Below are 576,716 nucleotides of genomic sequence, written 5' to 3' on the forward strand. Positions count from 1 at the left end.
AAGATTGCTGATCGCTCAGTTCTTTGGTGCTCTTTGAGCAGAGAATGGTAGCTATCAGTATCCATCTCTGTGATCTGCCCCTCCAGTGCTCACTAAAGAGCTGGGCTGGGGAGGGGGTGGGAATAGCTGCCTCAAGCTCTCAGCAGCAGGCTGAGAGACTGAGCCAGCTGCTGGTCAGGCATCTGGGTAGACAATAATGTCAGGATCCTACAGAGCCTGAACTGGCTTGGTGACATCAGCCAGCAGCAGACTTTGGCCTGCTGTGGACTAACTCTGGGTCACAGGAGAGCAGAACTAAATGCACTTCTGTGACCCACAGGAGAGGCATGGCCAAAAGGGCTTTGGCCATACTTATCCTTTAACAGATTTACAGCAGCCAAAGATTCTTGTTATTTAAAAGCCAATTGCCATTATGCAGGCATACTTCTATGTTATCCATCAGATCTGACATTCAGTGGGAGGCAAGTGAACAGCCTAGATGTGTCTCATTGGTGGTGTCTTTCCTCTTTTATTGAGTCAGCAGCATGATTGATGTGGATCTACATTGCTGGATGATGTGATTGATAGTGGATCTACAACAAGGGACTTTTTTTTTTCTTCATTAAAGGACTTTTTCAAAATTTTTTTTTTTTTTACGATTTACATTTTTTTTGCAAATTGTTGGGGAAGTATGTAACCCATATTCATGTACATTGGGGCAGTATCTGGCTGCCCCTTATTGTTAAAGGGGGTTTCCCGATTCTGAGAAAGCCTTCTGTCCACAGACCCCTACAGCCACCATGCCAGGGATATCGGGAAAAGGCCTTTGTTCTCATCAACATGGGGACAGGAACTCACCCCACATGTTGAGGACATGTAGTCTGGCATGGTTCAGGAGGAGGAGCCACACGCTGGAAGAAGGGTCTGGTATGGAATTTTAGGGAGACCTCACACCTTTTAATTTTTTAGTGCCCCCCTTAAAATCTGTACTAAATCTGAAAGGCCTGATATGAATTATCCTTGAGCTCATCCCTAATCCTAGTCAATGCTGAAATGATTCCTGTATGCCTAAAGCCGCATACACACAAGCAGAATGTCCGACAGAAAAAGTCAGACGGAATCTTTTCATCATCTTTTCCGATCGTGTGTATGCCTCATCTGACTTTTTTTTGGAAAATTCTGACAGACCTAGAAATGGAACATGTTCTAAATATTTCCGACTGAACCAATTCCTATTGGGAAAACCGCTCATCTGTATGCTGTTCCGATGGACCAAATATGACGCATGCTCTGAAGCCTAGTACTAGACAAAAGCTATTGGCTACTGGCTATTGAACTTCCTTTTTTCTAGTCCCATCATACGTGCTGTACGTCACCGCGTCCTGGGCGGTCTGACTTTGGTTGGAATTTGGTTTGACCGTGTGTAGGCAAGACCGCTTGAATGGAATTCCATCGGAGTTCCGTCTGAGAAACCTTTGGAGTTTATTCCGATGGCAAAACCGGTCCTGTGTACGCGGCATAACACATCCTTTCTCAGGATGTAAAAATCCCAGACTGTCACCTCAGTTAAAAACTGACAGTTATTTGTGGTTCCATAAAAAACAAAACAAAAAAAATCACCCACAGTTTAACAACTTGCCGCCCACCCACCATCAAATGACAGAGGGACGATGCAGCTCTCGTTCTGGGTGGACGTCATATGACACCGAAATGGCCGCTCCTGGCAATATAGATAAAAATCATTGAAAAAACGGCATGAGTCCCCCCAGTTCATTGTAGAAGCACGAGAGTCGCGCTAGAAAATTAAATAAATTAATGAAGTAAAGTTAATGAATATGTGAACCATATATAATAAATAGACTAATTTGCATTTAAAAATACTGTAAATATAGTCTCTGTGAGTGGTGGCGTCTAATAATAACCACCCGTGCTGAAACAGAACACCAAGTCCACATAAAACTATCTTGATCCGCTCTGTGAAGAAATGTGATCCACCACTGAAAAAATAGAAGGGGTAGCTTCTTACCAGAAAACCATGATCCCCCACCACAGAGGATCATAGCAAGCAAAAACAGCTGTGACTTGAACTTGGCATCAATACTTGTCTGCTAGATCTTCGGATCAACACATGATGGGACCGAATCATATGGGGAGTAGACCATGTAACAAAGATAACATTCCAATAGTGTAAAACCTTTTGACTTTATTAAATCGTATAAAAAAACACACCTACATAGATGTTTCAAAAGATAAGCCTTGAGTCCGGTCAGGCGGCCGCACAGACTCGGAAAGACCCGTCCTCTTGGAATACGAGCAGTGACTGGAGGTGACGTCAGCGCGTCGGCCTGCTCCGCCCTACACATTTCATAATAAGATTACGTCATCCAAGGGCACGGGCGGCGCACTGCGTCACCTCCCTAAGTACTATAGCAATGCAACCAAGCCTCGCTTTGAGCCCCGGTCAATCAATAGATAGACAGCCTCTCTCAGAATGGAACGCAAGGCTAGGAAGCAATTAACTCTGCATAATATTAAAATAATCAGAATGTGTAAAAAAAAACATTTAAAAACAGAAGGAAAAGAATTTCCACATCGGAAAGAACATCATACGGACATCGCACGTATGATTAAAAATCTAATAAAGCACTAAAAAAACGCATCTGTTAAGGAAAAACCGGAAACACAATGGAATCTATATCGCGGTTACCCTCACAAGGATTGAATGGAATTACATAATGGGTCTCACCAGATAAAGATAAATTAAATTCCTAATCATCCAGTGGAAAATGATAATTGTCGATCCTACCCATAATCTACGGCAGAAATAACAATGGAAAGAAAGAAATAGAATTTAAAATTGAGGAGGCGGGTGGAGCCGGATGTGGGCCTAGTTTAGCCGCCGTCCCCAAACCCGGGATGCCTGGTGTCTCACCTTAGCCTGTCTAATGCAGGCTAAGGTGAGAGCGCAGCTTGAGCGCGGATCATCCCCCTAGCTCACCGCCGCTCCCTCGGCACGCTGCCCTCGGTCCCCCTTTTCCCTCGTTAGACACCCGAACCCCAGGTCTTGGCCGCAATGGGTGGAGGAGATGAGAGCGGTGTCTCCGAACCCCACACACTAAACCGGCACAACGGAGTTCCGTCACAGCTGAGAGTGTGGAAGGAAGTCTGGTGTCCCCCACCGCTGGGATCATGAACAACATTGGGATTCCCTAAAGGCTGGAATGGATAAAATCATCCTCTAGGTCTCTCTCAAGGAACCTAAAGAATACTCAATGCAGGTGAAGTTCAAATTGATACCGCAGAAGCTGTGGGAAGACATCAAGGTACAGGAGACATCCCCTGAAGTCATGGGAATGGTAAGATACTGACATTCCAAACGGACCAGAGGGGTAAGTGACTTCTAAGATTACATATACCTGCATGTCTCATATGAACTGTAAGACCTCATATGCTGTAGCCGGCTTGTTTTATAAAACCCGGTGCTTTAAAAAACCCGGTGCAGTAAAACTAAACCTAAAAAGGAAGACCAAACGGCAATATCCCGCAGCAACCTGTGGGTCCTGGTCTTCTCCCCTTGCTAACCATTCTATGGTGATTACCTCATACTATTTATGTATATGTGCTGGGGACCTATGCTAACAATGTAATATTTCAGAACATGTAGCCCTCAGTAACCTGTAGCTAATGCAGATTCAGAGGCGATTGCAGGCAATATATTTATATTGGTGATACATTATTTAAAACGCTGGTGTGGAAAAGTGAAGATCCTGTAGCGCGGGCTGGCGACTTCTTAGCCACCAAGTAGCCAGCACCCAGTGCGTAGACTAAATAGACTGTTTCGATTGAGAAGGGGGAAAAGAAGAAAGGAAGGTGTAAGAAGAGGGGAAATAGAAAGGCAATTGAGAAGAAGGAAATATGAGAGGTAAATCAACTAAAGGGGCAACCGCCAACCTGTCTAGAACAAGCGCAAGTCCGGGAACCATCAGAAAATATATGGTGAAAGAAAATAGCAAGGGAAGCCCGGGGAAAGCAACCGGGGCTAAAAGTTAAATCTCCAGAAGGCCCATCTAAAATGGGGACAAGAAGACAGCTGGCTGATACTGACGTAAGACCCTCTGGTAGCGAGCTAATGGAAGATCTACCAACAGAACTCCAACAAGAAAAGCAGCTCCCTACAAAGGGAGAAATAGCAGAAATGTTCGCTAAGCTTGAAATATCGATTAAAGGCGAGATAGGAACTTTGCATGAAAACATGAATCATATCCTAAAAAGAGTTGAGGGGGTAGAAACTTTAACGGACAAGCAAGGGGCTGAGATAAAAGATCTCAAACTCCAGATGGAAGAGCTGCAGAAAGAACAAAGGAACATAAGGTACAGATTGGAAGACCAAGAAAACCACAGTAGAAGGAAAAATCTCCAGATTAGAGGCCTTCCAGAGATACAAGGCGAAAACGAGAATCTACAAGAAAAAATGGATGTATTTTTTGGAGGCTTGCTCAGCCCAACTGAAACCAGACGTAAATTAAAACTGGATAGAGTCCATAGGATTAGAAAACCGGCTGAAATCAGTGGAGTCGCTCCGCGAGATGTTATCGTGCGTTTTCATAATTACCAGGATAAGGAACAGATCAAAGTCAGTATTAGGAAAAATCAGCGGGTGAAGTGTGGGGAAACAAACCTGCAAATTTTCCCGGACCTGGTGGCAGAGACCCTAGCCAGGAGAAGAATCCTGAAACCACTACTTGCCATTCTCAAAACACATGAGATCCAATACTCTTGGGGCTTCCCTGCTTGTTTAATTGGACGTAAAGATGGCCGTTCAGCAGTCTTGAGATTCCCGGAAGAAACACAAAAATTCTGTCATCGTTTGGACATTCCACTAGTAGAGATCCCGGGTTGGTGGGAGAGAATAGTAAATCAAGAACCCACAGAGGAATTGACAGCATAGAAACCCATACTTAAAGCAAAATGAAAGAATATGTAGTAACTAAATAAGTCTTACAGGGACCTTTCACAGATATGTATTACCTTTGGTGATGGATGGGGGGTTGGGGCGTGGGGACGGGTGGGAGGGAGGGGAGGGGGATGAATGGGTGAGGACAATTTTAATCTTGGGGGGGAGCTTTTGGTATCTGACCATGCCTACACCGAGCTCAACCTCTTGGGGGACAACAGGGGTGCCGGGAGTAGTAGGAGGGGCTACAGTTATAAGGGTCTACGAGAGGCCCGTTTCTTCCCCAACGATGGGGGGTGGGGGGGGTCGAGATGGGGGGAGGAGGGTAAGGTTTGGGGGGTTTGGTGGGTAACTGGGACGTGGGTAGGTAGGGTGGGGGGGGACGGAGGGTATGGGAGGGGGGAGGCGGGTGGGGGGTATCTGAGGTACAGCGCATGGGCTCCAATCTCCCATTTGGGTTTAAAAATGCGAGAGAAAGAGAAGATGGCTAGTTTAAAAATTATCTCTTACAATGTAAGAGGCATGAATTCTCCCACAAAAAGGGCCAATATATTAAGCGAACTGAAATTTCTGAACGCTGATGTAGTAATGCTCCAAGAGACACATCTGTGTATTAATAGTTGCCAAAAAATTCTTTCTAGAGACTTCCCAGTATGGCTATATGGGGACTCCCCGATTAAGGGGGAAAAGGGTATGGCCATAGGGTTTGCCAGGAATATTAGGCTAGAGCTAGAAGAGAGAATGGTTGATCCTGAAGAACGATACCTTTTCTTGAGAGGTAAACTAAATGGCTCAGATTGTTCCTTGGCAAACATTTATGGGCCAAATAAGAACACAAACAGATATCTAATGGGAGCCCTAGCCAAATTCAAGGAATTCAAGAGGGGGGAGCCATCATAGTGGGGGACTTTAACCACTTGACAACTGGGCACTTAAACCCCCTTCCTAACCAGACCAATTTTCAGCTTTCGGTGCTCTCACATTTTGAATGACAATTACTCAGTCATGCAACACTGTACCCATATGAAATTTTTGTCCTTTTTTTCACACAAATAGAGCTTTCTTTTGGTGGTATTTAATCACCGCTGGGTTCTTTATTTTTTGCGCTATAAAAGAAAAAAGACTGAAAATTCGGTTAAAAAATTAAATTTTCTTTGTTTCCGTTATAAAATTTAGCAAATTTAGTAATTTTTCTTCGTAAATTTTGGCCACAATTTATACTGCTACATATCTTTGGTAAAAATAAGTACAAATCGGTGTAAATTATTTGGTCTTTGTGAAAGTTATAGAGTCCAAAAGCTATGGTGCCAATATCTGAAAATTGATCATACCTAAATTACTGACGGACTATCTATATTCTTGAGACCCTAACATGCCAGAAAAGTACAAATACCCCCCAAATGACCCCTTTTTGGAAAGAAGACATTCCAAGGTATTTAGTAAGAGGCAGGGTGAGTTTTTTGAAGTTGGCAATTTTTCCCACGATTCTTTGCAAAATCAAGATTTTTTTTTTTTCTTTTTTTTTTTTTCCACAAAAATGTCAAATTAGCAGGTTATTTCTCACACACCGCATATGCATACCACAAATTACACCCCAAAACACATTCTGCTATTACTCCCGAGTATGGCAATACTACATGTGTGAGACTTTTACACAGCGTGGCCACATACAGAGGCCCAACATGCACAGAGCACCTCCAGGCGTTCTGGAGCACCCAGGCCAATTCTGACATTTCTCTCCTAAATGTAAAAATCATCATTTATTTGCTAGAAAATTACATAGAACCCCAAAACATTATATATATGTTTTTTTTTAGCAAAGACCCTAGAGAATACAATGGTGGTTGTTGCAACTTTTTATCTTGCACGGTATTTGCGCAGCAATTTTTTGAACGCTTTTTTTGGGGGAAAACACAGTTTTGTGCTTTAAAAAAAAACAAAAACAGTAAAGTTGGCCCAATGTTTTTGCATAATGTGAAAGATGAAGTTACGCCGAGTAAATAGATACCTAACATGTCATTCTTCAAAATTGCACACGCTCGTGGAATAGCGCCAAACTTCGCTACTTAAAAATCCCCATAGGCGACGCTTTAACATTTTTTACTGGTTACATGTTTTGAGTTACAGAGGAGGTCTAGGGCCAAAATGATTTCTCTCACTCTAACGTTCGCACCGATACCTCACATGTGTGGTTTGAACACCGTTTTCATATGTGGGCGGGACTTACGTGTGCATTTGCTTCTGCATGCGAGCACACGAACAGGGGCACTTTAAAAATTTTTTTTTTTTTTTTTATTGTTCATTTTACTTTATTTATTTTAGTTTGACACTTTTAAAAAAAAAAAAAAAATTTGATCACTTTTATTCCTATTACAAGGAATGTAAACATCCCTTGTAATAGGAATATGGCATGACAGGTCCTCTTTACAGTGAGATATGGGGTCAATAAGACCCCACATCTCACCTCTAGGCTGGGAAGCCTGAAATAAAAAAAAAAAAAAAAAAAAAAAAAAAAACGATCCTGGCTTCGATCGTAGTGGTGAGACGGTAGAAGCACTGGAGGGCGGCGGGAAGGGGGGGAGGTCCCCTCTCGCCTCCCATAAGAACGATCAAGCAGTGGAATAGCCACTATGATCATTCCTATGGTGTAGGGAATCGCCGGCTGAAAAAGCTGATATCTGAATGATGCCTGTAGCTGCACCCATCATTCAGATATCCCCACACAAAGTCAAGGACGTCGTATGATGGCCGGTGGGCGGGAAGTGGTTAAAACACTTTTTTTTTTTTTAACACAAAGTTGTCCATTTATACAATATTTCGAACACATAACATGTACATACCAAAAATGACACCCCGAAATAGATTCACCTACTCCCCCTGAGTACGGCGATACCAGATGTGTGAGACTTCCACAGCCTGGTCACATACAGAGGCCGAGTACAGCCGAATATGGCCGAGCATGGCTGAGCATGGCTGCGCATGGCAGGGTATCACCGAGTATGACTGGGTATGGCTGGGTATTGCAGGGTGTTGCAGAGTATTGCGGGGTGTTGCAGAGTATTGCAGGGTGTTGCGGAGTAGTACAGAGTATTGCGGGGTGTTGCGGAGTAGTACAGAGTATTGCGGGGTGTTGCGGAGTAGTGCAGAGTATTGCGGAGTAGTGCAGAGTATTGCGGGGTATTGTGGGGTGTTGCGGAGTATTGTGGGGTGTTGCGGAGTATTGTGGGGTGTTGCGGGGTATTGCAGAGTAGTGTGGGGTGTTGCAGAGTAGTGTGGGGTATTGTGGGGTGTTGTGGAGTATTGTGGGGTGTTGCGGAGTATTGTGGAGTATTGCGGGGTATTGCGGGGTATTGTGGAGTGTTGCGGAGTATTGTGGGGTATTGCGGGGTATTGTGGGGTGTTGCGGGGTATTGTGGGGTGTTGCGGAGTATTGCGGGGTATTGTGGGGTGTTGCGGAGTATTGCGGGGTATTGTGGGGTGTTGCGGAGTATTGTGGGGTATTGTGGGGTGTTGCGGAGTATTGTGGGGTATTGCTGGTTATTGTGGGGTATTGCGGGGTATTGTGGGGTGTTGCGGGGTATTGTGGGGTGTTGCAGAGTAGTGCGGGGTATTGGGAAGTAGTGCAGAGTATTGCAGAGCATTGTGGGGTGTTGCAGAGTAGTGCAGAGTATTGTGGGGTATTATAGTATGGAGGGATGGCTGAGCATGGAGGGATGGATGGCTGGATGTGACTGTATTTGTCACAGAGCAGCGTTGTGGGCACTACAGATGCAGCCCACAACGCTGCTACCATCCGATCCCTCCCCCGCTCCTCCCCCTCTGTACCGATCGGTACACAGAGGGGAGGAAGGAACCGGCGTCATGACATGACGCCGGTTTGTTTACATGTGATCGCTCCGTCATTTGACGGAGCGATCACATGGTAAACGGCCGCGATTAGCGGCCGTTCACCGTGATCCGTGATGCGCCGGGTCCAGAGGAAGGGAAGTCACGGAAGTTCTCGGGTGCGCGCCCCAGGGGGCGCGCGAGAGCAGTATTCTGGGAGGACGTCCATGGACGTCCTCCCAGGATAAGCCGACCGCGCTGTGGCCGTCTTTCGGCTATGGCCCGGTCGGCATGTGGTTAATTTATGTCTGGACCCAGCGAGAGATTGAACGTCCCATGCACGGGGGACAGGTGGAGTTTGGGCAAATAAATTTCGAAAGAAGCTGCAGCAGCTCCAACTTGTGGATGTTTGGAGGATGCAACATGGTAATATTAGGGACTACACATTCTACTCTCCCGTGCATGCGACGTACTCAAGATTGGATTTCTTTTTGGTAGAACATCGGCTATTGGAGGCAGTCACTGATGCTGGTATTGGTAACATGACTTTCTCAGACCATGCTCCGGTGAGCCTGCAAATTAAACTTGGGGAACCCCGAACACAGGGTTGGAGAATGAATGAGGATCTTCTGCAGGACAAGGATATCTCAAAAAGGATTAAAAATGAATTAGATCTGTACTTTAAAATAAATGTGCCCGATAAGATAACAGAGGCAACAGTCTGGGAGGCACACAAAGCATACATTAGGGGCATCTTAATGATGATAGGCTCGGAAAGAAAAAAGAGAATGGTAGAAGAGAAGAGTACCCTGTTAAAAGAAATCCATGAATTAGAACAGCAACATAAGACATCGGGTGACGGGGAGGTGATGGCAAGACTACATAGAAGAAGAGAAGAGTTGAGGGACGTAACTGAGCATGAAACACGTAAGACCTATAACCTAGTGAAAAAAGATAGATACATAAACGGCAATAAACCGGGCAAACTGCTAGCCAGGGCCTTGAAAAAAAAAAAAATACTAATTACATCGAGAAAATAAGGACCAAATCTGGGGACATCAGATATAGAACGTGCGATATTGCGAAAGCTTTTCAAGAATTCTATGGAGAGCTTTATGCAATTAATATAAACAACACGCAGGAGGCTAAAAAAAAAAAAGGGAGAAAATCAAAAACTTCTTAAAGGAGGCGTGCCTACCTAAAATAGAGGAAAGCGATAAAACTATCCTAGATGCCCCTATAACAGAACAGGAGATTAAGAAAGCCCTTCAGGACACCCCAACGGGTAAAAGCCCAGGGCCAGATGGGCTGACGGTTATATACTACAAAAAATTTCAGGACCTATTGATCCCCAAAATGTGTTCATATATGAACGGGATAGGGGAGAAATGGGAGATGAGGAAAGAAGCGCTAGAAGCCAGTATCGCCATCATCTGGAAAGAAGGAAAGGATAGTACTTTATGCTCTAGTTACAGGCCCATTTCTCTCCTAAACGCCAACACAAAATTGTTCGCTAAGATATTGGCCGACAGGTTGAAACGGATAATCAATGAGATTGTTCACCCTGACCAGGTGGGCTTCGTGCGAGGAAGAGAAGGGAGGGATAATGGCATTAAGACATTACTGGTAGTACAGAAAATAAAAGCAAGCGGAGTCCCAGGTCTATTCTTGTCAATAGACGCTGAAAAAGCCTTCGACAGGGTATACTGGGGCTTCATGTGGGGTACTTTAGAGAAGATTGGACTGGGCAATAGAATGCTTAGCTGGATAAAGGCCTCATATACACACCCCAGAGTGAAGACAAATGGAACCCTTTCTGAGCCATTTAAAATGTACAATGGCACCAGACAGGGGTGCCCACTTTCTCCATTATTGTTTGTGCTGGCTTTGGAGCCCCTCTGTCAGACTTTTACTTACCAGACTGATGAGTCCGCTTGGGCAGAGGGTAGACTCCATTACTTATCTGACTCATGGCCCCTGGTAGAGCAGACAGGAGGCACGAGAGTGCAGAATGGTATGAGAGCCTGCTGAAGAAATCCAGGTACAGGATGAGAGATGATCTTCAGACAACAGGTCAGTAGTACGTAGGGATGAGCTTCGAGTTCGAGTCGAACTCATGTTCGACTCGAACATTGGCTGTTCGCAAGTTCGCCGAACAGCGAACAATTTGGGGTGTTCGCGGCAAATTCGAATGCCGCGGAACACCCTTTAAAAGTCTATGGGAGAAATCAAAAGTGCTAATTTTAAAGGCTTATATGCATGGTATTGTCATAAAAAGTGTTTGGGGACCTGGGTCCTGCCCCAGGGGACATGGATCAATGCAAAAAAAAGTTTTAAAAATGGCTGTTTTTATGACGTGGGGTTCCCCCTAAATTCAGGTCTGGTATGGATTTTAAGGGGAACCCCGCGCCAAAAAAAAAAAAAAAATGGCGTGGGGTCCCCCCTAAAATCCATACCAGACCCTTATCCGAGCACGCAACCTGGCAGGCCGCAGGAAAAGAGGGGGGGACGAGAGTGCGCCCCCCTCCTGAACCTTACCAGGCCACATGCCCTCAACATTGGGAGGGTGCTTTGGGGTAGCCCCCCAAAACACCTTGTCCCCATGTTGATGAGGACAAGGGCCTCATCTCCACAACCCTGGCCGGTGGTTATGGGGGTTCCATTTAAATAAAGGAATTGTCAAAAACTGTCTCTTGTCATTTTTAACATTTTTGACAGTTTTTTAGTGAAATGGTAGGGGTAAGTACCCCCTTACCATTTCACACAGGGGGGGTGGGATCTGGGGGTCCCCTTGTTAAAGGGGGCTTCCAGATTCCGATAAGCCCCCCGCCCGCAGACCCCCACAACCACCGGCCAGGGTTGTGGGGATGAGGCCCTTGTCCTCATCAACATGGGGACAAGGTGTTTTGGGGGGCTACCCCAAAGCACCCTCCCAATGTTGAGGGCATATGGCCTGGTACGGTTCAGGAGGGGGGCCACACTCTCGTCCCCCCCTCTTTTCCTGTGGCCTGCCAGGTTGCGTGCTCGGATAAGGGTCTGGTATGGATTTTTGGGGGACCCCACGCCGTTTTTTTTTTTTTTTTGGCGCGGGGTTCCCCTTAAAATCCATACCAGACCTGAAGGGTCTGGTATGGAATTTAGGGGGAACCCCACGTCATTTTTTTTTTTTTTTTTTGGTTCGGGGTTCCCCTGTGGGGAATTCCCATGCCATTTTTATCAATGAACTTCTATGTGTATTGTCGGCAATGCAATAGCCGCAAGTAGTTTTAAATGGGTTTTTTCTTTCGAAATGTCATTTTGCTGTCAGACTGTTCTAAACTCGGGAAACATGCGCCCCTTTACAGGCATACTATAGACACCCCCCAGCTATGAAATTTAAAGGGATATTACACTTTTATTGTTTGACTTTAAGCATTATTAAAATCACTGCTCCTGAAAAAACGGCCATTTTTAAAACTTTTTTTTGCATTGATCCATGTCCCCTGGGGCAGGACCCAGGTCCCCAAACACTTTTTATGACAATAACTTGCATATAAGCCTTTAAAATTAGCACTTTTGATTATTCATGTTCGTGTCCCATAGACTTTAACGGTGTTCGCGTGTTCGAACAAACTTTTTTCCTGTTCGCATGTTCTGGTGCGATCCGAACAGGGGGGTGTTCGGCTCATCCCTAGTAGTCCGTAACACTGGTAACAGGTGCTGAGCAGGAGAAAGACAGGCAGATCGGGACACAAGCAGGGTTTGGCAACAGACTGGCAGCAAGGTACAATAGGAGCAGGCAGAAGCGGAGTCAAACAGGCCAAGGTCAGGTACAGGCAGCAAACAGGAGAATCCAAGGGCAATCCGGGTCGTCAGGAGATCAGGTAAACAGGAAGACAAGACAGGAAACAGGAACTATGGCACAGGAAGCTGATGATCAGGTAGCACTGAACAGAGTGCCTGACAAACCTAAATAGGCCGGCTTGGCGCCAAACGGCGCCCAAGTGGAAACGCCGACGCTCACAGGCGCGCCCCAAGGTGGCCAATACCATGACCAGCAAGGTGAGCTTTCTGACAGTGCCCCCTCCCTAAGGGCAGCCTCCGGATGCCCAGCCGGGCCAACTTGGAGGCATGAACATTTCTGAAAGTCTGTAAAAGTTCCGGGGCATGTAAATTGTTTTCTGGTTCCCAGGAATTGTCCTCCGGACCATACCCCTTCCATTTAATAAGATACTGAATTCCATTCCTCCTTTTCCTACAGTCAAGGATTGCCTCTACCTTGAATTCCTCTTCGTTGTCAATTATGACAGGTTTGGGTGGGCCGACAGTACGACCAGCAAAAGGATTAGAGGTAGCAGGTTTCGGCAGCATCACATGGAAGACTGGGTGTACTTTTAGAGAGTCTGGCAAATCAAGTTCATAGGTCACATCATTTATTTTCCTCTTCACTGGGAACGGACCCATAAACTTAGGACCTAATTTCCTAGAGGGACAAGACCCTTTCAGGTTAGTTGTGGACAAACACACTTGGTTGCCGGGCTCCAAGATCAATTCTCCACACCTCTTCTTATCAAACTTTTTTTTTATTGTAATCCTGGGATTTGGCCATAGCCTCTTGTAGGATCTTGTTGTTGGTGGAAAAGAAATTCATAGTCTCTGAGACAGCCGGAACGGAGCATTCAGGTTCTGAGATTGGTAGAAAAGATGGATGGAACCCGTAATTAGTGAAAAATGGTGTTTGATGGCAGAGTGCAAGGAGCTGTTATAGGAGAATTCTGCAACGGGTAATAAGGAAACCCAGTCATCCTGAGAGAAGGCAGAGAAGCACCTGAGGTATTGCTCCAAGGTCTGGTTGGTTCTCTCAGTTTGCCCGTTCGTCTGGGGATGATAGGTGGATGAAAAGGCCAATTCAATTTCGAGGGAACCACAGAGGGCCTTCCAGAACCTTGAAGTGAATTGAACACCCCGTTCGGACACAATGCTTGCTGGGACTCCATGTAGCCTAACCACTTCTTTGACAAAAATCTTTGCCGTATCCATAGCCGAAGGTGTACCGTTCATGGGGAGGAAATGTGCCATCTTTGACAGCCTGTCTACCACAACAAAAATAGTAGAGAAACCCTCGGAGGGGGGCAATTCCACAATGAAGTCTATTGATATCATCTTCCATGGCCTCTCTGGAACAGGTAAGGGTTTTAATAACCCCCAGGCCTTTGTCCTGGTGTTCTTACTCCGAGCACAAGTGTTGCATGAATCCACAAAATTTTTACAGTCACAGGCTAATTGAGGCCACCAGAAGGTGCGCTGTACCAGCTCAGTGGTTTTCAGGACACCGAAATGTCCGACCACCTTATGATCATGACATAGTTCCATCACAGTTACCCTTAGCTTCTCGGGAACCACGATCTTGTCTCTTCGCCAAAACAGGCCCTCTCTCCAATCGGTTTCAGGGTACAGAAGCATTCCCACCGAGGCCTGTCTTATCCGGGAAACAAGGTCCCCTTGGAGGAGCAGGAAGTTCCCTGAAGGAAGAATCGTATCGGGAGATACGGTCTTCTCTGAATCGTCAAACATGCGGGAAAGAGCATCTGACTTTATATTCTTGGAACCAGGCCTGTAAGTTATGTGAAACTGGAATCGTCAGAAAAAAAGTGCCCATCTGGCCTGACGAGGTCTTAATCTTTTGGCTGTTCTCAGGTATTCCAGATTCTTGTGGTCGGTGTAGACCAGAATAGGATGTGCAGCACCCTCCAATAGGTAACGCCATTCCTCCAGAGCCGCCTTGATGGCCAGAAGTTCTCGATCCCCCACATCATAATTTCTTTCCGAAATTGAAAGTTTGCATGAAAAGAATACTACTGGATAGAGGAGGGCCTTGGTGCCCTGTCGTTGAGAGAGCACCGCTCCCACTGCGATCTCCAAAGCGTCAACCTCCAAGACAAATGGTAGGACAGGGTTAGGGTGTTTAAAAATGGTGGCTGAAGTAAATAGCTTTTTGAGTCTTTCGAAAGCCAACTGGGCTTTGTCAGTCCAAGAGAATCGGGTTCCCTGTTTGGTCAATTCGGTGATTGGAGCGATGATTGCAGAAAAACCTTTAATAAACTTCCGGTAAAAATTGGCAAAGCCAATAAAGCGTTGTACCCCTTTTTTATCTATCGGAGCGGGCCAATCCAGAATAGCAGACACCTTTTGGGGGTCCATCTTGATACCCTCCACTGAGATGACTAGGCCCAAGAACTGAATACATTGACGTTCAAACTCGCATTTCTCGAGTTTTGCATAGAGGCCGTGTTGCCGGGTTAGGACATTGCAGACATGTCTACGGTGATCAGTTAGTAAAGAGGAGAAGATCAAGATGTCGTCAAGGTATACTATTACATACAGATCCAGGTAATCACGGAAAATATCTTTGACGAAATGTTGGAAGGTTGCGGGAGCGTTGCATAATCCAAATGGCATGAAGTGCCTGAATCGAGTACGGAAGGCCGTCTTCCATTCGTCCCCTTTTCTGATACGGATCAAGTTATAAGCTCCGCGGAGATCTAGTTTCGTGAATATGACTGCGGTTCCTAATCTTTGAAAAAGTTCAGGTACTAAAGGCAAGGGATAATGATTCTTAATGGTGATCTTATTCAACTCCCGGTAATCGATGCAGGGACGTAACGAGTGGTCCTTCTTCTCGAAAAAGAAGATGCCGGCACCGGCTGGGGAGGTAGAAGGACGAATGAACCCTTTTTCCAAGTTTTCATCTATGTAAGTCTTTAATGTGTCTAACTCCTGCTCAGTTAACGGGAAGATTCTCCCAAATGGAACTTCAGTACCAGGTAACAGTTCTATAGGACAGTCATACGGCCTATGAGGGGGCAAGGTTTCAGCTCCTTTTTTACTAAATACATCCAGGAAGTCCAGATAAGCTTCAGGGATGGACTGACGTAGTTCAGCATCTGAGTCCAAGCACAGGAGTTGGGAGGTCATGTCAGAAGATTGCTGTAAACAATGCTGTTGGCAATACTCAGAGAGAAATTTGACTTCTCCTGTGGCCCAGTTGATACTGGGATTGTGGGCCTGCAGCCAGGGCATCCCTAGGATAATAGGGAAGAGAGGAGAAGAGATGGCGTCCAGACACAGAAGCTCCTGATGGTGGGTACCCATGGTGGCCAGCAAGGGGACGGTCTCTTGAGTGACCGGGCCGGAACTAAGGATGGATCCATCCGCTAGATCGACAGCAAGCCCCTGAGCCTTAGGTTGAAGTGGAATACGATGGTTGGCAGCAAAGGTCAAATCGATGAAACAGCTGCATGCACCGGAATCAATAATTACTAACACTGGAATACTCCCTCCTGGAAGCTGCAGAGTGAAGGAAAGAGCGAGATGAGAACCAAGTTTAGGTAACACAGATGCACACATAGAAGAGGCAGAACGACACTTACGCATTTTGTTGGGGCAGGCTCTCACATAGTGCCCGGATTCACCGCAGTATAGGCACAGGTTGTGGGTTTGTCTGCGCATCTTTTCCTCTGGAGTAAGCGTAGGCCGGAGCAGACCAAGTTGCATGGGTTCAGGGGGTTCTGGAGTCGAGACAGATGAAGCCGGAGGAAACTGACTGACCGGACTGGGAACCTTGGGTAACATCCAGGTGGGACGAAGGTGGCTGGTAGACTATCTTCGGCCGCTCTGCGACCCTGTTGCAGAGAGTGCAGTGCAGCTTCAGCAGTCGCTGTCATTTGGGGATCTTAATATAATTGGGACATGGCCCTGAAGAAATCGTCTAGGCTGTCTAGGGAGATAGATTTTTGCTCCAGAAGGCGGTGAGCCCAGGTTTGTGGCTCACCTGTCAGCAGGGAAATAACAAAGCCTACTTTGGTTGCTTCCAGTGAAAACGTGCGGGGTTGCAAAGCAAAGTAGAGTTCGCAGGAATTGCAGAAGGCACGATACTTGCTGCGTTCACCGGCAAACTTCTTGGGAGTGGGTACTCTGGGCTCTGGAGGAAGCATTACTACAGAGGGTGCAGATTGGAATCCAGCAGAAGACGCCCCCTGGGGGTTGGAAGAGGAAGATAAGGTCTGGACTTGTTCCTCCAATCTTGAGTAACCTTCCTGAAGGCTTTTCACGGCCTGGGTAAGTCCTGCCAGGTGTCTACATAGTTCATCCATGGGGGAGGCCCCCTGCCCGGACTCAGTCATGGCTGCCTGATACTGTCAGACTTTTACTTACCAGACTGATGATTCCGCTTGGGCAGAGGGTAGACTCCCTTACTTATCCGACTCACGGCCCCTGGTAGAGCAGACAGGAGGCACGAGAGTGCGGAATGGTATGAGAGCCTGCTGAAGAGATCCAGGTACAAGATGAAAGATGATCTTCAGACAACAGTTCAGTAGTCCGTAACACTGGTAACAGGTGCTGAGCAGGAGCAAGACAGGCAGATCAGGACACAAGCAGGGTTCGGCAACAGACTGGCAGCAGGTCGTCAGGAGATCAGGTAAACAGGAAGACAAGACAGGAAACAGGAACTATGGCACAGGAAGCTGATGATCAGGCAGCACTGAACAGAGGCGGCCAATACCATGACCAGCAAGGTGAGCTCTCTGACACCCTCCTAGTGAAGATAAGGCTTAACCCGGATATTAGAGGGGTAAAAATAGGTGAAGCAGAGTACAAGCTAGCCGCCTTCGCAGATAATGTTTTATTTTAGGTCACCCGCCTGAGGATTACCCTCTCGAATCTACTTGAGACCATAAAAGCTTATGGTAGGTTGTCCAACTTCCGGGTTAACTCGACCAAGTCAGAAACGCTAGATATAAATGAAGGTAAAGTAGGGGATAAAATATATCAGAAGTTTTTCCCATTTAAATGGGGGATAAAAGAGCTTAATTACTTTGGAGTAAAAATAACTACAACTAAAGAGTCATTGTTCCAAGCTAACTTTATGCCACTCCTTAAAGAGATCAAGACTGACCTGAACAGATTATCACGTAACCAACTTTCATGGGGTGGAAGAATTAATTTATTTAAGATGTCAATCCTCCCAAAAATCATTTATAAAATGCAAATGCTCATTATTCAAATCCCACAGATCTATTTTAATAGATTTCGCAACATATTCCTAAAGTTTATATGGAGGGGGAAAAACCCTGAATAAAGCTTACACAATTAACTAAAGACAAGAGGAAGGGGGGGTGGGGGGCACCTGATATTAGAAAATACCATGAGGCGATAGCCTTATCACGCATACTAGACTGGGTAAAAAACAATAAAGAAAAACAATGGGTGAAAATAGAAAATAAAATGAGCGAAGTAGAGTTGGGTAAGATAGTGTGGATCCCACCACAGCATAGAAAATTGAGCACGGAAACAACGGAGTTCACAAAACTTGCACTAAATATGTGGGATAAATTGCACGAGAGGGAGCACTGGGAGTATAACTCACTGTTAATTCCGCTTAAGGACGCAGATTATTTTCCACCGGGGAAAGAAGATCTGTTTGGGAGGTGGATTTTGAAGGAGGAAGCCCAATTAAAAAATATCACAAGTCAGGGCAAGATATGTACATTTCAAGAACTAAAAGCAAAAAATGAGTGGTTTATTATAGATCCATGGAGGTATAAGCAGCTGAAACATGTTGTTGACTCACTCCCGCAGCCAATTAGGTCAATGGAGGGCCTTCTCCCCATGGAGAAAATATGTACAGAGAAAAAAGGGAAGGGGAGTGTCTCCAAGATCTATAGAGTATTGAACGAATTAGGAGGCGTCGGGCGTCTGCCATATCTTGAGAAGTGGGAGAAGTAATTGGACAGCAAGATTAGTGAAAGTGAGACAGGGCTAATTTTGAAAAGGGTGAACGCTACCTCGGTTAGCCTAAAGCTATCCGAGATGAATTATAGGATTCTAGCGAGATTGTACATTACTCCGGATAGAGCACATAGAATACAGAAGGAAACATCGCAACTATGTTGGAGGGGTTGTGGAGACATTGGGACAATGGCTCACATATGGTGATGGTGTCCGGAAATTAAAAAATATTGGGGGGAGATAAGGCGAATTATTCATGAGATTACTAGCATGGAAATCCCAGATGACCCCTGGGTGTGCTTGCACCATGGTAGTAAAATGCCCACGAAGATGTACCTTAATTCACTACTACCACACCTCCTCAATGCAGCCAAGAGCCTTATTCCTAGATATTGGTTGGAGAGAGGGAGGCATACAATGCGGAAGTGGTTCAACATGATAAACGAAATTCACCACCTGGAATATCTGAGGTATAGTGAAGGGTTGGAAATGGAAGTCTTTGTGGAGACATGGAGGGATTGGGTAAAATACAAGTACGCACACGAGCGGCTGAGGGGTGGGGAACATAGATTGATGCCTCATTGTGAATATAGAAACTAGACGAGCAATACCAATTAGTATAAATGAGCAGGACGAGGATCAGAATAGACAAAAGGTATGATAACTGGGGGAGGAGTCAGGAAAGTAATATGCAAAATGTGGGTTAGATTGGAGGGGAAGGGGGGGGCACGCAGAATTTGCGGGGGGGGTTGGTCTGGGAGGGTTATAGGGGATAAATAACTTTTAGGGGCAGATTAGTACTTTTGTTTTCTTTTTATATATCACTATGAGTAATTGGTGAATAATGACTGACCATGCCACAATGATGTGAATATGTAAAGGGAAGAGACTGAACTGTAAAGTTGAAACTACATCTCCCAAATAACACTTCGCTGAAGTGGCAAAAAAAAAAAAAAATTAAAATTGAAATAATAAATTGGTGAATACCGTCCCAGCCATGACAGATGTGTTAATATTCCCAACAAAACATCAAAATAATAGCCTCCATAGTGTTGGGTAAAACTGACCTCACAAATAGATCATGATACTAGTATAATAATGAATGGTGATCATTAACAGAATACACAGCAAGAATTGCTATAAATCAAAAATCAAACATTACTGAAGTGCCACCTTAGATATAAAAATAAATTAAAACCAAAACCAGACACTCATACATTTGATTTAAATATAAATCCGATGTTAGAAAATAAATCTTCAAAATTGCCGAGTCTAATAATCGACCAAAAATATATAAAATATATATATATATATATATATATATATATATATATATATATATATATATATATATATATATATATATATATATATATATATATATATATATATATATATATATATATATATATATATATATAAAAACAAAAATATATCATTATCTGGCCGTCTCACTTAGCAACAGTATTAAAATTTAAAATTAAATGAATTGGGGGAACACCCATGATTAGGTGTGAACAAAGAAGAAAAACCAAATAGGTCGCATAGATGTAAATTTAGTTGGAATACAATATGGGTTATATTAAATCTCCGATAGACCGAGGCTCATAACGAAGGCTCAAAACTATATACAACACAATGTATGTTAATACAGTGGCCCAGTCCCAAATAACCATCACCGAAATCCATCTAAAGAAATTATAAGGGTGATGCTCAAGAGTTATTGATAAATGCATTTACATCTGTATCCACATTGAGTCCAAATGGGACATATGTCCTAAGTCTATGTATCCAAGACATTTCGCATTTAGAGATCTCTCTAACCAATGAACCACCTCTCCAATGGGGTCTGTATTTATCAATCCCCATATAGAGAGTGTTAGAGGGGTTCCTATTATGTACCTCATCATAATGTCTTGATACCGGGTGTTTGTCAAACCCCCTTCTGATATTATTTATGTGCTCAATAAGTCTGACTTTGAGGGCCCTTTTGGTCTTCCCCACATACTGTAATCCACAGGGACACTGTATGAGGTAGACCACACCCTCAGATGAGCAGGTTATAAATGGTTCCACCTCATAGGTCCTTGAGGTACTAGTGGAGGTAAATTGGCAGATTTTTTAATCTCTGCAACTGTTAAGAGAACAGACCTGACAGTTCTTACTTGTGATAACCTGTCAGGTTGTGAAAGAAGCATCTGTTAATAGTAGGTGGGTCTTGGACCGTAGGGGCAATCCTATTACCCAAAGAGGATGCTCCCTTGAACACAACCCGAAGATCCTTTGGTAAGATTGTGCCAAGAACTTGATCACTGGTCAAGATATGCCAGTGTTTCCTGATCAAGCTCTTGACACTCCGGTATTGTATTGAAATGGCATTCTGAATAAGAAGGAAAAGTTATTTTTGGTACCGAGTGCTCCTCACATGCCTGTTATTTACTACCTCCCAAAGATCCACAAGAGTCTTACTTGCCCCCCGGGACGCCCTATAGTCAGTAGTATTGACTCGGTTACGTCCCGGGTGGGCTAGTATATAGATCACTTTTTACAACCTCTGGTCCAGAATGTCCCCTCATTTATTAAAGATACAAAGCAAGTTATCAACATGCTATCCAATATCATTCCAAAGAAGGGTTTATGGCTGGTCACAGCTGATGTGACCTTGCTTTATACTATTATCCCCCATACCCTGGGTTTGGAGGCAGTTAGGCCATTTCTAACTAGAGAATCTGGCCTTGTTCCATCCCAGATTAATTTCATCATAAAATTACTAAAATATGCCGCTGGCCACAACTACTTCTGGGTCGACCATCAGTTCTAATGCCAGGATAGAGGTGTGGCAATGGGGGCTAAATATGCTCCAAGCCTGGCCAACCTCTTCATGGCTAAGTGGGAGGAGGACGTCATCAAAGCCCAAAATAGACCGCAGGTGGTCCTTTGGGCTAGGTATATTGACAACGTCCTCCTCCTATGGGATGGCAGTGAGGTTGAACTGCAAGGTTTTATGTCATTCTTTAATGACAATAACAGAGGCATCAAGTTGAATTTTGAAGCCAGTTTGGAAGAAATTAATTTTCTCAATTTGAAGATTATGGTTAAGGGTGACAGATTTGTGACATCTACATACTTCAAGCCGACAGATAAGAACTCCTACATCCCTTTGGACAGTTGTCACTATGAACCTTGGTTGCAAGCAATTCCCCAGGGTCAATATGCATGCCTTAGGCGTAATTGTACTGAGATCGAAACCTTTGACAATCAGGCAACCATCTGAACCAGTAGGTTCATAGAAAGAGGTCACGGGCCTGTCATGACGGTATACTCGTGCGTCGGTGGGGTGGACCTGCATGACGCTCCCCCAGCACTTCGGCTCTGGGTGGGCGCCGTGCAGATCCTCCCCTGGGGTCCCATCCTTTGGACGCCCGTGGTCCCTCCCTCTTTCTGTTTTTTCAAACAGGAAACAAGCGAAACCTTGTGGATGAGTTTTCATCCTATTCCTCTCTATTTATTTTTCTAATATTTTTCAAAACAAGTTTTTTTTTTTTTTTTCTTTTTCCCCACACGGTCGCTATATTTCTTTAATTGCTCTTTCCTCTCTTTTCTTCTTGTTCTCCTTTTTCCACTTTTCTCCCCTTGCTCATTTATTCCTTTCCTCTCCCCTTCTCCTCTCTTCCCTCTTATATATGTGACTGTCCCCCCACCAGCTATAATAATAATATATTCATTTCTTTCTTTCTATCGTACTGGCTTGATCCTATGCAATTAGAAGCCATCAGCCAATACGGGGCTGCGCTCCGCCTCATGCGTGATGACGCTTTTCTCTGTGACGGCGTGACTCCGTGTGTTTCCTATTCAGGATCCCCGGCGTCCGCCCTCCCTTGGATGCGTCATTCCGTCTGACGCATGTGCGCCACTGCAGAGTGATTTTTCTTCCTCTGCTGACTCTCCTAACACGAACTTCACTGCGCAGGCGACGGCTGCTATTTAAGCCTTGTCTGGGCGTCCTGCTCAGTGTGGTATCCTATCATACAGGCTACAAAGCGTTTCTGTGCTTCAGCTGCTTATGCATTGTCTTTGCTCCTAAAAAGTAAGTAACTTTAAAATCCTTTACCCTAGCTCTATGGGTAACATATCTCTCTGTAAGATATACTCTATTTGGTCTCTCTATATGAGACAAAATAAGCAAACTCCCTTATGATCCCTTTTTTCATACTTATTTGACTAAACGGATCAGCTGTTTAACAACTGTTCCATTCCTGTGCACAGGCAGAGAGGTTCTCTGTCTCCTTGCTTTAATTTTCTTCTTTTGGTATCAGCTGGCAGCATTGTCAATTTTTCAAACTTGGGGGATTTGTCTAAAAGTCCTTTTCTGAACATTTTTCTTTAAAGACAATATGATCCTGCACTATATATGATACTTGTTTTACATACATACATTGCTCTCTCTTCAAGAGTAAATGAAGGGGAAACCCCCTTGGGGGGAATGTAATATCTGTACAAATCAATGCGTTTTGAGCAAATTATTTAAGGGCTCTTTATTTTTTCCTTTCTTTTCAAGGGTTAATCTGGGACCCTCCCGGGCTGTCCTTCTACTTGGGGGCCTTTGCGAGGTCACTCCTGAAGCCGAGGGATAACCATTATCTCACACTGGTTGGTCAGCCGACAGCCAGTGTTTTTTATTTAAAAGATACAATTTGTTGCTCCATCCAAAACTGGATGTCTGTGCATACTTGTGCATATATCTTTAATTTTTGAACAACTTCTCACTACTATGTATGGTGGACACAGTGGTATGCTGGGCTACAAAATCTCTGTCTGTACAGATTGCAAATTATTTTCATTTGTTGTTTCAGAATGTATCTCCTACCTATACAATTTTTCTCTCTGCAAATATGCCTCTGAAGAAGGGACATTGTCCTGAAACATGTCAGGCCTTTAGAGAAAATATCCTATCATTGATGGAAGTATACAAAATTGTTATATGAAAGCAAACTCTATTGTATAAGTAAACACTGCTAAGATTTATATCCAATGTATCTTGTTTTTACGCTCGTTTCAAATAAATAAAATATACTTTTTATCTAAGTTTAATCGTATGGTTCGCCTATAAAGTCCCACTATACTGGGGGTATATAAGTTCCCTAATTGAAGGGTCTTATTTTTCTATACTAATCCGGGATGTTGGCAACCGTTCGAAGGCAACATTTTTGGGCCTTCAGTGGTTCATCTCATTGTATACTAGTTCATAGAAAGAGGGTATGATCAAAGTATGTTAAGGATAGGATAGGTCGTCACTTTTGACAGAGGGTCAACGGTGTGGGGACAATACTCAATTCTCCTTGCCATTCATTACAACCTTTTCAATACAATACCGAAGTGTCAAGAGCTTGATCAGGAAACATTGGCATATCTTGACCAGTGATCAAGTTCTTGGCACAATCTTACCAAAGGATCCTCAGGTTGTGTTCAAGGGAGCATCCTCTTTGTGTAATAGGATTGCCCCTTCGGTCCAAGACCCACCTGCTATTAACAGATGCTTCTTTCACAACCTGACAGGTTATCACAAGTGTAAGAACTGTCAGGTCTGTTCATTAAGCAGTTGCAGAGATAAAAAAAAAATCTGCCAATTCACCTCCACTAGTACCTCAAGGACCTATGAGGTGGAACCATTTATAACCTGCTCATCTGAGGGTATGGTCTACCTCATACAGTGTCCCTGTGGATTACAATATGTGGGGAGGACCAAAAGGGCCCTCAAAGTCAGACTTATTGAGCACATAAATAATATCAGAAGGGGGTTTGACAAACACCCGGTATCAAGACATTATGATGAGGTACATAATAGGAACCCTTCTAACACTCTCTATATGGGGATTGATAAATACAGACCCCATTGGAGAGGTGGTTCATTGGTTAGAGAGATCTCTAAATGCAAAATGTCTTGGATACATAGACTTAGGACATATGTCCCATTTGGACTCAATGTGGATACAGATGTAAATGCATTTATCAGTAACTCTTGAGCATCACCCTTATAATTTCTTTAGATGGATTTCGGTGATGGTTATTTGGGGATGGACCACTGTATTAACATACATTGTGTTGTATATAGTTTTGAGCCTTCGTTATGAGCCTTGGTCTATCGGAGATTTAATATAACCCATATTGTATTCCAACTAAATTTACATCTATGTGACCTATTTGTTTTTTCTTCGTTGTTCTCATGGGTGTTCCCCCAATTCATTTAATTTTAATTTTAATACTGTTGCTAAGTGAGACAGCCATATAATGATATGTTTTTGTTTTTTTCTATATATATATATATATATATATATATATATATATATATATATATATATATATATATATATATATTTTTATATATTTTTGGACGATTATTAGACTCTGCAATTTTGAAGATTTATTTTCTAACATCGGATTTATATTTAAATCAAATGTATGAGTCTCTGGTTTTGGTTTTAATTTATTTTGATATCTAAGGTGGCACTTCAGTAATATTTGATTCTTGATTCATAGCAATTCTTGCTGTGTATTCTGTTAATGATCCACTAGATGTCACCATTCATTATTATACTAGTAGCCCCAGAGTTGGTTATTTCAAACTTCCGGTTTTTAAACTGACCAAATTTATTACAGTTGTAAATTGTCATTCTGGTTGGGGGTTAGAATGCTTATCAGAATCTATTTGTGAGGTCAGTTTTACCCAACACTATGGAGGCTATTATTTTGATGTTTTGTTGGGAATATTAACACATCTGTCACGGGTGGGACGGTATTCACCAATTGTTTCAATTTTAAATCTTATTTCATTTCTTTCCATTGTTATTTCTGCCATAGACTATGGGTAGGATCGACAATTATCATTTTGCACTGGATGATTAGGAATTTAATTTATCTTTATCTGGTGAGACCCATTATAGATAATTCCATTCAATCCTTGTGAGGGTCACCGCGATATGGATTCCGTTGCGTTTCCGTTTTTTCCTTAGCAGATGCATTTTATTAGATTTTTATTCATACGTGCGATGTCCATATGATGTTCTTTCCGATGTGGAAATTCTTTTCCTTCTGTTTTTATATGTTTTTTACACATTCTGATTATTTTAATATTATGCAGAGTTAATTGCTTCCTAGCCTTGCGTTCCATTCTGAGAGAGGCTGTCTATCTATTGATTGACCGGGGCTCAAAGTGAGGCTTGGTTGCGTTGCTATAGTACTTAGGGAAGTGACGCAGTGCACCGCCCGTGCCCCTGGATGACGTAATCTTATTACAAAACACGTAGGGTGGAGCAGGATGACACGCTGACGTCACCTCCAGTCACTGCTCATATTCCAAGAGGACGGATCTGTCCGAGTCTGTGCGGCCGCCTGACCGGACTCAAGGCTTATCTTTTGAAACATCTACGTAAGTGTGTTTTTTATACGATTTAATAAAGTCAAAAGGTTTTACACTATTGGAGTTTTATCTTTGTTACACGGTCTACTTCCCATCTGATTCGGTCCCATCATGTGTTGATCCGAAGATCTAGCAGACAAGTATTGATGCCAAGTTCAAGTCACAGCTGTTTTTGCTTGCTATGATCCTCTGTGGTGGGGGATCATGGTTTTCTGGTAAGGAGCTACCCCATCTATTTTTTTCGGTGGTGGATCACATTTCTTCACAGAGTGGATCAAGATTGTTTTATGTGGACTTGGTGTTCTGTTTCAGCACGGGTGGTTATTATTAGATGCCACCACTCACAGAGACTATATTTACAGTATTTTTAAATGCAAATTAGTCTATTTATTATATATGGTTCACATATTCATTAACTTTACTTCATTTATTTATTTAATTTTCTAGCGCGACTCTCGTGCTTCTACATTTTATTAATATATGGGTGTCATATAATTAGAGTTGCTGTTTTTCACTTTATCATTTATCATTTGTTTGGGTTTACCACACAATTTACAATTTTTATATATGATTGTTTATTCACTTGATTTAGCGCCTTTTTTTCTACTTTTCTATACCCCCCAGTTCATTACCAGGCCCTTTGGGTCTGGTATGAATTTTAGGGGGAACCCAGCGCCAAAATAAAAAAAATGGTGTGGGGTCCCCCTCAAAACCCATACCAGGCCCTTCAGGTCTGGTATGGATATTAAGGGGAACCCCATGCCAAAATAGAAAAAATGGCGTGGGGGCCCCCCAAAGTCCATACCAGGCCCTTTAGGTCTGGTATGGATTTTAGGGAGAACCTCATGCCAAAAGAAAAAAAAATGGCATGGGGTCCCCCCTCAAAATCTAAACCAGACCTATATCCACGCATGCTACCAGGCAGGCCATGGGAAAAGTACCAGGCCACATGCCCCCCTGAACCACACCAGGCCACATGCCCTCAACATGGGGAGGGTGCTTTGGGATCCCCCAAAACAACGGGTCCCCATGTTGATCGAGACAAGGGCCTTCTTCCCCACAACCCTTGCCCAGTGGTTGTGGGGGTTTGCGGATGGGACGCTTATCAAAATCTGGAAGCCTTTTTTAACAAGGGGACCCCCAGATCCCTACCCCCTATGTGAATGGGTATCTGGTACATTGTACCCCTACTCATTCACCAAAAAAAGTGTCAAAAAAGTAAAAATGACAGGAGACAGTTTTTGACAAGTCCTTTATTAAAAATGTTTTAAAAAGTGTCCCGCGATGTCCATCCATCTTCAATGACAGTGCCAATGGTGCCGAGAAAAAAAAACAGAAAAACTCTGCCTCCATGGGAGGCATCCCTGCGACTTCAGCCTTTTTGCGATAACAGCTGTTATATAGCTGAGGGTGACCCTGCCCCCTTCTGATGTCATGTGACATCACATGATGTCAGAGGGGACGGGGTAACCTGTTTATGCCCCGCCCTCAGCTATATAACAGCTGTCATCGCAAAAAGGCTGCAGGACGCCTCCCATTTTTTCTCGGGACTGTCTGCGCTGTCATTGAAGATGAATGGACATGGAAGGACACTTTATTTTTTTATTTTTTTATTTTTACAAAGGAATTGTCCAAAACTGTCTCCTGTCATTTTTTACTTTTTTGACACTTTTTTGGTAAATGAGTAGGGGTACAATGTACCCGATACCCATTCGCATAGGGAGAGGTGGGATCTGAGAGTCCCCTTATTAAAAAGGCTTCCAGATTCCGATAAGTCCCCCCACAGACCCCCACAACCACCGGGCAAGGGTTGTGAGGAAGAGGCCCTTGTTGAGGGCATGTGGCCTGGTACAGTTCAGGAGGGGGGTGCTCTCTCATACCCCCCCTTTTTCTGTGGCCTCCCAGGTTGCGTGCTCAGATAAGGGTCTGGTATGTATTTTGGGGGGGACTCCCAAGCCATTTTTTTTTTAAAGTTTGGTGTGGGGTTCCCCTTAATATCCATACCAGACCTGAAGGGCCTGGTAATGGACTGGGGGGGAACTCATGCCTTTTTTTTCAATGATTTTTATGTATATTGCCAGGATCCGACAACTCATCACAGCCGCAAGCAGTTTTAAATGACATTTTTTCTTTAGAAATGTCTATTTGCTGATCTCATTCATTACACTATGTATGGCCGCTATATAAGCAGCCTTACATAGTGTGGGGGGCATGGACCCTGCCTTTGGCCAATCATGGCTCTCACGGTACCCTTTTTATCACACTTATGTTCTACTCGTACATCGAGCTCATCCCTAGTGCCCATCAGTGCAGCCTCATCAGCACACATCAGTGAAGAAAAACTTTTAGTAAAAAATAAAAAACCCAGCAGTGATTAAATATCACCAAAAGAAAGCTTTATTTGTGTGAAGAAATTAAAATAGAAAGAAATTAAAAATTTCACTTGGTTACAGTGTAGCATGACAGCGCAATTGTCATTCAAAGTGTGAGAGCACTGAATGCTGAAAAATGGGCTGGGTAGTTAGGGGGTGAAAGTGCCCTGTATTGAGGTGGTTAAAGACATTTGTATTTGAGTCATAGGGTAACTGTGTGCAAAAGTATTACCATTTACAGTATATCATAATATGACATTTTGTTATAGGCATTGGTATTGGTGCCACATCTCTTGTCTTTGTTTTTCCATAATAGCACCTCTTTCATCAATTGCTTTCTGCTTCTGTAGAGGGGGTTGGAAAACTTACACTGAGGCCCTGACATCTTAGATCCTGAAAAATTCTGGTAAGCTACCGAGGACAAGGTAGTTATCTGGAAATATTAAAAGTGAATTCCCTGTACTTTTGCCCCTGTTCTTCCCTGATCACTTCTGCGCAAAGCTCTGGTCCATAGTAATGTACTATACTGACAGCTGTCCTGCTACCTTTCCTTAATTTAGATATATTTTATGGTAAAATCAATGACAGTAGGGAGGTCGCTGGGAGACAACATTCATATTTTGCTATGGCGTTCTATAAATTGTAGTTACACCCCTGACCCCATTCATGTAGCTATAAAATATTTATTATAAGGTGACATTTATAGATCAACAAATAGCTGGTTTTCTTTATAGCTATACTTTTAATCAAATGGTGCCTCTACAGTATTTCTGATACAAATACACACATAACTACTGAGCTCTTAATGCCAGCTTGCTAAAATTGTATTGAGTACTGTATACCCATTTACACATTTTCTAACAGCCATCACACAAGATGTTTCTCTTTTGGTGTGGACCTTCAATAACATAATATTAATAAAGCTACTAATGTGTTTAAAATGTGCATGATAAATGCTTTTTAGAAAAGTAATTGCAACGTTGACTCAAACTATCAAAGAATAAATGTAAAAGCAATCCATCATCTTAACATTTTTTAAATTTCTAAATTTAATAAACATTTTGTAATTAAAACATAGGCATTTTTTAGCACTAATCTTATAAATCCAGTTGAGCAGATTCTGCATCATAGTCTGCCAAGATAAAGGTTTTCTGTCAATTAAAAATAAAATTACAAAGTTAAAATTACAGTATACAGAAATCCCTAAATTAAAACTGAACAAAGTAGGCTGTATTATGGCTAATGGTGGTCTAATAAAGATCTGGATTGTGGGGAAAACAACAGAGTAGAGTTGAAGTATATCTATCCCAAGAACAAAAATCTAATTAAGGCTAGCTTACCAGTCCTTAGATGTGGTGGTTCTATTAGTTTTCTTTATTTAGGCAAAGCACATTTTCTGCAAGTATAGAAACATACCTGTTGATCCTTCCAGAAATCCAATGTCCTTGTTACATCCTGTGAACTGAAATCTAAAATAATATTATCTATATTTTCAGCTATCTTCTGTAGACACCTCCACTTATGTTATGGAGATGAGGGAAGTACAGGGGGTTTATAATTTAATCAAGAGAAAAGCCTAGCATAGATGCAGAGAAATGAGTGAGTGTTACCACCCTAGGATAGTAACAGTGTTGTTGGTACTACTACCCGATGAAAACATAGGACATACAGTGCATCCAGAAAGTATTCAAAGCGTTTAACTTTTTGCACATTTTGTTATGTTACAGCCTTTTCCAAAATGGTTTAAACTCGTTATTTTCTTCAAAATACTACAAAAATATACCCCATAATGACAACATGAAAGAACTTTGTATGAAATCTTTGCAAATTTATTACAAATAAAAAAATGAAACAAATTACATGTACATACAGTAAGTATTCACAGCCTTTATTCAATACTTTGTTGAAGCAGCTTTGGCGCCAATTACAGCCTCAAGTCTTTTTGGGTATGATGCTACAAGCTTGGCACACCTATTTTTGGGCAGTTTCTCCCATTCTTCTTTGCACGACCTCTCCCACCCCAGGCACCTCTCACAATCTGTCACAATAGAAGGAAGTGACAATAAGCACACACTCAATATTATTAACTTGACACCATACCCACTATCCCCAGAGGAGGAACAGGTCCTCCAACTGGGGTTGGGCTTTTGCCCTTCAGAACCAATTGAGACAATAAAAGACCTTTACTTGTTTGCTAGGAATCTAACCTTTAATTATATTTTCGATAAAGATCGTAACCAATTAAATTTGGAAAAAGAACTAGCAGAAAAAACAAAAAATTTTACCATGGCCGAATTTAGAGCGTTACGGGATCTTATGCTCCTCCTTGATGAAGGGGTAGTGGAGCCACATGGCTCCGACAGCACCAATGACTCTTCCTTAGCCAACCAATGTGGCACCACTCCCTCTTCATCATCAACTCTAATTCAAACTTGAAAATTAAATCTCATTCTTTCCCCGATTTAATGACATGCCCATCGGTGTGGGCCCTTTTGCATGAGTGCATCTCGTCCCTCAAAAAAGAGCAATGGCAAGTACTACCTTCCAACCTAACCCAGGAACAAAATAGGGCAGTGAAAAAGCTCCAAAAAAATCCCAATTTAATTATAAAACAGTCAGATAAAGGTGGTAACCTAGTGCTCATGACACATCATCAGTTCCAAACCATGTGCCTCAAGATTCTATCAAACTCGAACTGGTATTCCCCAATTGATTTCTCTTTTATCCAAAAAATGATTGAATTCGGGAGACTCGTGGGTGGGGCATTCCTAGAGGGCCTCATCGGCGAGGATACACTTCAATTCATTAATATCCAAATTCCATGAACACCAACATTTTATTCGTTACCAAAAACTCACAAGAATTTAGTCGCACCACCCGGCCGACCCATCATGTCGGGTAAAGGATCTCTAACAGAGAATGCGAGTAAATTGGTGGACACTTTTTTGTTACCCCATGTATTGAGGCTTCCATCCTATATTCGGGACACCACTGATCTCTTGAAACACATTGAGGGAGTCCAAGTCCCTCCGGACGCCCTCCTCGTGGCTATTGATGTTGAGGCCCTGTACTCAAGCATCCCCCAAGAGCAGGGCGTCCGGACGGCTGGCTCCGTCCTTATGGAACAGGACCATCACACATGGCCGACCAACAACTTTATTCTGAAGCTCCTAGAATTTATTCTTATTAAAAATTATTTTATTTTTATGGATCAACTTTATCTCCAAACCCAAGGCGTTGCCATGGGCACGTATTGTGCCCCTTCTTATGCCAAGTTATTCTTGGGAGGCTGGGAGCGGACCATTTTTGGTGACGAATTAACGGAACCCTTCTTGAACCATGTCCTATGTTGGCATAGGTTCATTGATGACCTACTGGTCATCTGGACAGGTACTGAACAACTCCTAAAAGATTTCACTGAAAGGTTAAATATCAATCAATTTAACCTCCACTTTACCTATACTTATGATACTCACAGCATTTCATTTCTAGACGTACAGATTATAAAGAACTCTTCCGGCAAATTAATCACGGATTTATTCCGCAAACCCACAGCGGGCAACATGCTGCTGCACACGTCCAGCTACCATCCTCACCCCCTAGTTCGCAGTATCCCTTATGCTCAATACTTGAGACTAAGAAGGAACTGCACTGAGGACGGGGATTTTCACAGACAGGCTAATGCCTTACGCACACGTTTACTAGCCAGGGGCTATAGCCGTACTAACTTAAGGAAAGCCTTCAATAGAGCCCAAGCCCAGGACCGACAAATACTATTATATGGTCCTCCCCGCCCCAAGCAACCCTTTTTTACCAAAATCATTACCAAATATTCCACTCATCACAATCAGTTACGTAACATTTTGTCTCGGCATATATTGACTGATCACCATACACTCAAGAAATACATCACACCTAACCCAGATCTGGTTTTTAGGAGAGCCACCTCCTTGAGGGACAGGCTCACTCATAGCCATTATAGAATCCCCACATCTCGCCCATGAGAACCTAGAGGCACCTTCAAGTGCGGCAACTGCCCACACTGTCCCTGGATCCAAGAAGGACAACAAATTGTCCTTCTGAATGGTGAAGTGTTCATTCCAAGACCGCCAATTGTGGCACAAGAGGCGTCATTTACTTAATGACCTGTGCCTGTAAGGCCTTTTATGTGGGTAAAACCATTAGGGAGCTACGGCAGAGATTGGGGGACCATTTGTATGCCTCCACCAATGGCAAGCTCACCACGGTGGGCCGCCATATAGGAATCCACCATAGATTTGACCCTGATTATATCAAATTTTATGTACTGGAGGTCATCCCAGAAGACCCCAGAGGAGGCAACTGGGATCGCCAAATCCTCAAACGGGAATCGTTCTGGATTGAACGATTGAATGTTCTGACCCCCCCAGGCCTCAATGAGGCACACACATACAAATATTTTCTTGAATGAACTCGTGGGATCCTAAACAACCCACCTCTGCCATTCCTCCCCCCTTTCTAGGCCCTTTGTCCACTTTACAATTGATGGAAACACTGACTATGCTATGGTATCTTGGTCTCCCCCCATTGTCCAATTTCCCTTGTTTCCCCCCCTTCCCCCCCCCTTCTCCCCCTCCCCCCTCTTCTCCATACCTTTCCCACATCCTCTTCCCAATTCCCCTCCCCCGCCTCTCCCTTTTCCTCCCCTCTAACCCTCCCCCTTGCTTCCCCACCCCCCTTTCTTTCCTCCCCCCCTCATGTCCTTCCTCCCTATTTCCCTCCTCTTTTTTCCCCTCCCCCTTCCCTTTCCCCCTTCTCCCTTCCCTTCCCCCTTTTCCCCTCCCTTGCCCCCCTTACCCCCCCTCCCTCGCTCCTGAGGACTCCCCAGTGCCCCAGGTATGTTGCTTCAGATGTAACGGACACTGATTTTATTTGTTAAGAGAGATTTATGTATCACATACTTTCCATCTATTATGTTTATACTTCTTATTTGGCCTGTAAAACATTGTATTTCAATATATGTTTTGGAATGCTGTTGTAACAATGTATATTTTACTCATATGTGTTATATGAGAAGGCTTGCATCCATACCAGTGAGCAAAATGTCGTCTCCTGGCTGGATGCAGTGCCTCCTCCGATGTCTTACAATTAGAGTTTAATCATGTTAACTGTATTATCATAATATCTGTTGCACTCTCCTCCCCTCACAATGGTGTGAGGAGTTTATTCTCCCCCGAGTGGCGGGCATGCGTCTTCCTGGCAGTAGGCGGTATTCCCCCAATAGGCGAACCTAGCCCCTGCCTCCCGACAATGATGCCTAAGGCGTCATGAATATCGGGGCTAGGCGCATGTGTCAGATTTTATTCCATGCATGCGCACCAGTGGGGAGCCGGACCCGGAGACGGCAGCGTCTGACGCTCACAGCGCCGCTTGTCTTCCGGTTTGGGGGGTTTAAAAGGCAGACCACAGGTCTGCCTGGCAGGGATGGCACTACATCCACACCCAGTGGGTCGCGATTTTCAAGCAGACTAAAAGTAAGTAACCAGCCCTTGTAAGGGCCAAATTGCAACTCCTTAAGCTAGATTACGTCTAAGCCTGGATGCACCTCTCTTGCAACCTTGCAATCATAACCTCATTGTATTGCCATACTCTCCTCCCTAAGGGTTCCCTGGGTGGCTTATGGCTGATTGAAATAGCTGCTAAAAGAGGTCGTTGGCTATCAAGCATTACCCCTGGGTGTCAGTAACAATTGATCTTTATGGTTTTACGACAATATCGGTGGGTTACGCCCTACTTTTTTATCACTCTCAATTGCACCAGTGTAGTGGGTCATTACTTTCCAATTCCCCGGTCACGTTTCCCCCCTCCCTCTTCCTTCTCTTCCCTTGCCCCTCGTCCCCCCCCTCCCCCCCCTTTTTTCCCCTTCCCTCTTTTGTTCCTTCCTCCATGCCCCCTTCCCCTTGTGCTCCTTCTCCCTTTCCCCCCTCTTCCCTGCCCCTTCTTTCCCTTTCCCTCTCCTTCCCTTCCCCTTCCTCCCCCCTGTTTTTCCCCTCTCCCCCCCTCTCCTTCTCCCTCCCCTCCCCCCCCTCCCCTTCCTCTTTTCTTCTTTTTCTCCCCCCTTCCTTCCCCCCCCACTCCTCACCAATGTTTCCACTTTATTCACGGAGGTGGCTATCACTTTTTTTGATAAATCATATTTATGTAGTGGGTCATTCCTTTCCAATTCCCCAGTCACGTTTCCCTCCACCCTCTTCCTTCTCTTCCCTTGCCCCTCGTTCCCCCCTCCCCCCCTTTTTTCCCCCTCCCCCCTTCCCTCTTTTGTTCCTTCCTCCATGCCCCCTTCCCCTTGTGCTCCTTCTCCCTTTCCCCCCTCTTCCCTGCCCCTTCTTTCCCTTTCCCTCTCCTTCCCTTCCCCTTCCTCCCCCCTGTTTTTCCCCTCTCCCCCCCTCTCCTTCTCCCTCCCCCCCTTCCACTTTTCCTCCCTCCCCATTCCCATTTCCTCTTTTCTTCTTTTTCTCCCCCCTTCCTTCCCCCCCCACTCCTCACCAATGTTTCCACTTTATTCACGGAGGTGGCTATCACTTTTTTTGATAAATCATATTCATTACCCATTTTACTTATCATTCATTTTATTTTTACTTACATCAGTTTACCTTGGAAAATAAAAAACCCTCTTGCTCGCCCCCAGGGGAACGCCCTACGAGGGCGTCTCACAAGTGCTGTTCCAGTCCTTAGGGGCAGTGGGTGGTGAGTGCAAATACACAAAAAAATCTTTGATTAATTACTCCAATGTTATGTCTTTTTCCCATTTTTTCCTTGTCCCCCTTTGTACAATTTGTATTTATAATACTGATTATTTCACTTGTAGAAAAAGTGTACTAGGACGCCTCCTGAAGAAGCGGCTTGACCGCGAAACTGTCGAGGTCACGTTCATAAGTACTTACAAACCTGCCTTCACTTACCCCTGTAGGCTTTGTCAACTGTTATCCCAATCAATATCATTGTCCACATATGATTGTTTTTAACATGTCTATTTTTTGAATAACTTGAAATTTTATCTACGTTGTATGTATTCATGAGGTACCGCAATAGTCCCTATACATTCTCGTGGAAGAGGCAGGACTTAATTGGAGAAGTCCCTGAAGGATGATGGTACCCACTAATTGTATATTATCTGTTGTAATGTCTTCTGACATTTACTTCATAATTCAAGCTCCATCAGGTTGGATGGGGAGCATCGGTGCACAGCCATTTTCATATCTCTCCAGAACTTTTCAATTGGGTTCAATCCGGACTCTGGCTGGGCCACTCAAGGACATTCACAGAGTTGTCCTGTAGCCACTCCTTTGTTATCTTGGTTGTGTGCTTAGGCTCGTTGTCCCGTTGGAAGATGAACATTCACCCCAGTTTGATGTTCAGAGCACTCTGTAGTAGGTTTTAATCAAAGATCTCTCTGTACATTGTTGCATTCATCTTTCCCTCAATCCTGACTAGTCTCTGACTCGGTTAAATTGATGATAGGCAACCCCTATCCTCATATTGATTAGTGGTTCCAAATTAATAATAACTACTGCAGTAGGGAACCGACACAAAAGATACGCTCAGCATCTTTCCAAATAACTGTTCTGCTTTATTATGACGCAATTGAAGGTTTTTATGCACATGATTACGTAGGTATCACATTAATATTACAATTGTAGGTTTATCGTAACAAAGGGCGTTACATAGGCAGGCTTATTCTAATCAGGACTCGAAAGAATGTAAACATTTACTGAAAACATTATTAGTGCTGTTGCACAGTGAGGGCAGTGTACAATACATACAAAATACAATACAATTATATACAGAACTTACACATTTCCATTACACTCTCCCCTCTTTTGATCAATATTTTGATCACTAATCATACCTGCTATCACCTTTAACCTGGAAGCTCCACACGCTTAGGTAGAGGTAGTCCTGGCCAAAGAGGCAAAAAACTCCATTGTGGAGAAAATAATAGCTGAGCAACTTTTTCATTACCAAATGACTTTTCATTGTGAAAAACAAATGATTGATTAGACATATTTACAGAGTACTGGCTGTACACTCCTGTGGCCAGAATGGCCTTCTAGCTGAATTGTTGGCATGCTGACTTATCAGCATATGTAAACACAGACAATTCTACATATAAAGGAAGACATACAAAAGACAAATATGACTTCAACATGGCTGAACTACTTTTCAAATATATATATATATATATATATATATATATATATATATTCCTTACAATTAAAGTAATTGAATCAAAAAGTACCCTAGACTGTGATCACAAGAGGGAAACAAATCAAACACAGAGATTTCTTTAATTTAGTCATTTTTGCAGTGTCTGGTGTGGATCCAGGTGACTTTTCCTTCAAGTTTTGCAAAAACTGTACATGAAATAGATGCTGTATTGAGTCTCCAAACATTTCCTTATATATATATATAAATGTCTCTTAACAATCCACAAGTTACCTGGCTTTAGTTTTAGATCCTTCCAAACTTTTAGGATCTGGAATTGGGGAGAAAACACATAAATGAGTTTGTCAAAAAACCTTAAAAGATCAGCAACATTCTCTGTGAAATCCAAATGGAAGACTTCAGCTGCTGAGACAAAATATAAGCAAGTGAGTAACACACTCCCAAACCAAATCCCATAGGGAGAGAGCCCAACATCCCCCTTAGGGGCTTCATAAAATATAAGAAAACATTCAGGCAAAAGTTTTCTAGTTTCTTACTCTACTTTGTCCACTACATTGTAGACAGTGGGAGGTGTAAAAATAAAACCTCAAAACTTCTAGTAAAGACTCTCCTATAAAAAAATGATTTCCTCTGTTACTCTCTGTACTTTCTGGCACTCTGTACTTACAAACTACTTCTGATAACACTTTTTACTGTGGCCTCTGCAGTAGCATTTGCCACTGGACATCCAAAAAACATGTCCATACAGACAAAATGCATACTTGTAAGATCCTGACTTGGGCATCTGGATATATCTTTTTTGTGATCTTTGGAAGGGATGTTCAGCTTTTGGTAACACCTTTGGTAACAGGTAAAACAAGAAGTGGTATGTTATAAAAACAACTGTGGAGAACCCTGGCTCTATCCCACGCTCATTTACTAAGGCAGCCATAACTGCTTGTGACTGATGACACGGTCCATGTGTCGAGCTGGAGGGAAAAGAGTGGCTGGCAGACATAAATGATCACCTTTTCCAAAGTCCTGTTTCATAAGAAGTTACCCCCTGTGGACCACTTGTTCTTCTCGTTCTGGGGTCCTTAAAGTTGAATTATTAATCCCAGCTATACTGGGCCAGAACTAGGGTGGAATCTGTGAGTTGCACAGACCCATCAAGTGTCCGGGGCTGTAAATGCAGCATCCTTAGTCACCTGGTCTGATTCCATGTGTGAAAGTTAATATGGCTACCTCAGCAAGAACCTGGAAGGTTGAAAACAGCCGATCAAATTAACTTGGCATGCTTGGTTGGTTTACCTACCGAAGTAAAAACAAACTTCTGGCCCTTTAAATGGAACCAAAAGCTCTCGATATCTCGACTATCTATATAAATATACACTCTTTTTATAGCTCACAGGCTTTGCTAAAACATGGAGCTCTGCTTCTTGAGCTGGGGAAAAAGGATCCAATGACTTTGAATACAGAGTATCCTTCTGGGTGATAAACTGCATACTCAAATCTACAAAAAATTTAATATCTGGGTCTTCAGGGAGTGTGTCCTGCACTGGGCTCACAGCAGCTGATTCCTACACCATCAATTTAACACACGTGTCTTCCTTTGTCTCCAGCCTCCTCCAATAGAGGCAATAAGGTGGCTGGATTCAAATGTACACGTTTTTCATTGTTATATTTGTACATAAACAAACTCATATTTTAAACCTTTCATTAGACAGACATTTAGTTAGCTGTATATTTGCTGCACAGAATGTCGGACCATTAAAAATTAAATGTTTGACCAAAACAATATCTAACTTTGTCTAATAGTACCTTTGCATAAAAGCTGCAGCTCTGATATATCGTGGTGAACCCTTCATTACTGGTTTTCTATCACGCTATTTGTGTAAGAACTCCAGTTTCATGTTTCAAAAGACAACTTTTTCCTGGCAATATTATAACAAATGATAACAATACCCTGCGGTCATGGAGAGATGCCCATAAATCCAAAATATTCTTCTGCTTATACCACTGTACTTACAAGGAAAAGGGGCACATAATTTCACAATCCACACATTCTGCTTTGGATTTCAAAAATAAAAATAAATAAAAACAAAAGGACCAAGAATCTGTATGATGGACCAGAAAGCATCAAAAACTATAAAACAACTGGCTGCAGGTGGCATCTATCCTAACAGGGTGTGTGGACTTGATGTGATGGGTCTGTTATATTTAAATTTTATTTATTATTACTCTCACATCATGGACCGCACATCAAGTTATCATCAAAAACCTTACAATATCATTTTTGTCGAAGAACTTCTTATGTATCCTATCCATCTTGGCTTTGTTAAATATTATGGCAGCTTTATTGAAAATAAAAATCTCATCTTAATCTTTTTTTTGTCTCAATAAGGGCTTATTGTATAAATGTAAAATTACAAAATTGTTATCTTAATCTAAACTAATCCCATTTTTACAAATTTCCCCAATAACCTGGATTTCATTTCCAACCAAAGGTTGTCTAAACCAGTTTCAATATATCTATATAATTGTTAAACTCATATTAGAAACGAATACTCATTATTACTTAATTTTACTTAATTTCCCTTTTTTAAATGCACTGTTTCCACTATCAAAGGATATTCAATTTGTGCAATACACAGTTAAATGCAACCTTCATTTTACCATGTTTAGAAAACAGATTCAAAATAATTGTGATCACATTGTTTACCATTAGATTCGTTAACCCGGCACATGTTTTGTCTAAAAAACTGGAATTGGCATGGTGTCCTTCCAGCTTATCACTGACCTCTCAGGGACATTCTTTCAGGAGAGCACAAAGGAGGGGGTCACATCTGTGTACATGATACACACAAGCAATAGAACTAAAGGTCCCAGCATTCGCACCCACACCAATATTTCTCTAAAATCGTTTACTTTTTCCCATTTGTACACAACACATGCATATCATTCTCTCACTTTCTTTTAACTCTCATTAATATTTTCCCTGCATAAATTCTGCATTCCTTATTTTGTTCAGATATCTTTTATATCTAGCTTCTATGATCAGATGGGCAGCCAGAGTGCTCATCCCATCTTCCCTCTCTGACAACATATAAAGTATTCTGTTTTAATTCTCATTTCTCTGTTTCTGACTTTTAATAGTTGTAGTGCCTGACCCCAAATTCATCCCACAATTTAACATGAAAATGTCCCTTTTCTGTCTAGTGTTAATGTCACCCTTGATCCATCCTGCTCACATAGATAGCTGTTTCTCTAGCTGTTTACTCTGCATGATTCTTAGTCCCTGTGGACCTTGGTAACCCAGTTACCCATTGTGGATCCATGTCCACTCTAACCATTAATCTAGGGGCTCAGTAGAGGCGGAACCGCACCTTTGGTTCATATATAGCGCTCCTCTTGCGCTGGGCATTTTTGAGGGTCTCTTACCCTTCATTCCCTTACTTAATTCAATGCCCATAATGACTGGCCAGTCTTCTCTCTTCTCTATGTGTGCCTATACCCTTTTCCCTCTAAACTACTTTATCTAGCAGATTTACTACATATACCTGTGAACAGCACTATTCTTCCCTTTCTTATCTATAACACTCCAATGGACAATAGACAGGGACAACATAACATATAACCACCAATCAATACAGTTCGATTAAGGGAAGAAAAATAGGTACCCTTTGTCCCGAAAATGCCTTACCGATCAAGGAAGTCTGATAACTCAAATGTAAGCAAAAGGCTTACCTCAGCCGGCTGATTATCAGAAATTCCCGGATCGTCTCAAGCTCCTCGTTTCGGATACTCAGGGTCACCTGGAATCCCCTCCTAAGGCAAAGCTCGCCATGCTGACTCGGTTAAATTGATGATAGGCAACCCCTATCCTCATATTGATTAGTGGTTCCAAGTTAATAATAACTACTGCAGTAGGGAACAGACACAAAAGATACGCTCAGCATCTTTCCAAATAACTGTTCTGCTTTATTATAACGCAATTGAAGGTTTTTATGCACATGATTACGTAGGTATCACATTAATATTACAATTGTAGGTTTATCGTAACAAAGGGCGTTACATAGGCAGGCTTATTCTAATCAGGACTCGAAAGAATGTAAACATTTACTGAAAACATTATTAGTGCTGTTGCACAGTGAGGGCAGTGTGCAATACATACAAAATACAATACAATTATATACAGAACTTACACATTTCCATTACAGTCTCCCAGTTCCTGCCGCTGAAAAACATCCCCACAGCATGAAGCTGCCACCACCCTGCTTCTATGTAGGGATGGTATTGGCCAGGTGATGAACGGGGCATGGTTTCTTCCAGACATGACACTTGCTAATCGGGCCAAAGAGTTCAATCTTTGTTTCTCATGGCCTGAGAGTCCTTCAGGTGCCTTTTGGCAAACTCTAGGTGGGCTACCATGTGCCTTTTACTGAGTAGTGACTTCCATCTGGCAACTCTACCATACAAGCCTGATTGGTGGAGTGCTGCAGAGATGCTAGTTCTTCTAAAAGGTTCTCCTCTCTCCACAGAGAAACGCTGGGGATCTGTCAAAGTGACCATCAGGTTCTTTGTCACCTCCCTAATTAAAGCCCTTCTCCCCTGATCGCTCAATTTGGCCGGGTGACCCACACCAGGAAGAGTCCTAGTGGGTCCAAACTTTATCCATTTAAGGATGATGGAGGCCACTGTGTTAATTGGGATCCTCAGTGCTGCTGAAATGTTTCTGTATCCTTCCCCAGATCTGTGCCTCAATACAATCCTGTCTCGGAGTTCTACAGACAATTCCTTGGACTTCATGGCTGACATGCACTGTTAACTGTGGAACCTTATATAGACAGGTGTGTGCCTTTCCAAATCATGTCCAGTCAACTGAATTTACCACAGGTGGACTCCAATCAAGTTGTAGAAACATCTTAAGGATGATCAATAGAAACAGGATGCATCTGAGCTCAACTTTTTGGAATAAGGCTGTAACATAACAAAATGTGGAAAAAGTGAAGTGCTGTAAATACTTTCCAGATGCACTGTTGGAAATTATTGCAGCCACCATGTCTTTGGACTGGTAAGCCTATATATGTTTCATTTTTTTTTTCGAGTTTTGAAATTCTTTAACTATTAGTTAATCCCCTGAACACTTGAAAACACCAGTTAATCCCCTGAAAACCTGGGAACACGTGTTCCTGCTGACACATTTTTAAATGCATACATTTTAAAAAGTAAAGGACTTTTCCCTTAAAAAAAAATATTCTCTCTATAGGTCATGCAGTTTGATTTTATGACCACAAATTAAATATCTGGTTTTAATAATTTCACTGACCTAAAACATACATATATAACAGCCCTTCATTCTGCAACAAGTCAAATATTCATTCTGCATGCTTGTTTTGGGTAAACAACTTATGAAATATGAAAAGTGAGAAAGCATTTTCAGAAGGTCAACAGTGGTGACCTCCATCTTCCAGCATGGTGATCCAGTTGATTGTTAAGCTTACAAAATAAAATGACTTATTCAGAACAAACACTGTATACAGGGGTAAATAGTGATGGACATATCTGCTTGGGTTTGATTCATGGGTAAAGTCCAGCAAGCATGGTCAAAAATCCATAGACTGTAAATTCTAATGAGAACCACATTAAAGTCAATAGGAAATGAGTCTTGAAAATCAATTATTTAAATTTTCAAAGTGAATAAGCAAAGAATTGTCAAAGGGCATGGAGAGCTGGGCACTGCCAATGTGAAAAAAATGTAAAAATTTAATTTTTCAGGAGGAGATCTTTTTAATATGAGTTGATGTAAAGCAATACAAATGCACAAATAATTTAGGTAACATGTTTAGAGGTGCTTTGAACCTGCCCGTGAAGTGGCAAATGTGTAGGATGTACTAATGCAAAAGTGACATTTACAAGAAAAAATATATAATTTACATTGTAGCTAAATGACATTTCTTCTTACATAGTTACATGGTTATTCGGGTTGAAAAAAGACATAAGGCCATCTAGTACAACCAACAGAATGATAAAAAAATGAAAAAAATCCTTCCTGATCCCCTGGATGAAATTGGGTATTCCCTGGATTACCAATCCCTTGTTTTACTACCTATAAATGTTAATATCCAGTTACTGTATATTGGCCAGAACTAGTTCTTGAGGAAGTCTATATTCTACGTTTTCAAAGGACTTACTGTGAAGAAGCCTTTCTGTATATAGAGTTTAAAAATGAATTCCAGGTATGGCTATATTATACATACTTACTTTTGTCCAATTTGGACCAAATATGTATACATTATACCTGGCCAATGCTCCTGGAACAAGACACTGGTCACCGCCCACACCCATAACTGGCCTTCACAGTAAGGAGCACATGGAGGGCATATACATACAAGAAAAGGACAATTCCATAGCTCAACTCACCAACCAGTCTGCTGACCAACCAAATTTACCTGTCTAACCGTATGTTAAAAGCAGGGGTTTAGTTAGCACACATTTGCAAACGCATGTGAAAGCTGCAAGGCCTCGTCAAGGCACCCTGTATTACTTGCAGTCCTAACACTAAATTTATAAGTGTCTCCACAGTGGAAGCACATGCATTGAATGGATAGGTGTGAGACAGGTGAGCCTGGAGGCCGCCCTAGCCCCCTTAAAGGGACAGGACACACACTGGACACCCAGCAAGAGCAGCAAAGGCGTCCAGTGTGTCCCCGACCCAAATATACAAACGGTAACAAGACACTGGTCACCGCCCACACCCATAACTGGCCTTCACAGTAAGGAGCACATGGAGGGCATATACATACAAGAAAAGGACAATTCCATAGCTCAACTCACCAACCAGTCTGCTGACCAACCAAATTTACCTGTCTAACCATATGTTAAAAGCAGGGGTTTAGTTAGCACACATTTGCAAACGCATGTGAAAGCTGCAAGGCCTCGTCAAGGCACGCTGTATTACTTGCAGTCCTAACACTAAATTTATAAGTGTCTCCACAGTGGAAGCACATGCATTGAATGGATAGGTGTGAGACAGGTGAGCCTGGAGGCCGCCCTAGCCCCCTTAAAGGGACAGGACACACACTGGACACCCAGCAAGAGCAGCAAAGGCGTCCAGTGTGTCCCCGACCCAAATATACAAACGGTAACAAGACACTGGTCACCGCCCACACCCATAACTGGCCTTCACAGTAAGGAGCACATGTAGGGCATATACATACAAGAAAAGGACAATTCCATAGCTCAACTCACCAACCAGTCTGCTGACCAACCAAATTTACCTGTCTAACCGTATGTTAAAAGCAGGGGTTTAGTTAGCACACATTTGCAAACGCATGTGAAAGCTGCAAGGCCTCGTCAAGGCACCCTGTATTACTTGCAGTCCTAACACTAAATTTATAAGTGTCTCCACAGTGGAAGCACATGCATTGAATGGATAGGTGTGAGACAGGTGAGCCTGGAGGCCGCCCTAGCCCCCTTAAAGGGACAGGACACACACTGGACACCCAGCAAGAGCAGCAAAGGCGTCCAGTGTGTCCCCGACCCAAATATACAAACGGTAACAAGACACTGGTCACCGCCCACACCCATAACTGGCCTTCACAGTAAGGAGCACATGGAGGGCATATACATACAAGAAAAGGACAATTCCATAGCTCAACTCACCAACCAGTCTGCTGACCAACCAAATTTACCTGTCTAACCGTATGTTAAAAGCAGGGGTTTAGTTAGCACACATTTGCAAACGCATGTGAAAGCTGCAAGGCCTCGTCAAGGCACCCTGTATTACTTGCAGTCCTTTTCTTGTATGTATATGCCCTCCATGTGCTCCTTACTGTGAAGGCCAGTTATGGGTGTGGGCGGTGACCAGTGTCTTGTTACCGTTTGTATATTTGGGTCGGGGACACACTGGACGCCTTTGCTGCTCTTGCTGGGTGTCCAGTGTGTGTCCTGTCCCTTTAAGGGGGCTAGGGCGGCCTCCAGGCTCACCTGTCTCACACCTATCCATTCAATGCATGTGCTTCCACTGTGGAGACACTTATAAATTTAGTGTTAGGACTGCAAGTAATACAGGGTGCCTTGACGAGGCCTTGCAGCTTTCACATGCGTTTGCAAATGTGTGCTAACTAAACCCCTGCTTTTAACATACGGTTAGACAGGTAAATTTGGTTGGTCAGCAGACTGGTTGGTGAGTTGAGCTATGGAATTGTCCTTTTCTTGTATGTATATGCCCTCCATGTGCTCCTTACTGTGAAGGCCAGTTATGGGTGTGGGCGGTGACCAGTGTCTTGTTACCGTTTGTATATTTGGGTCGGGGACACACTGGATGCCTTTGCTGCTCTTGCTGGGTGTCCAGTGTGTGTCCTGTCCCTTTAAGGGGGCTAGGGCGGCCTCCAGGCTCACCTGTCTCACACCTATCCATTCAATGCATGTGCTTCCACTGTGGAGACACTTATAAATTTAGTGTTAGGACTGCAAGTAATACAGGGTGCCTTGACGAGGCCTTGCAGCTTTCACATGCGTTTGCAAATGTGTGCTAACTAAACCCCTGCTTTTAACATACGGTTAGACAGGTAAATTTGGTTGGTCAGCAGACTGGTTGGTGAGTTGAGCTATGGAATTGTCCTTTTCTTCAATGCTCCTGGAAGCTCAAAATCACTGAAGTAGACACCACTACTACAGCAATCTCTGTTTGCTTTGGAATCCAATGCTGAGTGACCAGCCTGAAGCATTGTGAACACAGGAGGTTGGCTGCTCAGCACAGGCGAGGTGCCATTTTAAAGAATGCTTTGCATTTTCTGAATTAATGCAATGCATTATCTTATTTGCATTCATTCAGAAAATGCAAAGCATTCTTTAAATGGTTCCTGTGCTGAGTGGCCAACCTCCTGCATCCAGGGAGGCCATATATTATGCAATTTTCTTTTCCTCAACCACAGGTTGAAGGAAAGACAATTGCTCAATTCCCCCATCAAAGCTCTATTGTGTTCTGCTGTTGGGGAGTGCAGGAAGCCTTCCCTACTTGCAGAATAGAATGATCATTGGCTGCTATAACCGCCAGCAATGATCAGGTTAAAAAAACTCTGACAGACTGTTTGTACTGAAGTCAATTGATGGATCCACTTCAGTGCAACCAGCCTACCCATAGACAGATTAAAATTCAGACAGTCTATGGCTGGCTTAAACAAATGGAAAAGGTCTTTTCCAAAACTCACCTAACAGGAGATAAGTTCCATAGGCTTTGGTCCCCATGGCTAGCACACCCTAGAAGTATCAAATTCACATAATCAGAGCAGCACTCCACACTGACTAATTTTGCCCATAGGAAACATCTCTCTTCACTACTTAGACCAAACAGAGCCAGAAGTGAATACCTACCTGTCTCCTGTGCAGTTTTGTGTTGCTAAATGGTAACTAAAGGTTTTTTTTGCAGATATCTAGTTATTCCTCCTAATCCCTATTGCTCTTACACTTGCCTTAACATTTCCTATTCATTTCCCTCTATTTGGCCTCGACTCTATCCACAGGGGTTAGCATCCACGACCCTCAACTACCTCTCATGGTTGAGGCAAAGGATCTTCTTAAGCATCTTGAATTTAAACGCATTGTACTGTGTGGCCCCCAAATATGTTTTTGTATATTGTAATAGACCTTGACCAGGTTTTTTGGGCTGGAGCACCCCTCCCCCTCCTCATTACCTCTTATATAGTGGCCACCAGTGCATAGAATGTATCCCCTTCAGTTCTCCCACATAGAGGAGTTCAGCTCCCATGGTTGAGACAAAGGATCTTCCATTCTATTACTAGAGTAGGACCCACTAATTTGGGGTACCTTGTCGCAGTAAGTGGGCTTAGCACTATATGACCATATAGTGTGACCAACCCCCCGTATTTTTTGAATATGTTCAGGTGTTTATAACTAGCCTTGCAGGAAATGTCATTCTTGAATGTGTGCGTTGTAAAATATTTGTTCAACTATCCCACAGTTCGCACTTTATAGTTTCATACCAACTGCTTTTAATATACTAATTTTGTTCTTTTTGTAACTGATATTGCAGAGGTATGGGGTTGATGGCATGATCCTCCCACCATGACACAGTTTGTTCCCAATGGGGTGTCTGGAGAGAGGGATGATACCTTCTGCCCTTATATATAGCATTTAACATTCAGAACCTTTGCAAGTGTTTACATATATCGGTTACTTTGTTATCCTATTTTCATCTATGGAATCCTACTCAATATGTATCATTATATGGCAAACAATGTTCACCTTTTGTTCTTTGACAAAACATAATAAAAAATCATTGAAATTAAAGTGCAGGTTTCAGCCTTGTTAGCACTGATGGGCATCAAGTGGACACCAAATCCCCCAGTTATTGAAGGATTGTGTTAAGATAACACCACCAAGAAAATCTTCCTTTCTCAAATAGAATGTATCTATGATACTGGACGCTCTATTGAAATCACTATTTTTTCCTAATGAGTTATTACTTTGAAAGTAACTTCTGTGAAAAGGGTATCAGAATTGCAAGCATTATTCACATAAAGCATTATTTTGTTTTCTATCTGGATAGGGTGGTTTGGAGGCCATTGGAACAGTTCATTTCAAAAGTACTGTCTAATTTTCACTTTAACTAGGAAGTTGTTTTGCCTCCTTTTTTTCTTTGGGTTAGGAGATCCAAACCCTCTTAATGTGGACTTTATCCTAAAAGTCTACCTGGCAGCTGCTTGTTCCTTCTGGAAATAAGAGAGACAGTTTTTGATTCCACATGGGTTAAGAAAAGGTCAAGCAGCCTTAGTCAGCATGTACTTTTGCTTCTGGGTGTGTCAGGACAATTAGGAAAGCCTACTCATTACAGAATCTCCTTATATCAGATCTAAGGGCACAGTCAACAAGAGCAATGGCAACCTCGTGTGCAGCATACTGTTGGGTTTCTCATGAGACAATCTGAAATTCAACTTGGTCTTCACAGAACACATTTATTTCACATTACATGGTGGGTTTGGCGCATCTGATGACAGTAGAGCTTGGGAAGTCCATAGTTCACCACTGTTCTTCTAATTCTGTTCAATAACCACTTCAGTACTGCCATACGTATATATACGGCCTTGAGGTGGTTATACCAGGATAATGGTTGCAGCTACAACCATAATCTGGTTATATTTTTCTACAGCGAGTTCTCTTTTTAGTAAAAGTGATCTGAGTGGCTATACAGTCGCTTTATCACTTTTACAGGAGGCGGAAGAGGGTCCCCCACTCATCCCCCACCACCTATCCTGGACTCTCCCATCCTGACGGGGAGCCTGGGACTAATGCAACTGGTCCAATCGCACATAATGAGAATGGAATAACAGAAGTTCCTTCTCCCCTTCTTGGACGTCACAAACTGGAGGTGATGAGGATTTTCGCTTCTGGTTTTGGTTTGTTTGCAAGTTGTTACCGGCTTGTACAGTATCTAATAAACAGATCTCAGTTCGATCAGATGCTTTGGAGGCCAGAGGAAAGATATGGGCTCCTAAATTCCCCAAATCTCTCTAAAAAAATTAAAATAAAGGTACAGTGTAAAAAAAAAAAAAAATATATATATATATATATATATATATATATATATATATATATATTTATATATATACAATAAATTATGAAATAAAGGACACAAGGAGTAAATCCACACAAACACGGGGAGATACAAACAGCATGTAGGTAGCAGCTTTCATAGGAAAGGGACTGCAGATTAAGAAAGCTGTACTCTATATTTCAGTTCATTTGAGCCAAAGTTACAGATATGTAATTTCTTTGCTCTTGTTCATATTTAAATGTAATGTAATTTTTAATAATATAGGTGTACATTTTCCATCTTGTATTCAGAAGTAATATCATGAACTTAGCATTATAAGTATACACATGTATTCTGTATTCTGTCCCTGAGGCTGTATAAAAATCTGCCACTTATCTTATTTTTTGCTACGAGTTCTCTCTCAGCCTTTTGAAATGTCACTGCAAAATATTTCCAGGCATCAGCAATATCAGGTTTCATTGTAAACAGTGTTGCTTAAAAATACATATCAGTTTACCTTTGTTGTGTTATAAACTCAGAAAGGCATATTGGAAAACAAAGAGGTTTTTTTTCTTATTTTAAAGCAGTAGTAAACTGCAGCTGTCAAAAAAAAAAAATGCCCCCACAAGCATATTATGAAATACTTACCTTGGAACAAAGCCCTCTAGCTGTACACTGTCACCACTGACAGAGCTTCCATCTTCAACCGATCTTCTTTTTGGGTTCACTGGCTTTGGCTGTATGAGTGGCCGGAGCAGCGATAAAGTCACTCTTGCGCATGTGCGTGGGAGGCGTTGGCTGCGGTGGCATGAAGCTCTGAAGGTCCAGCACTGTATGCTGAACCTTCAGAGCACATGCACCGGTGACATCACTGGCTGCATCCATTGGGAATATCACCTAAACACAAGTTTAGGAGATATTCAATGTACCTACAGGTAAGCCTTATTATAGGCTTACCTGTAGGTACAAGTCAAAAAAATACTTTACTACCATAAGATAAGAAATAAAAATGATTAGTAAAAATCAGCACACATTACATATTGTTAGGCACACAGCTAAACCCTTGATCACCCTAGATGTTAACCCCTTCTCAGCCAGTGTCATTAGGACAGTGACAGTGCATAGTATGATTACCAATCACAGTGTTAGTGTTACTGGTGACGTCAGTGGCAGTTAATCAGTTCCCACTCAGTGTCAGTGTCAGATTTCCAGCTTCATGATCACAGTCCCATTCCACAGTCTCTGATCATCGCCAATAGTAGTATAAAATAAATAAATGGATAAAAAATTCCATTATATATACCATAGTTTGTACATGCTATACTTGGTTAAATAGAAAAAAATGGCCTGGTCATGAAGGGGTAAAACCTTCCAGAGCTCAAGTGGTTAAAGAAGTATGGGATAGTGCAAATAAATAGTATTAACTACCCTCACCACAGAACAGCTGTTTTTTCTTTCCTCTGTTGCTCCATTCTTGCTGTGCCCCTATTTCAATCCTGGTTAGGGCTATGTAATGGTCCACTTCAGTAGAGTGGACGGTTACATCTAGAGTGATCCGCCCCCCTAATTTTCTCCTTCTTCAGCTCTCAGCTTTGACTGTACTTTCCCCACAGGCTCAGGACCAAGCCGCATTGGCATATGCCTCTGTTTCAATGCTAATGGGAGATCACACTGTCAGCAAGAAACAGAGTCACATAACAGAATGCTAAGCTGTTGGAGTTACAACTCCAAGAGACTACTGTACAAAAAACAATTGATTAAATGATCTCAAGCTGCTTCCCTGCTCCACTCTGCAGGGGGAGAGCACTTCTGAGAAAGCTCAGCATTGCTGATGTTCTTTTGTTTGTCTGTGTCACTGACACCAATGAGAGATCAGCTCTGAACCTGGATGGGAGGAGGGAGAAAGTGGCTGGTAGTGAAAGTGCATGTTTGTGAAGAAAAGTCAAATGGAGAACAGCCTGGAGTGTGTGGGGGGGGAGGGGTAGGGAGGAGGGTAATGCCGTGTACACACAAGCAGACTTTTCTACAGCAAAGGTCAGACGGAATGAATCCGCTGGACAATTCGATCATGTGTGGGCTTCACCGGACCTTTGCTGTCGAAAAATCAGACGGACTTTAGAAAAAGAACATGTTTCAAATCTTTCCAATGGACTCGAGTCCGGTTGAAAAATCCGTTCATCTGTATGCTAGTCCGATGGACAAAAAGGGACTTAAGGGCAGCTTTTGGCTCCTGGTTATGAACTTCCTTCTTCTAGTCTGGTCTTACGTCATCACGTTTGAATCAGTCGGACTTTGGTGTGATCATGTGTAGGCAAGTCCGTTGCATCGGAGCTCCGTGGAAACTCTGTGGAAAGTCGTCAAAAAGTCCTTCAGAGTTCAGTCCGTCGAAAGTCCGCTCGTGTGTACATGGCATTAGAGAGGGTGAAGCACTGCTGAATGTGTGCAGACTACCAGGAGCTGATGTCAGTCATACAGAGGAGGACAAAGAGGATGGACCCAAATATTATTGTCAGGATGAAGCTGGATGAAAGTCCTTTGCCCCTCCCATGTGTATTTGCTTTGATTTCACAAAAAATTATGGACATTTCTGAGGGCAGGAATTTTTTTTTTATTTCAATGTTTTTTATTAAATATTTCAAAAATAAACATAGTACAAAGTACAGAGAGTGGTTTGATATACACATTCAACCAATATACATCCGGAAAAGCGTTTTTGCATATTTTCTATTGACAACAAAAATCTTCATAAACAAATAAAGTAAATTTAATGAAGTAACTTAGTAGGTCATCAAGATTATTTGGGCCATATAGACCAACATTTGTCGAATAGTTTACATTGCATAGAGTTAATCACTATGAGACGTTCGAATGTGTAGTTTCTGTGCACAGCTTTAGTGATGTCTGATATGTTTATGGCTGTGGTGGTTTTCTAGTTGCGTAGGATCAGTAAGCGTGTCTCTAACAGTATGTGAGCTTTGACTGGTCGGTTTGGAATTTCTCTACGTTTCAGTGGAGGATTGCTAAAGCTGGGTTTGGAGCTGTGAGCATTCCTGTTAGAAAGGAAATTAACTGGAATACTTGGTTCCATAGGCTCTTTAGGTTAGGGCATTGCCAAAACATGCGTAATAGGTTCCCTATTTGTCCACATTCTCTCCAGCATTTTGGCGATGCTCCTGGAAAGTAATTTGCTATTCTATATGGGGTGTAATGCCATCTGTTTGCCATTTTGATTATTAGTTCCCAGTGTTTAATACAGTGAGAAGCTGTATGTGTATCCCTGAAGGAGTGTTGCCATTGTTCTTCTGAGAAGGTAGTGCCCAATTCTGCCTCCCATTTTTTCATTACTATAGTTTTCTTGAATGTTATTTTGTTTCAGGTGATGTTGTAAAAGAAAGATATTCCTTTCGTGTCTTGTTTGACTGTTGAGTAGAATTGCCATACTTTGCATGGAAGGGTTATACTTGGGCGTGTTTGTGATTTGAGGAAGTGTGTGATTCTCAAGCACTTGAACATCATGTGATTCAGTAGGTGGTACTGTGTCATAATCTGTTCCGCAGATTTGTGTTGTGTTCCAGTATAGAGGTCTGATATATGTGTAATACCCTGGTTCAACAGGTCCTTGACTGTCAGCATTGCGATTTTTGATTCTAGAAGAGTCAAAGGTAGCTTGTCATTTATGTCCTGTGTATCCGTGTGATCTTGTTCCAATAGGAACCTCCATGCCCTTAATGAGATCTACATGGGGGGGCAGTTTGGTCGTGTCCCATGGTGCCCACCTGTCACCCATAAGTAGTTATGTTAGGTCTTTTGTCAGTGATATTGCTTTTTCTATGTCCACCCATAGTGGTGTGTCAATCTCATGTAACCAATGTTTGATTTGGTCCAAATGTACTGCCAATAGGTAGTCATATATGTCCACTAGTCCCGCCCCTCCTGCTTTCCTATGAGATGTGAGGTTATTTCGAGAACATCTGGCTTTTTTTCCATCCCATATATATCTCCAACCAAGGGTTGCTATGCTTTTGAGGTAATGGTGTGGAATGTGGATTGGCAGGGTGCGGAATTTATATAGTATTTGCGGTAAAATCAACATTTTATAAGCTGTAATTCTACCAAGCCATGATATATTTTTTTTTTTACATGTCCTTGAATTGGGTTTCCAGCCTGGCTACCCGCATGCTAGAGCCAAACTGGAAACTCATGATCAAGGGGTGTATTCTTATAGTTTTGTCTAGAGGTTCTATCATCAGGTTAAAGATGGTCGGAGATAGGGGGCACCCCTGTCTGGTCCCATTTGAAATGTTGAAGGGTGTGGATAGAAAGCCCGTGGAGTATACTTGCGCAGGAGGACATGAATACAGGGCCATTATAGCCTTCAATATGGAGCCCTGGAAAGCAAACTTGGATAGAGTCATTTCCATATAGGTCCAGTGGACCCTGTTGAATGCCTTCTCTGCATCAATAGACAGCAGCAGAGAAGGAATTTGAGTTCGTTCAGCATGATGTATCACGTTACTAATTCCCCTAGTTGCATCAGAGGTTTGTCTCCCCTGCACAAAACCCATCTGGTTGCGTTGTATAATTAATGGTATAATATTCGTTAGTCTTTTGGCTAGTAGTTTTGCATAAACTTTGGTATCTGGGTTGAGAAGGGAAATGGGTCTAAAGTTGGCCGGTGTGTTGGGTTCTTTACCTGGTTTCAGTAATGTTACTATGTGTGCTCTCAGCATCTCTTGGGGGAGGGTTGCAGAATCTGTGGCTTTATTATAAACTGTGGTCATGTGTGGTGAAAGTATGGTTTTAAATGTTTTAAAGTATTCATTGGAGAATCCATCAGGTCCGGGTGATTTCCCGCTTGGAAATGTGTTTATTGTTATTTCTATTTCTTGGGCCCTGATTGGGGCATTTAAGTCATCTAGTTGATGGTCAGAGAGGGTTGGGAGGTTTATTCCCTGTAAAAATGTTTGTATTTTGTCGGTTGAGGTGTATTGGGGTCATTGTGCAAGTTATATAATGAACCATAGTAGTCCGCAAATTGGTTTGCTATGTCTTGCGGATTGATAATTTTGTGCGATAAAGTGGGGTGTTTTAAGTATGCTATTCTAGTTTTTGTACGTGCTGCTTTTAGTCTATTTGCTAGATATTTGCCTGCTCTGTTGGTGTTTGCGTAGTAGTTCAGTTGTAGGCGTCCAAGATGTTTATCTTATTGTTGTGTTAGTAGTTCTCTAAGTTTTTCTGTGAGTAAGTTCAGTTTGTTAGTTAATGGTGCTGATGGTGATTTCTTGTTTTGGGATTCTATAGTGTGAATTTCTGAGAGAACTGTGTTACGCTTCTGAGCCTGTCATTTCTTTTCTTTAGCTCCCATTTGGATCAAGATGCCTCCCATGAAGGCCTTATGTGCGTTCCATAAAATATATATATATTTTTTACCAATGTGACAGAGGCTGAGAGAGTATTGCATGAAATTGTGGTTCTTGGAGTCGTCGGGTGTTACAGCGCCAGATGGGGGGTGAAGAGGAGACTCCATTTTCTATAACAGACATAGATATGGTAGCGTGGTCTGACCACATAATGTTGTGTATTCTTGTTGTTTCCACGTTTTGTAGGAGCCATTTGTCCGTCAACAACATGTCTATGTGGGAATAAGAACAATGTCTATTTGAGAAAAAGGTGTAGTCTTTTTCATTGGCGTGAAGGCATCTCCACGTGTCAAACAGTTCCTCGTTGGAGTAGTGTCTGAAGTGTCTGAAGGGATAGAGTACCTTTAGATTTACCTGGGGAAGTGTTCAGTGACGGATCTGATGTCACGTTAAAATCTCTGCAAATCAGGAGGTTGCCGTATTTCATTGAGTTTGCTTTTTTGAGAACCTTCTTTATGAATCAGGTTTGGCGTGAGTTTGGGGCATACAGCGTGACTATTGTATATGGTTTGGAGTTGATGTCTCCGGTAATAATTATGTACCTACCTCCTTTATCAAGAAATACTTCTTTGGGTTGGAAGGAGAGAGAATTTTTAATGGCTAGTAGGACACCTCCCTTTTTGTTGTTCAGTGTACATGCCATAAAAATATATGGATAGTCTCTGTGCGAACATTGCAGGGTGTTATTTAGTTGGAAATGCGTTTCCTGTATGCAGAGAATGTCCACCTTTTGTTTACTGGCTTCTTTCCATAGGGAGAATCATTTTGCTGGGTTATTTAGACCCCGAGCATTAATCGATAGACAGTTGATCGTCATTGTAAGGGATGTGTGGTAGTTTGTATGGAAGTGTGGTGTTGGTACTCACTGCGTCTGCAGGACTTGTTCTTGATGTGAGGAGGGCATCTTTGGCTCATCTTCTTCAGTAAAGGTGTTGAGGTTGCTTTGAATGTTGCTGTGTATATCAAATAAACAATAAAAGGAACAAACAAAAAAACAAGATATGTCAACAGGGGTAGCATAAAAAATGGATCCAGTAACTGATCCTTGTGCAGACGTAGCTGCTACTGGTGGTATAGGGGTGGAGAGGAGAATCAAACTGTGGTATCTCATCCCCGGAGATATTTGTATATGACTGTGGTTATTATTTATGAGCTTCCACCGGTGTTTTACTTAGTAGAGCGTTTGTGCGATACAAGTTGCCATTCATTTTGCATGGTTTGCGGACCTGCTGGAGGTGAGTGAGCGGCCTGGTCAGGGAGTATATCCCATTTCCGTAGTGCAGTGAGCCCGTCCTCAAAATTTGACACGGAGATGGTAACCCTGTTGTGGGTGATAGAGAGTGTTGCTGGGTACTTCCATTTTTTGGAGGATTTTATAATTCCTCAGTGCTTTGGTAATTGTCATCAGATTGCGGCGGCGTTGTAGGGTGTGTCTGGAAAGGTCAGGGAGCAATCTGATATTGGTGTATTGCTGAGAAATGTTTTCTGGTTTACGTGAAGCTTGTAGTATTTGATCTTTTATGTGGTAGTAATGTACTCTCAGCAGTAGATCTCTAAGGGTGTCAGCGAGGAGGAAGGATGGTCTAGGGACCCTGTGGATCCTGTCCACGAGGAGATCCTGTGCTGTTGCCTCTGGCACTAATGTGGAAAACAGGGTCTGGGCATATTGCAGGAGCTGATTAGGGGGAACAGATTCTGGTATACCCCACAACTTGAGGTTGTTCCTCCTGGATCTGTCCTCGAGGTCAGTAATTTTGTCTTTTATCCAGGCTATATCTTCCCTCTGTGCTGTATGAGCCTCCACCATCATATTGTATGAGGAGGCCTATTCCTCCATTTTGGTCTCAACCTGCTTCACTCTGTGGCCTATGGCTTGCACTTCCCACTGGCATTTATTTATCCCCCTGAACATGTCTGCCTGTAGAGAGGATTGCAGGGTCAGCAACATATCCTTTAGCATCGTGTCTGATACTGGTCTGTCTGCTGTGGGGAAGTCTGTGATAGGGTCCCCACCCTGTGTGATCTGGCTTGTGGTGGCACATTGAGGCCCGCTTACCTCCAAGCCCAGATCGGTCTGCGGCCTGATTGGAGAGTCTCTCCACAGCTTTGATTTGGCGGGACTCCTTGTAGAGGGGCTGGATGTCCCAGAGGAGGACTCACTTGGTGGTTTAGCTGATCGGGTTGATGTGGATGTCATCCCGTGGTTACTGTTGTGAACTCTGGGCCCTTGATCCGCCCATTGATCCCAAGCGCCGCCGCCATTTTGTAGTAGCCCGTGCAAGGCTGAGGCGAAATTCCATCGAGAGTTTTTGCGGCTGGTGCGGGTTCTTTTGGTTTCTTGGCATCTTCGCTATGATCAGCGGATTATTGCCGAGAAGTTGGCGGTGTGTGAGGCCGTGGATGGCACCGGTGAGCTCTGATGTGAGTAGATTATCTCCGGTGGGCGAGCAGAGCTCCTGGGGTAAACATCCATCTTGAAGCCCGGTCACCACACCCCCCCAGGAAATCTTTTTTCATAATAGCAGCTCTCCAGGATTCAAATAACACAATTTTTTTATCCCATACCATTTTTTTAATAAATGTAGCCCAGAATGGAGACATATCTGACAGATTTAAGCCAGTCCCAATTCCCAGCTAGTTGAGTTTTAATTCAGAAAGCAAAAAAGGATCTGATATGAGACTACACTAGTCTGTCCGGATTTTAAAAGAGAAATTCGGGATTAGAAAATAACAAACAATCATACTCACCTAGATGGCTGCAGAACCAATACCAGCTGCCCCCCTCCCACCGCTTCTAGACTAAGAATTGAAAAATCAAAGACTGCTTAAAAACAGTCTGGATGGGAGAGGGAGGAGGGGGAGAGGAGCTGAAGCACTGTTGAACTGCTGAAGACTGAGAACTTAGCAATGAAGACCGCTGATTTCTCAGTCTTCACTGAGCAGAAAGCTGGTGACTTTCAGTCACTAGCTATCTGCTCTGCTCCTCCAGCACTCACTGGAGCTCTGAGCTGTGCAAGAGGTGGAAGAAACTGGCTCACCCTCCCAGTAACAGGGACATCTTAATAGCATCATGGGCCCCTGGGCAAATTAATGCACTGGGGTCCCCACGAGCCTGCACTACCACTCACCAAACGCAACCCATTTAAATAAAATGGTCTGCGCTGCAAGTTCCCCACAACCAGGGGCGATGCAGCATTTAGAGCAGGGGTAGGCAACCTTTGGGAGATGGAACTTGAAAATTATAATAAAACTAATGTCATTGTAAAAATATAAACTTATATAGTTTAGTTATTCTGCGCTCACCGATCTTAATGATATGATCAATATGATATAAAATATGATATTATAAGTGAAAAAATTGAAAAAAATATGTGTAAATGTATGCTACTATCTCCAAGAATTAAATACTTAATTCAACATATATAGAAAGAAAAAAGAAGATTGCGCAAACCTAAAAACACATTATTAAGTAATCATGCAAAAACACATAACATGTGATTGAATCTGTCCATGTGAATCAATTGTTAATGTGTAAAAAAAGTCCCAGAAAAAACAAAAAATATTTTTTTTGTAAAATGTAACAATTAAAAACAACTTCAAATCACACGAAAAATATGAAGGAACAATGAAGGAACAATGAAGGTAACTTCGGGTGCAGCACCTCGAAATCTGCAATGGCAACTGGTCAGCACTTTATATCCCAGTGAAGAAGTAAGCAAACGCTAAGCTTTTTTACACAATTGATTCACATGGACAGATTCACTTACTTGTTATGTGTTTTTGCATAATTACTTAATAATGTGTTTTTAGGTTTGCGCAATCATCTTTTTTCTTTCTATATATGTTGAATTAAGTATTTAATTCTTGGAGATAGCAGCATACATTTACACATATTTTTTCACTTATAATATCATATTTTATATAATATTGATCATATCATTAAGATCGGTGAGCACAAAATAACTAAACTATATACAGTGGGGACGGAAAGTATTCAGACCCCCTTAAATTTTTAATTCTTTGTTATATTGCATTTGCTAAAATCATTTATGTTCATGTTTTTCCTCATTAATGTACACACAGCACCCCATATTGACAGAAAAACACAGAATTGTTGCAGATTTATTAAAAAAGAAAAATTGAAATATCACATGGTCCTAAGTATTCAGACCCTTTGCTCAGTATTTAGTAGAAGCACCCTTTTGATCTAATACAGCCATGAGACTTTTTGGGAAAGATGCAACAAGTTTTTCACACCTGGATTTGGGGATCCTCTGCCATTCCTCCTTGCAGATCCTCACCAGTTCTGTCAGGTTGGATGGTAAATGTTGGTGGACAGCCATTTTAGGTCTCTCCAGAGATGCTCAATTGGGTTTAAGTCAGGGCTCTGGCTGGACCATTCAAGAACAGTCATGGAGTTGTTGTGAAGCCACTCCTTCATTATTTTAGCTGTGTGCTTAGAGTCATTGTCTTGTTGGAAGGTAAACCTTCGGCCCAGTCTGAGGTCCTGAGCACTCTGGAGAAAGTTTTCATCCAGGATATCCCTGTACTTAGCCACATTCATCTTTCCCTCGAATGGCAAACAGTCGTCCTGTCCCTGTAGCTGAAAAACACCCCCACAGAATGATGCTTCCACCACCATGCTTCACTGTTGGGACTGTACTGGACAGTTGATGAACAGTGCCTGGTTTTCTCCACACATACTGCTTAGAATTAAAGCCAAAAAGTTCTATCTTGGTCTCATCAGACCAGAGAATCTTATTTCTCACCATCTTGGACTTCTTCAGGTGTTTTTTAGCAAACTCCATATGGGCTTTCATGTGTCTTGCACTGAGGAGAGGCTTCCGTCAGGCCACTCTGCCATAAAGCCCCGACTGGTGGAGAGCTGCAGTGATGGTTGACTTTCTACAACTTTCTCCCATCTCCCGACTGCATCTCTGGAGCTCAGTCACAGTGATCTTTGGGTTCTTCTTTACCTCTCTCACCAAGGCTCTTCTCCCCCGATAGCTCAGTTTGGCTGGATGGCCAGCTCTAGGAAGGGTTCTGGTCATCCCAAACATCTACCATTTAAGGATTATGGAGGCCACTGTACTCGTAGGAACCTTAAATGCAGCAGAAATTTTTTGTAACCTTGGCCAGATCTGTACCTTGCCACAATTCTGTCTCTGAGCTCTTCAGGCAGTTCCTTTGACCTCATGATTCTCATTTGCTCTGACATGCACTGTGAGCTGTAAGGTCTTATATAGACAGGTGTTTGGCTTTCCTAATCAAGTCCAATCAGTATAATCAAACACAGCTGGACTCGAAAGTGTAGAACCATCGCAAGGATGATCAGAAGAAATGGACAGCACCTGAGTTAAATATATGAATGTCACAGCAAAGGGTCTGAATACTTAGGACCATGTGATATTTCAGTTTTTCTTTTTTAATAAATCAAAATGGGGAATGGCAGAGGATCCCCAAATCCAGGTGTGAAAAACTTGTTGCATATTTCCCAAAAAGACTCATGGCTGTATTAGATCAAAAGGGTGCTACTACTAAATACTGAGCAAAGGGTCTGAATACTTAGGACCATGTGATATTTCAGTTTTTCTTTTTTAATAAATCTGCAAAAATGTCAACAATTCTGTGTTTTTCTGTCAATATGGGGTGCTGTGTGTACATTAATGAGGAAAAAATGAACTTAAATGATTTTAGCAAATGGCTGCAATATAACAAAGAGTGAAAAATTTAAGGGGGTCTGAATACTTTCCCTCCCCACTGTACCTTTGACACTTCAGGCTTCATTCCCACGATGCAGATCCGCTGCCATGGAGTCCGCCTCTGTCCGCCAGCTCAGCAGGAGAGCTCTCCGTTGATCTCCGCTGAGCCGGCGGATGACAGTTCCCTCTCTGCTCACTGAGCGGGGAGGGGCTTGTCAAGCGCCGCTGGTTGCTATGGAGAGATCGGACGAAAACGGACAGCATGTCCATTTTCATCAGATCTCAGATGATCCGATCTGGCAGGGACGGATGCGAACATAGGGTAGGGCCATCCGTCTGATTTTAGCGGATCGGGTCGGATGTCAGCGGACATGTCACCGCTGACATCCGTCGCTCCATAGACTAACATGGAGCTCCCGTTCAGGTCCGCCGACAACTGACAGGCAGACCTTAAAGGTCCGACAGTGTGAAAGGGCCTAATACTATCTATTTTGCTGTTGTCTATATGAATTGATACATCAATTTTTTCACATATTTTTTTCACTTATATCACTTTTAATTAGTAATTGAACACATTTTACATTGGATATGGATATTTTTGAATATCACAAAACTAGAACAATAGATCCCGAAGAAGCTTTTGATAAAACTAGTCCAGACAATGATGGTATTAGAAGGATTTTTATGAGGCTAAAAAATGTGTTAGTGGCAGAACTCTGCATACTCCTTGGGACATAGTTTTCTTGGAAAGATACATCAAGGAAAAGATGATCCCAAGATCACAAAGTGTTTAGTGCATAATTACACACTATAGGTCCAAAGGGGGGTAACCATGCAAGGGACAAGGAGCCTCTCCCAGTCCTGGGGACCCACAATAATAAAATAATATAAACTTTATATCAATTAACAACTTAAGCCCCGGACCATTTGGCTGGCCAAAGACCAGAGAACTTTTTGCGATTCAGCACTGAGTTGCTTTAACTGACAATTGCTCGGTCGTGTGACGTAGCACCCAAACAAAATTGACGTCCTTTTTTTCCCACAAATAGAGCTTTCCTTTGGTGGTATTTGATCGCCTCTGCGGTTTTTATTTTTTGCACTATAAACAAAAAAAGAGCGTCAATTTTGAAAAAAACTCAATTTTTTTACTTTTTGCTACAATAAATATCCCCCAAAAAATATAAAAAAACATTTTTTTTCCTCAGTTTAGGCTGATACATATTCTTCTACATATTTTTAGTAAAAAAAATCGCAATAAGCGTATATTGATTGGTTTGCGCAAATGTTATAGCGTCTACAAAATAGGGGATAGTTTTATGGCTTTTTTATTATTATTATTTTTTTTACTAGTAATGGCAGTGATTAGGGATGAGCCGAACACCCCCCTGTTCGGTTCGCACCAGAACATGCGAACAGGAAAAAAGTTCGTTCGAACACGCGAACACCGTTAAAGTCTATGGGACACGAACATGAATAATCAAAAGTGATAATTTTAAAGGCTTATATGCAAGTTATTGTCATAAAAAGTGTTTGGGGACCAGGGTCCTGCCCCAGGGGACATGGATCAATGCAAAAAAAAGTTTTAAAAACAGCAGTTTTTTCAGGAGAAGTGATTTTAATAATGCTTAAAGTGAAAAATCCCTTTAAATTTCATACCTGGGGGGTGTCTATAGTATGCCTGTAAAGGGGCGCATGTTTCCCGTGTTTAGAACAGTCTGACAGCAAAATGACATTTCAAAGGAAAAAAGTCATTTAAAACTACTCACGGCTATTAATGCATTGCCGGTCCGACAATACACATAGAAGTTCATTGATAAAAACGGCATGGGAATTCCCCACAGGGGAACCCCGAACCATAATTTAAAAAAAAAATGACGTGGGGGTCCCCCTAAATTCCATACCAGGCCCTTCAGGTCTGGTATGGATATTAAGGGGAACCCCGGCCAAAATAAAAAAAAAAAAAACGGCGTGGGGTCCCCCCAAAAATCCATACCAGACCCTTATCCGAGCATGCAACCTGGCAGGCCGCAGGAAAAGAGGGGGGACGAGAGAGCGGCCCCCCTCCTGAACCGTACCAGGCCACATGCCCTCAACATTGGGAGGGTGCTTTGGGGTAGCCCCCCAAAACACCTTGTCCCCATGTTGATGAGGACAAGGGCCTCATCCCCACAACCCTGGCCGGTGGTTGTGGGAGTCTGTGGGCGGGGGGGCTTATCGGAATCTGGAAGCCCCCTTTAACAAGGGGACCCCCAGATCCCGGCCCTTCCCCCTGTGTGAAATGGTAAGGGGGTACAAAAGTACCCCTACCATTTCACTAAAAATGTGTCAAAAATGTTAAAAGTGACAAGAGACAGTTTTTGACAATTCCTTTATTTTAATGCTTCTTCTTTCTTCTATCTTCTATCTTCCTTCAGTTTCTTCTTCCATCTTCTTCTTCTTCTGGTTCTTCTGGCTCTTCTGGTTCTTCCTCCGGTGTTCTCGTCCAGCATCTCCTCCACGGCGTCTTCTTCCCTTCTTCTCCTCGGGCCGCTCCAAATCCATGGCATGGAGGGAGGCTCCCACTCTTCTCTTCATCTTCTTCTCTTCTTCATCTTCTTCTCCGGGCCGCTCTGCATCCATGGCATGGAGGGAGGCTCCCGCTGTGTGACGCTTCTCCTCTTCTGACGGTTCTTAAATAATGGGGGGCGGGGCCACCCGGTGACCCCACCCACTCTGATGCATGGTGACTTGACGGGACTTCCCTGTGACGTCACGGGGAATGCCACAGGGAAGTCCCGTTATGTCCCCGTGCGTCAGAGGGGGGCGAGGTCACCGGGTGGCCCCACCCCCCATTATTTAAGAACCGTCAGAAGAGGAGAAGCGCCACACAGCGGGAGCCTCCCTCCATGCCATGGATGCGGAGCGGCCTGAGGAGAAGAAGGGAAGAAGACGCCGCGGAAGAGATGCTGGACGAGAACACCGGAGGAAGAGCCAGAAGAGCCAGAAGAACCAGAAGAAGAAGATGAAGGAAGATAGAAGAAAGAAGAAGCATTTAAATAAAGGAATTGTCAAAAACTGTCTCTTGTCATTTTTAAAATTTTTGACACTTTTTTAGTGAAATGGTAGGGGTAAGTACCCCCTTACCATTTCACACAGGGGGAGGCTGGGATCTGGGGGTCCCCTTGTTAAAGGGGGTTTCCAGATTCCTATAAGCCCCCCGCCCACAGACCCCCACAACCACCGGCCAGGGTTGTGGGGATGAGGCCCTTGTCCTCATCAACATGGGGACAAGGTGTTTTGGGGGGCTACCCCAAAGCATCCTCCCAATGTTGAGGGCATGTGGCCTGGTACGGTTCAGGAGTGGGGCGCTCTCTCCTCCCCCCCTCTTTTCCTGCGGCCTGCCAGGTTGCGTGCTCGGATAAGGGTCTGGTATGGATTTTTGGGGGGACCCCACGCCGTTTTTTTTTTTTTTTTATTTTGGCGCGGGTTCCCCCTAATATCCATACCAGACCTGAAGGGCCTGGTATGGAATTTAGGGGTCCTCCACGTCATTTTTTTTTTTAATTGTGGTTCCGGGTTCCCCTGTGGGGAATTCCCATGCCGTTTTTATCAATGAACTTTTATGTGTATTGTCGGACCGGCAATGCATTAATAGCCACAAGTAGTTTTAAATGACTTTTTTTCCTTTGAAATGTCATTTTGCTGTCAGACTGTTCTAAACACGGGAAACATGCGCCCCTTTACAGGCATACTATAGACACGCCCGAGCTACAAAATTTAAAGGGATATTACACTTTTATTGTTTGACTTTAAGCATTATTAAAATTACTGCTCCTGAAAAAACGGCCGTTTTTAAAACTTTTTTTGCATTGATCCATGTCCCCTGGGGCAGGACCCTGGTCCCCAAACACTTTTTTATGACAATACCATGCATATAAGTCTTTAAAATTAGCACTTTTGATTTCTCCCATAGACTTTTAAAGGGTGTTCCGCGGCATTCGAATTTGCCGCGAACACCCCAAATTGTTCGCTGTTCGGCGAACTTGCGAACAGCCGATGTTGGAGTCGAACATGAGTTCAACTCGAACTCGAAGCTCATCCCTAGCGGTGATCTGCGATTTTTATTGGGACTGCAACATTATAGCGGACACATCGGACAATTTTGACATATTTTTGGGACCATTGGCATTTTTACAGCGATCAATGCTATAAAATTGCATTGATTACTGTAAAAATGTCACTGGCAGTGAAGGGGTTAACCACTAAGGGGCAGTGAAGGGGTTAAGTGTATCCTAGTAGTGTTCTAACTGAAGGGGGAGGGGACTGTGCAGGGGACTCTGTATGAACAGACTATCTGTCTGTTCTCCCCTCAGAGAACCGGAAACTGGGCACTCGCATCAGCTCCATGGGCGAGCAGGGGGTGCGCGTTCCTCCAGTGGCGTGCACGCGCCCCCTAGTGCCCATCTATGGTACCAATGTACCATGACGGCGATTCGCGCAGCCGAGCCATGTTGCCGCAGTATAACTGCGGCGGCTGGTCGGCATGCGGTTAACATATTATATTGTGCAATAAGACATATGATCATCCTAGCTGTAACATCTAAAAATAAGTCCTGAGGCCTCTAGGTGTCTCAGGGAGAAAAAATAAATAAAAAATTAAGGAAGGGGTAAGGGCAAAGGGAAGGGGGATAAACAAGGATATAAACACATATACTGATAAATTCAGAAAATTCTGAAAATTAGTCTCATTAACTGCTGAAAACAAGAAAAAAAGCAGGTCAGGGAACATAAGACAAAAATGACACACAAGATACTCAAAAACCTGAAGGAGAAGACCCTAAAAGGGTCACATATGCAGGGTGTAAACCCTGGGTAAAGGCATATAACTGTTCTGGTCTTAAAGCAGAAAAAATATAGCAAAAAAAAGTTAGTGCAGTGAAATGAGCCAGATTGGACTCAAGCATCCAGAGGCAGCTGGGAAGAGGATTGGGGATGCTTGTTCTTGCCCATCTTCTGTCATTGTGGAAGAAATGGTAGGCCAGGGGTTATAGGAGAAGAAGGCCAATCAGGCAGTGAACAAATTGGGTTATGTCCACATGGTATGGCTACCATGGACATATTATGCCCTGTACACACTACCGGTTTTCCCGTCAGAATAAACTTTTTCCGACAGAGTTCCAACAGAATTCCACTCAAGCTGTCTTGCATACACATGGTCACACCAAATTCTGACCGTCCAGAATGCGATGACATACAACACATACGACGGGACTAGAAAACGGAAATTCAATCGCTAGTAGCCAATAGCTTCCGTCTTACTTGCTTCAGAGCATGCGTTGTTTTTAGTATGTCAAAACAGCATACAGATGAGCAGTTTTCCCGATAGGAATTGGTTCAGTCGGAAAAATTTAGAATATGTTCTCTTCCTAGGAAAAGCTCCCTTTGCACTTTTTCTGTTGGACATTCCGCTTGTGTGTACACGGCATAATAGTACACCATGCCACATCCCTGGTAGGTGCGAGAAAACAAGAGAGACCAAAAAATATGGGACGTTGTGAGCACCATATCAATGAGTAAACATATGTAAAAATTAAATAAAGTAATTTATTAAATAATAATGTAAACAGTAGTGAATATGTAACATAATGACAAACATCACCAAACACTGGTAGTGAGCATATGGAGCTATATCTGTAGAGGTGTGAGCAGCTTCACGCTAGATGGAATGAACTGTGCTCAACATGTTTCGCATTGACAAGTAACGCTTCTTCAGGAGCATAAGGGGTTAATTATGGTTTAAAAACCTGTTCAGGAGTAAACACAAACAGTGGTTTATTATAACAAATTTCAAAGATAATATACAGTACATACATATTGTAGATAACCATAAATACTTACAGAAAACATGTGAATCAGGTAGAGCGAGGGACAGAGCCACTGGTAAACACGACCCCCCCGTAGGCAGATATGGAGATACATCTAGGTAGGTGGTGAATAAAACAATATATTATCTATATCCGTATAAAAACACATAATGCAAATGCTTATGTGAATGTATATACACTTACGGGAGAGGTTGTAGGGGGCTGGAAAAGTATGATGGTAGCCTGACGATGATGACGATGGTGATAGTGTTGCATTCACAGCTTGAGTTCTCCAGAGTAAGTGCATCTGCTAAGCAAATCTATCACTATATCAATCCTTTATATATATAGAAGAAAGAAGGGATAGTGAGACTTTGTATGAGGCATGTCTGTGCATTTAATTATTAAGAACAAATAATATATATAAGTTGATAAAGATTAATATAAAATAATATGAACAAATTGTGCTGCAGCAAATGTGCAATGTATTACATAATCACGGCACACAATTAGTCAGTTTATGATTATTGATAATAGTAGAATCTAATCAAAAATGATAACAGTAAAGATAATAATGGTAATGATAATGATAATAATAATAGTAATGATAATAATAATAATAATAATAATAATAATAATAATGGTAATAGTAAAGATAGTAATAATAATGTTGACATTAGTATAATTAGTATTAATATTAATCATAAATGATAAACACATCAGCTTATCTGATAAACATGATTGATACAACAATTGAAAGTTAATAATGAAATAAATAATCATATAAGCATAATCGATAGAACAGATCCAAAATGACATAATACATCCAATGTACACCTCAATGCATAAAAATAAAAAATAAAATATTATTAAAATCCATGATTAAGACAGGTTTGTCTTGGCACCCTTGTTGTAGACTGTATGCATTTCCTAGCTTGTAACTCATCAGGAGTAGGATGCAATAGGATACATGGATAAATAAAGAGGATAAAAAAATGGGTAAATAAAGAGGTCTATTAACATATAATGTCCTCCAAGGGACACAATTGTATTACAAAAGCCCTAGATTAATCAGTGACTTACGGATCAGCTCATAAACTATGCCCAGCTTCAAGATGGAAAGGCAAGGGGCCTGGATGGGATGTCAACATTATTATTATTATTATTATTATTATTACTATCATTACTATTACCATTATTATTATTATTATTATTATTATTATTATTATTATTATTATCATTATTATTATCGTTATCAATATTATCATTACTGTTATCATTTTCGATTAGATTATACTATTATCAATAATCATGAATTGGCTAATTGTGTGCAGCGATTATGTAATACATTGCGCATTTGCTGCATCACATTATATTCATATTATTTTATATGAATCTTTAGCAACTTATATATATTATTTCTTAATAATTAAACGCACAGACATGCCTCATGTAAAGTCCCACTATCCCCTCTTTCTTCTATATATCTATGTACTGATCATTGAGGCATGTAGGCGCTAGTTGTAGCAGGTCACACTTGTCCTCATTTTAGTATATCAAACCTTTATCCAGCATGTCAACTCTTGTTTGTGATGCTTCAAGACAGATGTTCAACCAGAGCCCTCCCAATGGACATCCTAATACATAGGAAAATGTTATGGATAGTGAAATTAGCCATGGAAATAAGTCCAACAGGCATAATAAGCACCATAAAACACTCCATTGAGAGTAACTTACCCTGTCCTCAGCATGTGTGGCTCTGCCTGTGCCTCCTCTGTTCACTGTCAAACAGACCACTGAGAATGATGCATCTGGTCATCTACCCTTAATATGGTGTATCCCAACCGATACGTCAGGTGCTGACAATCGGTCCACATCTGACGTAAATCGGCCTGACCAAAGGTACACACCCACACAGCCAGTGGAATAATGCAAACTCCAAGGCCATAGGGAGAGAGATTCCCCCTAGTGGAGGCGCGGCATCTGCAAACCAAAACAGGACAAGGTATAGTCTGCCCCCACTGGCGGACAACAGCGGCGCCTTTTAGCTGCATATATACCACCCCCCACACGAATATGGGGGAGAAAACAGGGAGAAAGGCAAACGACATGGCATGCTATGTCATGTCGCTCTTCCTTTTTTTCAATCAAATACTTTTTTTTGAAAAATACATTTTTCATTTTATGCGAACAAGGAAAACAATAAAAATACAATCCCCTCTTTCCAACCCCCTCCCCCAACTACCCACCTCCCTCCCCGCTCCCACCCCCCTCCCACCTCAACCCCTTCCCACCTCTTTCGCCCCCCACCCATTCCCTTCTCACACAAACCCACACTTCCATCTCATTTATTCATTCCCTACTCTCTGCCCTCCCTCCCCCTCCCCCTTCTCACACCTCTCCATTTCAATTATAATAGGGGTTATTCCACCTCTAACCATCGTTTCCACACTTTCTCATATTTCCTAATATTGCCCCTCTTGCTATAAGTAAATTTTTCTTTCAAAATCGTGTCTTTCATCACCATCATCCATTCTTCTACTGTCAGAGAGTCCTTTGCCTGCCACTTCTGTGCAATCAACTTCCTTGCTTGAAATATACATCTAATAATTGCAATCTGTGTATCTCCTAACCAGCCATTCCCTTCCACCAATCCCAAGACGTATGTCTTAGCTTCCAAGACTAGAGATGTCCCAAATACGGAATTTATTTTCTCCACTATTTTACTACAATATCTATGCAACTTGGGACATCTCCAGACCATATGCACCAAGTCACCCATCCCGTCCCCGCACCTTGGGCACATGTCGCTCTTCCTTGATTCACACCTATATATAGAAAGAAAAATTTTAATTTGAATGTAAACATATTATTTACATATACATTGAATAGACATTGAACCCAAGATTGTAAAAAAAATAATTGCTAAGTGTCGCTTTTTAACAGAGAATATTTTGTATATTAACCAGCAAAACGTGAAAAATCTTTTTATTATATAGTGCTATACCATATACATCCAGTATTAGGTAGTGGACATCCAAAATATCGATGAGAACCACCTATGTACATGATGTGGTGATACTAATGGATGCCACAGTTGTAAATGAACAAGACTAATGCCCCGTACACACGGTTGGATTTTCCGATGGAAAATGTGTGATAGGACCTTGTTGTCTGAAATTCCGACCGTGTGTTGGCTCCATCACACATTTTCCATCGGATTTTCCGACACACAAAGTTTGAGAGCAGGCTATAAAATTTTCCGACAACAAAATCCGTTGTCGGAATTTCCGATCGTGTGTAGACAAATTCGACGCACAAAGTGCCACGCATGCTCAGAATAAATAAAGAGATGAAAGCTATTGGCTACTGCCCCGTTTATAGTCCCGACGTACGTGTTTTACGTCACCGCGTTCAGAATGATCGAATTTTCCGACAACTTTGTGTGACCGTGTGTATGCAAGACAAGTTTGAGCGAACATCCGTCGGAAAAAATCCTAGGATTTTGTTGTCAGAATGTCCGAACAAAGTCCGACCGTGTGTACGCCCTATAAGAAGGAATGATTAACCACTTCAGCCCCAGAAGATTTTACCCCCTTCCTGACCAGAACACTTTTTACAATTTGGCACTGCGTTACTTTAACTGACAATTGCGCGGTCATGCAATGCTGTACCCAAACTAAATTTGCATCCTTTTTTTCCCACAAATGGAGCTTTCTTTTGGTGGTATTTGATCACCTCTGCAGTTTTTATTTTTTGCACTATAAACAAAAAGTGACAATTTTGAAAAAAAAAACAATATTTTTTACTTTTTGCTATAATAAATATCCCCCAATTTTTCTAAAAAAAACCTAATTTCTTCATCAGTTTAGGCCAAAATATATTCTTCTACATATTTTTGATAAAAAAATAGCAATAAGCGCATAATGATTGGTTTGCGCAAAAGTTATAGTGTCTACAAACTATATATATAGTATAGTATAAAATATATATATATATATATATATATATATATATATATATATATATATATATATCCAATATAACCATATAGATATACGTGCTTACTTCAGCCTCTGCTATCAGCCTTAACCATATTCAATTAGATGTCTGCCAGCTTACCCTATCCCTTCATGTGGAACAGAACTGCAAGAATTAAGAACAAGTTAAAGAAGATTGCGCCTCCAGAGAGTCTGAAGACAAGACACCCTATTTAGCTATGACAGTTTGCTATTCCCTTATATAGATATAACCTCGCTAAAAGCTTATACTTTGTCACAATAATGAATATGTATATATTGCTGTCCGCATACATCCGCATACACTTGTCTTATTTGATATTTGATTTGATAACAAAATATCCGGTTCACGGTATATTAGCCAGAGTCCAGGAAGTAATAAAGGAGAAGTATCAATCTATTGAACTCGTGTATGTCTCAGTAATTTGCTTCAAGTGTGCACACTTTTACATTGAAGGTTAATTTGGCGCCCAACGTGGGGCTTGAGATTGGCCCTAGAGGACACTGAAAGAGGACCAATATGGGCGGACCACCGGAGCCTGATCAACTCATGAGAGAAAACGGTAAGACATTTTCCCTAATAATTTGTCTGCTATTTGATCCGCATCCGTATTTGGTTAATTTCTGTCTCCGCATCGGCTTCCTGCGGTCCACAAAGACAGGTATATATCTTGTCTCGAGACTATTTATATAGTATGAACCTGCAATTGTTTCTGTCCCGCCTGTATTTGGAGTGTTTTGTTTTGTTGGAGTCTGTCTTGTGATGGCTGTTGGGAAAAAGGGATTGATTATATAGTCACGAATGAAATTAGTTGACGTGGTTAAACTTCTCCTGGGGAATAGGGATCAAGAGAGGGCATCAGGACGTGGTAAAACTCCTCCTGGGGAAAAATAAATAATTGTACTGTGCAGTACGGGAAGACCAGAAAGGGGCGTCATATACTCCTAGCGGTGGCGTGGGGATCCTGTGAGATCTGAACAATCCTGTATTCCTCTACGGTTGTCACACATTGCGTTGTGCGTCACATTTTTATTGTTGGTGGTAATGTCGTGTCCTAAGTGTGTTTGTGGTCTGTTATTTGGGATACATGAAGAGGGTTGGGGATTGATTGAAGTGGTAGAGCCAGGATATAGGGCTGAGTCTCTTGGTTACAAACCCCTACTGCCACATACTGCGCACTTATTGGTGTTTAGATTGAATGTACATTACCCGGTGAAATTCTCTCTTGGCAAATCATTGGAAGTTATTGAGGCTGAGGCTAGAATAAGTAACCAGGGAACCAACAGATGTCCCTTACAACCTTAGCAGCCAGAGCAGTACGAGGAGATAGAGAAAGACAGAGTGAGAAGTTTGGGCTTTGAGTTGGAACATATAAATAACATTTGAAGTAGTTTGTTAAATATCAACTGCTGGTGTTTCATGTCTGCTCATTAAGTGTTTTATTGGAGATCTTCTCAGTTCCTCATCTCCACATCACTACTGTGTATTTCTAGTCAGTTCTCTTTTTTTTTCTCTCTCTCCAGTGTCTTATTGGAGATCTTCTCAGTTTCTCATCTCCACATCACTACTGTGTATTTCTATTCGGTTCTCTTTCTCTCTCTCTCTCTCTCTCTCTCTCTCTCTCCTTTCTCCTGAGTCTCATCTTCTGTTCATATACTAAAAACTGTGACATGGGAAACAAGTTGGCTAAGCCTGCAGAGGGCAGTTTAGCTTGTGACTTTGTATTAGAACGGGAAGGAGAGGGGGGTGCTGTCAAAAAGGGAAAGAAATTGGCAAAAGTGTGTGGTTGATATGCATTTGGGTGGAAGGCTACAGGTAGATGAATAGCGTACTGTTTTGAAACGTAAATAAGGTCTGTTGTCAGATTATGGGTTGCTACAAGTAGCAGATGCTTGGTTTAAAGTTGCAAACGCTATTCATGAAGAAGAGGGTGGCTTGAACAGGAAACAAACCAAAATGGTTGCATTGTGTACGTGTACAAGAATGTAAAAAAGAGACGGAAAATACTGCGCTAGATTGTATATAGAAGCAGCAAGCAAATGTAAAAAATCATACATAGTATGTATACACAAATATCTAAATGTGATATGGTGAACAGTAAATTAGAACGTGAAAAAATGCATCCATCTCCCAAATAGCAATAAGTTAAACATAACGTAATGTCCACAATAGGTTGGAAATGTAGCATAAATGAATGTGTACATAGGTGAGTGAGTTCCAAAATGGGAGATAATACAGCCGAAATGCTACAAAACTCCCTGGGGCATGGATGATGGAAAGCTGGATCACAATGTCAGAGTGGTAATCTGTGTATGGAGACCCGTACCAGAAAAAGTGGACCCCCTCCAGCGCAGGGTCATTCGAGCAGACAGATTACCCTCTGTGGGGGACTGCAGGACCTTCTGATATGTGGTGTCTCCGGTCTCTGGATCGCTTCAGATGATGGATGGAGGTGTCACATAAAGGTACGGATAAAACCTGAAAGGATAACTTCTCTGGCTCTGAAATGAAACCACTCGGGCTCCAGGCCCCGAGTAGAAAAGCGAGAAGACAGGGGATGCTGATCGTGTAGTAGATCGAAAGCGCTTTATTCATAAAACATGCGGATACCCACAAATGACATGTACAAACAGATAAAAAAGCCGGCTGGACAAACGAAAAAAACAAAACACCCGCGTGCTGGGGTCACATGTGGCGTGATGGCGTCAGCACAACGCACCGCCCTACATGTTTCGCAATACCTTGCGTCTTCCTGGGGCACGGGCGATGTGCTGAGTCATCACTCAAATAACGTACGGTTGCAACCAAGCCTCGTTCTGACTTGGGCGCCATATTGGATTCGACAGATAGATGGAATGCAGAAGTGAGCCAGACCTTGAGATTGAGATGAGATTTGCGGGGATCCGCATGTTTTATGAATAAAGCGCTTTCAATCTACTACACGATCAGCGTCCCCTGTCTTTTCGCTTTTCCACTCAGGGCTTGGAGCCTGAGTGGTTTTATTTCAGAGCCAGACAAGTTATCCTTTTGGGTCTTATCCGTACCTTTATGTGACACCTCTATCCATCATCTGAAGCGATCCAGAGACCGGAGACACCACATATCAGAAGGTCCTGCAGTTCCCCACAGAGGGTAATCTGTCTTCTCGAATGACCCTGCGCTGGAGGGGGTCCACTTTTTCTGGTAAGGGTCTCCATACACAGATTACCACTCTGACATTGTGATCCAGCTTTCCATCACCCATGCCCCAGGGAGTTTTGTAGCATTTTGGCTGTATTATCTCTCATTTTGGAACTCACTCACCTATGTACACATTCATTTATGCTACATTTCCAACCTATTGTGGACATTACATTATGTTTACCTTATTGCTATTTGGGAGGTGGATGCAGTTTTTCACGTTCTAATTTACTGTTCACCATATCACATTTAGATATTTGTGTATACATACTATGTATGATTTTTTACATTTGCTTATAGCACAACTTTATTATTATTTTTTTACGTGTACAAGAAAACTAGAAAAGAGGAAGCTAAGTAGTCAGCCACCGCCCTATAATGGCATCTGGTCCCCAGAACATAGACCCTGCCCTTCGTCTACCGCCCCTCTGTTCTAAGTGACACCTCCCCCTGTGGCAACACGCCCTATGCCACCACCCCCTAAACCGCCCACACCGAAACCCACCCACATGTTTCCAGTGATGGAACATAGTAGCAATCAATGTAGCATTTTAATTAAATAAATAATTCATGTATAGGATGTTTTGAATATTTCTGAATATTTTAGTCAGAGTCTGAATTTAGTTGTAATTGCTTACCCTTGCATTAGTGAAGCTTAAAGGTGTTTCTTTTCTAGTAACAGTAAATGTAGCAAATGTGCTATATTTATGCAAATGGTTTTAATTGTGTTTAAGCTGTATTAGCAACAATTGGGGAGTTTAAAATGTTCAATTTCAATATTTAACAGTATTAAAAATAAAAAGGAAGTTTATGTATTCTGGGCGTTATGCCATAAGAACAAAAGAGGAAGTGCTTTCCTTGCTTAAATCTATGTGCTAGATTTAGGCCCCATTCACATCTGAGCGTTTTGTATTCTGAAAAAAAAAAAAAATTCTGTATGGAGATGGTTCACATCTCCACTCTAAAATGCCTGAAGCCAATATGTGTACAAGAAGTTTACTAATTTGGGTTTTAGCATGCTGAACAGAGCGCATAGACACATGTTAGCTGCCGCATTTATTTCAGGTCTTAAAGAGTCAATCCGAAAGGGTCTGAGTATAGAGAACCCACAACCTTGAAGCTTGAGACATTGTTATTAGTATTTATTAGGTCCAGAAACCTCACGGAGCAGTAGAGAGTAGCTCCTCTCATTATGGCCTCTGACACACCCTCCAGAAGGGAATACTGAAGCTCCCGGAAATTCACTCACAGTCAACCAAGCCCCAACCATGGTCCACATGAAAGCACCCAGTACCAGGGACATGACACCCCACCTCGTCCACCACCCCACCACACTTCAGATCATATGGACCTTCTCCACAAGGATTCAGGCAAGCCTGTTTCACCTGCCAGCTACACCTGGACTTTTATACCACAAGGTGCCCAGAACTCCCCCTCCCAATTCGCCAAGGCAATGGCCCTCATTCTGGACACCTGGATGAAGTTACACCCAGACATTGTATTCCTTCAGTATGTAGATGACTTCCTGCTTGTGCAGATACCCTTGGTGATGCCTCAATCTTCTCTGAAAGCCTCCTCCACTACCTGGCTGAGCAAGGATGCAAGGCCTTAAAGCAAAAAGTCCAGAGAGAAGGTGATTTTCCTAGGCCACTGCATCTCCCAAGGCACCCGACATCTCACTGAAGAAAGAGTTGCTGCAATCAAGGGCATCCCCTGCCTCAAGGTCAAAAGCCCCTACACGCCTTCCTAGGACTGATCTCCTACTGCTGTTCTTGGATCCCAGAAGCCTCTCTCCTGATGCAACCTCTCTATGATGCCTAAAAGTCTGACCCCTTCCTACTTTCCCCAGAGGCTGTGAACAACTTTGAAACTCTGAAGGAGATCCTTTCAACAGCCCCTGCTTTGGGCCTACCAGACTACGAAAAGACTTTCAAACTGTTTGTCTCAGAGAGACAAGGACATGCCACAGGAGTCCTGGCTCAGGAGCATGGGAATAGACTCAGACCCATTGGGTATTACTCCTGTCAACTGGACTCAGTGGCCAGGGGGGGACCCTCCTGCCTCAAAGCCGTCTTTGCAGCCCAATGCCCCTCATGACATAACTGCCATACTGAACCAAGTACAGCCCAAACACCTGTCCTGAGCAAGACACCTCAGACTTCAGTGTGCCTTGCTTCTCCACGATAACATCACCATCCTCCGATGTGATACCCTTAACCCATCCACTCTTCTTCTTCTTCTCGATGGGGGAACCTCTTTGGAGAATGATCCTAAACTCACTGCTCATGACTGCTTCGAAGTGATGAAGATGGAAACAACACACTTACCGACAGTCAGTGAAACAGCCCTTAGGAATCCTGACTTGACAATTTTTGTGGATGATCCCAGGTATGCAGGCATTACCCTCCTCCATGTCTGCCCAGGAAGCAGAACTCCAGGCCCTAACTATGGCATGCAAATTGGCAGAAGGAAATTTTGGGATCATCCAGAAAACCAGAGGGTTCCTGACAGCAGCAGGAACACCTGTAAAACACAGTGCAGCTATCAAGGACTTAATGGATGCCCTACTCCTCCCAGCACAAGTGGCTATACTTAAGGTAAAGATGCACGGCAAGCTGGTTTCCCAAGAAGCACGAGGCAATCATTTGGCAGATACCACTGCGAAACAAGCTGCAGATTGAACGTGAGAAGTGGTCAGCAGAGTGAATGCACCTATCCTGGATGACCCAATAGACACCCCTGAAGAGACTATACAAACCAATATGATTCTACAAAACCCTCCTGTAAACAGGACTCACCTCAAAGAGCAACAGGAGGCAGCTTACAAAGAAGAAAAAGAAGTGTGGATCAAAAAAGGAGCCACAGAAGTTGAAGGAATCATGGAATTGAAAGAGACCGTGTCTGCCATGTGGGCCAGAAGCCTATCCCGTCACCAACATGACAGAAAAAAACACAGCTAAAAGACTTTTAACAGAAATAGTGTGCAGATATGGTGTCCCAGAGGTTATAGAGAGTGACCAGGGGCCGGCTTTCATGGCCTCAGTAACCAAAGACATATGGGCAGCTTTAGGGGTCACATTAGCTTTCCACACCAGATGACCCACCCTCAGAGCAGTGGGAAGGTGGAAAGATTAAATGGCACAATAAAATCTAGAATGCTAAGAATGTCTCAGGAAACGGTTATGAGTTGGCCTCAGACAGCCTACCCATTGTTTTATTCAGTGTTAGGTACACTCCAAGGGGAAACCATGGTCTGTCACCCTATGGGATATTGTCTGGTTCAGCCCCCAGACTAGGTTGTTATTTCCCACCACAGTTGCAGCTCTAATCTGATGTATTAACTGACTGCTTTATCTTGAGAATTAACCCGTGTCCATTTGGGAGTGTTTTCTTCCATTCCAGATCCTGAGCTAGATACAGCCACGCACAAGCTGGTCCCTGGTGACTGGGTCCTGGTAAAGAAGTTTGTGAGGAAACACACCCTTGAACCCAGATATGATGGTCCTTTCCAAGTCCTTCTGATGACTACCACATCAGTAAAAGTGGCCGGAAGGAACTCGTGGATACATGCCTCTCACTGCAAGAAAGTCCCTGTGCCCAAAGAAGAGGCTGAGGAGACCAAGCCATGATCCTGTTTATCCTTTTTGTTGTGATTTTTGCTCAGGCCCAGGAGGTGGCCATCAAACAGAAAGATGGTATAACTCAATTCTGGTATAACTCATCCAATACACATGTTGCCACTTTCATATCCCCTTATAATAAGATACTTCCAAGTACTGATCACAGTGTCCGGTTCAATGAGAGAGCAAAAGGTCCCATGACTGTGTATGTATGTGTCATTGACACCTGCTGGGGCAACAACTGTGATTATTGGGGAGCAGTGGGTTGGAACACTGGGGATGAAAAATGGGGGTACAAGCCCGAAACCGCCCAGAATAGAAAGGACAAAAATGGGAAGTCACTCTTAGATAGGATGACAATCAACAAACACACAGATCAATATTTCACCAAAGAGTTCAGACTGACCATTGAGAATCCCAGCCCAGGGGACAGTGGGACCTATGTATTGGGCCTATGGTGGGGAAATGGGTATTACGGTTTTAGAAAACCTTTCCAACTGAAAGACATGTTCAATAACCCAGAGTGGACAGTTCCCCAATCTACATCCAACTCTAACCCCCTAAAGCCTCACATGCAAAAATTAGGGGACATGGTGGCCATAGCAGACCCTACCTTTGAGGACACCATGGCTGCAGAAACCGGTTTCTCATATGTCAACTTGTGGTTCGAATGGATGAGGTACAATGCAGGGAAGCACAATAAGACCAACTGTTATGTGCGTGGGGGGCTAAACCACATTTAGGAACAGTGCCCCTTAATGTACTCCCAGAACGTGAGACCTGTGTCCTTAGCCTATTCACCAACACAACCACTAACTGCTCCCTGTGTGAGCATTGGAAAAAAGAGTACCCCATAGTCACTAAGGCTCCCAAGCCAGCAGAAGGTATCACCATATATCCTGGCAATTACACATGTTATGGAAAGTACCATGGAGCGGGAAAGCCCCTTGGAAATTTCACCGAAGGTTACTGTGAGTCTTACAGTGAGGTGTCTGCAGATCTAGTGCAAAATCAAGTTCAGTCCTTAGGGGATGTGTACTGGATCTGTGGGGACATGAAAATTAGGAGTAGAATGACAGGACAGTGGACAGGAGAATGTGCAATGGCTAAAGCCATAATGCCCCTGCATATTCTCTCACAAGACCCAGAGCCAGAAGCAAGTGATGTACCCAAACCAAACAGAAGACGCAGGAGTGCCCCCGCAGGAAGTTTTGACCCTCATGTATACATAGATGCCATAGGGGTCCCAAGGGGGGTCCCATATGAGTTCAAAGAGACCAAGTAGCAGCAGGTTTTGAGTCACTGATTCCCATTATCACTGTAGATAAAAATGTAGACTGTATAAATTACATCTACTATAATCAACAAAGATTTGTCAATTACACCAGAGATGCACTCCAAGGTTTAGCCAAACAGTTGGAAGCAGCTTCACACATGACTTTCCAAAACCGTATGGTCTTAGACATGCTCCTAGCTGAAAAGGGGGGTGTATGTAAAATGATCCCTGAGACAAGCACATGTTGCACTTACATCCCAGACAACACTGACCCAAACGGTAAAGTGACTTTAGCCATCCAGAAACTTGAGGACTTGTCCAAAGAACTAAAACAGAATTCAGGGCTCACCAACCCCTGGGATCAGTATTTTACCTGAATAAAGGGAGGATGGCAGGGATTGTTGACCCAGATAGGAATAGCTATCCTGGTAATGCCGGCTATAATCTGCTGCGTTCTCCCCTGCATCAGGAAGTGTGTGGAAAAGGCTGTTGACCAAACTACCCCCACGTATGTGTTACACTCCATTACAGTCACCCTCCCCCGAGATACAACACTGTAGGGCTATAGGGACAGGTAGCACCTGGCCGCACTCCTACAGCTGTATTGAGGGGGGTAGTGAACTAGTCGCTGCTCTTTCTCTACATACGGCTTAAAAGAGTTGCAGAGGGGGATGGGCTGGGTGTAGGTCTTTCAGTGTGAGGGACAGTTTTGTGAAATAAGCATTTCGAGGGGGGAACTGTAATGGATGTGACTATGAGTGTTATGGTGAATACAAAAGATACGCTGCGCTAAGGTGAAAATATCAATCTGGAGATTATTAATGCATATGAGGTATACTGAAAATACCATTTAAGCGACTTATCCAGCCACAGCAAGGCACAAAGGATATATATAAAAAAACAAGTGATTTTAAAGTGCAATGTGTAAATAATATACTAGAAGTATGCCATTAAAATGAGAGTAGTGATTACTGAACTACTACCTGTATATATAATGGATGAAAAAATCATTTATATAGTCTGAAATTTACCGTGTAAAAAAATATAAATAAATATATCACAGTGATGAGTGCAAAATACAACAAAGTGCCAAGTGCCACACAATGAGTGCGAATATCAATTCCAAGATGTGGTACGTGATTATTAAAGTCCAATTTATGAAAGAAATGCTCATAAAGTCCATAAAAACAGTTAATAAAAAATCCAACGTGCGTGCATTAATCTTAGTGCTTAGTGCTCAGAATTCCATGCTCGAGTGCCATCCAGTGACCCCCCCGGGAACAGCTGCTCACCTCAGAGCGTGCAATTCAGCTGTGAGACTGAGTCTAAACACGCTTATGAGCCATCCCACGGCTCAGTGATGGAATCCAGATACACAGTTTTCAGCAGCAACTCCACAGTTAGGAATAAAGGAAAAGAAAAACTGGATAGTGTGATATCGTTTATAAATATTTATTAGAATAAAAGCTCCCTACATTAGGGTACTCACATTTGCAAGGTGCATGAGTGCACCAATCTGATAACAGTCTCCAAAGTTTGCCTCAAAGTTTGCATGTCAGGAGGGATAAGCTGTGCATCGCATCTCAGTGGAGTGAAAGACTCCGTGCTCCGTCCTGGCCCCTCCCCTGTGGCACTTGGCACTTTGTTGTATTTTGCACTTATCACTGTGATATATTTATTTATATATATATTTTTTTTTTACATGGTAAATTTCAGACTATATAAATGATTTTTTCATCCATTATATATACAGATAGTAGTTCAGTCATTGCTACCCTCATTCTAATGGTATACATGTAGTATATTATTTACACATTGCACTTTAAAATCACTTGTTTTTTAATATATATCCTTTGTGCCTTGCTGTGGCTGGATAAGCCGCTTATGCGGTATTTTCAGTATACCTCATATGCATTAATAATCTTCAGATTGATATTTTCAACTTAGCGCAGCGTATATTTTGTATACATTGTATTGCACGGCATATGAAACGTGTTCTGCGCGGGCAGCTAGGTGATTTCCACATTTGAGGCAATATACCATTGTGGCTCGCAAAATCCCCTTTTATCTATCTAGTGTTATGGTGAAATGCCTATTTCCAAAAAAAAATATAGATATAAGTGCTTATTTCAGCCTCTGCTATCACCCTTAACCATATTCAATCAGATGTCTTCCAGCTTACCCTATCCCTTCATGTGGAACAGAACTGCAAGAGTTAAAGCGGAGTTCCACCCAAAAGTGGAACTTCCGCTCATCGGATTCCTCCCTCCCTCCGGTGTCACAGTTGGCACCTTTCAGGGGGGGAGGGGGGTGCAGATACCTGTCTAAGACAGGTATCTGCACCCACTTCCGGGAATAGACTCCCATGGGAGTCACGCCCCTTCCTGCACTCCCCCGCTGTCTCCTGGGAAAGACACAGGTCCCAGGAGATAGTGGGGACCATTGAGAAAGCGCAGCGCAACTCGCGCATGCACAGTAGGGAATCGGGAAGTGAAGCCGCAACGCTTCACTTCCTGATTCCCTCACTGAGAATGGCCGCGGCAGCACCCGAGGATCGAGGAATGGTTCGGTCTCGGGTGCTGACATCGCTGGACCCTGGGACAGGTGAGTGACCTTATTTTAAAAGTCAGCAGCTGCAGTATTTGCAGCTGCTGACATCTAAAAAATTTTTTTCGTGGGACTCCCGCTTTAAGAACAAGTTAAAGAAGATTGCGCCTCCAGAGAGACTGGAGACAAGACACCCTATTTAGCTATGATAGTTTGCTATTCCCTTATATAGATATAACCTAGCTAAAAACTTATACTTTGTCACAATAATGAATATGTATATTTTGTGGTCCGCATACGTCCACATACGCTTGTCTTATTTGATATTTGATTTGATAACAAAATATCCAGCTCACGGTATATTAGCCAGAGTCCAGGAAGTAATAAAGGAGAAGTAGCAATCTACTGAACTCGTGTATGTCTCAGTAATTTGCTTCAAGTGTGCACACTTTTACATTGAAGGTTAATTTGGCCAGGGGGACAGAAACAAAAGTGCCGAAAGTTCTGGTTCGGTCCAAAACATTTCCATGTCCCATCCATCTGCGGAGCATAGGGAGGCTTGATAGGGGCTTTGAGAGTGGCATATGGGGCGATCAGAGTCCACAGAGGAGGCGGAGTGGCCCCTTGAGCTCACCTGCATGTTGTCTGTTTCTGGCTCAGAGCAGGCTGGGGGGCGCCATCTTGGATGTGGCCTAGGACCCAGAGGCAGCTGAGGACTGGGTAAGAAAGCGGCCCAAATCGCCACTGGTATGACCTCTGCTGGGCTTGTTTTATACCTTGGGCTTGCCCTTATCCATCTGGGTGGTGTAGGAGCTGTTTTAGGAGGAAATGGGAGATGTAGAGCCCCGAAGGAGCCGTCAGAACCGGTAACTGCCACAAGTTGCATCTTACAGCTCCATGCGCCATGCCACACCCCACTATGGCTATAATTAGATTCTTCATAAGGCCATATTTTAACAAGCCAAAGAACACTCAGAAAAGTTCAAAACCCATTGGCAACCAAATAACAACAATTTTCTACTGCTCTGATTTGAAATGAAAATGAAATGAAAAATTTAGGCTATTGGTTTCTGTAAACACTTTTTTTGCACCAGCTTGTAAAATATCCTTGAGTGTGCCAATTATGTGCTTTTGTGTAAATTAATATATTCATGTTTGTACAAATTTTGGAAATTTGCTTGAATTTCAATCATAACTGGATTGATTTACTTATCCAGCTTATGCTCATTAAGAAATTATATTGCATTGGCAATTTTTTATTAAAGGAAATTAATAAACTTAAAAGATGCACACTGAGTAAGGAAGCTATAAAAAGATTTACTTTCTTAGATAAAATGAAATTAAAAAAGCAAAAAAAAAAAAACATATCAAAGTTATAAAAAGCATTTAGAACTAAATTTTGCTTTAATCTACAGGCACACATAATGCATTCCATTTTCTTTGTTAGTTGCCAAGCTTTGCCCTATTAAGCTTTGATGTTAATGGGAAATCTTGAAATAGGATGGAAATTTATACAGCCTCTTTCCAAAGAATATTTTCTTCACATTAACACAGCCAGAAATTGCTATATGCAGCCAATGATGATTCTCTTGGCATTAAAAATGACAGAAGCACAGTACAAAAGCTAGGTCCCATTAAAAGTTACCAATTGCCACAATTGTCTGGCTTATAAATTAATAATGATTGTTATGAAAGGTGGTTTCACTTCCCTATTTTTTATTTGCTTTGTTTAGCATAGAAAAATGTCCTCTCTGAAAAACACAATTGTTTCTGACTGTTAATCTGAACTTTCCAAACTTTCCATGGGTTTAGTTAAAGGTGTTGTATATTGAAGAACAGGATAAGAACCTGCTGTGAATGAAGAAGGAATGTACACTTGGAGGGAAGGGGGAGGAGGGTTACTAAAACTGGTGCACAAAGAATCTTGTGCAGCGGTGCATTGTACCCAATCAGCTTCTAATTTCAGCTTGTTCAATTAAGCTTTAAGAATTAGCCCCTGTTCACGTCAGAGTGATTTGACAAATCACAGCCTATTGCCGTCAGTGGCACTGTCCCAATCAGTACTACGCCGACTTTGCAGCATCGCATTGATTTCCAAAAGTAGTTCCTGCACTACTTTTGGTAACTTTGGGGGGTGATTTCAATAGACATCTGTGCATGAACTCACACAGGTGTCTTTCAAATCGCCCCCAAACTCACCTTCAGTGTGAACAAGGGCTAAAACCTAGAAGCTAATTGGTTACTGTGCACGGCTGCACCAGATTCTGTGTGCACCAGTTTCAGTAAATCTCCCCCATTGTAAACATAAGGTATTTTACTTGAGGATAGGGCATTCCACTTATCCTTCTACAGTATTGACTGATCCTTGCGTCACACATTTTGCTTTCTCCTACATCATGGGACACAAAGCAGGGTATATATGACTACCTGGGTTATGTGTCACCTATAGGTGAATTTCTCTTTTTGATTCCTATTCTGGAAGGTCTGAGCTGGGTTCTCAATCTGGATGAGTCAGCACTGGAGCCAGCAAAGAGCCTAGAGTATCTGGGTCTCATCCTGGATACAGTTCAGGCTAAGCTCTTTTTGCCACTGAGAGCCTTTCTCTGAGAAATCAGGTCCTAGCATTAAGGAGTCGAAGGTTTTCTTTTGCCTTTGCATATGGCTGCTGGGGAAAATGATTAATTCGTTATGATCAAAATTTGTTATTTTGAATAAATTTGTAACTTCAGGAAAATTAGAATTTCGAAATCCAAAAATTTGAAAATTCTGAAATTCAAAAATCCGAAAATTCAGAAATACAGAAGTTTGAAAATCTCAAAATTCGGAAATCCAAAAATTCAAAAAACATTTTTTTGAAAATCTGAAAAAAAGAATGAAAATTCGAAAATAAGAACGAAAATCCTAAAATAAGAACGAAAATCCGAAAATTTGAAAATCAAAAAAAAAGAATGAAATTCTGAAAATTCGAAAGGAAAAAAAATCCGAAAATAAGAACAAATATCCGAAAATTTGAAAATCCTAAAAATTAAAAAATTATAAAATTATAAAATCCAAAATAATAACTAACTAACTAATAATAACTAACTATTAAATTATAGGTATTGGAATTTCCTTTAAAATGTGGCTGTTAGTGAATTATCCAAAATAACGAATGCCGCATCTAAACAAATGGAATGTAACAAATTAATAATAATAATTAAAAATGGTGCTATTGTTATTATTATTTAATCAGTTCTATTCGTTTAGATGTGGCATTCATTATTTTGGATAATTCATAACTTGGGATAAAATTGTACTGAGTTCACTAACATCCAAATTTAAAAGGAAATTCCAATACCTATAATTTAATAGTTAGTAATAGTTATTATCAGTTAGTTATTATTTCAGATTTTCAAATTTTCGGGTTTTCAAATTTTTGGATTTTCAAATGATTGAATTTCTGAATTTTTGTATTTTCGTTCTTTCAAATTTTCATTTTCGGAAAAATTTGTTCAACGGCTTTTGTTAATTTGAATATTTCCAAATTAACAAATTTGTCAAATTTCGTTGAAAAACAAATTCAGAAATAAACTAATTGCACATGTCTACCACTTTTGAATCATTTCAAGAGATTCCGTTAGTCCTATTGAGCTCTTTCCTGTAAGGAGCCATTTTTGGTTCTCCACCATGACAAGGTGGTATTATGTCCTTATCCATAATTTTTGTCAAAGGTAGTTTTGAGTTTCATTTGAATGAGGACATTGTCTTAGCTTCTTTTTTCCTAAATTAAAAATAAAAAACTATCGCACCTAGGAAAAACAGTGAACTAACAAAAACTCTATGCAGCAGATGTTTCAATCTAGTGGTAAAGGTGACTTCTTCTTTTTTCCTAGTCCACAGTCTTCGGTAGAGAAAAAGTTCTTTATACTTTCGATGTGGTTCAGGCTGTCAAGGTTTGTTTGAAGTTGTCTGCAACAATTGAAAGATTGGACTTGTTGTTTGTACTCCCTGAGGGGCCTAGGAAAGAGCAGGTAGCTACACAGTTGACCATTAAATGGTTGATTCATCAGTTTATTACCCAAGCCTATGGCTTAAAGGGTAAGGCTTCATCTTACCAGGTAAAGGCTCACTCTACTGGATGTGTGGGGGCCTCTTGAGCTATCAATTGTCAGGTGTCAGTAAATCAGGTCTGCAAGGCTGCAACCTTGTCATTGGTACATACCTTTACAAAAGTTTATCAGGTGGATGTAAAGTTCACCAAAAAAAAGAAAGAAAAGAAAGGTATTTGGATATTTGCAGGAGGCTAAGAACAATATAACTAACAATATACAATTAAATAGCACCCAAACAAAATTGACGTCCTTTTTTTTCCACAAATAGAGCTTTCTTTTAGGTTTTTATTTTTTTGCGCTATAAACAAAAAAGAGCGACAATTTTGAAAAAAAAGCAATATTTTTTACTTTTTGCTGTTATAAAAATCCCCCCAAAATGTGTAAAAAACACATTTCTTTCTCAGTTTAGGCTGATATGTTTTCTTCTACATATTTTTGGTAAAAAAAAATTGCAATAAGCATATATTGATTGGTTTGCGCAAAAGTTATCGCGTCTACAAAATAGGGGATAGATTTATGGCATTTTTATTATTTTTTTTTTATTAGTAATGGCAGCGATTTGCAATTTTTATCATGACTGCGACATTATAGTGGACACATCAGACACTTTTGACACTATTTTGGGATCATTGTCATTTATACAGCGATCAGTGCTATAAAAATGCACTGATTACTGTGTAAATGACACTGGCAGGGAAGGGGTTAAACACTAGGTGGCGATCAAGGAGTTAAGTGTGTCCTAGGGAGTGATTCTAACTGTGGCGGGGATGGACTACCATTGATATGACAGCGATCACTGCTCGCGATGACAGGGAGCAGTAGATGCCTGTCATGTCACAAGGCAGAACAGGGAAATGGCTTGTTGACAAATCCCCGTTCTGCCGCTCCATGACACGCTTATGGGCCCCCGGCGGACATTGTGTCCACGGGACCAGCTGGCATGGTCACGGAGTTTGCGGTGAGCGTGCGCGCTCACAATGCCATGCTTTAAAGGGGATGTACTTGTACGCCCATTTGACCAGCCGTGCCATTGTGCTGACGTACATCGTCGTGCGCTGGTCAGCATGTGGTTAAAGGTTATGTAAACAAAGATTGTTCTGTACAGTTACCCTGTGTGGAAGCAGGGCTTTGCAGCTATACAGCTATGAGGTTGTTGGCACAGGAGTGCTCAGACAACCTCACGTTATAGGAAGTGTGCTGCTAATTTTCATCAGGAACTCCAGACATAAGGTAAAAATTCAGGGTGATGCTTAAACACAATCAACATTTCTATATGCTCCCTATAACATAGCAAATCTTCAATTTTTGAGTTCAGGTTCACTTTAACATTTAGTATCTTGGTGCAAAGAGTATGAGCAGTTATCCATATTAACTATTAGCAGAGCAATTTTCATTATCCTCGTAACATTAACCCTGTAACCTGTTGCTAAATATATTTACTGAATATATCTATCAGTGCAATATTGCTTTCTGTTGTAAATTATAAGATTTACCAAAGTGGCTCTACCTTCCTGGTCAGTTTTTTTCAATTCACACACTGAATAATACATTCATATATGATATACAGTATCTCACAAAAGTGAGTACACCCCTCACATTTTTGTAAATATTTTATTCTATCTTTACATGTGACAACACTGAAGAAATTACACTTTGCTACAATGTAAAGTAGTGAGTGTACAGCTTGTATAACAGTGTAAATTTGCTGTACCCTCAAAATAACTCAACACACAGCCATTAATGTCTAAACCGCTGGCAACAAAAGTGAGTACACCCCTAAGTAAACATGTCCAAATTGGGCCCAATTAGCCATTTTCCCTCCCTGGTGTCATGTGATTCATTAGTGTTACAAGGTCTCAGGTGTAAATGGGGAGCAGGTGTGTTAAATTTGGTGTTATCGCTCTCATTCTCTCATTCTGGTCACTGGAAGTTCAACATGGCACCTCATGGCAAAGAACTCTCTGAGGATCTGAAAAAAATTGTTGCTCTACATAAAGATGGCCTAGGCTATAAGAAAATTGCCAAAACCCTGAAACTGAGCTGCAGCACAGTGGCCAAGACCATACAGCAGTTTAACAGGACAGGTTCCACTCAGAACAGGACTCACCATGATCAACCAAAGAAGTTGAGTGCACGCGCTCATCGTCATATCCAGAGGTTGTCTTTGGAAAATAGACGTATAAATGCTGCCAGCATTGCTGCAGAGGTTGAAGGGGTGGGGGGTCAGCCTGTCAGTGCTTAAACCATGCGCCGCACACGGAATCAAATTGGTCTGCATGGCTGTCATCCCAGAAGGAAGACTCTTCTAAAGATGATGCACAAGAAAGCAGTTTGCTGAAGACAAGCAGACTAAGGACAAGGATTACTGGAACCATGTCCTGTGGTCTGATGAGACCAAAATAAACATATTTGGTTCAGATTGTGTCAAGCGTGTGTGGCGCCAACCATGTGAGGAGTACAAAGACAAGTGTATCTTGCCTACAGTCAAGCATGGTGGTGGGAGTGTCATAGTCTGGGGCTGCATGAGTGCTGCCGGCACTGGGGAGCTACAGTTCATTGAGGGAACCATGAATGCCAACATGTACTGTGACATAAAGAAGCAGAGCATGATCCCCTCCCTTCAGAGACTGGGCTGCATGGCAGTATTTCAACATGATAATGACCCCAAACACACCTCCAAGATGACCACTGCCTTGCTGAAGAAGCGGAGTATAAAGGTGATTGACTGGCCAAGCATGTCTCCAGACCTAAACCCTATTGAGCATCTGTGGGGCATCCTCAAATGGATGGTGGAGGAGCGCAAGGTCTCTAATATCCACCAGCTCCGTGATGTCATCAGGAAGAAGTGGAAGAGGACTCCAGTGGCAACCTGTGAAGCTCTGGTGAACTCCATGACCAATAGGGTTAAAACGGTGCTGGAAAATAATGGAGGTTACACAAAATATTGACAGTTTGGGCCCAGTTTGGACATTTTCACTTAGGGGTGTACTCACTTTTGTTGCCAGTAGTTTAGACATTAATGGCTGTGTGTTGAGTTATTTTGAGGGAACAGCAAATTGGCACTGTTATACAAGCTGTACACTCTCTACTTTACATTGTAGCAAAAACTACAGTTCTGGATCATCCTTTATCACTTATGGAAATGGTGCTGGTGAGACACACTGATAGTAGAGTTAGTTGAGTAAAATAGAGCTTAAGATAATTTATTTTTTTTCAAAAGTTGCTGAATGGGTGGTAGGTTGTCCTAAGGGGATTTTTTTTAAATAGGCACCCTTAGAGTGGAGAAAATATCTATCATTCTTTGTAAAATATCAAAATATAAGAAAATACTAGGTATGCAATCAGTAGTGTAACAAGCAATCCAGCAATATGTTGACTCCAACATATGTTTATTTCAACCACCCTCCTTCCCTTAATTCACAAGAAATTATGTAGGTGCTGACAAGCAGAAACAAATCAGATTTTTACTTTGCCTGCTGTATTGTCTGTGAACTTTCACATATCAGTCATCAATTCATGGGAACAACTTTAACATGTTTAATCAATCCAGAGTAAAAAAAATGTAAAGCCTTAAGCTGAACTCCATGTGGATATAAAAAGCTCAAATCAGTGCAGATCTGTAATAATTAATTCATCCTTAAATGTATTTTTAAATTGCAAGCAGTGCGAGCAGTGTAATATCTGTATTTATACTGGACTTTAACCTGATTTCAGCCTCTTGGTTTGACCTGATTTCAACCTCTTACAGTCCCTCTATAGCGGAGTTGGGGTGTGAGTGGAAGAAGCGGTAAAATAGGCCAGACAGTTCATGTGCTGACAAGAAGCATGCTGATAGGAAATAAAAGCAGAATGACAAAGAGATGAGTTAATCACTATGCTTATTTTCCTTTCACTGACCAATCATAGGCTGGGGTGGGTCCCAGATGACCTGGGCTCAGAGAAGGTGGGCTAAGTGAAAAAAGTACAATCGGGAAATCCCTGGATTGAAGCTGAATGTTGAAGAAAAAGCTGTTTTTCTTGTTTTATCTTTTAATTGGCTATACATTTTACCTTGTTATTTTTTTGCTGGAGTTCTGCTTTAAAACGATTTTCTTTAAAATATATGCATTTTGGGTAATTCCAGACAGAAAAGATAACAAATAACAGCACAAATAATTCCTCAATGGATAAATCTATATGCATGTTTAACCACCTCAATACAGGGCACTTAAACCCCCTTCCTGCCCAGACCAATTTTCAGCTTTCGGTGCTCTCACACTTTGAATGACCATTACTCAGTCATGCAACACTGTACCCAAATGAAATTTGTGTCCTTTTTTTTCACACAAATAGAGCTTTCTTTTGGTGGTATTTAATCACTAATGGGTTTTTTATTTTTTGTGCTATGAATAAAAAAAGACCGTAAATTTTGTGAAAAATTGCCTTTTTCTTTGTTTTTGTCATAAAATTTAGCAAATTAGTAATTTTTCTTCATAAATTTTGGCCAAAATTTATACTGCTATATATCTTTGGTAAAAATAACCCAAATTAGTGTATATTATTTGGTCTTTGTGAAAGTTATAGAGTCTACAAACTATGGTGCCAATCACTGAAAATTGAAAACATCTGATCAGGCCTTCAGTACATCAGGTGAATCTCATTTCTTGAGGTACTAACAAGTCAGAAAAGTACAAATACCCCCCAAATGACCCCTTTTTAGAAAGTAGACATTCCAAGGTATTAAGTATGTAGCATGGTGAGTTTTTTTAAGTTGTAATTTTTTCCCACAATTCTTTGCAAAAGGAAGATTTTTTTTTTTTTCAAAATGTTCATATTAACCACTTCAGCCCCGGAAGGATTTACCCCCTTCCTGACCAGAGCACTTTTTACAATTTGGCACTATGTCGCTTTAACTGCTAATTGCGCGGTCATGCAATGCTGTACCCAAACGAAATTTGCGTCCTTTTCTTCCCACAAATAGAGCTTTCTTTTGATGGTATTTGATCACCTCTGCCATTTTTATTTTTTGCGCTATACACGGAAAAAGACCGAAAATTTTGAAAAAAATTGATATTTTCTACTTTTTGTTCTAAAAAAAATCCAATAAACTCAATTTTAGTCATACATTTAGGCCAAAATGTATTTGGCCACATGTCTTTGGTAAAAAAAATGTCAATAAGTGTATATTTATTGGTTTGCGCAAAAGTTATAGCGCCTACAAACTAGGGTACATTTTCTGGAATTTACACAGCCTTTAATTTATGACTGCCTATGTCGTTTCTTGAGGTGCTAAAATGGCAGGGCAGTACAAAACCCCCACAAATGACCCCATTTTGGAAAGTAGACACCGCAAGGAAATTGCTGAGAGGCATGTTGAGCCCATTGAATATTAATTTTTTTGTCCCAAGTGATTGAATAATGACAAAAAAAAAAATTACAAAAAGTTGTCACTAAATGATATATTGCTCACACAGGCCATGGGCATATGTGGAATTGCACCCCAAAATACATTTAGCTGCTTCTCCTGAGTATGGGGATACCACATGTGTGGGACTTTTTGTGAGCCTAGCCGCGTACGGGGCCCCGAAAACCAATCACTGCCTTCAGGATTTCTAAGAGCGTACATTTTTGATTTTACTCCTCACTACCTATCACAGTTTTGAATGCCATAAAATACCCAGATGGCATAACCCCCCCCCAAATGACCCCATTTTGGAAAGTAGACACCCCAAGCTATTTGCTTTGAGGCATGTTGAGTCCATGGAATGTTTTATATTTTGACACAAGTTGCGGGAAAGTGACAAATTTTTTTTTTTTTTTGCACAAAGTTGTCGCTTAATGATATATTGCTCACACAGGCCATGGGCATATGTGGAATTGCACCCCAAAATACATTTAGCTGCTTCTCCTGAGTATGGGGATACCACATGTGTGGGACTTTTTAGGAGCCTATCCGCGTACGGGGCCCTGAAAACCAATCACCGCCTTCAGGATTTCTAAGGGCGTGAATTTTTGATTTCACTCTTCACTGCCTATCACAGTTTCGGAGGCCATGGAATGCCCAGGTGGCACAAACCCCCCCCAAATGACCCCATTTTGGAAAGTAGACACCCCAAGCTATTTGCTGAGAGGCATGGTGAGTATTTTGCAGCTCTCATTTGTTTTTGAAAATAAAGAAAGACAAGAAAAAATTTTTTTTTTCTTTTTTCAATTTTCAAAACTTTGTGACAAAAAGTGAGGTCTGCAAAATACTCACTATACCTCTCAGCAAATAGCTTGGGATGTCTACTTTCCAAAATTGGGTCATTTGGGGGTTTTTTTTTGCCACCTGGGCATTCCATGGCCTCCGAAACTGTGATAGGCAGTGAAGAGTGAAATCAAAAATTTACGCCCTTAGAAAGCCTGAAGGCGGTGCTTGGTTTTTGGGGTCCCGTGCGCGGCTAGGCTCCCAAAAAGTCCCACACATGTGGTATCCCCGTACTCAGGAGAAGCAACAGAATGTATTTTGGGGTGTAATTTTACATATTCCCATGGCATGTTTGAGCAATATATCATTTAGTGACAACTTTGTGCAAAAAAAAAAAAAAAAATTGTCTCTTTCCCGCAACTTGTGTCACAATATAAAATATTCCATGGACTCAACATGCCTCTCAGCAAATAGCTTGGGGTGTCTACTTTTCAAAATGGGGTCATTTGGGGGGGTTTTGAACTGTCCTGGCATTTTATGCACAACATTTAGAAGCTTATGTCAAACATAACGCACTCTTCTAACCACTTGAATACAAAGCCCTTTCTGACACTTTTTGATTACATGAAAAAATTATTTTTTTTTGCAAGAAAATTACTTTGAAACCCCAAACTTTATATATTTTTTTAAAGAAAATGCCCTACAGATTAAAATGGTGGGTGTTTCATTTTTTTCACACAGTATTTGCGCAGCGATTTTTCAAACGCATTTTTTGGGGAAAAAACACACTTTTTTAAATTTTAATGCACTAAAACACACTATATTGCCCAAATGTTTGATGAAATATAAAAGATGATCTTAGGCTGAGTACATGGATACCAAACATGACATGCTTTAAAATTGCGCACAAACGTGCAGTGGCGACAAACTAAATACATTTTTAAAAGCCTTTAAAAGCCTTTACAGGTTACCACTTTAGATTTACAGAGGAGGTCTACTGCTAAAATTACTGCCCTCGATCTGATACCTCACATGCATGGTGCAATTGCTGTTTACATTTGACGCCAGACCGACGCTTGCGTTCACCTTAGCGCGAGAGCAGGGGGGACAGGGGTGCTTTTTTTTTTTTTTTTTTTTGTTTATTATTTTTTTGTTTTTTATCTTATTTTTAAACTGTTCCTTTCATATTTTTTTTTTTAAATCATTTTTATTGTTATCTCAGGGAATGTAAATATCCCCTATCATAGCAATAGGTGGTGACAGGTACTCTTTTTTTGAAAAAATTGGGGTCTATTAGACCCTAGATTTCTCCTCTGCCCTCAAAGCATCTGACCACACCAAGATCGGTGTGATAAAATGCTTTCCCAATTTCCCAATGGCGCTGTTTACATCCGACAAAATCTAAGTCATAAAGTGCTCGTAGCTTCCGGTTTCTTAGGCCATAGAGATGTTTGGAGCCACTCTGGTCTCTGATCAGCTCTATGATCAGCTGGCTGAATCACCGGCTGCATTCTCAGGTTCCCTGTTGAGACAGGAGAGCCAGAGAAAAACACGGAAGACGGTGGGGGGGTGGGGGGGGATTCCCTCCCACGGCTTGTAAAAGCAGTCTAGAGGCTAATTAGCCGCTAGGATTGCTTTTACTTGAAAGCCGACCGCTGGCTGAAAAGAATGATACCAAGATGATACCTAAACCTGCAAGCATCATTCTGGTATAACCACTCAAAGTCGTGAATGGCGTACCTGAAGACTAAAAAATGGTTAACAATAAAGCACAGTAAACGGTAAAGTATAAAAAATTGCAGACCTGAAAAACAAACATGATAAAACATAATAACAATAAAACATTGCAGAATAGAATACAGTAAAAAAGAGCAGAACAATAGAGAGAGAATAGAGAGAGAGAGAACAATAAAACGACAACTATTTTTTTTTATTTTATATTTTTGTATGTGTTTTTTTTTTTTTGTTTTTTTTTTTACACTTTTTTTTGTAACTAACTTTTATAACTGTAACCGGTTCCAGGTTCGGGTCTCTCAAAATGTGATGGCATCTTGGGAGACCCTGTGAAAGTGTATCTAGTCTGTGCAGTGCTGTACCCTACGCTAATACTCAACTAGTGAATGGTAGCATTCAAAACATTCACCAATGCAAAGACCAGGATTGTCAGGACAGGAGGGACAATAATAGCAGGTGTCACGCCTATATCCGCGCTTGCTGCAGACACAACATCTTTTTTGGGGGGGTTTGTTGGGTAGGGGTACTCGGGAGGACATAAAGAAAATGCCTCTCATGCAGCCGACTGCATTTGGTTGGGGATGTGAATGGGGGAAGTACGGGCGCTGCAGAAGTGGTGGGTTCCCAATTAGGATTGGCGAATGCAGCAGGAAGGGCATTATGGGCACGACGGGCCTGTGTTTGTCTTTTTGGTGGCTGCGGGACACTACTTGTGCTTGCCACCTCACCAGCTTGAACTGCATTTATGGGACTCGAAACGTCACCAAGTGTTACTGCAGTGCTGGTTTGACTATGATCGGGGTGTACTAGGCCACTGGTGCTTGCCAGTTCACCAAAATGCTACCAAAAAAACTGTTAGCGATCGCAGGGATTAGGCCTGACTCTGCGAACGCTGCAGTTATGCGTTTAGTGTTTTGTAAGTGACAGTGATCGATCGATACTGCACTTGGGTGGGCTGGGCCGAGCTGGGCGGAGGGGCAAAACGCAGGTGCTAGCAGGTATCTGGTCTGATCCCACTAACACTGCGTTTTTGGGAACCCTAAACTGCTGGGGACGCTAGTATAGATCTGATCGGATCAGATATTGATCCGTTCAGATACTATACCACTAAGGGAGGTGTATGGTGCGTGCGTGGGTGTTAGCGCTACTGGCGCTAACCTGACGCTGCCTGGGGCTGGTGCTTGCCAGTTCACCAAAACACTACCAAAAAAACTGTTAGCGATCGCAGTGATGAGGCCTGACTCTGCGAACGCTGCAGTTATGTGTTTTGTAAGTGACAGTGATCGATCGATACTGCACTTGGGTGGGCTGGGCTGGGCGGAGGGGCAAACCGCAGGTGCTAGCAGGTATCTGGGCTGATCCCGCTAACACTGCGTTTTTGGGAACCCTAAACTGCTGGGGACGCTAGTATAGATCTGATTGGATCAGATATTGATGCGTTCAGATACTATACCACTAAGGAAGGTGTACGGTGCGTGCGTGGGTGTTAGCGCGACTGGCGCTAACCTGACGCTGCCTGGGGCTGGTGCTTGCCAGTTCACCAAAACGCTACCAAAAAAACTGTTAGCGATCGCAGGGATCAGGCCTGACTCTGCGAATGCTGCAGTTATGCGTTTAGCGTTTTGTAAGTGACAGTGATCGATTGATACTGCACTTGGGTGGGCTGGGCTGGGCCGGGCGGAGGGGCAAAACGCAGGTGCTAGCGGGTATCTGGGCTGATCCCGCTAAAACTGCGTTTTTGGGAACCCTAAACTGCTGGGGACGCTAGTATAGATCTGATCGGATCAGATATTGATGCGTTCAGATACTATACCACTAAGGGAGGCGTATGCTGCGTGCGTGGGTGTTAGCGGTACTGGCGCTAATCTGACGCTGCCTGGGGCGACGCATATCACCGCCGGGCGATCAGGGGGCTAAACCTTTATTCGGTAATAAACGGCGGGTGCCCTGACACTATGAAAAATAAACCAACTAACCAGCGTCACCCGTAACGGTTATACGGTGATCAGTGGTGAAAGGGTTAACTAGGGGGCAATCAAGGGGTTAAAACATTTATTAGATAGTATATGGGGGTCCCTGTCGCTATAAAATGCTGACGGCGAACCTCAATATTTACCTCCCTAACTAGCGTCACCAGCGACACTAATACAGCGATCAGAAAAATTATCGCTTAGTGACACTGGTGACAGGGGGTGATCAAGGGGTTAAAACTTTATTAGGGGGGGTTAGGGGGGTACCCTAGACCTAAAGGGGGGTAACACCCACTGTCCTACCACACTAACTGTCACTAACTGACACCCTGCAGTAATCAGAAAAAAAAAAAAAAATACTGCTTGGTGTCAGTGTTACAGGGAGGGGGGAGGGGTGATTGGGGGGGATCGGGGGGCGATCGGGGGTGTTTTGTGTGCCTGGCATGTTCTACTGTGTGTGTGTGTTGGTGCACTTACATGTCTTCTCTCCTCGGCGCTAGAACGGAAACTGCCGAGCCGTGGAGAGATTACATCACATCCTCTGCCTGTGTGTACTATACACAGGCAGGGGATGTTCCTCATTGGCTGGGAGCGATCGCGAGGGGGTGCTACGATTGGATGGTCTCCCCCTCGTCTCTCATCGCTCCTAGCCAAATGCCGACCGCCGCTGGCACCGGGGGGGGTCCTATCGGACCCCCCGCCCGCGGGAAGGCAATCACTTATGGGTACGTAATTTTGCCTGCCCGTGCCATTCTGCTCACGTATATATGCGTGAGGCGGTCGGTAAGTGGTTAACTGGTTATTTCTCTCACAGAGCATATGCATACAACAAATTACACCACAAAATTGCCCACAAAATGACCCCATTTTGGAAAGCAAACACCCCAACGTATAATCTATGAGGCATAATGAGTCTTTTGAACGGTTATTTTTTTTTCCAGATGTTTTTGGAAAATGTGGAAAAAAAATGAAAACGCATTTTTTTTACACAAAGTTGTCCATTTATAAGATATTTCCAACACATAGCAAATACATAGCAAAAATGACACCCCAAAATACATGCTGCTACTCCTCCTGAGTATGGCGATAAAACATGTGTGGGACTTTTACACAGCCTGGCCACATACAAAGGCCCAACATTGAAGTCGCACCATCAGGCGATCTACGAGCATAAATTGCACATCTCATTTCTCAACCACCTATTACACTTTTGAAGGCCCTGGAGCACCAGGACAAAGGAATTGCCCACAAAATGACCCCATTTTGGAAAGCAAACACCCCAACGTATAATCTATGAGGCATAATGAGTCTTTTGAATGGTTATTTTTTTTCCAGATGTTTTTGGAAAATGTGGAAAAAAAATGAAAACGCATTTTTTTTACACAAAGTTGTCCATTTATAAGATATTTCCAACACATAGCAAATACATAGCAAAAATGACACCCCAAAATACATTCTGCTACTCCTCCTGAGTATGGTGATACCACATGTGTGGGACTTTTACACAGCCTGGCCACATACAAAGGCCCAACATCCAAGTAGCACCATCAGGTGTTCTAGGAGCATACATTACATAGATAATTTCCTGGCAACCTATCATTTTTGAAGGCCCTTCATATTTCTAACACATAGCATGTACATACCAAGAATTACAATCCAAAATAAATTCTATTGCGTAAAGGATAAAAAAAAGTATTACCTGTGCTTTTAGTAGTGTCCACAGAAGAGAGCACTGGTCCAGGCAGCAGTCAGGGATGTGCTTAGCGACAGCAATAATAACTATCCAGGCAGCAGGCAGGAATATTGTCTATAGTTGGCACAGCACAGTCCATAGGAATTGTCCAGGCAGAGACAGCCAGCACAGCCATAATATTGGTCCTGGTACACTGTTACCTGCAGACACTCATTTTTGTACCACTCTCCAGCCCTTCATAAACATACTGCCTCTTGCTACAGCGAATTATTTGCATAGTCCAGGTAGCAGGCAGAGATGTGGTCCGTTCATGCGGCAGGCAAAGGCATGATGGCAGTAAGTCAGCAGAATGCTGAGGGCTGCAATCGGGTAAGACCTGTGCACAGGGGCACAGGGGTAGAGGCTTCGACCCACGCAAATCTCTATGAAGCCTCCGGACTCCAGACCCTAATCCGGAAATTACAAAACCGGGAGAAAACAAAAAAAATTGTTATCTCCATCCGGAAAAACTTTTCTGGAGCCCCTCACATATGTGAGACCCCTGTGTACTATAGTAGCAGGGCAACAGATCAGTCTAAGCGGTAGGCAAAAGCATAGTCCATAAAACAGGCCAGGGTCAGTTAACGTGCAAGCAGTCCAAGCGGTGGGCAGAAGCGTAGTCACAAAACAGGCCAGGGTCAGTTCACGAACAAGCAGTCCAAACGGTGGGCAGAGGCATAGTCAAAACAGGCCAGGGTCAGTTCATGTGGAAGCAGTCCAAACGGTAGGCAGAGGCATAGTCAAAAGGCAGGCCAGGGTCAGTTCACATTGAAGGCAGTGGCATGGTTATTTGGGGAAGCATGGAAAATGATCAGCGAAAATGGGGAAAATATGGGCTAATAACTTAGGGATGTATGATACAGTTCGAAGCATTCACCAATGCAAAGGCCAGGTTGGGAGGGACACTGAGGACAATGGAAGCTGGTATCTTTTCGAAAACCTCTTCTGCTGCACACGCGACATCTTTTTTGCCGTCTTCGGCCTGCTTCCGATGGTGGAATGTTGTACGGAAAGTGGCGTTCATGAAGTCGGCTAACAGCATCAGAACGAAGTCCTTCTGGGAAGGGTCTTTGTTGATAGATGAGGGACGTGACTACTACTTCTATAAATTTTAGGAAGGGGGCGGGGCTTTCTGTGGATTTTGTGTAGATTATGTAGGAATTGTAAATGGCCAAATGGATTAGATATATTGCTACCTTCTTGTACCAGAATCGGGACCTCCTTATTGACAAATAGGGCTGAATCATTTGGTCATTGAAATCCACCCCCCCATGTAGAGATTATAGTCTTGGACACATGTCGGTTTTTCAATGGGACCTCGTCTTCGCTGAACTACAACTGTAGTGTCATCATGAATGGTGGACATCATGTACACATTCCTGTTATCCTTCCACCTCAAGGCCAGCACTTCTTTACATCTCAGTGTTGCTCTTTCCCCCCTTTGCAGCCTTTTGTTCACTTTGGATTGTGGGAAGCCCTTCCTATTTTTTCTTGAGGTTCCGCGGGCCAGGGTTTTTTCAATATATAGTTGTCTGAAAAGGGGCAGGCTGGTATAAAAGTTGTCCAGGTATATATGATAGCCTTTTTTCAGAAGTGGGTAAGCCAGGTACCATACGATTTTTCCAGTTGTGCCCATGTAGGCCGGGCACTCAGGGGGCTGGAGCTGGGAATCTCTTCCCTCATATATGCGGAACGCATATAGATATCCCGTGACTCTCTTACACAGCTTGTAAAATTTGACTCCATATTTGGCATTTTTGCTAGGAATATATTGTTTTATTCGTAGCCGGCCTGAAAATGGTACCAGGGACTCATCCACACATATATTCTTCTCGGGGACATAAAGTTCTGCAAATCATTGGGAAAATAAATTTATCAGTGGGCAAAATCTTGTATAGCTTATCGGAATTTGGATGATTGCGGGGAGGGCACTGGGTGTTGTCGTTAAAATGAAAGAATCTCATAATCATCTCATATCGGGACCTGGACATTGCGGCAGATTACATGGGCATATGGTGGATGGGGTGGGTGGACCAATAGGTATGTCCTTCATTTTTTTTTGTAAGGCCCATATTTAGGATGAGGCCCAAAAACAATTTGAACTCCTCCAAATTTAAATCTCTCCACTCAAACGGACAGGCATAAGATGATTGGGGTTGCTGGCAATATACTGCTGGGCATACAAATTTGTCTGGTCCACAATGAACTGCAGCAAAGTGTCGGGCAAAAACAGGTGAAAAAAATTGATCTCTGTAAAATTTTGGGTGTTGGCCTGCACACCTGGCTGTGCTGTGAAAGGGGGAATATTTGGTGATCCCGAGTTGGAAGGCAGCCATGTTGGGTTGGCAAGACCATCTGGCATGTATGTAGCGGCCCTGGCTCTTGGGGGACGTGACACTCCAGTAGTTGGGGGAGTTAAATTTCCTGTGCTGGAACTCAGGTGTGATGTGGCAGCACTGGTACTGGGCATTTGTGCGCGGGGCCTATCTCTGGTGGCAGCACTGGTACTGGGCCTTTGTTCCTGGCGCCTATTGCTGGCGGCAGCACTGGTACTGGGCCTTTCTTCCTGGGGCCTATTTCTGGTGGCAGAGCTGGTACTGGGACTGGGAATATAATCCTGGTTGCTGGCGGCTTCCTGGTTTCCAGAGTGTCGTGCCCTTTTAGGAGGGACCCATTCTTCATCCGAATCATTGCTACTCTCAATCGGTTCAAATGCCGAATTTGATTCGGAATCAGAATTGGACTCTGATGAGAACTCCCCGGTGCTCTCATCAGTCATAGAGAGGATCTGGAACGCCTCCTCACTAGTATAAACTCTTTTGGACATGGCTGTGTGGCGGGTAGCTGTGCGACGGGTGACAGATGGGTGGCAGGTGACGGTCACTGATGGGCTGTGTGATGGGTGGCAGGTGACGTTCACTGAGAGGTGATGGTGTGATGGGCGATGATCACAGATAGTTGACAGGCGACGGTCACTGATGGGTGACAGGTGCACTGCTGATGGTCACTGATGGGTGACAGGGCACAGTCACTGATGGGTGACGGGTGAGAGGGCACGGTCACTGATGGGTGACAGGCCACAGACGGTGACAGGTGATAGTCACAGATTGTTGACAGGCGACAGTCACTGACAGGCGACGGTCACTGACAGGCGACAGTCACTGATGGGTGACGGGTGCACCGCTGATGGTCACTGATGGGTGACAGGGCACAGTCACTGGTGGGTGACGGGTGACAGGGCAGGTCACTGATGGGTGACGGGTGCACCGCTGATGGTCACTGATGGGTGACAGGGCAGGTCACTGATGGGTGACGGGTGCACCGCTGATGGTCACTGATGGGTGACAGGGCACGGTCACTGGTGGGTGATGGGTGACAGGGCAGGTCACTGATGGGTGACGGGTGACAGGGCATGGTCACTGGTGGGTGACGGGTGACAGGGCACGGTCACTGATGGGTGACGGTGGCACCGCTGATGGTCACTGATGGCAGTCTCTATGTGACAGGTGCACTTTTAACATTAAGGAGGGGCCAAGAGTGCCAAAGAGAGATCCGAGAAGAGAAGGATCTGGGCTGCTCTGTGCAAAACCACTGCAAAGAGCAGGTAAGTATAACATGTTTGTTATTTTTAACAAGAAATAAAAACTAGACTTTAGTATCACTTTAAAATCTGGATTTTGGAGATGCTATAGAGTTAAAAAAATAATGAATGATTCCCTGCTGTGTGGCTCTGCATCCAGTTTGCATGACTTTAAATATGTACCCAATCACATTTGCAACAAACTCCCTATATTTTGCCATTGCCATTACCTGTTCATTTTTCTCAATATGTATCTTATGCCAGTAAAAGAACACTTAACTTGATAGTTATATAAAGCAAGACATGCCCATTTTTTATACCTATTAGAATAAATTCTCCTTAAAAAGCTTTGAGAGACAGATTGGAATCTTGCCAGATATTTGAGTTCTAATTAAATAGCTTTAAACAAGTGTGTAATAACCCCTTCTAATAAATATGTATAACATTTTGTGAAAGTTTTTAACACCCACAAATGCTAAGAAATAAACTAGAAAGTTATTCCCATCATTTATTTTGATAGCTTCCTTTTAAACTTTTTTTGACAATTTTGTATTAAATGTACAGTATGTGCAGACTTATCTGTGCAATGCATTTTGCAGTGCTCATATCTGTATCTAGGATAGTATTAGTTAGGCTGTAGATGCAGTAAGGTCCTGCCCCTAGGCAAACTTCTCCTTACCAAGCAGAAGTGCACGTTTAGTCACATTCATTCCTATGGCTGGGTCCACACTCATCAGGATTGCTACATCCTTCATGAGTAAAGACTAGCTGTTCACTGAATGAAGCAGCAGTATGAATGAGAATTGGATGCAGGGACTGGCCTGGACATTTTTCAAACAAAGACTGGGCAACTGTAGTTAAGATCCCTGGAGCATGGTTGGAGGTATGTATTTTACTCTATGAGATACACTGAGTGGAAGAGAAGTTTAGATACAATTTAAAGTGGTTGTAAACTCTCTAAAAGAAAAAATAATACATAAAAACAGCCTGCAAGACAAAGGCATAATGAGCTAGTATGCATCGCCTTAGGAAGGAAACTGTTGCAGCGGTCCCACCACTGTGACCGGCGAGTTGGCGACATGTCTCCCAGAGTTATTTCTGGGTTCGTGGGCTCCGGCGCTGTGATTGCGTGTGGGTGCCACCAATCACGGCACAGCTATTGAAGAAACGGCACAAGTGAGCCGTTTCTTCAGTGCACATGTCCTAATAATGTTGACACATGTGGCTACAGTAAATATCTCCTAAACGTTGCACGTTTAGGAGATATTCAAGGTACCTACCGGTAAGCCTTATTATAAACTTATCTGTAGGTAAAAGTGGTAGTAAAGGGTTTACAACCATTTTAAGGGTATATTTATAAAACAATTAATGTGACATTCACCAAACACTCACTGCAAGTGAAACAATAGCTGTAATTTAAAGCACATGCACCATGGAGCTATACTGTACATGTAGTAAACAACTTTATAAATAGACCCCTAAGGCCTACCACTAATGAGCCCGATGTTCAAGTCAAACATAAGTTCGACTCAAACATCGCATGTTTGTTCATTTGCCGAATTTAGAACAATATGGGGCGTTCGCGGGAAATTCAAGGGCCTGCGGAACACCCCATAATTCACTGTGAGACCGTCAATGCACTGCGAGATCGCAGTGCATTGATGGCTGCTGATTGGCCAAAGCATGCACCTGACCTGCATGCTTTGGCCAATCACAGCGCACTCTGCTGTGAGAGCCATGATTGGCCAAAGGTATGGTGCCTTTGGCCAATCATGGCTCAGGGGGATAAGTCCATGCCCCACACTATGTAAAGTTGCTTACATATAGCGGCCGTACATAGTGTAATGAATGAGAGCAGCAAAATGAAATTTCTAAAGGAAAAAATGTCATTTAAAACTGCTTGCGGCTGTAATGTATTGCTGGATCCTGGCAATATACATACAAATCATTGTATGTATATTGCCAGTCCCCCCAGTCCGTTACCAGGCCCTTCAGGTCTGGTGTGGATATTAAGGGGAACCCTGCACCAAAATTTATCCTGTGCCAAAATAAAAAAATGTCATGGGGTCCCCCCAAAATCCATACCAGGCCCTTATCCGAGCATGCAACTTGGCAGGCTGCAGGAAAAGGGGGGCGAGAGAGCACCCCCTCCTGAATTGTACCAGGCCAAATGCCCTCAACATGGGGAGGGTGCTTTTGGGTCCCCCCAAAACACCTTGTCCCCATGTTGATGGGGACAAGGGTCTCTTCCCCACAACCCTTGCCCGGTGGTTGTGGGGGTCTGTGAGCAGGGGGCTTATCTGAATCTGGAAGCCCCTTTTAACAAGGGGGCCCTCAGATTTCGCCCCCCATGTGAATGGGTATCGGGTACATTGTACTCCTACTCATTCACCAAAAAAAAAAAAGTGTAAAAAAAGTAACAGGAGACAGTTTTGGACAAGTCCTTCATTAACAAATAAAAAATAAAAAGTGTCCTGCGATGTAAATCCATCTTCAATCACAGCGCCGACGACCCGACGTGACGTCACATAATGTCAGAAGGGGACGGGGTCACCTGGTTATGTCACCGAGTGACCCCGTCCTCAGCTATATAATAGCTGTTGTCATGAAAAAGATGTAGTCGGTGGGACACCTCACATGGAGGAAGAGTTTTTCAGCATTTTTTTTCTCGGGCCCCAAAGGGCCTGGTAATGAACTGGGTGGAACCCACGCCATTTTTTTCAAAGATTTTTATGTATATTGCCAGGATCCGACAATACATTACAGCCGCAAGCAGTTTTAAATGACATTTTTTCCTTTAGAAAGGTAATTTTTCTGTGGTACTGTTATGAACATAGGAAAGATGCGCTACTTGACAGGCAGACTAAGGAGGCCCTCCAGGCACGATATTTAAAGGAATATTTCATTGTTACTGTTTCAATTTAAACATCATTAAAATCACTGCTCATGAAAAAACATCAGTTTTCAAAACTTCTTTTTGCATTGATACATGCCCCCTGGGGCAGGACCCAGGTCCCCAAACACTTTTATGGCAATAACTTGCATATAAGCCTTAAAAATGAGCACACGTCTATGGGACATTTTTGTGTCCCATAGACTTTAACGGTGTTCACACAGATTTTTTGCCTGTTCGCATGTTCTGCTGCGAACCGAACTGGGGGGGAGTTCAGACCAGCCCTACTTACAACTTATATGCAATTTATTGGCCATAAAAAGGGTATGGGGGCCAAGCTTCTGCCCTGGGAACATGTACCGATGCTAAAAAAGATTGTTTTTAAAGGAGCAGTAATTTTAATGAAGCTTAAAGTGAAACAATAAAAATACTAATTTCTTTTATATATAGTGATTGGGGGGGGGGTCCCCTTAGTCTGCCTGTAAAGTGGCACATCTGAACCGTGTATAGAACCTGCTGCAGAAAAACTTAAATTTCTAAAGAAAAAAAAAATTACATTTAAATACCATTGCCAGGAATAAAAAAAATTATAAAAAACGTCCCTTCAGATCTGGTATAGATTTTAGGGCAACCCCATGCCAAACGTTTTTAAAAAAATTGCATGGGGTTTCCCTCAAAATCCACTCCAGATCCTTATCCAAGCACGCAACCCAGGAAAGGGCAAGAAAGGGGGGAAATGAGCAAGCGCCCCCCCCACTGAACCATACTAGGCCACATACCCTCAACATGTGAGGTGCTTTGGGGAAGAGGAGGCTCTGCCCCCCACCCCAAAGCACCTTGTCCCCATGTTTATGGAGAAGAGGGTCTCTTCCCAACAACTCTGGGCTGTGGGCAGGGGGTTCTGTGGGCAGGGGGCTTATCAGAATCTGGAAGCCCCCTTTAACATGCTGGGTCGGTGACGTCACATGGGGGCAGTGCCATCAGGTGACTTCTTCAGGTGTCTCCACCCCTTACCTATTAGCCTTTGTTGTGGGCGGATCGTTTTTTTGGGGGGTCTGGCGGTGGCATTGGTGTCGTTATTGCAACCGGAAGGCTGAGAAGTGTGGGGACCCCCCCTTCTTTATTAAAATTGCACTGGCTCTGACAAGTGGATTAAAAGCCCTCACTGAAATCCGACATCCCCCCACCATGAGGTCCCCTGGATCCAGGTAGGTTCAGCTTGGCTGAACGTTATTCTCATGAACTGTGATATATGCCTGTAATAGCTGACCTCAGAAGGAAATTAAATAGAGCAATAAGCCTGAAGGATGTATTGGGGACTTTACAGTTTTCACATTGCCATTGTCTCAGAAGTGGATAAATAAATGTGTAGAGTCGAGTTGTGACTATTGCTGGTTCCTTCATCTTGCCATATCATCAATTAAGTGGATTGTTGAAATTCCTTAAAGGGACGGTTATTCTGAGAACTGAGTACAAATTTTACCATCTTTTTCAAACTATTTGATTAAACCGGGCTTGGTGCAGGACTGCAATTACAGTGTACAATAAAAGCTAGTACAAAAAAAAGGGAACCGGCGGTGTGCAGGGGAGGGATGAATATGAGAGGACACTCCCAAAAATCAGCAGACCTGAACAAACCCAGAGATAGTTTGAATTCCAGTACAATTCAAAAATATTTAAAAAGCCCTGGTATGGAAAACAAACAACAAGAGACAAAGGACAAAAAAAAGGCTCTAACTAAAAATAAAGGGGCCTAGGGGGGGACGGCCAATGTAGGAACTCATTTGGAGGGAGAACCAGATCAGAGCATGGAGACAGACCCTGTAGGTGAAGCTCTCCCCACTAAAGCGGAGATTCAAGACATGTTTTTGAAGTTGGTAAAAGCAATCAAGGCAGAAATTCTTAATGTAAGGACAGACATGGGCCACCTCCTTAAGAGAGTGGAAGAAGTGGAGAAGGTGGTTGAACAGCAGGGTGAAGAAATCGCTACGCTAGAAAACCAAGTAAAAACACTACAGAGGGGCCAACGCGAGTTGTTGCATAAATTGGAAGAACAAGAAAATCAAAATAGGCGACAAAACCTGAGAATTAGATCCTTACCAGAGCACAGAGGAGAAGATCTGACCATAGTTATTAAAGAAATTTTTAATCCCCTCTTGGGAAGAAATCCGGAGTGTGAGTTAAAAATCGATCGAGTCCACAGGATCAGAAAACCCCCAAACGCAAGAGAAGATGCGCCTAGAGATGTCATCGTGAAGTTTCATCAATTTGAGGACAAAGCAAAAATCTGGAGCAAATTAAGAGGGGCCCAACCTTTGAAATTCAACAATCAAGAAATTCAAATATTCTCTCCCGAGCAGATTCGCACTACACAGAGAGCCTTAGATAAATACCAGGTCTCAAGTAAGGCTCAAGGTTCAGATTAAATGAATTTCAATTGTTTGACTTATAACGTTAAAGGGTTAAATTCCCCCAATAAAAGGCATAAAGTGCTGAGAGAGCTGCACCATTATGGTGCAGACGTGGTTTTTCTGCAGGAAACCCATCTAGTATGGGAATCAGGAATAAAGCTTTACTCTAGGCATTTTCCAAAATGGATATACAGCGACTCCCCCATGAAACGGGCAAAAGGGGTGGCAATAGGTTTCTCGAAAGGCTTCAATTATGTTCTAATAGACAGGAAGATAGATCCAGAAGGGCGCTTTCTTTTTTTGAAGATTAGATTTGAAGAGAGGATCCTCACTCTTGCCAACGTTTATTGCCCGAATAGGGATCCGATCAAATATCTTTCCCAGGTACTCAACAGTCTGCTGGAATTCAGAGAGGGGGAGATGATAGTAGCAGGAGATTTCAACTTCAGCTTGGACCCATCCTTGGATAGTTCGTCAAATACACGGGGATGAGTAAAAGTATTCTGAGAAGAATAGGGAAGAAATTACATGACTGTCAGTTGATTGATGTGTGGAGGGTTCAACATGCTAGGGTCAGAGACTATACTTTCTTCTCCCCCGTGCATGGGACTTTTTCTAGATTAGACTATCTGATGGTGGGTCATAGACTGTTGGATTCAGTTGAAGAAACTAGGATTGAGATTAGAACTCTATCAGACCATGCCCCTGTCATGATGAAAGTAAGACTAAAAGGAGTGAAAAAACCCCCGTTTACATGGCGCCTAAATGAAAATTTAATTAAAGATGTAAAGATTGTTGAAAAAATTCAACAGGAAATAGATTCATTTTTTTTAATAAATGATACGGGTGAGATCTCGGGGGCTACTGTATGGGAAGCCTTTAAGGCATATATAAGAGGGGTCTTGATCTCTGTCGGGTCGGGACTGAAAAAAGAGAGAGTAAAAAAAAGGAAACACTCATGGCAGAAAGTTAGAGCAGATACACAAAGCCAATAGAGGACCCGATATGACCCTTTTGCAACTGCTGACCATCAGAAGAGATGAGTTAAGAGATTTAATGGAAGAGGAGACGAACCAAATCATGAATAGACACCTCAGAGATAAATTTAGGGGGGGGAAATAAAGTAGGTAAACACTTGGCAAAAATCCTGCAGAGAAAACGAGACACAAATTTTATCGACAGGATCCAAAATAAAAATGGGGACATGAAGTTTTCATCGAGAGAAATTGGTGAGGAATTTAGACAGTATTTTTCATCTCTGTACTCCGTTGACACAAAAAGATGTGGTAGTGGGAGAAAGGAAAGGGCTGAGGCTTTTTTAAAGGAGGTGGGGCTTAATAAACTGGCCGAAAAGGACATAAAAGAACTGGATAACCCCATAACGGAAGAGGAAATCCATCTGGCTCTAAGAGCTTCTCCCACCGGGAGAAGCCGCAGCCCAGATGGTTTCACAGCTTGTTTTTTCAAAATATTTGGGGACTCCCTGGTCCCGAGGTTGTGTCGGCTTTGGAACGAGTTCGGGACGCAGGGCGCACTGAGTGAGGGAGCTCTGCTGGCGGCTGTGACCCTAATTCCCAAGGAGAGCAAGGACCGCACCCTTTGTTCTAGTTATAGGCCTATAGCGATTATAAATGCAGACATTAAATTGTATGCAAAGGTGTTGGCAACACGGTTTAAGGAGAAAATGGTGCACCTGGTCCATCCGGACCAGGTGGGTTTTGTCCCAGGGAGAGAGAGCAGAGACAATGGGGTGCGGTCCTTGCTCATTGCAGAAGCCATGAAGAGCAGCGGAACCCCAGGTCTATTTCTGTCTATAGATGCCGAGAAGGCCTTTGACAGAGTAGACTGGGGTTTTATGATTACAACACTGGAAGTATTGGGGGTGGGAGAGAAAATGAAAAAATGGATTAATATTCTATATAATCAGCCCTCCGCCTTTGTAAAAGTCAACAATGTTGCCTCAGCTCAGTTTAAAATGAAGAACGGGACTGGGGAAGGAGGAACATAAATTGGCTGCTTATGCTGACAACGTCCTTCTCTATGTTACAAACCCTAGGATCTCGATTCCCAATTTATTATCTGTGCTGAAAAGGTATGGAGAGCTCTCAAATTATAAAATCAATTTGGGAAAATCCGAAGCTCTAAACATCAACATAGATAATAAGGAAGAGGCGTGGATTAGGGAAACATTCCACTTTCCAGTGAGAGAAAATATACAGTACTTGGGGGTCAAGTTATCAAACTCTGTAAAGAAGATCTACGCATTAAATTTCATCCCTCTTCTGGACAAAATTCGAGCAGAAGTGAAAAGGTTGGTGTATCGCCCAATCTCATGGATTGGGCAAATTAATTCAGTTAAAATAGTATTGGCTCCAAAAGTGTTTTATAAGATGCAGATGCTTCCAATCCCATTGCCCCAAATTTACTTAAAAACATTGACACAAATAATAAATGGGTTTGTGTGGAATAATAAGAAATCAAGTGTAGCACACAAGGAGTTATGTAGAGAAAAAGCACAAGGGGGGGTGGCTATGCCAGATTTCAAAAAATATTATAATGCAATAGTAATTGCACGGATGGTAGATTGGGTTAAGGGGGGGTTTAATAAAAGATGGGTTAGTTTGGAAATGGGTTTAAGTTGTGCACGTTTGAAATATTTGTTATGGAACCCTCCACGGTTCAGAAAGTTAGGACCAGATACACACATTATCACACAACACACCTTTAAAATCTGGGACCTGATGCACATAAATAATAGTTGGGAATATAATTCACCATTGATATATTTACAAAATAATGAGCTGTTTCCCCCTGGGATGGAGGAAGTAGGAGGAAATTGGATCTTAAATAATGAAATACAATTAAAAGATATTTTGAAGAAAGGGAAAATTTGCACTTTTCAGCACTTAGTTACACAAAGAGACTTAATGAAATTAAATGGCTGGTGGTACGTACAGCTCTCACACTTTGTAGAAAGTCACCCTGGGCCCATAAGGGAGGAAAAAGACCTCAGACCAATAGAGAAAATATTTTGCAGTAACAAGTCCAGAGGGTATGTCTCTGTGATATACAAAATCCTGTCAAATAGTGGAGAAATGGAAGTGCCGCCATTCATTAAAAAGTGGGAGAGGGATTTGGGGGCAACTCTAGAGGAAAACGCAGTGGGGAACATTTTGAAGGCAACACACAGCACGGCAATAGATATAAAAATGATAGAGACAAACTATAAGTGTTTATCTAGATGGTACGCAACTCCGGAGAAAATTAATAAATACCAACCAGATAGGTCCCCGAACTGTTGGAGGGGGTGTAGGGTTTTGGGGACTATGGCTCATCTTTGGTGGAACTGCCCGGTGGCTAAAAAGTTCTGGCTGGAAGTTATCCATATTATAGAGGATATTACGGGTAATTCAATCCTCCCTTACGACCCTTGGGTATGCCTGTTTCACAGCTTGGAGGGAGGAAAACGGGAGTATAACGTGTCCATTATCCCCGTGCTATTGAATGCAGCAAAAAGCGAAATTCCTAAAAAATGGCAGAAGGTCGAAGGCCCAAAGATCAAGGACTGGTTCCTAAAAGTGCAGGAAATATATAACTTAGAGAAAAGGGAGATAGATCTGCCAATTAGGGAGCATGTGACAGTGGGAGCTAGATGGGAAAGTTGGGTGGCTTTTAAGAAGTCAGCGAGGTATGCTGAGCTGAGGCTGAGTTAATTTGACATCAGTGGGGCAGGTAGGCGAAGGTACCTGGTTGGAAATATAAGAGTGGAATCTGCAGTGGGGGGGATGGGGGGGGTTTTGGTCTAGATGGGTGGGAGGGGAGAGGTAAGGGAGATTTGAGGGGAGATATTATTGTATTGGAGTATGATTAAATGCTATTTTTTGTATGGATATATGTAATTCTAAATAAAGATTTTAAAAAAAAAAAAAAAAAGGAGAGAAGTTCAGGTTGAGATGGGGGCACTGTGGAGCCAAACTCAACATTTACATGAAAAATAAAGGATTTTCATATAACTTCAGCTTACTATGAATTTCTAGAAATCTCTCATTTTGACTTGCAGTGCTGTAGTTTTCAGTTTGAAAACATGGGGAGAGGGGGTAGGGAACAGTTTGTCGAAGTCTAGCTTGCTTTCTTGTCCAAATGAAAGGCAGGAAGAGTGCTTTACCTTCCCACAAAAAAGGAAATTTGCTACAAAGCCTAATCCATGATAATGCCACTATAGTCCACTGGTCTAGATCTGCTTGACTACATTCAAAAAGCAGGGGGACATTTAAAGCAAAGAGAGTAGAAGGGCTTAAATATTTAATCGAAACAGAAGTCCATTTAAAAGGAAATTTATCATTAAGGGATTTGCTCTCCATCTCCCTGAACAAGATGTTAAGCGCCTCACATTTCTGGAGGTTTATTTTAATCAGGGAGAGACGACCAAAGTCATCAAATTCTTTCATCAAGTTAGGGAGGGATGTCAGTGGATGTGTGATAAAAAAATAAAATCACCTGCGTACGCTGCAACCTAGTTTATGCTTTCCAGACTGACTCATTTGATATCTGCACTAATCTTTCATAGGAAATGCATTTGAATGCGGGACGTTTAATTTTTAATTTACTTTTTGTTATAGTTGAAAATCTGTATTCTACCTTTTGTTGTCATGATTAAAGTGTCATCTTCTCTTCCATAAAAAAAAAAAAAAAAAAAAGAAGGGGACGGGGTCACCTGGTTATGTCACCGAGTGACCCCGTCCTCAGCTATATAATAGCTGTTGTCATGAAAAGGATGTAGTCGGCGGGACGCCTCACATGGAGGAAGAGTTTTTCAGTATTTGTTTTCTCGGGCCCCAGAGGGCCTGGTAATGAACTGGGTGGAACCCACGCCATTTTTTTTCAAAGATTTTTATGTCTATTGCCAGGATCCGACAATACATTACAGCCGCAAGCAGTTTTAAATGACATTTTTTCCTTTAGAAAGGTAATTTTTCTGTGGTACTGTTATGAACATAGGAAAGATGCGCTACTTGACAGGCAGACTAAGGAGGCCCTCCAGGCATGATATTTAAAGGAATATTTCATTGTTACTGTTTCAATTTAAAAATCATTAAAATCACTGCTCATGAAAAAACATCAGTTTTCAAAACTTCTTTTTGCATTGATACATGCCCCCTGGGGCAGGACCCAGGTCCCCAAACACTTTTATGGCAATAACTTGCATATAAGCCTTAAAAATGAGCACACGTCTATGGGACACTTTTGTGTCCCATAGACTTTAACGGTGTTCGCACACATTTTTTGCCTGTTCGCATGTTCTGCTGCGAACCGAACTGGGGGGGGAGTTCGGACCAGCCCTACTTACAACTTATATGCAATTTATTGGCCATAAAAAGGGTATGGGGGCCAAGCTTCTGCCCTGGGAACATGTACCAATGCTAAAAAAGATTGTTTTTAAAGGAGCAGTGATTTTAATGAAGCTTAAAGTGAAACAATAAAAATACTAATTTCTTTTATATATAGTGATGGGGGGGGGGGTCCCCTTAGTCTGCCTGTAAAGTGGCACATCTGAAACGTGTATAGAACCTGCTGCAGCAAAACTGAAATTTCTAAAGAAAAAAAAAATTACATTTAAATACCATTGCCAGGAATAAAAAAAAATATAAAAAAAATCCCTTCAGATCTGGTATAGATTTTAGGGCAACCCCATGCCAAACGTTTTTAAAAAAATTGCATGGGGTTTCCCTCAAAATCCACCCCAGATCCTTATCCAAGCACGCAACCCAGGAAAGGGCAAGAAAGGGGGGAAATGAACAAGCGCCCCCCCACCACTGAACCATACTAGGCCACATACTCTCAACATGTGGGGTGCTTTGGGGAAGAGGAGGCTCTGCCCCCCACCCCAAAGCACCTTGTCCCCATGTTTATGGAGAAGAGGGTCTCTTCCCAACAACTCTGGGCTGTGGGCAGGGGGTTCTGTGGGCAGGGGGCTTATCAGAATCTGGAAGCCCCCTTTAACATGCTGGGTCGGTGACGCCACATGGGGGCAGTGCCATCAGGTGACTTCTTCAGGTGTCCCCACCCCTTACGTATTAGCCTTTGTTGTGGGTGGATCGTTTTTTTGGGGGGTCTGGCGGTGGCATTGGTGTCATTATTGCTGATGGATCTACATTGAGGGACATTGACATTTCTTTTTGACACTTTTTTGGTGGATGGGTACTATTTAGCCCATACTCATGTTAAAGGGGGCTTCCAGATTCAGATAAGCCCCCTGCCCACAGACCCCTACAACCACAAGGTGCTTTGGGGTGGGGGGTCAGAGCTCCCTGCCCCAAAGCACACCCCAGGGCATGTGGACTGATATGGTTCAGGATGGGGGGGCGCTCGCTCATTGCCCCCTTTCCTGGCCTGCTGAGCTGAATACTCAGATTAGGCCCCATTCACACCTGAGCATTTTTCAGCTTGTAAAATGCTCAGCTTTGAAGCTCCAAAATGCCCAACAGGCAAAAATCCCATTAATTTCAATAGCCCCTGTTCACATATGAATTTTTTTGGCAGATTACAAGCATTTTTAGCTCCCATAGACTTTAATAGAAACACCTGACTTGAGCAGAAAAACGCTTGTAAAAACGCTAGCCAAACGCTCAGATAGCAGCTCTCCCACGCTAATTTCCTCTCCCTGTCCTCCCCCCTAGTGCTTTCTATTGGATAAACAAAAACTCCTGAAGCTGTAAAATGCTTGTAATACACTTCTAAAATGCTTTAAAAAGCTTGTAAAAAGCTGAAAAAAAAGCTACTTCCTGACCAGCTGCCGCAGTTGTACTGCGGCTGGTTGGCTTTCCTGTGAGAATTGCCATCATTGTACATCAGGCGCATACACAGCGATCTGTGGGTGCATGCATGACGCTGGGGGCGTGAATGCCCATTCGCTAGTGGGGGAGCCAATCAGCGGGTCCGGCGGACTCACTGTCCGCCGGCCACCCTCGATCACTCCACAGAGAGGCAGAACGGGGATCTGCCAGTGTAAACAAACAGATCCCCGTTCTGTCAGGAGAGTATAGCGAGATTGTCTGTTCCTAGTGATTAGGAACAGCGATCTCTCTCTACTCCCTGTCATTCCACTCCCCCCCACAGTTAGAAAAAACACCTCCCTAGGCAACGTTTAATCCTTTGAGCGCCCCTGGTGTTAACCCCTCCCTGCCAGTGTCATTTATACAGTAATCAGTGCATTTTTAACTGGTTCACGACCGGTGCACGCCGATGTACGTCGGCTGAATGGCACGGCTGGGCAAATGGGCGTACCTGTATGTCCATTTGAATTCCCCTGCATGCGTGCTGCCAGCAGCGCGCGCCGGCCGTGAGCTCCGTGAGTCGGGTCGCGGGTCCCGTGGACTCGATTGCCGCAGGGATACCCGCGATCGCCTCACGGAGAAGACAAATGGGGAGATGCTGATGTAAACAGCATCTCCCCGTTCTGCCTAGTGACAAGTGTCACTGATCACAGCTCCCTGTCATCGGGAGCTGTAATCAGAGTAATGACACTGCTAGCCCATCCCCCTACAGTTAGTAATCACTCTCTAGGACACACTTAACCCCTCCCCACCCCCTAGTGGTTAAACCCTTCATTGCCAGTGTCATTTACACAGTAATCAGTGCATTTTTAATCGCACTGATCGCTGTATACATGACAATGGTCCCAAAAATGTGTCAAAAATGTCCGACATGTCCGCCATAACGTCGCAGTCACATTAAAAATTGCTGATCACCGCCATTACTAGTTAAAAAAAAATATTAATAAAAATGCCATAAAACTATCCCCTATTTAGTAAACGCTATTACTTTTGCGCAAACCAATCAATAAACGCTTATTGCGATTTTTTTTTTTACCAAAAATATGTAGAAGAATATGATCAGCCTAAACTGAGGAAAAAAATGTTTTTTATATATTTTTGGGGGAAATTTATTACAGCAAAATGTAAAAAATAATGCGTTTTTTTTCAAAATTGACGCTCTTATTTTGTTTATGGCGCAAAAAATAAAAATTGCAGAGGCAATCAAATGCCACCAAAAGAAATCTCTATTTGTGGGAAAAAAAGGACGTCAATTGTGTTTGGGAGCTATGTCGCACGCAATTGTCAGTTAAAGCGGCGCAGTGCCGAATCGTAAAAAACACTCTGGTCAGGAAGGGGGTAAAATCTTCCGGGGCTGAAGCAGTTAAAGCATTGACCGCTGTATATAAATGTCACTGGTCCCAAAAAAAGTGTCAAAAGTGTCTGATCTGTCCACGGCAATGCCACAGTCCCACTAAAAATCACGGATCACTGCCATTACTAGTAAAAAAATAATAAAAATAAAAATTCCATAAATCTATCCCCTATTTTGTAGATGTGATAACTTTTGCACAAACCAATTAATATACACTAATTGGGATTTTTTACCAAAAATATGTACAAGAATACATATTGGCCTAAACTGAGGAAGAAATGATTTTTTTCTACTTTTTTTGGTTATTTATTATAGCAAAAAGTAAAAAATATTGTTTTTTTTTCAACATTGTCGCTCTTGTTTTGTTTATAGCACAAAAGATAAAAAACGCAGAGGTGATCAAATACCACCAAAGCTCTATTTGTGGGAAAAAAGGACATCAATTTTGTTTGGGTACAACGTCGCACGACCGCGCAATTGTCCGTTAAAACGTTGCAGTGCTGTATCGCAAAAATGGCCTGGTCATTAAGAGGGGAAATCTTCTGGTCCTTAAGTGGTTAAAAAAACGCCCCAAAAAAAGCCTCAAAAATGCCAGTAAGTCAATACGTTCAGGTATGAATGGAGCCTAAGGGTCTGGCATGGATTTTGGGGGGACCCCACACCGTTTCTTTCACATTTTTCAATTGCAATGTTTTGTTTTTTTCATTCAGCTGTCCATGGGGAAGCCCATTGACAGCTGATGACCCATCCGTTGTTAAAGACGCAGCACCCCAGCTTCTTGACCTGCTCATTAACAACCAGCTATTCACTATGCCCTGATTGGGCAAAGCTTTGCCCAACCAGGGCGTAAAATGCAATGTGCAGTGTGCAGTGCATTGTGGGACACTCAGTGGACATCCCGCTGAGCTGAGCAAATTTGGGTATTCGCCGAATGGGCAAACAGACGATGTTCAGGCCAAACTTTTGCTCAGCTCAAACTGTTTGCCCAACTCTATATGGAGTGTTGACTCCACTGGGGAGGGGGGTTGAGGTCCACTCAAGTCCTAATGGCCAGCATCATATAAAGTATGGATTGACTGGAGAGTCCCCACAGTTGCATATACAGGGTTAATAACATGCAGCAACACTCTTGTTCAATGTTCAAATATGAAAAACGCTGGTGTGTAAGGACCACCATGAAGGTCACTGAAGGCCAGTGAGTCCCGCATTCAATATCTACAGTATATCACTGCCAGCAATGATCATTGCATTCTGATGGTTGGGAAACCTCCTGCTGTCATAATACAATTGCACAGAGAGAGAGATTCCCCCATGGTTGAGAGAAGGAAAACTGCATAATCTTTGGCCAGCCTAAGGTGCACAGATGCTCAAGGACTACAAATTCCTGTAGGCTCGCACATTTGTCTGCTTTTGATATGTGGTCATTTAGAGCAAGGATCTGTTGGGAGACATATGTCAGTCAATATCTGTAGGCATTAATGGGCAAGTAGCAAGCAACATGACTCACATTAATACATGCTAGTTGCATCATCATTACATTATTCTTGTAGTCCTGAGAACTACAGGGGAGACTATACATCACAGTTGGCCATTAAAAGAAGTAACTGCAAGATGGAAGTCTAAAAGGAGTCACTGCTGGATTGGAGATCAATAAGGATCCCCATATAGACAAGATGAACCTGTTAGGAACAGATGATCCAGAACTCTTCTATGAACAAAGGTAAATGCAAAAATAAAAGCTGGAGTTCTGCGGGGGAACATGGGATCTAGAGCTGCCACATATGTCACGCCCATGACCTGTCAGCACACATGAAACTACTCACAGCCTCCTGCGGCTGCAGCGCATCCAGCGGTGCTGGCAGTATGGTGTTAGGAGGTGCCCGACCAAAGCTGAAGAACACCTCCATTAAGGAGGCATAAGCCCAGCTCCATCTTCCTTCGGCAGCACTGCACGGTCCATGAAGCAGACACAGGCACTACCAGACTCCCAGGGTCAGTCAGATACAGAGGTTACTGTCTCTCAGAATTCACATCATGGTGCTGTAGCCCCACCAGCTCTACTCAAGCAAATAGAACACATGCTGAACAAGGCACTGAAGCAAACTTTAGACCATATTACTGACAGCCTTACACGTGAAATTAGAGAGCTGGGGAACCGCACAGCTGAACTAGAGATAAGAGTGGATCAATTAGAGAACACTTCTCTACATGGCAGAACTCCAAAATCTTAAGGAAGAGAACTTGAAGAGAAGAGAACTTGACCCTACAAGTCAGACTTGAGGACTATGAAAACAGGGCTAGACGCCTCAATCTGTGTATTAGAGGCATCACTGAAACCATAATAGATCTACAAGCTACGGTGACAGCCTTGTTCCAGGAACTCCAACCAGTTATACCATTGGAACATCCAGAAATAGACAGAGATCATAGGGCCCTATTGCCTAAAAAAACCTGAGGGTCCACCTCGTGACATCATTGCGAAATGTTATTATTACCACACAAAAGAACATCTTTTGGCCGCAGCTAGAGAGAAAGACACATTGAATTTTCAGAGACATAACTACCAACCCAGCTGATGATTACCAAAAGGTGGGCCATGAAGCCCCATCTCCAAGAGCTACAACACTACATATCACGTATTAGTGGGGTTTCCCATTCTCTGTTCACTTCACTTATCAAGGTTTCAAGTACACATGTTGATCAGCTGAGGAACTACAAAACGCCTTGCAAGACCTGCAGCTAGTACAATGCCCACCTAGCTCTGGGGGCTCACTCTGTAGATCTGCCTCAAGCTCACCACGCAAATCTGCCACGTCATCAGGAAGGAATGGGAACCAAAGATCTTTCAAACCTGGGCTCTCTAGCCCCAGAACAAGAGGACTCAATGGACTGATAACCATGTCTACACTCTGGTCCAGCTTTGATACCTAGTCTGTGGGTGAAGTTACTAGTCAGTTGTCTGCTCTGTTCCATTTGACCGACTCCATTCCTATGCAAGTATCCCCATCTCTTTCTGTTGAATATTTTTTACTAGCTTGTCCTGGAGATACGGTCATTGTCTTACATTCATCTTACTTTGAATAACTGAGTCATATGCTCCTGTTCCAGCAGCCAACCTCCATGGTAGCACGAGGTCGATCTATGGACCCTTAAGATTTAACTAATTTCAGTCTACCATTATACCTATCTCTTATTGTACCTCTGTGCATTGAACTCCTCTTTTTCACATTACTCTGGAACACTAGCGTAAGTTGCTGACACAGTATTTTACTTATTGACTGCCTTACTACAGGTAGCCTTACACATCCCTAAGTATTTGAGGGATTTCCCGTCTTGGTTAGGCGGTAAATACTTCAACCTTGGAATGCAGATTCACCAGCAGCACCCATTAAAATTAAGCTATTACCCCTATGTTGTTACTACATATGGGTCCTCATCATACACTATATTACCAAAAGTATTGGGTCTTTACAAACACATGAACTTTACACACACATATTTTGTCTTCAGGAAGCACACTTTTGGACACACTCCACCCCCACATTTTTCAGATCATCTTATACTTGAGTATACACAGCCTTGGCCACAACTAAACAACGTGGTTTCCTCATAGCCTTTCACCGCACTACCCCATTCACACCTACAGATGAAACCAAGGACCGAAGGGACCTAACTCAATCCTCACAGGTCAATTATTGGACCCTGTCGTCACCATCGTCTCTTACTATGTCCTATGTCACTACAGGCAGAAGCTGGTTGCAAAAAAGCTACAGGAAATTAGCAGTGCTAATATTCAACAAAGGATTTTAAAACATCACATCCCCTCCAACATGTTGGGGGAACATCCGCTCCGAACTGCCATGTCCTCTGTTGAGTCACATACCATATTGCTAGTAGTTTATAGCACATCTCCATTGTCTTAGTGTCGCTTGAAGAAAAACAGGCTAATCCTAAAATCTTTCTCTTATGTTCCGCATCTCGGAGGGCTCTTTTTTCCTCCTTCCATTTTCCCAAATAAGGTGGATATTTAGATTCTGTTTCCTTTACCAATATTTTATATATTTTGGATATAACTTTGCTTTAAGCACAGAGGGGAACTAAACAGCTTCTCTATTAACCTCATGTTCCCTTTTCCCCATAGTGGCTGTGGTAATGTTTGTGTAAAGTGCTGTAGTTGTGTGTACCTCCATCTATCTAATGGCATATTTCCCCACTTTTGTGTAATTTCAGCAAACATGCATATTCTATTTCCATTCAACACTTCCTGCAATATTATTTCCTCTTTTTTTGCCCATCTAGTAAAGTATACATGATCCTCTTTCCCTGGCTTAAAGTAATTAATGTCTAATAAAGAAATTAAAGGTGCATTATGTTCCCAGTTATATAGTCTACCCAGACCATTCCATATCCTAAAGGTGTTTTTATGCCTCGTACACGCGATCTGACTTTCCGAAAACAAAACCGTGGAATTTTTTTTGAAGGGTGTTACACACGGTCACACAAATGTTGGCCAACAATTATGAACGTAGTGATGTACTAGACGTACTACATGGTTTTTCAGCTCTTTAGCGCCACCCTTTGGGGTCCTTGTGTTTTACTTCAAATGACAGTTTGGGAGTAGGCAGTTACATTTAAAAAAATACAATGTAAAATTGACAAGGGACACCAACATAGTTGTATCTTTGATCTTATAAACTACAGTATAATGGTGTTGTGGTAACTTGCACAAATAAAAAAAAACATAATAATATTATTCTTGATATCACTAGAAAAAAAAAGGCTTTGAAATTTGTTTGCAATAACTCCATCAGTATCACCAGCAAAGCAGCTTCATTATTATCCCATTAAAGAAGAAGAGAATTGTGCGCTGCATTTGTAGATTTCATAATTTGCCACATCACAAATGTTAATTCTCCATTACGAATGCTAGTTTACAAGACCGACTGCTCCTGCTTCTGAGCATGCGTGTTTGTACTTTGGACTTTTGTCCGACAGACTTGTGTACACACGATCGGAAAATCCGACAACACACATTTGTTGGCGGAAAATTTGAAGACATGCTAGCCAACATTTGTTGGCGGAAAGTCCGACAAGAAATGTCCGATGGAGCATACACACGGTCGGATTTTCTGCCAACAGCCTGACATCCAACATTTCCCGTTGGAAAATCCAATCGTGTGTATGGGGCTTAAGTTGATGGATTTGTGCTGTTGGCTAATTTTCTATATTTCCGTGGTATCCACACCATCTTCCCTAAACCTATTTTGCTTTGTGACATCTCAATATCTACCCAACTTTTCCCTTCCTTATTGTGCATCCAGTCTGTTATCCGTGATATAGTGATTGCCTGGTAATATTTCTTAAAATCAGGTGCTGCTAGCCCCCCTGTCTTTTTTTCTTTTAAAAGCATCGCATATATGAGATCCTAGGACGTTGATGTGCCCATATGTATTTTAATACTATGGACCTTAATTTCCTAAAGTATTCCTGAGGTAGTGTTATTGGGATCATTTGAAATATAATGTTCATTTTGGCAAAATTATCATTTCGAATGCATTTATTCTCCCTAGCCAAGAGAGGGGTTTATGTCTCACGTAGTTTAGTTATCCTTTAACCTTATTGAGAATTGGGATATAATTGGCCTTACATAAAGTCTCTAAAGATGCGGTTAGTTTTATTCCTAAGTATCCAAGTTCCTCTCTACACCATACAAAGGGGAATTTAGTTTGAATTGCCTGCTGTTCCTCCCTTTGGGTGGTTATATTCAGGATCTCAGATTTAGACATGTCGATTTTAAAGTTTGTCAACTTCCCCTATCGGCCCAATTCTATTACATTTGGTATTGTTATCCTGGGATTGGAAATATAGAATAGCACATCATCTGTGTATGCAGCCACTCTATATTCCCTGTCTCCTATACTCACCCCCCCTGATATTTGCATTCTTGTGAATCACAGCTAACAGGGGTTTCAACGTCATTACAAATAGCATTGGTGAGAGGGGGGCATCCCTGCCTAATACCGTTAAATAATTCAAGTGAGGGGGATAAACTTCTGTTTATTCTTATTTTAGCTGTTGGGTGGTGGTAGAATGCATATAACCATCACATCATCCTTTCCCCAATACCTAAAGGGCTTAGAGTTCCTAGCATAAAGCCCCAGTCCACTCTGTCGGAAGCTTTTTCAGCATCTATCAACAGTAGTACAACTGGGGCCCCCGCTCTTTCTTGCCTCGTGTTTCAAAAACAGAGATTCAAGGCAATTATCCATGTCCTCCCTCCCTGTCACGAACCTTATCTGATTGTTATGCATCCAGCTTGGCAATAATGGTTTTACTCTTTCTGCAATTATTTTAGCGAAGATCTTTATGTCTATATTTAACAGCGATATCGGTCTATAGCTTGCAGTAACTACTGGATCCTTCCCCTCCTTCAGAATAAAGCCCTGTACACACAATAGGATTTTCCGACAACAAAATCCATGTTTTTTTTCCGACTGATGTTGGCTCAAACTTGTCTTGCATACACATGGTCACACAAATCTTGTCGGAAATTCTGAACGTCAAGAACACGGTGACGTACAACATGTACGACGAGCTGAGAAAAATGGAGTTCAATAGCCAGTGCGGCTCTTCTGCTTGATTCCGAGCATGCGTGGAATTTTGTGCGTCGGAATTGTACACACGATCAGAATTTCCGACAGCGGATTTTGTTGTCAGAAAATTTGAGATCCAGATCTCAAATTTTGTTTGTCGGAAATTCCAATGGAAAATGTCCGATGGAGCGTACACACAGTCGGAATTTCTGACAACAAGCTCCCATCGAACATTTGTTTCGGAAAATCCTATCATGTGTACAGGGCATAAGAGTTATATAGGCCAGCAGAGACTCCCCCCGTAGGTTTTCTCCTTCTGCTATCATATTCAGGTAATCACAGAGTTTAGGGATCGGAAGCTTTTATAATATAGAATAGAGTACCCGTCAGGGACCAGACTCTTCCCCAAGGCCATGTTCTTTATTACTCTTATCAGTTCCTCCTGCGTAATTGGAACCTCTAATTGGTCCAGTTCCTCCTTAGGCACCGTTGGAAGGTCTAGTCCCCGAAGGCACTCTCGAATTTCCATACTATTTTCCCTACCCCCTCTACATTCTTTATTTTGCCTCACATCATAGAGCCGACTAGTATGAATGGAATACCGTAGCTTTTTCAAAAGTGCACCATTTCTCCTTTATCATTTTTAATTTTAGTGATAAAGGATACATTTTTCCCTTACTACTCTTGCCAACCATTTCCCAGATTTATTACCCCATTGATACCTCTCTTTTAGGGATGAGTCGAACACCCCCCCGGTTCGGTTAGCACCAGAACTTGCGAACAGACATAAAATATGTGCGAACACCGTTAAAGTCTATGGGACATGAACGTGGAAAATCAAAAGTGCTAACTTTAAAGGCTTATATGCATGTTAGTACAATAAAAAGTGTTTGGGGACCTGGGTACTGCCCCAGGGGACATGTATCAATGCAAAAAAAAAATTTTAAACTGCCTTTTTTTAGGAGCAGTGATTTTAAAAATGCTTAAGGTGAAGCAATAAAAAAGAAATATCCCTTTAAATATTATGCTGGGGGGGGGGGGGGGGGCTTAGTCTGTCTGTAAAGTAGCACATTTTCCCCATGTTTAGAAAAGTACAGCAAAAATTACATTTCTAAAGGAAAAAATTTAATTTAAAATTGCTCACAGCTGTAATGTATTGCCAGTATATATAGATATAAATATACATAAAGAATAATTAAAAAAAAACAGTGTGGGCCCCCCCCCTCTCCCAGTCCATACCAGGCCCTTTGGGTTTGGTATGGATATTAAGGTGAACTCCACACCAATTTTTTTTTTAAATGGCGTGGGGTTCCCCCCCAAAATCCATACCAGTCCCAAAGGGCTTGGTATGGACGGGGGGAACCCATGCCGTTTTTTTCTTAATTCTCTCATAGGGCTCCCCTTAACTACTTCAATACACTATATTATATATTGTACACTGCATTACATACCCTGCATTGTATTATAAATACTACACTGAGTGCGCTATATACTCTGAACTGCAGTATATATACTACACGGACTGCACTATATACTCTGAACTGCAGTATATATATATACTATACAGACTGCACTATATACTCTGAACTGCAGTATATATACTATACGGACTGCACTATATACTCTGAACTGCAGTATATATGCTATACAGACTGCACTATATACTCTGAACTGCAGTATATATACTATACGGACTGCACTATATACTCTGCTGAAAAATTTGGCCTTAGGTGTTGGTGGTGGAAGAATACAGTAACCCCTCACAGTTACTCTTGTTGGGTGCAGGAATGGTCCCTGCTGTTAAATATTATTTAAAAAATTGTAATTACATGTCCCTGTTAAACAGGGGCAGAAACATTGGGCCTTAGGTGTTGGTGGTGCCAAAACACTGTAACCTCTCACCCTTACTCTTGATGGGTGCAGGAACAGTCCCTGCTGTTAAATATTATTTCAGAGGCTGCTTGCCCTCTTTTAGTGGCCTGTTAGTGTCTGCCTCTCCTTGGAGGCCTTCCGGACATGATGGGTGTTTTTTTTAACACTGCACTACACTGTATTATATACTGTGTACACAGCCTGAAGTGTATTTGAAACTGTACACACTGTATTATATACTGTGTACACCGCCTGCACTGTATTATCTACTGTACAATGCCGAATGCACTGTATATATAGGCTACGCTGAATGCAGAGTATATATATATATATATATATATATATTAATATATATATATGTAGTCAGACTAGTATAAATAGTATCTCACAAAAGTGAGTGCATCCCTCACATTTTTGTAAATATTTTATTATATCTTTTCGTGTGACAACACTAAAGAAATTACACTTTGCTACAATGTAAAGTAGTGATTGTACAGCTTGTATAACAGTGTTCATTTGCTGTCCCCTCAAAATAACGCAACACAAAGCTATTAATGTCTAAAATGCTGGCAACAAAAGTGAGTACACTCCTAAGTGAAAATGTCCAAATTGTGCCCAATTAGCCATTTTCTCTCCCCGGTGTCATGTGACTCATTAGTGTTACAAGGTTTCAGGTGTGAATGGGGAGCAGGTGTGTTAAATTTGGTGTTATCGCTCTCACTGTCTCATACTGGTCACTGGAAGTTCAACATGGCACCTCATGGCAAAAAACCCTCTGAGGATCTGAAAAAAAAACAATTGTTGCTCTACATAAAGATGGCCTAGGCTATAAGGTGATTGCAAAGACCCTGAAACTGAGCTGCGGCATGGTGGCCAAGACCAGACGGCGGTTTAACAGGACAGATTCTACTCAGGCCTCGCCATGTTCGACCAAAGAAGTAGGGTGCATGTGCTCAGCATCATATCCAGAGGTTGTCTTTGATAAATATTCGTATGAGTGCTACCAGCATTGCTGCAGTGTTTGAAGTGGTGGAGGGTCAGCCTGTCAGTGCTCAGACCATATACACCACACACTGCATCAAATTGGTCTGCATGGCTGTCGTCCCAGAAGGAAGCCTCTTCTAAAGATGATGCACAAGAAAGCCCGCAAACAGTTTGCTGAACACAAGCAGACTAAGGACATGGATTACTGGAACCATGTCCTGTGGTCTGATGAGACCAAGATAAACGTATTTGGTTCAGATGGTGTCAAGTGTGTGTGCAGCAACCAGGTGAGGAGTACAAAGACAAGTTTGTCTTGACTACAGTCAAGCATGGTGGTAGGAGTGTCATGGTCTGGGGCTGCATGAGTGCTGTCGGCACTGGGGAGCTACAGTTCATTGAGGGAACCATGAATGCCAACATGTACTGGGACATACCTAAGCAGAGCATGAACCCCTCCCTTCAGAGACTGGGCCAGAGGGCAGTATTCCAACATGATAACGACCTCAAACACACCTCCAAGATGACCACTGTCTTTCTAAAGAAGCTGAGGGTAAAGGTGATGGACTGGCCAAGCATGTCTCCAGACCTAAACTCTATTGAATATCTGTGGGGCATCCATAAATGGAAGGTGGAGGAGCGCAAGGTCTCTAACATCCACCAGCTCCATGATATCATCATTGAGTAGTGGAAGAGGACTCCAGTGGCAACCTGTGAAGCTCTGGTGAATTCTATGTCCAAGAGGGTTAAGGCAGTGCTGGAAAATAATGGTGGTCACACAAAATATTGACACTTTGGGCCCAATTTGGACATTTTCACTTAGGGGTACACTCACTTTTGTTGTCAGCAGTTTAGACATTAATGGCTGAGAGTTATTTTGAGAAGACAGCAAATTTACACTGTTATACAAGCTGTACACTCACTACTTTACATTGTAGCAAAGTGTCATTTCTTCAGTGTTCTATAGGCTACGCTGAATGCAGAGTATATATATATATATATATATATATATATATATATATATATATATATATATATATATATATATATAAATATGCGGTCTTGCAGTGCATTATGGGATGCTCAATTTTGCAGCGAACACCCCATAAAATTTGCTGTTCGAGTCGAACTTCCATTCTAATAATGCTGCTAGATACTCTTTTTTTATCATTAGATCTTGCTTCTCTGGGATGCCTTTGGGTCTCGTCTGTTGTTCTAGCTCCTGTACCTCCCTAAAAAGGGTGTTCATCCTCTCCCTCTTTTCTATTTTCCTTTGTGCTCCAATGCCTATTAATATACACCTTATATAAGCCTTATGTGATTCCCATAAGATAGGCCGTGAAATTTCAGGTGAATCATCAATGGAAAAAAAAAATCTTCTTGATTACCTTGGGGTTTGGATGAGAGAGTCATTTCATTTCCACAACATCCCCCGGGGGATCTTTCAGTGCTTCTAATTGAATTACTACTGGGGCATGATCAGAGAGAGTAATCGTTTTAATCTCAGCATTTTTGAGGGAAGGTAATAATTGATGTTCTATTAACACATAGTCAATCCTTGAAAATGACCCATGGACTGAAGAAACAAAATGTATAGTCCAGCGACTCTGGGTGTCTTGTCCTCCAGGCATCTACTAGTTGGTAGTCTATTAATAATCTTTTAATTTCATTCTGCCTTTGTGCTGGGAAGCGGGGGAAAACCCCCTGTAGTATCTACCAGTGGGTCTATACTCAACTTGAGATCCCCTGCTACTATTCATTTTCCTTCTTTGAATACTATCAGCTTTTTAAAAAGTTTTCCTCAGGAACTTGTCTGGTTCTCTGTTTGGGGAGTAAATGCTTAAAATAGTACAATCCACATTGAACAGTCTTCCCTTTATGAATAGAAACCTTACCTCCGGGTCTGCCAGTTGCTCCTTTACAACAAACACCATACATCTATCGAATCCAAAGGCTACTACCTGTGAGCGATTTGATGTTGATTCCCCATAAAACCACATAGGGAACAAATGGGAAGACAGACTACCCCCTGAATCATGTGTAATATGTGTTTCCTGAAGACAAACCACATTCACCTCATAATAGTGCAATTCTTTATTCATTTATACTTTTAACTTTTTTACTAGGGGTATTAAGGCCTCTTACGTTATAGGTCACTAATTTAATTGTAGCCATGATTCATTATAAGGGGCAGCTGTCAGACCCCTTTAAGATCCTGAGGAAACAAAAGAGAAAGGGAGAGAAAGAGGACGAGTCAAAAAAAAAAAAAAAACACCCCTTAGGAGCATAACCCCTGTGGGGAGATAAACAAATTTCCATACTTTGTTCCTTGTATAGATCAGGTGACATCTCTCTAGGTGTCACCTTATGTCCATACCTCCAAAGGGGCAGCTGCTCCAGTCACTGCCAGCCACCCACTGAACCCCCAAACCCACTATTCCTACTGCCCCTCTGCCGGTTAATTACCCCTTTCCCTTCCCATATTTCTCCTTCCTTCCCCCTCCTGTCTCATCCCTCTCCTTACTTTTAACTGCACCCTGACCTTTCCCTTCTTTCCATATCTCTCAAAATCAATACCTCAGTAGGTCCTCCACTCCATTTTTCCCCCATCTGTTGAGAGAAATTAGTTAATCAAAAAAGGGGATGGAGTGGCGGGACAGTCCATTCTTCATACATTTCATATCTTACTCCCCCCTCCCTCCTGTTGCTTAGGGTCGATGATGCTACAATTAACTCTTCCCAGCCCGGTAGGGAAGGGGGTGAGAGATCCAACTTGTTACATAACTCGCTCAAGTCTTCAGGGAATCTTAAAGCTGCAGTTCGTCCATCTTTCTTCCCCTTAAGGCAGGCTGGGAAACCCCACTGATATGATATCTTAGATACCCACATTTGCTCTGTCAATGGCTTAAGGAGTCTTCTTCTTGCCAAAGTCTCTGTTGATAGGTCCATGTATATATGCAACTCGGCTTCTTTATAAGAGATTCCGGCAGACTTCCATACTTTTTCCATAAATTTCGCCTTCTCCTCTACATAGTGAAACCTCGCTATTATGTCTCTCTATTACGTCTCTCTGTCAGCAGCCTGGGTTTGATACCTTGTAATCCTATGCACTCAGTCGATTTTTAATATTTCTGAGGCTTCTTTCCCCAACATAGGGTTAAACAATTCCTGCATCACTCCTACTAATTCATCATCTCCATACTTCTCCGGTAAGCCTCTTATACGTAAACTTTTGCATCAACTTCGATTTTCTTGATCCTACATTTTGTATAAAAGGGATCTGTTTGCTCTCTGAAGGGACTTTATCTGTTCATGCATTTCCTCTAGCCTTTGATCATGCATATCCAGTCTTTCTTCCCTCTCTTCCACTCGGCCCAATACCTGCCCGATGTCTGAGCAAACTGCCGCAATATCCGTTTTCAGGGATACCTCAACCCTGGCCAACATCTCTGCTAACATCTCTTTAATTTGGGGTGCACTCGCCTGTGCTTCCCCCAGCCTTATTTCTTCCTAAATTAATAGGTCCCGCACCTCCTTTCTTTTTCTGCTCCCTACCTTTCGCTTTAGCACTTCCTTGAGGGTTACCCCCAGTACTTCTTGGCCATGCAGATGATGAATCATTAAGTATTCCCACCTTGACTTCCTCCTCTGTCGTTTTTTGTCTGCCAGCCCCCGACCATACTGAGACCCCCTGTCTGGGTCTACCATACCCATCCTCAGTTATGCTTGTTTCTGCTGACATAAAATGCTTGTTGCCTCCTGGGCTCGGGGCGGGCGGAGCTCCTTTGCCTGTTTTATCTGATTTCTCTCTCATATTCACTGAGTAGAGTAAAGAGTGAAGTGAATAAGTAGACTTTACAGGCTATATTTCAGGAGAGCTCAGTGAGAAAGATAGGTCTTAATTAGAGATAAAAAAAGGAGTCTCTGTTCAACGCTGGTATTTCCATATAATTGCACAGTCCTGTTCATTTTGTTGCTCCAGAACCAACTCACTATATGAGCCTCCGTTGGATCCCTTCACCGTTTCTAATTTCTCATACAGGCATATCACCCTGATTTAACCCTGTGGTATTTTAACAGAGGCAAATAAGAGGGAATAACATCAATGGAAAGCTCATAACTGTGCATATAATCCTCCAATGACCTTCAGTAATACACACACAAAAAAAAAAGTTTATTCAGGTATAGGAGTTATTAACCGGCTTTTACTCTTCTCCCAGATGCAAATGGGAGCAAGAAAATAGCTAGAGTAGTGAGTAGCTGGAAAGCTCATAGATGCACACAGAGCCCTTCAGTGACATTCAATATACTGGAGAGAGTTCATTCAGATGTAAGAATCATTGATAGGCTTTCGCTCTTCTCCCAGGAGCAAAAGAAGCAAATGAATAGATGAGTGGCCCAAAGGTGCACCCGGAGCCCCTAAATAGCATTCAGAAGTGTACAGGAGAAAGTTCATTCAGGTATAAGAATTGTTAGCGGACTTTCTCTCTTCTCCCAGGGGCAAATAGGAACGAGGAAAAGCTGGAAAGCACACAGAACCCTTCAGTAACATTCAGTCAAATACTAGATGGAGTTCATTCAGATATAAAGATCATTGATAGGCTTTCTCTTTCTCCCAGGGGCAAGTAGGAACAAGTGAATATCAGAAAGACTCGTTAGTGCACACAAAGCCCTTCATTGGCTATCAATGATATATAGCAGAGAGTTCATTCCATGCATAGAAGCTATTTAACACATAAAGCCCTTCAATGGGAATAGTTGAATAGGTGGAAGGCTCATAAGTACCCACTAAGCCCTTCAATGACATTCAGTGATATACAACAGAGAGGTCATTTCAGGCATAAAAATTATTAACATGCTTTCCTACCACTCTCCTGGGTGCCTCTATTTTCTCCACCATTCAAGGTCCCATAAACAATATTACAGTCAGTCTATAGAGAGGGCTGTAACTGAAGGCTGTGCAAGCCTCTTTCCCTGCTTTAGCAGCATTGATAGCTTTGTGCAATCCGCGGGTTCTAATCCAAACAAAAGCCCACTGAAAGGGCCACAGGTCCTGCAATATTACAGACAGTCTATAGAGAGGGCTGTAACTGAAGGCTGTTCAAGCATCTTTTCCTGCTTTAGCAGCATTGATAGCTTCCTGCAATCCAGCAGTCGGGCAGCCGCGGGTTCTAATCCAAACAAAAGCCCACTGAAAGGGCCGCAGGTCCAGCAAGTGGCCACAGGATTGTGGCTACAGAATCCACACACAGGGCTCGGCCGTGGCAGGGACCCAGAGGTCAACAGCAAGGTATCTCAGCAGACAGGAGGGCCCAAGCGGTCAACAACAGGGACCATGAGCCGGATGTTGTAGTGCCATTGCAGATGTCAGCAGGGCGGTGGAAGGTGGAAGGCAAACACCGTGGGTCTGCTACCTCCTGCAGGGCGGATTAGCTAGGAGCTGGGTGCTGGAGCTAGAGCCACGTATGGATGTGTTCCCCACTCCTCATACTTCCAACGTCCCAGTGTCACGGCCCCACAGCTCGCCTCACAGCACGCATGAGTCCAGCGTGAGTCTCTACATGTCAGAGCTCCTCCCAATGGCTCCCCCCAAAATAAAACTTTCTAAGATTAGTTTGAACTTTCCTCCAGTTAGTTTGAGGTCATGTCCCTGTGTTCTTGATTTTGGTTTCATATTGAAAACACAGCTCTTCTGATCCTTATTCACCCCCTTGATGTATTTAAAGGTTTTAATTATGTTTCCCATTTCTTTTTCCTCCAGACTGTACATATTATGTTCCTGAAGTAGCTCTTGATATGTTTTATCCACCAAACCTTTCACCATTTGTGTTACCCATCTCTGAACTCATTCTATTGTATCAATATCTTTCTGTAAGTGAGGTCTCTAGAACTGGACACAGTATTCTAAATGAGGTCTCACTAAATCAGGGGAATCAGAACCTCCTTCCTCCTGCTGGTGATCCCTCTAGTTTTGCATCCTAAAATTCTGTTTGCTTTTTCCCACTGCTTGGTCACAATGTTTGCTCATTTTGCAATCATCTGAAAGTAGTACCCCCAAATCTTTTTCCTCTGTAGTGTTGGCCAACACTGTATCCCCAATGTTGTACTCTCTCAGGGGAATCTTTTTCCCTAAATCAATTATTTTACATTTAGAAACATTGAATTGCAGTCTCCATGGCTTTGATCAATCTTTCAGCAATGCCAAATCATGTTCCATGTTACAGACACCTCCAGAGCTATCAACCCAATTACACACCTTTGTGTCATCAGCAACATGTCATACCTTGCCCAACAAATGTTTAGTTATATCAATCACATATAGATTACATAGAGCAGGATCTAGTACAGAGCCTTGTGGTACATCACTAGTGACTGTTCTCTGTTCTGAGTGAACCCCATTTACAAACACACTCTGGTATCTATCCTTTAGCCAACTGCATATCCACTGAACCACCCAAGGGTTAAGTCCTATCTTGTACAACTTTTGTATTTGATCATTATGTGAAACTGTATAAAATGCCTTGCTGAAATCAAGATATGCTATGCCCACAGCACCACCCTGGTCCAAAATATTGGTAATTTAGTCAAATTCAATCAGATTAGTATGACATGATCTGACATGATCGCTGGGTCCAGCGAGTTGTGTATTTTTAAGTATACAATGATCCTTCTTTTCAGGAGTGACTCCATTAACTTGACTACAACTGATGCTAAACTCACTGGCCTGTAATTGCCAGCTTCTACCTTGCTGCCCTTCTTGTGGATAAGTACAATATTAGCTGTCTGCCAATCATGGGGAACTTCTCCTATTAGAAGAGATTCATTAAAAAGATTAGTTAATGGTTCAACAATTAAACCTTGATGTTCTCTTAGAACTCTGGAATAAATACCATGCAGGCCCATTGATGTATTAAGCTTTAACCGAGCCATTTCCTCTGCTACCTCTGTCTCCAGAAATCCTAAATTAACCATCATTACTAGAACCAATATGATTCCCCAATTTGTTATTGTTAGTGCAATTTATTTCTAAGACTGAACAGAAGTAATTGTTTACATGGTTTGCTACATCCAGGTCTCCCTCAACATATGTGTTGTGCCCAGTTTTCATTTTAGTGATCCCATTGTATTTTTTCTTTCAATCACCAATGTACCTAAAGGTTTTATCTCCCTTCTTAATAGATTTAGATGTTTACACAACAAGTGGCAGGTCAGTTGGATGGAGGTACATGGTGTGCTGCATATGCCTTTTGTACTTTGGTAAAATTGTTTGGGGTGTGTGTGTAGCACAGTTAGGGTACAAGATTGTTTAAAGTGTATGTCATGCCAAAAACTTTTCAGATAGAGCAAGGAAGAATTAGAACCCCTGTCAGATATTTACTGCTATCTGGGGCTCCATTAGAGATGGGGTTAATTTACTAAAGGCAAATAGACTGTTCACTTTGTAAAGGTTACACTTTAAAACTGAAATTTTCTTAGAGCTTAGTGAATGATGTGAAGCTCTGCTGACTTCCATTATCAAATCATGTGCAAGGAAAATTGCTGTTTTTTTTAATTTTCCTTGTAGGTGATACAGTACTCTCTGCAAAGAATGGAATTTTCACCACATTCACTATGCTCTGGGGCAAATTTCCTTGTAAAGTAAACATCTCATTTGCCTTAAGTAAATCATCTCTTTTGCTCTAACTTTTTGCCTTGCTTACAGTGGTATCACTAGATTAGAAAAAAAAAGATTTGGCAGGACATAAGCTTTAAATTTTAGAAAAATACTTTAGAGATTTTGTAAATTGAACATTGATGGTGGCAGGTGCAGTGTTCCCAAAAAAGTGATACTTTTATTACCCCATGGAAAGAATTAAGAAAAAACAATAATGAAAGGATTTCTGCACTAACTGATGAAAAATGAACTTAGAGGAAAAAGTATAATGAGAGGAGAACGAATAGAAAGAAACATGTATGGTGCTGCTTCCCATTGATTTACTAAAGGCAAATTTATTATGAACTATGCGATTACTGTTGCACTCATTTTCCTCAGAGCTTAGAGATTGTGATGCAATTTCAGTTTGTAAAGAATTCCTGATCAGGTAAAAGGAAAATAAAAAAAACAACATTTTTGCTTGCATATGATTGGATGGTAGAAATCAACAGAGCCTCATCATACTCACTAAGCTCTGGGGAAAATGAGTGCAACTGCACTTGCAAAGAGCACAGTCTATTTGTCTTTAGTAAATCAACCCCATTTTTTCCTCTAGGTTTTGCCCACTATTTTTAAACCCACTTTAAGGTGTTTATTGATTTGTTGATTTTTTTATTAAATAAAGGAAAAGAAGGTCTGTCCTAGATATTGTCCAGCAAGGGTTCAGAAAGTGAATATGTGCTATAACAACTATTTTATAAAAGGTAACAGATAACATTATATATATATATATATATATATATATATATATATATATATATATATATATATATATATATATATAAAATAAAAATCATACTGATTATTTTAGTCATAAGCATCATTATTGACATTATTACTGTGCTATTCATCATCCCACTAATCATTATCATAACCATTACCACAGTCATGATCACAATACTCATCATTATATTTGTAATAATTATCAGTGAATATCATATTCATATAATACCAGTCTAAAGTGGATTTCAACAGCAAGGCAATTTCTTTCCTGTAATTTTAGTAAAGTTTTAATCCGTCAGTTAAACTGTGTTAAATCCTTAGAAAAGGCACACCCATGATATAATGTTGTACCGTTCATAGTCACAACATCATCAAGGTGAAAAACCTTCATTTGTTTGGCTCTTATCCATGCAGTAGCAATAATTACTAACTTTAGATTTCACATTTATCATCTCGTAAAATCTGGCGTTGGCCTTTAGCCATGATAGACAATGTTTCTGCATGTGAATCACTGTATTGAACTGAACCACTGTAGTGAACTGGTTATACTTCAGGTAACAAAATTGTCTGTTTCTGATTTTTAAGATATGAATAAGGTATACATAATCATAAATATCTTAATGATGCTATAAAATGCAAAGGGTTGCTATGTGAGCATAGAATATTATCCATTGAAATTATTTGTTGGCTTTGTTGACTCTGATGTATTTTCTCCCCAAAAAATCAGACGCCATGGAAGTCATAGTTTCCATATCTTGCATTGATAGTAGGTAAGCTGTATGATTATTGGATAAGTGACACTGTATCATTGGCTTCTTTAGTGCAATAAATCAGTGGTTCTAAAAATACATTTGGCGAAAGAGGCCATTGGGAATTATATACATGGCTGCACTTGCTGTCCTTAAATATGGATCTCCCTACTCTCACCATTTTTTATACGTAATAGAATATGTGTGGTGAGTACGTATATATTCTCCTGAGCAAAGTCATACTTTCCATGAAGAATATAAAGTAAAATGTGTCTCAGTATAACATGTGGTATAATTAGAAAATCCTAAAACAGAATAGTGCAGACAAACGAACATCTTTTTTTGATTTATATCTGTTTTTATAATTTTTTGCATTTGTTGAGGTGTGTTTTATGTATTTTATAATACATTACGCTACCTCCCTCAACAGCTATCTTTTCTTAACCCATGTAAGTGCTCCCTACGGGTACTGTCAAATACAACTTATTACATAACCACATTCACTGAACTCATTATAAAGTGATTAGCTTTTAGCAATATGCTAAGATTCAAAGCTTGGTACATTACTGATGCAGCTCTTGTTTCTCTAATGTCACATCTTACCTGCACAGAATTATGAAAGCATTGCTATCTGAAATACAGATGTTAGTTAATAACTTAATAAAAATAATAATGATGCATTGTCAAAACATGTGATAAAGCAGGAGAGCTGTGTTCTGACTGACATAATGTACCAGGTGTTACACTGCAGTATAAACAGGAGAAGATAAATTACTTTTAAAATCATACAAGAAATAAAAAACAAAAAAACATAGTTCAGTGAAAATATTTCCTTAATTGGCAGCATCAGTTGGTCATAATTAGATAGACATTTCAAAGTCAACAGTGTACTCACAGTAAATGTGACACCTCTGAGAGTTGTTTTATGGCTGTATTTTAGAGGTATTGCTATAGAAAGTGTTTCCAAACTTAAAGCCTAATGCCGCGTACACACGAGCGGACTTTCTGGCATACTTGGTCCGGCGGACCAGAGCCCGCCGGACAATCTGACCGTGTGTAGGCTCCGGCGGACTTTTTCCCAAAAGCCCGCCGGACCTAGATTTGAAACATGTTTTAAATCTTTCCGTCAGACTCAGTTTCTGGCGGAAAGTCCGCTCGTCTGTGTGCTGGTCCGATGGAAAGCCTGCTCGTCTGTATGCTGGTCCAACGGACCAGATGTGACGCAAGGGCAGGGTATTGCATTTTGCGCTCGCTGCAATAGGAAAAACAATTTTTCCTATTGCGGCGAGCGCGGGGCATACCAGGCCCTTAGGTCTGGCATGGATTATAAAGGGAAACCCCTATGCCGAAAAAACGGCATGGGGCCCCCCTAAAATCCATACCAGACCCCAATCCGAGCACGCAGCCCGGCCGGTCAGGAAAGGGGGTGGGGACGAGCAAGCACCCCCCCTCCTGAACCGTACCAGGCTTCATGCCCTCAACATGGGGGGTGGGTGCTTGGGAGGAGGGGGGCGCCCTGCGGGGCCCCCCCACCCCAAAGCATCTTGTCCCCATGTTGATGAGGACAAGGGCCTCTTCCCGACAACCCTGGCCATTGGTTGTCGGGGTCTGCGGGCGGGTGGCTTATCGGAATCTGGGAGCCCCCTATAATAAGAGGGCCCCCAGATCCCGGCCCCCCACCCTATGTGAATGAGTATGGGGTACATGGTACCCCTACCCATTCACCTAGGGAAAAAGCGTCAATAATAAAACACACTACACAGGTTTTTAAAATAATTTATTAAACAGCTCGGGGGGGTCTTCCTCCGGTTTCGGGGGTCTTCTTCCTGCTTCGGGGGTCTTCTTCCGGCTTCGGGGGTCCCTCCGGTTCCTCTTCTCCCGGCGTCCGGTTGGTTCTTCTCCGCTCCCTCCGGCCTCTTCTCCCGGTGTTCCAGTTCTTCGGCCGGCTCCTCCGCTGTCTTCAGGCCGCTTTTTTGCCAGCGTAGGTCCGGACTTCTGGGCTTCGGGGCTTCTTCCCTCTTCTCTTCTCCAGATGTTGACACGAAGCTCTCTCCGGCTGGACTGCTCTCTGAGCGCTCCGTTGTGACTTGTATAGGTGGAGACCCCGCCCCCTTATGATGTCACAGTCCCTGGGCATGCTGCGACTGTGACGTTTTAGGGGGTGTGGTCAACATCACCCGGTGACCATGCCCCGGCGGAAGTCCATCGAAAAGACGGGCGGACATGGCCCGCTGGAAAGTCCGGTCGTGTGTGGGCAAGTCCGTCTGTTTTAAAGTCCTGCGCACCTGGCGGACAAAGTCCGTCGGAAAGTGTGCCGGACCAAGTATGCCAGAAAGTCCGATCATGTGTATGCGGCATAACTCCACTTTGTGGCTCCTTCACCCAATTCTCAATCCCCATCCCCCATCTCCATGAGCATCTGTGAAAATCATATATACCTTTTTCCTTTCTTCTTCAGTCTTGCGCTGTAACATAACAGTCCCTTATTCTCCTCCATTGTTATAGAAAAACATGATTATTTGCACCTAACCACTACAAGGAGTCATTTTCATTACTGCCCAGAGCATACTGTATGGTTGTAAGACAGAATTTATTTATGGATATCACATACTGAAATATCCTGCATTTTATGGGACATCTGAAAGCAAAAAAAGTCAAGTGAATAACTGATAAGTATAGAGATATTTTGAAAAATACAAAAATACTTTTATATATATATATATATATAGTATATATAAAAAAAAGTATTATAAAGTATTGAGACACCTGCCTTTACACGCACATCATCTTTAATGGCACCCCAGTCTTAGCCATAAGGTTCAGTATTGATCTGGCCCACCCTGTGCTATAACAGCTTCAACTCTTCTGGGAAGGCTATCCACAAGGCTTAGGAGTGTGTCACTGGAACTTAGGGCCCAAGCCCAACCCCTGAAAAACAACCTCACACCATAATCCCTCTTCACCAAATGATTTGGATCAGTGCACAAAGCAAGGTCCATAAAGACATGGTTGAGCAAGTTTGGGGTGGAGGAACTTGGCTGGCCTGCACAGAGCCCTGACTTCAACCCGATAGAACACCTTTGGGATGAATTAGAAAGGAGACTGTGAGCCAGGCTTTCTCATCCAACATCAGTGCCTGACTTCACAAATGCACTTCTGGAAGATTGGTCAAACATTCTCATAGACACACTCCTAAACCTTGTGAAAAGCCTTCCTAGAACAGTTGAAGCTTTTATAGCTGCAAAGGGTGGGCCAACTCAACATCCAACCTTACGGAGTAAGACTGGGATGCCATTAAAGCTCATGTGTGCGTGTAATGGCAGGTATCCCAATACTTTTGGTAATATAGTGTGTATTGGGCTCCCTGCTATATATGCTCCAACTTTGGAGACTCTGAAAATGATAAAGTTAGGAACACAGTACACAGAGGAGTCTTGACGTGGGCACTGCAGCTTACACATATGTTTGCAATTGTGTGCAAGCAAAACCTTTCTTTTTAATGTAAATTGTTAGATAGAGTCAATTTGGTTGTTTTGCAGGCTGGCTGGTAAGTGCGCTTGCACTGGGAAATCTTTTATACATATATATATATATATATATATATATATATATATATATATATATATATATATATATCTATCTTTCACAGCAGCCAGACCGTTCTGCCACAGTAAGGATTAACTATTTGAACTAAGCTGGCCCAAGGAAATATTATTACCACTGCTAAATGCGACATGTTCCTTCTGGTTGTTAGGGAGCCTGCATACATTCATTTGGCCGCTTCGCTCACCTGTTCTCACAGAAATATCCATAGACTGTACACAGTTCATAAATCTCCCTCGTATTATTTTCCCTGTTGGTCAAATGGTCTTAGCCTATAGTGTTAGGTATTTTCTCTATTGGTTAATGTTATGGTCAAATTTTCTTATGGCTTTTTCTCTTAGGATTGAATGTTAGGGAATGTAATATCACCCAGCAAAAGGCATCAGGGTAACTATTACACACACATAACAAACATTACAAGTATTTTTTGTTACCCTTGCACAAATGTTAGGACATTGGAAAAGCAAGTTTTTATTATAAATAGACTCCATAGTGTGTTCCTACACAAATCCAAAAAAAGCAAAGATAGCAGCAGCTCTGATCTGATTGAAACTAGCAAATAGGGAAAGGTGAACATGGGCAGGTCAATATATAATTGTACAAAGGTGGTCACTGCCACAATTTCAAGCTAGTCAACAAAATCCAGGTCAAAACAAAAGTTTTAGTTGCATACATTTGCACATACATGTGGAAGCCACATTATTGTGTCTAGCCACCTCTGATAATGCGGTCCCTAATGCTAAATGATCACAGTTTGCCAACTATAGGAGCATATATTGCAATTTACATACAGAAAGCAGCATCATCTGGAGGCAAATTCATATTTGAAAAACAACGTGATGAGATGAGAAATATTGGATTATCAAAGGAATTGAATCACTGGTCATTGCTGAATCAGGTACAATGTTACATGCCCAGCTACTGAGTGGACAGAAGTCGTGACAGGGTGGCCTTTAAATAGTATATTAACCAAAAACATATTGTACATTATTGTTGCATGTGTGGCCCTATATAATGCCATCTGCAAAGGATTTTGGATTTCACAATTTACCAAACATTAGTGAGATTTAGTGGTTCTAAAGCCAAGACATTATTACCTTACTGTATTTCCTGCATTAAGATAAAAAAAAGTCTTATCAGTTGTTTTGCCCCAGCCCCATCTCCCTAGCTGCACTGTATGTGTCTATAGATGCACAAGTCCTGGCTCTGGAGAGTGCCCACACATTTGCCTCCATGGCAAGTGGCTTGCTACGGGGGAAAAAACACAGAAGAGGAGGAGTCAAAAGGGTTAGTGGGGAACCCAGAAGGGGAGCTTTGGCCCACTCTATGCAGTACCATTGTAAAGTTATCCTTTACAACCTCCTTATCCTACTATATAAAAAACCCACAAGCAATAGCGAGCGGGTAAAAGAAAAAGGAGTGGGACTTTAGATGAAGCCAATGGTTTGCAAGCCGGTGGGTTAATAAGCTTTATTAAATGTTCATACAAACAATGGTATCAAACAATGTCAAGATTAACATTTGGTAAAATGTCATACAATAGATGGTAGCATTGATAACCAAGGATCAGCATAAGGATCATTAGCGTTGTTATAAAGGGTATAACAGGTAAAATGAGTAATAACATGGGTATGAGCAATATTACTAAGTAAAAACAAGGGACCACCAGGTGTCGGAGTGGGTAAATGATTAATACAAGGTAATGCCTGCCTGATATCAGGCCTCAAAATCCTGTTAAAAAACCAATAGCATGTGTAGCCTGGGTTGGATAAGTATAAGGGGACTGGTAGCTCGACGCGTTTCGTGGTTCACGACCACTCATCAGGAGCAGACATGTAATGTTTCTGAAAATTAAGATATTAAAATGGGTCAAGAAGGATTGAAGTGGGTACAGGAGGGCATGTAATCCCCCGAAAGTAAATGTACTCACAAAAGGCATAGGTTGATGGTGAATGGCCAGATGCAGCAAGCCGTCCGGAATTACTGCAACCAGGAGCTGAGGCGGGCACCCCCGCCATGACGACAACTACAAGCACCCCCCGAGGAGACACAGAGCCACGAGGCACCCTAGAGATAAAAGTGGCAGATGAATCATGAGAAGTGAGGGAATTGAAGTGCAAGGAGGGGAGGTGAGGGAAGTGGGAGGGGGAAGAGACGGGGGGGTTTGGTGGCCCGTGATTGGGGAAGTGATGGTAAGAAAGTGGGGAAGAGAGGGGTGAGTGAGGCTAGGAGGGAGGCCAGCACCACCTTATCCTACTGCTGAGGAACTGATTCCAAAAAACGGGTAAGTGAAACACCTCTCATCTGCTACTTATTTTATCATGTATATTTATGTTTCTGATATCACTGTGTGTGAAAACCACATATCAAAAACCATGAAGCAACCTGCTGCACCCCTCCTTGCAATACCAAATGTGACTGGGTCTTAAAGTGCACCTTTCCCCTCCAAAACAAAAATCCCTTCCAGCATGCATCTCTAAATTCTGTACTTAAATCATCTGGGAGACGTATCTTTTTTTTTAGACCACTTCATGGTTTTCTGAGGCACTGGTGATATAGCCAGGGCCACACAGGTGTACTTTGTGACAACTACAATACCAGAACGTTCCAGGGAAATCTCTCATGTAAGAGAAAAAAAACTCTTCCTTAGAGAACATATAAAAGATCAGAGGTTGAGAGACAGATGAAAGATCAAGATCAGGTGCTTACTTCACTGGTGGTCCAGCACAGGGAACCAAGAAGAAGAAGCTGGCCATTGATGACATACTTTTTAAACACATGTCCATTGGTGTCACACATACAGTATATATGCAGCATTACAGAGGTGGGCCTCCTTCTGAGACACAACATTTATGCGCACCTATGTTTGTGCTGGAAGCAAGCTCCCAGTTTGGAGACCAAGCACCAACAGTTGGGTGCCAGAAGTACCAGAAGGAAAAGCTCCAAATCACATGATGATGATCGCTCTTTATAAAACTCACCTCTGTACTTTTTTCCTCTTCAAAATGAAAAATAATACATTGTATCTTTTTCTCCTACCTAAAAGAGAAGATTGTCAACAAAAAAGTATGTGCGTAAAAAAAAAGAAAAGATAATAATAATAATAATAATAATAATAATAAATAATGCTAAAATAGGTAGATCAGGGATTGGTCTAGGTTAGTGTCAGTGTGTTTTAAGTAAGATAAAACAAAGTAAAATACACCCCATTGTTTCTTGGCCCTACTATGGGCACAAATAACAAATAATATAAAAGGTGGGTCATGGTATTATGTTCCTCCAGAACGGGCTATAAGTCAACCCTTTGAACAAACACCTTAACAGTCAAAGTTCATTCCAAACCTAAATTTGATATGGACCTTGAGCTTATCTTTACTTATTAAAGGTTCTCTTAGAGGCAATTACCTAGATTAGAAACAACTTTAATGTGGTGCCAATTTGACACAACCAAATCATATAGAAATTTTTGGGATGACCCTAATCATGTATTTCAAAACCTCCTTTTACCAAAGCAGCATAAACACAAAAAAACAGAATGCTATTTTATATTGCACACAAAGCTGAGTTCAGGTGTAAGACACGTATAAGTTTCCTGTGTTTATGCCACTTTTTTAAAAAGCATACCCTTTATATTTGGTCTGATTTAGTTGTATGAATGTCCTTCTGGCTTGTTTAACTTTTTCCAGTGCACCCAATATCTACACTTCGCTGGAAGTGGCATTTCATGTTTGGCTCTATCATAAGCAATCTTGTTGTTCATGCTGTTTTGGATTCTTCATAAATTCTTGCAAATATTTGTTTTTGACTAGACATGGCCCAACACCCTGTTTGGTTCACAGCATAAACTCCTGAACAGGGAAAATGTTCTAACCAGAATGGTGAACCCCATTGAAGCAGGAAAATAATTGGCCATAAATGGGTGGGGTCTGGGTACTGCCCTGGTGGACATGTATAAATGCAAAACTGTTTTTAAAAACAATAGTTTTTTCAGGAGCAGTGATTTTAGTTATGCTTAAATTGCAACAAAAAAATTTAAAAAATCCTTTAAGTATACTGTCTGGGGGGGGTCCCCTTAATGTGCCTGTAAAGTGGCACATCTGTAGCATGCATAAAACATGCTGCAGCAAAAATGAAATTTCTAAAGAAAAAAAAACAGTCAAATCACATTAAAATGACTCAAGGTTACAATTGCCAGCACCCGGCTATTGAGTAAATAAAGAAAAGAAAAACGGCATGGGGTCCCCCTCCCCTGTCTAACCCAGCCCTTCGGTCAATGCATTTACACTTTTTTGGTGAATGGGTACTCATTCACATAGGGGGGTGTGGCGTCTGGGGGCCCCTTGTTAAAAGGGGCCTTCCAGATTCTTATAAGCCCCTTGCCCACAGACCCCCACAACATGGGGACAAGGTGCTTTGGGGTGGGGGGCAGAGGGGCCCCAATGTTGATGGCATGTGGCCTGGTATGGTTCAGGAGGGGGGATGCTCACTTGCCCCCCCTTTCTTGACCTACCAGACTGCATGCTCAGATAAGAGTCTGTAATGGATTTTGGGAGGACCCCACGCAGTTTTTTTTTTTTAATTTTGGCGTGGAGTTCCCCTCCAAATCTATACCAGACCCGTAGGGTCTGATATGGACTGGGTCAGGGGGCCACATAGTTTTTTTCTTTATTTTTTAACCTGCCCTTTTTTATATTATTCAGTTGTCAGCGAGGAAACCCATTGACAGCTGATAACTCATTGGTTGTTAAGGACGTAGCAGCCAACTTCCCGGCTCCACACCTTAACAGCCAGCTTACACTGCGCCCTGTTTGGGCAAAGCTTTGCCCAATTTGGGCACAGAATTCACTATGCAGTGATCAGTGCATTGCAGAATGTTCATCAAGGTGAACACCCTGCAAATCTGCAAATTCAGGTGTTCGGCAAACATCCAAACAGGCAAATGTTTGGTCCAAACTCGTGCTCGGCCTGAACCGTTCACTCATACCTATTTTTTACATTTACCATATTAAATACTCAATCACAGTATCAAGCAGTTTACCTCAAGTACTTCCTAAAGTGCATATTTTTATTAGCAGTATCATCTTAATAAGTGTTCTGTTTTCCAAGTTTGACCTTGGTCTTTCAGCTAACTCAAAAAAGAATAGAATTTGTTTTGCCAAATTTTATTTAAAATACCAAATCCTAATGCTGAATTTGATTTTACAGGCAGGTGAGCCCCTAAACTAGCCAGCATTTCAAATTTACCTTTGCACTGTGCTTTAGAAAACTGAGTGAGTGGTGGGTACCAATATTGCTGGGTTTAAAGACAATGTTATTTAACATGGTAGTAGGCAGGTGCAGTCCACTTTCTTCACTGTAGGTGGAACTTCCTCTATGGTTTCCTGGGTCACTAGGGGAATGATCCAGTTGGAATGCTGGATGCCCATGTGACTCTGGCAGCCATCTTAGGTGTGGCAGAGTCTATTTAACACCCTAGCTTCTGGATTTGGCATGCAATATATCATGTGGGTAGTGTCGGGACAGGTCACCTGTTTGTCAGAGACAGTATTAATGGTAGGAAAAGGTTCCTGATGTGTGTTACTGCTGCCAAACCATGCTGCACCCACCCACATGGTCACCATGGAGGGTGTGTGTATGGGGGTACTGAAGACTTTTAACATGCTTTCAAGTACTTAAAACTGGATTTAAGCTTTACCTGGTATGACTAATTCAAGATGAATCAACAATTTCTAGTGAGGCATAAGACAAGCAGCCAGCAGAAGTAACTTGCACATAACATTTTAACATGGGGAAAAGTAGGTATGCAGGAGTATTAACTATTTTAATTATCTGGTGGCCTGAGTATGGATTGCAGACAATAGAGACTAGTTTGAGTAGGTGTAATTCAGACAATAATTTGCTGTGGAGTAAAAAGAGAGTACGGAATTAGTTAACTAGGAAAAATGAAGCGGAAAAACAAGAATGGGGGGCAATGGATGGGAAATATAAACTATAAAGTGGGTGCGGGGAGTCTTTGAGAAAGCCTGGAGGGGCATAACACATCAGGTAGTCGGTGCGGATTGAGGTCAGCACACTGGGTGGAGACCGGGCATTATCTTGCCAATGTCTAATCTGCCATTGTGAGAGCATACTGTGCTTGTTACCACATATGCAATGTAGTTTTTTTTATCCTGTGTGTTATTTTGGCTTTCATCTTCATCTTGTGAATTACATTTTTGGTACATGCTGAGGAGCTGGAAACTATATCTGCATACTGACTGGCTGGCTGCACTGAAAAGCACTTATTGACCCCTCTTTCATTATAGAGGTCTGCATTATAAGGTGAGGAGACCTCTTTACTGTGAGTGGCGATGGTCATTTTGTCCAGGGTATGTCTGCAAACATTTAGTAGCAGCTCTACTTATTTCTCTATGGTGTTATATTTTCTCTGTCATTTGTAATATTTATTGATGCTAGTTTTTTTTTTTTTTTTTATTATTTATAAAGGGTTGTGTTTGAAAAAGAAAAGATTAGACAAAAATAAAAAAGAGAAATTGGATTGAAGAAAGAAAAAAATGAGAAGGAGAGAAAGGAATATTAGAAGAAAGTCCGGGGCATATTTGGGTTAATGGGACTGGGCAAGGAGCTATGCTAGGAGACATGCAGGAAAGCAGGGTTGTTGCCTCTAAGGTGGTGGGTGTAGTCTTTTGTCTTCATAACCCAGGGGTTCATTGTTTTTGGAGGTAGTTGTTTATTGTGCAGTGCAGATACATATTTAATGGATCAAATGATGAATAAAAGGTCTTTCCCTTCCACTAAAGGAGCATAATTATTCTAAAGGTTTTCTTTTGATTGTGTGCCTTTTCAGTTTGTGAAGGTTATAGAGGTTGTTGATGTTTTATATACAGTAAAGCTTGCACTTTAATAGCTGTTAGATGATTCATTTGGCAATTACTCCAGGTATGAGGAAAGCATGACGTATAGATTTCAGCATATGTTAAAAAAAGAGTAAATGCAGAGGAAAAAAAAAGATGGTAATATATTCTTGTACCCTTTAAAGAGTGTGTCAAAATAATTTTTCCTAGAAGTAAAAAAAAAAGATACTGGGCAAAAGGCATCTGCAGTGAAGCAGCTGTAGTTTACAGTCATAAATAACAGACCATCTGATTCACTAAACTGAATTGATTTTCTAGTGGTAAATGGGTAAGCTATTCTTGATAATGTAAAAAGGCGTGCCATAGCTTTCATGTATTCTTGCTTATTTTGATTTTCAGTGTTACCTTACATATTTCACATGAAACTATGGGTATTACTATTCTTAAAAAACAAGTAATGACTGCCTTGTATCAATTAAGACCTGTTCACATCATTTGGTTTTATATGCACTACACTGCAGGATCAGTGTTATCTAAAAATGCATTAAAACTACTTACCATTATAATCTATGAAGCCCTTCACATCAGTGCATTGCATTTTTGAAATATCCTGAAAAATGCATCTTCTGTGCATTTTGGAAAAAAAGCAAACATTACATTATAATTAAATGCACTAAAAACACAATGTGAATATTTATTAGTCCATTTTGTTAAGTCACATGTCCATATTTCCAATAATTCCTGCAGGAAGGAAATGCACACAAAACTCAAGTAAAATATGTTCTGCATTGCATTACATTTAATGCATTAAAACCATGAAAAACACATTATGTACTTTGAGGAGAACTAACATGCTTTTTCACATGGGATGCTGTGAACAGTCCCTTAGGCTACATGTCAACAGGTAGAATATACAGTAGTCAGTGACAATTTAACAGCAGCAAACTTGAAAACCTGATAATCACGTGTAAAAGAAAAAATCTTTTTATTTTTCTGTTAATTAGATTTGTATGCTAAATGATAAAAATACCGGACTATTACACTTTTCACAAGAGCACAGTGTAAGAATAAAGACCACACATACCTGAATATTGGTGCAGGAGCACAAAGAAGAATGATAAAGCATGTAGACTGAAGGATTAGTAGAATGGCATTAACAACAAGATGGGAATTTTCAGTGCAGAGGCAAGGTCAGCAAGTGTCCAGGGCAAATATGCTAAGCTGTGGACCCCAAGACCCCCACTTTATTATGCATGAGTTAAAAAAAAATAACCTCCATTTATTTTACCTGATTAACACAGGTAACCACGAGGGCACATAGAAAACATTTGTTTTCTGTGGGCCCAATTAACATAACAGCACAGACATGCTATATGGTGTGAAAAAAATGCAGACACACTGGGGTTGATTTACTAAAGGCAAATAGCCTGTGCACATTGCAAAGTGTAGTGGCACTCTGCAAGAGCAGTTGCTCCAGAGCTTAGTAAATTATGTAAATCTTCTCTTTGCAAACAATACCCAATCACATCCAAGGAAAGTTAAAAAAAATGCATTTTTGATGATTGGATGATGGAAGTCAGCAGAGCATCTGCTCATTTACTAAACTCTGGTGCACTACACTTTACAAAGTGCACAGTCTATTTCCCATTAGTAAATCAACCCCCACTGTATTTTTCTTCAGCACTGCTCACCACATCAACATGTCTGTGCTTGTCACCAGGGCATTGCGTTCAGGGGCAATTATCTGTTTCTAACAGTAGGTGTTTCCTAGATGTGCGGATATGTGCAGATATGTCAGCCTGACATTGCTTTGTACACGAAGAGGGGCTGCAATTGTTACAAAACACATGTGATTCCTAATGCAAGAATCTGCCTATATTTGCCATAGAAATGTATTGTTTTCTACATGTGAATGGGACCTATTGAATACATAGTGAATCCAGTGCTGGGATCAGGAGCATAATGTACAACATAACATATACAGTGCAGGGGTCAGGAGTAAAATTTACAACATAGTGAAGGCACTGAAGGGGTCAGGAATGTAACATACAACATAGTGAATGCGGGTTTAAACAATGTAAGATCCAGCACTATGTACAGAGTGCAGTGGTCAGTAATATGGTGCCCCTTACTACTGGTCAGTGGGAAAAAATGTGCCCCAAATTTTGTGAAAAAAATAGAGTAATTGGCTCCCACCTCCATCATAAAATTACTAGCCTTATTTTGCCATTCCCAAAGAGGACCCTTAGTGCTTTGATTTCTGTGTGGGTGGGCACTGTACATAATGCAATTGCACAGTGTGGATGGTGTAGGTACACCATTTGGATAGTGTATGTGCACAGTGTGAGTGAATATCATCTCACCTCCCTCCCTCTCAACAGCTCTTTAACTGACTTCTTCAGATCCCACTCCTCAGTGAATTGCCTTGAAGTGGGGGAATGATTTATATATAAATAGGCCACATAGAGATGTGAATATGAATGAGCCTACTGTGATTTATTAATTTGTATATCTCTACTGACTTATTCATATATCAGTCTGTTGGGATTGTATATTGTGCAACAACTACTGTACATCAGTATATAGTAGAGATATATTTTTTTGGCTACATCTATGGTTAAACTCTTTTTCTTTTCTCTGTATAATAAAGTTCCTGTTTCCTGCCTGTTAGGCTGCAAAGCCCATGTGGACTGAGCACTGGCTGTTCTGTAGGGCTACTGTATATGCAGAATTTCTAACAAAGTCACTTTATAGCTAACTGATACACAAATCACGTGACAACTTGTATGGGAATGCTCCCCTTCCCCACAAGAAAACACTGCAGCCAGGGCAGCTGGATGGTCAGCAAAATGTAGCTGTTTTGTAGCTGCTGCCCCCTCCCCCTGCAGTTTTTTTTTTTTTTTTGATTGGGGGTATATTTTCTATTAATTTCACATTTTTCTATATATATTTATTTTTTAATCCATGGATTGGGGTTTAGTGTTTCAGGGTTTTTTGAGGGGAGATATATTTCATGTTCTTTTCCATTGCTAGGGCCTTTTTTTATTTTAGGGTGTGCAGCGTACACTTGTTGCTGACACAGGTAAAGCTGCCTTATGTTTACAGCATGTCACAGCAAACCTTTATGGTAAAGTAGTGTGTACCAAATCAGTGCATATTTATGCATCTTATTTCCATAGTTGCTATTACATTAGGGCAAACTATTTTATTAAAAAAAAATGTCAAGCAGAAGTGAAGTGAAGTAACATGTTAAGGTTCTGTATGCAAGGGTTGTAGGGGAGGGCTTGTATCAGGACAAAGCAGGGGTCCAGCTGTCCAATTCAAGACATGTCTCCCTTGTCTATTTAAAAGGAGCCATGCTATATAGCCACAGCATATTCAGAAGATAAGGGAGTGGCTGATAAAGCCAATAAAGCCAAAAGTACCAGCCGTTTGGGTAACGTTTGCATGGGGAAACACGTATGTGTGTGTGTGTGTCATATATTATATATGGGATTTGTGGTGGTTGTGACAGTAAATAGGAAAATATCAGCCCGACACAAAAAATAAAAAAAAACTCTCTGCCGTCCAGTAAGACAAACTGCCAAATGCCTGGCTTGCAGTTTTGCAGTTCTTATATAGGTAAGGGGCGGAGCCACCTGGCAATATCCCCTGGTGGCACCGCTCCCCTTGTGATATCACTGACCGCTGCATGCTAGGTCGGTGATGTAACAGGGGGGTGTGGCCACCAGGTGATGTTGCCAGGTTGCCAGGTGGCCCCACCCTTACCTTTATAAGAACTGTCAAACAGCGAACCATGCATTTGGCGGTTTGTCTTATGGGACGGCAGAGCTGTGTTTTTTCTTTTTTGGGTCTGGCAGTGCTGCGGGTGTCATGAATGACAATGGATTTACATCGGGGGACACTGTTTTTTTTTCCTAATGAAGGAATTGTCAAAAACCGTCTGTGTTTTTATTACATTTTGGAACTTTTTTGGTGAATGGGTAGGGGTACTATGTAGGGCCTGGGATCTGGGGATCCCCTTGTTAAAGGGGGCTTCCAGATTCTGATAAGCCCCATGCCCACATACCCCTCCTGCCAACAGCCCAGGGTTGTGGGGATGAGGCCCTTGCCCCCATCCACATGGGGGCAAGGTGCTTTAGAGTGGGGGGAGCAGAGCACCCCTGCCCCAAAGCACCCACTCCCCCTTGTTGAGCCATGTGGCCTGGTATGGTTAAGGAGGGGGTGGGGGCATTCGCTCAACCCCCCCATCCTGGCCTGCCAGGTTGTTTGCTCAGAAAAGGGTGTGGTATGGATTTAAGTCCAATCCAAGAGAGTATTATGCTGAATAGGTAGGAAGGCACTTACAGTTGGAGAAAATCAATGGCGGGTCGAGTCGTAGCTAATGAAGTTCATGGGGGTACTCGGCATCCTGAGGAATGGATGAGAGATAGTATCTCCTGAAGCTGAAGAGAGATGTGCTTGGTGCAATCCAAAAGTAATAAAGAAAACAGAGTAATAAAATAACTGTTGAACAATAAAACAAACATAACAGTTAATGCAGCAATAAATACTCATAGCATGCCATAAGCGGTAACAGGGGGGAAAAGAGTCCATATGGCCAAGGCTTTGGCGCTGCATATTGTCAACTGGAAGTGTTGGCAAACAGGCAGACACTTCAGCACCCCTTTAAAGTGGTTGTAAACTGCTGGAAGATTTTTTTTACCTGCAAGGTAAAGCCATAATGTGCTAGTATGCATCGCACAGGGGTCTAAAGAAATGGCACGGGTGGCGGTTCTTCAGAGCACATGCGTAGTGATGTCACTGGCTGCATGCACAATAAATATCTCCTAAACGGTGCACATTTAGGAGATATTTACACTACCTATAGGTAAGCCTTTTTATAGGCTTACCTATAGGTAAAAGCAAGAGATGGAAGTTTACTTCCACTTTAAGGAAATTGTTAGTATGGCGCCCTCTGGTGTTTCATTGACTGAAGTGGTTCCCTCAGGGCCCAGTTCCCAGGGGATTTTAGTTTCCCATAGCAGGTCCTTGAGCTGCAGAAGTGTGTATTAGGACAAAGTTTAGTACGAAAAATACTTTCCTGGTTATTTTAGTGTTAAAGTATGTTTTTTACTAATTGTTTTAAATGTTGTGTGTTTATTTTTATGGCTGATAAAATGGCTGTTGTGACCAAATAAAATCCATGTCACACAGTCTAGTGTTTTTTGTGGGATATTTTGGGTGACAAGAGGGCCTTCATTTAAGAATCCTGGTTCTCCTATACACCATTGTATGTAACTGACTAAGCTGCAGTACTTTAGCCAAAATGCAGTATGTTCATGCAAATATCCTGGGTAAATGACAACTATAATAGTAGATTTTACAACTTAAAAGTGGTGTCGTCAGACATAAATATTGTTAATATACTCTATATTTCTGAATGAGAACAAGTTTTAACTGACATGTGACATGTTTAAGATGATATTTTCTGACTTACTGATAGGTGCTGTGACGTGACTTATGGACAGTTAACAGATCCCAAATAACAGATAGTGTGTGTTGACTGACCAGTGACATTTTTAGGCTTTAGCATGTAATGTATTTAGACTGACACAAAATGTGTTCTGACTTCAATGATAGCTACATATGTTTCTACTGATAGGCTTCAGGTTGCTTATTTCAGATGCTATTCATCTTTTATCTAACTGTATAACATATTGGAGATGACAAATACAAAAACTAAGACAACCCTTAAGCCGTGTACACATGACCGGACTTTTCGACCGGATTGGTCTGACGGAACGAATCTGTCAGACAATCCGATCGTGTGTGGGCTTCATCGGACCTTCAGCGGACTTTTTCTGTCGAAAATCAGACGGACTTTAGATGTGGAACATGTTTCAAATCTTTTCGACGGACTCAAGTCCGGTCGAAAAAGCCGTTCGTCTGTATGCTGGTCTGATGGACAAAAAAGGATGCAAGGGCAGCTATTGGCTACTGGCTATGAACTTCCTTATTCTAGTCCCTTTGTACATCATCACGTTCAAACAAACGGACTTTCAAACGGACTTTAGTCCATTTGTGTGTGGGCAAGTCTGGTCGTTCAAAAGTCTGACGTAACTAAGTCAAAAGTCCGTCTGAAAGACCGTCGGACCTTTGATGCTGAAAAGTCCGCTCGTGTGTACACGGCATTAGCCACCTTGAACATATAAGGGTTGATTTACAAAAGGCAAATAGACTGTACGCTTTGCAAAGTGCAATTGCACTCTGCAAGTGCAGTTGCTCCAGAGCTTAATAAATGAAGTTCTGCTGAGCTCCATCATCCAATCATATGCAAGCAAAAATGCTGTTTTTTTTATTTCAATTTTCTTTTTTTTGAGAAAATTTACATACTAAGCAATAAAGAGAATACATAACATATCATATGCATAAAATCATGGAAAAATAATGGAGAACCATTCAAGAGAAAGAACTAATCAGGCTAAGGCAAGTCTAGAAGGAGAGGTATGTGAAGCGGGCTATAACCCAGACTAGCTAAAGAAACCCTGATTGCTGAAAGCTGTGAGGAGAGGTTCCTCATGCCAGCACTTACCACTGTCACCCTAATCTCTAGATCCGGTTCAGGCCTCTCTCCTCAAGTAATTTGTAATGGAGAGGAGTAATAATGACCAATATCAAAATAAGGGTGTCTGACTATTCCCCAAGGCCCCACGCACCCCACCCCTGTGAGAACTCACTGTGGAAGTGCATAGTGTTCCCGAGGCGACTCCCTCCTGATTCTCCCCCCAAAGCCTCCCTTGGCCCTCTGATGAGAGTCTCCGAGCAACTGTCTCCAATCTCTCAGCCGAGAGATAAAAAAAGCTCATTTCTAGTGGTATATGCAGGGCCTCTAGTAAAGTTACATCAGTGTACTAACTACCTCTAAGACCTCTCCATAAGCCAATGTGTAACTAGCTGAAACTGGCATTACAGAACAGAAATAAGAGACCAGAGCGTCCCAGACAGAGGAAGAGAGAAAGGTGTGAAAGGGGGGAGAGTAGAAGAGGGGTGGGGTCACTGTGGAGTTTATGCTTTCATAGATACCTGCGGCATTCGCGGAAGCAGGTGAATGTTGCAGTATATGGCCCAAGGTTCCCAAATGTCATAGAAATTCCCACTTTTGTCATTTAGCTTTGCCACAATTTGTTCTTGCACCATGATCCAAGAAGCCTTCCTCTTAAAACCCTGGAAAGAGAAGCTGGGTTTCTTCCAGGCCTTCGCGATGGTTACTTTTGCTCCTAAGAGGATAAAGAATACCAGCGTCTGTGTGAATTTAGGAAGAGCCTCGATCCTACCATTTAGCAGAGCGATGTTAGGGTTAGGGGTTATTACTTTCTTTGAGCTGGTACTAACTGTGCGGAATACTTTCTACCAAAATGATCGGATGCGCGGGCAAGTCCACCAGGTATGTATCATTGATCCCTCTAACTCACAGCCCCTAAAACAAAGTGGGGAGGACCCCGGAAAGATGACTGATAGTCGAACAGGAACATAATACCATTCAGTTATAACCTTAATGCTGGCTTCTATCAGGGAGATGTTTAGTATACCTGTATAAGAGCGTTTGAACCAGTTAAACCAATCCTGTGGAGTCCAGGAGCTGTCTGTATCCTCCTCCCAGGCCCGAGCATAAGCAGGCTTGTCTGAGTGTGACTTCAGTGCGGTGTAGATCAAAGATATTCCTCCCCTCTGGATTTCTGTATTGAAGCACCCCTGTTCAAGGAGGGGGTTTCCTGTTTGTTTAACCACTTCAGCCCCGGAAGGATTTACCCCCTTCCTGACCAGAGCACTTTTTACAATTTGGCACTGCGTCGCTTTAACTGCTAATTGCGCGGTCATGCAATGCTGTACCAAAACAAAATTTGCATCCTTTTCTTCCCACAAATAGAGCTTTCTTTTGATGGTATTTGATCACCTCTGCCGTTTTTATTTTTTGCGCTATAAACGGAAAAAGACCGAAAATTTTGAAAAAAAATGATATTTTCTAATTTTTGTTATAAAAAAAATCCAATAAACTCAATTTTAGTCATACATTTAGGCCAAAATGTATTCGGCCACATGTCTTTGGTAAAAAAAATGTCAATAAGTGTATATTTATTGGTTTGCGCAAAAGTTATAGTGCCTACAAACTAGGGTACATTTTCTGGAAATTACACAGCCTTTCATTTATGACTGCCTATGTCATTTCTTGAGGTGATAAAATGGCAGGGCAGTACAAAACCCCCCAAAATGACCCCATTTTGGAAAGTAGACACCCCAAGGAAATTACTGAGAGGCATGTTGAGCCCATTGAATATTATGTTTTTATCCCAAGTGATTTAATAATGACAAAAAAATTTACAAACAGTTGTCATTAAATGATATATTGCTCACACAGGCCATGGGAATATGTAGACACCCCAAGCTATTTGCTGAGGGGCATGTTGAGTCCATGGAATATTTTATATTTTGATACAAGTTGCGGGAATGTGACACATTTTTCTTTTTTGCACAAAGTTGTCACTAAATGATATATTGCTCACACAGGCCATGGGCATATGTGGAATTGCACCCCAAAATACATTTAGCTGCTTCTCCTGAGTATGGGGATACCACATGTGTGGGACTTTTTGGGAGCCTAGCCGCGTACGGGACCCCGAAAACCAATCACCGCCTTCAGGATTTCTAAGGGCGTAAACTTTTGATTTCACTCTTCACTGCCTATCACAGTTTTGGAGGCCATGGAATGCCCAGGTGGCACAACCCCCCCCCCAAATGACCCCATTTTGGAAAGTAGACACCCCAAGCTATTTGCTGAGAGGCATGGTGAGTATTTTGCATCTCTCATTTGTTTTTGAAAATGAAGAAAGACAAGAAAAAAATGTTTTTTTCTTTTTTCAATTTTCAAAACTTTGTGACAAAAAGTGAGGTCTGCAAAATACTCATTATACCTCTCAGCAAATAGCTTGGGGTGTCTATTTTCCAAAATAGGGTCATTTGGGGGGGTTTTGTGCCACCTGGGCATTCCATGGCTTCCGAAACTGTGATAGTCAGTGAAGAGTGAAATAAAAAATTGACGCCCTAAGAAAGCCTGAAGGCGGTGCTTGGTTTTCGGGGTCCCGTATGCAGCCAGGCTCCCAAAAAGTCTCACACATGTGGTATCCCCATACTCAGGAGAAGCAGCAGAATGTATTTTGGGGTGTAATTTCACATATTCCCATGGCATGTTTGAGCAATATATCATTTAGTGACAACTTTGTGCAAAAAAAAAAATTGGTCTTTTTCCCGCAACTTGTGTCAAAATATAAAATATTCCATGGACTCGACATGCCTCTCAGCAAATAGCTTGGGGTGTCTACTTTCCAAAATGGGGTCATTTAGGGGGTTTTGAACTGTCCTGGCATTTTATGCACAGCATTTAGAAGCTTATGTCACACATCACCCACTCTTCTAATCACTTGAAGACAAAGCCCTTTCTGACACTTTTTGTTTACATGAAAAAATTATTTTTTTTGCAAGAAAATTACTTTGAAACCCCAAACATTATATATTTTTTAAAGCAAATTCCCTACAGATTAAAATGTTGGGTGTTTAATTTTTTTTTCACACAGTATTTGCGCAGCGATTTTTCAAAAGCATTTTTTTGGGAAAAAAACACACTTTTTTAAATTTTAATGCACTAAAACACACTATATTGCCCAAATGTTTGATGAAATAAAAAAGATGATCTTTGGCCGAGTACATGGATACCAAACATGACATGCTTTAAAAATGCGCACAAACGTGCAGCGGTGACAAACTAAATACATTTTTAAAAGCCTTTAAAAGTCTTTACAGGTTACCACTTTAGATTTACAGAGGAGGTCTACTGCTAAAATTACTGCCCTCAATCTGACCTTCGCGGTGATACCTCACATGCATGGTGCAATTGCTGTTTACATTTGACGCCAGACCGACGCTTGTGCTCGCCATTGCGCAAGAGCAGGGGGGGACAGGGGTGCTTTTTTTTTTTTTTTTTGTTTAATTTATTATTTTTTGCTTTTTTATCTTATTTTTAAACTGTTCCTTTCATTTTTTTTAAATCATTTTTATTGTTATCTCAGGGAATGTAAATGTCCCCTATGAAAGCAATAGGTAGTGACAGGTACTCTTTTTTGAAAAAAATGGGGTCTATTAGACCCTAGATCTCTCCTCTGCCCTCAAAGCATCTGACCACACTAAGATCGGTGTGATAAAATGCCTTCCCAATTTCCCAATGGCGCTGTTTACATCCGGCGAAATCTAAGTCATGAAATGCTCGTAGCTTCCGGTTTCTTAGGCCATAGAGATGTTTGGAGCCACTCTGGTCTCTGATCAGCTCTATGGTCAGCTGGCTGAATCATCGGCTGCATTCTCAGGTTCCCTGTTGGGACAGGAGAGCCAGAGAAAAACATGGAAGACGGTGGGGGGGCATTCCCTCCCACTGCTTGTAAAAGCAGTCTAAAGACTAATTAGCCACTAGGATTGCTTTTACATGAACGCCGACCGCTGGCTGAAAAGAATGATACCAAGATGATACTTAAACCTGCAGGCATCATTCTGGTATAACCGCTCAAAGTCCAGCAACATACCAGTACGTTGCTGGTCCTTGTTGGGCATATATTGTAATCATTTTTTTTTCATGCAGCCTGTGGGCTGAACGAAAAAAAGAGATTGATCGGTGGGTATGCCCACCATTACAATACCTCCCTTCATCCACCCACTTCTAATGATGGGCATACATGCACCATTTATATATGCTGAACCAGGGGGGCATCCTCCCGCAAAAGGTAGGAGCAAATCACTCCTCTGCCCCTGCTGCCCCCATGCTTCGGCATATATCACCTGTAACTTTTGTAACTGTAACCGGTTCCAGGTTCGGGTCTCTCAAAATGCGATGGCATCTTGGGAGACCCTGTGAAAGTGTGCTGTAATGGAAATTTGTAAGTTCTGTATATAATTTTATTGTATTTTGTATGTATTGCACATTGCCTTCACTGTGCAACAGCTCTAATAATGTTTTCAGTAAATGTTTACATTCTTTTGAGTTCTGATTAGAATAAGCCTGCCTATGTAACGCCTCTTGTTACCATAAATGTACAATTGTAATATTAATGTGATACCTACGTAATCATGTGCATAAAAACCTTCAATTGCGTCATAATAAAGCAGAACAGTAATTTGGAAAGATGCTGAGCGTATCTTTTGTGTCTGTTCCCTACTGCAGTAGTTATTATTAATTTGGAACCACTAATCAATATGAGGATAGGAGTTGCCTATCATCAATTTAACGGAGTCAGCATGGCGAGCCAGCCAGGAGGGGATTCCAGGTGACCCTGAGTATCCAAAACGAGGAGCTTGAGACGATCCGGGAATTTCTGATAATCAGCCGGCTGAGGTAAGCCTTTTGCTTACATTTGAGTTATCAGACTTCCTCTATCGGTAAGGCATTTTAGGGACAAAGGGTACCTATTTTACTCCCCTTATTCGAACTGTATTGATTGGTGGTTATATGTTATGTTGTCCCTGTCTACTGTCCATCGGAGTGTTATAGATAAGAAAGGGAAGAATAGTGCTGTTCACAGGTATATGTAGTACATCTGCTAGCTAAAGTAGTTTAGAGGCAAGAGGGTATAGGCACACGTAGAGAAGAGAGAGAAGACTGGCCAGTCATTATGGGCATTGAATTAAGTAAGGGAATGAAGGGTAAGAGACCCTCAAAAATGCCCAGCGCAAGAGGAGCGCTACATATGAACCAAAGGTGCGGTTCCGCCTATACTGAGCCCCTAGATTAATGGTTAGAGTGGACATGGATCCACAATGGGTAACTGGGTTACCAAGGTCCACAGGGACCAAGAATCATGCAGAGTAAACAGCTAGAGAAACAGCTATCTATGTGAGCAGGATGGCTGAAGGGTGACATTAACACTAGACAGAAAGGGACATTTTCATGTTAAGTTGTGGGATGAATTTGGGGTCAGGCACTACAACTATTAAAAGTCAGAAACAGAGAAATGAGAATTAAAACAGAATACTTTATATGTTGTCAGAGAGGGAAGATGGGATGAGCACTGTGGCTGCCCGTCTGATCATAGAAGCTAGATATAAAAGATATCTGAACAAAATAAGGAATGCAGAATTTAGGCAGGTAAATATTAATGAGAGTTAAAAGAAAGTGAGAGAGATATTGGTGTATGCGTGTGCGAATGCTGGGACCTTTAGTTCTATTGCTTGTGTGTGTCATGTACGCAGATGTGACCCCCTCCTTTGCGTTCTCATGAAAGAAATGTGGCTGGGATGAGAGGTTAGTGATAAGCTGGAAGGACACCATGCCAATTTCTGTTTTTTAGACAAAACATTTATAACAAAATGTGCCAGGTTAACGAATCTAATGGTAAACAATGTGATCACAATTATTTTAAAACTGTTTTCCAAACATGGTAAAATGAAGGTTACATTTAACCGTGTATTGCACAAATTGAATATCCTTTGATAGTGGAAACAGTGCATTTAAAAAAGGGAAATTAAGTAAAATTAAGTAATAATGAGTATTCATTTCTAATATGAGTTTAACAATTTTATTAATTATATAGATATATTGAAACTGGTTTAGACAACCTTTGGTTGGAAATGAAATCCAGGTTATTGGGGAAATTTGTAAAAATGGGATTAGTTTAGATTAAGATAACAATTTTGTAATTTTACATTTGTACAATAAGCCCTTATTGAGAGAAAAAAAAGATTAAGATGAGGTTGTTATTTTGAATAAAGCTGCCATAATATTTAACAAAGCCAAGATGGATGGGATACATAAGAAGTTTTTCTACAAAAATGATATTGTAAGGTTTTTGATGAAAACTTGATGTGCGGTCCATGATGTGAGAGTTATAATAAATAAAATTTAAATATAACAGACCCATCACATCAAGTCCACACACCCTGTTAGGATAGATGCCACCTGCAGCCAGTTGTTTTATAGTTTTTGATGCTTTCTGGTCCATCATACAGATTGGTCCTTTTGTTTTTATTTATTTTTATTTTTGAAATCCAAAGCAGAATGTGTGGATTGTGAAATGATGTGCCCCTTTTTCTTGTAAGTACAGTGGTATAAGCAGAAGAATAGTTTTGGATTTATGGACATCTCTGCATGACCGCAGGGTATTGTTATCATTTATTATAATATTGCCAGGAAAAAGTTGTCTTTTGAAACATGAAACTGGAGTTCTTACACAAATAGTGTGATAGAAAACAAGCCATTGTAATATATTTATGCAAGCTGGACCCAGTAATGAAGGGTTCACCCCGATATATCAGAGCTGTAGCTTTTATGCAAAGGTGCTATTAGACAAAGTTAGATATTGTTTTGGTCAAACATTTAATTTTTAATGGTCCGACATTCTGTGCAGCAAATATACAGCTAACTAAATGTTTGTCTAATGAAAGGTTTAAAATATGAGTTTGTTTATGTACAAATATAACAATGAAAAATGTGTACATTTGAATCCAGCCACCTTATTGTCTCTATTGGAGGAGGCTGGAGACAAAGGAAGACACATGTGTTAAATTGATGGTGTAGGAATCAGCTGCTGTGAGCCCAGTGCAGGACACACTCCCTGAAGACCCAGATATTACATTTTTTGTAGATTTGAGTATGCAGTTTATCACCCAGAAGGATACTCTGTATTTCAAAGTCATTGGATCCTTTTTCCCCAGCTCAAGAAGCAGAGCTCCATGTTTTAGTAAAGCCTGTGAGCTATAAAAAGAGTGTATATTTATATAGATAGTCGAGATATAGAGAGCTTTTGGTTCCATTTAAAGGGCCAGAAGTTTGTTTTTACTTCGGCAGGTAAACCAACCAAGCATGCCAAGTTAATTTGATCGGCTGTTTTCAGCCTTCCAGGTTCTTGCTGAGGTAGCCATATTAACTTTCACACATGGAAGCAGACCAGGTGACTAAGGATGCTGCATTTACAGCCCTGGACACTTGATGGGTCTGTGCAACTCACAGATTCCACCCTAGTTCTGGCCCAGTATAGCTGGGATTAATAATTCAACTTTAAGGACCCCAGAACGAGAAGAAAAAGTGGTCCACAGGGGGCAACTTCTTATGAAACAGGACTTTGGAAAAGGTGATCATTTATGTCTGCCAGCCACTCTTTTCCCTCCAGCTTGACACATTGACCGTGTCATCAGTCACAAGAAGTTATGGCTGCCTTAGTAAATGAGCGTGGGATAGAGCCAGGGTTCTCCACAGTTGTTTTTATAACATACCACTTCTTGTTTTACCTGTTACCAAAGGTGTTACCAAAAGCTGAACATCCCTTCCTGAGATTACAAAAAGATATATCCAGATGCCCAAGTTAGGATCTTACGAGTATGCATTTTGTCTGTATGGACATGTTTTTTGGATGTCCAGTGGCAAATGCTACTGCAAAGGCCACAGTAAAAAGTGTTATCAGAAGTAGTTTGTAAGTGCAGAGTGCCAGAAAGTACAGAGAGTAACAGAGGAAATCATTTTTTTTATAGGAGAGTCCTTACTAGAAGTTTTGAGGTTTTATTTTTACACCCCCCACTGTCTACAATGTAGTGGACAAAGTAGAGTAAGAAACTAGAAAACTTTTGCCTGAATGTTTTCTTATATTTTATGAAGCCCCTAAGGGGGATGTTGGACTCTCTCCCTATGGGATTTGGTTTGGGAGTGTGTTACTCACTTGCTTATATTTTGTCTCAGCAGCTGAAGTCTTCCATTCGGATCTCACAGAGAATGTTGCTGATCTTTTAAGGTTTTTTGACAAACTCATTTATGTGTTTTCTCCCCAATTCCAGATCCTAAAAGTTTGGAAGGATCTAAAACTAAAGCCAGGTGACTTGTGGATTGTTAAGAGACATTTATATATAAGGAAATGTTTGGAGACTCAATACAGCATCTATTTCATGTACAGTTTTTGCAAAACTTGAAGGAAAAGTCACCTGGATCCACACCAGACACTGCAAAAATGACTAAATTAAAGAAATCTCTGAGTTTGATTTGTTTCCCTCTTGTGATCACAGTCTAGGGTACTTTTTGATTCAATTATTTTAATTGTAAGGGATATATATATATATTTGAAATGTAGTTCAGCCATGTTGAAGTCATATTTGTCTTTTGTACGTCTTCCATTTTATGTAGAATTGTCTGTGTTTACATATGCTGATAAGTCAGCATGTCCACAATTCAGCTAGAAGGCCATTCTGGCCACAGGAGTGTACAGCCAGTACTCTGTAAATATGTCTTATCAATCATTTGTTTTTCACAATGAAAAGTCATTTTGTAATGAAAAAGTTGCTCAGCTATTATTTTCTCCACAATGGAGTTTTTTTTGCCTCTTTGGCCAGGACTACCTCTACCTAAGCGTGTGGAGGTTCCAGGTTAAAAGTGATAGCAGGTATGGTTAGTGATCAAAATATTGATCAAAAGAGGGGAGACTGTAATGGAAATTTGTAAGTTCTGTATATAATTTTATTGTATTTTGTATGTATTGCACATTGCCTTCACTGTGCAACAGCTCTAATAATGTTTTCAGTAAATGTTTACATTCTTTCGAGTTCTGATTAGAATAAGCCTGCCTATGTAACGCCCCTTGTTACCATAAATGTACAATTGTAATATTAATGTGATACCTACGTAATCATGTGCATAAAAACCTTCAATTGCGTCATAATAAAGCAGAACAGTAATTTGGAAAGATGCTGAGCGTATCTTTTGTGTCTGTTCCCTACTGCAGTAGTTATTATTAATTTGGAACCACTAATCAATATGAGGATAGGAGTTGCCTATCATCAATTTAACGGAGTCAGTGCCTAGTCTGTGCAATGCTGTACCCTACGCTAATACTCAACTAGTGTATGGTAGCGTTCAAAACATTCACCAATGCAAAGACCAGGATTGCCAGGACAGGAGGGACAATAATAGCAGGTGTCACACCTATATCTGCACTTGCTGCAGACACGACATCTTTTTTGGGGGGTTCGTTGGGTAGGGGTACTCGGGAGGACATAAAGAAAATGCCTCTCATGCAGCTGGCTGCATTTGGTTGGGGATGTGAATGGGGGGAGTACGGGTGCTGCAGAAGTGGTGGGTTCCCAATTAGGATTGGAGAATGCAGCAGGAAGGGAAACGCTGCAGTTATGCGTTTAGTGTTTTGTAAGTGACAGTGATCGATCGATACTGCACTTGGGTGGGCTGGGCTGGGCCGGGCGGAGGGGCAAAACGCAGGTGCTAGCAGGTATCTGGGCTGATCCCACTAACACTGCATTTTTGGGAACCCTAAACTGCTGGGGACGCTAGTATAGATCTGATCGGATCAAATATTGATCCGTTCAAATACTATATCACTAAGGGAGGTGTATGCTGCGTGCGTGGGTGTTAGCAGTACTGGCGCTAACCTGATGCTGCCTGGGACGACGCAGACCATATCTGACCCTAAAATCTAAGTTATATCACCACCAGGCGATCAGGGGACTAAACCTTTATTCGGTAATAAACGACGGGTGCCCTAACACTATAAAAAATAAACGAACTAACCAGCGTCACCCGTAACACTTATACAGTGATCACTGGTGAAAGGGTTAACTAGGGGGCAATCAAGGGGTTATAACATTTATTAGGTAGTATATGGGGGTCCCTGATGCTATAAAATGCTGACGACGAACCTATATATTTACCTCCCTAACTAGCGTCACCAGTGACACTAATACAGCGATCAGAAAAATGATTGCTTAGTGACACTGGAGACAGGGGGTGATCAAGGGGTTAAATCTTTATTAGGGGGGTTAGGGGGGTACCCTAGACCTAAAGGGGGCTAATACTAACTGCCCTACCACACTAACTGTCACAAACTGACACCAATGCAATAATCAGAAAAAAAAACTGCTTGGTGTCAGTGTGACAGGGGGGGTGATTGGGTGGTGATCAGGGGGTGATCGGGGTGTGATGGGGGGTTAATGTATGCCTGGCGTGTTCTACTGTGTGTGTGTGTGTTGTGCACTCACATCAATGTCTTCTCTCCTCGGCACCAGAACGGAAAATACCGAGCCGAGGAGAGATTACATCACTTCCTCTGCCTCTGTTTACAATACAGAGGAAGATTCTCATTGGCTGGGAGCGGGGAGCGATCGCTGGGGGGTTACGAATGGATGGCCTCCCCCTCACGTCTGATCACTCCCGGACAGAAGTCGACCACCTCGGGCACTGGGGGGGTCCAATCGGACCCCCCACCCACGGGAGGCAGATCACGTACAGGTACGTGATTTTGCCTGCCCATGCCATTCTGCCGACGTATATCGTCGTGAGGCGGTCGGCAACTGGTTAACCAAATTGAGTGTAGATAGTGGGATATTTGGGAGAATCTGAATACCTCGGAGTCAGGCATATCTAGTTTATTCCTACAGTGTGTCAATGTGATCGGGCCCCTGGGGGAGAGAAAGTGACCGATCCTGTATAGACCTTTATCTGTCCACCATTTGAATGCCTTAATGGCCATCCCTGGTGTGAAATCAACGTTGTGGAACAGATGAGCTAACGGTTTCATGGGTGAGATCAAATTATGTTGTGAAAAAACCCCGGTGCTCAGTGCCATGGAATGGGAAAGGGTGGAGGACAGGATGGCTGGCCTTAATTTTGGGTTACACCAAAGAAGGTAGTCAATGGTATTCAGCGGGGTGGCCTGTCTCTCCAACGATAGCCATCCGGCTTCTGGCCTTTCGAAAAGACCACTGAGATTTGGGATAATTGTGCTGCCTGATAGTATCCCTAAAGATCAGGCAGACCCATCCCACCCTGGCTTTTCAGACAGTAAAGAATACTAGAGGGACATCTAAACCCCCTTTGACCCCAAATAAATCGGACAATCTCCGATTGGAATTTGCCGAAAACTTGTTTCTTTATCGGAACTGGAAGGGAGCGGAACAGATATAAGAGATGGGGGAGGAGAGTCATTTTTACAGCATGAATTCTGCCCAGCCAGGATAGACCACATCTAGTCCACCTTTCCAGGTCCCCTCTGCACCTGTGTAGCATTGGGGGATAATTCGCTCCAAATAGGCTATTTATATCTGGTGTTATTTTGATGCCTAAATAAGGGATTTCAGTCGGCGCCCATAGGAAGTCAAAGTTGGTAGAGAGTTGTTTGAGTAGATCTTGTGGGACCGTTATATTCAAAGCTATTTATTTGGACATGTTGATCCGCAGGCCTGACACTGTACTAAAAGTCTGTAAGGTTTTATAGACCATAGGGGTAGAAGTGATCTGATCTTCGCACCTCACCCCCTTAACATCCGGGTTGGATCTGATTGCAACAGCCAAAGTCTCGATGGCAACCGCAAAGAGAAGAGGGGAGAGTGGACATCCCTGTCTGGTCCCGCGACCGATTGTGAACAGTTCTGAGTACTTACCCATGAGGCGTACCTGTGCTGTCGGTGTCGAATAAAGGGACTTAATTAAATTCAGGAAGGGGCCAAAACCCCATCTCTGTAAAATGTCAGTTAGGTAAGCCCAATCAACAGAGTCAAAGGCCTTATGTAAATCAATGGAGAGGAGGAAACCATTTTGAGGGGAGCCCCAAAAAATGCTGTTTTTTTTTATTTCCCTTGCACATGATTGGGTACTATTTGCAAAGTGAAGCTTTATCTCATTTACTAAGCTCTGGAGCAACTGCACTCGCAGAGTGCAACTGCACTTTACAAAGTGCACATTCTATTTGCCTTTAGTAAATAAACCCCATAGTGTTACTTGAAATGTTCACTAGCAATTTATTTTAGGCTCATGAATATTTTGTTAATGTATTGCATACACTTGCTTAGATCAAAGCAATATTTTGTACAGAACACACCTTGAAAAGTCTTGCTAAATAAAAATTAAATGCAGGGGTGTAAGTTGGGTCATGGTACAATGTTTTCACCTATTTGTTCCAGAGATATAACAGGTGGTTATAGGGATTTCCATAAGGGGGTAGCATTTTGAAGCTAAGTATTTGGGAGTGTTTACACAATAAATTGTGTGAATATTCACTTCAAATATCCAATAATGTGCAGATGAATTAAGTTAATAGGGTTTTTCTTTTACATGATTGGATAACTGAAGTGAATCATCACAAGTTAGTGTGAACATTCTCAAATCTTTTAGTAAATCACCCATATGTGAAGCAACAGTGTACTTCGGTGTGCATTCCATTTTTGGTTTATAGTAGATTTACAGAGATTGCATAGAAAAATGTTATATTTTTAGTTCTGCCTTAAAGCAAAAAACTCAGACTCCCTTTCACTTACCTAAATCTGTAGTCACATAACATGCAAGGTCTTGATTCTCTGCTTCAATGCAGAGGAGGAAAGTCCTTCTTTCGGTGTCCACATTGATGTCTAAGGGATGGACAAAAATGCAATTCTTTAGTAGGCAAAAAAGGTCCCATATTCTGTATCTATTTTAGCTGTTTGCCTAGAGTTTAGCTTTACATCTAATTGTCTTCCTGGTGAAGTTATAACATTTTTAAGAACTTATTAATATGCTTCCTTAAATTCATTTTCTTCCTGAATCAGAAATAAATTGGTTATAGCTTAAATGTAACTTTAAAAGTATGAACCTCTTTGAAACGTTCCTTTCCTAAAATACCAGAAACAAATACTAACTTTAATTTGAATACTACATAACTTGAAATTTTATTAGACTTTAATGTTGGACTTCAAATTAAAAACTGTCAAGAGAGATAAAAGGTTGTGAATTGGAATTCTACAGATTTAATTAGACTTAAATGTCAGCAACAGTGGCAAAAAGTCAATGCATCTAAATTAAGACTAAACTTTTGCAAATAAAATGTTAATGTTTAGTGTAAAGCACTAGTCAAACTGCTTTGGCACTTGTCCACGGCAGTAAGCTATTCCAGTTTTGACAAGTTAAATTGTAATCTGCATGCAAATTGCCTTCCAAAGCTAGGTTACTTGTTAGTACACATGTACTGACTTTTTCTATGGGATAGAGAGATAATATAATATCATAGCGAACTTTACTGTGACAGAGATCATAAGTTTCAAGATTTCTTACGACTATTCAGCATTTGGCCTCACAGAGTTTAAATGTAGTATTTATGTCAGTGGCATTAACTGGCAAAGTATAAATTGCAATATAATTAGGCTATTTAGTATAGATGCTTGAAGATATAATGTATGTTCATATTTCCAAAAGCCAAATTAAAATTCTGCACCAATAGTGAGCAAACTCATTACAGACATAAAAGGATGACAGGATGAAAAAGGATTTACATTTGTAAAATCTCCAGGAAAATTATTAAAAGTGACAGGTTCCATTTTTTTGACACAGAACTTGTACTTCCATGTTAAAATGGTGGTGACACTGTGGCAGAATTCTACACAGCTGAAAACTAATAGGAAATTAATAGAGTGTAATACTGGGCCTACTGAAATAAGCAGAACTGTGTGGCTTTGATGTGAAAGAACAGAAGACATAATTTCAATCTTTGTTTAGTATCCTGGAAAGGCAGCTTCACTATTAGCATGTGAGCACTGTCAGGTCTAAAAATGTGATAGATAGCACCAGAGATCCTTCTTGACAGCTTTTCTGTTCAAATACAAATTTCTGTCACATCCCTCGACTGTTTGAAGGAGCATTCAGAGATGAAATATCATAGCAGCAACAAGCCCAGTGTGAAGCTATTATGTTTTGAAAGGAAAAATAATTACAAGCTGTACATCTCCCAGGCACATATCTGTATTAATAATGCATCATAATAAATACAATGGGGTATACTAATGAAATGTTACTGAACATTAAAGTTTGGACAACCATTGGGTTATGAATCTGTCAAAGAGGGCATCAGTAAGTTCCTCTAGAATCAGATCTTTGCACCAGCTTTAGAAAATGGATAAATTACAAAATGAAAAATGCATGAAATACCATGATATATGTTTCCTTCCACAAATGTCCTCTGGGGCATACATATAAATAGACATATATAAGGATATATTTTGTAATATTGCAATATATATAAAATTGTTATAGTCTAAATTCATTTATCACTCCATGAGAAATTCAAAACTGGAATATTACCATCTAAACAGTATTAATAAAGTTTACTATTGGCCAACATTAGGTTAGAAAATAATTTTGACCTTCAAAGAAAACAAGGAACAGTATTAGAAATACCAGCATGTTTTCCCACCTTACCTCAAGGATGTCCTAACACCACTTCACAAGCAGTACCTCTTTTACCTCTAACAATATTATGCTGCTTAATTTCCTTACATGTTTACATCTATCTCATATTTTAGGATCCTTTCAACTCTAAATGAAGCTTTAAAATGAAAAGGGATGTTTTTTTTTCTATCTGAATTTAGACCTGGGATACATACTTGCATATAAATCTCAAATCTCCCCCCTTTCCTGGTCTGCCAGGCTGCATGCTCGAATAGGGGTCTGGTATGGATTTTTTTTGGGGGGGCACGCTGTTTTTTTTAATTTTATTTTAATTTTCTAGCAAAAAATACTGTTTTAAACATGTAAACACCTAAATTCCAAAACGAGGCTGGTCTTTAAGTGGTTACATTATTTTTTTATATATATATATATATATATATATATATATATATATATATATATATATATATATATATATATAAAATTATTATATTTTTTCTCTTTTTTTTATTTAACTTAATTGCTATCACAAGGGAACTTACAAGTTTCCTGTGTGATAACATTGGGAAGGTGACATTCCCCCTTTATGGTGACATTAGAGGTCTTAAAATGTTCCATGATCTAATAACGAGATATGGCTGGATGTACCCCATGAGGCCCCTCCATCACTATATTACATACAAAAATGCAGTCCCTGTGGGACTTTATATGAGGAAAAACACACCCAATTGTAAAAACAACAATGTAGAGATTTATTTAATGTAATGCCCAAATGTCAGCAGAAAAATTGTGCCATATTGCAAAGCAAATTGGTTCAAATATACATATCCATTTCATACCTAAATACAGTACTTAAAAATCAGTCCATGATTAATGTAACATTGCATCTTTTGTATCCCAACGCGTTTCGTGAATTGATTCTCACTTCCTCAGGGGTTGATGCATATACCCTGAAGAAGACCACGCCATCTAGTGGACAAAACTAGTCCCAGTTCACACCAGAACCTAGTGACTACTTGCAGCAGACCACCATTGAAGGCACAAGCACTTCATCACCCATGAAAGCAGAGAGACTACGGTGGCCACTGGGATCATTCCCGCACAGCAGTATCAACCCTGGATCCCAGCTCTCCACCACTATTTGATTTTCCCAATAGACAGGCCCAATGGACTCAAAGTCCAGTACTGAGCAACCGAGGCTCCCAACAGTGCGCTTGAGTCACATGGACTACCATCACTCCCCTGTGAGCCTTTAAGCCCATCCACTGGGAGGAACATTTGCCAAGAGCTCAGAGGAGACTCGCATCCACGGCATCCACGGCATCCACTGACCTACACATGAGGAAAACACTGTCAGTAGCCCACGACAGGAGAATCTCCAGATAAGACACGGCTGCCTGGCATTCAACATCAATTCATAACTGTGAGTAACATTGTCAACTATATTGTCCCAATTAGGGACCAGAGGCTGAATAGAAACACAGCAGATGAGTGTGTTTTCACATTACAGCCCCTTTTTGCTTTCACCCACTATCTCCTAACACTTGGAGGCTCACAGTCATCCCCAGTGAACCGCCAGATCTCTCTCACTGTACTCACCCTGTGAAACCCTGCTGTACATAGTTACCAACAAACTATCCACACACTGCACTTTCAGTGTGAGCCCCCTACAATGGAACACATAACCTTTGGAACAATATGACAGCGCTGACTATATAAAAGTTTTGCCTTTTGAATAATTCTCCCCTCCCTGAAAGTGAGAAAATTACAGTGTTTATGAATGTTTGTTTCTGTGTCTGTTTGTAATTTATGCCATTTAGTCTCCCTGGGGATCTCAGACTTATCAGTGAAGACAAACGTACATAGCATGTATGTACTAGCCAGAATCTAGGCTAACAACACTAAGGTTTCCTGTTGTCTCATTGCATCCTGACCCCGAACATTGATAAGGCTGCATGATAAGTAAAATTTGAGGGGTTGATTTCAGATATCTATTTGAGAACAGATGCCCACAGTGTTTCTGTACAGACATATCCAGGCTAACAACACTGAGATTTCATGCCATCTCACTAGAACTGAACCCCCCCCACACACTTATCTATATAAATTTTCAGTATTGCCTGCACTTTATTATAATTCACGATTGTGGTCTGCATGTGAACCTGGGTGTGTGCTTTTTATGGCAATGTTGTCCTATGTTTTAACCTGTATTGCGCAGTCCGCATTATTGTATCTGTCCAATTTTGATATGCAATAAAGTGCATAACGATAGGTAAGACCGCTGTTTGCCTCATTCCCCTCCTCCCTTTAGAACTCCTCAGGGTATCTCCGCCACTTTGTGTCTTCATTATCCTTCATGTTCAGGAGTTGACAGGATAGGTGCCACCCAAATCTGTGAGTCGGCATACCTATCAGTGCTGGCCAACGCATAGACCCAGCACTCCTGATCCTACAGTACTTAACCTGGTGTTTTTTTTTATATGTTACAGTTGATGCATATACACATACCTATAAGGTAAAATAGTTTAAGTCTGAATGGCATCAATAGTAAAAATTGTATTACATGAATGCAAAATGTAGGGATCACAATAAGGGACCCATACTTACAAATATTCAGGATGTCGCATGCTCATATCCCAACGGCAGCCACCAGGAACGACTAACCCGGGAGCTGTGGATATAAGGTCCAGAGGGAACAAGCAGCACAAGCAGGACAGGTGCATCTCATAAAATTAGAATATCTTCATCAATTTTTGAAATTTATTTCAGTAATTCAATTCAAATTCAATTCAAAATGAGACATCAGCAGATGATATGGATCCCCAAATCATCATGGACTGTGAAAAATGTGGCATTTCCTTTGAAATTCAAGGTCCCAGAGTCTGGAGGAAGAGTGGAGAGGCACAGAATCCACGTTGCATGAGGTCCAGTGTGAAGTTTCCACAATCAGTGATGATTTGGGGAGCCATGTCATCTGCTGGCATTGATCCCCTGTGTTTTATCAAGTGCAAAGTCAGCGCAGCCCTCTACCAGGAAATTCTGGAGCACTCCATGCTGCATTTTCCAGCAGGACTTGGCACCTGCCCACAAGTACCAATACCAAGTTTATTGATCATGTTATCACTGTGCTTGATTGGCCTGCAAACTCGCCTGACCTAAACCCCATAGAGAATATGTGGGGTATTGTCAAGAGGAAGATGAGAGACACTGGACCCAACAATGTAGATGAGCTGAAAGCCACTATCAAAGAAGCCTTGGTTACCATAACACCTCAGCAGTGACACAGGCTGATCGCCTCCATGCTATGCCTCATTGATGCAGTAATTCATGCAAAGGGAGCCCCGACCACGTATTGAGTTCATACTTTACTGTACATGAACATACTTTTCAGTAAACCAACATTTCTGGAATAAAAATCCTTTTTTTTATTGGTCTTATGTAATATTCTAATTTTCTGAGATATCGAATTTTGGGTTTTCACTAGCTGTAAGCCATAATTATCAAGAAAAAAAAAAGAAATGCTTAAAATATATCACTCAGTGTGTAATGCATCTATATATATATATATATATATATATATATATATATATATATAAAATATATATTTTGATGATATTCTAATTTTATGGGATGCACCTGTATATAATATGAAATGAGACCGCATGTCAGATATGTCCCTTACCCTCCTCCCTGAAAAATAAACTTACCACCTTTGCCCCAACCATAAAATCAATGAGGCAGGTAGATGTGTGTCAGTAGCTGGATCCGAACACCCAACTGCTCTCATGTCACTCTAGTAATGCCGCGTACACACGAGCGGACTTTACGGCAGACTTGGTCCGGCGTACTGGATTTCGTCGGACAATTCGATCGTGTGTGGGCTCCAGCAAACTTTGTTTTCTCAAAAGTTAGATGGACTTAGATTTGAAACATGTTTTAAATCAATCCGTCGAAATCAAATCCAGTCGAAAAGTCAGCTCGTCTGTATGCTAGTTCGACGGACAAAAAGCCACGCTAGGGCAGCTATTGGCTGCTGGCTATGAACTTCCTTGTTTTAGTCCGGTCGTACGTCATCACGTACAAATTCGACAGACTTTGGTGGATTGTGTGTAGGCAAGTCTGTTCATTCAGAAGGTCCGTCGTAAAGTATGTCGAAAAGTCCGCTGGGCAAAGTCTGCGTAAAGTCCGCTCGTGTGTACGCGGCATGAGCCATTCTATATTGCCTAGGATGGACTATGCATTTATATCTCAATCAATTTTGCCTTTATTGCATTTGGCTTTATCTGGCCCAGGTTGCATTCTGGCCACTCTTTTCTCTGTATTTCTTTGTGATGAGTTTTGAACCCTTTTTAGCATAATGCTAATTTAACCCATTTGGTTTCCCCTTCTCCTAGGAGATGAGGACCTCACCCCACCTGACCTGTGTATTTTGAATTAAATGACAATACTGATTTGCTGATAAAATGGAATTCTTTTAAGGTATGTTTTAAGGTTGTTGTGGAAAATTTTATGTTACTGTATTGTCATAAGAGTCTCCCAGTGTCTGTTCTCTTGCAGCCCGCTCTAAAGAGCTGACTGGGGCAGACTGACGCTGGTTGAGACCTGTTAGGTAGTGGAAAACTTCCTGGTGTTTGGAGAGAGGTGTTTGCAGAGAGAAGACATGTCCGCCAGCAAAGGGCCCCTGTGCAATGCACAGAACGATCATCTGGTGGGGGTGTGTTTGCTCTGCAAAGACATTATCGGTTTAGTGGTTGTTTGCTCGTGTCACCCCGGTATGCCTGATCAACATATTTGGGGTGCCATGACGTACATCTGCAGATAATCTCCCATCCATGAGGAACTGTAGTCATCGTTGTTTGGTTAATTGGATGTTGTATTTTGTTGTGTTGTTAAATCCTTATATGGTCATTCACATCCTGTGTTCATATCCTGTGAGGTCATATCCTGTGAAGGAAGTGATTGGCTGTTGGGGCCAGGGCTTCCTGTTTGTGATTGCTTTTGTTGTCTTTGAATAAAGAGCCAGGACACTGCTCAGCAGGCAGAGTGATGCTGAGCTGAGAACGTAAGGAGGTGCTGATGTCTGATTACTTGGAATGCATGGGTTTTTAGGTAAGATGCATTTATTTCATTAGACAAAATTGGTATTATATCATAAGATGGAAATGGGTGCTTATTAGCACAGGAGATATGGCTGTGCGCATAGCTTACAGCTAAATTTGCATAACAATCATGGCGAGCCAGATTCGTAGGAGTGAACAGAACCTCCTTCACAATTGGATCATTAAGATGTGTTGGGGAGTATCTGCTTCACAAAAAGAACTAATTTTTTTCCTTTTGAAATAATGCTGGAAGCTTGATCGTATGTCTGGTGTGTGCCTGCGTGTGTGTGTGTGTGTGTGTGTGTGTGATTTGTATCTCAAATGTTTGCGTTAGGAGACTGTGTGCTGTGTGTATGTGTAAGGAACTGTATGTTGTGCAATAAGTATGTGAGAAATAGAAATGTATGATTATTTGCAGCATGCAATGTGGGTGTGACTGATGCTGTGTAACAAGTTTGTAATGCATGTGAGAAATGGATGAATTGCAATTATTACTTATGTATGGGACAAGTAGATTGCATGAGTTTTGTAGAGTCTTTAATTGTCTCAAGACACAGATGGTTAGTGGACTTTGAGGAAAGCTTTTGGTTTGAAGATGGCTGCTGCATTTTCAAGTGGGCATGCGGCCTGGGGGAGGGGCGGCCAAGCATTTTACAATGGTGAAATGTTGGCTACTCCCCGTGGTGAGAAAAGAGGGTATGTTTTTGAGATGAAAAGAACATGCAAGCATCACTGGTTGTATTTCTCAATGTCTTGTTCCTGTGAAAGCTGATGTGAACTGAGTTTGAGAAAAGAGGGTATGTTTCAGCCGTGTGATAGTGGGTTATGTGGCTTTGTTTCATTGGATAGCATGTGTTCCTAAGTTGTGCTTTTTCATAACTTTAACACTTTTAAAAGTTTGTCTAAGTGTTCATTTAGTATCTCAAATGTGTAATTTTGTGGGGAGAAATTTTTGGTTTTGGCAGGAAAATGGTTTTTGTCTGCTATTTCCTTTTGTTGTTGTCTGCCATGTGACTACGGTCGGCCATTTTCAATTCCTTTGTGTGTGAACTTTGAAATGTTTATCCATCTTGATATTGGATTTCAGTTTTGGCAGGAAAATGTGCCATTTTGTTGTGGTCTTTCTTTTGTTGTAGTCACCATGTGGATCAGCTGCCATTTTGAAGACCTGTGGGCCTTCCTACAGGCGAAGCTGCTCCAATTTCCTTTGTGTGTGTGTGTGTGTGTGTGTGTGTAGCCATGAAGACTGGGCCGCCACCTTCTCTCTCCTTTTAAGTGAATTCTATTTTTGTACTGTTTACATACTTTTCAAGGAAGCTATTGCGTTTTCTGTATTGAATATTGGTTTTGAGTGAAACCTCTACTTTGCACTGAATTTCAATAGATACCAAGACTAGCTTTAACTGTGAGTTTTTGTACTTTTAGCGGTGTGTATTTAATTTTTATTTGTTTTGTGTTTTTGTGTCTTTAGCTGAGGGTTGTATTGTATAGCCTGCAATATATGAAACTAGGCTTACCCTCCCCTCCCTTTTCCTGTACATTGATATGTAAATAAAGCAGTTTTAGGGTTTTTTTTGAGCTGGGCATGCAACAGGAAGTCCTTCTCAGCATTTTATGTATCCACAGGAAGTTGGTGGGGGGGGGGGGCTTGGGGTCCTATCACTCCAACAAATAAGATTTGTGCTTGGAAGGACAATGGGAAAATACTAGCGTTTGAAAGTGTTTTAAATATCTCCCAGATGTCTTTTTAGTTTTACACTGTAATACAGTTTTTGGTAGAGAGCAAACAGGAGGCATCCAAGTTATTGTTGTAATATCTAGGTACAGAGAGAAGCTGCAGTGTTTTGTAAAAAAAAGCAGGCAAAAGTGCTCTGTGTAGATTCGTCTGGCAACACAGTGTACGGTCGTACAGCGCAATGCGCTTGTGTTTGCATATACTGTAAGGGGTAGAGATATAATTCGGGGGGTGATCTGTGGTTGTTGGCGAATCATTTGGCATAGTTAATAGTTGGTTGTTAAAAGAGTGGTACTCTGTAGTTCTGTGCCAAAAGTGTTGGGACAACAAGCCATAGAGTTGATGCCTCGTTTTAGTGTTTCTAGTTGAGTGACTAATAGTGGTTGTAGTCCGTCAATCCACCGTGTAAGAAGGCACTGGGCGGTGGTCTCCGAAATGTGTGCAAGGGTTTCCCTGGACGCAGGGGCAATGGCAGTCCGTGCAAGGGAAGGAATGCAAGGCTTCCCACAGTCAAACGGATGCACAGAGCATGGAGTCTTGTTCTGAGGAAAAGGCCATTAAACCCCAAAAAGATTGACATAGGTGGTCCAAGGATAATATTTTGGGTATCCCTCTGGAGTTGATGTAGAACGACTGCGGCTTCAGAAATCTGTAATGTTGAATGAGTTGATGGATGCGTAGTACACTTTTGTGTGATTAAAAATATACAGGCCTGTTTTTGAACCTTGTGTGGCTGGTCCATGCAAAGATTTCGAAATGCTCTTGTGCTTTTCAAATTGTATACTTTTTCTATCGCTAAAAGAGTGAAGGTAGCATTCCATCTGGTTGTTTTTTTTTTTTTTCATTTTCATTTTTGGGAACTATGAAATATCTCCCCCACATTTGTATCTAAACGTTTGTCTCATTGTTTGTATGTAGTAACATGTTTGAACCTACCGCGACAGCCCTCTTGCATGTCGCGGCTGTTGTATTTTAATAAAAACGTGAAAGTAAGATTTACAGAGGGTTTAGTTATTATCGGTTTTGTGGAATGTCAAGTGACAATTTGCCAATGTACATAAATGTTGTATTGTTTACCATTCTTTGAAGGATAGAGTAATAACTTTTGTTTATAAGTATCTTTTCAGGTCCAAAGAGTCTCTGAAAGTGTGTGTACAGGTGTATAAGAAGGTAAAAGTATCATAGGCTATTTCACTGTTTTGTTCTGCACCATTCTAAACCCTGCATGTCCTCCTCCAGTTTGTAATGAGGAGGGAAGAAAAGAGGGGATGATAGTGGTGAGAATGACAATTTTTCAAAGCAATAATACTAACCTTTGTAATTCTAACCAAGTTTGTGCCAAGGCTATCTTTCTTTGATAGAATTTTAATCAGCAAGCAGCAGTCTGGTGAAGTATTCTCCCATCCCAGATGCTAAGAACCTTTTTGTCACTGGTTCCAGGTATTACACCCCAGATGGTAAGCCACGCACAGGTTATGCAGTGACCACAGTCCCGATGTCTGGGTTATTGTCATATGAGGTTTGTTTGGAGGTCAACCAAAAACAGAGTTGTACTTTCCTCATTAGCTGTCATGTACATTCTCAGCTGATGGGGTAGGTGCAATCACTGTAACATGAATTTCAAAAGGTCCACCACAGGGTTCACAAGTCCATCCTTGACCCTGACACAATAACCAGTTTACATTCTTTCCAACCAGGTGACTGGGTCATTGTAAAGAAGCTTGAGGGATGAGACCACGCCAGCCACTGCAAGAAGCGGATCAACCACAAAGAGTAGAGGAGTATCTTTGTTTATTTATATTTTTTTGTTTAATAATTTTTAGCAAGGGTAACGATGAAAAGCATCCCAACTAGCTAAGAAAGAGAACAGGACACATGGTCGGGTATTAGTGCCCCAGCGATGACGGCGGTACATGATATATAGGACGTTCAAATTGGTGTGAGGAGTTTTGACAAACTAGTAAAATCCAAACAGACACTTGTTAATAGAACTTAACAAAACATTTCTAGAGGGTAAAATTAGTTATAATTTCAACAATAGCTCTGGTTCTTGCCAGCTTTGGTATCAGGATAACTAGGTAGCCCACAAGTGTGCTTCAACTAGACATGTGCAGGATGAAAAAATTTGTTTAGTTTAGTTTCGTTTCGATTCGTTATTTAACGAAATTTGTTTAGTTAAATTTGTTGCATTCGTTACATTCGTTTTCGGAATTCATTTAGTTTTGTATTCAAATTCGAAAAAATTCGACCGCATTCGAAAAAATTTCGACTGTATTCGAAAAAAACTATCAAATTTGAAAAAATTCTACCACATTCGAAAAAAGCTGTCAAATTCGAAAAAATTCTACCACATTCGAAAAAAACTGTCAAATTCGAAAAAAATTCTACCACATTCGAAAAAAACTATCAAATTCGAAAAAATTCTACCACATTTGAAAAAAACTGTCAAATTCGAAAAAATTCTACCACATTCAAAAAAAACTGTCAAATTCGAAAAAATTCTACCACATTCGAAAAAAACTATAAAATTCGAAAAAATTCTACCGCATTTGAAAAAAACATTAACTGAATTTGAAAAAGTAAACTATATATAACCATTTTGCGAAATTCGTATAGAATTTTTTCTATTCGAATTTTAATTAATTCTATGCGAAATTCAAATTTCGGAAGATGGCTTCTAAAATTAGAATTTCGTATAGAATGAATTCGAATTTGAATAGAAAAGAATAGAATAGAAAATAATAGAAATAGAATAGACTAGAAAAACAATAGAACAGAATAGAATAAAATATAATATATATATTATATTTTTTTCTATTCTGTTTCATTGTTTTTCTATGCTATTCTTTTTTATTCTATCCTAAACTTTTTTATTCGAATTTGAATTCATTCTATACGAAATTCGAATTTCGGAAGATGGCTTCTGAAATTCGAATTTCGTATAGAATGAATTCGAATTTGAATAGAAAATAATAGAAAAGAATAGACTAGAATAACAATAGAACAGAACAGAATAAAATATAATATATATATTATATCTTATTCTATTCTGTTCTATTGTTTTTCTAGTCTATTCTTTCTACTCTATTGTAATCTTTTCTATTCAAATTCAAATTCATTTTATACGAAATTCGAATTTCGGACGATGGTTTTATATATATATATATATATATATATATATATATATATATATATATATATATATATATATATATAATATTTTTTCTATTCTGTTCTATTGTTTTCCTATTATTTTCTATTATAGTCTAATCTTTTCTATTTGAATTCAAATTCATTTTATACAAAATTTGAATTTCAGAAAATGGTTATATAGAAATAGAATGAAATCAAATTCTAATAGAAAAGAATAGAATAGAAATACAAAAGAACAGTAGAACAGAATAGAAATATATATATCTATATATAGATATATAGATATATCTATATATCTATATATAGATATATAGATATATAGATATATCTATATATCTATATATCTATATAGATATATATATATATCTATATATCTATATATATACTGTATATATATCTTTCACAGCAGCCAGATGGTAAGGATTAACTATATATATATATATATATATATATATAAAACCATCTTCCGAAATTGGAATTTGGTACAGAATGAATTCGAAACAGAAAAGATTAGAATAGAATATTTTATATTTTTTCTATTCTGTTCTATTGTTTTTCTGTGCTATTCTTTTATATTATTTTCTGTTCTATTCTAATCTTTTCTATTTGAATTCATTCTGTACCAAATTCCAATTTCGGAAGGTGGTTTTATATATATATATATATATATATATATATATATATATATATATATATATATATATTTAGAATTCGATTTCATTCCATTTCATTCTGTTTCTGTATAACCATTTTCAGAAATTCAAATTTCATATAGAATGAATTCGCATTCAAATAGAAAAGATTAGAATACAATAGAAAATAATAGAAAAGAATAGAAAAACAATAGACCAGCATAGAAAAAAATTAAATAAAAAAAAAAAAAAAATATATATATATATATATATATATATATATATATATATATATATATATATATATATATATAAAACCATCTTCCGAAATTTGAATTTCTTATAAAATGAATTTGAATTTGAATAGAAAAGAGTAGAAGAGAAAAGACTAGAAAAACAATAGAACAGAATAGAATAAAATATATATTATATTTTATTCTGTTCTATTGTTTGTCTAGTCTATTATTTTCTATTCTAATCTTTTCTATTCAAATTCGAATTCATTCTATACGAAATTCCACTTTCAGAAGCCATCTTCCGAAATTCAAATTTCGTATAGAATGAATTCAAATTCGAATAGAAATGTTTAGAATACAATAGAAAAGAATAGCATAGAAAAACAATGAAACAGAATAGAAAAAAAATTATTTATATATATATATATATATATATATATATATATATATATATATATATATATATATATATATATATAAAACATCTTCCAAAAATAGACTAGAAAAACAATAGAACAGAATAGAAGAAAATATAATATATATATTATATTTTCTTCTATACTGTTCTATTGTTTTTCTAGTCTATTCTTTTCTATTATTTTCTGTTCTAATCTTTTCTATTCAAATTCGAAATTCATTCTATAAGAAATTCAAACTTCAGAAGCCATGTTCCCAAATTCGAATTTCGTATAGAATGAATTTGAATTTGAATTGAAAAGACTATTATAGAATATAAAATAATAGAAAAGAAAAGCATAAAAAAACAATAGAAGAGAATAATAAAAAAAAAATTATATATATATATATATATATATATATATATATATATATATATATATATATATATATATATATATATATATATATATATATATATATATATTCTATCTTATTGTTTTTTTTAGAAAAATGTTTTCTATTTTTTTCGAATTCGATTCAACTTTGTTTTCGAATTCGACTCGAATATGTTTTCGAATTCGATTCGAATTTGTCTTTGAATTCGATTCGAATATGTTTTCGAATTCGTTCATTTTTTTCGGATTCGTTTAAATTCTTTACTTTTGTAATTCGGAAATTCGGATGCATCTGAATTTCCGAATAATGAAAAATTTGTCCGAATTTCGATTTGGAACGAAACGAGATGCACATGCCTAGCTTCAACTGTAGTTTGGTATTAATGCGGATCTACAGCTTATAAGGTATTTCCCCTAAGGCAAGAGGTTCATGTGTGCTGGTGAAACTTGTCCCAGCATCTTATGTCATGGCCAATAGTGAGGATCTGATGGAACGAGAGAAGATAAGAATGGCATGGACAGCTGGAAGGGAATTGCTTGTACACGGTGGGGGCTTGAGCTTATGAAATGCTTGAACAATTTCTCATCCATTGAGGATGGGATGTTTTCATGTAACTGTTGAAGCTACAAGGAAGTTCCCACAGTCCAAAGGGGTTTCTGGGAATTCATAAGTAAAGATTGTTATATCTGGATCGGGGATAGTAGTGACAAAGTTCAGGCCCATATGGATAAGGCTTAGATATCTGCAAGGCAAAGCCAGAGCTATAGCTATTTAAGGTTGGAATCCTTTTTAAGGGAATTGTTGGGGATTTAATTTTTATTTTGCAGCGGATCATAGTGAAGGAAGTAGGGGTATATATACTCATGTTGTTTTTGTTTCTATTCCTTCTATATGCTATGATGAGGTGCTCCTGTTGCCTGATTGGATGCGTGACCAGAGCCTGAGCAGATGACCACGTCTTCCCTGATGAGATGCCCCGAAGCCTGACCCACATACAAGACACAGAGGATCCCAGACCGACCGGCGACTACTACAGCTCACCACGTCATCTCCAACAGAGTCTACATGTCAAGCTGTGTTTTACTTTTTATGGACTAAGAAGAAGATCAGGATTCATCGAGGGACACATGGGATCATATGACAAGAGGAGGGACTTTTGTGGAAAATTTTATGTTAATGTATTGTCATAAGAGTCTCCCAGTGTCTGTTCTCTCGTAGCCCACTCTAAAGAGCTGACTGGGGCAGACTGACGCTGGTTGAGACCTGTTAGGTAGTGGAAAATTTCCTGGTGTTTGGGGAGAGGTGTTTGCGGAGAGAAGACATGTCCGCCAGCAAAGGGCCCCTGTGCAATGCACAGAACAATCGTCTGGTGGGGGTGTGTTCACTCTGCAAAGACATTATCGGTTTAGTGGTTGTTTGCTTGTGTCACCCCGGTATGCCTGATCAACATATTTGGGGTGCCATGACGTACACCTGCAGATAATCTCCCATCCATGAGGAACTGTAGTCATCGTTGCTTGGTTAATTGGATGTTGTATTTTGTTGTGTGGTTAAATCCTTATATGGTCATTCACATCCTGTGTTCATATCCCGTGAGGTCATATCCTGTGAAGGAAGTGATTGGCTGTTGGGGCCAGGGCTTCCTGTTTGTGATTGCTTTTGATGTCTTTGAACAAAGAGCCAGGACACTGTTCGGCAGGCAGAGTGATGCTGAGCTGAGAATGTAAGGAGGTGCTGATGTCTGATTACTTGGAATGCGTGGGTTTTTAGGTAAGATGCATTTATTTCATTAGACGAAAATGGTATTATATCATAAGATGGAAATGGGTGCTTATTAGCACAGGAGATATGGCTGTGTGCATAGCTTACAGCCAAATTTCCATAACAAGGTATACTAATCAGTACTGCAAAAAGGATCAAATTTAACTTCAGGGTGGAGGAGAAGCAATTTGCAGACCTTGTAATCTCAGAGGAGACAGAATATGTTAAAAAGTTCTCATCTAACAATAGACAAACCTGGTGTGAGGCTGCTAATTCACCTACTATACACCGTGCTAAGAAATCTAAAGCTCAAGCCTTCTACTCTAAACAAAAGTTCTAAGAACAAGGAGAAAGGATGGCTAAAGTTTTGGGTTTCTCTACAAAACCAGCAACTACCTAGTATAACTCAGATCTTTAACATGGAATTCTAGCAACAATTTCTAGTGAGGTAAATCAAATCTCTCATGATTGCTATAACAATGTGTACACCTCTATGACCTCCTCCATGCAAACTGAGGTTGATATTTACCTTTCTGAAATTAATCATCCTAGAGTTACACCCACACAGTGTGACTCTTTAGGCTCTTCCCTTAAAGTTGAGGAAGTAATAGCTTCTAAAGCTTCTTTTCCTGCCTATAATGCCCATGGAAATCAACAAGCTTTTCTTCAGCAGGGACAGGGAAGCTGGTCAGAGTTTATGGGAAGATGGATGGAGCCAAATAGAGGGCAATCTTAGAAGAAAACGTGTTAGAGTCTGCAGAAGACTTGAGACTGGGGTGGAGGTTCACCTTCCAGCAGGACAATGACCCTAAACATACAGCCATAGCTACAATGGAATTGTTTATATCAAAGCATATTAATGTGGTAGAATGGCCCAGTCAAAGTCCAGACCTAAATCCAATTGAGAATCTGTGGCAAGACTTTAAAATTGCTGTTCACAGACACTCTCCATCCAATCTGACAGAGCTGGAGATATTTTGCAAAGAAGAATGGGCAAAAGTTTTACTCTTTTACACTTGGGCAGAAGGGTGGGAATAAAGGGCAAGAATTTCCGCCCTAATGGGCCCCTTAAAACCAAACTTTGTTAGAGTTGACTGGCAATATATATGTCAAATGTACTATCGAATGCCTTCTCTGCATCAATAGAAAGTAGCAGAGAAGGCGTTCAAGTTTTTTCAGCAAAATGTATAACGTTTAAAATTCTCCTGGTGGCATCTGAAGGTTGCCCCCCCTTTATGAATCCCATCTGGTCTTTCTGAATAAGAGATGGTATTACGGTGGATAGTCGTTGCGCTAGTAACTTAGCATAAACTTTGATAACTGAGTTTAGGAGTGATATTGGTCTGAAATTTGGCAGGGTGACGGGATCTTTCTTTGGTTTGAGTAGAGTTACCACGTATGCCTTAAGCATCTCCTGGGGGAAGTAAGCAGTATGTGCTACTGTGGTGTATATTGTGCATAGGTATGGGGTGATTATGGTATTGAAGATTTTGAAATACTCATTTGGAAGACCGCCAGGTCCTGGGGATTTGCCATTCGGTAAAGATTCTATGGTCTTCTCTATTTCGCTAGGTGGCATTTGGTTGTGAAAGCTGTGGTTCTGTCAGCTTGAGTAGATTTCATTTTTCTACAAAGGCAGCAGTATTATCTTTAGATGGTTGGGGTGTGTGGGGGTCATCCTTAAGATTGTATAATGGCCCATAGTAGTCTGCGAACTGATCAGCAATTTCCTGTGGATTGATTACTTTATGTTTGTCAGTAGGATGGATCAAGTAATGGGTTCTTGCCTTAGATTGAGCTACCTTAACCCTACTGGCTAGGAGTTTGCCTGCTCGATTCGCGTTACCGTATAGGTTAAGTTTCAGGTGTCTTATGTGTTTATCGTATTTTTGCATTAGTAGGATCTTTAGTTCTTCCCTGCGTTTTCAAAGGGAAGCAGATGGCGTGGGAGATGGTGAGGACTTGTTCTTTATTTCTAAGTTGTGAATTTCTGCTGTAAGTTTGTTAAAGTAAAGACCATAGCATCTTTTGATTCTGGCTCCTTGCTGAATGAGAATTCCCCTTATTTACGCTTTGTGTGCGTTCCACAAGGTTGTCAACTGACTTGGCATTGGATGCAAAGAAGTCTCTAAGATGCTACGTGATGAGTTTAGAGCTTTTTGGTTCCTGCAAAATTCTGACATTGCAACGCCAGATGGGGATTGTAGAGGGGCACCTTGTTCTGTAATTGCAATGGATATAGCAGCATGGTCTGACCACGTTATGTCATGAATTCTGGAGAAAGAAATTTTCTGCAGTAGCCATTTATCCGATAAAAACCTGTCAATACGGGAATATGTATGGTGTCTGGGGGAGAAATATGTGAAATCCTTTTCATTTGCTTGTTGGCAGCTCCAGACATCATACAGCACCTCATCCTGCAATAAGTTGCTTAAAGAAGGTCTATTTTTTATGGTACTAGAAGAAGTGTCTATATGTGGATCCATCGTGAGATTCAAATCACCACAGAGTAGTAGGTGTCCATATTTGATTTGCGATATATACGCTTGAGCAGTCTACAGATGAAATGTACTTGGTGTTTGTTTGGTGCGTAAAGTGCTACTAAGGTATAAGGCCGTGCATTTAAGCCTCAAGTGATGATAATATATCATCCCTCACTGTCCAAGATAACATTTTTAAGCTGGAAGGCCAATGAGTCCCAGTGTCTTCTCCTCCATGGGGAAGAGGTGAGTTCTCAGAGATGGATGAAGGTGCGGTCAGGTTTTTTTTATAGGCTGGAGGTATTTCAGTATCAGAGAGCTTGAAGTTTCCTCTGGTGGTTGTTGATGTACAGGAAAAGTATAAAAGAAAACAAGACATAACGGTGGAGCCTAGCGGAGCAGACATGCATTGTTAGAGCTCCACACCGCTGAGGAGAGAAGAGAAGGACAAAGCGGAGCCTGCAGGCTCAAAAGGTATCCATTTGAACCTTTTTGCCCCAGGGAACAAACTGTTAAAGTTTGGGCAGGAAATATGGTACTGGGAGGAAGCCGTGGCAGAAATAAAAATCACCTCACAAAGAGCTCACAGGCACTCACTGCAAGTAAAGCAGCTCCAGTCACCTCACAATATACAGCATCAGGGCGCTCTCACAGACAGAAAATGTCACAGCAAGACTCTCCATTTGAGTCAGATACAGAACAAATCCTCTCACAAACTTCTCCACAAGCCTCCTCAGCATCCCTAGTAATATTATTACAATTTGAAAAGATGCTTCATAAGGCTTTAAAACAAACCTCAGACCAAATAACAAACAGCCTAACCAAAGAAATAAGAGAGCTGGGAAACCACACTGCAGCCTTAGAAATAAAAATGGATGAAATTGAAATTACAACCCAAGAAAATATAACAGAATTGGAACAATTAAAAGAAGAGAATTTAATACTTCAAACTAAGCTCGAAGATTACGAAAATAGAGCCAGACGTTCAAACTTGCGCATAAGGAGAATACCTGAAACTGTGACAGACCTGCAATTTACTATTACTGCTCTATTACAAGAACTAAAGCCAGATATCCCTATTGAACGTTTAGAACTGGACAGAGTACACAGAGCCCTCACAGCCAAAAAGAAAGATGGACCCCCACGTGATATAATCACAAAATTTCATTATTACAGAACGAAAGAACAAATACTAATTTCTGCAAGAGAAAAAAAGTAACTTAATTTTCAAGGACACAATTATCAAATTTTTGCTGACCTATCCCAACTTACTATTACTAAAAGACGATCCATGAAACCCCAACTAATGGAACTGCAACGCCACAACATTATGTATCAATGGGGCTTCCCCTTTTCAGTCAGATTTAACTACCAAGGTACAATTTACAGAAGCAGATCAGCAGATGAACTACAACAAACCCTTTTAAAATTAAATCTGACAGAACCCACAAGCAGCAACACCCCCACACGCAGAAGAATGGCATCATCTTCACCTTCAGGCAGCACCCAGAAAATTTCAGAACAAAATGGGAATCATCATTCTCACAAAAGAGCCGTTATGCCCCATCATCCATGGACCAAGAAGATTCAATGGACTGACATCCTAATTCCTGATATCTCTTCATTTATTATACTAAGAGATGGTTCTCTATAAAAAACCTGTATTTATAACTGAATGTAACTGCATTCTGATAGTCACACACTGTATGGGATCAAGTTACATTCCAGTTATATTTCTTATTACATCTGATTCATATAGCCTTAGAATATATAAGTGAAATAAGGGAATTCTTGTTCAGTTATATATTTTCAGGTAATAACAATAGATTTATTACTTTTTAGGACAAATATGTTCAATAATCCAGAAGTAATGGAAGCTTTTTCTTTCTTTTCTTAAAACAAATATATTAGTACCTAACTAGTTCCTAGAACTATGTTTTTGTTTATTCTAATCTGAAGCAATACAACCTCAATTTTATAAGTTAACATATCTAAACAGTTACATATGAATAAAATATGTAATTGTTTACTCTAAAAGGGTTAAAATCCCAAAATAATTCAAACTATCTTCATCAATACCAAAGCTATTAACAACCTTTCTAACTGAATTATTTAGCCTAGGGCAAGACTAACCATATACAACCACCCTGGTATAAATAATTTCAACAAAAACTATATTCTGCACTCCAATTAATGAATCATCATTTTGATGTCTTTTGACATAGCACTTCTCTCCTGTAAGCGGAAGATCCGTGTACCCCCATTAGCCCTCCTCATTCTCCCAACCATATTATGTGGGAGTGTGACGAAGGCACTTATTCCCCTGAGAGAGATATTTATTCTCTTTCACGGGTAAATTGTGATTACTTGCAAAAAATAATTTATACAATGTATCATCTAATCTCATATGTTTTTTGTTTACTCTTTACTCCAGAATTCACTGGTTTCTTTTCTATCTTTTCATCTCTTCAGTCCACACAGGTTGATCTGCGCAGTCAGCTCTGCATAACAAAAAGTAAGTCAAAACTATTTGATCTGTTGCCATGGCACCACTGAATATACTTTCCCTGAATGTTCAGGGAATAAATATCCCTCAAAAAAGGACCAAAGCCTTCCGTACTTTCCATAACAAGAAGGCTCACATAGTATGCCTCCAAGAAACACGCTTCACCAAAGATTCTACTCCAAAATATATTTCTCCTTTTTATCAACAAATTTACACGGCTTCTGTCTGTACCAAACAAAGGGGTACTCTAATTGCATTTCACCGATCCACACCATTCACCTTATCATCAGAAATTAAAGACCCAGAAGGTAGATACCTGATACTCATGGGTTATATAATGGATACAGCAATCACGGTGATTTCCTACTACGCTCCTAACAAACAACCTACACCATTCCTCTCACATATATTACAAGTGATTAATACACACAAAATAGGAACAGTGATAATGTGCGGGGATTCTAACCAGGTCCTCCTCCCATTTCTAGATAAATCACCTTTTACACCATCCAAAATAACCTCTAGATTACCTTTTTCTCAACTTCTTTCCAAATACAATCTGGTAGATTCGTGGAGAGAAAGTAACCCAATGAAAAAGAAATTCACTTATTCATCAAACCTTCACCAGAATAGATCATATTTTTCTAACAATAGGAATGATACCAGAAATTATTGCATCAGATATAATTCCGATTCCGTGGTCTGACCATAATGCAGTATACACTACTATAGCCTCAGCCATACCAAAAGCGCATGACCCATCGTGGTACTTACCGGACATAATGCTCAAACACCCACTACATCAGATGGCCATTGAACAAGCTTTAAAGGAATACATATCAATTAATAATACAACAGACATTTCCCCAATAACACTGTGGGAAGCTCATAAGCCTGTCTTGCGTGGTACAATACAAAGACAAATGGCACTATTTAAACGGGAACGCAAAAATCTAGCAAAAAAACTAGAACTCAATTTTAATGCAGCCTACATATCATTCCAAGATAATCCATCTCAGAGTACAAAATCTCATCTGGAAAAATTTAGATTGGAATACGATCTATTTCTCACTGAGTCAGTTGATAAATCCCTCAAACGCTCCAAACACAATTTCTACATGAATACAAACAAACCAGGTACATATTTGGCTCGGGCATTAAATTCAACTAACAAATCTTTCAAACCAATACGTTTGAAATTATCAAAAAATGTTTATACTTGTAATCCAGTTAAAATAGTCCATAAATTTCACTCACATCTCACAACTTTATACAAGACAAACCATGAATTTAATCCTACAGAGGCTGAATCCTTCTTCTCAAAAATAACCTTACCTGAGTTGTCTCAGAATCAAAAAAGCAGTTTGGATGAGCCTATAACTATAGATGAAGTTGCTAACGCCATAAAAGACCTAAAACTTAACAAAAGACCAGGCCCAGATGGCTACTCGGCTTTATACTATAAAACATTCTCAGAAATACTCTCTCCCATTCTCACTGAAACTTTTAACAAACTTCTAGAAGGACATTCTTTTCGGCAAGAAACACTAATGGCAATTGTTTGTATGATCCCAAAACCCCTTTCTGATGATACTTCCTGTGTGAATATTCGGCCTATCTCTCTGTTAAACCTTGATATTAAATTATTAGCAAAAATAATAGCAAAATGCCTCAATAGCATTATAGGAAAATTAATACATAGAGATCAAGTAGGCTTCATGCCAAATAGATAGGCAGGCGATAATATACGCAGGGCAGTGTTATTGGCACATATTGCTAAAAAACGGAAAATCCCTTTATGTTTTCTATCTCTCGATATTAAGAGGGCATTTGACACAGTATCCTGGCAATATATGCAATATTCATTACAAAAATGGGGTTTTGGACCCCACTTTTTAACATGGATCAAAGCATTTTATAATAAACCTAAAGCCTATATAAAATACGCTGGATACAAATCTGATGCCTTTAATATCGGACGAGGTACCCGACAGGGTTGCCCATTATCTCCCTTATTATTTGCCCTTATACTCGAACCCATGGCCCAATACATCAGAACAAACCAAACTATAACTGGCATTGAAGTAGGAGGTATTACACACAAATTATGTATATTTGCAGACGATATATTACTTTTTCTATCATCACCACAGGTCTCTGGTCCTAACTTAATACCAGCTCTTGATAGATTTGCAGCCCTATCCGGCCTTATGATTAATCCTAAGAAATGCCTAGTGCTTAATATTTCGCTCACAAACATGGAATTGATCCCGGCTAGGGCTGCACTCCCATTCACATGGGCAGAAAAATCAATCCCATATCTTGGAATTCATTTAACAGCATCTCATTCTGACTTATTCTCAACCAATTATCCTCCTGTATTAAGACAGATCACAAATCTAATAAAACAATGGTTGCAACTTCCTTTATCCTGGATAGGGAAGATTAATGCAATCAAAATGACTATTCTACCCAAATTGCTTTATCTATTCGGAGTCCTCCCTATTCCAATTCCTTCCTATTTTTTGAGAATAGTACAAAAAAGAGCAACTTCATTTATATGGGGCTCTTCTAAACCACGTATACCTATACACACACTACATCTTCCCAAAAATAAAGGAGGCCTGGGATACCCTAATTTTACTATCTACTACAGAGCAGCACATTTGGTCAGTCTGTCCAAATACCATGCAAAACAGGAAATCCCATTATGGGTATTTATAGAGGCTTCAGAAAATGACCCTCTATTAATATCAAACTTGTTATGGCTTGATCCTAAAGACCGCTTTAAAATTCATAATCCCATAACTAAACACTTCTTATCTCTCTGGGATAAACTAAAAACCAAATATCAGTTACAATCTCCACACAATCCTCTCCTTTCTTTTTTCAGAAATCCGGCCTTTTATCCGGCATGGATCTACCCAAATTCTTTTAAAGCTTGGACAACATCAGGCATTCAGACACTAAATGACTTCATAGCATCTAAATCATTCCTTTCATTCCCATCGCTTAGAGAAAAATATGATCTACCAAACTCTGAGATATTTAGACATCTCCAAATCAAAAATTTCTATACACCATTCCTAAAGGGGGATACACCATTATCCCAATTATCCATTTTTGAATCAATCTGTACAAAAGATCCATTTGCTAAAGGTACAATTTCATCACTTTATAATCAATTATATGGAGTAGTAAATCTTAATAGACCCTCTTACGTTCAGAGGTGGGAGGAGGACCTGGGACGAACTTTAGAAGACACGGACTGGTCTAACATATGGCTCACATCTAAGTCATCCTCACCCAACATCTTAGCACTGGAGACAAATTATAAAGTCCTAACTCGCTGGTACCTTGTACCCGCTAGAGTGGCAAAATATTCACCTAATACCTCAGCTCTTTGTTTTCGAGGATGCCCAGAAATAGGCACACATTTACACATATGGTGGACGTGCCCAGTAATCCAAACCTTCTGGAAGGAAGTCTTCGTGATTGCATCTAAAATATTTAAAAAAATAATACAACCACATCCATATATAACTTTACTTAATCTAAAACCGGAATGGTTAACACTCTCTCAATTCAAACTTATGATCCAACTAATAACGGCTGCAAAACAAACAGTGGCCAAAGCATGGAAATCTCCTACGTTGGTACTAGCAGAAACAATTCACAGAATGAATAATACAATGTCCCATGCTAAGATGGTAGCCATCGATCAAAATCAAATTCCAAAATTTGAAAAACTTTGGCATTCTTGGATAAAACAACAGTTCCTGTCAAATTTCAATGACTCTGTCCTGTTGCCATGGTAACAGATTAAATGACTTACAGAGATACCCATTCTAAGGCTTCAAAGAGAACTAAAAAGAATAATAAACTGACGAGCGGGACAACCTTGTGGACCATACCTCTGCCTTTCTACCCTTTTTCTTCTTTCTCTTTCCTTTTCTCCACCTTATGATTAAAGCTCATTATCAGAATTTATTTGACCTATATACACTCTACCTGTAAACAATATATATAGTAGGTATAAATCATTTAAATACCTACAAAAGTAATTAAGGAAATTATATATATCTTTAATTTAGGTTTACGTGAACCCAATGTTTAATATTTGAAATTTCATGATATTTACCTATATAATCCCTACTGTAAAACAATGAGCTTACTTTATAGATCCTTGTAAACTTACTTTATGTATCTTTATAATATTGTATACTCAATAAACTTCTTTTGACAAGGAAAACAAGACATAACAAACTGAAATAGAAACAAACAACAATGAACTGGTAAAAAGAGAATCCTTAGGGAGATTCGTGAACATTGCATAATGTTCAAAAGAACTGGAGGGTATTGGATAGATATCCATGTTTGACCACAACCGGGAAGAGATTATGGAACTTCAGAGGGTGGTTGTTTAGGAGCCTCCGTTAGAATTTTTTCTGTAAACAACGCTTGTAGGACACAACCTGCCATTCTGCTTGTATGTGTGGAACCCTGACGACTTGGGTGGGGTCTGGGGGGGGGGAATTGTGGTGATACTCTATTTACGGAGAGCAGGCATCCCTTCTTCCAATGATGACACAGCAGTGGTAGCTCTATTGTAGGTGATGGACAGTGTTGCTAGGTACTTCCACTTGGATGAAATATTCACATTGTATTTTCATTTTCACATTTTCCAAATCTGCATCCTGTATTTTCCATGCTTTGTACATTCAAAACATTTTTAACCTTACTCTAATTAAATAAAATAACATACTTTTTTTTTTCCAATAAATTTTTATTGAGTTTTACATATTACAGGTTATGAAGTCATAGTAAGGAACAGGAACATGAACATGCAAATGTAAGTTTACAGACTAGATATTGTAAGTATAGTCTGAATAGCGATTTTATGAATAACATTCTATGAGAAAGAAAAAATCGTTAACAAAGTGATTATAAACATAGGGTAGAACAGTTGACCTGGAATGATAGGAGGAGGGGTGGGGAAAGGAGGGGAGGGGTGCAAGAGGAAGGAGGGGCAAGGAGGGATAAGGGAAGGGGGGAAGGAGAGCTTCAAGTGGAAGGCGAGTAGAGAGACAGGGCATTCAATTGTTAAACCTTACTTCAATCGTTAATTCTTTTTTGAGTACCAAAGGACCCATGGGTTCCAGCGAGTTAGTGTCTTTGTATGGGATTGTTTGCTGCGTGACAAAAGGGTTTCATAAGTGAAATGGGTTTGTACTAAGTTAGTAACTTCAGTAAGGGAGGGAATGTTGTCAGATTTTCAGTTTCTAGTGATCAAGAGTTTAGTAGCTAAGAGGACATGTGTAATCACTGTTCTTTGGTGTATGGGAAAATCTTCTATTGTCAGATTAAGAATGGCTAAGTGTGGAGTAATTGTAACCAAGCTATGGAGTATGTCTTGGAGTATGGATTTCACATTTTTCCAAAGCTGGGTTACATTTGGGCAAGACCAAAGAATGTGGAGGAGGGTGCCTGTATGGCCACAGTTTCTCCAGCAGTCGTGAGAGGCATGTTTGTGGAATTTGGCCAGTCTGGACGGAGTTAGGTACCATCTCATTAGCGTTTTTTGGGTGATTTCCCAAAGGGAGGTGCAAGTTGTTGCTTTGTAAATAGATGTGATTGCCTATTGCCATTGGGCATCTGTGAATTGTGTCTGTAGGTCAGTTTCCCAGTCAAGGAGAGGTTTGGTTTTGCTAAACATGTTTTTTTCCTGTAGGAATGAGTATATGAGGGAAGTCCCTTTAGTGTTATGCCCCGTACACACGGTCGGACATTGATCGGACATTCTGACAACAAAATCCTAGGATTTTTTCCGACGGATGTTGGCTCAAACTTGTCTTGCATACACACGGTCACACAAAGTTGTTGGAAAATCCAATCGTTCTAAACGCGGTGACGTAAAACATGTACGTCTGGACTATAAACGGGGCAGTGGCCAATAGCTTTCATCTCTTTATTTATTCTGAGCATGCGTGGCACTTTGTCCGTCGGATTTGTGTACACACGATTGGAATTTCCGACAACGGATTTTGTCGGAAAATTTTATATCCTGCTCTCAAACTTTGTGTGTCAGAAAATCCAATGGAAAATGTGTGATGGAGCCTACACACGGTCAGAATTTCCGACAACAGGGTCCTATCACACATTTTCCATCGGAAAATCCGACCGTGTGTACGGGGTATAAGAGTGTTCTGTAAAGAAGTAGTTCCATAGTTTTAAGGGTAGTTTTCTTTCTAGAGATGTGTGTGCCTTCAAGCAGTTTTGTAATCTGAAGTAGCTGAGGAAGTCTTTGGAGGGTGCATTGAGGTCTTTGCCTATTTGTGAGAAGGATTTGCAGGTTGTTAGATCGCGAAGTTCTTGTGTGTATGTAACCCGGTCAGTAATCCAGGATGGGAGTGTTAAGTCAGGAGTAAGAAGCTTTAAGGTGTTTAAAGGAATGTGTAGTGGTTTTGTCAGTACATGTGACCATTTGGTATTGTGTAGTGTACGCCACACTTTAACTGAGGCTTGGACAGTTGGTGAGTAGTGGAAAATGTGAGGATTATGTGTAGAGGTACTAAATAACCAATTGGCGAGGTTTGTGCTTGGTGTCTTGTGATTTTCTATATCGCTTCAGAGAGTTTTGGGTGAGGTATTCATCCATTCTTTAATTTGTGATAGAATGGTGGCATTGTAGTATTTTTTGATGTCTATGTATCCCATTCCCCCCGCGGATCTGTGTTTAATAAGTTTCGTGTGACTACATCTAGATTTTTTCCCTTGCCAAACAAATTGGCTTAGGATGGATTGGAGAGATTTCAGGTAGGTAGATGAAAGTGGTATAGGAAGCGTGCGAAATATGTAGAGCAACCGTGGCAATACCAAAATATCATTTTAAAGGCTGCCAGGCGGCCTGACCATGAGAATTCATGTTTGGAGAGTTTTGTGGTTTCAGTAAGCATCATCTGTTTGGCGTCTGTGTAGTTGTGTGCGAAAAGACCTTTAGTGGATTTGGTGAGATTAATGCCGAGGTAGGGAATACTATCCTCCGCCCATGGGTAAGGATATTGAGTCTGGAGTAGATTACTAGTGGTTGCATCAATGCCCAGGTCTAGAATGTAGGATTTATGTTCATTAACTTTGTAGTAAGATAAAGTAGTAAACCTTTTCAGTAGTGATTGGACCGAAGCCAGGGAAGAGTGAGGGTTTGTGATCATCATTATCACGTTGTCTGCAAATAAATTTATTTTGTGTTCTGTGGTACCAATGGTGAAGCCTGATATTGTAGAGTGGGATCTGACATGTTCTGCTAAGGGTTCCATAATTAGGTTAAAAATGATTGGTGAGAGTGGACAACCTTGTCGGGTGCCATTAGTGATGGAGAATGGCTTAGACAGCATCTCTGACGTATAGACCTGTGCTGATGGGGAGTAATACAGAGCCATTATGGCTGCCAGAATGGGGCCCTGAAAACCAAATTTGCCAAGGGTTGCTTCAAGATATTTCCAATGGACTCTATCAAACGCCTTCTCTGCATCCAAGGATAGGAGCAGAGAAGGCATTCTAGATATCTCAGCGTGATGGATTATGTTGATAATTTTGCAAGTGGCATCAGTTGTCTGCCTCCCTTTTGTGAAGCCTGATTGGTCCTTATGTATTAGAAGGGGCATTAGGTTGAGTAATCTGTGGGCTATTAGTTTGGCATAGATTTTTGTGTCCACATTGAGAAGAGATATGGGTCGGAAGTTTTGTCCAGAGGTAGGCTCTTTCCCCGGCTTCGGTAGTGTAACAATTAAGGCACTTAGCATTTCTGGGGGGAGAGAGGAGGAGGAGGCAGCGTCATTGTACACTTTGGTCAGATATGGTGTTAGCACAGTTCCAAGTTGTTTGTAATACTCTCCTGTAAGACCATCTGGGCCAGGAGATTTGTTAGAGGGAAGTGATGAAATTACATTTTTGATTTCTAGATCTGTAAATGGGGTGTTCAGGGAGTCTAGTTGTTCTGTGGTCAGTTTAGGGAGGTTGATGTCATTGAGAAATGCCTCTATGTCAGGTAGAGACGGCTGTGTGACAGATGTGTCATCTTTTAAATTATAAAGTGTATTGTAGTAGTAACTAAATGCGTCTGCAATAGCTTGTGGATCTATCAGTTTCTGTTTAGTAGCTGGGTGGAATAGATGGGTAATTTTGGTTTTGGAATAGTAACCTTTGATTCTATTGGCCATTGCCTTTCCGGCTTTGTTACCAGTAGAGTAGTGTTGAGATCTAAAATGCTTATGTGCTCTTTCAAAGGATTCTAGGAGAGATTTTAATTATTGTCTAAGGGAGTCTAATTTAGTCTTGGTTAATGGATCTGGATTAGTTTGGTTTTGGTGTTCTAGCATTTTAATATCGGCAGTAAGTGTGTTTAGACGCTGTGATCTCCTCCTCCTCTCTCTAGCAGTAAGTTGAATAAGGATCCCCCTTATGAATGCCTTATGGGCATTCCAAAGAAAGGTATAATTGCTAACAGATCCTGCATTAGTATTAAAATATTCTGTTAAACGCTCTCTAATACTGTATAAGAAGAATGGATCGGTCGAGTGGAGAATTGCAGCATTCGCTCTCCATATCCGTGTACGGGAAATCATCGGCGAGTCTTCTATGGTCATTGTAACCGGAGCATGGTCAGACCACGTAATGGTCAATATCTCCGTGGAGGAGATTTTGGGCACAGTCCATTTATCCACTAGGAAGTAGTCAATCCGAGTGTAAGAGTTGTGTCTAGGGGAGAAATAGGAGTAGTCCCTTTCGGTGGTGTGATGGCATCTCCACACATCAAATAGGTCATGAGATCGAATGAACGGTCCCATAGGGGATGTAACTCTGGTTGAGTGGGAAGAAGAGTCGATGGAGTTGTCAGGTACTATGTTAAAGTCCCCACACATGACAAGGTGTCCTTGTTTAAAGCGATTGATTTTTTTCATCAGTTTGGACAGAAAGTGAATCTGTTTCTTGTTGGGGGAATATACTGATACGATGGTGTAATTATCGTTGTTTAATGTACAATTCAATGCCAGATATCTACCATCAACATCCTGAAGGCTGTCATGTAGGGTGAATGAGCATGTAGATTTAATGGCTATCATGACTCCGTTTTTTTTGTCAGGACCCGAGGCTTTAAAGATGTTTGAAAAATTCTTATTGGAGCACTGAGGTTTGGCGTTGGTTTTAAAGTGCGTTTCTTGGACGCACAGGACATCGCAGTGAGAATCCTGTGCAGTTCGCCACACAGATGTCCTTTTGGCAGGGTGATTGAGTCCTTTTACCTTTAGTGACAGAAATTTGGGCATTTTGAAAGTGGTGCGTCTAGGTAGTGGAGTAAGGTACTACTTACAGTTACTCAGATGGGTAAATTGCTGGAGGAAGTTGGTTGTTGTTAGAAGTCCTGGATCTGATGGACTTGAGCTCTCATGGATAAGGAAGGAAGGGAGAAAAACAGCAAGGTAATTAGTGACAAACAAGAGGGTAAGGGAAAACAGGTGTCAGCAGTGTGTTAGGGACTGCTGAATGTGGCTGAGGGTAAAGTTCGCAAACTAACTGCAACGAGCAGGCACTGAATTGGAGTGCTTATCTGAGATTGGATTCACAGCATCACTGATTTGGAAGTCATTTGTTGTAGTGGTGAGAATGACCGGAGTTGAAGGATTGCGCGTTTGGTTTGTGGGTCACTGGGGTTGGAGGGTCACCGTCAGGAATGATACCCCATGTTTTGAGCAATTGTATGCCCTCTTCAACGGTATGGATATTGTGGCGTGTTCCATTTCTGGTAACCATCAGCTTGGTTGGGAACCCCCATTGATATGGGATCTTATGATTATTGAGGGGTTTTGTGATTGTTTGCAGTTGACGTCTCTGTTGACGAGTGTATTGAGAGATGTCAGCAAAAAGTTGCAGCTTTGCGTATGGATGTGGTAGCTGTCCCAGGCATCTGGATTGTGTAAGGAGCATGTCCTTGGTGTGGTAGAAATGGATGCGCATCAGAGTATCCCGAGGTACTTCTGCGGGTAGGTGAGGAGGTTTTGGGAGACGATGGATGCGATCGATGATCGTCTCGATCGGTGGGAGATCTGTGAGAAGTGTTGAGATCAACTTCCTAGCGTAGGAGTTGAGATCTGCTGGTAGGATAGTTTCAGGGATTCCTCTTATCTTGATATTTTGGCGCCGTGAGCGATCTTCAAGATCCGACATTTTGGCATGCACCCAGCAGTGTTCTTCTCTGGTGTGGTCATGTGCGTCTACCAGGTCATTAACTGTTTTTGTTGTGACGCTCATCTGCTTTTCAATAATCCCCACTTTCTGCCCTGTGTGCAGCATTTCTGTTTTAAATGCTGTAAACATTGAAGAAATGTCAGACTGGAGGGAGCTGTATAGTGACATCAGCATTCCTTTCAGCATAGTGTCTATGACAGGCTGATTTGTAGTAGGGAAGGCTGCTATGGGGGAAGCTGCAGAAGGCTGTGTGAGGAGGTTTTCTAATGCAGGCCTTACCTCCTGTGACTGATCCGCTGTATCCAGTCGCATCCTTGCTTTTGCAGGTCTGTTGAAGGTGGATGAGGGGCCTGAGGATAGCTGGGAGCTTGAGGAGTTGTGCTGGGCTGAAATGGAGGATTCTTCATCATCAGGCAGGTCAGTGTAGGAATCCTCTGTGTGCTGTGCAGTGCCGCGGTGGCCATCTTGGATTTTATCTCCCTGAGGGAAGATGAGGAAATCTGTGATTTTTGTGGGAATCCTGTATCCTTTCCTCTTTCTAGAGGTTCCGGGCTGGCTCCCCAGGTTGTGGGGGTCTGAGCATTGCATTTTATGGGGTCTGAGGCAGTGATTTGAGGTCCGGTTCTCCGTTCAGTGCAGGAGCTGTGAGATCAGGCTTCCATTCAGCTCGGCAGCTAGCCACGCCCCAAAATTATATACTTTTGATAGTAATTACTGCCTTACTCTGAGTGAAACAGTGACCCGTTTAAAGTCCCATTTAGAGGAAGAAACTCTTTAGTGACCGATTTTGTAATTTAGGGATGTGGGTCAGCTGGCTTTATTTGCTAAATAGAAACAACATCTATTTTATCTTGTATGGAATGTTGCGAAGGGCCTTGGTGATGGTGGCCAAATTGCATCTACGCTGAAGAGTGTGTATGGAGAGATCTGGGAGCAGTTGCAGAGAAGCGTAAGGGGCCGGACGTTGGTCAGGTTTACGGAATGTGTCCAGGAGAATTTCTTTTGAATGCTAAAAGTGTAGCCTGAGCAGGACATCCTTGGGCATATTGTCTCCCAGGAATGGTGGACTCTAGACATGTGCACACTGAAATATTTTGTTTCGGAATTTCATTTGTCCGGAATTGCAATTGTCCGAAAACCAAATTAACTAAGGTCGAATCTGTTGTTGAAGGCTTATGGTGTCTGTCGAATGCTCAAAGAAGATTCGACGGAGCAGCTAAACTGTACAACGCCGTATAGTTTAGCTGCTCCGTCGAATCTTCTTAGAACTTTCGACAGACACCATAAGCCAAAGATTTGACATTTGTTTGTTTTTTGCTGATTTGTCGAATCTTCGTTGTTCATGTTGAATGTATATAGTTCAAACAGAAAATGGACTGGTGATAGTTATCAATGATCAGACAGGTAACAAGATAGGGTATATAGAATCTATATAGAATCTCAATCTATAATATAGAACCTATAATAATAAATCCCCCCCCACAACAAGGGCAGCCTCTGAGGCTATCACAGCACTAGCAACACTAGTATCACTAGCAAGTTCACAACACTAACACAATAGCAGCAGATTATTATGAAAAAGTTAAGTTGAACTGTAGCTTGCTTCACTTTTGTTCTGCTGCTGTGCTTATGCTTAACCACTTGACGACCGCCTCACGCTGATGTACGTCAGCAGAATGGCACGGGCAGGCAAAATCACGTACCTGGTACGTGATTGCCTTCCCGCGGGCGGGGGGTCCGGTCGGACCCCCCCGGTGCCTGAGGCGGTCGCCGTTGGTCTGGCAGCGATCAGAGATGAGGGGGAGGCCATCCGATCAGCCAATGAGGATCTTCCCCTGTGTGTGTGTGTGTTTGTGCACTCACTCAGATATCTTCTCTCCTTGGCGCCGGAATGGAAACTGCCGAGCCGAGGAGAGATGACATCACATTTTCTACCTCTGTGTACTACACAGAAGCAGAGAATGTGATGTCATCTCTCCTCGGCTCGGCAGTTTCCATTCCGGCGCCGAGGAGAGGAGACATCTGAGTGAGTGCACAAACACACACACAGTAGAACATGCCAGGCATACTTTACACCCCTGATCCCCCCCGATCGCCCCCCGATCACCCCTCCCCCCCTGTCACACTGACACCAAGCAGTTTTTTTTTTTCTGATTACTGCATGGTGTCAGTTTGTGACAGTTAGAAGTGGTAGGGCAGTTAGTGTTAGTCCCTTTTAGGTCTAGGGTATCCCCTAACCCCCCCTAATAAAGTTTTAACCCCTTGATTACCCCCCGTCGCCAGTGTCGCTAAGCAATCATTTTTCTGATCGCTGTATTAGTGTCACTGGTGACGCTAGTTAGGGACGTAAATATTTAGGTTCGCTGTCAGCGTTTTATAGCGACAGGGACCCCCATATACTACCTAATAAATGTTTTAACCCCTTGATTGCCCCCTAGTTAACCCTTTCACTACTGATCACCGTATAACCGTTACGGGTGACACTGGTTAGTTTGTTTATTTTTTAAAGTGTCAGGGCACCCGCTGTTTATTACCTAATAAAGGTTTAGCCCCCTGATCGCCCGGCGGTGATATGCGTCGCCCCAGGCAGCGTCAGATTAGCGCCAGTAGCGCTAACACCCACGCACGCAGCATACGCCTCCCTTAGTGGTATAGTATCTGAACGCATCAATATCTGATCCGATCAGATCTGTACTAGCATCCCCAGCAGTTTAGGGTTCCCAAAAATGCAGTGTTAGCGGGATCAGCCCAGATACCTGCTAGCACCTGCGTTTTGCCCCTCCACCAGTCCCAGCCCACCAAAGAGCTGTATCGATCGATCACTGTCACTTACAAAACACTAAACGCATAACTGCAGCGTTCGCAGAGTCAGGCCTGATCCCTGCGATCGCTAACAGTTTTTTTGGTAGCATTTTGGTGAACTGGTAAGCACCAGCCCCAAGCAGCGTCAGGTTAGCGCCAGTAGCGCTAACACCCACGCACGCACCGTACACCTCCCTTAGTGGTATAGTATCTGAACGGATCAATATCTGATCCGATCAGATCTATACTAGCGTCCCCAGCAGTTTAGGGTTCCCAAAAACGCAGTGTTAGCGGGATCAGCCCAGATACCTGCTAGCACCTGCTTTTTGCCCCTCCGCCCGGCCCAGCCCAGCCCACCCAAGTGCAGTATCGATCGATCACTGTCACTTACAAAACACTAAACGCATAACTGCAGCGTTCGCAGAGTCAGGCCTGATCCCTGCGATCGCTAACAGTTTTTTTGGTAGTGTTTTGGTGAACTGGCAAGCACCAGCGGCCTAGTACACCCCGGTCGTAGTCAAACCAGCACTGCAGTAACACTTGGTGACGTGGTGAGTCCCATAAGTGCAGTTCAAGCTGGTGAGGTGGCAAGCACAAGTAGTGTCCCGCTGCCACCAAGAAGAAGACAAACAGGCCCGTCGTGCCCATAATGCCCTTCCTGCTGCATTCGCCAATCCTAATTGGGAACCCACCACTTCTGCAGCGCCCGTACTTCCCCCATTCACATCCCCAACCAAATGCAGTCGGCTGCATGAGAGGCATTTTCTTTATGTACTCCTGAGTACCCCTACCCAATGAACCCCCCAAAAAAGATGTTGTGTCTGCAGCAAGCGCGGATATAGGCGTGACACCCGCTATTATTGTCCCTCCTGTCCTGACAATCCTGGTCTTTGCATTGGTGAATGTTTTGAACGCTACCATGCACTAGTTGAGTATTAGCGTAGGGTAGAGCATTGCACAGACTAGGCACACTTTCACAGGGTCTCCCAAGACTCCATCGCATTTTGAGAGACCCGAACCTGGAACCGGTTACAGTTATAAAAGTTACAGTTACAAAAACAGTGTCAAAAAAAAAAAAAAAAACACAAAAAAAATATAGAATAAAAAAAAATAGTTGTCGTTTTATTATTCTCTCTCTCTCTCTATTCTCTCTCTATTGTTCTGCTCTTTTTTACTGTATTCTATTCTGCAATGTTTTATTGTTATTATGTTTTATCATGTTTGCTTTTCAGGTATGCAATTTTTTTATACTTTACTGTTTGGTGTGCTTTATTGTTAACCATTTTTTGTCTTCAGGCACGCCATTCACGACTTTGAGTGGTTATACCAGAATGATGCCTGCAGGTTTAGGTATCATCTTGGTATCATTCTTTTCAGCCAGCGGTCAGCTTTCATGTAAAAGCAATCCTAGCAGCTAATTAGCCTCTAGACTGCTTTTACAAGCAGTGGGAGGGAATGCCCCCCCACCATCTTCTGTGTTTTTTTCTGGCTCTCCTGTCTCAACAGGGAACCTGAGAATGCAGCCGGTGATTCAGCCAGCTGACCATAGAGCTGATCAGAGACCAGAGTGGCTCCAAACATCTCTATGGCCTAAGAAACTGGAAGCTATGAGCATTTTATGACTTAGATTTCGCCGGATGTAAACAGCGCCATTGGGAAATTGGGAAAGCATTTTATCACACCGATCTTGGTGTGGTCAGATGCTTTGAGGGCAGAGGAGAGATCCAGGGTCTAATAGACCCCAATTTTTTCAAAAAAGAGTACCTGTCACTACCTATTGCTATCATAGGGGATATTTACATTCCCTGAGATAACAATAAAAATGATTTAAAAAAAAATGAAAGGAACAGTTTAAAAATAAGATAAAAAAGCAAAAAAAAAAATAATAAAGAAAAAAAAAAAAAAAAAGCACCCCTGTCCCCCCCTGCTCTCGCGCTAAGGCGAATGCAAGCGTCGGTCTGGCGTCAAATGTAAACAGCAATTGCACCATGCATGTGAGGTATCACCGCGAAGGTCAGATTGAGGGCAGTAAGTTTAGCAGTAGACCTCCTCTGTAAATCTAAAGTGGTAACCTGTAAAGGCTTTTAAAGGCTTTTAAAAATGTATTTATTTTGTTGTCACTGCACGTTTGTGCGCACTTTTAAAGCATGTCATGTTTGGTATCCATGTACTCAGCCTAAGATTATCTTTATTATCTCATCAAACATTTGGGCAATATAGTGTGTTTTAGTGCATTAAAATTTTAAAAAGTGTGTTTTTTCCCCAAAAAATGCGTTTGAAAAATCGTTGCGCAAATACTGTGTGAAAAAAAAAAATGAAACACCCACCATTTTAATCTGTAGGGCATTTGCTTTAAAAAAATATATAATGTTTGGGGGTTCAAAGTAATTTTCTTGCAAAAAAAAATAATTTTTTCATGTAAACAAAAAGTGTCAGAAGGGGCTTTGTCTTCAAGTGGTTAGAAGAGTGGATGATGTGTGACATAAGCTTCTAAATGTTGTGCATAAAATGCCAGGACAGTTCAAAACCCCCCCAAATGACCCCATTTTGGAAAGTAGACACCCCAAGCTATTTGCTGAGAGGCATGTCGAGTAGGGATGAGCCGAACACCCCCCTGTTCGGTTCGCACCAAAACATGCGAACAGGAAAAAAGTTCGTTTGAACACGCAAACACCGTTAAAGTCTATGGGACACGAACATGAATAATCAAAAGTGCTAATTTTAAAGGCTTATATGCAAGTTATTGTCATAAAAAGTGTTTGGGGACCCGGGTCCTGCTCACGGGGACATGGATCAATGCAAAAAAAAGTTTTAAAAACGGCCGTTTTTTCAGGAGCAGTGATTTTTATAATGCTTAAAGTCAAACAATAAAAGTGTAATATCCCTTTAAATTTCATAGCTGGGGGTTGTCTATAGTATGCCTGTAAAGGAGCGTATGTTTCCCGTGTTTAGAACAGTCTGACAGCAAAATGACATTTCGAAGGAAAAAACCCATTTAAAACTACTCACAGCTATTGCATTGCTGACAATACACATAGAAGATCATTGATAAAAACGGCATGGGAATTCCCCACAGGGGAACCCTGAACCAAATTTTTTTTTTAAAATGACGTGGGAGTCCCCCTAAATTCCATACCAGGCCCTTCAGGTCTGGTATGGATATTAAGGGGAACCCCGGCCAAAATGTAAAAAAAAATGACGTGGGGTTCCCCCTAAATTCCATACCAGACCCTTCAGGTCTAGTATGGATTTTAAGGGGAACCCCGCGCCAAAAAAAAAATGGCGTTGGGCCCCCCCAAAAATCCATACCAGACCCTTATCCGAGCATGCAACCAGGAAAAGAGGGGGGGACGAGAGTGCGGCCCCCCTCCTGAACCATACCAAGCCACATGCCCTCAACATTGGGAGGGTGCTTTGGGGTAGCCCCCCAAAACACCTTGTCCCCATGTTGATGAGGACAAGGGCCTCATCCCCACCACCCTGGCCGGTGGTTGTGGGGGTCTGCGGGCAGGGGGCTTATCGGAATCTGGAACCCTTCTTTAACAAGGGGACCCCCAGATCCCAGCCCCCCCTGTGTGAAATGGTAAGAAGAAGAGAAGAAGATGAAGAAGATGAAGAGAAGAGTGGGAGCCTCCCCCATGCCATGGGTGCGGAGCGGCCCGAGGAGAAGAAGATAGAAGACGCCGCGGAGGAGATGCTGGACGAGAACGCCGGAGGAAGAACCAGAAGAGCCAGAAGAACCAGAAGAAGAAGAAGATGAAGGAAGATAGAAGAAAGAAGAAGCATTTAAATAAAGGAATTGTCAAAAACTGTCTCTTGTCATTTTTAACATTTTTGACAGTTTTTTAGTGAAATGGTAGGGGTAATTACCCTCTTACCATTTCACACAGGGGGGGCCAGGATCTGGGGGTCCCCTTGTTAAAGGGGGCTTCCAGATTCCGATAAGCCCCCCGCCCGCAGACCCCCACAACCACCGGCCAGGGTTGTGGGGATGAGGCCCTTGTCCTCATCAACATGGGGACAAGGTGTTTTGGGGGGCTACCCCAAAGCACCCTCCCAATGTTGAGGGCATGTGACCTGGTATGGTTCAGGAGGGGGGGCGCACTCTCGTCCCCCCCTCTTTTCCTGCGGCCTGCCAGGTTGCGTGCTCAGATAAGGGTCTGGTATGGATTTTTGGGGGGGGGCCACGCCGTTTTTTTTTTTTTTTGGAGCAGGGTTCCCCTTAAAATCCATACCAGACTTGAAGGGTCTGGTATGGAATTTAGGGGGAACCCCACGTCATTTTTTTTTTTAATTCTGGCCGGGGTTCCCCTTAATATCCATACCAGACCTGAAGGGTCTGGTATGGAATTTAGGGGGACTCCCACGTCATTTTGTTTTTAAATTTTGGTTCGGAGTTCCCCTGTGGGGAATACCCATGCCATTTTTATCAATGAACTTCAATGAACTTCACTGTGCCGGGGGCGGCACAGTGGTGTAGTGGGTAGCACTCTCGCCTAGCAGTAAGAAGGGTCGCTGGTTCGAATCCCGACCATGACACTACCTGCCTGGAGTTTGCATGTTCTCCCTGTGTCTGCATGGGCTTCCTCCGGGTACTCCGGTTTCCTCCCACACTCCAAAGACATGCTGGTAGGTTAATTGGATCCTGTCTAAATTGGCCCTAGTATGTATGAATGTGAGTTAGGGATCTTAGATTGTAAGCTCCTTGAGGGTGTAGGGACTGATGTGAATGTATAATGTATATGTAAAAGCGCTGCGTAAATTGACGGCGCTATATAAGTACCTGAAATAAATAAAATAAATAAATAAATAAATAAATAAATGTGTATTGTCGGCAATGCAATAGCCGCGAGTAGTTTTAAATGGGTTTTTTCCTTCGAAATGTCATTTTGCTGTCAGACTGTTCTAAACACAGGAAACATGCGCCCCTTTACAGGCATACTATAGACACCCCCCAGTTACAAAATTTAAAGGGATATTACACTTCTATTGTTTGACTTTAAGCATTATTAAAATCACTGCTCCTGAAAAAACGTCCGTTTTTAAAACTTTTTTTTGCATTGATCCATTTCCCCTGGAGGAGGACCCGGGTCCCCAAACACTTTTTATGACAATAACTTGCATATAAGCCTTTAAAATTAGCACTTTTGATTTCTCCCATAGATTTTTAAAGGGTGTTCCGCGGCATTCGAATTTGCCGCGAACACCCCAAATTGTTCGCTGTTCGGCGAACCTGCAAACAGCCAATGTTCGAGTCGAACATGAGTTCGACTCGAACTCGAAGCTCATCCCTAATTTCGAGTCCATGGAATATTTTATATTGTGACACAAGTTGCGGGAAAGAGACAATTTTTTTTTTTTTTTTTGCACAAAGTTGTCACTAAATGATATATTGCTCAAACATGCCATGGGAATAGGTGAAATTACACCACAAAATGCATTCTGTTGCTTCTCCTGAGTACGGGGATACCACATGTGTGAGACTTTCGGGACCCCAAAAACCAGGCACCGCCTTCAGGCTTTCTAAGTGCGTACATTTTTGATTTCACTCTTCGCTGCCTATCACAGTTTCGGAGGCCATGGAATGCCCAGGTGGCACAAACCCCCCGCCCAAATGACCCCATTTTGGAAAGTAGACACCCCAAGCTATTTGCTGAGAGGTATAGTGAGTATTTTGCAGACCCTACTTTTTGTCACAAAGTTTTGAAAATTGAAAAAAGAAAAAAAAAAATTTTCTTGTCTTTCTTCATTTTCAAAAACAAATGAGAGCTGCAAAATACTCACCATGCCTCTCAGCAAATAGCTTGGGTTGTCTACTTTCCAAAATGGGGTAATTTGGGGGGGTTTTGTGCCATCTGGGCATTCCATGGCCTCCGAAACTGTGATAGACAGTGAAGAGTGAAATCAAAAATTGACACCCTTAGAAATCCTGAAGGCGGTGATTGGTTTTCGGGGCCCTGTACGCGGCTAGGCTCCCAAAAAGTCCCACAAATGTGGTATCCCCATACTCAGGAGAAGCAGCTAAACGTATTTTGGGGTGCAATTTCACATATGCCCATGGCCTGTGTGAGCAATATATCATTTAGTGACAACTTTGTGCAAAATAAAAAAAAAAAAAATTGTCACTTTCCCGCAACTTGTGTCAAAATATAAAATATTCCATGGACTCAACATGCCTCAAAGCAAATAGCTTGTGGTGTCTACTTTCCAAAATGGGGTCATTTGGGGGGGTTTGTGCCATCTGGGCATTTTATGGCCTTCAAAACTGTGATAGGTAGTGAGGAGTAAAATCAAAAATTTACGCCCTTAGAAGTCCTGAAGGCGGTGATTGGTTTTCGGGGCCCCGTACGCGGCTAGGCTCCCAAAAAGTCCCACACATGTGGTATCCCCGTACTCAGGAGAAGCAGCTGAATATATTTTGGGGTGCAATTCCACATATGCCCATGGCCTGTGTGAGCAATATATCATTTAGTGACAACTTTTTGTAATTTTTTTTTTTTGTCATTATTCAATCACTTGGGACAAAAAAAATTAATATTCAATGGGCTCAACATGCCTCTCAGCAATTTCCTTGGGGTGTCTACTTTCCAAAATGGGGTCATTTGGGGGGGGTTGTACCGCCCTGCCATTTTAGCACCTCAAGAAATGACATAGGCAGTCATAAACTAAAAGCTGTGTAAATTCCAGAAAATGTACCCTAGTTAGTAGACACTATAACTTTTGCGCAAACCAATAAATATACGCTTATTGACATTTTTTTTACTAAAGACATATGGCCGAATACATTTTGGCCTAAATGTATGACTAAAATTGAGTTTATTGGGTTTTTTTTATAACAAAAATTAGAAAATCTAATTTTTTTTCAAAATTTTCGGTCTTTTTCCATTTATAGGGCAGAAAATAAAAACGGCAGAGGTGATCAAATACCATCAAAGAAAGCTCTATTTGTAGGAAGAAAAGGACGCAAATTTTGTTTGGGTACAGCATTGCATGACCGCGCAATTAGCAGTTAAAGCGACGCAGTACCAAATTGGAAAAAGTCCTCTGGTCCTTATGCAGCATAATGGTCCGGGGCTGAAGTGGTTAATTGCTAAATCATTCAGGTTCTCTGATAAACGGACCAGCTAACATTGACTGTCTTCTGAAATGATTCAGTGTGTGCGTCTCTGCTAGCAATTGTAAGTGAAAGTAAGTTGGCTGTACGTGTGTACTTAGTTCTAGCTATTTTACTGCTCCTCCTCTTTGGTTACAATCAGCCAATAACATTCATCATCATTATTTTTATTTTACTTCCCCCACCCAATTCCAGCAGCGATCTTTTCTCTCTATGTCGAATCTTTTCTCTCTATGTCAAATCTTTTCACTCTATGTCGAATCTTTTCTCTCTATGTAGAATAATCTTGGACTAATAGAGCTAAGGTTAGGCACACTCGACCACAGGTTCGATGGACACAGATTGTTATTGTCAGCATCATGTCGAATCTCCTATCTATATCGAACTGTTGTCGCAACGAAAATGAAAATAAAGCATTTGTTTATGTTGGATCTTTCGTTTTTCGGACTCTGCACTTTCTTTATCGTTTGTTAAAACGATAACAAAAATACCTGAAATTCGGACGAAAACGAATGCACATGTCTAGTGGACTCTGTCCACTGTGAGTTCTAGGGCTGATAGTGTAGATGCTAGGGTTTAAAACATGTCTTGTACATATTGAGGGAGTTGTGTGGCATTCACCATTTCTGAAATCTCTCAGATTTTTAAGCTATTTCTACTGGATCTGTCCTCCAAGTCGCTAGTTTATCTTTCATCCATAAGATTTCATTGCTATGTGCACTATGTGCATCCACCAAGGTGTTATAGGAGGTAAAATATTCTCCCATAGCATGCTCTATATGGTTGATCCTTTCTCCCAGAGCATGGACCTCCTCCTGACATTTTCTTACTCTAGAGGTCACGTCATTATGTAGGGATGATCTTAGTGACATTAACATGTCCTTTAGGACCGTGTCAGACACTGGCTGGCCAAATGTTTGGAATCTTGCAATGGGATATAGTGCATCTGGGGTAATAGACCTCTGTGCATCCAGTGGCCCACTCGCCTCCATATCAGGTGCACAGAAGCTCCCCACTAAAGACGCTGTGCGCTGTTTAGTTTTTGTATGGCTTCTGGTGGTAGGGGCTGAGGCTGCAGATGATGACCCGCTGCCCTGAGAGTCTTGTATGCCACTGTTATGCTGATCAGCAGGGCCTGGAGGTTTTTTCACCTGCGAGATGCTCCACTGCCATTTTGTTGCAGTCTGTACGGCTGTGAGAGGAAGAAGCCAGTCAGCTTGCTGGGCTGAATCAGCGGTCACTTCCTTCTCCTCGGCATGCCTGACTGTTCCTGCGACTCCCCTGCTTATGTGCGGCTTCTGGTGAGGTGCTAGGGCTCTAGTGGTGGCTCTTTTCCCCGGCGGTCTGGTGGAGCTCCCAGGTTAAGCATCCATCTTGGAGCTCAGATACCACGCCCCCAACGCATTTTGTAATATTAATCTTGTAGTATGACACTGCTCCAAATGTCTAGGTCACATCCTTTACCTTTGACAGGGAAGCAGCCACATCTGTTAGAATTAAAGTGGTTGTAAACCTCAGTTTTGAAATCTGAACAAAGCACATATATCTTTAGTGTTTACTTGTCTCTATCCAAAGCTCTAAGTGTCGCTTCTCTCTGGTGATTCGCTCCTCTTTTATCAGCATGAGTCATTTCTAAGAAGTTTTCCCGATACATGAGATGCATTTATGAAAGGGGAGGGAGCTCAGCACACAAGCTGTCTATTCACAACACAGCTCTGAATGTTCCTTCATTCCTGTGCCCTGTGTGAAGATAGGGTAGTCCCTTTCCTATAATCAGATTTCACATAGTGTATACGAGCTCTAACTGCAGCTCTCCAGCTCTCCTCTCTACTCCTGACAGATGCAGAAGGATATTATCACAACTGTGCATTTTTGAATAGATGTAGAGAAGAGAAGACTGCAAATAAACAAGAAAAACTTATGTAGGAGGATTTGTTTCATCTCTGTGTATCACCTGAGGCTATCCACTTCACTGGGTATATGAGAGGGTTTACAACCACTTTAAGATCACATTGTCAGCAAAGAGCACTATCTTACATGATTTTCCTGCCACCTGAAGGCCTGATATAGATTAAGACACTCTGATTGATTCAGCAAACGGCTCCATGTGCAGGGAAAATTTTAGTGGTGATAAGGGGCATCTCTGTTTAGCTCCATTACTTATGTCAAAGGAATCAGAAATGACAGAGGATGTAAAGACTTGTGCGGACGTATTTGTTTACAATGCCATGATTGCAGAGAGTATAAACCTTACAAAGCCAAACTTGGTTAAGGTAGCTCACAGATACTCCCAATGGACCCTAGGAAATGCTTTTTCCACATCTAATGCTAGGAATGCAGTGGGGAGATTGTGATTTTCAGCTATTCTTAGTAGGTTCTGAATCCTATGGGTCCCATGATCAGGCACTTGTCTTCCTTTCACAAACCACACCTGGTCAGAGGCTATTAGCATGAGTGTAATATCAGCTAAGCAGTTGGCTATTACCTTAGCATAGATTTTAAGATCTGTATTTAAAAACAAAATTTCCCTGAAATTTTGTGGCACAATGGAATCCTTCCCTGGCTTAGGAAATGTTGTGATTATGGCCTAGAGCTTTTTTTGTGGAAAGAGCCAGAGGATGCAGCTTCATTAACCCTTTGCTGACTGTTCTATAATCGAATGATGGCTACAGCACGGCTGGCTAGTTCTGGGGTATGGGTGATGTGCTCTGTGATCGCAGTGTCCGGAGGACACTGCTGATCACAGATTGAGGTAAGAAAATTAATCAGCGGCTCTTTACCACATGATCAGCTGTGTCCAATCACAGCTAATCATGGATCTCAATAGAAGCCAGTTATCGACACTCCTTTCCACATGCTGACAGCATGAGGAGAGGAGAAGAGAGACAATAATTGGCTTCTCTAAAAGGGAAATGTACACTGATAACCAGAGCACTGATTATCAGTGTCCCGATTATCAGTACAGTCGCAACAGTGCCCACCAGTGCTTCCAATTTGTGCCCACCAGTGCTGCCAATCTGTGTCCACCAATGCCCACCAGTGCTGCCAATCAGTGCCCATCAGTGCTGCCAATCAGTGCCCATCAGTGCCTCATCAGTGTCACCTATCAGTGCCGCCTACCAGTGCCCATCAGTGCCACCCCTCAGTGCCACCCTTCAGTGCCCATAAGTGCCACCTATCAGTGCAGCCTCATCAGTGCCTCCTCATCAGTGCCCACCTTGTTCCGTCTCCCTCTTCAGTGCTTATAAGTGCAGGCTATCAGTGCCCATCAATGCCCATCAGTTCTGCCTCACCGATGCTCATCAGTGCAGCCTATAAGTGCTCATCAGTGCAGCCTCATAAGCACACATCAGTGAAGGAGAAAAATTACCTGTTTGATATATTTTTAAATAAACTCTGAAAAAGTTTTTTTTTTTCACAATTTTCAATATTTATTCATTTATTTAGCAAAAAATAAAAAACCCAGTGGTTATTAACTACCACCAAAAGAAAGCTCTATTTGTGTGAAAAAAAATTTGTTTGGGTACAGTTTTGCATGACCGTGCAATTGTCATTTAAAGTGCGACAGCCCTGAAAGTTTAAAATTTGCCTGGGCAGGAAGGGGGTGAAAGTGCCCAGTAGATAAGTGGTTAAATACAGGAGAGTTAATGGAAGGGAGATTGATAGAGTTCAAAAAGTGAGCTTTGCCTTCTGTGGTAAGTTGAGAAGTGCTTAAGTCTGAATTCAAGTTATAAAGGACTTGATAGTATTCCATAAAAGAATTAGCTATTTCCTTAGGGTGAAAGATCTTATCCTGAGCCGTAGGGTAAATTAAGTGTGCCAATCTTGCTTTGGCTATACATGATTAATTATGACCAGGGCCGTCTTTAAGGCAGGGCAAAAGGGGCAGCTGCCCTGGGCTCTGTCATTGTTGTGGGGCCCAAAGCAGCTGCCTCATACTTGCCAACTTTCCCAGTTTAAATTACCTCGTCTCTTGAGGTTTTAGTCTCATGCTGTGTCCCAATATCTCAGTGTGAAGTTCTGTTATTAATGCTGCCCAGCTCTGTCTTGTTGTGTACAGATGACTCCCCTGCAGACCCTGTGTTTACATGTAAATACCGCCATTGATATGTAAATAGCAGCGACATTCATATGTAAATAGTGGCAGACCGGCAGTATTCTATGTAAACAGAGGTGGTATTCATATGTATATCATGCCCCCCTGAGGTCATATTCACCATCACCTATACTGAATGCTACCCACTGGGGAGATAAAGGGGCATGCTTGAAAGTCCTGCATACAACTGTGGTCATTAAGCCTACCATCAGCCTGTTCTGCAAAGATAAGCAAATTAGTGGGGGGAGGGTAGTGTGTGGTGTGCAGAGGTAGGCAGAGAAGGAATTACAGTTTGGGGTGCACAGGTGAGCAAGGTCCAGTCCATGGTGTGCAGCCAGTAAGGAGATGATGTGCTGTAACCTCTAGCAACCAATCAGTAAGCAGTAATGATGTGCAGTAACCAATCAGTGAGCAGTATTGATGTGCAGTAATCTCTAGCAACCAATCAACATGCAGAAATCATGTGCTGTAACCTCTAGCAACTAATCAGTGAGCCGAAATGTGTGCTGTAACCTCTAGCAACCAGTCAGTGGCAACCAATCGCAATCACTGTCTGATCTGATTCAGTAAACTGTTTTTGAGTCTAGCTGATATTTATTGTATGTCTCAGAGCAGGTGGAGAGCAAAACTGCATGGGGGGGCCCCAAGAAAATTTTTGCCCAGGGTCCAATCAATATTAAAGACAGCCCTGATTATGACGAGCCAGTAGTTCTCCCACTTTATTGCCATGCGAGTAGAATGTGGCTCTCAATCTCTTAAGACACTTGTCATGGTTGTACACCAAAAGTTGTTTACGTTCCTTCCTGCACTTCTGTAATTCAGTAACTAATGTAGGGGTATTCAGCACTTCTAGCCGCTTGATATGGGTAAAAAGTCTCTGCATAGCCTGCATCCTCTTTTTCTTCTTCCTGCCTGCCATCTGCAATAATAAACTCTTAACTTTGGCTTTATGAGCACACCAAATTGTGCATTTTGAAGAATTGGCTGTAGTATTGAAATGGAAACACTGCTTCAGCTTGGACTGCAATCTCTCACGGTGGTGTTTACATGCAAAAAGAAGTGTATTATTGCTCCACAACATGGATGGACTGACCGTAAATTGCTCATGTGATAGTGTGAATCAACATTTGGGTAACTTTATGGAGTAACTGAAGGTCAGAGAGCACAAAATCAATCCTTGAGTATGTGTTGTGTGAATGCGAGAAAATGATAAAATCGAATTCGAGAAAATTTTCCATAGAGTGGTGGCAATGCCACACATCATAGAGCGATTCATTATGTAAGATAATTATGTAAGATTCAAATGTATTTGTCTACCACCAGATTAAAATTGCCCAGTAGAAAGAGATTTCCCTTACATATTTCTTTAATTTTTCTCATTACCTTACGTAGAAAAGGAATTTGTCCCTGATTTGGGGCATATACATTAACAATAGAGTAGACTACATTATTCATGGTGCACACCAATATAATATATCTTCCATGAACATATATTAAGACATCATGGAGGGTGAAAGCTACCATATTTTTATGGTAGTAAGAACTCCTTTTTAGCCTCCACATTTACAAAGAACACATGGGGATAGGATTTATTAATGCATTTAGGGGGTTCAGCTGCACGAAAATGAGTCTCTGTAGGCAAATAATGTCCCCTTTCAATTCTTTGAAAGGGGACATTACATGGCCTTGCCCTTGAAAGGGCTATAGAGCCCTTTAACATTAAATGACAAAAACTTGATCATCATCCTGGTGAAGTGATGCTTGCCGTATCAGCAGATCAATTAGTATCACAAGATTAATGACAATCCCCCTTGGGAAGCAGGCCATATTGCTAGTAACTTTTTTTGAGGGGTGGAGAGTGCGATGGACTGACTCAGTTGATCGCTGCTTGTGGGTAAGAAGAAGTGTGAGCTGGTAGGAAGGGTTTGCTTACAGAGGTTAGTGCCTGGCTTGAGAAGAAGGTGGTGGGCCTTATTGGGGCCCGGGTGGCTGCCTCGGGGTACGGCCTCGTGGTCAACTCCGCATATGATCTAGAAAAGGTGAAAGTAAAGGAGCGCCCAGTGTCCAGTATATGCAGTTTTAAAGCATTTTATTTGGAGTAACAATGGTAAAATGAATCCAACACGTTCTGGGGAACAAGGACTCCCCATTCATCAGGGCTGTTTGGAAGATAAAGGGATAAGACAAAAGTAGATATATATAGTAACACTCAGAAAAAATAACTTTTGCTTATTTTTATATAAAAGATTGCTCTAAAAATCATATAAAATGTCAGAGTACTGTATGAGAAGAATATGTACATACATATACATATAGAAGTGGTCAGATGGTATGAATACGTATCTCTACTAAAAACTATTTTCAATTGGAATATGTATAGAAAAGACACCACATAAAAACATCAGGAAGGGGGCAAATGCTTTTTCACAGCACTATATATATATATATATATATGCACAGTGCTGTGAAAAAGCATTTGCCCCTTCCTGATTTTTTTTGCATATTTTTTTTTGCATATTTCTCATATTCAGATCATCAAACAAATTTTAATATTACACAAGGATAACCTGAGTAAATCCAAGATGCAGTTTTTAAATTTGTTATTTAATTTATTAAGGGAAAAAAGCTGTTCAAACCTGCCTGGCCCTATGTGAAAGAGTAATTGCCCCCTCCCATGCTGAATCATGAATGAACTGTGATTACCCACAATTTTTTGGAAAGCTGAGCTAAATTTCACTTGCCACACCTAGGCCTGATTACTGCCAGACCTGTTAAATCAAGAAATCACATAAATAGAAGCTGTCTAACAAAGTGAAGAACGCTAACAGGTCACAAAAAGCTACACATCATACCACAAACTAAAAAAATTCAAGAACAGATTAGAAACAAACATGGATCGGTCTAGGAAGGGTTTCAAAGCCATTTCTTTGGAACAGTGGTGAACCTTCCCAGGAGTGGCCAGCCTACAAAAATTACTCCAAGAGCATGACAATGACTCATCCAGAAGGTCATAAAAGAACCCAGAGCAACATCTATAGAACTGCAGACCTCACTTGCCTCAGGTAAGATCAGTGTTCATGATTCAACAATAAGAAAGAGACTGGGCAAAGCCCCTGGGAGAGTTCAAAGGGCAAAGCCACTGCTGACCAAAAAGAACAAAATGACTCATCTTATATTTACCAAAAAACATCTTGATTATCCTCAAGACTTTTAGGCAAATATTCTGTGGACTGATGAGAAAAAAATTAAACTTTTTGGAAGGTGTGCGTCCCGTTACATCTTGCATAAAACTAATACAGCATTTCATAACAAGAACATCATACCAACAGTCAGACATAGTGGTGGTAGCGTGATAGTCTGGGGCTGCTTTGCAGCTTCAGGACCTGGCCGACTTACCATAATTGATGGAAACATGAATTCTGAGCTCTACTAGAAAATCCTAAAGGAGAATGTCAGGCCATCAGTTTGTGACTTCAAGCTCAAGTACACTTGGGTTATGCAGCAGGACAATGATGCAAAACACAACAGCAAGTCCACCTCCAAATGGTTCAAACAAAGCAAAATGTAGGTTTTGGAGTGGCCTAGTTAAAGCCCAGACTTAAATCCAGTTGAGATGCTGTATCATAACCTTACACAGGCTGTTCATGCTGGAAAACCCTCCAATGTGGCTGAATTAAAACAATTCTGCAAAGAAGAGTGGGCCAAAATTGCTCCACAGCAATGTGAAAGACTCGTTGCCAGTTATCGCAAACACTTGATTGCAGTTGTTGCCGCCAAGGGTGGCACAACCAGTTATTAGGTTAAGGGGCAATTACTTTTTCACATAAAGCCAGGCAGGTTTGGACAACTTTTTGCCTTAATAAATAAAACCATCATTTAAAAACTGCATTTTGTATTTAATCGGGTTTTGTGTAATAATAAAATGTGTTTGATCTGAGTAATTAATTGTGACAAATATGACAAATACAAAAAAAACAGAAAGGGGGCAAATACTTTCCCACAGCATTATATATATATATATATATATATATATATATATATATATATATATATATATATATATATATATATATATATGTGTGTGTGGGGACGGAAGGTATTCAGAAAGTATTCAGACCCCCTTAAATTTTTCACTCTTTGTTATATTGCAGCCATTTGCTAAAATCATTTAAATTCATTTTTTTCCTCATTAGTGTACACACAGTGCCCCATATTGACAGAAAAAAACCGAATTGTTGACATTTTTGCAGATTTATTAAAACAGAAAAACTGAAATATCACAAGATGCAACAAGTTTTTCACGCCTGGATTTAGGGATCCTCTGCCATTCCTCCTTGCAGATCCTCTCCAGTTCTGTCAGGTTGGATGGTAAATGTTGGTGGACAGCCATTTTTAGGTCTCTCCAGAGATGCTCAATTAGGTTTAAGTCAGGGCTCTTGCTGAGCCATTCAAGAACAGTTGTAGTGAAGCCACTCCTTCATTATTTTATCTGTCTGCTTAGGGTCATTGTCTTGTTGGAAGGTAAACTTCAGCCCAGTCTGAGGTTCTGAGCACTCTGGAGAAGATTTCCTAATTGTGTCAGGGAGGAGTCCTCCCATCTTCCCTGCAACCCCGCCCCAAGGGCCCAGGACCAGCCCAGCTGGGAGCATGGACCAGCTTGACCATATGGGCATCCCCTATGTCCGTCTCATCTGCCCTGTCCCATCCCAGGATCTCACGGGACAAGAGGTGTGCCCAGGGTAATCTCCAGGTGTAATAGTATCAGGAATGAAATGAAAGGGGGAAAGAAGAAGTAGAAGAGAAAAGATAGATGGGAAAAGATGGATAAGGGGAGGGGTGTGTGCCTAACCTTAGACTGTGTGGAGGTGTGTACTTAATGAGAATCCCGGGATGAGGGAGATTCCCACAAAGAGAGCCCAGGGTTCCCAGATCTTTTCGAAATTCTGGGTTTTATCGGCCAGGAAACTGGCTAGCTTTTCTTGGGTCATTATCCACAATATTTTCCTCTTAGCTGCCATTATGGAAGTTTTTGGCTGTTTTCAAGCTTTGCCAATTGTGAGCTTTGCTCTTATAACGATAAAGTGGATTTGTTTTTGTGTAGCCTTTGGGAGTTTGGGTATGTGAGCGTTGAGAATTTACTTATTTATTTATTTTTCATTCCATGTTTCCATTTCCTCATTACTATCACTAATGGTCATTTATTCATTTCAGGTCACTTCATTATTTTTGTTGCTTCCCACCACTGGGCACACCTTGGTCACAAGGGGTCTGCATTTTTGGGGGTCTCTGCGTGTGCGCCCCTTTGGCTATGGGGTGTTTTATCACCTCAGCTCCCTTGGATGGACAGACCATTCCCATGGCTCCGGTTCTGGTCACACTGCACACCGTTGCTACTCACGGGCATGTAAGTACTTAGGGTGGACGACATTATCATGTCTTGACCTGCTGTACTTACCTATATTAGGATTAATTCTTACTATTTATGTTCTTTATAGATACTCCACAACATCCGCCCCTGAAGAAGTGTATTTCACACAGAAACGCATCAGGCTTTAAGGATGTAGTTACAGGCCCTACTAACATAATATCAGGATATGTCATATTCTTTCTTAACCTTTATATCGTATCATCTATCAGGCTGTCAGCTGCCATGTGAATCGATTATGCTATATATATGTGCTAAGTGTTTACCATGTATACATCTGTTTATATGATGATACTATTCTATGCATATGTACATTATGATGACAATTACGCATTGACTTCTGTACATGAATTTTACCATTGTTCTGCATTTATATCCAGTATGCATATGTATAAATATGACAGCACTCCATTATTTATTTTCCTATAAGAATTTTATTATTTACATGCACTTATATATTTTTTACTCCAACAATAAATAGACCACGTTTTTCTACACAAGTCTACTACCTCATTTAAAGTCTCAATTTCCCCCTTTTTGTTTTAACTGATTCCGGGATGGAGGCACATTATATGTGCCTCATCTAAAGTCCCAAAACTCTTCAATTATATTGCATATGTGAGCGTTGAGAAGAGCCACAGATGGGGATATGGGTACCTGGCAATTGGTCACGTTATAGATCATGTTGAAAAATTTTCTTCCAAATTTGTGCGAATTTTAGTGCACTCCCACCAGACATGTGCCATCGATCCCAGAAGTTGGCATCCTCTGAAACAGAGTGGATCTGCTGAGGGGTAAATGGCTGCAAGTCTGGCGAGGGTTAGGTACCATCTGGTTATGATCTTAAGACTTGCTTCAATCAGGGAGACATTTAGGATTCCCTTGAAAGATTTAGAGTATGCTGCCTGCCAGTTGTCCAGGTCCCAGCTGCATTAGAGATCATTCTCCCAAGCTTCTATATATGAAGATTTTCCAGTCAGGTGAGTGATGGACGTGTATATTACCGAAATGCCACCCCTATGCTTCATGGCTTGTCCGCACCATATCGCATAAGCTGTGAATTTGGGTGGAAGCGGTTTGTCGTTCCATACTTTGTGTAGAAATTGAGATATTTGTCCAAATCGGAATCTTTCAGCGTCCAGGAGCTCTAATTTGCTGACGCAGTAGCTAAGGGTGATTGGGCCTCTGAAGGTGAAAAAGTGTCCTATACGGTATAGTCCCTTTTCCAACCACCACTTGAATGCTTTAATGTCTAGGCCAGGGGGGAAGTCAGGGTTGTGAAACAGGTGTGCGAGGGGGTGTCTGGAAGGTTTCTAAGGCTGTCCCATAGAGCGCAAGAGTGGGGGCTAGTATGGGGGATCGGTGTTTCTTCGGGCACCAAAGGAGGTAGTCTAAGGTAAAGCGGGGAGCTGCCTGTCTTTCGATTTTCACCCAGTCTGGTTTTTCATATCTGGAGTAGATTGTGGAGAGCTGTGCCAGTCTTGCCGCTAAGTAGTATTTATGTAAATTGGGAAGGCCAAGGCCTCCCTTGTGTCTGTGGAGAAATAAAGTGTTTTGGGGGATGCAGTATCCCGAGTTTTCCCAGGTGTATTTGAGTATTTTGCTCTGGAGTCATTTTAAGTGGTCTTTCCTAATTGGGATGGGGGGGGACCGGAAGAAGTAGGGGATTCTCTGGATTAAGGTCATTTTAATTAAGTTAATCCTGCCTAGCCAGGTGAGCTTATGTTTGGACCAGTTCTTGAGGTCGGATTCTAGTTTTCTATAGAAAGGTGGGTAGTTGTCAGTATAGAAAGTTTCTGTGTGGGCCTGTGATTCCTAGATATCTGATAGAGGTATCGCTCCATTCGAATTTGAATGACTGCTTTAACAGGGAAACTGTCGAGGGTGGGGGAAGAGATACATTGAGGGCTTGTGATTTTGAGAAGTTGACTCGAAGACCTGATATCTTGGAGAAGCCATCTAGACTTGGCAGAGGTTGGGTAGGGAGGTGAGGGGAGAAGTAAGAAATAAGAGGATATCATCCGCGAATAGTCCGCATTTATGGGTTTGGTCTCCACAGGATACCCCTTTAATGTTTGGGTTTTGTTGAATAGTAATTGCCAGGGTTTCAATAGCAATGGCAAATATGAGTGGGGAGAGTGGACAGCCTTGTCTGGTGCCTCTAGCTATGTTTATTGGTTTAGAGTAATGTCCCTGAAGTTGAATGTATGCTTTTGGTTGTGAGTAGAGGGCTTGTAAGAGTCCCATGAAGCGCTGCCCAAAGCCCCAGCGGACCATGAGGCAGAAAATGTAAGGCCAGGACACAGTGTCAAAGGCATTTTGGAGGTCCAGTGCAAGGAGAAATCCCTGTTGTTTTGTCCCCCCTCCCAGTTAGATTGCAATAGTGAAACCACATCAATTGCTCGTCTGATTTGGTCAGGGCCTTGTCTGCCTGGGATGAATCCCACCTGGTCTTTATGTATGTAGGAACTGATGAAGGAGGCTAGTCTGCTCACCAGGATTTTGGTTAGTATTTTCAAGTCATTATTTATGAGGGAGATTGGGTGATAATTTCTGACTTCTTCATGGTTTTTGTCTGGTTTAGGTATGACCGTGATGTATGCTGTGTTGAGATGGGTATCTAGGGGGTCGCCTTGGGTTTTGGTGTTGAATAACTTAATCAAGTGAGGGCTTAAGGTGCTTGCGAAGACCTAGTAATAGGGGATGGAGAGGTCACCTGGTTCCAGTGCCGACCCCTTTTTGAGGTCTTGATGACCTCCAGCACCTCCTCCTCTGTGAAGGCAGATTCCAGTAGGTTCCTGTGTGTAGTACTGAGGGATGGAATGGGGAGGTCATCAAGGAACCCGAGAGATTGAGTCTTTGTTGGGCTGTGTGGGGAGCTGTAGAGTTGTGAGTAGAATACCTGGAATGCATCGAAGATTTTAATTGGGTTGGCTGTGGGAGGTTGACCTGCTATTCTAATCTTGGGCCTAGTGTGGACCCAGATACGGGGGGATATTTTGGCAGACAGTAGTGGTCCCATTTTATCTCTGTGTGTGTAAAATTTGTTTCCGCTCCAGCGGATGGATTTTTCCGCCTTCATTGTGAGGGTGAGGTTGAGATCCAGTCTAGCTTTATCTATTTGGGTTAAGGTGACTTTGGAGGAGTCCTGTTTGTGTTGAGCCCGCAGGACAACATATTCCTTTTCTAGGCGTTCTATGTCGGCCCTCTGTTCTTGTTTAATTTGGGTGGAAATCTGTATATTTTTCCTCTGATAAAGGCTTTGTGAGCAGCCCAAAGCATTTCTGCAGTGGTTCCCTTTGTGTCATTATGACTGTTGATTCTTACATGCATTGACCAGGCTGTTGTGAGCAGAAAAAAGCTTGATCCCTTTTATGCTCAATAGATGAGTTCCTTTGCTGCAGAATTAACTTTAGCAGACATATTAGACATATCCAGATGCACAGGGTCTATAAAATCAGCATGTCTTTAAGATAAGAAACTGATACTGGATGGGTAGATGCAGGAAAATGCTCCAAAGGTGTTTGCAGCTGGTGCATTCCCTGTAAGACTAATGTCCTCCCCATGAGAGTCCCCCTGCTTAGCTTTCTTTAGTTTAGCACAACTGCAGTGGGATGGGCTATCTCAGGCAGGCAACTCACCATGCCACTGGTTTAGAAGATAGGTGCATATAGAGGAGGTAGTGTTGCTGGAGTTGGATGCAGAATTCTCTGGCAAGCAGAGGCACATGGTTGCATCAGAGCCATCCCACTCCATGATAGTGGAGAAGAGGTCGGTCAGCTTTTGTGGTGTGTACCCCACTTCAGCATTTCCTGGTAGGTGAGTTAGAGGAAAGGCCACTGAAGAGCTAAGGTTTGGACACTGGCATCACTGGAGACCATCGCTCTGCAGGCTGTAGGACTGGAGCTCCTCACAAGGCAGCCAGCTTGGAGGCCAGCAAGACACACCCCCACGAATTGCATTTTTAATATTTAATTTATTATTTTCTGAACAGTCTAATATAGTACATAGTGGATGTTTAATTATCTTGCACCACAAAAGATAATTTTCATAGACAATTAATAGGTATGTCAAGTGTGATTAACATATAATAATCTTTCACAAAAGTGTTGCTAAAATGTTCTAAATCACAAATTATTTTTCAAGCAACATGCATATCATTGTAGTTGTTATTGAGTGAAAAATAATGTGCACAACAAATACTTTGTCCATTATGTTGAATACCACTGAATCTGTAACATTTACAATCAATCAAAACAATAAAGACAACTGTACTTCTATAAAATTGCGTTTCCAAAACAATAGGAAAAGTACAATCATTAGGGTCGCGGTGAGGCAGTATGAAAAGAAACAAATAGCTCACCTCCAATGTACTGAGAAGTACAGTATATTACATAAGGTTATTACACATCCTCACTTTCAGCAGAATACATAAAAAAGAAGTATGGGGCTTGAAAAAAGCAAACCTACATACTCACCCAGGGGGATGCAGCAGCGATCTGATGCTGCATCTGTCCACACCACCTCTAAGACCTAGAAACGAGTGATCGAAAACTGCTGATCACTCAGTTCCCGGTGTTCAGTGAGCAGAGCCAATGACTGTCAGTCCCTTAGTCTCAACTTGGCCCCTCAAGCACTCACTGGAGCACTATTCTGTGGAGGGTGCAGGAGCCGCTAAATCAGGCTCTCAGTGGCATGCTGAGAGGCTGAGCCAATTGCCCATCAGGCATCTGGGTGAATCCCAACATTAAAGTCAGGATAGGAAAGAGACAGCTGGCAACACCATAATCAAGTATTATGGCGGCAGATGCGTTTCGGCGATAAGCCTTGTTTACAGCACACATGTCAGATAAAAATGAATATATATATATATATATATATATATATATATATATATACAAAAATATCAAAATAGTTTCCACCCCTCCTTCATTCAGTAACATATTGAATTAAACAATCAACAATCAATCACAAAGTGTCACCAGGTGTGATGTTGGCAGAAGGAGTATTACCTATGTACAACACCTAGTAGAACAAACTAGTCTTATGCCAATACAGTACTGTCATGAAAGACGTTCTGCTAGTTCAGCCGTCGGCGGAAGATCGGTTAACAGAGTTACTGTCAGTAGAGCAAGAGGACGCGTTCGGAGGCGCGTTGATGCGAACGGACGCATGCGGGTGCGCGCTAATACGAGCGGGTGTACGCGGGTACACGATGAGACGAACGGGCACGTACGATCGGTACTCGGGCGTGCACGTGTGCACGCGGCGGCGCGCAGACGTGCGGTGTGACAGCCTTTGGCGCCATTAGGCCTATTTAGGGGTACCTGTCAGCATGCTTCCTTGCTGTCCGGTCTACAGCGTTTCCTGTGACCCTAAGCTTCCAGTATACCTGTTTACCTGATTCCTGTTACCCGGCTTGTTCCTGACTTCTCCTGTTTGCTGCCTGTCTCCGACCCCGGCTTGTCTGACGATTCTCCTGCCTCATCCTTCAGTTATTACCTGCCTGTCCGTTGCCGACCCAGTCCGAGCCCTGACTACTCTCCTGATTCCGTTTGGTACCTGCTCTGTTTGCCTGTGTTTGACCCGGCCTGTCTGACGTTGCTAGTGCTTTAGTTGTACTACAGAACACCTCCCTGCTGCCTGCTTGTTCATGGGTTCCTGCTAGCTACAGTGCTTCTCTATCCAGTCAACAGTTCCAGTGTTCCTGCCAAGAGTTCCGGCTCTTCTACCAGTTGTTCCAGTGCTTCAGTTGTACTACAGAACACCTCCCTGTTGCCTGTTGTTCCTGAGTTCCTGCCAGTGGATCCAGTGTTCCTGTCAGTCCTCCTGCTGCTTCACCAGAGATCTGGATCAACTCTACACCTGCCACTTACCAAGCACTTGTGGCCCCCTGCGCTCTTGAGTCCCTGTCTTCTCTATCAGGGGCTCTCGAACCAGAGGCACACGAGAGGCTACTCCTTGCATTCCGGGCTCCACCACCAGGTACGTGACAAGTACATATGCAATAAAAGAGATGGGTATAACCATATATCTATAAAAAGATGATCTAAAAATATATATACAGTCAGGTCCATAAATATTGGGACATCGACACAATTTTAATCTTTTTGGCTCTATACACCACCACAGTGGATTTGAAATGAAATGAACAAGATGTGCTTTAACTGCAGACTTTCAGTTTTAATTTGAGGGTATTGACATCCAAATCAGGTGAACGGTGAAGGAATTACAACAGTTTTCATATGTGCCTCCCACTTTTTAAGGGACCAAAAGTAATGGGACAGATTAACAATCATCCATCAAACTTTCACTTTTTAATACTTGGTTGCAAATCCTTTGCAGTCAATTACAACCTAAAGTCTGGAACACATAGACATCACCAGATGCTGGGTTTCATCCTTGGTGATGCTCTGCCAGGCCTCTACTGCAACTGTCTTCAGTTCCTGCTTGTTCTTGTAAATACAAAAGAACCAGTTCCATTGGCAGCAATACATGCCCACGCCATGACACGACCACCCCCATGCTTCACTGATGAGGTGGTATGCTTTGGATCATGAGCAGTTGCTTTCCTTCTCCATACTCTTCTTTTCCCATCACTCTGGTACAAGTTGATCTTGGTCTCATCTGTCCATAGGATGTTGTTCCAGAACTGTGAAGGTTTTTTTAGGTGTTGTTTGGGAAACTCTAATCTGGCCTTCCTGTTTTTGAGGCTCACCAATGGTTTACATCTTGTGGTGAACCCTCTGTATTCACTCTGGTGAAGTCTTCTCTTGATTGTTGACTTTGACACACATTCACCTACCTCCTGGAGAGTGTTCTTGATCTGGCCAACTGTTGTAAAAGGTGTTTTCTTCACCAGGGAAAGAATTCTTCGGTCATCCACCACAGTTGTTTTCCGTGGTCTTCTGGGTCGTTTGGTGTTGCTGAGCTCACCGGTGCATTTTTTCTTTTTAAGGATGTTCCAAACAGTTGATTTGACCACACCTAATGTTTTTGCTATCTCTCTGATGGGTTTGTTTTGTTTTTTCAGCCTAATGATGGCTTGCTTCACTGATAGTGACAGCTCTTTGAATCTCATAATGAGAGTTGACAGCAACAGATTCCAAATGCAAATAGCACATTTGAAATGGACTCTGGACCTTTTATCTGCTCCTTGTAAATGGGATAATGAGGGAATAACACACACCTGGCCATGGAACAGCTGAGCAGCCAATTGTCCCATTCCTTTTGGTCCCTTAAAAAGTGGAAGGCACATATACAAACGGTTGTAATTCCTACACTGTTCACCTGATTTTGAATACCCTCAAATTAAAGCTGAAAGTCTGCAGTTAAAGCACATCTTGTTCGCTTCATTTCAAATCCGTTGTGGTGGTGTATAGAGCCAAAAAGATTAGAATTGTTTCGATGTCCCAATATTTATGGACCTGATTATATATATATATATATATATATATATATATATATATATATATATATATATATATATATATATATATATATATTGAAATAATGTGATATACACAAAAAAAGATTGACTGGATAAGAACTACTTAAAAAACAGATCTACATCGTAGCAGTGATTCATTCCCTGGGGCACTCTTTAAAGAGTTAAAGTCAGGATCGCTCCAGAGTCTGGACTGGTTGAGTGGTGTCATCCAACAGTGAACTAAAGGCACAGGAGTGAATTGCACATCAGTGACCTACAGGAGAAGTGGGGGCAAAATGAGCAGAAATGAGAGATTTTTGTGACTCCGACTATTCCCATAAGCAGAGAAGAATCTCCTTGTTTTTTGAGTAGTGTGCTGAAAGTGAAGATGTGTAGATATCTTCTGTTATAAAAAGGCAAGGCTGTATCTGTTTTTCCAAAACAATTAAATATATAGGGATTGCAGTTATTATAGCTTCGTTTTCATGCAGTCAAAAATTCATGATTTACATGTAAAAAAGAAGTAAGTAGATTTTCAACAAATCCTTCATCATAATGTTAGCAAAAACCTTTCTCACAAGGCAGTCCTTTTAAGCAGAATTCCTAGCAAGTTATGCATTACCTATAGAGATCCCTCCAACAGGAAAATGTGCTAAGTAGTTGTTAAGCCTTGGGGGAAAACCATCAAATGTTAATGTACTGTACAAGCACAACTTGAAACCCTCATCTAAGGTCAAATTATTTACAAAGACCAGAGCATGCTAATATCTTAGAAAGAAGAAAAAGTTCCACAATGAAAAACTGTGTCGCACATTGCTGTATAATTCAAATGTAAAATATTTCATTAATGATGCAACCAAGAGTTTGAATTTGTATCCCTATCTTAATGACATGCTTCCTCAGTAATGTTCTGCAGCCTGCTGTGAGAGTGCTACTTATACCAGAATACACTTCCTTAAGGCTTTCTGACATGACTTCAAACTGAGCCAACAGCAATTAACTAAATCTTTAAAAAATGTGAATTTCATTGTCTTTAGTATGAAGCAATTGTGATCTATTTTACTTGTGTACATTAAAATGATTTACATTTGAATTACATCTGTAGCCTAAGTTGAAGCATGGAGAGGTTATATATTATTTTGTTTCAACAGTCTGTTATTCATCAGTTATAAAGGTTATAAAGTTATAAAGGTTTGTCTGTCCATGTCCGCAATCAAGTACTTTAAAGCATGTGTAAATACTTGTCATTCTTTTCTACAGTGCTGCATTTTTAAATAGTTTTCATATCCAACTGCAGATTTATGTTTGTTTTGCTTGTCAGGTGAAGAAGCCAACAATAAAAAAAGGAAAAGACGGTTTCTGTAATTTCAATCAGCTGCAAAAATTAAGCATTTCTAAAATAGAAACATTCAGAGGTATGGAGAGGCCAATTAAAAAGAATGTATGCTTTCCATATGGCGTATTCTATGATATTATATTATTGCCATTTATTACATATATATATATATATATATATATATATATATATATATATATATATATATATATATATATATAGAATTCAAGTCAAGTAGAGAGAAAGTATTTATTCTTTAAGGACATTTATTTTTGGATCAGGGGAGTTGCTATCCAGCAGCATCAGTGTGAACATCATGCAGATGCTGATAGATAGTAGCTCTCCTGGTCCAGCAATCAACTTCCTTACATGGATTTACACAGGAAGCCCTATTTTGAGTCCATTCAATTTTCTAACTTTAACTGAAGCCCTGAAAAGCAGCAGTGTTTTCTGGACTCCAAACATGTTGATTATCTTTCAGTGCAAACCAGTATATCAATTCTATCATTTGCTTTGGTGATTTTTCTGTTGGTACATGTTCTTTTCTGGTGGGGAAAATAAAAAAGTCTTCCTTTAGAAGGCTGATTAAAATTCCAATGTTGGGCCTGGAGTTCTGGCTGTGGATGAAATTGGATGGGGCTGCAGCTGATTGACCAGGTCCACAAGTTCAGGATACTTGTTTCATTAAAAGGACTGGGAAGTCTCACCAGAAGTAACTGTGAAAGAGAATGTTTTTAAAACTCAGTGGAGGGTGAACAGGTTGTTTGCTTTGTGACAGCACTTGAAGACTTCACCCACCAGACTGGGAATTGTTTAGGCTGAACTAGTGATGAGCCGAACACCCCCTGGTTTGGTTCGCATCCAGAACATGTGAACAGGCAAAAAATTTGTTCGAACACGTGAACACCATTCAAGTCTATGGGACACGAACATGAATAATCAAAAGTGCTCATTTTAAAAGCTTATATGCAAGTTATTGTCATAAAAAGTGTTTGGGGACCTGGGTCCTGCCCCAGGGGACATGTATCAATGCAAAAAGAAGTTTTAAAAATGGACGTTTTTTCGGGAGCGGTGATTTTAATAATGCTTAAAATGAAACTATAAAAGTGTAATATTCCTTTAAATTTCGTACCTGGGGGTGTCTATAGTATGCCTTTAAAGGGGCGCATGTTTCCCATGTTTAGAACAGTCTGACAGCAAAATTACATTTCTAAAGGAAAAAAAGTAATGTAAAACTACTATCCTAGCGCCGGCTATAATGAATTGTCGTTCTGGCAATACACATAAAAGTTAATTGATAAAAATAGCATGGAATTTCCCCACAGGGGAACCCCAAACCAAAATTAAAAAAAAAATGCCCTCAACATTGGGAGGGTGCTTTGGGGTAGCCCCCCATTTACTTGGCATTATCTATTTACTTGGCGTAACATCATCTTTCACATTATACAAAAAAATTGGGCTAACTTTACTGTTTTGTTATTTTTTTAAATCAAAATTAATTTTTTAATTTTTTTTTCCAAAAAAAACGCGTTTGAAAAATTGTTTCATAAATACCGTGTGAGATAAAAAGTTGCAACGACCGCCATTTTTCTGAGTAATTTTCTAGAAAAAAAATATGATTTTTACATGTAGGAGAGGAGTGCCAGAATAGGCCCGGTATGGAAGTGGTTAAGGTCCTACAAAAGCTCCAGAAGAAGCCATGATTGTGGTGAAACACGTAGAGGAAACCATTATTTTGTATTGTGACCATAGGGCTCTATTTGCCCCCTTTTTTTAACTATGTTCTTTCCTTTTTTTAATTATGTTTATGTAATAAAATATATATATTTTTGTAATATCAATTTTCATTAATTTTTTTTCACCATAAAACTCCAGTTATGCTCTTTTGATATATTTTCTAACTCATTTAAGGGAGGTGGTGCATATAGTGAAGTCTCCAACCCCTAATATTAAATTTATATATATCTTTTACAACCCATGAGTGCTCAATCACCCATAACATGTAACTTACTAACTTAGAGGTTGGAGAAATGGTTAACGATTAGGATTGATTTATTGTTATATGTTGTTGTTTTTGTCTTTTTGATAATTGTTGATTGATCTTGAAGAAAATTCCCCTTTTCTTTTTTCCCTTCTTTTTTGATTGAAGAAATGGCCAATTATTGTGGAGCAGCTTTTGATGGCACGATGGTTAAAATCCATCAGGCACAGAGCTCTTCCATAGGAGGTATTACCTTGGATCATTTTTTTCTAAGATAGGTTAGACTGTTGGAGAAAAAATCCAGGACATTTTTTTTTTAAAGATATATAGAAGAAAAAATGTCCCCTTGGGCCTAATGCTGCGTACACACAAGCGGAATTTCCAACAGAAAATGTCCGATGGGAGTTTTTCATCATATATACCGACCATATGTATGCCCCAGCAGACTTTTTCAGCCGAAAATTCAGACGGACTTAGATAGAGAACATGTTCTATATTTTTCCAACTGAACAAACTACTATCGGAAAAAATGCTCATCTGTATGCTGTTCCGACGCACCAAAAACGCATGCTCTGAAGCAAGTACGAGACGGAAGCGCTCGGTCTGGTAAAACTAGCGTTCATAATGGAGATAGCACATTCCTCACACTGCAAATTCTGTGATCTTTTAATGCAGCACATTCTTTTGTGCTTTATAATGCTAGAAGAATTAAGTTGTTTTGCTGCTGATATTCACACAGAGTTCTCACAAACTTATTTCTTTATTATTTCTCGTGATCTCATGAATAATCTTTTATTTTTTTAAAGCCAGATCTCCAGAATAATGTTTAGAATTATTTTTTATAGTCATCTTTTTTTTTTTTTTTATTTCATCCAGATCTCCTTTTTTTGGATTATTGAAAAATTATTTTCTAGTGATCTCCATAATATTTTTTTTTTTAACCTCAAGGAGGTTGGTTGTTGTCCCTTGTTAATTTGTCATTGTATTTTTGAAATGTACCTGCAAATAATACTGAAGAAACACTGCATAGGCAAGTATTTGTGAAAAAAAATCCATTTATTCTGGGTAACAAAATAGTGAGGAAGGCAACACTGGAGAAACGTTTGGAATTTGCAAAGCCTTTTGGCCCCCAGGGCAGACATCAAGTCTGTGGGAAATAAAATTGTTAGTTTGAGGAGTCCATATAATTTGGAGCCCAATCTGGTCCAGGACTCCCGAGATCAGGACCAGCAGCAGATGACATGTATGTCCCCAGGCTGTGGTACTACATCAGCCTGCGTCTTCTGTCAGACCAGACTGAACCCAGGCCATCAATTTCTTCTCTTCACTGCAGCCTTCCCTCCACACTTCCCTGCAGCCTTCCCTGCAGCCTTCCCTGCAGCCTTCCTTGGAGGCTGTGGCTCTGGTGGTGGACTTGTGGCAGGAGGAGGAGGAGGATGGGCGAGCTCACATACGTGGCTGTTCTCAGTCAGCTGGGCCCTCAACCTCTTCTGAAGGGCTTGAGCAAAAACTCCCTCACAGAGGAAGCATTGGCCCTCCTCCAATTTCTGCAATCTAGTGGCTAGATAGCAGCCATAGTCCTTTTCAGTGTCGGGGGGCTTCTGAGGACATCACTTGCTTCCCTAATGAGGCCCAGTGCTGCCTCCTCCGTGATCGTCACCTTCCTGGGCCTTTTTGTTGGAAGGCAGAAGGGAGGCACCTGTGAATGGGTGAGGCCACTGGGCCCACCCACCTCCTGGCTGACACTGGGCCCACCCACCTCCTGGCTGACACTGGGCACAGCCTCCTCCTCGCTGACACTGGGCACGGCCTCCTCCTGCCTGCCACTTTCCAGACCCTCCTCCTGGCTGAGCTCATCCTGTGTATAAAAAAGGGACATAGTTTTAGTTTTTGGTTCATCAATCACACACAATTTTCACCTCATGACTTGCAAATTGAATGTTAATAAATAGAAAAGACTATCATTCTGAGCCCAGCATTTTTCATTCTTGTCCCAAACATTTTTGGCCACTGCTGTCAATTGATATGTAAATCTCTTTTTTTTTAAATCATTAATTTGTTAGCAATTATAACATCTAGTTAACATCATTAATATTAGGACAATAAATATGTATAAAAATAATATACCTGACTCCAGCTGGGCACATCCACTTCTTCCAGGATGGAAGGCCCAGGTTGTTCCTGATCAGCCTCTGCTGGGGTTGAAGGAAGGGTGGAGGGAAGGCTGCAAGGAAGGGTAAAAAGTGATTCCCTGGCTTCAGTCTGGTCGTCCAGAAACAGCAGTTTGTTGAAGTACCAGAGCCTGGGTACATACACTTGCACTGCTGCTCCTGATCTGAGTGACTTCTGGATCTTATTATGCTCCTTCTTATACATGTTCCTCAAGATCCCAATTTTCTTTTCCAAGGACACGATGGTTGCATTGGGGACCCGAGTCTTAACAGATTCCAGAAGTTTCTCCAGCGTTGACCTCCTAGCTTGTTTATTATAATGTAAGCTGTGTTTCACCTCCCACAAATTCCTCATCTCCCTGTACCTGTCTATGAAACTTATCCCAATATAGGCCTCAATCTTGAAGCAGTATAGGCCATTGATGGCCCAAGTTAAAATTTTACCTTCGTTTAGGACGCTCGCCACTTCTGTTCCTATTTCCTCCACACACAGACACATGCGTGTTAGCTTGTTATACACTGCGCATGCGTGAAACTCTGCCTACGTCGCCCGCCCCTGACGTTCTTTCGAGAATATTCCCCGCCCCTTCTCTTTCAGTGCGCAGTAGGAGCGACATGGCGGAGACACAGCATGTGTGTGTTAATTCTAGTAACGAGGAGGAGGAAAGCCCGGAGCCAGAAACATCCCGATCCCGGAGGAGAAGATTTAAGGCCTCAAATATGGCCTTTATAGAGATGGTGGTGATGGTGGACATCTTGAGGAGGAACGACTATGATGGGAAGCATGCACCGTACCTGAACCCAAATGTGAGAACGGCCAAGATTATGACTAAAGTTGTGAAGAGTCTGCACAGAAATTTTGGGGTACGACAATCCAAGGAGCAATTGAGGAAACGCTGGTCAGACCTGAAACTGAGGGAGCAGGATCAGTATAGAAGAATCAAGAGAGTGCCTCTAAAAAAGTAAGTACTTGTCGTGTGTTCCTATCATTATTATTATACTTGCATGCTGCTCCATGTGCTTTTCTTTACTTTTGTACTGTTTAAAATGGTGACTTTCATGTTCGTGGGCACAGTAATCGGATGTAGAAAACATCTTTCGCTCATTAACCACTTAAGGACCAGCCTCGTTTTGGATTTTAGGTGTTTACATGTTTAAAACAGGTTTTTTTGCTAGAAAATTACTTAGAACCCCCAAACATTATATATGTTTTTTTTTCTAACACCCTTGAGAACAAAATGGTGTCGTTGAAATACTTTTTATTGCACTGTATTTGCGCATCGGTCTTATAAGTGCACTTTTTTGGGGAAAAATGCACTTTTTTGAATAAAAAAACAAGACAACAGTAAAGTTAGCCCAATTTTTTTTATATTGTCAAATATAATGTTATGCCAAGTAAATTGATACCCAACATGTCACACTTCAAAATTGCGTCAATTTTGGCATGTGGCGTCAAACTTTTACCCTCAAAAATCTCCATAGGCGATGTTTAAAAAATTCTACAGGTTGCATGTTTTGCGTTACCGAGGAGGTCTAGGACTAGAATTATTGCTCTCACTCTACCAGTCACGGTGATACCTCACATGTGTGGTTTGACCACTGTTTTCATATGCGAGCGCTATTCACGTATGCGTTCGCTTCTGCGCGCGAGCTCATCGGGACGGGGGTTTTTAAAATTTTGTTTTAAATTTTTATTATTTATTTTACATTATTATTTTTTTTTTTACACTGTTTAGAAAAAATTGTCACTTTTATTCCTATTACAAGGAATGTAAACATCCCTTGTAATAGAAAAAAGTATGACAGGACCTCTTAAATATGAGATCTGGGGTCAAAAAGACCTCAGATCTCAAATTTACACTAAAATGTAATTAAAAAAAAAAGTAATTTAAAAAAATGACATTGAAAAAAATATGCCTTTAAGAGACGTGGACGGAAGTGACGTTTTGACATCGCTTCCGCCCAGCAGTGTCATGGAGACGAGTGGGTGCCATCTTAGCCTCACTCGTCTCCAGACACAGCACTGACAGGATGCGATCGCCTCCGCCGCTTACCAGTGCTGTCGGTAGCGGCGGAGGCGATCGCGGCGGGAGGGAGCCCCCTCTCCCGCCACCGATAAAAGTGATCTTGCTGCGAATCCGCCGCAGGGACCACTTTTATCAGAAAGCCGACCGCCGCACGAAAACGGGGATACCGGGGTTATGGCAGCTAGCTGCTGCCATAACAACGGTATCCACCGCCAAAGTTTGGATGTACATCGTCGTGCGGAGGTCAACAAATGGTTAAGACCTGAAACTGAGGGAGCAGGATCAGTATAGAAGAATCAAGAGAGTGCTTCTAAAAAGTAAGTACTTGTCGCGTGTTCCTATCATTATTATTATACTTGCATGCTGCTCCATGTCCATGGCGACTTTCATGTTCATACAGGTTAACCACTTCAGCCCCGGAAGGATTTGCCCCCTTCCTGACCAGAGCACTTTTTACAATTTGGCACTGCGTCGCTTTAACTGCTAATTGCGCTGTCATGCAATGCTGTACCCAAACGAAATTTGCGTCCTTTTCTTCCCACAAATAGAGATTTCTTTTGATGGTATTTGATAACCTCTGCCGTTTTTATTTTTTGCGCTATAAACAGAAAAAGACCGAAAATTTTGAAAAAAAATGATATTTTCTACTTTTTGTTATAAAAAAAATCCAATAAACTCAATTTTAGTCATACATTTAGGCCAAAATGTATTCGGCCACATGTCTTTGGTAAAAAAAAGTCAATAAGTGTATATTTATTGGTTTGCGCAAAAGTTATAGCGCCTACAAACTAGGGTACATTTTCTGGAATTTACACAGCCTTTAATTTATGACTGCCTATGTCATTTCTTGAGGTGCTAAAATGGCAGGGCAGTACAAAACCCCCACAAATGACCCCATTTTGGAAAGTAGACACCCCAAGGAAATTGCTGAGAGGCATGTTGAGCCCACTGAATATTATTTTTTTTTGTCCCAAGTGATTGAATAATGACAAAAAAAAATACAAAAAGTTGGTACTAAATGATATATTGCTCACACAGGCCATGGGCATATGTGGAATTGCACCCCAAAATACATTTAGCTGCTTCTCCTGAGTATGGGGATACCACATGTGTGGGACTTTTTGGGAGCCTAGCCGCGTACGGAGCCCCGAAAACCAAGCACCGCCTTCAGGATTTCTAAGGGAGTAAATTTTTGATTTCACTCCTCACTACCTATCACAGTTTTGAAGGCCATAAAATGCCAAGATGGCACAACCCCCCTCCCCCAAATGACCCCATTTTGGAAAGTAGACACCCCAAACTATTTGCTGAGAGGCATGTTGAGTCCATAGAATATTTTATATTTTGACACAAGTTGCGGGAACGTGACAATTTTTTTTTGTACAAAGTTGTCACTAAACGATATATTGCTCAAACATGCAATGGGCATATGTGGAATTATACCTCAATATACATTCTGATGCTTCTCCTGAGTACGGGGATACCACATGTGTGGGACTTTTTGGGAGCCTAGCCGCGTACGGGACCCCGAAACCAAGCACCACCTTCAGGATTTCTAAGGGCGTAAATTTTTGATTTCACTCCTCACTACCTATCACAGTTTTGAAGGCCATAAAATGCCAAGATGGCACAAACCCCCCCAAATGACCCCATTTTGGAAAGTAGACACCCCAAGCTATTTGCTGAGAGGCATGTTGAGTCCATGGAATATTTTATATTTTGACACAAGTTGCGGGAAAGTGACCAATTTTTTTTTTGCACAAAGTTATCACTAAATGATATATTGCTCACACAGGCCATGGGCATATGTGGAATTGCACCCCAAAATACATTCTGCTGATTCTCCTGAGTATGGGGATACCACATGTGTGGGACTTTTTGAGAGCCTAGCCGCGCACGGGGCCCTGAAAACAAAGCACCACCTTCAGGATTTCTAAGGGCGCAAAGTTTTGATATCATTCCTCACTACCTATTACAGTTTTGAAGGCCATAAAATGCCCAGGTGGCACAAACCCCCCCAAATGACCCCATTTTGGAAAGTAGACATCCCAAGCTATTTGCTGAGAGGCATGTTGAGTCCATGGAATATTTTATATTTTGACACAAGTTGCGGGAAAGTGACAATTTTTTTTTTTTTTGCACAAAGTTGTCACTAAATGATATATTGCTCAAACATGCCATGGGCATAGGTGGAATTACACCCCAAAATACATTCTGCTGCTTCTCCTGAGTACGTGGATACCACATATGTGGGACTTTTTGGGAGCCTAGCCACGTACGGGGCCCGAAAACCAACCGCCACCTTCAGGATTTCTAAGGGCATAAATCTTTGATTCACTCCTCACTACCTATCACAGTTTCGAAGGCCATAAAATGCCAAGATAGCACAAACCCCCCCCCAAATGATCCCATTTTGGAAAGTAGACACCCCAAGCTATTTGCTGAGAGGCATGGTGAGTATTTTGCAGCTCTCATTTGTTTTTGAAAATGAAGAAAGACAAGAAAAACATTTTTTTCTGTTTTCCAATTTCAAAACTTTGTGAGAAAAAGCGAGGTCTGCAAAATACTCTCAGCAAATAGCTTGGGGTGTCTACTTTCCAAAATGGGGTCATTTGGGGGGATTTTGTGCCAACTGTGCATTCCATGGCCTCCGAAACTGTGATAGGCAGTGAAGAGTGAAATCAAAAATTTACGCCCTTAGAAAGCCTGAAGGCGGTGCTTGGTTTTTGGGGTCCCGTACGCGGCTAGGCTCCCAAAAAGTCTCACACATGTGGTATCCCCGTGCTCAGGAGAAGCAACAGAATGTATTTTGGGGTGTAATTTCACATATTCCCATGGCATGTTTGAGCAATATATCATTTAGTGACAACTTTGTGCAAAAAAAAAAAAAGTCTTTTTCCTGCAACTTGTATCACAATATAAAATATTCCATGGACTCTACATGCCTCTCAGCAAATAGCTTAGGGTGTCTACTTTCCAAAATGGGGTCATTTGGGGGGGTTGAACTGTCCTGGCATTTTATGCACAACATTTAGAAGCTTATGTCACACATCACCCACTCTTCTAACCACTTGAAGACAAAGCCCTTTCTGACACTTTTTGTTTACATGAAAAAATATTTTTTTTTGCAAAAAAATTACTTTGAACCCCCAAACATTATATATTTTTTTTAAAGCAAATGCCCTACAGATTAAAATGGTGAGTGTTTAATTTTTTTTTCACACAGTATTTACGCAGCGATTTTTCAAACCCATTTTTTGGGGAAAAAACACACTTTTTTAATTTTAATGCACTAAAACACACTATATTGCCCAAATGTTTGATGAAATAAAAAAGATGATCTTAGGCCGAGTACATGGATACCAAACATGACATGCTTTAAAATTGCGCACAAACGTGCAGTGGCGACAAACTAAATACATTTTTAAAAGCCTTTAAAAGCCTTTACAGGTTACCACTTTAGATTTACAGAGGAGGTCTACTGCTAAAATCACTGCCCTCGATCTGACATTCACGGTGACACCTCACATGCATGGTGCAATTGCTGTTTACATTTGACGCCAGACCGACGCTTGCGTTCGCCTTTGCGCGAGAGCAGGGGGGGACAGGGGTGTTTTTTTTTTTTTTTTATTTATTTATTTTTTGCTTTTTTATCTTATTTTTAAATGGTTCCTTTCATTTTTATTTTTTTAATCATTTTTATTGTTATCTCAGGGAATGTAAATATACCCTATGATAGCAATAGGTAGTGACAGGTACTCTTTTTTGAAAAAACTGGGATCTATTAGACCCTAGATCTCTCCTCTGCCCCGAAAGCATCTGACCACACCAAGATCGGTGTGATAAAATGCTTTCCCAATTTCCCAATGGCACTGTTTACATCTGGCGAAATCTAAGTCATAAAATGCTCGTAGCTTCCGGTTTCTTAGGCCATAGAGATGTTTGGAGCCACTCTGGTCTCTGATCACCTCTATGGTCAGCTGGCTGAATCACTGGCTGCATTCTCAGGTTCCCTGTTGGGACAGGAGAGCCAGAGAAAAACATGGAAGACGGTGGGGGGGGATTCCCTCCCACTGCTTGTAAAAGCAGTCTAGAGGCTAATTAGCCGCTAGGATTGCATTTACATGAAAGCCGACCGCTGGCTGAAAAGAATGATACCAAGATGATACCTAAACCTGCAGGCATCATTCTGGTATAACCACTCAAAGTCCAGCAACATACCAGTATGTTGCTGGTCCTTGTTGGGCATATATTGTAAACTTAATTTTCATGCAGCCTGTGGGCTGAGCGAAAAAAATAGATTGATCGGTGGGTATGCCCACCATTAAAATACCTCCCTTCATCCATCCACTTCTAATGATGGGCATACATGCACCGTATATATATGCCGAAGCATGGGGGCATCCTCCCGCAAAAGTTAGGAGCAAATCGCTCCTCCGCCCTCTGCTTCCCCCACGCTTCGACATATATGCTGAAGTATGTAACTGTGGTGGTGAAATCACCTCCGACAGCACTGGAGTCAAGGCTTTATGTATCGTGGGAGCAAGCGCTGTTGCTGTCAAGATAAATAAATCCGTGCTGCAACTGAATGGCGTACCTGCTAAGCAAATGATGGTTAACAATAAAACAAAGTAACATTACAGTATAACAGTAAGACTTACCATACCTGCAAAGCAAATACAAAAAAACATAGTAAAAAATAAAACATTTAACGCAACCTGTGCCTAAAATATATATATATATATGCCGAAGCATGGGGGCATCCTCCCACAAAAGGCAGGAGCAAATCGCTCCTCCACCCACTGCTGCCCCCATGCTTCGGCATATATGCTGAAGTATGTAACTGTGGTGGTGAAATCACCTCCGACATCGCTGGAGTCACGGCTTTATATATCATGGGAGCAAACGCTGTTGCTGTCAAGATAAATAAATCTGCGCTGCAACTGAATGGCGTACCTGCTAAGCAAATGATGGTTAACAATAAAACAAAGTAACATTACAGTATAACAGTAATGCCCCGTACACACGGTCGGATTTTCCGATGGACAATGTCCGATCGGAGCGTGTTGTTGGAAATTCCGACCGTGTGTGGGAGCCATCGGACATTTTCCATCGGATTTTCCGACACACAAAGTTGGACAGCAGGAGATAAAATTTTCCGACAACAAAATCCGATCGCGTCAATTCCGACCGTGTGTGGCCTGTTCCGACGCACAAAGTGCCACGCATGCTCAGAAGAAATTCCGACACGGGACAGCTCGTTCTGGTAAACTTAGCGTTCGCAATGGATACAGCACTTTCGTCACGCTGCAATGTAAAAAATGGTTTAATACAGCGCACTCTCTTCTTCTTTATAATGTGACAAGAATTAAGTAGTTTTGCTGCTCATATTCACACACACTTCTCACAAAGTTTTATTTGTGTTTTTTTAGTGGGATTCCCTCAATATATTGTTATTAGTTGTCACATCTGACAGTTTTATATTTTTTATGTTTTTTTTTTTGTTTTTAAGCCTTTTTTTTTCTTTAATGTTTGGATTTTTTCCAAGGCTGATCTTTGTTCAATGTTATTTTTATTTTTACTCCAGAATATTTTTGTGTGTGTTTTGTGTGGCAAGTTACCCCAACACCATTGATATCTTTTATTATTTAATCTCCATGAGATTTTTTGTTGTTGGTGTCCCTTGTTCATTTCACATTGTATATTAGAAATGTACCTGAATCCTCACAAACAAACCATCATTTTTGAAGTAAAACACATAGGAGAGTATAATTAAAAAAAAAATCCTTTATTAAGGGCTCAGAACCAAACAAAGAGGAAGGCAACACTGGATCAACAGGAGAAATTAGTGAAGCCTGGGACCCCCACGGCAGACATCAATTCTTAAACCTCAAAATTGGTGGCCTGAGGAGTCCATATGTAAGGGAGGGCAGTCTGGTCCGGGATTCACAGAGATCCGGATAGCAGCAGATGACATCAGTGTCCCCAGGCTGTGGTACCACAAGAGGCTGCATCTTTTGGCCGACCAGACTGGATCCAGGGTCCTCACTGTCTGGTCTTCCTTTCACACTTCCTTCCGGGCTGTGGCTGTGCAGTTGGAGATGTGGCAGGAGAAGGAGTAGGACCTGGAGGAGGAGTAGGACCTGCAGGAGGAGGAGGAGGACCATCGCGAAGGTGTGTTTGAGGTGTAATTTGGCCCCTCATACCTTTCGCCAGAGCCTCTGATATGAGGGCCTCACACATGGCTTTTTGGCCCTCCTCCATCCTCTGCATTTTATAGGCTATGAATGCAGCAATGTTCTCCTGCCTGGTGTGGGGTGCTCCCAGGACCTCTGTAGCCCTACAAAAAAATCTGATAGCAGCCTCCTCTAGGGTACTCCTCCTACTGCCACTTTCTGTTTCCAGGGGGGGTGGAGGGACCTGCAGATCAGCCAGCCGGCTCGGCCCGGCCACCTCCTGGCTGAGACTTCCCTGTGTATGAAAAAGGGACATGGTTTTAGTTTTTGCATCATCAATCACAATCATAAATTAGTACTCCCAACTAACATCTAGTTAACATCATTGATTGGACAAGCAGAAATATTTAGAGGAATGCTATACCTGGCTCAATCTGGGCTCCTCCACATGTTGCTGCCTGGAAGGCCCAGGTTGGGCGTCAGAAGCCTCAGCCGGGGGGGAAGGAAGCGTGGAAGGAAGACTGGAGAGTGATGACCTGGGTTCAGTCTGGCCTGCCAGAAAGTGCAGCCTGTCGTAGTACAACATCCTGGGGACATAGATGTCATCTGCTGCTCCAGATCTCTGTGAATCCAGGACTTTATTGCACTCCCTCAGATATGTGCTCCTCAGGCCACCAATGAAAATCTTTAAAAAAGTGATGTCTGCCGTGGGGATCACCTGCTTCACAATTTCACACAATTGCTCCAGTGCTGCCTTCCTCTTTGCTTGGTTCTTGTAATGGGGGTGTTTAATCTCCCACAGACAGGGCAGCTCCCTTAGCATCTCTATGAAGACTGAAATGAAGTCCTGATCTTTCAGTACCATATCCATGTTCACTGCAAGACACAACACAAGACAAAGCCTAATGTCACACCAAACTCTCCTAATCTTGTTACAATATAGGCCTCAATCTATAGAAGCAGTATAGGCCCAAGTTTGTCTCTTACCTTCGTTCTTACGATCGCCGCGTTCAATGCTCCTTCCTCCGCTCACAGATCAAACGTAATACGCACGCGTGTTACGCTTTATATACACTGCGCATGCGTGTAACTCTGCCCGCCCCTGACGTTCTTTCTAGTGTATTCCCCGCCCCTTTTCGTTCGGCGCAGTGGGGGAAGAGCATGATGGCGGACATACAGCAGGTGCGGGCTAATTGTAGCAACGAGGAGGAGGAGGAGGAGGAAAGGGCGGATCCAGGCACGTCCCGATCCAGAAGGAGACGTTTTAAGGCCACAAATATGTCGTTTGGGGAGATGTTGGAGATGGTCGACATCATGAGGAAGTCCGACTATGACGGAAAATATGGGCCTTACCCCAACCCCAATATCCGAAAGGCCAAAATCATGGCAAAAGTGGTCAGGAGTCTAGAGCGGAATTTCAGGGTACGAAGGTCTAAAGATCAGCTCAGGAAGCGGTGGTCGGACCTGAAGTTGAGAGAGCCAGAGCAGTACCGAAAGATCCGGAGAGTGCTGCAAAAAAGTAAGTAGTTGTGCTGTGTTCCTATTCTTTCTGTCTTTATTACGTTCGTTCTGCTCCATATGCTTTGATTAGTTGTAACGTTTCCAAAGGTCAACTTTAATGTTCATGGGCACATTATTCGTTCGTATCAAACATTTTTCTTTCGGCCTCTAGAACACCATTGTTTAGGCCATATGCATTTTCACACATTTTTGGGGGCCTACTTGGATGCCAAATATTTGTTTGTGTAGATGGGTTTGTTACTAGAATGAAATGCAAACTAGATTGTGTGTAAGGAGAGGACACTGAGCAGCTGTTTTCACATCTGGACACTGGAGCACTAGTGTGGGACACAAGAACACCATTTTTATTAGGGGGCCACACAGGTGCTCCAGTGTATACTATAGGGGGGTCTCCATCTGTGAAGCTTGTACCAAACAGGTAAAGTATTGCAGCTTGACAAAGGGCAATAAAAAATATACATCTTGGAACTCGGCTAAAATAGACAATTGTACCCCACTTCCAAGCAATGTTTCCTATTTCTATAGTTCTGCCATCAAATATCTGTGTGCTAAGTATACCATTTTTGTTTTACATAGGGGAGAAAAGACTCAGACACCCCTCATCCCAGGAGACCAGAGACCCCCCCTCTCTGGAAGAAGGGGAAATACCAACCCAAGAAGCTGAGCAGGAGGAAGAAGAAGACGTTGTGGAGATTGGCACCACAACAGGTGAGTGTCTGCGACCACAGGCTCAGGTAAAAGAGATGGATGGTGGCAGATTTTTGAGACCTTTTTTTTTGTTCTTTATCTCTTTTTAGGTGATCGTGATGTGAGGGATCCAGAACGCTTTACATCTGAAAGTGCCCAGATACTCATCGAGGAGATCATGGGGTGTAATCTCCAATTGCAAAACATACATCAACAAATCAGTGATGTTATTAAAAAAAATAATAACATCATTGATGTTTTGGGGCGAATTTAAACCCCACAAAATCACCTGTTTTATCATACCAAACTTTTTTCAATGTTTAGAAAAGCCAAATTTGGAGGATGCACACAGTGTGCCAACATGTGCTATCTGCCATCACGGGAGATCAATGGACGCGTTTTGGGGGGCAACCCCTTCCTCAATTATAAAGTAGCGTTGAGGAAGGGCTTGCTCCCCCCAAACACGTCCCTTGATCCCCCATGATGGCAGATAGCACATGTGCACATTTGTAAATTGGTGTGCATCTTCCAAATTTGGCTTTTCCAGGGGTGATTTCCCCCCATCTGAACGCTATATCAAACCCAGTTCCTAAATACTGATGTCTGATATAGCCTTCAGGTTTTACCTAATGTGAACTTTGTAAGTTCAAGTTTTTTGGCTTTCTTGTTGGTTTTACACAGGCCTGTTTTATCTGAAATGGATATTTTGATTTTTCATAATGCTACTGCAAACATTGTTATACAACAAACATGTTGGTTTGTTTTAAAAACCTTTGGTAAATGCGCATGTGATTGTGCAGGTATAAAAAAGTGCCTTACTCAAGAATGTGTGGATTATTGTCTCAACACTACAACACTTTTGGGGTGATGTAATTGTTGTTTTATGCACAAATGGGGGTTATTTCCTAAGGGCAAATCCTCTTTGCACTACAAGTGCAGGTTCAGTGCAGTTGCAAGTGCACTTGTAGTGAAATGTGTTTTTGCATTTAGGAAGTACCAGCCAACACTGTTTTTTATAAGGTTACCCAATCACGACATTTTCTGCACTCAACACATTTCTGTCAGGGTCAGCTAAAACAAACACAAGCAGTAAATGTCCACCAAGAATTTCTTTTGGTTGTTTTTTATTTGAAAAAGGTGTCACATATTGTCTGGCATATTGATAGCCCCCCTACCCGCAAAGAACTCCAGGTATCGTAACCGGACATCACGGGCATTCAGGGAGGGCAAGCCAGGACGGCCGCTTTCAAGTGCCGTCATTGTTGATGTATTTGGGATTCCGGCCTCAGGCCCAACTGAGCCAGCATAGTTGGCTGAATGTTTTCGTAGAAAATTATGGAGAACACAGCAGGCAAGTATTATATGGTTCAGTTTATACTCCGCCATATGGATGGGTGTCATAAATAATCGGAACCGGCTGGCCAGGATTCCAAATGTGTTCTCCACCACTCTTCGGGCTCTGGCCAGCCGGTAATTAAAAACCCTCTGTTCCGGGGTGAGGGTCCTCATCGGGAATGGCCGCATCAGGTGGTCCCCCAGCGCAAATGCTTCATCAGCAACGAACACAAATGGGAGACCTTCAACATTGTCCTCTGGAGGTGGCAAGTCCAAGCTGCCATTCTGGAGACGCCTGTAGAACTCCGTCTGGGCGATCACTCCACCATCGGACATCCGGCCATTCTTCCCCACGTCCACATACAAGAAGTCGTAATTAGCCGACACCACCGCCAACATCACTATACTATTAAACCCCTTGTAATTATAATAGTACGACCCCGAGTTGGGTGGTGGGACGATGTGGACGTGTTTCCCATCAATTGCCCCTCCGCAGTTAGGAAAGTCCCACCGCTGGGCAAAGTGGGAGGCCACAGTCTGCCATTCCTGTGGCGTGGAAGGAAACTGTTGAGGAAAAAACAATAAACATTACTATTTTTTCACAGAAACCTGGCAAGCAGATTAGACACAAACATTATGGGTCAACCTCCAGATAGCATTTATTAAGGGGAATTTAACAACAACAAAGTATAAGGTACACCTATCATATTCCCCCCCCCCCTCTCATGGGCCATTTCTAACATTATAGGGGGGGGAACTCTTGGACAGGTAACCCTCTTCACTTCATTGAGAGATGAATGCCTAAATACAGGGTATTACTTGGAACAGCCCCTCCTTAGTTACACTATTGGCAGCCCACTGGACAGGTAAGAAGTGTCATAATACAAAGATATAAATACACACTGTACACATTTGAGCACATTTGGACATTCTGCTATTACCTATCAAGATCATAATAGGATACAAGAACTTTAAACAGTACCATTGGAAAGTATACAGGCAGGCCCTTGCACTACATGCTTTGGGGAATTCATCCATAAATCTGAGCACTAAAGAGATGGGTATAGTGTGTATGGGTTTGGCAAAGTCAGCAGATAGATGATTGAGGATAGAGAATTGGGATCAGCTGACTTAGCAGTTGGGGGAGGGAGGGTTACAAAAAATTTGGGGACACCACAAAAAAAAGCCTCTGGCCCTCTGCCTGAATTTAAATTAAAAATAACATTTCAAAACATTTTAGGGGGTGTTTGGGGTAAAGCACTACTATGGAGCTGATAAAATACATTGTTAAGTAACTACATGAGGTGAATATAGGCCAGGAGACACCATGCTGGGGAGGTTATTGAAGGGCAAATATGTATGAAGGACCTAAAATAATAATTACATAAAAATCCAGCATGCATGAGGACAAAGGGGACATTCACAGCATAATACAATCATGGTAATTAGGGAATGAGGAAAGAAATACAATATATTATCAAACATTCAATACAATAAAATGTGATATAAAAGGATAAAAATCTTACCTTCATATACTCCTTCTGTAGGACCTGGATGATGGCAGAACAGGTCTCTGGGATAATGATCCCCAGAGCCTGGGGGGAGATGCCTGTCGAGAACTTGAGGTCCTGCAGGCTTCTCCCTGTGGCCAAATACCGCAAGGTAGCGACCAGCCTCTGCTCCGGAGTGATGGCTTGCCTCATGCAGGTATCCTGCCTGCTGATATAGGGGGTCAGCGAAGCCAACAAACGGTGAAATACGGGGTCCGTCATCCTGAGAAAGTTCCTGAAATCATCAGGATTATTCTCACGGATCTCACGGAGCAAAGGCATATGACAGAACTGGTCACGCTGAAGCAACCAATTCTTGGTCCATGAACTCCTCCCCACCCTGTTCATGGACTGGACTTGTGTCAAGGTCAGGACCCCAACACCAAGCCCCCGCACAGCACGAACTCTACGAGGAGTACGCATACGCAACATGGCTAGAAAACGGTCGGCTGCTCAGAACGAAGTAACAGAACGCACTGAAGAACAGCAAGGCCTGTGAAGAGCGACCTGAAAAACAGCAACGAGCGGACAAGATCGCACAGAAAACTCCAATACGAACTGACTGCACGCACTGAAGAGCAGATACAAACCCACAAGCACAAACTGAACGGCAGAAAACGATCTGAAAGCCACGAGTCTGAAAAAGCGCGAATCGTCTCTCACCAAACTTTTACTAACACGAGATTAGCAAAAGGAGCCCAAAGGGTGCCGCGCTTGGTTCTGAACTGGCCTTTTCTAGTCTCGTCGTACGTGCTTGACGTCACCGCGTTCTTGGCGATCGGAAATTCCGACAACTTTGTGCGACCGTGTGTAGGCAAAACAAGTTTGAGCCAACATCCGTCGGAAAAAATCCGAGGATTTTGTTGTCGGAATGTCCGAACAAAGTCCGACCGTGTGTACGGGGCAAAAGACTTACCATACCTACAAAGCAAATACAAAAAAAATAGTAAAAAATAAGACATTTAACGCAACCTGTGCCTAAAATATATATATGCCGAAGCATGGGGGCATCCTCCCACAAAAGGCAAGAGCAAATTGCTCCTCCACCCACTGCTGCCCCCACGCTTCGGCATATATGCTGAAGTATGTAACTGTGGTGGTGAAATCACTTCCGACAGCACTGGAGTCATGGCTTTATGTATCGTGGGAGCAAACGATGTTGCTGTCAAGATAAATAAATCTGCTCTGCAGCTGAATGGCGTACCTGAAAACAAAAAAATGGTTAACAACAAAACACAGTAAACAGTAAAGTATAAAAAAATGCATATCTGAAAAGCAAACATGGTAAAACATAATAACAATAAAACATTGCAGAATAGAATACAGTAAAAAAGAGCAGAACAACAGAGAGAGAATAGAGAGAGAGAGAACAATAAAACGACAACTATTTTTGGGTTTTTTATTTTATATTTTTTTGTGTTTTTATTTTTTTAATTTATTTATTTATTTATTTTTTTACACTTTTTTTAGTAACTTTAACTTTTTTGTAACTGGTACCAGGTTTGGGTCTCTCAAAATGCGATGGCATCTTGGGAGACCCTGTGAAAGTGTGTCCTAGTCTGTGCAATGCTGTACCCTACGCTAAAACTCAACTAGTGTATGGTAGCGTTCAAAACATTCACCAATGCATAGACCAGGATTGTCAGGACAGGAGGGACAATAATACCGGGTGTCACGCCTAAATCCGCGCTTGCTACAGACACGACATCTTCTTTGGGGGGCTCGTTGGGTAGGGGTACTCGAGAGGACATAAGGAAAATGCCTCTCATGCAGCCGGCTTATTGCATTTGGTTGGGGAAGGTGAGGTGGAGGACCGTCTGAAAACAGAAGGGCTCTGACGATCTCTTCCTGGAATTTAAGGAAGGATCCAGTCCGTCCTGAAGCTCTGTATAGCACATGCGCGTTCAGCAAAGCCAATTGAAATAAATAAACAGACACTTTTTTGTACCAGCATCTGGCCTTACAGGCAACTAGGTACGGCGCCAACAACTGGTCGTTGAGGTCCACCCTTCCTATATTTTGGTTATATTTGTGGACACAGAGGAGTTTCTCCACAACACCAGTCGCCGTAGTAATTTGCGCCGTTGTGTCTGCATGAAGGGAGGTAAGAATGAAAACATTCTTATTGTCCCTCCACTTCATAGCGAGCAAATTATTACACTGAAAGCAGGCTCTCTCCCCCAGCCTAAAACGGGATTCTACAAGCCGCTGGGGAAAGCTCCAGAGATTAGGTCGCACGGTGTCGCATGCTCCAATCTGATGATCAAAAAGGTGACTAAAAAGTGGCACGCTCGTGTAATAATTGTCCACGTACAAGTGGTACCCCTTTCTGAATAAGGGTGACACCAAGTCCCACACTATCTTGCCAGCGCTTCCTATGTAGTCAGGGCAGTTTGTCGGCTCTACGTGACTATCTTTGCCCTCGTAAACCATAAATCTACATGTATAGCCTGTGGCCTTGTCACAGAGCTTATACATCTTGACCCCGTATCTGGCACGCTTGCTGGGAAGGTACTGTCTGAATGACAAGCGGCCAGAAAATTTAATCAGGGACTCATCAACGCAGACAACTTGATGGGAATAAACAAGTCTGCAAAACGTTGGTTGAAGTGGTTTACGAGGGGCCGAATTTTGTAGAGCCGATCGTATCCAGGGTCTCCACAAGGACGACAGAGTTAATTGTCGTTGAAGTGCATGAACTGCAAAATCTGCTCGTATCGTGCCCTGGCCATGGAAGCAGAGAACACGGACATATGGTAAATTGGCTCAGTGGACCAATATGACCGCAACTCACTCTTTTTATTTATGCCCATGTTGAGGGAAAGGCCCAGAAAGATCTTAAATTCGGAGACCGTAATTGGTCTCCAATCTCTGGCAAGGGAGGACTGGGGATTAGCGGCGATGTGTTGACCAGCGTATAAATTGCTCTGGTCCACAATAGATCTATAGAGATCTTCGGTGAAAAACAACGAATAAAAATCCAGTGGCGTAAAATCAACTGTTTCCACCTGAATTCCGGGTTGGCCAGTGAATGGGGAAAGTACGGGTGCTGCAGAAGTGGTGGGCTCCCAATTCGGATTGGCGAATGCAGCAGGAAGGGCACTATGGGCACGATGGGCCTGTGTTCGTCTTCTTGGTGGCAGCGGGACATTACAAGTGCTTGCCACCTCGCCAGCTTGAACTGCACTTATGGGACTCGCCACGTCACCACGTGATACTGCAGTGCTGGATGTATGACCAGGGTGTACTAGGCCGCTGGTGCTTGCCAGTTCACCAGAAGGAATAGCAGCGCTAGTACTTCTCTGCTCCATACGAGGGACCTGTGGTTCTTGCACTTCAAGGACAGAAGAAGAAGATTGGGGTCTGGTACACCTGACCTTAGCAGGGACCATAACTCCGTCATCAGAGCTATCTGTCATGGAGCCGCTGTCCTCTACAGGTTCGTATTCTGAGCCTGAATCTGACAGATGAGCGACTTCCTCTTCACTATCTGTCATGCTCAGAAACGTGTAGGCCTCTTCACTAGTGTACCTTCGATTTGCCATTTTGAGCTCTAAATTTAGGGGTACACTAGTGAGACTCACAGGCAAAAAAGCTCCTGACTGTTAGTGACTGATTCAAAACGCTACCAAAAAACTGTTAGCGATCGCAAGGATCAGTCCTGACTCTGCGAATGCTGCAGTTATGTGTGCTTAGTGTTTTGTAAGTGTCAGTGATCGGTCGATACTGCACTTGGGTGGGCTGGGCAGGGCTGGGCCGAGGGGCAAAACACAGCTGCTAGCAGGTATCTGGGCTGATCCTGCTAACACTGCGTTTATGGGAACCCTAAACTGCTGGGGAGTATAGATCTGATCGGATCAGATATCGATCCGTTCAGATACTATAGCACTAAGGGAGGTGTATGATGTGTGCGTGGGTGTTAGTGGTACTGGCGCTAAACTGACGCTGCCTGGGGTGACGCAGACCTTATCTGACCCTAAAAACGTAACTTATATCACCACCGGGCAATTAGGGGTTAAACCTTTATAAGGTAATAAACGGCGGGTGCCCTAAAACTATAATAAACTATAAAAAACAAACTAACTAACCAGCGTCACCCTTAACACTTATACGGGGATCGATGGTGAAAGGGTTAACTAGGGGGCAATCAAGGGGTTAAAATCTTTATGCGATAGTATATGGGGGTCCTTGGCGCTATAAAACACTGACAGCGAACCTATATACTTACCTCCCTAACTAGCGTCACCTGTGTCACTAATACAGCAATCAGAAAAACGATTGTTTAGTGACACTGGTGACGGGGGGTGATCAAGGGGTTAACCTTTATATGGGGGGTTAGGGGGGTACCCTGGACCTAAAGGGGGGTACCCCAGACCTAAAGGGGGCTAACCCTAACTGCCCTAACACTTATAACTGTCACAAACTGACACCAATGCAAAAAAACTGCTATTGGTGTCAGTGTGACAGGGGGTACAGGGGGGGTGATCGTGGTGTGATCGGGGGGTGATGGGGGGTGAAAAGTGTGGCTGGCATGTTCTACTGGAAGTGTAGTGTTGGTGTAACTTACATTGATGTCTTCTCTCCTCGGCGCCGGAACGAAAAGACCGGCTCGAGGAGGGATGACATCACTTCCTCTCCCTCTGTTTACATTATAGAGGCAGAGGAAGGATTTTCATTCGCCGGGAGCGATCGGGAGGGGGTGGCCACGAATGGATGGCCTCCCCCTTACCTCTCACCGCCCGCGGGAGGCAGATCAAGTACAGGTACGTGATTCTGCCTGCCCATGCCATTCTGCTGACGTACATCGGCGTGAGGCGGTCGGCAAGTGGTTAAAAACATTTGGTCATGCCCATTTGTATAAAAATAAGTTTTGTACATTGCTGTCTAGATGTGTTTGTAACTAGAATAAAATGCAAACTTGATTCAGTGTAATGTAAGGAGAGGACACTCAGCAGCTGTTTACACATCTGGACTCAGGAGCACTAGTGTGGGACACAAGAACAAACTTTTTAAGGTGTCCCACACAGGTGCTCCAGTGGATACTTGGGATGTCTCCATGTGTGAGAATTGTCACAAAAAGGTAAGTATTCCAGCTTTGGTAAGGTAAAAAATCATGTCTTCAGCTTGGATTTCTGCCCAAAACAGACAATTGTACCCCCCTTCCCAGCAATGTTTCATATTCCTATTTCTAAACTCAAATATCTGTGTGCTAAGTATACCTTTTGTTTCATCCAGGTGTCCACTCAGAGGACACCTGGAACCCCACACCTCAGAAAGAAGGGGAGCAAGAGCACATCCCGAGGATCTGAAGGAAGGAGAGGTGGAGGAAGTTGGTGAACGTCAAACACCCCAGCTTCAGGTAATATATGTATGCCTGCATATTTATAATACATGTTTTTACTTAAATTGTTAGATGATGTGCTGGTTGTGGAAGAGCAAGCTGAACATTTCACAAGTGACAGTGCACAAAGGCTAATCCAGGACATCATGGTGTGGAATCGTGAAATTGACATCATAAGGAATAAACTCAATCTTATGGAACAACAAATGAAGAACATGATTGATGTGTTGGGGAGAATCTAAATATCTTCTAAATGCCACCATTTTACCATTTGTTGTACTAAACAAATTTTTTTTTTTTTATTTTGAAAGCCAAATTTTGAAGATGCACACGGTGTGTCAACATGTGCTATCTGCCATCAGGGGATATCAATGTACGTGTTTTGTGGGTGCAACCCCTTCCTCGTAACTCTAGTAGGTGAGAGTAAGGGGTTACACCCCCAAAACACGTCCATTGATCCCCCATGATAGGAGATAGCACATGTTGACATGGGATGAGGAGGGAAATACCCATTTGACTCACAAACTGTGTGCATCTTCAAAATTTGGCTTTTACAGGGGTGACATCACCCTATCTGGTGAAGGCAATATCAACACATTTTGGACATACTATAATGTCTGATATTGCCTTCATTTTTTCTACGTTGAACTTTGTAAGTTCCAGAGTTGTGTATGTTATGTTATGTATGTATGTATGTATGTATGTTTTGAAACATGCCTGTTTTTACCAAAAAAACCAAAAAATTGTAAAAAACTTGAGAAAAAAAAAATATGTTCCCAAACAATTTTAAAACGCACATGTGAATGTGCACAGAGTAAAAAGTTTCATAATCAACAATGTGTGGCTTCTTCTTTCAGTGTTCAATACCAGTTTTGTAATTTGTGTTTGCATTGAAAATGGGGCGTATTTACTAAAGGAAAATACACTTGGCACTACAAGTGCACTAGGGGAACCTAGGAGACAGCTAAAAAAGAAACACAAGCAATAAAGAAATTTCAAGATTTTATCAGATCATTTTTTTTTTTTATTAAAAACTTATTTAGACATTGTCTGGCATAGCAATGGCCCCCCTACCCGTAAAATAATTTACATATTTCTGCCGAACTTCACAGGTGTTTTGGGTGCCAAGCCAGGACAGCCAGTATCCAGGCCCATCAGGGGATTCACAGAAAGTCCAGCCTCAGGACCAACTGAGGCAACATAATTTTGGACATTTTTCCCTAAAAAATTGTGCAATATGCAGCAGGATAAGATGATGTGGTTAATTTTGTACTCCACCATATGTATTGCTGTTAGAAACAGGCAGAACCAGCTGGCCATTATCCCGAAGGCATTCTCAATGACTCTTCTGGCTCTGGCCAGCCGGTATTTAAAAACCCTTCTCTCCAGGGTAAGGGTCCTCTGGGGGGAATGGCCTCATCAGATGCTCGTCCAGACCGAATGCTTCATCAGCAATAAAGACAAACGGGAGTCCTTCAACGTTGTCTGCAGCAGATGGCAATGCCAGGCCACCAGTCTGGAGACATTGGTAGAACTCGGTCTGGGTGAAGACTCCTCCATCCGAACATTCTTCCCCACGTCTACATAGAGGAGATTATATTGTGCCGACACCACTGCCATCAACACTATAGTATTAAAACCCTTATAATTGTAATAGTAAGACCCCGAATGGGGTGATGGCACGATGTGGACGTGCTTCCCATCTATAGCATCTCCACAGTTGGGAAAGCCACAACGGTCGGCAAAATGGGAGGCCACAGCCTGCCATTCCTGTGGCGTTGAAGGAAACTGTGGAATCAAAACAGAAATAAAAAAATTTGTACTTTTGCACAAAACATTGCAAGTAGATTGCACAAAAACATTCTTGGCCAACAGTATAACATTTCTTTTAAGGAGTATTTAAAGACAAAAATATAAGGTCCACTTATCAGATTCCTCCCCCCTCTGATGGCTTATTGTAAAAATTTTAGAGGGGGGTTCTAAATTAGTTTGGGACCTCAAAAAAAAAAGCCTCTGGCACTCTGCCTGAATTTAGGACAACAATAACATTTGTAGACATTTTAGGGGTGTTTAGGGTAAAGCAGTACAATGGAGCTGACAACATACTGTACATTGTTAAGTGACTAGGTTAGGTGTATATGGACCCAGGATAGCATGCTGGGGAGGTTAGTGAAGGCAAATATGCATGTAGGCCAAAAAAGGAGCATTTAAAACTTCCAGCATGCATAAGGATAAAGAGGACATTCACAGCATATTACAATCATGGTAATTAGGGAATTATGAAAGAAATACAATACATTAGCAAACATTAAATACATATAATGTGATGTTAAAGGAGAAATCTTACCTTAATATAGTCCTTCTGCAGGACCTGAATAATAGCAGAACAGGTCTCTGGGATAATGATCCCCAGAGCCTGGGGGGAGATGCCTGTTGAGATTTGAGGTCCTGCAAATTTCTCCCAGTCACCAAGTACCGCAGCGTGGCGACTAGCCTCTGCTCCGGAGTGATGGTTTGCCACATGCAGGTGTCCTGCCTGCTAATATAAGGGGTCAGCAAAGCCAACAGATGGTGAAAAATGGGGTCCATCATCCTGATAAAGTTCCTGAAATCATTAGGATTATTCTCCTGGATCTCACGAAGCAAAGGCATATGAGAGAATTGGTCGCACTGGAGTAGCCAATTCTTGGTCCATGAACTCCTCCCCACCCTGTTCATGGACTGGGCTTGGGTCCAAGTATTAACCACAACACCAAGCCTCCACACAGCACAAACTCTATGACGAGTACGTACCCACAACATGGCTTCAAAACGGTTGGCTAGTCAGAACAAACTAACAGAACGCACTGAAGAACAGCAAGGCCTGTGAAGAGCGAGCTGAAAATCAGAAACGAGCGGACAAGAACACACTGAAAAACAGATGCGAACTGACTACATGCACTGAAAAGCAGATACAAACCCACAAGCACAAACTGAAGAGCAGTAACGGACTGAAAAGCACGAAAGCTGAAAAGCGCAAATTGTCTCTCACCAAACTTCTACTAACGTGAGATAAACACGAGATTAGCAGAAGGAGCCCAAAGGGTGGCGCACTGGCTATTGAACTTCCTTTTTTTAGTCCCGTCGTACATGTTGTACGTCACCGCATTCTTGACGGTCGGACTTTGGTGTGACCGTGTGTATGCAAGACAGCTTGAGCGGAATTCCATCGGAAAAACCTTCAGAGTTTATTCCGATGGCAAAACCGGTCATGTGTACAGGGCATAAGAGTTAAAATTTTCCCAAGTATTAGGAAGGTGAAGTCTGATCTCAAAATAGAATGGGAAAGCAACCTGCAAGATTGCTCTTTTAACCAGTTGCCAACCTGCCCATAGCCAAATGACGGCTGCAGGGTGGTTGGATAACTCTGGGATCACGTCATATGACGTGATCCCAGAAAACAGCTCCTGCGCGCCCCCTGGGGCGCGCACACGGGAACATCCGTGACCGCCGGGTCCTCTGGATCACGGATCACGCTTTACCATGTGATCACTCCGTCAAATGATGGAGCGATCACATGTAAACAAACCTGCGTCATGTCATGACGCCGGTTTCTCTCTCCCCTCTCTGTATCGATCGGTACAGAGGGATTGGATGTGAGCAGTGCTGTGGGCTGGATGTGTAGTGCCCACAATGCTGCTCAGTGACATGTGCAGTCACATCCATCCATCCATCCCTCCATGCTCAGCCATCCCCCCATGCTCAGCAATACCCAGCACTACTCTGCAATACTCTGCAATTCCCCATGCAATATTCTGCAATTCCCTGTGCAATACTCTGCAATGTCCCGCAATACCCTGCAATACCCTGCAATACCCCGCAATACTCTGCAATGCCCTGCAATACTCTGCAATACCCCGAAATACTCTGCAATACTCTGCAATGCCCCACAATACCCCGCAATACTCTGCAATACCCCGAAATACTCTGCAATACCCTGCAGTACCCTGCAATACTCTGCAATGCCCACTTCCCAGCCTAGAGGTGAGATGTGGGGTCTTATTGAGCCCATATATCACTGTTAAGAGGACCTGTCATGCCATATTCCTATTACAAGGGATGTTTACATTCCTTGTAATAGGAATAAAAGTGATCAAAAAATTAATCTTTTGGAAAAAAGCGTCAAACTAAAATAAATAAAGTAAAATGAACAATAATTTTTTTTTCCCCCATGTCCCCGCGTGCTCGCATGCAGAAGTGAACGCATACGTAAGTCCCGCCCACATATGAAAATGGTGTTCAAACCACACATGTGAGGTATCTCTGCGATCGGCAGAGCAAGAGCAATAATTTTGGCCCTAGACCTCCTCTGTAACTCACAACATGTAACCAGTAAAAAATTTTAAAGCGTCTCCTATGGGGATTTTTAAGTAGCGAAGTTTGGCGCCATTCCACGAGGGTGTGCAATTTTGAAGGGTGACATGTTAGGTATCAATTTACTCAGCATAACTTCATCTTTCACATTATGCAAAAATATTGGGCTAACTTTACTGTTTTGTTTTAAAGTACAAAACAGTTTAAAAAAAAAAAAACGCGTTCGAAAAATTGCTGCGCAAATACTGTGCAAGTTGCAACGACCGCCATTGTATTCTCTAGGGTCTTTGATAAAAAAACATGTATAATGTTTTGGGGTTCTATGTAATTTTCTAGCAAATAAATTATGATTTTTATATGTAGGAGAGAAATGTCAGAATTGGCCTGGGTGCTCCAGAACGCCTGAAGGTGCTCTGTGCATGTTGGGCCTCTGTATGTGGCCACGCTGTGTAAAAGTCTCACACATGTGGTATCACCGTACTTGAGAGTAATAGCAGAATGTGTTTTGGGGTGTAATTTGCAGTATGCATATGCTGTGTGTGAGAAATAACCTGCTAATATGACAATTTTGTGAAAAAAAAGGAAAAAAAATCTTGATTTTGCACAGAATTGTGGGAAAAAATGACAACTTCAAAAAACTCATCATGCATCTTTCTAAATACTTTGGAATATCTTCTTTCCAAAAAGGGGTCATTTGGGGGGTATTTGTACTTTTCTGGCATGTTAGGGTCTCAAGAAATGAGATAGGCCGTCAGTATTTCAGGTGTGAGCAATTTTCAGAGATTGGCACCATAGCTTGTGGACTCTATAACTTTCACAAAGACCAAATAATATACACCAATTTGGGTTATTTTTGCCAAAGATATGTAGCGGTATAAATTTTGGCCAAAATATATGAAGAAAAAATTACTAATTTGCAAAATTTTATAACAGAAACAAACAAAATGCATTTTTTTACAGAATTTTTTGTCTTTTTTATAGTGCACAAAATAAAGAACCCAGTGGTGATTAAATACCACCAAAAGAAAGCTCTATTTGTGTGAAAAAAAGGACAAAAATTTCATTTGGGTGCAGTGTTGCATGACTGAGTAATTGTCATCCAAAGTGTGAGAGCACCGAAAGCTGAAAATTGGTCTGGTTATTAAGGGGGTTGAAGTGCCCAGTGGTCAAGTGGTTAAGAGGATGGATCTTTTATGTCAGCACTATTCAAAAGAAATGGAATCCATTGACAAGGAAATTGAGAAACTATACACTGATAATACTGATTTGATAGCAGACTCCAGTTTCAATAAGCGTGAGGAAGATTTGAAAAGGCATATTGAATCTTTTGTTGGGGATTTATTGAAAACAAAGGAGAAAAAATTTGCTAGAGACAAGCTTGCTTATGATTCCAACGTGGCCCACAAATGGGTGCATGGGGGAGAAGGGAGAAAAAAGTGAAAAAAATCAAAATAGGAATGCAACACATCAGGTTGCGGTAACCACTGACCTTAATGATTCCGACGGCTCTTCCTTTTCTTCAGTTTCATCCCTACGGGCAACCACACACCATCAATCTTTTAAAGGTAAAGGACCACAGAAACAGGACAGTGATGGTCTTCGCACGTCGGTTTCTAAACGCACTTCCGGCTTGGCACAATTTCGAACCGCTTCACGTTCACGAGCGTCTAAATCAGCACCCTCCCAAACTATGTCTAATTTTTCTGAGGATTTGGCTAATGCACTTTCTGTCCCTTTTCAAAAATCTACTACTTCTAAGGTGAGTCAGCTTAGCTCCTCCCTAATAGGAGGAATTGATTGACGTACAGCACCTATTTTTTTCCCTCCGGTCATGCCGGATGCCAAAAAGGATTCGAAGATAGAAACACAAGAAGCCAAAATCCAGCCGAATCAGACAAATTAGAAGTAATAAATCTTTCATCACAGGCTCTAACAAATGATCAAATTGGGGTATTATCGTTGGGACTAACCTCTTGTCCGACACAGAGGATTGACAAATTTGAGTTAATTAAGGATGTTCATCTTTTTACACGGAAATTGATGTACAAAACAATATTTGATAATAATCAGGAGCCCCTGTCAAAAAGTCTTCCCAGTAAACTTTGGGAAACTTTTACAATGGAAGATTTAAAAGCCATCAACCATTTGAAAGATCTTTGGGAGGAGGGCAATCCATCAGAGGGTTCACTCCCACTAGAGGATTGTGAAGTGGTTCATTGTCTTTACAAGGGGAGTGGACCCTCTGTTGAGCCTTGTTTCCCACCACCTAAACTCTATAAACTGAAATCCCAGGCTTTTCCTCTCCTTCAAGCAAATCCCAATATTTGGGCCTTTACCCAGCAGGTAGTCCATGAAATCCAAAGTACCAAATGGAAAACTTCAGCAGTCCCTAATCTTAGTTCAGCGCAAAATTTGGCCTTGGATGAACTAAAAAGGAATTCCAATTTATTTATAAAGCCTTCAGATCATGGTAATGGATGTTGCCCAGCATGAACAAATGGTTTTGAACATACTGGACAACCAAGAATGATATAGAAGAATACCTGAGATTTATTTGGGAAGAATGACAAATAAATTTAGAGTTTCTAAAAGGCACCATTGATTAAAAAAAAACACTTAAATTCCTGGATGTTAGGACTCCAAAAACTCCAATATTTTTTTGCACTGCCCAAGATTAACAAAAGCTTAATAGAACTGCCAGGGAAGCCTATAGTGTCAGGAAATGGGTGCTTGACTGAACCCTCTAGTCAATTAATTGATGATTATTTAAGACCACACATTAAAGCACTTACCTCTCGTATTCAGGATACCAGTGACCTCATCCGTGCCTTGGATGGCATTGACATACCGGAGGGAGGTTGGTTGGTAGCTCTTGATGTAGAGACTCTCTACAACTCCATCCCCCATGATTGGGGGGTGCGTGTTGTGGAGACCTTCTTGTCATAGCGTGGCACAACAGCAGGCCCTTACAATCAATTTATTCTGGCATTGATGCAATTTATTTTGATGAATAATGTTTTTCTATTCAGGCGCTCCCACTACCTCCAGGTGCAGGGGTTGCGATGGGGACTCATTGTGCCCCATCTTATGCCAACCTGTACCTGGGGGGGTAGGAGCGTGATTTATTTTAAAGAGAGGATTTACAGGAATATTTGAGCAATATATCCATGTGGAAGAGATTTATTGACGATGTTTTCTTTATCTGGTTGGAGTCCTTGAAGGATTTGATGGGCTTCTTAGAAGCATTAAAAACCAATGATTACAATCTCAAGTTTACATCTACCTTCCATCAAAGAACTGTAAGTTTCCTGGACATCAATATCTATAGAAATGAGGATGGGAGCTTAGGCTCTACCCTCTATAGAAAACCATCATTAGGTAACACTATCCTCAATGCCAAGAGCTCCCATCTGGCATCATTAGTATCAAGTATACCATACAATCAATACCTGTGCTTGAAGCGCAATTGCTCTACACGCTACTCAGGGCAGCAAAGTCAGGTTCGTAAAATAATAGACACATTTTGGTGTCTATTAAGGGCAAATGAAAACTTGCTAAACACATAAAAGAATATCCAGAAATTACCTTTAGAAGATCTGAATCTCTGAGAGATAAACTAGTCCACAGTTATCATGTACATTCCAGGACAAAAGAACCTCTCAAGTCTGGTGGTACTGGCAGATGTGGCAAGTGCAATTTTTGTAAATATGTTTGGGAGGCACAGGAAATTTTGCTGCCCAATGTCAAGAGATATAAACCCCACTACTTTGCCAATCTATAGGCATTTTATATTATATGGAATGCCAATGTGGTATGTTTTATGTGGGGAAGACCAAGAGGCTTCTTCCACAGAATTAGGGACCACTTTAAATTGGTTAATGCAAAAAAATGTGAAAGTCCTATTAGTTGCCACATGGGACTCTACTACCACTTTGATGCCACTAAGATGAGTTTTTTTCGCCTTGGAATACATCCCCTGAATGAGAGAGGGGGTGATGTGGACAAATTGTTGTTACAACAAGAAACTAAATGGATCTTCAATTTGTCTGCCATAAAGCATCCAGGGCTTAACGATGCACTAAGCTTTAAGCCATTCCTATAGGGTATATTATGACCCAGGGATGACTTACTATTTATTGATGCCCAGGTCCTCTATGTTTCTTTTCTGTTATTTTCTGCTTTGCATCTACAAAATAAAGGGGTTAAAGCAAATGTTGTTTCATGTTTCTAATGTACAAAAATTAATTTTAAACTGTTTTTCTGTAAAGTTCGTCTTATGGTTTGGCACTCTGATTCTTGATCTCGTCTGGTTCTTGGGTGTTCACTTATGGCACGAGCTTGGTCCAAATGAGTGGGTGTTTTTAACAATGCAAGGGGCAATTCCCTGAATATATGGGACTGCATTAAAGATGCGTGACCCCCCTTTTTTAGGGTGATATCCTTGTTACTTTTCCATTTTTTCTATTCTGACAATTGGGCAATTTGTTCTTGGGGATCTATTCAGCTTTGGACTATATCCATTTCAATGCTATAATACGGTTGTTTCCTCTGCTTTTCCCTTGTCTCTGTTTTGCTTTTTTGTGGCCTCTTATATGAGACTGTGGCTGGGCTGGCTGGCTGATTGGTTGATTTAATCAATTTTCAGTGAATTTCCTGTAGCCATCGATTAAGGTCTGTCTGTATCCCAGATGGTTACTTGGACAGGTAAATGGTTGAAACTATGGGGAGTAATCCCATAGTGGCTTTCAAGGAATGTAAGTGGGGGTATGGCGCTCCCTTGTGAGGGGTATGAGTGATAAAGTATATGTGATACAGTAAGTGCTGAAGAAAATTGAATGAATTAATATATAGTATGTGACATACACAAAGGGTGAAGAGTGCAATAACTCATAATGGATTAACCCTAAAACATTATTAGGAAGTGTGAACCAAAAAACATTTGATGAAAAACCCTTATATATATGGCATACACATGTATAACAAATGTAAGGAGGTGGCAAAAAGTGACCACTAGGTGCTGCTGCTATATACACTATGCAGCTAATGTGATGAATACAGCGTGTTATAAAAGTGAATGACAAATGCAATCAAATCCAAAAAATAAAACGAAAAATTATATGGAATAAAAGAAAAAACCAAATCGCAAAAAGTTTGTTCAAAGGTGGTACGTCCCAAATTGTAAAAAAGTTCCAAGAGCTTTAGTGACTAGTGCCCACAAAGGTGAATATCCGTGACTTCTGTGCTCCCCTTTTGGCTCCCCACTCACCAGCTCCCAGTACCCTTGCAGGGGTGATAGACACTTTAAGATCCCAATGCCGTCCTCTTGGTCGGTGTCCCGTGGTTGCTAAGAAATGATATCCTCTCTCCCAGGAGTTCCAGGTTACCGCTTCATACCACGTCCAAGAAGGGGATCACCAGAGAAATCCTCCTCTGTTGTAGGAATATCTCCCTCCTCTTCCAGCATGTGCTCCACTCTGAAGATGACCTTTGATGACCTCCACTCTGAAGATGGTCATCTTCAGAGTGGAGCACATGCTGGAAGAGGAGGGAGATATTCCTACAACAGAGGAGGATTTCTCTGGTGATCCCCTTCTTGGACGTGGTATGAAGCGGTAACCTGGAACTCCTGGGAGAGAGGATATCATTTCTTAGCAACCACGGGACACCGACCAAGAGGACGGCATTGGGATCTTAAAGTGTCTATCACCCCTGCAGGAGTACTGGGAGCTGGTGAGTGGGGAGCCAAAAGGGGAGCACAGAAGTCAGGGATATTCACCTTTGTGGGCACTACAGTCACTAAAGCTCTTGGAACTTTTTTACAATTTGGGACGTACCACCTTTGAACAAACTTTTTGCGATTTGGTTTTTTCTTTTATTCCATATAATTTTTCGTTTTATTTTTTGGATTTGATTGCATTTGTCATTCACTTTTATAACACGCTGTATTCATCACATTAGCTGCATAGTGTATATAGCAGCAGCACCTAGTGGTCACTTTTTGCCACTACCTTACATTTGTTATACATGTGTATGCCATATATATAAGGGTTTTTCATCAAATGTTTTTTGGTTCACACTTCCTAATAATGTTTTAGGGTTAATCCATTATGAGTTATTGCACTCTTCACCCTTTGTGTATGTCACATACTATATATTAATTCATTCAATTTTCTTCAGCACTTACTGTATCACATATACTTTATCACTCATACCCCTCACAAGGGAGCGCCATACCCCCACTTACATTCCTTTATACATGTTAGTCCTCTTTGAGGGCTTAACTAGGGGAGGCAGCACACCTTAGATTCTCTTTTTTGGCTATTTCCTCCCTCTTTTTCCCTCTTCCTTCCTCTCTCACCTTTGGGGTATATACCCCCTGCATATTCTCTCTGTACTCCTCCTTCTACTTCCCTCCCCCCCCTTTTCTCTCTCCCCTGTCATCTGTCCTAAGCGCAGAGATTTTGTGGCTTCCATAGTGGCTTTCCCCTCCTTAGTCTCCAAAACACTGCGGAATTCTCCTTCAATACCAGGTAGTGATTTCTGAAGTATTCAATTTCATTTGTCTCTCTAGGGTAACCATAGTGAGGGAAAAGAGACGTTCTAAAATGGGCCACGGCAGGTTCACGCATGCGCGGAATGTCACCGCTTAGATAGGGAAAAAAGAAGCCTAGTAAGGGAAAATGGAGCTTCCAAAATAGCCACGGCGGGCTCGCAAATGCACAATATGGCGATGCAAATGATTCAGTACACAGCAGTGGTATTCAACCATTTATTGTTCCTTCCCAGTGGTGATGTCAGATGCCGCCGGGATTAGGAGGGTATTTAAGAGCTCAGAAGCCATGAGAGATTGCTGTGGCCACTCACCCTGTTACCTGCAAGGTTCCAAACCAAGTTTAAAAGTAAGTAATTCCTGTGCTTGATTTTGGTAGTCAGACTTCAGCTCTCTGTGGGCGACAAATCACAATTTTAATACTTACCTGTTATTTTTCTTCAGGGGTTAATCTCTTGGGATAGACCAACTATCTTTGATCTTCCCTGGTTTAAAGGTATCACACTGATACCAAGTTAAGGAATGTTGGTAAACTAAGAGAAGGAAGTGCTCAGGTAAGAACTGTTTTCCAAATCTATTGTAATATTCATGGGGATAAACTTTAGATCTACATGGAAAGTTCCATGTTTAATTATATATTATAGATGGCGTAGTCCCCTTGAAATTTACCGTCAGCATATGAAGCTTGTGTCTTGGAAAAGATATAAGTACCAGTTGATCAATTTGTCAACTTCGTAGTATAACAGGGTAGGTTTCAGTTTAATCGGTCTTAGCTGCAAACAATTGTTTTGGTTGACACTAATACTAATAGATTTCAACCATATGATTTTGCAGGTGTGGTTGTAGGGTTATTGTTCCCCCCTATTTTGTGGCACACAGACACCTCATTGGACCTCTTGGTGGGCCCTGAGGATTCTTCAGAACCATGAAAGGGTGAGAGTGCATCCATCAGATGATCTATATGTTATGCTAATTATGTAAACATATGATTTGTTGAACCCGATAGAGACCTCTTAGGCCTCTTCATATGTATTAATATTCTGTATTTACTGAAATGTAAAATTGATTTTATTGTCCTTTGTTTTAGTGGTACTACATTAAGGTCTTACAAAAGCTTGTCAGGTCACCTTGAGGCTAGGTGACAGATGCACACCGTTGGGATCAGGAGTGTACCGCAAGGTAGGGGATCCTACGTCTGACTGCTATGGATGGGAGTTAGGGTGGTAAGGAAGGTAGGGCTGCTGGAATGCCAACACGGATCCCACCGGGGTTAGAGCATAAGATTCCCTGGGGCGCGGAGTCTAAGAGCCAGCAGGTGTTCACCAGAGCCTCTAGTGGCGAGGATGGACTGGGCTAAAACTGGCTCCAGGTCACGACCCCCAGGGTCCCCCAGCTCACACACACAGTAGGCAACAGGAGTATAGGGATAGTAAGGGAATAAGCCAAGGTCGGGGCCACAAGTAGACAAGGACAACAGAGTTCACGCCAAGGTTCAGGGTCACAGGCAAACAGGGATAGTCGGGGACACGCTAAAGGTCAGGGTCACAAGCAGACAGGGAAAATGGAGAACAGGCCAAAGTCGGTAACTGGAATCAGACGTAGGAAACACAGCAAGTACACATGAAAGCTAACACACAATGGTTGATCAGCACTGCACAGGTTAATATAGGGTTCCCTGATAGGGCCTGGGGTGGGGCCATGCTTAGAGGAGAGGTTATAAAACCAGCCAGGTGTGAGTGGCTGGCCTCTTAGTCTGAACACATGAGGAGAAGTTAAGCTGACAGAGAAAGATTACTGCATAACCATGACAGTACCCCCCTCTTATGAGGCCTCCCCCTCCCCCAGCTGGGCCCTGGCTTAATTGGAAACTCCAGATGAAACATCCTCAACAGACGAGGTGCAAAGATCTGAACCCTAAGCTTGATTGATAAATGAGTTGAGGTCCCACTCAACGTTTAATCCAAATGGGAAGTAAGACCTGAGCTCAGATATCCAATAAGTCTCCAAGCGGGAGACTCTGCGAAGGTGGGACTCTCCCGTCCAGCGAGGAATAAATTTATCAATCACTTGGAAAAGTGTACCGGTGGGATCCTTATTATGATGTTGTAAATAGTGATGGGGTACAGTGTGTTTACTTTTGCCACTCTTAATGCCCGCAATGTGTTCATTCAGACGTACGTAGTGGTAAGAGTGGCAAAAGTAAACACACTGTACCCCGTCACTATTTACAACATCATAATAAGAATCCCACCGGTACACTTTTCCAAGTGATTGATGAATTTATTCCTCACTGGAGGGGAGAGTTCCGTCTTCGCTGAGTCTCCCGCTTGGAGACTTATTGGATATATGAGCTCAGGTACTACTTCCCATTTGGATTAAACATTGAGTGGGACCTCAACTCATTTATCAATCAAGCTTAGGGTTCATTTCTATTTCCTTTTATTTCCATTTTATTTCATATTATTTTGCATTTCTACATAATTACAGAACATGGGCTTTCATTAACCCACATATACACGAATATACTCTTCTTAATATATTTGATTTATTATTCTTTATTGTTTTTATTGTACTCAGCATATTAGGTTTTTTATTTGTCATTTTTGTCATTTGTATTGTTTTGATGTCACAAATTTGAAACACCATTTTGTGATTACTGTATATAATGTTTGTGATCACTTCCGGAGGTTTGTTGATTACTTCCAGTTTGATCACTTAAGCATTTCCTCCCACCAGGTATGCTTTTCCTTTTTCTTTTTATTTGTATCTCCGAGATTTGGAGATTTTTTGTTTTTATGTGAGTTCTGATGACCGATAAAATTTTTTTCGGTCATCTCGATTCCTATATGTTTCACCTTTATTTATTTTTTTCCCCGTTGTGATTTGAGTTCTCACAGCTCCTGTCAGGTGATTGCCCGGCCACGTGGTGTGTACATGGTGTGACCCGCATTTTCGCGGGCTTTCCGACATGACGCTTTTCCCCTAGCATGTCAGGTGATTGCCCGGCCATGTGCTGTGTGCTCTTTTGGTTGGGCAATATCAACATGTGTTCCGAGCTTTCTGCTCCCTATTGGATCTCATAGTGAGGCTTGGTTAAGTCTGTCACGTGATTATCCTCTGCCCAATCCTATGCCTTTCTTAGCCCCCTCCGCTGATTGGTCTTGTGTCTCAATTATTTAACATTATTTATATATAGTGTAGAAGAGGTGTTTTATGCCCCTGTTGAAGGCCCATTGGTTGAAATGCGTAGGGCTGTTGTTACTCTCTACATTGCCTTTCTATTTTATTGCTTGTGACCACTTTTATATGTATGGTGGTTTTAGCAATAAACAACCTTTTTTGACCTGCACTATGTGGAAGCATACTCTTTTTTCCTACATATCGTCTGGATGCGAGTGGATGTCCATACTTTGAACCTATTATTGAACTCATCATCAAGATCCAGCCTTCACGGTCCAGAGTTCGGGTTGATCCGGAAGCCATCCATTGTCCCCTGGGATCCCACCCTAGAGGCCATCTACATGCCTGCCTGCTGTGGCACACTGCCTGTTAGACTCTATGCTGCTGGCACTAGAGTCCACCTGTTCCAGTAAAAGCACTTATATCTCGTTCAGTATTCGAAGATCCTCTTATTGGATGTTGCCATTACGGATGGAGTTGTGTCCCTGATTCATTGCACTTAAATCAGTTTTATTGGATTTTTGTTTTCACTTTTAGACACTACTTTTTGATTATAGCCTCCACTGTGGTCCATCACACATACTGTTTACTTACAGATTGACGTTTTCTTATATGATTCAGTTTAATTTTTTTCACATCATTTCCCATATGGTGGTCACTATCTGTTCATTTATTAGTGCTACATTTTGCCTTTTCTTGTATTTATATGTTTGTCACATTTTTTTGTAGCTGCTTACTTTTCCTTGTGTTTTAGGGTTTAGCGCAGTAATCACTTTCCATTCCACAAGGCCGACTGAACAGCATTGCCAGGTGCAGTGACAACCAGAATCGCATCACAGGGCGTGAAGGGTTAGTGTGTGGGTGTGGCGCTGTCTTAATTTATAGAAATACTTGGTAAATTGTGTGTGGCCAAATCCCATATATAAAGTCGCATAAACCAAAATTGCAAATAAAAGAAAATTCAACGAAAATAAAAACAAAACATAAAACAGCAAAGTGACTCCCTTTGGAGTGTGTAGTTGTAACGTTGTCCTAGTGGAGAAAAAAGTGGAGAAAATAAAAAAAAAATGGAAAAAATGGAAGAAATCGCATAAAGGACTGCTGCCTCCACAAATGTGATTTCCACCAAGGTGGAAAAAACAGAAGGTAGGTGAAGGGTTAGTGTGTGGGTGTGGCGCAGTCCTAATTCATAGAAATACTTGGTAAATCGTGTGTAGCCAAATCCCATATGTAAAGTCGCATATAAAGTATAAACCAAAATTGCAAATAAAAAATTCAAGGAGAATAAAACCAAACATAAAACAGCAAAGTGACCCCCTTTGGAGTGTGTAGGTGTAACGTGGTCCTAGTTTAGAAAATACTTTGTAAATCGTGTGTAGCCAAATCCCACATGTAAAATCGCATGTAAATTATAAACAAAATATAAACAAAATCACATATAGCAAATTTAACGGCTAGGTTGGCCCCCTTTGAATTGGGGGAGGGGGAAGGGGAACAGGGGATGAAATCAAAAAATGACTTTAGCCAAAACTATTCCATCCGCATAAAAACCCCATATAGTGATTGACAAACATAACATTGCTGAATAATTACATAGGTTAAATTGTGACTAGTGCTCAGTGCAATTTAAGTGAAAAACTTGACATCTTTGTAAAACAAGGCAGGTATTTGTATAAATCTTGGTGACCAGGTGCTCGTGTCTTGTGATCATGCGGACACTCACCAGCTTCTTTAACCCCTGCGGGGGTAATGCGCAGTCACAGTGTATGCCACTGTGCGGCAATCCACAGGCTGTTTCTGGGTCACGGTGACGTTTTAGGCATAAGAGAAGAAAGAGGAGATTCCATAGCGTAAAACCATAAAACACTCTTTATTGAACGCAGATGACAGAATGGTACTCACATTTAAGCAGTTTATAATAGGCAACCAAATGTCATCAAAACAGGAGAGCGTCAGATTTAGGTTGGTGATCCTCTGGGAGATGATGCAAAAGCGTCAGAATAGGCCACGCCCTACGCGTTTCGTCATAGGGACGTCAACTGGAGCGTGCCCCCTTTGCGTCACCTCCCCTCCTTTTATACTGTGCGATGTGCTGCATGCCTACACACCGGAAACCTCTGGCGGCCATTTTCCCTTAGGTTTTTGCGCGGCCATCTTGCATGTGGCTATTGCAGACCGGAGCCATATGTATAAACCTTTAGTGGAATATCCCTAGTGTTGTAAAAACAGGAAATGACCCTAGTGTTGCAAAAACAGGAAATAAACCAAAGGGAAATCCGTGGCCATTTTATGAGAGATTTTGCAGACCGAAGCCCAATAGAGCAATTGATAGGTATATGCTATTTTGCAGGCCGAAGTCCGCGGCCATTTTCTTGTAGGTTCTGCAAGATCTATGTAGGTTATATGCCTGAGTCCGCGGCCATTTTCTTGTAGAATGTGCGGGGTATATTTGGATTATACGGTGACCCCGTACGAAAAAACTTCTCCGTTCGAGTGTGTGTCACTCTGAGCCACGGATTTACTCTATCAAGATGGAAAATAAACCCGTAAGGAATCATCATAGGCAGGGGCAGTATTAATTATTCGCACAGTATAATTAAATATACCTGACGAATTATACATAGAAATATAAAATATAAAATTTAAAATACATATACACAGAAATGTTTAATATTTATTGCTCCAAAGTACTAAAAATAAATTGCATATCACTATGTACATGCAATATTATAAAATAAAAAGTTAACTAAATATGAAAAAAATAATATTTTATAAAAATTTAATAATAAAATTAAAATTAAAATGATAAAAAGGGGAGTAAAATAAGAGGGGTGGGAAGGAGACCGAGGGAAGATGGTGTTTGTGTCATCATGGAGCCTAAAATTAATGTCATACGTCAGGAACCTTTTTCATTTTTCACGTCGAAAAAGATTAAGCTAACTAATAGTGGTAGTTTACTGGTAGTACTAATATTTAGTGAGAAAGCAATTTAGGTCGACATCTATATTCATTCCTGATGGTTGTAGTGTGTCTAGCTGGAAAATCCATCTAGTTTCGTTTTGCGACACTTTAATTTTCTTGTTGTCGCCCCTCCAGTGCCCTTTGATTTTATCAATAGCATAAAAAACAAGGCCTGAGGGGTCCCTGTTGTGGTGGTCTCTAAAGTGTCTGGATACACTGTGCTTCTTAAACCCGTTTTTTATATTTGTAATGTGTTCTCTGATCCTTATGTGCAATTTTCTAGTTGTACGCCCCACGTACTGTTTCCGACATGGGCATTCTAATACATAAGTGACGTGTGTATTATTGCACGTGATCAGGTCCCTGATGGTATATTCATTTCCATTAGATGTCGACCTAAATTTAGTTGTCTTTTTTTTACTTGTTTTCTTACTTACTCTACATGGTAAACATTTACCACATTTGTAAAAGCCTCTAAGGTTATTCCCTATTTTAATTTGTTTTGGGGGGTCAAGGGCATTGTGCACTAGTTTGTTCCTAAGAGTTGGGGCCTTCCTGTAAATAAAAATAGGTTTGTTTGGTAATATCGGTTTAAGAATCTGATCTGACTGGAGAATTGGCCAATATTTTTTAATGATTGATTCCATAGTTTTATATTGCCTGTTGTATCCTGTCAGGAAAGCAAAGCCTATATTTCTATTCTTTTCTTGTTTACGTGAATTTTGTGTTCCTTCTATCAGCCCGTTTCTATCCATACTTTTCACTTTTTGTTTCAATAATAATAGGTCCCTTCTTTTATATCCTTTATCGGTGAACCTGTTGATTAAGACTTCAGCTTGTTCCTCAAAATCAGTGATGCTACTGCAATTTCTGCGTATTCGCATCAATTGCCCCTTTGGGATGTTACCTATCCACTTCGGGTGATGGCAGCTACTTGTTGGTATGTAGCCGTTTCTGTCTGTATTCTTGAAGAACGTTTTTGTATTAAGCTGCCCGTTTTCTTTGTATATCTGGAGGTCGAGGTAACTTATGTCTTGTTTACTCCAGTTACCAGAGAAAGTTAAACCGTAGATGTTATGGTTAATTTCTTCGAGAAATACTTGTAGTTCTTCTTCTGTGCCTCCCCATACTACAACAATGTCATCTATATATCGTCTATATAGCTTCATATTTGGCCTATTGGTACTATAGATTTGTTCTTCTTCCCATTTGTTAAAGGAGTAGGTTGGCTACACTGGGGGCATACTTAGCCCCCATGGCCACTCCCTTCTCTTGCGTGTAGAAGTCTCCCTTATGCCAGAAGTAGTTATGGCTCATGGCTAACTTTAAACCTTCTAATATGTATTTTATTTGTTCTTCTTTCATGTTGGTTTGTTGGTGTAATGCCCATTCTGCTCCGCTGAGGCCATCTGATTGTATGATGTTAGTGTATAGGGAGTTGATGTCAATAGTCACAAGTATGTCTTCCTCCTTTATGTTGAAATTTTTTAACTCCTTAATCAGCTGTTTACTGTCTTTCAGGTAGGATTTCCCTCCGGTTACCAACGGTTGCAAATAGCTGTCCAAATATGCCCCCAGTCTAGAGAATAGGCCATCAATCCCACTTATTATGGGTCTACCTGGGGGGTTAAATTGGTTCTTATGGATTTTTGGGACATAATATATTACGGGGGTCTTGGCTGCTTCAGGCAATAGAAATTTTGCTTCTTTTTTATTCAGGATTCCTTTTTTCTCTCCTTTCTGTATATAAGCTTTGAGCTTCTTCTTATATTCTGCCTTCGGGTTGCCCCTTAGCTTTTTGTATGTGTTAGGAATAGCTAGCAGTTTCTCCATTTCTGATTCATAATCCTTTTTGTTTAGGATAACAAGTCCACCGCCCTTGTCCGCCGGACGTATGACAATATTTTTCTTTTTTTCGATTTCTTTGATGGTCTTCCAGATTTTTGCTTTTACCTTCTTTGGTTTTAGCTTTCTTATATCTTGTTCCACCATCTTTTTAAAAGTTGTAAGGCTTTCATTCTGTTGAGTATTGGGATTGAATACGGAGTTGTTCTTCAACTGCGAGTGCTTATAAATTGGGGCTTCTTTTTCCGTGAGTAATTTATTTTCTCCTTTCATTGCAAAAAATGTCCTTATGTTTAATTTTCTAATGAATTTTTGCAGGTCGATGTATGCTTCAAAAGGGTCCAAGCATTTTTCTGGAGCATACTTAAGTCCCAAGTCAAGTGTCTTCATTTCTTCTTCGTTGAAGGTCGCTTCGCTTAAGTTGAAGATACCACCACCTAATACTCTCGCCTTCTTTTTCTTTGTCCCTCCTCTCTTTCCTCTGGTCCGTTTTCTCTTCCTCCTCTCTGCATTCTGTATTCTTGGTCCATTCTCTCTCCCCATTGCATTTCTTCTGGTGCTCTGTTCCTCATTCCCGCTTCTGTGTCACGGGTACTTCTTGGGTTCCACCCCCTGTAGGGGTATCTGTTGTTTCGGTTCCTTTCTGGGAATCTGAAGGGTTTCCAACCTTGAGGGTCTCTGTCTTCCCTGTGTAGAAATGGTCTTCTTCTGGGGGCCGGGGGTCTCCCTCTGTATTCCCTGGGAAAAAAAACCCTCCTGTATTGGGGTTCTCTATATGGTGTGTAATCTTGTTCACGCCTTAAAGGTGAATACCTATTCCTATACCTAGGCGTTCTTGGTGTTGGAGCATTTGCATGTGTTCTATTTCCATGTATATCTTGTTGTCTATGGTTTCTTCTTTCTGGACTGTCTCCTTCCCACCCCTCTTATTTTACCCCCCTTTTTATCATTTTAATTTTAATTTTATTATTAAATTTTTATAAAATATTATTTTTTTCATATTTAGTTAACTTTTTATTTTATAATATTGCATGTACATAGTGATATGCAATTTATTTTTAGTACTTTGGAGCAATAAATATTAAACATTTCTGTGTATATGTATTTTAAATTTTATATTTTATATTTCTATGTATAATTCGTCAGGTATAATTAATTATACTGTGCGAATAATTAATACTGCCCCTGCCTATGACGATTCCTTACGGGTTTATTTTCCATCTTGATAGAGTAAATCCGTGGCTCAGAGTGACACACACTCGAACGGAGAAGTTTTTTCGTACGGGGTCACCGTATAATCCAAATATACCCCGCACATTCTACAAGAAAATGGCCGCGGACTCAGGCATATAACCTACATAGATCTTGCAGAACCTACAAGAAAATGGCCGCGGACTTCGGCCTGCAAAATAGCATATACCTATCAATTGCTCTATTGGGCTTCGGTCTGCAAAATCTCTCACAAAATGGCCACGGATTTCCCTTTGGTTTATTTCCTGTTTTTGCAACACTAGGGTCATTTCCTGTTTTTACAACACTAGGGATATTCCACTAAAGGTTTATACATATGGCTCCGGTCTGCAATAGCCACATGCAAGATGGCCGCGCAAAAACCTAAGGGAAAATGGCCGCCGGAGGTTTCCGGTGTGTAGGCATGCAGCACATCGGACAGTATAAAAGGAGGGGAGGTGACGCAAAGGGGGCACGCTCCAGTTGACGTCCCTATGACGAAACGCGTAGGGCGTGGCCTATTCTGACGCTTTTGCATCATCTCCCAGAGGATCACCAACCTAAATCTGACGCTCTCCTGTTTTGATGACATTTGGTTGCCTATTATAAACTGCTTAAATGTGAGTACCATTCTGTCATCTGCGTTCAATAAAGAGTGTTTTATGGTTTTACGCTATGGAATCTCCTCTTTCTTCTCTTATGCCTAAAACGTCACCGTGACCCAGAAACAGCCTGTGGATTGCCGCACAGTGGCATACACTGTGACTGCGCATTACCCCCGCAGGGGTTAAAGAAGCTGGTGAGTGTCCGCATGATCACAAGACACGAGCACCTGGTCACCAAGATTTATACAAATACCTGCCTTGTTTTACAAAGATGTCAAGTTTTTCACTTAAATTGCACTGAGCACTAGTCACAATTTAACCTATGTAATTATTCAGCAATGTTATGTTTGTCAATCACTATATGGGGTTTTTATGCGGATGGAATAGTTTTGGCTAAAGTCATTTTTTGATTTCATCCCCTGTTCCCCTTCCCCCTCCCCCAATTCAAAGGGGGCCAACCTAGCCGTTAAATTTGCTATATGCGATTTTGTTTATATTTTGTTTATAATTTACATGCGATTTTACATGTGGGATTTGGCTACACACGATTTACAAAGTATTTTTTAAACTAGGACCACGTTACACCTACACACTCCAAAGGGGGTCACTTTGCTGTTTTATGTTTGGTTTTATTCTCCTTGAATTTTTTATTTGCAATTTTGGTTTATACTTTATATGCGACTTTACATATGGGATTTGGCTACACACGATTTACCAAGTATTTCTATGAATTAGGACTGCGCCACACCCACACACTAACCCTTCACCTACCTTCTGTTTTTTCCACCTTGGTGGAAATCACATTTGTGGAGGCAGCAGTCCTTTATGCGATTTCTTCCATTTTTTCCATTTTTTTTTCATTTTCTCCACTTTTTTCTCCACTAGGACAACGTTACACCTACACACTCCAAAGGGAGTCACTTTGCTGTTTTATGTTTTGTTTTTATTTTCGTTGAATTTTCTTTTATTTGCAATTTTGGTTTATGCGACTTTATATATGGGATTTGGCCACACACAATTTACCAAGTATTTCTATAAATTAGGACAGCGCCACACCCACACACTAACCCTTCACTTACCTTCTGTTTTTTCCACCTAGGTGGAAATCACATCTGTGGAGGCAGCAGTCCTTTCTGCGATTTCTTCCATTATTTCCATTTTTTCCATTTTCTCCACTTTTTTAATTTTCTGTTCCGTTGCACGGATACACCACTCATATTGCATCACAGGGCGTAGCGACTGTGGAACTGGTGGACGAGTCAGCCTGGGTGTGCATCCAAGGGGGTCCAGGAACAGACAAAGGTAAATGACCATGCAAACTGGAGTGAATGATCGGCTCAAGTTCACAGGTGGACTCCTCATCCAGAGTGCCACATGACCCAGAGAGTGCCTCAGCCTGACAATTGCAGGAGACATTCCAGAAATCGCTATATGCAGTGGGAAGAGCAGAAGATACTGGGATGGTGGCAGGAAGAGGAACAGGAGGAACCCCAAGCCAGGATCCGTCCAGCAGTCCAGTCAATGTGTGGAGAATGGAACCGTAACCATGGAAGACCTAATGTGATAGGAGATGAAGCCTTAGGTAAGACAAGGAAGGGTATCCACTCCTTTTGGAGTGTCCCTACCAATATCTTAACAGGGAAGCAGATAGGACCCCCTGGGAGAACAGTGCCCTCAATCGCCAAGACCACCAATGGCGTTGAAAGGGGCAAAGGGTAAGTCTCATGGATGATGCAGTTTCCCAATTCATGAAATTGCCAGCGGCTCCGGAATCCAGATGTGCTGAGACCGAACGAGAGGAAGCGCCGACATGAAGGAACACAGAAAGAAGAAGATGAGAAGGTGAAGGTGATATTTCAGGGTCTAATACTCCACCTTCCAGATGTATTAGCCCCGATTGTTTTTCCGGATGAGGAGAACAAGTGTCAAGAAAATGACCTTTGGCCCCACAATAGAGGCACAGGCCCAGTGTTGTGCGCCTAGCGCGTTCTTCAGGAGACAACTTGTCCAACCCCGCTGCATAGGTTCCTCAGTGGGCAGGGGGCGCTCTTCGGATCGTAGAGAAGGGACTGGGAGCTCAGGCTGCCTAAAGAACGGGGAGTGCTGGCGTCTTTTTTCCAGGGCCCTTTCCTGAAAACGAATATCGATCTGGTTACACAAGGTGATGACACCGTCCAGATCAGCAGGAAGGGATCTTCCTGCTAATTCATCCTTCACTCTATCAGAGAGGCCATGTTAAAAGGTTGTAACTAGGGCCTCATTATTCCAGCACTATTCAGCTGTGGGGATACGGAACTGAAGAGCATACTGTCCCACAGAAGCGGACTCTTGATGCAGACGTAAAAGAGCGATAGCCGCTGAGGAGACACGACCCGGTTCCTCAAAGATATTCCAAAAAGTTTCAAGAAATCAGACAGGCTAGAAACCACTGGATCATTCAGTTCCCACAGAGGGGCAGCCCAAGCTAGCGCCTCGCCGGACAGGAGGTATATAATATAGGCTACTTTCGCCCCGATCGGACAGGAAGTTTTGGGGCTGAAGTTCAAAATGAATCATGCACTGGAACCCTCTGCAAGCCTTGGAGTCCCCAGAGAAATGGGCCGAAGCTGGCAGTTGTAATGAATGTGTGGCTGCGACTGGTGCGATAAGTGCAGCAGCAGATAGCGGTTGAGGTTGTTGAACTTGGGGTCCTAATGAGGCCTGAACCTGTTCAAAACGGGATGCCAAATCCTGAAGGAATCACATCACTTGGCTCTGATGCTATTCCTGGGTCTCAAGTCTGCGAACTAAGCCCTGCAATGGATCATCTGTGGGTAGCGGCACATCAGCGGGGTCCATGGCTGATCAAACTGTCAGGTCACCTTGAGGCTAGGTGACAGATGCTCACCGTTGGGATCAGGAGTGCACCGCAAGGTAGGGGACCCTACGTTTGACTGCTGCAGATGGGAGTTAGGGTGGTAAGGAAGGTAGGGCTGCTGGAATGCCAACACAGATCCCACCGGGGTTAAAGTGTAAGATTCCCTGGGACGCGGAGTCTAAGAGCCAGTAGGTGTTCACCAGAGCCTCTAGTGGTGAGGATGGACTGGGCTGCAACTGGCTCCAGGTCACGACCCCCAGGGTCCCCCAGCTCACACCCACAGTAGGCAACAGGAGTATAGAGATAGTAAGGGAATAAGCCAAGGTCAGGGCCACAAGCAGACAAGCACAACAGAGTTCACGCCAAGGTTCAGGGTCACAGGCAAACAGGGATAGTCGGGGACACGCCAAAGGTCAGGGTCACAAGCAGACAGGGAAAATCGAGAACAGGCCAAAGTCGGTAACTGGAATCAGACATAGGAAACACAGCAAGTACACATGAAAGCTAACACACAAATGGTTGATCAGCACTGCTGGCTCGCAGTACACAGGTTAATATAGGGTTCCCTGATAGGGCCTGGAGTGGGGCCATGCTTAGAGGAGAGGTTATAAAACCAGCCAGGTGTGAGTGGCTGGCCTCTTAGTCTGAACACATGAGGAGAAGGTAAGCTGACAGAGAAAGATTACTGCATAACCATGACAAAGCTCCAGAAGAAGCCACGATTGTGGTGAAATATGTAGAGGCAACCATAGGGCTCTATTTTCCCTCCTTTTTATAACTATTTTCTTTCCTTTTTAATTATGGCTATGTAATAAAATGTATATATTTTTGTAATATCAATTTTCATTGATTTTTTTGTACAATAAAACTCCAATTCTGCTCTTTTAGTATTTTTTTAACTCATTTAAGGGAGGTGGTGCATATAGTGTCTCCAACCCCTAATATTAAATTTAAATATATCTTTTAAACCCTTACTAGTTCCATTTACTTTCACCTTCTTGGGGCATCTCAGGTGTAGATGAGCCTGTCACCTATCACCAGGGCTTTTTTTCTTAAACAATAAGTGCTGGAACTCAACTACGACCCCCCAAAACCCCTCCCCCCACACACACCCTCCAAATCACATCAAATAGTGGGCATGGTCATATTCCACAAACAGTAGAAGGGTCTTAAAGGGGCATTAAATTTCAGGGTTGCATTACATACAGAGTGCAGAGTTCAAGGGGGTTACACACAGAGTGCAGAGCTGTCACTTGTAAACACAGAAACCAGACTTCTGTGTTTACAAGTGATTGTGGTGAGCAGGCACCAAAGGGTCTGGAGCCAGAGGTGGTGGAACTGAGTTCCACCAAGTTCCCCCTGAAAAAAAGCCCTGCCTATCACTATAGAGCTAATGTTTTCAGAGTGGTCCCTATTTTTTTTTCTTGAGTTTCACTTTTGAAATCCCAGTGCTGAAGTACATATGCACTAGTATCAACATAGGAGGTGAACTTGCAGGCTCAGAGCCCTCTTGCTGTCTTTGAACCAGTCATAAGTTTAAAAAAAATGGCAAATGCGCCAATCATTTTGCAGCTGGCTTAAACTTAACTTGCAAATGGAAGGTTTTTTCACAGAACAAAACTATTTCCAGTACAACATTTTTTGGTCCGGTTGGTGAAACCAACACCCTTGCTAAAGACACCTCATTCCAATATTTGTGAATATAAATCAAGGGGGGGGGGACATTAAGGGGATTTTGACGGTGTCAAATGTAGAAAAGCGCAGTTACCGTATTATAAATAAAATTTAATTTTTATTGACATAACATGATTAAAAACGAACATACTGTTACAAAGCAGTCGATAATTATAAACAATTGGTGGTCAAAATCGTTACAGGTGAGTAGTAAGTCGCAGCAGGACATATTGCACACTAGCCCGACATGTTTCGCTATTATAGCTTCCTCAGGGGATGTGCAAAGAATTTGCATTTTTGGTTTTTATGGAGACCACTAAATAAGTAAACAGAAAAAAATGAAATTATAACAATCGTTTAGGCAATACAACAAAATAATACATACAAGGTGTTAATTTGGATATGAACCTAGTTGCCTAGAAAACTTGACACTTACCCTATATATATTTTGCACCCATGAAAAACCTGGCCGAATCCCTAAATACGCCCCACAAAACCAGATCCAGGGGGGTCAGTTTGGCACAGCCATAGAGGGCTGATAGGGGGACAATATGGAACAACAAGATCACCATAAGTTTATATTGTTGTGTAAATTACTTAAAATGAAAGCAACAATTGTATAATGTGGTAATGTAATAATAATGATGGGAGGGAGGGACATAAGTCTCCTAAGTTGAATTAAATACTTACATCGAAGTCACTGATGGTATAAGTGATCTGATTGTCTGTGCGGAAGACTGTGTGGAATTGACTGCAAGGACAAGCTAAAGAATGGTGGAAGGGGTGTTGTTATTTGGGACATAAATTTTAATAATGAAATAAGATATACAGTTCTGTATATTTGTTAAGAAGAGTGATAAGAATGGTAATACATGGTGATGGGGAACAAACAGCGATAGGAAATACTGGTGGTGAACAGAAAAGGTGAATAATAGCCAACTAATCACACCTGAGAAACGTGAAGCCAGGAAAGTTGCTTGCTTATATAAGCACAAGAGAGAAAAGTAGTATAACCCCAAAGATAAGGATCGTAAATGTGTGAATGACCTCTTCCAAATAGAGGAAAGATAGTGACCAATGAGTCAGAAATGTGAAAAATAGGTTGTAAAAGAAATATAATTCGTTGCATAGTGTCTTACCTTACAGATTGGGCCACAATGCAGTGTCTCCCTCCGGCTCAGGCTGAATTGACAGCCTGATGGTCCGGTTTAAATCAGCCCTCCGACGAGCCGGCGTGTGACGTCGCCAGCTCGAGGCGGACGTAGGAGAAGCCTAAGCGCATGCGCACCGGCTGGCACTTTGCCTCTGACTACATTGACCATGAAGCCTTGCGGCGAAGGGGAGTGTCCAGGCACCTCCAACGATAGTGGGAGTGCCCCAGATCCCTTCCACCAATCGCCGCAGCGCCATGTCAGAGAAGTGATTGTATTGAGGGGGGTAAAATCTCAGAAAGCCAAGGCCATCATGAGATTTTAAAGTAACTGCCCGGTGATGCTGGGCGTGGAATGGGCCTGCTGTGGAATGGAAAAGGCAAGCCCAGGCCGATACGGGCACCTCGGGGCAGTAAATGTGGGGGCAGAGATTGAGGACCAAGTACATTCAACGGGGAAATTAACAAGATGGAATTTTAGCATGCATATGGATGATAGAGCAATACCACACCTTACTCAAACACGATAAAAAGAAGTGTCAAGTGGGCAAATACATCCATTTACAAAATTTAAAGCAATAGAAATTAATTGAATATTACATCAAAGGCAAAAATGTTTATTTTTCAAAACATAAAAATAAATAATGACATTTGATTATCTGTTAAATATAACATTGATACATGTTATATAGCAAAATATAAAGAATATAAAATTATAAAGAATGAAAAACAAAATATAATTTATAAAATATGCACAAAATAAAGCTATAGCTCTGCAAATTATACCATGGGAAGGGGAAGAGATTGGATGGAACTGACACAAAGGGGAGGAAAGAGGGAGAAAAGAAATGGATGAGGTGTGAGAGGAATATGCATGGGGAACAAGATCAGTAGGAGAGGAGAAGGGGAGGAAACCTCTAGTAGCATTGGAAGACTATAAGAAGGACTTAAAGCTCAAGTTTTCATTAAAGCCTGGAAAAACAGTTGCTTTTAAGCTGTAAATCCAATGAGCTTCTAACTGTAACAGTGTACGGTCAACACTCCCACCGCGGGAGTCTAGAGGAATGTGCTCAAGCGCAAAGAATTTAATGAATTGCGGGTTAAAGTTGTGGTGTATACCAGTATGTTGGCTGATGGCAGTATCCATTTTGTGTTTTTTTATGGGTTTGATATGATCTCGTATGCGTTTATAAAATTGTCTTTTTGTTTTGCCTATATAAAAGCCCCCACATCGGCATTGAGCAAAATATAGAATGCCAGGTGTTTGACAGGTGACTCTAAAGCGAATAGAATGCCATTTACTGTTGGGTAGTTTAATTTTAGTTTTTGCAGTGATATATTCGCATATACCACAAGGAAAAGTGCCGCAATTCATTAGTTCTAGAGGTGGTTGTGTAATTCTGAAATGGCTTCGGACTAATTGGTCCTTTAAAGAAGGCGCTCGTTTAAAAGTAATTTCAGGAACATTTTTTATGTACTTGCTCACAGTGGGATCTGCAGATAGAAGTGGCCAATATTTTTTTAGAATGCGTCTGAATTGTTGATGCTGACAAGAGTATTAAGTAATAACTCATACATTGTCCAACTTTTTAACCCGCTTATTTGAAAATATTAGTGGAGTTCCTATTTTGTGAGTTAGCTCTATTAAAGGCTTTTTTGAGGCAGGCATGGCTATACCCTCTGGCTTTCAATCGGTTATATCAATCCCTAGCTGCCATTTTGAAGTCAAGGTCCCTACTGCAATTTCGTTTAAGTCTTAAGTACTGACTGTAAGGAATGCTTTTGATCAAAGAAGTGGGGTGCGAGCTACGAGCGTGAAGGATAGTATTCCCTGCCGAGGGCTTTCTATAAATGGATGAGTCAAGTTTACCGTCGGCAGTGATGGAAATAACCAGGTCAAGAAAGTTAATGCTGCTCTGGCTGTAGTTCATAGTGAATTTGAGATTGAAGTTGTTGATAGAAATAATTTTTAGGAATTCCTTCAGTTCATTTTGGGTTCCTGACCAAAAGATAAGGATATCATCTATGAAACGATACCACGCCAAAATTTTGTCATGAAGATGATTGAGATCGTCCCTGCTAAGGACCTCCTTCTCCCACCCCCCCAGGTACAGGTTCGCATTGGAGGGGGCACATTTGGTCCCCATTGCGACACCCTGTACCCGGAGGAAGTGGGAGGAATTGAAGACAAGCACATTGTGTCTCAAGATATAGTTCAGTAAATACAAAATGAAGGCATTGTATTTGGCAAAAGTTGGACCTCTTTCATCCAGATGTTGCTGTATTACTTTAAGTCCTGCATCGTGTGGAATAGCATTATACAAGCTTTCAACATCCAGTGCTACTAAGTAGGTGTTAGAGGGAAGGGACAAGTCCTCAATAGTTTTCAAGAGGTCAATCGTATCCTTAATATATGATGAAAGTGCCGTTATGTGAGGTTGTAGGTAGCTATCTACCAGAGAACTGGCATTTTCAGTAAGACTTGAGCATCCAGAAATTATAGGATGCCCCAGAGGTTCCGTCAGCGACTTGTGTACCTTCGGTAATGCGTAAAATGTTGGGATCCTTGGATCCCTAACATTTAAGAAATTTAAGGTGTTTTGATCTATAATTCCCTGACGGTAGGCTCAGAAAATGATTGTGCGGTATTGAACATCAAAATTCTTGATAACTGTTTTATGGGACAATACCAGTTAGAATTTTTAAGAATATTCTGGCACATATTTATGTATTGAGAGATACTCATGACAACTAAGTTCCCCCTTGTCAGAGGGTTTAATTATTATGTCAGGATTAGCTTGTAGGGACTTCACTGCGTCACTTTGTTCTGGAGTCAAATTGGAGTCAATTGGTAGTAGGGATTTTGAGTTTCTCAATTTCTTTAGTTGTTTGTTGTATAAATGCCCAGATGCTTGGGTTGGTATTTAGAAGGGGAAAAAGTCTGGATTTGGGTTTGAAGGATTGAGGGGGGGGGGAGACACACCAGCGACCGATAGCGCGGGTGGAATAATAGGAACTGCGTCATCGTCGGTGGTGTGTCCCTCCTCCCAAAGTTCCATCAGATCCTCAAGAGCTTGGTAATCCTCATTACTTTCTTGGATGTTAGAGTCACAGTCTATAGGGATAGTTTCTGACAGGGGTTTGTCAAAGATAGTTCTATATAAAAGTCTACGCGCAAACAAATGTAGATCCTTGATAAGTGAGAATTTGTCACATTGGGAGTCCGGACAAAATGTGAGACCTAGTTGTAGGACTTGTATTTCAATGTTGGTTAAATTGTAAGATGACAGATTAAATATTGACAGATGGAGATTTTTTTTCTTTTTCACTGTCAACAGTGAGTGTGGAATCAGGCAGACATTTAGGTTTTAATCCTTCCCTAAAAAAAGGGGAGCTAGTTTGATGTCGGATGGTACTGGGGTGCCCGAAGGGGAAATGATGGCTTCATTAGTATTTGTTTTTTTAGGAGGATTAGGGTGTAGAGGAGAGGCCGTGTTTGACTTGGTTGGTGCTGTAGGCACCATGGAGAGTGAAGCCAAAGCCTGAGGTCCATGAGTAGTGGAATGTGATGGTTGAGGCAAATGGGTTTGTCGTGTAGAAACTTGTTTAGTTTGTGCCGGTTGTGACCGGCGTGCTGATGAATTGCCCAAGTGGTGTGTCATTGACTCAGTAGAGGCAGCATCTGAGTTGCCTTTACACCTCTTAGGTAATCTGTCCCCTGATAAATCACGATAAATAGTGGACTGATTGGACGAGAGAGATGAGGAGGATGAAGAAAGATTGATATCATTATCATTTTTATTTTTGGTATTGGATTCAAAATTGTAATAGGAGGATCTATTTCTAGTGTTTGTGTTTTGGGTCCATTTATATGCGAAACCGTTGGTATGTGCACTCATATCCCTTAAAAATTTGTTTTCTTTAGTATGAATAATGTTTAAAGTATATCGTTCTATGTGCATTTTAAGGTCTTGTTCTTTCTTTTGAAAACGAGTGCTGGTGGAGATGAGTGTATAGTCCTCATACCACCGCGAGGTAGAGTCATCTAAGGATTTTAGTTCGACGTCATATTGTGTGCATAATATGGACATCATGCCCTGTGAGCATGCCTGTAAATTGTTTTCCCAACTGATTTTTAGGGATTCCTCAATTTTTTTCAAATTGGGGAAAATTTGTACTCTAAGTCCCCAAGGGGCTATATTGTTATCCATGTATTTTTGAAAATATTTTCTATGCCAGAATGTTCTTACTTTGCGTTCAAGAAGCCTTTGAAGTCTGAGAAAGGCCTGATCAAGGTCCTGGTCAGAGATTTCCGCAGAATGCTGGAACTGTTGGATTCTGTCCATGAGGCCCTCCCAGGCCTCTCCACTGAAGGTGGCCATACTGAGGAAGAAGAAAAAGAAAAGAAAAAAAGGGAAAGGGAGAAGGGGGAAAAATGGATGGGGGGGTGAAAGTGCACAGTGGGCCTTGGAAATCCAAGACCAAAGGAAAAGTGAAGGTAATAAGTGTTAAATAATGTGCCCCAAGGTTACACGGTATATCAAACACAATTACAATATATAATCAACTATATATCAGGCTACCAAAAGGCACTTCAGAATTTTTTGTGGAGGAGGGGAAAGAAATCTTTTAAAGATCTTCTGATTTTTGTTGTGTTGTCAACAAACGGACCGAGGGGGATGTGTACTGAAACACTATAGGATAGAAATCAAGATTTTTTGGTCCAGTTGGTGAAACCAACACCCTTGCTAAAGACACCTCATCCCAATATTTGTGAATATAAATCAGGGGGGGGGGAGAACATTAAGGGGATTTTGACGGTGTCAAATGTAGAAAAGCGCAGTTACCGTATTATAAATAAAATGTAATTTTTATTGACATAACATGATTAAAAACTAACATACTGTTACAAAGCAGTCGATAATTATAAACAATTGGTGGTCAAAATCATTACAGGTGAGTAGTAAGTCGCCGCAGGACATATTGCACACTAGCCCGACATGTTTCGCTATTATAGCTTCCTCAGGGAATGTGCAAAGATTTAGCATTTTTGGTTTTTACTGAGACCACTAAATAAGTAAACAGAGAAAAACGAAATTATAACAATCGTTTAGGCAATACAACGAAATAATGCATACAAGGTGTTAATTTGGATATAAACCTAGTTGCCTAGAAAACTTGACACTTACCCTATATATATTTTGCACCCATGAAAAACCTGGCCGAATCCCTAAATACGCCCTACAAAACCAGGTCCAGGGGGGTCAGTTTGGCACAGTCATAGAGGGCTGATAGGGGGACACTATGGAACAACAAGATCACCATAAGATTATATTGTTGTGTAAATGACTTAAAATGAAAGCAACAATTGTATAATGTGGTAATGTAATAATAATGATGGGAGGGAGGGACATAAGTCTCCTAAGTTGAATTAAATACTTACATCGAAGTCATTGATGGTATAAGTGATCTGATTGTCTGTGCGGAAGATATGTTGGAAAAGACTTCAATCAAAGACTTTGTGGAATTGACTGCAAGGACAAGCTAAAGAATGGTGGAAGGAGTGTTGTTATTTGGGACGTAAATTTTAATAATGAAATAAGATATACGGTGCTGTATATTTGTTAAGAAGAGTGATAAGAATGGTAATAAATGGTGATGGGGAACAAACAGCGATAGGGAATACTGGTGGTGAACAGTAAAGGTGAATAATAGCCAACTAATCACACCTGAGAAATGTGAAGCAAGGAAAGTTGCTTGCTTATATAAGCACAAGAGAGAAAAGTAGTATAACCCCAAAGATAAGGATCGTAAATGTGTGAATGACCTCTTCCAAATAGAGGAAAGATAGTGACCAATGAGCCAGAAATTTGAAAAATAGGTTGTAAAAGAAATATAATTCATTGCATAGCGTCTTACCTTACAGATTGGGCCACAATGCAGTGTCTCCCTCCGGCTCAGGCTGAATTGACAGCCTGATGGGCCGGTTTAAATCAGCCCTCCGACGAGCCGGCGTGTAAAGTCGCCGGCTCGAGGTGGATGTAGGAGACGCCTAAGCGCATGCGCACCGGCTGCCACTTTGCCTCTGACTACATTGACCATGAAGCCCTGCGGCAAAGGGGAGGGTCCAGGCACCTCCAACGATAGTGGGAGTGCCCCGGATCCCTTCCATCAATCGCCGCAGCACCATGTCAGCGAAGTGATGGTATTGAGGGGGATAAAATCTAAGAAAGCCGAGGCCATCATGAGATTTTAAAGTAAATGCCCGGCAATGCTGGGCGTGGAAAGCAAAGAAAACAATTTACACACTGTCTAACAATTGCATTAATAACATTAATAACATATTTTGTACAACATTTGCAAATAATGTATATGTGTATTCCACAGTGTCTTGTTTAGGCCCCTTTGTGTAGTGTGGTCCCTAACTCTAAATTTATGAGATTCTTTATGTTGGAGTATATACAGTACAGCAATGGATAAACTTAGGGCAAGTATGCCTGGAGACAGACCATTCTTTGTTAAAGGCACAGGGACATGCTAGAAACCCAGAACAGCACAATGACAGCTGAAGGCCTTCAATGTGCCCCACGCCAATTCCATCCAACTAAAGAACTATCAGCAATGGCTCAGATCAATTTATAACTAGCTTTAAAGGAAGGTTCACATGTAAGGGTTTTACACAGAACAAACAAAATAAAATATTCCCCACACATTTACAAGCTAGCCAGCAAAGAAATCCAATTCCATCGTTTAAAAACTTGCATGAAAAACAGAGGTTTTAGTTGCACATTTGCTAATACTGTATATGTGGACACCAAGCTGCCTTGTCAAGGCCTCTTTGTGTAGGTTGCCCCCTAACTGTACACTACAAATGCCTCCATGCTGGAGCATATATAGCAATGGATATATTGATATTAATACAGCATATGGACACACAGAATTGGAGCCCCGGGATGCACCTTTTCATCATTCTCCTGTTTATCTATTTTAACTGCATGCAGCTAAATGCCACACTGCAAAGCTTGGAGTGCACCTCCCCCAGAATGGTCAGCTATGAAACACACACTAATTACGTATAAGCAGCATGAACAACCACCCACACTGCTACACGTGATCCACCTAGATGAAATCATTGCCACAAACTCTGTATGTTTCACCTATGACTTCTACTTTCTGATCACATGTCTCCCCATATACTGCTTGGCTGATAAAGAATAATTTCCCAAGTGGTGCACACTACCAGCTGATAGTAGGTAATCTTCCTTTGATACATTTACTATTTCTGATATGTTTGAGATTTTGGAGAGCTCTTTACAGCTATATTTAATATATTTTTTATATATTATTTTATGCCATCTCTGATATGTTTGATATTTTGTAACCCTCCTTATTACTACATTTATTATTTTCTTTATATATCAGTCTTAAGATATCTCTGATATATTTGACATAGTACAAACATCCCAACTGCTAAATTTATTATTATTATTTGCACACTTCTCCCTTGGATATTTTATTGTTTTCAATATGTTTTTAGTTATTTTTGACTGTGCTTGACTGTGCTTTTGAGTTATGTTAAATACCGATTGTACCCTATGACAACTTTTTACCCACAGAAACCAATTTTATCACCTATAGCCAATAGGATGTTTTACTAAAGCAGACGAGTTGTGCCTATCCCTTGAATAACCGCTTCGGGCATCTTTGCCAAACTACCGCCAGTTTTTTTTTTTTGCTCTGACTCCTCTAAGTGCTGTGCTGTTGACCTTATTTTCGCTACCTCTCGTTATCGACCCTTGGCTCGTTCATCGACCATGCTTCTGATTGACCTCAACCTGCTACTACTTGTTACTGAGCTTTTGGCTTGCTCATTGATTGTGCTTCTGTCTGACCCTATTCAGCTACTACATATTATAGACCCTTGTTGATCAACTACACTTCTGTTTGATCTCATCAAGCTACTACTTGTTGCTAAACTTTTAACTTGCTCAATGACAATTCTTCCATCTAATCCAATTCAGCTACTACACTTAACAGATCTTTTAGCTTTTTCATTGCCTGCACTTCTGCTTCTTCTTTATCTGCTTCATCCGTTACCCAACTCCCACTAGCCTACTGGGGCAATCCAGAGGACTGTGATCTGGTATTAGTATGCAGCGAAGCCCATCTCCACCATTCATAGCTCTGGTGAAGATGGGCTAGTGCTTAGACTGTACACCTTAAGTGAGCCCATTTTATCCACTTCAGGGATCTGCTTGTAGATTTCCAGCTGACTACTCGTGACCCTCTCTACTGCTACAGCCACTGGTCTCCAAACCTGATACCAATCAGATGAGTCCATTCATCTGTATAAGAAATATAAATTGTTTTCTTTTTTCTTCCCCTTCTGTAATGTTTCTCCATAAATTACATGTTTTTAGATATTGAGTGGTTTACATTTATTTTCTACTGGGATACCACTTTATAAATGAGACTGGATACATAACTTTTGGGTGGAAGTTCTGCCCAATTGTGTACCAAACCTTGATTAGACATCTCTAGATTTCATTGGATGTCTCTGTGTAATGAGTCAATCTTAGAGACTGCTATTGTTGATGGTGTTGATTCCCTTACAGCAGGGCAGGGAGATAGATTGAATACTAAACAGCAGAGAAAGAGTGAATGAATCATGCCCTCATCCTTGCCTACACATATTTTCTCCATACTGTCTCTAATGACCCGTGTAATAACCCTTCACCTCCCTTATCGTGCAAATCTGAACATTAACCCCCTCATCCCATCCTGTGACTGTATGTGATCAGTAGATTAACCGCTTTGCTTCCTCTGTGTATCTGTACATTTAAAGCCATATTAAACCTTCCAAATGCTAGGGTACTAATTTTGACAGATAGTTTACTGAAGAATGTTTATTTTATTGTGTTCAATATGTTAAGCTCAAACACTGAGTTTATATCACTACATGGATGCACCATTTGCAAGTTCCATGTTTAACCCCCTCAATACCAGCATGTTTATTAATTTAAAAAAAAATGGCAATAAATTAAATCCTCTTGTATCCGATTTCCAAAAAGAGGGTCATTATGGACGTGTTTGCCATTTTTATTTTAACAAAAAGTAAATGAAAAAGTTTTTTTCAAGACTGTTGGTCTTTTCAGTCAAACTAATAAAGTACTGAAAACTGAAAAATGGCCAGGTAATGAAAGGTTATTACAGGCTGGTACTCAAGTGTTTAAAGCCCACTCTGGGGAATATAAAATCATCACAAGCATTTTACTTACTTCTGTATTTCTGTGGTTTTAGCTACTGTTGGGTGCCTATTGAAGCCCTGCTTTGTGTGAGCTGCCTCGCTAGAGCTATTGAGCGTGTTTGACATTGACCTTCATCTGACTACTCATACAAGTTAAAAAGTTCCCATAACCTCTTTGAATGTGTTGTTCTGGTGCTCCTTAAAATCTGCAGTCACTCATAGCCCACCTTAAAATTCCAAGGTGAAATAAACGTAATTAAAAACAATTAATACATGAGGTTTACATACCATCATCAAGGGCATAGGAAACTTAAAGTGGTTGTAAACCTCAGTCATGGAATGTGAGCAAAGCACAAATGTCTGTAGTGTTTACTGTAATTATCTCTTTCCAAAGCTCTATGTGTCATTTCTCTCTGGTGCTTTGTTCCTCTATCAGTATGTTTCACTTTTGAGAAGTTTTCCTCACACATGAGATAAATTTGTGTTGGGAGGGAGGGGGGGAGCTCAGAATACAGCTTGTCTATTCAGAACACAGTTCTTCTTCTGTGTGGAGGGGGGTGTGCCTTTCCTCCAATCATTTCATTTTTACTGCAGCCTCTCCACTCCCTCCTCTGTGCTCCTGACAGATGAAGAAAGGTTTTAACACATTTCTGCCCTTTTGAAGGGGTGTAGGGAAGAGAAGACTAGAGATAAACAAGTAAAACCTGTATAGGAGGATTTGTTTAATCTGTGTATCATCTGTGGCTATTCACTTAACTGGTGTAAAGTTCAGGGAACCAGCTAGATCGCAGGACACAGGCTTTTCACTCAAAATGAGGTTTATTGAACTTAAATAGCTTTACAGCAGCAAAAACAAAAGAAAGATTTCAGTCTCACCGACTTGCAAAGACCAGAACTGCTATCACAGTTAAACAGTCCTTGGTTTCTGTTGCAGGTAGCTTCTCCTGCCAGGAGGCTTCCAGGCAGGACACTGCTGTTCACTTTTGTTGCTACACACAAAAACACCATCCACCATTCACATTCTCCTCTACACTCCTCCACACCCATCTATAACTTCCTGTCTTGTTTTAAACCCACTTCCTCTGACAGGTGAGTTAACCCTTTTTGTTCCCTTAAAGGGACCACAGTCCAAACAGAGGGGAAACATAGCGACCTTCCAGGACCCAGCCACGGCGTCCTGTACATATTCCCCCCCCCTGTGCCCCAACGCCAAGGGGGTGGAGGCAACAGTGGAGCTCAAAAAATTGACTCAGGAGAGGGCATCTGCATTTTGATGCAGTCTCCCAGGCCTATGTTCCACTACAAATTTAAATTCCTGGAGTGCCAGGAACCACCGAGTAACCCTGGCATTATTCCCTTTACCTTGTCTCAGCCATGTTAAAGGGGCATGGTCAGAAATCAGCCTAAACTTCTTCCCCAAAAGGTAATATCTGAGGGATTCCAGAGCCCACTTAAATGGCCAGACACTCTTGTTCAATTATAGCGTAGTTTTTCTCCGCTGGTGTTAACTTCCTACTGAGGAAGACTACCGGGTGCTCCTCTCCATGAACAACCTGTGACAACACCACTCCCAATCCTACATCGGAAGCATCAGTTTGGACAACAAACTCTTTTGAAAAATGGGTGCTACCAGGACAGGGTGTTGGCACAGTGCCAACTTGAGCTCCAAAAAGGCCTTCTCAGCATCTGCATTCCACTCCACCATTACCGATTTCCGACCCTTAGTCAGATCGGTCAATGGAGCCGCCAACGTGGCAAAGTTGGGTACAAACCTCCTGTAGTATCCCACCATGGCCAGGAATGCACGTACCTGCTTTTTTGTGAGGGGACAGGGCCAACTCTGTATAGCCTCTACCTTGCTGACCTGAGGTTTCACCACGCCTCTACCCACGATATAGCCCAGGTATTTCACCTCCTCCATTCCCAAAGCACATTTTTCAGGGTTTATTGTAAACCCCTCCTTCCAAAGAGAGTCCAGCACTGCCTGGACTTTGGGTAAGTGTGATTCCCAGTCTCTGCTAAAAATGACTATGTCGTCCAAGTACACTGAGGCCGGTGAGGTCATAAAATCCTATCCATTGCTCGCTGGAATGTGGCTGGAGCAGTTTGCAATCCAAAAGGCATCCTTTTGTACTGAAAACTCCCCTCTGGGGTAGAAAAAGCAGTTCTCTCTAGCAGCCTTAGTCAACGGGATTTGCCAATATCCCTTGGCAAGGTCTAATGTAGTGATATACCTGGCTGGACCTAGTCTCTCAATAAGCTCATCTATCTGGGGCATGGGGTAGGCATCAAACTGTGAAACTTTATAAGTTTCCGGAAATCATTGCAGAATCGCAGAGTCCCGTTGGGCTTCGGTACCAACACAATCGGGCTCGACCACTCACTCTGCGATTCTTCAATAATCCCCAGGTCTAACATCTTCTTCACTTCTTCTGAAACAGCCTTCCTTTGGGCCTCTGGGAAGTGGTAGGGCCGGACAAAAACTTTGACTCCTGGTTCCGTGATAATATTATGCTCTATGGTACTCGTGAGCCCTGGCAAGTCTGAAAATGTCTCTTTATTTCTCTGCAAGAACTCCTTTGTCTGCTGACTTTGGGTTTTAGACAGGGTATTTGCTACTTGGACACTCTCCACCCCAACCCGAGGCTCAAATCTTGCACTAGCCAGGGAGGTCACTGGTTCCCTCTCTGTCCAGGGCTTTAACAAGTTTACATGATATATTTGATAGGGTTTCCTCTTACCCGGTTGGTGGACTCTATAATTTACCTCTCCCACTTTTTCTACAACTTCAAAGGGGCCTTGCCACCTGGCCAAGAATTTACTTTCCACTGTGGGAATCAACACCGCTACTCGATCTCCCACTTGGAAGTTAATTATTTTAGCAGCCCTATTATAGACCCGTCGTTGAGCCTCCTGGGCTTTTTGTAAATGTTCCTTGACTAGTGGCATCACAATTCGGATCCTCTCCTGCATTTGGGAAACATATTCAAGAACACTCTTATGCTGAATAGGTTCACTTTCCCATTCCTCTTTAACAAAATCCAGTAGTCCGCGAGGTCTCCGCCCATATACCAACTCAAAGGGCGAAAACCCAGTGGAGGCCTGGGGCACTTCCCGGATAGCAAACAGGAGAGCTGGTAACAGACAGTCCCAGTCTTTCCCATCCCTTTGTACAACTCTCTTGAGCATAGATTTAAGGGTCTTATTAAAGCGTTCTACCAACCCATCCATTTGGGGATGGTAGACCGATGTGCGCAGCTGTTTAATCCAGAAGAGCTTGCACACATCGGCCATAACCCTCACATAAACGGGTGCCCTGGTCCATTAGTATTTCCTTGGGAAAACCAGTCCATGTAAACAACTGGAATAATTCCCGGGCAATAGCCTTAGAGGAGGTATCCCGCAGGGGTAGCTCCTCAGGATATCGGGTGGCATAGTCGAGGATCACCAGTATGTAGGAGTGACCTCGAGCCGACTTTACCAGGGGACCCACTATATCCATGGCTATCCTCTCGAATGGGACCTCAGTTATGGGCAGAGGGACCAAAGGACTCCAAAAGTGGGTCACCGGAGCAGTCAACTGACAGGTGGGACAAGAGGTACAGTATCTCCTTACCTCTGCTTTCAGACCTGGCCAGTAAAACCGGTCGGTGATCCGTGCCTCCGTCTTTTCAACTCCCAGGTGTCCCCCTAAAACATGGTCATGGGCCAGGTCCAGGACCTTGCATCTATACTGTTGGGGTACCAATAATTGCTCTACCACATTTTCTCTCACTTTGGTAACCCGATAAAGCAATTCATTACATATTGCAAAGTGTGGCCACCGCTCATTCGCACCTGGCTCTTGGGGAACCCCATTTACTACTACAACCTGTTCCCGTGCATGGGCCAAAGTGGGGTCCTGCATCTGGGCAGTACCAAATGCCCCCTGAGGTACACCCAAATCCAGCAGGGTAGGGGTAGCGGCCACTTCCTCATCCTCTTCCCCCAGCATTACCTGAAATGGGGAAGGTTCCTCCCCTCTTCAGTGTTCAGGTAGGTCTGTGAACCACACATTTTGACATTCTTAACAGTATCAGCACTACTTTCATCACCATTAACCAAATCATTAGCATTTTCATCAACTGGATCCACATTAAGAACATTCGGCATTTCAGGGTTATTCCTCTCAACAGCAGGAACAGAGGGACTAGTTTCTCCCCAGTCTCTTGACTGTTCAGGTAGTTCTCCTTTTCCCCACAGTTTTGCAAATAATCAACAGTCTCGTCCTATGATAACATCATGTACCAAGTTCTTTACCACCCCCACCTTGAGTACCAGTGCCACATGCTGTGGAGATGGACACAGAGATGAGAGGGTACTCTCTAGTGTCCCCGTGAATGCACACAACCCGTAAAGTTTTGCTTACCGGACCGATCTTCCCAATTACTCTAGGATGAACCAGGGTTACCATGCTTCCAGAGTCCAGCAAAGCCCGGGCAGGGAAGTGGTTCACTTGGACTTCACACTCAAATTTCTCTTCTCCAAGGTCAAGACGTGTTGTACATGCTTTAAGGGCATAAAAAGATCCCCTCCGAAGAACCCCGCCATGGGCTCCTCTTGCAGTGGGCCTGGGTATGGCCCCAGGAACGACATCGCCAACATTGTACATCCCCTCCTCTTCGAGCAGGAACAGATCGCTGAGGAGGTATCGGGAGTGACTCTTGACCTTCTGGGGTGTTGGTTCCAGGGCTCTGGGGGAAGTCCTTTCAAAGGGCAGCAGTCGAACGAATAGGCCGTGGCACTTGGTAGGGCCAAGCAGATCCTCCAACACTGTATATCGTTCCACCATCTCGACAAGGAGGTTCACTGTTTTGGGGTCTCCATGGCTGACCCACCGTTGAAGGTTGTCTGGCAGTGACCTTAGGTTTCAGTCCAGCATGACCCGCTCCACGATTTGGGGGCCAGACAACACTTCGGGCTGCAGCCATTTTTTACCAGTTGCACCAGGTCATGCATTTGAGACCGTGGTGGACGATCTGAATGATACTTCCATTGGTGCACTCGTTGGGCCCGAACAGCTGTAGTCACCCCCAAACGAGGCAGAATTTCTGCCTTTAATTTTTGATAGTCTTTAGTGTCATCTGGTGGCAGGTCAAAGTAGGCTTTTTGAGGATCTCCGGTTAGGAAAGGAGCAATTAGACCGGCCCACTGGTCCTGGGGCCACCCTTCTCTCTCTGCCGTCCTCTCAAATGTAGCAAGAAATGCCTCTACATCATCACTCAGGGACAACTTCTGCAAAAAATGGCTTGCCCTCACGGTCACCTGGTTGCCAGGGGCAACAGACGTTTGCTCACGGCCCTGAAAATGCTGCTGCACTACTTCTTTTAAGGCAGTCACCTGAGCCTGCATAACCCCTTGCTGGGTCGCTTGCTGGGCTGCCAACTGGGCCACCAACAGGCGAGTATTTTCTTGCTGTACCTCCAGCTGGATTGCTAAGCACTGATTAGCTTCCTCATGGCAAGTCTGCGCTTGTATATTAGCCAAGGACAGCTGTTTAATTAGCTCCTCTATTGCTTCAGATTTCAGGGTTTGAAAGAAGGAGAGATGAAAACCAACCAGGAATGGGGGAACCCTATACTCTGTGTCACCTCCCAAAATATAAATGGAGAAAAACAGATAGGCCCCAAGGATAGTGAGGACACAGAGAGAGTGCAAATTAGAGTACACCCAAATAGTATGTAAAAATATATAGGTTCATTTTAATGATACAAAGTAGAAAAATATAACAATAAAAATGTACAAATATAAAAACAATAATACATCTCAATTGGAGATAGAACAAGCTGCTAGACTTAAATCACTGACATGTTTCGGAAGCCAAAAAGAAATATTTTTGACATATGTATATCCTTCTTCAAGGTTAATAGAAAAGCAGACTTTTCCATATTCTATCGAGAACAAAAATGGAAGAGAGAGGGAATATTGTATCAGTATTGTGAGTAAATAATTTACAAACAATAGGTTAAAGCATGGTAGTATTACAGCATATGTGAAGTTTAACCACTTGCCGCCCGCCATATAGCAGAATGACGGCGGCAAAGTGGTTTCAATATCCTGGCTGGGCGTCATATGACATCCGCAGGATATTGAGCCGCTGCGTGCCCCCAGGGGCGCGCATCGCGGGGATCATTGTTGCGGTGTGTCAGTCTGACACCCTGCAGCACCGATCTAGGTAAAGAGTCTCTGACAGAGACTCTTTACCACATGATCAGCTATGTCCAATCACGGCTGATCACGATGTAAATAGGAACAGCCGGTGATCGGCTTTTCCTCACTAGCGTCTGACAGACGCGAGTAGATTAGAGCCAATCGGCTGCTCTCCTGACAGGGGGGTCTGTGCTGATTGTTTATCAGCACTGCCCCCCCTCGGATCCTACCCAGGACCACCAGGGAAGCCGCCCAGGACCACCAGGGAAGCTGCCCAGGACCACCAGGGAATCCATGCACATTGGACCACCAGGTATGCTCCCTAGACCCCCAGGGAAATACTAATCAGTGCAAAGGCAGCTGCCAATCAATGCCCAGGCAGCAGCCAATCAGTGCCCACTCCAATGCCTACCACTGCCAGTGCCACCAGGGATGCCTATCAGTGCTGCGTATCAGTGCCCATCAGTGCCACGTATCAGTGCCCATCAGTGCCGCCTATCAGTGCCCATCAGTGCCCAGCAGTGCTGCCTATCAGTGCCCATCAGTGCCACCCGTAAGAACCCATCTTTGCAGCCTTTCAGTGCCCATCAGTGTCGCCTATCAGTGCCCATCAGTGCCTACCAGTGCCACCCATGAGTGCCTATCAGTGCCACCTATCAATGCCCATCAGTGCTGCATATCAGTGTCACTCATCAGTGCCGCCTACCAGTGCCCATCAGTGCCGCATATCAGTGCCCATCGTCAGTGCCCGTCAGTGCCCGTTCATTGGTGCCACCTCATCACTGCCTCCTTATCAGTGCCTGTCAGTGCTGCCTTATCAGTGCCCATCAGTGAAAGAGAAAATGTACTTATTTACAAAATTTTTAAACAGAATCAAAAGCAAAACTTTTATTTTTTTCAAAATTTTCTGCGTTTTTTTATTTGTTTCGCAAAAAAAAAAAAACCCCCAGAGGTGATCAAATACCACCAAAAGAAAGCTCTATTTGTGGGAACAAAATGATAAAAATTTAGTTTGGGTACAGTGTAGCATGACTGCGCAATTGTCATTCAAACTGCGACAGCACTGAAAGCTGAAAATTGGTCTGGGCAGGAAGGTGTCTAAGTGCCATGTATTGAAGTGGTTAAACAGAAAATGTCTATTCGTACTTAGAGATGTATGTCCAAATCTTAGAGACATGCACATCAGTGGATGAAACCTCAGGCCAAATGTATTTCACTACGGAATAGTCTGCTGTGCCTCAAAGCTTAATTTGTATGATTTTACTAGACTAGGAGATAGATCCCACGAGTAGTAAGTAAATCCCATAAGTGAGATGTGAGCTTGGATAAACTAAAGCCGAGCTCAAAGAGGGCAGGTATAGTGCTTGTCCTGAAGCAGTCCACCAAAGCTCACGAGGATACCTCACAAAAGAGGGGAAGACGGATATCTAAAAGTATGATAGGATGTACTGTAGGTATCAGAACAACAGGCATAATAGTGTATATATGGGCCAAAAAATTGCAAAAAAGACGTATCAATAGTAGAGCATTTATGCCATGTTTGTATTACCTGAGATGCAGTGTACAAAGCTTGCTTAGATCAGGTGAATGCAATAACAGCAATTAGTAGTATGTAAAAATTGATAGAAAAGGGGAGGAGGGGGCGGAGACAGGTGCTGTGGATCGTCAGCTGACCGCTCCCTCAGACACCCGTCACGTTTTCCCGATCCATGCATCCGTCTCCCATCGGCATCCCCCGGCCAATGCGGCGTCCGGCGCGGTGATGTCTGGCGTCGACGCGGCCGCCGACACGGAGGTGGGCAGATAAGCCGGGTGATGTAGGTGCCCAGTGCGCATGTGCAGAAAGATACTGTCCGCACTGGAGTCTCCTGCAACCCTGAACAGGGAGCTGCCCCAAAGGTGGCAGAAATCGCCACTGAAGGGGCCCCACGTGTCGGGGAGCCTCGGTGGACCACCAAGGACAGTCAAACCTGCCTGAACTAGCTGAGGAGTAACACAAATGTGGGTACAGCTCAGATTTTAACCCAGGTCATCGGTTGTCATCCGTACAGAGAGATTTGTTGTTACTACAGTATCTGTAACAAACAAAAATAATATATGATTAATAGGGTATGACATTTTAAAAAATAACAAGCAAAAACAAATTCATGTGCTCATTGGTCAACAAACAAACCATCTCCAAACTAACCCTTGACTTCATTCGTACTTCTCACCCTAGGTTGCCAACCTTTTACTCTCTCCCTCAGATCCACAAACACACTAGTGACCCTCCAGGGAGACCAATAATCTTGGGTAATGGTGCCATTATGGAAAACTTATCACGCCTTGTGGATGAGCACATTAGACCCTTTGTTCTCTCCATACCTTCCTACATACGGGACACCATTCACCTGTTACAAATTATTGAGGGTGTACAAATATCAGAAGGATGCATTTTGGCCAGTATCGATGTGGAAGCTCTTTATAGCTCAATACTCCATTCTAAGGGGCTTGCGTGCATGTATAAGGTTCTCTTACAGACCAGCCACCACGAGAGCGGTGACGTCGGACGCCGCATCGGTCGGGGGATGCCGATGGGAGACTGATGCATGGATCGGGATGACGTGACGGGTGTCTGAGGGAGCAGTTAGCTGATGCTCCACAGCACCTGTCTCTGCCCCCTCCTCCCCTTTTCTATCGATTTTTACATACTACTAATTGCTGTTATTGCATTCACCTGATCTCTGGCGTATATATCCTGGCTGAGAACAGCACCATTTGCTGCACAGCCAGGAAACGCCAGAGACTCCTGTAAGCAAGCTTTGTTCACTGCATCTCAGGTAATACAAACATGGCATAAATGCTCTACTATTGATACTTCTTTTTTGCAATTTTTTGGCCCATATATACACTATTATGCCTGTTGTTCTGATACCTACATCCTATCATACTTTTAGATATCCGTCTCCCCCTCTTTTGTGGGGTATCCTTGTGAGCTTTGGTGGACTGCTTCAGGACAAGCACTATACCTGCCTTCTTTGAGCTCGGCTTTAGTTTATCCAAGCTCACATCTCACTTATGGGATTTACTACTCATGGGATCTATCTCCTAGTCTACTAAAATCATACAAATTAAGCTTTGAGGCACAGCTGAGTGAAATACCTTTTGTTCTGACATTTCATCCACTGATGTGCATGTCTCTAAGATTTGAACATACATCTCTAAGTACAAATAGACATTTTCTGTTTAAACTCCACATATGCTGTAATACTACCATGCTTTAACCTATTGTTTGTAAATTATTTACTCACAATACTGATACAATATTCCCTCTCTCTTCCTTTTTTGTTCTCGATAGAATAGTCTGCTTTTCTATTAACCTTGAAGAAGGATATACATATGTCAAAAATATTTCTTTTTGGCTTCCGAAACATGTCGGTGATTTAAGTCTAGCAGCTTGTTCTATCTCCAATTGAGATGTATTATTTTTTTATATTTGTACATTTTTATTGTTATATTTTTCTACTTTGTACCATTAAAGTGAACCTATATATTTTTACATACTATTTGGGTGTACCCTAATTTGCACTCTCTCTGTGTCCTTGGGGCCTATCTGTTTTCCTCCAGCTTTCAGGGTTTGTGCGGCTTTAACCCAGGACATAAATCCACTGTACTGTCCCTTTAAATGTCAGTTTTAAGTCCAATACAAAAAAAAAAACAGCAAGAAAAATGCCTGTTACTCTGTCCTGCCCGCATTCGAGCACCACTTGTAAAGTTCCGGGAACCAGCTAGATTGCAGGACATAGGCTTTTCACTCAAAAGGAGGTTTATTGAACTTAAATAGCTTTACAGGAGCAAAAACAAAAGAAAAAGATTTCAGTCTCACCAAATTGCAAAGTCCAGGACTGCTATCGCAGTTAAACAGTCCTTAGTTTTTGTTGCAGGTAGCTTCCCCTGCCAGGAGGCTTCCAGGCAGGACACTGCTGTTCACTTTTGTTGCTGCACACCAAAACACCATCCACATTCTTCTCTACACTCCTCCACACCCATCTATAACTTCCTGTCTTGTTTTAAACCCACTTCCTCTGACAGGTGAGTTAACCCTTTTTGTTCCCTTAAAGGGACCACAGTCCAAAAAGAGGGGAAACAGCGTCCTTCCAGGACCCAGCCACAGCGTCCTGTACACTGGGTATATGTGAGGGTTTACAACCACCTTAAAGGAATGATTGTAAATATATATATAGCTGTTCAACCCTTTAGGGTGTATATTGCCTAATGTGTTGATCCACATTGTATTTACAATGCTGTGAAAAAGTATTTGCTCCATTTCTGATTTTTATTTTTGCATATTTGTCACACTCAAATGATCATCAAACAAATGTTATTATTACACAAAGATAACCCAAGTAAGTACAAATAGGGCCAGGCAGGTTTGACCAGCTTTTTTCCCTTAATAAATTAAATAATAATTTAAAAACTGCATCTTGGATTTACTCGGGTTATCTTTGTGTAATATTAAAATTTTGTTTGATGACCTGAATCATTTAAGTGTGATAAATATGCTAAAAAAAATAAAAATCAGGAAGTGGACAAATACTGTTTCACAGCGCTGTATATACAATAACACAGTATTTTAGTCACCACATCTAACTGGTTGGTGAAGTTGGTATATGTCATGGGTCATTTTGGTTCCTTATGTAAAAGAAATAATAAATAAATAAGACAAATATTCAGCATGAGATTTTACAATGTTGATACTGTTTTATGTTTTCATGATGTCTGGGGTTCTTTTTATTATAGGAGAAACAATAGAATTGCGCTAAATAAAATGATTAAAATGGATTAAAAATAATCAAACTATGATAGTAACAAATGAACAAAACATATACTTAATATAGTGATAGAGTCTTGAGCGTCCCACCTACTCATGTATGGTATCACAGTGCTGTGCCATGAACAAAAGTGGTAGGTATGGGAAGTCTAGTTAAATACAAAAAACAATAATAAAGAAACCAAGGGGTTAATCTCCGTGAATAAAAAGTCCCATCAAATGGAGTAATTAGTGCGTGTCAAGTCTTGTGAAGAAAGAATCCACCACCGGTAAATAAGGGGTGACTGCTTACCGGAAGCCCACGATCCCCCACTACAGAGGATCAAGGGAAGCTGGTATGTAAAGCACTTCTGCAGAGTGTGACCAACGGGTCAGCTGTTGGACTAAAATGGGAGTGATAGCCATTTCTAAACCTCCTCAGCAGGGCTCTTATGCCCCGTACACACGGTCGGATTTTCCGATGGAAAATGTCCGATCGGAGCATGTTGTCGGAAATTCCGACCGTGTGTGGGCTCCATCGGACATTTTCCATCGGATTTTCCGACACACAAAGTTGGAGAGCAGGAGATAAAATTTTCCGACAACAAAATCCGATCGCGTCAATTCCGACCGTGTGTGGCCTGTTCCGACGCACAAAGTGCCACGCATGCTCAGAAGAAATTCCAAGACGGAACAGCTCGTTCTGGTAAACTTAGCGTTCGCAATGGATACAGCACTTTCGTCACGCTGCAATGTTAAAAATGGTTTAATACAGCGCACTCTCTTCTTCTTTATAATGTGACAAGAATGAAGTAGTTTTGCTGCTCATATTCACACACACTTCTCACAAAGTTTTATTTTTGTTTTTTTATTGGTATTCCCTGAATATATTGTTATTAGTTGTCACATCTGACATATTTTTTTTTTTTATTTAATGTTTGTATTTTTTAAAAGGCTGATCTTTGTTCAATGTTATTTTTATTTTTACTCCAGAATATTGTTGTGTGTGTTTTGTGTGTCAAGTTACCCCAACACTATTGATATCTTTTATTATTTAATCTCAAGGATTATTGGTGTCCCTTGTTCATTTCACATTGTATATTTGAAATGTACCTGAATCCTCACAAACAAACTGTCATTTTTGAAGTAAAACACATAGGAGAGTATAATTCAAAACAAAAATCCTTTATTAAGGGATCAGAACCAAACAAAGAGGAAGGCAACACTGGATCAACAGGAGAAATTAGCGAAGCCTGGGACCCCCACGGCAGACATCAATTCTTGAACATCAAAATTGGTGGCCTGAGGAGTCCATATGTAAGGGAGGGCAGTCTGGTCCAGAATTCGCAGAGATCCGGATAGCAGCAGATGACATGTGTGTCCCCAGGCTGTGGTACCACAAGAGGCTGCATCTTTTGGCCGACCAGACTGGATCCAGGGTCCTCACTTTCTGGTCTTCTTTCCATGCTTCCTTCCAGGCTGTGGCTGTGCAGTTGGAGATGTAGCAGGAGGAGGAGTAGGACCTGGAGGAGGACTGGGAGGACCTGGAGGAGAGGGAGGACGAGGAGGAGGACCTGCAGGAGGAGGAGGAGGACCATCGCAAAGGTGTGTCTGAGCTGTAATTTGGCCCCTCATACCTTTGTTAAGAGCCTCCAATATGAGCAACTCAAACATGGCTTGTTGGTCCTCCTCCATCCTCTGCATTTTATATGCAATGACGGCAGCAATGTCCTCCTCCATGGTCTGTCATGCTCCCAGGACCTCTGTAGCCCTCCAAAAGAATCCTCTGCCAGCCTCCTCTAGGGCACTCCTCCTACTGCCACTTTCTCTTTTCAGGGGGGGTGGAGGGACCTGCAGATCAGCCAGCCGGCTCGGCCCGGCCACCTCCTGGCTGAGACTTCCCTGTGTATGAAAAAGGGACATGGTTGTAATGTTTTGCATCATCAATCACAATCATAAATTAGTACTCCCAACTAACATCTAGTTAACATCATTGATTGGACAAGCAGAAATATTTAGAGGAATGCTATACCTGGCTCAATCTGGGCTCCTCCACATGTGGCCTGGAAGGCCCAGGTTGGGCGCCAGAAGCCTCAGCTGGGGGGGAAGGAAGCATGGAAGGAAGACTGGAGAGGGATGGCCTGGGTTCAGTCTGGCCTGCCAGAAAATGCAGCCTGTCATAGTACCACATCCTGGGGACATAGATGTCATCTGCTGCTCCGGATCTCTGTGAATCCAGGACCTTCTTGCGCTCCCTTAGATAAGTGCTCCTCAGGCCACCAATTAATATCTTTAAATAGGTTATGTCTGCCATGAGGATCACCTGCTTCACAATTTCACACAATTGCACCAGTGCTGCCTTCCTCTTTGCTTGGTTCTTGAAATGGGGGTGTTTAATCTCCCACAGACAGGGCAGCTCCCTTAACATATCTACGAATACTGACATGAAGTCATTGTCTTTCAGTAGCATATCCATGTTCACTGCAAGACACAACACAAGACAAAGCCTAATGTCAGACAAAATTCTCCTAATCTTGTTACAATATAGGCCTCAATGTAGAAGCAGTATAGGCACAAGTTTGTCTCTTACCTTCGTTCTTACGATCGGCGCCTTCAATGCTCCTTCCTCCGCTTACAGATCGTACGTAATACGCACGTGTGTTACGCTTTCTATACACTGCGCATGCGTGTAACTCCGCCCACCCCTGACGTTCTTTCTATTCTATTCCCCGCCCCTTTTTGTTCGGCGCAGTGGGGGAAGAGCACATGGCGGAGTCACAGCAGGTGCGTGATAATTGCAGGAACGAGGAGGAGGAGGAGGAAAGCCCGGATCCGGACACGTCCCGATCCAGAAGGAGACGTTTTAAGGCCACAAATATGTCCTTTGGGGAGATGTTGGAGATAGTCGACATCATGAAGAAGTCCGACAATGACGGAAAGTATGGGCCTTACCCCAACACCAATATCAGAAAGGCCAAGATCATGGCGAAAGTGGTCAAAAGTATTCACAAGAATTTCGGGGTACGAAGATTGAAAGATCAGCTCAGGAAGCGGTGGTCGTACCTGAAATTAAGAGAGCCAGAGCAGTATCGAAAGATCCGGAGAGTGCTGCAAAAAAGTAAGTAGTTGTGCTGTGTTTCTATTCTTTCTGTCTTTATTCCGTTCATGCTGCTCCATATGCTTTTCTTAATTGTAACGTTTAAAAGGGCAACTTTAATGTTCATGGGCCCATTATTCGTTCGTATCAAACATTTTTCTTTCGGCCTCTAAAACACCATTGTTTAGGCCATATGCATTTTCCCACATTTTTTTTGGGCCTACTTGGATGCCAAATATTTGTTTGTGTAGATGGGTTTGTTACTCGAATGAAATGCAAACTAGATTGTGTGTAAGGAGAGGACACTGAGCAGCTGTTTTCACATCTGGGCACTGGACACAAGAACACCATTTTTATTAGGAGCCACACAGGTGCTCCAGTGTATACTATAGGGGGGTCTCCATCTGTGAAGCTTGTACCAAACAGGTAAAGTATTGCAGGTTGACAAAGGGCAAGAAAAAAAATAAATCTTGGAACTCGGCTAAAATAGACAATTGTACCCCACTTCCAAGCAATGTTTCCTATTTCTAGTTCTGCCATCAAATATCTGTGTGCTAATTATAACATTTTTGTTTTACATAGGGGAGAAAAGACTCGGAGGACACCCCTCATCCGAGGAGACCACAGACCCCCCACCTATGGAAGAAGGTGAAATACCACCAACACAAGCTGAGCAGGAGGAAGAAGAAGATGTGGTGGAAATTGGCACCACAACAGGTGAGTGTCTGCGACCACAGACTCAGGTAAGAGATGGATGGTGGCAGATTTTTGATACCTGTTTTTGTTTTGTTTCTCTCTTTTTAGGTGATCGTGATCCAGATCCTTTCACATCAGGAAGTGCCCAGATCCTGATCGGGGAGATCATGGGGTGTAATGTCGAATTGCAAAACATACAGCAAAAAATCAATGATGTGATTAAAAAAAATAATAACATCATTGATGTTTTGGGGCGAATTTAAAACCCCACAAAATCACTTTTTGGATTGTGGTCCAATCTTTTAAATATTTTTGCAATGTTTTGAAAAGTCAAATTTGGAGGATGCACACAGTGTGCCAACATGTGCTATCTGCCATCATGGGAGATCAATGGACGCGTTTTGGGGTGCAACCGCTTCCTCAATTATAAAGTAGCGGTGAGGAAGGGCTTGCTCCCCCAAAACACGTCCCTTGATCCCCCGTGATGGCAGATAGCACATGTTGACATTTGTAAATTGGTGTGCATCTTCCAAATTTGGCTTTTCCAGGGGTGATTTCCCCCCATCTGAACGCTATATCAAACCCAGTTCCTAAATACTGATGTCTGATATAGCCTTCAGGTTTTACCTAATGTGAACTTTGTAAGTTCAAGTTTTTTGCCTTTCTTGTTGGTTTTACACAGTCCTGTTTTATCTTAAATGGAAATTTCGATTTTTGATAATGCTACTCCAAAAATTGTTATACAACAAACATGTTGGTTTGTTTTAAAAACCTTTGGTAAATGCACATGTGATTGTGCAGGTATAAAAAAGTTGGTTACTCAATGTGTGGATTATTGTCTCAACACTACAACACTTTTGGGGTGATGTAATTGCTGTTTTCTGCGAAAATGGGGGTTATTTCCTAAGGGCAAATCCACTTTGCACTACAAGTGCAGGTTCAGTGCAGTTGCAAGTGCACTTGTAGTGAAATGTGTTTTTGCATTTAGTAAATAACAGCCAACAGTGCTTTGTATAATAAGGTTACACAATCACGACATTTTCTGGACTCAACACATTTCTGTCAGGGTCAGCTAAAACAAACACAAGCAGTAAATGTCCACAAAAAATTTTTTTTTTTATTATAAAAAGGCTTCACAGATTTGCTGGCATATTGATAGCCCCCCTACCCGCAAAGAACTCCAGGTAGCGTAACCGGACATCACGGGCACTCAGGGAGGGCAAGCCAGGACAGTCACTTTCAAGCGCCGTCAGTGTGGTTTGATGTATCATTCCGGCCTCAGGCCCAACTGAGCCAGCATAGTTGGCAGAATGTTTCCTTAAAAAGTTATGGAGAACACAGCACGCAAGTATAATATGGTTCAGTTTATACTCCGCCATATGGATGGGTGTCATAAATAGGCGGAACCGGCTGGCCAGGATTCCAAATGTGTTCTCCACCACTCTTCGGGCTCTGGCCAGCCGGTAATTAAAAATCCTCTGTTCCGGGGTAAGGGTCCTCATTGGGAATGGCCGCATCAGGTGGTCCCCCAGCGCAAACGCTTCATCAGCAACGAACACAAATGGGAGTCCTTCAACATTGTCCTCTGGAGCTGGCAAGTCCAAGCTGCCATTCTGGAGATGCCTGTAGAACTCCGTCTGGGCGATGACTCCATCATCGGACATCCGGTCATTCTTCCCCACGTACACATTCAAGAAGTCGTAATTAGCCGACACCACCGCCAACATCACAATACTATTGAACCCCTTGTAATTATAATAGTACGACCCCGAGTTGGGTGGTGGGACTATGTGGACGTGTTTCCCATCAATTGCCCCTCCGCAGTTAGGAAAGTCCCACCGCTGGGCAAAGTGGGAGGCCACAGTCTGCCATTCCTGTGGCGTGGACGGAAACTGTTGAGGAAAAAACAATAAACATTACTATTTTTACTCAGAAACATGGCAAGCAGATTAGACACAAACATTATGGGGCAACCTCCAGATAGCATTTATTAAGGGGAATTTAACAACGCCAAAGTATAAGGTACACCTATCATATCCCCCCCCCATGGGCCATTTCTAACATTATAGGGGGTGTGTGGAAATCTTGGACAGGTAACCCTCTTCACTTCACTTCATTGAGAGATGAATGCCTAAATACAGGGTATTACTTGGAACAGCCCCTCCTTAGTTACACTATTGGCAGCCCACTGGACAGGTAAGAAGTGTCATAATACAAAGATAGAAATACACACTGTACACATTTGAGGACATTTGGACATCTTGCTATTACCTATCAAGATAATAATAGGATCCCAAAACAGTACCATTTGAAAGTATATAGGCAGGCCCTTGCACTACATGCTTTGGGGAATTCATCAATAAATCTGACCACAAAAGAGATTGGTATAGTGTGTATGGGTTTGGCAAAGTCAGCAGATAGATGATTGAGGATAGATAGAGAATTGGGATCAGCTGACTTAGCAGTTGGGGGAGGGAGGGTTACTAAAAATTATTTGGGGACACCACAAAAAAAAGCCTCTGGCACTCTGCCAGAATTTAAAGCAAAAATAACATTTCCAAACATTTTAGGGGGTGTTTGGGGTAAAGCACTACTATGGAGCTGAAAAAATACATTGTTAAGTGACTACATGAGGTGAATATAGGCCAGGAGACACCATGCTGGGGAGGTTATTGAAGGGCAAATATGTATGAAGGACGTAAAATAATAATTACATAAAAATCCAGCATGCATGAGAACAAAGGGGACATTCACAGCATATTACCATCATGGTAATTAGGGAATGAGGAAAGAAATACAATATATTAGGAAACATTCAATACAATAAAATGTGATATTAAAGGATAAAAATCTTACCTTCATATACTCCTTCTGCAGGACCTGGATAATGGCAGAACAGGTCTCTGGGATAATGATCCCCAGAGCCTGGGGGGAGATGCCTGTCGAGAACTTTAAGTCCTGCAGACTTCTCCCTGTCACTAAATACCGCAGGGTAGCGACCAACCTCTGCTCCGGAGTGATGGCTTGCCTCATGCAGGTATCCTGCCTGCTAATATAGGGGGTCAGCGAAGCCAACAGACGGTGAAACACGGGGTCCGTCATCCTGAGAAAGTTCCTGAAATCATCAGGATTATTCTCACGGATCTCACGGAGCAAAGGCATATGAGAGAACTGGTCACGCTGAAGCAACCGATTCTTGGTCCATGAACTCCTCCCCACCCTGTTCATGGACTGGACTTGTGTCAAGGTCAGGACCCCAACACCAAGCCCCCGCACAGCATGAACTCTACGAGGAGTACGCATACGCAACATGGCTAGAAAACGGTCGGCTGCTCAGAACAAAGTAACAGAACGCACTGAAGAACAGCAAGGCCTGTGAAGAGCGACCTGAAAAACAGCAACGAGCGGACAAGATCGCACAGAAAACTCCAATACGAACTGACTGCACGCACTGAAGAGCAGACACAAACCCACAAGCACAAACTGAACAGCAGAAAACGATCTGAAAACCACGAGTCTGAAAAAGCGCGAATCGTCTGTCACCAAACTTTTACTAACACGAGATTAGCAAAAGGAGCCCAAAGGGTGCCGCGATTGGTTCTGAACCGGCCTTTTCTAGTCTCGTCGTACGTGGTGTACGTGACCCCGTGGTTGGCGATCAGAAATTCCGACAACTTTGTGCGACCGTGTGTAGACAAAACAAGTTTGAGCCAACATCCGTCGGAAAAAATCCTAGGATTTTGTTGTCGGAATGTCCGAACAAAGTCCGACCGTGTGTACGCCCTATTAGTGTTCACAGCTCTCCTCATAGCCAAATAGGATCAACCATGGATATACTGCGAGAAAGTACCCCATGATTAGTGGGTCCTACACTATCCATAGATTAGGAGATCCTGCTTCTCCCAGGCTTATATGCAAGTTATTGTCATAAAAAGTGTTTGGGGACCTGGGTCCTGCCCCAGGGAACATGGATCAATGCAAAAAAAAGTTTTAAAAACAGCAGTTTTTTCAGGAGCAGTGATTTTAATAATGCTTAAAGTGTAAGGAAACCCTCCTATCATTTTCAGCCAAGGAAGCTGCCATCTTTGCCTTTGTTTAATCTACAACTGCCATGATGCTTCACATGTGATCAGTTATGACACCAGCCATTGGATGGCTTGACAGTTTGGTTGAGAGCACAAACAATGGGAGTGTTACATTTCCGGCACGTGCCGGAAATGAAACAGTTTTATGGATGGGTTTACTTCCGCTTTAAAGTGAAACAATAAAAGTGTAATATTCCTTTAAATTTCGTACCTGGGGGGTGTCTATAGTATGCCTGTAAAGGAGCGCATGTTTCCCGTGTTTAGAACACATCTGACAGCAAAATGACATTTCAAAGGAAAAAAAGTCATTTGAAACTACTCGCCGCTATTAATGAATTGCCGGTCCAACAATACACATACAAGTTCATTGATAAAAATGGCATGGGAATTCCCCACAGGGGAACCCCGAACCAAAATTTAAAAAAAATGACTTCAGGTCTGGTATGGATTTTAAGGGGAACCCCGCGCCAAAATAAAAAAAAAATGGCATGGGGTCCCCCCAAAAATTCATACCAGACCCTTATCCGAGCACGCAACCTGGCAGGCCACAGGAAAAGAGGTGGGACGAGAGAGCGCCCCCCCTCCTGAACCGTACCAGGCCACATGCTCTCAATATTGGGAGGGTGCTTTGGGGTAGCCCCCCAAAACACCTTGTCCCCATGTTGATGGGGACAAGGGCCTCATCCCCACAACCCTTGCTCGGTGGTTGTGGGGGTCTGAGGGTGGGGGGCTTATCAGAATCTGGAAGCCCCCTTTAACAAGGAGACCCCCAGATCCCGGCCCTCATACCAGACCCTTATCTGAGCACGCAACCTGGCAGGCCACAGGAAAAGAGGGGGGGACGAGAGAGCGCCCCCCCTCCTGAACCGTACCAGGCCACATGCCCTCAACATTTCTTCTTTAGAAGAGAGAAGATAGATGAAAAAAGATAGAAGAAAGAAGAAGCATTTAAATAAAGCAATTGTCAAAAACTGTCTCTTGTCATTTTTAACATTTTTGACAGTTTTTTTGTGAAATGATAGGGGTACTTTTGTACCCCCTTACCATTTCACACAGGGGGGAGGGCTGGGATCTGGGGGTCCCCTTGTTAAAGGGGGCTTCCAGATTCTGATAAGCCCCCCACCCGCAGACCCCCACAACCACTGGGCAAGGGTTGTGGGGATGAGGCCCTTGTCCCCATCAACATGGGGACAAGGTGTTTTGGGGGGCTACCCCAAAGCACCCTCCCAATGTTGAGGGCATGTGGCCTGGTACGGTTGAGGAGGGGGGCGCTCTCTCATCCCCCCTCTTTTCCTGCAGCCTGCCAGGTTGCGTGCTTGGATAAGGGTCTGGTATGGATTTTTGGGGGGACCCCACGCCATTTTTTTTTAAATTTTGGCGTGGGGTTCCCCTTAAAATCCATACCAGACCTAAAGGGTCTGGTATAGATTTTGAAGGGGACCCCATGCCATTTTTTTTTCTTAATTTTGGCCGGGGTTCCCCTTATTATTCATACCAGACCTGAAGGGCCTGGTATGGAATTTAGGGGGACCCCCACATCATTTTTTATAAATTTTGGTTCGGGGTTCCCCTGTGGGAAATTCCCATGCCATTTTTATCAATGAACTTTTATGTGTATTGTCGGACCGTCAATTCATTAATAGCCGCAAGTAGTTTTATATGACTTTTTTTCCTTTGAAATGTCATTTTGCTGTCAGACTGTTCTAAACACGGGAAACATGCGCCCCTTTACAGGCATACTATAGACACCCCCCAGGTATGAAATTTAAAGGGATATTACACTTTTGTTGTTTCACTTTAAACATTATTAAAATCACTGCTCCTGAAAAAACGACTCTTTTTAAAACTTTTTTTTGCATTGATCCATGTCCCCTGGGGCAGGACCCATGTCCCCAAACACTTTTTATGACAATAACTTGCATATAAGCCTTTAAAATTAGCACTTTTGATTTCTCCCATAGACTTTTAAAGGGTATTCCGTGGCTTTCGAATTTGCCGTAAACACCCCAAATTGTTCGCTGTTCAGCGAACTGGCGAACAGCTGATGTTCAAGTCGAACATGAGTTCGACTTGAACTTGAAGCTCATCCCTACTCCAGACAGTATTCAAAACTCCCTTAAGCACAAATGCACCTCTGGCTGCTACTTTGCAGCTAATATGATTCCTGGGGAGGATGGAGCCATGAGTCACAGTCATTTCCAAACTAAGGCTGGCCATACATTATACAATTTTCTTGTACAACTTTCCTTTAGATTTACCAAAACCATATAATACGAGGTCAAACCTAAACACTCTCTGTTTGTATGCAATCAGACAGACAGGCCCTTATATTACATAGTTGAAGGTAAATCTAAAGAAAATTGAATAAGAAAATTGTATGGTGTATGGCCATCTTTAAGGGGATTGTGCACAGCTGCATAATCAGTGGGAGCTGACTGGTCGCAAATCATTAACCAAGGGTTGGAGACTTAATCTCTCCCAAGTCTTTGCAAAATCTCCAAGCTCCAAAACACAAACCAGTATTAACCAAGAACTTAGAAAGCCAACAAGCTAGTTTTCTCTGTGTGATACATGTAATAGAACCCTGTCAAAACTAATGTGAAAAAATATATATATTTTCTTCTTTTAATGTTGGAAACATGTATCTGTAAGACTGAATAAGCCTCAGAGAAAGGGTCAAATTAGGGACATAGTCAGGCCAGTATTTCAGTGGAGGTCTGTAAACAAGCCTATTTGCATAACTAGTTAGAAAAACAATGAGTGTGTATTCTTTGCCTCACCTGAAGCCAAGGATAAATCTATTTTTATGGTCACCAAATAGAATTTATTTGATGATCCTTGGACCAGTAATAAAGACTAACTTTCCAAGGCAAAAATACACAATGTCTGAATAGCGTGTGAAGATAAACACAGAAGAAACCCCATAACAGAAAGGAACTATTTTTCCTGTAACAATTTCACCAGCTAAAGACATTCATATAATATAAAGACACTTCCCAATTGCTATGTTGCAAATTATCAGGACCCTGTGTGATATATACAGTATCTCACACAAGTGAGTACACCCTCACATTTTTGTAAATATTTTATTATGTCATTTCATGTGACAACACTTAAGAAATGTTGCTTTGCTACAATGTAAAGTAGTGAGTGTACAGTTTGTATAGCAGTGTAAATTTGCTGTCCCTTCAAAATAACTCAACACACCCGGCGGGTGTGGAGAGGCGACTCATTGTACATCTTGCAGCATGTATGCGTTCCTTGATCATCTGATTGAGGGTGAATACTGCTGTGCAAAATGTAAGCACATTGTTTCCCTGGAAGCCCAGGTTCTGAATCTGGGGAAGCAACTGTCAGCACTGAGAAGTCCCTCCATACTAAAGGAGAGCCAGGAATGTACATGGTAGGTGCCGGCAGGGGCCAGTACAGAGGCGGGTGGAGACAAAGAGGTCCAGACACTAGCAAAGAGTAGATGGGTGACAGTCTGGAAGGGTACAGGGGGAAGTGCCAGGGAGGCCGATCTAGGGCTGGAGCATCCCAATAAGTAAGCTCCATTGAGTGACATTGGTGAAGCCAGTCAGGGACCAGCACTGCTGGAGCTGAGGGACTCTCCTAGCTGCCGGGGGAAGAACTCCTCCAGCGAGTGTGGAGGGGGGAGTGAAGGGAAAGGAAAGATAGATTTGGGTGGTAGGGGACTCAATTCTTAGAAGGACAGAGAGGCCAATCTGTAACAAAGACCTGAAGTGCTGAACAGTATGTTGTCTAATGGACGCTCGGGTTCGGCACATCATGGATCTGGTGGACAGATTACTGGGAGGGGCTGGGGAAGACCCAGCTGTCATGGTGCACGTTGGCACCAATGACAAAGTCAGAGGCAGATGGAGTGTCCTAAAGAATTATTTTAGGGACTTGGGAGCTAAATTGAGGAAAAGGACCTCCAAGGTAGTATTCTCAGGAATACTACTGGTACATCAAGCCACATAAGAAAGGCAGAGAGAGATTAGGGAAGTAAACAAGTGGCTGAAGAGCTGGTGTAGTAAGGAGGGGTTTGGGTTCATGGAGGACTGGGCCAACTTCTCAGTCGATAGCCAGTACTATAGAAGGGATGGACTGCACCTAAATGAGGAGGGTGCAGATCAGCTGGGAATGAAAATTGCCAAAAAGTTCGAGGGGTTTTTAAAGGTGATGGGGGGAGGGTCCAGAGGTAGATATAGTCAGCGCAGAACATATTCCAGAGTGTAGTATTGGAGGCATTCGTATTAGGTTGACAAAAGCACATAAACCCAAGGTAAGTATAGTAGCAAGTCCTAGTTGCAATCTGGGAACAAGCAATAAGAGCATAATATGCAACCGGTCTAAACTACGTGGCATGTTCACCAATGCCAGGAGCCTGGCGGACAAGATGGGTGAACTAGAGGAGGATTTGAATTTTGTGGGAATTTCAGAGACCTGGTTCAACAGCCCTCATGATTGGCTGGCAAACCCTTTATCGCAAGGATAGAGAGGGTAAAAAAGGGGAGGGGCATGCCTATATATATCAAGAATAATGTACAAGTGAATGTGCGTGATGACATCACTAAGGGAGCTAGGGAGGACTAGGAATCCTTATGGGTGGAGCTCCAAAGGGATGAAGCTAAGGGAAAATAATACTGGGAGTATGCTATAGGCCCCCTAACCTGAGGGAGGAAGGGGAGACAGATCTTCTATCACAATTTGGATTTTAGCAGCAAGGATGGGAAGTGTTATCATAATGGGGGATTTTAACTATCCAGACATAGACTGGGCGGAGGGAACCGCGCATTCATCTAAGGCTCGCCAGTTCCTAAATGTCTTGCAGGACAATTTTATGGATCAGATGGTAGACACACCAACTAGAAATAAAGCATTACTGGATCTACTGATTAGCAACAACACAGACCTGATCATGGATGTGGAAATACGGGGCAATTTAGGTAACAGCGATCACAGGTCAATTGGCTTCAGTATAAATCACACAAATAATTGTGTTTTTCATTTTCTCACCAACCCGGTCTGAGATGGTGGGATACACTATTCAGCTCAGCTTCCCACTTGACTTGGGCAGACTCTGCCCAAGGACTGCTTCCATAAACTTACATAATCACTTATTTTATTTTTATTTTTATTTTACAGCCCATCCACCAGAACTTGCATTCACATTTTACCATCAATCATCCACCACTGGTGTCCCTCATGCTGCGGCCCTGGGCCTCGGTATGGCCATGTCTATGCGGCCTCAGCTCCCATGGGAGGATTGATAGCCTTATGGAATCTCCAAACCTCAATGTCATTATTCTTTTTTGTATCTGTAGGTAAGAGCGTTTATCAATAACCTTGCATTTTCGCTCTTAATTTTCTCTGTGTCCAGTAATTGTTCACTTTGTAATCTTTTACTTTCTATTATAGACCATTGTGCATGCAACTTCTCCTGATGAGTGGTAATCTTGAGACTCCGTAATAAGTGATATCAATTTCATCATCAATGTTTACAAATTTACTGTTATTATCTACATGATTGTCTCTGTTTATGTATTAACATAATCGAACCATCGTGTACCAATGTTTCTATTACCCATAGACTGGTTTTGTATTATTTATGTTATTATCAACTCAATCATGTTGCTCATGAATTAGCATTATCGCATTATCATATACCAATATATCTATTATCCATAGTTTGGTTACGAATTATGTCTTCATCATGCATAATAATTTTTTAAGATTTTACTAATGTTTATCATGTTAATTTTGTGACTCAGTGGTTATGCTTTTGGATTCCACGATCATGTAATTTTACCTTTTTATATGCTCTTAGCCGTGCTTCATTTAAATTCCCATTTTTTCTTTTTCTTTCTGATTATTGCTAGTAAAAAAGGACAGACCATATTGGCCATAAAGAATGAGGAAGGACATCTGGTTACAAAGGATGGGGAGATGGCGAAGGTATTGAATTTATTCTTCTCCTCGGTCTTCACGAGGGAATCGGGGGGCTTCAGTAACCAAAACTGCAGTTTTTATCCTCATGACACATCACAGGAAGCACCTCCATGGTTAACAGAGGACAGAATTAAAATTAGATTTGGGAAACTCAAAATTAATAAATCACAGGGACCAGATGGCTTGCACCCGAGGGTACTTAGGGAACTCAAGTAATTGCCAGACCATTGTTCCTAATTTTTACTGACAGTCTACTGACTGGAATGGTACCAGCTGATTGGAGAAAAGCCAATGTAGCACCAATATTTAAAAAGGGCCCAAAATACATCCCTGGGAATTACAGACCAGTTAGCCCAACATCAATAGTATGTAAACTCTTGGAGGGGATGATAAGGGACTATATACAAGATTTTAGAAATGAGAACAGTATCATTAGCAGTAATCAGCATGGATTCATGAAGAATCATTCTTGCCAAACCAATCTATTAACCTTCTATGAGGAAGTGAGTTGCCATCTAGATGAAAGAAGGCCTGTAGACAAGTGTATCTGGATTTTGCAAAAGCATTTGATACAGTTCCCCATAACCCCTATTGGCATGGACCATAGGGTGAGTACATGGATTGAAAACTGGCTACAAGGGCAAGTTAAGAGGGTGGTGATAAATGGGGAGTACTCTGAATGGTCGGGGGGTAGTGGGGTCCCCCAGGGTTCTGTGCTGGGACCAATCCTATTTAATTTGTTCATAAACGACCTGGAGGATGGGGTAGTTCAATCCCTGTATTTGCAAAACGATACTAAGCTATGCAGGGCAATAACTTCTCCGCAGGATGTGGAAACCGTGCAAAAAGTTCTGAACAAATTAATGGGGTGGGCAACTACATGGCAAATGAGGTTCAATGTAGATAAATGTAAAATAATGCATTTTGGTGGCAAAAATTTGAATGCAATCTATACACTGGGGGGGAGAACCTCTGGGGGAATCTAGGATGGAAAAGGACCTGGGGTCCTAGTAGATAATAGGCTCAGCAGTGGCATGCAATGCCAAGCTGCTGCTAATAAAGCAAACAGAATATTGGCATGCATTAAAAAGGGGATTAGTTCCAGAGATAAAATGATAATTCTCCCGCTCTACAAAAATTTGGTCCGGTCGCACCCAGAGTATGCTGTCCAGTTCTGGGCACAAGGCCTCAGGAAGGATGTACTGGAAATGGAGCCAGTATAAAAAAGGGCAACAAAGCTAATAAAGGGTCTGAATAATATTAGTTATGAGGAAAGGTTGCGCGCACTGAACTTATTCTCTCTGTAGAAGAGACGCTTGAGAGGGGATATGATTTCAATATATAAATACCACACTGGTGACCCCACAATAGGGATAAAACTTTTTCGCAGAAGGAAGTTTAACAAGACTCGTGGCCACTCATTAAAATTAGAAGAAAAGAGGTTTAACCTTAAACTAGGTAGAGGGTTCTTTACTGTAAGAGTGGCAGGGATGTGGAATTTCCTTGCACAGGCGGTGGTCTCAGTTTCAAGAAACTATTAGATAAGCACCTGAACAACCACAACATACAGGGATATACAATGTAATACTGACATATAATTACACACATAGGTTGGACTTGATGGACTTGTGTCTTTTTTCAACCTCACCTACTATGTAACTATGTATAGAACTATGTAACACACAGCCATTAATGTCTAAACCACTGGCAGCAAAAATGAGTACACCCCTAAGTGAAAATGTCCAAATTGGGCCCAAAGTGTTAACATTCTGTGTGGCCACCAATTTTTTCCAGCACTGCCTTAACCCTCTTGGGCATGGAGTTCACCAGAGCTTCACAGGTTGCAACTGGAGACCTCTTCCACTCCTCCATGATGACATCATGGAGCTGGTGGATGTTAGAGACCTTTCGCTCCTCCACCTTCTATTTGAGGATGCCCCACAGATGACCAATAGGGTTTAGGTCTGGAGACATGCTTGGCCAGTCCATCACATTTACTGTCAGCTTCTTTAGCAAGGCAGTGGTCATCTTGGAGGTGTGTTTGGGGTCGTTATCATGTTGGAATACTGCCGTGCAGCCCAGTCTCCAAAGGGAGGGTATCAAGCTCTGCTTCAGTATGTCACAGTACATGTTGGCATTCATGGTTCCCGCAATGAACTGTAGCTCCCCAGTGCCGTCAACACTCATGCAGCCCCAGACCATGACACTCCCACCACCATGCTTGACTGTAGGCAAGACACACTTGTCTTTGTACTCCTCACCTGGTTGCCACCACAGACGCTTGACACCATCTGAACCAAATAAGTTTATCTTGCTCTCATCAGACCACATGACGTGGTTCCAGTAATCCAAGTCCTTAGTCTGCTTGTCTTTAGCAATCTATTTTCAGGCTTTCTTGTGCATCATCTTTAGAAGAGGCTTCCTTCTGGGGTGACAGCCATGCAGACCAATTTAATGAAGTGTGCGGAGTATGGTCTGAGCACTGACAGGCTGACCCTCCACCTCTTCAACCTCTGCAGCAATACTGGAAGCACTCATATATCTATTTCCCAAAGACAACCTCTGGATATGATGCTGAGCACATTCTCTCAACTTCTTTGGTCGACCATGGTGTGGCCTGTTCTGAGTGGAACCTGTCCTGTTAAACCGCTGTATGGTCTTGGCCACCGTGAAGCAACTCAGTTTCAGGGTCCTGGCAATCTTCTTATACCCTAGGCCATCTTTATGTGGAGCAACAATTCTTATTTTCAGATCCTCAGAGAGCTATTTGCCATAAGGTGCCATGTTGAACTTCCAGTGACCAGTATAAGAGAGTGAGAGCGATAAAACCAAATTTAACACACCTGCTCCCCATTCACACCTGAGACCTTGTAACACAAATTAAACACATGACACCGGGGAGGGAAAATGGTTAATTGGGCCCCATTTAGACATTTTCACTTAGGAGTGTACTCACTTTTGTTTAGACATTATTGGCTGTGTGTTGAGTTATTTTGAAGGGACAGCAAATTTACACTGTTGTACAAGCTGTACACTCACTGACGCTGTACAGAGAAGAGACTGCACAGTAGAATGTTCTACCTCACAGAACGGAGCCAGCCGGAAGGGGGGTGGGGCAGGGAGTCGACTGGGGAGGGTGGGTTCCTGCATCTATTTTCTGAGAAAAAAAGCCCTGGACATAACTATATTAAATTAATAGTTTATTTTAGTATTTTCTAAGTATTTTACGTAGTCCAATTGCTAAATATGGAATTCCAACTCCTGATAATCAAAAATTTGTACTGTTAAATAATAGCAGAGTGTCATTTCTTCAGTGTTGTCACATGAAAAGATATAATAAAATATTTACAAAAAGTTAATAGGGGTGTAAATAGGGGTGTACTCACTTTTGTGAGATACTGTATATACAGTGTATTAGAAATAGGCCATGTCAATACCATGAGAAAGTGAGCATTCTTATAGCAGATTGTTCATAAGAATAATGTAGAACAAATATCCCTTGTCCTAGATACTGTATGTATACATATATATATATATATATATATACATATATATATATATATATATATATATATATATATATATATATATATATATATATGCGCCAATGAATTATAAACAATTGTATCTGACAAACACAATGGACATATTCATATGATTGTAAATCAGAGCACAGTATACATGGTGAAAAGGGTGTTATTATGACTATAGTTTATTTGTAATCTCTAATATTAGGGAAATGTGTGCGTGAGACATAACCAGGGCTTTTTGTTCCCCGACCTATGGCAGCCCTCTCCTTTTCAGGCTGTCACTCAACACTGAAGCCGGTAGAGGAAGTTTTCTATATTACTTCCTCCACCAGCTGTGTGCTTATGCCGGTACCCAGGGCAACTTCCTTACACCTGTTAATAGGTGGCCTGGGTCCAGACGCCACAACTGTAAGAAGTTTTTTCTTCAGGGGCTTCCAGAGGTATCTTCTGTCCCCGCCTGCTGCCTGTCAGATCAGTGTAGCAGGGAGCCGAGTGAAGCGCTGTGAAAGTCCTCCTTGGCTCTATGTACACTGATGATCTGACAGGTGACGCTGTACAGAGAAGAGACTGCACAGTAGAATGTTCTACCTCACAGAACGGAGCCAGCCGGAAGGGGGGTGGGGCAGGGAGTCGACTGGGGAGGGTGGGTTCCTGCATCTATTTTCTGAGAAAAAAAGCCCTGGACATAACTATATTAAATTAATAGTTTATTTTAGTATTTTCTAAGTATTTTACGTAGTCCAATTGCTAAATATGGAATTCCAACTCCTGATAATCAAAAATTTGTACTGTTAAATAATTCTGTATCATCCGGGCACTTCATCTGCTCCACTGGATACAATACGGTCCAGAGAAAGCCCCAAGGATCGTACTATCGATGGACGCAGAAAAAGCCTTCGATAGGGTGAATTGGGGCTTTATGAAAGAAGTTCTGAAGGGAGTGGGTCTAGGTGACCGTATGATGGGATGGATAATGGCCCTTTACGCAGATCCAAGAGCAAGAGTTAAAGTGAATGGTACAATCTCGGACTATCGCAACATACGAAACGGAACAAGGCAGGGGTGCCCACTTTCCCCGCTAATATTTGCCATAATGTTAGAACCATTTCTCTGTATGATTAGAGGTAACGGGGAGATAAGGGGAATAGGTGTGGGGGGCGTAGAGCATAAGGTATCAGCATATGCTGATGATCTGCTGTTTTACCTCTCAGCACCTCAGACTTCCCTAGTGTCACTCATGCAGGAAGTAGGTAAATATGGTAGGCTATCTAATTTTAAAATCAATTATGAAAAATCAATACTTCTTCCCAGTCATGTCCCTCAAGAGATGGCAGAGATATTGAAGAGGGAATACCCCTTTGTGTGGAAGAAAGATTCACTGTTTTACTTAGGGATTCATGTCACCTCAGATCAAAAAATGTTGTATGATCTTAATTATACTCCCCTAATAGCCGGGTTAAGGGAGGACTTAAAGAAATGGACAGGACAATATTTAACATGGTTTGAAAGAGTGAGTGCCATTAAGATGTGTATACTACCTAGAATTATTTATATGTTACACACAGTTCCGATTAAGTTTCCAGGAATCTTTTTTAAACAGATACGGAAGGCTTTTACAGCATTTGTGTGGAATAATAAAAGACCAAGGCTGACATATGACATCCTGTGTAGAAGTAAGGCTGAAGGAGGATTGGGCCTTCCTGATATATCAACATACTATAAGGCAATGTCGCTGGTCCATATTTTGAATTGGTGTCATGATTCCCCTAGTAAAATGTGGGTCCCATTAGAGAAAGCTATAGCGGGGAGGAACCTGGCAGGAGCTCCCTGGATTCCGAATATGGAAAGAGGACTCTCGAAATGGACATCCCCCCTGACCTGGAACGCACTGATAACATGGGATAATCTAAATAAAACAGGAGAGTACTCCCCATGGGTGTCCCCCTTAGCTCCACTGGAGGGTTTCCCATGGTTCCCACCGGGGGAGGGAGGAGGATTCCTGGGGGCATGGGGGAGGGATGGAGATGTCACCTGTGGCAAGTTTGCCCCACGGGGGACCTTAGCAACTTATTCAGAGCTGGTTACAGCACTAGGGAATATATCTATAACAGGATGGAGATATAATCAAATGAAAAGTTTTTTCAAAAAAATTAAACCCCTTCTGAGACCATTAAATACAATAACTATGTTTGAGAGCCGGTGTGTAAACCTGGGGGAAGGCAGACATATGTTGTCCCAGATGTACAGCCTGATACTTAGTACCCAAACGAAAACAATCCCATACTTTGTCAGGGAATGGGAAAGAGAACTAAATAAAGTACTATCAGACGAACAAATTAAAAAAATGATCCAATCAACTTATTCAACATCCATAAGCTCGTATTCTCAGGAAATGGCCTATAAATTTTTGACAAGGTGGTATAGGACACCAGCAAGATTAAATAGGATATATCCAACAGCAGATGCCCGATGCTGGAGAGGGTGCGAGCAAAGGGGTACATTTCTTCATCTGTGGTGGGAATGCCCCAGGATTAAGGAATTCTGGGATGCAGTTGCACCATGGATCAAGAGGTTAGCCCCTAGATCTATAGAGTGTACACCTTTGGACTTCTTATTTTATGGAACAACTGGCACAATCAAGGCCTATAGGAGGAGCATTACACCACATTTATTAAATGCAGCCAAAGTATTAATTCCAAGATTCTGGAAGCAGAATACCTGCCCAACATTAGAGGATTGGAAAAGGGAGGTCAACCGAACAATGGAAGCGGAAAGATGGATTCATGTAGTTAAAGACAAAAAAGGGGAATTTGAGGACATATGGGCAGGCTGGATACAGTGTGTACAGGGGATAGATTAAGAGGGAAATATGAAATGAGAAGGTGCAGGGAGCCAGGGCCATATAAATACCTTGGATTAGTTGCATAGGGGTTTAGCCAGGGAGGAAAAGGAAAGAATTGTTTTTTTTTTTTTTTTTTTTATTTATTTATTTTTGTTTAGACTGCTGTCTCCCCCCCCCCCCCCGTCCCTTTTACCCGTTTAATGAGATGCCTGATTTGGTGAAAAGGGGGAGGGAGGTGGCAAGGTGAATTTTCTTGTGTTTTTTTTTTTTTTTTTCTTATTGTTGTTTAATGTGCTGGTTTGTAAGCGCATGGTGTAGGGAACGTCACTAAGGAAGGGGATATGAAGAGTGAAACACACAATCAATGGGAATTATGCTAATCACCTAGGGTCTTTGTTTTTTGTTTTTTTTTTTCTTTCCCTTTTTTTTTTTTTTATTTATTTATTTTTTTATAGATGTTATATTTAATATGGCCGTTAGTGGCCTCTTACACAATAGGGGGTAACACATGAAGGTATTTTAGGATTAATTGGATCACTTTAAATAAATTACTTAATAGAAGTGAGGAACTAGGCCATGATTGGCCAATAAACATAATTATGGGATAATTAACAATAACCACAGGGTATGTACAGGTGTGGTGGGTTTTCTTTTTTCTTAGAAGTGAGGAACAATTACGGAATAACAATAATAAACACGGGGAATGTATGGACGGGGCTGGGGGTTTTCCCTTTTTTTTTTTTTTTTTTTTTTCTTTGTTGGTATGTTTTAGGCTTGTTTTAATATGTTGGTTGTAGGGGGTGAGGGTGTCAATGTGGAATTGGATACACAGACCGATACGCACAAATATTGGGAATCTCATCAATCACAGGATATATTTGGTTGTCGAACATATGTTGGGGGAGGGAGGGGGTTGAGACAGGCAGCGGTTTTCTCATTCCCTTTTTTTTTTTTTTTTGGGAGGGGATAGGGTCAGTTGTAAGAGAACGATGTTACCAATTGGTCTCTTATTAATGTTTAATATGTTAATCCTGCGTAATTATTGTAAAATATGAAATTAAGGATGTTTAATTGTGAATTGTGAAAAGTATAACAGAAAATAAAAAAATTTTGATTATAAAAAAAAAGAAATGTATGCTCATCTGATGGCGTTTCCAGATCTCCTAAACATTACATACAGTATCTCACAAAAGTGAGTACACCCTCACATTTTTGTAAATATTTTAATATATGTTTTCATGTGACAACACTGAAGAAATTACACTTTGCTACAATGTAAAGTAGTGATTGTACAGCTTGTATAGCAGTGTAAATATGCTGCCCCTTCAAAATAACTCAACACACAGCCATTAATGTCTAAACTGCTGGCAACAAAAGTGAGTACACCCCTAAGTGAAAATGTCCAAATTGGGCCCAAAGTGTCAACATTTTGTGTGGCCACCTTTATTTTCCAACACTGCCTTAACCCTCTTGGGCATGGAGTTCACCAGAGCTTCACAGGTTGCCAAGGAAGTCCTCTTCCACTCCTCCATGACGACATCACAAAGCTGGTGGATGTTACAGACCTTGCACTCCTCCACCTACCATTTGAGGATGCCCCACAGATGCTCAATAGGGTTTAGGGCTGAAGACATGATTGGCCAGTCCATCACCTTTACCCTCAGCTTCTTTAGCAAGGCAGTGGTCATCTTGGAGGTGTGTTTGGGGTTGTCATTATGGGCAAGAGAAGAGAAGACAATGTGGAAGGACTCCCATTTGTCTTCGTTGCAGATGAAGCATTTGCGCTGGGGGACCATCTTATGCGGCCATTCCCGATGAGGACCCTCACCCCGGAACAGAGGGTTTTTAATTACCAGCTGGCCAGAGCCAGAAGAGTGGTGGAGAACACATTTGGAATCATGGCCAGGCGGTTCCGCCTATTTCTGACACCCATCCATATGGCAGAGTATAAACTTAATCATATAATCCTGGCGTGCTGTGTTCTACATAACTTTTTACACCAACATTCTGCCAACTATGCTGGCTCTGTTGGGCCTGAGGCCGGAATGATCAATAAAACAATCCTGACGGCGCTTGAAAGTGGCTGTCCTGGCTTGCCCTCCCTGAGTGCCCGTGATGTCCGGTTAAGATACCTTGAGTTCTTTGCGGGTAGGGGGGCCATCAATATGCCAGCAAATTTGTGAAGCCTTTATCAAATAAAAAACAAAAAAAAGCTAATCTTTGTTGACATTTACTGCTTGTGTTTGTTTTAGCTGACCTGACAGCAATGTGGGGAGTCCTGAAAATGGCGTGATTGTGTAACCTTACAAAGCACTGTTGGGTGTTATTTACTAAAGGCAAAGACACTTTGCACTACAAGTGCACTTGAAACTGCACTGAAACTGCACTTGTAGTGCAAAGAGGATTTGCCCTTAGGAAAAAAACCCCCATTTTCACATAATGCAGCAATTACATCACCACAAAAGTGTTGTAGAGTTGAGACAATAATCCACACATTCTTGATTAACAATCTTTTTAATACCTGCACAATCACATGTGCATTTAGAAAAGGTTTTTAAAACAAACCAACATGTTTGTTGTATAACAATTTTTGGGGTAGCATTAGAAAAAAGATAAATGTCCATTTAAGATAAAACAGGCATGTGTAAAACCAACAAGAAAGACACACATCTAGAACGTACAAAGTTCACATTTGGTAGAACTTGAAGGCAATATCAGACATGAGTATTTAGGAACTGTGTTTGATATTGCGTTCAGATGGGGTGAAGTCACCCCAGGAAAAGCCAAATTTGGAAGATGCACACAAATTTCCCAATGTCAACATGTGCTAGCTGCCATCACGGGGGATCAAGGGACGTGTTTTGGGGGAGAAACCCCTTCCTCTCAGCTACTTTATTATTGAGGAAGGGGTTGCACCACCAAAAGGCCTACATTGATCTACTGTGATGGCAGATAGCACATGTTGACACACTGTGTGCATCCTCCAAATTGAGTTTTTCTAAAAATCACTAAAACATTTTTAACATTGTAGCACACAAAAAAACAAAGGGATTTGGAGGGGTTTTAAACTCGCCCCAAAACATCAATGATGTTTTTATTTTTTTTAATAACATCATTGATGTTTTTCTTGAGGTTTTCCAGTTGTAAATTACAGCCCATGATCTCCCCGATCAGGATCTGGGCACTTTCTGATGTGAAAGGATCTGGATCCACAACATCACGATCACCTAAAAAGAGAGAAACCAAACAAAAACAGGTATCAAAAGTATCCATCTCTTACCTGAGCCTGTGGTCGCAGACACTCACCTGTTGTGGTGACAATTTCCACCACATCTTCCTCCTCCTGCTCTTCTTGGATTGGGGGTATTTCCCCTTCTTCCCGAGGTGGGGGGTCTGTGGTCTCCTCGGATGAGGGGTGTCCTCCGAGTCTTTTCTCCCCTATGTAAAACAAAAATGCTATACTTAGCACACAGATATTTGATGGCAGAACTATAAATAGGAAACATTGCTTGGAAGTGTGGTACAATTGTCTATTTTGGCAGAGTTCCAAAATGTAGCATTTTCAGTTTCCTTTGTCAAGCTTGAATACTTACCTGTTTTGTACAAGCTTCACAGATGGAGTCACCCCTATAGTATACACTGGAGCACCTGTGTGGGGCCCCTAATAAAAAGGCTGTTCTGGGGTCCCACACTAGTGCTCCAGCGTCCAGATGTGAAAACTGCTGCTGAGTGTCCTCTCCTTACACAGAATCTAGTTTGCATTTCATTCTAGTAACAAACCCATCTACACAACAAAATTAGTTTCATACAAGTAGGGTGTAAAAAATGTGGCCAAATGCATATGGCCAAAACAATGGTGTTTTATAGGCCGAAAGAAAAATGTTTGATACGAACGAATAATGTGCCCATGAACATGAAAGTTGCCATTTAAAAATGTACACTTGTAAGAAAAGCACATGGAGCAGCACGAACGTAATAAACACAAAGAATAGGAACACAGCACAACTACTTACTTTTTTGCAGCACTCTCCAGATCTTTCTGTACTGCTCATGCTCTCTTAATTTGAGGTCCGACCACCACTTCCTGAGCTGATCTTTCCATCGTCGTACCCCGAAATGCCGGTGCAGACTCTTGACCACTTTCGCCATGATCTTGGCCTTTCTGACATTGTGGTTGGGGTAAGGTCCATACTTTCCATCATAGTCGGCCTTCTTCAGGATGTCGACGATCTCCAACATCTCCACAAAGGACATATTTGAGGCCTTAAATCGTCTCCTTCTGGATCGGGACGTTTCCGGCTCCGGGCTTTCCTCCTCCTCGTTGCTATAATTAGCACACACCTGCTGTGTATCCGCCATGTGCTCTTCCCCCACTGCGCCGAATGAAAAGGGGCGGGGAATAGACTAGAAAGAACGTCAGGGGTGGGCAGAGTTACACGCATGCGCAGTGTGTATAAAGCGTAACATGCGTGCGTAGTACGTACGATCTGTGAGCGGAGGAAGGCGCATCGGAGGCGCCGATCGTGATAACGAAGGTAAGATCTAAACTTGGGCCTATACAGCTTCGAAATTGAAGCCTATATTGTAACAAGATTAGGAGAGTTTGGCCTGACCTTAGGGTTTGTCTTGTGTTGTGTCTTGCAGAGAAAATGGATGGCTTCAACGACCTGTCTGTGGCAGGTGAGACACCCGTATTATAATCACAAACAAAAGAGGCAGGCAGCGCTGGAGAAACTGCTGGAGTTGGTGACGCCGGTGGTCCCCACAGCAACCATCCCCTATTTAAAAGCCAAAATTGGTGGCCTGAGGAGCACTTATCTTAGGGAGCGCAAGAAGATCACAGATTCCCAGAGATCAGGAGCTGCAGCAGATGATGTTTATGTTCCCAGGCTGTGGTACTATGAGAGACTGCGATTTCTGTCAGACCACACTGAAGTCAGGGAATCCCTCTCCACTCTTCCTTCCACTCTTCCTTCCATCCCAGCTGAGGCTTCTGATGTCCAACCTAGGCCTTCCAGCCAGGAAGAAGTGGAGGAGCCCAGCTGGAGTCAGGTATAGCATTGTTCTACAGATTTCTGGTCAATAAATAAATGATGTTTATTAGATTTTATTATTGATCACTAATTGCTGATTGAAAAAAGTGTTTTTCATATCAATAGACAGTAGTGGGCACCCAAAATTGGGACAAGAATGAAAAATGCTGGGCTCAGAATGATAGTCTGTTATATTTGTTAACATTCAATTTGCAACAGTCAGGAGGTGAAAATTGTGTGTGATTGATGAAGAAAAAACTAAAATTATGTCCCTTTTTCATACACAGGAAGACCTCAGCCAGGAGGAGGCTGTGGAATGTGGCAGCCAGGAGGAGGCGGGGGTTAGTGGCAGCCAGAGGAGGCGGGGCTAAGTGTCAGCCAGGAGAAGCCTGGGACAAGTCGCAGCCTGACAGAATCGCAGGTTCTGCACTCAGGCTTATTCGGGAGGCTTCTGCGTCCCTCAGAGCCTTACCCACTCCTGAAGTGGCCTTTGCCTGCATGGCTGCCACAAAACTGCAGGGCATGCAGGAGGGTCAACGCAAGCTATGTGAGGACCTGCTTTATAATGTCCTAAGTAAGGGGGTGAGTGGGGAACTAACACCCAAGACCGACGTGATTGAGTTGGACCATCCTCTTCCTCCTCCTCCTGCTGCCACAACTCCACCACCACAGGCACAGCGTGGAAGGAAGCATGGAAAGAAGACCAGAGAGTGATGGCCCTGGGTTCAGTCTGGTCTGACAAAAGATGCAGTCTCTCGTATGACCACAGTCTGGGGACACAGATGTCATCTGCTGCTTTCCGGATCTCTGGGACTTCTGGACCAGACTGCACTCCCTTAGATAAGGACTCCTCAGGCCACCAATTTTGCTTGAAAATACTTGATGTGTGCCCTGGGGGTCCAAGGCTTCACCCATTTCTGCTGTTTCTCCAGCGTTGCCTCCCTCTTTGTCTGGTTGTGAGCCCTTAATAAAGGAATTTTTGGGGAAAATTATACTCTCCTATGTGTGTTTTCATCCAAAAAGGACAGTTTGTTGGTGACGATTCTGGTAAATTTCTAAAGTACAATGTGAAATTAACAAGAGACAACAACACCAAACAATCTCCTACAGATTAAATAATACAAGATATCAATGGTGTTGTGGTAACTTGACACACAAAACACACACAAAAATATTCTGGAGTAAAACTAAAAATACAATAAAACAAAGATCAGCCTTGAAAAAAAGACAAACCAAAAAAACAATAATTTGCCTTAAAAACAAAACAAAAAATACCAACACAAAAAAAATGTTGTCAGATGTGACAAATCTAAATATATTAAGGGAATCCCACTAAATAATAAAGAAAGAAGTTTGTGAGAAGTCTGTATGAATATGAGCAGCAAAACTACTTCATTCTTCTCACATTATAAAGAAGAAGAGAGTGCGCTGTATTAAACCATTTTTAACATTGCACCGTGACGAAAGTGTTGTATCGATTGCGAACGCTAAGTTTACCAGACCGAGCTGTTCCGTCTCGGAATTTCTTCTGAGCATGCGTGGCACTTTGTGCGTCGGAACAGGCCACACACGGTCGGAATTGATGCGATCGGATTTTGTTGTCCTAATATTTTATAGCCTGCTCTCAAACTTTGTGTGTCGGAAAATCCGATGGAAAATGTCCGATGGAGCCCACACACAGTCGGAATGTCCGACAACACGCTCCGATCTGACATTTTCCATTGGAAAATCCGACCGTGTGTACGGGGCATAACAAGTCACATGACACCAGGGAGGAAAAATGGCTAATTGGGCCCAATTTTGACATTTTCACTTAGGGGTGTACTGACTTTTGTTGCCAGCGGTTTAGACATGGTTGTGTGTTGAGTTATTTTGAGGGGACAGTAAATGTACAAGCTGTACAATTGCAACTTTACATTGTAGCAAAGTTTAATTTCTTCAGTGTTGTCACATAAAAAGATATAAAAAAAGGATTTACAAAAATGTGAGGGGTGTACGCACTTTTGTGAGATACTGTATACGTAGACATGTGCACAGCCAAAAAATTTGTTCATTTTCGTTTCATTCGTTTATTATTTTTTTCGTTTTTCGGGTCATTCGTTATGATTGCGATTCATAAATTCATTAATTCGTAAATTCGTAAATGCGTTTATTCGTACATTCGTAAATTCAAACATTCGCTCATGCATACATTTGTACATTTTTACAATTGTACATTCGTAAATTCGTACATTCGTAAATTTGTAAAATCGTACATTTGTAAATTAGAAAATTTGGAAAATTGTAAATGCGAACTTTGAAAATCCAAAAACCCAAAAATTCAAAAATCTGAAATAGTAACTAACTATTAAATTATAGCTTTGTAATTTCCTTTCAAATTTGACTGTCAGTGAACATAACAAATACGAATTTATCCGAAGTTACGAATTATCCAAAACGAATGCTGCATCTAAACAAATGGAATGGAACAAATTAATAATAAATAATAATAAAACGTTGTTATTATTATTATTGTTATTTATTATTATTAATTCATTATGTTCCATTTGTTTAGATACAGCATTCGTTTTTTCGGATCATTTATAACTTCGGATAAATTTTGTATGTGTTACGTTCACTAACAGGCAAATTTGAAAGGAAATGACAATACCTATAATTTAAAAGTTACTAGTAATAGTTAAGTTGTTATTAGTTAACTATTATTTCAGATTTCTGAATTTACAAATTTATGAATTCACTAATTTACTAATGTACGAATGTACATTTGTAAATTGCGAATGTACGAATGTCCGAATTTACGAATGTCCAAATTATATCGAATTTACGAATATTCAGAAAAAATTCGTTAAACGGGTTTTCGTTAATTTGGATATTCCCGAATTAACAAATTTTTTGAAATTCGTTAAAAAACTAATTCGGAACGAAATGAATTGCACATGCCTACTGTATAGGAATGAGCTTCGACTCGAACATCGGCTGTTCGCAAGTTCGCCGAACAGTGAACAATTTGGGGTGTTCGCGGCAAATTCGAAAGCCGCGGAACACCCTTTAAAAGTCTATGGAAGAAATCAAAAGTGCTAATTTTAAAGGCTTATATGCATGGTATTGTCATAAAAAGTGTTTGGGGACCCAGGTCCTGCCCCAGGGGACATGGATCAATGCAAAAAAAAGTTTTAAAAACGGCCATTTTTTCGGGAGCAGTGATTTTAATAATGCTTAAAGTGAACAATAAAAATGTAATATTTGTACCTGGGGGGTGTCTATAGTATGCCTGTAAAGGGGCACATGTTTCCCGTGTTTGGAACAGTCTGACAGCAAAATGATATTTCAAAGGAAAAAAAGTCATTTAAAACTACTTGCGGATATTAATGAATTGTCAGTCCGACAATACACCACATAAAAGTTCATTGAAAAAAACAGCATGGGAACCCCGAACCAAATTTTTTTTTAAAATGGCGCGGGGGTCCCCCTAAATTCCATACCAGGCCCTTCAGGTCTGGTATGTATATTAAGGGGAACCCCACGCCAATTTTTTTTTTTTTTTAAAAAGGCGTGGGGGTCCCCCTCAAAATCCATACCAGACCCTTCAGGTCTGGTATGGATTTTAAGGGGAACCCTGTGCCAAAATAAAAAAAATGACGTGGGGTCCCCCCAAAAATCCATACCAGACCCTTATCCAAGCATGCAACCTGGCAGGCTGCAAGAAAAGAGGGGGAACACCTGGTGACCCTGCCCCTCTGACATCACTCGAAAGCCTCAGGGAAGTCCCCGTCAAGTCCCCATGCGTCAGAGGGGGGCGGGGTCACCGGGGCCACATGAACCAATGAAAAGAAGTTCCACCTTCTGGGCTAGGCTTATTAAAATGTTTATAAGCTTATTCTCCATAACAGTATATAGGACAAGGATAGGAAGCTATAGGGATCACTCTTCATCCATCACACTTCATCCACCCACAGTACACTCAAAATTGGTAACTTCATCAATACACACACATATCCATCCAGGAAGACATTCATCATCACGCCTCATCATCTAATGCTTCAGGGATGCAAATACACAGATCCACCCTGATGAAACATCATTTTGGGAAAGGCAGCCAATGACCATTGTAAGCCAGCAGCCATTTAGCGAGAGTAATTATAATACATTGATCTTTCCACGATTCCTTGCTTATTTTGATACACCTATTATTGATTTCTTGTGATAACTAGATTGTTCTTTCCCCGATAGAATAACCATTTTGATTTTTCTTTAATTTTGTTTTTGTTTTTCTAATTTAAATTATTTCTTGTTTGGCGCTATAGTAGCATACCGTTTTTTACGTGGTTTAACACTTAATCCTTCTGCAGGGGAATAACTGCTGGGCTTCGTAAAACATGGACTATTGTCTGATAGTTAGGCATATATACATGGTTATTTTGTCCACAGGGAGAAATTAATCCTTTTGTTTTATTCATATACGTAGCAATATACTATACATTAGCATATACTATAGATTAGCGAGTGTTGCATATAATCTTGTTATTTTTATTTAAGTGTTGTCTATGTCCATCCACAAATCTAATCATTTATTATTATTATTATTATTATAATACATGATTTATATAGCACCAACAGTTTACGCAGCGCTTTACTATGTAGAGGGGGGACAGCAAAAGTACAGTATAGTTCAATACAGAGGGGACAGGAGGGTCCTGCTCATAGAGCTTACATTCGAAAGGGAGGGGGTGGTGGTACAAAAGGTAATAGATGTGGGGAATGATTTTACATGAATTTTATTCCATATTTAGTCTGTATTCATACTGATCGATTTGTGTTTTTAAAGAAATCCAACTGGTAAAAATCAATCAATATAATTAATTGTTCAGGCAATTCCAATCGCATAACAACCCATCACCGTCACTCTCACTCAGAGCCCTGAGTGAAGCCTAAACCTTTAATGAATAGGGATGAGCTTTGGTACTAATCCAGGTTCAGACCGAACTTTGGCTGTTTGGACATATGGACAAATGTCTGAACTTTAGCCCATTTGGCAGGAGCCATGCATCATACAGTATATAGAAGCAATATTTATTCTGCTTCTAAATATGACAACTTCCTGCTGTGGCTGGTTCCTAATGAAGCAGCAGGTGCTTGCACCCACAGCATTCCCAGGAACTACTGATGTCAAAGGAATCCCCTCTCCCTTTTAAGAAAAAGGGTGACATTTTTAATAAGTTGTTATAAATAAAAATCTAAAAAAAGGTGGAGATAGCAGTGATATTGCAGTCCATATATGGCCCCACCCAGGGAGCTGTCATTCTGCAAGTGCTATCACCATTTGGATTAGTCTCATGCTCTGGGTCATTGTGGGTTTTTCGGTGAGTCAGCGGGTTGTGGCAATGGATTTACAGTAAAGCCGCATTCACACGATCAGACTTTCCGATGGGAAATGTTCAATGACAAGCTGTTGGCGGTAAATCTGACCGTGTGTGTATGCTCCATCCATTGGACAATTGTTGTCGGACTTTCTGCCAACAAATGTTGGCTAGCAGATTTTCAAATTTTCTGTGGATAAATGTGTGTTGTCGGATTTTCTGAGCGTGTGTACACAAGTCCGTCGGACAAATGTCCAAAGTACAAACACGCATGCTCGGAAGCAAGGACGAGCCGGAAGCGTCTTGTAAAACTTGCGTTCGTAATGGAGATATCACATTCGTGATGCGGCAAATTATGAAATCTCTAAATGCAGCACATTCTCTTCTTCTTTATAATGGTATAATAAGAGGGCGTGGCGACCGGGCTCTAAGATGGACACCTGATACAGGAGCTCCATCCGCCACCGGAGAAAATCCAATTACATCCGAGCCCACCGGCTCCATCCACAGCCATCCTACCTCCACTCTACCTGCCAACACTGCCCGAGATGACGAGGCGCCGAAAGAATCTGCCGCAGCAGCCCACGAAGCTGGATTTCTTCATGACGCGTGGGCTCCAACAAAATGGTGCCGGCGCCCGGGATCAAAAAAAAGGATCACAAGGCCGCGATGAATGACGGCCACGGAGGTCAGTTTTCTACACCCTCAACAGCACACACATATTACGAATCCTCCTCCGGAGCATCCAGCCCATCCACCAGAAGTCCGGCAAAGGCAAAGCAGAGGAAACACTCTCCAGCACGGCCGCAATCTGACACTGGCATGGAGGTAAGCGGGCCTCAGCATGCTGATACCTCACCAGGTGCTCTCCCCAATGATCCCATAGCTGAATTCCCCACCTCAGACAAACCCATCTCAGACACTATGCTGAAAGAGATGTTGCTGTCCCTAAGATCATCACTACAGGCAGACCTAATCACAGGGATTAACAAGTGTCAGAGGGAAGTTCAGGCTGTGGGACTCAGGGTGGACAGAGTGGAGAATAAAATAGATGAATATGCATCTTCCTACAATGTTCTAGTTGAAACACATACTGCTCAGGGAGAAGAAATTGCATGGCTGAAGGACAAAGTCGCAGATTTGGAAGAGAGATCCAGGAAGAACAACCTCAAAATCAGGGGTATCCCAGAATCTGTCCCACCCAATCAACTCCTGCAATATGCCCAGACCCTATTTTCGACTTTGGTCCCAATGCTAACGCCATCAGACCTCGTAGTGGACAGAATCCATAGGGTCCCCAAACCTTCCTCCCCCCCTGATGAAATACCGAGGGACGTTATATTAAGGGTACACTACTACCACATGAAGGAACATGGGTGTGCAGTGTATTGCTGTCTCCCAGGGGCACGCTGGATTATTTGTATCCTGAATATGCAGCAATGGGATTGTATTGAGCCTTCAGCATTGCTGATACTAAATCCAGGATCTAAGTGGTGAATCCGGTGTTGGCCCTCTTCCCTCTAATGGCTGCTCCCTTAATTAGGAATATTGTTTACATGCCCCTGCTGAGATATTTAGCTATATCTAATATACTTTCCTACTGCTGATTGAACTTTCTCATGCTAGCGTGACTTGCATAATTTTGCATTCCAATTTAAGATAGAGAGACATATTTCCTTCTCTGTCTCATCTGTGAACCTTGGCCGTGTCCTGAAGAAGCCTAACGGTGAAACACGTAGACATACAAGGGCTCACTGCACAATAATCATAGATGCTATATGTTACAATTGTCATTGTTTTTTAGATATTGTATTTTTCAATAAATTTATATTTTTTATACTGCTATATTTTCTCCACTGGTTCTTAGCCTAAAAAGTCCGCCTCCCTGGTAATACTCAGTACTACCTTATTTTGTATCCTCAAGACCTCCTCATTGACACAAAACCTAAATCTTTGGAACAAATTTTGTCAGAATTCAAACTGCCGAGCAACATGACGTTTACTTGTTTACAAATAATACATTTCCTGAAGGCACACCCGATACCTCCTATAACAGTACCGACCACAGCATGGCACTTTTACACAAACACTAAGCCCAATACAAAGGGAATAACCGTATTCTACAACCTGTCCCAGGATAAACACATATTTAAAAAATCCACCACTATTTGGAAATGGGAAACAGAACTAGGTACCACCTTCTCAGATACCCAATGGCAAACTGCTCTTATAGAAATCCATAAAGCCTCCCACTGCGTCAAACACTGGGAACTGACGATCAAAATATTAAATAGATGGCACTATACACCATTTAGATTAGCCAAATACTATCTGGACAAGTCGCCACTATGCTGGCGGAACTGTGGTCACATAGGAAATCTGCAACATACATTCTGGGAATGCCCAAGTATAAAAAGCTTATGGAACCACATATTTTAAATCATATCCTCTATTACAGGCATCATCACCACCAACAATCCAACACTTGCAATCCTCCATAAAGGAATAGAAACATTTCCCCCCAATACAGATCTGTTGTCTCTCACATACTCCTCGAAACACGTAACCTTATACTCCACAAAAGATAATTTGTGCATATATTCCTCAGATGTTATAAAACATGTCCACCGTAACTATACTTTTTAACGCCTCATTGCTATCAATTCTATGCACTGTACAATGTTTGATACGAACTGGTCAATATGGATAGAGAACTATTGTAACGTATGAGTTGTATAGCCCACATTACCAAATTCTGAATATATAGTTATGTGCATTACATGTGTGCATTGACCTTTGTTCATTTAATTTTTGTATTGTCTATTACCATGTTAAAAACTATAAAATCAATAGAAATTTATTGAGAAAAAAAATTAATGGTATAATAATGAAGCTGCTTTGCTGGTGATATTGAAAGAGTTCTGCCAAACGTATTTCATTTTTTTTTCTAGTGATCTCCAGAATGATATTTTTTTTTCTAGCGATCTCCAGAATAATTTTTTTTTTGGGTCAAGTTACCACGACACCATTATTATCTCATGTTTTTGAAGCTCAAAGATACAACTATGTTGGTATCCCTTGTTAATTTGAAATTGTATTTTTGAAATGTATCTGCCTACTCACGAACAAACTGTCCTTTTTTAAGCAAAACACAAGCCAAGTATTTATCAAAAAAAAAATGTATTGAAAAGGGAGCACAAGGTCATATAAAAATCAAGAGGAAGGCAACGATGGAGAAACAGTTTGAATTGGTGAAGAGTTTTTTACCCCAGGGCAGACATCAATTATGTGAATTTCAAAATTGGTAACCTGAGGAGTCCATTTAATAGGGAGCACAATACGGTCCTGGATTCTGAGAGATTGGGAGCAGCAGCAGATGACATATATGTCCCGAAGCTGTGGTCTTCCAACAGCTTGCATTTTTTTGCCAGACCAGACTGAACCCAGGCCATTGCTCTCAACACTTTCTTCCACACAAATAAACTAAATTAAATAAAAAATGCATTCTCTGAACAAAAAAAGAAGATCAAATCAAATCATAATTTTCAAAATAAACAAAAAGAAAATTATAAATTGTAGTGTTGATAATCCCCAGCCCAGCTGCCTTGTTGGGGGTGTTGGGACTGCATTAGCTACAGACCGTCATGCTGTTGTGGTGGGTGGGGTGGGTGGGGTGGCTGTGGTGTCTGTGGAGATTGTGGAGGATTGTGTTCTATTTCGCATATGTGCATTTTTGGGGTAATATGGCCCCTCCTCCCCTTGTTGGGGAGTTGCAGGATCATCTCCTCGCACAGGCTGCATTGGCCCTCCTCCATATCCTTCAACTTGTTTGTGGTCATGCAACCAAAAGCCTCCTGGGCATCCGGGGCTGTGCTAATGGCACTTGTTGCAAGCCTGAGGAAGGCAGCCGTGGCATCATCCAGGTTTCCTGACTTCCTGGCCCTTTTAGTTGGAGGGCATATGGGAGGAACCTGGGACTCAGTCTAACTGCTGGGCATGGCCTCCTCCTAGCTGAGACTTTCCTGTGTATGAAAATGGGACATATTTTTTAGTTTTTGGTCATCGATCACACACAATTTTGAGCTCATGACTATTGCAAATTGAATGTTAACAAACAGAAAAGACTATCATTCTGACCCCAGCATTTTTCATTCTTGTCCCAATCATTTTTAGCCACTACTGTCTATTGATATATAAACCACTTAAGTTAAGGCAGAAATTTGGGATCAATAACGTCTAGTTAACATCATTCAATTTTTGTCTACAAATATGTTCAACAATGCTATACCTGGGTCAAGCTGGGCTCCTCCACATCTTCTTCCTGTGTCGAAGGACCAGGGTGGACCTCAGGAGCTGTGGCCTCAGCCGATGTGGAAGGATGCGTTGAGAGTGATGGACGTGGTTTGTTTTGGTCTGACAAACAAACGCAGGCTGTTGTAGCACCACAGCCTGGGGGCATATATGCCATTTGCTACTGCTTTGGATGTCTGGGATTCCATGACCTTCTTGCGCTCCCTATTATATGTACTACGCAGGCTATCAATTTTGACCTTCAAATAATTTATGTCTGCCGTGGGATACAGAGGCTTCACCAATTCCAACAGTTTCTCCATCGCTGCCTTCCTCTTGATTTTATTGGAGTATTTTTCAACCATTTTGCCTGCAAGACACAACACAAGACAAAACCTAATGTCAAGCTAAACTCTCATAATCTGGTCCCAATATAGGCCTCAATCTATAAGCAGTATAGTCCACTAATCACTGATGCCCCAATTTAAAATTGTACCTTTGTTTAACGTTCCTTTGGGTGATTTTGTTCTTTCGTCCTCCACTCCCAGATCGTTCCTACAGTTATTACATCGACTGCACGTTATGGCTTTATATACACTGTGCATGCGTAAAACTTCTCCCCTGTCCTTCTTTCTAGTGTATTCCCCACCTCTTCCCTTCCCAGCCAGTGGCGGAGAGACAGCAGGTGTGTGCTGAGAGCAGCAATGAGGAAAACATGGAGCAAGCCACTTCCAGATCCAGAAGGAGATATAAGGCCACAAATATGTCGTGTGAAGTAATGGTGGAGATGATGGACATCTTATTGAGCACAGACTATGATGGGAATCATGGACCTTACAGAAATCCAAATGTCAGAAAGGCCAAGATGGCTAAAGTTGTGAGAAGTCTGCACAGGAACTTTGGGGTACGACGATCCAAGAATCAGTTGAGAAAACACTGGTCAGACCTTAAACTGAGAGAGGAAGATCAGTATAGAAAGATCAGGAAAGTGCTGTGAAAAAAGTATTTGTCATGTGTTCCTATTAATATTACTTTTGTGCTGGTCCATGTTCTTCTCTTTACTGTTGTACAGTTTAAAATGCTAAGTTTTATTTTCGTGGACACAGGAATCGTTTGTGGGACATTAAACATCGTTCGTTCGACCACTAATACTTTGTTTTTGTAAGATGCGGGTTAAATGCATTTTCTATGGCCTATTTTTGTTAATAAATAAATAAGGTCATTAGATTGTTGTCTAGATGTGTTTGTAACTATAATGAAATGTCAACGTTGCTCAGTGTCAGTAGAGGACACTCAGCAGCTGTTTACGCATCTGGACGCAGGAGAACTAGTGTGGGACACCATAACACCCTTGTTACAATGTCGCACACAGGTACTCCAGTGGATACTAGGGATGTCTCCATGTGTGAAACGTGCACAAAACAGGTAAGTATTCCTAGACACTTCCAAACAATGTTTAATATTACTATTTCTAGCCTAACATATTTGTCTGCTAAGTATACCTTTTTTGTTTTCACATAGGGAAGAAAAGAAGAGGGACATCTGAGCTGTGTGTGGACACCAGGAACCCGGCACTGCCAGAAGATACAGAAAGTCAACTCACCACACACCCTGAAGATGTTGATGCTGATGTGCAGGAAGTACTGTGTGAAGTTCTCGAAATTGTGTCGACCACAGGTCAGTGTCTGAGACCACAGCTTCAGGTAATAGATGGATGCCTGCATATTTCTAAAACATGGTGTTTTTTTTTTTAGGTGATGTGGATGTTGTGGAAGACCAAAATCACTTCAGCAGTGCAAGTGCGCAAATCCTTATCAGTGAGCTCTTGGTTTGCAATAGGGAATTGGAGAAAATTAAAGAAAACATCCATGATGTAAAAAAACAGTGTTATCAACATCATTGATATTTTAGCAAAAATATAAAAACCAAACATATTTTATTTTTATTGTTAGAGAAAACATGACCTAAAATACATCTGGAGAAGGAGAAATGTGAAACACTGCCCTAAGTAATGTTTTAATTGTAATCTTTATGTGTTTTTAAGAATCGCAAAGCCAAAAATTGAAGATGCACACAAATTGGGCCACAAAATTCAGAATTCCTTCATGATCCCATGCCTAAAATGTGTCTTTTGATACATTTAGATTTCTAAAGCCCCAAAACACACAGTGTAAAAATTCAAAAAAATACTGAAAAAAAGCGCTGAAATGAAAATAGATAAAACACTAAATAAACGGGATGAATTAATGTGCAAAATGTTTTGACTTGGAAGAAAACCAAATAATAAAAGCTGCAAAACTAAAAAAGTGTTCAGACACCTAAAAATAAAAATAGTGAGAAAAATAGTTGCGCTAATATTAACCTTCCAATCAATTTTGTGTATATGAAACCTTCCAATTGCTTGGACTACAAGTGTATGTGCTCAGATCATTAAAAAAACATAACCAATACACTGTGAATTAGTGCTAAAAACATATAAACTAAAATCCCAAAAACCATCTGTGGTTATGATTATAGTGAAAAACCATAATAAAAAGTTCAGTAGTAATATGGAAATATAGTAGGAAATATAAAAAGATTATCAAGAAATATCCCAATAAAACATATAAAATTGATGGCCGTTCTTGTTTATACTTCAACAGCATTAATAGGAATAGGGATGAGCTTCGCGTTCGAGTCAAACCCATGTTCGACTCGAACATCGGCTGTTCGACCGTTCGCTGAATTACGAACGTTATGGGCCATTCGCACCAAATTTGTGTGGCGCATCACGGCCCATAATTCACTGCGGCATCACAGTGCATTGCTGGCTGATGATTGGCCAAGCATGCACTATGACCCGCATGCTTGGCCAATCACAGCGCCGTCGGTAGAGAGAGCTGTAATTGGCCAAAGCCAGGGTGGCTTTGGCCAATTATGGCTCAGGGGGTTTAGAACACACCCCACACTATATAAGGCCGCCTGCACGGCAGCCCTGTGTAGTGTGTTCCGGCGTGCTGAGAGATAGAGAGAGAGACAGTGTCATTTCATTTGAGTTAGCTAGATTAGGCAGGACAGTCAGTGAGTTAGCTGCACTTACAGTGTATTGTGTATATATTATATATGCATCCCAGGTGTTGCATATATATATATATATATATATATATATATATATATATATATATATACACACACTGTATTCAGTTTAGCTAGATCCGTTCCTGTTATCTTCCTACTGACAGGCAGGCTTGTCTTGTTACAGTATTTACAGCTACCTGAAGAAAATTGCTGGTGTTCTTTTGATCCTATTAGTGCCACAGTCAGGCAGCTAGACTATTTACAATTAGTGTAGTGCATCCTCTTCACAGTGTTCAGTTAAAGCTACAAGTTAGTTTAGTGTGACCACTGCACAGTGTTCAGCTAAAACTACAAGTTAGTGTAGTGCACAGTGTTCAGCTAAAGCTACAAGTTAGGGTAGTGCGTCCTCCTCACAGTGTTCAGCTAAAGCTACAAGTTAGTTTAGTGTGACCTCTGCACAGTGTTCAGCTAAAGCTACAAGTTAGGGTAGTGCGTCCTCCTCACAGTGTTCAGCTAAAACTACAAGTTAGTGTAGTGCGACCTCTGCACAGTGTTCAGCTAAAGCTACAAGTTAGTGTAGTGTGTCCTCCTCACAGTGTTCAGCTAAAACTACAAATTAGTGTAGTAAGACCTCTGCACAGTGTTCAGCTAAAGCTACAAGTTAGTGTAGTGAGACCTTTGCACAGTGTTCAGCTAAAGCTACAAGTTATTGTAGTGCGTCCTGCTCACAGTGTTCAGCTAAAGCTACAAGTTAGTGTAGTGCGTCCTCCTCATAGTGTTCAGCTAAAACTACAAGTTAGTGTAGTGAGACCTCTGCACAGTGTTCAGCTAAAGCTACAAGTTAGTGTAGTGCGTCCACCTCACAGTGTTCAGCTAAAGCTACAAGTTAGTTTAGTGTGACCTCTGCACAGTGTTCAGCTAAAGCTACAAGTTAGTGTAGTGTGACCTCTGCACAGTGTTCAGCTAAAGCTACAAGTTAGTGTAGTGCATCCTGCTCACAGTGTTCAGGTAAAACTACAAGTTAGTGTAGTGCGACCTCTGCACAGTGTTCAGCTAAAGTTACAAGTTAGTGTAGTGAGACCTCTGCACAGTGTTCAGCTAAAGCTACAAGTTAGTGTAGCGCGTCCTGCTCACAGTGTTCAGCTAAAACTACAAGTTAGTGTAGTGCGACCTCTGCACAGTGTTCAGCTAAAGCTATAAGTTAATGTAGTGCGTCCTCCTCACAGTGTTCAGCTAAAGCTACAAGTTAGTTTAGTGTGACCTCTGCACAGTGTTCAGCTAAAGCTACAAGTTAGTGTAGTGAGACCTCTGCACAGTGTTCAGCTAAAGCTACAAGTTAGTGTAGTGCGTCCTCCTCACAGTGTTCAGCTAAAACTACAAGTTAGTTTAATGTGACCTCTGCACAGTGTTCAGCTAAAGCTACAAGTTAGGGTAGTACGTCCTCCTCACAGTGTTCAGCGAAAACTACAAGTTAGTGTAGTGCGACCTCTGCACAGTGTTCAACTAAAGCTACAAGTTAGTGTAGTGCGTCCTCCTCTAAAGCTACAAGTTAGGGTAGTGCATCCTCCTCACAGTGTTCAGCTAAAGCTACAAGTTGGTGTAGTGTGTCCTCCTCACAGTGTTCAGCGAAAAACTACAAGTTAGTGTAGTGCTACCTCTGCACAGTGTTCAGCTAAAGCTACAACTTAGTGTAGTGTGTCCTCCTCACAGTGTTCAGCTAAAGCTACAAGTTAGTGTAGTGCGTCCTCCTCACAGTGTTCAGCTAAACCTACAAGTTATTTTTTTGCGAGCTCTGCACAGTGTTCAGCTAAAGCTACCTGTAGAAGGTTGGTGGTGTTTTCCTGATCCTATCACTACCGCAGGCCGCTAAATAAGCTACAAGTTATTTTTTGGCAAGCTCTGCACAGTGTTCAACTAAAGCTACCTGTAGAAGGTTGTTAGTGTTTTCCTGATCCTATCACTACCGCAGGCAGCTAAATAAGCTACAAGTTAGTGTAGTGTGAGCTCTGCACAGTGTTCACCTAAAGCTACCTGTAGAAGGTTGTTGGTGTTTTCCTGATCCTATCACTACCGCAGGCAGTTAAATAAGCTACAAGTTATTTTTTGGCAATCTCTGCGCAGTGTTCACCTAAAGCTACCTGTAGAAGGTTGTTGGTGTTTTCCTGACCCTCTCACTACCGCAGGCAGCTAAATAAGCTACAAGTTAGTTTTTGGCGATCTCTGCACAGTGTTCACCTAAAGTTACCTGTAGAAGGTTGTTGGTGTTTTCCTGATCCTATCACTACCGCAGGCAGCTAAATAAGCTACAAATTAGTTTTTTGCGAGCTCTGCACAGTGTTCAGCTAAAGCTACCTGTAGAAGGTTGGTGGTGTTTTCATACTACAGGCAGGCAGTTGATTTTGCTAACTGCAGTATCAGTATATATATATATATATATATATATATATATATCCCAGCTTAGTGCAGCTACAGGCCATTAGTATGTCTGGAAGGCCAACAAGGAGAGGCAGACAGTCACAAGCCAATAAAAGAGGGCAAGCACGCTCTGTGTCTAGAGGCAACAGTGCTGGTCGTGGAGACGGTGCATCCTCATCAGCACGTGGCCGTGGGACACGCTTGACCTTTTTTTCGGCAGCTGGCCATGTTGAGCCGCAACATGCGGAAGACTTGGTTGAGTGGATGACCAAGCCATCCTCATCCTCCTCATCCTCTCTCACCCATGCTCAAGGTACTTTGTCTGGCAAAGCAGCGGCTTCTTCCCTCAGCTCAATGTCATCAGTGACTCCTTCCCTAGCCCCACCATGTCCTCCTGAGGAGTCCCTCAAACTGTTTGACCACAATGTTGGGTACATGCTCCAGGAGGATGACCAGCGTTTGGAAGGCTCTGATGATGATACTGAGCTAGATGAAGGCAGTAACATGAGCACGGACAGAGGGGGTGCCCAAGAAGGACAGCAATCTGGCAGTCATGCTCCCCCTGCTGCAGCATACTGCCAGGTTTGCTCCAGTGATGAGGAGGGAGGGGATGATGAGGTCACTGACTCAACGTGGGTGCCTGATAGGAAAGAGGAGGAGGAGGAGGAGGCGGCACATCACCAACGAGGCAGGATGCCCTCCAGGGGCCAGCACACTGACTGCATCACACTCCAAAGCTCCGCATGTGCAGGGCGCTGCTGTCTCTGCACAGTATTCAAAAAGTTCTTTGGTGTGGGCCTTTTTTAAGACGAGTGCATCAGATCGCACCGCTGCTATCCGCAACATATGTCTCAAGCGTATCTCGCATGGCCAAAACATCTCCCGCTTGGGCACCACATGCTTGACCAGATATATGTTGACCTGCCATGCAGTTCGTTGGCAAGCATATCTAAAAGACCCACACCAAAGAACAAAGAGGACCTCTCCTTGCTCCTCATCAGCTGAGATCTCCAACTCCACTATACCTTCAATCCTCTCTGAGACCTGCACTGAGAGGAATGAAGGTGTAGAATTAGGTGTGTCACAGCCAAGTACTTGTGGGCAATCTGCTTTCGGTACACCGACATCAGATTGTACCAGGCAGCTCATATTACAATACTACCAAAAGAAGGGAAAGACAAAGTTAACTGCTCAAGCTACAGGCCAATAGCCCTATTGAACGCCGATACGAAGCTGTACTCCAAGATCCTGGCCACTAGGATAAAAAAACTAATCCCACTGTGGATCAACCCGGACCAAACTGGTTTTGTCCCGGGGAGAGAGGGGCGGGACAACAGCCTAAAATCATTATTGATGTTGCACAAGAAGGTGCAGAATGAGACCCCAGTTCTATTCCTGTCATTGGATGCAGAAAAAGCATTTGACAGGGTAGACTGGGGTTTCATGATGGATACATTGCGGCATTTGGGTATCGGGACAAAAATGATGAAGTGGATAACAAATTTGTATAATGGCCCGACAGCAGTCGTAAAAGTAAACGGTAGACTCTCTCCAAAAATTAAGATGCAGAATGGAACACGGCAAGGCTGTCCACTGTCTCCACTATTATATGTATTGGCTTTAGAACCACTATTAGCAACACTCCGCAATAACAAAGAGGTAGAAGGAGTGAAACTAGGAGGAAAAGAGCATAAGATCGCTGCTTACGCGGACGACATCTTCATGTACGTATCCAACCCAAGAGTGTCACTCCCAAACATACTGAAAGAAATTAAAAAATACGGAGAACTGTCAAACTTCAAAATTAATCCAATAAAAACGGAAATATTAAACATAGGTCTAGAGAAAAAGGAAGTTCAGTTTTTACAAAAAGAATTCCCATTCACTTGGGTAAAAGAGCTAAATTACCTTGGAATTAAAATAACTCCTAGAGTCGAAAAAATTTATCAGGCAAACTTTATTCCACTGATCAATGAGGTCAAAGAAGAAATGAAAAAGTTAAGAATACAGCCACTTTCATGGATTGGAAGAATAAATATGTTTAAGATGACGATATTACCTAAAATAAACTACAGATTACAGATGTTACCAGTAAAAATCCTGCAGAGCTTTTTTAAAATAATTAAAACAATCCTGCTAAAATACATATGGCTTAATAAAAAAACAAGAATTAATTACACGCTGATCACAAGGAAAAAGGAGCATGGAGGTCTTGCCGCTCCAGATATAAGTAGTACTATAAAGCCATAGTTTTAACACGAATGTTAGAGTGGACAAATGAGAAAAATGAAAAAAAATGGGTGGAAATGGAAAACACAATAAGTGGAGCCACACTACGTAAGAATATTTGGATTCCACGGAAATATAGAATATTGGACACCGACACGCACGAAATAACAAAAAATGTATTTAAAATTTGGGACACCATCCACTTAAAGAATGAATGGAAATATAATTCACCACTATTAGCACTCACAGGATCGAATCTCTTCACCCCTGGGAGGGAAATATTTGAAATCCAAGGAATAGGTAACCCACAACTGAAAGATATCACTAGAAATGGTAAAATAAGAACACGAGTAGAAATAGAGGAAAGGAATGGATGGAAGATGAATGAATGGAAGTATACTCAACTAAGGCACCTAGTAAGCACAATACCACACCCACTGAGAGATGAAACAAAATTAACTGCACTGGAAAAGCTGTGTAGCAATGAAACACCATTAAAAAACGGAACATCAAAAATTTATAGTATACTGACAGATTTGGAAGCACAAGAAAGACCAGAATATATAAATCAATGGGAAAAAGAAATGAATTTAAAAATAGATAACCAAAAAGTGGAAAAAATGATAGAAATGGGATATAATAAGGCTTGGGACATGAAGACCATAGAAATGAATTATAAACTAGTATCAAGATGGTATATGACCCCAGTAAGAATACACAGATTCCATCAAGATAGAACCTCCTTGTGTTGGAGAAAATGTGGCCAAATAGCAACGATCACACACATATGGTGGGAATGCCCAATAATAATGGAGTACTGGAAGGAAGTGTTAAATAACATAAAAGAAATAACTGGAGAAGAAATAGAACAAAATATTTGGACTTGCCTCTTCCATATCTACAATAAACCTAAGAAACAATATAGAAAATCAATAATACCTAACCTCCTGAATGCGGCCAAGGCTTTAATTCCCAAGAATTGGTTAAAAAGTGGAAAACCAGACATTAGAAACTGGCTAAAGGAAATAGATTATCACTACAAAATGGAAGGAGGAGAGAAAGGGGATAATAGTAGATGGGAAAGTTGGAAAAACTACAAAGTCTCGGATATTTATTTAGATAGGATAAAAGAAAGAATAGGTGCAGAGCCAAGTGGATAAATAAACAACATAAAGGAACGGACCAGACACAGGGGAGGGGGAGGGGGGGGGGCGAGGGGGAGGGGGGGCGGGGGGAAATAAGAGGGACTGAGAAAGATTAAGATAATAATAGGGTTTATAATTATAGAAGGCGTTTTGTCGTCGGTTTTTAAAATTATTTAAGAATATCCTAGAAGGGAAAAATAATAAAGATGTGACGGAAACAATCCACAATGATGTGAAAAAGGAGAAGAGATAAAGTTTGACACATAAAGTTGAAATAATGTCTCTCGGAAAACTTTCGCTGAAGTGGATAAAAAAAAAAAAAAAAAAAAAAAGATTGTACCAGGCAAATTTTCCTGCCCCATCTGCTGCACCGCCAAAAGAAGTTCACTCCCAGCCATCCAAATGCCCAGCGGTTGAATGCTAGCTTGGCAAAATTGCTAGCACTTCAACTGCTGCCTTTTCAGTTGGTAGACTCTGCCCCCTTCCATGAGTTTGTGGAATGTGCAGTTCCTCAGTGGCAGGTACCCAAACGCCACTTTTTCTCATGGAAGGCGATTCCGGCTCTCTACCGGCATGTGGAAGGCAATGTCTTGGCCTCGCTGGACAGGGCGGTCAGTGGTAAGGTGCATATTAGCGCTGACTCATGGTCCAGCAGGCATGGACAGGGATGTTACCTAAGTTTCACCGCGCATTGGGTGACTCTGCTGGCAGCTGGGAAGGATGCAGGACAAGATGCAGTAGTGTTGGAGGTTATTCCGCCACCACGCCTCCAAAATGCCACTACTAATGATTGTGACACACCTCTCTCCTCCACCCCCTCCTCTTCTTCTTCCTCCATGGCCTCTTCCTGTGCTTTGTCCTTGGAACCAGAGGTGCTCCATAGCCGTTCAAGGGGCTACGCAAGTATGCAGGCCAAAAGATACCATGCGATGCTTGAGCTGGTGTGCTTGGGGGACAGGAGCCACACTGGGGCAGAGGTTCTGTCAGCTCTGCAGGGGCAGGTTCAGAGGTGGTTGACGCCATGCCAACTTAAGGCAGGAATGGTGGTTTGCGATGATGGCACCAACCTCCTCTATGCCCTCCGACAGGGACAAATGACCCATGTGCCCTGTTTGGCTCACGTCCTTAACTTGGTGGTGCAGCAGTTCTTGGGCAGGTACCCGGGCTTACAGGATGTCCTGAGGCAGGCCAGAAAAGTCTGTGTGCATTTTCGCCGGTCATATAATGCCAGTGCTCGGCTGTAAGACCTCCAAAAGGAGTTTAACCTGCCCAAGAACCGCCTAATCTGTGACATGCCCATCAGGTGGAACTCAACATTGACCATGCTGCAGTGGCTGCACATGCAGCAGAGGGCCATCAATGAGTACCTGTGCGACTATGGCACCAGGACAGGGTCAGGGGAGCTTGGTTTTTTGTCCCCACGCCAGTGGGCCATGATCAGGGATGCATGCACTGTCCTGTCACCATTTGAGGAGGCCACGAGGATGGTGAGCAGTGACAGTGCATGCATCAGTGACACTGTCCCCCTTGTCCATCTGTTGGAGGCAGGAAGAGGAGGACTTCCTTAGCTCTCAAGGCCCCCTTTATCCAGACAGTGTTCCTGTGTGCCCGCCGATCACACAGGAAGAGGACGAGGATGAGGAAGAGGAGGAGGAGGATTGTGTCAGTATGGAGGTGGAGCCTAGCACTCAGCATCAGCATCAGTCTTTAAGGGATCAGTCCCAAGAAACACATGGACTTGTACGTGGCTGGAGGAGGTGGCTGCAGACCATGTCATTGTCAGGTCACCTAGAGGCTGGGTGACAGATGCACACCGTTGGGATCAGGAGTGCCCCGCAAGGTAGTGGACCCTACGGCTGACTGCTGCAGATTAAACCCTGGGAGGTTTCAGGAAGCAGGTCTACTGGATCACTGACACAGATCCCACTGGGAGCTAGAGCATAGATTCCCCAGGGTGCGGAGTCTAAGAGCCAGCAGGTGTTCACCAGAGCCTTTAATGGTAAGGATGGACTGTGCTGCAGTCTGGCTCCAGGTCGCGGCCCCCATGGTCTCACAGCTCACGCTCACAGTAGACTACAGGAGAAGAGGAAGGAGGCAGCAGGCTGGGACAACAAGGAAAGTAAGGGACAAGCCAAGGTCGGGGCCACAAGCAGACAAGGACAACAGAGTACACGCCAAGGTTCAGGGTCACAGGCAAACAGGGATGGTCGGGAACACGCCAAAGGTCAGGGTCACGAGCAGACAGGAATAGTTAAGAACAGGCCAAAGACAGTAACAGGAATCAGATGTAGGAAACACAGCAAGTACACACAGAGGCTAACACACAATGGTTGATCAGCACTGCTGGCTTGCAGTGCACAGGTTAATATAGGGTTCCCTGATAGGGCCTGGGGTGGGGCCATACTTAGAGGAGAGGTTACAAAAGCAGTCAGGTGAGGGTCAGCTGGTCTCCAGAGATGAACACATGGAGACAGGTATGCTGATCAACAAACTCTATTGCATAACCATAACAGTACCCCCCCTCTTAAGACCTCCCCCTCCCCGCCTGTGCCCAGGCTTAAAGGGAAAATCCAGATGGAACCTCCTCAATAGACGAGGAGCAAAGACCTCAGATGCAGTGATCCAATACCTCTCCTCAGGACCAAACCCTTTCCAATGTACGAGGTACTGAAGAATGCCTTTACGGAGGCGGGAATCCAAAACTTGACCAACCTCGTACTTTAGATTATCCTCAGAGGCCGGAACCGAGATAAGGAGAGGACGAAAAGACTTATTGAGGACTAAAGACTTTTTAGAAATGGGTAAGGGCACGAGAAGACCATCAGAAGTCTGAGCAGGGTCCCCCAGACCCTTAAAGATGTGCTGGACATCCAACACAGGACCATCAGACTGGGTAGAGGTCAGTGGATCCCTGAGGTCAGGTTGGTTAAAAGGTGACGTGTCACAAGAGTTAAGCTGGATAGCTGAAACACAAACAGAATGCAGAGTGCCCTGAACAAAAGATTGAAAACCCCACCTGGCCGAATGAGGCAGTCTATCCAAAGGATGGATTGAGACTCTTAAACAGGTTTGAACGGACGTAGTAGCAGTAGGGTGAGGTCAGGTTACAGAAGGTCCTGAACAAGAAGCAGGAAGCTCACTGGACATAGGCTGGACTGGTGCAGAGGCCGACTGAACAGCATTGCCAGGTGCAGCGACCACCAGAATTGCATCGCAGGGCGTAGCAACTGTGGTGGACGAGTCAGCCTGGGTGTGTGTCCAAGGGGGTCCAGGGACAGGCAAAGAGAAATGGCCATGCAAACTGGAGTGACTGATCGGCTCAGGTTCACAGGTAGGCTTCTCATCCAGAGTACCACACGACCCAGAGAGTGCCTCAGCCCGACTATTGCAGGAGACATTCCAGAAATCACTATACGCAGCGGGAAGAGCAGAAGATACTGGGATGGTGGCAACAGGAGTATTCTCTTTTGGGGTAACCTTGAGTAGGCAGGAGGAGGAACAGGAGGAACCCCAAGTCAAGATCTGTCCAGCAGTCCAGTCAATATGTGGAGAATGGAGTCGTAACCAAGGAAGACCTAATATGATAGGAGACGAAGCCTTAGGTAAGACAAGGAAGGATATCCACTCCTGGTGGAGTGTCCCTACCAACATCTTAACAGGGAGGGTCTGGAAGCGGATAGGGCCCCCTGGGAGAACAGTGCCATCAATCGCCAAGACAACCAATGGTGTAGTAAGGGGCAAAAGGGTAAGTCTCATGGAAGACGCAGTTCCCCAGTCCATGAAATTGCTAGCGGCTCCGAAATCCAGATGTGCCGAGACCGAACGAGAGGAAGCGCCAACATGAAGGAACACAGAAAGAAGAAGACAAGAATTTGAAGGTGATACTTCAGGGTCTAATACTCCACCTTCCACATGTATTAGCCCCGATCGTTTTTCTGGACGAAGAGAACAAGTGTCACGAAAATGACCTTTGGCCCCACAGTAGAGGCACAGGCCCAGAGTTCTGCGCCTAGCGCGTTCTTCAGGAGACAACTTGGTCCAGCCCAGCTGCATAGGTTCCTCAGCAGGCAGGGGGTGCTCCTCGGATCGAAGAGAAGGGACTGGGAGCTCAAGCTGCCTAAGGAACGGGGAGTGCTGGCGTCTTTTTTCCAGGGCCCTATCCTGTAAGCGAATATCGATCTGGTTACACAAGGTGATGACACCGTCCAGATCAGCAGGAAGGGATCTTCCTGCTAATTCATCCTTCACTGTATCAGAGAGGCCATGTAAAAAGGTTGCAACTAGGGCCTCATTATTCCAGCTCAGTTCAGCTGTGAGGATACGGAACTGAAGAGCATACTGTCCCACAGAAGCGGACTCTTGACGTAGACATAAAAGAGCGCTAGCCGCTGAGGAGACATGACCCAGTTCCTCGAAGATATTCCAAAAAAGTTTCAAGAAATCAGACAGGCTAGAAACCACTGGATCATTCCGTTCCCACAGAGGGGCAGCCCAAGCTAGCACCTCGCCGGACAGAAGGGATATAATATAGGATACTTTCGCCCGATCGAACAGGAAGTTTTGGGGCTGACGTTCAAAATGAATCGTGCACTGGCTAAGGAACCCCCTGCAAGCCTTTGAGTCCCCAGAGAAACGGGCCAGAGCTGGCAGTTGTAATGAATGTGTAGCTGTGACTGGTGCGATAGGTGCAGCAGCAGATAGCGGTTGAGGTTGTTGAACCGTGGGTCCTAATGAGGTCTGAACCAAAACGGGATGCCAAATCCTGAAGGAATCGCATCACTTGGGTCTGATGCGATTCCTGGGTCTCAAGTCTGCGAACTAAGCCCTGCAGCGGATCATCTGCGGGTAGCAGCACATCAGCCGGGTCCATGGCTGATCAAACTGTCAGGTCACCTAGAGGCTGGGTGACAGATGCACACCATTGGGATCAGGAGTGCCCCGCAAGGTAGTGGACCCTATGGCTGACTGCTGCGGATTAAACCCTGGGAGGTTTCAGGAAGCAGGTCTACTGGATCACTGACACAGATCCCACTGGGAGCTAGAGCATAGATTCCCCAGGGCGCGGAGTCTAAGAGCCAGCAGGTGTTCACCAGAGCCTTTAATGGTAAGGATGGACTGCGCTGCACTCTGGCTCCAGGTCGCGGCCCCCAGGGTCTCACAGCTCACGTTCACGGTAGACTACAGGAGAAGAGGAAGGAGGCAGCAGGCTGGAACAACAAGGAAATAAGGGACAAGCCAAGGTTGGGGCCACAAGCAGACAAGGACAACAGAGTACACGACAAGGTTCAGGGTCACAGGCAAACAGGGATGGTCAGGAACACGCCAAAGGTCAGGGTCACGAGCAGACAGGAATAGTTAAGAACAGGCCAAAGTCGGTAACAGAAATCAGATGTAGGAAACACAGCAAGTACACACAGAGGCTAGCACACAATGGTTGATCAGCACTGCTGGCTTGCAGTGCACAGGTTAATATAGGGTTCCCTGATAGGGCCTGGGTGGGGCCATGCTTAGAGGAGAGGTTACAAAAGCAGTCAGGTGAGGGTCAGCTGGTCTCTAGAGATGAACAAATGGAGACAGGTATGCTGATCGACAAACTCTATTGCATAACCATGACAGTCGTCCTTAGTGACCCAGAGGACTCCAGACCGAATGCCTCAGCAAACTTTCGCTGCATGGCCTCCCTGATCCTGCAAAGCCTGCGTAAGGATCCTGGTATTCGTGGTATCAAGGAGAAGGACCGGTAAAGAAGAAAGAGACAAACGTCAAAGGGGGCGTGACCGGATGCTGGAGTGAGTGGAGGTGCGCGCAAGCTTTCCCCAGCCCAATGCCTCCGTGTCTGTCTGATCCAGTCCGGTGATCGGGACCCGTCCGTGCGAGCTCTCTCCCCCTGTGGCGCTTTGTCCGGCGGCTTGGTTCTCCGTCCACCTGCCTGATCCGGAGTGGGACGCCAGAATAGTAGTGCGGCCGCCCGGGAGAGGACGCGACCCGAGCCCTCGGGGTGGCGAGGAGAGGGCCGGGCTCTCTGCTTGTGCGGTTACCCGGGCAACGATCTCGTCACCAGCCGGAGGAGGCGGCCGGGACGGCGCGTGCGAAGGGTAAACGGAGCCACAACCACCGTCAGGAGCGTCAACGTGCTGGTAGCACTAAGGTACCAACTACCTATCTCTGAGCTTATTAAAAAGTGGATTACCTCTCCCCACTTCTCGGGGATTGGGCTATTGCCCCGGACGGGTGGGGGGTGAAGGCACAGGCAGCCTCTTATACGGATATTCAGTGTTCTTGTTTTTCATTTGAAGATAATATATCCCCTGTCAGCTGGTGGAGGGTTGCATTAACAAAACAGACGCTAATCTATTTTTGCAACTTAAAACGCTAACAGTGCAGTAATATCTGCTAAACTTTTGGTTGCTTAACTATCCTAGTGGCTGCTTGGAGGACACTGCTGGGTCTGAGAAGACATTGGGGGAGGAGAGAGGAGGAGGGAGGGGGGAAGTAGAGAAGGAAGGAAGAGTATAGGAAGGAGGAAGGAAGAAGGGAGAAAAAAAAAAAAAAAAAAAAGAAAAAAGCTGAGAGTATAAACCCCACGAGTGGATACACCTTCCTATATACCCCTCTGACTCATATAATCAGTCATGACTAGGAAAAAAGGAGAAGAGCTGCAGCAACAGGAGAACACTAGCTCCCAAATGACCCGCACTTCAAAGGAGAAGGGGAATCAGGTAGCAGCGGCAGCAGCGGCTAAACTAGAAAAATTTGCGCACCCCTCTACCTCATCTCCATCTAAAAGTACTCAGCACCAACAGGATAGACCACAAGCAGGAAGCTCAGGGGACAGGAAGAGCCTAGGAAAAGGATCAGCGGCAACGCATACAACAAAAATAGCGAGTAGTAAAAGTTCTGAGGGTGAGTCCGCAGGATTAGTGACTAATAATACTACTACGCACAACGCACCAGTAGAAGCGGAACCCACATTGAAAGATGTTCTATGTGCGGTCAATTCCTGTAAGGCCTCCCTAAGCGATCTGTGCGACCAGCTGACAGGGCTAAAGGAAGAGTTAATTACAGTAAGCCGAGAATTGCAAAGGACTATCGCCAGAACAACAACACTGGAGGAGAGAGTGAGTCAGGTCGAGGACGACTTAACGCCATTAAAACGAAAGCTTAAAGCATTAAAAATGCAGATGGGTCTACATAACGCTAAAATAGAGGAAATGGAAAACAGGTCCCGCAGAAACAACGTAAGGGTGGTAGGACTACCGGAGCGGTGTGAGGGTCCCCACCCTGAGGAGTTTATGGAGAGTTGGCTCAGGGGAATATTTGGGACGGAAACTTTCTCCCACCTCTTTGCCATTGAAATAGCCTACAGAGTGCCAACTAGGGCCCCACCATCAGGGGGATATCCCAGACCAATAATTATGAAGCTCTTTAGTTACAGGGATAAGGTAACCTTGATGCGTAGGGCCAGAGAACTGGGAGACATTTTGCATAACGGAGCTAAGATCTTATTTTTTCCCGATTACTCCCCAGACCTCCAAAAACGAAGGGCTGAATTCAGGGACATTAAGCGCAACCTGCGGAATTACAAAATAGAGTACGCTTTGTTGTATCCCGCACGACTACGTATCACCGCCCTAGGGTCTACCCACTTTTTTGATACAACAACAGGGGCAATAAAATGGCTGGAAGATAACAAAAAGGACCTGCAAAGCTAGGGGTTGAAAAAGACTAGTTAAAATTGGAAAGAAAAGGAGGAAAATGTACCCTTTTTTTTTTTGTTTTTTTTTGTTTTGTTCTTTTCCTTTCATTCACTTGTTGTTTTCTTTAGAGTAACTAGCAGACGACACGGGGGGGGGGGGTGTGATAGATGGAAGCACGAACAAACGATGTGATCTCACGGGTTATGAATGTTTTGAGTGTTGTTTCGAAGGTTTGGAGGGGGGTAGTGGGAGGGGGGGAGGGGGGAAAGAGTGTGGTAACGAGTCACAATGTACTTTTATGTCATATGAGTGGGGAGTCCAGAATGGTTGGGAAGGGGGGAAAAAAAGGTCACTAGTGCAGCCCCCAGGGCTAGCCTAATTAGGCAGGAGGGGGGGTCACGAATAAGGGTGTTGGGGTGGGGGATGAATATAGCGGGAGGGGGGGGGAGGGGGGTTTGCAGTGAGATATAGGGCGGGGCAACGGGGTGTATGTACATCACACATAATTAGAAAGGGGAGGTTTACAATGCATATTGGTACACGTGATTTGTATTTGCAACTAAGGGATGTAGATGGGGGAGGGAGAGGTCCCTGGATTCGGGGGTTCCTTGTCCCTCCCCATTTTCTTTTCTTTTCTTTTTTCTTCATTTGGTCAGCACAATCACGGAGTTGGCAAGTTTTGCATTCACTAACTCACGAAGGAATTGTCTTTTTTTCTCTTGGCATTTTTCTTTCCTTCTCCTTTTCTCTTTTATTCTCTATCTTAGTTAGATGTCTTTGAAAACGCTAACAATAGGTTCCTGGAATATCAGGGGCATGAGCGACCCGGCCAAAAGGGCAGCGGTGTTCTTGGCGATGGAAGCTTATGGAGTTGAACTGGCTTGCCTGCAGGAAACTCACCTCACCAACGATACTAAATTACATGTTCGGAACCATAAATTTCAAGAACAGTATCACTCAGTTTACACCTCATATTCAAGAGGGGTGAGCATATTGGTGGGGCGAGGTATTTTATTTTCCTGCAGGGAAGCCAGAATAGACTCGCTGGGATGCTATGTCTTCTTGAGCTGTGTTGTGCAAAACAGACCTCTGGTGCTAGCAAATATCTATGTTCCGCCCCCGTTTAAAACAGAGACCATTTTGGATCTGTTGGAGTTTGTGGATAATAAGGTTGATGTACCGATAATATTGGTGGGGGACTTAAATACAGTCTTGGATAACAAAATGGACCGGTTTCCACCAGTGAACCGCGCAGAGAGACTATCTGAGGGGCGTTTAGGCCAACTCCTGAAAGAGATCGGGTGGTGCGACCTGTGGAGATCTCGCAATCCAAACACCCGGCAGTATTCCTGTTATTCAGGGACACACTCCACCCTCTCGTGCTTAGACATGGCGTTAGGCAACAGCGAAGCCCTGCAATTAGTAGGGAACATAGAGTATAAGCCGAGGGGAATCTCAGATCACTCTCCCTTGACCTTGACCTTGAACCTAAACACTAGAACAGGCCGGAAAAGGTGGTCAATAAAACCACTCTGGTTGGATCTAATAAGCAGCCCAGTAGAAGTAACCTCCAAATTAAAAGAATTTGTAGCATTTAATTCAGGTACAGCACCAGCGGGGGTAGTGTGGGATGCCCTAAAAGCGTTCCTTAGGGGATTATTACACCAACAGGTCACCATAACAAAGAAAGCGTCAAGAGAATGGGAGGTGAGGGCAAACAGGGAAGCTATGGAATCAGAAGTGCAATACGTGGCGGATCCAACCCCTGAAAAGCAGAAGATCTGGCTTAACCGACAACAAGAGTACAGAGAAGTAATTAACAGAAGAGTAGAGAATAAAAGACTTTTCCAGAAACAAAATTATTTCGGTGAAGGGGAGAAAGTAGGCCGGATGCTTGCACTTATAACGAAATCTAATCTATCTCCATCGGCCATTCTCTCAATTAGGACACCGGCTGGAGGGATCACTTCTGATCCCACCGCGGTCCTAGAGACCTTCTCTGCGTTCTATAAAGATCTGTACAGGTCGCGCCGAGGATCGGACCGGTGCATCATGGTCAGGTTTTTAGAAGGGGTGGATCTGCCCGTTCTATCGGAAGGGGATAGGAGTGCGATGGAGTCTCCCCTGACCTTAGAGGAGTTGCAAGGGGCTGTCATGGAGTTGTCAGGTCAGAAATCTCCCGGCCCAGATGGTCTGCCACTGGAGATCTATAGAAAGTACGGGGAAGTGCTGCTCCCGGAGCTCTTAAAGGCACTAGAGCAGTCGTTCAAGGACGGGAGGCTGCCCTTATCAATGTCAGAGGCTGACATAATAGTGATTCCAAAAGAGGGGAAAGACCAACTGGAAGTCACCTCATACAGGCCGATATCATTGCTGTGTTCAGATGCCAAGATCGTGGCAAGGGCGCTAGCATCCAGACTGAACAAATGTATTGCAAATCTGGTACATCCAGATCAATCAGGGTTTATCCCCGGTCGGTCCACCAGTGCCAATATTAGAAGGGCCTATTTGAACCTCCAGGTACCGGCCGAGAACGCAGGGTCTAGAGCTATATTGTCATTAGACACTGCCAAGGCTTTTGATAGCCTGGAGTGGGAATACCTCTGGTGGGTGCTTGAGAGGTTTGGATTTGGCCCTGTATTTATTGGCTGGTTAAAGATTCTTTATAAAAACCCTAAGGCTAGACTTAAGTTAAACAGCGATTACTCGGAAAGTTTTTCCCTCGAAAGGGGGACGAGACAGGGGTGCCCCTTGTCTCCCCTGCTGTATGTTTTGGCTATGGAGCCACTGGCGGGAGCGGTGAGATCATCACCCGAACTGCAGGGATTTCATAGGAAAGGGGAGGAAGAGCGAATAGCGCTCTTTGCGGACGATGTTCTATTTTTCCTAGGGGACACGACTTCCTCACTGGAGAAAGTGATGTATCTAGTGGAGGATTTTGGAAAGTTCTCAGGATTAACCATTAACTGGGAGAAATCATCGCTCCTGCCGGTTGATCCATTGGCCAACTTGACTCCAACGAGCCTGCCCCAACTGAAAGTCATGGAGAAAATTAAGTATCTAGGCGTTGTGATATCCAAGGACCCCAGCGCGTTCATTGAGGACAACTTGGTCCCCCTCCTATTAAAATTTTTTAAAAAATGTGATATCTGGAGCAGACTCCCTCTGTCTGTGGCGGGTCGGGCCAACCTGATTAAAATGGTTTGGTTGCCCCAGCTGTTGTACTTGCTCCACAACTCCCCAGTTTGGATTGGGGAGAAGTGGTTTCAAAAAATTCAATCCCTTTTTTAGGCAATTAATATGGAAAAAAGGGCAGGCCAGGATAGGTTTACAAAAACTGCAGTGTCCTACTACGGAGGGGGGACTGGGGGTCCCCCATCCGTTTACCTATTTCCTGGCAGCCCAGCTACAACAACTCGGTGGATGCACCACTGATGGAGAGGGAAGTAAGAGTGCCCAAATTATTTTACAGGGAAGCCCACATAGCTCACTGGTGGATGCACTGGAGGCAGATTAACTACAAAGAGAGATCCCGACACTTAAAATGATTACTAGGGTCTGGCAGACAACCAATCGAATAATGGGGTATAAAGGAACCTCAGAATATTCAAGGAGAAGGACCAATACTGGCTGGCAACCCTCCTTGATCCACGTTACAAGGGTAAGGTTGCGGACCTTATCTTGCCATCGCAGAGGGAGCAGAGGATGAAACATCTTTGGGAGGCCTTGCAGAAAGGTCTGTGCAACGCGTTTCCAGAGACCGGGAGGTTACAAACTCCTGTTTCTGGACAACGTGTTGCTGAGGCTTCGGTCAGTCAAAGAAGGAGCGGTGGAGAAGGTGGCCGTCTGACCGATGCGTTCAGACAATTTTTTGGTCTGCAGCCCCAAGGTATGATTGATTCCAGCAACCATCGCCAGCGTCTGTTTTACATGGTGCAGAAATACCTAGGGGCAAGATCTGACTTGGACACCTTTCCCACCGAAAATCCTCTGGATTACTGGGTCTTGAGGATGGATCACTGGCCAGAACTTGCGCAGCATGCAATTGAGCTACTGGCCTGTCCTGCATCCAGCGTTCTTTCGGAACGCACATTCAGTGCTGCTAGAGGCTTTGTAACCGATCACAGGGTGCGTCTGTCCACCGACTCGGTCGATCGACTGACCTTTATAAAAATGAATCAGTTTTGGATCACCACCAGCTACCAAGCACCTGATGTTGATGTAACCGAATAATTTTTTTTTGAAATCTCAGATCCCTTCAAAGACTGCCTATGCTGATGCTGAGTGACTATCCTGAGTAATTATCCTCTTCCTCCTCAATGATCACACTGACAGCTTGTAAGAACATTTTTGGTTCTGGGCGCCACCACCAGTGCCTAAGGCACAATTTTTCAGCCGCTGCTTAACAGGGGCGTGTAATTACAATTTTTGATGCAATACTTTGCAGCAGGGCTCGTTCCTGCATTCCAACTAGAGTATCTGTGAGGGGTTGCAGTGTTGTGGCACCAGTGCCTAAGACCCAATTTTTCAGCCCCTGTTTAACAGGGGCGTGTAATTACAATTTTTGATGCAATACTTTGCAGCAGGGCTCGTTCCTGCATTCCAACTAGAGTATCTGTGAGGGGTTGCAGTGTTGTGGCACCAGCACCAGTGCCTAAGGCCCAATTTTCCAGCCCCTGTTTAACAGGGGCGTGTAATTACAATTTTTGTTGCAATACTTTGCAGCAGGGCTCGTTTCTGCGTTCCAACTAGAGTATCTGTGAGGGGTTGCAGTGTTGTGGCACCAGCACCAGTGCCTAAGGCCCAATTTTTCAGCCCCTGTTCAACAGGGGCATGTAATTACAATTCTTGATCTAATATTTCACAGCAGGGCCCGTTTCTGCGCCCACCAAGAGTGAGTGAGGACTTACAGTGTTGTGGTGCTAGCACCACCACCAAAGGCCCAATTTTTCTGCCCCTGTTCAACAGGGGCATGTAATTACAATTCTTGATCTAATATTTCACAGCAGGGCCCTGTGAGAGCTTACAGTGTTGTGGCCACAACAACACCTAAGGCCCAAATTTCTGCTGAGTATATAGGGCGGGCCCCTACTTTCAAACATCCAACTTACAAAGAGACTCCTACTTGCAAACAGAAGGAGACAACAGGGAGTGAGATGAAATCTGCCCCTAGGAAGTGAAATTCTCTCTTGTAAGAGTTAATATGGGAAAAACGTCTCTCCTTTTCACTGATGCTTTATCACCAATCCTTGTTTCACAAAAAAAAACACATTTTCAAAAAACATTTGTCATTGGGACAAAAAATTAGGTGAAATCTTCTGAAGAGGAGCACAGACAGCAAAACAAATGTCACAGGGGTGATAACTCTTCCCTACGTTTTCCAAAAAGCTTAAAATAGATTTTTTGGCTGGAGCTAAACACGTTAAAAATGTACCAGCTCAAAATTACAAACAGATTCTACTTAACAACAAACCTACAGTCCCTGTCTTGTTTGCACCGCCTGTATACTGCTGTTCAGAGTATATAGGGCCTGGTGGCCCCACGCCTTTCCTTTTTTTAATTTAGGTGCAGGGTTCCCCTTAATATCCATACAAGACCCAAAGGGCCTGGTAATGGACTGGGGGGTACCCATGCAATTTGTCTCACTGATTTTCATCCATATTGCCAGGACCCGACATTACAGTAAAGCCGCAAGCAGTTTTAAATTACTTTTTTTCCTTTAAAAATGACATTTTGTGCAGAGACTGTTCTAAGCACGGGAAACACGTGCCACTTTACAGGCATACTATAGACACAAAAAAAAAACACAACCAATACACTGTGAATTAGTGCTAAAAACATATAAACTAAAATCCCAAAAACCATCTGTGGTGATGATTATAGTGAAAAACCATAATAAAAAGTCCAGTAGTAATATGGAAATATAGTAGGAAATATAAAAAGATTATCAAGAAATATCCCAATAAAACATATAAAATTGATGGCCGTTCTTGTTTATACTTCAACAGCATTAATAGGAATAATCCCATCTAAATTGGAACATAAAATCTGATCATCAAATACTTCCAATATCGCTGTGTAGTAAGATGTTTCCAAAGGAGTATTCTTAGGTATCACCAGTATATGTCATAAAAAAGAAAAAAGATCATTGCGCAGTAAACTTGTACTAGAAAACCAGCAGCACTACACTGAGTGCATTCACGTAAGCCTGGATTGTTAACAGCCTGGATGGAAGACAATCAGCCGCTTGGGGCGCAGTGGGTCCCCACACCGCTCGTTACAAGCTGCTGACTAGCCACAATACTTTACGACACTGACTCCTCCTACACGTTGCGTCACCCGACACGTGACTTTTTCAAGGATGGTCATGTGACGCTTGAGTCTCCATTATATATTGGTGCCAGCGTCAGCGTTACTATAGAAACAATGGTATCATCGGTTCATCATTTTGTTCTTACATCGGGCTTGATTATCAAACTACATACCAACTTTATTCACCAAAAAAGCATTAAGAATTAAAAATCGCTAATCAATAGATAATATTGTGTAGTTACATTAAAAAACAACATTAAAACCATTTAAACACAAGGAGGTACTAATTACTTCACATACTCCCTCTAATGGTTAATATAGATCTACTCTTTTTAGATATTGCACTCGTAGGATATACGGAACAAATATAGGTAATAATAATAAAAAATATTTTAAAAATGTTCCTCCAAAACAATCATAGTCATTACATGTATAATAAGCTTCCCTACACGTCAAATTAGCCATATAGTAACCCTTACAAGAAAATGGAATAATAAATAAATATACACTGCAGATAGCCAAACCCCACAATATATTGACACATACATGTCAATCTAACATAATGGTACTATTACATTAAAATGCACTTAAATCAGGTCTCACATAATGTTAGTATTACATCTAAATATTCGAATATGTAAAGATTATTAAAATATTATATAAAGACCATATATAAATAGACCATAAGAAGACCATATAAATATAAAAAATATAAATATATGTGTAGTAGCTATGGATCCCCCTAGTGGAGATTTACTAAAATAGCATGTTATTAGAAAACTGACATAGCCTATGGATATATATATAAGATTAATAACTCTAAATAGTACACTAATTCAATTGGAAAAATAAAATAAAAAATCTTAATTAAAAAAAACAGAATTTAGAGGAGAAAAACGAGAATAATATATTATTGCAGGAAAAAATGGATGAAAGGAATAACTAATGATCTGATATAAAACAATTGAAATCAAATTCTATATTTAACCCCCTCGGCGTAAGTGTACACATCTCAAAAATCCACCTGGATTCACTCTTGCTAAGTTCTCTAATTTTATTAGATCCTCTCCAATGTGGTGTGTACCTATCAATGGCCCAAAATTTTAAGTCAGTAGGGTCTTTGTTATGGTGGGTTGTGAAGTGTTTAGAAACACTTAGGGAAACCGTTCTTAATATTCTGTATATGTTCTTTAATACATTTCCACAATGGGCGTTTTGTTCTTCCCACATATTGTAGGGAGCATGCACATTGTAACACATACACAACTCCCTCAGTCCTACAAGAAATGAAGTCTTTGATTTCATACTTCTTCTTTGTACTTTTTGATTCAAATATTGTACACTTTTGTCTGTTCAGGTTCGGATTTTTACACGCAAAACATCTTCTACATGGATAGAATCCTTTTCCCTGGAAGAAAGTTATACCTGCTGATTTCTTTGGTGGGTCTGGGACATTTTTTGCTACAAGGTCTCTCAAAGTGGGTGCTCGTCTGTAGATAAAATGGGGTCTTTCAGGTATACTATTTTGAAGCATTTTATCAGCTCTGAGAAGAGGCCAGTATTTTTTGATTATTTTTTTCACCTGTTTGTGTTGTGCACTATAATTCATTATCAGTGGAATCTCATTTTGTTGCTGATGGTTCCTTGGTTTTGTCTTGAATTAATTCTTCTCATGGCATTTGTAGTACTTCCTGTATTTTATCTTCAATGAATTCCTCATTATACCCTTTCGCTAAGAATTTACTACCTATCCATTTAGCTTGTTCCAGATATTCTTTGCTATTTGAACAGTTTCTTCTAAGCCTAATCATCTGGCCCTTAGGGATAAGGGATACCAACCAGGGCTCATGATGGCAACTACCCACTGGTTTGTAACTATTCCTTTCTACCAGTTTGAAAAAAAGTTTTTGTACTGATGCCACCATCCACAATCTTTATTTGCAAGTCTAGAAAGTCTACAACCTTTTCATTAATTTCATACACAAGTTTGATATTTTTTTGGTTGGTATTGAGTTGATCAAGAAATTCGGTTAGACTCTCTTTGTCCCCCTTCCATATTATGATGCAATCATCAATGAACCTTCTATATAACTTCAAACTTGGAGGTTTATTGGCAAAAATAATTTGGTCCTCCCAGTTTGCCATGAAAATATTGGCTACACTGGGTTCATACTTTGCACCCATTCTGATGCCATTCAATTGCCTATAATAATCTCCGTTATACCAGAAATAATTATGTTGCATCCCAAATCCTAAGCATCTCAAAATAAACCTTCTTTGCTTGGAGATTAGGTTCCCAAATTTTTCCATGGCCCACTTCGTCGCTTGAATTGCATCATCACGGTCTATTATTATGTACAATGATGAGACATCTGCCATTGCTAACCACTATTTCTGTTGTGGTATTAATTCTAGTTTATTCAAAATTTGAATCAAATGCTTGGTATCCCTTATATACACCACCATATTTGGCACTAATGGTTGTAAATAATTGTCCACGTATTCTCCCAGCCTTGCATTTATGGATTGGATGCCATTGATTATTGGTCTCCCCGGTGGTTGTGTGTTATTTTTGTGAATTTTAGGTATTGTGTAAATAATGGGTACTTTACACGTATCAGGAACCAAATATTTTTCTTCTTTTTTGGTTAAAATATTTTTTAAAACACCTCTCATTACCAGATCCACCAAGTCTTTCTTATATTCCTTTGTGGGGTTCCCCTTTAGTTTTATATACTTATTTGTGTCTTCCAATTGGTTTGAATGCTCTTTATGGTAGTATTCTTTAGATAGTACAACGATTGCCCCTCCTTTATCGGCTGGTCTAACTACAACCTGTTTATTCTCTTCTAGTTGTTTAATTCCTATTTTTATATTCTGGGTTTCATTCATTTTTTTAATTTTGATTTGATCCAATTCCTGATTCACCATTCTTCCAAAGACCTCAATATGTTAATTATTATGGACTTGCGGATTAAATAATGATTTATTACGATGTTTACTGTGCATGATCCCTCCTGAGTTCTCCAACCTTATTGTTTGGTTTATGGGTGGTTTGTTCAACATGTATTTTTTAATATTGAGTTTTCTGATATACTTCTGTATATTAACATACATGTCAAATTTGTTCAAATTCCGTTTTGGAGCATATTTCAATCCTTTATCCAATGTTAATAATTCATTCCTAGTCAATTCAATTCCACTCAGATTGTATATTCCTTCACCTATTATTCTTGCTTTCTTTTTTATCTTGTATCCTCCTCTATACCTGTAAGAGAACTGTCAGGATGCGCCCGGCACGCACACGTGCGCATGCGCACATTCACGGGCATTGGCAAATTTCCTTGCGCAGGAACACACATCTGACCACAATTGGCACCTGACAGCCTATTTAAGGGTTGCTCTGATTTCTGACAGGTGCTGCTTGATCTTCAGCTGTGTCCTGAGATTCTGAAACCTTGTTTGTTTGACTTGACTTCCTGTTGCTGAAACCCTGGCCTTCCTGACCCTGTTTCTGGACTCTGATTACTCTGATTACTGGTTCATGATCCTGGCTTCCTGTTTGACCTTGCTCCTGTTTATACCTTGGTACCTCGCTGCCCGCCCGTTACTGAACCCGGCTTACCTGATGACCTCGCTCCTGTCTCCTGTTTGGCTCCACGCTGTTTCCGAGTACCTGTGCTGGCCGTCCATCCTCTCAGGTGTGCTGGTTTCAGCTCTTCACCAGAAACCCTGCCTGCACTTCCCAGTCTGCAACACCTCCGGCAAGTTCTGCACGCAGCATTCACAGGCACTCGTGTTCCTCCTGATCCTTGCCACCATCTGTTCCATCTCCAGTGGGGCTTGGATTGGAGATACAAGAGAGGCTGACCTCGTCATTTCAGACTCCTACCAGGTACGTGACAGTATCAAGCAGCCTCAAATGGAGTCTGAAAGGCAGGCCTCACCACCAGAGGACATTTACAGATCTATTTCTGTGCTATCCAATATTGTGCAGAAGTTACAAGAAAATCTGAGTCGCATGGAAGAGCGATTTCCCCACGATGAGAATGTCGCATTGGCCTGTGCTCCTCTTTTGGTCTCTGATTCATATACCCAAACAGAGCCCGGCTTGTTCCATTAGGTTGCTTCCGCTCCTGAACCCAGGGTGCCTATGCCTGAGCGATTCTCCGGAAATCGCAAGAAGTTTCGCACATTCCGGAATTCCTGCGAACTATATTTCTCCCTGTTACCTCGGACCTTCACGTCTGAAAACATCAAGGTGGGGTTTATCATTACATTACTACTGGAGGAAGCACTTTCCTGGGCTCATCATCTCCAGGAACAACATGACCCTGTCCTGACAACTACGGATTCTTTCTTCTCAGCCATGGCTCAGCTTTATGCAGACCCCTTCTACCAGCAGACTGCCGAATTCATGCTTGGCAAATTACAGCAAGGTCCAAGGCCTGCTGAGGAATATGTAACTGACTTCCGTGTATGGAGTGCAGATACCCAATGGAATCATTCCGCACTTCGCCACCAGTTTCAACTAGGACTGTCTGACACCTTAAAGGATGAGCTTGCCAGAGTGGGAGTTCCAGCATCCCTGGAAGACCTGATTGATCTAACCATCCAGATCGATCGGCGATTACGTGAAAGGCAATCCGAAAGGTCCAAAGGAACCCTTTCTGTGGCTTCAAGGTCTGACATTCCTGCATCCTCATCCGTTGCATCCCCCAGAAGGAGGGAACTGCATAAGACTCCTCATAGAAGTTTTCGAAGACCACCCCTTTTTCCTGATGAACGCCTTCATCGATTACAGGACAATCTGTGTCTCTATTGCGGGGAGGCTGGTCACTTTATACAGACTTGCCCAGGAAAGACCCGCAGGTCTTTCTCCCGTCAGCCTCACATGATGCATCTCTCAGGGAGGTACCAGTCTCATGTCTCTCTTTCCATTGTGCTACAGTTTTCTGAAAAGACTGTTCCTGTACTTGCAATCATAGACTCTGGGGCCTGTAGTTGTTTTATGGACTCTGCATTTGCTTCTCTCCACCAGCTGCCTGTATGTGCCAAGAAGCAGGAATTCCATGTTCATATGGCTGACGGTTCCGGCATTAAATCAGGCCCAGTTACCCAAGAGACTTTACCTATTTCCTGCCGTACTTCTTCCGGCCACCATGAATTCCTCTGTTTGGATATCATAGCTTCTCCCATGTTCCCGGTCATCCTTGGCATTCCATGGTTGAAGGCACATAATCCTCACATTAACTGGCTTACCGGAGACATCTCCTTCTCCTCTGACTACTGCCAAATTCACTGCCTACCTGAAAAGACTTTCAATACCACACCCCTCCTGGGTATCCTCCCTGACCATGAACCCTCTAATCTGGTCCCTGCTGCCTACCACGAGTATCTGGATGTATTTAACAAGAAAGGAGCGGACACTCTTCCTCCCCATAGAACATATGATTGTCCTATTGAGCTTTTACCAGGGGCCGAGATCCCATTTGGGCGAATTTATCCTCTCTCTGAGCCTGAACTAGAAGCCCTGCGGATTTATATAGATGAAAGCCTTGAAAAACAGTTCATCCGGCCCTCCAGTTCACCAGCAGGGGCCGGTATTTTCTTTGTGGAAAAGAAAGACCATACCCTTAGGCCCTGTGTTGACTATCGTGACCTTAACAGGGTCACTGTTAAAAACCGGTACCCTCTGCCTCTGATCCCTGAACTTTTTCAAAGGCTGCGTGGGGCACGAGTGTTCTCCAAATTGGATCTGAGAGGTGCTTATAATCTTGTCAGAATCAGGGAGGGAGATGAATGGAAGACGGCCTTCCGAACACGCTTCGGGCATTTTGAATATCAAGGTCAAGTCATGCCATTCGGACTCTGCAACGCCCCTGCCACATTCCAACATCTGGTTAATGACGTTTTTCGGGACTTCCTTGATTTATTCGTTATCGTGTATCTGGATGACATCCTTATATTCTCTGAAACTCTAGAATCCCATAGGACTCATGTAAAGAAAGTACTGGGTCGGCTGAGGGAACACCGCCTTTACGCAAAGGCTGAGAATTGTGACTTTGAAAAACCAGCCATACATTTCCTGGGACTTGTCATCTCTGCTGACGGTATCTCCACGGACCCACAGAAAGTCACTTCCACCCGGGAATGGCCTGCCCCTGTCGACAGGAAAGCTGTTCAGAGATTTGTGGGATTCGCCAACTTTTACAGAAAATTTATCAAGAACTTTTCTGGCATCATCACTCCCATCACTCAGTTAACAAAGCAGCATGTTCCTTTCCGATGGACCCCTGAAGCTCAAACAGCTTTTGAACAGTTAAAAACTTTATTCACGTCAGCTCCTATCTTGAAACATCCTGATCCATCCTTAGCCTACGTTTTGGAGGTGGATGCTTCTGAGAGTGCACTGGGCGCCATTTTGTCTTAACGCCAAGGTCCCAAATCTTTGCTCCATCCTGTGGCCTTTTTTTCTAAGAAATTAAATCCTTCTGAAAGAAACGATGATGTTGGAGACCGAGAATTGCTGGCTATCAAGGCTGCGCTTGAAGAATGGCGCTACCTCCTGGAAGGAGCAGCTCACCCCATCCTCATCTTCACAGACCATAAAAATCTCGAATACTTGAGGATGGCTAGATGACTAAGACCCCGGCAGGCAAGGTGGACACTTTCCTTCTCTCGTTTTATGTTCCATATAACTTATCATCCTGGCTCAAAGAATGGTAAACCGGATGCCTTGTCCCGCATGTTCAGCGACCCAGTGGTATCCTCAGAACCTGATACTATTCTACCAGCCAAAAATGTTTTGCTTCTTCAGGCGGATTTGATGTCTCAGATAAAAGCAGATGTGATAAACCAACCACCTTCCAAAGATTTGGCTCTTCAATTGAGGGATGGTCTGTACTTTCATAAGGAGCAAATCTTTATCCCTGAGCAATTCAGAGTTGCTGTCCTGAGGCGATGTCATGACCACCCATTAGCGGGCCACTTTGGAATTCGCAAAACGGCCGATCTGATCTCTCGTACATTCTGGTGGCCAGACTTGATGCAAGACTGCAAAAGATATGTTAACTCTTGTGTGACATGCCTTCGGAATAAGATGGACAGAGCCAAAACTTGGGGCCTACTTGAGCCACTCCCTGTACCTGAGAAACCATGGAGCATGATCTCCATGGATTTCATCGTGGAACTCCCCCCATCCGAAAACTTCACCACCGTGTTTGTTGTGGTGGATCGCCTGACCAAGATGGCCCATTTTCTACCCTTACAAGGAACTCCTTCGGCCACAGAGACCGCCTCAGCTTTCATCAGGGAGATTGTAAGATTACATGGTGTCCCTGATAGCATCATCTCTGATTGTGGGGTGCAGTTTACGTCTAGATTTTGGAGGGCATTATGCAAAGCACTGAACATTGAACTCCGCCTCTCCACAGCCTACCATCCACAAACTAATGGACAAACTGAAAGAACCAATCAAACCCTCGAGCAGTACTTACGGTGTTTTTCCTCTTTTGCACAAGATGACTGGCTATCACTTCTCCCACTGGCAGAATTTTCATACAATAATTCCATCCACTCTGCAACCAAGCAATCACCCTTTTTTGCCAAATATGGGTACCACCCCTCTTTCTTACCTGAGCTGGCCATTGAATCATCTGTACCTGCTGTACAAAACAGATTAAACTTCCTCAGTACTAATATCCAATTACTGCAAGATACAATCTCCAAGACTCAAGCAAGCAATAAAAAGTTCTTCGACAAGAAGAAGAGAGGTAATCTGAACCTTAAACCTGGAGACAAGGTCTGGCTTTCCACAACAAACTTGAAACTGAGCTGTCCTTCAAGAAAACTTGGCCCAAAATTTTTGGGACCCTTCTCAGTCAAGAAGAAAATTAATGCAGTAGCATTCGAGTTGGTGTTACCCAAGAATCTAAAGATCCACCCTGTATTCCATGTCTCTTTGTTGAAACCAGCTGTACCAAATCCATTTCCAGATCGGGTTTCTGAAATTCCTCCTCCACTACTCATCGAAGGGAATAAAGAATTTGAGGTGGAAGCCGTGTTGGACTGTAGAAGAAGGCATAACCAAACACAGTTCCTCATTAAATGGAAAGGCTATGGGTCGGAAGAAAATTCCTGGGAACCAGCTTCAGATGTGCATGCTCCCAAACTAGTGCAAGCCTTTTTTCAATGCCACCCAGAGAAAAGATACTTGAAGGGCATCTGGAGGCTGCCCTTAACACACATCTGACCACAATTGGCACCTGACAGCCTATTTAAGGGTTGCTCTGATTTCTGACAGGTGCTGCTTGATCTTCAGTTGTGTCCTGAGATTCTGAAACCCTGTTTGTTTGACTTGACTTCCTGTTGCTGAAACCCTGGCCTTCCTGACCCTGTTTCTGGACTCTGATTACTCTGATTACTGGTTCATGATCCTGGCTTCCTGTTTGACCTTGCTCCTGTTTATACCTTGGTACCTCGCTGCCCGCCCGTTACTGAACCCGGCTTACCTGATGACCTCGCTCCTGTCTCCTGTTTGGCTCCACGCTGTTTCCGAGTACCTCTGCTGGCCGTCCATCCTCTCAGCTGTGCTGGTTCCAGCTCTTCACCAGAAACCCTGCCTGCACTTCCCAGTCTGCAACACTTCCGGCAAGTTCTGCACGCAGCATTCACAGGCACTCGTGTTCCTCCTGATCCTTGCCACCATCTGTTCCATCTCCAGTGGGGCTTGGATTGGAGATACAAGAGAGGCTGACCTCGTCATTTCAGACTCCTACCAGGTACGTGACAATACCCCCTTTTTCCTCTGGACTTCTTGCTTGTACTGTTTGGTCATAACAGGGTGGTGTCCTCTCGCTCCTGCGATAATCTAAAAAAGAGTCCAAGTTTTTCTCTTCTCTATAGTCTCTCAGTGCCTCATATCTATTTTGTGTTTGGATTGGGCTCCTCCTAAGATCATAATGGGATTGATCATATTGTCTTTGTTCTCCTTGTGACTGATGTTGATTCTGATATTGATAATCATCTCTTCTTCTATTCCTATTGTAGTTACCCTGATATCCATAATTACCAGGATTTCCATATTGGTTATATGGTGAATTGTGAGGTTTATGGGCCCCTCTATTTCCTTGATTTTTCCAATATGGTCTCCTTGGTGATTTGTTTTTGTTCTTATTCCTCCACCAGGGTTTCGAGGTTCTTGATTCATTTCCTTCCCTGTACGCTCTTTCCTGCCCATTATCATATTCCCTAGTTTGCCCTGGTGGCTCCGGGGATCTAAATCTTCTTTCCGGGGTTCTCCCTCTTCTTTCGGGGGTTAGATACCTGCTTTCCCTTCGTGGGGTGACGATCCTTACCTTTAGATCCCCGGAGCCACCAAGGCAAACTAGGGAATATGATAATGGGCAGGAAAGAGTGTACAGGGAAGGAAATGAATCAAGAACCCCGAAACCCTGGTGGAGGAATAAGAACAAAAACAAATCACCAAGGAGACCCTATTGGAAAAATCAAGGAAATAGAGGGGCCCATAAACCTCACAATTCACCATATAACCAATATGGAAATCCTGGTAATTATGGATATCACGGTAACTACAATAGGAATGGAAGAAGAGATGATTATCAATATCAGAATCAATATCAGTCACAAGGAGAACAAAGGCAATATGATCAATCCCATTATGATCTTAGGAGGAGCCCAATTCAAACCCAAAATAGATATGAGGCACTGAGAGATTATAGAGAAGAGGAAAACTTGTGCTCTTTTTTAGATTATCCCAGGAGCGAGAGGACACCACCCCGATACGACCAAACAGTATGAGCAAAAAGTCCAGACGAAAAAGGGGGTATAGAGGAGGATTCAAGATAAAAAAAAGCAAGAATAATAGGTCAAGGAATTTAAAATCTGAGTGGAATTGAATTGACTAGGAATGAATTATTAACATTGGATAAAGGATTGAAATATGCTCCAAAACGGAATTTGAACAAATTTGACATGTATGTTGATATACAGAAGTATATCAGAAAACTCAATATTAAAAAATACATGTTGAACAAACCGCCCATAAACCAAACAATAAGGTTGGAGAACTCAAGACGGATCATGCACAGTAAACTTCGGAATAAATCATTATTTAATCCACAAGTCCATAATAATTAACATATTGAGGTCTTTGGAAGAATGGTGAATCAGGAATTGGATCAACTCAAAATTAAAAAAATGAATGAAACCCAGAATATAAAAATAGGAATTAAACAACTAGAAGAGAATAAACAGGTTGTATTTAGACCAGCTAATAAAGGAGGGGCAATAGTTGTACTATCTAAAGAATACTACCATAAAGAGCATTCAAACCAATTGGAAGACACAAATAAGTATATAAAACTAAAGGGGAACCCCACAAAGGAATATAAGAAAGAATTGGTGAATCTGGTAATGAGAGGTGTTTTAAAAATATTTTAACCAAAAAATAAGAAAAATATTTGGTTCCTGATACGTGTAAAGTACCTATTATTTACACAATACCTAAAATTCACAAAAATAACACACAATCACTGGGGAGACCAATAATCAATGGAATCCAATCCATAAATGCAAGGCTGGGAGAGTACGTGGACAATTATTTACAACCATTAGTGCCAAATACGGTGGCGTATTTAAGGGATACCAAGCATTTGATTCAAATTTTGAATAAACTAGAATTAATACCACAACAGAAATATTGGTTAGCAACGGCAAATGTCTCATCATTGTACACAATAATAGACCACGATGATGCAATTTAAGCGACAAAGTGGGCCATGGAAAAATTTGGGAACCTAATCTCCAAGCAAAGAAGGTTTATTTTGAGATGCTTAGCATTTGGGATGCAACATAATTATTTCTGGTATAACGGAGATTATTATAGGCAATTGAATGGCATCGGAATGGGTGCAAAGTATGCACAAAGTGTAGCCAATATTTTCATGGCAAACTGGGAGGACCAAATTATTTTTGCCAATAAACCTCCAAGTTTGAAGTTATATAGGAGGTTCTTTGATGATTGCATCATAATATGGGAGGGTGACAAAGAGAGTCTAACCAAATTTCTTGATCAACTCAATACCAACCAAAAAAATATCAAACTTGTGTATGGAATTAATGAAGAGGTTGTAAACTAAACTAATGAGGAATTCATTGAAGATAAAATACAGGAAGTACTACAAATGCCACGAGAAAAATTAATTCAAGACAAAACCAAGGAACCATCAGCAACAAAATGAGATTCCACTGATAATGAATTATAGTGCACAACACAAACAGGTGAAAAAAATAATCAAAAAATACTGGCCTCTTCTCAGAGCTGATAAAATGCTTCAAAATAGTATACCTGAAAGACCCCATTTTATCTACAGACGAGCACCCACTTTGAGAGACCTTGTAGCAAAAAATGTCCCAGACCCACCAAAGAAATCAGCAGGTATAACTTTCCTTGTCAAAAGAAGTTTATTGAGTATACAATGTTATAAAGATACATAAAGATACATAAAGTAAGTTTACAAGGATCTATAAAGTAAGCTCATTGTTTTACAGTAGGGTTTATATAGGTAAATATCATGAAATTTCAAATATTAAACATTGGGTTCACGTAAACCTAAATTAAAGATATATATCATTTCCTTAGTTACTTTTGTAGGTATTTTAATGATTTATACCTACTATACATATTGTTTACAAGTAGAGTGTATATAGGTCAAATAAATTCTGATAATGAGCTTTAATCGTAAGGTGGAGAAAAGGAAAGAGAAAGAAGAAAAAGGGTTGAAAGGTAGAGGTATGGTCCACAAGGTTGTCCCGTTCGTCAGCTTATTATTCTTTTTAGTTCTCTTTGAAGCCTTAGCATGGGTATCTCTGTAAGTCATTTAATCTGTTACCATGGCATCAGGACAGAGTCATTGAAATTTGACAGGAACTGTTGTTTTATCCAAGGATGCCAAAGTTTTTCAAATTTTGGAATTTGATTTTGATCGATGGCTACCATCTTAGCATGAGACATTGTATTATTCATTCTGTGAATTGTTTCTGCTAGTACCAGCAGGTATAACTTTCTTCCAGGGAAAAGGATTCTATCCATGTAGAAGATGTTTTGCGTGTAAAAATATGAACCTGAACGGACAAAAGTGTACAATATTTGAATCAACAAGTACAAAGAAGAAATATGAAATCAAAGATTTAATTTCTTGTAGGACTGAGGGAGTTGTGTATGTGTTACAATGTGCATGTTCCCTACAATATGTGGGAAGAACAAAACGCCCATTGTGGAAATGTATTAAAGAACATATACAGAATATTAAGAACGGTTTCCCTAAGCACAGTGTTTCTAAACACTTCACAACCCACCATAACAAAGACCCTACTGGCTTAAAATTTTGGGCCATTGATAGGTACACACCACATTGGAGAGGATCTAATAAAATTAGAGAACTTAGCAAGAGTGAATCCAGGTGGATTTTTGAGATGTGTACACTTACGCCGAGGGGGTTAAATATAGAATTTGATTTCAATTGTTTTATATCAGATCATTAGTTATTCCTTTCATCCAATTTTTCCTGCAATAATATATTATTCTCGTTTTTCTACTCTAAATTCTGTTTTTTTTTGATTAAGATTTTTTATTTTATTTTTCCAATTGAATTAGTGTACTATTTAGAGTTATTAATCTTATATATATCCATAGGCTATGTCAGTCTGGATATTTTTAGTTTTCTAATAACATGCTATTTTAGTAAATCTCCACTAGGGGGATCCATAGCTACTACACATATATTTATATTTTTTATATTTATATGGTCTTCTTATGGTCTATTTGTATATGGTCTTTATATAATATTTTAATAATATTTACATATTTGAATATTTAGATGTAATACTAACATTATGTGAGACCTGATTTAAGTGCATTTTAATGTAATAGTAGCATTATGTTAGATTGACATGTATGTGTCGATATATTGTGGGGTTTGGCTATCTGCAGTGTATATTTATTTATTATTCCTTTTTCTTGTAAGGGTTACTATATGGCTAATTTGACGTGTAGGGAAGCTTATTATACATGTAATGACTATGATTGTTTTGGAGGAACACTTTTTAAATATTTTTTATTATTATTACCTATATTTGTTCCGTATATCCTACGAGTGCAATATCTAAAAAGAGTAGATCTATATTAACCACTAGAGGGAGTATGTGAAGTAATTAGTACCTCCTTGTGTTTAAATGGTTTTAATGTTGTTTTTTAACGTAACTACACAATATTATCTACTGATTAGCGATTTTTAATTCTTAATGCTTTTTTGGTGAATAAAGTTGGTATGTAGTTTGATAATCAAGCCCAATGTAAGAACAAAATGATGAACCGATGATACCACTGTTTCTATAGTAACGCTGACGCTGGCACCAATATATAATGGAGACTCGAGCGTCACATGACCATCCTTGAAAAAGTCACGTGTCGGGTGATGCAACGCGTAGGAGGAGTCAGTGTCGTAATGTATTGTGGCTAGTCAGCAGCTTGTAACGAGCGGTGTGGGGACCCACCGCGCCCCAAGCGGCTGATTGTCTTCCATCCAGGCTGTTAACAATCCAGGCTTACGTGAGTGCACTCAGTGTAGTGCTGCTGGTTTTCTAGTACAAGTTTACTGCGCAATGATCTTTTTTCTTTTTTATGACATATACTGGTGATACCTAAGAATACTCCTTTGGAAACATCTTACTACGCAGCAATATTGGAAGTACTTGATGATCAGATTTTATGTTCCAATTTAGATGGGATTATTCCTATTAATGCTGTTGAAGTATAAACAAGAACGGCCATCAATTTTATATGTTTTTTTTTTGGGATATTTCTTGATAATCTTTTTATATTTCCTACTATATTTCCATATTACTACTGGACTTTTTATTATGGTTTTTCACTATAATCATCACCACAGATGGTTTTTGGGATTTTAGTTTATATGTTTTTAGCACTAATTCACAGTGTATTGGTTGTGTTTTTTTAATGATCTGAGCACATACACTTATAGTCCAAGCAATTGGAAGGTTTCATATACACAAAATTGAATTTGATTGGAAGGTTAGTATTAGCGCAACAATTTTTCTCACTAAAACACACAGTGTGTCAACATGTGCTATCTCCCATCATGGGATATCAATCTATGCGTTTTGGGGGTGCAACCCCTTCCTCCAAACTAAATTAGGTGAGAGGAAGGGTTTGCACCCCCGAAACACATCCATTGATCCCCCATGATGGGAGATAGCACATGTTGACACACTGGGGGTTATTTCCAAAAGGTAAATCCACTTTTCACTACAAGTGCAATGCAAGTGCACTTGAAAGTGCACTTGTAGTGGATTGGCCTTTCTGAAATAAGCCCCAGTGTGTCAGCATGTGCTAGCGCCCATCATGGGGATCAATGGACGTGTTTCAGGGGTGCAACCCCTTCCCCTTACATTCTTTAGTTTGGAGGAAGGAGTTGCACCCCCAAAATGCGTACATTGATATCACATGATGGGAGACAGCACATGTTGACACACTGTGTGTTTTGGGGCTTGATGAAATAACCTCTTTGTACCTACACACATTTTAGGCAGGGGATCATAAGGGACATTTAACAGTTATGCCTCTACATGTACATGGCTTAAAATTTTGGCTTTTACAGGGGTGAGATCACCCCATCTAAAGAAGGCAACATCAACATAGTTTAGACATAGGCTGCTGTACAAAACTAGGCAAGACAAATTCTCTACATCAATGCAAATCATTACTAAATATAACCGACAACACGCTAATATACACAAAATTTATAACAAATACTGGTATCTATTGACCGCTGATCAAAAAGTCTGTAAATTTATTAAACCTCATCCAGAAATAACCTATAGGAGATCCTGTTCACTTAGAGGCACTCTGGTCACTAGCCACTACAGAAGTACAAATATGGTTAAAAATAAGTCCCCTGGGACTTACCCATACGGCAAATGTAATTTTTGTCGATTTATCATTGCAGGAAGGAGCATTGAGCCCCCCAACGGTAATATATGGACTCCAAAACACAGAACCAACTGTCAGTCGGTTAGCTCTGTGTATTTGATGAAATGCTATCGTGGAGCATTTTATGTGGGTAAAACGAAGCGCCCACTGTTTTGCAGAATCAGGGACCATGTATCCCTGATCTCTAAACACAAAATGGAGACACCCATAAGCCGCCATGTGGGATTGTATCATAATTTCAATCTCAAGTCAATTGGCTTTTTTAGCCTGGAACATCTACCACAACATGAACGTGGGGGGATATTGAGAACAAGCTTCTCCAGCTGGAGACCAGATGGATCTACACGCTACAGGCCACCCGCTCTCCAGGCCTGAATGAGGGAATCAGTTACAAGCCTTTCTTGTGAATTGTGTCCCCTCCCATTTGCTCCTTGAGCCCTCCTGACCACAGTCTTTCTTAATCCGTTATTTATGGTTTTCTTTTTCTTTTATGCCATCTTTTCGGGTCCTCTGGTGATCCTGTGTGTGTGCTCCCTGATATCGGCCTAGCTGCTACCTATTAGATGGTGTCGTTGGCCACTTACCTGCCGTGTAGCAAATGGAATCTAAACTACCAAATGATACATGTGACACAATTGTGTATACATTTTGATTACTTGTCCATCTTAATTGAGTATTGATAAATGGAAAGTATATGCATGGCTCCGTTGGGTTAAGGTGTTATTTTGAGGGGCTGGTGGGTGAGTTTTTGGGGGTGGGTTTTGTTTTTGTTTTTTTGTCATATCGCTGCTCTAGCTGGGGCATGTCCTGTCCCTGTCTTTTACTCCCGTACGGACGCCCAAGGATGTGCATTGGGAGTAGCAATGCACCCGGTTGGGTGACGCTGTCCCGATGTATGCCTGCCCCGAGGTGCATTTCCTTTCATGGCTTCCGAGCTGTATATTACATCTGCAGGACAGTTTTCCTGTCCTGCATTGTCTGCAGGGTTTGTCCTTCACCCTGCTAGAAGGAAACCGGATGCGGTCATCGTTTCCGGTTTCCGGGTGTCAGTCCGTGCTGCATGCACCTCCTTCTTTGCGTCTGTGAGGCGTCAGTCCGGCGTGATGTTACACACCGGTTTTGGCACCACGGGGGGGTATTTAAATCTCAGATTGTGCAGATGCATTTTGACTCTGCCCGGGAGCTCATGACATTTTACGGCGGGGTTCTTGTAAAGTAATTACTCCATTTTGGCACTGTGATTGCTTGTGTTCCCACTTGGAAATCTGAGGGATTTTATACTGATCCAGATACACTTTTCATGTTGCAGGGATCGCCCTCAGCCTTCTTTCCTTTTTGGCAATTTGGCTTTGTGCCTTTGCCACCGCCATTAATTTTCTCATTTTATGTGCTTGTTGAGGATGGGATTAGCTTAAGCATCAGTCATTTTGAGGTAAGAAGACCTTTTATTCTATATACACTTTCTGTCATTATGAGATGGGGGTTGGTTGTTTCCGTAGAGGATAATGTCTGATAGATGCCTATATGTCTTATTAGTTGTGTAGATGACGTGAAGTTTACCATACAAAGTGAATCCATTGATGTCGTTAATGATTGCCCTGTCCGCATGAGCCCCAGGCGTGTACACCATTATATTTATAGAGATATGGGAGTGTGGTGAGTACGGTTCATTTACAATTGGTTATGGACTGGTGCTTCCCCTACCCTCAAGCTACTATATATTTACTTTTACCTTGATATATAATTTGTTGCAGATATTGCTGCACTGCTTACCTGTTTGACCTAAGTGAAAACCAATCCCCCTATGGGAAGTCTGACACTATAGGGACTAGTCTGGGGTCCAGACAGTGGGGGCATGTGACTCCCCCCCCACTCCCGGCAGTTCTCACTCCGGGACCCATCAAGGTACAGGGCGAGGGTTCCGGGTTGTGGGGATTGGGTTGTTTTTTTATTTTCATACCAACGTGAATCATGCACTTACAATACTATATCGTGTTAAAATTGAATTTTTCTTTGTGTATTGTGATATGTTAAACAATTTCAATCTTTTGTTTTTTTGTTTATACACCTAAGGCTCTATACACATTATTGGTTTTAATATTTAGTACCTGAATGCCTTCGTCCTTTTCCTAATAAAGCCAACTTGGCAAAACATGTCAACATTCTAGGTCGCAGGAACTCTGTACATGCAACTCCAGTTTTTTCATTAGGTCAGGGTTTAGATAGGTATGCATACCCAGGACCATGACTGTAACTGTAGCTGCATATTTTATTGTGTCTTAAATGTGTATATTTTTTCTTTGAATAAATGATTTACATTTTTATTAAATTGTCTTTCTGTGTATACATGAAGTACCTTTAAAGTCCCATTCCCAACAGATCTTCTCTTTACTACAGTTTTGGGATACTAATGTCTCGTATGGCCTTCACTTTAGCAAAGTTGAACTTTGTAAGTTCCTGAGTTGGGGATGTGTATGTTATGTTTTTAAACATGCCAGTTTAGCCCAAAAAAAGGCAAAATAATGTCAAACATACATGTTATACACCAAGATGTTGTTTGTTCAAAAACCTTTTAAAACGCACATGTGAATGTGCTTGGAGTAAAATGTTTTATACTAAACAATGTGTGGCTTCTTATTTCAATTCTCAATACCAGCGCATTTGTTAAGTTGGTGTAGTTACAGTGACAATGTGCTCTAAAATGTGACAAACTCAGGCAATTTTAGGAACTCAAAGCAATTAATTAATTTTGCACATAACGTTGCAAGCAGATTAGACACAAACATTCTTGGCCAATGTAAGTATAACACTTATTGAGTATAGAAATGAGTATTTAAAGATAAAAGTATAAGGTCAACTTATCAGATTCCTCACCCCCTCTGGTGACCCATTCAAAAAAATTTATGGTGGGGGTAAATGGGTAGATGTTTTGGACAGATAACCCTCTCCACTTCCATGAGAACTGATTGCATAAATAATGTGTGATACTTTGGCCAGCCCCTCCTTACTTACACTATTGGCAGCTAGGGATGGGCCAAACACCCCTCGGTTTGGTTCGCACCAGAACATGCGAACAGGCAAAAAATTTGTTCAAACACGCATACACCATTAAAGTCTATGGGATTCGAGCATGAAAAATCAAAAGTGCTAATTTGAAAGGCATGCTATTGTCTTAAAAAGTGATTGGGGACCCGGGTCCTGCCCCAGGGGACATGTACCCATGCAAAAAAAGGTTTAAAAACAGACTTTTTTTGGGAGCAGAGATTTTATTAATGCTTAAAGTGAAACAATAAAAGTGCCTGTAAATGCCTGTAAAGTGGTGCGTGTTTCCCATGTGTACAACAGTCCGAGAGCGAAATTACATTTCTAAAGGAAAAAAACATTTAAAAGTACTCACGCTATAATAAATTGTCAGTCCTGACTCCTGGCAATACACATAAAAGTTCATTGATAAAAAGGGCATGAACCAAAATTTTTTTTAAAAATGCGTGGGAGTCCCCCCAAATTCCATACCCGGCCCCTCAGGTCTGGTATGGATATTAAGGGGAACCCTGTGCCAAAATAAAAAAAATGGCATGGGGGGTCCCCCTCAAAATCCATACCAGAACTGAAGGGTCTGGTATGGATTTTAAGGGGAACCCCATGCCAAAATTTTTAAAAAATGGCATGGGGTCCCCCCAAAAATCCATACTGGACCCTTATCCGAGCAGGCCGCAGGAAAAGAGGGGGGACGAGAGAGCGCCCCTCTCCTGAACTGTACCAGGCCACATGCCCTCAACATTGGGAGGGTGCTTTGGAGTAGCCCCCCAAAGCACCTTGTCCCCATGTTGATGGGGAGAAGGGCCTCATCCCCACAACCCTTGCCCGGTGGTTGTGGGGGTCTGTGGGCAGGGGGCTTATCAGAATCTGGAAGCTCCCTTTAACAAGCAGACCCCCAGATCCCGCCCCCTGTGTGAAATGGTAACGGGGTAAAAAATGTGTGAAAATTGTAAAAAAATACATGCCTTAGGACAAGTCCTTTATTTAAAAAATTAAAAAATAAAACTTTCTCATGGAGTCTTCTTCTTCTCATGCTCTGGCGGACCGAAAAAGTAAAAAAAAAAAGCCGCTAGTCACCTACGATCTGCCTCCATGGGAGGCACCCGCCATAATGACCGGTCGCTCTCAGGTGACAGTTCTTTTATAACTGAGGGCGGGGCCACACAATGACATCGCCAGATTACCCTGCCCCTCTCTGGTGCACGGGGACATCCCTATGGCTTTTCCGTAGCATTAGAGGGGGCAGGGCCACCTGGTCTGCCTCCTCTGACGCACAGGGACATCCCTATGACTTCCCCATTGTGTCAGAGGGGGGCGGGGCCTCCCGGTTATGTAACTGAGTGCGCCCCTTCTTATGCAGGATTAGGACACTCCACAGGAAGGTTATTTAAGGGAATTTACTGTATTTATCAGCGTATAATAGGGGTAAAATTGCGTGTGTGTGTTATACGCTGATATCGACTGCCACCGAGGTGAAGGAGGGGACGAGCGCTGCCAAAATAGAGCCGGATCTCCTGTGTACTCAGCTCGGCTCGCAGTCACACTCAGTCCCGCCCCCTGAACGGCTCCTAGCATGGACGTCCCAGCATTGGACTCGCATTCTAGGATCTGAGCCAAGGGGTGGGACTGGGTGTGACGCTGAGATCCGGCTCTATTTCAGCAGTGCTCGTCCCCACCTATCCTTCGATGGCTGCATATATAATGGCAAGGCTGCAGATGGACACTGAGCAATGCTGCAGGTGGGCACTGATTAGACTGCAGGTGGGCAATGATTAGGCTGCAGATGGGCACTGATTAGTCTGCAGGTGGGCACTGATTAGGCTGCAGATGGGCACAGATCAGGCTGCACTGAAGCTGCACATGGGCACTAATCAGGCTGCATTGATGCTCACTGACCATTATTTTGCTTCAAAATGGTTTATTTTAAAAAAAGTTTTTTTTTTCCTGAAACTTCCCTCTTAAATTGGGGTGCATGTTATACGCCAATAAATATGGTATATTTTGTCCTCGTTAATCATTTAAAAATAAAATCCCTTCTCCTGGCTTAATGAAATAGGTATCACCTAGGTTTCTCACCTACACATGGTGGGGAGCTCCAAGTTTAGCAATTGTTGAGATCCCAGGTCTTAAAATATTATGGTGTGGTATGGTATTGGAGTTGTAAAGTTGAACCTTGAAATAAAGGACATCAACGCCAGCTGCATTGTCTCATACATGGTTTACTTCAGAATGGATCGCACTTCTTTGGAATAATGCGATGAAGTTTACAAGGCAGTAGGGGTTTTATAGAGAATGGTTATACAGTAATCTTATGGTGGGCACAAGCCCAAAGTTACACATCACAAGTACGCATTTCAATAAGTATTTCACTCAATATTTCAACACAGTTCTTGGCCAGTGTTCTGAGTTTTCTGGGTTACTTTGACCTGGCTAATTTCAACTGTCAAGTTATTTTGATAGAAAGAAAGAATAATTGTAAGAATAATTACTTGGAAAGAAGTTAAGTTGACTTTTGGACAGGGACTTTCTATGTCAACATCTTTCCCTATCTCATATTCCGAAAATTGTGTCAGATCATTGGCAGAACATTTTAATGTCAACTGGTCAGCCACATGTGTTGCAATACCAAAGAATTCAGAAACAGAAAAACAAGTTAAATGCAAAAATACAATTTCATATTGAAGAGGAACTCTGGATAAGTAAAAGATATGGTTCCTATATTTCCTATATCTTCACAGCCCCTCCTGTGTTTAGAATTCTTTTGGTATCCCTTTTAAGCTTCTTCTTTGTCTTTAGGTTGATCTCCAGGTATGCGGATCACCATCTCATGAGCAGTTCTGACTCGAGACCTTAAGGGCTCAGAAGAACCAATATTAGTACCAGCACGTGTGATTATTTTCAAACAACATTTATATAACATTTATACCTAATTCCTACAATGTATAAAATACCATGTAAAATTCCAGAAAACCATCCTGCAATACCGGAAAACCAGTTGGGAGGATTGAGCCAGGAAAGCCAGCTTTCCCAGTTACCTTCAACCCAAGTAGTTTCGGTATATTCTTTGTGAAATTTAACCTTCATTTGTTGTACCTTTTCTACATGCAAAATGATGACATCTTCAGTCTTAGTATCATTTCTGATGTAGTTACAACAAGTAGTTCCCACTATGGCGCATATTCCTCCTTAACTGGCCGTGAGATAATCCAGCACCAGCCAGTTCTGCAAAACCTCTTTTTGATCATTTTCAATTCTATAGCAAGGGCTATAAAGTTTCTATCATACAAGGCAGTAATGTTATCCATCAGGTCTGCCAAATCAATGATGAAACTGAAAGCCTTTTTAATACAACATCCATTTACCCAAGGAATAGAAAACAATGGTTTAATTTCTGTCATGTGATTCAACATTTGTGAAATTATCATCTGACTTAGGATAAAATGTAGGCCTATCAGGAGCATCATCATTTTTCTCATTAATCTCAGAATCTTCTTCTTCCTCTTTTCCTCCTGGGATTTCATCTTCTCCTGGAGCTGACTGATCAGTGAGATCCCTTTTAATAAGGTGCACTAAGTCTTTTTTAAGAAAGTGTATAGGTATTTTGTGGAGCTGTGTTTCTTGAAAGTCATTATCCTCCATATACCAAGTAGCATGCATGACTCTACCAAAGTACCAAACCCCATTAGAATTCAAAGGAACCCAAGTATATGCTTTCTTTCCACAGATGAAGTAATAACCTGGTGGGGCAGCACAAGCTTTATTGAAATTATATCCTTGTAGGCACATCAATAGCTTCATATTGTCCCAATCGGTCGGGTAGTACTCTGGTAACCCTGGGAAAGTAACTCAGGTGTATAGGTTCGAGTAAAGTTAATGCAAATAGCTGGTTTTCTCAATGGAGCATTTGTGAACAGTAGAAGTGAAATGACTCTGTCAATCATTGTTCTACTAACATCACCAAAGTGTGCACTGTCCTCCATTTTAGCTAAAGTGCTAGGTATTCCTAACAAAGAGGAGAAAGTCTTATGAGAAATAGGTGCATGTGTGCATATCCAGCAATTAGTGATATTCAGTTTCTTGGCAGCTTGCATCTGAAACCGGTTCAAGTTGTGACATTTTTTCCATTATAGTAGCATTAAAAAGAAAAGTGTCTTGTATCTTACCCTTTTCTTTCTTGTATGTCCATTCATATGCCATGACGGTAATCCATACCACCACTCCACCGCAGAGGATAACACTCCAGAGCTTCACATTCATCTTAGGCCCTAGGAGATTCATTCTGCAGTCTTCTTGAAGGTAAAGGTACAGAACAATTCTTGCCAGCGGCAGACTGGCTTATATTTTCTTTTAGAGTTACAGCTTTTTTACAGTGTGAACCATGCACCCAATAATTATAGTCTTTCAGCTTCACTGCGGTAGGAGACACAAGAATGACCTGAAATGGTCCTTTCCGCTTAGGAGACAAAGTAGTCCGGGGTGTGTGATTCTTGATATACACCCAATCTCCTAACTTTAGTCCATAAGTTCCTTCACTCGTGTCCACAGGTTGTCCTGCTTTCGCTCTGGAAAAAGTATCAGGAAACACATTTGCCAATTTGCAATGTCCATTTATTAAAGTCACGGTCTCTGGCTGCACAAGAGATGAATGTAGTCTCCTGGGCGGTTGCCCAAACAATATATCAAAAGGTGACAGTCCATATTTCTCTTTAGGGATAGTCCTAATGGTTGTCAAGGCTATAGGTAATGCTTTTACCCATGTGCTTTGTCCATTAGCAGTAATTTTAACTAAATACCTCTTCAGGGTTTGATTGCTGCGTTCCACCATCTCACTAGCTTGAGGTCTGCAAGGAGTATGCAATTGCTGTTTCATACCCAAAATATTCACTACTTCTGCCATGAGTTTATTATCAAAATGTGTACCTCTATCTGAGGAAATTATTGACCCTATACCAAACCTTGGGATCAATTCCTTCGACATTTTACCACAGTTCTGGCATCATTTTTGGACGTGGGCCAAGCCTCTGGCCAGTTCAAAAATTGATCAATACAAACCAAAAAATACTTAAATCGACCACAAGGGGGCATATCCGAGAAGTCAATTTGCACAATTTGAAATGGCTCCTCAGTATGTGGAACATGCCTCATGGGAGTGGGCACTGACTTTCCAATATTATGCATTTGACATATAGAACATTCAGTAACTTTTTTAGCAGCATATGCAGAAAAACCTGGAGCCCACCAATCTCTGGCTACCACCCGACACATCCCTCCTGTTGAGACATGGCAAGGCCCATGGCTCAAAGCAAACAAAGAAGGAAATAATGTCGGAGGAGCAACCAGTCTGTTTTTTAATCTCCATACACCATCTGCCCCACAAACAGCTCCCTTTGCGGTCCAAAAGGATGTATGAGGCGAGCTTGCCTGTAGAGCTGATAAAATATCCAGATCCACTTGAAGATCCGTGAGCAGGAATGTTGGAAGCGCTGTAGTTGGCTCATAAGAATGTATAGCATCTTTAGTATACCTATCAGCCAAAGCATTTCCAAGTGATATGCTATCATCTGCTCTAGTATGTGCTTTACATTTAATTACTGCAACTTTAAGAAGCAGCCGGACCGCTGCCAATAATCTAACAATTAACTCTTTATGTTGTATAGGGGTTCCTGCTGCTGTCAGATAACCCCTCTCTTGCCAGAGTTGTGCAAAACTATGCATTATGCCTACAGCATAGGTTGAGTCACTATAAATATTTACAATAGCCCCTTGTGCTTGGGGTTAATAAATTGCTGGCATAAGGAGTAAATCTAAAGTCTCCCTTTACTTCAAGTATGTTTTACTCCCATTCCTTCAGTGGTTATAACTATAGTTACTCATATATGTATTACTATACCTCTGTCTAGTAGATAGTCAGGGGAGTATGGCGATAAAACAAAAGAACATTTATGACACTGACCTCCCATTCTTGCTTATAGAGGTTCAGTGACTTTGGTAGTAATTACATCATTACTTACCCCGACCAAAATTACCTGCTGATTCGAAGTGGAAACATTGGCATCACATATATTTAACAAACTCTTTGAATCGCTTTTATCTATTAAACACAGAATAGACAAACCATTAACTGACACATCAATCATTGGTTCTGTATTTTGTCCCAAATTCAAGACAGCAAGTTCAGGGAAGGAATGAAATTTGCATTAATCAAATCACCACACTCCACTATCTGCTGACCCTAAGCCCCCATTCTTGGGGCATTTCTAACATACATCTTAGTTCTACTAGACTTAGCTCATCTTTCCCTTCTACTTTGAACAGCTAAGACCTATAATTGTAGAATATTGAGGTAAAAACTGTCTACACTATCCCACTAATCCAAGGAATGCTCTCAACTGTTTTAGAGCTGTGGGCATTCGTTGCTTTGCAATTACCTTTTTCCTTTTTGGCTGTCAAATTTTTGATACCTTGGGAGACACAGTGGCCCAGGTATTGTACTTTTAATTTAACCCATTGTTAATTGTTAACCCTTTTACAGCATCTACTCTTTGTCCTATACTGGCTAAAAAATTCATCAAAGAGATAGAATCCTCAGTACAAGTCTGTTCATCAGAGGATGCTAGCAAGAGATCATCTACATATTGCACTAATATTGATCCCATGAGTAGCTGCCACTCATCTAATTTATCCTTGAGCACCTGAGAAAATCAACTGGGGGAATCATGATATCCCATTGGCAATCTGGTCCAGATAAGTTGTCTTTTCTCAAACGTGAAGGCTAGCAATCATTGATCATCTAGATGAACAGGAACACTAAAGAAGGCTGAGGCAAGATCAATTACAGTAAAGTAAGTTGCTGAAGGAGGTATTGTTGCCAGCATAGTAGAGGGGTTGGGTACCACAGGTACTGATGGTATAATTACCTTGTTGACTGCACGCAAATCATGCACTAATCTCCACCGACGGCTGTCCTCTCCTGCTTTTATAGGTTTGAGAACTGGATAAATAGGAGTGTTAGCAGAACTCCTACAAGGAGTAAGAACACCCTCCTGTAGTAACTTTCCTATTACTGGTTTAATACATTCAACTGATTCAGGAGCTAAGGGGTATTGAGGTAGTCTAGGTACTGGCAATGTAGGGTCTCTATTTAACCATACAGGGGCAACTTTCATAAGACCAGGAGTGTTTGCTCCCGTTACCCATATAGAAGGGTTAATTTTTTGTTTGACTTCTTCTGAAATTCCTCCCTCCATATCCGCTACTAATAACGGCATAAACAACAGATCAGTTGCTTCCTCTTTTAAGCTATGCGGTATGTCAATGACAGTTTTATCCGCAGATAAAGCAAAGGTTACCCCCATCTTAGAAGGTAAATCTCTTCCTAATAAATTAGAGGGGGAATGTGGAGACAATACAAACGAGTGTTCCGTTGAATGCTCTCCCAATGTCACCGGCATAGATTGTGTAACCCTTGGTGAGATTATATTATTACTTACTCCAACCATAGAAACTCCTTCATTGGAAAGTGGTAAGTTAGGGTCAAAGACATTTAAAAGAGACCGTGAAGCCCCTGTGTCTATGAGACCACACAAATCTATACCGTTTACATTCATTTCAACCATTGGTTCATCAACAGAATCAACTTCAATTACTGCTAAAGCTTGATAAAATGTGTTATCTATATTGTCACCACATCCCAGCTTATCCTAGCGCTCCCTACAGTCCTTGGCTATATGCCCACTCAATCCACACTTGTAGCAAGTGGGGAGGGCACAAGGCTGCAGGGTTGGAAATCTTACTCTATTTGGGATGATTTGTTGGTATCGAGACTGAATTTTAGGGTTTATGCGTTGTCCCTCATTTTGTCTCCAATTGCCAGGCTTTTGCCGTGGCGCCCCATAATTAGAGATATATACTACTCCCTTAAGGTGGGTAAGGGGGGGCCGCTACCGGTACACCCTGAGGTGCTACCTGCACTGTAGATATTGGTACCCCCTTGGGCTCTGGGACTTTTTCCTTAACCTCTGGTAGTTGTATATTCATCATCTTTGTTTTCTCCTTCTTTTCTACCTTATCTTTCCTTTTTTGTAACACTTCATAAGCTATTTGAGCAATCTCAACTAATTCAGGGGCAGGTTTCTTTCTCCATCCCACCGTACGAAGCTCTATTTCTTCCCTAATCTCAGGCAACATTTCATCCATCAATACATTCACCAACTCTGCTCGCTTCATATCACTCTCATCATCTGGAATCCAATCACTATGCTTCTGAATAGCATTTTTGAATCTATTCCAGTAGTCCAACACATCCTCACCTTTCTTTTGCACAACATCCATCAATGCTCGCATATCTTGCAAATGCATTCCATACATACACATACTTTTCTGGCACTGCACAATCAATCAAGATCCACCTATCCATATATGTAGCTTGTTGCGTTTTCTCTATCCACATCAACTTTTTATACCACTTCTTTTAACATTTCTCTAAGTTGGGCAGATCAGCAATAATTGCCCTAATTTCATTTGGTTTCCAGGGGATATAAACTTTTCCTATTCTCGCGGTATAATTACCCTGGCCATCTTCCTCCCCCGGTAAAGCTACCTCTCTCAAGGGCATTCGTCCAAATGGTTCTAATTTGGATTTAAAATACTCTTTTGCCCTTTGTCTATCTTCTGGGGTGCGCTGGGGTAGTAATCCCATTTGCTTCACCTGTTGCCTAGTTAATACCGGTGAGGCATAATCTCTAGAACTCCTTGTTGGAGGAGTACTAGTATCAGTTTTACTCAATTTATTAAATCTTGCTAAGACATCTACTCTTGCTGGAGTGTACTGCCACAGTTCCCCATCTTTTTCAAATGTCATTGTACCATCTACATAATAGAATGATTGTTCTCTACGGTAATGTGGGGAATACTGTTTATTAACAAGTTTACCTATGAGTCTACACTGTGGAGTTTCTGTCACAATACTTGGAGTGGTCTCCTGTATCCCCATTAGCTGACTCCCCTCCTGTAGTCTCCACTTGCTATACCATAGGTGCAGACGCTCCTAATAATTCCCTTCTTATCGTATCATAAGGGGAAGCCCAAGCATTGGGCATTTCATCCTCATCTTCTACCTGTAAAGCAGCTTTCTCTGAGCACATTTTATAGGGGGGTGGTTTTATATCTTTCCTAAATAATTCTTCCCAGGCTGCTAAACATTCAATCCCCCACAATCAGACCTTTTAAAAAGCAATTTAAACAATACATCAATTGTAGGTGTATTAGGGGGACCCCTCTGGTGGCCACCGTTTAGATGGGTCCCTCCCATACTCCTTTTTGTTAATTTACATCATTTTACCATTTTACATGATGTTTCAGGGCATCTGGGTCTCCACTCACCATCATTTTGATGATAGGAGCACTTGGTTGCAATTTAACAATACTTAGCCCTGTTGCTTTTGCTATTTTCAATAACTTTTTTGCCCTATCGTTTGTTAATCCAAATGTATTCATGACAGGTAAAACATTTTTTTCAAGCAAATTTCCCATATTTATCACAATTTCTCATTAGTCTCTTTAGAAATGACAATAATTTGGAACTCTGGGATCGAGAGCTCCACCGTTTATCTTTATGGCTGTGTACCAGCAGCCCAGTATATAAGTTGAGATATCTCACTCGTTCTACTCTCAGAAGGACGTCTCCTTCTGAGTGGCAATAGGCTAGTCCCTGTCTAGACTCCCTACTCCAGAGAACACACAGCAGGTCATTCACCCATTTGTGGATATCCGCTAAAGGCAATACCTATCCGCCTTAGGACCACAAACGTTCAAAAAACATCATTCACCCATTTGTGGATATCCGCTGAAGGCAATACCTATCTGCCTTAGGACCACAAACGTTTATACAAAAAAAATTCAACACCACCACCAACTTCTACTCACCATTCAGAAATTGTGGTACCTGCACTTATACATCCCTTCATAAAATATATATACATTGTCATTTCTGGAGACAAGGAGAAAAAGGCAAGCGCTTAAAATGATTATTCCTTAGCATGCTTTAAATTATAATAGGTACCTTCAACATTCTCAGTAATCATATAGAGACAAAAATGCAGGCAAAATTAAAAAAGAAAACGTGTTACCTTCTGTGGCTGCACTCCCCCAACCGACCCCTCCACACCACACAGAAAAGACAGTATTTATCATGAGAAAATAAAAGTTTTCTCACCTGAGGCCTCTTTGCTGCTGTCTGTCCTGGAGAGGGTGGAGAGCCGGTGGTGGAGATGCAAAGAAGAAGAAACGTTCGGGGTCACCAAATGTAAAGTTGAACCTTGAAATAAAGGACATCAACGCCAGCTGCATTGTCTCATACATGGTTTACTTCAGAATGGATCGCACTTCTTTGGAATAATGCGATGAAGTTTACAAGGCAGTAGGGGTTTTATAGAGAATGGTTATACAATAATCTTATGGTGGGCACAAGCCCAAAGTTACACATCACAAGTATGCATTTCAATAAGTATTTCACTCAATATTTCAACACAGTTCTTGGCCAGTGTTCTGAGTTTTCTGGGTTACTTTGACCTGGCTAATTTCAACTGTCAAGTTATTTTGACAGAAAGAAAGAATAATTGTAAGAGTAATTACTTGGAAAGAAGTTAAGTTGACTTTTGGACAGGGACTTTCTATGTCAACATCTTTCCCTATCTCATATTCCGAGAATTGTTTCAGATCATTGGCAGAACATTTTAATGTCAACTGGTCAGCCACATGTGTTGCAATACCAAAGAATTCAGAAACAGAAAAACAAGTTAAATGCAAAAATACAATTTCATATTGAAGAGGAACTCTGGATAAGTAAAAGATATGGTTCCTATATTTCCTATATCTTCACAGAGTCCAGAGGCTTTGTAGGGAAGGGATAAAGCCTCCATTCCTAGGTCCACATTTTACCTGTCAGCCAGACCTATACTGGGCTATACTATACTATAAAAAGCCCTCCTGAATTGATCTGTGTTTGTTTACTGTCTTGTCTGAATAAAAGTGCAGGACGGTATTACTTTGACTGTTCATGGGTCACCTTGTGCATGGTTTACTGCCCCTTTCCCCCTTACAACCTTGCGTTTAGATATGGGCAGTGCCTTAAAGGATAACACCACATTTGTGGGGGGAAAAAATAGCAAATTACAAAAAAAATAATAATATAGTATATACAGTTGTGACTCAAGTCATATTGTAATAGAATATTATTAAAATTTCCTTTCCTTTTCAATCTGCAGCTCTGTAATTTTCTGTAAAATGCAATGCAATATGGCTACCTGGAAGTGTTCTATACACAGAATGTGTACAGAACGCCCCCCCCCAGAAACATAATTTCCTGCTTATGCTATTGGCTCACTGATTTTCCCTGAAGTCTGCATTAAGATACAAGTCAGGCATCCTTTGCAACAAAAATGTAATTTTTGGTGAGATATGAAGTAGAATAATAACCTTTCGAACCAGGCAGGACTTCAGTGATGCAGGTTTTCTTTATTTGACTCGTACGAGGAGACAAGTTACAAAAAAGGAACAGATATTTGCCTATTGGTTCTCACCGCTATAACCCGTGCGATAGGGCTGCATATATAGCAGTGAGCCTGATAGATGCCTATCTGGACTTGTCTGTCTAACAATTTTAGAACTCGCATTTATATACCCTTTTACAAGCCTTATCTTAGCCATCTCTCCTAGATATGATTGGTCGGTAAGATCTACGTCAATGTAACTAACCATAAATCTGACACCTGTTCTAAGTCCCAAACCCCACCCGGGGGGGGGGGAGCTGCCAAGTGATGAAAATAAATCCCCAAAGTACCCATAATCTTGAACATACCCGATCAAGGCCCCAGGGTGAAGCAGGCACAATCAAGCAGCCAGGGATGGCTCAGCCCTGTAATTGGCTGCAGAGGGCCTATAAGGGATGCCTATAAAAAAAAAAAAAAAAAAAACGAAAAGTATTCAAAAGGAAGCAATAAAGTTTTAATGATATTAACAAGGGCTAAAAAGCATCAATACATACCAATACCATAAATGGTGAAATTGTTCCTGGGCACTGCGCAGGCGCACGGGTCATTTTACGTCTGCTCCTGATTGGCTAATTGTTTAAGCCAAATGGGTGGGGGGTTTAAAAGGCTGCTGTTTTGTTTCTTCATTTGCTGACTTCTTTGGGCGCTGATGTACTGTCAGTCTTATGTTAAGGTAAATCTTTTCTCTTCAGATATTCCTTACTCCTTCGAAATTCTCCGTTTTTTTTCTTTGCTGGATGTTTAGTGAGATTAATTGTTGATTTCAGAGCTTTATATTAAACTAGACCTATGTGATTGGATCATCTGGATATCTCTGGTATCTAATTGTGGCTCTTGCCTTTTGCCTTATATATCCTTGCATCTGATACAATTGGGCTTCCTGATGCCCTGGCATGTACCCACTATTTGGGGATAAGAGTTCTTTATTTAATACACTGGGGTTCTTTACATATTTTACTATTTATATTTTTTGAATCTCATTATTCATGCTTCTAAAGTATAAACCTTATTGCCTATTTAGCTTTTTCATCTGTCAACCAATCAATTTCCCAGCCTTGAAAGATTCAGGTACAACATTCAGACATGCTCAGTGCCCTTTTTCATTTTTTTCACCATTTATGTTCTTGGTATGTGTTGAGGCTTTTTACCCCTTGTTAATATCATTAAAACTTTATTGCTTCCTTTTGAATACTTTTAGTTTTTTTGGGTTTTTTTTAGTTTTTACAGGCATTCCTTATAGGCCCTCTACAGCCAATTACAGGGCTGAGTGTGATTGCCATCCCTGGCTGCTTGATTGCGCCTGCCTCGCTCCGGGGGCTTGACGGGGTATGTTCAAGATTATGGACATTTTGGGGATTTATTTTCATTACTTGGCAGCTCCCCCCCCTCTTTGGGTGGGGTTTTGGACTTTTGGGGTAACTGTTGGACAGGATGGTGGATACTATGTTGATTAATCATTCAGTAATATATACTATGATGTTATATACATGTATATTTTGTTTCAAATTCTCTTTGTGACTCTCTTTTTTCCTTTTTAGAGTCAAAAATTATTTTCTGTTATATTTTATTTCCCTGATGAAGCCAATGTTTTGGTGAAAATAGTAGGGAAGAATTGACCTACTACTACCATTAAAATACACTTCAAAATTATAGTTGTAAAAAATAAAAAAATTAGTCAGTGTCAGGGTACAATAGGTCTCTGGCAAGCATTCCAGGGCAACCTACAAAGCAATGGCTCCTACACTATCATTTTATCTAATAGCTTAATTTAGTGCATTCCTTTTACTTCTACAACATCCGCTAAAATAATATATATGTATCTCTATAGTTTTATCATAATACAATACTCTTAGAATATTCCTCCACATTATTAGTACATGTTTTCAGTATGAAGTATTTTATATAGATTATTCTTTTACATTTTAATTCCTAGTGTCCAGTCAATACTATTTCCCATACAATAAATTTAAAATTATTATAATTTCTTAACCTTGACTCCACCTACCAGTCACTATTACCCTGGTAATGTCATAGGTCAATATAGCCAGTCCAGATAGTTCATTAGTTTTAATCCCGTAGTCTTCCCACAAAGTTTACTAAACCCAAAACCATTTCACTGTTTGTCCATCCCTGCACATACTATACTGTAGAATATTATACAATAAAAGTCTGCATGGGTCTCTTCTGTCAGTCACTGCTATACTGTCTAAGTCAGTAGCCTACCTCTAGACAACAATATCAAGATAAATATCATAACGTATCTTATAAAGCATCAATATCATGCAGTCTTAGCGAAAATGTCATACTCATTACATTACAACTCTCCACTTTTTTTTCTCCTCAAAAAATGATAAAACTATTTGTTTATAATGATTGAACATTTTCTCAAAGTGGAAGTCTACTCATAAAAATGTGATAAAAATAATGTACATTAGCGAAAAATACATTCCACATTAATTATTATGCTACCATTTTACTGAAGCCCAGAACCTTTGAGCAGCAGTAGAATTTCAGGCTGTCATCAGACTGGCCTCTAGATTTTAATCAGTGCAAAAAAATAGAGCACAACTGAGCATGTGCAGAGCAGGGTGAAACAGTGGATTTTAAACAGTATAGGCACTTATTTTTATTGTGTTTCATAGCTATGCCTGCAAAAGGGGTCAGCCGTAAGTGACCCAGCAGGACTTAATTTTCTGACCAAAGTTCCACTTTAAGGTGTTCACAATAATAATACTTATAACATATATAACAATCAAAACAATGGTAATTCTCTACATACAGAGTATCACATACAATTATTTAGAATTGTCCATTACTGAAATACTTATGTAGCATTGACCCCCGAAGGAGCTGCTGATATTTGATTGGGCCTGTACTCTGCTCTTATGCCCCCAATAACTTGGCTTAATCACCTTGACACAGCTGTGGTGCAATGTTGATGTGAAGCATATAGTAAAAGATAACCCCACAATGTGCAATAAAGTAATAATATACCTTTGTTACCAGTACCTGGCCATCCGCTGCTTCACCTGCTGAAAATAAGAAGAACAGCATTCCACACCAATGGCACTTAACCAGAAACAAAATTTTACTGGAACTGGTATAATATAATAATTACAGTATTTGAACTGTCACACAAACCTAATGCAACAGCCCAAAAAGTTGTCTTAGATGACCCCTGACAGTGCGTCTCCAAGTGGGACTAATGCTCAGAGCACAAACGCCTTAACTCTGAACACCTTCCCACTTCCAGCACACCTTGGTAACCACAGAAATGCAAAGTTAATCAAACAAGCACAACAATTTCTAGGAAGCTCCCCCTACCTTATAATGTAGTCCCTCTTAATACTCATAGGATGCAAAGCCTTGCAATAAGAAATGCAGTCTTTAGTCTTCTGTCTTCTGCTAACTATTTGTGTTGTAGTAATTGTAATCCACACAGTTGAACAAACAGGGATTATTGTAGGGTGAGTGTTAGAACTGTACTCACCATGCAGCACACTTACAACTGCCTTTGTTGCAATTGGTTCTGAACCACACAGTGTCAGTAATCAATGGAGTACAGGCTTGAGGCCTGTTTAAACTCAGTCCTTTAGATAATATCTCCTCTGTGGGACTACAGGTCCCAGCAACACTGTGTTTAGAGTCTAAGTGTGAAAAGGTGCGTTAATAGCTATGGGTGGCAGCCCTCTCACCCAAACAGGTCTGGAAAATAAATCAGCTCCGCTCCACAAGATCTCAGTTTATTTGCTGCGGCCACACCGTCATGCTGCTCCGTTTCACAGATGACCAGGAGTCCTCGGTTACCTCTTTCAAGGGTCTCTGGAACGATCACACTGCTGCTCCAGCACTCTGTGATGTAAGGCAGGATCAAAGGCCGCTGTTCCGATCCACACAATGTAGGCCATGCTCTCCAGAGACCTACTCACAGGTCCTCACAGGCAGGCCACGTGTCCAGAAGAGACCTAAGATGGCCGCGCGGGGTCCTTTTATAACCTACCCAGCATGCAGTTCAGTCTCTTGGTGCTCATTGTGGGTAGGTCAGTTCTTGTATCATGTAAACAAACAGTCACTTCCTGTAACATTTCTCCATGTTCTTGAAACAGAAAAATAAATGAAGTCCATTTCACGTTTTAGCCATGAGATGGTGCCAGATACCAATTAATAGTATTGTCTATTAATTAACATTACATAGCAAAATTGTAAACGCTACACTTATAATGTCTTTTTCTGCAACAGTCTCTTGTATGCATTCCACTTGCACTTATGTGAATGACAAATAAATAAAAAAATAAAATAGAAGAAGCAGCGCTGTAAATCAAAATGTGATAAATAAATGTCACAATAGTGATAAATAATACATAAAGTCCATAATCTGATCAATTGAGTCAGTACAATTCTAACAGTGACAATCTTCAAAGGTGAAACGGATGAGGAACCCCAGCATGGGTCTCTTCCAGAAATAATTAGCGAATAAACTGGATAACCTTCACCGCACCACTGTGATATGAGTAAAATACACGCTTACCAACTGGCAAGCTTAAGAAAGCTTGTGACCTTAACCCGGTCGGGGCCTTTCTTGAGATGGAGACACCACTAAACCGCTCTTTAGACCGTGACTGGACCACTAGCCTCCATAAAAAGGGGGAACCTGGATGCGGGAGATGCTAAACTCCTATCTAGGAGATGTTCTCACAGACAATGCCCCAAAAAAGAGAGAGGAAGAGCAACATAGCGTAATCCTGGATGGATATTTATTTAAAAAATTAAAAATACACTTACAATGTGTTGAGTATAAATAGGCATAAGAAGCCGGCCGGCTACACACGAACACCCGTCCTACAGACGGTGAGTATGGCACGTCAGCACGTCAGCACGCCCACGTGGGCGTGCTGACGTGCCGTACTCACCGTCTGTAGGACGGGTGTTCGTGTGTAGCCGGCCGGCTTCTTATGCCTATTTATACTCAACACATTGTAAGTGTATTTTTAATTTTTTAAATAAATATCCATCCAGGATTACGCTATGTTGCTCTTCCTCTCTCTTTTTTGGGGCATTGTCTGTGAGAACATCTCCTAGATAGGAGTTTAGCATCTCCCGCATCCAGGTTCCCCCTTTTTATGGAGGCTAGTGGTCCAGTCATGGTCTAAGGAGCGGTTTAGTGGTGTCTCCATCTCAAGAAAGGCCCCGACCGGGTTAAGGTCACAAGCTTTCTTAAGCTTGCCAGTTGGTAAGCGTGTATTTTACTCATATCACAGTGGTGCGGTGAAGGTTATCCAGTTTATTCGCTAATTATTTCTGGAAGAGACCCATGCTGGGGTTCCTCATCCGTTTCACCTTTGAAGATTGTCACTGTTAGAATTGTACTGACTCAATTGATCAGATTATGGACTTTATGCATTATTTATCACTATTGTGACATTTATTTATCACATTTTGATTTACAGCGCTGCTTCTTCTATTTTATTTATTGTTTAGTGTGTGTATCTCACCTATAAGCGGCTGCTTTTTCTTCATTTTTATTGTATGTCATTTATTACTTGATTGTGCTAATTGTTTAAGGGTATACAGCGCGGTGCTCTTTCTTCTTTATGTGAATGACACTCCTGCTAAACTCACTCAGACTTTGTCTACTATAGAAACTGAAAATATCACTGTCACAAATGTGGATTTAAATAGACACTTGAATTGTGAATTCTTCCACTTCCTTTTATGATCTTTAATGTACTTGCAGTCATCAAGAGTTACTGACATACATTCCTTTAGTGGCTTTGATTGGAACAAGAGATCACATCTAAAACAAGGATCTGTTTAGAAACAAAACTAAGCCAATTTAGTTAATTCTTTTAAAAACATGAGCATTTTATCTCCCACTGTAGAACATTAAGTCTAAGCAACTATCATTTGCCTCTAGAACTCCTAAAATTAGTGACAAATCTATCCAAAGTTTCATATGGCCCAGTAAATTGTATTAATTTTGGTCTACAACAGCCCATACATCCTGTCCACCAATGAATATGAGTGTGGACACAAGGTTCTATCGTCTATGTCAAGCATAGAGCAGAATGGAACTGATTTTTCATAAAAATGTGTACAATTATCTGGTATCAGTGCTGTATACACCCCAATCCTGGGAAAAACTTCCCACATCAAACACTTAGCTGTTGTCTCGTACATTTGCATGACCATATGAAAAACTTTGATTTACTTTAAAAAGGAGCAGACATTTATTAAAGTATATATATCTACAGCTTTGTTCTTTTATTGTAATAAAGTCTATATGCAGTAACACAAAATAGACCTTGTAGAACTACATTTTATGAAACTACATTGTGATAATGTTCATCATTAAAAAGAAATCAAATAAAACTGCACGGTCACTTGCACAGTCTGTTAAATCCAAAGAGGTTAAGAAAATGTGCATTACTATGTCCCTACCTATCTGAAAGAAGGAAATAAAACCTGAAAACAATAATCAGTGTTATTACCAATGATGAAACAATGCCTGGATCAATATCCTACAAACTTAAAATATTTACGTATACCATCACTAGCAACAAATACCTCTGTTTATGAGCGAAAGAAAGCTTCGCATTTTTATAAGACACAGTTTCTGTTGTCAGTAAAATGTTCTAAATGTAAGATTTAAAATGTATCATATGTCCTTTACAGCGGCCATAAGTAAAATAGAATGTCATTACAGTTTATTTAATTACATTTGACACATTAGCACATTGTGCTCATGTCTCCATTCTTCCCCACATCAATAAATGTAAACCTTATAATTGGTGACCAAAACAAGCCACATATCTGGGATAAGGCTAACCCAATGTTTAATGAAGTAACAGAACTCTAGATTGATCCCACACTACATATATATACACATATTCCTTGTACAATAAAATATTATACTTAATTGATTGGTTGGTTGCATATTTACATTGCATGCTATTACTGTGTATGATCCCCAAAAATCCTAATTTTAATATATAATGTTATTCAGGAGAGCCCCCCCTAAAATATGTCTCATGTATATTGCACCCATAGCTTCCAGGTCTTTCACCATTTTATTAGTTAACTAGAGTTTCCTTAAAGATAATTATATACAGATTTTATTGTTAATTAGATCATATTAATGCAGAGTGACCCTAATCCAAAAATTGACTTTGCCACCTGTAGTAGCATAACTAGGAACTTGAATAATAAAAAATCAAAAGAAGTGAAATTTTACAAAGTATAACTTTAAATATGAAAAATGTGCTCCTGGAATAAAGAAACAAATTATTACTTTAGTCAAACTAATAATCAGCCTGATGATTACTAAATATAGTAATCAGGTAGGACAAAATAAGTTATAAGCAATACCAATAAGGGACCTTGCTCACCAGAGCTTTCAAGCTAAGATTAAAAATTAAGGCTCTAATTATCTAACTTACCCCCCTGTATGTGCTACATATAGCACATATAATAGGATGGTAGCACTGTTTTTACCATGTTTCATTCTTCACTATTATTTTTTGAAAATAAGAAATAAATATAAATTTGGAGTTCCCTTTTACCAAATAAATAAATCCCATTGCTATCTTTGTGACTACTACTAAGTAGGGAAATATATAAAGATGACAGTATACATAATACTGTACAATAAGATAGGGACATGACAAAATAAACAACAAAAGCTACAAGGGAGAATAAGCACTCTACTTACAAGAGTGATACATTAAAAATAAAATTTACTTTTCATACTGGAGTCCATAATATAAAAAGACAGAATACCTATAATAATCTACAATTTATATTCTAATAAATCGAGACCTATTCCTATGATAGACATTTCCCTGTTTAGAAGCATAAAAAATAAAAATTAACAAATGTTTAAGAATAAGAACGTATTCTGAGATTTTTCTGGTCAGTTCATCAAGTTTCTGTCTAGATTCACCAGACATAACTCCATAAATGTGCCCCTTTTATCTCAGTACAGAGTATTGAGATGAACTGTCACAAAAGTGATTTAATGTTGTTGCACATACATGCAGATAGCTATTTCTAAAATGGTGGCTATACTTTCTGCTCTCCTACACTCATACTGAAAGAAATACATTATCTTCTCTAACATGTAAAACCTACAACTGTAAAAATCTTTTTAAGTATGACATTAATTACATTAGCAGCATTGAATTTATCTACAGATATTTTCCTTCCAGAAGCAGTATGCTAGATACAAAAAAATATGGGTGAACTTTGTGTTGTAAATTACTTAAAGCAAACAACTTTCTTTTTTCTACAGTTTAAATAACTTCTAACTCATCAGCCTATTCATGGAGCTATCTAGCTGAGGTGACTCATTCTCTGTGTAGCTTGAATACCTCATCTGGAAGGAGGGAGATGGCCATGCTGTCTCCCTCCCGATCCCAATACAGAGTTTTCAAGGTGCTTCTAAAACCTTAAAACTTAGTTTCTTTTCATAATTTATATTAGGTCCTGAAGAATGTTTAAAATACTTTGTACAGTGAGAATGATGCTGGACCTTGTAGTTCTTCACTTTAACTTTTTCTTCCACCTTGTTCAGGAGGGATTGTTGCATGCACCCAGGATCTACAGTACATAGATCCAGGCTATACCAATGATAAGGCTCGTTGTTAGCCTCCACTACATGTGTTTTGCAAGTATGGTGGGTCTCAAGTCCCTGCCCAGCAGGTTAATTGGACATCGTTTAGATATCACAATTTCTGATTGTACGGGATGGCCCCCTCTGAGGCATTTGCTTACCTCTTCCACTCCCCCCTTCTCCCCCCTTCTCCCCTTCCCTTGCCCCTCCCTTTTTTTTTCACGTAATAAGTTAATAATGTACACAAAGCACAAGCACTTGAAAATTTTTGAATTATCATAATATATTCATAAATGAGGGGAGGGTTTATCCCCCCTATCCTCCTCCCCCTGTTTTTTTTTCACTCACATTTAATAGGTAATAACAGAGGTAGAGCACAAGCACTTGATATTTTTTAATTATTTTATAATCAACTAATAAATAGGGTAAGTTTTCCCCTCACCCCCCTCTCCACTTTTTTTTTTTCCTCTCCTTTTCACATAATAAATTAATAACATACACAAAGCACAAGCACTTGAAAAATTTAGAATTATTTTATAATGCATTCATAAACGAGGGGAGGGTTTATCCCCCCCGTCAACCCCCCTTTTTTTTCTCTTTTTTTTCACACATAACAGGTCAATAATATATATAGAGCACTAATATTTGAATAATTTAAGTTTTATAACACTTTCATAAAATTGGAGTTTTTGGTTTTATTTTTTTTTTCACGTGTAATAAGTTAATGACACATATAGAGCACAACACTTGAAAGAAGGTCTTTTCCCTTCCTTTCAATTTTTTTCCCTCTCCTTTAACACGTATTAAGTCAACAATGTATACAGAGTATAATATTGGAAGATCTTAAATTATTTTTATAGCACTCTTATAAAACTAGTTTTTTTTTTTTCTTTAGTCTTTTTTTTTCGGGTATGGGGGAGGGGGTGTAGAGTTTTGTATATACACGCCTGTTTTGGCGTGTATATATAAACCAGGATATTGAATATTGTCCTCTGTCTTGGGGAGATAAGCCATGTAAATGTTTATTGTAATAAGAGAAAAATGTTTAATAAAGAATGAATTATGAAAAAAAAGATATAACAATTTTACATTCAGCTTTGTTGCCCTTTAGTGGGTCCTCTATAGGATAATTTTCTGAAACATCCTTCTAATAACAAGTGTCACAAAATCAAAGATATGAAACAGAACGTTCTAATTGTATTTGTATGGCAGATACATACCATTTCCATATTCTTCATACACTATGCAGAACTCAGCATCAGTTGCATACTTCTTACAATTCACTCATAGAGCTAACACACAGGGTCCTTCCACACCAACGTCTTTACAACCACTACAGACTTATTCTAACCTCATTTGGGAGATGATCAGTCTCCCACCATTAATTACACATACCATATTCCCTAACAGTCTACAAAGATTACAAAGAAATTAACTTACATTTGTGAACATTCATTAACAAAATATCATTATCTTCTGTTGTCTATATAGCAATACACGGTCACTCCACCTAGCAAAATTATGCATACATACACAAATTCCTGACTATATATAAATATACAAATATTCACAAAATGATTAAAACTGGCAGGTTAGTTAGTAATTACTTATGGACAGCAGTGCTCAGAGTTAAGCCAATAGGCACTGTACGCGCATACGTCTCCTTACCAAAACGCTTGTCTTAAGACATGAAAAACTGCCAAGCCCTGCTTGCCATGGTGATCAGGAATGTCTCAACCTGATCTTAACTCAGTTAGCACATACCGTTATAACAGATACATATATACACCTATAGTACAAAAATGATACATACCTTTTAACTTTGTTAACAAATGGAGCTCCAAAACCTTTACCTAATTTACCTGTCAGGACTTACCTTTCCTGACATGTCTAAACTCATGAGTATTATTTTACACCACAACTTTTATGTTCTATGTTATACAAAACAAAGGTACCTTTTTCAACTAGTAACTACATATTAGTACTCATTCTAACTTTTTTTTTTTACCTTAGGCTTTTCAGGGGTCTGATAACTTCAAAGCTTCCTCCAGATTGATTGCCAATCCAGGATCCCTATATGCATGTAAATTTAGGCAGCTCAAGAACCTCTTCCAAACTGGACTTACCAGTCTAGGATACCAATTCATCCAGACCTCTTGTAGGTCTAGGATACCAATTCGTCCAGACCTCTTGTAGGTCTAGGATATCAATCAAAAATAAACCTTTTCCAGACTGATTTACTCAGTCTAGGATACCAACATGCATGTTAAAGGTAGGTTCTCCAGGGGTTAAAACATTTACCCCAAAACCTCGTCCAGACCTCTTGTAGGTCTAGGATACCAATCAAAATAAACCTCTTCTAGACCAATTTACTCAGTCTAGGATACCAGCATGCATGTTAAAGGTAGATGCACACAGAGAGTAGCTAACCTTCTAAAGGGGTACCCCTTCGGAAAAAAATTGAGAAAAAAAAATTCTACCTAGGGTATCTCATCCTGTACAATGCACTTTAAGGCAACCACAGTTGAGAAAACCCAACCTGCCATCACAAAGATCTGCCTGGTGGACAGCGATACCCCAACAACCACCTGCCCCTCCTAGTGCTAGCAAAACACGGCACAACACAATGCAGAACTTTCAATAATAGGTGTCTGCTAACCTGATATAAATTGTGCAAATATCAGGTCTCTCACTTACCAGACCGGAGAGTCCACTTGGGCAGAGGGTAGGCTCCCTTACGTATCCGACTCGTGGCCCCTGGTAGAGCAGACAGGAGGCCCACGAGTGCAGAGTGGTATGAGAGCCTGTGCAGGAGTCCGTGTTCCGGAAGCTAGCAGTCTTCAAACAGCAGATGATAATCAGTGGCACAGACAACAGATGCTGAGCAGGAGCTGGAGACAGGTTAGTACACAGGCTGGGTTTGGCAACAGGCGGGCAGCAGAGGTACAGAAGGAGCAGGCAGAAGTGAAGTCAAAACAGGCCGGGGTCAAATGCAGGCGGAGGTCAGGAGAGTCCAAAAGGCAAGCCGGGTCATCAACAGATCAGGAACACAGGAATCACAGGAACTAGGAACAGGAAACAGGAACTAGGCATGGAGCTGTTGATCAGGCAGCACTGATCAGAGGGAGAAGCAAGCCTAAATAGGCTGATTGGTGCCAAATGCCACGCTCGTGCGTGCGCCGTTATGCACAGGCACCCGCACGTGCCCGAGCGTGCCCCCGGACAGTGGCATGCACACCAGTGCCACCAGGCGAACGCATAGCAGCGCCCATAGGCGAACGAGCGCTAACGCGAATGCACATATGTGCCCGAGCACCACTGCATCCGCCACGGCCAGCCAGCATGCCAACACCAGTGCCCATAGAAGCAGGCGCCCGAGCACCCGCAGGAAAGCACGCACCAATGCGCCCCGGCGCGCGACAATGCACAATCAGGTAAGCTCTCTGACAGTGCCCCCTCCTCAAGGGCAGACACCGGATGCCCAATTGGGCCAACTTGGAGGCATGTGAGTCCTTGAAAGCTTGCAGGAGTTCCCCGGCATGCAAATTGTCTTCTGGTTCCTATGAATTGTCCTCAGGGCCATATCCCTTCCACTTGATTTCGTCTTTTTCTGCAGTCTAATATTGCCTCTGCTTCAAATTCCTCCTCGTTGTCTACAAGGATGGGTTTGGGTGGACCGACAGTACGGCCAACAAAAGAATTGGGGATAACCGGCTTTAAGAGAGATACATGGAAGACCGGGTGCACCTTTAGGGAATTCGGCAGATCAAGCTCGTAGGCGACATCATTAATTTTCCTCCTTACCAGGAAGGGACCCAGGAACTTAGGGCCTAGTTTTTTGGATGGACATGCCAGTTTCAGATTGGCGGTAGATAACCATACCGGGTTACCAGGTTCCAACACAAGTTCTTCACGCCTCTTCTTGTCAAACACCTTCTTATAACCTTCTTGGGCCTTGGCCATTGTATCTTGTAACAGCTTATTGTTCACCGAGAAGAAATTCAGGGTCTCAGATACTGCAGGAACAGAACATTCAGGTATTGATCCAGGTAAAAAGGTCAGATGAAAGCCATAGTTGGCATAGAATGGAGTCTGGTTGGTGGCTGAAAGCAAGGAATTATTATAGGAGAACTCCACAATAGGGAGTAGGGGGGCCCAATCGTCCTGGGAGAATGCGGAGAAGCAGCGGATTTACTGCTCCAGCGTGTGATTCATCATCTGAGTTTGCCCATTAGACTGGGGATGGTAGGCCGAGGAGAATGCCAACGCCCATTTCCAAGGAGCCCCAGAGGGCCTTCCAGAATCTGGAGGTGAATTGGACACCACGGTCAGAAACTATATTCTTCGGAACTCCATGTAGCCTGACAATTTCTTTAATAAACATATCAGCTGTTTCCGTGGCCGATAGGGTACCCTTCATTGGGGGAAAATGAGCCATTTTAGACAATCTGTCTACCACAACAAAGATGGAGGAGAAGCCTTCTGATGGGGGGAGTTCAATGACAAAATCCATTGAGATCATGCTCCATGGTCTCTTTGGGACTGGAAGAGGTTTTAACAGTCCCCAAGCTCTGGTCCGGCTGGTTTTGCTTCTAGCACAAGTGTTGCAGGACTCAATGAACCTTCTACAATCCCTGATGAGATGAGGCCACCAGAAGGTACGTAGTATCAGATCATTCGTTTTTCGGGAGCCGAAGTGTCCAGCTAATTTGTGATCATGACACAGTTCCAATACCTGTACCCTTAGTTCTTCGGGGACCACAATCTTGTTTTCATGCCAAAATAGGCCATCCTTGGTACAGGCCCCAGTGGGTGGCGTCGCCCCCATAGAAGCCCGTCTGATTCGAGAGATTAGATCTTCTTCAAGAAGCAAGAAATTCCCAGGGGGAAGGATGGTATCTGGAGGTGCGGTTTCTTCCGAATCATGGAACATTCGTGAGAGTGCGTCAGATTTAATATTTTTGGATCCGGGTCTGAAGGTGACATGGAACTGGAATCGAGAAAAAAAAAGTGCCCATCTGGCCTGCCGGGGTCTTAACCTCTTAGCCGTTCTCAGGTATTCCAGGTTTTTATGGTCCGTGTAGACCAGTATGGGATAAGCAGCACCCTCCAGAAGGTAACGCCATTCCTCTAAAGCCGCCTTAATAGCTAGGAGTTCACGGTCACCCACATCGTAGTTTCTCTCAGAAGGTTAGAGTTTTTGTGAGAAAAACCCCACAGGGTACAGAAGAGCTTTGGTGCCTTGTCGTTGTGAGAGTACAGCCCCTACCGCAATATCAGAAGCGTCAACTTCTAACTCAAATGGTAGAGCTGGGTTGGGGTGTTTTAAAATGGTGGCTGAGGTAAATAGAGCCTTGAGTTCCTCGAAGGCCGAACGGCACCTTAGGAGTCCAGCAAAACCGACTTCCTTGTTTGATAAGTTCAGTAATAGGAGCGATTATCAAGGAGAACCCTTTTATGAATTTTCTATAGAAGTTGGCAAAGCCAATAAAACATTGTACCCCTTTCTTATCAATAGGTGCAGGCCAGTCCAGGATAGCAGATACATAGTTACATAGTTACATAGTAGGTGAGGTTGAAAAAAGACACAAGTCCATCAAGTCCAACCTATGTGTGTGATTATGTGTCAGTATTACATTACATATCCCTGTATGTTGCGGTCATTCAGGTGATTATCTAATAGTTTCTTGAAGCTATCAATGCTCCCCACTGAGACCACTGCCTGTGGAAGGGAATTCCACATCCTTGCCGCTCTTACAGTAAAAAACCCTCTACGTAGTTTAAGGTTAAACCTCTTTTCTTCTAATTGTAATGAATGGCCACGAGTCTTATTAAATTCTCTTCTGCGAAAAAGTTTTATCCCTATTGTGGGGTCACCAGTACAGTATTTGTAAATTGAAATCATATCCCCTCTCAAGCGTCTCTTCTCCAGAGAGAATAAGTTCAGTGCTCGCAACCTTTCCTCATAACTAAGATCCTCCAGACCCTTTATTAGCTTTGTTGCCCTTCTTTGTACTCGCTCCATTTCCAGTACATCCCTCCTGAGGACTGGTGCCCAGAACTGGACAGCATACTCCAGGTGCGGCCGGACCAGAGTCTTGTAGAGCGGGAGAATTATCATTTTATCTCTGGAGTTGATCCCCTTTTAATGCATGCCAATATTCTGTTTGCTTTATTAGCAGCAGCTGAGCCATTGCTGAGCCTATCATCTACTAGGACCCCTAGGTCCTTTTCCATCCTAGATTCCCCCAGAGGTTCTCCCCCCAGTGTATAGATTGCATTCATATTTTTTCCACCCAAATGCATTATTTTACATTTTTCAACATTGAACCTCATTTGCCATGTAGTCGCCCACCCCATTCATTTGTTCAGGTCTTTTTGCAAGGTTTCCACATCCTGCGGAGAAGTTATTGCCCTGCTTAGCTTAGTATTGTCTGCAAATACAGAGATTGAACTGTTTATCCCATCCTCCAGGTTGTTTATAAACAAATTAAATAGGATTGGTCCCAGCAAAGAACCATGGGGAACCCCACTACCCACCCCTGACCATTCTGAGTACTCCCCATTTATCACCACCCTCTGAACACGCCCTTGTAGCCAGTTTTCAATCCATGTACTCACCCTATGGTCAATGCCAACGCACCTTATTTTGTACAGTAAACGTTTATGGGGAACTTTGTCAAATGCTTTTGCAAAATCCAGATACACCACGTCTACGGGCCTTCCTTTATCTAGATGGCAACTCACCTCCTCATAGAAGGTTAATAGATTGGTTTGGCAAGAACAATTCTTCATGAATCCATGCTGATTACTGCTAATGATATCGTTCTTATCACTAAAATCTTGTATATAGTCCCTTATCATCCCCTCCAAGAGTTTACATACTATTGATGTTAGGCTAACTGGTCTGTAATTCCCAGGTATGTTTTTTGGGCCCTTTTTAAATATTGGTGCTACATTGGCTTTTCTCCAATCAGCTGGTACCATTCCAGTCAATAGACTGTCTGTAAAAATTAGGAACAACGGTCTGGCAATCACCTGACTGAGTTCCCTAAGTACCCTCGGATGCAAGCCATCTGGTCCCGGTGATTTATTAATGTTAAGTTTCTCAAGTCTAATTTTAATTCCGTCCTCTGTTAACCATGGAGGTGCTTCCTGTGTTGTGTCATGAGGATAAACACTGTAGTTTTGGTTACTGATGCCCCCCGATTCACTCGTGAAGACTGAGGAGAAGAATAAATTCAATACATTTGCCATCTCCTTCCTCATTCTTTATGGGGCCAATATGGTCTGTCCTCCCTTTTTTACTGTTTACATACTTAAAGAATTTCTTGGGATTTTTTTTGCTCTCCTCCGCTATGTGTCTTTCATGTTCTATCTTAGCCGTCCTAATTGCACCCTTACATTTCTTATTGCATTCTTTATAAAGTCTGAATGCTGAGGATGATCCCTCAACCTTGTATTTTTTGAAGGCCTTCTCCTTTGCTTTTATATGCATTTTTACATTGGAGTTAAGCCATCCAGGATTTTTGTTTGCTCTTTTAAATTTAGTACCCAATGGAATACATTGGCTAATGCCCTTATTTAATATGCTCTTAAAGCAAACCCATCTCTCCTCCGTATTCTTTGTTCCTAATATTTTATCCCAATGTATGCCTTTTAGCAAGGTTTGTAGTTTAGGGAAGTTGGCTCTTTTGAAATTCAGTGTCTTTGTGTTCCCTTCATGTTTCCTATTTGTGTGATTTATACTGAAACGAATTAACCTGTGATCGCTGTTACCTAAATTGCCCCGTATTTCCACATCTGTGATCAGGTCTGTATTGTTGGTAATCAGTAGATCCAGTAATGTTTTATTTTCTAGTTGGTGCGTCTACCATCTGACCCATAAAATTGTCCTGCAAGACATTAAGGAACTGGCGAGCCTTAAATGAATGAGCGGTTCCCTCTGCCCAGTCTATGTCTGGATAATTAAAATCCCCCATTATGATAACACTTCCCATCCTTGCTGCTAATCCAATTTGTGATAGGAGATCCGTCTCCACTTCCTCCCTCAGGTTAGGGGGCCTATAGCATACTCCCAGTATTATTTTCCCCTTAGCTTCATCCCTTTGGAGCTCTACCCATAAGGATTCCACCTCCTCTCTAGCTCCCTCAGTGATGTCATCTCTCACATTCGCTTGTACATTATTCTTGATATATAGGCATACCCTTCCCCCTTTTTTACCCTCTCTATCCTTGCGGTATAGGGTATACCCTTGAATGTTTGCCAGCCAATCATGAGAGCTGTTGAACCAGGTCTCTGAAATTCCCACAAAATCCAAATCCTCCTTGTACAACAGTATCTCTAGTTCACCCATCTTGTCCGCCATGCTCCTGGCATTGGTGAACATGCCACATAGTTTAGATCGGTCGCATATTGTCCTCGTATTGGGTGTTTCAAGATTGCAACTAGGACTTGCTACTATACTCACCTTGTGTTTTTGTGCTTTGGTTAACCTACCACTAATGCCCCCAATACTACCCTCTGGAATATCTTCCGCGCTGGCTATCACTGTCTCTGGACCCTCCCCCCATCGCCTAGTTTAAAAACCCCTCTAACTTTTTGGCCATCTTCATTCCCAGCAGATCTGCACCCTCCTCATTTAGGTGCAGTCCGTCCCTTCTATAGTACCGGTTACCGACTGAGAAGTCGGCCCAGTCCTCCAGGAACCCAAACCCCTCCTTACTACACCAGCTCTTCAGCCACTTGTTTACTTCCCTAATCTCCATCTGCCTTTCTGGTGTGGCTCGATATACCGGTAGTATTCCTGAGAACACTACCTTGGAGGTCCTTTTCCTCAATTTAGCACCTAAGTCCCTAAAATCGTTCTTTAGGACACTTCATCTGCCTCTGACTTTGTCATTGGTGCCAACGTGCACCATGACAGCCGGGTCTTCCCCAGCCCCTCCCAGTAATCTGTCCACAAGATCCGTGATGTGCCGCACCCGAGCGCCCGGTAGACAACATACTGTTCGGCGCTTCAGGTCTTGGTTACAGATTCCCTCTCTGTCCTTCTAAGAATTGAGTCCCCTACCACCAGAATCTGTCTTTCCTTTCCCTTTGCTGCCCCCCCACTCTCACTGGAGGAGTTCTTCCCCTGGCAGCTAGCAGAGTCCCTCATCTCCAGCAGTGCTGGTGCCTGACTGGTTTCACCAATGTCACTCAATGGAGCGTACTTATTGGGATGCTCCAGTCCTGGATCAGCCTCTCTGGCACTTCCCCCTCTACCCCTCCTGACTGTCACCCATCTACTCTTTGCTAGTGCCTGCACCTCTTTGTCTCCACCCGCCTCTGTGCTGGCCCCTTCCGGCACCTGCCGTGTACGTTCCTGGCTCACCTTTAGTATGGAGGGACTTCTCAGTGCTGACAGTTGCTTCCCCAGATTCAGAACCTGGGCTTCCAGGGAAACAATAAACCTTTTGGGATCTATCTTGATGCCCTCAGGGGAGATGATCAGGCCCAGAAACTGAATGCATTGAAGCTCAAACTCACATTTCTCAAGTTTTGCATAGAGCCCATGTTGCCTAAGTCGGGTGAGAACATTTTGCACATGCCTGCGGTGGTCTGTCAGACAGCCGGAGAAAATCAAAATATCATCCAGATAGACTATGACATAGAGGTCTAGGAAGTAACGGAATACATCATTGACAAAGTGTTGGAAGGTGGCTGGTGCGTTGCACAGGCCAAAGGGCATGACAAGGTACTCATATTTAAATATAAAAGTGTAGCGCTAAAGTGCAAAACCTCTATGTGAGAGAAGTTACGAAATGATAAAAAAATATATATATTTCCCACTTAAGTGAAGAGAGACTGTATTCAGTCTCAAAACTATACAAGTATACAAACTCAATTCTAGATGTATAATGCAATAGCATAGAAAACGTTCATTCATAGGTAATAAAGGAAACGTGAAACATTAAAAAAATACAATAAGTGAACGTGAACAATCATATAGGAATATGATAAAGTGAAAAAGGGTATAAGTGACCAAACAAACGGTTTGGAACCCACTAAGTGATAATTAAAATGACCGCCTTATAAGTGATGAACAAATGCAGCAAATAAACATAGCGGTGATAGTAAAATGTCCACAATTGTAATAAGAGATGTAACCATCAGAAGGAACCTTGAAACTTGTACTCATAGTGCCCGAATCGAGTACGAAAAACTGTTTTCCACTCATCCCCTTCTCTTATGCGAATTAAGTTGCATGCCCTGCGGAGATCCAGCTTGGTGAAAACTCTTGCGGTTCCCAGTCTCTGGAATAACTCGGGTACTAAAGGTAATGGGTATCTATTCTTTACGGTAATTTTGTTTAATTCCCAGTAGTCGATATAGGGACGTAGGGTGTGGTCCTTCTTCTCCACGAAGAAAATGCCTGCACCGGCTGGAGACATGGAAGGGCAGATAAACCCTTTCTTTAAGTTCTCGTCAATGTAATTTTTTAAGGTGCCCAGCTCCTGCTCAGTTAGTGGAAAAATCCTCCCAAAGGGAACTTTGGTTCCAGGTAAAAGTTCTATTGGGCAGTCATAAGGCCTGTGAACTGGAAGAGTCTCTGCCCCCTTCTTACTGAAGACATCCTGGAAGTCCCGATAGGCCTCAGGAAGAGATGGGCAAAGCTTGGTATCCGAATCCAAGCAAAGACATTGAGTCAGTGTTACGGGGGTCCCACGTAAGCAATGTTGCCTGCAGTAGTCAGATGAGAATTGGATTTTTCCTGTGGACCAGTCAATGCTGGGGTTATGTGCCTGTAGCCAGGGCATTCCGAGAATGATTGGGAAGAGAGGGGAGGAGATGACATCCAAACGTAAGAGTTCCTAATGTTCCGGGCCTATGGTGGCCAGTAGTGGAACAGTCTCATAGGTGACTGGACCAGAACTAAGGGTAGAGCCATCAGCTAGGAATACTGCAAGACCCTGGGTCTTAGGTTGAAGAGGAATGCCATGATTATTGACAAAAGTTTGATCGATGAAGCCACTGCATGCTCCAGAGTCAATAATGACCGACACCGGGATGTTCTTTCCGGGGAGTTGTAATACAACAGATAGAGTCAAATGGTTACCAGGTTTGGGCAAAACAGATGCACAAGCGGAAAAAGACATCAGACACTTATGTATCTTGTTAGGGCAGGTCCTCACAAAATGTCCTTGTTCCCCGCAGTACAGGCATAGGTTATGAGTACGTCTGCGCATCTTCTCTTGCGGGGTAAGGGATGGCCGGAGCAGACCAAGCTGCATGGGTTCGGGTGCTTCCATGGTTGAAGTAGAGGAGAGAGGCAATTGGTTGGGGGGACTGGGAACTCTAGGGAGCATCCAAATAGGACGAGGGTGACCAGAGGACCTCTCAGAGCGTCTTTCTCTCAGACGATGGTCAATTTGAATAGATAGGTTTATAAGTTCATCCAGAGTCTGGGGTATCCCAACACGTGCCAGTTCATCCTTAAGGGGATCGGATAACCCCATCCGAAATTGATGACGCAAGGCAGCGTCGTTCCACTCTGTATCAGAGCTCCAACGACGAAACTCAACTGCGTAGTCTTAGGGCCGTTCTGAGGTCTTGCTGCAGGGAATGCAGGGCTGCCTCAGCAGTAGTAGTAAGTTGGGGGTCCTCGTACAACTGGGACATTGCCAGGAAAAAAGCGTCCAAGGTATCCAAGGATCTGGACTTCTGTTCCAGTAAATGATGAGCCCAAGTCTGGGGCTCGCCGGACAGCAGTGCAATGACAAATCCCACTTTAGTGGCATCCAGAGAGAACGTGCGAGGCTGTAGCGCAAAGTAGAGCTCGCAGGCGTTACGGAAGGCCCGGTATTTGCGACGATCTCCAGTAAATTTTTCAGGTGTGGGTACCCTGGGTTCCGGAGGGAGCATTACTACGGAGGGTGCTGAGGAGAGTCTGGCAGATGGTGCCCCCTGGGGGGGAGGAGCAGCTGAGAGGGCTTGATCCTGACCCTCTAATCTGGTGTAGCCTTCTTGTAGGCTCTTGACTGCTTGAGTAAGGCCCACGAGGTGCCTACAAAGTTCATCCATGGGGAAGGCCCCCTGCCCGGACTCGGTCATGGCTGCCTTATACTGTCAGGTCTCTCACTTACCAGACTGGAGAGTCCACTTGGGCAGAGGGTAGGCTCCCTTACGTATCCGACTTGTGGCCCCTGGTAGAGCAGACAGGAGGCCCACGAGTGCGGAGTGGTATGAGAGCCTGTGCAGGAGTCCGTGTTCCGGAAGCTAGCAGTCTTCAAACAGCAGATGATAATCAGTGGCACAGACAACAGATGCTGAGCAGGAGCTGGAGACAGGTTAGTACACAGGCTTGGTTTGGCAACAGGCGGGCAGCAGAGGTACAGAAGGAGCAGGCAGAAGCAAAGTCAAAACAGGCCGGGGTCAAATGCAGGCAGAGGTCAGGAGAGTCCAAAAGGCAAGCCGGGTCGTCAACAAATCAGGAACACAGGAATCACAGGAACTAGGAACAGGAAACAGGAAACAGGAACTAGGCACAGAGCTGTTGATCAGGCAGCACTAATCAGAGGGAGAAGCAAGCCTAAATAGGCTGATTGGCACCAAACGCCGCACTCGTTACGCACAGGCGCCCGCACACCCGCACGCGCCCGAGCGCGCCCCCGGACAGCGGCATGCACAGCAGTGCCACCAGGCGAACGCATAGCAGCGCCCATAGGCGAACGCGCACTAATGCGAATGTGCATACGCGCCCAAGCACCACCGCGTCCGCCACGGCCAGCCAGCATGCCAACACCAGTGCCCATAGAAGCAGGCGCCCGAGCAGCCGCAGGAAAGCGCGCACCAACACGCCCCGGCGCGCGACGATGCCCAATCAGGTAAGCTCTCTGACAGCAAAATTGTGTTGAGCTCAGTGCCTCACCAGCATGGAGTTAGGCAAGATCGGAGTTGAGGTTATGCTGTCCCCGTACGGGCCACCAAATGAAGTAGAATATAAACGTATCAAACCAGGCAGGACTTCAGTGATGCAGGTTTTCTTTATTTGACTCGGACAAGGAGACAAGTTACAAAAAAGGAACAGATATTTGCCTATTGGTTCTCACCGTTATAACCCATGCGATAGGGCTGCATATATATATAGCAGTGAGCCTGATAGACGCCTATTTGGACTTGTCTGTCTAACAATTCTAGAACTTGCATTTATATACCCTTTTACAAGCCTTATCTTAGCCATCTCTCCTAGATATGATTGGTCGCTAAGATCTATGTCAATGTAACTAACCATAAATCTGACACCTGTTCTACAACCAGACAAACTTATTCATTCCCAGAATTCCTATGTGTTCATTAAAGCAATTTATAACTGGTTTTGTCCAATTAAAAACACCTCTGTAGAGACAGTATGGCACCCGGCTGTGTTAAATCAACCCCTCCTTGTCCTGATAAGACAGATTTAGGATTTTGGGAGAATGAACTTTCAATAACCTCACCATTATGTGTTATGTCTATGGTTTCTCACTATACAATTCTATGTGCATGTATACATACACGGTTTTCACAAAAAGTACTGTATCATCTACATAAAATATATACTATATATATATATATATATATATATATATATATATATATATATATATATATATATATAACCCTATGCACACAGCTAAAATAATGAAGGAGTGGCTTCACAACAACACTGTTCTTGAATGGCCCAGCCAGAGCCCTGACTTAAACCCAATTGAGCATCTCTGGAGAGACCTAAAAATGGTTGTCCACCAACATTTACCATCCAACCTGACAGAACTGGAGAGGATCTGCAAGGAGAATAGGAATGGCAGAGGATCCCCAAATCCAGGTGTGAAAAACTTGTTGCATCTTTCCCAAAAAGACTCATGGCTGTATTAGATCAAAAGGGTGCTACTAAATACTGAGCAAAGGGTCTGAATACTTAGGACCATGTGATATTTCAGTTTTTATTTTTTAATAAATCTGCAAAAATGTCAACAATTCTGTGTTTTTTTGTCAATATGGGGTGCTGTGTGTAATGAGGAAAAAAAATGAACTTAAATGATTTTAGCAAATGGCTGCAATATAATATAATAATAATAATATAATAATAATAATATATAGAGTGCAAAATTTAAGGGGGTCCCCATTGTACATTATTAAAGATTAATAACTGTTGCTTTACTAATTGAATATTAATATTGATAAAACAACTACTATATAATAATAATAATAATAATAATAATAATAATAATAATATGAATATGAATATGAATAATAATATAAATAACATAAAATGTATATTAGTTAATATGAAATTCTACTACAGATACCCCCAATAGGAAATAACATCTAAAGGGATGCACACCCTTTTCCTCATTAGAGCCCTGCAGGTACAGCAACTGATTTATAATTATGAAACCTCTCCTATTAGATTCACTTTACGCATGAACACAGACAAACAGAGGAATCTTCAACAAAGTTTGTTAAAATTCTTGTAATGTACACTGATCACCCAGAGGGGAATGTTTTTTTTTCTTTCTCAACAAAAGTGGAGTTACTCTTTAAAGAAACATAACCTATTATTAAAAAATGAAGGAGCTTGTAAAACAGATCATATTGATATTAGATAACCAGCAAGATATAAACTACTTAACCACCTGGCAGATGTGACAGCTGACTGAAGTCAGCCGTGCCTCAATAAAATGGACAATAGGAAGTGAACCTATGGACCTGCTATATAAAGCCTTCCAGCATTGAATTGTGTTTGCTTGCTGCCTTGCTGAAAAAAGTGCAGGACAAAACTACTTGGATTTTCCCTGGGTGTTCCTCTGTCATGTATAAGTTTACTTCTGCCACTACCAGTTGATCCTGCCCCCCTTACTATATGATTACCCATGCATAGTCTATTATTTTCTTTATTTCTTTTGTTTTACATTTTTTCAATTTAATGTGAAACAGTTTCACACAACTTCATAAACATAAACATATTATTAGTATTAGCAATACTGTTGTCATGATAGTATATTAAAAAGTTCATTCATGTTGTCAAAATTACATTTAGCCTGTGTCTATTGTAAAATTATTTATTTCCCCCACTGTACTCTTTGAGTAAACACAAATAGTATTTAACATTTTTTTCTCTTTATCATTAGAGATCTTGCATGTGGTTTTATTAACTCATATAATCTTTTTGCGAAGTATTATAACAAAATGACTGACTGCCTTGAACTCTTCCTATAATAGATGCCTTTGCATTCATTATTCATTTGCTTGTAATCATACACAATCTTTTACTGCTGCACAAATTTATTTTGTATGCTTGTGTGTTTTTATAGTGCCACTTTATTTGATTTGTATATTGCCTGCAGTTGTAATGCACCAAACAAAATAGAAGAAAAGGTCCTTGTTTCATGTAAGCAATAATTTGTAAATTGCCATTAAAACAAAATACCGTAACTAAGAATCTTTTTTTTCTTTCTATACACCACCATTTTCTGCCTTTCTCCCTCCCCACACAACGCATCAAATGGCTGCCTGTGTTTGTATGCTAAGTTTGAGTTTTTTTTATCATGGTAGGGCTCAGGTATTTTACTGATGCTGATGAGCTGCTGTAAGAGGCAGGCAAATGATTTCCTGTTTCAGAGTTTGGGTGGAGCTTAACGCACACAGTACAGGGACCTGGAATGAGCTCTCACTAGTGCCCCCAATTGCGGGCAGAGGCTAATTTTTGGTAAAAGAAGACAAAATAACTTTGCTCTTACTCAATTGTGCAAGCTGCTAACACGGCAAATAGAAATTTTGCTATAAACGACAAGTGTAACAAAGTGTAGCACTAAAGATAAATATACATAGAAAATAAAGTGACATGAAAATGAAAAATCTGTAATCTTTTTAAATGTCCATCATATATAATAGTGAATCATAGTCCATCATTGTATGAAGCCATCATAGTCACCATGTGCGTGAAACAGGTAAATAGTGAAAATACCGCCACCGAAGTAAATGGAGGCCTACCAGAAAGTTTGAACCCAAAACAGCATACGCTGTATGGGTCAAACAAGCCTGTATTGCCCACCAGCAATGGGAAGGGAGCTGTAGTAATCGGCCAAGAGTAAAATTCTGGAAGCAGTCACAAAAGTGTCATATATATATATATATATATATATATATATAAATAGAGGATTGTGAAGATACCACCACCAGAGTGAATAGAGGCTTACCGGAAGGTTAGAACCCAAAACAGCGTACGCTGTATGGGTCAAACAAGCTTGTATTGCCTACCGGCAAAAGAGGGGAAGCCTTGGTAGCCGACAGGGAATGAGGTCCTAGGAGCCTTCACAGAAGTATCTTCTCCATGCGGGTAGTTAAACGTCCCCGAACATAGCCCATACAGAATAAAGAAGGGGCCACATAGTGTAATTCCGTAAACAATGTAAATTTTTAATAAAAGAAAAACACTTACATTTGAGTAGTTAAAAAAGCGCTTGTATGTAAAATAATGGTGGCAGTGGAGTCCTCCCGACGCGTTTCATCTTACAAGACTTCGTCTGGGGTTAATTTTTGGTAGAGGCTAATAATTTGGTAGCAGCAGTCCGAAACTAAAAGTAAATCCATGATTGGTAGCATAAGTCCATATAGTCCAGAAGTTGGTGGCATGCATAAGTGGAAGTGATTCCTAAACATTCAGGAACATGGACAGGGCTCTCGCAAAGGGCACTGAGTGGCAGAGTGACAGCTACATAGTAAAATAAAAGACATGCAAACACTAGCGACAACAAAACACAGCAAACATGAAAACACAAGTGAACCACAAACCAAGTGACAGAAATACCTAACAAATGACCTAATTATGTAACAGCCTAAATAGCAACTAACTATATACAATATATACAAAATGAGGAACACAGAAAAATACGGCAATACCAGAGATGCAAGGAGGAGGGGAGAAACCAGGACTAGGATCAGGAACAAGGGGGAGTAGGGACAGGGCAAAATCAAGATCCAGAGAAGGATACAGATGCAAGGCAGGAATAGGCAAGAATCAGGTTCAGGATCAAACAGCAAGCATGCATCTAGCTGGTAGGCAAAACACTGAGGCACAAGGAAACAGTAGAAAAGGAACTAAATACCCTCCCAGCAGCCATCAGGTGGAGACTGATTACTAGGACCTGCTGACTGATGGGAGATACCTGCTGGTGGACACTGGAACTACAACCCTCCATGCAGGGAACCACAATGCCACCAGCAGATGATCTGGGTCCTGACACCTATATTTAGAGTGTTTGGTGCAAGGTGCAACCGAGAGGTGACAGAGTTCCCCTGAAAAGCATGGGAAAACCTGTCCAATAGTGTTAACCCTTGCTCTTCAGGTCCCGCCACCTCATCATAGCCATCACATTTAACAAAATATCCAAAATTGTAATACACCAACAGGAAAATATACTCAAATAAATAAAAATGAAACATTTAACACAAATAATCCTACTTCAGAGCTACCTGCTTACATTAGGAAGCATTATAGTGAAGCCTGCTAAAGTAAGAACAAATACATACATGCTCCAACAATAGATCAAGTTTCCAAATGTTTTCCTCCTCTCAAACCTGTTTCAGGCTCTGGGATCAGGGACGAGCCAGTGATCTGTATGTTTCAAGTTGTGAGCCTTCACAGGGCTGAGAACCCTCCACCTTATGTGACACAGTGCTAAGTGCTTGAACAGACATTTTTTATTCCCAGTAGCTGAATGGAGCAGCAGTGAAGGTGAATAGATGCTGTTGGTGTGCAGCCAAGGAACAGTAATGTCATGTGATAGGGAGGTGAGTGAGTCAGATGCTCCAAGATATCCAGTAGTTGTTAATTATTTTAACATTCAGCCTGCATGGCAAAACAGCTGGTGGAAACCACAACAAATATTGCAAGGACATTATACATATTGAGAGGATTTTATAAAGAATGTCATACACACTGTTTAGAATTCTGTTAGGTCTCTGCACTACAATTGATGATGCTAGAGACAGATCCATGCATCTGTCAAAAATAGGTACATGAGTGGCAGCTAAAAGCAGCTTTGGAAACCACCTAATGCTGTCAACTACGAATCAAGGCAAGGTGGACCTGATGGAAAACTAGTCTCTCAGATTTCCCATCAGACTTTGCCATTCCAACAGGAGCAGTTAAGTTGTTGGGTCGGTGGCATCTGATGGGAAACCCTGAGACTTGTTCCTCATCAGTAATAAAGAGCTGAAATGCCCTGGGTTTGTTTCAAGCCAGGTTTGGCCAACTTCAAAGAAGTTTGCATGCTAAATCCAAACCCTGTTGAAATCAATGGGAGCTGAATCTGTCAAATCAAATATGTCTATTTTCTGGGCTAATAGGCAAGAGGTGTCAGAAAAAATAAAATAGAATGGGAGGTGGGCATTGCCCTGGGGGAATATGTACCATTTAAAAAAAAATTCAATTTGGCCAGGAGCAGTGATTGTTAAATGCTTAACCGCTTCCCACCCGTCCAACTTTATATGACATTGCAGACTTTAAGTGGTGATATCTGAATGATGCCTGCAGCTACAGGCATCATTCAAAATCTTCTTTTACAGCCGTCAAATCCCTTCACCATAAGAACCGACCAGTGCTGGATGATGACCATAGAGATTTCCAGTGGGCCAGATGGGCCCCGAAGTCACTATGATTGTTCGGAGATCGGGCGCGCTGTTATGACAACACACAGGGCCTCTGCATTTGGAAAAATGCCGCCGCCTCAGCTTTGAAGACAGGATCTTTTTTTTTTTTTTTCAGGCTGTCCAGCCTAGAGGTAAGATCTGGGGACTTATTGACCCTAGATCTCACTGTAAAGAGGACCTGTCATGCCCTATTTCTATTACAAGAGATGTTTACATTCCTTGTATTAGGAATAAAAGTGATTAAAAACATTTAAAAAGAAAGCATCAAACAAATTAACAATAAAAAAAAAAATAATAATTTAAAGAGTTCCTGTCCCCGCGTGTTTGCTCGCAGAAACAAACGCATATGTAAGTCATGCCCACATATGTAAATGGCTCTCAAACCACACCTGTGAGGTATCGCTGCTAATGTTAGAGCGAGAGCAGTAATTCTAGCCCAAGATCCCCTCTGTGACTCAAAAAAATGTAACCTGTAAATTTTTTTAAAGCGTCACCTATAGGGACTTTTAAGTACCGAAGTTTGGCGCCATTCCATGAGTGCGTTCAGTTTTGGAGTATGACATGTTAGGTATCAATTTACTCAATATAACATCATCTTTCACAATATGCAATAAAATTGGGCTAACTTTACTGTTTTTTTTTATTTAATGCATTTCTCAAAAAAAAAAACATGTTTGGAAAAATTGTTGCGCAAATACCGTGCAAGATAAAAAGTTGCAACAACATATATAATGTTTAGGGGTTCTGTGTAATTTTCTAGCAAAAAAATTATGATTTTACATGTAGGAGAGAAATGTCAGAGATGACCTGGTAGGCAAGTGGTTAAAGAGGAAAATTTAAAAAGACACATTTTCTTTAAAAAGCATGCCTGGAAGGGTAATCCTGCCTTTGAAGGGATAAGGGGTGCTTTTTTGTAATGTACATTTTAAAATTGCTGGAAAATGTCTTTAATAGCTTCCTTGGTAAAGAAAAAAAAGAAAACAGTATGCTGGCCCCTCTAAGGGTCTACTATATAATTTGGGGAACCTTTTGAGGGTTTTTGTGTGTTTTTTTCTTAAGAATCCAACAATGAGATGTCATTTGCCTGTAATTTAAACTGTGTATTTTTTTATTTATCATATTACTATAGGCCGGGTGAAAGGTGATTACTTACGTCCAGTTTTGTTATCTATTTACTGAAGGTAATTTTTTCTTAATTTGTTGCAGCCACAATGACACTTTGTAAAAGTGACACAAATAAAAGCTACATACTTGGAACTGTTACCAAAACTTTCACAATGTTTTCATGAAGTTGGCACAGGACATTCTAAAACACTAAACACTTTATTCAATTCCCCCTCATTATGCTCAAGAGAACTACAACCATCCTCAGGACCACAGGGCAATAATAATAACCATGGTATCACATCAGAACATTGTAAAATTAGAATGCAGTAAAATCATAAATTTGCCCTGGTATAACTAAAATAAATGCCCTGATATAACTAAAAAACTGCCTTTGTATAGCTACAAAGCTGCTCTAGAATAACTACAAAATGTCCCTGGTATAACTACAAAACTGCTTTGTTAAATGCTGGCAAGCAAGAGAGATTAATTGGGTTATTCTGTGTTTACTTCAAACATCTAATAATTTACAGAAGTTATAATTTTTACCCCCATCCCCACACTTGAATAAAACTCCAAAATGAACACAGAATTGAAAAACATCTTCTCATGAAAAATGTAATGGTAGATGTGTTTATTTAAACAGATACATTATCAACAAAGAAATTATTAAATCCTTAACCACCAATCATACACTGTATAATATGTTTATGTGGAATCAATAATGAACTACTTAGAAAATTGTCTCTGACAACTTTTTTTCTCCTTTATTACAGTACATGTGTTCAAAACATGTCTATATCAATAATTGTTTAGAGTATTCTCTGTTTGCTTTCTGTTAAATCTGCTGTCTGATTATGTTTACTAAATCCTTTGGTGTATTGTGTTCAGAATTATAAATATTATAAAATGCAAGTTTCTTTTCTACTTATTATTATTTTTATTGTATCTTCTTCACCTAAAAAGTATGAATCTTAATTTAAATAACAACTTTGATTAAAACAAACCACAAGGTTAATAAAGGATTGGTGGATAGTATAATTACAATTTTGCTGAAACCTAGTATTAAAGCCCAATTCCAGGAATATTAAAAACTCACCCTTGCAGTACCCCAACTCCCAGCATGCACATTATGCCTATGGGTTCATGAATAGGGTGTAAATACTTACCTTATTTGTCGCTCCAGAAAAGTCTCATCAGTGCTGCAACCAATCCTCTGCAGCCTGCTCTGTAAATGGCAACCTCTTTAAGTTGCACTTCTCAGCATACAATACAGGTCTAATGTCCCAGTATTGTGTGTGATGATACCGAAGTTCTGACCACAGAATGGAGCTTTGGGAAGAGGAAGAGTGTGTCAGAGCTGGGTGGAGTGATGGTTCAATGTAAGCAATGATGCCTGTACTTTTTGACAGTAGCAAGTATTTTTACCATCTTGTTTAATAATAGGACATCATTCATTCACATGCTGCATATTGCTATACATGGTGCAGAAACTGTGTATACTGGCAGGTGTTAATACAACTAAGGGGCAGACTCATCAAGAGAGCCCATCTATGCTTGCCCTTTCCTCCCAGCTGCTCCATTCATCAAAACCATGCTACAGCTTCTATGAATGAAAAATCATCTCTGAATGGAGGAAGCAGAGCTATCAATCATCCACTCATCCCCTATTCTTGATAAGAGCCTGTGACAGCCCCTTATTCTTGCTTACATCAAGAGTACCTCTATAGGGTTACGGTGGGAAGGCGCCACCGACACCCAAAGACCAATTTTAACGCACCCGTTACTTCTATCCAAAGTCAAAGTGACACCAGAATGTATCCAAAAAATCTCTAATCTTGTTCCCAGTGCACTACATTGTGGCCTCATCATACAAACTGTCTCCCCAGCTGTTGCTGAGCAAAATAAAGGCAGCTTGCAGAAAAAATTTCATTTTTTTTGGCTTTATAAATTCAGTTATTGCTACAGCAGATTCTAGACATGGTACAGATCTGCCACTTTACAGTTAGACTAAGAGGACCCCCCTGGCACTATATTGGAAGGATTTTTTCATTTTTAGACTTTCACTTTAAAATATCAAAAAATCACTGCTCATTTAAAAATGACGTTTTTCACAAACTTTTTTTTATTGATCCATGTCTCCCAGGGCAGGACCTGGCCCCCTATAACCATTGTATGCCTAATTACTTGCATTTAAGCCTTCAAAATGGGCACATTTGATATTTGATGTTCGGGTCCCATTAACTTTAATGGGGTTCTTTATTCGGGTCTGAACGTTCGCAGTGTTTGGAAGTTCTAGTCCGAACCGAACAGGGGTTCGCTGGGCCCATCCCTAGTGATGTCATTGCACATATGTGGTTCTAGATTGTTAGTGGATTGGTGTATACAATATGGGCCATATTTATAAAGTAGTAATTGCAAGAGTCACTAAACATTCAATGGTGGTGAATTATCCACTATATATTAAAAGAGATTGACAAAGAAGGATCACCTACAATGAACGTTTGCTTTATAAATACATCCTATGTGTTAAAATATTCTCCACAAAAAGAAAGGTGAAAAAAATCATACATTCTGTATATTTGTCTCCCATTGATCTGCCTTTTTTCTATATTAGCTATTGTTATATGATATGCTGGCCTTTAACATCCTAAAATATATGTTTTGTTTGATAAAGAGATTTGTGACAAGCTCCAAAAAAACCAACAATTTCTGCATGTGAGCATATTAACAGTTTTAGTTTAATTTATTGGATTGCTTGGATAAAAAATAGGATTTTTTAAATACAGCTTACCTGTAAAATCCTTTTCTTGGGAATACATCACGGGACACAGGGACTTTGATAATTACTTAGTGGGTTAGATAGTCACCATCAGGTGATTGGACACTGGCAACCCTAATTACAAGGCGAGTTCTTCCCCTATATAATCCCTCCCATACAGAGAGTATCTCCGTTTTGTAGCAAAGCAATAAGTATCCCAACATAAAATCCCGAAGAGGGGCGGGAGCTCTGTGTCCCGTGATGTATTCCCAAGAAAAGGATTTTACAGGTAAGCTGTATTTAAAAAATCTTATTTTCTTGTTCATACATCACGGGACACAGAGATTTTGATATTTGATAATTACTTATGGGGTGTCCCATAGCAATGCCCAAATTGAGAGAAGGGAGACACAGATCAGAAAAAAACATAGACCGCCAACAGACCAGAGGAACTATACTGCTGCCTGCAGCACACTGCGCCCAGAAGCGGCATCCTCCTGCCCTCTTACATCTACCTGATAGAATTTAGTGAATGTATGGACTGAAGACCAAGTTGCAGCCTTGCAGATCTGAGCCATGGAGGCTTGGTGATGCACTGCCCATGAAGCACTAACTGCTCTAGTTGAGTGTGCTTTAACCTGAAAAGGAGGAATCTTCTTCTTTACACCATAAGCCTGAACAATAACCTGTCGAATCCATCTAGAGATAGTGGATTTTGATGCTGCCTGGCCCTTTTTGGGGCCTTCTGGCAGAATAAATAGACAATCAGTCTTTCGTATCTGAGCGGTTGCCTGCAGATAGATATTGACTGCTCTTACAACATCTAAAGAGTGTAACAACTTCTCCTCTGTGGACTGCAGATCTGGAAAAAAGGACGGTAGGACCACATCTTGATTCAGATGGTATCCCAAAACCACTTTAGGCAAAAAAGTCAGGTGACGATGCAACACCACCCTGTCTTTGTGAATGGTCAAATATGGCTCTTTACAAGAAAGAGCTGCTAACTCCGATACCCTTCTAGCCAAGGATTTGGCTACCAGAAAAAACAATTTTTTTTGTCAAAAGATCTAAAGAAGCATGGTGCAATGGTTCAAAAGATTGTTCCTGTAAAACAGACAAAACCAAATTCAAAACCTATGGGTACACAGGAGGCTCAACCGGTGGATTCAAGCATAAAGCCACTGAACAAAGGCCCGGGCGAGGGAATGAGAGGCAAGCGGTCTTTGAAAGAATACTGACAAAGCCGAGATCTGGCCCTTGATAATACTCAAGGCCAGCTTCATTTCTACGCCTGATTGAAGAAAGGAAAGAATTCTGCTAATGTCATACTTTCTAGGATGCCACCCCCTGGATTCACACCAGGAAACATACTGTATGCCTTCCAGATTCTGTAGTATATGAGCCTGGAACCCGGCTTCCTAGCATTAACTATAGAGGACAGGACTGGCCCGAGAGGCCACGACCCTTCAGAATGTGGGTCTCAACTGCCAAACCGTCAAATTCAGACTTCGTAAGGCAGGATGGAATATTGGACCCTGTGAGAGTAGATCTGGGTGCAGCGGAAGAACCCAAGGTCTTCCTTCTGCCATCTTTACGATCTCCGCATACCAATGTCACATGGGCCAAGCCGGAGCCACCAGAATTACCGTCTTTCCTTCCCTTTTGACTCTCCGCAGGAATCGCGTGAGAAGCGGAACTGGAGGGAACACATAGATCAGAGAGTACTGATCCCATGGAATCGTTAAAGCATCTGACCCTTGTGCTAGCGGATCCTTTGTTCTTCACACAGAGTTGTCCAGTTTCCTGTTGAACCTGGAAGCCAACAGGTCTACATCTGGGGTACCCCATCTTCAACATATGGCCTGAAAAATATTGGGGTGTACAGACTATTCTCCTGGGCACAGTTGCTGGCAACTCAGGAAATCCGCCTGCCAATTTTCCACCCCTGGAATGAAGGCCGCAGACAGGCAAGGAACATGCATCTCTGCCCACGAAAAAATGTGATTCACCTCTTTTTGGGCATCCAGACTCCTGGTGCCCCCTTGGTGATTGATATAGGCCACTGCCGTAGCAGTGTCAGACTGTATCCGGACAGGACAACCCTGCAACCTGGAAGTCCAGACCCTGAGGGCTAGACAAATTGCAGAATCTCCAGAATGTTGATGGGCAAGAGCCTTTCAGCTCTTGACCATCTTCCCTGGGTGGAAGCTTCTTCCAGAACTGCTCCCCAGCCTATTAGGCTGGCATCTGTGATTACCACTTTCCAAGTAACTGGAACAAAGGATTTTCCTTTTAGTAGATTCTTGGTTAGCAACCACCAATTGAGGTTCTGGCGTACCCATAGTGATAGGCACATTGGAAGATCCAAGGCTTGTACTCTTTTGCTCCAGGCAGAGAGGATACAGCTCTGCAGAGGCCTTGAGTGAAACTGGGCGTAAGAAACAGCCTCGAAAGAGGCCACCATTTTCCCTAATAGTCTCATACATAGTCGAATGGAGGGATTTCTTACTTGCTATGACTACCCAAACCAAATCCTTTATGGCTTTGGCTTTTGACCCGGGTAAAAATACTCTGCTTTGGACTGTGTCTATGACCATGCCCAAATACTCCAGCCTTTTTAGGGGCTGGAAGACTTTTCTAGATTGAGGACCCTGCCTAGGTACTCTAAGTACTATACTGTGCTGAGCACACTGCGTTCTAAGCGTGCTATGGACTGTTCTACAAGTAGCAAACCGTCCAGATAAGCTGTCACTGTTATGCCCTGAGCCCTTAGTTTTGCTAAGGGTGGGGCTAGAATTTTTGTGAACACTTAAGGTGCTGTAGCAAGACCGAAAGGTAGGGCCACAAATTGGAAGTGGCGCTGATCCACCGCAAACCTTAGAAATCTTTTCTGAGTGGGAAATATTGGCACATGTAAATATGCATCCTTGATGTCTATTGATGCCAAGAATTCTCCCCCCTGAAGGGTGGAAACTACTGAGCGGATTGACTCCATGCGGAAAGAATGAATGTCTAAAAACTGATTCAGGTCTTTTAGATCTAGAATAGGTCTGACATCCCCGTTTGGTTTTGGAACCGTAAAGAGGTTTGAGTAGAACCCTGAGCCTTGCTCTTTTGGGGTCACTTCTATAATTACCCCTTGGGATAGTAGACATTCTAGGGCCAGAAACAAGGGTCTTCTTTTTTCTGGATCTTTGGAGACTCTTGACCTTAGGAAGCGAGATGGCAGAAACTCCCAGAACTCCAGCTTGTAGCCCAGAGACACAGTGGAGGTCACCCATTTGTCCTGAATCTCTTCCCAGCAGGCGAGGGATGTATATTAATAAGGGGGCACTAGTAAACTAGTAGGGCACTAGTAGACTGTGACCATAAAGTGCATGTGCTCAATATATCATAATATATGTGAATACATCATACAAAAGGCATCATGATTAAAAAATATATATATATAAAACTTATAACAGAAAAATGTGTGTTATAACAAAAAATTGTGCATCAGTAAACAGCCAGCAGATAAATGGTGCTCACAGCAGACCCATCATGCACTTGATTGCAGACAAGTCAATACCAAACCACCACAATGTGTGGAATAATCTGTACTGCTAAAGCATCATACGCATCATAAGACAAAGCCACCAACAATTCGAAAGTGCTATGTGCATTTATGAACAAACAAAAAATGTGTGTATATATATATAAACTAAGTGTCCATATGTTGAGTGAAGTGGTCAGAATTTTCCATACCAACATCACTACCAATTGATGACTTTTGATAGGACAGCACCCGGTGAATCGTCTGAATGCTCCCGATCCCTATCCTCAGATAGGAATATCTCATCATTATCAGAATTCTCATCTGATAGGAAACCCAGAGCAGAGGGAGGGGATCTACTATCTTCATAGTGTCTTCAGTGACATATACAGGGACTGTAACATTGGGAGAGGCTGCAAAGCCTGACAGGGGTACAGACTCATCCTGTGAGGCTGCCTCCAGTCTTTCAGGGGGGGGATGGAATCCTGCAGGCATACCCAGAACCCCTAGATGTAGGCGGTGATTTCTTAGTGCCTTTTTTACCTCCCCCTGAAGCCCTCTTATGAGGAGACATAGTCCTAAGCTGCAAAGCAGAGGTACTATTACAAATGCAACCACTAGGAATGGGCTTTATGTTCGGGTTGAACATGAGTTCGACTCGAACATTGGCTGTTCGCCCGTTCGCCGAACAATTTGGGGTGTTCGCAGCAAATTCGAAAGCCGCGGAACACCCTTTAAAAGTCTATAGGAGAAATCAAAAGTGCTAATTTTAAAGGCTTATATGCATGGTATTGTCATAAAAAGTGTTTGGGGACCTGGAGCCTGCCCCAGGGGACATGTATCAATGCAAAAAAAGTTTTAAAAAAGGCCGTTTTTTCAGGAGCAGTGATTTTAATAATGATTAAAGTGAAACAATAAAAGTGTAATATTCCTTTAAATTTCGTACCTGGGGGGGTGTCTATAGTATGCCTGTAAAGGTGCACATGTTTCTGGTGTTTAGAACAGTCTGACAGCAAAATGACATTTCTAAAGAAAAAAAGTCATGTAAAACTATTATTGCTAGCACCGGCTATAATGAATTGTCGGTCTGGCAATACACATAAAAGTTTATTGATAAAAATGGCATGGAATTTGCCCACAGGGGAACCCCGGCCAAAAAAAATGGCGTGGGGTCCCCCTCAAAATCTATACCAGACCCTTAAAGTCTGGTATGGATTTTAAGGGGAACCCCGCGCCAAAGTTAAAAAAAAAATGGCGTGGGGGTCCCCCCAAAAATCTATACCATACCCTTATCCAAGCAAACAACCTGGCAGGCCGCAGGAAAAGAGGGGGGATGAGAGAGCTGCCCCCTGCTCCCGAACCGTACCAGGCCACGTGCCCTCAACATTGGGAGGGTGCTTTGGGGTAGCATCCCAAAGCACCTTGTCCCCATGTTGATGGGGAGAAGGGCCTCATCACCACAACCCTTGCCCGGTGGTTGTGGGGGTCTGCGGGCAGGGGGCTTATCGGAATCTGGAAGCCCCCTTTAACAAGGGGACCCCCAGATCCCAGCCCCCCCTGTGTGAATTGGTAATGGGGTACAAATGTACCCCTATCATTTCACAAAAAAACAAAATTATTTCTAGTTTGGGCGGGTTGTATTTATGGGTCCACACTAGCTCCAGTATTCATGCCTATTACTATTGGGTTAAATCCCTTAGTTGGGTACACCTTAATGAGCCTTTACATTTTATTATTTATTTCTATACACATTTCCTTTATCCCTTTCAGCACATCATGCACACTACAGTGCACACACAGTATATCTGGATTATGCTGTGGCCATTTGGCCTTTTTTTGGCTGCCGTCCCAGGTCCTTGGTGGGGCATTCCCACCTCAGCCCGGGAGAGACACCGTGCTTGAGATCCCTACAAGCCCCCATGTAGAGGCTGAGCTTATCCTCAGGACAGAGTTGTAAGTTTCTGACCTGTCACCATTTTTGTTACACCTTTTCGTTCCCTTTTACAAGGCACCATTATTAATATTTGATATCTCTTATGCCCCGTACACACAGACGGACTTTGTTTGGACATTCCAACAACAAAATCCTAGGATTTTTTCCGACGGATGTTGGCTCAAACTTGTCTTGCGTACACATGGTCACACAAAGTTGTCGGAAAATCCGATCGTTCTAAACGCGGTGACGTAAAACACGTACGTCGGGACTATAAACGGGGCAGTGGCCAATAGCTTTCATCTCTTTATTTATTCTGAGCATGCGTGACACTTTGTCCATCGGATTTGTGTACACACGATCGGAATTTCCGACAACGGATTTTGTTGTCGGAAAATTTTATAGCCTGCTCTCAAACTTTGTGTGTCGGAAAATCCGATGGAAAATGTGTGATGGAGCCTACACACGGTCGGAATTTCCGACAACAAGGTCCTATCACACATTTTCCGTAGGAAAATCCGACCGTGTGTATGGGGCATTACAGTACATCACTATATCACACTCCTGATGAGTGGCTGAAACGCCATGAAACGCGTCGATTGTTATTTGATACCAAATTTTTATTTGACTTCATTGTGTGTACATGCATGTATTTCTAGTGTATCCCATTGTTGTTCATGTCTATTATGTCATTTTATTAACTGTATATGCTATGGCCAAGATAATTCTAGTGCAAGTCATGTGACTACCAATTATTTGTTTTAATATATCTTCAACAGTTATAAATGAATTTTCAGACTGTGACTAATAAATCTATACATTGTACATACATGCGTGTACCCATTTCTATTAAAATTGTTTATGGCGGGCCTCATTTAAAGTCCCATTTCTCTCTCTTTCCCAAACTATTTCTATTAGGGATGGAGGCCTGCCATTTGGCTGTACCAGGTCACGCTCCCATTTTACCATTTACTAATTGGGTGGAAGACACCGGCTTTAGTGACCTGTTACACCTAATATTTCCTGATTACAGAGTATCTACAACTACTCCCATATTTATTATAACCAAATAATTTTTGTATAGTCTCTTCCCTTTTTTATCCATTATCCTCATTGGGCTTGTCCCTAGTGAGTTTTTCAACTTGGATTTTTCTTTTTTTAGGCTGGCCCAGCTCAGGGTTGACGGGGGTAAGACTGTGTCCACTTCCGGGGTTGCGATGCATGACAGCTCTTTCCTCCTTATAACACATTGGTGGTGGAGGGGATTGACCTCTTGCGCATCGACGTCATACACCGATGCCCCGCTCATGACGTCAATCAACGCCTCGTTGCTGGGGACCTTTTTCCATCTCGCGCCACAGGCGAAGTGGGCGCGGATCCGCTGAAGCTGATGGGTACGCCGCACGTGGATGGGATCCGCTTCATCAGCCTTCCTCGTGCTGCATTGGCTCGTTCAGTATGACGTTGACGGGACTCCGCCTCGGACTGGGGTATATGTTGGCCTTAGCTGGTCGATGGCTCATTTTGCATGATCCTATCACACTTGAAGGGTACTTTCACACAAGCTGATCTATGCTCACTACACACCAAGGTAATCTTAAAAGGGGGTCCTTATACCACTTTTTATTTTTATTTTTATTTCTAGTTTGGGCGAGTTTTATTTATGGGTCCACACTATCTCTAGTATTCATGCCTATTACTATTGGGTTAAATCCCTTAGTTGGGTACACCTTAATGAGCCTTTACATTTTATTATTTATTTCTATACACATTTCCTTTATCCCTTTCAGCACATCATGCACACTACAGTGCACACACAGTATATCGGATTTGGCTGTGGCCATCTGGCCTACTTTTGGCTGCCCTCCCAGGTCCTTGGTGGGGCATTCCTGCCTCAGCCCTGGGGGAGACACCGTGCTTGAGATCCCTACAAGTCCCCATTTAGAGGCTGAGCTTATCCTCAGGACAGAGTTGTAAGTTTCTGACCTGTCACCATTTTTGTTAGACCTTTTCGTTTCCTTTTACAAGGCACCATTATTAACCACTTGCCGACCGCCTCACGACGATATACGTCGGCAGAATGGCACGGGCAGGCAGAATCACGTACCTGTATGTGATCGGCCTCCCACGGGCAGGGGGTCCGATCGGACCCCCCCACGGTGCCAGAGGCGGCCGGAATTTGTTTTCGGGCGATCAGAGGTGAGGGGGAGGCCATCCATTTGTGGCCACCCCCTCGCGATCGCTCCCGGCCAATGAGATCATTCCTCTGCCTCTGTAATGTAAACAGAGGCAGAGGAAGTGATGTCATATCTCCTCGAGCCGGTCTTTTCGTTCTGGCGCCGAGGAGAGAAAACATCAATGTGAGTTTGCACAACACTACACTTACAGTAGAACACACAGGCACACTTTCACCCCCCAGTCACCCCCGATCACCCCCCGATCACCCCCCTGTACCCCCTGTCACAGTAACACAAATAGCAGTTTTTTTTTTTTGCATTGGTGTCAGTTTGTGACAGTTATAAGTGTTAGGGCAGTTAGGGTTAGCCCCCTTTAGGTCAGGGGTACCCCCTTTAGGTCTAGGGTACCCCCCTAAGCCCCCCTAATGAAGGTTAACCCCTTGATCACCCCCCGTCGCCAGTGTCACTAAGCGATCATTTTTCTGATAGCTGTATTAGTGACACAGTTGACGCTAGTTAGGGAGGTAAATATATAGGTTCGCCATCAGCGTTTTATAGTGACAGGGACCCCCATATATTACCTACTAAAGGTTTTAACCTCCTGATTGCCCCCTAGTTAACCCTTTCACCAGTGATCACCATATAAGTGTTACGGGTGACGCTGGTTAGTTAGTTTGTTTTTTATAGTTTATTATAGTTTTAGGGCACCCGCAGTTTATTACCTTATAAAGGTTTAACCCCCTAATTGCCCAGCAGTAGGGATGAGCTTCGAGTTCGAGTCGAACTCATGTTCGACTCGAACATTGGCTGTTCGCAAGTTCGCCGAACAGCGAACAATTTGGGGTGTTCGCGGCAAATTCGAATGCCACGGAACACCCTTTAAAAGTCTATGGGAGAAATCAAAAGTGCTAATTTTAAAGGCTAATATGCAAGTTATTGTCATAAAAAGTGTTTGGGGACCCGGGTCCTGCCCCAGGGGACATGGATCAATGCAAAAAAAAGTTTTAAAAACGGACGTTTTTTCAGGAGCAGTGATTTTAATAATGCTTAAAGTCAAACAATAAAAGTGTAATATCCCTTTAAATTTCATACCTGGGGGTGTCTATAGTATGCCTGTAAAAGGGCGCATGTTTCCTGTGTTTAGAACAGTCTGACAGCAAAATGACATTTTGAAGGAAAAAACTCATTTAAAACTACCCACGGCTATTGCATTGCCGACAATACACATAGAAGTTCATTGATAAAAACGGCATGGGAATTCCCCAAAGGGGAACCCCGAACCAAAATTAAAAAAAAAAAATGACGTGGGAGTCCCCCTAAATTCCATACCAGGCCCTTCAGGTCTGATATGGATATTAAGGGGAACCCCGGCCAAAATTTAAAAAAAAAATGACGTGGGGTTCCCCCTAAATTCCATACCAGACCCTTCAGGTCTGGTATGGATTTTAAGGGGAACCCCGCGCCAAAAAAAAAAAAAAAAACGGCGTGGGGTCCCCCCAACAATCCATACCAGACCCTTATCCGAGCACGCAACCTGGCAGACCGCAGGAAAAGAGGGGGGGACAAGAGTGCGGCCCCCCCCTCCTGAACCGTACCAGGCAACATGCCCTCAACATTGGGAGGGTGCTTTGGGGTAGCCCCCCAAAACACCTTGTCCCCATGTTGATGAGGACAAGGACCTCATCCCCACAACCCTGGCCGGTGGTTGTGGGGGTCTGCAGGCGGGGGGCTTATCGGAATCTGGAAGCCCCCTTTAACAAGGGGACCCCCAGATCCCGGCCCCCCCCTGTGTGAAATGGTAAGGGGGTACAAAAGTACCCCTACCATTTCACTAAAAAACTGTCAAAAATGTTAAAAATGACAAGAGACAGTTTTTGACAATTCCTTTATTTAAATACTTCTTCTTTCTTCTATCTTCCTTCATCTTCTGGTTCTTCTGGTTCTTCCTCCGGCGTTCTCGTCCAGCATCTCCTCCGCGGCGTCTTCTATCTTCTTCTCCTCGGGCCGCTCCGCACCCATGGCATGGGGGGAGGCTCCCGCTCTTCTCTTCTTCTTCATCTTCTTCTCTTCTTCTCTTCTTCTTTTCTTCTCTTCTTCATTTTCTTCTCCGGGCCGCTCCGCATCCATGCTGGCATGGAGGGAGGCTCCCGCTGTGTGACGGCGCTCCTCGTCTGACAGTTCTTAAATAATGGGGGGCGGGGCCACCCGATGACCCCGCCCCCCTCTGACGCACGGTGACTTGACGGGACTTCCCTGTGACGTCACGGGGAATGCCACAGGGAAGCCCCGTCATGTCCCGTGCGTCAGAGAAGAAGAGAAGAAAAGAAGAAGAGAAGAAGATGAAGAAGATGAAGAGAAGAGCAGGAGCCTCCCCCCCATGCCATGGGTGCGGAGCGGCCCGAGGAGAAGAAGATAGAAGACACCGCGGAGGAGATGCTGGACGAGAACGCCGGAGGAAGAACCAGAAGAGCCAGAAGAACCAGAAGAACCAGAAGCTGAAGGAAGATAGAAGAAAGAAGAAGTATTTAAATAAAGGAATTGTCAAAAACTGTCTCTTGTCATTTTTAACATTTTTGACAGTTTTTTAGTGAAATGGTAGGGGTACTTTTGTACCCCCTTACCATTTCACACAGGGGGGGGCCGGGATCTGGGGGTCCCCTTGTTAAAGGGGGCTTCCAGATTCCGATAAGCCCCCCGCCCGCAGACCCCCACAACCACCGGCCAGGGTTGTGGGGATGAGGCCCTTGTCCTCATCAACACCCTCCCAATGTTGAGGGCATGTGGCCTGGTACGGTTCAGGAGGGGGGGCGCTCTCTCGTCCCCCCCTCTTTTCCTGCGGCCTGCCAGGTTGCGTGCTCGGATAAGGATCTGGTATGGATTCTTGGGGGGACCCCACGCCGTTTTTTTTTTTTGGCGCGGGGTTCCCCTTAAAATCCATACCAGACCTGAAGGGTCTGGTATGGAATTTAGGGGGAACCCCACGTCATTTTTTTTTTTCAATTTTGGCCGGGGTTCCCCTTAATATCCATACCAGACCTGAAGGGCCTGGTATGGAATTTAGGGGGACTCCCACGTCATTTTTTTTTAAAATTTTGGTTCGGGGTTCCCCTTTGGGGAATTCCCATGCCGTTTTTATCAATGAACTTCTATGTGTATTGTCGGCAATGCAATAGCCGCGGGTAGTTTTAAATGAGTTTTTTCCTTCAAAATGTCATTTTGCTGTCAGACTGTTCTAAACACAGGAAACATGCGCCCCTTTACAGGCATACTATAGACACCCCCCAGGTACGAAATTTAAAGGGATATTATACTTTTATTGTTTGACTTTAAGCATTATTAAAATCACTGCTCCTGAAAAAACGGCCGTTTTTAAAACTTTTTTTTGCATTGATCATGTCCCCTGGGGCAGGACCCAGGTCCCCAAACACTTTTTATGACAATAACTTGCATATTAGCCTTTAAAATTAGCACTTTTGATTTCTCCCATAGACTTTTAAAGGGTGTTCCGCGTGTTCAGTGATTTTAATAATGCTTAAAGTCAAACAATAAAAGTGTAATATCCCTTTAAATTTCATAGCTGGGGGGTTTCTATAGTATGCCTGTAAAGGGGCGCATGTTTCCCGTGTTTAGAACAGTCTGACAGCAAAATGACATTTCGAAGGAAAAAAGCCATTTAAAACTACTCGCGGCTATTGCATTGCCGGTCCGACAATACACACAGAAGTTCATTGATAAAAACGGCATGGGAATTCCCCACAGGGGAACCCCGAACCAAAATTAAAAAAAAAAAATGACGTGGGGGTCCCCCTAAATTCCATACCAGACCCTTCAGGTCCCCTCAAAAATCCATACCAGACCCTTATCCGAGCATGCAACCTTGCAGGCCGCAGGAAAAGAGGGGGGGGGACGAGAGAGCACCCCCCCTCCTGAACCGTACCAGGCCACATGCCCTCAACATTGGGAGGGTGCTTTGGGGTAGCCCATGAAGGGACTTCCCTGTGGCATTCCCGGTGACATCACAGGGAAGTCCCGTCAAGTCACCGTGCGTCAGAGGGGGGTGGGGTCACCAGGTGGCCCCGCCCCCCGTTATTTAAGAACCGTCAGGCGAGGAGATGCCGTCACACAGCGGGAGCCTCCCTCCATGCCAGCATGGATGCGGAGCGGCCCGGAGAAGAAAATGAAGAAGAGAAGAAAAGAAGAAGATGAAGAAGAAGATGAAGAAGAGAAGAAGATGAAGAGAAGAGCGGGAGCCTCCCCCCATGCCATGGGTTGCTGAGCGGCCCGAGGAGAAGAAGATAGAAGATGCCGCGGAGGAGATGCTGGACGAGAACGCCGGAGGAAGAACCAGAAGAGCCAGAAGAACCATAAGAAGAAGAAGAAGATGAAGGAAGATAGAAGAAAGAAGAAAGAAGAAGCATTTAAATAAAGGAATTGTCAAAAACTGTCTCTTGTCGTTTTTAACATTTTTGACAGTTTTTTAGTGAAATGGTAGGGGTTTACCATTTCACACAGGGGGGGTCGGGATCTGGGGGTCCTCTTGTTAAAGGGGGCTTCCAGATTCCGATAAGCCCCCCGCCCGCAGACCCCCACAATCACCGGCCAGGGTTGTGGGGATGAGGCCCTTGTCCTCATCAACATGGGGACAAGGTGTTTTGGGGGGCTACCCCAAAGCACCCTCCCAATGTTGAGGGCATGTGGCCTGGTACGGTTCAGGAGGGGGGGCGCTCTCTCATTCCCCCCTCTTTTCCTGCGGCCTGCCAGGTTGCGTTCTAGGATAAGGGTCTAGTATGGATTTTTGGGGGGACCCCACGCCATTTTTTTTTGTTTTTTTTGGCGCGGGGTTCCCCTTAAAATCCGTACCAGACCTGAAGGGTCTGGTATGGAATTTAGGGGGACCCCCACGTCATTTTTTTTTTAAATTCTGGCCGGAGTTCCCCTTAATATCCATACCAGACCTGAAGGGCCTGATATGGAATTTAGGGGGACCCCCACGTCATTTTTTTTTTAAATTTCGGTTCGGGGTTCCCCTGTGGGGAATTCCCATGCCATTTTTATCAATAAAATTCTATGTGTATTGTCGGACCGGCAATGCAATAGCCGCGAGTAGTTGTAAATGGCTTTTCCTTCGAAATGTCATTTTGCTGTCAGACTGTTCTAAACACAGGAAACATGCGCCCCTTTACAGGCATACTATAGACACGTTTTATTGTTCTGTCTCTCTATTCTCTCTCTATTGTTCTGCTCTTTTTTACTGTATTCTATTCTGCAATGTTTTATTGTTAATATGTTTTAGCATGTTTGCTTTTCCGATATGCAATTTTTTTATACTTTACTGTTTATTTTGTTTTGTTGGTAACCATTTTTTTGTTTTCAGGTAGGCCATTCAGCTGCAGAGTGGATTTATTTATCTTTTTTGTATTTGCTTTGCAGGTATGGTAAGTCTTACTGTTATACTGTAATGTTACTTTGTTTTATTGTTAACCATCATTTGCTTAGCAGGTACGCCATTCAGTTGCAGCGCAGATTTATTTATCTTGACAGCAACAGCGTTTGCTCCCACGATATATAAAGCCGTGACTCCAGCACTGTCGGAGGTGATTTCACCACCACAGTTACATACTTCAGCATATATGCTGAAGCGCGGGGGCAACAGAGGGCGGAGGAGCGATTTGCTCCTAACTTTTGCGGGAGGATGCCCCCATGCTTCGGCATATATATATACGGTGCATGTATGCCTATCATTAGAAGTGGGTGGATGAAGGGAGGTATTGTAATTGTGGGCATACCCACCGATCAATCTCTTTTTTTCGTTCAGCCCACAGGCTGCATGAAAAAAAAGTTTACAATATATGCCCAACAAGGACCAGCAACGTACTGGTATGTTGCTGGACTTTGAGTGGTTATACCAGAATGATGCCTGCAGGTTTATGTATCATCTTGGTATCATTCTTTTCAGCCAGTAGTCAGCTTTCATGTAAAAGCAATCCTAGCAACTAATTAGCCTCTAGACTGCTTTTACAAGCAGTGGGAGGGAACACCCCCCACCGTCTTCCATGTTTTTCTCTGGCTCTCCTGATCCAACAGGGAACCTGAGAATGCCGCCGGTGATTTAGCCAGCTGACCATAGAGCTGATCAGAGACTAGAGTGGCTCCAAACATCTATATGGCCTAAGAAACCGGAAACTACGAGCATTTCATACATAAACAGCGCCATTGGGAAATTGGGAAAACATTTTATCACACCGATCTTGGTGTGGTCAGATGCTTTGAGGGCAGAGGAGAGATCTAGGGTCTAATAGACCCCAGGTTTTTAAAAAAAGAGTACCTGTCACTACCTATTGCTATCATAGGGGGTATTTACATTCCCTGAGATAACAATAAAAATGATAAAAAAAAAAAAATGAAAGGAACAGTTTAAAAATAAAATAAAAAAGAAAAAAAAAATAAAGAAAAAAAAAAAAAGCACCCCTGCCCCCCCCTGCTCCCGCGCAAATGCGAACGCAAGCGTCGGTCTGGCGTCAAATGTAAACAGCAATTGCACCATGCATGTGAGGTATCATCACGAAGATCAGATCGAGGGCAGTAATTTTAGCAGTAGACCTCCTCTGTAAATCTAAAGTGGTAACCTGTAAAGGCTTTTAAAAATGTAATTAGTTTGTCACCACTGCACGTTTGTGCGCAATTTTAAAGCATGTCATGTTTGGTATCCATGTACTCGGCCCAAGATCATCTTTTTTATTTCATCAAACATTTGGGCAATATAGTGTGTTTTAGTGCATTCAAATTTTAAAAAGTGTGGTTTTTCCCAAAAAAATGCGTTTGAAAAATCGCTGCGCAAATACTGTGTGAAAAAAAAAAAAAATTAAACACCCACCATTTTAATCTGTAGGGCATTTGCTTTAAAAAAATATATAATGTTTGGGAGTTCAAAGTAATTTTCTTGCAAAAAAAAATTTTTTTTTTCCGGTAAACAAAAAGTGTCAGAAAGGGCTGTGTTTTCAAGTGGTTAGAAGAGTGGGTGATGTGTGACATAAGCTTCTAAATGTTGTGCATAAAATGCCAGGACAGTTCAATACCCCCCCAAATGACCCCATTTTGGAAAGTAGACATCCAAAGCTATTTGCTGAGAGGCATGCAGAGTCCATGGAATATTTTACATTGTGACACAAGTTGCGAGAAAAAGACAATTTTTTTTTTGCACAAAGTTGTCACTAAATGATATATTGCTCAAACATGCCATGGGAATATGTGAAATTACACCCCAAAATACATTCTGTTGCTTATCCTGAGTATGGGGATACCACATGTGTGAGACTTTTTGGGAGCCTAGCCACGTACGGAACCCTGAAAACCAAGCACCGCCTTCAGGCTTTCTAAGGGCGTAAATTTTTGATTTCACTTACAGTTTCGGAGGCCATGGAATGACCAGGTGGCACAAACCCCCCCCCAAATGACCCTATTTTGGAAACTAGACACCCCAAGCTATTTGCTGAGAGGTATAGTGAGTATTTTGCAGACCTGCAAAATACTCACCATGCCTCTCAGCAAATAGCTTGGGGTGTCTACTTTCCAAAATGGAGTCATTTGGGGGGGTGGTTGTGCTATCTTGGCATTTTATGGCCTTCGAAACTGTGATAGGTAGTGAGGAGTGAATCAAAAATGTACACCCTTAGAAATCCTGAATACGGTGATTGGTTTTCGGGGCCCTGTATGCAGCTAGGCTCCCAAAAAGTCCCACACATGTGGTATCACCGTACTCAGGAGAAGCAGCTAAATGTATTTTGTGATGTAATTCCACATATGCCCATGGCATGTTTGAGCAATATATCATTTAGTGACAACTTTGTGCAAAAAAAAAAAAAAAATTGTCACTTTCCCTCAACTTGGGTCAAAATATAAAATATTCCATGGACTCAACATGCCTCTCAGCAAATAGCTTGGGGTGTCTACTTTCCAAAATGGGGTCATTTGGGGGGGGGTTGCCATCTGGGTATTTTATGGCCTTCAAAATTGTGATAGGTAGTGAGGAGTGAAATCAAAAATTTACGCCCTTAGAAATCCTGAAGGTGGTGCTTGGTTTCGGGGCCCCGTACGCGGCTAGGCTCCCAAAAAGTCCCACACATGTGGTATCCCCGTACTCAGGAGAAGCAGCAAAATGTATTTTTGGGTGTAATTCCACATATGCCCATTGCATGTTTGAGCAATATATCATTTAGTGTCAACTTTGTACAAAAAAAAAAAATTGTCACTTTCCCGCAACTTGTGTCAAAATATAAAATATTCCATGGACTCAACATGCCTCTCAGCAAATAGCTTGGGGTGTCTACTTTTCAAAATGGGGTCATTTGGGGGGTTTTGTGCCATCTTGGCATTTTATGGCCTTCAAAACTGTGATAGGTAGTGAGGAGTGAAATAAAAAATTTACGCCCTTAGAAATCCCGAAGGCGGTGCTTGGTTTTCGGGGCCCCGTACACGGCTAGGCTCCCAAAAAGTCCCACACATGTGGTATCCCCATACTCAGGAGAAGCAGCTAAATGTATTTTGGGGTGCAATTCCACATATGCCCATGGCCTGTGTGAGCAATATATCATTTAGTAACAACTTTTTGTATTTTTTTTGTCATTATTCAATCACTTGGGACAAAAAAATAATAATCAATGGGCTCAACATGCCTCTCAGCAATATCCTTGAGGTGTGTACTTTCCAAAATGGGGTCATGGGGGGGGTTGTACTGCCCTGCCATTTTAGCACCTCAAGAATGACATAGTCAGTCATAAACTAAAAGCTATGTAAATTCCAGAAAATGTACCCTAGTTTGTAGACACTATAACTTTTGCGCAAACCAATAAATATACGCTTATTGACATTTTTTTTACCAAAACATGTGGCCGAATACATTTTGGCCTAAATGTATTACTAAGATTGAGTTTATTGGATTTTTTTTTATAACAAACAGTAAAAAATTTTCAGTCTTTTTCCGTTTATAGCGCAAAAAATAAAAATGGCAGAGGTAATCAAATACCGTCAAAAGAAAGCTCTATTTGTGGGAAGAAAAGGACGCAAATTTTGTTTGGGTACAGCATTGCATGACTGCGCAATTAGCAGTTAAAGCGATGCAGTGCCAAATTGTAAAAAGTGCTCTGGTCAGGAAGGGGGTAAATCCTTCCGGGGCTGAAGTGGTTAATATTTGATATATCTTACAGTACATCACTATATCACACTCCTGATGAGTGGCTGAAACGCCATGAAACGCGTCGATTGTTATTTGATACCAAATTTTTATTTGACTCCATTGTGTGTACATGCATGTATTTCTAGTGTATCCCATTGTTGTTCATATCTATTATGTCATTTTATTAACTGTATATGCTATGACCAAGATAATTCTAGTGTAAGTCATGTGACTACCAATTATTTGTTTTAATGTATCTTCAACAGTTATAAATGAATTTTCAGACTGTGACTAATAAATCTATTCATTGTACATACATGCGTGTACCCATTTCTATTAAAATTGTTTATGGCGGGCCTCATTTAAAGTCCCATTTCTCTCTCTTTCCCAAACTATTTCTAGTAGGGATGGAGGCCTGCCATTTGGCTGTACCAGGTCATGCTCCCATTTTACCATTTACTAATTGGGTGGAAGACACCGGCTTTAGTGACCTGTTACGCCTAATATTTTCTGATTACAGAGTATCTACAATTACTCCCATATTTATTATAACCGAATAATTTTTGTATAGTCTCTTCCCTTTTTTATCCACTATCCTCATTGGGCTTGTCCCTAGTGTGGTTTTCAACTTGGATTTTTCTTTTTTTAGGCTGGCCCAGCTCAGGGTTGACGGGGGTCGGACTGTGTCCACTTCCGGGGTTGCGATGCGTGACAGCTTTTTCCTCCTCATCACCCATTGGTGGTGGAGGGGATTGACCTCTTGCCCATCGACGTCATACACCGATGCCCCGCTCATGACGTCAATCAACGCCTCGTTGCTGGGGACCTTTTACCATCTCGCGCCACAGGCGAAGTGGGTGCGGATCCGCTGAAGCTGATGGGTACGCCGCACGTGGATGGGATCCGCTTCATCAGCCTCCCTCATGCTGCATTGGCTCGTTCAGTATGTCGTTGACGGGACTCCGCCTCGGACTGGGTTATATGTTGGCCTTAGCTGGTCGATGGCTCATTTTGCATGATCCTATCACACTTGAAGGGTACTTTCACACAAGCTGATCCATGCTCACTACACACCAAGGTAATCTTAAAAGGGTGTCCTTATACCACTTTTTATTTTTACTTTTATTTTTATTTCTAGTTTGGGCGGGTTTTATTTATGGGTCCCCACTATCTCTAGTATTCATGCCTATTACTATTGGGTTAAATCCCTTAGTTGGGTATACCTTAATGAGCCTTTACATTTTATTATTTATTTCTATACACATTTCCTTTATCCCTTTCAGCACATCATGCACACACAGTATATCTGGATTATGCTGTGGCCATCTGGCCTACTTTTGGCTGCCCTCCCAGGTCCTTGGTGGGGCATTCCCGCCTCAGCCCTGGGGGAGACACCATGCTTGAGATCCCTACAAGTCCTTATGTAGAGGCTGAGCTTATCCTCAGGACAGAGTTGTAAGTTTCTGACCTGTCACCATTTTTGTTAGCCCTTTTCGTTCCCTTTTACAAGGTACCATTAATAATATTTGATATCTCTTAAAGTACATCACTATATCACACTCCTGATGAGTGGCTGAAATGCCATGAAATGCGTTGAGTGCTATTTGATACCAAATTTTTATTTGACTCCATTGTGTGTACATGCATGTATTTCTAGTGTATCCCATTGTTGTTCATGTCTATTATGTCATTTTATTAACTGTATATGCTATGAGCAAGATAATTCTAGTGTAAGTCATGTGACTGCCAATTATTTGTTTTAATGTATCTTCAACAGTTATAAATGAATTTTCAGATTGTGACTAATAAATCTATTCATTGTACATACATGCGTGTACCCATTTCTATTAAAATTGTTTATGGCTGGCCTTATTTAAAGTCCCATTTCTCTCTCTTTCCCAAACTATTTCACAAAAAAAGTGTCAAAAAGGTTAAAAAGCACAAGAGACGGTTTTTGACAAGTCCTTTATTCATTTCTTCTTCTTCCATCTTCTTTCTTCTGGTCTTCCTTCGGTGTTCTTCTTCTTTCTCCATCTTCTTCTTCTCCATCTTCTTCTTTTCCATCTTCTTCCTCCTCTTCTTGTCCAGCATCTTCATCCGGCTTCTTCTCCGCTCCATCCGCACGATCCACCTCAGTGGGAGTCTTCCGCCGTGTGATGCCTCGGTTCTTCTGACACTTCTTATATAACGGAGGGTGGGGCCACCCGATGACCCCGTCCTCTTCTGATGCACGGGGACTTCCCTGTGGCTTTCCCCGTGTTGTCAGAAGTTGGCGGGGTCACCCGTTTATGGCCCTCCTCCCCATCAACATGGGGACAAGGTGCTTTGGGGGGCTACCCCAAAGCACCCTCCCAATGTTGAGGGCATGTGGCCTGGTACGGTTCAGGAGAGGGGGGCGCTCTCTTGCCCAACCTCTTTTCCTGCGGCCTGCCAGGTTGTGTTTGGATAAGGGTCTGGTATGGATTTTTGGGGAGACCCCACGCCATTTTTTTTTAAATTTTGGCGTGGGGTTCCCCTTAATATCCATAGCAGACCTGAAGGGCCTGGTATGGAATTTAGGGGGACCTCCACGCATTTTTTTTTTTAAATGTTGGTTCAGGGTTTCCCTGTGGGGAAATTCCATGTCGTTTTTATCAATGAACTTTTATGTGTATTTCCGGACCGACAATTCATTATAGCCGGCGCTAGCGATAGTAGTTTTACATGACTTTTTTTTTCTTTAGAAATGTCATTTTGCTGTCAGACTTTTCTAAACATGGGAAATATGCGCCCCTTTACAAGCATACTATAGACACCCCCCAGGTACAAAATTTACAGGAATATTACACTTTTATTGTTTCACTTTAAGAATGATTAAAATCACTGCTCCCGAAAAAACATCCACTTTTAAAACTTCTTTTTGCTTTGATACATGTCCCCTGGGGCAGAACCCAGGTCCCCAAACACTTTTTATGACAATAAACTGCATATAAGCCGTTAAAATGAGCACTTTTGATTATGCATGTTCATGTCCCATAGACTTTAACCGTGTTTGCGTGTTCGAACAAATTTTTTGCTTGTTCGCATGTTCTGGATGCGAACCGAACTGGGGGGGGGGGGTGTTCGGCTCATCCCTAGCAACCACTGTCGTGCCTAGTCTTACAATATAAACATTAGCTTAGTCTACACAACCTGATGCCAAGTAAGTGTCTTATGTATGCCTGGATCTGAATCCACTGAAATGCTTACTGCCCACGACTCTGTGTCCCACTGCTTACAGGAGGTCTGGCGTACTGGGCTTTAAACATAGCCACTTTGTGCCTGTGCACTGGTGTGCCATGCAAGCCACACGTGCATGGCACCACAACCACGCCCCCTCCTTCTCTGCCGAAAACCACTGTAAAAATGCACCCCCCGTGTATGTGCATGCGTAGGACTGTCATGGAGGCGACCGGTGGCGAGGGGGGACAAAGGAGAACCCCTGAGAACTGCGTGGGATCCCCCTTTCAGGTTATGTGGCAGAGCCTGCAGCGGAGGAGGTGAGCGGCTTCTCAGACCAGCTTCACTGAGAATGTATCCTAGATGGCATGTAAGTATACACCAGGTATGTCTCTTACTCCCTCTAGTGGTGGAAACCAGGTAAGAAATGCAAACTACTCAAAAGAAGATAATCCATATGTGTATAATTTAGGATTGTCTGCACTTACCTTATCCCCACCGCAGGAACTGCTGAAAACAGACAGATCCAACCTTCACCCACCACGGTGGGTAGCTTTGTGCCAACCTTCAGGGTTCTGGGTTCCTACTCACAAGATCCTCTTCCCTGGATCTGTAGAAGACTCTGCCAGAAAAACTTTTTGCGCAACTTAAATTGTGCACCAAAGCGCTGGATCCCAGAGCCCAGTCCTCACAGAGAGACATTACAGGCCCAGGTACCATCCATCTTAGGTGTATTTATTGGCCCGAGGTATGGATCTGGTTGTATAGCTCCTAGGCCCCACAGAGACCATCAAGCAGAGCTTTCTTCTTAGCACATCTTTAGCGTGACCAACCACCTTAGACACTGGCGAAAAAACTGAGGTACTCTCCATATGGGAGGGCTTATATAGGGGAGGAATTTGCCTTGTAATTAGGGTTGCCAGTGTCCAATGACCTGATGGTATAACCCACTAAGTAATTATCAAAGTCTCTGTGTTCCGTGATGTATGAAGAAGAAACAATATTTGCACTATTTGTCTTCAAGCATGGGTATACTGCAGGGGTGCCCCACCTTTTGAAGAGCCACTTAAGCGAGTTGTTAAATGGTCACGGGCCACAATGAGTGGAGCCAGAGCATGACAGGTCCTTGTCCACTCTGCATATGCAGAGCGGACATGGACACAACCCACTCTACTCTATAGGCCCTCAAGTCAGCTTACATCTGCCACTCCATAGAGGTGAATAGAGGGACTGATCGGGTCAGACAGTTCGTGGGACATAATCCTGCTTTCACACTGATGCACAGCAGTTTACCCACACCGAAGGTGCAGCGCAGTACACCTGTGACTTTCCTGCGGGTAAGCTGCACTTTGCCATAGACTTCTATTATATCCTGCAGGTGTAGTGAAAGTTCACCAAACTCTCAGGTAATAACAGAAGTTTATGGCTCAGTGCAGGTAATCTGCAGGTGCACTGTGCTACACCTGCTGATCAGTTTGAAAGCAGCCCAGTAACCACTGCAGAATAGATACCCAGTTTCCCCAAAAATAAGACCTAGCGTGATTGTCAGTGATGGCTGCAATATAAGCCCTACCCCCCAAATAAGCCCTACCCTGTTTCCCCCTAAAATAAGCCCTACCCTGAAAATAAGACCTAGAAGGACTTTAACTAGGGTTTATTTGGGGGGTAGGGCTTATATTGTAGCCATCACCGACAATCACACTAGGTCTTATTTTCGGGGAAACAGGGTATGTCCATATATACATTGTGATTTTAGTAATAAACTTACCTTTTAATAGCAGTCTTCTATTCAAGTATCGCCTGATGTTGCTGTCCCGGGCAGAGTGCATTTGGTATCAGTCCACCTGTGACAGGAACCGGCGCTATAGAGGAAACATCGACTTATTTGGCTCTGCTCCTCAGCCACTTCCTTACTCTACCGACAGCTTCATTCACAACACTGATGCTCTGGGATGGTGGACCGGCGACCTGCAATCTGGGTTTGCCAACCAGCCATTCCAGAGCAGGAGGTCGTGGGCCACATCAGAGGGCCACTGGTTGGGCACTCCTGGTATACTGCATTAGCATCAATCTTATACAAATTATAAAGAAATATCAGGTAAAACTTAAGACACGAGTTGTTTTGTGTTGAATTCCAAGCACGTCTCTAAGCTAAAACACCAGAATGATCATTTTAACCAATTGATTAATGATTGTTATAATTTATAATATTGAAGGTATTTACTTCAATGGAGCTAGAAGGTTGAATAAAAGAAAAATAAATCAACTTACTGTGTGTTTAAAAACTAAAAGTAAATGTTACTGAATGGTTTTATTTTTTCTCTCCAATGGAATTAGAGCTTTCAATTAAAAACATATTTGGACCATTGCTTTATAGGCTGCCAGTGCTTAATCTCCACAGAAAGCCTCATCACTTATCTAGAAGAAAAGACAAATGAGGGAAGTAGAAAAACGTAATGAAATGCAGGCATAACACATCAGTCAAAGAGAGAGACAAAATTGTTGTAGGAGGAAAGTACAGGACCAAAGAAATTCATAATGTTATTGTGTTTTCTGAGTTGTAGTTTTCACTTCTTTGATGTATAATTGTTGTTTAAACTCACCAAAGGTTTTCAAAATACAATATGTAGAAATATAGCTGCTACTAATATTGCTTAGAGTGATACTACATCCTTACATAAGCTGACTGGAGTGGTTACACTACACAGTACACAGTTTATATGGCTGAGTGATGGTATGTCATGGTTTTCAGGAGGCAGGGGGTGGGGATCTGATGCCACAAACTGCACAGCACAGAGCTGAGTGCAATCTGAGACCTGAGTGGAGGGAAAGTGCATATCTCCCCTCCACACAGTCTCACAGGGAAACATGCATATCTGAAGCTGCCAATCTGCTGTCTGCTAGAGTTTACAAGTATTGCCTAGTATCAGGGACAGCTGTCAGACTCATGCAGATAGCTAAGGATGGAGAAAGCAGCCAGGGTCTACACTAAGCGCTATAGACTGAGGCAATTATATGGTTCTAAAGGCTCAAGCTTTTTACTTTTATGCATGAAGTTAAAAAACCTTAAGTGTGGGGGCCTTGTGACTGCCCACCTGAGCTGGGAGCTCCTCACACTCGCCGGGAAAAAGCTACCCATCTGAGCCCTAGATGCCATCCAACCACTTAATTTACCTCCATCGGGTGCATAAAGACTTGTGCCATGCCTTGCAGAAAGAGAGAGCCACAGCCCCTGTCACGGAACGTCCCACACTCCACTTGAGTGCTTCTGTCAGTATACCACTTCCTTGTAGTCTGGATACAGATATCAGATATTCCAACCGCTCCCAAGCATAAAACAAGACGAGACTTGCTTAGTTGCTAACATGGACTAACTCTTTATTTGAGATCTCACACAAATATATATACAGCAGGGTGACTAAAACCTAACCTAATTAACATGAGCTAATTATCTAACATAATACAAGTAAAAAGGTGCAAAGCACAGTTACCTTAGAAGTGAAACTGATTAGTCCAGGAACTGAAATAAGTTGTAAAAATGCATGTATAGGTTCATGCATATATACTGGAAGTGTATACGAAAGGTCAGTCAGGGTGGCCACCAAAGGAGCCAAAAGCAGGGTCCAGCAAGCTAAAACAACAACAAGGAGAGGGGCGCCTCTGAGTATAAATCATAAATACATTTTATTAAAACAACAATATCCACTCACATAAAAGTTGGAAGAGTTGCATTTGGGTCAGTTGGCTGGGCTGAAGAGATGCGGTGGAACTACATGTCACAGCGGTTCCTGCAGGGCATGCCAGGTCCAGAAAGGATTAGCTGATGCAGCCGGGTGCAGTCTCTTTCAGTAAACAGTCCAACGCAAATCCTGCTGTGTTAGGAGCCAGATTGTGTCCCAGATGTAAGGATAAGGGTTCCAGGTGGGGGAGAGAGAGATGTGTGGGATGCCAGAGCATCCGTTCAGCCGTGCTGCTTCTCACTAGTTGGATGGTGAAGAGCCTCTAGGATGGAACACGGCCGGCCGAGCAGGGAATCACAAACGAAGCTTGGGGAGCAAATACAGCGTGGCGCCCGGTGATGACGTCACACGTGTGCGACGCGTTTCAGAATAGGCTTGCCATTGGTGGACGAATGGCCGCATTCCTTTCTCAAGCATGGGGAGGGGAGAACACAATGAGCTTAAATAGACTGAAGGGGGGGCGGGGCCGGGAAGTCCATGATATACATATGAAATAAGTAATGGGCGGCATAGAACGGCAGGGGGGACAAAAACAGAGGACCTTACAATGACATAGTGCAAAAAAAAATATATATATATATATACTTTTACAGCAGGGCTCCAATTAGGATAATATATTAATAATACGACCGGGTAAGATAAAATAAATTAAAAACAAGCATTAATAAACATCATAGGGGAATAAATCATAAAGTGCAGTACAATAGAAATAATCAAAATAGATATAAATAAATATACAATAAATACAAAAGACGGTCATAAGAGGTAATGTATTAAGAATGGGAGGTAACTATCAAGGATAGAGGATTCACAATTCTTGTCTGCACCGTCTTGCGTGCGATATAGAATAAAAAAATAAAATAATATAATAATAATATAGATTGATCTCAGGGCTATGATTTGCAGAAAATATGGAAATAGACTATAAAAAAGAGGGAATTATATATAAAAACTGGTGAATTTTGATATTTCAGAATAAGGTCATATGGAATGGGGGGGGGATATATATATATATATATGTGCATCCACATTCTTGCGTGTGCGCACACGCATAGCTAAAACTAGGGGGAACATCAAGGAATGGGTTATATAGTACTAATTGTATGTGTGTGCACCAACTATAAAGGAGAAGAGGAGGGGGGGAGGGGGGGAGGGGAAAGGGGGGGGGAGAGGGGGGATAATCATGGGAAGGAGGGGGGAAAGGGAGGGGGGGAAAGGGAAGGGGGGGAGGGGGGGGGGGGAAGGGGGGGGGAAGGGGGGGGGTGAAGGGGCCACTAGAATGGTACCAATACTTACTAGAAAATGAGCCCACCACCCCCATGTTTAGAAAAAAGAGGCATAGGACCTGTGATAAACAAATAATGACACGAGTTAAATGAAGCATTTGAAGAGATATATATATATAGAGTTAAATTGTAAACATGATAAATATAACCCTATACAAATATGGACATGTAAGCGCACATATGGAGAGCTGCATATACATGCGCACAGGCCTGCAAATAAGACAAAATTTGATGATAACTGTCAAAACTGTAAAAAATGGAAGGGGTGGTTATAGAACCATGGATATCTCTATCCCTTCGTTAAGGCCGCCAGGAGAGAGTACATCTAGGCAGTATATCCAGAAAGTCTCTCTGGCGCAAAGCTTTTTGAAACGTTCGGCTTCTGACATGTGTTTAGGAAATTGTTCTATGACCCAAACTGACAGACCAGTGGTAGATTTGTTGTGAAACTCGGCAAAGTGCCGAGGGACACTGTGTTTGTCCTTTCCACCCTCAGTGAGTCGTCGATGCTGGCCGAACCGCTGCCTAAGTGGGCAGATAGTTCGCCCAACATAGATTAACCCACAAGGGCACGTGAGGCCATACACGACAAAATTGGACGAGCAGTTATAGAATTGTTCCAATGTGTAAATTCTGCCTTTGGATAGAAAAGATTTTTTACCATGTTCCACAAACATACAAGTCTTACAGCGGGCTTTCTTACACTGATACATTCCGATTAATGGTATAAGGGTGGTGGAGTTAGAAGTGGGCGTGTCCATGGGCAGTTTGCTCAGGGCAATCTTATTTTTGAGACTAGGAGCCCAGCCAACTGACCCGAATGCAACTCTTCCAACTTTTATGTGAGTGGATATTGTTGTTTTAATAAAATGTATTTATGATTTATACTCAGAGCCGCCCCTCTCCTTGTTGTTGTTTTAGCTTGCTGGACCCTGCTTTTGGCTCCTTTGGTGGCCGCCCTGACTGACCTTTCGTATACACTTCCAGTATATATGCATGAACCTATACATGCATTTTTACAGCTTATTTCAGTTCCTGGACTAATCGGTTTTACTTCTAAGGTAACTGTGCTTTGCGCCTTTTTACTTGTATTATCCTCTTTTCAGAAGCTCTTAGTGCTGCATGCACAATTGCCAAAAGAATATACGTGTATATATGTATATTTTTACCGTGTCCACCAATATTAATCTATATCACCTCATCACCATTATTTTTGTCATTTTAATTTCAGTGTATATATATCTTTGTGTATACCTTCAACAAACGGTTCCTTGTTGTTTATCATATACTGAAACTGCACTTGTATATCTTCTTGTAAGGTAAATTTCCCTTTACTATTACTCTCACAGACATTTATCCCAAGTGCCTTCCCTTTCCTCCCCTCCTTTTTTTTTTTTCTTTTTTTCTCATTACACTATCTCTCCTGCTTATTTTTTCTTACATAATTGAACATACATTAGCCAATATTTTACTGTCAAATTCTAATTTTACACTACGGACCTTCTTAAAGACATAGAGACATATAGACATAATGTCTTAGAGGATATGTACACCATCCTCCCATCTACCATTTTTTCTAACAATGTAAAATTAACAGGTGCCACTAGATATACCCTTTGCGGGAAATTTAAACACCTGGAGAGAATTATAAAAAACCTTAATCAGCAATGGTGGGATAAGTTTTTCTTGGAAAAATATATCTTGACCAAAATCTCCCCTCGAGATTTTAAACACCACCAGCAAAAAAGAATGGGAAACTATATCCAAATTTTGTACATCCAAATGGATGGAAATACTCATTGAGCATAGATTACATCTCTTCGAGAAACTTAAACTTGAAGCTAATACCATAGCTACAGAGATTACAGATCGTAGGGTCATAGTCCCACTCTCCTGGCTTGATGTCCTCAAGAAAAACACCAAATCCGATGAGGACTATATGATTCAAACAAAATTAGGAAAATTTAAAAGAGATCTAGACGACTTTAATTTAAATAGAATTTTTAACTGGAAATCTAAATCACAACCCCCCCATCTGACATTAGACCACCCCGTCCCCCTCTTCCCCCCCCCTATGTCCACTTCCAACCACCCACCTCTTGTACCCTTTTCCTCCCATCCCACCCGTCCCTTTCCTTTCACAGACCCACTCGTCCCCCCGCCCTCGCCCATTACTTCCCACTACACCCCTGTCCTAACACCATCCGCCTCCGTTCTCCCTCATGAGCATTTCCATCCCCTATAGAAATTCTTCACTTGGTTCTGTTCCTATGACTCATGTCAGTCACCTGACTAAAAGAATTCCAACAACTAAATCCAGAAAACTGCTTAGTGATCTCAATAATTTTTACAACAGTCCCTCCCATGTAGGAAGGGGACATGATCACATCACAAATGACATTACTTCTGTGCCTAACCCTGTCCCCAGAATGATGTCTACATCTACCTTGGTCAGGAAATCACAAGATTCAGCTATGGATGTCCAACCCGCTACCAATACCTCCACTGTTACCATTGAACCTTCCAGTGAAGGTTCCATACCTCACACATCAGGTTCCTCTGCCACCACAGACTCCAACACTTTTTTAGTCCTCAGTCCTCCTCGAGCCAACCAGAGAAAATGAAAACTCACCAGAGAGGCTGCTGAGGAGGACGAAAAAAGTCCCGAAACCAATACACCGAAGCTCCGCAAACTGTAAAAATCTTTAATTTATCATCCCTCGAACTCTCCCCCGCAGACATTAGCCTACTCAGTAGAGGCCTTAATTTTGCCCCTATCAACAAACCTAATCCATTCCTTTTATTTAAAGATTTAAATAGATACATTCGCAACCTGACCCTTAAAAGGTTTTTCCATGCCAAACTAAACAAACCTACTGAAGTGTGCCCGGACCCTCTTCCCACCAGTCCCTCCACAGATATGTTTGAATATGATGGTGACATCATAGACATACTAGATACCATAACCAATGAAGGAGACACTCTGTCTCTTTACTCAACACCTTGCCACAGCACCACCCATTATACACTCATCACTGAAACCCAAATCTATCTTTTATCCTGCCCAGTCTAAAGGTCCCTACCTGGAAAGTTTTTACAGGGTAGTATATGCTGACTTCCTGAAACTTTGCCAGACTTCTACTATGATACCTTCTCATATACACAACCTATCCACTTCTGAAATTCAGGCTCTGGATTCCCTAACACATTCGGCTGACATTATCATCAAATCAGCGGATAAAGGGGGAGGTATTGTCCTGCAAAATAAGGCAGATTACATTAACGAAGCCCTCAGACTCCTCTCAGACGAGACTACATATAATAAACTCTCCAAGGACCCCACCATTGAATTTGCTGCTGAAGTAAACGTTTTGGTAAAGTCAGCTCTTGATGGCGGAGTGATTGACAAAACGGAAGCTTCCTTTTTTATCAAAAACTTTTACCAGATCCCATACTTTTATCACTTACCGAAAATCCACAAGAGTCCCACCTCTCCCCCTGGCAGGCCCATTGTGGCTGCCATGGAGAGTGTTACTACCGGTTTTAGTCAATACATTGATCTGTATCTCCAGCCCATTGTTAAACAATTACCGTCCTATATCAGAGATGGTTCACACTTGTTGGAACTACTCGCACCTTACAAATGGGAACCATCTTATCTCTGGTTATCTCTGGACGTCACATCACTTTACACCTCAATTCCACACTAGTTTGGCCTACTTGCGTTAGAATTTTTTCTGGCACAAGATCCCTTTATTAACCCTAGACAAGCTGCATTCATCTTGGAGGCAACTATTTTTTGCCTCACCCATAACTATTTCGATTTCAATGGCGATTTCTACTTACAAACCAAGGGAACTGCGATGGGAGCGAATTTCGCCCCCTCCTATGCTAATCTGGCCATGGGCTACTGGGAAAAGAATTTCATCACTCAAAACAACCCCTACTGTGCCAATATTGTATTTTTCCGTTGTTATATTGATGACATAATCATCATTTGGGATGGCCCTGCCGACCTAGTTTCCCTTTTTGTCGAACATTGCAATTCCAACCCATACAGCTTGTCTTTCACCCATGTTTCCGATCCTACTAATCTGGTCTTTTTAGATCTAGATTTGGGTCATTTAGACAACATGATCATCGCCAAAAATCACACCAAACCTACTGCTGGCAACTCCTATTTGCACTATAGGAGTTGCCACTATCCTAAATGGACACAAAACATACCTAAAGGCCAGTTCTGCTGCCTACAACAGAATTGCACCCTAGACAGTAACTATGACACCATGAGTATACAACTTAAAAAGAAGTTTGCTGATAAAGACTATCCTAAAGATCTAGTTGACCAAGCATATAATTATTACGCTAAAGGCAAACCAGCCAAAAAAGAAAAAGAGATAACAGATCATTCCACTAGGTTTATCACTACCTTCAATTTTCAGTACAAAAAAATGGAAAATATACTAAAGAAGCACTGGTCAATTTTGCTACAAGATCCACTTCTTAAGACCTCCCTTACGCCCATACCTAGAATCACGTACCGAAAGGCTCCTAGTCTCAAAAATAAGATTGCCCTGAGCAAACTGCCCATGGACATGCCCACTTCTAACTCCACCACCCTTATACCATTAATCAGCATGTATCAGTGTAAGAAAGCCCGCTGTAAGACTTGTATGTTTGTGGAACATGGTAAAAAATCTTTTCTATCCAAAGGCAGAATTTACACATTGGAACAATTCTATAGCTGCTCATCCAATTTGGTTGTGTAGGGATAGAGATATCCACGGTTCTATAACCACCCCTTCCATTTTTTACAGTTTTTACAGTTATCATCAAATTTTGTCTTATTTGCAGGCCTGTGCGCATGTATATGCAGCTCTCCATATGTGCGCTTACATGTCCATCTTTGTATAGGGTTATATTTATCATGTTTACAATTTAACTCTATATATATATCTCTTCAAATGCTTCATTTAACTCGTGTCATTATTTGTTTATCGCAGGTCCTATGCCTCTTTTTTCTAAACATGGGGGTGGTGGGCTCGTTTTCTAGTAAGTATTGGTACCATCCTAGTGGCCCCTTCTCCCCCTTTCCCCCTTTCCCTTTCCCCCCCTCCCCCTCCCTCCTCCCTCATCCCCCCCTCTTTTTCCCTCCCCCCCTTTCCCCTCCCCCCTCCTTCTCTCCTTTATAGTTGGTGCACACACATACAATTAGTACTATATAACCCATTCCTTGATGTTCCCCCTAGTTGTAGCTATGCGTGTGCACACACGCAAGAATGTGGATGCACATATATATATATATATATATATATATATATTCCCCCCCCCCCATTCCATATGACCTTATTCTGAAATATCAAAATTCACCAGTTTTTATATATAATTCCCTCTTTTTTATAGTCTATTTCCATATTTTCTGCAAATCATAGCCCTGAGATCAATCTATATTATTATTATATTATTTTATTTTTTTATTCTATATCGCACGCAAGACGGTGCAGACAAGAATTGTGAATCCCCTATCCTTGATAGTTACCTCCCATTCTTAATACATTACCTCTTATGACCGTCTTTTGTATTTATTGTATATTTATTTATATCTATTTTGATTATTTCTATTGTACTGCACTTTATGATTTATTCCCCTATGATGTTTATTAATGCTTGTTTTTAATTTATTTTATCTTACCCGGTCGTATTATTAATATATTATCCTAATTGGAGCCCTGCTGTAAAAGTATATATATATATATATTTTTTTGCACTATGTCATTGTAAGGTCCTCTGTTTTTGTCCCCCCTGCCGTTCTATGCCGCCCATTACTTATTTCATATGTATATCATGGACTTCCCGGCCCCGCCCCCCCTTCAGTCTATTTAAGCTCATTGTGTTCTCCCCTCCCCATGCTTGAGAAAGGAATGCGGCCATTCGTCCACCAATGGCAAGCCTATTCTGAAACGCGTCGCACACGTGTGACGTCATCACCGGGTGCCACACTGTATTTGCTCCCCAAGCCTTGTTTGTGATTCCCTGCTCAGACGGCCGTGTTCCATCCTAGAGGCTCTTCACCATCCAACTAGTGAGCAGCAGCACGGCTGAACGAATGCTCTGGCGTCCCACACATCTCTCTCTCCCCCCACCTGGAACCCTTATCCTTGCATCTGGGACACAATCTGGCTCCTAACACAGCAGGATTTGCGTTGGACTGTTTACTGAAAGAGACTGCACCCGGCTGCATCAGCTAATCCTTTCTGGACCTGGCATGCCCTGCAGGAACCGCTGTGACCTGTAGTTCCACCGCATCTCTTCAGCCCAGCCAACTGACCCGAATGCAACTCTTCCAACTTCTATGTGAGTGGATATTGTTGTTTTAATAAAATCTATTTATAATTTATACACAGAGGCACCCCTCTCCTTGTTGTAATTATCTAACATGACCTTTTGCCCAGACTTGTGGTCACCGAGCATCACACAGTACATTATACATTATCATAAGTACAACCACAGGACATTTTCACAATAGCAGGAGCTAATTACAATTAACAATACAAACAGTGTTCTCACCCCCTCCTCAGCCTAGTCATCAACAACTATAGTAGGAGTAGACTGTTCATCTCCTAGCCAGTCCTGGAGGCTAATGTGATCAGCTCACTCTACTAACATGTTGAGTTCAGAATCAAACAAACCAATAATAGTCTTTACACATATATCCTGGGAGATATTGGGATAAATATTACTGTCCCATTTTAAGCAATCCAAGATATATTTTCTCACTCACCCTGTGCCAGGATAGCACAGGGTGACTTAGACATAAGAGGTGTATGGGGAGTTGAAACAAGGGCATCCCCTACTTTCCAAGGGATTCTGAGTTCCACGGGCCCTCCCGTCACAGCCCCGTTATCCACGGCAAAATGGCAGCAGTTCCCAAAACCCATGGCCTGCCACTGGACTTCTAGTCACGGCAACTACTCCATCTTCCCGTGGCCCTGCTGCATTGCCCGAATGGGCAATAGGCTCAGGTGCCTCCACCCCCACTTTCAAAAGCTCTGTTAAGTCTAAACCCTGCAGGGACCCCCTGCAGCCATGTGAGGGAGATATGCTGGGGGAAGCAAGCACTGAAGCACCATCACCATCATTGGCTCCCACTGTTGACCCAATAGGAGCATTCCCAACCATGGGCATCTGCTCCTGAAAAGAAAAAAAGGTGTTCTCTTAGCCATATTGGACTTGTTATACTTTGAACTCAAGGAATCCATTCTGGATCCTGAGGGTCGTTTCATCGTACTATTGTGCCATATTAACTCTAACCCATATACAGTACAACCCCTGGAAAAAAGTATTAAGAAGTGGTATTAATTAATTAAGTATAAATTAAGTGCAATAACCACTCTTGGAAAATGTTCATACAATTGTTTAATTGTATATAGAAAAAATGAATCACAGACAAGCCTTAAAACTTTTTATTTTAATAATTGTATTTTTATTAAAGCTTACAAAAATACAAGTTATGCATTGTAAAGACAGAAAGAAAACAATAGGATCTCAAAAAACATGAAGACAAATCCTACAAATCCTGAGAGACTCAATCATAATCCTCATATAAAGTATTAACATACTCAACAAAGAAGCAAAACCACATGAAGAACAGGTATCAAACCACAAAAAGGAGAGCAGTAATAAAAGAAAAAAAACATAAATACATATACCAGAGGTCATGATATAGGAAGCTAATACATGAAAGGGGGAGATGGACTGCTGTGTTACACAATACCCGAGTCCAATCTCAATCAAGAAGTGGGAGAGAAACCATATTCAGATCTATTCCAAGCATCCCATATCTTATTGAACCTGGTCACGGCATCATTAACCAGAGCTGTCATATGCTCCATTCTGCGAATTTCTGAGATCGCATTCAAAAGCTGAACCTGGGAAGGTGGATTAGGAGATAACCAATGCAGTGGAATAATTCTCTTGGCTGATAACAAAATGTATGAGGCTAGCTTATTCATAGGTTTCCCAATCTCAGGAAAAGGAATAATGTAGCAGATCCAACGGAAGGGGAAACTCGAGTAATTGTTGGAGCAGAGACATTACCATAGACCAAAAGGGCACAATAAGCCCACATTGTCAAAAGATATGATAATGAGTACCTGTAATGGATGTGATTATGAGTGTTATGGTGAAATGCCTATTTCAAATATAACCATATAGATATAAGTGCTTATCTCTCTCTCTCAGCTATCAGCCTTAACCATATTCAATTAGATGTCTGCCAGCTTACCCCCCCCCCCCCTTCATGTGGAACAGAATTGCAAGAGTTAAGAACAAGTTAAAAGAAGATTGCGCCTGTTTTCAAGAACTGGAAACAAGACACCCTATTTAGCTATGATAGTCTGCTATTCCCTTATATAGATATAACCCAGCTAAAAGCTTATACTTTGTCACAATAATGAATATGTATATCTTGTGGTCTGCATACGCTTGTCTTATTTGATATTTGATTTGATAACAAAATATCCGGCTCACGGTATATTAGCCGGGGTCCAGGAAGTAATAAAAGCAGAAGTATCAATCTACTGAACTCGTGTATGTGTCAGTAATTTGCTTCAAGTGTGCACACTTTTACATTGAAGGTTAATTTGGTCAGGGGGACAGAAACAAAAGTACTGAACGGTTCTGGTTCAGTCCGCAACATTTGGCGCCCAAAAGTGGGACTCAAGATTGGCCCAAAAGGAAGCCGGATTAAGAGGACACTGAAAGAGGACCAAAATACGGGCGGACCAGAGCCTTATCAACTCTGGAGAAAATGGTAAGACATGTTCCTTAATAATTAGTCTGCTGTTTGATCCGCATCCGTATTTGGTTAATTTCTGTCTCCGTATCGGCTTCCCGCAGTCCACAAAGACAGGTATATATCTTGTCTCAAGCCTATTTATATAGTACGAACCTGCAATTGTTTCTGACCCGCCCGTATTTGGAGTGTTTTGTTTTGTTGATCGATCTTGTGTTTTGTGGCGGCTGTTGGGAACAAGGGATTGGTTATATAGTCACCGATGAAATTAGTTGAGCTGGTTAAACTTCTCCTGAGGATCTGAAACAGGAGAGGGCATCAGGACATGGTTAAACTTCTCCTGGGGGAAATAATTGTGCGGCAAAGCACGGGTAACCAGGAGGGGGCATCAGGAATACTCCCAGCGGTGGCGTGGGGATCCCGTGAGATCTGAGCAATCCTGTATTCCTCTATGCTTAGCACACATTGCTTGTTGTTGGTTGTGGCTCACATTTTTGTTGTTGGTGGTAATGTTGTGTTCTAAGCATGTTTGTGGTCTGTTATTTGGGATACATGAAGAGGGTTGGGGGTTGATTGAAGTGGTAGAGCCAGGATATAGGGTTGAGTCTCTTGGTTACAAACCCCTACTGCCACATACTGCGCATTTATTGGTGTTTAGATTGAATGTATGTAGTGTAAATATCAGCTGCTGGTGTTTGATGTCTGCTCATTAAGTGTTTTATTAGAGATCTTCTCAGTTCCTCATCTCCACACCACTGTGTATTTCTATTCAGTTCTCTTTTTCTCTCTCTCTCTCCAGTGTCTTATTAGAGATCTTCTCAGTTCCTCATCTCCAAATTACTACTGTGTATTCCTACTCAGCTGTGTCTCTTTTTCTATCTCTCTCTTGTGTCTCATTCTTGTTTAAACCTAAGAGTTGTGACATGGGACACAAGTTAGCGAAGCCAAAAAAGGGCAGTTTGGCCTGTGATTTGGTATTAGAATGTGAGGGAGAGGATGCTGTGAAAAAGGGAAAGAAATTAGCAAAAGTGTGTGGGATTGATATGCATTTGGGTGGGAGATTACAAGTAGATGAATGGCGTACTGTTTTTTGAAACGTAAATAAGGTCTGTTGTCAGATTATGGGTTGCTACGAGCAGCAGATGCTTGGTTTAAAGTTGCAAATGCTATTCATGAAGAAGAGGGTGGATGGAACAGGAAACAAACCAAAATGGTTGCATTGTGTACGTGTACAAGAAAACTAGAAAAGAGGAAGCTAAGTAGTCAGCCACCGCCCTATAACAGCGTCTGGTCCCCAGGAAGTAGACACTGCCCTTCGTCTACCGCCCCTCTGTTCTAAGTGACTCGGTATCTAATTAGAATGTTTAGAAAGAAAAATAAATATGTATGTTGTGGGGATCGGCTGGACCGAGGCTCCCTATAAAAAATTATTCTGTATGGAGATGGTTCACATCTCTACTCTAAAATGCCCAAAGTCAATATGTGTACAAGAAGTTTACTGATTTGGGTTTTAGCGTGCTGAACAGAGTGCATAGACACATGTTAGCTGCCGCATTTATTTCAGGTCTTAAAGAGTCAATCCGAAAGGGTCTGAGTATAGAGAACCCACAACCTTGGAGCTTGAGATGTTGTTATTAGTAGTTATTAGGTCCAGAATCCTCACAGAACAGTAGAGAGTAGCTCCTCTCACGATGGCATCTGACACACCCTATATGCGCCCACCAGTACCAACTCCACATGTCTGCTACAACTGCAAAAGACCCAGCCACTCCAGAAGGGAATACCGAAGCCCATGGAAATTCACCCACAGTCAACCAAGCCCCAACCGTGGTCCACATGAAAGTGCCCAGTACCAGGGACATGACACCTCACCTCGCCTACCTCTCTGGATCACATGGACCTTCTCCACAAGGATTCAGGCAAGCCTGTTTCACCTGCCAGCTACACCTGGACTGTTATGCCGCAAGGTGCCCAGAACTCCCCCTCCCAATTCGCCAAGGCAACGGCCCTCATTCTGGACACCTGGATGAAGTTACACTCAGACATTGCACTCCTTCAGTATGTAGATGACCTCCTGCTTGTGACTGCCTCAATCTACTCTGAAAGCCTCCTCCACTACCTGGTTGAGCAAGGTTGCAAGGCCTTAAAAAGCAAAAAGTGCAGAAAGAAGGTGATTTTCCCAGGCCTCGACATCTCACTGAAGAAAGAGTTGCTGCAATCAAGGGCATCCCTTTGCCTCAGGTCAAGCAATCCCTTTATGATGCCCTGAAATCTGACCCTTTCCTGCTTCCTCCAGAAGCTGTGGACAATTTTGAAACTCTGAAGGAGATCCTCTCAACAGCCTCTGCTTTGGGACTAAAAGACTTTCAAACTGTTTGTCTCAGAGAGGCAAGGACATGCCACAGGAGTTTTGGCTCAGGCCCATGATAACAGACTCAGGGTATCACTCCTGTCAACTGGACTAAGTGGCCAGGGGGGGACCCTCCTGCCTTAAAGCCGTCTGTGCATCCCAATGCCCCTCATGACATAACTGCCATTCTGAACCAAGTACAGCCCAAACACCTGTCCTCAGCAAGACACCTCAGACTTAAGTGTGCCTTGCTTCTCCTCGATAACATCACCATCCTCCGATGTGATACCCTTAACCCATCCACTCTCCTTCCTCTTCTCGAGGAGGGAACCTCTTTGGAGAATGATTCTCATCTCATCGCTCGTGACTGCTTTGAAGTGATGAAGATGGACACAACACACTTACCGACAGTCAGTGAAACTGAAATTGGCAGAAGGAAATTTTGGGATCATCCAGAAAACCAGAGGGTTCCTGACAGCAGCAGGAACACCTGTAAAACACAGTGCAGCTATCAAGGACTTAATGGATGCCCTACTCCGCTGGGAAACAAGCTGCAGATCGAACACGAGAAGTGGTCAGCAGAGTGAATGCACCTATCCTGGATGACCCAATAGACACCCCTGAAGAGACTGTACAAACCACTATGATTCTACAAAACCTTCCTGTAAACAGGACTCACCTCAAGGAGCAACAAGAGACAGCTGACAAAGAAGAAAAAGAAGTGTGGATCAAAAAAGGAGCCACAGAAGTTGAAGTAATCACGGAATTAATCAAAAGACTGTGTCTGCCACGTAGGCCGGAAGCCTATCCCGTTACCAACATGACGGCGAAGACCACAGCTAAAAGACTTTTAACAGAAATAGTGTGCAGATATGGTGTCCCAGAGGTTATAGAGAGTGATCAGGGGCCGGCTTTCACGGCCTCAGTAACCAAGGAGATATGGACAGCTCTAGTTAGGGGTCACACTAGCTTTCCACACCCCATACTGTACCATCCTCAGAGCAGTGGGAAGGTGGAAAGACTGAATGGCACAATAAAGTCTAGAATGCTGAAAATGTCTCAGGAAATGGGAATGAGTTGGCCAGACAGCCTACCCATTGCCTTTGCCATTGCCTTGTTCAGTGTTAGGTACACTCCAAGGGGAAATCATGGTTTGTCATCCTATGGGATATTGTTTGGCTCAGTCCTCAGTCTAGGTTGTTATTTCCCACAACAGTTGCAGCTCTAATTTGAAGTATTAACTGTGTATGTGACTGTTTTATCTCGAGAATTAACCCGTATCCATTCGGAAGTATTTTCTTCCATTCCAGATCCTGAGCTGGATACAGGAACCCACAAGCTAGTTCCTGGTGACTGGGTCATGGTAAAGAAGTTTGTGAGGAAACACACCCTTGAACCCAGATATGATGGTCCTTTCCAAGTCCTTCTGAAAACGACCACATCAGTAAAAGTGGCCGGAAGGAACTCGTGGATACACGCCTCTCACCGCAAGTCCTGTGCCCAAGGAAGAGGCTGAGGAGACCTGTTTATCCTTTTTATTGTGATTGTTGTTCAGGCACAAGAAGTAGCCATCAAACAGAAAGATGGCATAACCCAATTCTGGTATAATTCATCCAACACATATGTTGCCACTTTCATATCCCCTTATAGTAAGATACTTCCAGGTACTGATTACAGTGTCTGGTCCAATGAAAGAGCAATAGGTCCCATGACTGTGTATGTGTGTATGTATGTGTCACTGACACATATTGAAGTCACTTTTAGATAGAATGACAATCAACAAGCACACAGATCAATACTTCACCAAAGGTTATTGTGAGTCTTACAGTGAGGTGTCTGCAGATCTAGCGCAAAATCAAGTTCAGTCCTTAGGGGACGTGTACTGGCTCTGTGGAGTCATGGAAATTAGAAGTAGAATGACAGGACAGTGAACAGGAGAATGTGCAATGGCTAAAACCATAATGTCCCTGCATATTTTCTCAGAGAACCCAGAGCCAGAAGCAAGGGATGTACCAAACCCCAACAGAAGTGGCAGGAGTGCCCCAGCAGGAAGTTTTGACCCCCACGTATACATAGATGCCATAGGGTTCCCAAGGGGGGTCCCGGATGAGTTCAAAGCAAGAGACCAAGTAGCAGCGGGTTTTGAGTCACTGATTCCAATTATCACTGTAAATAAAAATGTAGACTGGATAAACTACATCTACTATAACCAACAAAGATTCACTAACTACCCCAGAAATGCACTCCAAGGTTTAGCCGAACAGTTAGAAGCAACTTCGCACATGACTTTCCAAAACCATGGTCTTAGACATGCTCCTAGCTGAAAAGGGGGGTGTATGTAAGATGATCTCCGAGACAAGTACATGCTGCACTTACATCCCAGACAACACCAGCCCAAATGGTAAAGTGACTTTAGCCATCCAGAAACTAGAGGACCTGTCCAAAGAATTAAAACAGAATTCAGGGCTCACCAACCCCTGGGATCAGTACTTTACCTGGATAAAGGGAGGATGGCAGGGATTGTTGACCCATATAAGAATAGCTATCCTGGTAATGGCTGCCATAATCTGCTGTGTTCTCCCCTGTATTAGGAAGTGTGTAGAAAAAGCTGTCGATCAAACTACCCCTACGTTCATGAACCAAGAGATACCAGGTGATGATGTCGATGTCTATGTAATGGTTTTGTGAAATAAGCATTTCAAGGGGGGAACTGTAATGGATGTGATTATGAGTGTTATGGTGAAATGCCTATTTCAAATATAACCATATAGATATAAGTGCTTATCTCTCTTTCTCAGCTATCAGCCTTAACCGTATACAATTAGATGTCTGCCAGCTTACCCCCCCCTTCATGTGGAACAGAATTGCAAGAGTAAAGAACAAGTTAAAAGAAGATTGCGCCTGTTTTCAAGAACTGGAATCAAGACACCCTATTTAGCTACAGTATGATAGTTTGCTATATAGATATAACTCAGCTAAAAGCTTATACTTTGTCACAATAATGAATATGTATATCTTGTGGTCTGCATACGCATGTCTTATTTGATATTTGATTTGATAACAAAATATCCGGCTCACGGTATATTAGCCGGAAGTAATAAAAGCAGAAGTATCAATCTACTGAACTCGTGTATGTGTCAGTAATTTGCTTCAAGTGTGCACACTTTTACATTGAAGGTTAATTTGGCCAGGGGGACAGAAACAAAAGTACCGAACGGTTCTGGTTCAGTCCAAAACATACCCTTTGTTTTACCACAACGCCAGCATAGAGGGGAGAGTGAAGGATCCTGACAATATAACACTTCAGGTCTTCTGTACCAAAACAATAACATTTTAAAGGCAGTCTCTCTATGCCACACATCTGGATATTTAAGACGATGAGGACCATATCTTGTCCCATCAGAGGAGAGTGATGTGCCGCTGAACAATAAATGACCATTTTCGCATAAAGGTATGGAGTTCCTCAATGAGTGGAGAGGCCTTGTGGAGTAAATGATAGATAGAGGAAATTAAATGTAATTGATGTGGTCCCTGGGAGATGATATATTTAAAGGAAGTTGGTTTTGGCAATGTAAGGATGGGGAGAGAGTAGAAAAATAGTGTTTAATTTGAAGGTAAAAATATAGCATATTTTTAGGTATGTGATACTTGGCCTGAAGGTCAACAAAAGGTACAAAGTGTGCAGGTGACAGGATGAACAAATTGACGTAACTGAAACAGACCAGCCTGGACTCAGGGTGACATATGGGCAGAGGATAAGCCATCAGGTATTAGGGGTTAAAAAGCACATTGGATAAGGTTGGGGCATGGTGAAGAGAGAGAGAGAACTTGGTAACACAGACACACCATATCTTCAGAGTAAAGAATATTGGGGTTAAACATAACCCTTGAAGTCCAGGGTCCTGATATAAGAAAGTAGACCAAATCAGAGAGCAGGGATGAGCCGGGAAGAGGGAACCCATTTCGATCTCTGACCATCTATTCGGCACTCATTGACTAGACCATGAGGCGACCGAATGAAGGTGAGAGGCATAATAATATTTATAAATGTCTGGGGCACCCAACCCTCCATGTGTCACGAATGTCACATGCATTCCAATGCAGATGGTTAGACACTATAGCTAGCTAATGTGTGCTTCATCTATAGCAGCCCCCTTTGCCTTAAGGCAAGCAGGCCCACCGGTACTTGGTTGCCCCAGAACTTATACACAATGCTTTAGTGCCTTGCCACCACACCAGGGCAGACATGAACAGAGCAAACAACAGACTACTTGCAGTTTAACAGACAGATAGCTTAGTTCTATGAAAGTCCAGGTAAAAGGCAGGCTGAGTTCAGGGAATAGTTCAATATCCGATCCAATGACAGTCTAGGTAAAAGGCAGGCTGAGTTCAGGCAATAGTCCAATATCCGATCCAGGTCATACACAGGGAAATCCAACAGCAAAGCAGGGCAGAAAAATGGGAGGCTTGATTAGGAACAATGCAGGTAACTCTGTCTCTATCACAAGCAAGGGATAGAGTGCTCGGTTTGCTTATAACAGGTGACTGACCATCAATCACCTTGCAGGTGAACACAGACAGGGAGAATGCAACAGCCAACACCTGGATGCTGGAATGAGGAGCAGAAGCACTAAGTAATCCTCTATATTACCCCCCCTCTGAGGAGGGGCCCCCAAACCCTCAAAGACAAGCTGGACATCCAGCACAGGACCATCAGACTGGACAGAGGTCCATGGATCCACAAGGTCAGGCTGTTTAGCAGGGGATGTGTCACAGGGGTCAAGCCGGACAGCTTAAACATGAGCGGAATACAGAGAGTCCTGAAAAAAAGGTTGAAAGCCCCACCTGGCCAAATGAGGCAGTTTATCCAAAGGGTGGATTGAGGACAGGTTACAGAAAGCCCTGAATAAGAAAAAGCAGGAGGCTCAATGGGCATGGGCCGGACCGGCACAATTGATGCAGTGTACGACTGAGCCGCAATCCCAAGCACAGTGACTGTTTGAATCACATCACCAGAGAGTCTGGAATAAGAAAAAGCAGGAAAATCAATGGGCATGGGCTGGACTGGCTTAATTGATGCAGTGGGCGGCTGGGCCACATCACTAGGTGTAGCGACTGTCAGAATCGCATCACCAGGTGTAGCAACTGTCTGAACCACATCACCAGGTGTAGGGACAGTGGAACTTGCGGACAAGGGAGTTTAAGTGGGAGGCTTAGTGTGCATGCGTGAAGGATCTAAGATGGCAGCTAGAGCCTGATCCTCCGCACCCCGCCAGACCAACGGAGCTCCTAACGCGGCTCTGCATGCTTCCAGGAAGGCAGACACAGAAGGTACCCGTCGCCCAAATCCCCGGTGACCCCCCTCGGATGAACAACACAGCCGCACGCCGCGACCTGGGCCCACAATCCGAGGCGTCCATCCGCGCCGGGTGTACCAAGATGGTCTGCCGCGGCTGAGGCAAGCAAGCAGCCTCATGTTCCAAGCACAAAGGGGGCCCAAGAGTACAGGCAAGTCCTCACCCCAGCCACCCTGACATACACCCCTCTCATGCCTTGGAACTATCAGCAGAACAACCCATTCTCCTGCCTCCACGGAATCACTTATAAGCCACACTATGGCAGAACAGGCCTTCTCCCCCACAGGGCTTGACAGGCCACTACACTCTGACCTCCCCACACCAGGCCTGCAACCACAAGATCCCTGCTTCTCCACAGATCTATATGACAAGCTTTCCATCCTCCTGGAAAGAGGATTGGCCAAAACGGCAGCTAAAATAACAGGAGACATCAAATCTGACCTGCAAAACATAGGTTCCAGAATGGAGGCGATAGAAAACAAACTGGAACTCACTGCTGCAGTATCTAACCAAAATTCTGACATGATCCAAACCCTACAGGACCAACTAGAAACCTCCTTATCATGCATTGACAACCTCGAAAACAGATCCAGACGGTACAATTTCAGGATCAGGGGACTACCAGAGAGCGTGACGGATGTATCTGCAGCAACCCAAGACCTGATTAAAAATCTGCTGCCTAACATTAATCCACAGCGCCTGGAACTAGACAGGGCCCACAGAGCTCTGGGTCCCCCCAGGATGGAGGGTTTGCCCAGAGGCATAATTGTCAAACTGCATCACTATGCCGTAAAAGAAGATGTGATGAAACAGGCACGCACTTTAACCCAGGTGACATGTCAAGGCCATGTGATACAGATTTTTGCAGATCTTGCACCCTCAACCATCCAACGAAGATGCACCCTGAAGCCCCTGCTGACTGCCATGGCCCAGAAAGACATAAAATACAAGTGGGCATTCCCGTTTGCGGTTAAATTTACATACAAAAGCCAAAACCACGCTTTCTCCAACTGTGCCGCAGGAGAAAAGCTTCTACTACGCCTGAAGATTATTTCACATGATGCAGAAATGGACACGTCCTCTGCTTCCACAAGCTCAACTAAAAGTCCTCCACCCATCAGCCCCTCAACCCCCTATGGTCAAAGCAGAAGTCGAGAAGATCGGGAGACAATGGCCCTACTTGAAGGCCTCCACAACTGATCCTGGACGCACCCATTTGCCTTAATGTTTGTCAGTTATCCTGACTCCTTACTTAAGGCCCCCTAAAACAAGCTTCTAACCTACTCCCACATTACTGTTGTTTGCTCCTCAGTGCACTGTGCGGCACAGTCTACCCCTCCCCCCAGCCTCCCCCCCCTTTTTTTTCTCCTCCCCCTACCCTAGTCTTGACACCCCTTTTTTTTTTTTCGGTTCACGTTTTATCCTACAGGTTTAAGAACAGACACATTTGTCACACAGAAACTGTGTCATCTTCTTTTCACATCTATATTGTTATTTAAATCGTAGATTATACAGCCTCCCTTCTTCTAATGCCCTATTCCCCCCTAATAATCCTTCTCACCACTCCCTCCCACCACCCCTATTTAACCCTCGGTCCCAAAGGGTCATGTATTTCCCCAAACATCATTGTAGTATTCCTACTTTGATAGAATGGACACACGGATTCACAAGAAATACCTCTGGTGTGGCAAATGACGGATCTAATTGTTCAAAGTCAAAGTTCTGTTTGGATAGTTTTACTTTCCCAATTTGTTCAGGTTTTCAGGTTGAAATGTTCTCCCCAGTATACCTTCCTGACGTCTATATGTGAATGCATGTACCATAGCCGACTTATATTGTTTTTCTTCTCTGTATATAGAGCCCCATGGTCTGGGGTGATACACATGTGCCTCCGCCTATCCCCTGAAATCCACTCAGCTTCCAGTGGCTGTGACATCCAAGATGGCAAGCTCGGACATTTTCCAATATTTTTTGGATTTATTAGCTCCCGGGGTTTCTTTCTCCCCCCCTGGGATCTTCTATTCGCTCAGGGAGAAAACCTTCTTTTCTTCCTCCTTTCCAACTCCATGTCTACTCCCTTCTATTGCCTATCATGACACCATTAACTAATATATCTTTAGCAGATACCCCCGTATCCCGGATCCTGAATAAACAACACCCAAAAAAGCCCAAGGAGATCTCCACAAGTATTACCAAATACAAAAGAAGACTTCCCACAGTAAGTGATGATAAATGTATCCACAGTCCTCCCCTCTGCTCCTATGGCTAGCCTCACACCAAACACTCTAAGGGTCGCCTTTCACAATGTGCAAGGCCTGAACTCCCCTTTGAAATGTAAGGAAATCTTCAACTTCTATAAATCCCTCAAACTAGATGTTTTTATGATACAGGAGACGCACTTCCTGGTTCGGTACAGTCCTAAGTTCATCCACGGGCAGTATCCTAAATTCCCAAACGCAAAAATAAAACAAAAGGAGTGGCCATTCTCTTCTCAAAATCCTGCAAATTTAACTGGACCTCTGACTATAGGGACACGGAAGGCAGGTTCATTTTAGTCAAAGGTACTATTGAAGGACAATTGTACTCCTCAGTGTCGTATTATGCTCCTAACAAAGGACAAGCAACGTTTTTTGCCCGCCTTTTCCGCATCCTTAACCCAATGCTAGAGGGAACAGTTATCTTCGGAGGCGACTCCAACGTCTCCTTTGATCAAGGCCTAGACAGATCAAAGCCCCAGGGACATCAATTAACACGCCCCCTCAAGGCCAGCCACAAAATAGCTAAACTGATTCATACTCAGGGACTGACCGACGTATTGAGAGAACTGAATCCAGCCACCAGAGACTACACACACTATTCAGCCCCTCACAACACATTCGCCAGAATAGACCACATTCTACTACACACACAATCAATACCTGCAGTCACCCAATCCCGAATCAGTGACACGATCCTCTCAGATCACGCAGTAGTAAGCATGTCCATACGACTTACAACCCCAAAATCAGGACTAAAACCCTGGAGACTGAATGAATCCCTTCTAACGGACCCAATCAGAGTCACCATGCTCAAAAAGTCACTGATAGAATACTTTAAATTCAACACAACAGGAGATACCTCAATGGAAACTGTTTGGGTGGCTCACAAGACTTTCATTAGGGGGGAAATCATACAAATGTCCACTCAAATAAAAAGGGAAAGAACTGCTGAAGTTGAGAGACTGGAAAGGGAGTATGCCACATTAAGATCCCAACACAAAAAAAACCCTCACATAATAACATCACACAAATAGATAAAATCAAACTGGAACTTAATTTAGCCCTCACAGCACAAGCAGAAAAAAGCATAAGATGGAGAAAAAACAAATACTATACACAAAAGGATAGAATTGGCTCCATGCTGGCTGCCAAATTATCCCCCAGAATACAACTAAACACAATGCCCCAAATCAGAATCCCTGGACATGGCCTCACAGCAAATCCGGTGAAAATTCTAGATGCTTTTCAGACCTTTTACACAGAACTGTACACAGCCTCTCCTCCAAAAAACACTGAGGCCATCAAAACTTTTCTAGATAAATTACCCATCCCACTTCTGTCTCAGGATCATAAAAAACCATTAGAAGCTCCCTTCACGGAAGAGGAAGTTCTTAGCGTTATTAAGGAACTAAAAAGTGGATCAGCCCCAGGTCTGGACGGTTTGTCTAACCCTTACTATAAATCTTTTGCTAACATCTTAGCTCTGCATCTAGCCACATTTTTCAACGCCAAGACCCAGGGAGACCCTCTAGATTTGCAACTCAATTCCACATTCATTGCGGTGATCCCCAAACCAGATAAAAACCCAGAAGAAGTGGGCAATTATCGACCGATCTCTCTTATTAACTGCGATCTCAAAATATTAACCAAAATTCTAGCCAATCGATTTGCCTCCTTCATAACTAAGTATATAAACAAAGACCAAGTAGGATTCATCCAGGGCAGACAAGGCCCAGACCAAATTAGGTGGGCGATCAACATAATATCTATACTTCAATCTAACTGGGAAGGGGGACCCAAACAAGAAGGTATGTTATTCTCTTTAGACTTAAAAAAGCCATTGATTCCGTCTCCTGGCCATACATCTTCACTCTGCTAGAAAGATGGGGGTTTGGAGATAGATTCATGGGGCTAATCAGATCTCTCTACTCTAAACCCCAAGCGAGAATACGCCTCCAAGGACACTACTCAAACCCCATCCACATCTCAAAAGGCACCAGGCAAGTCTGCCCACTATCCCCACTTTGCCTTGGCAATTGAAACCCTCACCATCTCGATTAGGGAGAACCCAAACATAAAAGGAGTAACATGCGGCTCACAAACTCATAAGTGCGGACTTTACGCAGATGACATTCTCTTATTCCTCACCTCACCCATCACGTCTCTGCCAAATTTATGCCAGACCTTAGAGGAATTTTCAAGAATTTCAGGGCGCCAAGTATATTATTCCAAATCTCTAGCCATGAATATATCGCTCCATCCACAACTGTATCCCTGCTTCAAAAATCCTTCCCCTTGAATGTAACGACAAGTATATTAAATATCTTGGAATCAACTTAACACCCAAGATAGAATCTTCCTATAATAACAATTATCCCCCTATGTTCCAGAAACTGGAAACGGAACTCAAAATATGGGCTAACCATAACCTCTCCTGGATAGGAAAGATAAATTCTATAAAAATGACTCTTCTCCCCAAACTCCTATACTTGTTTCGCTCCTTCCCCATCCCAATCAACAGGGGCCATATCAAATCCTTTCAAAGTAAGATCCTACAATTCACTTGGGGTAAGGCAGGCTAAAGGATTCCACAAGGTGGACATGTATAGCCATAGAAAAAAGGGAGGATTCAAGATGCGCAGGCGCGGGACTTCCAAGATGGCCACGTAAGCCGGGAGCTCCGCTCTGTCCAGCCCAGAAAGCTGCCCAAGCACCGGAGTAAGGCCGACAGGGCGCCCGCTACTCGTGGGACCGGACTCAAGATCACCTCCAGCACCGACCCATGTCAGGCAGTTTGGTCCACCGTGATTTGGGACAGCAATTTTCAGCAGAGGATTCCCGGGCCAAATCCAAGATGGCGGCTGCGACACAGCATAAGGAATCCCATGCAGGGGGACACGCAGACACGAGGCAAGTGATAGCTCCTGCTACATTGGCTTTCACTCCCCAATCTGTCCCCCACAATTCTTCAATGGTGACACCCTCACCGGCCTCCACAGAATCGCTTCTAGAGCGCACATTTGACATTTACACTTTGTCCCCTCTAAACAACACACCTGCTCATCAGGGTGCCATGATCTCCTTTGGAAACCCTGAGGTGGACCTACCCATTAATACAGGAGACTTATTCCTTAAGCTATCTGATCTTTTGGACAGGGGGCTTGTGAACACAGCAACAAAAATCACTAACGATATAAGATCTGACTTTCAAAACGTGGGTGCAAGGATGGAAGCGATAGAACATAAATTGGATATCACAGTGTCCAGGGCTAATCAGAACACTGATCACATCCACGTCATCCAAGAGGAATTGGAGGTGGCTCTGAACAGGATAGATGACCTCGAGAACAGGTCAAGAAGGGACAACTTCAGAGTTAGAGGAAATCCGGAATCAATCATTGATGCCCCTAAAGCCATTCAAGACTTAATTAAATCCCTCGTATCAGAGATTGCTCCTATTAAGCTAGAGTTGGATAGAGCACACAGATACCTGGGCCCCCCCAGAAAAGACGGGTCTCCCAGAGATATAGTAGTGAAGCCACACTTCTATAGCGTGAAGGAAGAAATCATGAGAATTTCATGCCATCAACCCCCGCATTCTCTTTCAAGGTCAGGAAATTCAAATTTTTGCAAACATTTCACCTATGACCATACAAAAACGTAGAGCTCTGAAACCTCTACTGCAAATTCTCACTCAGAGGGAAATCAAATATTGGTGGGCATTTACCTTTGCGCTAAAATTTACCCTCAAAGGTAAAACCTACTCGTTCACCACATTCCCAGAGGGTGAATAAGTTCTTCTATCACTAAAACTCATCTCACAGGATTCTGCAATGGACACATCAAATATACAAGCCGGTTCATCTAAACGCCAAACTCCCAACAGCCCAATCTCCCCCTTCTGGAAATCCAATAATAGACATGTGCACACTGAAATATTTTGTTTCGGAATTTCGTTTTTGTCTGAAAAAAAAATTTATTTAGTTACTCCCGAAATTCGTTTTTATTTATTTTGTTTTTCGTTAAAAATTGCATTAGTCCGAAAATCCAAATTAAGGTCGAATCTGTCATTGAAGGCTTATGGTGTCTGTTGAATGTTCAAAGAATGCCCTAAATACACAGTTTGGGGGTCAGGGACCATCCTGGAATAACTCCCACATACTTCAAAAACTGGGTGACCAGGGAGGCCATAGTGGGTCTATAGCTGAAATGTACCCACATATATGTAAAAGTAGTATAGAGACCCCGGAAAAACTTAAAAGTAGAAGCAAATGGGAAGGGGACTTGGGTATATTTTCAGATGGGCAGTGGAGGGAGATACTGGCGGGAGGACACCAGGTGTCGGTCTCACCTGCCCAGAAGATCTCACATCTGATGTTACTTCATAGTTCATATTACACCCCTAAAAGGTTATTTGAATTCGGACGGAGGATAGATGCTAAATGCCCCAGATGCCAAGATGTGGGAGACTTGATGCATATGATATTCCGGTATTGGTCTGAGATATTGGAGACTCTAAATAAGATCTTTTCCTTAGAACTTAAAATGGACCCGAAATTATGTATTCTGGGAGTAGGAGAGAGTACAGGTAGAGGAAATTCTAAAATAAAAATAGTTCAGAGATGTCTCTTCCAAGCAATGAAGTTAATTGCACAGAGATGGCAGGCAAGAACCCCCCCCCCGAAGGATGAGAGGATTAAAACTGTATCTGAAACAATGTGGAAGGAAAAGGCAGTATATACAAAGAGAAGGAACCTGAGGGAATTTGAAAAACTCTGGAGACCTTGGTTAGAAGAAATGGGATACCCAATGTAAGGAAATATGGAGGGCTGTGACCTTACGATCATAGAAGTTAATATGGGCAGGATGGTAAGGAGCTTGGTTAAGATAGGGGGGATAAATAAGGGGTGGGGGTGGGAGGGGAAGAGGGGGGGGTTAGAGAAAAAGAGGAAGATAGTTATTGGAGAGGGGTGGTATCTATGGCATTTTTTTTTATATTTGCATTTGTTCTCTGTTTTAACCTCTTCTCTATGTTTCATACTCCTATTATGTATGCTTCTTATAAATATGGTATTTTTTTAAAAAAAGATTTAGTATTTGATAAAGTTGTATACTATGATGTATCAAATAAAGATTATTGAATTTAAAAAAAAAAAAAAAAAAAAAAAAAGAATGTTCAAAGAAGATTCGACGGAGCAGCTAAACTGTACGACACCGTATAGTTTACCTGCTCCGTCGAATCTTCTTAGAACTTTCAACAGACACCATAAGCCAAAGTACGTGTGTACTTAGTTCTAGCTATTTTACTGCTCCTCCTCTTTGGTTACAATCAGCCAATAACATCCATCATCATCATTATTTTTATCTATCTTTTCTCGCCCTATGTCGAATCTTTTCTCCCCTACGTCGAATCTTTCTCCCCTACGTCGAATCTTTCTACCCTACGTCAAATCTTTTCTCTCTATGTAGAATAATCTTGGACTAATGGAGTTAAGGTTAGGCACATTCGACTGCAGGTTTGATGGACACAGATTGTTATTGTCATCATCATGTCGAATCTCCTATCTATATTGAACTGTTGTAGCAACAAAAATGAAAATAAAGCATTTGTTTATGTCGGATCTTTTGTTTTTTGGATTCAGCACTTTCGTTATCGTTTGTTAAAACAATAATGAAAATATCTGAAATTCAGACGAAAATGCATTCGGACGAAAACGAATGCACATGTCTATCCAATAAAAGCAGACGGTTGAAGAATCACATGCCAACCTGAAGATTAACGATACATACCTTTTGTTTTGTTTTTTTGCCTCTTCCTCTTTGATCCGTCGGCATCTGGACCCTTCCTAAGGGACTTTACCCTACACGGATCTATCACCGAGGTTCTCAGAGCCTACTCGAGGACACTTGTCTATCTTTTCCCCAACTCTATTTTCCATGCTATGACCCCATCGGGACTATCAGAATGTTTTTTGCTCCCGTTTGAGCCCCCCCATGTCAGGGAAGGGGTTGGCCTATGTAATTTTATTTTTATTTTTTGGTTTCTCGTGTTTTGGCCATCTCTCCCTGTCCTACCCTACCACAGCAGTTTGATTAGTCCTAACATCTTCCTGGACTACCCCTGTTTCCCCTAACCTACTTCTTCCCCAGTGGGTTCCACAGTGGCCCTATCGAATGTTGTAACTCACTTACCTGTCGGCAATACTCCTAATTTGTAAGGAAAGTTTAATGTCGGAATTTTTATTGACTGTTTTTATGTTTATATTGTTTTTCTTCTCTCAGCATTTTGTTATAGGCTCCAGGGTTGGCTCTGGCTGAGGCAGTTGCCCTGCGCCTCCATCCATCCTGCGATAATGGAGTTTCCATTCTCATACGATGGACTGGTGGTCCATAATCCGGACCACTTTTGTTTGTTATTTGACGACGGGGTTGGGAAAGTTTCTCCCTCCCTCCGTCACCGGCCTATGCTAGGCCAAAATGTTATTTTCTCTATCCTGCTTCCTTGCTTCTGCTCTAACCTTCTTGTTTTTCTCTTCCTCTTTCCTCCCGGGTTGCCAGACCACATTCATCTCCTTCTCATCCTGCCACTCCAGGTCCCAGGCAGGGCTCCTCGCTCACCGGCAGCTCAGTCTATATCATTACGGGTAGGGTAAGTGACTCACACATAGAAACACCAATTCATCCCAGCGATCATGCCTAATAACCCACTGTCCCCTCCTCCACTAAAAATTATTTCACACAATGTCCAAGGCCTCAATTCCCCAATAAAGAGGAGAAAAATCCTCTAGTCTTACCGAGCTCAGAGGGCAACAGTGGTAATGACAGGAAACCCATTTTCCTATTCGATACTCCCCTTCATTCCTCCATGCTCACTTCCCCCAGTTTTACTTAGCAAACGCTGAAGACAAAACCAGGGGAGTAGCGGTCTTATTTGCTAAGAACTGCCAATTTAAAGTTATCCAGACCCATACAGATCCTGAAGGCAGGTTTATTTTAGTGAAAGGTCGGATTGAAGATCAAATCTATTCATTTGTATCCTATTACTCGCCCAACAAAGGACAGGGAACATTTTTCATTTCATTATTTCAAACCCTTGGACCCCTTCTTGAAGGGATGGTAATTTTTGGTGGGGGCTCTAATGTTGCATTTGACCAGAGTCTTGATAAGTCTAAACCCCCCTCTAAACAACTCACTAGGCCCACTAAAATCAGCTCCAAAATTGCTAAACTAATTCACCAACAGGGACTTACAGACATTTGGAGAGAGCTCAATCCAACCACAAGGGACTACTCTCATTTTTCAATACCCCATCAATTTTACTCAAGAATTGATCATATTCTTATTTCCTCCGTCCATATACCAGCAGTTATTAAAGCACATATTAAGGAGACTGCCCTCTCGGACCACTCAATGATCACCCTAATACTCCAAGGACTTCTCCTTAGACCTCCCTCTCCCCTCTGGTGCATCAAAGATCACATAATCAAAGATCCTATTCAGATCTCAGTATTAAATGGGGCCTTGAAAGAATATTTTACCTTGAATAACGTAGAGGGAATCTCAGCTGAGACCTTATGGGCGGCTCCTAAAGCCGTGATCCGAGGCAAGTTTATTCAAATTTCCTCCCAGTTAAAAAAGGAAAGAACCATGGACATCTTAAAGCTGGAGAAGGATTTTAATCTTCTTTGCAAGAAACACAAAAAAACCCGTCCATGGATCAAATCGCACAGCTCGACGCTGCAAGTATTAAGCTAAACTTGGCGCTTACGGTCAAAGCCGAGAGTTCTCTACATTGGAACAGAGTTAAATTCTATCTAAATCAGGATAAAATGAACATGATGCTGGCCTCGAAGCTTTCTCCCAAAACACGTTCTTTCGTACTCCCCAAAATAAGACTACAAGACGGCACGTCAACCCAAAACCCCCAGCGCATCTTGCAATCATTTCATTCTTTTTACTCCAAACTGTATATGACAAATGAGTGTACTGACGAACGAGTTATAGACTCATTTTTAGAAAAGCTACCTATCCCCACTATACACAAGTCCCACAGAGAAGTTATGGAGGCCCACATTACAGTAGAAGAAACACTAGAGGTTATTAAAAATCTTAAAGGGGGTTCGGCCCCGGGACCGGACGGACTGTCCAATCTTTATTATAAGACCTTTGCAGAGACTCTGGCCCCCTATTTAACTAGACTGTTTAACTCAAAAAGGAAGGGTGACCCCATGGAATCACAATTAAATGCTGCTTTCATCTCAGTTATTCCCAAACCTGACAAAAACCTCGAATTGGTAGAAAATTACAGACCCATCTCATTAATAAATAATGATTTAAAAATATTAACCAAATTTCATGCTAATAGACTAAACACATTTATTGGAAGGTATATCCACAAAGATCAGGTGGGATTTATCCCAGGTAGACAGGGTCCGGATCAGGTTAGAAGGGCTATTGACATTGCTTCAATCCTACAATCGGGCTGGGATGGAGGATCTCCCCAGGATGGTCTTTTTCTATTGTTAGATCTACAAAAGGCTTTTGATTATCTTACTTGGCCCTTCATATTCACTTCTCTCAAATTTTGGGGGTTCGGTGAAAATTTTGCTGGGATCCTTAGATCACTATATTCTGAGCCTGAAGCAAAGGTCAAATAGCAGGGCTTTTTAACATCCCCCATTAAAATTGCCAGGGGGATGAGACAGGCATGTCCCTTGTCCCCCTTGGTGTTCGCTTTAGCAATAGAAACTCTCACTATAGCAATTAGGTCAGACCCAAACATTAAAGGTGCCGAATGCGGAAGAAATATACATAAGTGCGCCCTATTTGCGGACGATATCCTTTTATTTATCACCTCCCCATTACCTCTTTACCCAACATTAACAATCTTCTCCAAAAGTTTGGTGATGTTTCGTCCCTTCAAGTCAACATGATTAAATCTCAAGCGCTAAACATCTCGCTCAGCCCAATATTAGTTGAACAGCTAAAACCTGCCTTTAAATTTAAATGGAGTGACTCATCAATCCGTTACCTAGGGATAAACCTCACACCCAGAATAGAATCCCTCTACCAAGTGAATTACCCCCCCCTATGTATCGCAAATTAGAAGAAGACCTACAAGCAAAAATGATCGTGGTTAGGAAAAATTCACTCTATTAAAATGACCCTTCTCTCTAGAATTCTATATCTTGTAAGAGCCCTCCAGATCCCAATTAACCACTTCAGCCCCGGAAGGATTTACCCCCTTCCTGACCAGAGCACTTTTTACAATTTGGCACTGCGTCGCTTTAACTGCTAATTGCACGGTCATGCAATGCTGTACCCAAACGAAATTTACGTCCTTTTCTTCCCACAAATAGAGCTTTCTTTTGATGGTATTTGATCACCTCTGCCATTTTTATTTTTTGCGCTATACACGGAAAAAGACTGAAAATTTTGAAAAAAAATGATATTTTCTACTTTTTGTTCTAAAAAAATCCAATAAACTCAATTTTAGTCATACATTTAGGCCAAAATGTATTCGGCCACATGTCTTTGGTAAAAAAAATGTCAATAAGTGTATATTTATTGGTTTGCGCAAAAGTTATAGCGCCTACAAACTAGGGTACATTTTCTGGAACTTACACAGCCTTTAATTTATGACTGCCTATGTCGTTTCTTGAGGTGCTAAAATGGCAGGGCAGTACAAAACCCCCACAAATGACCCCATTTTGGAAAGTAGACACCCCAAGGAAATTGCTGAGAGGCATGTTGAGCCCATTGAATATTCATTTTTTTTGTCCCAAGTGATTGAATAATGACAAAAAAAAAAAAAATTACAAAAAGTTGTCACTAAATGATATATTGCTCACACAGGCCATGGGCATATGTGGAATTGCACCCCAAAATACATTTAGCTGCTTCTCCTGAGTACGGGGATACCACATGTGTGGGACTTTTTGGGAGCCTAGCCGCGTACGGGGCCCCGAAAACCAATCACTGCCTTCAGGATTTCTAAGGGCGTACATTTTTGATTTTACTCCTCACTACCTATCACAGTTTTGAAGGCCATAAAATGCCCAGATGGCATAACCCCCCCCAAATGACCCCATTTTGGAAAGTAGACACCCCAAGCTATTTGCTTTGAGGCATGTTGAGTCCATGGAATGTTTTATATTTTGACACAAGTTGCGGGAAAGTGACAAATTTTTGTTTTTTTTTTTTTGCACAAAGTTGTCACTAAATGATATATTGCTCACACAGGCCATGGGCATATGTGGAATTGCACCCCAAAATACATTTAGCTACTTCTCCTGAGTACGAGGATACCACATGTGTGGGACTTTTTGGGAGCCTAGCCGCGTACGGGGCCCCGAAAACCAATCACCGCCTTCAGGATTTCTAAGGGTGTAAATTTTTGATTTCACTCTTCACTGCCTATCACAGTTTCGGAGGCCATGGAATGCCCAGGTGGCACAAACCCCCCCCCCAAATGACCCCTTTTTGGAAAGTAGACACCCCAAGCTATTTCCTGAAAGTATAAAAAATTGCATACCTGAGAAGCAAACATGTTAAATCATAATAACAATAAAAAATTGCAGAATAGAATACAGTAAAAAAGAGCAGAACAATAAAGAGAGAATATAGAGAGAGAGAACAATAAAACGACAACTATTTTTTTTTATTTTATATTTTTTTTTTTTTTTTTTTTTTTTTACATTTTTTTTTTGTAACTGTAACTTTTATAACTGTAACCGGTTCCAGGTTCGGGTCTCTCAAAATGCGATGGCATCTTGGGAGACCCTGTGAAAGTGTGTCCTAGTCTGTGCAATGCTGTACCCTACGCTAATACTCAACTAGTGAATGGTAGCGTTCAAAACATTCACCAATGCAAAGACCAGGATTGTCAGGAAAGGAGGGACAATAATAGCGGGTGTCATGCCTATATCCGCGCTTGCTGCAGACACAAAATTTTTTTTGGGGGGGTTCGTTGGGTAGGGGTACTCGGGAGGACATAAAGAAAATGCCTCTCATGCAGCCGACTGCATTTGGTTGGGGATGTGAATGGGGGAAGTACGGGCGCTGCAGAAGTGGTGGGTTCCCAATTAGGATTGGCGAATGCAGCAGGAAGGGCATTATGGGCACGACGGGCCTGTTTGTCTTTTTGATGGCAGCGGGACACTACTTGTGCTTGCCACCTCACCAGCTTGAACTGCACTTATGGGTCTCGCCACGTCACCAAGTGTTACTGCAGTGCTGGTTTGACTATGACCGGGGTGTACTAGGGCGCTGGTGCTTGCCAGTTCACCAAAACGCTACCAAAAAAACTGTTAGCGATCGCAGGGATCAGGCCTGACTCTGCGAACGCTGCAGTTATGCGTTTAGTGTTTTGTAAGTGACAGTGATCGATCGATACTGCACTTGGGTGGGCTGGGCTGGGCAGGGCGGAGGGGCAAAACGCAGGTGCTAGCAGGTATCTGGGCTGATCCCGCTAACACTGCGTTTTTGGGAACCCTAAACTGCTGGGGACGCTAGTATAGATCTGATCGGATCAGATATTGATCCGATCAGATACTATACCACTAAGTGAGGTGTACGGTGCGTGCGTGGGTGTTAGCGGTACTGGCGCTAACCTGACGCTGCCTGGGGCAGGTGCTTGCCAGTTCACCAAAACGCTACCAAAAAAACTGTTAGCGATCGCAGGGATCAGGCCTGACTCTGCGAATGCTGCAGTTATGCGTTTAGTGTTTTGTGTCAGTGATCAATCGATACTACACTTGGGTGGGCTGGGCCGGGCGGAGGGGAAAAACGCAGGTGCTAGCAGGTATCTGGGCTGATCCCACTAACACTGCGTTTTTGGGAACCCTAAACTGCTGGGGATGCCAGTATAGATCTGATCGGATCAGATATTGATCTGTTCAGATACTATACCACTAAGGGAGGTGTATGGTGTGTGCGTGGGTGTTAGCGGTACTGGCGCTAACCTGACGCTGCCTGGGGCTGGTGCTTGCCAGTTCACCAAAAGGCCACCAAAAAAACTGTTAGCGATCGCAGGGATCATGCCTGACTCTGCGAACGCTGCAGTTATGCGTTTAGTGTTTTGTAAGTGACAGTGATTGATCGATACTGCAGTTGGGTGGGCTGGGCCGGGCCAGGCGGAGGGGCAAAATGCAGGTGCTAGCAGGTATCTGGGCTGATCCCGCTAACACTGCGTTTTTGGGAACCCTAAACTGCTGGGGACGCTAGTATAGATCTGATCAGATATTGATGCATTCAGATACTATACCACTAAGGGAGGCGTATGCTGCGTGCGTGGGTGTTAGCGGTACTGGCACTAATCTGACGCTGCCTGGGGCGACGCATATCACCGCCGGGCGATCAGGGGGCTAAGCCTTTATTCGGTAATAAACGGCGGGTGCCCTGACACTATAAAAAATAATCGAACTAACCAGCATCAACCGTAACGGTTATACAGTGATCAGTGGTGAAAGGGTTAACTAGGGGGCAATCAAGGGGTTAAAACATTTATTAGATAGTATATGGGGGTCCCTGTCGCTATATAACGCTGACGGCGAACCTAAATATTTACCTCACTAACTAGCGTCACCAGCGACACTAATACAGCGATCAGAAAAATGATCGCTTAGTGACACTGGTGACAGGGGGTGATCAAGGGGTTAAAACTTTATTAGGGGGGGTTAGGGGGGTATCCTAGACCTACAGGGGGCTAACACTCACTGCCCTACCACTTCTAACTGTCACAAATTGACACCAATGCAGTAATCAGTAAAAAAAAAAAAAAATACTGCTTGGTGTCAGTGTGACAGGGAGGGGTGATTGGGGGGGGTTGGGGGGGGGTTGGGGGGGGGGATCGGGGGTGTAATGTGGCATGTTCTACTGTGTGTGTGTGTGTGTGTTGTGCACTCACATGTCTTCTCTCCTCGGCGCCGGAACGGAAACTACCGAGCCGAGGAGAGATGACATCACATCCTCTGCCTGTGTGTACTATACACAGGCAGGGGATGTTTCTCATTGGCTGGGAGCGATCGCGAGGGGGGGGCCATGATCGGATGGCCTCCCCCTCACCTCTCAACGCTCCCAGACAAATGCCGATCGCCGCTGGCACCGGGGGGGGTCCAATCGGACCCCCCGCCCGCGGGAAGGCAATCACGTATAGGTACGTGATTTTGCCTGCCCGTGCCATTCTGCTCACGTATATATGCGTGAGGCGGTCGGCATATACAGACGCAGCCAAGCATGACAGCAAGGGGGCTTAATTACAACCACAGGGAGCAGTAAGGAGAAGCTGTTGTATAGATAGTAGATATTCAGTGTTAGGAGAAAATATTTTCTCCTGACACTGAATATCTACTATCTATACAACAGCCGGTTCTGACGAGATTGTATAGGGTCAACTTCGGGGGTAAGCCTTTATGGACACTTCAGAGTGACAACACGTATATATTATTTATGTGTATATACAAAAACCTTTCTTTTTCTTTATTTCCATAGAATCATTAAAAGTATTTGATGACTCACTATACAGTTGCATATCCCTTGAAAAAGCGACAAATGCGAAACATGTCGGGCTAGTATGCAATAATTACCATCTGTGAACCTGTAGTGTATATCCTTTCTTGTCATCCCTTATTTTTGACCACTTTGTTTTAATCTTAAAAGGAATTTGCCTGTTATTCTACATAATATATGTGTTTTTTAAATGTAAACAATAAACTGTCTTTTTTTAAATAAAAAAAAGAGAAAAGATATATAGCTTTTCCGTATATTTTAATTTACTTGCACCGTGAAAATCCCTTCCGTTTGTATGTCCATTTAAACCTAATCTTTGCTCAGGGATGTTGTGCCTACTTATGAGGGTGTTTTTCCCATATTCGGAACCATAACTCCAAACAATCATATCTTTCATGTTAACGGGTGCAAAAATCGCCATAGCAAAGGCCTGGAAGCAACCAGGAGTCTCCCTGGTAGTTGCTAAAAGAAAGATATCGTAGATCATGTCCCAAGAAAGATTAGCAAGTTCTCTAGCGGACTCAAACAAATCCTTTGTGACAATCTGGGAACCCTGGGCTAGGCATGTAAGCATCTCCCTCATACCAGGAGTAGGAGCTTAAGATCCGAGCGTTCTCTTAAAGAAGTCTGTCAACCCTCTAATCCCCGCTTTCTCTCACTCTAGTTCTATTTTCTCTCTTTCTTCCTACTATTCTTTACCGTCTCTAGATGCTTTAATTAGAACATTTTAGCATTTAATTATTCTTTTTATTAAGCATAAGTACATTGAGTTCCTGTTTTCTCAAGTTTTTTCAGCACCTTAGTGTGGGGCCCCAAGAGATTCTCCTGCTACTCTCTGGCTCCTGGTTTCATATTTCGAAAGCTCTGAGTAGGATCTTTTTCGCAGCTCGGGATTCCTCTGTATCCCCAGGAGGTGAGAAAGGTCCTGGTATCATAAATGAACAACTATAATATTCCATTCTCTGTTGGAGCTCGACACAGTTTGTTCCCGTTTGGGGTATCAGGCCTAACGCTAGTATTTTGTGCCTTTCATTACATTCTTTTGATAACCTAATCTTTAGTCGTCTTTATGTTTATTGCTATTGTTAGATTTAGCAGGAGCGGCTTCTCTATGTTCTATGATATAGTTGTGGGCTGCATCCTACAGAAACTTGACTGCCTTAAAGTGTAATGTACTGCTCTTCAATAAATATTTTTGAAACTTGAAAAAAAAAAAAAAGGGAGGATTAGGGCTCCCCAATTTACTTCAATATTACTTTGCAGCCAGACTAGCTCAAATCTCAATCATATACTCGAGAAAAACCAGATTGGGTCCGAATTGAAAGACAAGCAATACCCCGCCACACTATAGACTTTTTAATGTAGTCTTCCCCAAAATCCCGTCCGCCGATAATGGCACCGACCCTTTCCCACTCCCTAGCGCTCTGGGACAAGCTACCAAAGTCTAAAACCTTAACATCAACCAGCAGACCACTATCCCATTTATTTAACAACCCTGACTTCCCCCCAGGACAAAACATTGTGGCATTAAAATGGTGGCTGGACAAGGGACTGTACAGAATCCGGCACTTCTTCTCTCCTGCGGGCCCTCTCTCCCTCAAGCATTACATTAATAAGCTGGAGCTACCCACAACAGAACACTTTAGATTCCATCAAATTTCACATTTTCTGCACACCATATGGTCGGAAAAACCACTCCAGCCTAGATATATGGCATATGAACTAAGGTGTGGACAGGGCCCGGAGCAGAAGGAAGGAATATCAATCATTTATTCATCATTGGTACTCCCAGATTCTAAATCTCCTTTCATGATGAGATGGGAAAAGGAGCTACAATTCAGTTGGGATCTGGAGACCTGACAAACGGCCTGCTTTAAATCCTTTAAGTGGATCTTGAACACATCACTCACAGAGGCCAGTATAAAAGTAATTTCGAGGAGGTATTATACCCCCTTCAGACTAGCGTCCATGTATGCCTCTGCAGACCCTCTGTGTTTCAGAGGATGTCAACTTACAGGCACAATGACCCACATCTGGTGGGAGTGTCCCAGGATACGCCCCTTCTGGAGAAAAATCTTTAACATTATAGACAAGTTGGTCGGTCGTCAGGTGCCCAGATCTCCTACAATACCCCTTCTCAAAGAACAGTTTCCAAAAACCCCTCCATGTACTAAGAAGCTAATCCACTTCATACTAGTGGGGGCTAAACTTACAATAGCTAAAGCGTGGAAACTACCAAACATCTCCATTAAGGCCGCCCAAAGGAAGGTCTCATGGATCATATCACAAGAAAAATTGTCTAGTATACTATTAGACACCCACACTAAATTCGAGGCCACATGGGAACCGTGGGCTCAGTACATGGGTATCTCCCTCCTCCCTGTCAGTAGACCAGACTGAGACCCTACAAGTCAATCTAAAAGGTGATCGACAATAGACAACACCAAGCAACACCCTCTTCTCTCTTCTTCCTCTTCCTTAACCCTGACTCTCTTAACTCTATCCTGTTTTCCCTCCCTACCTCTGTTTAAACGGGATGACAGTGGAACACATACCAATCACCAGCCCAGAGTTCCAGATGCTAGTAGGAACTCAGGCACCATTTTGTGCCAAAATGCAGTCAGTAAAATGATAACTAGCATATTTGCTGATAAACAGAAGCAAACAGTTGAGGTGATCAGGTACGTTACCACTTCCGGGTCCTGTATGGGAATCAACAGATACTGCTGGAGTGTAGTATCACCTGCGCTGTGATCAGCTTCCACTGGCTGCTGCATAAAACACGCAATACTGCTTGCAGGGTCTCTGTGTTCCAGAGGGCACTCCTCAAGTTACTGGATAGCCGTCCATATAGGTGCACCTATGTCCTCCTGAACGGCAGTCTCGATCTACGGGTCAAACCCTCCCTCGATGAGTGAGCCGGCTAGCCCCAACAGGGGATGACAGCGGGGCGTGACGTCCGGACGGGATGACGTCAACGCGTTTCACAATACGAAGATGTGTAGCTTCATCTGGACGTGTAGGTGGCATGCGAAGGCTCCTTCTTATTGCCGTCCGTTCCTCGTACACGCCCACCCAGCTGATCTGTGTGAAGGAGATGCTCCCTGTCTGTGTGATGAACGGGTTATCGCCTGTTGTTTGTTTGCTGCTTAATGTATGTTGCTAGCCTCTTTCATGCAGCTGGGATGACCCTTATGCACGGTCTGTTAGAGCCATGGCCAGTAAAATGACAGCACTTTTAGAAGTGGTAAAAGCACCGCATATCCATGTTTCATACATCTTATTACCCCATCACTGCAGATAGTATTCTCATAGGTCAATCTTGATCCCGTCTATCTTGCATGGCAAGCACAAGGCCAGTGATTAAATGGGGGATACATATGGAATATAAATCAAACCAAAGGTGAAGGACGGGGAAGGAGAGGGACGAGGAAGGAAAAAAAAAGGGGGAGGAAGGGAAGGAGGGGAAGAAAGGAATGTAAATATAAATCCACATGATAATTGACATCCAACTAAGTGTCTCAGCTAGATATATATATATATATGTATTATGTTATATATAGTAGCCCATAGTATACTTCAATGAAACGAACATAGATTACATTGCACGTATAGGTCAGGGAAATAGCTGGCCTGCATCTGCAAATATTGACCATGTAAGTATATCTGTGTGGTCACCGTTCACATCTGCTGGGAGGACTCAAGTTGGGGGTATGAACATAATGCTTTCCACAGTGTACTATTCAGGCTAAAGGCCATTGTGGTCAAAGAAAAAGAGAAAGCAGTGATGCTGATACTTAGATATAGAACCAATATAGTGAAGTAAGGTAAAATAGGATAGAGGAGAAAGAGAAGAAGAGGGAAGAACAGGGGCACTGCCCGGACTGTAGGAATAGAGATGATCTCAATAGAAAGAAGATTCACATCAATTGAATTTATGTTGCCAAAAAAGGCTGTAAATTTAGTTCCGTATTGAGGCTTGACGGAACCAGAGAGCCCAAACGGAAAATCCATCTTTTTTCCTTTTGCTGAAAAATTTGGTCAAAATCCCCTCTTCTAGAGGAAATGTTTAGGGCATATATGCCCTTGACCTGCATGTCAGACAGTTTGCCTCAGTGGTATTGGGCAAAGTGTCTGGCCAACGGTTTATCTGGATTTTTTTCCAGGATTTCCCTCATGTGCTCTCCTAAGCGAATCCTAAATTGACGTTTGGTCTTACCGATATATATCTTTTTACATGGACAAGTCAGCATATAGATGACCCTCATGGGTGCACAATTAATGAGGCTTCTGATCTCAAAGTTCTTTTTATTCTGAGAGTCACTAAAGGTCGTTGTCCTATGTACATATGGGCACACTTGACAATGTCCACAGGGGAACATTCCCTTGCTTCTAGGGAATTGGGATAGCCAGGAGATGTCAGTGCTTCTGATATGTTCAGAATGAAATAGACAGTCGCCTAAGTTTCTTCTTGCCACCATTTTTGGGACGGGCCCTACTATCTGGACTATGCCGGGGGTGCTAGTAAGTATACCCTAGTGTCTCTCTAATATGGATCTAACCGTATCCCACTGGGTACCAAACTCCGTGATAATTCTCACTGGATCAAGGACAGTGAGGGATGGAAGGACATGTGGTGAATTTTTTGTTGTGTTCTTGTCTAAGAGGGAGGGGCAATCACACCCTGCTGCCTTACGTTTCGCTCTTCTTATTTGTTTGTGGGAGTATCCACGTTCTCGAAAACGTTTATACAGTTCGTCACTTTCACGTCTGTAGTCTTCTTTACTGGAGCAATTTCGCCTAATGCGAAGAAATTGGCCTACCGGGATACTATCCTTGAGCCATTTCAGATGGTGACTATCTGCTCTTAAGAGTGTGTTCGCAGAAGTCTCCTTCCGAAAACTGTGAGTCACCAGGGACATATCCTTCCTACTGATTGAAAGGTCCAGAAAGGAAATTCTTTCTCAGTCCCATACGTAAGTCAATTTGATGTTTCGATCGTTGGAATTCAAATAATCAATGAATTGCGCAAGTGAATCCTGATCTCCCTCCAGATGACAAACACGTCGCCGATGTACCTGAGCCACGTATGTACATGGCCCAGGTACATCGGCGAGGTGTAAACCATATCCTCCTCCCACAGTCCCAGGTGAAGGCATGCATATGCGGGGGCCCAAGGTGCACCCATAGAGGTGCCATTGATTTGTTGGTAGTTATTTGATAGAAACTGAAAAAAGTTATTTTTGAGGGTAAAAGTCAACAGGTCCACTAAAAATTCATTTTGTGGTCCATAGTTGTGGAAGTGTCTGTCTAGGAAAATTTCTACCGCTCTAATCCCCCGAAACGTGGGGGATCGATGTGTAGAGAGATTCCACGTCGATCCCCACCCAGCACAGTCTGATCCCCTTGGGGGTGCTAGGTGTATAAATGGGACTCCCCTGACCCCTCCCTGTGTCTACCATTGTACTTTCATAAGATTATACTGTCATAAGGGCTTTCTCTTTCGTTGCATAACGCACCTTTTCGTTTACAAGTTATAACTGTTCTAGGTTCCTTATACAACTCTATACATAAACGGGACCTGGTCCCGACTGACTTAGTCTTCCCTCAGTGTTATTTCAGCTACAATCAGCTATATCTCAAAGTCATATAATTTTTTTTTTAATTTGATTCACTGTCAACCTGATGATACATATGTTTGTATATGTTTGATTACAAAATAAAAAACCTTTTGAACTAAAGTGGGAGGCTTAATCAGGAAAAATCCAGGAAACATTCCAACACCCGGATGCTGGAATGAGAAGCAGGATCCTGACACCACAGTTCCTAGGAGAGGAAACCACTGAACTGGCTATCCTATGAGCTTTGTAATTCCAGACAAAATTGAGGAACCAGCGTTTGAGCAAATTTAGTTGGGACATGGGTACAGGCACTGGCAAAGACTCAAAGAAATATAGCAGTTTAGGCATAATAGATAGGGATGGGCCGAATGGACTCCTGTTTGGTTTGCACCAGAACTTTTGAACACTGCGAAAGTTCGGACCCGAATAACGAACCCCATTGAATTCAATGGGACCCGAATGTCAAAAATCAAAAGTGCCCATTTTGAAGGCTTATATGCAAGTAATTGGGCATACAATGATTATAGGGGTCCGGTTCTTGCCCTGGGGGACATGTATCAATTAAAACAAAGTTTGTGAAAAACTTCATTTTTAAATGAGCAGCATTTTTTTTTTTAAAGTGAAGGCATAAAAATGAAAAATTCCTTCCAAAATAGTGCCTGGGGTGTCCCCTTAGTCTACCTGTAAAATGACAGATCTGCACCATGTCTAGAATAGGGATGAGCCGAACACCCCCCTGTTCGGTTCGCACCAGAACATGCGAACAGGCAAAAAATTTGTTCAAACATGCGAACACACGTTAAAGTCTATGGGACACGAACATGAATAATCAAAAGTGCTAATTTTAAAGGCTTATATGCAAATTATTGTCATAAAAAGTGTTTGGGGACCTGGGTCCTGCCACAGGGGACATGGATCAGTGCAAAAAAAAGTTTTAAAAACGGCCGTTTTTTCGGGAGCAGTGATTTTAATAATGCTTAAAGTGAAACAATAAACGTGTAATATTCCTTTAAATTCCATACCTGGGGGGTGTCTATAGTATGCCTGTAAAGGGGTGCATGTTTCCCGTGTTTAGAACAGTCTGACAGCAAAATGACATTTCAAAGGAAAAAAAAGTCATTTAAAACTACTCGCAGCTATTAATGAATTGCCGTTCCGACAATACACATAAAAGTTCATTGATAAAAACGGCATGGGAATTCCCCATAGGGGAACCCTGAACCAAAATTTTAAAAAAATGATGTGGGGGTCCCCCTAAATTCCATACCAGGCCCTTCAGGTCTGGTATGGATATTAAGGGGAACCTAACGCCAAAATTAAAAAAAAATGGCATGGGGTCCCCCCAAAAATCCATACCAGACCCTTATCCGAGCACAGAACCTGGCAGGCCGCAGGAAAAGAGGGGGATGAGAGAGCGCCCCCCCTCCTGAACCGTACCAGGCCACATGCCCTCAACATTGGAAGGGTGCTTTGGGGTAGCCCCCCAAAGCACCTTGTCCCCATATTGATGGGGACAAGGGCCTCATCCCCACAACCCTTGCCCGGTGGTTGTGGGGGTCTGCGGGCAGGGGGCTTATTGGAATCTGGAAGCCCCCTTTAACAAGGGGACCCCCAGATCCTGGCCCTCCCCCTGTGTGAATTGGTAAGGGGGTACTTTTACCCCTACCATTTCACAAAAAAAGTGTCAAAAATGTTAAAAATGACAAGAGACAGTTTTTGACAATTCCTTTAATTAAATGCTTCTTCTTTCTTCTATCTTCTTTCTTCTATCTTCTATCTTATATCTTCCTTGAGGCTACCCCAAAGCACCCTCCTAATGTTTAGGGCATATGGCCTGGTACAGTTCAGGAGGGGGGGCGCTCTCTTGTCCCCCCCTCTTTTCCTGCGTCCTGCCAGGTTGCGTGCTCGGATAAGGGTCTGGTATGGATTTTTGGGGGGACCCCACGCCATTTTTTTTTTATTTTGGCGTGGGGTTCCCCTTAAAATCCATACCAGACCTTTTTTTTTTTTTAATCAAAAAGGTTTTTATTGCACATAAAGACAGACAATATTTTTTTCAAAACATGAAGCACAATACACGTTGTTCCTATTTTAGGATTTTCCACCAAATAATCCACAATTACATTTTGTCAACATTGTCAAAAATTTTAGATTCTTTTTATTATCCTTACATTTGATATGTCATCAAGTTTATTGCTGTCTGCACCATTCATCTACCTATTAGCCGCATTTCCGCACCACTAGAACTCACATCTTTATTCCCGGGAGTATTGCGTTATCTAACCAATTCTCTTGCCCAAGATGTACCTATATTCCCTTTAACATCCTCATTTGTACCAGCTCCATGGGGCTTATTCCTGGTATGTCAAGCCAAGCATCCCACAGTTTATCAAATTTGCCAGGGTTCCCTCTATGCTGCTATATGTATTTTTCCATGATAAGCATCCTGCCCATGTGTTGTATCCATACTGAAGTCTTTGGTGGAGCAGCTGATTTCCAGCTCATAAGGACTGTTTTCCTAGCCTGGAACAGAGCCCTGGCAAAAGCAATTCTCGTCCCCTCCTCCTCTATCACCCCTTCCAAAATTCCCAACAAACAATTAATAGGGTCCAAAGCAACGTTGGTCTGGAACACTTGATTTAATGTAGCCAGAACCTCCATCCAATACCTGTGAAGCTTTGGGCAACGCCATAGTAGGTGAATCTCCCGGCGCCACTCTACACCTGCCACACAGTGGGTCGGGTATCTTGCCCATTTTGTATAGTTTTACGGGTGTGTAATGAACTCTCAGTAGTATATAAAGTTGTGACACCTTTTGTGCCACATTCAAAGAGCATATGTTAACTGCCTGCATGGCCTCTTCCCACAGCTCCCCCCCCAATGGGTCCTAAATCTACCTCCCATTGTGACAATGCCTTCATTAGATAGCCATCTAGAAATGACACTAATAGCATATTATAGCATTGGGAAATTACACCTTTGGTGTCGGTCGTATCTTGCAGTATATGAAAAACTGGAGTTGAGGACTGAGTCCACTCCACTGCATCCCCCTGAGCCTTAACGGTATGTAATAGTTGCATATAATAGAATAACATGTTGGATGGTAGGGCATATTGAGATTGTAGTTCCCTAAAGGGCAGTAAAGCCCCATTGTGGAAAATATGTTTCAGATGAGTTATGCCTAACCTGCGCCATCTGAGTCCCTGTTGAATCTTAGCTAATTCTGCATATGTGCTGTTATCCCATATCGGACTATATGTCGTGAACCCATTTACATCTTGTAGTTGTTTAGTTTTTTCTATACCTTTTGAAGGAGTGTGTACGTGGGCATAAGTTTGTTGGGTTTTTGGAATTTTTGAGCCTCCAATCCCTCAGGTATAGATTCCGCCCCTGAGCCAAGTAGCATAAGTCTAGCGGAAGAACCTATCGGCAAGGGAACCATAGCTCCTATCAAGTGCTGCAACTGTGCAGCAAGGTAATATACTCAAGGGTTGGGGAGGGCAAGGCCCCCCTCTCTCGGGCATTGCAACTGCTCCGGTCTAATTCTAGGGGGTTTAGTGTGCCACAGCAACAGCCTGAACAGGGACTTGACCACCCTGAAAATCTTCAGAGTGATGACCACCGGTGTATTATGAAGCAAGTAAAGGAACTCTGGCATCAAAATCATCTTAATAAGATTTGTTTTCCCCGCCAGTGACATTTTAAGTTTATTCCAAACATTTATTTTATCTCTAAAATGAGTTAGCATGGGGTAAATGTTCAGCTTGCAGAATTCTGTTAGTTTGGAGGAAATTTGAATGCCTAGATATTTAAAGGTGGTCACTAAGGGAACAGGGCAAGCCTGCCCTATATCTATCTCATGAGCGCCGTCTATAAACATTAAAGCCGATTTGGACCAATTTATTGTGAGGCCCGAAAAGTAGCCAAACTCCGTAATAAGGGACATAGTTTTAGTAAGGGAATCCCCCACGTCCTCCAAGAAAAGAAGCATGTCATCAGCATATAGCATTATTTTTTCAAGTATTTCACCGTAGCGAAATCCTTTAATGTATGTACAATTCCTGACCTGAGCTGCAAGGGGTTCTATGGCCAGAGCAAAAAGTAGAGGAGACAGGGGACATCCCTGCTTTGTCCCCCTACCCAGTGCAAAGGCATGAGAGAGCCTGTCCAACATGCATATGGCGGCCTGTGGTGTGTCATACAACATTCTCACCCACCCGATAAACCTGGGACCGAACCCAAACTTGGCCAATACAGCCCACAGATACCGCCAGCCCACACTGTTGAATGCCTTATTGGCGTCAAGAGACAACAGTGCTCTGTGGCCGACGGAATCTGAAGGGGTCTGCATGTTCAGGTATAGGCGTCTAAGATTGGTCGCAGTGGATGTTCGCAGCATAAAGCCTGCCTGATCTGGGTGGACAATGGATCTGATTATTTTGTTGACTCTTATGGCCATTGCTTTGGCTAATATTTTGACGTCACTCTGCAAAAGTGATATGGGCCTATAGGAGCTAGGATCTAGCGGATCTTTGCCAGCTTTAAGTAGTAAGACAATATTGGCCCTCATCATGGTAGTAGGTAACTTCCCTGATTTGAATGAGGCGTTAAAGACCTCAAGTAGTTTGGGCAGGATCACTTCTCCATATTGGGTGTAGACCTCTATGGGGATCCCATCATCCACCGGAGCTTTGAATGAATGAATGATTTGTATAGCGCTGCAGTTGCGAACTGAATCGCCTCAAGGCGCTGGATCCATCCTGTGTTGTCACGCTTCTTAGAAGAGGTAGGTCTTGAGTTTCTTTCTGAAGGCCTGATGGTTTTCTTCCATGCGAATGTGAGTAGGTAGAGCGTTCCATAGCCACGGTCCTTGGACTGCGAATCTTCGTTCTCCCTTTGTTTTGTAGCGGGTTTTTGGAATAAGGAGGAGGTTGTGGTTAGAAGATCGAAGACTGCGATTGGGTGTGTAGCGTTTTATTTTCTCGCATAGGTATTGAGGAGCGTTTCCGTGTATACATTTGTGGGTGAGGCAGAGGGTCTTGAAAGTGATCCGATTCTTTATGGTTAGCCAATGTAGGCTCTTCAGGGAAGTGGAGATGGATTACCGGGGTTTTTTTCCTGTTAACAGTCTTGCTGCCGTGTTTTGGATGAGTTGTAAGTGCGCAAGCTGATATTGGGGTAGTCCTATGTAGAGGGAGTTTGCGTAGTCGAGTCTGGAATTGATGATTGTTCCAACTACTGCTGCTTTGTCCTCTTCTGGCACGAATGGGATGAGTCTACGTAGCAGGCGGAGGAGATGGTGAGATCCGCTGACTATTGATCCTATTTGTGCATCCATTGACATTGCTGAGTCAAAAATGACTCCGAGACTCTTGGCTTTGGTGCTTGGCGAGATGGTCTGTCCAAAAATGGTGGGAGGTGTCCATGGGGTCTTAGTTTTGGAATTTTGGTTTCCGTGTAGGAGAAGAAGCTCTGTTTTTGATCCATTGAGTTTGAGAGAGCTAGTAGTCATCCAGTCATCTATCAGAGTGAGGCATTTTTCTAGTTGCTGAAGGTGGTCTTTTTCTCCGGTGATGCGGAGGTAGAGTTGGGTATCATCAGCGTATGAGTGGAAGCAGAGGTCTGATTTTCTGAAGATTTTGAGGAGTGGGCGGATGTAGATGTTGAAGAGCACTGGTGACAAGGGTGAACCTTGAGGGACTCCACAAGAGATTGCGCGGGTTTCAGAGTAGAATTCTCCTAGTTTCACTGTCTGAGAGCGATTCCCTAAGAAGGATGCGAACCATTGTAGATCTGAACCTGTGACTCCTGCTACTTCTGTGAGGCGGACGAGTAGAGTATTGTGGTGCACTGTATCGAACGCTGCACTGAGGTCCAACAGTACCAGGAGGCATGATTCTCCATCATCAGCTGCTTCGAGGGCGTCGTCCCATATTTTGAGGAGTGCCATTTCTGTTCCATGGCCTGGATGGAAGCCTGATTGCAGAGGATCCAGGAGATTGTGTCTGTCCAGGTGGTGTTGTAGCTGTTGTACTACTGCTTTCTCCATAATCTTGGAAATGGTGTTGAGGCTTGTTATCGGTCTGCGATGGTTAGGGTCCTTAGGGTCGAGGTTGGGTTTCTTTAGGAGGGATTTGACAATCCCAAGTTTGAGGGCAGTTGGGACAGTCCTTTCTTTGAATGACTGGTTTATGAGGTGTGTTATAGTAGGAGCCAAGATGTCAGAACATTCTTTCAGGAGTTTTGTGGGAATGATGTCGTTTGGTGATGTGCTGTCTCTGAGACTTCTGATGATGTTTTTGGTGGTGTCAGTGGTGATTGGGGTCAGCGAAAAATTTGGTGCTTGTGTGATGATCGTATCAGTTTTTTCTTTTTGCTTTAGTTGGATGAGGTTGGTTGTTTTTTTCTGTTTAATTGTTTTCCGGATGTTATCGATTTTGTCGATGAAAAAATCTGATAACTCATTGCAGAATTCTTGGGTTTCGTTCCCTGGGGGCTCTAGGCAGGTAGGGTTCATAGTCTTGGTGACTATTTTGAAGAGTTCCCGAGGGCGGTTTAAGGCTGTTGAGATGGTGTTTGAGAAGTGTTCCTTTTTTGCTTTGAAGATTGCTTTGTGATATTTATCTGTGAGTGTTTTGTAGTTTGTGTGGTTTTCCTTTGTAGAGTTTCTTCTCCAAGCTCTTTCAGCTCTTCTGCGTTCCTGCTTTAGTAAAGTAAGAGTGGCATTAAACCATCCAGAGTTTATTTTGCGGTTGGGTGTTCTACATTTTGGAGCCACTGAGTCCGCTGTTTGTAGTAATGACTTGTTTAAGGAGTTGAGTGTTTGTTCCGGTGAGTGGTTTAAATTTAGCATTGCTATTTTGTTTGATAATGTGGTTTTGAAGAATTCGGAGTGTAGTTTCTTCTGAGATCTTGTCCAGCGTGTTGTATTTGCCTGTTTCTGTTTTTGGAGAGTGGTGTTGGTGGCGATTTCAAATTTGATAGCGTAGTGATCCGTCCATGGTAGTGGTAGGTTGTCGAATATGTTGACGTCCATATTTTGTTTGAAGATGAGGTCCAGAATGTGTCCTGAACCATGTGTAGGAGCATTTATCAGTTGCTGAAGACCTAATTCTTTCAGTTGGTTAATGCAGGCGGTGGCGATAGGGTCTTGGGTGGAGTTTGCCCAGAGGTTGAAGTCTCCAAGTGCCAAAAAGTTTTTGGCTTTCAGGGTGTGCGTTGACATGAATTCTGTGAGGGGTGTAAGGAGATTGGTCTTCGGTCCTGGTGGTCTGTAACATAGAAGAATGTGGATAGTGTCTTGGGGTGTTGTTTGAAGATGTAGGGTGAGTGTCTCCATGAAAGGCACTGAATTCTGTACAGTTGATTTGATGAGCGCGAGGTGAGATTTGAAGATCACTGCTAGGCCTCCTCCTTTCTTTCCTGTTCTGTGCTCCGTTAGGATCCCGTAGTTCTCAGGTACTAATTTGGTTAGGATGGCGTTGCAGTCGGGTGTTAGCCAACTTTCTGTAATGAAGAGGCAGTCTATGTTGTTTTGGGTGATGAAGTCATGTACCTCCAGTCTGTGCTTGACTGAAGTCATGTACCTCCAGTCTGTGCTTGACTGCCGATCTGGTGTTGATCAGTGCGCATGCTAATTGTTGTGGTTGAATTGTTGTCTTCCTATATTTGATGGTTGATTGTAGGTTGGTCCTTAGAAGTTGTTCTTTCTGTAGTATTTTATGAACGGAAGTTGTTAATGCTGAGGTGGTATTTCTTAGCTTGTGGAGAGCGTCCGCTGAGTACTTGAAGTTGCACATGGCGAGAAAATTGCTGATGGTAGGACGATTCGGTGATGATACTGAAGTGGCGATGGTGAGGTTGTTTAGGAATTGGTGGTCCTGAAGGGTGCCGCTGCTTCTGTTGCTGAGAAGATGATGGTCTGGAGAATGCCGCTGCTTCAGGGTGGAGTAGATGATGGTGCGAATGGGACTGTGATGGTGGAGGGGGGCCACGCAGGCCTACCGCTCTCCTGTTGATCCAGAGGAAGGTGAAAACCCCTAGCTGAGCTAGCCAATTGCTGCAGCAGAGGAAAAAATTCCTTCCTGACCCCCGGAGGCGATCGGACCGAGGTCCCTGGATCAACTGCTTGAGGGGCCCCGCGAACTTACCTGACCCGGGTTGGTCGGTGATGAGAGAGGGGAGGGGGGTGGATGTCGGGCCAAAGAGGGGGCACTAGGGTTGACCTAGGCTAGTACTTACTGGTATTGCCACATCTGGAAGGATCAAGATGAACGCCAGTGCAAGGCCTGAGCTGAGGATTGTCCTGCTCTCAGTATCACCCCGTGCTCCAGCGGTGAGGTCCGGTGTGTCGGAGGTGGTGTTAGGGGTATGAATGGCACACTGCCCACGTAGAGAGAAAGGTGAGCTGAGGAGGTGGGCCGGAGCTAGGCCCCAGCCGCGGTCTGTCCCCCGAGTCTAGCAGCTAGGGGCGAGGTGACTAGACGGTGGGTGTGGTGGTACCCTGGAGGGTGGGGGCTAGTGGGTCCCTGTGGAGTACTGCTGTGGAGTCCGGGGAGGGCTCTGGGCGGCTGGTAGGGAGCTACGGTGCAACAGGGAGTACCAAGATGGCTGCCGGACTAGGCCCGAGCCGTGGTAGGATCAATGCTGTGAGAAGCACTGAAGGGTAGGGGTCTGGGAGGGGGTGAGGGGGACTGGGTCCCAGTGGGTCCTTCTGTGGAGTCCGAGGAGCGCTCCGGGTAGCTGGGGAGTGCTGCAGCCACGTCTGGGTGTCCCAAGATGGCCGCCGGACCAGGCCCGAGCCACGGTCTATCCAGAGGTGATGATCGCTGATGCGACAACGATCGCATCAGCACTGGTGGCTAGGGTAAGGAGAGGGGGGCTGCTGATCGGGTGGAGGCAGGGGTGAGCAGGGGAGGGAGGCAACCAGGCCGGGCTAGGGAGGTGTGCTAGGCTGGAGCCGAGGTGTGTCCTGTCCTAGAGGATGGAGGGCTGGACAGACGTCCAGAGGCAGCGGCAGCGGTAGCAGCCGGCACGGTGGAGGGGGGCCGAGGTGATCTGCTACCGTTCCTGGATGTTGCTAGAGGGCTGCGGGGGGCTGCTGGGGGACCCGGTGGTCAGCTAAGAATCCGCTGGGGAGCCGAGGCAGCGGCAGCGGTAGCGGCCGGCGCGATGAAGAGCTGCTTCCGTTCCTGGATGTTGCTAGGGACTGCTGGGGAACCCGGTCAGTCAGCTAAGAATCCGCTGGGGAGCTGGGGAGCCTAGAAGAATCCTGGATGGCCGGATGGCCAGTGCTTCTAGCACACACGACTGTAGTCTGCTCTGCTCTGCCAGTAGAGAAGGAGGCCGCAGCCTCACTCAGCTCCTCCAGTGTGAATGGTGCCTCCAGCTCCAGGGACTCCTCTTGAGTCAGAGTCGGAAGAGTCATCCCACCCATATACTCCTGTAGCTCTTCATCACTAAAATTATCACATGAACCATACAGTTTTACATAAAAGGAAGCTAGTTCATCCATTACTCCCCTGTCAGCTTCTCAAAGTCTCCTGAGATCTTGTTCGTTGCGGTCCAGCCATGCAGATGCCTCAGAGGCTGATTCAAAGAAAGTAGGCTGCCCCCTGGCCATGACACGCAATTTAGCAGGGTACAACATAGCATAGGTGACCTGTATTCTCTGCAGGCGCTTCTTCACTTCGGCAAACTTCGCCCTTTTGCGTTGCACCTCCACTGAAAAATCAGGGTAGAAGGAGATTTTAGTCCCGTTGTAATGTATTACACCTCTCTCTCTGGTCAGTCTGAGTATGATCTCCCTGTCTTTATAATTCAAGAGCCTGGCCAACATAGATCTTGGTGGGTTTCCAGGGGGGAGAGGTCTTGGAGGAGTGCGGTGTGCCCGCTCCACTGCGAACAGCGTCGTGAAGGCCTTTTTGCCAAATATGTCCTGGAGCCATGCTTCTATGAATGCTGTAGGGTCCCGACCCTCGACCTTCTCTGGGAGCCCGACGATGCGGACATTGTTCCATCTGAGACGGTTCTCGATGTCATCGGTTTTGGCGTTGGCCTGTGCTGATTGCTGCAAAGCAGTTCTGGCATCTCTGGTGAGGGGGGGGTAACAAATCCTCCACCTCACTGATCCTGCCCTCTACCGCCGTGGTCCTCTCCCTAATTTTCTGGAGATCATGTCTCATCAATGACACAATTACAGTGAGGCCCCCAAACTGCACCTTTAAACCTTCTACCGATGCCGTGCAGCGCTGCACCGCAGGCAAAATCTCAGTCAATGTGGGCTGTTTTGTCTCCTCCTGCGATGTCTCAAACAGGTCAGGAGTGGGTACAGGGGAGCTCTCTAATGGCAGTGTGTCATCCATTGCAGGAGCACCATTTTGTCTGTCAGGCCCAAGATCTGATAGCTGTGACTGTGAGGGGAGAGACTTCTGTGACTCCTGCATTTTCTGTGCATAATAAAGCATATCTTTGGGCTGCTCCACTCCATGTTGTTTAGGGGGCTTGTGTGACTTACCAGCCACCTCCTGTGTTCTGTCGGCGCCTCGTGCCGCACGTGAGGCTGAGGAGTTCTGGCGCCATCTTGGCCCTCCATGGTCGCCACTGCCACAGCTTCTTTTCCCCTTTTCGGGTCATCGAGGGCTCCTGCAGGATTCAGTCATCTCTTTGCCGCTGCCTGTAGGGACCTAGTAGGTCTTTAGTGCAGGTTCCGATTCGGATCTGTGGCGGGATCAGGATCGTTAGAGGATCACTAGCGGGAGCTCCGTGCAGTGCGACCGCTCACATGCCCATCCAGGCCATGCCCCCCATACCAGACCTTAAGGGTCTGGTATAGATTTTGAGGGGGACCCCACGCCATTTTTTTTAAATTTTGACAGGGGTTCCCCTTATATCCATACCAGACCTGAAGGGCCTGGTTTGGAATTTAGGGGGACCCCCACATCATTTTTTTTTTTTAGTTTTGGTTCGGGGTTCCCCTGTGGGGAATTCCCATGCCATTTTTATCAATTAACTTTTATGTGTATTGTCGGACCGGCAATTCATTAATAGCCGTGAGTAGTTTTAAATGACTTTTTTTCCTTTGAAATGTCATTTTGCTGTCAGACTGTTCTAAACATGGGAAACATGTGCCCCTTTACAGGCATACTATAGACACCCCCCAGGTACGAAATTTAAAGGAATATTACACTTTTATAGTTTCACTTTAAGCATTATTAAAATCACTGCTCCTGAAAAAATGGCCGTTTTTAAAACTTTTTTTTGCATTGATCCATGTCCCCTGGGGCAGGACCCAGGTCCTCAAAACCCTTTTTATGACAATACCATGCATACAAGCCTTTAAAATTAGCACTTTTGATTTCTCCCATAGACTTTTAAAGGGTGTTCTGTGGCTTTCGAATTTGCCGCGTACACCCCAAATTGTTCGCTGTTCGGCGAACTGGCGAACAGCCGATGTTCGAGTCGAACATGAGTTCGACTCGAACTCGAAGCTCATCCCTAGTCTAGAATATGCTGCAACAATAATTGCATTTATAAAGCCAAAAAAAGACATTTTCCCTACAAGCTGCCTTTATTTTGCTCATCAGCAGCTGGGGAGCCAGTGTGTATGATGAGGCCACAATGTAGTGCACTGGGAACAAGATTAGAGATTTTTTGGATACATTCTGATGTCACTTTGACTTTGGATAGAAGTAACAGGTGCGTAAAAATTGGTCTTTGGGTGTCGGTGGCATCTTCCCACCGTAACCCTATAGATGTAATCTTGATGAAAGCAAGAATTGTCCTTGTTGTAAAAAATTGTAACGATATGCACCTGTCAAACAGGTGCAGAAAAATTACTCTTTGGGTGTCGGGGGTGCCTTCCCTCTGTAACCCTCTAGAGGTACTCTTGATGAAAACAAGAACTGGTCTTTCTGTAAAAAATTGCAATATTATGCACCTGTCAAACAGGTGGTGAAACATTGGACTTTGGATGTTAATGGTGACCATGAAACCTATACCAAAAACATTCTTCCAGATGAAATAATTGAACACCCTTAAAGCTAGGCAGCCTCAAAGTCCTGCAGAGATTCTACATCCCAAAAAGTCTTAATCAGTAACATCGGCATCAGGGGCTTCATAGCTGGTAATCCAGAAGTGATTCATTTTTATAAAAGTCAAACGGTCCACGGAGTCTGTGGACAGATGCGTTCTACATTCTATCTACGCGTTCAGCACTGAATGCCCGTTCTGAAAGCACGCTGGATGCAGGGCAGCCCAACAACTCAATAGCATACTGGGCCAGTGGTCTATTCTCACAACCCAGTAAGTCAGCGGATCATCATCTGGAAAGCTCTCCATCTCTGTTTTGGCCCCAGGGTAATCGTCCACCATGTGATGCAGACACTGCCGATGGGATGTGGCAGTCCTGAGCGGCGAGGACTAAAAAATTCTGAAATGCCCCACTTAGGCAGCTGCCTTCTCCAACGCTCCTCTCTCGACCAACAGAAGACTCAAAACTACGCTTTCCATGACACTGTAACCTACTGGAGTCAGGAAAAACATTCAATAAAATCCTCTTTATTTGTCCTCAAGAGATTTTATCTTCTGCACTCTCTGTGGGGACAGGATGAGTTCTGAGACCTTCCCCTTATAACGGTGGTCAAGGAGGGTTGCCAACCAGTAATCATCCTTCTCCTTTATGCCACATATTCTTGGGTTCTTTCACAGGCTTTGAAGCATGAGATTGCCCATGCACCTCAAATTTGCCAAGGCTTGAGAAGCAGACTCCTCAGTGGCACTCAGGAAGACAGCATCTGGAACTTCCTCCTCCCAGTCACGTACTCTACTTCCAAGGGTCCTTGAGTTGGAAAGCCATTACTTATAGATTGACGCATGTCTTCCTCTTCTTCAAAGCCTATGAAAGTGCCAGAATCCTCCTCCTCATTCTCCTCCCCTCGCTCCTCCTGTGTGTTCTGTGACATAGGAATGATGGTGTTTGGATAAAGTGGGCCTTGAGAGGAAAGGAAGTCCTCCTCTTCCTCCTGCTGCTCTGCCTCCAGTGCCATGTCCATAATGCCACGCAGAGTCTGCTCCAGCAGGAACAAAACAGGGATTGTGTCACTGATGCATGCACTGTCACTGTTCACCATCCTTGTAGCCTCCAGTGCATGCATCCTTAATGATCAGGCATTGGTGTGGGGAAAAAAGCCAAGGTGGCCTGAACCTGTCGTCATACCGTACTGGCACAAGTACTTGTTGACGGCCCTCTGCCGCATGTATAGCCGCTGCAGCATTCCCGAATGTTGAGTTCCACCTGGTGGGCATGCCACAAATCAGGCGGTTTACGGGCAGATGGAATGCTTAGGGGGTACCTCCTGTTCATAGGACAATTCTGCAGAGGAAGGCATGGAGGTGGCGGAGGAGGAGGAGGTAGAGCTCACAGGTCTGGAATCATCACCACTAGCTGAATGGAGACATGGGGGAAAACAAGCTGCAGCACTGAGCCCTTTCCTGCATCCTTTCGAGTAGCAAGCAGCATTACCCAGTGTGCTGTGAATGAAATATATCATCCCTGCCCATGCTTGCTGGACAACATGTCAGCAGTAAGGTGGATTTTATGGCTGATTGCCTTGCCCAACGATGTCAGAACATTCCCTTCCACATGATGGTAGAGAGCTGGAATGGTCTTACGTGAAAAGTAGTACAGTAGTGACTGGGAACCTGCCATTGTGGTACATCACATTGTGCAAATTCACAGGAGTGGGCAGAATCCACCAGGCTAAAAGGCATAAGTTGGAGAGCCAATAGCTTTGGCAAGCTTGCATTCAGACACTGGGCATGTGGGTGGCAGGGACTGTATTTTTTGTTTTCTACTGCAGCAGATGGGGCAGAGAAATTTGCCAGCTACAGTCTACAGCTGGTGGTATGCTGCTGGCAGATGTGCTGCTAGGACCTGGGACACCCTGTGCTATATTATCATCCCTGTCAGTGGAGGCTGCTGAAAGGTAATGACTCGGTATCGCAGGATTAAGAGGAGGGACAGATTTGTGCCCCTTTTGTGTGTCTAAGGTTGGTGTTTTTGCCATGTTTGATGTGCCTGAGACATAGTTTGCAGATAGCAACAGTGCGATCTTCAGAAGATGTGCTGAAAAAGGCCTAGACAGCTGAGCTTTGGGGAGAGGGCCGGGAGATAACAGCTGCAGAATGTAATGGAATAGGGTGGCTGCTCTCTAGTCTTTCTTGATGTCGGCCTCCTTGGAGTTGTGCCACCTCATCTTCAGTTTCCTCCTCTGCTCTATCTGGCACCCAAGTCACATCAGTGACCTCATCATCATCATCATCATCTCCATATCCTCCATCTTCATCATTATCACTGGAGACAACTTGGCAATATGCTGAGGCTAGGGGAACATGAATGCCAATGTTTCTCCCTCTCTCTAGGCTCATGTTCCTGTCATCCTCAACCTCAGAACCAACATCTGAATCCAGTAATGGCTGGGCACCATCAAGGACAAGTGGCTGACGCTGTGGTCAAATAACTCAGCTGACTCCTCAATGGCTGATGTTGGGGCTATGGCAGGAATAAATGTGGACAAGGAGGCAGGTTTATCCACTCTGGCAATTACAGGGGACTGCACACTTGTCTCTGCTTGCGTGACAGAGGATGAGGAAGATGAGGAAGGTTTAGTAAGCCAGTCCACCACCTCCTCTGCATGCTGTGGCTGGACAGCATGGGCAAAATCACTAAACAGAGGAAGTGATGCCCTGGCTGAGGACTGACCACCACGTCCACCTTTCCCTGTGGACACATTTGTTGCTGCCTCCCTTACAGTGCCAAGGGAACGTCTGCCTCTCCTTGTTGTCCTCCCAGACATTATTGGGAGGGAAGGGCGGTGCTTATAATCAAATGTAAAGAAGAAGTTGAAATCTGTACGTAGATGCACTTTAATCAATGTAAAGAGGTGTTTAATTTGAGTACTCACACGACACAGACACACTCCACGGATACAGTATAATATACTGAAATCTAATGCGCCAAAAGTACAGTAACGCACAGAACCATTATTGCGTTAAAATGGCATTAACGCACACAAAACTATATGGCGTTAAACTGTCAGTAACGCACACAAAAATATATGGCGTTAAACTGGCAGTAATGCACGCAGAAATATATGGCGTTAAACTGGCAATAACGCACACAAAACGATATGGCGTTAAACTGGTAGTAATGCACACAGAACTATATGGCATTAAACTAGCAGTACCGCACGCAAAACTATATGGCATTAGACTGGCAGTAACGCACACAAAACGATATGGCGTTAAACTGGCAGTAACGCACACAGAAGTAAATGGCGTTAAACTGGCAGTAACACAATCAAATAGACAGTGTTCAACCGTCACTACACTGACGCTATCTGAACTGTCCCTACTCTAGCTATACACTAATGTCAAGATTACTGACACGGTCTCACTACATTACACTGAAACTATATGAGCTGTCCCTACTCTACAATAATGTATGTATGTATGTATGAATGACACGGTCTCACTACACTACAGTGAAATTATCTGAGCTGTCCTTACTCTAGCTGCACACTAGGCAAAGCTGAATGATGTTCCTCCTCACTAATAGGGATGAGTCAAACACCCCCCCGGTTCAATTCACAGTAGAACATGCGAGCAGGCAAAAAATTTGTTTGAACACGCGAACACCGTTAAAGTCTATGGGACACGAACATGAATAATCAAAAGTGCTCATTTACAAGGCTTATATGCAAGTTATTGTCTTAAAAAGTGTTTGGGGACCTGGGTACTGCCCCAGGGGACATGTATCAATGCAAAAAAAAGTTTTAAAAAGGCAGTTTTTTCAGGAGCAGTGATTTTAATAATGCTTAAAGAGGAACAATAAAAGTGAAATATTCCTTTAAATTTTGTACCTGTGGGGTGTCTATAGTATGCCTGCAAAGTGGCGCATTTTTCCTGTGTTTAGCACAGTCCCTGCACAAAATGACATTTCTAAAGGAAAAAAGTAATTTAAAAGTACTAGTGGCTATAATGAATTGTCGGTCTCAGCAATACAGATAAAAGAAGTCATTGAAAAAAACGGCATGGGATCCCCCCAGTCCATTACCAGGCCCTTTGGGTCTGGTATGAATATTAAGGGGAACCCCGAACCAAAATTTTTTTAAAAATTGCGTGGAAGTCCCCCCAAATTCCATACCAGGCTCTTCAAGTTTGGTATGGATATTAAGGGAAACCCTGCACCAAAATTTAAAAAAATGGAGTGGGGGTCCCCCTCAAAATCCATACCAGACCCTTCAGGTCTAGTATGGATTTTAAGGGGAACCTTGCATCAAAATTTTAAAAAATGGCGTGGGGGTCCCCCCAAAAATCCATACCAGATCCTTATCCGAGCACGCAACCTGGCAGGCCTCAGGAAAAGAGGGGGGATGAGAGAGCGCCCCCCCTGAACCATACCAGGCCACATGCCCTCAACATGGGGAGGGTGCTTTGGGGTAGCCCCCCAAAGCACCTTGTCCCCATGTTGATGCGGATAAGGGCCTCATCCCCACAACCCTTGCCCGGTGGTTGTGGGGGTCTGTGGGCAGGGGGTTTATTGGAATCTGGAAGCCCCTTTTAACAAGGAGAACCCCAGATGCTGGCCTCCCCCCTGTGTGAAATGGTAACGGTGTACAAATGTACCCCTACCATTTCACAAAAAAAGTGTCAAAATGGTACAAATGACAAGATACGGCTTGGGACAAGTCCTTTATTAAAAAATAAAAAATAAAAATGTCCCACAAAGTCCATTCATCTTCTTCTCTCGCTCCGCTGATCAACTGGGTCTGTCGCGTTTTTTTTTTTTTTTCGGTCCATCGGCGAAGGTAGAGAAGAAGATGAAAGGACTTCGTGGGACATTTTAATTTTATTATTTTTTAATAAAGTACTTGTCCCAAGTTGTGTCTTGTCTTTTGTACCATTTTGACACTTTTTTTGTGAAATGGTAGGGGTACTTTTGTACCCCGTTACCATTTCACACAGGGGGCGGCTGGGATCTGGGGGTCCCCTTGTTAAAGGGGGCTTCCAGATTCCGATAAGCCCCCCGCCCACAGACCCCCACGACCACCGGGTTGTGGGGATGAGGCCATTGTCCCCATTAACATGGGGACAAGGTGCTTTGGGGGGCTACCCCAAAGCACCCTTCTGATGTTGAGGGCATGTGGCCTGGTACGGTTCAGGAGGGGGCACTCTCCCTTCCCCCCCTCTTTTCCTGCGGCCTGCCAGGTTGCGTGCTCGGATAAGGGTCTGGATTTTTGGGGGGACCCCCACGCCATTTTTTTTTTTTTAATTTTGGTGTGGGGTTCTCCTTAATATCCATACCAGACCTGAAAGACCTGGTATGGAATTTGGGGGGACCCCACGCAATTTTTTTTTTATTTTGATTCAGGTTCCCCTTAATATTCATATCAGAACCAAGGGGCCCGGTAATGGACTGGGGGACTCCCATTCCATTTTTTTCAATGACTTTTATCTGTATTGCCGGGACCAACAATTCATTATAGCAGCGAGTACTTTTAAAGGACTTTTTTCCTTTAGAAATGTCATTTTGTGCAGGGACTGTTCTAAACATGGGAAAAATGCTCCACTTTACAGGCATACTATAGACACCCCCCAGGTACGAAATTTAAAAGAATATTTCACTTTTATTGTTTCACTTTAAGCATTATTAAAATCACTGCTCCCGAAAAAATGGCAGTTTTTAAAACTTTTTTTTTGCATTGATACATGTCTCCTGGGACAGGACCCAAGTCCCCAAACACTTTTTAATTGAGAAGGGGAAAAGGGGGGAAGTGGGACTTTGAATGAGGCACCAAAAGGTGTCTCCATCCCTGTATGCGAACATAAATAAGAGTTGGGACTTTGAATGAGGTCATGGAAACCATGTAGGTACCAGGGGTAGCAGTGCAATTTTATTAATCAAGTAACATGCATAAAACAATTCAAGACAGAACCACATACTGTGGAGAAGGACATTATAATAAATATCATTCCAAAATCACAACACATGTATTTGTGCATAAGCGATCGGCATCAAGGGTACAATCCACTTGGCGCCACATAGTGGTCTAATAGAGAAATTTAGTGCATGTACAAAGATTACATAATATGTACAAAAAACAATACCACAGCACAATGAAATAAATATAGTATATGAAAACCATGATTGTTCTTGAGATGTTGTAATGTCAAAATATGTTGGTATCCCAAAAACCTGACGCGTTTCGTGTAGAACACACTCATCAGGGGCCAGGTGGTCAGGGATTTCTAAAAATGTAATACAACATAAAGTGAGTCTAGCTAGTAGCTCATAATAGCAGCGAAAGAGGGGTGGGTCACCCTAAAACACTTACATGTGAATGGTACATTGGGACATGGCAGGTGCAGAGCCAAGACCAACAGGCATCTCTCCCGGGAGCTGAGGTGCAGCGGAATGCGCGCTGGCGAGCCGGGTACACAGAGTCCACCCCGAGGAAATTGGCACTCTTTGTCGATACTCTATCCATCTCGGCTCTGTGGCTCCCGTGCTGTTCCTCGGGGGGACTCTGTGTACCCGGATCACCAGCGTGCATTCCGCTCCACCTCAGCTCCCGGGAGAGATGCCTGTTGGTCTTGGCTCTGCACCTGCCATGTCCCAATGTACCATTCACATGTAAGTGTTTTAGGGTGACCCACCCCTCTTTCGCTGCTATTATGAGCTACTAGCTAGACTCACTTTATGTTGTATTACATTTTTAGAAATCCCTGACCACCTGGCCCCTGATGAGTGTGTTCTACACGAAACGCGTCGGTCTTTTGGGATACCAACATATGTTGACATTACAACATCTCAAGAACAATCATTATGGTTTTCATATACTATATTTATTTATTTCGTTGTGCTGTGGTATTGTTTTTTGTACATATTATGTAATCTTTGTACATGCACTAAATTTCTCTATTAGACCACTATGTGGCGCTAAGTGGATTGTACCCTTGATGCCGATCTCTTATGCACAAATACATGTGTTGTGATTTTGGAATGATATTTATTATAATGTCCTTCTCCACAGTATGTGGTTCTGTCTTGAATTGTTTTATGCATGTTACTTGATTAATAAAATTGCACTGCTACCCCTGGTACCTACATGGTTTCCATGACCTCATTCAAAGTCCCAGCTCTTATTTATGTTCCCAAACACTTTTTATGACAATACCATGCATATAAGCCTTTAAAATTAGCACTTCTGATTTCTCCCATAGACTTTTAAAGGGTGTTCCGTGGCTTTAAATTTGCAGCAAACACCCCAAATTGTTCGCTATTCGGCAAACAGGTGAACACCCAATGTTCGAGACGAACTTACGTTCGACTCGAACATCCGGCCCGTCTCTACTCACTAAACTCACACTATCCCTAGACTGACACTAAACTACTATTCTACACTGACAATTGAAGCAAAATAGCACAGTATAGCACACTAACTAATAGCACTGAACAGAGCCCTGTTCTATCTCTCTCCATGCCGAAATCACACTGAAAATGGCTGCCATTGAAAGAATACTTTTATACTGTGGGGCAGGAATGAGCCATGATTGGATAAAGTCATGATGACAGTGTCCAATCATGACTCTGACAGTGCTCTGTGCCCTGATTGGCTGAAGCTTTCACTGATTCAGCCAATCAGGGCTTGCAATGCACTGTTTAGTGCCGCAATGCATTGTGGTTTGTGGTTGTGGTTTGTTCGGGGGCCGAACAAACGGGTCTAAAAAAATATACTAAGGTTACGAAAATTCTCATTCTGCAAAATAAAAAATCAGAAGTGATGTAATGTGTTGTAGTGTATTTGTATTGCCTTTTCAAATGACAACTGTACTGATTAAAAGAAAATCATACAGGGCGTGGCCTGTGCGGAAGCCGGAAGGCAGCTTAGCCGAGGAGCTCCGGCGCACCAGGGACACAGCAGCACTCAGCCGATCGGGACACCCCAACACCACAAAACCTCAGCGATCCAGCTCAGGACATCCTGGGGACCATGTCCAACAAGCGGCGAGGCGATAGGTAGCCCCAGCGCCTCACAGACTTTTTCCCCATGGCCGTGGATGGAGACAGACAAAATGGCACTGAGGCCTCAACTAAAGGTAATCCTCAGCCCAAAAGCTACTCCCTAGCTATCCAGAGCTCCTACCCTCCTTCCCCATCTACAAATAGCCCTGCCAAATCTAAGCCCTGGCTGGATGGCAACGGATTGGGCCTAGAAATGAGTCCTGCATCAGACTTAGGGGAGGATACCAGAGAATTGCCAGAGCCCATTGAAACATTCCCAACCCAAAATCAACCTGTATTAGATACAGTACTAAAGGACATGCTCCTATCTTTACGCAGTACTATACAGTCAGATATGGCTACATGCATGCACAGATTTAACCAGGAAGTACAAGAGGTGGGAAACAGCTTGGATCACATAGAATCCAAACTGGAGGAATATGCAGGCACAATTAATGACTTGGTGAATGCACATGATGAAAGGGAGAAAGATAATGAATGGATCAAAGCCAAATTAGCTGACCTGGAGGACAGGTCCAGGAGGGACAATCTAAATATAAGGGGGATCCCCGAATCAGTACAGCAATCTGGATTGAACTTCTATGCAATGACCCTCTTTAAAAATCTTTCACCTGACCTTACGGACTTAGATGTCACCATCGATAGGATTCACTGTCTCCCCAAGCCATCCCACCTGTCAGACCACATCCCTAGGGCGTAATCCTTCATCTACATTTCTTCCAAGTGAAAGAACTTTTAATGTCACTTATGCGAAAACAACGTCCCCCCACAGTACCAACATCTGCAATTCTATGCCGACCTGTCACAGTACACACTTCAAAAAAGGAAAAACCTAATCACAGTAACTAAAGTTCTCCAAAACCATAAAATTGCCTACAGATGGGGCTACCCCATCAAAACAGTCACCAAAGACAATCATACCTACTCGATAACGTCTTTGGAAAAAGGGATTGTCCTCTGAAAAGGATGGGATATCCTTCCTGACCTCGACAGGGAAAATCCAGCCACTAGCATCTTGCGTCTTATAGAGAGGGAATGGAAAAAAGTTACTGCGAAAAATGCTAAATTGCACACTTAATCTGAGCACGATTGGCCCGATTTTAAGCCTAATCCCTGGAAGCCCAGGCTAGGACAACACAGTTCCTTTCACGCTCCACCTTACTTATCAGCCAATGCTGCACATGAATGGAGTACATCCACTCCGCCAGCAGCAACACATTAGGTGCACATTACCATTACTCATGGTATGTTGTTTTGTTTTCTCTCTCTTGTTTTTACCTTTCCTAAGTTTTCTGGATGACGGAAATCTCTACTTTATGGACTCATCATCTCTACATAACCAAGTCAACAACACCAACGATACAACCAAAGTACATCAAAGACTACCTGGTATCAATGTAAAGTGCAACCGAATTATCAACCATGAGTACCAACCCACCCACACAGGTTGCCAACTTGATTTCTACCTGCTTTACTGGAAAGCAATACTGAACAGTGCTGTCACCAAAACACAAGGAACTTTAATTTCAACTATAGCAGATAACCCAGACCTCCACTATCAATTAACTTCCTAACCATAAACGCCAAAGGGCTTAATCACCCAGCAAAATGTAGTTCCCTGTGGAAGGAAGATATCACGCATAATTGCGATGTCTTATATGCGCAAGAAACTCACTTCAGTTCCCTGAAATCTCCCAAGTGCTCTAATAGGCATTACCCTCAAATTTTCACTGCAAATGCAGAATCCAAGACCAAGGGAGTCCTTATAGCCATTAGAGACTCGGTTGCTTTCAAACTTCACAAAGAAACAAGTGACCCCCCCAGGGAAGATTCCTATTGCTAGTATGTGACCTTAACAACACAACCTACATGATAGCCAATGTGTACTCACCCAACAAACATCAACTTCACTTTTTCCACAAGATTATGCGAAAAGTTAAAGCTCATCAGGAAGGCCTACTAGTAATCTGCGAGGACTTTAATATTACCCCAGACCCAACAATGGATTCAACAGCTCAACACAAACCCCCGGCACAATCACTATTACCCTCCATCAACAGGCAGAATCTGCACAATGTATATAGATGCTTCAACGCAGGTGAAAAGGACTTTACTTTTTTTTCCTCACCTGATCATGTGTATAATAGAATAGACATATTTCTAGTAAATTAACAAACATTACTTCAGACTAAAAATGTCATGGTTAACTCAATTACATGGTCGGACCATGCCTCAGTTGTCCTCTCCATGGCGAACTCGTCTTCTGTTAGGGCGAGCCCGGTGTGGAGAATCAACTCCTTCCTGTTACTGCAAGGAAAAACAAAAGAAATATTTAAAACCAAGTTGCAGGAGTTTTTTGACAATAATGCTGGATCAGTTTGTAACCCTTTTATGCCATGGAATTCCCACAAGGCATTTATGAGGGGTATTGGCATTCAGGTGGGGGCTAGAGCCAAGAGTCAGAGGCAAAGGCGGTTTTCTGATCTGACCCGAGAAATCTCACAAATAGACGCCCAAAACAAAACCAACACCACCCCGGCCCTATCCCAAAAATTGCTACACCTTAGATATGAGCTAAAACTTCTTTTACAAGATAATTTTGAAAAATCCAGTAAGAAACTAAAAATTACATACTATGCTCATGATAATAGAGCAGACAAATTGTTAGCACAAAATCTAAAAGGGTACAGATATAAATCAAAAATCCCATACATCATCCATCCGGGAACAAAACAAAAAGAGTTTCATCCCCAAAAAATAGCGGATGCCTTTAGCTATTACTATAACTCTCTTTATAATCTCAGAAACGACCCAATGACACATCAACCTACCCCTGAAGCCATTAACCATTTTCTATCAAACCTACCTATACTGAAATTATCTGATAGTCAATTGAACTCCTTAAATGCACCTTTTACAGAACTCGAAATATATAAAATCATAGAATCACTGCCTATGAACAAATCTCCAGGCCCAGATGGCTTTAGTGGGGAATATTACAAGGAATTAAAAACCATTCTAACCCCCACCTTCGACAGATTTTTGATGTCGCTGCTGCCTCTGCCTCTTTCCCTCCTGAAATGCTGGAGGCTTTGATAGTAACACTGCCTAAACCAGGGAAGGAACCAGACTCCCCCTCAAATTTTAGACCAATCTCACTTTTAAATGTCGATGTGAAGTTTTATGCTAAATTAATAGCCTCACGGTTGGTCAACATATTGCCTATGCTTATACACTCAGATCAAACTGGATTCACTAAGCATAGGCAAACATCAGATGCCACTCATAGATTGATTAACATCATCCATCTAGCGGAGGTGCGGCAAGGCCTTCTCTGCTACTAGCTTTGGATGCGGAGAAGGCCTTCGACCACCTTCATTGGCAATACATGACTGGGACTCTGGAGACTTTTGGATTTAGTGGAAATATTCTATCAGCCATAACAGAATTATACTCCAAACCATTAGCCCGGGTTTACTTGGTGGGTATGTTATCATCCCCATTCTCCATATCCAACAGAACAAGGCAATTTTGCCCATTATCCCCTCTTTTATTCAATATCCTTTTGGAACCCCTTGCTATTTATATCAGAGGGCATCCGAATCAGGGGGTTCCCAACAGGTGCTAACGAACATACCATTAGCCTATTTGTCAACGACATCTTAATGATTTTAATGGAGGTGGGGTCTTCCCTGGTGGAGGTACATGCAGCTTTGAACATGTTTAACCAAATCTCATGTTATAAAGTGAATGAAAGTAAATCCCATATACTGGGATTAGGTATCGATGATGCCACTAGGTCCAAGTTGATTCAACAATATCCATACACCTGGAGCGCCAGTGGTGTAAAATACGTAGGCATAGCTCTGACAGCAACAACTGATCACCTAGTAGAAGCGAACTACAAGTGTTTTCTTAATACCTTAGAATCAAAACTGAAGAACATCACTAAGTCAGAACTAACATGGTCAGGCAGACTAGCAGCATTCAAAATTATGATTCTACCCCAATTTATATACTTATATAATTTATATAGAGTGTTACCTATCCCTGTTCCCAATAACTTTTTCACTAAAGCGAAATCCATAATTAATAAGTATCTATGGCAAGGAAAGAAAGCTAGATGTGTGTTCAGCAAATTGATAAAATCTAGACACACAGGGGGAGTAGGTCATATCTTACTTAAAGACTACTACCTAGCAACCACCCCAGCTCAAACGAAACAGTGGTTCCTCTAAACCAAACACCTAGATGGTTAGAACTAGAACAACACCAATGTCTCAATAACAAACCACAGGATCTACTACTGACTAGTGCTCTCTAGGCTCGGACACCAAGAATACTGTCTCCCACTATGGTGGCCTTGATCTGAGCCTGACGAGTATTTATGAACACCCCTATGAAAGATTCCAATTCTAAATCTATTCCATTACCTATTTCTAGCCTTCAACTATTAATTCTTAACTTGAAAGTGGAACACTGGGCTTCTATGGGCACATTCACAGTAGATGCCATTAAAATAGGCCCCACTGTAAAAACCTTCAGAGCGGCTCAAATTGAATATAACCTCCAACTAAAGGATCAATACACATATCTTCAAGTAACACACTTCTTGATATCCATACCTAAACATTACATTGAACTCCCTTGGAGAATCTATTTGTACCTCACAAACCCGGACACAACCATTAAGGGAATTTCTTTATTTTACAACTACTTGAAACAAAAATCGGTGTTTTCCAAAACACCATCCATGAGAACATGGGAGATGGATTTAATGACTACGGAAGCCTCTGAACAATGGCTAGCAGCACTTACAAACACTTAAAAATCCACTAAAAGCGTCAACCTATGGGAACTTACTAAAAAAATTTTGTTAAGGTGGTACTTAACACCTACCAGAATAGTGGTATTTAACCACCAAATGTCCCCTTTTTGCTGGAGACTAGGGACGGGCTGTCTGTGCGAGTCGAACATGAGTTCGACTCAAACATTGGCTGTTCGCCCGTTCACCGTATAGCGAACAATTTGGGGTGTTTGACGCAAATTCGAAAGACACGGAACACCCTTTAAAAGTTTATGGGAGAAATCAAAAGTGCTAATTTTAAAGGCCAATATGCAAGTTATTGTCATAAAAAGTATTTGGGGACCTGGGTCCTGCCCCAGGGGACATGTATCAATGCAAAAAAAGTTTTAAAAACGGCCGTTTTTTCGGAAGCAGTGATTTTAATAATGCTTAAAGTGAAACAATAGAAGTGAAATATTCCTTTAAATTTCGTACCTCTGGGGTGTCTATAGTATGCCTGTAAAGTAGCGCATGTTTCCGTGTTTATAACAGTCCAAGAGCAAAATGACATTTCTAAAGGAAAAAAAGTCATTTAAAAGTGCTAGCACTAGTGTCGGCTATTAATGAATTGTCAGTTCCGAATTGTCAGTTGAAAGTCATTAAAAAATTAAAAATAAATGCTTGGGGGTCCCCCAAAATTCCATTACCAGGCCCTTCAGGTCTGGTATGGATATAAAGGGGAACTCCGCGCCAAAATTTAAAAAAAAAAAATAGTGTGGGGTTCCCCCAAAAATCCAGATCAGACCCTTATCCGAGCACGCAACCTGGCAGGCCACAGGAAATAAGGGGGGATGAGAGAGCCCCCCTCCTGAACCGTACCAGGCCACATGCCCTCAACATTGGGAGGGTGCTTTGGGGTAGCCCCCCAAAGCACCTTGTCCCCAAGTTGTGGGGAGAAGGGCCTTCTCCCCACAACTCTTGCCCAGTGGTTGTGGGGTCTGCGGGAGGGGGGTACATTGTACTCATACCATTTTACCCAAAAAAGTGACAAAAGAAAACACACACATAGCTTGGCACAAGTCCTTTGATAAAAAAAATTCCAGCGATGTAATCCTTCTACGATCCACGAACGATACAGCCTCCTCCAAAGGAGGCGCCCAGCAGAATGACGAGTGACTCGGATGACAGTTCTGAAATAACCGAGGGCGGGGCCACCCATGATGTGGACGGGTGACCCCGCCCCCCTCTGATGTAAGGGGAGATGCCGGGGTTACCCAATGACATATACAGGTGACCCCGCCCCCTCTGACTGTCACGAGAAACCCCTATCGCGTCAGAGCGGGTGGGGTCACCCGTACATGTCACTGGGTAACCCCGGCATTTCCCCTTGTGTCAGAGGGGGTGGGGTCACCCGTGCATGTCATTGGGTAACCCCGGCATTTCCCCTTACATCAGAGGGGGCGGGGTCACCTGTCAACATCACAGGTGGCCCCATCCTCGATTATTTAAGAGCTGTCATCCGAGTCGCGTGTCATTCTGCCGGATGCCTCCTATGGAGGAGGCTGAATCGTTTGTGGATCGTAGAAGGATTACATAGCTGGAACTTATTAATTTTTTTTATTAAAGGACTTGTGCCAAGCTGTGTGTGTGTTTTTTTACCTTTTTTGTCACTTTTTTGGGTGAAATGGTAGGAGTACAATGTACCCCATTACCATTTCACACAGGGGGGCCGGGATCTGGGAGTCCCCTTTGTTAAAGGGGGCTTTCATATTCTGATAAGCCCCCCACCCGCAGACCCCCACAACCACCGGACAAGTGTTGTAGGGATGAGGCCCTTCTTCCCATCAACATGGGGACAATGTGCTTTGGGGGGCTACCCCAAAGAACCCTCCCAATGTTGAGGGCGTGTGGCCTGGTACGGTTCAGGAGGGGGGGCGCTCTCTCATCCCCCCTCTTTTCCTGCGGCCTGCCAGGTTGCATGCTCGGATAAGGGTCTGGTGTGGATTTTTGAGGGAACCCCATGCCATTTGTTTTTTAAATTTTAGCACGGAGTTCCCCTTAAAATCCATACCAGACCCTCCAGGTCTGATATGGATTTTTGGGGGAACCCCACGCCATTTTTTTTTTTAATTTTGGCACGGAGTTCCCCTTAATATCTATACCAGATCTGAAGGGCCTGGCAATGGAATTTTGGGGGACCCCCACACATTTTTTTAATTTTTCAATGACTTTTATGTGTATTGTCGGGACCAGACACAAGCGCTAGCACTTTTAAATTACTTTTTTTCCTTTAGAAATGGCATTTTGCTCTCGGACTGTTATAAACACGGGAAACATGCGCTACTTTACAGGCATACTATAAACACCCCCAGGTATGAAATTTAAAGGAATATTTCACTTTTATTGTTTCACTTTAAGCATTATTAAATCACTGCTCCCGAAAAAACATCAGTTTTTAAAACTTTTTTTGCATTGATACATGTCCCCTGGGGCAGGACCCAGGTCCCCAAACACTTTTTATGACAATAGCTTGCATATTAGCCTTTAAAATTAGCACTTTTGATTTTCACATTCGAGTCCCATAGACTTTAACGGTGTTCGCGTGTTCAAACTAATTTTTTGCCTGTTCACATGTTCTGGATGCGAACCAAACCGGGGGGTGTTCGGCCCATCCCTACTGGAGACAATGGCAGGGGCAGGGGCTCTCTCTTTCACATACTGTGCTCATGTCCCAGATTGAGACCCTATTGGAATAAAATATTCAGAGTAATAGGGAAATAGGGAAATTGTTGACTCAAAACCCCCCTCCCCAAACCGGGACTAGCCATTCTATCACTAGGTATTGAAGAATACCCACAACCAACGAGAAAATAGTCTCACATATATTATTGAGCTCTAGACTAGAATTGGTCAAAAAATGGAAAACCCCAGAAATCCCAAGCATAGCTGAGATCATAAGATCCACCATCTTACTCATTACATATGAAGCAATGTTCGCATCCACAGAGGGCAATCATAATTTGAAATTCCCCCACTAGTGCCCCTGGTTTGAATGGCATAAAAATAATACGTTTTTGAGTAACTGAATGTAGATGCATAGCGGCATCCAATATCCCTGTTACCCCCCTCCCAAGCTAACACAACAATTATCAGTTTTCAGAAAAGTGATGAATCAGTATTACATTTGACTAAGGATTACGATGTACCTTTGAACGATATGAATATTAACGATAGAACAAAAGCTTAACCCAAAAACCTTCAAAGACTGACACAGTGAGCTCCCTATGGGGCATCCATTACCAATAATCTGTTTCTTTTTGTAATCTAACATTGATGGTATAAGCTGTTTGTTATACACAATTCATTACTGTAATCCAGGCCATATATGTGTGGGAGTCGCTCATAGGATTGGTACCCGGGGGTGATGCCGACACGCGGCCTACTGAGAGATCCTACAAATCTTCAACCATGAATGCACAACCATAGTTATAGCATTGAACCATACTAACTGAATGATCATCACATGTAAGATGTTTCTATTTCTATGTTTTGTTTTAAAAATTTTGAATAAAAATTATTGGACTTAAAAGAAAATTGTACGTACTGGTATCGTACAAAAATTTTGTACATGCATGTCTGATCGGATAATATCAAATGAACTGTCATGATCAGCTCTTGAAAGCTCTGTACTAACAATCAGATCATACAATCGCTTTGAAAGTGGCATTTTTCATATGATTTTCTGATTGTGTGTATGGGACTTTACTCTGATACCCCTAACTAAAATCTAGTGGAACCAATTGCCTTCAGAAGTCATCTAATTAGTAAATAGAGTCCACTTGTGTGTAATTTAATTTCCGTATAAATACAGTTGTTCCGTGAAGCCCTCAGAGGTTTGTTTAGAGAACCTTAGTGAACAAACAGCATCATGAAGGCTAAGGAACACATCAGACAGGTCAGGGATAAAGTTGTGGAGAAGCTTAAAGCAGAGTTAGGTTATAAAAAAAATATCCCAAGCTTTGAACATCTCACGGAGCACCATTCAATCCATCATCCGAAAATGGAAAGAGTATGGCACAACTGCAAACTTACCAAAACATGGCAGTCCACCTAAACTGACAGGCCAGGCCAGAGAGCATAAATCAGAAAAACAGCCAAGAGACCCATGGTAACTCTGGTGGAGCTGCAGAAATTCACAGCTGAGGTGAGAGAATCTGTCCACAGGACAATTATTAGTCGTGCACTCCACAAATCTGGCCTTTATGGAAGGGTGGCAAAAAGAAAGCCATTGTTGAAAGAAAGCCATAAGAAGTCCTGTTTGCAGTTTGTGAGAAGCCGTGTGTGGGACACAGCATACATGTGGAAGAAGGTGCTCTGGTCAGATGAGTCCAAAATTGAACTTTTTGGCCTAAAAGCAAAATGCTATGTGTGGTGGAAAAATAACACTGTACATCACCCTGAACACACCATCCCACCATGAAACAAGGTGGTGGCAGCATCATGTTGTGGTGATGTTTTTCTTCAGCAAGGACAGGGAAGCTGGACAAAGTTGATGGGAAGATGGATGGAGCCAAATACAGGGCAATCTTAGAAGAAAACCTGTTATAGTCTGCAAAAGACTTGAGACTGGGGCAGAGGTTCACCTTCCAGCAGGACAACGACCCTAAACATACAGCCAGAGCTACAATGGAATGGTTTGGATCAAAGCATATTCATGTGTTAGAATGGCCCATTCAAAGTCCAGACCCAAATTAATTGAGAATCTGTGGCAAGACTTGAAAATTGCTGTTCACAGACACTCTCCATCCAATATGACAGTGCTTGAGCTATTTTGCAAGAAGAATGAGCAAAAATGTCTCTCTCTATATGTGCAAAGCTGGCAGAGACATACCTAAAAAGACTTGCAGCTCTGTTTGCAGCGAAAGGTGGTTCTACAAAGTATTGGCTCAGGGAGGCTGAATACAAATGCACACCACACTTTTCATATATTTATTTGTGAAACATTTTTAAAACCATTTATAATTTCCCTTTCACTTCACAATTATGTGTCACTTTGTGTTGATCAATCACATAAAATCCCACTAAAATTCTTACGTATTGGTTGTAACATGACAAAATGTGGAAAATTTCAAAGGTTATGAATACTTTTTCAAGGCACTGTAGACCTAAGAGGCAATGGTGCCTTAGGAGCCCAGGGCCATAGCCGTGGGACATGTGGGGAGACATGATGGTTCCCGTAGATGGCGGGACAGGGGTCTCTTTATAATCCACTTTATAATCCACTGAACTGTTACAGGTTGCCAGTGTGAGGGCTTCCTTGCTATCATAATAATGGAAATGTACCACAATGTCCCTTGGCCTGGTGCCAGCAGGGGGTTTAGGGGCCAGGGACCTGTGAGCCCAATCCAGATACCAATCAATGTTTGCAATGTCAGGGACAAGGGTGTTAAACAGACCCAAGAAATATGGACGGATCTTGCTATCACACATTTTCCGACACCCCACGAATACATCGATTTTGGCCCCATTCTCTGTTTTCCAGGTCTTCCAGGTGTAATTGTAGTTGGGACACAGAGTGTTTAAGAGAGGCATTCTCCTTTTCCAGGACTTGGACATATTGGATCATTTCATGAAACTTGGTCTCTAACATGTCTGTGCATTCCCCAAGTTGACCAATCTCCCCTCTCAATTCCTGGGAATTCTTCCCCACCTCCTGGGCTATATTCTGGGTCAGTTGGTGCAGGAGAGCTTGAAGCTTCTCATGCAGCAGTTCAGGGGTTCATAGTGACTGGGAAGTTGGAGGCTGATGCATGGAGAGGGCTGCCTCAGTCATGAGGATGCTAATATGTTCTGCCGGATCATCCTGCAAAATCAAGGCCGGGGCCTGTTAAGGAAATGCTCCATAGTGGAGGAAGGCCGCGGATCTGACTGAGACCGGGGTTATGGCTTCTGGTACCCAATCTTCACCAGGGGGTGTGCAGAAGGTTTATAGAACAGGATTGCTTACCCATGGAGTGCTTGGAGCCTTATGGAGCTGTGCAGGGGCTGAGGAGAGCAGAGCAGGACCGGAGCTCTCTCATTACACGTCCACCATCAGAGAGAGCCAAGCATGCTCCTGCCTTAAAACTTTTAATTTAACATGCCAACCTTCTGGCTTTAAGAAACACTTAAAAAAAGAAAAAAAGAAAACTGTAGTCAATTGCAACTGTTTTTGCAGATCAAGTAGAGGAAAAAATGTGGAATCACTCGATTCTGAGGAAAATATCATGGAATCATGAAAAAAAACACAACAGTACAACGCTAGTACTGTTGCACCACCTCTGGCTTTTGTAACAGCTTGAATTCTCTGAGGCATGGATTTAACTATAGAAAAACAAAATTCTTCATCAAAGCAGTACCAACTTTCTCTCATGCAGTTGCCAGATCAGCTTTGCAGGTTGGAGCCTTGTCATGGACCATTTTCTTTAATTTACATAGATTTTCATTTGCATTGAAGTCCCGGCTATTTGCAGGCCATGCCATTGACATTATATGTATTTCTTGAAGGAAAGTTTTCACAGCTTTTGCCCTATGGCAAGATGCATTATCATCCTGAAAAATGATGTAATCAGCAAACATCCTTTCAATTGATGGAATAAGAAAAGTGTCTAAAATCTCAATATAAACTTGTGCATTTATTTAAGATTTAATGACTGTCATCTCGCCCGTACCTTTACCTGACATGCAACTCCATATCATCAATGATTGTGGAAATTTGCATGTGTTCTTCAGGCATACTTTTCATTGGAATGGCACCAACAAAAGTTCCAGCATCATCAGCCTGCTCAATGCAGATTTGTGATTCATCGCTGAATATCACTTTCATCCAGTCATCCAGTTGTGATTGTTTTTCTTTAGCCCACTGTAACCTTGTTTTCTTTACTGTTTAGGTGTTAATGATGGTTCTTTGTTTGGCTTTAACGTATGTAAATCCCATTTCCTTTGGGCAATATCTTACACTTCAGTCACAGACATTGTCTCCAGTTTCTGACCATTTGTTCCTCATTTGTTTTGTTGTGCGTTTTCAAGGCATATTGCTTTAAGTTTTCTATCTTGATGCTTTGATGTCTTCCTTGGACTACCAGTACGCATCCCTTTAACAACCTTTTCTTTTGATTTGTACTTGGTCCAGATTTTAGACAGCTGACTGGGAACAACCAACATCAACATTCTGTGATGATTTATCTTCTTGAAGAAGTTTTATAATCCTTTCCTTTGTTTCAAGTGACATCTCTCATGTTGGAGCCATGATTCACGTCAATCGGGTTGGTGCAACAGCTCACCAAGGTGTGCAAGCACTCTTTTTTTTTAACTGCGGACTAATTAGCAGATGTAATCCAATGCATATGTTTGTTTTAGAACTGCAAAATGCATGGTGATACAATAATATTTTCCTCACAATTGAGTGATTATATTGTTTTTTTCCTCTGCTTGATCTGCAAAAACAGTTGCAATTAACTACAGTTTACTTTCTTTTTTTAAGTGTTTCTTAAAGCCAGAAGTTTGGAATGTTAAATGAAAATAGTTTTGAGGCATGTCTGTGATTCATTCTTTTTTTCTACACAAACAAATGAATGAACATTTTCCAAGAATGGTGATTCTATACTTTTTGCCAGGGGTTGTACTCTGGTGAACGTTTACGTCCCCAACTCTGACCAACTTTGCTTCATAAAGAAACTATTCAAGAAGATACAACCACTATGCATTGGTAGCCTAATCATTGGAGTTGATTTTAACCTTGTGAACGACTCAGCTTTAGACATTTCATCCAAGGACATTAAGCCCCATCCAACTCTGGGTCCACTTCTACATGCATCCGAGCTATACGACGTATGGAGATGCCAGCGTGGTAACGAAAGAGACTATGGGGTTTATTTACTAAAGGCAAATCCATTTTGCACTGCAAGTGCACTTGAAAGTGCCGAGGGGGATATGCAAGGAAAATAAAAAACAGCATTTTAGCTTGCACATGATTGGATGATAAAATCAGCAGAGCTTCTACTCATTTAAGATCTACCCCTTTGATTTAGAGCGACTGCATTTCCAAGTGCTCTTTCAGTGCAAAGAGGATTTACCTTTCGTAAATAACCCCCTATATGTTCTTCTCTAACAGACACTTATCTTACTCACCTACAGACCTTTTTCTTGTTGTTAAGTAGCTGCTAAAACAGATATCCTCATCCTCAAGCTATGACATTACATGGTCAGACTATGCTGCTATTTCGATTGTTATTATGGTTGCACCAATACCGATACTGGTATCGGTGCCAATACTAGGCATTTACACAAGTATCGTTATTCGTGAAAATGCACTGATACTTAAAACCGATACCTTCTGGCTCAGTTGTCAGTGTGATACCCAAAAGAATGCAGCAATTATCAGTTATTAAGGAGCGGGGCCACCTCGTCCTCAATAACTGATGGTTTATTCATCTGTCAGCTGAGTTCCCGCTGACAGATGAATGTAAACACAACCAGGGGCAGCTGCCACTAGCTATCAGTGTCTGTGGAGGAGCTGAACCTGTGGAGTCTGCCATGCATGGAGGGGGGAAACAGCCTGGATGTACCACCGCAGGGGAGTGTGAGTATGCAGGAACACTTTCTTCATCAGCCTTTCCACTGCTCAGCCCTCCAGGTGAAGATTTGACTGGGACCTTTGAGATACGTGTGCGGTTGGCCAAACCTTCTCTCTTGGCACTCAGAGCTTTCCTCCCCCTCAACTGTCTCTGCTGCGTGTGCCAACAGGCTAAACATTTTTTAGCTAGAGCATGGAGTCTGTACACAGGAGCTGTCATTGCTGTCTGCCAGGAGAGGAGCCGGCTGCTGACTGGCTAATGAAAAGTTTAGGTTTTAATCCTGTGCTGCTCTGAGAGCTGGCTGAGGTAGGATTCCAGTGTTAGTCCTGTGCTGCCTGCAGAGAGAGGATACACAGCTCATTGACTAATTAGGATCACAGTGTTAACCCTATGTGCTGCCTGCAAGGGAGAGAAGCACCTTGGCTAATCAGTTTAACCCTTAACTGCCTATGTGCTATCTAGTTCATCTGTTAGGCTAGACAGAGCCCCATAGTTTAACCATGTGCCGCCCTGTAAGTATGGACTAGGATACGGCTATACTATAATCAGGACCCCAAATTGTTAACCCTGTGATGCTTATACAGTATATATATATATATATATATATATATATATATATATATATACAGTATCTTGCAAAAGTGAGTACACCCCTCATATTTTTGTAAATATTTTATTATATCTTTTCATGTGACAACACTGAAGAAATGACACTTTTCTACAATGTAAAGTAGTGAGTGTACAGCTTGTATAACAGTGTAAATTTGCTGTCCCCTCAAAATAACTCAACACACAGCCATTAATATCTAAACCGCTGGCAACAAAAGTGAGTAAACCCCTAAGTGAAAATGTCCAAATTGGGCCCAAAGTCTCAATATTTTGTGTGGCCACCATTATTTTCCAGCACTGCCTTAACCCTCTTGGGCACGGAGTTCATCAGAGCTTCACAGGTTGCCACTGGAGTCCTCTTTCACCCCTCCATGCTGACATCACGGATCTGGTTATTTTAGAGACCTTGCGCTCCTAAATCTTCCTTTTGAGGATGCCCCACAGATGCTCAATAGAGTTTAAGTCTGGAGACATCTTTGGCCAGTCCATTACCTTTACCCTCAGCTTCTTTAGCAAGGCAGTGGCCATCTTGGAGGTGTGTTTGAAGTCATTATCATGTTGGAATACTGCCCTGTGGCCTGGTCTCCGAAGGGAGGGGGTCATGCTCTGCTTCAGTATGTTACAGTACATGTTGTCATTCACGGTTCCCGCAATGAACTGTAGCTCCCCAGTGCCAGAAGCACTCATGCAGCCCCAGACCATGACACTCCCACCACCATGCTTGACTATAGGCAAGACACACTTGTCTTTGTACTCACCTGGTTGCCGCCACACATGCTTGACACCATCTGAACCAAATAAGTTTATCTTGGTCTCATCAGACCACAGGACATGGTTCCAGTAATCCATGTCCTTAGTCTGCTTGTCTTCAGCAAGCTGTTTGCAGTCTTTCTTGTGCATCATCTTTAGAAGAGACTTCCTTCTGGGATGACAGCCATGTAGACCAATTTGATGCAGTGTGCGGCGTATGGTCTGAGCACTGACAGGCTGACCCCCCACCCCTTCAACCTCTGCAGCAATGCTGGCAGCAGTCATACGTCTATTTCCAAAAGACAACCTCTGGATATGATGCTGAGCACGTGCACTCAACTTCTTTGGTCGACCATGGCGAGGCCTGTTCTGAGTGGAACATATCCTGTTAAACCGCTGTATGGTTTTGGTCACCGTGCTGCAGCTCAGTTTCATAGTCTTGGCAATTTTCTTATAGCCTATGCCATCTTTATGTAGAGCAACAATTCTTTTTTTCAGATCCTCAAAGAGTTATAACACCAAATTCAACACACCTGCTCCCCATTCACACCTGAGACCTTGTAACACTAACGAGTTACATGACACCAGGGAGGGAAAAACGCTAATTGGGCCCAATTTGGACTTTTTCACTTAGGGGTGTACTCAGTTTTGTTGCCAGTGGTTTAGATATCAATGGCTGTGCATTAAGTTATTTTGAGGGGACAGCAAATTTACACTGTTATACAAGCTGTACACTCACTACTTTACATTGTAGCAAAGTGCAATTTCTTCAGTGTTGTCACATGAAAAGATGTAATAAAATATTTACAAAAATGTTGTGGGGGGTGGACTCATTTTTGTGAGATACTATATATATAGCAAAGTGCCATTTCTTCAGTGTTGTCACATGAAAAGATATAATAAAATATTTACAAAAATGTTAGACTCATTTTTGTGAGATACATATATATATATATATATATATATATATATATATATATATATATATATATATATATATATATATACACACAGTATCTCACAAAAGTGAATGGTGTCAAGCATGTGTGGCAGCAACCAGTCAATGTGTCTTGCCTACAGTCAATCATGGTGGGAGTGTCATGGTCTGGGGCTACATGAGTGCTGACAGCACTGGAGAGCTACAGTTTACTGAGGGAACCATGAATTCCAACATGTACAGTACTGTGACATACTGAAGCAGAGCATGATCCCCTCCCTTCGGAGACTGGGCCGCAGGGCAGTATTCCAACATGATGATGATCCCAAACACACCTCCAAGACGACCACTGCCTTGCTAAAGAAGCTGCGGGTAAAGATGATGGACTAGCCAAGCATGTCTCCAGACCTAAACCCTTTTGAGCATCTGTGGGGCATCCTCAAACGGAAGGTGGAAGAGCGCAAGGTCTCTAACATCTACCAGCTCTGTGATGTCATCATGGAGGAGTGGAAGAGGACTCCAGTAGCAACCTGTGAAGCTCTGGTAAACTCCATGCCCAAGAGGGTTAAGGCAGTGTAAGAAAATAATGGTGGCCCAATTTGGACATTTTCACTTAGAGGTGTACTCACTTTTGTTGCCAGCGGTTTAGACATTAATGGCTGTGTGTTGAGTTTTTTTGAGGGGACAGCAAATTTACACTGTTATACAAGATGTACACTCACTACTTTACATTATAGCAAAGTGTCATTTCTTCAGTGTTGTCACATTAAATTATATAATAAAATATTTACAAAAATGTGAGAGGTGTACTCACTTTTGTATATATTTTTTATATTTTTATACTTTTATATATATATTTTATATATATATATGGGGGGATGTCTGACCAGCTGTAGTGACCCCTTTTGTGGACATCTCCTTGTGCTATGTGAGCTGAGGATTGGGATTCTCCCATGCTGTGATTTTTAGTGCCATATAGAATCTCTATTTCTCTCCCTCTCTCTCTTTCTTTTGCCTCTTTTTCTGTATTTTTGCCCCCCCCTCTCCCTGACACTCTTTTCCCCCTTTTTCTCTCTCATTCCTTTGTCTCTATCTCCCTACACCCAGACCCCACTCTCATCCTGATATCTGTACTCAATACCCTATATTTTATGTTACTTATTCCTGCACTCAAACATTTTGTATAAACTGCAGGAGGAGAGCGACATAAGATGTAGGAGATGGGACTGGAGGAGGAGGAGGACGTAGGATGACAGCACGGTCTTCGTAGTTGTGGTGCCAACAGTGCTGAGTGTTGGGAGTGCTGTGTTTCTTCATCACTTGGTCTCATCCAGATGGTACTACAAAGCACACTGATAGATGATGGAGACCCCCCTCCCTGCTCCTCCTCATCTTGATTTCCATAAATGCCAGAAATAGGTATCGTAATTGGTATCAGCGAGTACTTTAAAAAAAAGTATTGGTACTCATACTTGTTGCTAAAAAAGTGGTATCAGTGCATGCCTGCCATGGTCAACAGAGCAGTTTAATGAGTCGCATGGGGAGGCTGTAAAGGTCTCCCATCAATGGCCTCAATGGCAAGTAGGGAGGCACGAAGCTGCAGCGGTATTGCGTGCCTCAATACTATCTATGAACAAGCCTGCAGCCCCAGACTCGATTAGCGCCTAGGTATTGATGGAAAATTCAGACCAGGAAAGGGTAACCGGAACTAGAGGTTTATCCTTCAGGATAGCTGGGGATGCAAAGACCCCACCTAAGGTCTGTCCCCTACAGGACCTCAGGTGTGAGCATTTCCTGAATTGGTAAGACAAGACTTCATTAAGTGACCTGCCTGGCCAGAGTAAAGGCACAATCTCTCTCCCTCCTAAAGGCCCTCTCTTCGGCAGAGATATGTGTGAAGCCCAGCTGCATGGACTTTACTTCACCGGAGGACTCAGGCCCAGAAGGCATGGGAAGTGAGGGAGGCATGGGTGGGAATGCAAAGCTCAAAGCCAAATGTACAGGAAGCTTCCGCAAGCACTCCTTAAAGGTAGTTCTCTCTAGGAGTCATGGTATCAATGAGGATGGTAAACAAGATCAACTCCTTAATTATTCCTAGGTATGTCTCGGGCTGCAATCACATGTTTAATATTAACTGAGAGACCATGAGAAAAAGCAGCCATGAGGGCCTCATTGTTCCAACCAACCTCTGCTGCCAGAGTACAGAATTCAAAGGCGTAGTCTGCAACCGTTCTCGTACTCTGGTGGCTTTTGGCAGCAGAAGTGGAGTGATTGGGAATATCAAATACCATTTTAAATGAAGCCACAATCTCAGGGTAATTCTGGACAACAGATTTTTGTGTTTTCCATAGAAGGGTTGCCCCAGCTAAGGCTCTTAGCTGGGGCAAAGCAAAGAAATAATGAATAATGAAAGCAAAGAAATAATGAAGCCTACTTTGCTTCTGTCTGTAGGGAACGCGTAGGGCAGCATCTCAAAATGTATTCCAACCTGATTGAGAAACCATCTGCAGTGAATTGGATCACCCCAAAATGCTGGGGAAGTGGAGCGGAACCAGTTATACCTCTTACAGGGGTAACATTGGATGTGGGTGCTTGCACAGAGACCAGGGCAGCAGGAGGGAGGACTTGCCACACTGGCTGTACCGGAGCAGCCAGAGCGGGAGGATCCAGGTGAGCAGTTTGAATCAGGAGCATCTGTAACGCTATGGCAAACTGATCCATGCGGTGGTTCTGCTCAATCAATCTGGAAAAAATTTTACAACAAGGTGGATTGCCTGCATCTTTTGAATTCATTGCCTTCGCCTAATGTCAGGGATTATGAACCAGGCAGAGATAGGAAATGCAGCTAAAATCACACTTTCATTGTAATAGTAAAATAATACAAATCAGGAACGTAGTCAAAAACAGAAGCCAGGGTTAGGAAGCCAAAATGGGTCATCAGATGAACTGAAATCAGGGAGCCAGGAATCAGCATTGTCAGAAGCCAAAGATCAGGAACCAGAAAAAACGTCAGCCAGGCAAAGTCAAACAGCAACACAGCAGAGAGATACACTGAATATCTTGACCAGGTGAAGGCACCGAAGGAGTGAGCAAGGCAGTTTAAAATGCTGGCTGTAGGCTGGACTAATGAGGCAGGTAATGGTAACCAGATGAGTCATTGTGGAAACAATAAGTGGCTGGTAATTATATGACAGCTGAGCAGCCTGAGCACTGAGAAAAGAGCTGTTAAAAGCCCAGCCCTGACACAGACCTCCTCTATTATTCAGTAATTGTTGATTGGCTAGCTACATTCTAGGGACTTTGGGGTGCCACAAAAATTTGGTGAATATTTAAACAATCTCAGTGAATATTCTTTTTGGTATACAAGCCAGGGAGTTAGCTAAGATGTATATGAATTTGGGAAGGAAAACCATCCTAAAGAGGTTTACTCAACCCATTGACGATAGAAGGAGTTTAACCCATTTCACCATCTTAGTGCGGAAGGAGGAAATACAGGGGGCCACATTATTTTCATGAAACTGGGATAAAGGGAGTTGATATTCCACACCCAAGTATCTGACTTTAGTAGTAATCCAGAGAGTGCAATCCAGAGGTAGTGTAAAAGTGAGAATCTCATCTACAGTGCCTTTGAAAAAGAATTCATAGCCCTTGAAATTATCCACATTTTGTCATGTTACAACCAAAAAATGTAAATGTATTTTGTTGGGATTTTATGTTATAGATCAACACAAAGTGGCACATAATTGTGAAGTGAAAGGACAATGATAAATGTTTTTTAAACTTTTTTTCAAATAAATATATGAAAAGTGTGGCCTGCATTTGTATTTGTCCCCCTTTATTCTGATACCCCTAACTAAAATCTAGTGGAACCAATTGCCTTCAGAAGTCACCTAATTAGTAAATAGAGTGCACCTGTGTGTAATTTATTCTCAGTATAAATACAGCTGTTCTGTGAAGCCCTCAGGGGTTTGTTAGAGGACCTTAGTGAACAAACAGCATCATGAAGGCCAAGGAACACACCAGACATGTCAGGGATAAAGTTGTGGGGAAGTTTAAAGCAGGGTTAGGTTTTAAAAAAATATTCCAAGCTTTGAACATCTCACGGAGCACTGTTCAATACATCATTCGAAAACGGAAAGAGAATGGCACAACTGCAAACCTACCAAGACATGGCCATCCACCTAAATTGACAGGCCGGAGAAGGAGAGCATTATTCAGAGAGGCAGCCAAGAGGCCCATGGTAACTCTGGAGGAGCTTCAGAGATCCACAGCTCAGGTAGGAGAATCTGTTCACAGGACAACTATTATGCCCCGTACACACGGTCAGATTTTCCGAAGGTAATGTGTGATAGGACCTTGTTGTCGGAAATTCCGACCATGTGTAATCTCCATCACACATTTTCCATCGGATTTTCCGACACACAAAGTTTGAGAGCAGGATATAAAATTTTCCGACAACAAAATCCGTTGTCGGAAATTCCGATCTTGTGTACACAAATCCAACGGACAAAGTGCCACGCATGCTCAGAATAAATAAAGAGATGAAAGCTATTGGCCACTGCCCCGTTTATAGTCCCGACTTATGTGTTTTACGTCACCGCATTCAGAACGATCAGATTTTCCGACAACTTTGTGTGACCGTGTGTATGCAAGACAAGTTTGAGCCAACATCCGTCAGAAAAAATCCTAGGATTTTGTTGTTGGAATGTCCGACCGTGTGTACGGGGCACTAGTTGTGCACTCCACAAATCTGGCCTTTATGGAAGAGTGGCAAGAAGAAAGCCATTGTTGAAAGAAAGCCATAAGAAGTCCCATTGGCAGTTTGTGAGAAGCCATATGGGGATATAGCAAAAATGCGGAAGAAGGTGCTCTGGTCAGATGAGACCAAGATTTAACTTTTTAGCCTAAAAGCAAAACGCTATGTGTGGAGGAAAACTAACACTGCACATCGCCTGTAACACACCACCCCCACTGTGAAACATGGTGGTGGCAGCATCATGTTGTGGGGATTCTTTTCTTTAGCAGGGACAGGGAAGCTGGTCAGAGTTGATGGGAAGATGGATGGAGCCAAATACAGGGCAATCTTAGAAGAAAGACAAATCCAGAGAAAATTCCCTGCTCAACTCACCAACCAGTCTGCTTACCAACCAAATTAACCTGTCCAAAAACCAGACAAAATTCCCAGCTCAACTCACCAACCAGTCTGCTTACCAACCAAATTAACCTGCCCAAAAACCAGACAAAATTCCCAGCTCAACTCACCAACCAGTCTGCTTGTCTGAAAAAATTGCGGCCTAGGTTACAATATAATTAATGGTGGATATAAGTGCCATCATCCCAAAAAATCATAATCAAAAGGAAATAAGAGGGTAAAGACGCAGTCACAGTGCTGCTACTGTCAACTCCCGTCCTGATCCCCCCAAAAAAAGGAAGGGAAAGTGGGACTATTCCGGTACTCGATTATTGGTGTATAGTGATTGGTATAAGGATACGTTAAAAACTTTATAAAATTTCAACTTTTAATCAAAATCAAAAATAAAAATACAGTTACAGATACAATTGTAATTCCAGACAACATCATCATAAAAGGGAAATACCACACAATCAAACAGTGGATTCCGCAATGTTTGGATGAGGAGTGTGTGTAGAGCTTTAAATCTCGACCGGTTTCGCGGTTCAACACCGCTTCCTCAGGAGAAGCATATCTAAAACGTGATGTAACATGGTTTTAGCATACATATTAAAGTACATCAGATCATTGCAGCAGCATTGTTTACAATAGTTATCAATTGCATCATACAAATGAAGTGAAAATAAGGACAAGCTCACCCAGTCAGGCGGTTTCCGTGGGTATGCAGGACCCAGTGAAAGTCCCCCCACGGCGGATACAGGGGATGACAAACAGCCTCTAATGGATAAGGATAGAATTAACCAACTCTACAAATCTCAATACTAGTAAGGTCCTAAGAGGGTGTGCCATTACCATAAACATACAGAGGATCTCCCGTGATGGTGTAGAGAAGAGAATAGGCCAAAACAGACAAAACAAGGAAGGAAGGGGAGGGAAAAAGGGGGGAGAGGGAAGGAGGGGGATTGTGGGGAAGGAGGGGAAGGGGAAGAGAAGAAAGGGGGGAAGAAACAAGGGAAGGGGGAAGGGAAGGGAGGAAAAAGAAAAGGGGGGGAGGGAGGAAAGAAATCAGAATTGAACATCAGACGAAGACAAGGAAAGGGATGGGGGAAAAAGAAAATGAGAAAACCCCCAAAACTGAGGGGAGTGGAACAAGGGAGGAAGAAACAGGAAGGAAAGAGGGGGGGGTGGGGGGGTTTGGAAAGGGTAAAGGGGACAGAGGGGAGGGAAAAGAGGGGGAGAAAGGGAAGGGGAGAAAAGGGGGGAAGGGGCAGGGGGGAAAAGGAATAGGCGGGGAAAAAAAGGGGGGGGGGGAAACAAGGGGGAAAAAGGATAGGGGAAAAGGGAAAAAGAAAACGAGAAATAAGGAAAACTAAAGAGACCACCACCCATAAGGGAGCTAGGGGTTAAAAAAATTGGCTAGGTCAAGAAGCTACACACTGATGGTGACAAGCATTAGCACTCACCAGTATTATGTTAGAGTATTGTGTGACGCATGAGCTAGATTAATTGTTCCACTTATGAGGGATGTAGGTAAATTCATATGGAGCCATAGAGGGTACTGTTTCAGGCACCTAGGTTAGCAGGTTGATGAACACATCACTTAACGATCAATCAGGCTAAGGACAAAATGATAATCATCTAAATGAGCTGCTGACATATATATGAAAAGAGCATAGTAGAGTAAGATACAAGAAAGGGATACTGTGCAATTCTATCTCGTACCAAGAGATGGCTACTGAGATATAAATAATAGATAGAAAGTAGAGATGCAGACAGTGGGGATGACAGTAGCAGTGGTCAGCCAGGAACTGCGGAAGCGCATACATCAAAAAATGCCAAGTTTAGCAGTCATAATTGAAGATAGACCTATGTACTGGGTGACCACAGTGGTGGCAAAAGAAAAACAATGAGATGGGCTACAGACCAGGCTAATACCGATGTACAGAGAGGAGCAGTACAGACAATAAAGAGAACAAAAACATAGCAGCAGATAAGGGGATAATGAAAACCAACCTTATTAAGGAACAATCCAAGCACAGTTCAGCATCAGGGGGCTGTCAGGCTCATACAACGGCCGCTGTGGCCATTATTTGGGCTCCCCAACCCGGAAGTCAGGGCGCGCCTGTTGTGGGAGGCCGCTGACGTCACCGGGTCTTTTTGCCCGCACCGCGCAGGTGCACGGCAATGTGCTACTGCGCAGGCGCGTGTTCATGTCCAAGGGAATCGCGTTCCCAGACAGTGAAACACAAGCAGCCGAAGGGGCTGCCAGGGCAAACATGTATCCGCCGCGAGGGAAAGGAGGGAACCCGACTGAGCACCCAAGGAAGCCTGGGGAAGGGGGGGAAGGGAGGAGGGCAGGGGAGGGGAGAGGAATGGGGGAGGTTGTCCTTGTACAGCAAATAGTTGAACAAATATAATAACAAGAGATCACAAAACAAAATAACAGATTATGTGTTGGATATAATAATAAAAATTACAAATGTCATCCAGGACTACTGAGTGTCCCAACAGCATCCGGGGTGGTCACAAGTCAATAATATACTACATGGAAACATTTCAATTGGACATTGGAGGGAGGGGGGGGAGAAATGGGGGGGGAGAAAAGGGGGGGTAAGGAAGGGGGGGACAGAAAGGGAGGGAAGGAAAGGGAGGGGGGGAAGGGGGGGGAGTTGACAGTAGCAGCACTGCGATTGCATCTTTACCCTCTTATTTCCTTTTGATTTCAGTCTGCTTGTCTGCTAACTAAATCCTGTTTTAACACATACTGTTGAACAGGTTAATTCAGTTAGAAAGCAGACTGGTTGGTGAGTTGAGCTGGGAATTTTCTCTGGTTTTGTCTTTCATGCATTGCCGTTCCATGTGTTCCTTGCTGTGAAGGCCAGTTATAAGTGGGGGCAGGGGCCATCTGTTTGTTACCGGTGTAAATTTGGTCAGGGGATACACTGGGCACCTTTGCTGCCATTGTGCTATGTGCTGGGTGTCCAATGTGCCCTTGTGCCTTTAAGGAGGATTGGGCTACCTCTGGGGCCACCTGCCCCTTATATATCCATTAGAATGATTAGAATGCATGTGCTCCCACTGTGGAGACTCTCATAAATTTAAAAGGGTTAATACAGGGTGCAGTGAAGGGGCCTTGCAGCTTATGCATACGTTTGCAAATGTATGCTAACTAAACCCCTGTTTTTAATGCATACTGTTGGACAGGTTAATTTGCTTGGTAAGCAGACTGGTGAGTTGAGCTGGGAATTTTCTCTGGTTTTGTCTTTCATGAATTTCCCTTCTATGTGCTCCTTGCTGTGAAGGGCAGTTATAGGTGGGGGCAGGGGCCATCTGTTTGCTACCAATCTTAGAAGAAAGCATGTTAAAGTCTGCAAAAGACTTGATACTAGGGCGGAGGTTCACTTTCCTGCAAGACAATGACCCTAAGTATACAGCCAGAGCTACAATGGAATGGTTTATATCAAAGCATATTCATATATTGACTATGGCCCAGTCAAAGTTCAGACCTAAATCAAATTAAGAATCTGTGGTAAGACTTGAAAATTGCTGTTCACAGACACTCTCCATCCAATCTGACAGAGCTTGAGCTATTTTTCAAAAAATGAATGGGCAAAAATGTCATTCTCTAGATGTGCAAAGCTGGTAGAGACATACCCATAAAGACTTGCAGCTGTAATTGCAGCGAAATGTGGCTCTACAAAGTATTGACTCAGGGGGACTGAATACAAATGCACGCCACACTTTTCAGATATTTATTTGTAAAAAAATGGAACGCCATTTATTATTTTTCTTGCACTTCACAATTAGTGCCACTTTGTGTTGGTCTATCACATAAAATCCCAATAAAATACATTTACAATTTTGGTTGTAACATGACAAAATGTGGAAACTTTCAAAAGGTATAAGGGCACTTTATTAGAAAAAGATTTGATTGTGTCCAGTTAACCTAAAATCCTGAGAACTGGACAAAACTCTGAATGAGATGGAGAACCTGAGAAATGGTCATTTGCAGGTCTGGGAGGTATGGGAGCATATTGCCTGCATAGAGTGAGGAACGTTCCTCCAAAGAGCTAATCAGAATTCTCCGAACTTCAGGAGAGGACCTGTCAGGAACCATGAATCAAACTGAGACAGAGGTGCAGTAAAAATCACACTTTTTAATAAAATGATTAAATGGTACAAATGAGCAAACGTAGTCAAAACATAGCCAGGGTTTGGTAACCAGAGTGGGTAGTAGGAACAAGCCAGTGAAACAGGAATCCAGAGATCAGCAGGCGAAGGCACAAGAGATCTGATCCAGGGAGTTTAAATAGCCAGCAGGGCTAGTTGACGAGCAGGAAATGAAAACCAGGTAAGTCACTGTGGAATTAAGAGTACCGGCAATTAACTGACAGCTGAGCACAGAGCTCTGAGGAGGAAGGGCTGAGCCCAGCCCTGACAGGACCTTATAAGCTCCGCCAAATGCTCCATGGCCAGGGCAAATAACAGGGGTGAGAGAGGACACCCCTGTCAGGTACCTCTGCTTATGCGAAAGGGATCAGAAATATTTGCATTGACTTCTAGACAAGCTAATGGCTGTGTACATAAAATATGTATCCACGAAAAGTGTGCCCAAACCCAAATGTTTGCAGTACCTGGAATAAATAAGGCCATTATATAGAGTCAAACACAATGTAGGTTACCCGCCCTATCTAGAATCCTGGGGATGGTAAAGGGTTCATGTATAGGTTTAGCTGAGAAGGCTAGCAAATGACCATTCTTGTCACCAGAGTCACAAATATACTGTGCTTGGTATAATATATTTTTTGGGGGTTGTGTTGGTCAGGGCAATAGTATAAGACCTTTGAGCATCTTTCCATAAAAGATAATTGCGTGGAGAGGGGTCAGAAATATATTGACGCTCCCTATCACCCACTGTTTGCAACAGTTCAGATAAAGTAGTACCATTGGCTTTCTTAAGATCACAAACACTTGACATGTAAGAGTCCCTCATTACTGCCATAAAGGAATCCCATTGGAGGCCCGTGGAACCCCGTGGGTCTATCTCCTGCCATAAGCTCTCATGTTATCACTGCATTTGTAAAACACCTAGAGGTCTGTAAACCACCTCCAGATATCAACAAACCCATGCTCATTTGCCCAGTCTCTTAAAAAAGTGGAATTTGTGTGAGCACCTCCCAGCCTTTCAAGTGAGGGGTTCAAGACCGCATTAAAGTCTCCAGTTATTATTTTAGTATCCTTAGCCTTTAAGCAGTAATTTAGAGGTACAGGCTGAGAGCTTCTGAGGGTCAACAAGGGGGGGGGGGTACATGTTGACTAAAGTATAAAAGGTGTCCTGATAGCTGACTACTAGGATTAGGAAACAACCAAGTGGGTCCGTACAAACGTCCTCTATTCAAACTGTCAAGGCCTTCGTTATTAGAATAGAAACTCCTTTGGAGTAAGAGGAGTATGTGGCTTGAAAAGTGTGGGCTATACGTGGTAGTTTTAAAGACAGCTCATTAAGTGAGCTAGAGCTCATTAAGTGAGTCTCTTGAAGGAAAATGATCTGAGCCCATGTCTTCTTTAATTGGGAAAAAATAAGTGATTTTTAAATTTTCGGAGTTCAGACCCCCAACATTTCAAGACACCACAGTTAATTGCATTTAATTGCACTTTACTACAAAACAGAATAAACCTGGACAATTGGCCACACCACCATCTAGTTAAGATCATAAATGATTTAATGTAAAAGCAACCAAGTGATAGATATAGTATTTGTAGGTTACACAAAAACAATAATTCCCTATCCCCCCTTCCGGCCCAACCAACAGGAATACAGTGAGCTTTTTCCCAAAACCTGTAGAACTAGTAAGGGGCATATATATAAAGGTGCAGCGCCAATAGGGAAAAATTACAATATAAGCTCTGTGATGAACAGTCCTATTCAGAAATTGCCTACAATGATGGATGACAGGTTGGTAAAGAAGTCCCAGCACCAGCAGTGTGAAAAGGGGTGGAATGCACTCGTCACCGCCAGTGTGTAGAGGCAATCCTGCTTACCAGAAGAAGTTGACTCTCAAATCATAAATAGTCAGGGAAGGCATATGTGATAAAGATGAGCATCCTTAACTGCACCACTCCAACTCCTGTCAGTTATGGAAATATGCGATACCAGCCCAGGAAGCACTTTCTCCAGGTAAGTGGCTGTATGTATGAATATACTGTGGCCTTTTTACCTCAAAAGATGTAAGGGCACCACAATAGTGTAATATTGCTTTAAAACCACTATTTTATTTAAAAAATATATAGTACACTAACATTTATGTAAAAAGATAACAGGCAAAGAATCTCATAAAAGGTCCATAAATCATGGCCTGCTTACATCGTCAGGTACTGCCTTTCATGTTTTGTAATAATATTGTGTCATCAGAGGCATAGCAGCCAAACGCAAGCACGTCCTAATATAATAAAATAACCGGAAGTAACCAGCTGGAAGTAGTCAGTCCGCTCTCAAACCGGAAGTGACAAACCGAAAGTGGTCAGTCCACCCTCATGCGGTTCACCAGACTGGAAGGGATAAAAATCCTATCCCGCGGCTACCAAATAACCTACCGGAAGCTAGCGAACCACTCTCATGTGGTTCAGCATGCTCTCCAAGGACCGGAAGTGATTACAAATCAGTCCCACTGTTCTCAGAGCACAAAGGGAGTATATTAATATAAGAAATGCTATAAAGGACAAGGATGAAATCTCTCTACTTGCCAAAAAGAAAAAACTGAACCATAACAAATATAATATTACACTATCCTCCAGATAAAATAAAAAATCCACTAATCAAAATTTTGAAAAGCACGCAAGGTGAACATGCCATCTAGTGGACATAATGTATACAATAGCCAAATATCCCATACAGATACAGTTTCAATTCATAAGAAGTACATAACCTTATATTTCATTTAACAATGTTTGGTAGATTACCAGCAGAAAATATATTGTATATTGCAAGAGTTATTCAACCATTGTTGATAAAACAATTGACATCCCACTCTATATTCATTCCAAATGGTGAGTAACTCTTAAGGTCATATACTATATCCAGCGGGTCTCTATTCTGGAGATTTCCCTCTGGATATTACCACCCCTCCAATGTGGAGAAAATCTGTCAATTCCCAAAATCAGTAACCCCATTGGGTGCCCTTGAACCCCCCCCCCCCAAAGGGAATCCTAGTAAATGTTCCATAAATTAAACCGTATAGTAGAAAACATACCGCTAGAATAGAGCTTAACTTAATAAACATCAACAAGTAGGGGCGTGGCTTGGCACGTGAAGCGGATGGCAGCAGACTAGAAGAGCTCCGCTAAACCCTCGGCTCCTTCAGCGCAAATGGCACCGTAACTAACAGCTAACATGAGCAGACTCACCTACCACAACTCCGGCAACTGCTCCTGTTGTTCCGCACCCCTTTCCAGCTCCAGGAGTATCCCAGACATCTTTAAATCACAGCCCCGCCACCTCAAAGCCCAATCCAAGATGGTGCAGCCTCGTGGAGAAGAGGAGTTCAGTGAGGACTCACAGTCCACATATGAGGAGGAGGTAAAGGATACCCCCTCATCCGAGCACCCCTCACTCTCACCGCTATGATGAAGATAGCGGCAGACATTAAGGGCACTTTTTCATCTGCCATCACAGAACCTAAAGCGGTGTTCTGCTTAAAAAAAAAATATATAAAAGTCAAATATACAAATATACAAATACTGCAGCTTCTGACTTTTAATAATCGGACACTTACCTGTCCCAGGGTCCAGCGATGTGGGGGGTTGAAGCCCCATTCATCTCCCCCTCCACTCGGTGGTGCTGGCATTGTAACCGTGTGGCTTTCCAGCCGGGCCCCCACTGCGCATACGCGAGCGGCACCGCGAACCGTGATTGGCCATGCAATCATCTGGGACCTGTGACGTGTCCCAGATGATTGACAAGAGGGAGGGGGCAGAGCTGATCTCCCTTCATACGCCGAGAGAAGTGACATCAAGAGCCCAGGTGCTGAAGGAGGCAGACTACAAGGGACCCCCTAGCAATAGGCATTTAGAGGTGGGTAAAAAAAAAAACATTTCTCCAAATTTTTTTTTTTTAATTTATTTTATGCACATAAATTTTTTTTTTTTTGGGGTGGAACTCCACTTTAAGGCAGACATATTATCCATATCTGAGAAGCTGGAGGGGGTGGAGAAGGCAGGCTCTAGAAGGGACAAAGCAATCACATGCCTGGAAAAAGTCACAGACTCTCACTCAGCCCATCTTATTGAGATGAATCGCCAGTTAGAGGACTTAGACAACAGGGGGAGAAGGCATAATATACGGGTGAGAGGCATCCCTGAGTCTGTGGAACCAGGCAACATACCTTCCGCCTTACAATATGTGTTTAATGAGCTTCTGGAATGCCAAACAGACACACAGATTTACTTTGAAAGAGCACACAGAGCCCTAAGAGCCTGGCTGGCTGACATAGCTCCCCCCAGGGATATAATCTGTTGTTTGCCTATCTTTAAACTAAAGGAGGAAATCATGGCTAAAGTGAGACGCAATGCTCACATTGCATTTAATGACACAGAGATATCCATATTCCGGGACCTTTCCCCTATGAACAACAGGCAAGCACTGGGCCCCCTGCTGGAGATACTACGCAGACAAAGTATACCCTACAAATGGAAATTCCCTTTTGCCCTGAATGTGACCTTCCATGGCAGGCAACTATACCTACGCACACCTAATGACCTGCAGGGCTTCTGCCAGGACCTTCAGATTCCACCTGTTGTCCTGCCTGAGTGGTACCGGGAATTTTACAACCCACCAAAAGCACAGGGTGTCCAGGTCTCGCCTCATTCCACACCTACTAAACCTCCGAACAAAAGAGGAAAGTACCAGAAACAACATAATCCGGGTCCCAGTGCGATACCTAAGCACTCCAACGCTTCTAGGGCACTGCAGTCTGATTCAGGCCAAGAGTGAAGGAGAGAAACAATAAGACCGATTAACTCACGTACATGCCCTGGAGCCTAATTTCACTAATATAAACTGAAACACTGAAGAACAGGACTACCGCAATAACTGGAGCATGCCAGGCCCTGTTGGCCCCTTTTGTTTTGGAAGATAGCCCAGTTGCGGGGGCGAACCTTTTTCTTACATACTTTTACTTTCATTTTTTCATTTTGTCTTTTCCCATTTGAAATCGACAGGTAATTTCTCACGCAGGCTATACTTCAGGTAGACAGATGGATGTATAGACCCCTCCAAACAGAGACTGTGAGGTGGGATCCTCATTGAACTCCACACACTTAAGGTATGAACTTTAATTTGCCTTGACAGAGGAGGAACTTTACACCAGGGATTTTGCCCTTATACCAGGGCCTCACAACATCTCCCCCGCCTCCACAAGGCAGATTGGCATTTCTACCCCACACCTGAACTGGATGACAACAATATGGGGCATGTCACACAAAAGACGCTGACACTTTCAGTGCAACCCAGGGGTCTTCACTTAGCATTCAGCTTTGTTGAGAGTTTGGCTGCTGACATAGCTCTGATTGAACCTCCCACTTCCCCCAAAGTGGGCGCTGTGACGTGGGTGCTTCAGTGACACCCCTCTTCTGTAGGGCTCTCGCTGGTGCGCTAGTTCACAGCCCCAATTTAAATAAATACCTCTAGGGGTCAATATCTAGAGGCTAATTACCAAATACTTGGACCCCACTTTCTTAGTGTCAGATAGTGGGCTCACTCTCCCCCTTCTTCACTACCTACTTGTCTCTCCCCACCTACCCCCCCCCCTTTTTTTTCCCTCCCTCTCCCCATTATACCCTCATCCACTATGATCTACTCTTCATTAGGCAAAAATCCTACAGTGATATCACACAATGTAAGAGGCCTCAATGCTCCTCAACAGAGAACACAGTTATTACATCACCTTGGGAAGGGGAAGTTGGCCTTCGTGTTCCTACAAGAAATACACTTTAAAGAAAACTCCATCCCTAAAATGAGAGATGGATACTTTACCAAAACCTATCATGCTACTAGTCCAGAATCCAGAATGAAAGGTGTCTCAATATTGATTGGGAAGAACTCTGGTTTCGAGCTCACTCATCAATTGGCAGACCCAGGGGGCCGGTTTCTCCTTCTTAAAGGAAACATTGGGAAACTCCCCATCACTCTAGCAAGTGTATATATCCCAAACACTGCACATGTGACTTTCCGTCAAAAATTGACCGACAAGCTCTCTTGGTTTGCCTTTGGCTGTATAGTTCTCAGAGGGGACTTCAATGTCCCATTGAACCCCCTTCAGAACACCTCCAATGGCAAATCAACAATAACATACTGCAAAGAAAATTAGAACAATGCTGAACACGTTGACTCTGACAGACTCCTTGTGGGTAACGCACCCACAGGGGAGAGACTATACCTACTTTTCCACAGTTCACAACAAATACTCCTGCATAGATTTTCTGTTTGTAACGCAAATGGACTTAAACATCATGAAAGAAGCTCACATAGGGACGAAGACTGTATCAGATCATCTCCCATCTCATTGACTCTACAATTGCAGAATGCACATAAAAGGCCAAGTAGTTGGTGACTTAACTCGACCTTATTGACAGACCCAATGACTTTGGAACCAATCAAAGAAGCCATACAAACATATTTTAGGGAAAACACTACAGACGATGTTTCACACCTCAATGTATGGGAAGCCCATAAATGTGTGCTTAGAGGCCGACTCATAGGCTTAGCTTCACAGAGAAAGAAGGCCACAGAGAAGGAACTGAATGAAATACTTGAAAAAGTGCAGAAATTAGAGAACCAACATAAAAGATTCACAGCAATTAATTTGGCCGAAGACCTTTTACTAGCACGAAAAGAACTGCAGGAGAAATTAGACTTACAAGCAAAGCGAATATTATTCTTTGTTCGAGGTTTCTTTTACGAACACAGGAACAAATATAGTAAATTCTTGGCTAGGGCTTTAAGAGATGTCCGCTCCATTACTACCATTACCCAGATCAAAAATAGAGAAAACAAATTAGTGCACGCCATGGATCAAATTGCGTCAGAGTTCCATGGGTTCTACTCAAAACTGTATAATCTTCCACCCTCGCACAAACCCAGAACAGTGGAAGGACCTAGACCCCAGATCATAGAACAATACTTAATACAAAGTGGCCTACCAAGCTTGTCAGACTCTGATGCAGAGGAAATTGACAAACCCATAGAGATAACAGAACTCCTACAGGCTATCAAAACACTAAAATCTGGAAAAAGCCCGGGCCCAGACGGCTTTCCAGGCATGTATTATAAAACTTTCTCCCATCTACTAGCGAAACCCCTGTTAAATGCACTGAATTCTTTGACAACACCCCAGGAACTCCCACCCACCTTCAAAAAGGCACATGTCACGGTGCTCCTCAAACCCAGCAAAGATCCCAACACCTGCTCCAGCTACAGGCTGATATCGCTAGTTAACCTGGACATAAAACTTTTGTCCAAAATTATTGCAACAAGACTGGGCAGACTCCTACCAGACATTATTGGCCCAGAGCAGATGGGCTTCATGCCGGGAAGGGAGGCACGTGATAATGTCATCAAAGCCATAAATCTCATACACAAATTTAAAGGGAACACAGCCCATGGCCTTCTCCTATCCACAGATGCAGAGAAGGCCTTCGATAGGGTGGCGTGGGACTTCATGTTCACGGTGTGCAAGCACGTTGGATTTCAATCCAACTTGCTGGCATGGATCTCGGCATTATACCAAAACCCCACAGCTAGATTGAAGATTAATGGGACTCTTTCAGAACCAGTGCAAATACACAACGGCACGAGGCAGGGCTGTCCCCTGTCCCCAATACTATTTATCCTCACACTAGAACCATGTATACGCAAGATAAATGAAAACTTATCAGTCAAAGGTTTATCTCTAGGATCTACATAGCCGCTTATGCGGGTGACCTTTTGTTTGTCCTTACACAACCTCGTATATCGATTCCCAACCTATTGAAAGATATTGAATTGTTTGGATACATTTCCAACTTCAAGATCAATTATGAAAAGTCAGAAGCACTTAACATATGCCTAAATCCCAGCAACTCCAGGATGCCAAATCCAACTGTCCCTTCAAATGGGTAGATCTCAAGCTCAAATACTTAGGGATATGACTCACACCAGAACTAGATAGTCTTTACACACAAAACTTTCACCCCATCCTACACAACCTGCGACAGGACCTACAACTCTGGAATCTTAAGCCATTATCTTGGTTTGGGAAAGGGGCAGCTGTAAAGATTACAGTATTACCCGGGGTGCTATATCTATTTCATACGCTGCCCATCAGACTACCTAAAAAGTTCTTCTCCCTACTGAACAACATTGAGAGACTTCATTTGGGCTAGGAAGAAATTATGCAGAAGAAATTATGCATTAGCATGCTAACTTTGGCTATCCCAAAAGCTGAGGGGGGTATTAATCTATCATATTTTAAGCATTATTACTATGCGATGCATTTGACACGAATTCTGGATTGGAACTGCCATGCTTCCTCCAAAGACTGGGTGGGAATAGAAAGCCTACAGACTGAGATCCCTCTGAGATTCTTACCATGGGTCACCAAAGAAGCACGCCCTGCCAACTTAGCACTACGCCCTACAATTGGACCAACACTAGAAATCTTCCACATAGTGTCACAGCAACATAACATTGCCTCAACCCCTGGTCCTTTGACCCCACTGATCCATAACACAGAGTTTGGATCAGGCCATACTATGGTGACCTTCCCACATAGAGAAGATAAGACTGCCACAACTGTCGTCCACTACGTGGATGATGGCAGACTTAAGACTTTTGATAAACTAAAGACAGAACTGCAGGCGAAACACTTTACCCACTGGCAGTACAGGCAATTACATGATTTGTTTACTGCACTGCCAGTAGACAACAATTTCTGAGAGAGCAGACTTGGTTTGAGCAACTGTGCATCACAGGAGAACCAGTGAGTAACGCAACCTCTCTGGTGTACAGCTGGCTACAAACCAATAAGAGTAGACAACCAGGTAGACATAAGAAGGAATGGGAAACAGCCCTTAAAAAGACCTTCATGGACGAACAATGGGTTAATGCATATATCCTTGCACACAAGTGCTCCATCAGCACTAGCACCCAAGAAGCTTCCTATAAAGTACTGATGAACTGGTACTTTACTCCAACCAGATTCCACGCGTGGTACCCAGATACAACAGGTGTCTGCTAGAGATGTGGCACTGACAAGGGCACCATGCTGCACATCTGGTGGGATTGCCCACTTCTGCGCAGTTTCTGGGATGAGGTCTGCACTCAGATCCTCACCATAATAGAAACCGAACTGAATTTCACACCTGAATGCTGTTTGCTACATATATCCAACTACTCACTGAGTAGGTACAAAAAAAAATTGGTTGTTTGCCACATGCTAAACGCAGCGAAAACAATTATTCCAAGACACTGGAAATCAACACATTCACCCACAATAATGGAATGGCTATCTGAGGTGGACTCACTTTACAAGATGGAAGAGACTGTGGCAATGGCCTTAGAAAAGACTGATAAAGTTCACAAGCTATGGAAATCTTGGTTCACCTTCAAGTACTTGGACTCTTTTGCCAAGATGCAAAATGGCTGACTACACAAGATGTGTGTGATGCCCAGACACACTTAATTCAAACTTCTCTATAGGAACTAATGTAGACCACTTTTGAATCTGTCTGTTTAACATAAAAATCATTTATATACAACAGAAGCAAATACTCTAAAAACCCTCTTCTTCCCCCTTATCTACCTCCCACCCTTCTTTCTCCCACTCTTCTTTTTTCTTTTTTTTAACTTATAATTCCCACCTCTTTTTATTATTTTATTGTTTCCTTAGTATCTATTCTCTTTGGGTTATAACTCTCAAGACACTCACAAAAATATAACCCTTGATCTTGAATTATAATGATACGCAAGACGCAAGGGGGTTTGATAGTATACACAGTTTTAATAGTTTTATCAACAGTTATAACAGTTTAATTGGTAATATGGGCTGTATATTCAAACAGAAAAAGTATTAATATCAGAACTCAAATCAAAAAATAGAACAAAATGGCTGTAATGTATGATGCCCTACAAGAATGTAATGATTATTTTACTTATGTTGTTATGACAATATATTTGCTCAATAAAAACTTTTATTGGAAAAAAAACAACAAGTAATAAAAATAACATTTACAACAGCACAGATAGGCAGCATGTAAAACTAAATATTTGAGACACAGCAAGCCAAACCATAGACAGAAGGAATAAATAGTGCTGCCAAAGAAACACTAACATGTTCTCACTGCAGTAAAGATGACCGGAGCTTTCATGCCAGGATATCAAGCCAAGCGCAAGCATCCTCAGGACTGGTGAAGAAGTGTGCTTTTCCATCATAGACAACTCAGAGCTTGGCTGTATAAAGCATACTATAAGGAAGATTCCTGACACGTAGTCTATTCTTCACCGCAGTATAGGCATCCCTCTGCTTCTGTGTAGTTATAGAGAAGTCAGGAAAAATAGATATGGGGCTCTTATTAAAGGACATCTCTTCAAGGGGGCGGGCCACACAGAGGATCCGATCTCTATCCTTGCAATGTAAAAGCTCAATCAGCATAGACTGAGGGGGAGGACGGGAGGGCAATGGGCGCAATGGTACCCTGTGGGCCAGTTCAATGGCAAAAAGAGGGAAAAGGGTTTTTACGGTGACATAGTGAGTTTGAGATAATTCTCCATAAAAGCCTCTGGATTCCTACCTTATGATCCCTCAGGGAAATCGCCAAATTTTTGTGCCACAGCCTGTCCTCCAGATCAGTCAGTTTAGTGGCATGATCTGATGTAGAATGCTGCAAAGAGTGGACATTTATGTGCAAAGGAGCCATGACATTCTCCATGTCCCTGATGCGTTGTTCTGCATTAGTCACCTGATCATGTAACTTTTGCATATCATGTTTAAGAAAAGACAGGTCCACTCTGACTGAATCAATTTGAGCAGTAAGAGAAAACTGACATGTGTGAATGGCTTCCATCACATACTTCAGGGTTAATTTCTCCTCCTGCAGTGGAGTAGAAGGGTCAGGAGATGCTGTATGGAACACTGGAACAGACATGCAGGAGTCATCACGGGTAACCCCCTCCTCTCCCTACTCCATCCCCTGGTGGCTGGACTGTCAAGCAGCTCCCACTGTGGGGCTTCTCATAGGGAAGGAAGGAGAGTGATCAGCAAAAGGCTCCCTGATGTTAGAGAGAGCTTTGGGCTTCAGGCTGTCAGGCTTTTTTGACAGAGAGGGGGCTGCAGCACTTACCCCATTCTTCTTGTGTTTCTCCCTCTGTGGGAGAGCACATGGAGCCACTGGACCACCCCCATCTTTGCAGCTGCCAGAGAGGGGCAGAGGAGATCAATTCCCCAGCAATTTGGGTGCTCTCTGCCTGATCTTCACCATCTCGGGAGAAGCAGGTAGTTGTCAGCAGGCTGGGAGACAAATGGGCAGCGGATCCCTGGCTGGCTGTGTCCGCAGGATTAGTTAAAAGAAGCGGTACCGCTGGAGCTGCTCTCTAAAGGCTCCTCACATACCTGTGGCCAGCCATGCCCTAAGTATGAATGTTTATTACAAAACGTTACACCACTGGATTTGCATAAATGAACCCCTGCTGAGTATCAACAAAATATATAAAGAGTGTTATGGGTTCCCCTTATATTGACTAAGACCCTTTTTGCTCACATACTTAACAAGTGTTCTTTTGATCTGATGACACATTCTGTTGAGTTTATTTAGAAAGAGCATGAGACTTTGAAACACCAATTAGTGAAAAGTCCCACTAGAATTACTCCATGAGCATCAACAGCCATTTAACATGTTTACTGCAAAGCACCATGTTTGACTTCTGTCTGTGCTTTAGTTGTCTAACAATCAGCTTTGGAACCTGCCAGTCATTTACAAGTGACACCATGCAACTCACCCTGTCGCACTGTCCTTTTCATGCTATCTACATGTCTGACAGCATCGGAGAATAGAGAAAATTTACTAAAACTACACTTAAAATCTGGTGCTGTTGTGTATGGTAGCCAATTTGTTTCTAACTTCAGCTTGTTCAATTAAGCTTTGACAGTAAAACCTGGAAGGTTTCTATGCAGATTTTGCACTCTCCAGTTTTAGTAAATATCCCCTACGAGTTGAATGGTGTCACTGATAAATTCTAGCAGTTACCAAAGCTGATTACTGCAAAACTGAAGTGCAGATAGAAGTCACTCATGTTGCTATGCATTTATCAAGGCACTTATGTTATATGGTTTGTTAATGTTTATAGACTAATTCTAGAGTAAAATGTTACTTTAGGGAACTAGAGGATGTTTGCAAGTGTCACCTTATTATCCAGAACTTCAAATTATGATCTAAAGCTTGCTTACAAAAAATACCATAGTAATTTAAAAGAGCATAAGAAGAAATACCCTAACCCTAAGGAGACAAAGATGATTATCTTAACAATCGAGTATATGGATTTGAACTTTTTAGATCTTAAACATGACTGAATGCCATTGTTCCCATCTCATTTAGAGCACCATTTAGAGCATGTCCACCTCTGCAGACTAGACCACTTTTTTACCGCCCTGGGGAAACATACAATGTCAAGGTCACTTTTATATAGAGGACAGAAACAATCAGCCATTGGCACCACATCCCATAAAGAAATATACAAAAGAAAAGGGAATGGGGTAAAATTACCCCAGGGACTTTAAAGGTGTATAAGTAGTAATTGGTGTAAAAAAGTATGTATGCAAAATCTATCCATGCAAAAATGTATTTATTATATTTAATACATATTATCAAAAGTTAAAAACAAGTTTCACAATATCCATATCTGGCTTTACAGAGGCAATGACAACCACTTAGTAGATACCACTCGACATGTTTCGCTCTTTTTGAGCTTCAGCAGGAGTTCTGGTAAATATGTGGTATACTAGGAATGAGAAACACAAAGTAAATATCATATGTTATGAAAATTGTACATAAAATCACACGGATAGGGTAATTGCTGCATACATAAGTAGCAAAATTCAATCAAGAATCTCACAAAAGTATTGAAATCATAACCAATAAATCACTGAGAGATGAAATAAATTCAACACAATAACAAAAGAAAAATTAATCAATAGATGATTATAATATAGACTATCTTACCAACCCAAATAATACAAAAAGGTAAAACAATTGTTGTAGTTTGTATGAACACGATGAATAGCATTCACAGGATTGGATAGATCTCCTCTGCCTAGGCCTCCCACATTGTTGGTCACAGAGGGGCTAAGTATAAGTATATCCTTGCTGGAAAATAAAGATAAAAATAGAAATTACAAAAGGTGGTCTGCAAAATGCTCAGGATTGAGGATTGAGGATCCAGAGGTCAGACAAAAATTACCTTGGGTTGAATCAAAAGTAAATTGCTAGAGGCTATTAAAGCCTTATTGCAAAATGAAAACAGGCGCTTCACATCTCCCTGATGAGAGATTTAGCAACGACTGGTTGTTAGCAAATCACAGACTACAAAGGGATGTTGAAGGATATATATACACTGCAAAGAAAAAACAATGAAGGAGATCCATATCAATAGGCGTGCTGACCACAACAGTGAATCGCTTTAGTAACAAGCAGAGTCAGTGTGTGGAAGCAATTACCTGAAAACGAAGTGTAGGCAGGCATGCAGGGGATGGGAGAGAGAAACCCAGCCTCCCCTATTCAAAGAAGAGCCATCGACAGAGGGTAGCGGCCGATTGCCGCATACTTATAGTCCCTCCATCCCGGCGGTGTCTGATGTCACCGCCGGTATGCGGACGTGCATTGAGGCATTCCATGTGTGGGCGCATAGATCGGGGCAAGGATGAGAATGTAGCGGCATGACGTGGGATACGTCAATGCCGGTACCGTGCATGCGCCGAGGATCATGACGCTGGCCGTCAATGTATCCATAGTGCGCATGCGTCAGAACAAAAAAACAAACAACAAGGAAATCCCAGCCGCAGGAAGAGGCCGGTGTCACGATTTTGGAAGAGGGAAGGAGGGAATAAATGGTATATCCAAGTCCCCCCTCGTGGTCAATATCGTCATTCTAAGGGAAAAAGAAGAAAGAATGAAATACACTCTTGTCTCTTATATAAATAGGGAATAAACTAGTGTCATTGAAATCGGCCTTATATTATATGTACCAAAATAACCATGCTGATGAATAATAGATATATGGCATATTAGAAAATAAAGAATAAAAATTCAACCCCCATGGGGAAACAGCCAAAAGCAAAAGGCCCTGTCTATTAGAGTAGCCCCCCATGGAACTAGCGCCTCTCGGGTATGTATACAGAGCATGTATACATTTACTTGAAAAAAGAGGAAAAGAAGAAAAAGGAGAAAAAAGGAAAACAAAACTGAGTCAATGTCTAATGTAGTTAGAGAAAGGATTCAAGGAAGAGAGAAGGCAAGCAACAACAACCCTAACCAAACTGACTTCCAATCATTCTCCAAATGTTGTTTTCATTTGTTTCATTATGTTTGTTTAAGTAACAACCCTTGTATAACATTAGTACTGTTGCTCCAAATACACCCTTGTCTCCCCTTAAAATGTTAATTAAAAAAGTTAATGAAGATATTTCTAATATCAGACAGCATATTTTGTAATCATATGCCTAAAAATGTGCCAGTTGAAGAACATTGTGGTCCACAAAATGAATTAGCCTCTGATGCAGCCAGCTGGCGAAACTGGTCAGGCCGATCTAAACTGGGCCAATATTAGCCTCATGGACTGATAAATAGGGATGCACCGATACCATTTTTTTTTGGACTGAGTACGAGTACCAATACTTTTTCATAAGTATTCGCTGATACTAATTATCCGTACCTAGTTTCAGCCCCTGTTCACATATATTCAAACTGGATGCATTTTGAATTGCATCTGATTCGCATGACATGTGACCCAAAAGGCTTTTTTATGGAGCCGGTTCAAATATGTGCGAGCCAGCCGCAATTTTATTTAAAAAAAAGTCTGGTACGATTTTCAGCCCGGTTCAGATGCCTTTTTCAATGTCATACACTTTAACAATTTGCACCTGAATCACATCTGTACCGTTGAACCAAGTTGCACCAGGTGAAGGTATTGGTTTCAGTATTTGTACAAGTACAAGAACTCGTGCAAATGCATGGTATCAGCACCGATACCGGAATTGGTTATATGGCTACCTTTGTTTGGATTGCCTGTATGTATTGTTTTAGTGGAGTTGCTACTCTAATATCATGGAACTCAAGTCAAATCACCCTGGAGCTTATTGGTCTCTAACTGTAGAATACTACCTATGACCAGCTAACTTTGTGGCTTGGGGTTTTCTCAGACAATCTGTTCACCTATGACTGCACTCCGCTGTATTAAATATTACACATAATAAATGAGATACCACTTCTGCTTCTGGTGGATACTCATCTTACTTGGCTCCTTGGGAACACACTACTACATATTGCAGCCCATCCTGGAATTCTATATTATGCATATTTAGCGCTTGCATACTATCTTTTTTGGAATTATGTGCACCGAGGCAGGATTATTATAGGCTTCTAGACTGCTTGAAGATTACACTTTATACAGTATTTCTGAAGTTTATACATGTGATTTTGAACTGTTCTAGCAGAATTGCTTGTTCAGCCTGTAATATTACATTTATCTATTACTTATGAGGAAATGTGGTGCCAGTATGTTATTGTAATTATTCCTTGGCCAAGGATTTTTTTATGTGTTTCAGCTTTTTAATGCACATCAATAAGAAAAAAACATTTTAGGCTGCCTTATTTGACATTTCATATATATTATGGTTTAAATTAGAGGGGTAGCAGTCAAATTCTGGTGTTTTTATTGATAGTAGATACAGTATCTCACAAAAGTGAGAACACCCCTCACATTTTTGTAAATATTTTATTATTATCTGACAACACTGAAGAAATAAAACTTTTCTACAATGTAAATTAGTGAGTTTACAGCTTGTCTAACAGTGTAAATTTGCTGTCCCCTCAAAATAACTCAACACACAGCCATTAATGTCTAAACCGCTGGCAACAAAAGTGAGTACACCCCTAAGTGAAAATGTCCAAATTGAGCCCAATGTGTCAATATTTTGTGTGGCCACCATTATTTTCCAGCACTGCTTTAACATTCTTGGGCATGGAGTTCACAAGAGCTTCACAGGTTGCCACTGGATTCCTCTCCCACTCCTCCATGATGACATCAAGGAGTTGGTGGATGTTAAAGACCTTACGCTCCTCCACCTTCCATTTGAGGATGCCCTACAGATGCTCAATAGGGTTTAGGTCTGGAGACATGCTTGGCCAGTCCATCACCTTTACCCTCAGCTTCTTTAGCAAGGCAGTGGTCATCTTGGAGTTGTGTTTGGGGTCGTTATCATGTTGGAATACTGCCCTGGGCCCAGTCTCCGAAGGGAGGGGATCATGCTTGGCTTCAATATGTCACAGTACATGTTGGTATTCATGGTTCCCAATGAACTGTAGCTCCCCAGTACCGGCAGCACTCATGCAGCCCCAGACTATGACACTCCCACCACCATGCTTGACTGTAGGCAAGACACACTTGACTTTGTACTCCTCACCTGGTTGCCTCCACACACGCTTGACACCATCTGAACCAAATAAGTTTATCTTGGTCTCATCAGACCACAGGACATGGTTACAATAATCCATGTCCTTAGTCTGCTTGTCTTCAGCAAACTGTGGGCTTTCTTGTGCATCATCCTTAAAAGAGGCTTCCTTTATGGATGGCAGCCATGCAGATCAATTTGATGCAGTGTGCGGCGTATGGTCTGAGCACTGACAGGCTGATCCCCCACCCCTTCAACCTCTGCAGAAATGTTGGCAGCACTCATACGTTTATTTCCCAAAGAAAACCTCTGAATATGACACTGAGCACGTGCACTCAACTTCTTTGGTCGACCATGGCAAGGTCTGTTCTGAGTGGAACCTATCCTGTTAAACCACTGTATGGTCTTGGACACCATGCTGCAGCTCAGTTTCAGGGTCTTGGCAATCTTCTCATAGCCTAGGCCATCTATATTTAGAGCAACAATTCTTTTTTCATATCCTCAGAGAGTTCTTTGCCATAAAGTGCCATGTTGAACTTCCAGTGACCAGTATGAGAGAGCGAGAGCGATAACACCAAATGTAACACACCTTCTCCCCATTCACACCTGAGACCTTGTAATACTAACGAGTCACATGACACAGGGGAGGGAAAATGGCTAATTGGGCCCAATGTGGGCATTTTCACTTAGGGGTGTACTCACTTTTGTTGCCAGTGGTTTAGACATTAATGGCTGTGCGTTGAGTAATTTTGAGTGGACAGCAAATTTACACTGTTATACAAGCTGTACATTCACTACTTTATATTGTAGCAAAGTGTAATTTCTTCAGTGTTGTCACATGAAAATATATAATAAAATATTTACAAAAATATGAGGGATGTACTCACTTTTGTGAGATACTGTATAATGCTTTACAATCTTTACAAGACATTGTAATGAAGCCTGCAAACTAAGGGGGCTCAGTGGTAGTGATGAATGTGCAACAAAATGGGGTGAGATGTTATCCCAGCTTTTTGAGCAACAAGCTTACAAAAAATGTTTTAAAAGTTGGGTATTAGAGTGATTGTAAAGTCTTGTGTTTTTTTCTATGAAAATAACAAACATGTTATATTTACATGCTCTGTGCAGTGAATTTTCACAGGGCAGCCTGAATCCTCCTCTTCTCAGTTCCCTCTTCTGTGCTCCTGGCCCCTCCAGCTTGTCAAATTCCCCCTCAGCAAGCAGCTTGCTGTGGGGGCACTCGAGCCAAGTCACAGCTCCCTGTGTCCATTTAGACACGGGGCCATGGCCCAGCCCAGCCTCCCCTCTCTCTTGATTAGCTGACTGACTTTGATTGACAGCAAGGGGAACCAATGGCGTTGTGGCTGTGTATGATGTTCCAATGTTGTGGATGCTGCTTTTCAAAAGGTGTTATAGATCAGAAGATAAACATTTTTACAGGTGCATCCAGTTTATTACGCAAAATGTATAGATATCTCTTTCATTTCCCTTTGAAATCAATTGTCTCTAGTATTGTGCCAGTTTGCTCCACATTAGCACAGTTCTATGACAAGATTATGCCTTCTCTTGTAGCAATGTTAGGGTGTTATATTTGTGACACCACTGATTTCCTTAATAAAAAGCAGATATTAATTTCCTTTGATAGTGTATTAGTTACATGGGGTATTTCATCACTATATATATATATATATATATATATATATATATATATATATATATATATACATACACAGTATATAATGATCATGATTTAGGCTTTTGACCTAGCAAAAAAGCATTGCACTTGTAATTACTTCACTCCAAATTAAATGTATTTCATTATTTTTACAGATCACACTTAAGTGTTAACCAATTTTTAGGTAATTATTATTTACAATTATAGGTTGCAGTGGTGGATTCTAATGCTACACCTTCATTCATGTCAAGCTTTAGTTGCAAGTGTTAGAGGAAGAATTTACCCATGTTCATAATAAATACATTTCATTGCCATGATGTTCACTGCTGATATGTTTGCAATCAGACAGGGTGATTGGTAGTCACTGTTGATTTTTTAATCTGCAGGCAGTTTTTAAATATGTACCTAGAGCTCAACTGCAATGGTCACAAATGATAAGCGTAGAATTAGTTAATGAAAAAAAGGCTATAGAAATTGGTGAACAAATTGACTGAACAGAGTTATACTAAACACGAGTTACAAATGGATTATATTGACAGTTATGACAGTTATACAATTGTCAGGATGCAGGCTAGACAAAGTAAAAGTTTTAGGATACCATTTTTTTTATCAGTACCACTAAAAATGTTGCCTCTACTAAATGACACTGGCGTTTTCTAAGGAAACATTACTGCTTGATTAATGAGTTTCAGAATCCTCTTGTGCAATTGTTTACACAGGTTTGCTTTATGTATTACTGTATTGTGCGATCTGATTATGTTAGCCACAGAAAATCACAACATTTCTTGGGAAGAATAGGTTTTTTTCCCATGTCTCCCCTCCATTCATTGATGTAATACAAGCAAGGGAGAAACAATCTCCCATCCCCACAAAGGATACCCTATCTCAAACAGAAATGATTATACTTGTCTTACTCTTCTTAATGATTATATTTGTCATGCTCTTCTATAAGGACATCTCTTTAGCACTCTCTCTATTATAGACCCGGAGGGTCACTCGCTATATAATTTTGCAGGGGCACTTGCATTTTCTTCCAATACACTTATATAAAGTATACACTCCCAACTCTTCTCAGATAATGTTTCTCACACGTGTATTTGATCTTAAAGCGGGGTTCCACCCAAATTTTGAACAATATCTGTATGTATTCTCTTCCTTGCCTAGATGCTGACATGCCGTTTAAAAAAATTTAAATCGCTGTAATTACCTTTTATTTTTCTATTCTTTTTTGCACTTCCTGGTTCTCCTCCCGTGGGAGTAGGCGTGTTTCTAGCTTCTCCCAGACTCCTGGGAGCTAGTCTCAGGCTTCCCAGGATGCCACTGAGCATGTGCGGGAACGAGCAGTGAATGCTGGGAGCACAGCATTCGCCACATCCAGGAAATAAATGCTTGTGGGCTTCAAATGCCCACAATGAAGATGGAAACCGCCTGCAGTGAATAATATAAGTTATTCTTTCCGACGAAATCTGACACAGGTGGACATATTACACACAATATGTGAGTATGTAATGCTGAGAAGAAAAGTTTGTGAATGAACTCAAAAAAAAAAAGATAGATAGGTGGACCCCCGCTTTAATTCTTCCGTGTGATATTGATGGCCATATTGGGGCTGCAGCATTGATCAAAATCGGCCATAGCCTTAATTGGTCAATATCACTGATATTCCCACCCCTTCCCTTATATAACCAATGACAGCTCAGGGAGCTGTCATTTGGCTATGAGTACCATTGGAATTTGATCACATGTGCCAGGTTGGTCGGATTTAAAATTTAGAATAGTCAATGAGCAACAATGGATTTACAATGAGGCATTTTTATTATACTAATAATTTGTCAACTTGTCAAATGTTGGGCTGTCTTTATTCCTGTGAAAGAGTGGGGGTTCTATTTACCACTTATTCATTCAATTATGGGGAGGTGGTATCTGGGGCTACCTTGGTTTTAAAGGGGCTTTCGATTCTGATTAGAGATATTATATGCATGTTGGTACAATAACCATGTTGCTTCTGGGCCTCTGGCAAAGAAACCTGTGCAGTTGATTTGCTAAAACTGGAGAGTGCAAAAACTGGTACAGTTGTGCATTATAGTCAATCAGCTTCCAACTTCAGCTTGTTCAATTAGGCTTTGACAAAAAAACCTGGAAGCTGATTGGTTTCTATGCAGAGCTGCACCAGATTTTGCACTCTTCAATTCTAGTAAATCAACCCCGGGCCCTTTTAAAATGTAATTGGCAGTGTAGTCAGTGAATGCAGTACACACTGTATATGTTTGTAGATATTGAACAGACAAGGGTCCATCACCAGGTGTCACATGGATCATACTCTCATTCAGGACTTTTTTTCTCAGACAATAGGTGCAGGAACTCTCCCTTTCCAAGTCACCCCTTGTCTCCACCCCCTACCCACCTCTTGCATCATTCCTTTGTTCCACTTCCTACCCACCTCCCAGGACCACCCCTTTTAGACAATACAGAACCATGTAATACTTGGGGTACCAAGTAATTTGTATGGAATTTGTTAATGATAACAGGAAAAGCAGTAAAATAGATCCCCTGCCTCCAGCAACAAAAGACCACCAGCAACAATAACAGATCTCCCTTTAGCTAGCACCAACAGAGTCTCTAGCAGCCAGCAACAATAAACCCCTCTTCCACAACAATGGATCACTCGCAACAAAATACCTGCTTCCCCAGCAACAATAGACCACCAGAAGCAACAACAGATTTCCCTGCAGCCAGTATCACTAGATTCCTCCCAGCAACATAAGACCCACCCCAGCAACAGTAGATCCCCCACCAGCAACAATAGACCTTCTTAGCAACAATAGACCCCCGCCGCCCCACAAAAATAGACCCCCTCTAGCAACAATAGATCCTCCAGCAGCAAGCATCACCTGAACCCCTTGCCATTACATACATTCAGTGCTGAAGGTACTGGAACTGTGTTCCCCTGCGTTCCTGCTGAAAAAAAGCCCTGCTCTTATTTTCCACTGAATCCTAAATTACTTTGGTAAAAATAATTAAATCATACATTATTGTACTTTCTCTTATAATATGAATATGTATGGGATGTGGAAATCTTTCGTATGCTCTTTAAATATTGCATTCATAATGTAGGTTTGACTGAATATGGAGGGTTAAGCATTAAACTGATTGAACTACCTGTAGATTAACCTCTTTCCTAAAAAATTACAACAGAACATACTTACAAATTAATTCCATTCTAACATTAAAACAGGCTGTACATACTGTAAAAAGCTAACCAGCCACCATTTCACTAGCTTTACTGATTGCTCCACAGAGAGTTACAACAACCCTTAGATAAATTGTACGCAAAGTTTCTTGTCTTTTTTTGCAAATGCCAGAATTGGTTGATTGCCAATCTGATTTTAAGGATAAAATATATTTTGTGTCTTGGTAGCTTTAATTTAAAGATTCACAGTTTACATAGATTTGATAACAATAAACAGAATGATAGTACACTCTGTTATTATATTTAGAAATCTATTAAAAGAACAGTTTATTCATAATGTACCATGGGTTATACAAAAGTAGAATATAATTGTCTAAAGCAGCTTTTAGTACTGTGTGTTTCTTTGAGTGATGATAATGTTGGCAGCTGCCATATTGAAGACCTGCCTCATGGGCTTACATGGAGGCTTTATGCAATGTTCTGAAACAGACTTGTCCATTTAGATAAGGAAAACAATTAAGATTAATTTTCTTCTTTGTCCATATGGATATATTCTATTCTTGTCACAAGGCATTCTGAATAATTTTCTCATTTAAAACAAAAATCCAAGCTGAAGGCTAATAGTTCTTTTCAAATTATTATAATAATTCCAGACTGTGCCATTTAATATTACATTATTTATTATTATATTATTTATTAGCATTAAATTGACATTTATTCATAATAACAATAGCAACCTTCTACATTTTCAACAAGAGAATAATAATATTATTAAGTGAAAATAAACATCTCCTAAAGAAAGTATATGAACAACACATTTAACTCATGATGGAGTACTTTACTGTCTGCATCATAAGTATGATGAACATTAAAGTGGTTCTTTAATACCCCTGCACAGAGCAGGCAAGTATATATATTTTATATAAAAAAAAAAGGTTTACAATTACTTTTAAAAAAGCAAGACATCAAACAAACAAAAAAAATAAGTTTTTTTTTTCTTATAAGAACAGCAGGTCAGATGTAAAACAAAAAAAGATACATGTTGGAAAGAAATGTAAATTGGTACAAAAATGTAAAATATTATTTTCATATTTATAAAGCAGTAAATATTGCATTTACCAAATGTTCACATTCCCTTTAATTTAAAACACATGCACCATGATAATTTACTTGCAGTGAATATTTAGTAAAAGTCAAATGCAAAGGAAGAAAGGGGGCTACTTTAGTTTACTAGTAAAACCGTGCAAGGACTATATGGTGAATAATTTATGTTTAAAGCACCTGGGGGGAGGAGGTTGTCACTTGCTCGGTAAACAAGACCATACATGTATATAACAGTAAATAGTATCTAACAGTATAAACAGCAATTTCATACACAGTAATGGGTCAAACATGTGTTGTCAATTATAATTAAGATTACCAGTAATAGGCCAAGCTAGTGTCACTAAGTATGAGGAACATGATTGGTACAGAGTTGAAATCTCTGCATTATCTAATCCTCAAGATACTGACATTAGTTTTTCAGAAATTTTCTAACGCAATTGTGCACATACAGTAAATTCCTACAAATGGTCCTGTTTGATTTCTACATTATTGTGCCCAGTGAACAACATCCAAGATGCATATCACAACATAGAAAGAAATGACAGGAAAACTGCAAATACAGTAATAGGTCAAGCAAGTGTGGCTAAGTATGATGAAGATGATGACCAGCAGTAAAAAATTAAATCATTCCATTACCTAGTTCTTAAGATGTTGGCATTAGTTATGTAATATTTATCACACCATTATGTACATACGCAAGCAAATGGCTCTGCCTGATTTCTACTTTGTTCTGTCCAGTGAAAAAAAAAAACACATGAGAGGAACATTACATACACATTAATTAGCCAAGCAAATGTAGCTACAGTAAGTATGTTTGGATGATAGTCTGTGGTTAGCAGCTAAAATAATTGTATTTTCCAGTCTTCAAGTTGTTGATTTAGTAAAACTGGTGCACGCAAAATCTGGTGCAGTTGTGCATAGTAACCAATGAGCTTCTAACTTCAGCTTGTTCAATCAATCTTTGGCAATAAAACCTAGAAGTTGGTTGGTTACTATGCACAGCTGCACTAGTTTTAGTAAATCTCCCCACTGTGTTCTGTGGTCTGAAAATGTTGTATCCACATTTTCAGCAAAAATGTCAACCTCTAATCCCTTTAAGCTGTAGTTATTACAGACTTAGTTACCATTTATTTTACAATTTGCTGATATCTTACAGGATTGGGATGCTGATCTAATTTTAAGATGAAGCTCTTAAGATTTTTTTTGTGGCGCAGAAGAATGAGCAAATGTATCAGGAATGTCATCATAAACTAAACATCTGCTGATATACCTCTTTGTGTTCAATGAAATAAGGGATTCCAGAAAATCCTGAACAATATAAAACCCAATCTGTTTTCCACAATTTTTACCTTTGAAAAAACTCTTTAGGGCATCCAGAAATTAATGACTGATCCACATATAAATGATACTATTCTGATGCCGCGTACACACGATCAGAAATTCGGCCAGCAAAAGACCGATGAGAGCTTTTGGTCGGAAAATGTGACCATGTGTATGCTTCATCTAGCTTTTGCTGGCCGAATTTCAGACAGCAAAAGATTGAGACCATGTTCTCAATTTTTCCGATGGAAAAAGTTTCAGAAATTCCGTTCATGTGTATGCAATTCCGACGCGCAAATAAACCACGCATACTCAGAATCAAGTATGAGACAGAGCTGCTCAGTCAGGTAAAACGACCGTTCGTAATGGAGATGGAACATTCATCATACTGCAAATGTTTAAATCTTTCAATGCAGCGCATTCTCTTCTTCTTTATAATGCTAGAAGAATGAAGTTGTTTTGCTGCTCATATTCACACAGATTTCTCACAAACTTATTTCTTTATTTTTTCTCGTAATCTCATGAATAATCTTTTTTGTTTTTAAAGCCAGATCTCCATAATAATGTTTTAATTTTTATTTGTAGTCATGTTTTTTTTTTTTAATCAAGATCTCCTGTTGTATTTTTTTTTTTTTTTTTTTAGTATTTTATAGTCATCTCTATACTTTTTATATTTTTTTTGTATGTCATGCTTCCATTATTACCTTGTATTTGTAAACCTCAAGGAGGTTGCTTGGTTTCCCTTGTTAATTAGACATTACATTTTTGAAATGTACCTGCCTACTTACAAAAAAACTGTCCTATTTAAAGAAAAACACATCGGCAAGTATTTTCATATAAAAAAAATCTCCATTTATTCTGGCTCATAATAACAAAATAAAGAGAGAATACAACGCTGGAGAAACAGCTGGAATTTGCAAAGCCTTTGGCCCCCAGGGCAGACATCAACTCTGTGGATAAAAAAATTGGTAGCTTGAGAAGTCCATATAGAAGGGAACACAATCTGGTCCAGGACTCCCAGAGATCATGAACAGCAGCAGATGACATGTATGTCCCCAGGCTGTGGTACTACACCAGCCTGCATCTTCTGTCAGCCCAGACTGAACCCAGGCCATCACTTTCTTGTCTTCCATGCAACCTTCCCTCCACGCTGCCTTGCAGCCTTCCCTGCAGCCTTCCCTGCAGCCTTTCCTGCAGGCTGTGGCTCTGGAGGTGGACTTGTGGCAGGAGGAGGAGGATTGGCAAGCGTACATAAGTGGACATCATCCGTCATTTGGCCACTCAACCCCTTATGGATGGCCTCAACAATGATTTTCTCGCATTTGCGGCGTGGGCCCTCCTCCATTTGCTGCACATTTGAGGCTATATAGATGCCATAGGCCTCTACAGCAATGAGGGGGGCTTTCAGGGTATCATTGGCCTCCTTAATGAGGCCCAGTGCTGCCTCCTCCACGTTCCTCTCCTTTCTGGGCCTTTTTGTTGTAGGCGGAGGGGAGGGACCTGGGATTGGGTGAGGCTGGGTCCCGCCACCTCCTGGCTGACACTAACTCCCGCCTCCTCCTGGTTGACACTTCCCCCAGCCTCCTCCTGTGTGCCACATTCCAGAGTCTCGTCCTGGCTGAGGTCTTCCTGTGTATGAAAAAGGGACATAGTTTTAGTTTTTGGTTCATCAATCACATACAATTTTCAGCTCATGACTGTTGCAAATGAAATGTTAATAAATAGAAAAGACTACTATTCTGAGCCCAGCATTTTTCATTCTTGTCCCAATCATTTTTGGCCCCTACTGTCTATTGATATGTAAAACACTTTTGTTAAATGATTCATTTGTTAGCAATAATAACATCTAGTTAACAACAATAATTTTCCCTCAAAAAATATGTTTAAAAATACTATACCTGGCTCCATCTGGGCTCCTCAATTTCTTCCAGGATGGAAGGTCCAGGTTGGTCCTTGGAAGCCTCAGCTGAGGTTGAGGTAAGGGTTGATGGAAAGGGGGCCGGAGGAGTCGAAAGTGATTCCCTAGCTTCAATCTGGCCTTCTAGAAAATGCATCTTGTTGTAGTACCACAGACTGGGTATATACACATCTTCTGCTGCTGTTTCTGACCTCACGGACTTATGGACCTTCTATAGCTCCTTCCTATGCGTGCTTCTCAAGCTACCAATTTTCTTATCCACAAACTTGATGCGTTGGGGACCCGAGTCTTCACAAATTCCAGCAGTTTCTCCAGCGATGCCTTCCTTGCTGGTTTGTTGTGATATAAGGGGTTTTTCAACTCCCACAAATTGCGCATATCCCTGTATCTGTCTATGAATTTGCAGAGGAAGTCTGGGTCTTTAAATTGTTTCATTTTTGCTGCAAGACCAAACAAAAGACAAAAACACTAATATCAGGCTAAACTCTCCTAATCTTATCCCAATATAGGCCTCAATCTTGAATCAGTATAGGCCACTCATGTCACAAGTTAAAATGTTACCTTCGTTATTACGTTCGTCGCTTCCGTTCCTACTTCCTCCGCACACAGAACGTAGGTATGTCACACGCATGTTAGCTTTATAGACACTGCACATGCGTGAAACTCTGCCTGCATCGTCCGCCCCTGACGTTCTTTCTAGAATATTCCCCGCCCCATCTCTTTCGTCGTAGTGGGGAGAGGAACATGGCGGAGACACAGCAGGTGCATAATAGCAGTAATGACGAGGAGGAAAGCCCAGAGCCAGAAACGTCCGGATCCAGCAGGAGATTTAGGGCCTCAAATATGTCCTTGGTAGAGATGGTGGAGATGGTGGAGATGGTGGACATATTGAAGAGGACCAACTATGATGGGAAGTATGAACCATACACCAACCCTAATGAGAGAAAGGCCAAGATCATGACTAAAGTTGTGAAGAGTCTGCACAGGAATTTTGGGGTATGACGATCCAAGGAGCAGTTGAGGAAATGCTGGTCAGACCTGAAACTGGGGGAGCAGGATCAGTACAGAAAGATCAAGAAAGTGCTTCTAAAAAGTAAGTAGTTGCCATGCGTGCCTATTATTATTATCCCTTGCATGCTACGCCATGTGCTTTTTCTATACTGTTGGACAGTTTAAAATGGCTACTTTCATGTTTGTGGGCACAGTAATCGTCATAGTAAACATTGTTCGTTTGCCAAATTAATATGATGTTTTTGGCAGATACAGGGTTAACTACATTTGGTCATTTGTATTCAAAAAAGTTTAGGCCATTGTTGTCTAGATGTGTTTCAAACTCGAATGAATTGCAAACTTGATTCAATGTAATGTAAGGAGAGGACTCTCAGCAGCTGTTTACACATCTGGATTCAGGAGCACTAGTGTGGGACACAAGAACAAACTTTTTAGGGTTTCCCACACAGGTGCTCCAGTAGCTACTTGGGGTGTCTACATGTGTGAAACTTGTCCAAAAAAGGTAAGTATTCCAGCTTTGATAAGGGAAAAATCATGTCTTCAGCTTTGAACTTCAGCTTTTGCCCAAACAGACAATTGTACCCCACTTCCAAGCAATGGTTCATATTCCTATTTCTGGCCTCAAATATCGGTGTGCTAAGTATACCTTTTGTTTCATTCTCATAGGGGAGCAAAGACTCAGAAAATATGAGGACACCAGGGACCCCCCACCTCCTGAAGAAGGGGAACAGAGGTCACAACCTGAGGATGTGGAGGAAGGAGAGGTGGTTGAGATTAACACCACAACAGATCAGTGTCGGACACCACAGATTCAGGTAATAGATGTATGCCTGCATATTTTTAATACATGGTGTGTATTTTTATTTTAGATGATGTTGAGGTTGTGGTACCAAAATGGAGTCATTTCACCAGTGACAGTGCACAACGGCTTATCCAGGAAATCATGTTTTGTAGTCGTGATTTGGACCTTATCAAAGAAAAAAACAAGGAGATTGAACAAAGACTGAAGAACATGATTGATGTACTAGGGAGAATCTAAATCCTAAAAAGATTCCTGGATATTTTTTTTTTTTGAAAAATTTTATCTAAAGTTTTAATACAGTTTAAAAGCCAAATTTGGAAGATGCACACAGGCTGATTTACGAAGCATTTGCGCCATGAGTTGCAGCGCACGCCGATGCGCAAATGACATTCCTCACATCTACAAAACATATGCGCCGGTAACACATCGCAATTCCCCATTTACTATTCTCTTCCCAGCGCAAGGGAAGAGGCGATCAGTACGCCACTATAGACATGGTGCACGGCATCTTTAACTGAAAATTTAAACAAGCTGGAAGTGCCAATATTATGGGGGTGATGTGAGGAAGTATGGTACTAACTGCCCAAGTCACAAATATGCCCAAAATAGAATGAGAAAGTAACTTTCTCCGAACAAGCCGGCTGCGCCGGCAAATACATTTCCTGGCTGCGGGAGGTCAATTTATGCACTGCGCATGCTCAAACAGCATTTGCATTGGTTCAGTGCGCCGGTAAAATCTTAGTAAATGTCAAGCAATGTAAATGCATTTGCATCGGTTGAACGGGCGCACCTCTACACTTTTTTTTTTTTTTTAACGCTGGTTCACTTCGTGGCTATAATGAAATGTTGGTCCAGCAATACACATAAAAGTTCATTGATAAAAACAGCATTAAGAAAAAAAAACAAAATTAAGAAAAAAAAATGCGTGGTGTTCCCCCGAAATTCAATACCAGGCCTTTTAGGTCTGGTATGGATATCAAGGGGAACCCCATGCCAAAAAAAAAAAATGGCGTGGGAGTGCCCCTCAAAATCCATACCAGGCCCTTCAGGTCTGGTATGGATTTTAAGGGGAACCCCACACCAAAATTAAAAAAAATGGCATGGGGTCCCTCTAAAAATCCATACCAGACCCTTATTTGGGGTCCCCTCAAAGCACCTTGTCCCCATGTTGATGAGGACAAGGGCCTCATCCCCACAGCCCTTGCCCGATGGTTGTGGGGGTCTGCAGGCAGGGGGCTTATCGGAATCTGGAAGTCCCCTTTAACAAGGGGACTCCCAGATCCTGGCCTCCCCTCCTGTGTGAAATGGTAAGGGGGTACAAAAGTACCCCTACCATTTCACAAAAAAGTGTAAAAAATTTTAAAAATGACAAGAGACAGTTTTTGACGATTCCTTTATTCATTTCTTCTTCTTCCATCTTCTTTCTTCTGGTCTTTCTTTCAGTGTTCTTCTTCTTCCCTCGCTTCTTCCTCCGCTGCTTCCTCCGGTCTTCTCATCTGGCATCTTCCTCCGGCTTTGGGTCACCTGGTGGCCCCGCCCTCCATTATATATTTTATTGAATATAAATAGGGATGGAAGCACTTGGTTTAGCTCTATCAGTCTAATTACCTTAGTTCCTCTGCCATTAATGACCTATAATTAGTTTGCCCCGTTTTTATTTAATTAACCTTGTGTTTATATATTTATTCGTTATCATTCTCCAGTGTTTCATATCCTGCATTGCCCCAAATGTAGACTTGGTAGGTGTGTGGTGTTGTTGGTGGTGTGTGTGTTGGGTCTGGCTCTTCTCCCTCCGGGGGCTGCTATGCGCCTTGCGGCCGTTCCCCCCTCCCCCACCCTAATTGCTGCCTGGGGGGCGGATGTGCAATCATGCGTGTCGATGTCACGCATTTGATGCTGTGCACGCAGCGCCATTCTGACACCGTCGCGCACAAGCTGTCCTTACCATGCTCGTGGGCTATGGGGGAGCTGGCTGTGTGTTGGTGGTTGGAGGTCCAGCCGCTTGGCGTTTAGCACTCCTCCCCCTGCCACACGGCATGACATTGGTGGACCTCCCCATGGCTGGTGAATTTTGGGGCGTTCCCCGGTTGGTTCCGGCACTCGAGGCATTCCACACACTGTTCATCACAGGCACTATCCGTCTGTTGGTCCTCCTGGTTCCCTCTTATTGGGTTCCTCATCACACAAGGTAAATTGGCACTTTCTTTTTTTTTTTAATTGTTTATTTAACATTTATTCATGACAAATATAATAACATTGATGTCACATTCGGGATGAAAAGAATTAGAAAGCTTCCACACTGTCAATCAAGGGTGCACAAGCTTAGAACGTTGTACATAAAAGAGTACAAAAGAAAGAAAAAAAAAAAAAACAGAACATAAACTGTATGGTGACCTACAATACAGCTTCAAAATTGGTAATACCGAGCAAGAAGAACTTTTGATTACTAATTAAGCAATTCTAAGGTAAGTACATTGCATGTCTTACAGAAAGTTGAGAAAACATTAGAGAAAACCAACACAATCAAAAGAATAGGATGTATAGTAACCCGAGGAGATAGGAGACAAAGATTACTATGTGAATCTATCATTTCAACTAATATCATTTGTCTTAGTATTACATTCATAGTCATCCCATGGCTGCCATACAAGAGAGAATTTCTGTATGGAATCTTCAACAATGGCAGTTAGATGTTCCATTCTGCGAATGTCCAATAAGATAGATAGAGTATGTGAAAGGGCGGGAGGAGAAGTGGATAACCAAAGTTTAGGGATAGTTTTCTTAGCTGCTAATAACACAAAGGACATCAGTTTCTGCTTTGATTTGTGAAGACCTTGATAGGGGAGGCCTAGTAGATAGTGTATGGGGTCTAGGGGGACGAGAGTTCCCAACAGTTTCTCTAGTAGGGTTTGGATCTGCTCCCAGAATTGGGAAACTAAAGAACATTCCCAGAAGATGTGAAAGTGGGAGCCAACCGCCTTATTACATCTCCAACAGGTTTGGGGTATGGACGAATCGATTGCGTGTAGTCTTTCCGGAGTTTTATACCAAAACATAAGAACCTTATAGGCAGTTTCTTTATGAGATATGCATCGGGAGCTTTTGGAAGTGGAGACCCATATCTTATCCCAGTCTAGCAAAGATATGTCATGTTGGAGAATCTGTGCCCATTTCCTCATATAATAATGTGTATCTACTTTTAGGGGGATGGCTTCGTGGAGTATTCTATAGATGGTGGATATCAGTTGGGGTTCATAGGGGCCTGCAGCACAAAGCATTTCAAATTCAGTAGGTTTATCTAAAGATAATGTAGGGTTTTTTATAGAAAAGAAGTGTCTGATTTGTAGATAAGAGTAGAATATTGTTTTGGGTAATTGGTGATGTTTTTGAAGGTCCTCAAAGGATAATAAATGTCTCGTGGCTGGGTTGACTAGCTGCCGCAACTGAAAAATCCCGGCCCTAGTCCAGTGCATCATACGGTCATAGGACAAACTATCCGGAATGTCCGGGTTAAAAAGGATGTTAGTGAGAGGTGAGCATGGGGAAGAGAGAGAATATTTAATAGAGCACTTCTTCCATATTGCTAATGTAAAGAGCATTGGGGCCAGGCAAAGACCCCTCAGCTGGGGCATATATTTGTCAGTGGATGGCCACAACATATAACATGGGTGTACTGGGGAAGTTATGCTCATTTCAATATCCGCCCACCTGCTTGGGGCTGTTCTATTAGTCCATGAAGTAAGGACCCTTAAATGTGAGGCGTAATAGTACTTGATGAAGTCTGGGGCTCCTAGGCCTCCTTTAAGCTTACGTGCCATGACCACTGAGCCCGCCACTCTATGTGAAGCATTGTTCCATATAAAACGGAGGCTTCTTCTTTGAAGATTTTTCAACTGAGACATTGGAATTGCCACTGGAAGTGTCTCAAATAGGTACAATAATTTAGGAAGAATAGACATTTTTAGAATATGTATACGTCCAAGGAGAGAGATGGGCAAAGCGGTCCAATGAGTCAGCAAGCGGTTAATTTCTTGGAATAGGGGGGGGGAGTTCGCCTGATATAAAGTGGAGTATGATGCTGTAATTCGGATACCTAAGTATTTCAAGGATGTAGAGCTCCAATGATAATTATAGTTCTGTTGAAGGGTGACCAGGTTAGATGGTGTGATATTTATGGGAAGAGCTTCCGTTTTGGTAGTGTTGATTTTAAAGCCAGAGATTTCACTAAAAGAATTTAGAATTTTATGTAGCGAGGGTAGGGACGTGTGTGGTTGAGTGAGCGTTAAAAGAATGTTGTCTGCAAAGGGGGATAATTTGTATTCTAACTGACGTAGGCGTACTCCTATAATCGAGGGACATTCACGAATTGTCGCAGCTAAGGGTTCCAAACTGAGTATAAAAAGTAGAGGTGACAAAGGGCATCCCTGTCTAGTACCATTGCTAAGAGGAAATGGAGAAGATAGATAAGATGAAAGTTGTACTTGGGAGGTAGGGTGAGAGTATAAAGATCTAAGAGCCTGTACAAAGGAACCCGAAAAACCATATTTAGACAGGATCGCAAACATGTAGGGCCAACTAAGGCGATCAAATGCTTTCTGTGCATCTAAACTTAATATTACTGCCGGGGTTTTAGTTCTAGTAAGCAAGTCGATAAGATCTATGGTACGTCTAGTGTTATCCCCCGCGTGTCTCAAGGGGACAAATCCAACCTGATCTCTATTTATCAGAGACGGTAAAATTTTCGAGAGTCTATTTGCCAAAGTTTTGGTGAAAATTTTGTAATCAGAGTTTAATAGGGCAATAGGACGGTAATTGTCAGGGGCAGATGGGTCCTTATCTGGTTTGGGTATAACTATAATATGGGCATGAAGAAATTGGGGATGAGGTATGGTACCTTTTAATAAAGAGGCATATAAATTTAACATGTGTGGGGATAATATAGGAAGAAAGGTTTTGTAATAAGAGTAGGGAAATCCATCTGGACCTGGAGATTTATTTAGGGGTAGTGATTTAATCACTTCAGTCAATTCTTCAGCGGTGATGGGAGCATTTAATGAGGAGCGCTGATCAGGGGACAATTGTGGAAGCTTCAAAGACGATATAAATGAATCAAATTTCCCTTGAGTGAATTGGGTGAGTGGATCAGAGCTCAAACAATTATATAATTTGTTATAAAATTCTCCAAAGACTCTAGACATGGATTGAGGACAATAGGTGGGAGTTCCATCTGATTGTGTTAGATGATCAGGAATGGAAAGGCTTGGGCGTGGTTTCAGCCTGTTCACCAACATTCTGTGAGGCTTGTCAGCATATTCATAGAACTTCTGTCTTGAGCATAAAATGGCTTTGGAGATTTTATTCAAGGACTTAATTTTATTACGGATAGATATCACCTCCCGTAAACGGGCAGTAGTGGGGGCTTGAAGCAAGTGCACCTCGGCTGAGCGTAGTTGAGTCAAGAGTTCAGATTTTTGTTGAAGCGAGTCACGCTTCCTGTGCGACCCAGCAGATATGCACTCGCCCCTAAAAAAAGCCTTGTGGGCCTCCCACAATATGGAAGTGTCCGAGACAGAGCCGTCATTGAGCTGAAAGTATTCAGTCAATTTTGTTTGGAGTTGCTGTTTAATAACCTCATTTTTCAGAAGAGATTCATTAAGTCTCCAATGACATGACTTGGGAGATGCGGAGTGTAGGGACAGATCTAAAGTTATGGGTGCGTGGTCGGACCATGTAATTGGACCAATTTCAGAGGCAACTAATTGGGGTAGCAGGGGTGCGGAAAGTAGGAAGTAATCAAGACGAAAATATCCTTTGTGTGGAGGGGAATAAAACGTATATTGTTTACTAGTGGGGTGTTTCACTCTCCAAGAGTCAAACAGGTTATGGGTATGGATTAATTTGCGGAAGGAAGTAGATAACCTATAAGCTTCGGCTGGGGGAGTGTTTTGAAAGAGATTAAGTCTATCTTTGTTGGAGGACATACACATGTTGAAATCTCCTCCAACAATTGTAAATGGATGAGAGGAGTTTTGTACTTCCTCAAGAACCGTAGTGAGGAATCTTATCTGTCCCGAGTTGGGTGCATAAATGTTGACTAACGTGAGTTTCGTCTTTAAATGGACACAGTTCAGGATGACAAAACGCCCCCGGGGGTCCAATTTTGCGTCAATAACTCTTATAGGACATGAATGTTTGAACAAGATTGCTACACCTGCCTTCCCAGATGGGTCGGAGGCTACAAACGTGTTAGGAAACAATTTAGAAGCGAACTTAAAGGAGCCTCCCGGTCGAAAGTGTGTCTCCTGAACCATGACCACATCGGCTCCAGAGGCTCTGAATTCCTTCAAGGCTAGCCAGCGTTTGTGGATAGAGTTCAAACCCTTCACGTTACACGAGAAGACCTTCAGAGCCATGAGGAGGGTATGTATTGTACAGCAAGTGAAATCTTAATAACAAACAGTAGCATTTTTAACCAAAGTAAGTTAATCGGTAGTACCGTTACACAATTCTCAATTGTCATGAAGACAGTGAGCGTATATATGTTAACAAAAATAATAGAAAATGTTAGGCATATATTTAGGCCAAAAAAGGGCCCAGGATTGAAAAGGAAAAAAAAACAAAAAAAAATATGAACTACAAAAAATCCAAAAATTAATAAAGAAAAAACATTTTGAAAGCCTGAAGGTGAAAAAATCTTCAGGAGGCCTTGGCTTCCAGTCATAGGCCTGTAGAGGGGCATGCCGGTCAGCAATGTGGACAGAGCGGTACCCGCTCCCCCCAAAAAGAAAAGAAAATTATATATGCAAACTTTAAACTTTGAATTCTGGGGGAGAAAAAAATAGAAAGAGAGAGGGGACCACACCAACCGGGGAGCTGGAGTCCACAAACTGGATCAGTTGCCATTAAACTAGGCCAGCAATAACAGGATTTGGAAGATCTCTCTCTGCAGTCACCAGGGGACTGCCCTCAAAAACCCCCGGTGTACCGAGTAAAATGGTAGGAAAAAGCATTGAGGAGCTTCTCCTCATTAAGTGAAAAATGTTCAGGTAGGCAGTCTAGCTGAAGCAGGACGTTGAGGAGTGGAAAGGTTTCTTTGACGTCTCCAACGAACCGGGGTCCAGATTGCTGCAGGCGGTTGAAGAGGAGCGGACATCAGGTTTAGAGGTGGTGGAGGAAGATCTTCTTCAGGAATAGGCGGCAGTCCTAAGTTACGGACAAAGGCCTCACATTCGTGTAAGGCTCGCATCGAGTATTGAGTGCCATCTCTCGAGGCCGAGAGGTGAAAAAGGAAACCCCATCTGTAGTTAACTTGGTGTTGTTGCAGATGTATGGTTACTGGCCGTAAGTCACGCCTTTTGGCTAGAGTGATGGGGGATAGGTCGCCAAAAATTTGAAGTTTAGCACCTTTATACTCAATGCGATTTTTATTTCGCGTGGCCATTGTGAGAGCTTTTTTGCTTTCATAATAGTGGAAGCGAGCTATCACATCTCTCAGATTGGTGCCAGGGGGTGGTTTCGGAGCTAGGGATCGATGAGCCCTATCTAGCCTCCAATCGATATCTGGAATATGTGGAGCTATAGTGACAAACAGTCCTAGCAGATAGGGACGTATTTCTTTGTCGGGAACTGTTTCCGGGATTCCACGGATCCTCACATTTTGGCGTCTCTCTCTGTTCTCCAGGTCTTCCTGCTGTAATTGGACCTGGAAAACAGTTTGTTTGAGTGTCGCGTTATCTTCTTCAAGTACGTGCACATATTTCACCAATTCATCGAACTTGGATTCTAAAGTGTCCGTACGATCGCCAATTTGATCGATTTCCCCCCGGAGCTCTTGAGCCAGTTTCCCTACTGCTACTGTAAAATTGCGGGTCAGATCTTGTAGCAGGGGATGCAACTTTAAGTCCAGCACTGCAACTGTAACTGAACTGTCTGAATCTTTCCCTTGGGGTGGGGGAGTAGAGAGAGGAGTACCTGTTAACAATGCAGGATGATCAGCAAGGTGGTCTGCAGCATGCTCTGCCTTATCTCTGAAGTTGCTGTGTGGGGTCTCCCCCCTTTGTTGTTGTGCAGAGAGGGGTGTCTCTCGGGTTAGGGGCTTTTGAGCAGAAAAGTCCGGTGTGGGAGATGCTGAGTCTACCGTACGTTCCGCGGCGAGCGTTGCAGCCGTCTGGCTAATTGAGGCCGGGGATTGCGGCCTATACAGGAACCGCTCCATGCTTGGACCCGGCCGGGATGTCGGAGGCGGGACAAACCCCTGGTAGACGTGCCGCTGGGAACCTATTTTCCCCATGAGATGCCCGGAAGGTTCCGGGAGCTTTTTAAGTGGATCCTGGATCTGTGTGAGCTAGCGTTGCTGAGCAGGGTCCGGGAATGGAAGGAGCGGGTCCGGAGCTACTCTCTCAAGCGTCAGCCATCTTGCCCGCCGCGCATGCGCCCCCCGTAAATTGGCACTTTCAACACTTGATTTGGTTTATCACTTCCTCCACTCATGGCCCTTCCTCTGCTTTTACTTCCCCCACTCCCCTTCACTTGTACCTGGCTCCATCACTCACTCCCATTCCCTCACCTTATTCTCACCACCCCTTTTCCCTCCCCCTCTCTTTTTCCCCCCTTTCCTCCCGTTTCCCCTTTTTTCTTTCCTTCCCCTCCTCCTTCCCTTCTATCTTTTTCCCCTTCTTTCTTCTTCCTCCCTTCCTTTTTCTTTTTTCTCTCTTTTTTCTCCCTTGTCCCTTCCCCCGTCTCTCTCCCCCCTTCCTCTTCCCTTCCCCCTTTTTCTCCCCAACCCCCCTTTTTTCTTTTTTTCCCTTTCTTTCCTCCCTTTTGCTTTCTTGTTCTCTCTTCCCTCTTCCCCCCCTCTCCCCCTTCCCTCCCTTCACCTCCCATGTTCACATTGTGCCCCTTCATTCCCAGAATGTCCCCGATTTCTGTGCCTGCCTGGGTATCACCCCTCCCAAATCCGCGGGGCTGCCCACCTCAGCTCCCGGCATGGAGTTACCTTCCGGACTGTTTGCAGGGCCTTGCCACTGCACCATCAACACACCCAACTGTAGTAAGTAAGCCTTGGTTATGGGGGGTCGTACACTCTACCCCTAACCTTTTCTTTCTATTTATAATTTTTATTGCTTTTTTACCCTTTCAATTATTCTATTATAGAAATCACACTTGCTTGCTCCTGACGAGTGGCAGTTAAGCCACAAAATGCATAGAGCTACTGGTCACCATGTTTCTACCCATCTTATCAAGAATTTCAAGCCTTTTATGTATTTTGTACCCCTACAGGTTTAGTGAGGCTATAGGTCCTGCAGGTCATATCCTTTTGAATCATTGCTATGTACTAACAATTTGAGATGAACCTGGGAATTTTATATACTTATACTATGAGAGATTACAATTTAATTGTTATTACCCTGCTTGTTTGCATACTATTGTTATTATCATCATATGTACCATGAACTGTGCCCAATAGCCTAAGTACTTTACGTATGTTATTTATCAATGTTATCTGGAATATGTATGTTTAATTCAGTGTTCAATAAAATTCCTTTATGCTCACCCAATTATTCTTTTGCTACCAGTTGCTTCATACAAAGTCCCACCCTTTTTTGTATATTTATATATACTTTTTTCTCCAAACTCTAATGGGATGGATATTCATGACCTTACCAGGCCATGGTATCATTTAAAGTCCCTAGGGATGGAAATACATGATCTTACCAGACCATGGCTTCCTTAAAGTCCCTAACATTTTTCCCCAATCCCCTCCATTTTATTGATTATATAAGAACTGTCACCTCAACAGAGGCATGACACAACGGAAGACTCCCACTGAGGTGGATCGTGCGGAGCATGAAGCAGGGAAGAAGCCGGAGAAAGATGCCGGATGAGAAGACCAGAGGAAAAGTGAAGGAAAAAGCGGGGGAAGAAGAAGATGGAGAAAGAAAAACACTGAAGGAAGACCAGAAGAAAGAAGATGGAAGAAGAAGCCGGGAAAGAAGAAGAAATGAATAAAGGAATTGTCAAAAACCATCTCTTGTCTTTTTTAACATTTTTGACACATTTTTTGTGAAATGGTAGGGGTACATACCCCATTACCAATTCACACAGGGGGTGGGATCTAGGGGTCCCCTTGTTAAAGGGGGCTTCCAGTTTCCGATAAGCCCCCTGCCCGCAGACCCCCACAACCACCGGGCAAGGGTTGTGGGGATGAGGCCCTTCTCCCCATCAACATGGGGACAAGGTGCTTTGGGGGGCGCTACCCCAAAGCACCCTCCCAATGTTGAGGGCATGTGGCCTGGTAAGGTTCAGGAGGAGGGTGCTCTCTTTTCCCCCCTCTTTTCCTGGGGCCTGCCAGCTTGAATGCTTGGATAAGGGTCTGGTATGGATTTTTGGGGGACCCCATGCCATTTTTTTTTAATTTTGGCATGGGGTTCCCTTTAAAATCCAAACCAGACCTGAAGGGTCTGGTATGGGTTTGGATGGGGACCCCCACGCCATTTTTTTTTATTTTGGTGCGGGGTTCCCCTTAATATCCATACCAGACCTGAAGGGCCTGGTATGGAATTTAGGGGGACCCCCACGCATTTTTAAAAAAATTTTGGTTCGGGGTTCCCCTGTGGGGAAATTCCATGCCGTTTTTATCAATGAACTTTTCTGTGTTTTGCCGGACCGACAATTCAATATAGCCGGCGCTAGTGATAGTAGTTTTAAATAACTTTTTTTCCTTTAGAAATGTTATTTTGCACTCAGACTGTTCTAAACACGGGAAACATGCGCCACTTTACAGGCATATTATAAACACCCCCAGGTATGAAATTTAAAGGAAAATTACACTTTTATTGTTTCACTTTAAGCATTATTAAAATCACTGCTCCCGAAAAAACGTCTGTTTTTAAAACTTTTTTTTGCATTGATACATGTCCCCTGGGGCAGGTCCCGGTTCCCCAAACACTTTTTATGACAATACCATGCATATAAGCCTTTAAAATTAGCACTTTTGATTTTTCATGTTCGCGTCCCATAGACTTTAACGGTGTTTGCGTGTTCAAACAAAGTTTTTGCCTGTTCGCATGTTTTGGATGCAAACCGAATAGGGAGGTGTTCGGCGCATCCCTAATACTGAATATACTGCAGCTAACTGAATGAACTGCCTGCCTGTAGTATATTAGGAACAGAACAACAGGAATGATCTGCAGTGAGATTTAGCTGCACAGGATACAGTACTCAATATATACTGCAGCTAACTGAATGAACTGCCTGCCTGTAGTATATTAGGAAAAGAACAACAGGAACTGTCTGCAGCGAGAGCTAGCTGCACATGATATAGTACTGAATATACTGCAGCTAACTGAATGAACTGCCTGCCTGTAGTATATTAGGAACAGAACAACAGGAATGGTCTGCAGCTAACTGAATGAACTGCCCGCCTGTAGTATATTAGGAACAGAACAACAGGAATGGTCTGCAGTGAGATCTAGCAGGACAGGATAGAGTACTCAATATATACTGCAGCTAACTGAATGAACTGCCTGCCTGTAGTATATTAGGAACAGAACAACAGTAACGGTCTGCAGGGAGATCTAGCTAAGCTGGATACAGTGTACTGAATATACTGCAGCTAACTGAATGAACAGCCTGCCTATAGTATATTAGGAACAGAACAACAGGAACGGTCTTTAGCGAGATCTAGGTAAACTGGATACAGTATACTGAATATACTGCAGCTAACTGAATGAACTGCTTGCCTGTAGTATATTAGGTACAGAACAACAGGAACAGTCTGCAGTGAGATCTAGCTGCACAGGATACAGTACTCAATATATACTGCAGCTAACTGAATGAACTGCCTGCCTGTAGTATATTAGAAACAGAACAACAGGAATGGTCTGCAGTGAGATCTAGCTGCACAGGATACAGTACTGAATAAACTGCAGCTAACTGAATGAACTGCCTGCCTGTCAGACCTCTACTTACCAGACCGGTGAGAGCACTTGGGCAGAGGGTAGACTCCCTTATGCGTCCAACTCGCGGCCCCGGTAGAGTATACAGGAAGCACAGGAGTGGGAATTGTATGGGAGCCTGGTGCAGGAGTCCAGATGCTGGAAGAGAAGTGAACTTCAAGCAGCAGGCAGAAATCGGGAACACTGGCAACAGATGCTGAGCAGGAGCAGAGCAGGGAAGTCCGGGTACAGGCTGGGTACGGCAACAGGCAGGCAACGAGGTACAGTGGAGCAGGCAGAAGAGTAGTCAAAACAGGTAGAGGTCAGGTGCGGGCAGAGTTCAGAGGAGTCCAGGAAACAAGCCAGGTTGTCAGGGGATCAAAGCACAGGCACAGGAAACAGGAACAAGGCACAGAAGAGCTGTTGATCAGGCAGCACCGAGTAGAGTGTGAAGCAGGCCTAAATAGGCCGATTGGCACCAAAAGCTGTGCATGTGTGCGTACTGACACGCACAGGCATGCGCGCACCCGCACGCGCATGCCCACGAACACCGGTGCATGCGCCAGCACCCACAGGAGTACGCAGACCAGTGCCCACAGGCACACGTGTGCGCAACAGGGCACCACCGTGCATACCAGGGTAAGCCGGAACATGCACACCAGTGCCCACAGGAGCGCGCACACCAACGCGCACAGGAACGCGCACCGGGGGCCCAACCAGGTAAACTCTCTGACAGTGCCCCCTCCTCAAGGGCAGACTCCGGATGCCCAGTTGAGCTAATTTGGTGGCATGCGAGTCTTTGAAAGCTTGTAAGAGTACTCTGGCATGAAGGTTACTCTCGGGCTCCCACGAGTTGTCTTCGGGACTGTACCCTCTCCATTTGATGAGGTATTGGGTTTGATTGCGTCTCCTCCTGCAATCTAGAATTGCTTCCACTTCAAATTCCTCCTTGTTGTTAACTATAATAGGTTTGGGTGGGCCGGTACTGCGGCCAGCAAAGGAATTTGGAGTAACGGGTTTCAGGAGAGACACGTGAAAGACTGGATGCACCTTCAGAGAGTTAGGCAGGTCAAGTTTGTAGGCGACGTTATTAATTTTTCTTTTCACCAAGAAGGGACCCAAGAACTTAGGACCCAGTTTTTTAGAAGGACAGGCTAATTTCATGTTGGTGGTGGACAACCACACTTGGTTGCCAGGTTCCAAAACAAGTTCCCCGCACCTCTTCTTGTCAAACATTTTTTTATAGTATTCCTGGGCCTTGGCCATGGTATCCTGTAGTAGTTTATTGTTGACTGAGAAGAAATCCAAGGTTTCGGAGACTGCAGGAACGGTACATTCGGGTATTGACCCAGGCAGAAAGGACGGGTGGAAGCCATAGTTGGCGTAGAATGGTGTCTGATTGGTGGACGAATGCAGGGATTTGTTATATGAGAACTCCGCAACAGGGAGCAAGGAAGCCAAATCATCTTGAGAAAAAGCATAAAAACAACGGAGATATTGTTCCAGATTGGTTCTTTCAGTTTTCCCATTTGACTGGGGATGATAAGCTGAAGAAAATGCCAATTCAATTTCTAGGGAGCCACAGAGGGCTTTCCAGAACCTAGAGGTAAATTGGACACCTCGTTCGGATACTATATTCGTTGGGACTCCGTGCAATCTTATTATTTCTTTAATGAAGATAGTAGCTGTCTCCATGGCTGAGGAAGTGCCCTTCGTGGGAAGAAAAAGGACCATCTTAGACAGCCTATCTACAACAACAAAGATGGAGGAAAAGCATTCTAATGGGGGAAGTTCAACGATGAAGTCCATCGAGATCATACTCCATGGTCTCTCTGGGACCGGTAGGGGTTTTAATAGGCCCCAGGCTCTTGTCCGGCTGTTCTTGCTTCTGGTGCAAGTATTGCATGACTCGACATAATCCTTGCAGTCCTTAATGAGATGAGGCCACCAAAAGGTACGTTGTACCAGGTCAGTTGTTTTCCGTGCACCAAAATGTACAGCCAACTTATGGTCATGGCAAAGTTCCAACACATGTACCCTTAGGTCCTCAGGGACCACAATCTTGTCTTCGTGCCAGAACAGGCTGTCCTTAACACAAGTCTCAGCAGGAGGGGTCATCTTGAAGAAGCAGGAAGTTCCCAGAGGGAAGAATGGTGTCCGGAGGTAGGGTTTTCCCAGAGTCATTGAACATACGGGAGAGTGCGTCTGGCTTGACATTTTTGGATCCGGGTCTGTAGGTAATGTGAAGCTGGAATCGGGAAAAAAAAGTGCCCATCTGGCCTGCCGCGGTCTTAGTCTCTTAGCTGTTCTCAGGTACTCCAAGTTCTTATGGTCCGTATAGACCAGAATGGGATGTGCAGCACCCTCTAGTAGATAACGCCACTCCTCCAAAGCCGTCTTAATGGCCAGGAGTTCCCAATCCCCCACATCATAATTCCTTTGGGATGATGAAAGTTTACGTGAGAAGAACCCCACTGGATACAGGAGCGTCTTGGCGCCTTGCCACTGGGAGAGCACTGCTCCTACCGCAACTTCAGATGCGTCAATCTCCAAAATGAAAGGTAAAGGCGGATTAGGGTGTTTGAGGATAGTGGCCGAAGTGAACAGTGCTTTGAGTTCTTCGAAAGCCAGCTGTGCTTTGGGAGTCCAGCAGAATCGGGTTCCTTGTCTGGTAAGCTCGATAATCGGAGTGATTATTGAAGAGAATCCTTTGATGAATTTCCTATAGAAATTGGCAAAGCCAAAAAACCCAAAACCCACCTTAGTAGCTTCCAAGGAAAAGGTGCGAGGTTGTAGAGCGAAATAGAGTTTGCAGGCATTGCGAAAGGCTTGATACTTGCAACGTTCTCCTGTGAACCTTTCGGGCATGGGCACCCTAGGCTCAGGAGGAAGCATTACTACTGAGGGTGGTTGGGAGAATCTGGCAGAAGATGCTCCCTGGGAGTGAGGAGGTGCAGAGAGGGCTTGAACTTGTTCCTCTAATCTGGAGTAGCCTTCCTGTAGACTCTTTACAGCTTGAGTAAGCCCCACTAGGTGCCTACAAAGTTCATCCATAGGGGAGGCCCCCTGCCCAGACTCGGTCATGGCTGCCTGATACTATCAGACCTCTACTTACCAGACCGGTGAGTCCGCTTGGGCAGAGGGTAGACTCCCTTACGCGTCCAACTCACGGCCCCTGGTAGAGTATACAGGAAGCACAGGAGTGCGGAGTGGTATGGGAGCCTGGTGCAGGAGTCCAGATGTCGGAAGAGAAGTGAACTTCAAACAGCAGGCAGAAATCGGGAACACTGGCAACAGATGCTGAGCAGGAGCAGAGCAGGGAAGTCTGGGTACAGGCTGGGTATGGCAACAGGCAGGCAACGAGGTACAGTGGAGCAGGCAGAAGAGTAGTCAAAACAGGCAGAGGTCAGGTGCGGGCAGAGTTCAGAGGAGTCCAGGAAACAAGCCGGGTTGTCAGGAGATCAAAGCACAGGCACTGGAAACAGGAACAAGGCACGGAAGAGCTGTTGATCAGGCAGCACCGAGCAGAGTGTGAAGCAGGCCTAAATAGGCCGATTGGTGCCAAACGCCGTGCACGTGTGCGCGCCGCCGCACCCGCACGCACACGCCCCTGAACACCGGCGCACGCACGAGCACCCATAGGAGTACGCAGACCAGTGCCCACAGGCACACGTGCGCACAACCGGGCACCACCGCGCACACCAGGGTTAGCCGGAACATGCACACCAGTGCCCACAGGAGCCCGCACACCAACGCGCACAGGAACACGTGCGCCAACCAGGTAACCTATCTGACACTGCCTGTAGTATATTAGGGACAGAACAACAGGAACGGTCTGCAGTGAGATCTAGCTAAACTGGATCAACTGCCTGCCTGAAGTAGATTAGAAACAGTACAGCATGAATGGTCTGCAGTGAGATCTAGCTAAACTGGATCAAATGTCTGCCTGAAGTAGATTAGAAATAGTACAGCAGGAACGGTCTGCAGTGAGATCTAGCTAAATTGGATCGACTGCCTGCCTGAAGTAGATTACAAATAGTACAGCATGAACGGTCTGCAGTGAGATCTAGTCAAACTGGATCAAATGCCTGCCTGAAGTAGATTAGAAATAATACAGCAGGGCCTGTCTGCAGTGAGATCTACCTAACTGAATAAACTGCCTGCTCAAAGTAAATGAAATGACACACTCTCCCGCTATCTATCTCTCTATAACACCGGCAACACACTACACCGGGCCGACGTGCAGGCGAACTTATATAGTGTGGGGCGTGTACTTAACCCCCGAGCCATAATTGGCCAGACACCCTGCCTTTAGCCAATTATGGCTCTGTTTGCTTATGGCGCTGTGATTGGCCAAAGCATGCAGGTCATAGTGCATGCTTGGCCGATCATCAGCCAGCAAACCACTGCGATGACGCCGTGCATTATGGGCCGTGACGTGCCGCTTGAATTTGGCACGAACGGCCCATAATGTTCGATCCTCAGATGATCGAACAGCTGATGTTCAAGTCGAACTCACGTTCGAAGCTCATCCCTATACAGAACCTATTTCCATTGACTGCAAGCAAAGGGATTCTGCATGGGAAAAAGAAAAGTATCAAAAACTTCATCAAAAGGATGACAGATGCAGACAAATCACATATGATAAGATAAACCCCATAGATGGTATGGAGACAAAAGATCTATCTTCTATCGCACTCCAGCATAGAAGGGAGCTCTGCCCCTTCTCAACGTTTTGCAGGATAGACATATTATGTATCACTGGAAGTTCCCTTTCTGTTTGGCAGCGACAGTGGGAAACTGTATGGCCCTCTTGCGTACACCTATGGATCTACATGCTTTCTGTGACATCTTGGGCATCCCAGTGGTTGCTGTACCAGAGTGGTACACTTCTTTAATGCAACCTGAACCCTGGATTCCTGCACAACAAGGGCCGACCCCCCACTCGCAATGCAACTGCCAGAGGCACCGTAGATCCAACTCACCAAGGCTCGGATGATATCACAGACCGTGGCCCCAGATCTTCACCCTCATTGGCTTTTTGAAAGACAGACCGCTGAGTCCAAGACAGCCAACTCTGTGAGTAGTCCCACACTCTGGCCCTGCTGCATTCTTGTTGGCACGTCGGCCACTGTCTACAGTTCCTGTCTACTGCTTAGTGCTCTAATATTCCTTTTGACTGGGACCTCTTCGAATGTCTAAGTTCCTATGATGTCTTGTTGGCTGATCCTGAGTCTGTTACTGATGTTATCCATATATTGGAACATGTTGAAACATCCTTAACTGTTCATAGCTTACATGCTGTTTCCTCCCGAAGATCATCTTCACCTTATCTGGATCAGAAACATTTATACTTCCAGGAGGCCCTTACGCCATTAACACTATATATAGTTTCTTTCCTTTTATTTTTCTCTCTTAGGGCCGGACTTAACTGCGATGAGCTGAATGTGAGGCTCTTTCGGCCTAATGGAAAGTATTAAGGTTAATGTGCCTTGCTCAGGTAACTAATTATATCTGTGACCCACCGACCAGCCGGGTCAAGATTAAAGAATACCCACTTGTGTGAGCTGACGTTGCTTAGATTGTTGTTTTACTATCCAGTTATGCTTTATCATTACTTATATACAATGAGTAACACTGTGGTAATGCTACATACATGCTGGCTGAAAGACTCGTCTGATTCATTTGACCTAGGGCAAACCACAGGCCACGCAAATCAGTGGATGAGAGGGAAGGTCCTCCTTGTGGACCGACAGCATAATAGGGTTATGTTAAGGGAGATGTCACAGCTCCTCTCAGGGACCAATATTAGTCCCCTCTTTTTGACAATAAGTCCTCTGGGGTCTCAGGATTGGCTACTCCAGTTGCCCATCCCTTCTCATAAGGGAATGGAGTACCGAGGGGGCAATTGATTCCTCATGTTCCTATGGTCCCTGACATCTCTACATTCAGATCCTTCATTTAAGCATTCGAACGGGTAGGCTCAGCTTGTGGTCTTTCACAGCCCTGTAGAAAAAAAATAACATATAAAATGTAATGCATACAAGTTATAGGTGCAAGCAAACCGAACTTCGGACAGCTAAGGGGGCATCCCGATTAGACCCTGGACTAGTGGCGTGGAGGTCATTGCTCTTTAGCACATAGCTCTCTACCGAGGAGAGCCAGAAGGAAATGGATCCTATACCAGTCCGAACTTCCTAGTTTTATCTACAGAGTGCTCCTTTATCTCTACAGATTAATATGGGAGGATTAGGAATGGAACTTGCACTTACTAGAGAGATCTCCTTTTTGGCCCTCCTCACTTTTACTTGCTGAAGCTGTTTTGTACCTAACTATTTTCCTATATGTTAGCCCTAGTTTGTCGATACGATTTACTACTCCTGTGTTAGACTCCTATCCCACCTCAGAGTGGCAGGCTCCCCTTTATAAGTTTCCAGCTTACCCTTCCCTTGTCCCAATATTACCCCTATCCTGTCCAGTCAGGTAGAATAGCAGGCCTTTCTCCACCTCCGGAAATTATTCTGTGAGTTTTCCTCCCTCGTTCTCTATAATTCCCCCAATTTTTTTTCTTTCTCTTCTTCCTTCCTTTCCCCTATACCCGCTCCTCCCCTCTCCTCCCCTCTCCTCCCCTCCCCTTTCTTCTCCCTTCCCTCCCCCAATACTCTCTCCAGCACCACCTTGCTTTGGTTGTCCAATTATAGGCCCACCCCAGTTTACCTATTTTACAATGTAGACCATGTCGCTTAATTCAATACAATCAGCTCTGCTCTCTCTCAAAGTATATTCTCTTAATGCTAAAGGATTAAACATCCCTGAAAAACGCAGCAGTTTCCTTGCAGAAGCACACCGACTTAGGGCACAAATCCTTTTTATTCAAGAAATACACTTTAAAGCGGGCTCAGCCCCACGCTTCCATAATGACCACTGCCCTATGGCTTATCATGCCACCTGCCCTGACTCTAAGACTAAGGGAGTCTCAATACTGCTCTCTAAAGCCTTATCTTTTGACATTAAGGACCAACTATTAGAGGGTAGATTTATTTTCCTGAGGGGCTTGTGGAGAAGTAGGCCGGTGACGTTAGCTAATGTATGCTGCCCCAACTCCAGACAAGTCGCATTTCTGTGGGAGGTCATTGCGAAACTCGTGCTCTTTCAATCGCATCACCTAATTTTGCTGGGTGACTTCAACGTACCTCTAGATCCCCCAACAGATACCTCAACTGGCACTTCCTCCCTCCCCTACTCTTCCCTCCAACAAATTAAGCTCCAGCTTGCATCCTTGACGTTACATGACACCTGGAGGACCCTTTATCCCCCAAGACAGAGACTACACTTTCTTCCCCCCCGCACAATCAGTACTCAAGACTGGATTACCTATTTATAACACAAGCGGATTTATCTTATCTCCATAACGCTTCTATTGAGAGCATGACATTGTCTGATCATCACCCTATCACAATTGCCTTGTTATTTCCTGATGTGGTTATCAACACCAAACTTTGGAAACTAAATGTGTCTCTTCTTGTGGACCCTGGGGACCTAGCAAATCTTAGACAAGAGATATGGGCCTTCTTCATCCGTAATGACATGCCGGAAGTCTCTCCCATGACACAATGGGAGGCTCACAAATGTGTCATTAGAGGCCAGTTACTTTCTTCCTCAGCACACTGCCCACTAAAATGAGATCTAGCTGCACAGGGTACAGTACTGAATATACTGCAGCTACCTGAATGAACTGCCTGCCTGTAGTATATTAGGAACAGAACAACAGGAACGGTCTGCAGCGAGACCTAGCTGCACAGGATACAGTACTGAATATACTGCAGCTAACTGAATGAACTGCCTGCCTGTAGTATATTAGGAACAGAACAACAGGAACAGTCTGCAGTGAGATATGGGCCTTCTTCATCCATAATGACACGCCGGAAGTCTCTCCCATGACACAATGGGAGGCTCACAAATGTGTCATTAGAGGCCAGTTGCTTTCTGCCTCAGCACAGAAAAAAAAGGAATGTCAAGCCTTGGTGTTAGCACTGTCCGCTAAAATACGTACCCTGGAGGCTCAGCACAAACGCACATTAGCATTTAAAACATTGCAGGAATTGGTGGAAACGCATGCACTTCTACTAGAAGAGCTTTTCAAAAGGGCGCGTAATATCTTATCCCAAAAACTGTTCTATGAACAGAGGAACAAACCAGGTAAGTTATTGGCTAGAGCCACTCAACAGCGCAAATTGGCCTCCACGATCCATCACATTGTAGACTCTTCGGGCAAGACACATGCTAAAAACAAGGACATTGCACATCAATTCCATTGCTTCTACAGCAATCTATATAACCTGTGGTCAGGAAACACGGATCCTGCTGTGCTGTCGAAACGTCAGGAACTGATTAGAGATTTCCTGAGTCAATACAGTCCCTCTGCTTTGTCGACAGATGATTCCCTGGCTTTAGAAGCTCCCTTGACATCGGAAGAATTCCTGGCAGCACTTAAAACCATGAAACCAGGTAAAAGTCCAGGCCCAGAAGGCTTTACGGCCCTATATTATAAGACCTTCTCAGACATTCTGGTGCCAAGTTTTCTTAAAGTGTTTAATTCGCTTTCCACCGATTCATGTATATCAGAAAGACTGCTCAAAGCTTATAAATCTGTTATTCCCAAGGAAGGGAAGGACCCCACTAATGTCATCAGCTATCACCCAATCTCCCTCCTTAATGTGGACATCAAGCTCTTTGCCCAAATCTTGGCAAATCGCTTGTCTTACCACATACCGGCTTGGGTGGGCCTAGACCAGGTAGGGTTTGTCCCTGGAAGAGATGTCAGGGACAATACCATTAAGGCTCTGAACCTGCATACCTGGCTTACTTCTTCTCAACAGAAGGGCTTCTTCCTGGCAATGGACACGGAGAAGGCATTCGGCAGAGTGGCTTGGGACTATACAGATGCGATTTTTAGCTCGCTGGGGCTCAGACCCCATATGTGGGCCTTTATTGTATCATTATATGCTAACCCCAGAGCTGGGGTTAGGTCAATGTTATCTGTCTGGCTCCTTCTCCATCCATAATGGAACCAGACAGGGATGCCCCCTTTCTCCCTTGCTTTATTTACTTACACTAGAACCTGCCTGGAGGAAATCCAATCCTGGATGGGTGCCAATTATCTAAAACTAAATGGCACCAAAACTGAATGCATCATCTTCAGTAACCAGGTGTATTCCAACCTGTTTCCATCCCGGCCGGAATCTTTCAAACTTTTTCCAATTCTGGCCACTTCAGGTGAGGGATCTGGGCGTCATATTTGACTCTAGGTTGAACTTGCACCCTCAAGTAAATCAGGTGGTGAGTTCTTGCACTTCTACCTGAGACTCCTGAGGTTGACTTTTCGCTATATCGCAGACTCTGACAAGATCTCCATGGTTAATGTCATTATCAGCAGTCGACTGGACTACTGTAATGCCCTGTATCTGGGTTTGCCTGCTTGTACCATCTACAAGCATCAGTTGAGTCAGAATGCCGCAGCAAGGTTACTGACAGGTGTTGGTCGTCGTGACCACATCACTCCATCCCTTAGAGCCCTGCATTGGCTGCCCGTGAAAGAACGGGTTCTGTTCAAAACTGGATGTCTTGTCCATAAGGCATTGCATGGACGTGGCCCAGAGTATCTGAAGGAAAAATTTGTCAAGTATGTGCCTACCCGATCCTTGAGATCAGCGAACTTGGCCATACTGAAGATTCCAAAGTTTAAAAAGAAAACAGAGAACGAGTGAAGTACAAGGAGCTGAATTTTGGAACTCCTTGCCTCTGAAACTGAGACTTGAGAATGACTTTTTGAAATTTCGAAAGAAATTGAAAACCGTACTTTTTGTACAAGCTTTTGGAGTCACCTAATTTTAATTGGGTTGTGATGGACAGACTCCCTGGCTTTTATTTTGTATGTTGCCATGCTGGTATGTTGGTTCTCTTAAGGTTTTTTAATGTCATTGTCAATGTCTTTTTGTTTTGTACATCGAGGCCTTCGGGTAAGACTGCATAGGTTAATCTCTTCCCGACCGCCTCACGCCGATATATATGTCGGCAGAAGGGCACGTACAGGCAGAATCACGTACCTGTACGTTGCCCTTTAAGAGGCGGCTTGCGCGCGCACACGTGTGCCGGGAGCTTCATGAGCACGATTGCAGGTCCCGCGGACTCGATGTCCGCGGGGATACCCGATCTTCTCACGGAGAGGAAGAACGTGGAAATGCTAAAGTAAACAAGCATTTCCCCGTTCTGCCTAGTGACACTGTCACTGATCACAGCTCCTTGTAATCGGGAGAGATGATCAGTGTTGTGTCACACACAGCCCCTCCCCCCACCATTAGAATCACTCCCTAGGACACACTTAACCCCTACAGTGCCACCTAGTGGTTAACCCCTTCACTGCCAGTCACATTTACACAGTAATCAATGCATTTTATGCATTTTGGCAGGGGTTTGCACAGGCTGGGATTGCATTGGCAACTATCATCTTGGATAAAGTATTCATATTGGATTAAGTATTACACTTTTGCTCAGCACTATCTAACACAACTCTTCTCTATCCCTCCTACAGGTATGTGTCAGCTCAACCACATCTTCTACCTTTAATTGAAACTGGGATCTGCTTGCTAAATTCTATGTATGTGTCAGCTTAATCACATCTTCCACCTTTAATTGAAACTGGGATCTGCTTGCTAAATTCTATGTATGTGTCAGCTCAATCACATCTTCCACCTTTAATTGAAACTGGGATCTGCTTGCTAAATTCTGAGTATGTGCTTTTGGTGATCTATGCTGCCTTCAATTCTTTACCCCTGTCCATATCACTGTGATGTTTATTTTACTTTCTTATTGTCCATACCTAAATTATGAGCTGTTCCTATCTTTACGGCTGTGACCTTTCTGCTCTCTTGCTGTTTCTTGTAGTGAGCCTTGGTGTGAGTGAGAAGTTCATTCTGTTAGCCATGTGTTCCTCCTATGCAATCCTGACTAATTAATTGGCAATACCCCCACCCAAACTCAGTGTAAATTTAGGCCTTATATAGGGGATGCACAGGCAGGGGTTTGCACAGGCTGGGAATGCATTGGCAACTATCATCTTGGATAAAGTATTCATATTGGTAGTATTATGCCGCATACACACGGTTGGACTTTTCGACCGGACTGGTCCGACGGACTCCGACAGACCAAATCCGGCGGACTATCCAATCATGTGTGGACTTCACCGGACCTTCAGCTGACTTTTCCAGTCACAAATCTGACGGACTTTAGATTTGGAACTTGCTTCAAATCTTTACGTCGTAACTCCGCCGGACCCAGAAATCCGCTCGTCTGTATGCTAGTCCGATGGACAAAAACTGAAGCTAGGGCAGCTATTGGCTACTGGCTATCAACTTCCTTATTTTAGTCTGGTGTACGTCATCACGTACGAATCCGTCGGACTTTGGTGTGATCATGTGTAGGCAAGTCCGTTCATTAGAAAGTCCATCGGAAGTCCGTCAAAAGTCTGTCGAAAGTACGCTGGAAAGACTGTCGGACCAGTCCGGTCGAAAAGTCTGACCGTGTGTACGCGGCATTACACTTCTGCTCAGCACTTCAGCCAATGCACAAAGCGAAACTCCACAACAGACTTCTGCAGAACACTAAACAGACTACAGGTGACCTGATTCTCCATCAAACTTTTTAATCTCTCATTTAGGCTTCCTCACAATTTCACCATTCTGTATCATGCACTCCCTACTTTTCCTTCTCACAGTTGCATCCTCTCTCCTTAAATTCTCACTCCTTCACCCATCTTCTCCACCCCACAGCTTATATATATCACCCTCACTCCTGTCTTCACCTTATTACAGCACGTATCAGCTCCTGCTAATTCTGAACCCATATACCAATAAAACCTGCAGGACACTGGGACATGTCCCCCCCACATAAGTCACACTCCCATATCACCTCTCTCACCCTTCTGCTTCTCCTAACTTCTGGAGATATTTCCCCAAATCCTGGACTGCCATCATTTACCTTCGGTCAACATACCCAGCACCCCCATCCTCTGAAAGCAGCCACAATCCACACAATCTCATTACTATTCCTCTTCAGCTTAGAACCAGCCTCCCCTTCTCCTGTGCCCTTTGGAATACCCGCTCTGTTTGTAACAAACTCACCACCGTCCATGACCTATTTATCACAAACTCCCTGAACCTACTTGCAATTACTGAGACCTGGATTCAAGAATCTGACCTACCTTCTCCTGCTTCTCTCTCCTATGGTGGCCTCCTGTGGACTCACTCTCCCAGACCTAATGGACGACAATGAGGTGGTGTTGGAATCCTCCTATCCCCTCAAAGCACTTTTCAGGTTCTTCATCCAGCCCCCTCTCTGTCCCTCTCCTCATTTGAAGCTCACTGTATTTGTCTATTTTCTCCAGTTTCATTGAGAATTGCTGTGATCCCCTGGACCGGTATCAAACTTCCTTGACAACTTCTCTGCCTGTCTACAGTACTTTCTCTCTTCTGAACTTCCAACAATCATTCTTGGTGACTTCAACATCCCTGTTAATCTTAACACTCCCGCTACTTCTAAGTTGCTGAGCCTAACCTCCTCTTTTGATCTAAAACAATGGACAAGCACTTCTACTCACTCTGTTGGCAACTGCCTTGACGTCATATTCTCCTACCTATGCACTCCACACAACCTCTCCAGTATTCTTTTTCCTCTCTCTGATTACCACCTTATTAGTTTCACTTTCTCCTTGTCTGCCTCCTCTTTGCCTTCCATCTACCAAACTATTACCTGTAGAAACCTTCGTCATCTTAACCCATCTCTTCTTTTTTCTGCTACAGATTGTCTCTATGACAAAATCTCACCCTTGCCCTGCCCCAACTTGGCCACTTCTATCTACAACAGTTCACTGTCATCCACCCTGGATACCTTCGCCCCCCTCCCTACACACAGAATCAGGCCCCAACCGCTACAACCCTGGCAGACAGACAATACCAGAAGCCTCAAAAAACGTAGCCGCACTCTTGAGCATCTGTGGCGTAAAACTAAGTCACAGCAAGATTTCAGTCAATATAAATCTGCCCTCCAAAAATACTATTCCGGCCTGCACACTGCCAAACAGACCTACTTTATCACTCTAATTAACACCCTCTCACACAGTCCACGTCAACTCTTTTCTACCTTTACCACTCTACTTCATCCTTCATTACCCCCACCCACTAACTTACTCACTGCCCAGGAGATTGCTAATCACTTCAAAAATAAAATTTGTCTCGAGATCTCTGCACTACAGATATCTCCCTCACTTTACACTCCTTGTCCTCAAGCACAATCAATATGTCTCTCTTTTAACCCAGCTACTATAGAGGAAGTCACTAAACTTTTTTCTAATGCCCACCTAACCTCTTGCCCCCTGGACCCTGTTCCTTCTCAAATACTACGGTCACCATACGACTAAATTCTACACTCCTTAACTCATATCTTCAATCTCTCACTCTCTACTGGCATCTTCCCCAACCCTCTAAAACATGCGCTAGTCACTCCCATACCAAAAAAGGCCTCAGACCCCACCAATCTTAACAACCTAAGACCCATCTCTTTAATCCCTTTTGCCTCCAAACTCCTTGAAAATTTCGTTTACAACCGACTGAGCGACCATCTCATTGAGAATAACTTTCTTGATCCCCTTCAGTCTGGATTTTGCCCACAGCACTCCACAGAAACTGCCCTCCTAAAACTCACAAACAACTTACTAACAGCAAAAACCAATGGTCATTATTCTGTACTCTTACTCTTGGACCTTTCCACTGCCTTTGATACATTTGACCACCCCCTCCTCAAAAAAAAACTCAATTTGCTTGGTCTCCATGGCTGCACTCTCCGTTGGTTTGAATCTTACCTATCTCATCGCACCTTCAGAGTCACTTACAACTCCACTTCCTCTTCTCCAACTCCTCTTACCGTTGGGGTCCCCCAAGGTTCTGTCCTTGAACCTCTACTATTCTTGATTTACACGTCCTCCCTGGGTCAGCTGATAGCCTCCCATGGCTTTCACTACCATTTATATGCTGATGACACCCAAATCTATCTCTCTGCCTCTCAGCTCATCCCATGAATCTCCTCATCACCGATTTACTAACAGACATATCAGCCTGGATGTCAAACCACTTCCTCAAACTGAATCTATCTAAAACTTAGCTAAACCTAAAAATAAGCTCTTATTATTTCCTCCCCCACATGCCCCCTCCCCTGACATCTATCAGTCCGTCCCCACAGGCCAGGGTGCTAGGGGTAACCTTAGACTCTGAACTGTCCTTTCAGGCCCACATACAATCCCTGTCCAAATCATGCCACCTTAGCCTCCGCAACATTTCCAGAATATGCGCCTTTTTAACTAATGACACCACCAAGCTTCTAATTCACTCCCTGGTTATCTCTTGCCTCGACTACTGCAACTCCCTCCTCATTGGATTACCTTTACATAGACTATCCCCCTTCAGTTCATAATGAATGCCACTGCAAGACTCATCCACCTTACCAACCATTCATTGTCCTCCACCCCTCTCTGCCAATCCTTCCACTGGCTTCCATTCACCCAACGAATCAAATTCAAAGTACTAACAATAATTTACAAAGCCATCCATAACTCTGCCCCCATCTACATCACTAACCAAGTCCCAAAATACCAACCAAGCCGCTCTCTTCGGTCATCCCAAGACCTCCTGCTCTCCAGCTCCCTTGTCACCTCCCTCCATGCTTGCCTCCAGGATTTCTCCAGAGCTTCTCCCATCCTTTGGAACTCCCTACCTCAATCTGTCTGACTGTCCCCTAATCTATCCATCTTTAGGCGATCCCTGAAAACCCTTCTCTTCAAAGAAGCTTATCCTGCTTCTAACTAACACTGTTTTACTTCCTCCATCAGCTCATCCCCCCACAGCTATTACTTTTTGTATCAATTGACCCTTCCGTTTTAGATTGTAAGCTCTAACAAGCAGGGCCCTCTGATTTCTCTTGTACCAAATTGCAATATAACTGTAATGTCTGCCCTCATGTTGTAAAGCGCTGCGAAAACTGCTGGCGCTATATAAAATCTGTATAATAATAATAAAAATTTTTAATTGCACTGATCACTGTATAAATGTGAATTGTCCCAAAATCACGCCAAAAGTGTCCGATCTGTCCACCATAATGTGGCAGTCATGATAAAAATCGCTGATCACCGCCATTACTAATAGAAAAAAAAATTAATAAAAATGCCATAAAACTATCCCCTATTTTGTAAATGCTATAACTTTTGCGCAAACCAATCAATAAAAGCTTACTGTGATTTTTTTTACCAAAAATATGTAGAAGAATATGTATCGGTCTAAACTGAGGAAAAAAATGTTTTTTTTATATATTTTTTTGGGGATATTTATTATAGCAAAAAGTAAAAAATAATGTGTTTTTTTCAAAATTGTCGCTATTTTTTTGTCTATAGCGCAAAAAATAAAAACTGCAGAGGTGATTAAATACCGCCAAAAGAAAGCTCTATTTGTGGAAAAAAAAGGATGTCAATTTTGTTTGGGAGCCACGTCGCACGACCATGCAATTGTCAGTTAAAACTATGCAGTGCCGAATCGCAAAAAGTGCTCTGGTCTTTGGCCAGCCAAATGGTTTTTCTCTCTTCACTGCTAATGTCCTTACCCAATCTTCTGCAAATTCTTTAAACTCCTGTCCAACTTAAAAATCAATTATTCCAAATCATTCATGTTGAACGTGTCCCCACCCACGGAACTGCCCAAGCAATGTCAACTGAATTTTCCCTTTCAATGGAAAGCGGGAGCCATAACCTACCTATCCATATTCAACTCCTTGCTGACCTAGCAGGGCTCTAGAGCAGAAACTTCCAGATGGTTTGGGCGAGCGTCCATCCTTAAAATGATGATCCTCCCCGGCTACTCTACAAACTTCAAACACTACCTATATGCCTACCACCTTCTATTTTTGGACTTTATAAGTCCATATGTAGGACCTTCCTTTGGTGCAATAAACCCCCACAGATAAGCTGGACGAAGCTGGTGCTCCCTAAGATGTGTGGAGGAATTGGTCTCCCTGACCTGCAACGCTATTACCGGGCAGTTCAGTTAGCCCGAATCATTGACTGGAGAGTGCATAGCCGATGTAAAGACTGGGTGACTTTAGATGACGAACTCTGATTTTTGTTATACACCTTGGCTATCTAGAGAACACGTATCTCCAAAGGCTTTAACCCATCCCCTAATTGGAGCCACCCTTCACAAATTTGATAGGGCTTGTGCTGTATATGCAGTCTTGGCTAAATTATGCCCCATTACCCCAGTGAGAGGCAACCCAGACTTTCCTCCAGGCTTATCCAGGACCTTCCTGAAATCCAAATGGCCACACGTGGAAATGCTGGCTAAACACTTTTTTCAAAGAGGCCGCTTCTTGCAGCAAACAGATCTTGCTGAGCTCTCTGACACAGGTTAATTTCCTTTCTGGCCTTACATCCAGCTTAAACACTTTCTAGATGATCTGTCCCGCACAAAAGGCTTTACAAAGACCCCTACAATCATGGAGTCGCTGTGTTCTCGTTCGACCCCCCAAAGTCATGTCATATTCATGCACTATCCTTCCTTATTTGGAGAATCCTCCGCACTTCTACGCTCATAATGTACCTGTTGGGAATCTGCCCTGGGCTCTGAGATTGACGAGGAGAGCTGGGACCGCATACATTTGTAAATTCACAAAGGGTCCTTGAATGTCTCTGTTCAGGAAAATGGGTACAAATTGAAAACCTGCTGGTATAGAACCCCGGACCTGATTCATAAATTCTCCCCCTCTGTCTTTGATCAATGAAGGCATTGTGGCAAAGAGTCGGGTACATTTCTCCATATTTGGTGGGACTACCTGGCACTCCCCTCTGGCATAAAGTAAACCTGTCCTTGCTCCTGCTGGAGTTTTGCCCAGCACAGTATCTCCTACATATAGCTAAAATTCCTAAAAAGCGGTACTATAAGTCGGTTGCCATGCACATGATTAAAGGAGAAGTATGGGAAAGGCAAATTAGAAAGTACATTTTACCCTCATGCTCCCATGCTCTTTCTTTCTTTTCTCAGTCCTTTAGTTTGTGAAGTACAGACACTTTTAAAGTGTCAGAAAACGGTCAGTAACGGTCCTCTTTCTGTTTGAAAATTTAGAGTGGGAGGATACAACTGCAGCAATCTGCCCACGCTTTCAGTCACTCCTTCTCTTTAACACGTGGCCGATCTTGGCAAATGGGCACACACCTAAGCAGCAAATCAGAACTGCACGTTTTCCACGAGTCTCCGTTTCCATAGCAACCTATCAACACACTTAAACCAGGAAGCGGATGCAGGGTGAGAAGTTGTAAGAAATTGTGCACTGTCTTCATCTCCAGCAGCTCTCCTGACTGTGTTCTAGGCTGCACGGTCAGCTGCAGTCTGTGTCCTCTCTCTCCCCCACCTCCTCTGGTACTTCCTGGGCTTTGGTTTCCCCCTGCATCCTCAGATCTCCCCCCCTCTCCTCCCCTTTACTCACATTCAATGCCTGTGTCGGCTTTCAGCACAGGAGGTTATCAGGAGGGGGAGGGGGTGGTCTGCAAAGAAACAGCACATTATCATGTTCAGCGATCCCTGGATACTTTCCGCACATCCCATTCAATAGGAAGACATCAGCAACTTCTTGTATCTATCTGTTTGTGAATAAACAGTGAGATGTGTTCAATACATTGCAGTGCTGCAGGGGGAGGGAAACAGGAGTCCACATCTTCTGTGTTGTAGTGTGCATTATATTTTTAATAGGAACATAGAATATGTATAAAGAGCACTTCAGTGATCTCTCTTTCACAGTCACTTAACTGCTCCTGCTATTACTGAAGGCATATCTGTGTGCTCAGGATCGTCTGTCAGGAGGGAGGGGGGAAGGGGAGGAGGGAGAGGAGCTACGCAGTGTGAAGTCTCGGGAGCAAGCAGCAAACGTCAATCACACAGATGACAGGAAAGGGGGTGGATCCAGACTCCCCATTGTCGGTATGGCCCTTCAAGAAAGACTGTAGTCCTTCCCACAGGTAATTATTATTTTAACAGAAAGCGTGCACTTCTCAGAGTGCAGCAAAGCTCTGTAGATATTAGTAGCTTATAAGGATCGAGATTAAGCAAAAAAAAAATTAAACTCATACTTCTATTTTAATGCTGCTAGGATGTGTATACCAGTCCATTGGTGGTCTGTATCCCTGCCTTCTATGACTGAATGGTTTATTCGAATAAATTGTGTCGCTGAGATGGAGAAACTGATCTATACTGCCTTGCACAATATTTCCAAATGCACTGCTATATGGGAAGCCTGGACAACCTTCAAAAGATCCCAACTATACCAAGACCTTATAAATACTGCAAACTGATTCTCAACCATGGCAATATTACCCCCGTCCTTAAAGGTAGAATCAAGCTCATGCTATTGGTGTGACGCACTTTAGTGTTCTGACCACTGGAAGCTGGAGAGGGTAGTCAGTGACTCCCTCACCCCTCTCCTCATTACGCCTTTGTCCCCCCCTTTTTTAATTTTTTTTTCTTCTCTCTCTCCAGTCCCAGAAAATAAGGAGATCCATTTAATTTTGACCTGCTACTGAGGGACACAGTCAAAGGAAATTGGAATATTTGGAGTCATATTATAAACATGGTTTATTAACATTAGATCCGAAGTTATGATGAAATTGATAGAGAAAGTTGTTCCTCTATAGACTAGGACTAACAAAGCTCACTCTTCCTTCTCCCCGATCCCCCCCCTTTTTTCTTTTTCTTTTCCTCTCCATCTCCTAGGGTATGTACACCTAAACATCATTGCACCATCTTAAAATATGTTATATTATATTTCTGTTCTGCTGAAATCTACCTATGTTACTATCTTGGGCTCATAGAGTGATCTATGTATATGCTCTATTCAAATGTTTTCAATAAAATGTTTATGCAAAAAAAAAAAGGTAAGGAACAGAGATGGTGGTGAGATCATTGACCAAATATGAAATTTCTCCACAAGTGGGAACAGTGCAGAGGTGCACCAAAAGAAAAATGTAAAACTGCATCACAAAATACACTACAGAAAAATAGCTTCTTGCAGCAAGATCAGCTCCTAGTCACCTTATCACAGTTCACATTACACCCATAGACCGGCTCTGGACATGAGGACAGCAGGAACAGTCTACTGCTGTACATGGGGGAGAGCCATTTTCTGAAGGATCGAAGGATCAGGGGAGTATAAATGCTGTGTTCAGCCCATGACAAAACGAGCAGTTAACCCATGCTGTACGGGCACAGCCTGCATGGGGAAAAATCTTTTTCTCAGAGTTCTACTTTAAAGGCGATCACTACTCTCTGAACAATAAGGCTGGGGTTTATCTTACCAATGTCAAAAATCCAAGATCATGTACCTATAAAATCCCTCTACCAATCAGAAAATCAGGAATCCAAAAGCCATAGCAGACAAATTTAGCACTTCTTTTTCCTCCATGTACAATCTGAAAGTTGACCCTGCTACACGCCAACCAACACTCCAGCTAAAAGAAGACTCTCTTACATCCATTAACCTGTCTTCATTATCTGCCTCTACATTGCAGAAAACCTTGGGTCCATTTACTCCCCTCAAAATATCTAAAAAATATTAAAGCATTATATAACCATAAATCGCTGGGAACAGATGGTTTTGCTAATGAATGTAATAAATGATTTAGTCATATTCTTACACTTATCTCACTGAGATGCTCAGTCATGCTGCATCCTCAAACACAAACACAAATATTAACATAAAAACACAATGCATATAAAAAAAAAACAAAGTCTGGGGTGTATACAGAAAGCAAATGGACCCGGACTGGCATCAAACAAAAACTGCACATGTATATGAAATAAAATGCCAGAATGGGTCCATGTGCAGCCTTCGTTTGATGCCAGTCTGGGTCTATTTGTTCTCTGTATACACCCAATTGCGGCTGGGGTATCATAGGATCAAAGAGATCACATGATTACAATGTAAACAAAACAGTCATGAATGGCTGTCATGCATGTCTGCTTGCTTACTATTGTGATGCTGTGATCGGCCCACAGCTATCACATGGTACTTGGCACTCTGTACAATGTGATTAGGTGTAACCACAATACTAAGCAAGCTGTCTTGAATGAAAGCCATTCATAACAACTAAAACTATTGCTTATAACAGTGATCATTGTTGTTATAAGCAATAGTCATGAAAAAAAAAATCCTGATCCCCCCCTCGCTGAGTAGTACAGTGTCACTATGGTGACACTGAACTACTCTGACGAGAGTATGTAAAAAAAAACAATCTTAAAAAATGATTTAATTGATAACTGAAAAAAAAACTGTCACTGATCACTGCCTACAGTCATATGATGATGTTGTACTTTACTGTGATAGTATGTTAATCGGTTGCCGACCGGCTCACATAGATTTACTGCGACACAATGGCACCGCTGCGCAAAACCCCGTACGAGTACGGGGTCTCCTTTAAGAGCCACCAGAGGGTGGGGGACCCAATGTGCATGGCCGGCAGGGGGCGATTACCGCCGGCCATACACGACCGCGTACATGAGAGCCAGCATGGGGATTTGTGTGTGTAAACACACAAATCCCTGTTCTGTTAGGGGAGAGGAGACATATTGTTTGTTCCTGCTAAGTAGGAAAAATGATATGTCTCCTCCCCTACTCAGTCCCATCCCCATACGAAATTTTCTCCCTCACTGGCCAACCTTTACATGGGTTGGTGGGAGAGGTCCCGCATCTTTGGATCGGATAGCCCCCACCATGTAGACACGATTTTCTTTTGCCGTTTCATTGACGATATCCTGTTCATCAAGTCTGATGAAACTGCAAGCGTAGATATCTGGCTTTCATATTTCAATGACAACACACTGAATTTGAAATTCACAGGAAGTTTACAAACCAATTCTATTTAGGCGCTGAAGGCATAATTCAGTCTAGTCTCTACAGAAAGCCTATTGCAGGCAACACTTTACTTAAAGCAGATTCTGCACACCCCAGTCATACTATCAGAAGAGTACCATATGGACAGTTTTTAAGATTGAAACATTTGTGTAGTTCCTCTGAAGTTTTTGAAATTGAAGCCAACAGTATGGCACATAGATTTAAAGCCAGAGGTTACCCAGACACACTCATTCATAAAGCGCTTGATAAAATGAGATAAAAGAAAAAACACATAAAAAAACTTCTCAACACTGTTTAGTTCAGAGTTCATTAAGATTAAAAAGATTATAACCAAGCACCTTCCCATTCTATATAATGACCCTGTTTATAATAACATTCTTTCTGAAGGTATCAAGGTGGTCTATCACAGAGCGCCCACCTTGGGTCGTTCTCTTTCACCCAGTTTGTTTTGTACTAATCGACCCAAATTCAACTGGCTTAGTTTCACAGGTAACTTCAGATGCGGGATTAGAAACTGCAATTACTGTAGTTACATTAAGACAGGTAAACAAATAAAATCCTGCAGCAATAATAAAGAGTTTCAAATTTCCTCCTTCATAAATTGCAACACCAAATATGTCACATACTTTATTACCTGTGAAATTTGCCAGATCCAATATGTGGGTGGTACAACACGTCGCCTTAGGGACCATTTGTACGACCACTTGCACGATATTGAAAAAGATAATCTGACCAATGTGGCCAAACATTGGATCTT

The sequence above is a fragment of the Aquarana catesbeiana genome, linkage group LG09 (genome assembly GCF_042186555.1).
Source record: "Aquarana catesbeiana isolate 2022-GZ linkage group LG09, ASM4218655v1, whole genome shotgun sequence".
Taxonomy (NCBI): Eukaryota; Metazoa; Chordata; class Amphibia; order Anura; family Ranidae; genus Aquarana; species Aquarana catesbeiana.